Source organism: Microcaecilia unicolor, chromosome 1 (assembly GCF_901765095.1).
Source record: "Microcaecilia unicolor chromosome 1, aMicUni1.1, whole genome shotgun sequence".
NCBI lineage: Eukaryota > Metazoa > Chordata > Amphibia > Gymnophiona > Siphonopidae > Microcaecilia > Microcaecilia unicolor.
The window spans coordinates 230548023-230971475 of NC_044031.1; the positions used below are offsets into that span (position 1 = coordinate 230548023).

The window sequence follows — 423453 nt, forward strand, 5'->3', positions numbered from 1 at the left end:
TGCCTTGGTCCGGCAGACCACAAGACCTTGGGGATCCCAGTGGTGTATGGGAGAGGAAACTATAATCCCCACCAACCAAAGAGAAGGCAAAAGTGCAAGAGGTCAAACACCTACATAAAGATCACCTCATTGCCACACCAAAGCTATCCCCAGCACCCCCTGACCACCCTTGGGAACTATAGGACTGGTGAATGCCAGATCAGCTGCGAAGAAATCTTCGGCAATGCACGGTGTCATATATGAACAGCATCTTGACATCCTAGGAATAAGTGAAACCTGGCTAGATGAAAGTGGGGGTTTACCCCTGACTGAACTATGCCCAACAGGTTTCAACATCCAACATCAACCAAGACCAGGAAGACGGGGTGGAGGGGTAGCAGTCTTGATTCGGGATACAATCAAACTGCACAGAATCTCCATTCCCCAGCTACATGAATCAGAATCGCTTTTAATCCAACTTAAAGAGGAGAAACCAATTTGGCTGAGATGAGTACAGATATGGAACACAATGATACTTTACAGAGCAGAACCAGCTAGCATGGATTATATTTCATTAACAGTAATACATACAATGCATTATGGGCTCAATTCTATAAATGACACTCAAACCTGAGTGCCAAAAAAATGGACGCTAAGTGCAATTCTATAAACAATACTCAGTGCCATTTATAGAATAGTGCTTAGCGCGTGGATCTGCACCCAATTTTGGGCATGAAGATTTACACCAACTGAACCCTAGTGTAAATCCCAGCGTCTAAATTAGGCACTAATCCCCCGAATTCTATAACACTGCGCGCAAATCCTAGAAATGCCCCTGGCCAACTCATACCAATCCCATGACTACGCCCCCTTTTCAGATCCGTGTGAAACAATTTACGTGCACATCTTTATAGAACAGCTACTATAAAGATGTGTGTGTGTAAATTACAATTATTGCCAATTAGCGATGATAATTGTTAGCATCCAATTATCAGCATTAGTTGGCTCATTAAGCAATTAAATTGCATGCACAATCTTGGTACACCCAAATTTTTATGAGTAATTTTGAACACTATATATAAAATTAGTGGGTATATGGCTCAATAATTCAACTTTGTGCACCAAAATCATTTTTTTCACTTACAAAGCATAGCATGGTACAACATCTATAACTTTTACTACTTTCAGCAAGGAAAGATGAAAATGGAAGGGGCCACAGAACAAAAGGAATGCATCACACTCAGGGCTTTAGAAAATTAAAGAAAAAAAATATTCACAAGTTTCATGTTTATTTGTACCTAGCACATACAGAGATCAAAACAAATGTGAAAGGGAAAAATGTCTGTAAACACATTCATTAAAAAAAAATACATATATACAAATACTATTCAAAACTGTTCTTAAAAAACAAAACAAAAAGAAAAAGGTTCTCCCAGCTTTCAAAGTAAATTAATTATAATTGAACCAGAACTGTTATATTATTTTAAAATGTTCTCAATATCAAGAAACGTCTTCATTTGAAAGTGGCATTATTTGGGACTCAGCACTAACATATTAACACAAACAAGAATGGTATCTAAGATTTGAAATTAAAGATTCAAGCAACTCTAAAACAATATTAGTTATAGCTACAAGCACAGTGCTGATGAGTTGCATCTTTAAATCAGAATAGGTCTGATTCACAATTACCATCATCCGCAGGCATACTATAAAAAGTATCCCCCCCCCCCCACGAAAAACCCCCAAAACAAGTTACATCCAAAATTACATATAGACCGTTAAATCCACTATTATGGCATCATAATATTTTTGCTGAGGATCTATAGCAGCAAATGCTACCCTTAGGTAGATGGTTTATACAGTCAGTATACCTTTATAGTAAGAAATGTATGAGCATAGTACTTTCTTTCATACTTTTCCCTACAAATGGTAAAAGCATTTACAATTACTTTTGCCCTATTTTCTTTTACTCACTGAGACACATTTCTTTCTGGCTGCAGAGAAAGACTTTTCTTTTTTTTTTTTTTTTTTTTAAAGGATGACCTCAGCTTTTAGCTGTGGACCAAGCCCAATCTAGGTAGCAATTGGAAGGGGAGGGTGGTAGGTCGTCAAGGGAGATATAAGGCAGTGAGGTTAGGCTGTGGGCTAGCAACAGTGTAGTTGGTAGGTGGACAGGGAAAGGTTACTGGTGATTAGATAGTTGAATGGGTAGGGAGTAGTGGAATATGAATAATAGTTCAGGGCAATTTGGGCGGACTGTCTTCATTCCGGGAAGGTGGTGTGGTAGGAAAAAAAGCGGGGGGGGGGGGGAGAGAGGAAATTTCCCCTCTTCCTTCCCTATTGGTTCCTTTTACAGGTGGGGAATTATAGGTGGCATCTTTGGCTGTGGTGGAAGGAGGGGGTTTTGGATCAGATGTGGCCTGGGAAAAGGTGTGTGTGTATGGGGGGGGGGGGGGGGGATTGAGGAAGTAGGGAGAATGAGATGGTATCAGCTCATATGTGACAAGTGGGAGTGAGGCCCTGCATTCACCACAAGCCCTACCTACTGGGGTTGATGTTTTTATACTGAAGCGGACTAAAGTATTTTGTTACTGACTTACTAAATAAGGATGGGGGGAAATGGCTGCCATGGGAATGAATGAGTGGGAGAAGATTTGGAAAGAGTTAAGTATTTAAGAAGTTGTGAATTTTGATTTGGTAGCAGTACAGCTGCAGTCAGACTGTTTTGCCACATTTTATAAATGTTATACTAAGTTTCTTTGGTGGTGCATGGGTAATGCTTGCATTGATGTGAATGCTGATGTTAGGTACACGGGTGGCATTTTTACACTAATTCTTTGCCATTGCCACAAGGATTTTACCTTGTGCTGACTTACTGTATACCTCCAAACCTGTATAAGTTGCAAAAGCAATTGCTTCAATGTGAGTTCTGTAGCTAATTTAACCTCATAAATAAAACAATGAGAAAGAGGCAAACTATAATTAAGGAATGCAATTGGCATGGGTACTGAGCACATCGAGTCACTTTCCAAAAATCAAACAAAAATTCCCATGAAATGCCATCATGGCTGTAAAGTCATATTACTACATATACAAGTAGGCAGAAAATAATGTACAAGCCAAGTTTGAATTTTTTTAGAAAAAAAAATATATACATTTATGTCACCATATACACAACAGGGTACCTCAAAAGAACCAGAAGTCACTTGTGTTTAAAAAGATGTGCTGTACTGCAACTTAATTATATATATATATATATATATATATATATATAGCCACAACTTACCTGCATAAACTGCAATGAATCAAATTCATTGCTTTATAAATAAACCAGAAGCTTATTGTATGTCTTGAATTTAAATACACAAAAAAGTGGAAGACTAACCACATACTTTCCAGTTTATATTTCAAAACAAATGTAGTCAACTGCAAGCTTTGATCAGCTGTCACAATTTGACTCCTTCCCCTTCAGATCTTTAGAAAAATAATTACTCTTGCAATACTGCATAATATTAACAACTAAATGTACTACAAATTTTAAAAACTGGATTACTTTTTACAAAGTTCTTGCACATACTCAAAAGACAGATGTAAGTCTATGGAATGTGATGGATATCTAAGATGACTGTATGAATGATCTCATTTCTTAGAGCGTTGTCATCAGTTTCTCTTGATACATCATACTTTGGATCCCTCCCAGATTCTTCTGGTTCTGGTCTTGGACATACTGTATGTTCCCGCCATCGCCATCTGTGGCTGGTCTCCAAAACGACCTGTCGTCTTGAGAGGGCTGCCTGTACCATTTGCACAGTTATCGGTTAGTGAGGGATGGAGCTAGAAGATTATAGCTATGGGTAAAAAAATGTTTCATATACATCTACATGTGAATGTAAATGTTAAAAGACATGCAAAAAAAAAAAAAAAAAGAAAGGAGGAAAATGGATGAAAATGGGAAACGAGGGCCCAAATCAGCAACATGCAAAACTACCAATGTTTCTGTTATTCATGTGTTAATCAGATTAGTTTAAGAATGCAAGGTCATGCCAAAGTGCAAGCAATTTACAGGAGAAACCAGTTATATCTAAGGCCAAGGGAGTGTGTGATAAGCAAGTAATATATTCAGAATCTGAGTTCAGGAAAGCACCGTTTTGCAAGGACCTTTGACTCTGGAATTCAGAACACTTAAATGCATCAATTCATCTTGCCAATACAGCAGATTTGCATGTACTTAGCAGGGTTGCAAATGATGACTTTCAAATGTGTGAGCCAACAGTGCTACTACCATCTGACAAAAACAGCCAAGTGCAGCAATAGCTATAAGTGATCAGCCTTAATTGCTCCAAATCAGTGACACCATCACCCCTTTCACAACATAAATGCAATGATTATTACCCTCTAATTTCTTTAGCGCTTTACCAAGGTGTTAAATAACCCACCACCACAGAAGTTTAAAGCAGAAGAGTGCAGTGAAAAGCAATATAAAACAACACATTAAAGAGTTTCATTGAGTTATACTTCAAGAAATTTGGTCTTTCAGCAAGCTCAGGTTAGGCTACAATGCAGTTAAATGGGCATCAGCTAAGAGCATCATATTGCATTTGCATATTACAGTATTAAATATATCTCTTATGACACAAATATTAGACCCTATTTGTCGAACTGTACCCTGACTTTCCAACTCGCCACATGTTAAGTGGAAACGCTAAAGAACATTTGTTGGAAAACCTTTGCAGCAACTACCAGGGATTTCACTTTAGGGGGAGAAGCCCCTGTGCGTTTGCAGCATGACTCAGGTCATTAATTAATTTCAATTACTTATAGGGACAACAGGAATAAGCTGTATTTTATTCAGTAGAGAGATGATTGTATAGTCTGTTATTGTACTAATTGTGTTTTATTTGTGAATGTTTTTATATTGTAAACAGCCTAGAATTACGTATAGTGCGGTCTAGAAATTGTGTGATAAATAAATAGGCTTTAATGAGCATTAAATGGCACTAATTTGTCATTATGCTTGTAACAGACTTATAGCTCTATTCTATAAACTTAGCACTTCACTTCTATATCGTGCAACTACAAAGGTGGGGGGAGGGATCATGCTGTACGTTCCACACAAGGTTGTCTGTATCCTTTTATCTTGCCTCATACTTATGGAACAACTTACCACCTAACATTAGGTCCAAACTTTCCTTCCCCCAATTTAAATCATTACTGAAGGCCCATTATTTCCAAATAACCTTCAACACTCCCTCTGATTAGCCTAACAACCAGTGCCTGATGCAGTATCACTGAGTTATAGCCTTTCATGTTCATGCTGTATGTTTTTGTTTTGTTGGTATGAATGTGTTCTTTCCTATTATTGTAGTTCCTTTTCTTTATGTTAATGGAATTTATCCTTTTTATGTAAATCACCTTGACCTTTAGATAGTAAAGGTGGTAAATCAAATTCTAATAAACAAACATTTAGGCATGCACATTTACACCTGCAATGGAGTTGGCATAAATGACCATGCCTAAATCTAGGCACATTGCCGTCAACTTATGCTAGTATTCTATAATGGAGTCTGGGCGCCCAGCTGCCATCAGAGAATACTACTCGGTGCTCGTTTTAGCACACTTTATAGAATTACCTCCACACTTCTGAGAGGTCTGCTCCAAGTTTCCCGAGACCAAAAGTGTCAAACTCATTAACAGATCATGTACTTGCAGTGGCGTACCAAGGGCAGGGCGGTAGGGGCAGTCCGCCCCGGGTGCACGCCACTGGAGGGGTGCAGAGAGAAGCCGCACGCCTGTCGGCTCCACTGTTTCCCTAATCCCTCTGCCCCGAAACAGGTTACTTCCTGTTCCGGGGCAGAGGGAGCAGGGAGCCAGCGGAGCCGAGAGCCGCGCGACTGCTCCCAGCAGCCAAGAATGCACCTGTGGGGGGGTCGTGCGCATTGGCGATCCGCCCCGGGTGGCAGCCGACCTGGGATTGTCACTGTGTACTTGTCCCTCTTTGTTTTAATGCAATAAAAACAGAACTAACCAAGAAAATAGTCCCCGCACCAGAAAACCTTGCCAGCCCTCCCCACTCTACCCCCCATTGATTCAAACAACAGTTTTATGGTCACATTTAAGTCAATCGCTGCACAGAAAATGCAGACTTGTTAAATCTCACTGGCATTGTAAACGTTCATTGGTTGCACACTAGAGCACAACTAAGACTGCTAATAGCATTCAACTCCAGTTATTCAATGACATCTACGTAGTCCAAACTGTAATTGCCCCCTACCCCATAAACAGACATTATAAGCAGGTTCCAAATGGTCTCTTGATATATATTAGCACAATCAATCTTTAAAAAATTTAAAGTTGATTTACTTTTAAAGATATATGTTATAGTTTGTTGGGGTTTATTTTGTGGAATTTGAACTTTCTCCACAATTTTCTATAGAAAGTATTCTCCTATTTTTTGTAACATTGAAGATGATGGCAGATAAAGACATGCATGGTCCATTCAGTCTGCCCAACAAGATAAACGCATGGCACATAGTACAAAGTGATATTACTTATGTATATTTGGTGTGGATCTGTCTGCCATTTTCAGGGCATAGACAATAGAAGTTTTCCTGGCATTGGCCTTATTCCTCAACTACTGAAGTTGCTGTTGGAAGCACTCACTCCAGTCCATCCACATAGTCCAGCCACAATCAGGACACAGACTGTAGTAGCCTGCATAGCACTAGCCTTATTATTCAATTAATGGAGTTGTCATCTAAACACCACTAAGTATGTTTTCATTCCATACCATATAGGATTCCTTTGCATTTATCTTGCACAATTCTGTTACTGTTTTCATCTCCACCAACTCCCGCGGGAAGGCATTCCATGTATCTACCACCCTCTCCGTGCAAATTGTACTTCCTGACGTTATTCCTAAGTCAACCTCCCTGCAGCCTCAATTTATGTCCTCCAGTTCTACTGTTTCCCAGTCTCTGGAAAAAGTTTGTATATTGATGCTTTTCAAATATTTAAACTTCTGTGTATCACATCACTCCATGTTTCCTTTCCTCTAGGGTACATAACATTAGGTCATCAAGTCTCTCTTCTCATAACATCTTGTGGCGCATACCTCATACCATTTTCTTTGCTTTACTCTGGAACACTTCAAGTCTTTCATAAGACAGACACTGAATGCAGCCCAATTTTAGTCCTCGGAAATTACAACTGTAATGCAGGTGATGATCACTACTGCAACACTCTATGTTGGCATCCCTAAATGGGTAGGCAATGAGTCTCAATGTTGCAGCAAGGGTGTTAAAAAATTCCAAATGGGAACATATGTCCCCAATTCATGTTGCCCTTCAATGGCTTCCAAACTACCCGGGAGTTATAATTTATTTGATATAAGTCCTTCCTATCTTAATAAGAGAATGGCCAAATATAGGCCTTTCATTATGCTCTAATCAGGGCCAAAACTTTTGAGTTACTAGAATCTATGGTCTTTTCTTCAGTTAAGCTGCAAAATAAGTATTTTTCTAGCATGATTCCATCACCGTGGATTTCTTTCCTACAGAACTTTAAGCAGAATTATGTTGAAAATGGGGCTATTTTCTGATTTTGTAACACTTTCTCAGGTGCATTTTATGGTTATTTTGGATTTTAAGTCATAACTGTGCTTTTAATATATTTTTATTGGGTTTTATTATTTTTTATTAAGCTGTACTCACTTTGTGGATGAAAAAAGCAGATCAAAATCCATAAATTAAAATCAAAGACAATGCAGATCTTACCTTATATTTGCAGAAATCTGAGGGTGCCAATGCTGCTGACTGGTCTGTATGCCTGGAATATATTGTGCCTAGAAATAAAATATTTGCTTTTATTATTTTCACTTTAGCTTTTACAATAATCACAAACTAAGGTCTAGTGGTTGTTTAATTTAACAATTAGGGTGACCTAATAGTTAATGTAAAGGTGTATTTTCAAAGCACTTAGGCGTCTTTTACTAAGGTGCACTCACATTTTTAGCACACGCTAAAACTGTGGGTGCACTAAATGTTAGAGACGCCCATAGAAATGCATTGGCGTCTAACGTTTAGCACGCGCCAAAAACTTGAGTGCGCCTTAGTAAAAGACCCTCTAAGTGCTTTGAAAATGAGTCTCATGGTATCTTAAATGTTAGTGCACTCAGATTCCTATGTTAAACGGCTAACAGGGAAAAACAACATTTTTTTGGTATGGAATGTATGGGGATCATGCATTAGACAATAATACAGCAGACAGAGCAGTTAATGCCATCTTAGGAAGTATTAACTGCATTATGCGTTGTCTCCCACGCAGTCGACGCACGGTAAGAACTCTTGTGTTAAATGCACAGCATCTATCCCAAAAAATGCTACAAATGCCCCAACAGTTAAACTTAGGCTTTTTGCAGTTACCATGTTAATTTTGGTTATCACCACCTGGGAACTGCAAAACCTTACTGAACTTTAGTAAACAGGGAACTCATTTCTTCACAGTTAAATTTTAAGCACCTTCCAGTAGGTTTGAAGAAAGCTCCCCTTTTATAACTGTTCCAGGAACCATTTTGGACAGGGGAGTATACCTCTAAAAAGTTAGTCAAAATGTCAGTGTAATAAACAAAAAAAAAGTGTCACCTACAGCTCATTAGTTCACATTTTCTATGAGCAAGTATTCAAAAGATTTATCCTGGTAATTTTGGGGGTTACTGAGAGAAATCTTGGCCTTTCAAAATTCCTGCTCAGCTGACTAGATAAAGTTTTAACTGGACACATATTGCCTGGACAAGAAGAGACAGCCCTTTAGACACTCGGTGGTGCAGCTTTACTTTAGCCAGATAAGCTGGTCCACTGAAATAAGTGTCTTAAAGCTACCCAGGTAGCTTATCTTTAGCTCAGAAACTTATCCAGTGAAATCAACTAAAAATCCTGTTAAAAATATTTGGATAACTAAAAATTGAATATTAGTCCGTATGTTAAGTGAATTAACAGAGCAACCACACTAACCTTATTCTCAAGCCAGTTCTGAAAATCTTTAAGGGAAAGCAAAGTTAAAAGAAAGGGCTGCCCCATTTCTATCTGATCCAAATTCAAATCAAAATGTAAAGTGATGCTTAGATTCATCATATTTTCTCCAGAGACCAACGACTGACTGTAGGACCCCTCTCCAACCTACCCCCACATAATACAAAGCAAAATTGCAGCACTGAAATAAAACGGGCAACAAAGTATTAAGGTGTGTAAGTGGCTGAAGTAAAGCCATGCTCTATTTCAGCAGGGCATATTTCCTGTACCTACAGGAGCCATTACATTCTGGTGCAGCTCTTGTGTTCTGTATTTATGAGATTTATATTAAATCTGGACATTCTAGAGACATCTAAGTTTTTCTTTTTAATGAAATGTGCTTTGTATCCTGCAGGAAAGTACTGATTTGAAAGGGCAGCTATTATATCCTGTTAGCTAGCAGTACTACTTTATGACCTGGTGAGGGAGTAGTCGTGGCTATATGAGTTTTACAAAGCAAAACAATATAGTTTAATGGTGAAGTGACATGACAGTATTGCTCCTCGGTTACTAACATCATCTGTCGTCACTCCCTGAGATGCACATTTTTAAAAAGAAAAAAAAAAAGTGGAACAGATTTCTGGACTATGAAATGTAACTGTTTTAGCAAATGTATTTTGCTTTAAAGAAATAACTGGCTCATGGTTATTTTTCACACTCAACTAATAAGGCTCAGAGGTACACAGCTCAGTTTTTTATTATTTTTGTTGTTGTTGTTTGTCTTACTCAGTTTTTTTTTGTTCTTTGTCTTGTTTTTGTCCCTTCCTCTTCTGTTTTACAAGACTGGCTCTGAGGCAGAATGTCTACTGAGTAGAAGAATGGTTAGCATAGTGGGCAGAAAACCTGAGGAACTGGGTTTGACCTTGTGCCCCTGGGCAAGTGATTTAACCCTTCATTGCAGGTACAGAAAAACACAAAAACCCAAACAAACAAAAAACCTTCGATTGTGAGCCCACCAGGAACAGAGAAAGTACCTGCACAGAATTTATGTAAACTGCTTTGGTTCATGGGAAAGGAGCAAAGGAGACAGCAGGTTTGCATAATTTGGTCCAAAAATATACCCTTACTCCCAGGCAGGTAAAAGTATGTGCTTGGTGTATATCCTCACCAGGTTGGTGAGGGAATAGGGTGATGAGGGAGTATTTACAAACACGATTTTTAAACAGGTAAAACATCTGTTTACCCATATAGAAAGTTCTGGATATCACCCTCTTTAACTGGAAAAACCATGCTTAGAATCAACAGGCATTATGTGGCGATGTTAGAGTACTGCCTCCACTGGATCCTGTTAATTCGGAACTTAGGCTTGGCTACATTATCCTGAATGTTCTAGAATCTCAATCAGCTGCTCATCTCATAAATCTTTACAAAAAGATAGCTAAAAGGCCCTCTGCTTTCCAGCTTACCTGGTAATTATATATATCTGGATTGTTCTTAGAACTAAAATAAATTGAGAGAAAAGAAATGCAGTTATTTGCTTATATCTAAAGTACAAAGTATAATATAAGTTAAGAAGAAATATTTTTAATAGGACCAGAGTATAATGAATCCTGGAGTATAGATGTACACAGAAACAAAACAAAAAAAAACAGAGACTCCTAGAAATGTTGAAGATCCTTATCCACTTGTATTGTGGGGTTTTATACATTAATTTTACTAACTAAAAGACCAGCGGAAACCCGTGTCACTTGTGTAGATCAGAGTTTTCCTGCAACCATGGATAAATTCATGATGATTATTATTTTTTTAAAATAAGGAGCTCAATATGGATCATAAATGTCAGCTAAGTCTTAGCACATTGTTCTCAATCAAGTCCTTAGGATATACTCTGTCAATCTGCTTTTCGGATATACAAAATGAATAAACAAGATCTGAACACAATGGACACAGTACACGCAACTCTCTTGCATAATCACTGTGGATATGTTGTGTACTATTAGAAAACTACTACAACGTTTTCAAACCACCACATTTCTAAAGATCTTAGCAATAAAGTACTTGTAGCATTAACCTAATTCTTGTTTTTCCTCTGCACATTTCAGAAAAAACCCCACACAACCTAAGGCACCATAGCAACAGAATGTGTTTCTCAAAATACAAATCATGACAAATGCATTTACCAATTACTGCACACCGTATTATGATCTTACTGTTCAAGTATGAAAAACTGTGCAACAGCTGCTCTATGAAGGACACTTTTCACAATGACCAGAGTCCTGGCTCTTTTTAACCCACACCTGACAGCTTAATATTCATTACTTTAATATGAGCGAAAACAAGTTTTTGTTGCTTCATGCTTTCCCTCAATAGATCAACAAGTTCAAAAAATAAGACTTGAAGTTAAAAAAATAAATAAATAAATAAGCTAAAAATACAGACTGCCACTGAAATACTTTGATGTTTCACTTATATATGATGTTACTTATCAAAATTTGCTTATTTCTGATCTGATGAAGAAGGGCTACTTTCGAAAGCTAATCAAAAAATGTATTAAGTTAGTCCAATAAAAAAGGTATCATCTTATTTTCTTTTCTATGTTTTATTTTATTCTATTTCTATTGACTGCAAAATATTTTATAAAATTAGCTAGATCACTACTAAAGGATCCAATAACCACAAAACCAGATACCTATCCTGTACACAAAAGAAAGCAAAACACATTTTCCTCACCCTACACTCCAAAGTTCAAATTGTGATTAGCATTGCGATTTCCATCTTCTGCTCTGATACTACTCTTCATAAAATGCTATGTTAGAGTAAATAAAGACCAAAACCCTGCTGAGATTCTTCACTCTGAGCAGGTTAGCATGTAAATTCCCATATGCAGGCCAGTACCAACCCTTATCCCCTCGTATCTTATGCTGTGAGCAATGGGTAGAGAGAACAGTTCTGCCCCAAGTATAGACAAATCAAACCATAGTGATGGCCTCCATCACTTCTATTAGTATGCCATTTCAAGTCTTGCCACTTCTTAACAAACAATACATGCATCAGCACACATCCCCCCTGTTATCTCTTATTACCAATCTTCATAATATTTATATTTGCCACCTTTTTTGAAAAAAATAAAAAATCCACCCAAGGCAGTGTAGAAGTATAAATAGCAAAACAGAAAGTACCAGGAGCCTTCAAAATAGGGACATAAATCCTTTAATCATATGTGTTGGTGAAACAATCCTAGATTAAAGGATTTATGTCCCTGTTTTGAAGGCTCCCGGTACTTTCTGTTTTGCTATTTGGACTTTTGTTTGTACTTTGCTCCCTCTCTTTGCTGAATTAGTGTAGAAGTATAAGCCAGACATAGGCAATAGACAGTTACAGCAGAAGAAGTATTCAAATGACTGTGTAGATTATGGCATAGTATGCTATTTAAAAACATCAACACAACGCACATTAAAACATCTTAATAGACAGCACAGGGAACAAGCAGAGGTGGAACAGAGATAGTTAAGTAAAAGGAGTTTAGATAGATAAGAATAACTAACCAAGGAAAACTGCACTGGAACTCAGAAAAGGTGCATGCAACTGATCGCAGCCAAAGATCATGGTGCTGCTGGAGATAAACATCCAGCCACTTAACTAATGTGTGGGTTGTAACGATGGCCTGCCCCTGCAGGTTAAGCAAGTATTCTTAAAAAAATAAGGAAACAAAGGAAACAAAGATAGACCTATTGAGTCGCGGAACCTTGAATTAAAAAAACTGATAAAATCAAGTTTATTATAAGAAAAAAGACCGTACGTCTATGTAAAACAAATCTCCAAAAGGAGGTGGAAATTCAAAAAGCAGACTTAACACGGTTCTGTGTTTCGGCACTAGATGCCAGCATCAGGAATCAACAATCAACTGAATGGTTTAAAACACAAATAATTGTGGTTAGCGGCTTAGGTAATTTTCAAAGGGAAATGATCTGAAGAAAAATTGTGACATCAGAAACCTTAAAATGGTATAAATATTTTCTTCGCTTCACACACTGAGAAACACACCCCTACTTGCTTGTCCACTGGCATTTCTTTCATAGAGGACCTGTCTCCTTTTTTTGTTTTTTTAAGTCTTCTTGAAAGCCCATATCCATCCTTGTCAGCTCTTCTTGACTAACTGCCAGTCACAATCAGTCAATTTTAACTCCTGAGGCTACTAATTTGTGTGTTATAACCAGAGTCCCTATACCATAAAACAGTGTTTATGCATAATTAAAATGCCAACACGAATAGCTGGGTCACTCAGGGTCTCTTTTACAGAGCGGTGGTAAGCCCAACATAAGCTTACCGATTGCTCTTCAGGGACTACCGCTGGCCCAACGCGGCCGCTGGTGGTAGTCCTGCTCCGAGCTCGCCATTTCTGGGGGAAAAAGAAAACCCCTGGAAATGGCTTGCGCGGAGATAACCTAGCAGTAATCGGGTATCACCCTGTGCTGCCCGGTTACTACCAGATAAGCACGGAGCCCTCACCACCGGGTAATCGGGCATCACCACATGCTGCCCGGTCACCGCCGGGTTAGCATGGGAGCCCTTATAGCCACCTCAGTGGGTGGTAGTAAGGGCTCCCTGCCGCATGGCTAATGCAGTAAGAGTTCTCTTACCACCTGGACATATGTTCTGGGGGCTTTTTTACCCGCTGTGGTAAAAACGGCCCTGGCATGCGGGAAAAATGGCCCCTGCTACTAGTGCAGGACCCTTTTCCCCCACAGCTTGGTAAAAGGACCCCTCAGTGCATGCTCCTAGTTGAGCTGGGGCTAAGGATAAAGAACCTAAGAGGAAATCTCAGCTATCACCCGCCACCAACACTTAATGGGCAGACTACATGTGCAGTCTCCGGAAATACTGTTTTTATAACAGCTGATTTAGAAGGCCAAGGGAAGGAAGCACAAATATAAAAATGGGCAGAAAGCTCAAAAAGTTGAGAATGAAACCACATGGCACCACAGCTTAATAAAGACTGATTTTAATCTCCACATTGAGATATTGGCCAAGATATCTTTCATCCTATATGCTGTCTTCATAAAAAACAGGTGGTTTAAAACAATTACTGGCCAAATCTTGGCTTTAGCCTGTTTATGTGAGCAAAGACCAAGTACATGGGAATTAAATTGTTTAAAGAATGAAGTGATACTATACAGTTGGATCATCAGTTAATGAATCTTTAATTTTGTATGATATGCTCGTGATTTTTATACACCTTTAATGACTGTATGGTTATTTTTGCTTAATGTGGTTCACTTACAGGGATTTAAGGCTAAATGGAATTAAATTTTGGTTTCAGATGACCATTTTGATCAATTACACATGAACTCCATGGCAATTGTTACAGTGCCACTTTAGAGACTATTAGATCAAATTGCCTCAGTTAAATAACTTACTAAACTGGCACCATGCCACTCAGCTGAACTTATGAAAACCAAAAGGGAACGCAGGAGGGTGGAGAGGTAGTGGCAGTTCACAAAGAGGGGCATTTTCGATATGATAGATATCTAAGTCTGATTTTAGACATTTTCCACAAAACGTCCAAAATCTGAATAGGAAAGAAGGTCATTTTCAAAGAAGAAAAGCATCTTTTTTTTTTTGTTAAAATACTGTTTTGAACAAAGTTCTGTGTTTTGAATGTTTTCTTTTTTCAGTCCATTTTCAAAAAAAAAAAATTCATGCCATTGGGATGTAGGAGGAGCCAGCATTTTTAGTAGACTAGTCCCCCAGACATTCCAGGAGAGTAATGGGGGCACCCTAGAGGGCACTTCTGTGCACTTCATAAAAATGCTCCCAGGTACACATCTCATCTTTGCTCCGAGTCCTTCAAAACCTACCATCCCCCACTACAATAGCCCTTATGGGTGAATGGGGCACCTATATATGGGTACAGTAGGGTTCCTTGGGAGGGATCACAGTTTCCACCACAAGTATGACAGGTAGAAAGAGATAGGGACCTGGGTCCCCCACTATGTACTGAACCGACCACTATACTACTCTAGGGACCTCGCATGCTGCTCTAATAGACCTAACATCTGCAGCTGCCATAGAAGCTGGTAAATCATATTTTAATTCACATTTGGGGTTGGGGGGGGGGGTGACCACTGGGTGGTATTGGGGACTGAACTCTGATTCCCTCCAGTGGTCATCTGGTTATTTAGGGCACCTTGTTGTGCCTTAATTGTTCTGAAAACAGTCCAGTATGACTGTAAAAATGTCCAAGTGTTAGGCATGCCCTAGTCCCATCTTTGAAGCGCCTCCCTTGTGATTTGAATGCACTTCTGACAGACTTCTTAGAAAAAATGTCTAAAAATAAGTTTCAAAAATACTGATTTGGACTTTTTTGTGAGAAAAAAGTCCAAATGTTGCTTTATTCCACTTTTTAGACGTTTTTCTCTTTCAAAAATGAGCCACAGAGATTGCATTTCACAGGTAACTGAAACATAAGACATTAGTGTAGAAGACTTGGAGAATGTATTTTGTCTGCCAATTGAGGTCAGCTGTGAATCAACTTTACGAGTTGTTTTGTGAAGTTAATTGTTTCACCCTATGGTGATGGTTCACCTTTGCTTGCTCCTCAGATTGAGGCTTTTGTGAATTAGGTTAATTACACCAATCTAGTAAGGCTGTGGTGGAACATCACCAGAAGACTCAGGAATCTGCAAAGCTACTTGAAGTTTTCTCAGTAGAAATTTTGATATTTGGTGTCTAGCCAAAGCATTTTCAATCTGATCTATGACAAGGGTCATGCAGAAGGGCAAAAGCACTTCTTCATGCTGCCTTTGAGCATGTGGGCCCAGCTATTACTAAAATGGTTAATGCTTCTTTACAATTTGAATTACTGCCAATCTTTTAAGTAAGCTACAATAAAGACCATCTTGAAGGAACCATCTGCCAACTTGGTTTCATTTAATTATACACCAGTGTAAATTGTTACTATTAGCTAAAATAACTGAAAGGTTTGTACATCACTCCATTTTGGTTAACCTCTTTTTGTTGCCTTTACTGCTTATTAAGACATTTCAAGGTATAGTGTATTGATTATTATACTATCTCATAATGTGAACTGTTATTTGAATACTTTGATACAATTTTCTACTGCTTATGTCTGGGTTATACTTGCTGTACACCATCTCAGGCGAATGTTTTTCAAAAAGGCAGTAAATAAATATAAATATTATGAAGCTTGGTAGTAAGAAAGAAGATGGTATCTGTTATAATGCTGATATATGGCAGCATTTGACTCAATGGATCATGGATCTTCTGTTGTCATGTTTATGATCAATAAGGTTCAACGGGAATATCCTAGCCCGTTTTCAATTATTCTTGACCACCCATCTGGGAGGGGGGCAATTCTGGATAGGTTTGCAAAATGGTCTTTCACAAGGCTCCCAACATTATTTTAATTTTTTGAAGCCATTAACTTAGCTTATACATATTAAGGAACTTTAACATTAAGGTTTACTATTATGCTGATGACATTTTTATTGGTCTTTCCTACTTCTCATCTTTGCCCAGACCTTTCTTCTCTTCAACCATGTCTCTCTGCCCTGGCTGGTTGGCTTTGCACTCATTTCAGCTTTTAAGATGAGTTTATAATAGTTGCATGTCTGATCAGGCTGATACAGAAATTCATATTGTTGAACCATTCTGATATTTAGGTGTGATCCTCAATTCCCAGATTTTGTTTCATACGTAGATTTCTCATTTCCTGCAACTATATAGGCTCTGTGTGACCTTCTTGATTTTTCCACCTTACCTAAACTTAGATACGCATTTCTAATCCCAAAACTTGATAGCAATTCTATGTAAGCTGGTATCTGAATTCCAATTGAAATGACTTTAGACTTTACAAAACATGTCTGCCCGCTTTTTGTGCACAGCTCATAAATATGACCATGCTTCCCCACTTTTATTCCGTTTGCAGTGCGTATTTGGTTTAAAATGTTGGATTATTTAGATACCCCACAGTATTTATCCTTTTGAACTGTTCCTTACACCCCTAATGCTATTCTTCCATCACCAAAGAAGGTACATAATGAGTCAACTAGAAATTCTGCCTTTTACTTTTTAGTGCCAAAACTGTGCAATAATCTTCTACCTGTTCTTCATACTGAGCTGTCATTTACCAAATTTAAGTCTAGCTTAAAAAGCCACTTCTTTGATCTTGCATTTATTAATCCCTAGAAATGCTGATTCTTTCTAATGAAGTTTCTAATGAACACACCCCTGGGATTCTAGAAAGGTCACTCAAATTTGGACACCCAAATTTGTACAAGATCATGTGATGTGCATATAATCTAGTTAACAAGCCTATTAACATCAATAATTGGGGGCAAACCATTATTGACATGAATGGCACCAATTAGAGGTTTTGCACGCATCTGCATGCTAATCTATAATCCTAGGTGACGAAATCCTACAGCATGCAACCCAAAAAGGGGGCATGGTCATGGGAGGGGCATAAGCGGGTCGGGGCATTCTCAGAAGATGCGTGCACAGTGTTTTAGAATGTCAGGTATCCACAACCAAGATTTATACCAGGTTTCAGTTGGTGTAAGTCCTCACGCCCAAGCCTGGACATGGGAATCCCTGCTAGGCAGTATTCTATAAAGAGCACTTAACCCGGAGCGCCCTTTATAGAATAGCTCAGAGTGCTGATTTTACAGCACTATTTACTGAATCCAGCCCACAGTATGTATTAAGAACAATCCTCTACTGTTAATTTTTAATGTTTGAATTATCCGTTCTTTTTATTTAGTTGGGATTTCTTTCTTACTATTTTCTATTGTGTGATAGAAAAGGATTTGATAACAAAAATAAAATATACCTGGTTTTAATTATATTTGGTTTCAATTAGTAATATCAGTGCAATGGGGAACATGCTAGCTATTACCTGCAGGTCGATGACATGATGATCCACAAACTGGATCTTAAACTTGTCAAAAATGAGGTGTTACTCTTGGTAATACAACTGGTATGTTTGGTTAATTGTCCCCTGTTTTCACAGGAAGCTCTCCTTGGCATATTCTACTTCAGTTCATAATCTGGGTGTGCTTATTGATGAGAATCTTTTAAGGAAACCTCATATCAAATCTGTCTTCTATAAACTATGGAAGATTAAGAGCTTTAAATATCTTTTATTTATGTCAGATGTTAGGACTGCTATGTGGTCTATGGCTTTGGTCAGTATTGATTACTGTAATGCTCTTTTTCTTGATTTACTGAATAGTTACAATGGTATTATTCAAACAGCTTAAAATGTAGCAGCTCAGCTGATTTATGGATGTGGCCTATGGACACCTTTCTCCTGCTCTTGTCCTTGCACTGGTTGAGTGATTCAGAGGATCAAATTTAAGGTCCATTTACTGATTTTTATAGCCTTGGTGGGAGCTGGACTATACATATATATCATCTGTAAACGATGCTGAGCTCAATGGAAACTAATGGTACTTTGAGCATATCTTAAAAAGTAGCTAATCGAATATACTTATTTTATTTATTGGGATTTATTAACCACCTGTATGAAGAGATTCACCCAAGGCAGTGTATAGCACGTACAGTGTAGGCTTTTCAATGGCTGGCCAAAGTATACGGAATCTATTGTCCATTCATGTTAGAGCTAAGAAATAATTTGTATTTTAGACACTGATAAACTCTTTCAGGAGACTTTGGATGGACGGTTGGTTCACTCCAGCCACACCAGTCCAAATGGCAAATATCTACTAGAAGCAGAAAATACTGGCAAGTTCCAGGGCTACATTACTCCTTATACTGGTGATACAAGTAGAAGATAGAGGCAATCTTCTGGCAAGATGGCATAACTCATCTGGTTGAAAAGGGTCTAGGAAGAGGATAAGGAATACAGGATTATGTCCATCAACATGACTTTCAGTGTCATCCTTACTGTCTACCATTTAGAAAGAAACAGAAAATAATAGCAGATGAAGACCCTATGACCAACCCAGTCTACCCATCCATACCATCTACTATTCCTACCTCTCCGTTGGAGGTCATATGCAAATGTCCTATGCTTTCTTAAATTCAGATAGTCTTCGTTTCCACCACATCCCTGTACATTTATGCTATGGAGGTATTTAAATGTCTATCATAACTTCCCCCTCATCTTTTTTTTTCCATATATATATATATATATATATATATATATATATATATATATATATACACACACACACAGTGCACTCCATTTAAGTGCACATCGGATAAGCACATGCTCTGTTTAACTGCATGCCGTACTTCGGTCCCGTTTTTGGCGCCATCAATTTCTATGGGGACAAACTTCGGTTTAGCGTACCACTGATAAGTGCAAGATTCGCTTATATGCATGGTTTAAGACTGCTCCTCTGCAGGAAAGACTCCGCATAAGTGCACACACGGAATATGGAAGTCGATTGGTGCGTGACAATCAACGAGATTTCAAATTAACCACCCCTTTAACTGCCACAGGCAGAATAAGCAAAAGAATGTAGTTAGAGTGTACACTGGGGTCGTCGTCTTCGCGGCGGAACTGTAAGACTAACACTGGCTGAATGAATAGAAGTTCTTAAAAAATTAGAAAACAAAGTCAAGCATCTATTGCTAAAGAATATGGTGTCAATCCCAGTCAAATTTCATGTGTCTTGAAGCAGAAAGATCAGCTCCTCGAAGACTGGCAACACAATACAAATCTACTCAGAAAACGTAAAAGGTCGGGAAAAGCTGAGGAGGTAGAAGATGCTCTTCGGTGGTTTTCTCGAGTCAGGAGAAGACAGTTTCCTGTCAGTGGTCCACTGCTTATGGAGAAAGCTAACCAGCTAGCTGAAAGTCTTGGACTAACTCAATTCAAAGCCACTGTTGGATGGTTGGAAAGATGGAAGGAGAGGAACAACATAAAATTCAAGAAACAGCATGGTAAGAAACAAGACGCTGATGACTTTGGTGCTAAAAATTGGGTTGATTCAGTTCTTCCTACCATCTTGAATGAATTTGCACCTCGTGACATTTTCAATGCTGATGAAAACGGTCTCTACTGGCAAGCGATTCCTGATGGAACACTTGCATTCAAACATGCCAAAACTACTGGAGGTAAAATGACGAAGGACCGACTGACGATCCCTCTTTGCTGCAATATGGATGGGAGTGAGAATTGGAACCACTCGCCATTGGAAACAGCAAACAGCCCCATTGCTTCAAGAATGTTAAGCGACTTCCTGTGTCATATGAGGCTAATGCAAATTCATGGATGACTGGGGAAATTTGGAAGCAGTGGCTAAAGAAGTTAGACACTAGAATGCGGGCACAAAAGCATCAGATTTTGTTGCTTTGTGATAATTGTGCTGCACACAGGGATGACGTCAGGCTGTCTAAAGTCAAGGTGGTCTTCCTGCCACCAAACACTACCTATGGATCAGGGCATAATAGCCAATTTCAAACAACATTATCAGGCTCTTGTGCTATGTCGTCTGATGAGCGTTATGGATGACCAGACTGCAAATGATAAACGTGCTGTTGAACTGGCTCATAATCTATCACTGTTGGAGTCCCTACGTATGCAGAAAGAAGCCTGGAATCATGTTACACAGGCAACCATTATGAACTGCTACAAGTGGGCAAGCTTTGTTAAGGATGCGGAGAGGGACGAAACAGATGCAGCTGTTGCAAACGCGTCAGATGAACAGGTTATTGACATCCCAGCCGGTGTTACTGAAGAGGAGTTTCATTTTTTTTATTTATTTACATTTGTACCCCGCGCTTTCCTACTCATGGCAGGCTCAATGCGGCGGGCAATGGAGGGTTAAGTGACTTGCCCAGAGTCACAAGGAGCTGCCTGTGCCAGGAATCGAACTCAGTTCCTCAGGACCAAAGTCCACCACTCTAACCACTAGGCCACTCCTCACTACGTAGCTGTTGATTATGATCTACAAACAGCTGACGAGAGCACTGATGCCGAGATATGAGAGAGAGAGAGACCCTTAAGTCTGTCCCCAAATACTTTGTTACGAAAACAACAGACCATTTTAATTTAGTTGCCGTCTGGACCGACTCCATCCTATTTATAACTTTTTGAAGGTGCAGTATACAGAACTGTTGACAGTACTCTAAATGGAATCTCCTTTTACTGCTGGCCATTCCTCTTCCTATGTACCTAAGCCTCATCTTTTCTACCTGCTGGGCCACCTTAAGGTTATCAGATACGATCACACTCAAATCCCGCTTTTCTTTCATGCACAGAAATAGTCCCCCCCCCCCCCCCAAAAACACACATTGTACTGCTCCCTTGAGTTTTTGCAGCCCAAATACGTAATCCTAAAATATTTAGTATTAACTCTTAGCTGCCAAATTCCAGACCATTCTTCAAACTTCACTAGATTATCTTCATATTATCCAAATAATCACAGCTGTCTACCCTATTGCATATTTTGGTGTCATCTGCAGAGAAGCAAACTTTATCAGATAGCCCTATCACAATATCACTTACAAAAATGTTAAAATACAGAATCCAACCAAGCACCAATCCTTGTGATACCACTGGTAATGTCCCTTTTCTCAGAGTGAAATTATTTACCACTACCCTTTGTTGCCTTCCACTCAACCAGTTTCTAACTCAGCCAGTCACTTTAGGGCTCATACTGAGGGCATTCAGTTTTTACGTTGCCTATGTGGAACTCTATCAAAGGCTTTGTTAAAATATGTAGCTGCAAAAAAAAAAATCCATCAATCCAGAAACAGGCATAGATAAGCTTGTAGTAAAAAAGAAGGCTTTGAAAATTGTGGGCTTATAGCTATTCTGCATGCTGTTTTAGATTCTTTAATTTGTAATTTTCAAGTGTATTTTGTATTTCTTATCTTTTCATTACTTTTTATTCTTTCATTTTTTTAGGGCTACATTTCAATTAAAATTTGTAATCATGATTAATCATGTAATTAATTGCACAATTAAAAGGAATGTTATTTATTTTTTCCCCACTGCAGCTCCTTGTGACTCTGGGCAATGAAAAGTTAAGTGAGCTGCCCACAGTCATAAAGGAGCTGAAGTGAGGAAAAAAATACAGGTTCAAGCAACCCAGAAAATTTATTTTTTTTAGTGCTGGTGGCATGTCTGGGGCATAGAGTAGGCAGGTTGCGACGCCCCCAGTCTTGTAGGCTCCCTGTGCTTTTTTGGTTACCTGTTTTTTGCTTGTATGCTTTTGGACTCCTTCTCCTTCATACTCTGAGGCATAGAGAGTAGGCATGCTCTGCACTAATCGATTAGTGCAGCTACATCGTCACGCACTGATTAGCACCTGAGCTCTTACTGCCTACAAAATATGTGGTGGTAAGGGCTTACACACTAATGGAGAAATTAGAGCATGGCCATTAATAGGAAAAATGGAACATGGAGCCATTTTACCACCATACTAAAAATGGCTTCGGCTTGCAGGAAACATCTGTGCTGGGGATAGCGCTGGCCACTTTTTAACGTTACTTAGTAAAAGGGCCCCTAAATAAACAACATACCTTTAATCACAATTAAAATTTATATCAAAATGCAGTCCTAGTAAAAACCAGTATATTTGAAAACGGACAGATCATCATTGGATTTTATGTTAACCGCAGAAGTCAACCTTATTGTTACACCTTGTTCTGTAACATGTCGTCAGTTCAATTGTCAGAATTATTGAAATATGTAGAATTGTGATGAATCAGGTACCAATATAAAAATACAGTTTTAAAGGACTGATTGAAACTACAGCAGAGAAAATAGTTTGAATTTCAAGTCCCTCTTTCATTTCCCCCCTCCCTCTGGGGACCCTTAACAAAAGGACTGCAGCAGAGAAACTGGTCTGGCTTTCATCTCCCCCCTTCCTCCTCCTTAACAAAAGACTACTGATCAAAACCATTGTGGGTGTAAATATCAACACAACAAAAGATCAAAGATGGATAGCAGAAAACCAGACCTAGGAGTTACTACAATAAACCATGTGCTAGGATGCTTTGCAATAAAACCAATAGGAAGCCATAAAACCTTGTTGCCTGTGACCATTTGCTGGCTACAGACAAAAGACCCTGCACACATGTGCAGAAGATAAGGACTTATCATGTTACAACTACACACCAACCAATGAAACCAGGACCATAATGCTTTGCAAATACCCAGAATCCAGTGCAAACCAGGAAGCAAATGATCCAGGACATGCACTCATTTCTCCCTGCAAACTAAGAATATAAAAGGAAGAAGTGTTCCACACAACACAGATTCTTCTCTTCAGCTGCAACCCAGATCCATCTCTGCTGATGCCTTGCTCCTGACCATGTGCTCATCAATCAGCTGGACCACAGCATGCTCTGTAACAAAGACTCTCCTATAAGTTAAATTATAACCTTAACTTTTAAACCGGCTACCTTACTTTAAGCACAGATTCTCTGTAAGATCTCTTAAAAGAACTCTCGCTTGCAACCATATTTACACAATTGCATTAATTATATTGTAAATAAACCCCTTTGAAGCTAAATATATGGCCTGTTCTTTCTTAAACCTGGTAATGCAGGTTAATGTAATCCAATAAATATACTTAATTCCTTTCATTCATTGCAATTGTGAATTTTGTTGCTTTAATCGGCAACTGGTGGAGAATTAAAAAAATAAATAAATATATATATATATAAAATTATAAACATTAGTGTGTGCTCTAGAGCTATCCCCAAGTAAATTATTTCTTGTAACAGTTCTTACTATTCAACAATGGTGGAATAAGATTTGTTTATATCAAATATATAAAGTTGTCATGGATAAATATTGGCTGAGATTGAATTATTGGGCCAAATTAGATTTTTATGTAACTGGAGGGTGAGGGTTTTTCTTTGCTGTCATTGTGCTTCATTACCTATGTATTTGGTGTATTTTTTCATTTGTTTTTGTTGGATATTATTGTAAAGCTTAATAAAGAAATCTGATTGTAAAAAAAAATAACAGCATATTAAAGCTGTGCTTTTTAGTAACTGCTAAAAAAAATTGCTCCATTTTTTGTGTTCTTAGTGGTAACATTTTTTTCCTCCAGTTTTTTTCACTTGTAAACCATTCTGATGCCTTGTGAATTGTGGTATATTGAGTCTTGTAATAAACAAATGACTAAGGGGTCCTTTTACTAAGGTGTGCTAATGGATTTAGCATGTGCTAAATGATACGATGCCCATTATATTCACATGAGTGTCTTATCATTTAGCGTGCACGCTAAATCTGTTGGCGCATCTTAGTAAAAGGACCCCTAAATAGTTAATTTTAAAAAAGCATTGTTAAAATGTTGTCTTTTGTTGATGAAAATGTACCCAGAACAAGATTTATTAATACTGCTTTAAAATCTGTATAATATTGATGGTTTATCTGTCAACTGCAAGCATGTGACAAAAATATTTTCCCAGTAACTGTGATTAATTGCATCTGCTTTGGTACTTTATAAAATCACTATTAATCAGGAGGGGAAAAACGCACCTACCTTATAAAAATGAAGCTTACATCTGATATAGACGAATACATATTAAGGTTATACCAAACAAGAATGCCCTTCTACTAGAAAATGATGATTAAATAGTTTCTTCCTGAACAGTGATTTAAATGGATTTACTTTAAATTAAATTCACTTGGTTTCCTGACTAGTGATGTAATCATGATTTAAATCAAATCCACCTTGACCAAATCATTTCTTTTCAGTGCCCAAGACAATGCCTCAAAAGAAAAACATGCAGTCATCCATAACTGAGGCAAACAATACATTTTGCCAGAGGATGTACTGCATATCACACTAATTCAATCTAGAGAACAGATCATCTCCTAACTCATAACTGAGACAGCTACAGGGGGAGTGGAAAGGGGGCAGAGTTTACACCCATTCTGCAGGAAGTTGGCCTATTAGATTGTAAGCTCTTTGAGCAGGGACTGTCTCTCTTTGTTAAATTGTACAGCGCTGCGTAACCCTTGTAGCGCTCTAGAAATGTTAAGTAGTAGTAGTAGTACCTACAAAAAAAACTGCTTTAACAAGGAATTTAAAAAAAGAAACTGTCTCCACCTTGATAACTAGAAAAAAAAAATCAAACACCTTTTACAGCAGCTATGTTCTAGTACCTTATGCTAGTGGTTTCCAAACCTAGTCCTGGAGATTCAGTGTACGCATATCTACTTCGTGCACAGACCAGGTTGGGAAGCGATATCTTAAAGAAATTATAATTTTTTTGGGAATTCTCAAATTTGAATGCCATGAAGCACGTCAAACCTTGTTTGCAATGTTTACGTTTGTCCTAAAAACTGCCCTTCATCAAAGCAACAATACAATCATAATATGAATAATTAACAAAATGAAGAAGAAAGAAAAAAAAATGGAACCTGGGACAATCAGCAGATTATTCTGAGAGAAGTGCAGGGGGGTAAGTCAGTGTGTAGGGTACAAGCATGTCAGCTAGTACAGAGGCTCAACGGATCAGTAGCAATATTTTAAAATATGCCTCTATACATGGTTGGGAGGCAATGTTGGTCTGTCAAAAAAGGAGTGTTTACTGCCTTCTGAACCAACTGAAATCTCTGATGTAGAGCTCCATCCTGTTGTATAACACATTACAATATGTCCAAATATTAGAAGCCGTATATTAGAAGCCATGTTAAGTAAAATAAAATCAAAGTAGCCCAAATATAATTTTCAAGATTGTAGTTCAGAGTTTAGTGTTGTTAAAATTGGGCTATTTTAACAGCTTGTATCTGGCTATCCTACAGTCACATTGTAAGGCACTGCAGACTGTGCAACATGCGGCAGTATCATAAGCATGTTACCTCATCAATGAACATAACAACTCAATTGACATATACATCAAAACACAATATTTGTGTATAGAGGAAAGGCCTCAAGAAACTCCTGGCTATATATTTCTATAGCTCACGGAGGCTGGGCTATTTCATCATCGGCCAAAACCTCTGAACCATAGTTCTTACTTTTTTATATTTTTATATGTATTTTATTCACCAGAGCTGCACAAAAAAATTCAATAAACTCTTGGATTGCAATGCTACTTAGCTTCTTTTTGGGTCGTGTCTTTTGTATAACGAATCTTTCTCAATGCTGAGTACGACCACGGCCAACGTTTTGTCACCTGCCTCAGGGTCCTGTGGTCTGCGTTGATCTCCGGACCACAGGACCCTGAGGCAGGTGACGAAACGTTGGCCACCGTTGGCCGTGGTCGTACTCAGTGTTGAGAAAGATTCATTATACAAAGGACACAACCAAAAAGAAGCTAAGTAGCATTGCAATCCAAGAGTTTATTGAATTTTTTTGTGCAGCTCTGGTGAATAAAATACATATAAAAATATAAAAAAGTAAGAACTATGGTTCAGAGGTTTTGGCCGATGATGAAACAGCCCAGCCTCCGTGAGCTATAGAAATATATAGCCGGGGGTTTCTTGAGGCCTTTCCTCTATACACAAATATTGTGTTTTGATGTATATGTCAATTGAGTTATTATGTTCTCCTAATTGCTCTAGATAGTTGGTTACAATATATAAGGAGACGACCTTCATATATAAGATTAGTTGAACCTCATCAATGAAAACATTGCATTGGCTTACTGTACAGTATAGGATTATGTTTAAGCTTTTGATGCTTATTCATAAAGCTCTGACTGGTCTGGCCCCTTCCCATTTCATTCAAGTACTACAGATTTATGAACCAAATTGCACCTTAAGATCAATGGCTACTTGACAACTTGTACTTTCTTTGAGTAAGTTGCATTACTCCGATACTAAAGAAGCAGCCTTTTCTATCATTGGTCTTTTGTGATGGAATAAGTTACCATGTAGACTGCATTGTAACAGATTAAAAAAAAAAAAAAATCTCAGTAAATACCTTAGGTGGATGCCTTTTCTGCCAAGTGGCAGGGCAGGCCCTGGTAAGCCTTAAATAGCAAAAGTAGAATGTGCTAGTTGAAGAACTTTGTTGCCATCACGTTAGCTCAGTGTCCCCTTTTTACTTCTATATGCACACATCTGATTTTTTTGTAAACATGCTTCTAGCAGATCCTGAATCCATTTCCACATTCCAACATCCAAATAAATGTCCTAAAGAAGTAATGCTCAATATAATTCAATTTTCTAGACAAAGTTACACTAATTTAAGGAAGCTCTAAGCCAAAGGGGTGAATATTTCTATGTTCCCTATATGCTTATAAGAATATTAATAAATACAACCAAAAGCTGTGTATGGCTAGGCACCTGAAGGGTTGAAGTGTGTCCTAAGTATTTCTACACCGTATATTGAAGGTACAACACTCCCTTTATCAACAAGGCAGAAGATACCAGTTTATGTTTATACAAATTGAGGAGAAAAAGAAGGTGGTGCTGAATGTAATGTGTATGCTGAACAATGCAGGACCCACTTATCCATGCCTTGCAGTGCTCCCTGTTAATTCCCACATTCTAGGGAGAACACAATTTTATCTTTAAGTATTTCATTTCCACATCTCAGCAGAAAGTCCAATTACATTAAAAATATCACATCATAAAACCCCAACATTTCTGCTTCTCACTACCCTCAGCTGAACCCCCCAACTCACTCACCATCCAGCCCTTCAGAAAATCTACCATAAAGAGAATAGCTCATCTCATCAACTCTACTACTACTATCTCTGTCTGTTCAAAAAGCTAAGCCTTTATTTACCTTCCTCTGAAAAATAAGGTACTGTCTTTGGCACAACTGCAGTAACAATAAATTCCACAAATGTGAGCCCTGTACAACAAAAGCTCTCCTGGCCTGAATCTTAGCATCATGAGGTGGTGGTTCTCTGTTGCACATTTGATCAGGTCTTAAACAACTAGTACAGTACTTCACAACCATTGTGCCTTAAAGCTGCATCACTGCACATGAAAAATTAGCAAACATGTTTTATTCTGCCTATATACTGCAATGAAGGAATAACTGATAAAGCTCTCACAAAAATATTAATTTGTACACTAAACCTTCCACACAATTAGATGTAGACAAGTGTTCCATTTTCAGATTTTGCTCCTTTAGGACAGTGTTTCTCAACCCTCTCCTGGAGGCACAGCTAGCCAATTGGGTTTTCAGAATTTCCACAATAAATATGCACAAAAAAGATTTGCATGCAATGAGCCTACCAATCTTTCTCATACATATTTATTGTGGTAATCCTGAAACCTGACTGGCTAGGCATTGCTTTCAGACACCTTTGTCTACCCTTAGGTTTACTGGTTTTCACCTCTGTAAGGTCTGGAACCGTGATCCCTCATTCACAGTCAGAAGGGGATCTCCTCCCATTATATATCCCCTTATAACTCAGCCCAGTCACTATAGCAGCAGCCCTGGATCAAGGGCCACACACAAGGGTTCCACCCTAAACCTTACAGTTATAGACTGTCCACTAGGTTCCACCATTGTAAATAACCAGAACACTCCTCCTCCAAGAACCATAAATACAGTCTTTTCCATTAGTTGGATAAGCTGAACTTGCAAGCCAAGTCCAGCAATGCAATCAAACTCTTCTCTGTATAGAGCCTCTGGGCTGGCCAAATTATTCTAATTCTCTCAGAGACGAGTAGCATACAATTTGCCAGAATTCATTGGTTTGAAAAGAGAGAGGGAGTACTGTTTGAAGGGCATCAGCTGTAACAAATTGTTAAAAAGCATACATACACCTGGAAAACCTGCCAAGAAACGTAAGTTTACAAAGAACACTTCTACCACATAACATACTTGCAGGCTGTGGTCTAGGAAACTGAAAAATTGCTTAACTTCAGTACAGATTTCTTTTCTCCAAACTTTTTTTTCTAAGTTATCAGTTGTTTTCCTTAATTAATCAGCCTTTTAATCCATGACCAACAGGTTTCTCATTTTCGTACTTGACTCTAAACTTAGGGGATAGGTCTACTAAAATGTGCCAAGCCCTAACATGAGCTTAGCACATGCAAAAATCCTTACCGCAAAATGGGAATATGTTTTGAGATAAGTAAGCTGTTTGTGGGCACTAAGCACATGGTATTCATTTTTAGAATAACTTTTCTGGAGGGGGCTTGTCAGGGACATAGAATGGAAGTGGATGTGCTATTCAGCTAGCCTATTCTGAATACCACACACTGGTTAATATATCCATAATGTGGCATCCCGTGGTGCATCCTAAACAGGAAGTGGTAAATGCTCCTCTGTCATTTTTTTTCAGGTTACACATGCTAATGTGAAGATTAATGTATGCCCTGAAAGAGAAGTATAGGAAATTCCTGTATTTCCTGGGTGTGATAGAAATGGGCTTAGTGTGGGGGAAATCTCGCATTAGCATGTGCTAAGCTCATTTATTAATGCACTTTAGTAGACATGCCCCTTAATTATTCCTTTAAAAGCTTGATTCAACATAGCTACTAAACAAGTCAATATATTTAATAATCTTGTCTAATGGGGGGGGGGGGGCTCTTAAAAGAAAAAAAATGTAAAAAAAAGTTTTAAAAAGTCTATAACATACATTTCGCTTCCACTAGTGGGGAAATTTATCACAAACTCACATAATTAAAGCGCATTTCAGATGTTCTTCAACAGTGGGAAAAATAAATCTATATACTGCTAGTACTTACCACAGCTGAGTGGCCTTAACAGGATTGTTTGCTTTAACAAAGGAGAAAAAAAATAAAAATGAAACCATTTTTAGGTGCAATTTCAAGCTTTAGAGTTCATCAAGATGCATTACAGAAAACAATAAAAACAGAATTCTGTTGCCAATTCCAAGTTTTACTCCAACAGCATTCTACTGTAAAGTGTACAAACTTTTAGTAAATCAATGGTAACTCATTACCTCGCAACAAACTGTCCTGGTATTCATCAGATGACTGAAAACACAGGAGGGGGAAACAAAAGTACACTCGCACAGGAGATAAGAACAAAAGCACAAGGAGCCTTCAGGATTAGGGACGTCAACTCAAATTTTTATTGGACAGACCTGACAGTCCGTGTTTCGGCAAATTTATCCAAAACACGGAATGTTAACTCGGTGTGCATTGAATGCAAAACATTAAGAACAGAGAAATGGTATGAATCTTATAATAAAATAAATTAAAATAAATAAAAAAAATTAAGGATGAACCCACAAATAAAGTATAATCAAATATCCATAACATAATAAATAATATGGACTAAAAAGAGGGAAAATATAAAGTACATATTTTTAAGTAACACAAAAGAAAAGCAAATGGGATCTGCATTTGAACACATACCTTGCAACAGTTCACAATGTCCAAAAAAATGCAGAGAAACACTGCTCAATCTAATCGGAGAACAAAAACAATTTTGAATGAACATAAAAAAACTTGTCTTTTTTTCTATAGTACTCGTGGCAATTATTGGCATCTTTCAGCATCTTCAGGTTGGCATTCACTCATCATTCCTGTTTTGTTTCACCTGTTTAAGTACTCACAATGTTCATAAAACAATCATTTAGATTTTCATGTCAGACGTTTTTTTTTTTATGCTGGTTATTTCAGTGCGAATTATCATTATTCCTTTTCAGTCCACTGTTTTTCTATTATGCGTGGTGTTTATCTTTCTGCCATTTCAGCATCATAGCTAATCACGATATAGTCACTTTTAAATGATATTTTGTCTTATTTTGCATATAATACTCCATTCTAGTTACCATTTAATTAAGTTTGCTCACTTTTTTTCTAGCATGCAATGCTTACATCATCTTAAGCATGCATAACTTCATTCTGGTTAACGTTAAGTTTGCTCACATTTTTGCTGCAAGAACTGTTTCACTACAATGCATTTATGATCCTGTTAGCAATATGTAGTGTACTTCTTTTACATATTCACTTCAATCACTTTACATGATCAGTAGTTTTTGTTTCATTCAAAAAAAATTTTTTTTCCAGATAAGATTGAGCTGTTTCTTTGCATTTTTTGGACACTGAACTGTTGCAAAGTATGTGTTCAAATGCAGATCCCATTTGCTTTTCTTTTGTGTTACTTAAAAATATGTACTTTATATTTTCCCTCTTTTTAGTCCATATTATTTATTTTGTTATGGATTAATATTTGATTTTACTTTATTTGTGTGTTCATTCTTTTAATTTTTTAAAATGTATTCTAATTCATTTCATATTATTGTAAGATTTATACCATTTTGTATATTACCTTTATTCTTAATGTTTTGTATTCAATGCACACCGATTTATATTTATTTATATTTTTAACATTTAGATCCCTGATGCAGGCAGCTTTGCAAAACATGGACCATTTTGTGTCCCTCCAATAAAAATTTGAGTTGACACCCCTAATCCTGAAGGTTCCTTGTGCTTTTGTTCTTTGCTCTATTCATCAGATGAATGCCAGGGAGGTTTTGTTCTCTCCAGAGTGCTAACTCATAGTACTTCATGTTAGACTCTCACACCTGACCACAGAGGACAGTCATCTACTACTTTTGAGGAACATACTTTTTCCTCCTTTTCAGCAACTGGGGGTATTTAGAATGTCTTCACTGGAAGCTATCCTGAACAAACCTCTACAAATTCAAGAGGCATCTTCAGTACATCACCAGCTCTAGTTTGCCCCACACAACAGTCAATACTAGCTGCCAGAAATTATCTTTGCATCAGTGGCGTAGCCAAGGGTGGGCCCAGGTGGGCCAGGGCCCACTCACTTTGGCCTCAGGCCCACCCAGTAGCAGCACACCTACGATGTGGCTGGCAGGGATCCCCAAGCCCCAGCAGCCAAAAACTCCCAACAACTGTCCCTCCTGCATATGTTTTAAATAGCAGACCTTCACCTGCAGTGAGCAGCAACTGATACATAGTGCTCGCACGAGCCCCACAGCCTTTCCTCTGATGTATTCCCTCCTATGCGGAAACAGGAAGTTGCATCAGAGGGAAGGCTGTGGGGCCAACATGAGCAGTGTGTATTCACAGCCAGATTTTTGTGAAAATCTGCGATTTAAAAAGTATGCAGCGGAGGGGGTATGTTTGAGAACCATATGGTATGCAGGTGAGAGAGGGAGAGACCAAATCACTTGTGGGACAAGGTGGAGTTCTTCTGCCCACCCATCATGGGCCCACCCAAAATTGGGTGTCTGGCTACGCCCCTGCTTTGCATTAAGAAGGAACAGTCTAAGATTCAAGATTTATATAACACAAAAAGTATAACTGAAAAACTGTATAACAATCTGCAGTCCAGGAGTGAGTGAAACTAGTACAGTACAGATGTAAATTAAAAGTGAGCCCGGCATCAGTGCCAAGTACGATGGTATAAATCAAAGAACAAAAATTACTGAGCATATAGACAGACCTAGGAAATATGCATTTAGTCAAGGGGAGACTTGGCTCACCAATCTGCTTCAATTTCGTTTTTGAAGACAGGAACAAACATGTTGATAAAAAATGAGCCAGTCAATACAGGTGTATCTATATTTTCAGAAAACATTTTGACTCCTAAAAGTCTTGAAGAAATTAAAAGGTTATGGGATAGGAGACAATGTCCTTTTGCAGATTGGAAACCGGTTTAAAGATAGAAAACAATATGGCTAAATGGACAATTTCCAAAAGGAGGAAGGTAAATAATGGAGTGTGCCAGAGAACTGTAGTGGAACACTGGCTTTTCAATATTTTTAAATGACCTGGAAATAGAAAATGAAGTGATAATATAGAACAATTAAAAGTTTATATCGAATAGATTGTGAAAGAAATTGCAAGAGGACCTTGCAAGACTGGGCAACCGAATGGCAGATGAAATTTAATGTGGATAAGTACAAATTGATTCACATAGGGAAGAGCAACCAAATTATAGATCTATAAAGGTTCCACATTAGAAGCCACCACCTATGAAAAGGATCTAGACGTCATGGAAAATATGTTGAAACCCTCTGCTCAGTTCATGGTGGCAGATAAGTAAACAGAGTGATAGGAATTAATAGGAAAGGTGCAGACAGTAGAACAGAGACTATCAATGATGCTATCTCACCTTGAAAAAAAAAGATATTATGGAATTAGAAAAGGTAAAAAGAGCAATTAAAATGATAAAGGGGATTGAACAATTTCTCTATGAAGAAAGGCTAAAAGGTTAAGGGTCTTCAGCTTGGAAAAGAGATAGCTGAGAAGAGATGATAGAGTTCTATAAAATGAGGAGAGTGGAATCAATAAGGAGAACTTTGGGCTTATCTGATAATTTTCTTCCCCTGATGCATGGGTCATGCCCCTCCCTCCCCCCACCATTAGATTGGTGCACAGAGAGAACACAGACACTTTCAGGTGATGATATCACAGATTTAAGGAAATTCCAGTTAAACAAATGAATATGCAGAACAAGTTTAAACAGGAAATGAAAAAGGTTAGCAAGAACCAAATATTCCTCCCTTTCTTCTAGAAACAGAATATCAGCACCAAATAGAACACCATGTGAGGCAGCCAGGACTTTCCAGAATGGGAATTGGACTTGTGAGGTAAAGACAGCTGACACAAAATATGCACAAACAGGCATGGAGATGATGGCTCCATGTCTAGAGCATAAACATATAATCACTATCTCCAAAGTTTAAAAATCCTCTTTATCTAATTATTTACTGATAAAGATGGACCATCAGGAGTATGATTTACAGAGCAATACAGATAACGAGCAAACAGCAGTAAAGAGTCAAAAAGTACCCATGAATCCAGCATGAATTTCTATGATTTTTAATACAAATATGTAGGCCTAACAAAAACAAGCACAGTGCTCTTGATTTAAAACACACTTCAATTTGTGGTAAAAACTAAGTGAACTCAGATGTAAAACATGATCACAGAACTTAAAACAAATGACCTACTACTACTACTAAGCATTTCTAAAGCGCTACTAGGGTTACGCAGCGCTGTACAATTTAACATAGAAGGACAGTCCCTGCTCAAAGAGCTTACAATCTAAAGGACAAATGTACAGTCAGTCAAGTAGGGGTCATCAAATTAGGGCAGTCTAGATTTCCTGAAAGATATAAAGGACGTGCAGTCCCTCCCTTGATGGTAACAGGATAAGGATGGGCCTGGCTGTAGGAGATGGAACTGACTGGCTGAGTCCCTGAATGACCTTATATATGATTAGTTATTAGTAGTGTCTTTTAAGTCATGATAGTGTCATGGATGGGCACTGGCTAAAGATAACAATTCACAGAAACATACAAATAGAAGTATGCCACACCATCCCCAGATATCACGAAATAAGGTGCAAATACCTCTTCCTCATAAGAACATAAGAAAAGCCATACTGGGTCAGACCAGTGGTCCATCTAGCCCAGTATCCTGCTTCTAGCAGTGGCCAATCCAGGCCACAAGTACCTAGCAGAAAACCAATTAGTAGCAATATTCCATGCTACCAATCCCGGGGCAAGCAGTGGATTCACATGTCCATCTCAATAACAGACTATGAACTTTTCCTCCATGACCTTGTCCAAACCTTTTTTAAACCCAGATACACTACATCTGGCAGCGAGATCCAGAGCTTAACTATTCTTTGTGTGAAAATTTCCTCCTTTTTGTTTTAAATGCATTTCCAAGTAATTTCATTGAGTGTCCCCTGGTCTTTGTACTAGAGTGAAAAATCGATTTTCTTTTACCCGTTCTACACCACTCAGAATATTACAGACCTCAATTATATCCCCCCTCATTTCCAGGCTGAAGAGCCTTAACCTCTTTAGCCTTTCCTCATGCGGAAGGAGTTTCATCCCCTTTATCATTTTGGTCGCCCATCTTTGAACCTTTTCTAATTCCGGTATATCTTTTCTGGGATGCATTCAATTCTGGTCGCCATAATACTCACGGTGAGGTCGCACCATGGAGCGATAGAGAGGCATTATAATATTCCTTGTCTTATTTTGCAGCCTTTTCCTAATAATTCCTAGGATCCTGTTTGCTTTTTTGGCCGCCACCGCACACTGGGTAGAAGATTTCAACATACTGCATACATTGACATCTAGATCATTTTTTTTTTGAGTGCTGACTTCTAAGGTGGACCCTAGCATCATGATTTGGATTATTCTTCCCAATGTGTATCACTTTGCATTTGTCCACACTAAATGTCACCTGCCATTTGGATGCCCAGTCTTCCAGTTTCCTAAGGTTTTCCTGCAATTTTTCAAAATCTGTATGTGTTTTGACAACTTTGAATAGTTTTGTGTCCTCTGCAAATTTAATATCCTCACACATCATTACATTTTCCATATCATTTATAAATATGTTAAATAGCTCCAGTCCCAGTACAGATCCCTGCGGCACTCCACTAGTCACCTTCATCCACTCAGAAAATTGCCATTTAACCCTACCCTCTGTTTTCTGTCCCAACTCCTAATCCACAGAATATTACCTCTTATCCCATAACTTTTTTTTTTAACTTTCTCAAGAGACTCTCATGAGGAACTTTGTTAAAAGATTCCTGAAAATCTAGATATCTACGTCAACCGGCTCACCTTTATCCACGTTTATTTATGCCTTCAAAGAAATGAAGCAAATTGGTGAGGCAAGACTTCCCCTGGCTGAACCCATGCTGACTCTTGTCCCATTAAACCATGTTTGCCTATGTGTTCTGAAATTTAATTCTTTATAATAGTTTCCATTTTCCCCCGGCATTGAAGTCAGGCTTTCCAGTCTGTAATTTCCCGAATCACCCTTTTTAAAAATTGGCGTTATATTGACCTCTTCTCCAATCTTCAGGTACTACAGACAATTTTAATGACAGACTACAGATCACTAACAAAAGATCAGCAATTTCGTGTTTGAGTTCTTTCAGTACCCTGGGGTGTATGCCACCGGTCCAGATGATTTATCTACAACTGTCAATTTGGTTCAGTATGTCTTCCAGTTTCACCAAGATTTCTTTCAGTTCCTCTGCATCGTCACCCTTGAAAATCATTTCCACTACAGGTGAATCTCTTACATCTTCTTCCATAAAGACCAATACAAAGAATTCATTCAATCTCTCCACTATGGCCTTGTCCTCCCTGACTGCCCCTTTTGATCCTTCATGATTTAAAGGTCCCACGAATTTCCTCACAGGCTTTCTGCTTCTGATGTACCTGAAAAAGTTATTACTATGAGTTTTTGTCTCAACGGCAAGTTTTTCTTTATATTCTCTTTTAACCTTCTTTAACAATACTTTGCATCTAGATTGACACTGCTTATGTTGCTTCTCATTTTTTTCATTTAGATCCTTTTTCCATTTTTTGAAGGATGCTCTTTTGGCTGTAATAGCTTCTTTCACTTCAACTTTTAACTATGCTGGCTGTTTGCTCTTCTTTCCACCTTAGTTAATACATGGAATTTATTTGGTCTGGGCTTCCACGATAGTATTTTTAAACAACATCAACACCTGATTTAAAGTCCTCAGCTCAGGTACTAGTGGAACACATCCCCAAGCACTCCAGAAGCTGATACTTCTTCCCCAAATCTATGAAGGCAAACATCTCCTTGATCCAATTGATAATGGATATGCTCACCGAAAAAAAAAAAGCCAGTCTTCCACAAAGCACTGGCCACCTGTAGATAGTGCAGCAAGCATCCCCAAACATCCAAATGAGAAAGGACTGTATACTTTCCCTTCCCCTTCTCTCTTGAGAACAAAGGGAAGCAGATCAATTGGTTCCAAGTGAAAAAGGTCATACCTCCTTAGGGTTATAAGGTATGAATTGGGTTCAAAATGACAAACTTGTGAGTAAAAGGACAAATAAAAGGGTCCCTACATGAAAAGGCCTGCAGTGACCACTAGGAATACTAATTTCAAAGTGATACCTTTCAGGATGCTTGACCAGTTCAAAAAGAGCCTCTGTGAATCCCAAAAGGACCAGACAGATTCCATGAGGGAACCTGCCGCCTTAAAGTGCAATTCTTGAGATGGGATTCCAAGGACTGCCCTTGAACCCAAACCCTATAACGAGAGAGCTGGAGCCTGTACTTTTCATGCCACAAAAGGCCAGAATGGAGGGAACAGTAGCTTTCAAGAGGTATCTTCCATTCCACAAACAAGCCCTCAGAAACTTTACAGTCCTGAATGTAAGCCAACAATACTGAAGCCCTCTAGACCTTTAAGAGAGTCGCCCCTGCTACCAAAGAGTAACCTCATCTATGCAACTGCTGCTTATCAAAAATTCAGAAAGGATCTGGATCTTCCATTAAGCCCAGGTCATACGTCGTGTCCACTAGGAATGCTAAACTGGACTCAAAACAGGCCCTCCAGAAGCTGCTGCATCCAATGCAGAGAGCTACCTGAGAACCCAGTACAACTGATATGAAGGCCTGCTTCAGAAGGCTCTCCATCTTCTTATCCTGCACTGCTCTCCACCAGTATGATTGTTCTCTTTGTGATGCTGTAATCAAAACATCTATACTGGGCAGTAGGGCCGGCTCAAGAGGTTGTGGTGCCCCGGACCAACTTTTGTTTTTGCTCCCCCATACCCCGCCCTCTACAGCACCTTCCACAATTCCACCCTCCCTCCATCCTCACCAACAGCAACTTCCACAAATCGGGAAGAAGCATGGCATCAGGGTTTGTGTACCTGCATCTCTCTCCTTTTCTTACTCTCTCCCCCCTCCACCTATGGTCCATCATCTCCCCCCTCTGCCAAGCACCCCCCCAGTGGTCTGCCACCTTCCTCCTTTTTCCCTGGTTCCTTCACCCATAGTCTAGCATCTCGCCTAGCCCCCAAACCCTGAAGACAGCACCTGTCCCCTTCCTTCCCTTTCCCCACCCCCATGGGTTCAGCACATCTCCTTTCTCCCCAACAAGTCCATGACTACTCCCTCTTCTTCCCTAAGCCCACCCCCTCGAGTCCAGAATCTCTCCTTCTTCCCTCACTGCCCCCCCATGAGTCTAGCAACTCTCTCTCTTGTTTCTTTAGACCCCCCATGAGTCCAACCAACTTTTCCTCTTGTTCCCTCAGACTCCACCCACCCATGAGTTCAACTCTTCCTCTTGCTCCCTCAGACTCCTCCCCAGCGCAACAACTCTCCCTCTTTATCCATCAGCAGCACCCCCTCCCCGTGAGTCCAGCACCTCCTTCTTTCCTCAAACCTCTCCCACCTCCTTGAGTCCAGCCACTGAACTCCGCTTTAGTTTGGGTCTGCTTCAGCTGTTCCAAAAAAAACAAAATAATAATTACAAAAAAGGGGGTTTTTTGTTTTGTTTTTTTTGGTTGGGGGAGGAGAGTGGGACATGTGTTTGTTAAAATGCAGGCTTCTATACATTTGTTTCCTTATCTTATGTAATTTCTTCCTTAAGGATACTTTCATTTACCAATTCCTGTTTCAGAGACAAGTGACATTGGTCCAAGCTTCTGATAATTTGTATAGAAACCCCCTTTGATCTACTCAGATCCATGACATGAGCATTTAAGAGGTATTTTGTTATTTTTGCACATATTTTCTGCATTTATTAACTTCAAAAGCAATTTCAAATATACCTCTAAAACCTCTGCAAAATACTTAAGGTTATTCTGATGCCTAACCTAATAAAATCAACATGACAGTGGCATTTGTTTAGTAGAACATTAGATATGATTACCACAATACTTTAAGAATAAGGCCAAGAGCAGTGATTGTCATATTGATGTATTTCATCGATAATGAAGCAAAAATATGAACATGTCCTGGCCAATAGGCTTGAGAACCTCTTACCTCTACCGAAACACAAAAATCAAGTTACTGACATTCAATGAAACCTAAGAACGCTTGAAAGCTAGTCACTGATGTATTTAATTAATCCAACTAAAAGGTATCACCCACTGCTTGTTTAACCCTTATTTAAACACATCTACATGGGATTAAGTTATTTGCAAGAAAATCTGATACAGATGCTTGTGCTGCAGGACAGAAAGTCTTTTGACTGAGAATTCTTTAATACAGCTAGGGTTTAGAAATAACTTTCTAACATGAAGAACATACACAATGGATCTTAAAGCTCAAATTAAACTCTGTGGACAGACCTCAACAGATCATCCTTGTAATATGAACAAGGCAAGGTTGCCTTCACTCCCCCATTTTCCTTGGTCCTTAAAGTTACAAAAAAAAAAAAATGAGAAGCAAGACAGAATGGTGTAAATATTCTTTAAGAGTTACTCTTGAAACCTATAATTTCCATGCTCAGCAAATATCATTCTGCTACATTATTAGTTAAGCAGCAATATTTCAGTAAATCTACTGAACAATCATCTGCAAATCTAAACAGCTATTCTCTATGGTTTAGAAATATACTTCCATTCAAGATAAACAAATATGGATTGATATTTCTGGTTAGGATTTTGCAAATATATTTCATAGAAAAGTTAGCAAAATTGTCGAATCTTTAAAACAGTATCTTGACTGAGTTCACTTGTCCACTTGAAGAAAAGCAATGGAAAGCTTTTGATGTTTCTCCTCAATAAGTAGAGGAAGTTTTTTCTAGTGTGAGAACTTTTTTGCTCATTAGACCCATGCCATTCTTCTGTCCTAAAATCAATGACTGAAATAGTAGCTGGCCCTATTTTGATACTGGTGAATAAATCTTTTTCAGAAAGATGTGCTGAAAGTGGCTGTTCTAAGGAAGTTGTGTAAAGATCACTCATTGGATTCTTGTTCACCTGAGAATTATAGACTTCTCTATATTGCCTTTTTTACGAAAGGTATTCAAGAAGTTATCAACTGATCAATTTATAAGATTTTGTACAAGTATGAACTTTTATTACTCTCCAGTATGGATTTTGTCCTCAACATAATACAGGTTTCTAAACTTACAATAAGAAAATTTTTATTTTTGGGGTACGATAATTACTTTAATAAACTGATAGATCATTGAAAACAAAATTAAAACACTGACCTTTGAACCCTGAATGCCTTCGAGATGGATACCGCTTGCTCGGCCGCCTTTCAAATGTGCTGGTCCTACGTAACCGGCCTGCATGAGTTGCTTGGTATTCTGTACGTCCGCTATAAAAATAATACAAAGTAGTACATATAAACTATCAACAGCACTTTTAGTTTCCAAATATATTCAATTCAGACTTTCCTGCCCTCCACCCCTCTCACTCAAGAGAGGCCGTGAGGATAGTTTTGCAGGTAGGCTTGTTCAGATAACTCTGGGAGTTCAGAACATATTCAGTAGAACCACATCCACTCTCCCACCTTCATATATTCTAATTTTGCTAATATTTAGACCACACTTGCGTGACTTGCATACATTACCCCAATTTAAAGCACTTTGAAATCTATTTTTTGATACTTTGACAACTTTTTTTAAAATAAAGATACCTGCAATTATTTCACTGCTTTCATTTATCATCAATATATTTAGAAGTATGCTTAAGTCCTACAATTGAGCAAGTGTGGCAAAAAGTCCAGGGGCACTCATTGGTAAGGGCCAACTGCTGCTAGGCCTACCATATTACCTTTCCCCTCTTCCCTAACCACGATCTGGCAGTGCTTTCAGCTGGTAAATGAGCCCTGGCTTAATTCACAATGTCCCATTAAGCAGTTTTTGAACACAAAATGGGCAGAATATCTGGAGATGAATTAGGGACCTACTTTGGGTGGTTGGCAAGGCAGTCATGAGGGGTCATATAATTGCCTATGTCGTATGACACTGGAAAAAAAGGGATACAGAGGTCTTAAGACTGACACAGCTAATACAAGAGAGTAAACACAAACACCTATTGGACATGACATCTGATTGTATGGAGGAATTAGAAAAAGGCACAGGAAGTTCTAACAATACTACTGGCACAGTGCATGATGAAATCCCTAATCTACTATCAGTATCAATTATATATAGGCATATGCTAGGCAAGCTATTAGCCCGTCTGGTGAAAGGAGCAAGGCAGTGTACATATGCTAACCAGCAGGGTAAATTACACCAGCATATGGAGGACATATGCCAAAATTTTTAGTATTGCAAAGAGCTAAATGGTAGGGAGTATAAGAATGTGATAGGGTGGACTGATTTTGGGGAGGACTGGTGTGATTGTTTTTACAAGAGACTCAGAGGTGTTTTCATTTGTGCTAACAGAGGTGGAAATTTTTGTAGGAATATGATGCTTGAAGCTAGGGAAAGCAGTGAGCTTGGATGGCTTAGGATTGGAATTCAACCAGATGCTGGGATTTTCAGTGGTACGCTCACTTCATATCATGTACCAAGATGCTTTTCAGAATGGGTGATCCTCAGCAAATTATGTGGCAGGTTTTAATTCTTTTACTCCACAAGAAAAGAGAAGGCCTCGCAACAGGTAGGTTCTTATCTGATTTCGCTCATCAATATAGATGTTAAGATTCTGGCTTAGTTTTGGCTTCTAGGTTATCCAGCAGATAGCCAAGACCTGTCGCTTCTTTCTCTTTAATATCAGCAAAATTCGCCCTTTCCTCTCTGAGCACACCACCCGAACTCTCATCCACTCTCTCATTACCTCTCGCCTCGACTACTGCAACCTGCTCCTCACTGGCCTCCCACTTAACCATCTATCCCCCCTTCAAGCCATTCAGAACTCTGCTGCACGTCTTATAGTCCGCCTGGACCGATATGCTCATATCACCCCTCTCCTCAGGTCACTTCACTGGCTTCCGATCAGATACCGCATACTGTTCAAGCTTCTCCTTCTTACCTACAAATGCACTCAAGTCTGCAGCCCCGCATTACCTCTCTACCCTCATCTCCCCTTACATTCCCACCCGAAACCTCCGCTCACAGGACAAATCCCTCCTCTCAGTACCCTTCTCCACCACTGCCAACTCCAGACTCCGCCCTTTCTGCCTTGCCTCACCCTATGCCTGGAATAAACTTCCTGAGCCCGTACGCCAAGCCCCCTCCTTACCCATCTTCAAATCTTTACTCAAAACCCACCGCTTCAATGTTGCTTTTGGCACCTAACCTTTATACCTATTTAGGAAATCTAGACTACCCCAATTTTACTGCCCCTATTTGTCTGTCTGTACATTTGTCCTTTAGATTGTAAGCTCCTTGAACAGGGACCGTCCTTCTATGTTAAACTGTACAGCGCTGCGTAACCCTAGTAGCGCTTTAGAAATGTTAAGTAGTAGTAATAGTAGTAGTTAGGGGCAGTAGTGCCTAACTTGGTGGCTAGCAACAAGACAGGATTTGTTAGAGGGTGGAGTGGGAAAGGAACATTCATCACATGATAGCTATCACAGTAATACTGTAAATGGCAGCAGATGACTATCTGCACAATCTATCCAGTCTGTTCAACAAGTCAGCCAGAGCCACACCTGCCACTCAGCACAGATCATATTCGTTCAAGATTAAACACTAGTTTGCAATTTGCCATCATGCCAACCACCTATAGGCAGTTAAGTATGATGCAGTCTCAGAACATATGATAAAACCAAAAGTATTGCTAACAACATTTAACTTGCTAATTTCAACATTAAGATATTTTCCTCCCCCTTAAGATGCACAGCACCCTCACTCATAGCATATGATAATAAAATGATGAACAATACACAGACTTGATCTTCACCTGTCTTGTGCCATTTGTGGGACACAAACACTGGCCTTAGTTCCCAACATAACACCATGATGGCCATGTTATACTTCCATCCTCTTTCCATTTAAGCATCCCCTATATTTACCCCAAGCATGTTTGAATTCCCTCACCATTTCTGTCTCCACAACCTCTACTGGAAGGGCATTCCAGGCATCCATTACCCTCTCTGTGAAAAAGTATTTCCTGACATTGCTCCTAAGTTTCCCACCCTGCAACCTCAATTCATGTTCTCTAGTTCTACTGCCTCCACATCTCTGGAAAATATTTTTTGTATATTAATATCTTTCAAGTATTTAAATGTCTGCATCAAATCTTCCCTCTCTCTCTTCTCTCTTTTCCACTAGTGTATACACATTCAGGTTTTCAAGTCTCTTCTCATACATTTTTTGGGGAAAACCCTGCACCATTTTTGTCACCTTCCTATGAACTGTCTCATGTCTTATGTCCACCACTCCTTAAGAAGCCTTCACTTGACCCTACATGTCCTTCCAACTATCGACCCATCTCCTCCTCCCCAAGATACTGCCGCTGTCTTGATTTTCTTTCATCTCAATCTGTTCTTGACCCATTTCAATCTGGCTTTCGCCCTCTTCATTCAACTGAAACTGCACTTACAAAAGTTTCCAACAACCTGTTACTGGCCAAATCTAAAGGTCTCTATTCTATCCTCATCCTTCTCGATCTATCTGCCGATTTTGACACTGTTGATCAAAGCCTACTCCTTGATATGTTATCTTCACTTGGATTCCAGGGCTCTGTTCTTTCCTGGTTCTCTTCCTATCTCTCACTTCGCACCTTTAGTGTACACTCTGGTGGATCCTCTTCCACTTCTATCCCACTGCCAATTGGTGTACCTCAAGGCTCTGTTCTTGGTCCTCTCCTGTTCTCCATCTACACTTCTTCCCTTGGCTCTCTGATATCATCCCATGGCTTTCAATACCATCTCTACTCTGATGACTCCCAGATCTACCTCTCTACCCCTGAAATCACAACCAGCATCCAGACCAAATTATCACTCTGCCTATCTGATATCGCTGCCTGGATGTCTCAACGTCATCTGAAACTGAACATGGCCAAAACTGAACTTCTCATCTTTCCCCCTAAACCCACCTCTCCTCTTTCCCCTTTCTCTATTTCTGTAGATAGCACACTCATTCTCCCTGTCTCATCAGCTCGTAACCTTGGGGTCATCTTCGACTCCTCTCTCTCCTTCTATGCTCACATTCAGCAGATTGCCAAAACCTGTCATTTCTTTCTCTATAACATCAGCAAAATCCATCCCTTCCTCTCTGAGCACGCCACCAGAACCCTTATCCACACTCTTATCACCTCTCGCCTAGATTACTGCAATCTGTTTCTCACCGGCCTCCCACTTAGCTACCTCTCTCCTCTTCAATCGGTCCAAAACTCTGCTGCGTGACTCATTTTTCGCCAGAGTTGCTTTGCTCACACTAGCCCTCTCCTCAAGTCACTTCACTGGCTCCCTATCCATTTCCGCATTCAATTCAAACTTCTCTTACTGACCTATAAATGCATTCGCTCTTCCACTCCCCAGTACCTCTCCACTCTTGTCTCTCCCTACGCCCCCCTTGGGCACTCCGTTCTGTAGATAAATCTCGTCTGTCCCCGTCTCTACTATTGCTAATTCCAGACTCCGTTCCTATTACCTTGCTGCACCTCACACCTGGAATAGACTTCCCGACATGTACGTCTAGCCCCATCCTTGCCCATTTTCAAATCCAGGCTAAAAGCCCACCTCTTTAACTCTGTCTTTGACGCCTAATCACTGCTCACTTGCCTGTACCTTTTATCCCCACCTCTTCAATTCCCTTATCTCTTAATTGTTCTGTTTGTCTGTCCTATTTAGATTGTAAGCTCTTTGAGCAGGGACTGTCTTTACGTGTATGGTGTACAGCGCTGCGTATGTCTTGTAGCGCTATAGAAGTATTAAGTAGTAGTAGTAGTAGTCCTTGGAAAGATATGACTTCCAAAACTGAACACAATATTCCAAGTGGAGTCTCACTAATGACTTGTACAGGGGCATCACCACCTCTTCTGCTGCTGGTTATGCCTCTCTCTATGCAGCCTAGCATTGTTCTGGCTCAGCCACCACCTTGTCACATTGTTTTGTTGCCTTGAAATTCTCAGACACTATCACCCCAAGCTTCCTCTCCCAATCTGTGTAAACTCTCACCTCCTAGCGCATACTGCTCTTTAGGATTTCTACACTCCAAGTGCATCACTTTGCACTTCTTCACAGTAAATTTTAACTGCCAGACCATTCTTCTAATTTTTTTTACATCCCTTCTCATGTTGTCTACTTCTTCTGAGGTGTCCACTCTGTTGCAAATCTTGGAGTCACTCAAAAAAAAGCAAACGTATCCTTCTAACTCTTCAGCAATATCATTCACAAATATGTTGAATAGAATACCTTTCCATCCTCCGAGTAAATTTCATTTACCACTACTCTCTGCCATCTGTCAGTCAACCAATTTGAAGCAGAGAGTAGGACTGAATGATCAGTATTCTCAGTGGAGAAGGGTAGTTAGTGGGGTCCTGCAGGGGTCTCTGCTGGGACTGCTGCTTTTTAACATATTTATAAATGACCTAGAGATGGGAGTAACTAGTGAGGTAATTAAATTCGCAGATGACACAAAACTATTCAGGGTCGTCAAGTCGCAGGAGGAGTGTGAAAGATTACAGGAGGACCTCGCGAGACTGGGAGATTGGCCGTGCAAGTGGCAGATGAAGTTCAATGTTGACAAGTGCAAAGTGATGCATGTGGGTAAAAGGAACCCGAATTACAGCTATGTCATGCAAGGTTCTGCGTTAGGAGTCACAGACCTAGAAAGGGATCTGGGAGTCATCGTTGATAAGACGTTAAAACCTTCTGCTCAGTGTGCTGCAGCGGCTAAGAAAGCGCACAGAATGTTGAGTATTATTAGGAAAGGGATGGAAAACAAACACGAAGACGTTATAATGCCGTTGTATCGCTCCATGGTGCGACCGCACCTAGAATATTGTGTCCAATTCTGGTTGCCGCATCTCAAAAAAGATATAAAGGAATTAGAGAAGGTGCAGAGAAGGGAGACGAAAATGATAAAGGGAATGGAATGACTTCCCTATGAGGAAACAGGCTCTTCAGCTTGGAGAAAAGGCGGCTGAGGGGTGATATGATAGAAGTCTACAAGATAATGAGCGGAATAGAGCGGACAGATGTGAAGCGTTTGTTTACACTTTCAAACAACAACAAAACCAGGGGACACAAGATGAAGCTAGAATATTATAGATTTAAAACTAATAGGAGAAAGTTTTTCTTTACTCAGCATGTAGTTAGACTCTGGAACTCGTTGCCGGAAAATGTAGTGACAGCAGCTGGCCTTACGGAATTTAAAGGGGGTTTGGACAGATTCCTGAGGGAAAAGTCCATTGAACATTATTAAGAATTAAGTTTTTGTTTTGTTTTTTTTTTGGGGGGGGGGGGGGGGGCCGGGTTCTTGAAGTCTGGATTGGCCACTGTCGGAGACAGGATGCTGGGCTTGATGGACCCTTGGTCTTTTCCGAGTATGGCAGTGGTTATTATGTACTTATGTAATTTCCAATCCAGTTCACCACTTTGGGTCACAACCTTAGCTGGTTGGGTTTTTCATGAACCTCCTATTAAGAAATGTGTCAATGGCCTTGTTGATCCAATTCTCTGGTCACCCAGTCAAAGAAATCCATCAGATTCGTTTGGCACAATTTTATTTTGGTAAAACCATGTTGGTTTGGATCTTGTAACTCATTGGATTCCAGAAAATTCACTATTCTTTCCTTGAGCAGAGCCTCCATTACCTTTCTAACCATCAAAATGAGGCAGGAACAGAGAGTATCATTTACTATAGATGCTGAAAAGGTATTTCAGAAATTGATCAGGAGCTATATATGTTTACAAATCTGGAACAATGGGGGATTGGAGACATGATGTTGGGTTGGAGTCACCTATTTCATTCTCAAGTGAGTGCAGAGCAATTAATGTGGGGGTAACAAAGGGATTTCTACTGGGAAGAGGCATTAGATAGGATGTGCTGGCTGTCACACCTGCTCTTCATATTTACCTTGGAGCCCTTGATGATGCACATTTGGAAAGAGGAAGGGGTGAGTGGGGATAAAGGTAAGAACCCAAGTGTTGAAAATATGCATGTTTGCAAGATGAAATTCTGCTTTTAGGGGAGCCTCAGAACATGCTGGTAGTATGGGGGATTTTGAGCAGTCTGAATGGTTTGCAGGGCTAAAGGTAAATTTTGAGAAGTCACACACCTCACTATTACATAATAAATGCTGCACAGGTAAGCATTGTACAAGTTTCATATACAACAGTTCCTTTCCATTTCTTTCTTGCTTACCATCTGCTTAGCCCAAGAATGCCAAAGTGCCACGCCAGTATTTTGTCTGAAGATGTAGAACATTTGAGTGGTTTGAATCATATACTCATTCTCACTCACAGCAAAACAAGGTTTATGCCATACTTGCAAAGCTGGAAAGTTAAAAAGTAAATGCTCTTATCACATATACCTGAACCTGAAGCGAGATCCTAGCCTTATAAAATCAGGCCGGCTGGCTTTAGTGTTTGCTGGCGTTCGCAGTCTGAAGAAAGCATGGTGTTCCACTGCACACTTCCACAGATGCTTACAAGCTTTAGAATTATCTAACCGGAAAATGAACGTATGCTCCTGTTCTCTACCCTAAAACAGAAAAAAAGAGTCATGCAAGTGTTGCTTAAGAGACACCATCAAGGATGGCAAAATGAAAATTGCATTTAATTGTATTTATTGTCATGCCACATCTAACTGGTTTATAGTAAATAAATTCATAATAAAACAGACATACAAGCAATACTCCCGAATAAAACAATTTAACTTTTCCATTAAAAATAATTACAGTGGGGGAAATAAGTATTTGATCCCTTGCTGATTTTGTAAGTTTGCCCACTGACAAAGACATGAGCAGCCCATAATTGAAGGGTAGGTTATTGGTAACAGTGAGAGATAGCACATCACAAATTAAATCCGGAAAATCACATTGTGGAAAGTATATGAATTTATTTGCATTCTGCAGAGGGAAATAAGTATTTAATCCCTCTGGCAAACAAGACCTAATACTTGGTGGCAAAACCCTTGTTGGCAAGCACAGCGGTCAGACGTCTTCTGTAGTTGATGATGAGGTTTGCACACATGTCAGGAGGAATTTTGGTCCACTCCTCTTTGCAGATCATCTCTAAATCATTAAGAGTTCTGGGCTGTCGCTTGGCAACTCGCAGCTTCAGCTCCCTCCATAAGTTTTCAATGGGATTAAGGTCTGGTGACTGGCTAGGCCACTCCATGACCCTAATGTGCTTCTTCCTGAGCCACTCCTTTGTTGCCTTGGCTGTATGTTTTGGGTCATTGTCGCGCTGGAAGACCCAGCCACGACCCATTTTTAAGGCCCTGGCGGAGGGAAGGAGGTTGTCACTCAGAATTGTACGGTACATGGCCCCATCCATTCTCCCATTGATGCGGTGAAGTAGTCCTGTGCCCTTAGCAGAGAAACACCCCCAAAACATAACATTTCCACCTCCATGCTTGACAGTGGGGACGGTGTTCTTTGGGTCATAGGCAGCATTTCTCTTCCTCCAAACACGGCGAGTTGAGTTCATGCCAAAGAGCTCAATTTTTGTCTCATCTGACCACAGCACCTTCTCCCAATCACTCTCGGCATCATCCAGGTGTTCACTGGCAAACTTCAGACGGGCCGTCACATGTGCCTTCCGGAGCAGGGGGACCTTGCGGGCACTGCAGGATTGCAATCCGTTATGTCGTAATGTGTTACCAATGGTTTTCGTGGTGACAGTGGTCCCAGCTGCCTTGAGATCATTGACAAGTTCCCCCCTTGTAGTTGTAGGCTGATTTCTAACCTTCCTCATGATCAAGGATACCCCACGAGGTGAGATTTTGCGTGGAGCCCCAGATCTTTGTCGATTGACAGTCATTTTGTACTTCTTCCATTTTCTTACTATGGCACCAACAGTTGTCTCCTTCTCGCCCAGCGTCTTACTGATGGTTTTGTAGCCCATTCCAGCCTTGTGCAGGTGTATGATCTTGTCCCTGACATCCTTAGACAGCTCCTTGCTCTTGGCCATTTTGTAGAGGTTAGAGTCTGACTGATTCACTGAGTCTGTGGACAGGTGTCTTTCATACAGGTGACCATTGCCGACAGCTGTCTGTCATGCAGGTAACGAGTTGATTTGGAGCATCTACCTGGTCTGTAGGGGCCAGATCTCTTACTGGTTGGTGGGGGATCAAATACTTATTTCCCTCTGCAGAATGCAAATAAATTCATATACTTTCCACAATGTGATTTTCCGGATTTAATTTGTGATGTGCTATCTCTCACTGTTACCAATAACCTACCCTTCAATTATGGGCTGCTCATGTCTTTGTCAGTGGGCAAACTTACAAAATCAGCAAGGGATCAAATACTTATTTCCCCCACTGTAAATATCATAAATATGCAATCCTAAACAAGTTATGTTTTCAATTTGTTTATGAAAGGTCAAATATATGATACCTCACTATGTAGGGAAAGATGACCTGAATTCCAGTGTTGGACCACATACTGACAATATCCATGATTGCACTGCAAGCATTTTCACACTAAAAAATGATGGAACTAAAAGCAAGCCTTGTTGAGTAGATCATATGTTCTAAAAGGAACATAAGGGTGTATAAAGGAAGATAATTCATTGTGCCCCCCTTATAACTAGCTGCAGCAGCAAAAAGAGACTCAGGTGAATGGGTCATCTCTTCAATGCTACAGATGCCCTGATTGTTCTGTCACTGTACCTTGCATGGTGGGAGTGCTTTTAATTGCCAGGGAGTGGATTATTGCCGATATTGCAGACTTTTAGAGCAGAGCTCTTGTGTTACACTGCTACCTGGGTAGGTGACACCATTTCCTCCACCAATGTTATCATTTAACTTCTTTTCTTAATGCAGCCAAAAAGCATGCACCAATCCTTTTGCTTCAGTGTACACACATAGAGGGGCATTTTCGAAAGGGACGTCCAAGTTTTGATGAGGACGTCCTCGCAAAATGTCCCGATCCAGGGGCGGGGAAACCCGTATTTTCAAAACAAGATGGACGTCTATCTTTCATTTCAATAATACGGTCAGGGACGTCCAAATCCTTAAATTTGGTCGTCCCTAGACTTGCAAGAAAACTGCTATTATTTGTTGTGTTGAATGTAGCAGGTGGGAGGGAGGGGAGATGGTCAAGAGGGAAGCTTCCGCCATGTATAGTGGGACCGTGCCAAGGTTTGGAAATTTGAGGATGAGGTGTTAGGGTTGGTTCAGAGGATTTCAGGTGAAGGTATTGTGAGTGACCAAAAATATGCTTGCTGATGGATATCACCTGGGAGGGACAGGATTTGAAGATACAGAAATTTGTGGCTTAACGTTTGATGACTGTAAGAAGCTATTAGCAGCTAAATGGAAACAGGAGAATGCACCCACAAGAGGATTTAGTGGCAAGGCTTAAAGAAATATGGGTGATGTGTAGGATAGCAGTAGAGAGGTGTCACAGGATGTATCACTGGTAAATTTGGGAGAGTTTTAAAAGGTATATATAGAAGAAATTGCTGTAATAGGATTTATTGGTACTATAAAAATAGCAATAAAAACATGGTAGCTGGTGAGGGGATGAGGAGGTAGGAACTCATTTATGCAACAACTGTTAGAATAGGAAATGAGGTAAGGGCTTTTAAGTTTCCGAGAGGATTTTGTGGAAGGTTGTATTGAGGATGGGATTTGTCTTCAGTGAGGAGCATTGATGATTTAATGTTTTGTGGCTCCAGCAATTTTTGCAGGCTACAGATGTAGATATATTGGGGGGGGGGGAGGGGGGTCTGAAAAACAAAGATTCTTTTGTATTGGCTGGTACACTGAAGAATCCACTGTAATCTACTTGGTGCAAATAAGTTACAAAAAAATAATTATATAAGGACTTCTTCACCTTGTCAAAGAACCCTCCCTCCCCAATTCAGAGTTTTCCAGATTATTCATGGTAAATATGAAAGAAAAATTTACATATTACCAGGTCTTCAGAGCATGTAAACTTCATGCATACTCACTGGGCAAATATTCTGCAAAAGGTTCCCCAGTAATTCAGACAAAGTTAAACCTATAAAGCATGCTGAGTCTTAAAAATATTTTTTACATTAATACCCAACAGTATCCTCGTAAACCATGGGTATAAAATAAAAGCTTAAAAATGTATAACTCACCTGATCATCATCTTCCACAACCACAAGTGTTAATTTGCTCTTTTTAAAGTCCATTTTAGTTATTTTTGGCCTAAACATAACAAACAGAAAACAATTTTAATGTATAGCTTGGAAGCTCCTAGAACATACAAACAACTAATGTTTTAGTTGTAGATTGCCTTTCAAGTACAGAATTGCATAAAATTCTACACTCTTCCACTTATCAGAAAATGAATTTCTTTGTTCCAGTTATTTAAATAAACAGAGAGAGAGAGAGACAGACAGACAGACAGACAGACAGACAAAAAGACAGACAGAGACACAGAGAGAAGTACTTTTCAAAGTGAGCTCCATCTATAATTGCCCACATCTAGACTAAGGTTTGTGACCAATTATACTCCAGTGGAGCCTGTTTATCATGAAATGGCACAAATTTTGTGTTATACTTCAAATTAATAGTCAATCACCATTATGTTCTATTACAAAGATATCTATGCGTAACCAAGGCCATGTAAAAAAAATGATCAAATTACCAAAAAAATAAACCTATTTTGTTAACTCCTTCGAAGATTAGTATGCCTGTTGGTGTCAGTCCAAGAGCGTATTCACCGCCATCCCTTCCCTACAAAATATAGAAATTTATCATTACACATTTCAACAGCCCTGGATCACGTTTCAAATTAGAAAGTGCTCACAACATTGTGGTCAAAATATAACTTGCACTTTTAAGATGTAGCTGAATAAAGAAAAACTTACAGCTTTTAATATTCTTTAATATGAAGTTTCTTTGGACCTGGAATTATACAGGAAAATACATACCCATACACTGAACACATGATAGCAGACATGCTAAGGGACTGAATTAACACACATTTTAATTCAACATGATTGATGCTATTGCTCACAAGTTTCAAATATATGCAAATCTAACCCCTCGGTATGTTTGTTACCATGAGAATATGTCTACTTATTTTCCTATGTAATTAGATTTATTTCACATATGTACTGAGGATTCTGTTTACAGATCCAAAGAAATGGATCCTGTGTGTGGATGGTCACTTGGTTGTCAACATATCAAGAGCCTGATTAATTAAACCGGACATTCTAAAGACCAAATTTCAGAATGTATTTAGTAAGAAGATGAGCATCACGGTAGGTTCATAGTAAGTTTAGTGGCACTTTATGATTCTTCCCATATTTTATGATTTTTAGCCTCTATCCCTAAGACATCCCAGCCACTGATTTTCAAAAATATTTCTCTTCCCTCCTAGCCATGCCCCCATCACGGGCAATCAAATCCACCTCAAACCTGTTATCTATTGGTGTTTAAATTTCACAAGTGAACTCCTTAAAAATTTCAACCTGCATATGCCTACATATTACTGATTTTCTAACTCAAGTGTGAAGCTTGTGAATGTAGCACTCTCTCCCCTTTTTAAAAATTACACTTAGGCAATTGTGACTATTCCTAGAGCAACAATCCAAGCTTGACATACCTAGACAATATAATGTAATTGGGTTTACCCAATTAAGTTCTTAAATTCACGCAGATTATTCAAAATGCTGCATGCATTAATTACTTTTGGAATTAAGTAGTTTGATCACATTCACCTGGCTGCCGGTGAGATTTCAGTGTCAATTCAAAATGTTTGTAGCTGGGTTTATAAGCCTATCATTAACTAATGAACTTTTTGCCTGTATGATGCAAGTTGTGTGCTGCATTCTAGCCAACAAGAATTACTGTTTATTCTACCACTGTGCAAGAGCAGAAAAGTGATTACACGTTTCAGAGCTTTTTCAATTACTGAGCCACCTTTATACAATTCTTTCACTCCCTCTACATGAGTGACATATGTTAATGCTCCACAGACAGCTAAAAACATTTTTTGAACAAGCTTTTAAATAGCAGTTAACGTGTTTTAACTATGATGTATTATTTGTACCTGTGCTTCCACGACTAAGCCCTTTAAACCAAATGCATAGGAGAAATCAATAAAGGAGAAAGACATGCTTTATCTACCAACTCATCTGGAGGACCTACTCATTAGTGGTAATAGGTCCTTGGTGAGGCGCAAAATCAGATGCAGGATCAAATGCAAAGGTCAAATGTTGGAAAATGTATTCTGTTGCTGAGGCATGTATAGCAAGTTGTCACCTTCACAGAAACTCATATGACATTTCATATTCAGCTCAGATCAGTAAGGACTTAAAATGGCCTATGTGAAGTGAGCTGCTGGTCTCAGTACAGATATCAAAGCAGCTTTGAGATTTTGGATTCTTATGAAAGCTATACATTCTGTTGTAAACTTTTGAATAAAGAGTACCGATAGAGACAACTGCATGAAATGATTCAAGTTTCAGTAACCTTTATATAGGATTTGGTCTATTTTTGGTGCTGATCTTATATGTTGCTAAAACATAGACCAGTAAAAAAAAATATCTTACCTTAACTACATGCATGTCTACACCATACATTTCTAGCCATTTTGCTTTATTTAAATAGTGGAGTTCTGCTTGTGCCGGGGTCTTGCCTCTGTGAAAATGAAAAATTCAAGTGCAGAATAAGCTATGTGTTATATGACTCCTCCCACCCCAGGCCAACATTAATGCAAATGATCCAGGAACTGGGTTTGGTGAGGACTCAATGATTAATGAGTGACAGGGCCTGTAGTGAACAGAGGGCAAGATGCACTAAACTAAACGAGCCTTTAATGAACCTTTAACTAACAAGTTTTTAACCCTGGCATGTACTAACGCCAGACGAGGGCGGGCCCAGGAGGAACGGAGGGACGTTGGAGGAGGCGATCAGCTGTTCTTGCCCGTGCAGCGCCTCCACACAGAGGTGAGAGGCACTGTACGGGCCCGGTTTCAGACGGAGGGGGCCCGGTGGAGGGCGGGAGCGGCGGCGATGACCTCAGGGGGGGCGGCAGGGCACGGGGCGGAGGATGGCGGAAGCTGTTTTTTCTAAAAAAGGAGAAAGAGAGGAAGGGAGGGGGGCCGGGGCTGCCTAAAAAAGTCACAATTTTAATGCAGGGGGCTGGGGCTGCCTAAAAAAGTCACGATTTTAATGCAGGGGGGAGCGGGGAGCAACGGCGACCTCGGGCGGGGCAAGGCTATCCATAAAGGACGTGTTTGTTTTTGTTTTGACGTTTTTGGCATGCGCAGAGCAGCCAGCATAACGCTCTGTGCATGCTTTACAGGCTATCGACGGTTTTAACGAAGGGTTAGAGAATGCAAGTGAGCTGCAACGAGCAGCTCATTTGCATTCCCTTTCCTTCATGCATAATCGTTCCGTACTAATTCGTTATGGAAGTCGGTACGGAACGACTCTAACGAGGACTTTTGTGCATCTTGCCCAGAGTCTGAGACATCAGAAATTATCCTCATCCATTACATACAGGCCATATTGTTCTAGTAAAAATAAATAAAAACGAACATAGACCAATACTTTTATTTAAGATCTATATCTATTTAAACAATACTGATCATGCAAACAATCACTTACATTGTCTTTCTAGGGGCACCTTCATAAGTAAAATTTAGAATTACTATCTCAAGGCACATTTTATAATTTGAAACAATGCTTATTAGCATCTAACTACATTAAAAACCTACCAACTATGCAAAGGTACAATACCTCCATTCTTGCCACCTCTGGAAGATGTCCTGCTCCATAGCTTCAGTCTGGTTTGGAATAAATCGGAATTCAGATACCAGCTCTGGTGTGTGATGTGGCTGCTCGCACTCTCCAAGCTCAGCTGAAACCATTCACGAATCCCAAAACAAAGGTCAACAAGTACTGAAAACACCACCACAATATACATCTCCAATGCTAGCCAATGTACAGTTAAATTCAAGTCTCTGAAGTTGTATGAAAAAAATGCAATTCCAGAATTATGTTTTATTCCAGCCACAAAGCCCTAGAGGATGGCATCAAAAGCCTATTCTATGCACTTCGTGAAATGTCATTCCTACGTGAGAAACTGCACTAAAAACTGAAAGAACCAGTCTACAAGTAAAGCACAACTAAATTAAAACTACACAATGTGAATAATGTTAACATTTGCATAAATATTGTTTAATATGAAACTGTTTACCATTGAATAATACATGACACTGAAAGAAACACACACACACACTAAGGACAGAACCTGATAGAACTGATAAATGAACTTGCAGAGCTATTGTTAGTACTATGTAATTTATCTTTAAAATCAAGCATGGTACTGGAAGATTGGAGAGTGGGCAATGTAATGCCAGTTTTTAAAAGGGGTTCCAGAGGTGAATTAGGAAATTATAGACTGGTCAGCCTAACGTAGGTGACTGGCAAAATGGTAGAGACTATTATAAAGAACAAAATTACAGAGCATATACAAAGGCATGGATTAATGACAAAGCCAACATGGATTTAGTCAAGGGAACTCGTGCCTCATTAATCTACTATATTTCTTTGAAGACGTGAATAAACATGTGGATAAAGGTAAGCCAGTCGATACTGTGTATCTGGATTTTCAAAAGGCATTTGATAAAGTACCTAATGAAAGATTCTTGAGGAAATCAAAGTCATGGGATAGGTGGTAATGTGGCTTAGAACTCATTAAAGGAAAACAGAGTAGGGTTAAATGGTCAGAATTCTGAATGGCTAAGGGTAGATAGTGGGGTTCCCCAGGGGTCTGTGCTGGGACCGCTGCCTTTTAATATATTTATAAATGATCTAGAGATGGGAATAACTAGTGAGGTAATTAAATTTCCTGATGACACAAAGTTATTCAAAGTTGTTAAATCGCAAGAGGATTGTGAAAAATTGCAAGAGGACCTTATGAAACTGGGAGACTGGGCATCCCAATGGCAGATGTTTAATGTGAGCAAGTGCAAAGTGATGCATGTGAGAAAGAGGAACTCAAATTATAGCTACGTGATTCAAGATTCCACATTAGGAGTCACCACACCGGAAAACGGTCTACGTATCATTGTTGATGATACAAGTGGAAACCCTCTGCTTCAGCGTGCTATGGCAGCTAAGAAAGCAAATAGAATGTTAGGAATTATTAGGGAAGGAATGGAAAACAAAAACAAGAATGCCTTTGTATCGCTCCATGGTGTGACCACACCTTGAACATTCTGTGTAATTCTGGTCACCGCATCTCAAAAAAGATATACTGGAATTAGAAAAGGTACAGAGAGGGGCGATAAAAATGATAAAAGGGGATGGGATGACTTCCCTATGAGGAAAGGCTAAAGCAGCTACGGCTCTTCAGCTTGGAGAAGAAACGGCTGAGGGGAAATATGATAGAGGTCTATAAAATACTGAGTGAAGTGGAACAAATATTTAAGATGCTATGTGCAGCTACCATATTTGCCATAAAATCCAAACCACTTGGCAAAGAATGCCATGATACAGTGTCACAATCAGCAAACCACGCAATAATTTGGTCTACTAAAAGATTTGCTATACCGTCTTTCACAAAGAGTGAATCTGGTTTCTAAAAAGATTCACTAAGATAAAGTAGAATGGAAATCAATTTGCAATTATTCACCTTCACAGTCTGAGAGCAGAAAAAGAACAAGGGATGTTATAGAATTTGCTTAGTTGTTACAGCCAAAAGCATTTATGATGACAGTGATCATACATTCCCAGTAATTTGAACAACGGGAGACAACATTTAACAGAATTCAAGAAAACATGGGCATGGCATAGAAGATGCATATTAAGTGGGGCATGAGCACAGGCCAGGAACTACAATTGGGCAGACAGACCACATGGGCCTAATGATTCTAATATTTATTAATTTAGTGCATTTTTACCCCACATTTTCCCACATAAGCAGGCACAATGTGGCTTACATTAAGTCAAAAGGATACAATGCAACACAGAGATGGCACAGAAACAGAATGTGACAGGAGGGGAAGGAACACGGAATGACACGGGTAAATGAGAGGGGTGAAGAGCCAACATGCGAGAGAGGTTAAACAATGAAGGAGCCAGGGGAATAAGCCTTGGCGAATAAGAAGGTTTTTAAGTACTTCTTGAACTGTTGATGGTCGATGAGCTCCTTAAGCTGTCTTGGCAGAACATTCCAGGATTGTGGACTGATGTAGGGGAAGGAAGAAGCATGAAGGGTCTTGTATTTTACGTGCCTGCAGGTGGGGTAATGAAGATTGAACAAGGTGCTTGTAGATCTGAGGGCCTTTCTAGATGGCAGATCGATTAGGTTATGCATGTATTCAGGGGCTTCTCCATATATTACCTTGTGTGTAAGTGAACAGATTTTAAATGTAATACGGTCTTTGACAGGCAACCAGTGTAATTGAAAACGGAGTGGCTGAGCAGGAACAAACCGAGATATCCCTAGGATAAGTCTTGCAGCCGTGTTTTGAGCCGTCTGAAGCCTTTTCAGAATATAGTCCCGGAAACCGGCATAGATCCCGCTGCAATAGTCTATATGGGATAGGACCAGCCAGTGAACAAGGGTACGGAAAAGATCCCGTGGTAGGAAATGCCTGATATGCTTCAGCCTCCACATGATGATATGCACTTGATTGTACAGGCGTAAATGATTATCCAACACAACTCCAAGGATCCTCAGGCTATTTGAGATTGAAAGTTTGCAGTCCTTAACGGTGAATGTGTTGTGAACAACTTTAGTGTACTGGGACGAAAGGATGAGACATTGTGTCTTGTCTGTATTAAGCTTAAACAGATATGCCTTTGCTCAGGAATCCATGATGGAAAAATTGGCATCTATTTTATCAGAGATTTCGGCCATCGTTGACTGGAAAGGGATGTAGATGGTCACGTCGTCCGCATAAATGAATGGGTTAAGGCCAAGTTAAGATAGTGCTTTTGCTAGCGGAATCAGCATTACATTGAAAAGGATTGGAGAAAGGGGTGAGCCCTGAGGTACCCCACAAGAGGCTTTCCATGGTGCAGAAATGATGGAATTAGCTTTGACTTGGTAGGCACGGGAGGATAGGAAACCCTGGATCCAGTTTAGCACGTTCCCTCCTATTCCGAATGTGTTCAGCAGGTAGATTAAAAGCTCATGATCCACCATGTCAAATGCACTGGACATGACAAATTGGAGCAATAAGATTTGGTTCCCAGTAGACAATTCTCTTTTGAAATTAGACAGAAGGGTAATCAATACAGTTTCGGTACTGTACTGCACACGGAACCCCGATTGAGAGCAATGGAGAATGTCGAAATTCTTCATGTAATCAGTTACATGCTATAATATTCCATAGTTCCTTCTACAAAAACATGGTTTTGGTCCATCTCTATGGTTTATTAAATCCTGTAAAAGTAGTAAATCAATATGATCCCAATAGTAATGAGTATTATATCTCTATAATCATCCCCCAAAACTCAAAGTTTGCACAGTATGTGCATTAGTTTTTCAATAGAATAAAACTTTTATTGAAATAATATCATCATTAAAAAAAAAACACCCAAACTGAGCGGCAACAGGCAATTCCATCTCCCAAAGCTAACTCCATTGATCATTTCAATCAAAGACCTTTAATAGCATATTTTCTCAGTGTGGCTCATCTTCAAAATGTCTGTGTTTCCAAGAGTCATTTTTTCATAGTAACAGAAACAGTATTTTTTTCAAAACTGTTAAAAAATGTCATACTTATCTTCAAAGAGTGCAGTCTGTCGCTACTACTTCAATCATCTCAACATGCATCACCAACATGAGTTCATGTTTCAAGTGATATCACTGCCTCAGAGAGTTTTCTTCTAAAAGGTTGCTGCCTCTAGCACATAACATCTTTTGGTGGTTCTGTGAAAAGACAAGATTGAGTCAGTGCATATGTCTTCAAAAGACAACCAATCATAAGTCTCCAAATTCAAAACTTTGTTGTTTACAAAATAGATAACCGTTCAATTTCCAGATTAAATCTGAACAGCAGTGGATCTTTGCTCTATGAAAACTGATCTCTATAAGCCATCTTCAAAATGTCTGTGGAAACTGCAATTTGTCCGCAACATAATTAAGGCACTGCTCAAATAAAATGGGCCACCATTGGTGTAGTAGTTACCTTATTATTCACCCTGCTTCGGTGATTATTGAGGCATAAACCATGGTTTAATTTCTGGGGGAATGACCTGGAAAAAAGTTCTACAACTTTTCAGACTCCAGGATAGCAGGGGTGTTCTGCTTCAATCCTTCCCTTCCAGGCAGCCTGCAGAAGAGAGGGAATACACCTAGAGCAGAGCACAGTCACTCTGCTCCCTAATCCTGCTCCTCTTTTCCTGTTGCTCCTGCTTGTCCAGCATGTGCCCTCCCCAGGCTTGACAGTTCCACTTCTTTTTCTGTCTACAAATTAAGCCCTGACATAATCTAATTATTCTTTGAATACACTTCATATAGCTTGAATTACAGGAAAGAATCATAAGGTGGACCACATAGCTTGAGTCACAGGAAATCTGAAAATAGGATGAATAACACTTCCCAGTTATAGGATAAATGCAAGAACGCCCCTCTCCCTCTTGTATAAACAATCACTGGAGGCTCTACAAACACCTGATGTAGTCTTAGGACCTGCCAATTATAACAAAGCAACTTCACAATACATTTAGATGAAGATATAAGGAAGAACACAAATCAAATTCTCTTTTCCCTATTTTTCCTTATATTGCAACCAATAATTTCTATTATAAAAGTGAGCTCTCTAATAAGATTTTTTTTTAAATAAAAGACCTAGGGTAACCCCAGTCTGTTATTAGACTGTTTTTATCAACAAATTCATGGGATAGCAACAGGAAAATCCTTGGCCTCTTTACTACCTCATATGTAGCAGATTTTGAAACTCTGTATATTTACCCTTCAGTATATTTTCAGAAAATATTGTTTGGAAGCATTTCTTGGATGATATTTTCTGCATTTGGACAGCTTCTCAGATTTAACTGCTTTTGTTGCTCTGCTGAATTCTTGTGATGCCAACTTGTAATTCACTATGGGATTTTTAGACGTTCTAACAAGAAGTGGTTCCCCTAACTACAATCGTGTATCATAAAGCAGTGGAATGAAACAACTTATAACATTTGGACAGCTTTGATCCACAATCTCTGAAACAGAACGCCTCCCAGTAGGACTATATCTGTGCCTTCAGAAAACATACATCAGCACAGGATTATGAACAACAGACTAAAGAACTAAAGATACAACTTCATACTCAGGGTTACCCTATCTAAGGGGTCCACAACCCAGCCTGATTTGCAGGATTTCTACAATGAATATGTCTGAGATATATCTGCATTCACTGTTTCCATTACATGCAAAGAGATCTCACACATATTCATTGTGGAAATCCTGAAAACCAGGCTGGGATGGACCCCCCCCCCCCCCCCCCCGCCTTATGTTGTCTATTTAAAAAGTTTATTGGAGAGCTCACATTGCTAATACAGACTATTTGCTATAATGCAGGCAAGGAAATGAAAAATAATTTGTCTGTGTTCTTCCTTAGATGTCTGCACCTAAATGTATTGTGAAATTGATCCATTATTACTGGCATGTCCTGAGACCACATCAGGTGTTTGGAGATCCTTTAGTGATTGCTTATAACAAAAGGGAGAAAACACTTTTATCTCACCATTGTAATTCTGAGTTTGAAGATAAGACTGCTCATGCTGCTCTACAAGAGGATTCATCTTAGAACTGGAAAATGCTATGTATCACATTTCCTGGCTCTTGTGACTATGTGATCTACCTTATAATATGTCCCTGTAATTTAGGATATGTGGGCTGTATCAAAGAATAATTAGATTCTGCCCCAAAAAGCACCAAAGCAGGGTGAACATTATGGAAGTTACTGTAAAAATGGTTACCTTTCTTTAATGCAATATCAACATACATTTGAGCAATGCTGATAGTTATTGATGCACTTACTTCAACTATATTGCGTAGGGATTGCAGCTACCAATTGGCTTGGAGGGAGCAATAAATCTTTGCTCTGCAACCTATTCAGCCTTATAGACTTAAATCTGGAAACTGAATGGTCATCAGTATTGTAAACAAGGAAACATTAGTTCTGTTAAATTTGGAGACTTTCGATCGGTTGTCTTTTGAAGATACATACACTGACGCCATCTTGTCTTTTCACAGAATCGCCAAAAGTCACTACGTGGTTCAGGCAGGAGCTTTTTTTGGAGGACTGAATGATGAATAACTTCCTGAAGCAGAGTGACATCACTTGAAACATGAATTCACATCAGGGATGCATACTGAGATGATGTAATAGCAACAGACTGCTTCCACTTTTTGAGGAGAAATATGATTTTTTTGTTAAACAGTTTTGAAGAAATATTGTTTGCATTATGAAAAATGGTTGTTGGAAACACAGAAACACTTTGAAGATGAGACACATTGAGAAAATATACTGTTAAAGGGCCTATGATTAAAATGATCAATGGAGTTAGCTTTGGTGAATGAAGTTTCCTGTTGCTGCTTTGTACATTTTTATGATGGCACTCTATTTAAAATGATTGTACTCTATTATATAAAATTGAAAAACTATTACATATTTTGTGCAAACAAATGAATTAGTTTTTTTTGGAGATGATCATTATTAAATTAAATGGCATTACTGGCATTCTAGAAACTTAGCTATGTGATTTTTGTACTGTGCATACATTTATACATAATGGGGTAATTTTATAAAGTGTTTTCTGCATGTGAAGTCCATTTTACATGCAGAAAAAGGCGTTCATAAAGTTGCATGACCACATAAGTCGTATGCAGGGCTATGGAGTCAGTTCACCAAACCTTTGACTCCAACTCCTACTGATATTAGATCCAGAACAAAAAATGTAAAGCCTAAAGTACTTGTAAATATAACTTATATTTACCAGTACTTTAGATCCAGGATAAAAGATAGATATAGATATAATAATTTACATATATATATTGCAAATTTTTATTTTGACACTGGAGTAGGCGTGGGTAAAAATATACTGACTCCGGTTCCACTCAAAATTGCTTCTGACTTCGACTCCACAGCCCTGGTAGTATGCACATACAAAATGCACACCTACTTTTATGTGACCTGCATATAGGCATTCCTGGGGCACAGTATGTATTTATAAAATATGCATATATACAACAAATTTACACTTTCAGATCAGGAGCAAATTTGTACACTGGCATTTCTGCACAATTTGGGCTGTACTTGGGAAACTATTTTATAAAGGCAAATAGACACTTATCTTTATACTGCCTTTATAAAACAGGCATCATAATGGTCTTCTTACATAGGTATCCTGCTATGAAGCCAATTTTGGATGGCAAAAACGCTCTATATCAGTGGTTCACAAACCTTTTCGGTTCACAGCACACAGTGTCTGAGCAATTTTTCGCGCCCCCCCCCCCCCCCCCCCCCCCCAGCCACTCAGGTCTCCACACATCCTCGGCCAATCTATTCCCCCCTCCCGCCACACATCATGTCCAAAGACAGTGAAACATATGTACACAGCACTTGAATTCCAGAGCAAAATTTAATTTCAATTCACATATCTATATTATCCTACTGCAAAACAAATGGACACAGCAAATTAAATGCAATGAAATTAAGTACAATGAAAATTGTAAATCACAGCAAATCAAATGCAAATCAAAAGTTATAAACATATAAAACATGAATAATCTACAACCCAAACTTAGTGACAAAACTGAAGCTCCATCCCATCACCTCCCACCCAAGGTACCAAACCTTATTTCTTAAATACCATACTGGCTCTCCTACTGAAGGCTCTGTCTTTTTTTTTTTAATTTAAATTTTTATCATTTTCAAAACAAACATCTGTTGAACATCCAATTATGGATTCTCACCCAATAATATGCAAATATTTTGAGCTTTGGAAGTCAGCTCCCCTGTGGGCTCTCCTTGGATGCTTATGCATGCTAAGTCCCAAATGACATCACTCCTGTCTTTCAGTGCTGTTTGCAAAATGGTTATTCTCACTGTATGTGCTTCCAAGTAATTATATCTTTTGTGCAGCTCTAATTGTATTTTACAAAAGGTTTTGTGTTCAATAAGTCAGCAAGCCGTTTATAAAATATATAGAACAGCATTTCCCAAACTGTTCGCCACAGCACCCCAGTGCACCACGGTGAACTCACAGGGGTGCCACAGGGCACAGATGGGAGTTCATGCCAAGCGCTGGAGCAAGTGTTTCAGCAAGGAGCAGGGAGCGCACCTCCACCCTCCCGCAATAGTCTCTACGAGTCTACATGTAGCGGCATAGTGGCACCGATGTGAGCTACATATGCCTGTGGCACGCTATCGATCACAGCTCAGCCGTGATTGGTTACGGAGCCTGTCTGGCTCCTAAAAGGGTGATCCTGATTGGCAAGCAAGGAATGAGGCTCTTTGTTTCCGAATCAGAATAGCCCTTTTAGGCGCCAGACAGGCTCTGTGACCAATCACAGTTGAGCTGTGATCGGTAGCTTTACAGTCTTCTGCGTGATTCTGAGGAAGGCAGCTGATATGAACAGACCACACATTAATATGCTTTTGAACACCTCTATTCACTCCTCCAAACCCAGGGGGGATGCACTAAAGTCGTCGTTAGAGCCGTTCCGTACCGAATTCCATAGCAAATCGGTAGGGAACGGCTATGCATGAAGGAAAGAGAATGCAAATGAGCTGCTCGTTGCAGCTCACTTGCATTCTCTAATCCTTCGTAAAACCGTCGGATAATCGGCCGGTAGAGCATGCGCAGAGCAGCCAAGCGACACCCCCCGCCCGAGGTCACCGCCACCGCTCCCCACTGCATTGAAATCAGAACTTTACGCAGCCCTGGCCCCCCTCCCTTCCTTGAAATGACAGCTTCCCCGTCATCCTCCGCTGGTTCACAGCTTTTCAGTAGTAGCTTAAGTTGAGATACATCCAGAAACAGGATTTCCCAATCTGGCAGAGGGCTAAGAATCTAACAGATGGAGTTACTAATGTGAGATCTGTGGTATAATAGCATGTGCTCATGGGTGCTAAACTGATGGCACATGTGAACAACTCTAGTTTAAATTTCTACTCTATATGCCAAAGTACAATTGTCAAATTTTCTTATTTAGCAGATTACATATACTTGAAAGAACCTGTGCTTTCTGATTAACCTGAGATATAACGAGAGAGAGAGCGAGAGAGCGAGCGAGCGCATGAACAGAATAGAGTGAGGTCCCAAAAAAGAGTCAAAGAATAAAAACTGTCACTTCTATCTATTAATAATTTCAGATAAGGTAAAACCAGTCAGTGGAATATACAAATGCACTTGGAAAAAGCACGACTCGACACAGTGTATTTCGGCTGAAATGCCTGCATCAGGATTCCAGCGTGCTGTACCTCTTCTGAAAGAAAATCACACTCAGTAACAGAAAAATGCCAAGTTACCCTGGTTCCAGGATGTAGATGTTTTGGCTAGTTCTGGTTCAGCTTGAGGCAGGCATGGATTCCCCTGTAGCATGGGGGGCCCAGGGCAATTGCCCTGTTTGCCACTCCCTAACACTGGTCTTATTCTCACATTTTGGCAGGAACAGAAGCGTTTTGCACGCAGTCTGTGGTTTCCTTCCCAAGCCAATAGGGAGTGCTGCCCCAATGTGTCGGTAAGGGGAGGCAGGGGCATACCTGTTTCAGTTTTGGTAGAAAATGTGTGGCAAATTTCAGCTACAGATTCAGTTTTGATCAAAAGTGAAAAACCCAGTTTTAGTCACCCTCTAGTGCAGGCACCACTGGTTAAAAGAACCCCTGTGTTTAAATATGTGTTTGAGTACTGGTGTTCAGTTGACAATCTTTCCCCTTGAAGAATGAATCTCTCTTACTATCTTTTTCACAGATGGGTTTTATAGTAAGAGTTTGCTTTTAAATTTCTTAAGGTACAAGTAGCAGCCTTCTCTTGGTTCAGAGACAAGCTAAGTGGTCTTTCCATAGCAACCCAGCTGGATGTTGTACGTTTTTTGTGGCCCGTTAAGCTGTCCAACTTACAGAGCAATCTTGCCCCAGGGTGATCTTAATTTAGTGCTGTTGGCCTTAGCATGCCTTCCATTCGAGCATCTTTGCAAAAGCCCCCCTGAGAGATCTTTCAAAAATGGTACTTCTGGTTACTATCCATTTAGCTAGGAGGGTTTCAGAGTTACAAGCACTTTCCTGTAGAGATTCTTATCTGTCTTTCTTGGGAGACTCAGTTTCCATTTGTACCGTTCCATCTTTTTTTGCCAAACACAGTATCAACATGTCATGTGAATTAGGTGGTTTTTCTTCCATCCTTTCAGAAGCCTGAGGGTTGGATAAGATCTGCATAAGCTAGATGGTCACAGAATCCTCTTTTGTTATCTTTGTTTTCCTTCAGGAAATCTGATCATCTCTTTGTGCTCTTTAGTTATCTATATAAGGGATGGGCAGCCTCTAAGTCTTCGCTGGTGCATTAAGGTAGCTATTGAAATAGTGTATATTCTCGACCAGCAGGAGGTGCACTGTGTCCCAGTACTCGTTTTACAAGGACTCAGCTTTTGCCTAAGAAGCCGCCTAAGACAGTGACCCCCAGCAGCAAAGCAGCAATTCTTTCATCCAACATTATAAGGCTGATATCTGGGCCAGAAGTAAGAGTTACTTTGGCAGGGCTGTTCGGGGGGGGGGGGGGGGGGGGGGGGGGCATTGTTTGCCTCTCACCCTGGTGGATCAGCTTTGGTGTTGACTGTCCTAGCAGGATGATAAGGAAGGTGAAATTTATGCATACCTGAGAGTTTCCTTTACCCAATTCCTGCTAGACCAGTCTAGGATGCAACCTAGGAGACTGAAGGGTTCGGAGCTCCTTGGGTTCAATGCTCGACATTGATTCTTACATTATTTCATGTTCTGCAGAGGTTTCCCTAAGGGGCAGTTAAATTTCAGTTTTTCAAATGTTTTCATTTCCACTGCTACTGGAAGCTTTGGCATTCGCATAGCAACAAACCTGCATCAGGGGTAACCAGCGGGGAAAGGAGCAAAACTTGCTTCCTTCTAATGTAGCAGAAAAGAGCAAATAGCCAGCACTTGTGAAGGAAACTTCTCTGGTTATTTGTCTTTTTCTGCTACATTAGGAGGTAGGTTTTGCACCTTGCCCTCGACGCAGCCTTGTAGGTGAAACTGGGCCACATCAAGCATAGTGATTTGGATTGTAAATTTATCCTTCCAAGAATGCTTCTCATCCTCCATATTTAAAGAGAACTGTGATGAATTCAATATTAAAAATAAACTGCTTAAAGAAAAATGTGTAGTAGAATTATCACTTAGTAGCAGATCTACTACATTTGATGACAGCCATGTTAAACCAACTGTCAGAATACTAAGATTTCAATATTAGATTCTTGTTAATCAGTATTAAGGAAATTAAGTAGTACAAAAACTGTATTAGTCTCAATAACTGATGATCTGAAGATGTACTTTAATCAAGAAGCTAGTGCAGTAGTGATTTTGTCATCTCAAACCATAGTATTTGACACTGGATTATACAATCCTACAGGATAGACTAAAGATGACTGGTATTAAAATTTATAGCAACATGTTTTGCACCAATAATGCATTAGACGTAGATTTTGTAGAACACTGAAATAAGTTGACTATGTTTTTTCAAGATATTCTTGCATGTTTACGTGTAGCTAGACCAATGGTGCAACTAGGACTGAATGGGCCCCAGGTAGAAAAATTAAGATGGGTCCCCTATAACACCATCTCTCCCCAAGGTGGTGGGGGGACTAGACAGGTGGAGGGGGAGGAGGGAGGAACCCCTTCAGAGCTCCAGTAAACAAATCCTGCAAGGCAAACACATTCCAGACCAATATAGAAAACCTATCATAGAAGCAAAAACAGAAACTGAAATGCAAGATATAAGAGATTCACATTTTCCCAAACCGACATACTACAATAAATAAATTCAGGGGAAAAAAATGCTACCTTTGTCTGACCATTGCTTTGGTCCCAGTGTCTCTTTGCTGCTTTTCTTTGTTTTTAAATTCTCTTTGTAGTGTCTTCTACCCTTTTGACATTTATTCTCTATGTTCACCATCCATCTTCCCTTTATATCCCTTTTCAAGACTGTCCAGGATCTCCTTGTGTACCTGTGCCTGTCCTCCCCCCAAGTTCAGCATCTGCCCTCTGTGACCCCATCATCATCCGCCCCCTCCCCAACCCATATTCAGCATCTCTCCTTTTTGATCCTTACTCTGTTGAAGAAAACAGCAGATCCCAGAGTAAAGTTCTCACAAAGTTTTTTTATTGACAAAAGTACCCAATGTGGACCACATTTCACACACTATTAGGCTGCCTCAGGGGTATAGTTAAGGCATAACAAAGCATCTCTTCCTCTCTTCTCCCTTCCATCATTGCCCCCCCCCCCCCCCCAACTCCAGGCCAGCATTTTTCCGTATCTTACCCTGATGCCCCCTCCCCTGGTGGTTCTCCATCTCCCTCTCCCTCCCACCAGGGCCATTCCTCTACCACACCCCACCGTAAAAAGTTACAACAGAGTAGGTGGGATACAGCAAAGGAAGGCCCTGGTGTGCCGGTCACCTGTTTTCATCACTCCTGCAGAAGGTACATGTTTGGAGAAGCGTGCAGGTAGGGCTAGAGAGAGATGCCACTTCTGCAGGGGCAGGGTAGAGAGAAAGGGATAGAAAGAGACACCAGGCAGCACAACAGCAGGCAGTGCCTACCACTGAGCAGTTCTGGGCATTTTGCTAGGCTCACTCAATGGTACCTATGTTCTAGCTGGACTATATGATGTCTGTAAATATTAATTGCTAACTTTGAATTTTGAAGAATTCAGGCATGCAAGACAATGAAAACCCCACATATTAACCCTCTCACTACAGGAAAAACTACACTTCTTTTGCAGCCCCAATTATGCCCATTTAAAAAGCCAGTATAGACCAAGTAACATGATGACCGCACAATCCATTGTTTTACAATTACTATAGGCCATATATCCAGATAAATTTAGTAGACTAAAAAATCTACTAAATGCAGTTGCAAAGTATACTGTATTAATGCTATGCTTAAGACTCAATGCTACTTATTTCTTCAGTGTTATGAGATGTGCACAATGCTGCTATATACAGTGTCTTGCAAGTATCCTTGTACGTTTTTCATATTCTGCAGTTTAAAAATACAATTTAAAAATACATTAAAATAGGAGTTTGAAAACACAGAATATGCTGCGTAGATCAACAAAACAGTGATTAGAACAATTATAGAACTATTTAAAAAGTAAGAATGAGTAGCCAATATCTTGACTGCATAAGTCTTCACACTATCACAGCAAGCCATTAGCTCTGGTTCCAAAACTTGTCTTAAATCCCATAACTTAAAGAGTCCACCTATGTCCAATCACAGTAGTTATCTGATAACTACTGTGATTGGACATAGGTGGACTCTTTAAGCAGCATGTTCTCTGTTTAGACTTTTGCTTCAGATTTACTTCATAGTACACAAAGCATGATTCCACCATCCAGGAGTATTCATATCTGATAACTACTGTGATTGGACATAGGTGGACTCTTTATGAATACTCCTGGATGGTGGAATCATGCTTTGTGTACTATGAAGTAAATCTGAAGCAAAAGTCTAAACAGAGAACATGCTGCTTCCAAAAGAATGCTGGAATAAAATTATTCAAAGAAACAGACTGGGGTTATAGCGACTCAAGTCATAAACGTGCCACAGATTTTCTACCAGAATCAGTTTGGGGCTGACAGTAATAAAAGATAACTCCCCAAAATTACAGAAATATGCAAAAATAAAAATAAACCAACGCATCTTAAGTTACTCAATCTTCATACTCCAGCTAGTTCAAGTTGGTTGGAAATTAATCTGTGGCAAGACTAACAGCAAAACAGCTTTTTTATTGGATTCATGTTGGGACTGACTAGGGTATTCAAGGGCATTCACCAACCATTCTCCCAGGATGAATGGCAAAACTGCTTTATCTCTCTGTGCAAAGTTGGTCATCCTGAACGATTCTCATATGTTAAATTAGCAAAATGGGCTTTCATCAAGGGTCATGGATTTGATATACTGCCTTTCTGTGGCACTGAATCAGGTGTGTGAAGATTTACAGATTTTGGTTTCCTAGTCTTACTGTTTGATTATTTCTGTAATCCTTCTCTCTCATTGTTTCACTGATCTGTATAACATGTACTATATTTATACTTCTCAAAGCTGAATGTAAAAAAACAAAAAAAAAAAAAAACATATAATGGTATAACAACTTTTGCAAAGAATTGTTTAGATCAAATGGTAATTTGTCATCACAGCAATCAAACAGCACCCCTCTGCGCTATGATGACAAAAATGTCTTCACAAATTAGCAGTAGAAAGAAAACAGGTTAAAAAAGCATTAAGGAACATGGGGAAAGAAACACAGGTTAAGAACAGTCCCTGGGAGGATAGGAAGAGAATGGAAGATCACCAAGAAGAGAAACTTTGGATTGGAAAGTAAGCAGAACACAGGCACCATAGCCAGTTTTCAGGATATCCACAATGAACAAGTATGAGATAAATTTGCAAACAATGGAAGAAGTTTGAAAATAATGCAGATCCTTGTGTTTTTCTTTTATTTTTCCTAGCAGAATGCTTTGGAAAATCATCATGCTGGTCTCCCCTTCAGAACAGAGGAGCACAAAGTGATGTAGAAAAAGAGAAACCGGCAGCAGATAAAGACCATATGGCCCATCCAGTCTGCCCAGCCATACCATCTACTATCCCTTCATCTCCCTTACACGTGGTTGCCTCTATGCATTTTTGTCCTCCGATACAGTTTTCATCTCTACTGCCTCCACTGGGATGCTGTTCTATGTATCCAACACCCTTTCCATAAAGAAGTATTTTCTTTGATTAAGTCTATCCCCTTTCATCTTCTTCCTATGTCCCCTCATTCCAGGGCTTTTCAAATCAAGACTTACCTCTTCTCCATTACTTTGTAAACAGTCCATAAGCTTCTTAAACTATTACAATTTACCTACTGCATCACATGGATAAAAAAAGATGTTGTCATAGTAGCGGCATGAAACCTACTCCAAAGTTTAGTCAGGCATCTTTTTATCTTTCTATTGGTGAGCCCAACACAAACTGACCAACAAAAACAAATGATAACATATACTGTACATGAAGAATCACATTTTATGTTTGTTCTCAGTGTATACGTTCTCAGAGTGTGAAGATGAATCTACTTAGTTATATTAAGTGACGTACTACAAAAAGTACATTGTGCACAAGGCTGATGACTTCCCTCATTCTGGCCAATCAGTTCCTGAAGGACAGACCTAACCACACTGTCCCGAATATTAGAACCCCTAAAAAAGCTATACATGGACCTGCCTGAAAAACAGGATGAAATTCTAAAATATGCCAATGACGGTGTAAAATTCGTGCCACCTGAGTGACCATGACAGTGTGTTGAAGCACACAAACTTGTTTATCCATTTCATCTGTTTGAACCGTTTGCAATAGTAATTTCCCTATTAGCATAAAGGGCTCTATAATATGCCTTTCTTGATGACCACTGTGGGCTATCTTCATGCCACAGACTTGGATTTTAACCCTCACTTCTATATTACTCATCGGTGGAACAAATGCATCTAATCCTGAGGAACTGGCTAATGGGCAATGAGTTCTTCAATTCATATGCTGGCAGCTAGAATAACGGAGATAATTCTTCCTGTCTGTAGATTTAGAAAATACTGTAGTATTCAAACAATCATGCTGCTTAAAGACATACACGTCCAAAAATGAAATGTTCTCTTGATGACAATGCATTTCAAATTGAAAATTAATATCCAAAGAATTTAACCACTCAATGAATTGTGGAGGAGTAGCCTAATGGTTAGTGCAGCAGGCTTTGAGCCTAGTGACCTGGATTCAATTCCCACTGCAGCTCCTTGTGACCCTGCGCAAGTCACTTGACACTCCATTGCCTCAGGAACAAAAACAAATTGCGAGCCCTCTAGGGACAGAGAAAGTACCTGCATATAAAGTGTACAGCGCTGCCTACGTCAAGTAGCGCTATAGAAATGATTAGTAGTACTAGTAGTAGTAGATTTACTATAATTGTTCCAGGGTGGATGACCACACCATAAATATGTCATCAATGAAATGGAGCCAAGTTTAAATATGGAGCCATCAATGGTAAGAATATAGCCATTTGTCTTCAAACTGAGACACATACAAACTGGCTATACTTGGTGCCATGGCTGTTCCCACTTTAGTGCCATATATTTGTAAGGAAAAACCCCCACTGAATTTGAAATAATTTCTATATAATACAAACTGAGCTAAGGATACAAAAAAAATCTGTGGGAACTCAATAAGGATCACCCCATTGATTCAAAACATTTTCCACATACTCAAAGCAGCTGATTGAGGTATACAACGATCTCAAGTTGAAGGTCACAAAAAAAACCAGTAGACTTAATAGAGGATACATCCCTCATTTTGATCAAAAACTCTATAGTGTCCTTCACATGTGACATTGCTCTACTAACAAAAGGTTTCAAAAAATAATCAATAAAAACTTTGGCAAAGGTTCCAAAATGGTCCAACGAAGAGATACAATGGGGCATACAAGAAGTTTGTTAACAGACTTGTGTACTTTGGAAACCAAATAAAATATGAGAATCCTAGGATGTATTTGCATCAAAAATCTTGATTCTGCTTTAGTAATAAATCCTTTATCCACAAACATCAGATATTACTTTCACTATATCCATCTTGAGAGCCTCAGTAGAGTCTGATGGTAATTTTGTGTAACGTTTAGTATTGTCTGAGCTCTGGCCTCCCCAATATACTTATCTTTCTGACAGAAGACTGTGGCTCCACCTTTATCAGCTGGATGGATGACATCAGGATGATTCCTCAAAGTAATTAATGCTTGTCATTGACTTGTGTTAAATTAGAAGCTCCAAAGTGGTTTCTTCTCCAACATCTTTAGACTTCTGAGCAGCAAATCTCTAAATAGGGAAATATGATTGTCCATAGAGCCCAGGGGAATCCATCTTGAATTACTTGCAAAATAAAGTTTAACCTGAAGATCCGTAATACGTGCTTTATCTCTACAAGTATCAAAAGCATCGTGGAAAGAAGTGGGGACAAATGTTAACCCCTTATTCTGTATATCATTTTGATCAGCTGCAAGTTCAGTAACATAGTAACATAATAGATGACAGCAGAAAAAGACCTGCACGGTCCATCCAGTCTGCCCAACAAGATAAACTCATATGTGCTACTTTTTGTGTATACCTTACCTTGATTTGTATCTGTCATTTTCAGGGCACAGACCGTATAAGTCTGCCCAGCACTATCCCCACCTCCCAACCAGCCCCGCCTCCTACCACCGGCTCTGCCACCCAATCTCGGCTAAGCTTCTGAGGATCCATTCCCTCAGAACAGGATTCCTTTATGTTTATCCCACGCATGTTTGAATTCCGTTACCATTTTCCTCTCCACCACCTCCCGTGGGAGAGCATTCCAAGCATCCACCACTCTCTCTGTGAAAAAATACTTCCTGACATTTTTCTTGAGTCTGCCCCCCTTCAATCTCATATCATGTCCTCTAGTTCTACCGCCTTCCCATCTCCGGAAAAGGTTCATTTGCGGATTAATACCTTTCAGATATCTGAACGTCTGTATCATATCACCCCTGTTTCTCCTTTCCTCCAGGGTATACATGTTCAGGTCCACAAGTCTCTTCTCATACATCTTGTAACGCAAATCCCATACCATTCTCGTAGCTTTTCTTTGCACCGCTTCAATTCTTTTTACATCCTTAGCAAGATACGGTCTCCAGAATTGAACACAATACTCCAGGTGGGGCCTCACCAACGACTTATACAGGGGCATTAAAACCTGAGATGTTAACCATTAAAGATGCTTGGGATTCTGGGAGCTGGTATGTAATCATTTCCAATCTTCAACGTTGTGATACTGTCAACCTCTGCATCTGTACTGTCGGTGTTGGTATTCCTGAGTCTGGGCCCCTCTGGGTAAAAATGAGGAGGCATGACGCTCTCTAGTGTCACCACTTCCTAACTCACCTGAACTAGTCTAGTCTTCTAGTAATACCACAATAGCTTTGCTTGCATCCTCGCTAGTCTCAGTTCAGTATTTATTCACCCAGAGATAGACTTTATTATTAACATAGGGGTCCTTTTACAGTGGCGAGACTACAATCGCCCCTACGCGGCTGCCAGCAGTAGTCCTGTCCCGAGCACGCCATTTCCAGGGGAAAAAGAAAAACCTCAGAAATGGCTTGTGTGGCGATAACCTGGCAGTTATCGCCAGGTTAGCGCAGGAGCCCTTATCACCACCTCAATGGATGGCGGTAAGGGCTTCCTACCACATGGCCATGTGTGCTGGGGCTTTTTTACCCACTACAGTAAAAAGGGCCCTAGTTCTTGGGAAAGATGGCCACTGCCGCTAGCGCAGGGCCTTTTTTTCCGCAGCTTGATAAAAGGACCCTGTAGTCATCTTTCTCTCTTTGGAATTTTTGATCTTGGTAGCTCTAAGGTTTGTATGAAAATGCTCCAAAGATTTCTGGTTATGGTCTACATGTTTTTGGAATTGTGTCAGGTCCATAACTGTTTGTAATTCACCCAGTGCTAAATCAGGCTATTGCAACACAGTAGTAGAAGTTTCTTGAATAGTTTATTATCAATGTCATCAAATCCAAAGAATATGTGTTTAAAATGGCTGCCCACTTATCCAAAAATGCTTCGTTATTAGTAAATGTACGAGGTTTGCTTAATTATACATAAACCTCCAGGTATCATTTGCTGTTTCATGTAGTCTACCAAAGACAAACTATGTAAATCCAATTTAACAAAAGTTTTTTTTGCAATGAAAAACATTCATTTTGTAACTGTGAAAGATTAGTAATTTCTCCAGAGTCTTCTTGAAATGATGAAGATCACTGTAATAATTTGTAAACTTGATGAACTGAACAGAGAAAAGGTTTTTTGTTTTTTTTTGCCAAAAAGGAGTATCCATGATGAACTGCAGTCAAGCTTCAAGAACAATCCCCACAATAAACGCTGCAAACAGAGATAATAATAACTCCAATACAAACACCAACTCTCTGGCCTATACTACAGTTACTGCACAATGGGGATACAAAAAAGTTCTTTTTTTCTTTTTAAACTGAGGGTGGCTATCAGTGTAGTACTAGTGATGTCAAGCGCTCACTGGCACCTGCACTTATTCAGCACATAAGCAGCCAAGATAACTGCATAAACGGGATGGCATACAACACAGTCCTATCTTTATGTAGCAGCCCATGGCTGGTTAAGTTCTGAATATCGACTTTACCAGCCATGTGTTAGCTGGCAGTGGTCAGCAAAATGCCCCCCACTGCCTGCTGAATATTTACCTCGATACTAGTAATGGATTCCAGTAGTACTGTGACAGCATGGTCAGCACTTCTGGCGTCACTGCAAAAATTACCTGTGCACAACATCAAACTGTAGACTTCCATCTTTGCAGTGTCACATTAAAAACAAACACAATCCCTTACTCGTTTATCTGAACAGCTGAAGCTTCCAAAATCACAGTCTTGTATGGTTAAGTGTGCTCATGTACAGCAACATTCTTTAATAAAATCTGCAAATGATCTAGTCTACTCAGATCATTATATGAAACATGAGAAATAGATGGAGGTAATATGATTGCTTCCCACCTCCCCCATCCAGTGGATGACTAATTCTACCACTTGATCTACAGAGAAAAAAAAACAAACACTTTCAATTTCCACTGCCTTAGTTTCTACTTAAAAACAAGTTATCTCAGTTCCCATCTACAGAACACTGTGTATATGTACAGACATACAAGTAGGGCATAGAAACAAAAAATGACAGCATGTAATGGTCATACAACATATCCATTCTGCCCATCTATAACAGTTAAGCAGCACTACAATTCCTTCCTTTCCCATAAAGATCTTCTGCGATTATCCCATAATTTATTGAATTCAGATTGTCTTCACCACCACCACCACCTCATTGGGAGGCTTCCCCATGCATCCACTGCTATTTCTGTAAAGGAATTGGGTCAGGAAGTTTAGATGACTTCTGAGGTAAGGCTGCCAACTGGATCCAGATACACAGGACATGGTTCATCCAGCCCAGTGCATGCGTAGACTTGCTTTTCTTAGGGAATGCATAGGGAAATCAGAACTATAAGTCCCTGCATGCAATGGGGTAAAGTCAGGACTGGCCCAACCCTGTCCTGCAAACCTGGATCCAGTTGGCAGCCTTATTCTGCGGCTATCCCCTTTCACCTTTATCCTATGCTCCTCATTCCAAAGTTTCATTTCAAATGCAATTGGCTCACCTCCTTTGCATTTATACTACGGGGGTAAATAAATGTCTCTGACATATGTCCCTCTCTTATCTTTTCTTCCAATATAAACATCTAAATATGAGTAAGTCTGTTCCTATATGTCATATGATGTAGATCACTGACCATTTTAGTAGCCAGTCTGGCTCAACTACATCATGCTTATATCTTTTTGAAGGTGCAGTCTCCAGACTTTTACAGAGTAGTCCAAATGAAGTATCTCACCAGTCACTTCTACAAGGCACTATCTCTTCCCTCCCCCTACCCCTTTTGATGCTATTCTCCCTTTCCACCAAAGCATCTTTCTGGCTTTCACCTTCACCCATTTAACCACCAAAAGATCATCAGATATCATCAACCCCAACATCTCGCTCTTCCATATCCAGACATACTTCAACCCTATACTGTATTGCCTTCTTGGGTTTCTGCAGCCCCAATACATGCCCCTGAATTTTGTAGCACTAAATCTTAGCTGCTATACTCTAAACCTTTCCTCACGTTATCAACACCTTCCAGGGTGTCTACCTGTTGCAGATTGCATTATCAACCACAAGGAGGCAAATCTTTCTAGAAGGCAAAATTTTCTCCTAATGTTTTAAGAAGAAAATTCAAATACCAAATGTAAACCTGTTTTAATCTAACACACAGAAAACCCCAAAACAAAAAGAACATATGTAGTCATTCTACATATGTAATAAAAGGTTTTGGGGTCCTTTTCCTAAGGTGCGCTGAAAAATGGCCTGGACTAGTGTAGGTGCGTATTTTGGACATGCAGATCCATTTTTCAGCAAACCTGTAAAAAATGCCTTTATTTTGGCTGAAAATGGACATGCGGCAAAATGAAAATTGGCGTGCGTCCATTTTGGGTCTGAGACCTTACCTCCACCCACTCACTTAGCGGTAAGGTCTTACACGTTAACAGGGTGGTAATGGTCTACGCGCATACAATGCCTTTTACCGCCCAGTCAGATCAGCGCGCCGGAAAATAAAAAATTATTTTCCAGCAAACGTAGTGGATGCGTGTAGGAAATGAAATTACCGCCCAGGCCACATGGTAGCCGGGCAGTAATTCCAAACTGACGAACAATGGGTGCATGTAAGCACCTAGGCAGCTTAGTAAAAGGGCCCCTTTATTCATATAACCATCAGCACATTTTTAAAATTTTGCTGCTTAGAGTTGCAGTGCTCTCATAAAAGCAAGAATATAAGCATTACACAATAGACACTGGTGTTATCTGTAAGGGCCCTGTTTGCACATAATTTATCAGATGAGGGAGGCCTAATCTCTAAAACATAAACCCAGGAGACAGACCTTGTGAAGAACACAGTCTATTTGTAAATTTAAAGCTCCCAAGATTTCAACAATCAGTGCTTTTAATTTATAAATAAAGACTGTGTTCTTCATTCACAAGGTCCGCCTCCTGGTTGTACCATGGAATGTTATTTTTAGAAATTAAATTCACCCTATATATATATATAAAATAAAAAATTACCTTGTAGACATAAAGAAGCTAAGTCCACTGATGTCTCATAAGGACATTTCAATCTATAGGAAGAATAAAAACAGAACACATTTATACCTGGTATAAATTACTGCTTTCAATTTTGTATGCATCACAGCAAAAACTAAAATCTGATAGTGATATGCCAAACAAAAAAGCACAAATTTCAGTATTATTGGTTTCAATTATTTTCTAAAAGACACTAGCATTTTCAGATTCAAAACCATAGGTTTTCAAGGACTCCTGCCCTGAAAAACATACGCCTCAGAATCCATGTGTCAAAGTGGCACCCAGATACTGCAGACTCAAAGCCGGTACCAATTTGCTCATCACACAATCATCATCCATTCCAAAGACTTTACAACTTGCACCATTCTTGCCACTTCCCTCCCCCAATTTGGTTCTGGATCAGCAAGATACCTAGGTATGGATGCACCATTATTTGTTCTTTCTACTGGAAGGCCATCACAACCACCATCAACTTTGAGAAAGCCTGAATGGAAGGGCTTGGAACCAAGAATTGCAAACTGCTGAAACCTCTGATGGTTCACTTCCTGAATGGGATGTACAGAAACCTTTGGAAAGATCCAATTAATAGAAGAATTCTCCTTTGTGCCACTGCATTGACAAGAGTGCAACAACTCCATCCAGAAGTGTGTCAGTCCAAGAAAGTTGTTGCCTCCCTTCAAGCTTAAGGATAGGGCAAAAGCTCCCTTCTTCCTTGGGTACCACAAAATAGGTGGAATAGCAGCCTTTATCCTGTTCTGAGAGGATAAAGCTGCAGTAGCCTTTTCACAATGGCTTCCAGTGTGTCCCTCTTGAAAGCTGCCCCACAGAGTGACTGCAAAAACACATCTGGGACCCAGTGGCAAGGTCCAGGACACAAACCACCTAGATCACTTTCAAAACCCACTGGTTTGTAGTCAGTCAGGTCCACTCTTGACAAGACTCCTGAACGGTCCAACCATAACCCTTGCTAGCATTTGAGTCTTCCTAGTTGCTCTGGCACTCCGAGTCCCATGTCAGCCTTTTTATGTCACACTGAGATAAACTTGGAATCCTCACTAGATGACAGAGTTGGGGCCCTAGACAATCCAAAACTCCCATGATCTCTGGGTTTCACTGCCTGGTTCCAGCCCTCATGTAATCGGAGGCTTTGTCCCTCTAACCACTTAGCCAACTTTTCCAATTCCACAAAAAGAAAAAGAGTCTCTCCTTGAAAGGAGTTCACTGCTCAATGATGCAACCTGAGCCAATGCCTGGATGTCATGGCACATTTACAGATAAATTCATTAAAGAGTGTCTAACCAATCTCAGTTCCAGTCAGACAGCCTAATTGCTCTCTGGGAGTTGTTGTATCCAAAGTTTTAAGACTACGCAGGTGACATATTTGCCACAAACTGATGCATGAAGAGTCACAGATGAAGCTTCAAAAGATTTTGTCCAGCAGGGCATCTACCTATGAGAACAGGGCACAGAAGAGGGGGAATTATTCTATAGGTAATAAACCCTAGATTTAGCTCTCTCTCTTCTTGCTTGGATTGATCTATTAGTAATCTCCCACGCAGACATGATCATCCTCTTAATGGCCCTGTTCATTCAGAGGGAAGGAATGGCCTCCCCTGAAATCTTCAGTGTTGAGGACACCCTATCAACCAAGGAAGCCAATTCTTGTTTCATGAAAAGCCTGATCACTGGCAATACACCCATTTTCTGGAAAGAAGTATCCCTCCTCTTCTCCCCTCCCGCCCCCGCCTCCCCAGCAGGCTGTCTATCACTTACTCAACATCCAAATGTTCTGAGATTCATAGGTGTAGAACTGCCTGCATCTCACCTGGGGTCATTCTGGTCCATCTAGATTTCTAAAGGCAGCCTCCCCCCCCCCCCCCCCCCCCCCCCGGCCTAGAAGAGCAAGACTCCAGTCCCACTGGACTCCCCTGTTCCCTACAACTGCTGCATGAAACACCACACCAGAGCATAATACAGATAAATTATGAAGAGAATATGGGAACAGACCCCTCTCCCCCAACAGTCCTAAAGCCTCCCATGGTTCTAGATGAGAAGCAGCAGTTCAGGAGTATCTAGGGCCTTGCTCTCCATATATGCCAGGCCTGCCTCTGCTGTGTCATGTGCATTCAAAATGGCAGGGAGATCCAACTTGGCTCTCACAAAAGCAGCTGTTGGCTATCTCTTTGGTGGTGGTGGTAGTAGTAGTATATGCTGCTGCTAGGCTCATAAGTTCCTGGTCTTGCACCTCCTTGTCAAAGGCACACAAGCTTCCTCATCACACTTCAGATAAAATGTGCCTGCTAAACTCTGGGATTTTGCAGAAATTCTGCCCTCCCTAGCAAGCAGTCTCTGTATCAAAGTACCCACACTGCCACTACCTGTTCTTTTCCAGTCAACCCCTCCCCCAAAAGTATTCACAGGATATGCTACTTGCCTTGAGGATCTCCCCTAAAGGCTAGAAAGGTGAGGGGAGGAGAGGTGCAGGAGAGAGAAGGGAGGGAAATGGCCTCCAATGGAAGAACAGCTTACTCAAGCCCCAGAAGCAGGCCTGGTAGCTCAGAGGTACAATGCTCCTGGCTAAGGCCCCATACCTCTGCCTAGCTACTAGAGAAGCAACCCGAGGCTCTTGTCCTGGAGTTTTTCTGGTCCTGCTGCACCAGCTGTAACATGCCCACCACTTGCTGGAAACCGAGACATTCTGGCAGGTTGATCCGGTTGCATCACTTATTATACCAGTGCACTGTAGTTCTGTCTTCATCTGCTGGCAAAGGACCGTAACCTGAAAATCTGGTCTGGTATAGCAGGATGAGAAGGAAAATACACACACACACATACACACACTCTCTCTCTCTCTCTCTCTAAATCAGATTTAACAAAAAGGTTCTTACTTTCCTGAAAGAATGTCTTGTCTGAGCTGCAGTACAAACAGGTATCTATAAAAAAAAAGACGCATTAGAAACAAATGATTATCACCTTGCACCAAAACAAAACTGTACCATTCATGCAAAGCTAATACCTGAGAGCAGTCTGAGCCATAGAACTGTGATGTATTAAAAAAATTTATCTTAAATGAACTACAGATTGCCACAAAATATATTTACACACAAAAACTCCATGCATGTACATCCATACCCATATTCCTAAACACATATATATACTATAGAAAAATCTTAGCATAGCAAGTCATTACAATAGTTCTTAAATATAAGTAGTTACAGTAACTATGCAATAATACTTGCTTAGCAACAGAAGAAAAACACATCACCAACTATGTGCAGCAGAAAGATGCTCAAAGTTCAGATCTTTGAAGGCTGTTCCAAACAAACATGAATCTTCACACTACACTTCATAGAAACAATTCTCTTTGGCAGACAAAATAAATCTGCTCTAGTGCTTATAGCTAAGGTTGAAGCATGAGATGGTAATATTAAAGTGTTCTACAGAGAGGAGCTTCAGATAGGTAACACAAGAATTTATGTAGTTTTATGCTATGCATGACCTAGGTACATAGTAATTTGTGTACTGAGAGTCACTGTCACCCAGCTTCTAATGATAGAACTTCTTGCTTTCCTTGCTATGCCTCAGTCCTGAAGTGCACCGCTTGATCAGTGCCATTCAGCTATTTAACACTACATACTTGTTCCACTTCTGTTACATACTGATGTACATAAACAGTACACAATATTAAAATGGAAAGTAGTCATAGAGGTACTTATACCTTAACCTCTGAAAAGTGCATCTTTTAAGCTTCTCTTCATAAACTACAAACCCTCCAAAATCAGTTGCCCATTTGTTAAATAGAGCACATATATTTGATCATGTGCTCTGTTAATTAAACTTCACTGGCTTCTGGTGCATTTTTGTTCTACATTTTAAGTTCTTACCTTTACTCAGATCCTCCACACTGGTTCCCCTACTTGTCTTCCATGATCATACTTTATTACCCTTACTCATTCTCTCAGATCTCTCAACAACAATCGCCTTACCATTCCTCCCCTCCTGTTTAGCATACTTTGAAGCAACATGCTCTTCCACGTTTTGTTTTTAATAGCCCCTAAATTTTGGAACAAACTCCCTCCCTTTATTAGATCTGAATCCAACGTTACAAAATATAAGACATTTCTGTCAGTTAGAATATGGTATTGCTCCTCCCGCTTGATGTTCCTTGCGTGCATCCATGACTTCAGGTCTTTCAGCTTTCACCCCCTACCTGTCTTTGATTTTGAATGACTGCCGTCCTGTTTTATGATTTGGGGTTCTTTAATGATTTTCTGATTTTATATTTCTATATTTTATTGTTAACTGCTTTGATCTGCTTGGCTGTAATGGCAGTATCAAATCCAAATAAACTATAAGTTATTAACTCTTTTTGTCTTCACTCTCATGCTTTCTAGGGTTCACATTTATAAGCATGCGTAAAATGAAGTGACACAACACGAATGTACAACCGTTTGAGGAAGACAAAATGTTTCAAATTCCTGCTAAGTTTAAAAATGTGCATAAATGGGGAAAAATATATACGTCTCTGAAAGTACTTTCAACAGCATCACTTTGATCAGTATGGCTGAACGAGAAGAACCCCTATTCATGAGGTCAATGTTTAGAAGAGCCTTATCCAACTAGCATTAACAGGCCTTTTAAAGAGAGAACTTTAGCTATCCATAGATGAAGGGAATGTCCTCTAGCACAGTGATTTTCAACCCAGTCCTCAAGTACCACCTGGTCAGTCCAGTTTTCAGGATATCCACAATGAATATGCATGAGTTCGATTTGCATGCAAAATCTGAATTTAATCAGTTCAAACTGTTTGGATCGCAGTAGCGTGGATACTGTCCAAATCAGTCAAGATTTCTAAGATCTCTTCATAGCACCATTTTAAAGATAACTACATCTGTCGATAAGTAGTAGGAAATAATTCTCATCAATAAAGGTGCTTCAAAATGATTAAGAATTTTGGATTGCAGCAATGCGGACTCTGTTATCTTAACCCTCCATTGCCCCATGTAAGCCGCATTGAGCCTGCCATGAGTGGGAAAGCGCGGGGTACAAATGTAACAAAAAATAAAAAAATAAATGATCAATCAAGATTTACGAGATCTTTTACATAACGTCGTTTTGAAAATACTGCAGATAAGCAGTGATAAGACTGATAGAATGCATATGATCACAAAGGTTTTATTGGTTAATAGAGAGAAAAATATTTTGTACAATAGATATTTGTGATGATAACTATACTGGAATATTAATGAACCTATATATGAGGCATACTTTCAAAGCACTTAGCCTTCCAAAGTTCCATAGAAACCTATGGAACTTTGGAAGGCTAAGTGCTTTGAAAATATGCCTCATAATTGTGTAATATGCATATTTATTGCAGATATCCTGAAAAACTGGCCAGGTGGTCCCCAAGGACTGGGTTGAAAAATCACTGCTCTAGACTAAACAATCATGCAGGTAATCATTTCAGTCACAATTAAATCAAGACTCTTTGGAATATAATTTACATCACTTCTGAGAAGCATTCTCAAAATTTTTGAGGAAGACCTAGATAAGGATATAGAACAAATTCTGCCTACACAGAGAGATTAGACAAGATGGCTGATGCAGGAAGCTTGCATTAGAACTGTGCACTGACACCTAATACAGGTTCCCTAATGGAAAATTTTAGTATCTCAATGCAATAAGCAAACATGCAAATTTTCGCTGTGATAAAAAGTGTGCACTGTTAGAAAACAAAAAACAAACAAAAAAACCCACAGCACACACTGCTGCAGTAATATGCAAGCTACATATAACAATGGGGGAAATTTTAAATTGCTAGAAGGAAATCAAAGTATCAACTGCAGAACAGCCACGCAGCTCAGAAATCAACAATCTTAAATACTTTAATGTGCTTATCACTAAAATATTTGTCATATATTGGTGTGCTCATAATTAGTTGAGAGACTGCCATAATCCCATGGATCAAAGGCACAAGATCTCAACTTTGTATAATTAGAGCACTTATAGAGCATAATCAGCAAAAATTAAACAAATATCTCTCAAAAGGTTGTGCGCTTCTTGAAATATTGCTGATATATGTCCACTGCAAGGCTTTTTTGCAGCAATAATATGCAGTCATTTGTTGTCCTATAGGACAGAATATCTCCCTTCCTATCAGTGTGTGAGCAGTGATTGGCTTAGCACGTATCATCCTGGTGCCTAAATTTCAGCAATCATTTGAGAATTACCCCCATGTGTCTTATAGGAAATTGGCTATGTAAGCTCAGCCTCATTTCCCTTGAGATCACTGCCTGAAGAATGTAAGGCAAAATTTAATCATACCTGTTAATTTTCTTTCCTTAAATCCTGCTAGAGCAGACCATACTTTTCGATGTGTCACTTTCTTACCAGCAGATGCAAGTCAAGATATTGAACTTTCCCAATGATACACTGACACAAGGGATGGTACAGGATGGAGCCCCTACATTATGTAAATATCTATGCTAATGCCGAAACAGGATAGGTACTACTAGACAGTCTCTACTAACAAACTATAAAATAAAAACCTTCCTTTATACTGAACTTCTCTCCCCACCCTCCACATCACAGTAGGGAAACCTCTATAGAAAACATTAATACTATACATCAAACGCCTAATATCCTGCCTGTCTATTGTTTAATGGGTAGCAGACCAAGAATCCAGTAGCAACATACCACAGTCTTCCACAAAGTGGATCCTGGACTGGTCTATTAGGATTAAAGGAAAGGAAATTAATAGTTATGGCTAAAGTTCTCCGTCCTTATCACCCAACTAGACCAGTTCATACTATATGGGGGGGAGGGGGAGAAAGACAAGGTAGGCCCATAGACTAGAGCTTGGAGCAAGGAGACGTCTTAAAGATCTCCTGGTTTCACTGAGGTAATGACTGTTCTGAATCTCAGGGCTACTGACCAAAGGAACTAGCTTATTAGATGCAGGCCTTTGTCTGGGGACATGGAGGTCAGGCCTACATCACCTCAATCCTACTTTAACAGACAACCTCATCATCTGCTGGAGGTACAAAAATATGGAAGGATTCCAGCTTTTACCAGCCCTTACACCTGTGATGTCACTGGGAAAGTTTATCATATTTCTCTCTCATCCCGTAGGTAGAAAAAGGTATACAACCAAAAGTATGGATTGGTTTAGTAGGATAAGGAAGTTATTTTTATAGGGGGTCTTTTACCAAGGCTTGCTCATGTTTTTAGCGTGTGCTAAAATTGGGCATGCACTAAACGATAGAGACGCAAATGCATTCCTATGGGCATCTCCAACGTTTACCGCGTGCCCAATTTTAGCGCACGCTACAAACGTGAGCGTGCCTTGGTAAAAGACCCCCATAGTTCTGTATGCATGAAGTGTTTTATTTTAACACATCCTTATTTTCCTAGTTTCCACATGGTTTTTCTCTCCATTCAAATCACCTAGGTGGTCAGATAGTGACTGAACTGGATCACTTCTAGAATCCACTGATTTTATGACTAAGTTAGAGGTAAGAGGGGGGAGATTACTTTCCTGTGAAGCTCAATAATCCCTGTGTACTGCAGAGAACACACAACACCATCTTCTCCACATAACTCAATGCAGAAGCCACTATCTACAGAATAAAGCTAACCACTGGACTAGATACTTTGTAAATTATTTATATTCCTATCAAGAACATTCACTGCAAATATTTGACTTTTACAGTAAACGGATGAGAACAATGTAATCAGAATCAGTCTTTCAGATGCATATTGAAAGCCTGGATATACTATGTACCCTTCCCAGTAACAATTTTAAGCTTATCACTAATTTCTGTATAACTACTGGACATTTGATATGGCTCATCATGACCTACAGATACTTTATTGAAAGCATCGCTGATGAAAGGATCCATGTTTAAATAGCTTTCTTCCTTCTTGGAAAGAACAGGTCAAATCTAGGAAAGATTCTTTCTGAACCATGGCAAATGAAGTGTGGGGTGCCTTGGTTATCTCATCTTTCTTGTTTAATTCTTTTACGACTCACCTGTGAGACTTCATTCCCATTATAAGGCTAAAGTTTTTTTCATGAATAAACCAGATTTGTAGAACACAGAGAAGCTTAACAAGGATTTAGACAAATTCTCTGAGGGTTAATAGACTAAGCACCCTGTTTACTAAGCTGCACTATTGGTTCATTTTCAATGATTGTCCTGATGCTAATAGTTATTTTTCTGGGATTGTATCAATTTCAAAACCATAATATTTTGGTTTTTAACTTTAAATTTTTTTTTACATATCCAAGAGTCTACCAAATAGATGTTATATTTTCATCTTTAAAGTGTGTCTTTAAAGGTATCCGACTCAGGACATAAGAGGAAAATATCATCTGAATAGGATAAAATATATACCCATATCAGATAGCATTTTTCCCAAAGAGCTAAGATACACATTAAACAACAGTGGCAACAGCAGTGAAACCTGAGCACTCCATTACCCAGCTGCCACAAAGATGTCACTATATTATTCTAACACAATACTTTCTCTTTCTTAGGAATTCCTTAAACTATTTTATTACTGCCCCTAATAATCCCAGTTCACTAAGCCAGAATACCATCAACGAATGGTCTGTGGTATCAAAAGCTGCTGAAATATCAAATTCTAAAAATATTGCCAGTTTCCCCTTTCTGACATCAGATGTCAAAGCAAGATGTAATGTTTCAGTACTGTGCATTGGTCTAAAACCATTCTGCGTGAAAATGTAAACAACTGTGTGAGAACAAAATTGGATAATTGCATATTAACCACAAATTCCATGAGTTTGGCCAATGAAGAAATACTTGCAATTGGCCTATAGTTGTCAAAAATAGTGAGATCTGCTCCAATAGATTTTGGTAATGGAAGCAAAACGATGTCTGTCAATTCATCTGGATACAGACCATCCTGTAATGTGTTATTAACAGAGCTTGGAGAAATCTGAGCAAAGGAATCCCATGATCTACCACCTAGTACATCTTCCACTGTTCTATCTTCAATCAAACTTATGGAGAAGGAAAATTCCTGAACCAGAATATCTGCAGGTGTTTTTTTTTCTGAGATATATTTTGCTCATATGAATCTAACAATTGCCTAATCCTACTAACCTTTAATTGAAAAAATTGAGCTAGATCCTCAGCATCAGGTTGCAAAGCTGCTGGGGTAGAAAGTATGGTCTTAGTATTAGTCCCGTAAACACCTTAAAAGTCTTCTTCTGAGGGTTGTCAAATTTTTCTATCATATGCTCAAATTAAGTTTTTTTTTAGTTGATAACCGCAGTTTTATCCTGTCTAATCTCATTTTTCCAGTTAATATAAGATTGCTGATCTCTGATCTTTCACCAGAGCCTAACCTTATACAGCTTCTCTTAAGTAATCTCAAAGTCTCATTATATCATGGCTTATTAGATTTCCTCGCTCTCTTCTTACTCAAAGGGACCATGTTGTCTAAAGCGGTACTAATCAATTCATTCAAATTAAACAGCATTGAAGTAGAACTTGTTTTGTTGAGATAACGTTGTTCCTACTTTTTGCCAAAACAATTCTACATCAAATTTATTACAACGTAATTAATTTATAGGATAGACATAATTATGCCAGTATTTTTGGAACCTTTAAGACGACATTCTAGAGAAAATGAACAGATCAAGCCACAGGGATCCAGTTTATATGCTCTACCAAAGGTTCTTTGAGGAATTAGTAGAGTATGCAATAAAATCCAAGGCATGGCATTTGTGTATAGGACTTATTCAGTTTGATATTAATAGAATAAAGAAGACCTAAAAATTGCCTCACCGCAGAACCTTCCAGAATTTCAAGATACAAGTCCCCAAGAATTATAATATTCTGAAAAATAGTAGTATAATAAATCACTTCTAATCATTTTTGTTGAGCAAGATCCCAATGCCCCGGTGATCTATAAACTGTAATTAGACCCAAGGTTCCCTCATGTAAATTACCTTAAATGCAACCCCCTCTGGCATCAGCCCCTTGTTTCAAACCTTCCCCTGCAGCTCCTGACTTATTCCCTCCACTGTCATAAATAAGTAGTACAATGCTACTATGCAGAGCCTCTCCTCAACCTTGCTGTACATCTCTGCTTCCCTCTGTTGCCATGGGGGAGGACCACTGAAGAAACACAGGCAGATTGAGGCCCTGCACCACAGAGCTGCATATGCCAATACTGACAACGGAGGAAAGGAGCTGGGAGCAGCAAAGGGAGGTTTTAAGGATGGAGGGGGGGAGGGTGGAATGAATTAGATGCTGGGCTGGAAGGGGGAAAAAGAGGAGATGGATGGACTATGAGGAGAGAGAGAGAGAGGGGTGAAGATGGCTGAACCTGAAGCTCAGAGGAGAGAGGAAGGGAAGACTATAATTTTTATGGAGGAAAATTGCCATGGGAAGGCCCTGCCTGACCCCACCCCATCAGGCTCAGGTGTCCCAAATTTACAAGCCCAAAACATTTTGCATAGCATGAGGCACCAGGCCCAAATTCTATGGCTTCGAAAGACCATGAATCCAGCCAAAACTGATTCCTCAACAAAACTATTCAAAGAACTATATACAGGCCAAGGCACCAGCCAAAACCAAAGCCAAATTCAAATCCATGTGAACCCTTTGGGCTTACCCCCTTCTCTGCCCTTAATTCAAGCACCTCACTGTAACAGATAGTCTTGGAATAAAAAAAAAAAACATTATATTGGTTTTAACCTGATGAAGGCAGAGAATCTGCAGTAACACAGTACTGCACTAGTGTGTTACCACTCATAGGTAGAGAATGACACGGGAACGGGGACAGAGACCACAGCCTGTGGGGCTGGGGCAGGGAGGGGACAGAAACAGAGGCAGAGCCTATAGGGATGAAGACAAACTTTATCCCTGTGTCATTCTCTACTTTGAAGGCTGTCAATCAATTGGACAGTTATTTATGTTCGAGTGATGCAGATGACAATGTTTTATTTTTTGAAAAAACAAGCAAAAGTGCTGGCCACAACTGGCAAAATTTGCATGAGGGATCCTGTGCATTCCTGCTACCAGCACATCTTCTGAGAAGACACTTTTTGTTGCCGGAAGGACTGTGGAAGATGGGAGAGCCAGACTGAATCCTGAGACTGTTGATGACTTATTCATCCACAGATTAAAAAATCATAACAATGCTTTGTAGAGCATATTTCTCCCTTATGAGGGCATACAGAACGTTTTTATTTATTTAATGCATTTCAATAGTACATCAGACAATACTTTGACAAGAAATCCAAAACAATATACATAATAAAATCACCAACAGAAAAAAAGGAAAATATAGTGCACATTAAGGAGGGAAACCCAGATTAGAAATCCATAGGAAAATGGATACAAAAAGTAGGGAAAAATAATAAAAAGGATGAGTACCTCCACTTATAAATTCTAACAAACACAAAGTGGACCTAGCAAAGTAGGAGCTTAAGTGACCTTTTAACTTCCAAAAAGAATCTCAACTGTACAGGTTCATAGAAAATATATCGAACAGTTTGATATCGCACAAAACATTTACAAAGAAATCTAAGTTGGAAGGAAGCTCCTATGAACAGGTTGTATTTTGTACCCCTGGACATTTTAACAGGGTGGATTAGGGTTCCTTGGAGTAATAGAAGTCAGCTATTGTTGGGGATGGAAGGGTAGAGGGTGGTGGTTGGGGGGGTGTTATTAATAGTTGCTCATTGTTATTGTTTTCTATTTTTGATTTATAAACAGTTGCAAGAATATTGTTCCTTTTTATACTTTAATAAAAAGATTTAAATATAAGATCATAAGTATTCAATGTTTCTGCAGATAAGGACAGAGCCTGGGGGGATGAAGCAGGAATGGGGACAGAGTCTGCGGCAGGGGACAGGGACAGACTTTGTCCCCATATCATTCTCTACTCATAGTAACACTAAAGAAACTACATACAGGAGCTTCACTTCTAGTGAATTTTCCATTTGCAGGTTTGTGCTCATGTTAAGGGAAGCATATCTGACTTTTGCTGAACAGATATTTGTGCATGTTTATTAAAGACATATGAACTTAAAACTGAAATGGCTGATTATTTTTTGGTTCTGAGAAACAAAGTAGGAGGAAGTATCATATGATAATCCCTATAAATCTATTTCAAGATTGATTTATCGTGCTTTTATTTTTGCATCAAATCGAAAACGTGTAACCTTTTTTCCACTATTACATTTATGTCCTCTCAGCCAAGACAAATATTTTTTGCTCAATCTTTACATAAGACAGAAGCAAGCAGCCATACTTTGCTATTTTCTTAGACAACTACATCATGCTACTAGCCTTTTTTTTTTTTTTAACATAGATCAAATTAATATATTTGCTGCATTTATTGACCATTACTTTAACGGCTTGATAACTTACCTTGTGAACTCTTCATGAAGGTTGTTAGGCTCTGATGAATAATACTTAATTCGAAAGTGCAAAGTATAGGGGGGTCCAACTGTTTATTGGGAGATACAAAAAATGTATGGTTTATAAAATAAAGATATAGAATAAAAAAAAACAAATTTAAAGTAAAATCCACCAAATACACAGAATATAATTCATGATTATGTTACAGCAAAACATCATTCTTACCCAAGATTTTAAAATGTATGGCCAAATACAAACTTGCTGTTATAGTTTCAATGAGCAGCAAAAATAAAAGCAATCCCACAGTACAGAAAACTTACTTACCTGTAGCATATGTTCTCGGAGGACAGAAGGCATACAGTCTCACATGTGGGTGATGCCATGCATGGAGCCCAGTGCGGGCAATGCCATAGTGCACTGTCACTTTAAAACTTTGAGGCAGTGCCCCATCACATATGCACAGGTGTCTTCCCCAACTGACGCTCCAGCACGGGACCAGCAGTATAATGCTAAAGCTAAGAAGACAACTCTCCAAGGGGAGGTGAGGGGGATGTGAGAATATATGCCTGCTGTCCTCAGAGAACACTTACTACGGGTAAATAACATAGCTTTCTCCAAGGACAAGCAGGCATGATGTTCTCACATGTCGGACTCACTAGCTGCCATGCTCACAAATATAATAATGAACCAGACAACTAAATAAGAGGCCAGAGGGCAGAGTTGACATTCGAGTAGCAAAAAGATTCTGCAGGACTCCTTGTCCAAACTGGCTATCTCACCTAGAATGCTGCTCCAGACAGTAGTAAGCAGTGTAGGTGTGGATAGAAGACTATGTTGCCACATTGCAAATTTCCTCAATGGAGGCAGAGCAGAAGTGGGCTACTGAAGCAGCCATGGCTCTTACACTGTAAGCAGTGAGACGGCCATGAAAGGTCAGCCCCGCCTGAGCATACAAGTAGAAGACAAAGTCAGCCAGCCCAGTCAAGACAGCATGTTTACTGATGGGAATCCCCAATTTGTTAGGGTCAAAGTATATAAAACACTGGGAGGACTTCCTATCTGGTTTTGTATGCTCCAGAAAATACACTACAGCACGCCTTAATTTGGCGCTGCTTCTCCAGGATGAGTATGGCTTAGGCAAGAAGACAGGAAGTACAATGGATTAATTGAGGTAAAACTCTGGTACCATTTTAGGGAGGACCTTTTAGGTGGGTTTGGAGAACAACCCTGTTGTGGTAGAACCTGGTGTAAGGTGGGTCTACCACAAGGGCTTGAAGCTGTCCAACTCTTCTGGCAGAACAAAGTGCTATTAAGAACAGTATTTGATATGTGAGGAACTTGAGAACAGGAATGAAGTGGTTTACATGGAGGTTTCATGAGAGCTGACATTGAGATCAGACACCACCGAAGGTGGTTTGATAGGAGATTTGGTATGACAAACCTTTCATGAATCTGTCACGGTCTCAGGCTCTAAGCAGTCATGGACTCAGGGACAACGTGAGCTCTTGGGCTGCTGTCAACGAATGGCAGTAACAGGCAAAACCCTCCACCCAGGACTGGACTAACCAAGCATGAATGGACCAGACTAGAAGTGCAATAAGCACACAGGCAGAAATAGACTAGAAGTGCGTAGAGCACACAGGCTGTACTAAGACACAAACCAGGACTGGGCTGAACAAGCAGGACTGGAGCAGACTAGAAGTGCAATGAGAACATAGGCAGAAACAGACCAGAAGTGCACAGAGCACACAGGCTGTACTGAGATACAATCCAGGACTGGACTAGGCAGGGAACACAGGGACAGAACTAAGTAAAGCCAGAAGAGAAAATACTCGGGCCACAAGGCCAACCTGGAACCGATGCACAAGGAGCTCTCTCATGTGGGCCGCCAGGCCGAACAGGAACCCAAACACAACAGTGGAAGGAAGAAGAAACTAGACAGAGCTCTAGGTGAGGCAGATTAGGCAGAGTTCAAGGCTGGGCCACATGACCACACAAACACACAACAGAACAAACAGGTAATAACCAAAGCAGAAGTGCTGATACGCACACAGGCAAGCTAAAGAACTAAGGCAGAAGTGCTAACCTTTGCACAAAGACAAACAGTAGAACTCAGTCAGAAGTGCTAACCCTGGCACACAGACAAACAGAAGAACTCCAGGACAAAAGTGCTAATCAAGCACAACGACTAGGAAACACGGTAGAAGTGCACACAAGCACACTGACAACCTGGAGACCTTTGGCTTTGCAAAAGCCCTGAATGAATGTCCTCAGCTTCTTTATGAGGGCCTTCACTGATGATGTCATGACTACAGGAAACAGACTTGAAACACACAGAACACCAAAGTGAGGTTTGGAACACATAGGAAGTGGAAGCACTATAGGAAAGAGGCTTGAAACACACTGAACACCAGAGACAGGCTTGGAACACACCGGAAGTGGCAGAAGGCAACAACATAAAGAAAAGAACAGACTGGAGCCACCACTGAAGCTGACCACCGGAAGACAAGGTGAGACTGAAAAGTGGAGTCATGACACAGTCGCGATACTATCAAAGGATAAAAGGAAACTGGCTTATTATCAACCCTAACGTGAAAAGCACTAATGGCACTCAAGTGTACTTTGAGTTAGTTTTGAGGCCAGAATCTGAAAGATGGAGGAGGTACTCCATAAGGGTAGGAATAGAGCACCTAGCAGAGTCGAATGCTCTGGTGTACACCAGAGGGAAAATCTTCTCCACTTGAAAAGGTAACATTTCTGTGTGGAAGGTTTCCTAGAGGGTAAATAGTATTCTAGAGACTCATTCTGGAAGATTTAAGAAAAGCAAGTCGGTGTCATCAAAAACCAAATCATCAGGGTCAGAGAGCAGGGGCCTTGATGGAGGAGGGACCTCTCAATCTGTGCTATTAGGGCTGGAAAAGGATCTAATCTCAATGGTTCCCTAAACAATAACCCTAGAAGCAGGAACCAAATCTGACATGGCCAGAAGGGAGCAATTAGAATTATGGTCCCTTGGTCTCGATGTAGTTTGAGAAGACTTTTTCCTATGAGAGGCAGTGGGGGAAAGGCATACAGAAGATCCATTCTCCAATGGAGGAAGAAGGCATCTGGGGCTACTCAGTTGAGAGCATAGATTCTGGAACAAAAGTGGAGAAGCTTGTTGTTCTGGAATATTAGATGAGTTACAGGCAAGCTGAGGGACCATTCGTGAGGTTGAAGAATTCTGCTCAATTACGTCTACTACAGCATTATGTTTGCCAGCTAGATAAACAGCGTTTATAGAGATGTTTTCAGAAGCTGCCTAAGACCATATCCGGATTGCTTGTCAACAGAGTTGGTAAGGACCTGTTCCTCCTTGTTTGTTCAGGTAATACATCGCAACCAGGTGGTCCGTGCAAATGAGTATTATCTGATCGAGGATGCAGTCTTGGAACCTTCTGAGGGCGTTCCAGACTGCTCACAATTCCAGGAGATTAATATGATATCATTTCTCCTGTGGAGAGAACTCTATGTATGGAGACCATTGAGGTGAGCACCCCAACCTACCATGCAGGCAACCATGATGAGAACTTTGTGATGTGAAAGGGACTGAAAAAGTCCCTGGATGAGATTCTGGGAAACCATTCACCACTGTAGAGAGTAGCGTAGCTGTGGAGTAATTCGAATACGGGCTGATAGAAATCCTGTGGCTTGGGACCACTGAACGTAGAGTGCCCTCTGAGGTATTTGGAAATGGAACCAAGCCAATGGTGTTACATGGACTGTTGAAGCCATGTGGCTGAGTAGGCAGAGCATCTGACAAGAAGATATCTGGGTAGATTTGGGAACCTGGGCAGATATATTATGTTTTTGTTCACGATTGACAGAGGAAGGTTCAACCCTGAGTGGTGTGCAAAAGAGCCTCCACGACCTCCAAGATCTGAACAGGTTGAAGATGTGATATGGGGTAATTTATCACAAAACCAAGTAGTTCTAGGACCCGTATGGCAGACTGACTTAAGGTTTGTACAGACTCTTTGTTGGGAGGCTGCCCTGAATAACCAGTAATTTAGGTAGGGAAAGACATGTGCCCCCCATTTGTGGAGCTTTACAACTACCATTATCAGGCATTTTGTGAAGACTCACAGAGACAAAAGCAAGCTGAACGGCAAGACTTTGTACTGATAATGAAGAGTCCCATAGTGGAAGTGGAGGAACAGGTATGTAAGTATATGCCTCTTCCAGATCTAGAGAGCAAAACCAATAATTGAGTTGGATCATGGAAAGAAGTGATCCCAGGAAAACCATGCAAAACATTTTTGAGTACAAATTTGTTTAAATTTCGTAGGTTGAGAATTGGTCGTACTTTCCCCATTTTTAGGGGTATGAACTGGTTCTATTGCATTCTGCTAAAAGAGGGCAGAGAGCTCTTCCTGAAATACCATTATCTGGAGGGAGCTGAAACAAGACTTCTAGTGGATGGTCAGGAGGAATTTTTACTCAACGTAGGGTATAACCATGCTGAATGATACGTAGCACCAATGGCCACAGGTTATGAGCATCCACCTCTGATGAAAGAGAAGAAGTCTGCCTCACACCAGTAGGATGCTTGGCATGGAGAACTGGATGGTGGCAATGCTCAGATTGAGAATAGGTCTGATTTCTGTCCCCACTGCTGCCGTGGACATGAGTATTGGGGCGTAGTCCTTTGAGGAAGAGGAGTGGGAGTATAACAGCACTTAGATGTATAATAATTGGAGCTTTGAACTCCTCCCACAAATCTTTTAGAAGAGGGGCAGAAGTCTGTGGCCTGGACAAAGTTTTACTAGTATCTGTATGCTTTTTACTTAAGTTGGCCACTTCCTTGACTTTAATCACCAAATAAGTTGTCACCAAAACAAGGGACCTCTGTTAGATGCTCCTGGACAGCAGATTCAAGATCAGAGACTCTGAGTCAGGAAAGAAGTCGAATTGCTACTTCTAAAGCAGAAATACAAGAGGAGACATCAAGGCCTGTCTTGCCAGATATTTCTGACATTCTAGAAGCTTCCTGTGAATCTTGAGGCAGTCATTAGCCTATTCAGGAGGAAGGAAGTCTGCAACGGAGAAAGTACTCTATAGTAAATTGTGGAATAAAGTTGATAATTTAATATGTGGTTGGCATTGAGGCTTGAAATGTTCTTCTGCCATAAAAAGTCTAATGTTCTACATTCTCTGCCTGGAGGAGCAGCAACATGAGGTCTCACTCTGTGAACATACTTCAAAGCAGACTCTAACACTAAGGGATGATGGGGTAACTGTGTTTTTTTCAAACTCGGTGCATTTACATTGCATCAATTTTTTTTTGAGCAATTTAGAACTGCTAGTGGAGTCTCCCAGTTTTTGACCAGAGTATTCCTCATAATTGTATGAAGTGGAACACTGATTCCTTCTCTATGAGTGTCATAATGTAGAACCTCAAAGAGTTCTGACTGAAGTTCTTCCTCAGTCTCCAATTTGAAAGGTATGGCTTGGGCCCTCTCACAGACAAAGCTAGGAAAGGATATATTTCCTAGAGGAGACTTGCATCTCTCCATATACTGTGGCTGAGGAGTAAGGCACATTATTACACAGTGTGTGCAAACTAGCCCATTTGGAGACAATGCCCCCCAAGAAATTGTGAACCAAGCATTTAGCATTTCTATTCAAAATAGTAACAACAACACAGCTGGTAAATTGTACAAATGGAAGTTACAACCCTAACAGTCTTACTGAGCAGACTAGATAGGCCATTTTGGTCTTTACTGCATATATTCATTCGGCCACAAATGTAGATTTATGGGTCTTTCATACTGGTTGCCTAACAGTTGGTCAACATTAACAACCAGCAGTTGTATAGCACTATTGACCACTCTATCTTCATTTTGCACTTTGGAACCACTTTTTAAATTTAATGCTATTTTGCTTGTATGTAAAAATTTCTGATATATTACTCTAACATATTAGAACGGGAGTAGTGAGGGAGCCCTTACCACTTCCTAAACAGGTGGCGGAAAGGGCTTCCTGTGGTAATGGCCATGCACTAATGGGGAAATTAGAGAATGGCTATTACTAAAAAATATGGGTCACAGCCATTTTACTGCCACACTAAAATGGAAAACCCATATGCTAACAACAGCACTGGCCACTTTTTAGTGCAACTTGGTAAAAGGACCACCACTTAGTTACAGATTTTTTTTTTTTAAACACACTAGAAGGTTGCTAGGCTGTATAGAGAGAGGTGTGACCAGCAGAAGAAAAGAGGTTTTAATGCCCCTGTATAAGTCGTTGGTGAGGCCCCACCTGGAGTATTGTGTTCAGTTTTGGAGGTCGTATCTTGCTAAGGATGTAAAAAGAATTGAAGCAAACCTGCCAGGCTGCCAAGAGGGGGCTGGAGGTCTGGTGGACCTCCGGACCCCCCGATGATCCCAGACCCCATGTTCAGGGAGGGCTGGAGATCCGGTGGGTCTCCAGTCCCCCCCCCCCCCCCCCCCCACAAAAAAAAAAATTGGTCCCTGGTGGTCTAGTGGCTGCCGGCAAAGCCCCCTCCTACCAGATCTCCAGCCCAGACCTGTCAAAGAAGTGCGGGAGGATTGTGCTGAGCGCATGCTCAGGCACAATTCGCCCGCACTTCTACACGATGATCAGAGATAATTGCGCTGCTTAAATTTGCATGCATTATCTCTGATCATCAGTGCGGTAAAGCCCCGCGCTGTTCGAGCGCTATTTTAGAGCGCTGTTTGGAACAGCGCGGGGCTTTTGATCATGAGGGCCTGAGTATCTATAAAGGAATATACTAGTAATCACAACTAGAAGAATGTTTAATACAATAGTAAAGATCCACTGATGTCTCAATATCAGTAATATGCCCAATGTTCAAAGCTGACACAATGGCATGCTTTAAACACACTTGCCAAAAATATCCCTGGCAGGAATATAGATGGAATGCTCAGATATACAGCTGGTTATTTCCATGTTGCATGCATTTTTACTTTCCATGACAAGGTACTGGAAGGTAGCTAAAAGGAATGTTAATAAATAAATAAATAATTCAATTTAGGATTTTAAATGACTACAAATTGTTCTGTTTGTTTTACTATCTGGCATTTTCATCAGTGGTGGTGAGCAGGAGGCTGGGGACTAAAAGACACACGTAATTTTTTAATATTTATATATACACACGGTGTTCAGAAAAAACAGGACCCTTTACATAGTTTGAAAATACTTTGCAATTGTTTAAACTTTCAGTATGACCTTTGAAAATATATTAGTTCAACCTTTATCAGAAAACTTCCTTAGCAAGCACTTTGTATGTCTCATTTTGTTGCAAAATTTTAATACCAACTTTATCTTTTTCGCTAAATGCCATTTTGCTAAAATAGATCTTAATGGTCACTTCCTGAATGATGTCATTTTGAAAACAGAGTATTATTGACTTTTTACAGCAGATTTGTACACAAACACCTGTCAATAATAGCAATCCTTTTTTTTTTTTTAATAGTACACTTGTTTTTGGGTTATTTGGAAAAATGTTGGAGGTCCTGTTCCCCCCCCCCCCCCCCAGATATCATGTGTCTATATATTTATTTGTGTATATATTTTGCTTAAGGGACACTATAGAGTGTCACACTCTTGACTTCAAAACAATAGAACTCAACCCAAATGTCAGTGACCTTGTGGACTACCCTCATAATACGGACTTCTTACTAAATCAGCCACCTAAAGGTCAGATATGAAATACTTCTGGCAAACACAAAAAAAGCAGACATCTCCATACTGTTAGACACACTTGTGGGAGGTCTCTAGGCATTAACTGCAACTCTTGGCATTCATGAATAGAAACAGAAGGAAAGCTTGCTGGAAAATGCTCTTGAAACTATCTCCTATTTCAGAGACCTGTACATGCTGCTAAAACAACTGAGCAATTCAACTTTCTGCTTCAAGGCACAGGAACAGTAACAGCATAAGCTCTGCTACCTCTTCAAAAGGGCTAAGTGAACTGGAACAAATGTATCTAACATTCTTAAGGCAAGAGTCACAAGACCTGGATTTAAGTAGACAGGAAGGTAACGGAACATTTGACACTTGGTATCCACAAAACTGTACTTTCTATTCTTTTTTTTTTTTCCAAAACATCAGATTTTGCATTTAATCACCACAGCTCTATCACAGCAGCATTCTCCCTTGCCTTATTTCTTCTAGTGCCAAAAAGCTTAGCTGCAAGTTGCCGCTGCCATCTCACTAAGATCAACCAGAACAAGCTGATCAGGTCTTTGGTTTTGCCTGACTTCATGCATGGAGTTCTCTTTCCTCCTCTAAGACAACGGTTCTTAACCGAGTCCTCAGGATATACCCAGTCCGTCTGGTTTTCAAGATATCCACAAGGAATAGAGAGATTTGCTTATAATGAAGGCAATGCATGCAAGTCTCTTTCATGCATATTCATTGTAGATGTCCTGAAAATCAGACTGGACATAGTGTCCCTTGAACCCCTGCTCTAAGGAAAGTGGGACATCTCTATGCATGCAGTGAGACAGAACTAGGAGTGATCAGACTACCCAAGCTGATCTATGTTAGGCAGCAACCTCAGCACAGGAGCAAGATGTGTCATATGTGCCTCGGTCTGGCTTGGGTAGTAGTGCCAGAAAAATTGACAGAGAATCAAAAATCACTCCAGCAACTAAATCACGTTACATGTCACCATTTTCAAAAACAGTTTTCTAAAGCATACTTATTCAAAGCTGAAATACTTAAACTTTTATTTATAAACTTGTGAAAATTTTTTATGGATCTTCAGACGTCACAACACAGATACTGCATCCCAACAATTTCTTAAACAGTACTGTGAAATCGTCATTGATCCAAATTTTACCTTATTTATATAGCATTGCAAGCTTAAATACAAAACTGTGATCAAAAGCCACTTAGCTCAGAAAAAAACTGGAACCTCTGCCGACATGGCCAAGTTTCGATTTCATCTTCAGGGTAGAGGTCCACTAAAAAACAATGCTGACATCTTGGGAGGCTAAGCTTTTAATAACAGATCATCTAACTACCCAAAGGATTTATTTTTTTACCCCAAATTCATAAGGATCTAATTGATTCTCTGGGTCATCACCTTTGAGACATTCAGTTCTGGAACCATTATCTAAGTTTTTGGATTGCTTTTGGAAGCCACTGGCTAGCCAAGTTACATCTTATTTGAAGAATACCAAATATTCACCAAATTCTGCCATTTTTGTGACCATGGATGTAGCTTTGCTGTACACTGTTATACCTCAACATGAAGTTTTAAAAGTGATTGCAACAGCTTTGGATAGGAGGGTTCAACCACAACACATTTGAAAAGAATTTCTTTTACAACTGGCACATTTAGTGATTACAAAAAATTTCTTCTGGTTTCAAAACAAATTTTATGAACAGGTTCAAGGGGTGGCTATGGGGGCATTATTAGCACCCTCAAAAGCTACCTTATATTTAGCAATTGTTGAAGATCAATACATCTATGGTTCAGAATGGCTTTAATATGTTTTATTATGGAAACTTTATCAGATGATATTTTTTTCATTTGGATTGGGACTGAACATCTTTTGGAATTTACACTGTAGATTAATTAATTGTGGAGTAATTTAAAGTTCATGATACATTTTGATAGTCAGGATTTGGAGTTTTTGGATGCTTGGTCATATGATTCAAACATTCTTTATCAGAAACCAATGGCACAGAATACACTATTACATTTTTCAAGCTTCCACCCATATCATTTACGAGCAAACTTACCAATTAGTCCAATTAGTCAATTTTTACATTTGAGATGAATTTGATCATCAAGAGCTGATTTTGAGACTCAAGCTGTTAGTATATCAACTCAATTTTTTGAAGTTATGCTCATTAAATTGTTAAAAAGTCTTTAAGGTCTCAACATGCTCAAAGGGATCTTCTGTTACAGTATAATCAATCTACTGAAGTTGACAGATTAGTAGCTGGTTTGCCCTTTTCTACATTAAGTTCCAAAATTGCAAACTTGATTCATTCTCACTGGAATATTTTACAAATTTGTGACTGTTTTAATGATCATCCTATCTGTGCAATTCGAAGTAGTAAAACAATTGAAGAATTGTCCTACAAATGCCTTGATTACACCATGACATCTGCTGATGAACTGGGACATTTTAAATATGGAGAATGCCAGTGGTGTTCTCTTAAGATAGAGGGCGTTGACTGGATATGCCTTACCACTTCATGTTGCATAACGTCTCGAGTGTATACTACTTGTAAATCTGACAATGTTGTCTAAATGATAATGTGTCCTTGTCCCATAATTTATATTGGGTGCTCTAGCCGCCCGATAAAGATAAGACTCAATGAAAACAAGTCACGCATAAAGCATAAAGTATTTACAGCTTCTTTAGAACAACATTGGCATGATTATCAACATCAGTTAGATCAGTGATTCCCAAGTCGGTCCTGGAGTACCCCCTTGTCAGTCAGGTTTTCAGGATATCCACAATGAATATTACTACTACTACTATTTAACATTTCTAGAGCGCTACAAAGTGTACGCAGCGCTGTACTAACACAGAAGAAAGACAGTCCCTGCTCAAAGAGCTTACAATCTAATAGACAAAAAGTAAAGCATTTAAATTTAAAATATTTAAGCATGAAATATTAAAATATGCATGAAAATATTTGCATACAATGGAGGCAGGGTATGTAAACCATTCTTTCCTGCATATTCATTGTAGATATCCTGAAAACCTGACTAGCAAGTGATACACCAGGATCGCACTTGGGAAACCCTGAGTTAGATTATATAAAATGGCATGTTCTGGACAGTGTTCAACTTGGGTGGGAATGTTGAACAGATTTTAAATTATAAGCACAATGTTGGATTTTTCTATTAAAAACATTATATCATCAAGGATTAAATGCAGAGTTAGAGTGGTGATATTTAATTTGATTGGATCTGTGTACACGCAATGTGTAACCAATCAGAATTGGGTTTGCTGATCAGCTGGTTGTTATTTATACTGTGGCAAAAGATGCCGCCACTATCTTTCCTTACGCTGAGAGGGAGATTGCATGGAAAGATTGTGAGTCGACACCGTTGACAATAGCTGTAGACATTATTATGGTAACAAATGTTTTGGATATTTATTCATTGTGCACATGTTTTTCAGTGGACCTCTGCCCTGAAGAAGAAATTAAAACCTGACCATGTCGGCAGAGGTTCCAGTTTTTTTTCTAAGTAACTTTTGATCATGTTTTTGTATATAAGCTTGCAATGATACATAAAAAAGATAAAAACTTGGATCAATGACGATTTCACAGTACTATTTAAGAAATTGTTGGGATGCAGTATCTGTATTTGACGTATAAAGATGCATAAAACGTTTTTCACGTTAATAAAAAAAATTAAAAAAAAAAGTTTAAGTATTTCAGCTTTAAATAAGTATATTTTAGAAAACTGTTTTTGAAAATGGTGACATATAATGTGATTTAGTTGGGATGACTTTTGATTCTTGCACATTGAGATTTGGTCCTAATTATTAGAAAAATTGACTAAGTGGGGCCCTGTTACATGTGCCCCAGGCCTAAAAAATATTTTGCCGTCTTGAGATTTTTAAAATAGAAGTCACATTACTTGCTGCTGACTTAGCAAATGCATGCTGAATGGGCAGCACTGTTTGAATCCTCACTGTACAAACATACTAGAATATCAAGCCTGTTTTGTTTCCATTTGCAAGGGATGTTCGCAAGCACTTTTTTTTTTAAGGTTGCCACTTCCCTGCTACACTCCATTTCACAAACAAAATGCTTTGTAACTTTATTACATAAAGTCATTCCTTCCTTTAAGACAAATGCTTAAGCTACTTACTTTTTATTTGGTTTTTGATGGATTTCGTGTGATCCAGCCAGTGCTAAAAACAAACAAACAAACAAAAAACTAAATGAATTGAAACACGTCACTATTTTGACACTGTATTATGCGTTCCATGTGCATAAAAAATCCTTTATTGACTAATATCAGAATTTTTGAAGTTATTTTAATGTTTAAAAAGATTACAACAAAGATGATTCTGTACTTAGAAAATTAACTTTTGAAAGAAAATACATTTGCTCTGTAGGAAGACATGATTACCCTCTCCTACCCTAAAATGAGATCATATCATGCACCTTTCTGACTTCTTGTGCAATTAGTTAGTCCCATTATCTTCTAACTCCTGTTATTCTATCATGATCATCTCTGGGAAACGGTGACTAAGCAGAGGATCCAAAATGTTGAGAATGGGTGATTCTCACGTCATGGTTCCATATACAGTCTGAAAAAGATACGTTTGAATTTCTGTAACTTTATTATTTCACATAAAAGGATGGGGCTGGGACTGTTGTATTACAAATTGTTTGCTCTAGCAGAATTCATTAAAATATCATTTTTTGTTTCTGGAGACTTTAGACACCTTTTACCTAAGATGGTCACATATGTTCCACCTCCACTTATATCCTATGCTGTCTATTAAAATATTTTAATGTATATTTTGTCAACAGTGTAACATACCATGCCATAATGTTTACTGTTATTTGAATATTTTTTTCTGCCAAAATTCTCTATTGCCTATGTCCAGATTGATCTTGCTGTACACTACCTCCGGTGAATTTCTTTATAAAGGTGGTAGATAAATAAATATGGTATGATAACCTATAACCTTTTAAATTGAGCAATGCACCAGAAAGCCATCCTTTAAGCCCAAAATGTGGGAAATGCACACATTATCCCCCATCATATGCTTTTCTACAATATGTATACACCATGTAGAGGTATATAAAATAATGAGTGGAGTGGAACAGGTGGATGTGAAGCGTCTGTTCACGCTTTCCAAAAATACTAGGACTAGGGGGCATGCGATGAAACTACAGTGTAGTATATTTAAAACAAATCGGAGAAAATGTTTCTTCACCCAACGCTTAATTAAACTCTGGAAATCGTTGCCGGAGAACGTGGTGAAGGCGGTTAGTTTAGCAGAGTTTAAAAAGGGGTTAGACGGTTTTCTAAAGGACAAGTCCATAAACTGCTACTAAATGGACTTGGGAAAAATCCACAATTTCAGGAATAACATGTATAGAATGTTTGTACGTTTGGGAAGCTTGCCAGGTGCCCTTGGCCTGGATTGGTCGCTGTTGTGGACAGGATGCTGGGCTCGATGGACCCTTGGTCTTTTCCCAGTGTGGCATTACTTATGTACATATGTATTAAAACTCATTAAAATGATATAGTTTTGTCTCTTAGGGCTTCTTTTACAAAGTCATGGTAGCAATTCCCGCGCAGCAAATGAGAGGAAGCCCAGAGGAATTGAATGGGCCTCCTCTCACTCACTGCACTGAGAATCGGTAGAACGGCTTTGTAAGAGAGGCCCTAAATGCTGCTAAAGTTTTAAGTTTCAACATTTCATTTGTAGCAAAATTCCAAAATAGGATGAGCATGAAAAAAATCAGCAAGATATTTTAGCCTACTTTCCAAAGAGAAGCAATTGCTTATGATTTCCATATGTCTGCTTCACATCTAAACAAAAACCACCCCTCCTCATCCAATCCCCAATAAATTCTTTGTTTGGTATCCTGTCTCCATCCAATATTCTGGGCATGTCAGGAGAATGTAAAAAGAGGGAGGTCAGGTTGCCATCAAGATTTATGCATACTCAAAGACTGTGAATGTGCATGCCTCAAAAATACTGTACACCTCTGGATCGAAAGTCTTGCTTATCACTTAACAATGGTTCTCAAACCTGCCCTAAGGGAGCTTAAGCTAGTTAGGTTTTTATGGCATCTGCAATGAATATACATAAGAAATCTGCATACAGAGGAAAGAATTTATACAAAATCTCTCATATATGCTCATGATAGATATCTTGAAAACTTGACTGTTCTGAAATACTCACGTGTGGGGGTGCGCAAAATGTGCTACCTCATTTGAAGTCAGAAAATGCCCCCACCCCCAATGTCTCACACCAGTGGCCAGCAATCCGGTGCTGTTCAAATGCTGAAAAGGTATAAGGAACAGATCCACTTTCTGGATCCTGCTTCATTTATGAGTACCCACTTTTTTTTTTATTTTCTTTTTCTTTTTGTAACATCCCATCAGTGGTTCTTCATCCCTACAAGGCCTACAGTCGGTCTGCATGTATAAATTCCGTAGAGTAGGAGGCACTGCTGTTTTAATAGTAGCCACTGTTAACTACCAATATTAAGGTGGTAGCTTGGTTTAGAAACTAGAAAGTGTTATGCAGAGGGGCAAAATGAATCCAAGTCAAGGAAAAGTGGTTACCAGCAACCTCCCCTCATTATTCAACTCTCACAAGTGTCTTCTCTTACACACCTTTGTGTCCTTTGCAAAAATGAGACAAGCTGTAGGCATCCTCTTTAGTAAGCTAAAGCAATATAGATATGTATCTAGCTTTTAATAACTAACTGCAAAAAAGGCCAGAATATTTCCGCATTAAACCTACTGAAGCATCACCCAGACACTGAACAGATCTGGCCCCACGACAGGTCTTGAGGCACTCTATTGATCATTTGTCTCTTCATAGCGACAAATGCATTTAGCACTCAAATTTTTAGTCTTATCACTTAGCCTATCTCTAAACCAGTCCACTACCTTTGGACCCAATTCCAGGCGGTTCAGTAGATAATCACACACTCAAATATAGCGCTATAAGCAATACAAATCCCTATTATACAGAATATCCAAATTATGTAACAGAAAAACTCTGTTTTGACATTTTATCAAATCTGTTACACCTCAATTTGTCTAAACACACTCTGGGCGAGGTAAGTTTCCAAGTTTAAGAAATTTGATATACTGCCTTCGGAAAGTCCATCAAGGTGGTTTACAACAAACCAGTTAAAATCAAATGGAAACAGAAACAATTATTAATAGCAGAGGACAGTAAAAACAAAACTAAGTAACGGCAGAGAGGAAAAAAAAAAAAGAGGGAAAAGAGATGAAAGCAACGCTGATACTGTTCCTCAACTATGAGGAACAGAAAAACACCATAAAGGCCAACATCAAAGAGGGCACAAAAAAAGCAATATTATACTATCCATCACAACAGAACAATACTGTGTAACTAAAACATAGCAAACAGTGAGTCTGGGGGTTAAACCTACAGAATAATTAGTTGTTGTGTTTTTTTTTTTTTTTGGGGGGGGGGGTAAACTTGAATCTGAGGTTTGTAATATCATCAAAACTAATGTATTGTTTAACAAACATACTTTCATCTTGAACAAAAGTGATCTATAGATTGGTGCCCATTTACAGATATATTTCTCAGACAGTAATCCCTGCCCTAACCATGCCTCTTCTCCCCAACCCCCGAGTCTTTATTACATGAAAAGGGAAAAGGACTTGATAGTATATACAGGTACCTGGGGCAATGGAGGGTTAAGTGACTTGTCCAGAGTCACAAGGAGTACAGTGGGAATCGAATCCAGTTCCCCAGGTTCTCAGGCCGTTGCACTAATCACTAGGCTACTCCTCCAACACAACTGGAAACATGAGAAAGAATGCAAGAGAGCACATTTGATAGCAGTACAACCCAACCAGGAAAAGAAAAACGGTTCTTCTAGAAAATGCACTCTGCTCAATGAAAAGTGAGTAGGGCATATAAAAAGGTGAGTAAAACTCAACATTTAGCTGCATCCATAGCTTCTAGTAATTTGCTTTAAACTCAAGACTGATAATACAAAAGCAAGACCAAAACAAATAGCTACCCTGTAATAAATCACCAACCATCCTACCAACAGCATTTAAACTAGCTGAAAAGAGCAGACATACTTAAATTGTAACTCTACGAAGAGGGATTTAGACAAGTCAAGTTTGGTGGTAAGCGGTGCATGTACCACTTTAATGAAGTCAACTGTATGCAGAAACAGCAAAGCTGTTAAAGACGTACAATTTACCACTGACGAGCCGTCAATTGTAATCTCAAGGAAGTCTACCCAAATTCATACTACTATAATCTCCTTGTTTAAAAGAAATATGATGGAAATAGAAAGTATTTTGAAAATTATAAGCATTTTATAAAAATGAAGTAAAAATAATGTGTATCTTAAAAATTCTCTCTGAGCAGTCTTTACACAATATATTTCCTACAAGACAATCTTTATTCTATAAAAGCGATTACCTAACCACATTGGCCGGAGAGAACCTCAACATGTTACCCTTGGTAGCTAAGCAGGACCTTGCCTGGCTACTAACTGGATGGGGGTCTTATGAACTACAGGTAAGGCAAATCTTGACCCACAAGATCAAGTTATATGGCTTTCCAATGCCTCTAAAGATGTCTACTGTGCAGTTCATGATGCAAATTCTCAATATTCATTGGGATTAAAAAAATAAGAGCCAGAGAGACCCCTACCTCCACCATTACCCTGGTGAAGGCCCACTATTCTGGACATTGTCAGCCTTTGTCAATGACATCACTAAGGGCTCCTTTTACAAAGCTGTGCTAGCGATTGCGGCACAGCACATGTGATGAAACCCATTCAATTCTGCAGCACCAAAATCGCTAGCACGGCTTTGTAAAAGGAGCCCTAAGTCAGCAATAGGGATCATTGTTTCCCCTTTATTTCATGCCAGATCGCATCAGAGCACCCAAGACTGCTCTGCTAGATCCAAACCATCATTGGCCAGGTCACTTCCATCCCCACCATTGCTGTTTTCTGACATATGCAACCAATTGCCTATTCTGCCCCCACCCGACCTCTTCTTCCCCAAATGCATTGGAAATCTGTAATCTTATTTCACACAATGATTAGGTAATGCTGTTTAACTAAAGTTTGGGGAGGGGAAGAGTAGATGATGTGCCTGCCCAATTTAACCTGGGGTAGACTGGGGCTAGGTGAGCAAATAGGCACATGTGGCTGGAGGTAAGATAGGGGTCCAGATGTTGAGTGGCAGGCAGGCAAAACTGGCATGACGTTCTGCAAGCAGTAAGATCAAGCCAAAAGACAGGCTGCTACCACTTCAGAGAGCAAATCACTTCAAATCCATATGTTTGAGGCAAGATGAAAACTAATTTACTGAAATGTATCTTGAATCTTGCCTTACAATAAAAATTACAGTTCACCTCATTTCAAGTATGTAAATTTTAATTGTATCTCTATGAATATACTGAACAAAAACGAAGGCACTGAGGAGCTGTTTTGCTTTATTTTCTATAAGCTTTGCAAAGCTGCAATGTCTTTTTTTTTTGTAATGTAACCTGCAGTACTTTCTTCCTTATCGAAAATCCACTCTGTAGCTTAATTTCTGCTCAGTATATTTTGTAATATAGTGGTCCAAGGGGAACTCCTGCCCCTCTCATGATTTGTCTGTATTATTCAAACACAGTCTGAATCCTTTCCCTACAAATCTCTATTCCCTCTCAAAACAGACTTTACACTCTCACCGTATCTGCAGACAGGACCTTCCAGTGGAGAGTGAAAGAGGTCGTGATAACAGCATTCTTGTTACTGGCTTTTTTTCTTTTGGGGGGGGGGGGGGGGAGTGGAGTTGCACCAGAAATCTGAGGAACTGTTCATGGTAATATTTGCAATTTTGTTTTTTGTCTGCTACTTCTTTCCCCTACCCCCCCCCCCCCCCCCAATGGAGAGAAACGGAACAGGCTGCAGTGGCAACATCAAGTGCCCACGCTGTCCACAAAGAGGCACATGTGATGTTGGGCCTTTGGTGATAATGTCACAAGAGATATATGCAGTGCTCTAGCAGTATTAGGCCAGAAAACAGCGAAGGAAACATTCTTAAAAAGGCCCTGATTAAAAAGCCAAACACACAAACTGTCCCATGAACACATTCTGGCTGAGCTGCACTTTGCTTACCTCCGCCCAATCTATCTTTTTACCTGAAATGAATCAATGTCATAATTACTACAGAACTATTTTTTAAATCTTGCAGTACATGTGGGAAGTGATTTTACAACCTGAGTGGAACTTTATTATCTCTGTGTTAACTATATATGGCACAAAATTAACACAGTATATCAACCTAACACCATCCCTACAGTAAAGCAGAGTGATGGCATCATCTTGTCAGGATGCTTTACAGTAGTGGGGACCTCAAACCATCAGGCCAAAGACAGGCAGACCCCACCAGTCCACCAAAAGCTGGAAGGCTAATGAGCCCAGCTCCTAAAGCCCTGAGTACAAGACCATACAACTGAGAAAGTCCGCTTGAACAGTCTTTTCCAAGATCACAGACTGCCAAAAGGACCCAAACCAGCAAATGCTTGCCACATCTTGAGCCACCATCTGGTTCCAAGACCCCCATGCTAGTTTGATATATGCCACAGCTGTGGCACTGTCCACTAACAGTGTGGAGTGTTGATTTGACAAGCCAAGTTTCAACATATCTGATATCTATTTAAGAGTGGATGGAGGCAAATGGATTGGTTCTGAATTTGAATAGAACTGAGATAATGATTGTAGGATGAAAGAGGGATGATAGATGGCCTCAGTCAGTGAGTGTGTGTGGTGTGGAAATGCAGATTAGGAAAGAGATGAAATTACTGGGGGTGGTACTGGATGCACATCTTACTATGGAACCTCAGATTACCCATGTCATTGGTACATCATTTGCTCAATTACATTTGTTATATCAGTTGAAACCAATGCTGTCTTTTTCTGATTTTCACACTGTTGTGCAAAGTATGGTGATATAGATTATTGCAATTCTTTGTACCTGGGGATGCCAGTTGCAAAAATTAAAGAGCTGCAGATGGTGCAGAATGCTGCAGTGAGGGCCATCATGGGGCTCTCGCGATGTGAGCATATCACTCTTGCTTTGAAGTGTCTGCACTGGCTGCTTGTGCAATATACGATTCATTTTAAGATCTTGTATTTTCTCCATCAGGTTGTGTCTGGCAAGATTGCATGGTATTTTCAGTCTGTGATCAAGTTGTTTGTATCTGTAAGGGGGTTGAGATCTGACTTCACAAAAAAAAAAACTGGCAACTGACTCATTGATAAGCACGCACTATGCTTGTACACGGGTAGCAGCCTTGCAGGTCCTGGATTGTAAAATGCCCTGCCCAGCTATCTATGTTACTATCTATGTTACTGTACTAATGAAGGACATTTTAAGACGTTTCTGAACACTCACTTACTTGTTCAGGCCTTTTAATATCTTGTGGCAAGATTTTTTTAAGTTTCTGGTTCCTTGGGAAACAGTGGGTATCGTTACTATTTATATTATACTAGTAAAAAAGGCCCGTTTCGGTAGGCAATGAAACGGGCGCTAGCAAGGTAATCCCCCACCCTCCCTCGCTATCTCGCTCTGTCCTCTCCGAGACCCACGCCTCCCTCCCTCCCTTCCTTCCGAGTTTCAGACCCCCCTCCCTCCCGTTCAAGGCCCCCTCACGCCCCTCCCACCGAGTTACAGACTCCCTCGACCCTCTCGACCCCCCTTTCTGTCGAAAACCCTCCCCCACCGCCGTTGCGTACCTGTGCCGAAGTCCTCTTCTCGTCTGTGCCGGCATTGCTTGCTGAATGGTCTGATCAAGTTTTTGTGCGTGCATCTGTCGTCCCCCATCGGCACAGATACATGACGGAGTTGGCTCGATCTGCTATGTTGTGATTGGGCTCAGTCGCTGCTGACGCACCCAGAAGTGGGAGACGTCATCATTTCAGGAGATGGATGCAGAAGCACGAATGCCTCAAGGCTTATGTCCACGCAGTCAGCTTCAGAACATTGGAGGTGCATTTTATTATATAGGATGTGAATTTGTGAATGTTATTTTGTTGCCCGCTTAGGTTTAGGCGAGATATAAATTTTATAAATAAATAAACAAACAAGCAAACACTCAACCGGTCTTCCCCCACATCTTCAGCCAACTGACTATTAGGCTTCCATTTTTTTTTTTAAGTTTGCCTACTGCTGAAGGGAGTCCCAGGGGAACAGTCCAACTGGAGCTGAGGGGAGGAGAGGGGATAGTGACCTAAACCCTCCCCTTTCTCAGGCAAGGACCCTAGAGATCAAGCCTGGAGCCATGTCAAGCTAGCACTCAAGGACATTGACTTGGGGCTGCGAAATCTAAGGTTCTATACACTACTGGGGTATGATCTTGGGACTAAGCCCCAGGAAAAAGGCCATTAGGCTCAACCTCATAGTGTAGATCTTACTCTGCACTATGAGGAGGAAGATTTTAGACCTGCTACACCAGCCCAAACCACTTTACCATCTGCTTGAGGTAGAGAAATACTATAGAATTCCAGGAGGCTCCAACACGCATAATTGTGACATCATTGGGAAAAAATGAGCATCTCTACCTCCATCTGCTACTAGCAAAAGGACACAACCCAATTGTTTAGACTGTTAAGGCAGAGATAAGGACTAGTACTTAAAGCTCAGACCATTTAAGAAGAAAAATCAGATCCCTGAGATTAATTGTTAAACAGCTTCATTCTCTCTCTTTTTTTTTTTTTATAATATTTTGTTTCAGGAGGTATTAGCAGAGCAGAGATGCCTTTCACCCAGCCTCACAGATAGACAATAAGCATTTTCAAGTCCATTTTCAACCCTCCAGATGAAAATGACTTGCCCTGAAAGCTGAAATCCTGCTTTGGCCTGTCAAAATGTCAAAGAGTTGATGCATAAGAAAAGCTTTACAAGCCTTATCAGGCTAACAGTTAGAGCTGTGGGCCGAGAACCAGGGAAGCCAAGTTCAAATCTCAACGCTGCTTCCTATGATATTGGGCAAGTCACTTAGGCCTCTACTGCATCAGGTATAAACAAAGTGTAAACTCGCTTGAGATAGGAAAAGGTCTACTGTACCTGAATGTAACTGATCTTGAGCTACTACTGAAATAGATGTGATCTAAATCTAAAATCCTTCTTCCTTCCTTAGGTGCTCAAGAGGACAGAGGAGGATGCAGAAGCTCTGGAGAAAACCTTTTCATCATGGAATACTTTTTTCATTTGGTTAACTCTGTAAAACTAGGTTAAATTATTTTTAGATGAACTTCTTCTGTGATGTTATTTCTTCTGCTCAGCAGGAACAAACAACCGTTTTGAACAACTTCCTAGTATGGGTGAGCTATCCTGCTATTCCACCCACACTATATCAAGGAAGTGAGATTTTGACCTACTTGTGGACAAGTCAGAATTCCAGTAGCAGCAGCTCAGTTTTTGAAGACCAGACTTTCTACAGCAGGAAGCTAATTTAGAGCAACACTTTATACTACCCAGCAAAAATATATATTAGAAACACTGTCACAAACTGACTCCTCACATTATTAGCAAACGTACTGTAAGAAAGGCAAATAAGCATAAGTTGACAGGAGATGTGAGGCTGAGAGATGTGCATAGTCTTCAAACCAAATATAATGATATGGTTGAAAGCATTGAGTTAAAGATGAAAGTTTTGAAATATCACTGTCTGGAGAAAGGGAATAACTCAGAATGAATTCTGGTCAGGTAGCTGAAGTAAATATAAGAAATAAAAATAAGTGATAGAGTTAGCTCCCACAAAGAAACTGCAAATAATACAACTGAACAAGCTAAGGTATATAAACTAGAAGAAAAAAACAAGATGAGATACCTGTAAATACCCGTGAGGTAATAAAATCCATTAAGACCCTAAGAAAAAGAAAGGCATTTGGAAATATGAATTTGATACTGATTTTTATACGGCTGAGAGTTCAATGGCCCCACTTCTTGCTAGAAGTTAAGGCTGGTAGCTCAGTACAGCCTAAGGCTGAGGGTGAAGTGTGATAAGTAACCCACTTGGCTTTGAGCTGTTATGAACTCTTGGAAGTTGGAACTCCTCAGATTGTGGACTGTGCAATGTATGTGGAGGTTAATTGATTTATTTCCTTGAATTTTCTTTTCCTCTTTATTATTACTACTTTTCTCACAATGGTTTGCTGTTAAGAAAAGTTCCCCATATTATCTTTAAAATGCAATAAAAATAAAAAATTTTAAAAATCTTAAAATTGCGTTCTCTCTAAGATGTTATGATTTTAAAATTTTATTTGCAAAGATGTCGGCAAGCAGACTGCGACAAATGATGGGTAAATTCATTCAAAGAGATCAGAGTTTGGTTTTATTGCACAAAGACATGCCAGTGATAAATTCTACCTAAGCATGACAAGTTACAATGCTTTAAAACAAAATATTTCTTTTAAAATAAAAAAAGGCTGATACTTTTAGAAGTTGAAAAGTACAAATACATATTAAAAAAAAAAAAAAAGATACAGAAAAAAAAAAGGAGGAAGACCGGTGATTATTTTGGGGAGTTGTTTTAGATGGAATAAGAAGTAACATCCATCTTACCTCTCTCCTTAAGTCTTCATAAAAACTACTTACTGGTCTCTTTAATACATAAGCTAACGTTATTGGGGGGGAGTGTGTTCTAAGCTTATGACAAGTATATTACAGCCTTTTTATTAGTTAGTGATAAATTAATGACACCTATGGAAATATCTGGTATCAGTGAAAGAAAAGCTTTCTATGAATCGAATATAATTACTGCCAACCCAAGAATGAGTCTGTGGATTTGGTCAATGTTCAAATTTTAAAAAGCGGGTAAAAGTTTTATATGCAACCCCAAAGGCCGAGGTACGAGGTAATGTCAGGTTCCAATATTTTCAAATATATAGAAGGATGCAGCAAAGATGCCTACTCTCCACCCTCTTATTTACCCTGGTGATTGCGCCACTAACGGAGAACACATAAGAACCCAGATTTAAGGGAACAGACACTATATGCAGAGGATATACTATTATATAAATCAGATATATTTTTTAACTCTTTATTTATAGCTTTTAACAAACATAATTCATTTTTATGAGTGTCAATACACAAAAAGAAAAAGTAATTCACATGTAACCTTACATCTAATGTCGAAATTTTCTTCTATCGTCCACAATATTACAGTAAATAGTGATCCAAGATAAGGAAATAAAATTATCCTATTTAAACAGATACATCACAAATTAACTAAGGAAGGTCCTTCCAAGTGGTTAACTCTAGCCTGCTATACAGTGGTACATATGGGATTAGACTTGTACACTAACCTCTTCTTTGCTAATTAGAAATTCTTCTAACTGATTTGGGTCAAAGAATTGATATTGCTTTGATTGAAATTTTACTCTACAAACACAGGGAAACCGCAGAAGGAAGTCCGCTCCCACTGCTACTGTTCTAGCCCGTAGCAGTAGGAACCTCTTACGCCTCCCTCTGCGTTTCCATGGAAAGATCTGGAAAGACCCTTATCTTTGAACCCATAAACTCAGAATCTAAATGCCTTAGAGATAGTTTGAGAACTGCATCTCTATCCATTTCTAACGCAAACGTTGCAAGCAGTGTAGTTCTCTGTGTAATTACTTCAAGAGATGTTTCCAGGAATGCAGTTAAATTCATTGCCCCCTGTAAAGGTAAATTTTCAGATGATTTAACATCTAATTGAAGGTAAAATGCTCTGGTTATGGGCGGCAAAGATGTCTCCTGCATTCCTAGTATCTCTACTAAATATTTTTTAAGCATTTGGACTGGTGAAATTAAAGGTGATCTAGGAAAATATAAAAAACGAAGAGACAGTCTTTTAGCTTGATTTTCCAGATATTCCAAACGCCTAAAGGAAAAATTTCTCTCCTTAATTGAAGCCTGTTCAAAAAGTTCCAATTTTTCAATTTTTCCAGTCAGTTTTTTTGCTTTGGAGGTTTGAGAAAGATTAATTTGTAGTTGGTTCAATGCAGTCTCTGATAGTGCTTTAATTGTCTCTGTGTTTTGAGAAATTAAAGTTTGTAAAGCATTCCGAGTGGTAAAAGTCAAGTCCCAGAGTGACTCTAAGGTCACTACGGCAGGTTTTACTATCTCTCCCAATAAAACAGCCGGTTGGGGGGCTTTCACAGCCTGCTCCAAGATACTCACAGTTTTAGACAAAACTGGTTGAATTGTTGTTATTTCTGAATCTCTCTGGCTGTCTGCTCCAGCTCTTCTCTCCCGCAGGCTCCCTCCCTGATCACTCTGTTTACCATTTCGGTCCGAGGTATCAGGGCTCAGCAGGAGGTTTTCCCTTCCGGGTTGAGGAGGTGCCACACGTTCAACAGGGCTCAGGGAAGCCCCATCTCCACTGCTGTTCAGCAACGAAACGCTGACTCGAGCAGAGGGAGTAGAAGCCGACATGGAAACAGGCACTGCAGTAAAGCTATCCAACGTCGTCTGTTTGAGCTGAGGAGTTCCACTTGGGGCAAGGGGAGCCTCCCGAATTTTTCCTCGCCTTTTTCCCATCACACGGAGGGGGTAAGGTGCTCATTCCAGCGATAGTCGGTCTGCCTTAGGAGCGTGTCTGTTGACGCGTCCTATACCGTCGCCATCTTGGATCGGGACTCCTTTCTATTAAACTTGATATACCCAGTCAGCCCAGGTTTCATGTCATATATTTCACAGCAATATATTATCTGGGGAGCGTAGGATGCTATCAAACACTTTCTTATAGTCAATCCATGCTATACTGAGATTTCTGCCTTTTACCATTGGCCATAATAGCTTTATTCAGCCTTAACCGGTCTTTGGTTCCATATGTTCCCCTCTTATTACCCTTTTCTTCAATTGCTGTTATTACTGGAATCAATTCCCATCAGCACATCTTATAATGAGTGGCTTATAGAGATTGTAGTTAAATAAAGTGCTCTTCCTGTTATTACCCATTGTGATGTTAGAATTGGATGACTGATCAAATTTTGCAGTTTGCCAGGTCTTTGTGGACAGAAGTTAAAAATTTGAACCAAACACCGAGTATGTCATCTGGGCCACAGCTCTTCTAGTTTGGGACTCTAATCTGGTTTCCAACTCTTGTTACTTCAGACCATACCATATCCTTGTTGTCTGTCTTTTTCAAGTTCTCTTGTATACTGGGTAGCCCCTGCTTCCCAACTGTGCTCTACAGGGTCCTCAAATGTCTCCAAATTTTTAAATTTCAGCTATGGTTAATATTTTCACTGTACTACTCTTCTTCCACAATTCCTTGTGGGATTGTTTTTGGTGCAACTAAATCACTTTGATCTCTTGTTTTCTTCCTGTCTCTCCAGTTTTTTCTAATGCTATTGTGAATACATATTTGGTGTATATAAATGTAAGGTTGCCTTCTCTTAATGTAGCATATTTTAGCTTTATGTCTTTGAATCTCTCTAGGTATCTATCTCTGGTGATCTTGGTCTTTTGGAAGTATTCATCTGTTGATGACACCTCTGTACACAGTGATTTATTTTTTCTTCCCAGGGGTTATATTCCCACTATTCTTCTGGCTCTGCATTCTTATCAGTAGGATTCCCTCAGTAATATTCTTTGCTGCACAACACTCTGATTAATTCTCTGTAATATCAACAGACGGTGCCCTTATGCAGATCATGACCTTAACTAAACCCGACACCCAAAGTGAAAAGCATGATAAGTGAAGCCATTCCAATTCATACCAATCTCCATATAAGTCAGGTGATTTAAGTGCCAGCTCCTAAATCTATCTCTTACCTTTCCTCTTCACTGTACTTTTTGATCTATCTTACAATATTCAGATCCTCCATTTACCAATTTACGTTGTATTTCTTCTACAGTGCTTTCCATATTCTGTCCTATGTTTTCTCTTTTCTGCTCAATATCCTTATCACAGGTGTCTCAATGTTACTTCCTCCTCCCCCAAATCTAACTGCTGGCTGCCTTGGCAGCTCTCTTTGAATTCCTCTCCAAATCTCCTCTCTATTTCTCTTTGTCCATCACTGACCAGCTATTCAGCTATTTTTAAATATCCTTACTCAGGTACTTTTAAATTTGCCCAGAGAACATATATCTGTATCTGTCCAACCCTGCCTTTTGCAGCTTTTCCATTGATATTTTTCCTTTTTCTTTCCTTCTTTAATGAGTTCTCTTTACATACTCTCTTTTATAAAATATGGGGTATATAGCGTACAAAAAAAAGATAATGTACTGCTATTATGATCTTCAGGAGTAAACAAGTTCACCATGGCCTATTGCTATACCAAGGATGTTATCCTCTTGTGAAGATTTTCCACTATCGCTATCATCTTTAGCTCTGGTGCATAAGCTACAGCTGGATGTCTTTTTACCCTAAGGAAAAAAGTGAGCAGACCAGGGGAAAAAAAAAAAAGACTAAATAGTCCAAAATACCGGTGAAAACAGTGCCTGATGTAGCTAAGTGTCACCCTTCTGGGCTGCATCAGGGGCCTAAAATACCAGATGGTGAACTATAAAAAATTGCACCAGAGCTAGTAGAAATGTTTCTCTCCCTCAGCCAATAGTCTGCTTCCTGCACTAACAAAGCATTTGCTCTAAGTGGGTGAGTCATACTTTTTATATCCATATGAGTGGACTTTTTATTTTATTTTAGCTGTTACTGGTTGATCTATATTTCTTTTAGACATTTGTTTTACTGCTTATTTGAGAAGAGCTGTGCTTTGTGGCACTTTTAATTTCTATGTCAACACTCTCATTGGTGGTGTATGTTGTGTTGTTTGAATCAATTACAAATGCTAACGAACTATTGCTTCACACATTTTTAGACATCTGTGTATATACATATGTGGATAAAACTGAATATCTTTTCCTTACAAGACTTTGTAATTCTATTTACTATGTAAGCCGCATTGAACCTGCTGTGTGTGGGAAAGCGCAGGGTGCAAATGTAATAAATAAATAAATATCTGTACCCATATGTTCTGGTATGTATTATGACTTGTATTCTGATTCTTTAAGCAGTGTTTTTTGTTTTTAAATCACTTTTATACACTTTTAAGTATTGGGATCACCACAATATGTAAGCTGAGCTCCTTGATTTGTATGTACTTTCTGATTTATAGTTTCAAAGGCTTTTATAAGCACACACCTTCCATTCAGTGGTGTCAACACAAATTGGTATGTGTAATCTTACGTTTTGTTTTCCTTTTGTGTTTTAATTTGTATTTGGAATATTAAGTTTTTTTTTATATTTTATGTACAATGATTTTTATGATATAGAATATTTTAGTTGACCCCTGATGCAGCCCACATATTTCATCTTACCTTTCCTTTCATGCGATTTTAATAAAGTGACTTTCTTATCCACTCCTGTGATTTGCTATTTCTACATTTCTAGACTGTCGGAAGATCCTGATTACCTCCTTTTTTTGTTCATCTTTTCTAGTCCTTGGCCTGCTTTTCTAACCACTAGGACACTCCTCCACTCTATTTTGATGATTGTATGCAGCTTATGTTGCATTTGGGTATAAAAACAAAAAACACTTATTATGCAATGTCTGGGATTTTTTTTTCTATTTTATGTTTTTAGCAGCTGATATGACATACAACAAAGATCAAAACATGTGAATACATATATCCAGTAATGTTAATAATGCCTTCTGTTATATTATCATTATGTATTCCATTACAATGCAACCTAAAAATCCTTCTGTAATACCAAATGTTTAATCCCCTCTCATTTCCACTATCCATGATGTATTGTAAGCCACTTTGAGCCTGCAAAAAGGTGGGGAAATGTGGGATACAAATGCAATGAATAAATAAATAAATATGTATTTCTTTGAGATCTGCTCCACGCAAGTAACTTTTGTGGATAAGAAAGTTACAAATCTGAAGAAAATGATTAAACCACCAATATAAGCAGATGAACCAGTTATGACAATTTAAAAGCAGGCTCAGAAGGTGAATTTTTAGGCAAAGAACGTCAAAGAGGGACAAGATACATCAACTTAGAAAGTCCAATCCAGATGAACAGACGGCAAAGTAAACAGCAGTGTCAGGAGAAGGTGATGGAGGAAAGAGGCATAAATAAGAGTGACAAATGGTGGGGGTATTCTGCTGACATTTATCATATTTCTGATATAATGAATGTTCAACTGTGCTACAGCAACGTGCATCCAGTGGCTCTGGATATACATTGGTTTTGGTTCCTAGTTGTCAAAATTCAACCGCATGTCTCCATTCCTGATTGAGCTTCATTGGCTCCCTTTTCACACCTGGACTTTTCAAAAACTGGTTTGATTTGTTTTCAAAATTCTAAACAGGATGGCCTCTGAAAGTCTCATTTCCTCAAGGGAATAAATCTTCCAGGTTAATGGAATATCATTCCTTAGTATTCCCTTCTTTTAAGTCTGTTCACTTCAATCTTTTTTTTGTATAAAGCAATTCAAGTTTGGAACAACTTACCTATTTCAGTCAAAAAATTATTGCATTCAATATTTTAACTAGGCATTGATTTCTTGTTCTTAAACATATTTCATATTTTGTTTCACTTCTTGCTGTTGTAAACTGCATTGGGCTCAACTCGTTTTGGGTAAATGTGGTACAAAAGTGCCAAGATTAGATTATATTAGATTAGTAGTTTTTTTTGTGACTTATCACCACAGCATCCATTTTAGGGAGATGGACAAAACTGTTGAGATCCTCCTGCGGAAAGGGATAGAGCCTGTTCATGAGCTTAATGCTTCAGCAAACCCTGTCTATCATCTGCCAATACTATCTGAGAGAAAGCATGATGAAAATACAAAGGTTCTAAAATTTGTGGAGGCTTTCAAGAGTGGGATCCCCATCCGTAGGCACCTCTTGGGCAGGTGCAGAAATGCAAAAGAACCAAACAGACCTGCTCAATTAAGTAAACAAGCACTTCCTTACTACAGAGCCTTACCTCCAGGGGAAGTTAGAATCACTCTGTCTGGGAGGGCATCCCCCAGGAGGGCCTATGTCCTTCACAAAGAGGAGAGATTAGCCCCTGTTCATGATCAGAGCCTTCACTGTGGCCAGGCCTGCTTGCAAACCTGGCCAGAGCTCCCAGAGAACACTGTCCCTCAGTGGGACCCCATGAAGAGCAATCTGTTAAGGCCTGTAACATACAGGGACCCAGGTTCCCAGGGGGTGGGGTGGGGGGCCAAATCAACCCTCTCCAATTTCCTCCCTCCAGTAGTGGAAGATCAAACCCTCTAAAAGCAAACTGAAATTGGTCCTGATTCTGGGAGCCTGGCCAGAAAGTGGCTGCCATTCACACCAAATCAGCTGCAGCCTCCACATGTGATCCCCAGTACATCCTGGTGGACTGCAGGAGCAACCAATGAAGAAATTTACTCTTTCCATCATATCACAGTAGGAGTCAGCTGCTCTACTAACTCACCGGCTTCTACATGCCCCACAGCATCTGCCTTGCCTCAGCTAACAAAAACCCTCACTGAGGAAAAAATAATTAAAAGTAGCCCAGGTCTAGAACCGCACTGTCCCATTCAGCCCCTTCCCTGCCCATTCAATTAAATTAGCAAGCAATATCCAATGAGCAGCATCTGTTTACTTTAACTCAAAATAAACAAGCATAGCTGACAAAAAAATGTACTCCCTGCCTGAGAAAAAAAACAAACACACAAAAAAAAGTTAAATCTCCAGGGGGACTTCACGAGTGTTAAAGTGGGGAGGGAGGAGGAGAATACTACTCATCTCTGCAAGACAAGGCCCACTGGGGTCGCCGCCATCTGGCCTCACAAGCAAAGCCCATGGGCTTGAACTTGGAACCTCGGAGGAATAGACACCTCTGAGCTCAACCAGAGGAAGTTCTGTAGGCCAGTCCCTATGAGCAATACTTAAGTCAGAGCTTCCCAAAGTATGGGCTAGAACCTGCTTTTGAGGTCACAACCTATGTGGGTGCTCCATAGAACACCACTGCAGGGACAAAGCATGTAGCACTTCAATCAAGCACTATTCTACATTATGATCCTGACTTTTCACAGACTTGAGCCATGTCAGTTTCCATGCAGAGGCTTGTTCCTGTAATAGACCTCAAGTACACTGCTGACACATCAAGACTAACAAAGGCAAAACAACTGGTCACAACGTTTGCTTACTGTGCTGGGGACATTCATGGATAAGAAGAAAACATCTAAGGCGTCAAGAGCCGGGTCCATAGACCCCCAAAACACACAACATTGGCAAACCCCAGACACAGTCTTTGGTCAGGATCATTGTTCGATTTCTGAGGAAAAGATATAAAAAGGATACACCGCAATGGAGACTGATCTGGCTGTTATCTGGAGCAGTTCATGCGAGAACTGCTATCAGTCTGCCTGAGCCAGCCACATGATGAAGGCCTGTTAAAGATATGTGCCACCCCCCCCCCCCCCCCCTGCATGCTCACCTGCCTGGGTACAGCTACCACCTGTACCATCTGCTGACCAGCCTGAGTTCTCTGCTGCTGCCTTGCCTGATCATGATGTGAAATCAACTTGCCAGACTCTGTCTGCAGTCCCTGACGTCTTACAGATTCAGTGTTTGAGAGTGGTGTCATCTGTCAAGTTGAACTGCTTTCTGCTTAGTGCTTGGGATGTCAGGTGTCCTATAAACTTTAGGACTAGGCTAGTGTGCATTACCTGTGCCTTGACAGGTACATGAAATCAATGTTGTACCATTATTGTGGGTAATTCTGCATAAGTAGTGTCCCTGATTATGCTTACTGCCATTATCTTTAATAAAACAGCTTTTCTATTTTTCCCAATACCTAAGCCTTGTGTTCTTTCCTCTCAGTGTTTATAATTTGGACTGTTCTGAATTTAGATTACATTAGTATAAAGGTTGTGATCTAATCTCAGAGTGCTAAATTTCTATTATTTGTCATCTTTGTACTTCCCTCTCTTTGCCAGCCCTCTAATAAGGCACGGTAATTGTGTTTAGTCCCCACACCACTGTCCTGATTCACCTGGGGTTCGTACGCTTTCTGTGTCTGAGTGAATTGGGATTGCTGCTGCACCCTCGAGAAGAAGGCCCATTCAGAAGGAATCCTGCTGCACTAGATAACCTGCACCATCTACTGGAGACAGAGAAATACTGGGTGTGTTCCCGGCTGCATCACCTGTTATACTGATCTTATCAGAATATTCAAGTATCTGACTATCTGCTGATAGCAGGACATAACCCATCAGTCTGGATTGGTTTAGCAGGATAAGGAAATTCAAATACAAGTAGTTTACTGTTAAACTGCAACTACTCCCCCCTTCATGAAGTGAATAGTTCTTTGTAATCATTTTCCTAGATATTTGGTATCCTTTGTGATTCTTCCTGTGTTTGGTGGCATGAGACTAGAAGTCACTGCATGTATTCAGGGCAGGCCTCAGTTATCTGCTTATGGATGACTGAGACACATACATTTTTGGGGGGGAGGCACCCAAGTACCATGCTGGTATTTATGCAGTAGGCAGACTGTCAATGCCACTTCCAGATAACCTTTAATAACCCTTGAATGCTTCAACAGATGTAGGGCTTATTTCTCACTATGAGGCGTATTTTCAAAGCACTTAGCCTTACAAAGTTCCATAGGTTTCTATGGAACTTTGGAAGGCTAAGTGCTTTGAAAATATGCCTCTATATGTCCTCCAGAAAATTAGCTCGTGTGTTCATCTTATCGCATATTGATTACTGTAATATTTTGTATCTGGGTTTTCCAGAGGTCTTAAAGCTCCAGTTGATTCAAAATATGCCACTACAGCTATCTTGGGTAAACAAACTTGATAGCTTGTCTCCTTTGTTTCAAACCCTGCATTAGATGCCAATTGTATTTCACGTAGAATTTAAATTACCATGCCTCTCTTAAAATATTACATGATATCTGTCCTAGTTATTTGTTTGCTTAACATTGCTATCTAATCTTCGCAATGTGTACTTATTTTAAAAAATCATGCTGTATTACCACCTGCTAACAGGGTTAGGAAAAAATATAACCAGTAAAATAGTTGTTTTCTGAAACTGGCCGGCTCTTATGGAATTCTTTCCCTATTGACTTAGGGACAGAGTATTTGAGAAAATTTCTTAAAACATTTTTTATTTGACAAATATGATGAACCCTAATTGTTAATTGTTTTATGCTTTATACTTTTTTTTTTTTTTTAGTTTGTCTTAATTCTTTTAACTGTTCAGATCCCCTGGTATATAAATAACCTTAAGAGCTTTGGTCATTGTGGTACCCTCTCTAAAAAAAAAAAAAAAGCAACAAGTTCAGTTTCAAATGGGAGTTACCCAGCTAAAACATGCTGACCAGTCTGACTCATGTTCTAAGTAAATCTACATAGAGTAAAAGTCTTGTCGCTCATACAGTTTGGGTTAATAGTTATTTGGGGGCACAAGAGAATCCCTTGCCTCCTGTATGTTGCATTTTTGTTCAGACCTCTGCACAAAAATAAAACATACAGAATAGCAGTTGAATTTATGATGGTAGCAGATACTTGGGAGGCACATATATTTAGCTGCTATTCACCTTATGGAAAAGTCAAGACCACTAAAGGGAAGAATCGACCCCTACATGAGTAGAAAGCTTTAACCAGAGAAACCTGGTATGCTGTGATCATTTTTTTTTTTTTTTAGCAGTAGAAAGTCTCTGAAACTGCCTCGGAGAGAGTCTGGTTCAAGCTAGTGCTACCTGACCCATCAGTCCTACTCACATGAAGTGTGCCAACACCCATAAACAAATGAATGTCACTATTGGTGAAAATATTTTTCATGGTTAGCATGCTCTTTGTTCGAATTTAAGCTTTTTTTGTCATTCTTTTCAGCCTCTGAGAAGCAGCTATTTCTATTCATGGAATTTTTAAAATGAATAAATTTAACTGTAAATGATGTTTTTATAAATTTATTTTTGTTCTAACAAGGAAAATGATGGCTTTATGTTTTGTATACATACTAGAAAAAGTTCCTTCAAATACTTTTTCAACTTAGATGGTATGGGTGAGATTTTGCATTTTTCAGTGTTTGCTGTGCTACCCCTTAATCTTGTTCTGAAGTATGATTACTACACAAGACTTTTTTTTTTAAATCAGACTATCAGAAGGACTACAACTGCAAACAAACTCATGGTTTATCTAGTTTGCCTTTCGTTACTGGTGCAATGCCATACAGCTCAAATGATCTCAGGCTTTTCCTTATTTCAAAGCCAAGGAAACTCTTCTTACCAGATGCTTCACGAATTCCTTTGCATAGGTGTCAGAATGGGGAGAGCCATGAGTGCCATGACACCCCCAATTTTTCCTTCTCTACCCCTACCTCCTGCCCTCCCCACACACAAGATGTTTCCTCCCTGCCCTCCCTCCTCCAGGGTGGTGACACTACAATCTGTGGAGCTGAAAAGCATTGCTTTCAGCCGGCGCAGGGCCTTCAGCACCTGCGCCCGCTCAAAGCCTGCCAGCTCCTACCCACTCTGAAACAGGAAGTTCAAAGGTAGTGGGAACTGACAGACCTTCAGTATGTGCTGATGCTCAAGGCCTGGTGCCAGCTGGCCTCAATGCCTGTTAGAGATGGATGCGGAGATTGCCCCTCCTCCCCAAAGAGGCATTCCGCTGACCCTCTTTCCTTTGTCTATGCTGCTTCCCCTGCGAGGCTGCTCCGTATTTTCTTCAGTTACTTCCGATTCTATCCCTCATATCATAGCAATCTCCTTTCCATTAAATACATTTTTTTTAAAAAGCACCATGCCTTACTTCTTTCTTTGAGGGGTTTGAATGTTTAAGGTTTCACAAGTAATCTCTCATCCAGGTACTAAATAGACCTGATGTTGTTTAGTTCCAGAATAACCTATATTCAGAAGTGTGTGACAATGCAGACCCAACTGTATTTATCATCACTTATAAATAAGCAAATGTTTCCATTAAACAAATCTAACATCCTCTCTTATCTCTAACTATGCTCTGGTTATGCAGCATTACCACAATCACTTCAATTTCTTCTGTATACAATTACAATACTTAATGAAACACAAAGTTCCCATTGCCTGCTGCATCCTACTCTTCAGGACCCATTAGACACACCTTTCTCACCTTTAGTTCATACTGGCAGAATCCACCTCTCCCATAACCACTGTAATAAAGCTTAGCAAATTAAAAAAAAAGACAATATACTGGTCATGCACCAATTTGCCCCAGACAGTTTTTTTTGTTGTTGTTGCTGTTCACCATTAACTTGCTTTATTTTGCAACATTGGGACGCTTGCTATGTGACATGCATGATTATACAAAAGCAAAAAAAAAAAAAAAAAGAGAGAGCTTGAATATTATACATACTGAAACTTGGGATGCATCCATGAACTGCAGGCCAAAGTAATCAGTTTCCACAAGATCCAAATGGTATACAATCTGGTCAAATAGATCTTGCCCTTTTGCATTTTTCTGAAACAGAAAACAAAAATGTTTCATAGAAACTGTTGCTTTTCTACAATCTCAATGCAGCAAACAAGATGGCTGTAAGAAAATACTAAAGCTATAGACCAAACCATTGATATCAGGTTTTAAACTTTTCATATTAAACCAAAAATTCTTTACTAAAGCTTTGAACTAAAATATTAAAAAACAATTTTAAAAAAATCATACTTTTTAGTTTGAGGCAAGATATTTTGTATTATAAATGTTTCTGTCATGGAAAGGGTAGAACACTGCAGCACGCTTGAGCACAGGCCTGTACAAGAAGGCCCCACCAGTGCACATGACTTCTGGAGTGCCAGAAGTATGGGGGACAGCAGCTGCATGAGGAAGGGAGGGGGAGATGATGCTGGTAGATGCTACCTATGGAGCCAGAGAAGGCACCAAAGATGAGACCCTAAACCCTGCGAGGGATAAGGAGAGGAAGGGGGAAGTGCTGGACCCATGGATGGACTCGTGTACAGGTCACATCCTGACTTTTCACTTTTAAATTAGTCATACATTTTGCAACCCACACACGAGTATCTACAGAAATTCTCACTAAGATTATACTAGAGGAATTTATGGGTAGGGGTTTTTGCTGTTAGTGTTTTTTCTTTTTCTAAATCTTCAGGTTTTTTGGTGAGACATACCATAAAAGAAAAGTAAAGTACTTTAGGCAATCAGCATTTTCCCCATTTATGCAATACAATTACAGAAAAAAAAGACAGAAAAAAATGCTTAGGAAGAAGCCTCCATGGAACAGAAAGCAAGTAACAACATCCAATTTCACCTCATTGCTGCCTATGACAAAGTGACATACCACAATCAAGTTGCTATTCACTCTGTCAATATTTAAAAAAAAAAAAAAAACACTGACTAGCCAAGGAAATTTAGAACTGAAATTCACATGTTAACAATTCTTGAAGCAAATGAATACAAATCATAGTCAAGCATAAATATGATTAGGCTATCGGAAGGAGATTAATTCCTTTCCATCACCACACATTTTCTGTAACCAAGGCTGCAAAACAGTAACATAATACAATGCTCACGACGTTAATACACCTGTTATATAACAATCAAAGTAGAGTTGGCTATTTTATGTAATCCCTCTTATTGGCCTAATTAATGGTTATGCTTTGTGAGGGGAGTAGGGTTTGAAGGTGTATCAGACTGTAACATAGTAAATGTTACTATATTTCTACCCCTCACTATCTTTCTACCCTCATCTCCCCTTACGTTCCCGCCCGTAACCTCCGTTCACAGGATAAATCCCTCCTCTCAGTACCCTTCTCCACCACCGCCAACTCCAGGCTCCGCTCATTCTGCCTCACCTCACCCTATGCTTGGAACAACCTTCCTGAGCCCTTACGCCAAGCCCCCTCCCTGCCCATCTTCAAGTCTTTGCTTAAAGCCCACCTCTTCAATGCTGCATTCGGCACCTAACCCTTACCGTTCAGTGAATCCAGACTGCCCCAATTTGACTGCCCCTATCGGACCGACCGTTCACTTGTCTATTAGATTGTAAGCTCTTTGAGCAGGGACTGTCTCTCTTTGTTAAACTGTACAGCGCTGCGTAACCCTAGTAGTGCTCTAGAAATGTTAAGTAGTAGTAGTAGTGGTAGTAAATGTTGGCTGATAAAGACGTTGCTCAACAAGTTAGCCGGAGTTGAATCTTGCACTCTTCGCAGGTTCTACTTCTTCATGAAGTAACACTGGTTTACTTAATCTCTGTCTCTCCCTGCCAATTCTGGGACACAGTCTGTAGAGGTCTGCTCAGCACCGGCCTTACTTCCCACTCCAGCCTTGATCCTGATCTATTTTTTTTTACATTTAGAGGACCCAGACCATAAAAGTCTGCCTGGCATTGGTCATACTTTCCAACCTCTGAAGCTGCCATCAAAGTTCATTCCAGATTGAAGTGGATGCAACTTTATTTAGATAATAATTTCCCAACATGTGGTACACGTTCCTCAAGGGGTACACGAGACCTCCCAGGGGATATGTGGTGTGCAGCTCCCGGCCAAAAAAAAAATCTCAGGCGCAATGGCATCCATCCCTTTGTCCCGCTCCCCACCCCCCATACCTTTTCAAAGCTGTCTTACAAAGATTGCCGGAAGTGGGGCAGCGACAATGAACTGCTTGTGCTGACAACGGGGCCTCTGTATGATGCAACTTCCCGTTTCCACACAGGCAGGCGGGAAGGTCAGACAGAAGGCTCCGATGCTGGCACGGGTAGCACATTGTGAATCGCTGCCAGCTGCCTCTCTAAGAGGGCTTTAAAAAGGTATGGGGGAGCGGGAGGGGGTACTCAGTTGATACTTGTTAGACTTAGGGGGCACTTGGCTTGAAAAATTTGGGAAACCCTAATTTGAATGACCTAACAGGAGAACTAACTAAATGCTTGAAGCTTTCAGATCCTGAATCCACCCCATCCTCCTTGGCCACAATCCCCTTAGGAAAAAGAAGTACCATCTGTGAGTGCTAGACACCAGCCATGCTGCAGAGCCTGAAGCCTGTAGTGTATGGCTAGCTATGCAATTAGGGATATCAGTCATTTTCTGTTTTAGAACCCTGTCCTCAACTCCTCCTTGCTTGGCAACATTGTTTCTCCAATTAAAGTAATGGGGACTGAGGTGTCCTATTGAAAGTTTACAACTATCCCGCCCACCTCCCATCACATGGTCCAGCATCTATATACTATGCTATATTAAACTATACAGGGTCTTATATTCCACAGTTATCACTGGGAATCAAAGCATATTACATCAAGCGAGTCCTCCGATAATTGAGGAGAATTATAGATTTAAAATCCCATTAATAAAACAACATATGAACTCTATAACAAATATGTCTTTAAGGCTTTGCGCAAATAATCAGAAATTTGTCTAATTTGGATCAGGTTATTCCAAATCTTTGCCCCTTGATAAGGGAAAGCATATTTAATATGTGTTTTATAATGAACATTTACTAGAAAAATTCAACTTCAGCTTCTGTGAGTTTCGAGAAGAAAACTAATTATTAGGTAAATTGAAGGTTCAAACTACTCCTTCAGGCAAGCAATTTTAAACTCAATATGTGAAGTAATTGGTAGCCAATGAAGGGTTTCCATAAGAGATTAAACCCTATCAAATTTACCCAATTAAAAATCAACCTAGCGGCCATGTTTTGAAGAAGCAGTTTTCTCCGTAACTTAATGGATACCATTCAATATAAAGAGTTGCAATAATCAAAATGTGAGAGAAGTATTGATTGAGTTAGAAAAACTTTTAAAACTCAAAGATTGTATGGCTCTCAGCTGATGTAACTTGAAAATTTTTTTTTATTAAACTGTTAATTTGGAGTTCAAACGTCAACTTGGCGTCTAACAAGATTCCCAGGTCCTCTGATTCATTTTCTGTTTTCAACAATTCTCCTGATTCTAATATCAGTTCTTTTTCTGGGATTGTATCAAATTTCCAAACCATATTTTGTTTTTTGATTTATTTAACTTTATAACAATTTTTACATGTCCAAGCATCTATCAAAGAGATCTTATAATCTTAGAAGCATGTCTTTAAAGGAATCCAACTCAGGACATAAGAGGAAAATATCATCTGCATAGGATAAAATATAAATACCCATATCAGACAGAATTTTTCTTAAAGAGCTAAGGTAAACATTAAACAAGACTTAAGTGACTGAGGAGAGGCTCTGTATCACAGAGCTGTAATTTTTAATACTGACAACAGAGGAAAGGAGCCAGGAGCAGCAAAGGGAGGATTGAGGGACTGGGGGAGGAAGGGGACAAAGGGGGAAAAATTAGATGCTGGGCTGAAAGGGGGAAGAAGGAGGAGAGAGAGGTGGAGATGGATGGACTAGAAGGGGGGATGAGAGAGAAGTGAAGATGGCTGAACCTGAAGGTGAGAGAGAGAGAGGAGATTAGATTATAATTTTTTATGGAGGAAAACTGTCATGGGAAGGCCCTGCACTGACTGAGCTCAGGTGTCCCAGTTTGGCATGCCAAAAAACTGGTAGCCTTACCTGCAAAAAGCGTTTTCAGGGCCATCTGACCACAACATAAGGCACCCAGCCCAAATGCTCCGGCTTCAACAGAGCATGAATCCAGCCCAGACTGGTTCCTAAACCAAACTATTTAAAGAACTATATATTGGCCAAAGCATCAGCCAAAGCCCAATCCAAATTCATGTGAGCCCTTTGGGCTCACCCCCTTCTCTCCCCTCAAGTTCAAGCACCTCACTGTAAGAGATACACTTGGAATTAAACTATGACATTGTGGCGCAATATCATATCTCCAGTCTAGATATTCTGACCCATGATGAATGGACTAGAAAAAGTATCTTTTCTGTCACTGACCTTCACAAGTAGAACCTATTGCCTTTAGAGATCAAACAGCAGTAGGACACAATTTCTTTTAAGAAGTTACTGAACTAATATTAGTTTCATCCGGTATATGCACCACTTTGAGAATACTGATGGACCGTACACGTTTTGTGCTGTGATAATATGCTTTCACATGTTTATATTTTGTATTTGTTTCATGAGCAATATATGTGATATTGTACTCCTTTAGCTAAAGGAAGGTTATAATTAATAAACTACATTTCAGTTCTTTTCCAATAACCAGGTACTAAAAAGGAGATAAACTGAACTTACATAGTAATATCAATCACAGGACATATCTACAGTATACAAGGTTGCTATTCCACTTAAATGAGGTGTATATTAGAATTTGGGGAGGAAGAGTGGGACGCAGCTCCCAGGAATGAGGCAGAAAAGGCAAGGAGGGGGAGCGCTATCTTTCTCCTATAGACCTTATTCTCGACCCTCCTTAAACTCAGTTCCAAGGGAGGCTGACCTGGTCTCCAATGCATTTGGCAACAGGGTCATGCAGTATTTTGGATGAACTGAAGTGGTCGAGCAAATGAAAGAGAAGGTAGCTATGTGACAAGCAACCTCAGAAGATGCGAAGGATCTCTGAGGGGAGGGTTATGTTGGCCTGCCCTTACTCCTGAATAGGAACCAACCCCATTATTGTCTGTTCCATATATAGGAAGTCTGGCACCATTTCTTAGAGCATTGTACCCACAATCAAATATACTTGTAAACCATATCTTAATTATCATGAGTGGACTAGCAAAAGCACTATAAAACTCTGCAAGTGTATTTTTGGATTGTTGCAACTTAAAAAAGTAATTGTGACAGAACTCTGACTGACCATTTCATTACTAAAATCAGACTAATTATGGCTTTATTTGCTTTTATTTTGTAATATTGAAAAGTGGTCTCAACTGGTTAAAGTGCTATGCAATGAAACATGTAATCCACCATATACAAACTTTACACAAGATATCTACTTAACTATGTTCTTTCAGTTATATTCCAGATTAATTATTAATTATAAGAAAAATACCAAGTTGAAAACTATCATGAAAAGGTTGCTCTCTAACAGGCAGATGATCAAAGCCCCGCGCTGTTCCAAACAGCGCTCTAAAAATAGCGCTAGAACAGCGCGGGGCTTTACCGCACCGATGATCAGAGATAATGCATGCAAATTTAAGCAGCGCAATTATCTCTGATCATGGGGTAGAAGTGCGGGCGAATTGTGCTGAATCCTCCCGCACTTGTTTGACAGGTCTGGGCTGTCAAAAGCCCAAACCTGTCAAACACAGGAGCTGGAGGTCCACGGGACCACCAAGCCCTGACTACCCCTGCCCCGAGCAAGGCAAAACGGGGGCTGGAGGTCCAGCGGACCTCCGGTCCCCCTGACGATCCCCCCCCCCCCCCAGGTTCAGGAAGGGCTGGAGATCCGGTGGGTCTCCAGCCCCCCCAAAAAAATGGTCCCTGGTGGTCAAGTGGCCACCTTCCACCCCTAGCGACAGGGGGCCACCCCAACCCCCCCCCCCAGCATTGGCAAGGGTCCACTCTGCCATCCGATCCGACGCCCACCCTCCCTCTTTGCCTGCCCACCCACCCCCCTACCTTGGTTGGAGGAGTGATGCAGCCTGCCTCCCTCCTCTTCCTTCGGCGCTGCAAAATGGCGGTGCCTAGCCCTGCCCAGTGCATCCTGGGATGCGCTAGGCGGGGCTACACACCATATAAAGGAGTGACCTGCTGAGCAAAAAAAATACCAAAAGTGGGATTACAATAAACAGAGAAAAGGGTTATAAAAGTTTAGAAGGGTACATTGGACAGCTCAGCTTTCATTTTTGAAAGTTTTGTGCATTATGGGGGTCAGTAGAATGGGACTATGAAAATCTTTTCACAACTTTGGTGTTATTCATGTTCTACAACCTAAAAGCTAAAAGTAACTAACAACGACCTAAAGTTGGGTATGTGATTTCTGGGGTTAATTTTTTCTTTTATTGAGAAATTTTTCACATTTGTTAAAGACATAATTAATCCATATCTGGGGCTGAATTTTTAAAGGACTATGCAGTTGATATTCCTCTATCTTGTGATATAAAGAAGTCACATATCTCATTTTGGTACCTTGTCTTTCAGCAGGTCACATATGTGTGTGGTGAAAAACAATGTCTCCGAGAGAAAAGTGGAGTTCAAAACAAACTTACTGGTGGGGCTTAGGTAAAAGGCACCTATTTTCTTTCCTCAGAGCACACCCAAATGCGAACAGGCATAAGATGAAACAAAGAGCAGAGGGTAGGACCATTGAACAAAGGGCATGCCGACAGGGAGATGAGGCAAGCCAATAGGACATACTCATGTACTTAGGGCACACTGATGTCACCTACACCAAATGCAATGAGTCTCTACCAGTACTTCTGTAGTTGGCAGGAATGGGTCATATATGGGAAGCAGGGCCAGCAAGAGTCAGAGCTGGGTCCGGGGCAAGGCTGCTGCCACTGCTGGGCCCCTCCCTCCAACTCGGGAAGCAGCCGCTGGGCTCCCCCTCGGGACGAAGCAGCAGCCGCCGCCGCCACCAGTTAGGATACAGCCACCAGGCCTAACCTGGAATGCAGCTGCTGCCACAAGAGATCCCAGCGCTGGGCCCCCCTTTGAGGCCGTGAGGAGCTGACGCATTGACAAGAGGGGCCCCACCCCCTACATCAGTGCATCTGCTCCTTCCCAGCCTCCACGGGGGGCCCGGCACCACAGCCTCTCTCTCACCTGCTCCAGTGTACTGGAACCGGTTCCCGATAGGAGCAGGAGAGAGACAGACCTCAGTACCCGGTACTGGACCCCCTTGGAGGCCGAGCAGGGGAATTTTGCCACCCCCGCCCCCCCTCTCAGCAGCCCCGATGGGAAGCTAACCTATCACAAGACAGAAAGTCAGGACTCCTGTGACTGGAGGGAATAACTCACATACAAGAACCTAAACACTTATCAAAGTGCAGGTTACAGAACAAAGCAGGAGGAATCTCACATAGCTGTGCAGACTAATTACAATTCAAACAAATATAAACATGAGCAATGGGATCAGAACAAGGGTCTTTAAGAAACAGGATCAATCATAAATCAAGCCTGTCCCAACAGGTTCAAAAATAAGGCACTAGTGAGCTTCATTATAGAGCTGTTTAGACCAGTGCTTAGTTATACGTCAAAGCTGATGCTCATTTTTGAACAAAATTAAATTGATGGAACTGTCATAGCTAAATGTACTGCTGAGTCTGACAGGGCCCTGTGAGCTCTACCATTACCCATGGCCGAATACCTCAAGCTCACAACTCACCTCTAAGCTCAGAAACAATGAAGAGGAATGACATCTAAAGGACTGGTTGTTTGTTGCACAAACACAAATTCAAAACAATTCTTCTTGTGGAACACTAACCAGCAGTTTAAATTCTTTAACAGGTACAGTAATACTGATCTGAAACTACTGTGAAACCCTAAGTATTAACCAAGCTTTTCCACTGTCTTTCTTTCACTCTAACTATAACTTTCTTTTGTAGTGTGTCTCTTAAGAATTGATTCTTTGTGAAATATTTAAAGTTTTTCAAGTGCAGACCCGGAAACCAGTTTCTCAGGAAAGATACGTTTTACTAAACTAAATGATTTTTCAATGCCCTTTGTTTCTATATGTAGTTTAATAGAGTTATCTTTACTTTGGTCTCTCTTTATGCTTCTTTTCTCCACCTTGCTTGATGACCACTGGAGCTCAGGATCTTTTCTTCCAGTTTCGAAACCTGCTGCCTTTCACTTTAAAGCAAATCAATTAAAAAAACAAAACAAAAAACTTTTCTTCCTAATAATCAGGAACCACCCTAGCTGGGTATATGGCGTGTACTGGGGCTTTCTAACTAGGGAAATAAATGTTAATTTTGTAGCCCTAAATAATTGTCCTATATTTTCACTGTGTACCCAAAAGAAGGGCACTCTTCTTGGAGCTGCAACCACACTACCCACAGCAACTGGGTCTCTCCTTACCGATACAAGGTCTCCTACTGTCATACTAGCAAATCATTCATAACACTCAAGCTGCTTTACTTCAGGTCAAACTTTTGGCCTTATAGGCCTGGCTCACTTGGGACTTGATTGGGCAAAACCATTTAAACCAGACTGCTTCAGACAGTCATACAATGATTTTCTCACCAACACCCCAACCTTAATACTTTTAAACAGCACCCAAGACAAAGGAAATAGGATTTCAGGTTTTTCTGTAAAAACACCAATCAAATCACTTCCAACTCTCTCTACCTTGACTCAATATGTAAGCAGTTAGAGGGAAAACTCACTTTTTGAGCATCAAATTCTCGGACACAGAGCCCTCTCACACACATCTTCACTCTTCTGTCTCTTCAGCCCCTCTGCCAACTACCAGGCAAGCTGTTGCTAAGGGAGATGATGACTCTGGCTGCATCAGCAGCTTCCACCAGCCAAATCGGGTCTCAGATCACAATGCATGGGACCTAACTGTACTTTCCATAATTTCAATTTTTGAAATTAATTTCTCCACAGAGAATGGAAAAGTTAAATTTTACACAAAACTACCATAAAAATTACTATTCAAAAGGTCATGTAGTCTTAAGTCCCGTCAAGCTGTACTTTTATCATACCTTTTAACACAGATTTAAAGATGTACACACATTTTTGTCATAAATTACTCTTGGCCCAAAACAAAACCTTCTCTTTTGAGCAAAAAAATTATTTTAGCCAAAAATGTCAATACACTAGCTCACCTTAAGAGGTTCTCAGGAACCCAAACCTAGCACCAGTTTCCACCAAAAATTAACCCTTAAAACCCTGGCCCATCAAGATCAAAACACACATTTTAAAAATAAACTAAAGGGTCCTAAGTCAGCCACCACCACTGGACCGAGTCCTGGTGGACCCTCCACAACTGAGGGAAAACGCCATGATTTACCACAGAGCAAAAGACAGCAGGCCCAAAAATCAAGGCCCTGTCTTTGGTTTAGGCACAGTCGCGGCTCTGCAAGACTGCCGCGCATGCTCCAGAGCCCAGACCAGGCCCCAGTCAGCCATTCTCCAAGAAGTGCCTGGCCCAGAAACAGCATAACTTGGCCAGACTGTGCAAAGAAAAGCCATGGAGACTGTAGTTCCTGCCTAGAGGCTCCAGAACACCCACAGACCCCAAACAAACCATCCTGGTGTCCACCAATGCTTTTCCACGGCACTCGGTGCCAGGTAAACAAATATCTTATAAAATTTAACCCACAGGTTACACAAAGTTTAAAACACTGGGCTACGGAGATATGCTGAACACACACCAACTATTTTAAAGCCAATTTTGGTAATCTGAACAAAGTACGGATGCTGTTTGCAGTTTGAAGAGAAATGGGCATTAACAAATTTAAAAGTACTGGAATAGAAAAGGAACACATAATGCAACAAGCTTTTAAAGCTCTTCTTTCTTACCAATATTTGTGATTCTCGGTAGAAGGGTCAATTTTATTTTTAGTCATTTATTAAGCTTCTTTTTTTTTTTTAATCACCACAAGATAGCTTGTTGAGAATGCTTCCCAACCATGACTACCCAGATATTTTGCTACTACTATAATGTACATTAGATCACCTTGGGGGAACAAAAAATGAGAATCATATAAAGTAAATATAAAAAAAAAGAAAAGAAAATGACTTAGCTTGAACAAACAAATCACTGAGTTCCCTCTCCATTCCCCGATACTTCTCATTACACAGAGCACCTCTAAGAACTTCTCAACTGCCTAGGTTAAAAAATATTAGTATATTTTACCAAGCATCTACAAGATTACCTAAGCAAGGAAACAGAAACATGACAGCAGATAAGGGCCAAGTGGCCCATCCAGTCTGCCCTTCTTCAATAACCACTGCCGCCTCCCTAAGGGTTACCACATGCCTGTTCCATGCTTTCTTAAATTCTGACACAGTCCTCATCTCCATGACTTCCACTAGGAGGATATTCCACACATCCACCACCCTTTCCATGAAAAAGTATTTTCTTAGATTCCTTCTAAGCCTGTTTCCTCTTAACTTCTTCATATGTTCCCTCATTCCAGAGTTTTCCTTCATTTGAAAAAGGTTTGCCTCCAATACATTAATGCCACTGAGGCATTTAAACGTCTCCGCCACCTCCTTTTTCTTGGTCATCCCTTTCCTTATACACCCAAGCATCCTTCTGGCTTTGACTGTTGCCTTTTCTACATGTTTGACCACCTTACAGTCATCAGACACAATCACACCCAAGTCCCACTCTTCTTTCATACTTCAACCCCTATATTATACAATTCCCTTAGATTCCTGTAACCCAAGTTTTAGTTGCCAATTATCAGTCCATTCTTCAAGCTTCACTAGATCCATCCTCATGCCACCCACAGCTTCTGGGGTGTCCACCCTATTACAGAGTTTGGCATCATCTACAAAGAGACAAACCTTACCAGACAGGCCATCCACAATATCACTCACAAAGAAGTTAAAAAGAGCTGGCCTGAGAATCAATCCCTGCAGTATACCACTGAGAACATCCCTTTCCTCAGAGCAAGCTCCATTTACCACTACCCTCTGTCTCCTTCCATTTAAGCAGTTTTTAACCTAGTCAGTCACTTTAGGTCCCATACCGAAGGCACTCAGTTTATTTATCAGTCACCTGTTCGGAACCGAGTCAAAGGCTTTGCTAAAATCCAAGTACACTACATCTAGTGCCCCTCCCACATCTGTTTGGTCACCCAGTCAAAGCAATCAATCAGATGTGTCTGATTTGACCTGCCTCTAGTGAAGTCATGCTGCCTTGGGTTCTGCAGTCTATTTGATTTGAGAAACCTCACAATCCTCCACTTTAGGTGCGCTTCCATTAGTTTACTGACCACCGAGATCAGACTGACAGGTCTGTAATTCCCAATCTACTCCTTATTACCACTCTTGTGCAGAGGGACCACATCCACCCTTCTCCAGACCTTTGGGACCACTCCAGACTCTAAAGAAAGCATTAAAGAGATCAGACAGCGGAGAAGTCAAAACTTCCCCGAGTTCCTCGAGTACCCTCGGATGTATCTCATCAAGCCCCATCGCTTTGTCTACTTTTAGTTTAGCTAGCTCCTCACAAACACAGTCTTCTGAGATTCATTTCTAGTCTACTATACAAATCCAAGAAGACAGGAGGAGCCTCCACGGAAAGTCAAAGCAAAACAGCAAAAGTAGAGGCTGACAAATGCGCAAACCAATAGGGAGATAATATAAAAAACCAGTTTATTCAGAATATTCATATCAATATCAAGGACCCGACATGGTCCGTGTTTCGGCGCCAAAGCGCCTGCCTCAGGGGTCACAATCAACTTTCAGAGAGAACAAAAGATTGGCTGTTCTTTTGACTCGTAACCACTTGTAACCACTCACCTCCACCTACCCTCCTCTCCTCCTTCCTGTACACATTAATTGATTTGCTTACTTTATTTTTTGTCTATTAGATTGTAAGCTCTTTGAGCAGGGACTGTCTTTCTTCTATGTTTGTGCAGCGCTGCTAACGCCTTGTAGCGCTATAGAAATGCTAAATAATAGTATTAGTAGTAATGCCTCTCTGTTCTCTTCTATTACTCTGCTCCGTCTCCCAACTTAAGCAGATAAGCCTCTCTAATTCAGTACCATCAGGTTTTCAGGATATTCACAATGAATATGCATGAGGTTGATTTACATACCATGGAAGGAGTGCACGCAAATCAATCTCATTCATATTCATTATGGATATCCTGAAAACCTGATGGTACTAGGTGTACCTCTCAAGGAATAAGTTGAGAAGCACCTAATTTATGGCAGTGGAGTCCTTTCTTTCTGGCCTGTGGTGGAGCAGACCTCCCAACTCCTACTCCAGTTAAGGAATTCCTTTCCCTCTAAGACTCTCGCCTTGGTCCCAGGCTCCATTCCCAGAGTCTGAACGGCTTCTCCTGGTCCCCACCAATCCCTCCAGATGGTAAGCAGAGGACAGGCCCTGCTCTTCCAACACCACAACTCACCAACATAGCCCTATCAAATGCTATGCATGTCCCCCTCCAATCTATCTACAGACCAGAGTTTATACACTCATTGCATTACCTCTGTATCATCTTGATACTCCTTTTTTAAAGAAACAAGGAAAACAGAAGATTGCACAGCATATTGAGTCTGCTCATCCATACCAACAACCAAGCTCCACAATTCCTTTCGCTCCCTCCTAGATCCTATGTGCTTGTCCAGTTACTGTCCTCTCCCCCACACTGGGAGACTGCTCCATGCCATCTATCATCCTTTCTGTAATGAAATAGCTCCTTAGATTATTCAGTCTACCCTCTTTCAACTTCATCCTATAACATCTCTTTCCAGAACTTCATTTCAATCGAAGAAGCCTGACTCCTGTACAACTTGTACCACAGCAGAGGTAAAACCCTTTAAAACTACTGTCATCAGATTTGAAGGACTTCCCTGCCACTGTCTTTGCCAGCTGTGCTGCCACCTCCCTGAAGGCCTGCTGCCCTAAGGAGATGCCTAGTCTGCGTGATGTTACGACCAGCCCAAGGAAAGATTTCTATAGGTCATGCTCTGCATGCTTTCCTTACTTGTTTAAATCCATATTATTAATCTTGATCACATCGTCTCGCAAACTTCACAGCTTAATTGTGCAGCAAAGAAAAAACACACACAGTTTTAAATCTGCTACTTCATTTTCATGGAATGCTGCCAGAGCATAATACTGTTTGCAAGTGTTAGTAGCTATTTCTTGAAAACCTGTTCCACATCACTCATGATGTTATAAACCTAATCTCTTTTCCAAGCTAAAAGGCTTTTTAATCTGCTTAAGTCTTACTTCACAAAGGAACTATTCCATACCTTTATTTTTAATCATTTATTGCCTCGCTATACAAAGGTACCTGAATGTAACTAGTCTTGAACTACTAGTGAAAAGACATGAACTAAAAAAGAAAACAAAAAACCCTCCCACAACAAAAACCTCTTATAATTTGGCTACTTCTTTAAGTGAAATGATGTGAACTGTATACAATACTCTAGCATTGGGTTTTACTAAGCCGCTAGCACAGCTGGCTATGTGCTAGTGCCGATACAGCCCATTCACTTTGAATGGGCTGCGTTAGCAAAGCCACTAGCGAAGCTTAGTAAACAGACCCCTAGGTGTGGTCACACAGATTTATACAGAGGTGTTATAGTTTCAGCTTTATGACCTATGATCCCTGAAAGGCATCGAAAGGCATGAATGGGAAGTTAAAGTCCATGGGTTGCTGCTATACAGCGTGCTTTAAAGTTCCAGAAAGGAAACAATACTAGTGAGACTAGTTGGTAGTTAGCAAGAACAAAATGTTTTAGAGAGGTTTCTTCAAAAAAATGACAAACCACCTTTAAGATACCAGAAACAGAATAAATCAATAGACTGCACGAAATGCCCAAAATTCTTATACATCCAATGTACAATAGAAGTCATTTTGTTTCCATATGCACTTTTTATAATCAAGAGCTCATGGTCCATGGTTCCTAGTCTATAAACAATTCCCTGCATCCATATTTAATCATATTTCCTGGGTCTGATTTTATATACCCCTTTCCATCCTAGAAACTAGGAGTTGTAATCCTCTTCATAGCATAGGCTTTATTCTGTGTCCTTTGACAGAAGCTATGTTTAATGATGAGAAATCATACATGTGTTGAAAACTTGTACTAGTCTACATATGAAGTAGTTTTCCTAAAGTTTGGCTACAAAGGTATCTGTTGCCAAAACTTACCTCCTTGCCCAAGATACTGAAAGGAATATATTCAATGCCATTTTTTAATCATGCACAATAGAGGGGTTAGTGTAGTTACTATGGTACAGAAGGGGACAGAGACCTTTTAAAGCAAGACTTTAGTGAGTATTTCCTAAGTGAAAGGGATGTGCTATATATTTCAGATGCTCTTATAAAATGATTTGTATAGCTTCTTGAGGTTTTGTTGGGGCCAAGGAAAGAGAGAATTTAAGCATTTATATTCCAGATTACATAAATTTAAAAAAAGGAACCTCTTGAAAAAGCAATATCAATATAAAATGCAATATCAATTATAAATATTACCTCTCCACTCTCATCTCTCCCTACATTCCTCCCCGTGAACTCCGTTCACTGGACAAATCTCTCTTGTCGTCCCCCTTCTCCTCCACTGCTAACTCCAGGCTTCGCTCCTTTTCTCTCACGGCACCTTATGCCTGGAATAAACTTCCTGAACCTATAGGTCTAGCTCCATCTCTACCTGTTTTCAAATCTATGCTGAAACCCCACCTTTTCACTGCTGCCTTTAGCTCCTAGCCAATACTCAATTGCCTTCCCCTTGTCCCTTCCTTCCTTCTCATCCCTCACCCGTAACTGTCTTGTCTGTCTGTATTATTTAGATTGTAAGCTCTTTTGAGCAGGGACTGTCTCTTTATGTCAGGTGTTCAGCGCTGTGTGCGTCTGGTAGCGCTATACAAATGCTAATAATAATAAATCAGAGTACAATACAATGAAATAAAACCTCTTACCTATATGGTATTCCCATAAAAGAATACAAAAATAGAGAAGAGAAATATTAAAAACAGCGTCAATATAAAATACAATCTCAGTTATAAATCAGGATATAATATAGCAAAATAAGGCCCCTTCCCTATATGGCATTCCAATAATTAAGTACAGAACTCCCAAAATCCAGTCAAAAACAAATATTCCTCATGATAATTCCTTAACTACTTCACAAGCAGCCACTTTTGTAAACATTTGCCAAAATTCCAAATAACTCATGATCTCTCTCAAGTCTATAGAAGTAAATTCCAGAGTTTAAAAGCACCCCTACCAATTAATGCTCTTTGATCAGTTAACTTCAAACATATACTTTTTAAAGGTTTCAAGAATTAAAATTAGTGAGTAGATCAAAGGTGTCTATTAGGAGTATAAACTGTAACAAAATCTTTAAAATAATCCACAAAAAATCCATAAAGAATCGTAAAAATAAACAAAGCTTTAAATTCATTCCTAGCCTTTACAGGTAACCAAAGAAATTGAACAAAATATAAAGATACACAATCATATTTATTTTCCTCTCAGGATCAACTTAGCATTTTTAGCGTGCCCTAAAAATTAGCATGCGCTAACGAGACACTCATATATTCCTAATGGGTATCTCTAGTGTTAGCGCACCTTTAGCGCGGCTTAGTAAACAGGGCCCTCAGTTTTTTTACCAGGTGCACTCTGTTGCAAAAATCTAGTACCCTAATTACCATTGCATGAGTAATCATTTGAAACTGCTTGATTTCTAAATATTTTTGAGCCTCTGTAACATTTTCATCTTAAAAAGCATTTTTGGACTATGTTATTAATATATGTTTCCATGGTCAAGCCAGGATTGAGTATCACTCCTAAAAGTTTTATTTCCATTGTCATCTGTGCCTCTGAACATGCCAGATTCTGGATTAATTTTAAAATGATTAAAGATATAGAATTTATAAATTCTATCAAAAGCCTTCCTCAAACAGTAAACACCATTCAAATCAGAAAAGAAAATACACAGAAATAAGACAATATCAGCAGCATATGAAAAATATTGCATCTTCATTGCTCACAGTACTTGGCACAGTTCACTCAAATATATATTAAAAAGTCTTGGTAAAAGGAGGGGAAACCTTGAGAGACTCCCTGTCTCATTTTCTATTGAAAATTCTTCCTGCTAGTATACATAAAAAAAATCTATTATCCAGAAACCATAAAACCATTGTAGTATACTGCCCATCACTAAGTTTGTTCAACAAGTTGTCATGATTCACTAATTCAAATGTTGCCAATAAATCTAGCTGCATTAAAAACATTTGGTTTCCAGTTTCCGTACTAAACTGTGATCTAAACCTAGATCGCATTAGATCAAGTAGTTGATCTAATGCGATCTAGGTTTAGATCACAGTTGATGGAGATCTTTCTGTTGTGAAGCTTTCTTCACAGAAAGACAGAAAAAGCCCCCCAAAGACGTTTGATAAGTAGCGTATCGCTCATATTACTGTAAACTGGAGATACGCTTGCTACATGCACAGTAACAGAATTGACATTTTGGAAAAAATGAGATAAAAGTGTTAAAACACATAAAGTCAAGTACTATGGACCTGCTTTGAAACAAGTTATTCTATTAAACGAAGCTTCTACCATAAGCATAATCAGTGCCTTTAAGAAAGTCAAAAATTGTAGCCACATCTCTTCTCATGGCACACAGCAGAAAAAGAAACAGTATGGCTTGTTTTAGTTAGATTTCCTGTATTTTCAATCAAACAAAAATTAATGTGGCATAAATCGTGAGAGCTATTCAGCTGTGGCACAGATTTTCCTACAGAAATGTCAGCCCTTGGCAGGAGTGAGTTTTGGAATAAAACTGTGAAAGCGTATGACTGAATAACCTATTACAGGCCAGTTTATAACTGCAGAAGAGAGACTTGGTGCAACATCTAAGACACTTTTGCAGTGGCGTAGCTAGGGTAGTTGACACCCCGGTCATTTTTTAACACTCATTTTTTTAACACCCCCTCCAAAATCCAGTACTAGGCATACCGAAAATACAAAACATTCAGGATCTCTAGAGCAATTCTACCATACCATAAGCAGTAATTTCTACGAGTCACATAAGGAAAAGGAAAGCATTTTAAACACTACAGTGAGCACTACAACATCAATTCACCTATTGTAAAATGAAACCAGACAGAATAGTCGATCCTGCACAGTCAATACCAACTGAAAGCCATGTCTTTTTCACAAACACAGATACAGTGGTGGAAATAAGTATTTGATCCCTTGCTGATTTTGTAAGTTTGCCCACTGACAAAGACATGAGCAGCCCATAATTGAAGGGTAGGTTATTGGTAACAGTGAGAGATAGCACATCACAAATTAAATCCGGAAAATCACATTGTGGAAAGTATATGAATTTATTTGCATTCTGCAGAGGGAAATAAGTATTTAATCCCTCTGGCAAACAAGACCTAATACTTGGTGGCAAAACCCTTGTTGGCAAGCACAGCGGTCAGACGTCTTCTGTAGTTGATGATGAGGTTTGCACACATGTCAGGAGGAATTTTGGTCCACTCCTCTTTGCAGATCATCTCTAAATCATTAAGAGTTCTGGGCTGTCGCTTGGCAACTCGCAGCTTCAGCTCCCTCCATAAGTTTTCAATGGGATTAAGGTCTGGTGACTGGCTAGGCCACTCCATGACCCTAATGTGCTTCTTCCTGAGCCACTCCTTTGTTGCCTTGGCTGTATGTTTTGGGTCATTGTCGTGCTGGAAGACCCAGCCACGACCCATTTTTAAGGCCCTGGCGGAGGGAAGGAGGTTGTCACTCAGAATTGTACGGTACATGGCCCCATCCATTCTCCCATTGATGCGGTGAAGTAGTCCTGTGCCCTTAGCAGAGAAACACCCCCAAAACATAACATTTCCACCTCCATGCTTGACAGTGGGGACGGTGTTCTTTGGGTCATAGGCAGCATTTCTCTTCCTCCAAACACGGCGAGTTGAGTTCATGCCAAAGAGCTCAATTTTTGTCTCATCTGACCACAGCACCTTCTCCCAATCACTCTCGGCATCATCCAGGTGTTCACTGGCAAACTTCAGACGGGCCGTCACATGTGCCTTCCGGAGCAGGGGGACCTTGCGGGCACTGCAGGATTGCAATCCGTTATGTCGTAATGTGTTACCAATGGTTTTCGTGGTGACAGTGGTCCCAGCTGCCTTGAGATCATTGACAAGTTCCCCCCTTGTAGTTGTAGGCTGATTTCTAACCTTCCTCATGATCAAGGATACCCCACGAGGTGAGATTTTGCGTGGAGCCCCAGATCTTTGTCGATTGACAGTCATTTTGTACTTCTTCCATTTTCTTACTATGGCACCAACAGTTGTCTCCTTCTCGCCCAGCGTCTTACTGATGGTTTTGTAGCCCATTCCAGCCTTGTGCAGGTGTATGATCTTGTCCCTGACATCCTTAGACAGCTCCTTGCTCTTGGCCATTTTGTAGAGGTTAGAGTCTGACTGATTCACTGAGTCTGTGGACAGGTGTCTTTCATACAGGTGACCATTGCCGACAGCTGTCTGTCATGCAGGTAACGAGTTGATTTGGAGCATCTACCTGGTCTGTAGGGGCCAGATCTCTTACTGGTTGGTGGGGGATCAAATACTTATTTCCCTCTGCAGAATGCAAATAAATTCATATACTTTCCACAATGTGATTTTCCGGATTTAATTTGTGATGTGCTATCTCTCACTGTTACCAATAACCTACCCTTCAATTATGGGCTGCTCATGTCTTTGTCAGTGGGCAAACTTACAAAATCAGCAAGGGATCAAATACTTATTTCCACCACTGTACACCCTAAACCACTATAGAATAAGTAATCATAAACTTTCTATTTAGACAAAAATTAAACTGAACCCCCAAGAGGCCAGACTGAGCATACAACGCAACACCACAGAAACAGAAAATGTCCCCTAGTGCTGTGCGAAATATAAAGACAGCAGATGTAAATTTGAAAAAACTAACAAATACCAATCACTTTACAAATTAACAAATAGAAATAAAACAAAAATAGAAAATAAAATAATACCATTTTATTGGACTAATACATTTAGCTTTCAGAGGCCAAAACCTCCTTCCTCAGAAAGTTAGTCAAAATGTATTAAAATTAGTCCAATAAAACTTACCTTATTTCCATGTTCTATTTATAAGCATTTATTAACAGAGCTACAATACTACTTTATCCTAAAGCAAAAAAATAAATATATTTTATTTACAGTTTGTCGTCTCTGGTTTCTGCTTTCCTCATCTTCTTTTCACTGTCTTCCTTCCATCCAGCATCTGCCTTCTCTCTCTCCCTGCCATCCAGTGTCTGCCCTCTCTCTCTTGTCCCCTCCATTCAATGTCTGCCCTCTCTCCCTGCCCCTTCCATCCACTGTCTGCCCTCTCTCTCCCTTCCACCCACATCTGCCCTGTCTCTCTCCTTTCCATCTAGCATCTGCCCTCTATCTCTGCCCCCTTCCATCCACTGTCTGCTCTTTCACCCCCTTCTATCCACTGTCTGCCCTTTCTCTCTGCTCCTTCGATCCACCATTTGCCCTCCCTCTCCCATCCATTCAGGGTCTGCCCTCCCTCTCACTCCCCCTTCCATCCAGGATCTATCCCCCCTCTCTCCCTGCCCCCTCTTTTCGGCTCCCAGTTCCAGCCCCATTATCCCACCTGCGGCTGCCCCTAGTTCCAGATCCATTGATTCTCCCACCTACCCCTGCCCCAGGCATGACCCCATTCTCCCTCCTGCCCACTTTTCAGACCCCAGTTCCAGCTCCATGCCCCTTCTCCCATCTGTCCCCTGACCCAGTCCCTTCTGCCATCCGAGTCCCCCCCCCATCCTCACCCTGCCTCGTCTTCTCCCTGCCACCCGGTCTTTAAAAGAAATGTCTGACACCGTGGTGAGGTGCAGCGCCTCAAATTTGCATGTAAAAGAAGTGGATCGTCTCACTGGGCCTTCCCTCACTGTCCCGGCCTTGCGGAAATAGGAAGTTGCGTCAGAGGAGGGCGGGACAGTGAGGGAAGGCCCAATGAGATGATCCGCTTCTTTTACTTGCAGACACGAGGTGCTGTGCCTCGCCACTGCGTCGGACATTTCTTTTTAAAGGGCTGGTGCGGGGGGTGCCAGGAAGAAGAGGAGCGAGCAGCGGCGGACCGCCCCCACCACCCCGCCCTTGCTACGCCACTGCACTTTTGCCTCCTGCATGCGATATAGTTGTGTGCAGGATTAGCCACCACGTGGTAGAAGGGCAATACCACGGAATGTGTAGTTTGGCCATCAGCGTATGCTACTCCAGAATTTAAAAATATTTTTTATTTTTTTGCCACAGGAAGCATGCCTGGCGGTGGACAGTAGGAATGCTTGTGCTAATCAGGTAGTGCAGCACCATTGCCACATACTACCTGATTAGCATGGGAGCCCTTACCACCTCCTAAAAAGGTGGCGGTAAGGGCTCCTGGCAGTAATGGCCATGTGCTAATGGGGAAATAAGTGTCTGACCATTAGAAAAAACACAAATGTGGGAAACCCATGCATTGTCATCAGCATGGCCAATTTTTAGCGTGGCTTAGAGAAGTGGGCCCCTAACTGAACAGAAACTGACCTAACCTCTACATAGGCCAAAAATAAAAACAACAGTACAAAGATATTATGTTTATTTTTTATTTATGCTTTTATGAGCTCAAATTTACTGTATAATAACAAAATGCAATGGAAATATGAGATGAAGTAAGCAGCCATGCTACAGCAAAGAACAAAGAAATATACAACCAGACTTGAACCCTCTATTGGTCCACAACTGAGAGAAACAAATCTAAAGAAAAGAAAAGGAAAATGCTTAATAGGAAATCAAAACTATAACAGATGGACACGAGAAACTGTGATGCATACTAACATGATACGAAGAAATTATACCATCTCGTGAATAAACTACTAGACACAACAGCGGTCACCACAAACAATACTGACCTCCCATCTGCAGACAACCTCGCTAAATACTTCAACGAAAAAATTATAAACCTACGCAAAGCTTTACCACAGGACAACACGGATATTGAAAACTTCATCAACGGAGTAGACCCAACCCCTGGTGAATACCCAGCAGACCGAATCTGGTCAAAATTTTTTCTTCTCACCGCCTATACAGTTACCCAGGCGATTAATAGGTACTCCAACGGCCACTGTCAACTGGATACCTGCCCCAGCTATCTAATAAAATCCACCCCCCACCGCTTCATAACAGACCTGACATCCCACTTAAACTTCATGCTTCAACAAGGTATCTTCCCTAACGAAAAGGGCAATATCAGCCCATTATCTAAAGTTACCAAGAAAAAAAACAAATGACATCACCAACTACCGCCCAGTAGCATCTATCCCACTGGTAGTCAAACTAACGGAAGGATTGGTAACCAAATTTCACCCCTTACACAGTACCGAACCAGTACTACCTACTCTCCTAGCAAAATTTAAGCAGGAAATAGCAATAGGTAAAAGCATTCTTCTCCTCCAATTTGACATGTCCAGTGTGTTCGACATAGTCAACCATAATATACTACTAACACTCCTAGATTACTTCGGAATTTGTGGAAACACTCTCAAATGGATCAAGGGATTCCTAACCACCAATGTATCAAGTGAAATCTAGTACAAACATATCATCACCTTGGAAACCAGACTGCGGAGTACCACAAGGATCACCATTATCACCGATCCTTTTCAACATCATGATGACCCCACTAGCCAATGCCTTATCCATCCAAGGTCTTAACCCATTCATCTACGCCGATGACGTTACAATATGCATCCCCTACAAACACGATCTGACAGAAATCACCAATGAAATCAAGCTCAGTCTAAACATCATGAACTCATGGGCAAACGCATTCCAAATAAAACGCAACACGGAAAAAACACACTGCCTCATCATCTCATCCCAATATAATTCATACAAACCCACAAACATTAACACCCCAGGTTGCACCCTCCCAATCTTAGATAGCCTGAAAATTCTCGGAGTAACAATTGACCGGTACCTCTCACTAGAGAACCAAGCGAAATCTACAATAAAGAAAATGTTTTGCTCAATGTGGAAACTCAAAACGCGTGAAGCCATTCTTCCCGAGGGATATATTTTGCAACCTGATACAATCAATGGTACTAAGCCATGCAGACTATTGCAATGGAATTTATGCGGGCTGCAAAGAACAAATCATAAAAAAAAAATTCAGACCACCCAAAACACAGCAGCCAGGCTTATATTTGGAAAAATGCATTTTGAAAGCGCCAAACCCTTCCATGAAAAACTGCACTGGCTCCCAATTAAAGAACACATTGCTTTCAAAATCTGTACAATAGTCCATAAAATAATTTACAGTGAAGCCCCAGGATACATGAGAGACCTCACAGACCTGCCAACCAGAAACACTACAAGATCAGCACGATCATACTTAAATCTCCATTACCCAAGCACCAAAGGACTCAAATACAAATCGACTTACGCATCCAGCTTTTCCTATATAAGCACACAACTATGGAACACACTGCCAAAAGCAGTAAAAACTACGTTTGACCACCTAAATTTCCGTAAACTACTAAAAGCCAACCTGTTCAGAAAGTCATTCCCCACCGATCCAACATAAAAACCTGGACACCTGCGACACAATGAAACCAAAGACCGAAATGGACATTTCTATCTCTTCCTTCCCTAAGTTCCCCCACTATACTTACCATACATGAACCTATTCTACCACAATATCACCTTGTATTTCTTCATACCGGAACTGGCAAACACCATAATGGTATTATGTAAGCCACATTGAGCCTGCAAATAGGTGGGAAAATGTGGGATACAAATGTAACAAATAAATAAATAAATAAAAATGATGCTATGAGATCTGATACCACAGATGGCAAGGCCATCATTCTGTAGGCCAAAATGGTTGTTAGCTTGGGGAGGTAGGGGAAGATTTAATAATGAATCTGCAGTAACACCTCAGTATACACTAGGCACCCAACTGCTGCAATTGTGGTCTCATCAACAAAAACGGTTTCCTCTTTTGGATAAAGCATAATACATCAACAAACACATTTTACAATTTTAAAAACGGACATCATATTTTAGAGCGAGGGCAAGATGTAAATTTTACAATTTCCATCTCTCTCCCTCTTTCTCTTATATAATCTCAAGAGCCATGCCTTACCAAAATCTAATTCCAACTGATCAAGTAAAATTGCAGATGTCAACCTCTACATCAGACCTCTCAAGGAAATTAGTTACATCTGAACTGACCACTGACAAAAACAGACTGAAGAGCTACCACCAGGTCCTGGGCTGCCCCCCTCAAAAAAATGGGAGAAACAATTTTTAAAAGGAGATTGGAGCCAAAGTCTCAGGTACCTTGAACACCTTGAGGATATAATTTAAACATATGAACTGATATCAAACATCTTAGGAAAATCTGACAGGTTCTTGTGCTTATTTTCCATCTATCAATCCTCATGTGCAGACTTGTCCTTCACTAGCAAATGATCTCCAGCTTCAACATTATTTGTGCTCCTGAGACTTAACTCCAGAACTTTGGCCCCTCTTCAAGACCATATGAAAATCTGCCCAACAGTACCATGCACTACAGACATAGCCTCCCATAACATTTCTATTATATGAAAACATCCAGGCATTTCATGCTGATCTCCCCAGCCAGCAACTCTGGATAGGGTTGTGTCAAATCCCCCAACATACTATGTAGACTCAACTCACTGCTGTTGGTCAGTGCTATGACTTGTTCCTTCGTTTCGCTTGCCTCCTCCCTAAGGGCAGAAGAAATCACTGCTGCTTCTTTCAATAGCTTGACCATTAAAATCTACCCATCATTCCCCTGTGTCATCGCTTGCAGCCAATAGACATAAATCAGCAGCTCGAAGTACTTCCAGTGCACTTAGCAGGGGGTAAGGAGAAGGGAGGGCAATTGCTTCTCTGGAAAGAGAACTAGGCTCTCCTTTCCTAAGCCCTGTCCCCCCAACTGTAGACATGCACTTCCATACCACTCTCTACAAGAGCAATAACTAGATCTTCAACTTTAAACAGAACCCCCATAGTTTACCTCCTGTCTCATCATCTCTGGCAGCTTATCCTATAAATCTGGGACCATCACAGAGAATGCTCTCACACTCTCAACCTCATCTGCCAAAACAATCTGATGGAACTGCTATGTATGCCCCTTAACTAGCACATACCAATCCAATTTTCCTGCCAAATACCCTGGGGCCTACACAATGCAGAACTTGAAATGCCAATGAAAGGATTTAAACTGAATCCTTGCCTGTATCAGAAACCAATGTAAATCGTGGACCAATAGGTGTGCTGAAATCCATCTCAGCTACTTTAAAATTAGTACAGTAGTCAATGAAGCAGCTATCCTGGCAGGCCCACAAACATCCCATTACAGTAGTCCAAAACCAGGAACACTAAAGCCTGAACTACCAGTTCAAACAAATTATGTCCCAATTTTTATTTCAATGAGTAAGGAGAATGGGGGAAGGGATGGAGAGGGGGGAAGAGGAGGGGAGGGACCTGGTAAAAACCAGGTGTACCCCATAAAGCTGGCAATGCTCAGCTACACACCCCAATGCTCTACTGAACTGAAAGACCCAAAACAGTAGCCACCATTAGATAAGACTAGGAGCTTGTAAGAGACAATCCATCCTCCTGCTGGAGATAGAGAATACTGACTCACCAAGGAGAATCACATCCTATAAGACAGTGCAGTTCAGCACTCTCCATCTCCACCTGCTGGTAGATGGTCACGTCTGGTTCATCTGCTGCTAACGCTAAGGAATGTGTATTCTCTGAAAGGCGTTATGAGACATTTGATGTGTTTTTTAGGACTCTGACTCACCCTTTCCACTGATGGAGACAGAATGCTCGGTTCAATGAACCTGGGCCTTGCTAGGCATCATCATGTTCTTAAGTACAGAAAAAAAACAATGTTTTGTTTTCTTTGCCTCTTTCACTTACAAAACACAATTATTGACCTGTTTGGAATACAGACTTATTTACACATATGGGAGGGATTATAGGGGGAAGATCAAAGACATTTCTAGAAAACAATGAGCTATAGTGATATATTTCTTTTTAATTCTGCATTTTAAATATTCAATGTAAAATTTACTACACCCTGGTCAATGCATCTTGCATGAGTACATGAATACATAAGTATTGCCATACTGGGAATAACAGAAGGTCGATCAAGCATATAATCCTGTTTCCAACAGTGACCAATCCAGGTCACAAGTACATGGCAAGATCCCAAAACATTACAATACATTTTATACTGCTTACCCTAGAAATAAGCAGTGGATTTTCCCCAAGTCCATTTTAATAATGGCTTACGGACTTTTCTTTTAGGAAGCTATCCAAACCTTTTTTAAACCCCACTAAGCTAATTCCGTTTACTACATTCTCTGGCAACGAATTCCAGAGTTTAACTGCATGTTGAATGAAGAAATATTTTCTCTGAATCATTTTAAATTTCTTTTGTAAGCTTTATTGTGTGCCCCCTAGTCCTAGTATATATTTGGAAAGAGTACACACGTCATTTTGTCTACCCGTTCCACTCCACTCTTTATTTTATAGACCTCTATCACATCTCCCCTCAGCTGTCTTTTCTCCAAGCTGAAGAGCCCTAGCTGCTTTAGCCTTTCCTCATAGGCAAGTCGTCCCATCCCCTTTATCGTTTTCAGCGCCCTTCTCTGTAACTTTTTTAATCCTACTATACCTTTTACGAGATGCAGTGACTAGAACTGCACACAATAACCGAGGTATGGTTGCACCATGGAGCGATACAAAAGCATTATAATGTCCCCATTAGTGTTTTCCACTCCTTTCCTAATAATACCTAACATTCTAATTGCTTTCTTAGCCGCCACGCCACCGCACACTGGGCAGAGGGTTTCAACATATCATCAACGATGATGCCTAGATCCCTTTCCTGGTCGGCGACTCCTAATGCGGAATCTTGCATTATGTAGCTATAGTTCGGGTTCCTCTTTCCCACATGCATCACTTTGCACTTGCTCACATTGAATGTCATTTGCCATTTGGATGCCCAGTTTATTTATTTATTTAGATTTGCTCACACCTTTTTCAGTAGTAGCTCAAGGTGAGTTACATTCAGGTACACTGATATTTCTCTGTCCCAGGAGCGCTCACAATCTAAGTTTGTACCTGAGGCAATGGAGGGTTAAGTGAGTTGCCCAAGATCACAAGGAGCAGCAGCGGGATTTGAACCAGCCACCTCTGGATTGCAAGACCAGTGCTCTAACCACTAGGCCACTGCTCCACAAGTCTCCCAAGGTCCTCTTGTAATTAATATTTCACAATCTTAATCAAAAACTAAATACATCACTCTAAAAATGAGCTACTTAATAATGGATTCCCTCCAAGATATTTTATATTTTTGTTCTTAAATCTCTAAAGGAAACAACATGCTTAAACTTAATTTTGGCCCCAATGCACAAAGAACTTTATGTACATTATTCTCCATTAACTACATGGAGTTAAAATTCTTATTGAAAAGATATGTTCAGTGGTTATCCTCCAAACCGCTGTAAGGGCATTTAGTAGATGTATTATAAGTATAAATACAACTAATTTAGCCTCTTGCCTCTTGTTTCACTCCCTCTTATGCAGAGGCACTAAATTCATTAAATTCAGTTATTACACTTGGAACTCTGAAAAGATTTTTATCTTACTATATGATTATGAGAAAGAATAAAATCAAGAATAGTCAGCTGCATCTATCAATTTACCAGGCTTTAACATTATTAAGTTTGTATTCCTCCATACTACTTTTACCTTATAGTTAGACAAATATCAAAACAATAATGTCTAAGAGTCCCAGAATTTTTATAGTCTGAGACACTAAATGATTTGGTATATGTATATCTTACCTAAAGTTTTTCATGAGCTGAAACACAAAAATACAAGGACATTAGTCGCAAGACAAAAGGCAGCCAAACAGGAGAGAATCTGCAGCCAGTTTATATATAAACCGCCTTGGGTGAATCTCTTCATAAAGGCTGTTAATAAACCCCAATAAATAAATAAATAAAGCCCTTAATGAAATGAAACACATAGTGGCAAACAGCTCAGACATAACATCAATGGTGCCAGCATAAATGGTGTTATGATTGTTATGATGTTCATTTATCTTGCCAACAAAAACTATTCGGCATCAATTTGACTGCTCAGCCAAAAGCTGTCAGACTGCAAACTTGGGTAACTGTTTACAATGTATTGTAAAACAAATAATGCCTTAAAACATATACATATACTTTTATAGATAGTTCTCTCTAGCTTAAGAGTTCCAATTTACATCTCTACAGGACACCTTCCCAATGAGCTGACCTACTGGAGTATGCTCTTTTCCATCTTAAAGCAATTGCATGACCCACAAAATCTCCTTCAAAAACACCAACATAAGCGAATACCACCCAGAGTTGCTCTGCAAATCAAAGATGGAAGACGAACCAAAACCAACAAATAAAATAAACATCTAAGCCAGCACTTCTGTACTGCTCCTTGGTTTCCAGTTGAAGTAGAACCAGAGCTGTGGTACCATGCTTCATTGACAAGGACCCAGGGATTCCCCCCCCCCCCCCAATTCAATCCAGCCTACTTTACCATTTTTATGAAGACCACTGCTCCCTTTGGAGTACAGTATATTTATATCTTTATTCTGACCATTGGGGGTCACTATTGTGCTTCTGAAGTATTACCAGCTCTAGCCAGCTACAAAAACAGAAACCGGATCCAGTAACGGAGTTGAATGTTTAACAAAAACACATTCTGGCTATAAAGTATTATATAGCAAAGGTATGCTATCCACATATTTTTTTTAATGAAATCTGACACAGAATTTTATGTCCGATGAGTATATACTATGAGAAAAAACATACAAGAAAACAATATTATGATAATAACTCTTCTGAACTATAAAGATAATACTACAGCATCACCTAAGAGCTTCCAAGTGAAAAGAAAGCAGCCCTTTGTTCAACAACTGTGGCTGTACAATTTGCAATAAGGCTGAACTGCAGCAGAAGTGTTTTGAGCCTGATTTATTAAGGTTTGTACCCCATTCTCCAACAATTATTCAAAAACTTACAGAAGTCAGGCCCACGGTCTAATGCCCAACATGTTCATAAAGCTTTGTCACACCGACAATTTTGAAAACAGTTCCTGAAACACAGTATCAAAATGGGTATTCAAACATATCCTGTTCACTGAGCAACTGAATATAGCATTGGTTACAGAGGGCTCTACAGAAATATAATGGAAAAGCAAAATAAGTCAGTGGAATCTGATTGATGACTAACACAATAATTTCACTTTCAGAAAGAAGAGTATTAATTTTTTCACAAAAATAAAAGCTTCTGCATGTTTTGCTTTTCTTTTGTTCATTTTCTTAGAAAAATAGGTGAACATATATCAGCTAATTTTAACAAACCGAAGAACAGGCTGAATTAGCACAAGGAGAAATTAGATCTTACCTGCTAATTTGCTTTCCTTTAGTCCCTCCGGACCGGCCCAGAAAGATATTGATGGGTTGTGCACTCATTCCAGCAGGTGGAGACTGAGAATTCTAACTCTTGTGAGAGCCAACAAGAGCCCTGGCTGGCTACAGTAAGATCCAGTATTAACATAACAAAGCAGTAACTTCTGTGCAAATGGTAAAGCCCAGTAGGCAACAGGTGAAGCCTTACAGGCGTTGAAAACAGATATATATACTACCCTCATAAAGACAGAGGGTAAGGCAAATAAGTGGGTCTCTTTTTCTTTTTTAAATAACCGGCTACAAATGTTCAAAGCAACTCAATACCCAAGAAACTAATATACAAAACTAAATTACATCGTTGTTAAGGCATCAGACAGAAATTAATGGCCAAGAAATCACAGCACAGGGAGGGTTCTGGGACGGTCTGGAGGGACTAAAGGAAAGCAAATTATAAGGTAAGATCTAATTTCTCCTTCCTTAGTGTCCCACCAGACCGGCCCAGAACCATACTGATGGGAAGTAACAAAGCAGAACACCTAAAAGAGGGACCTAAGTAATCCCACCATAAGGACCTTTTCTCCAAAAACTGCATCCTGATGACAATGTACATCTAATCTGTAATGCTTAGAAAAAGAATGCAAAGAAGACCACGCTGCTGCCTTACTTGTCCACAGGCGGCACTAAAAAGTGCTCAGCCCGCGATGCTGCTCGTCCTCTAGTACAGTGAGCTTTTACACCTTCTGGAATAGGTTTCCCTGATAGAAGGTAAGCAGAAGCATCATTTCTTTCAGCCATTTTGAAATGGTAGACTTAGATGCCCCTAAACCTTTGCGGGCGCTGGATTGTCCGAAATCCTCAGTAGTTCACAAATAATGCTTAAAGACTTTCTTGACATCGAGCTTCCACAAAATCTGCTGTTCTTCAGACCCTGAAGATGAACCTAGGACCAGTAAAACTACCAACTGGTTCAAATGAAACCTGAACAAAACCATAGGAAGGAAAGAAGGAAGGAACAGGGCGCAAAATTACTTGATCCTTTGGAAATTCCAAAAAGGCAGACCTACAGGAAAACGCCTGCAACTCTGACACTCACCTAGCTGTGGAAATGGCAACTAAAAACACCACTTTAAGTGTCTAATCTTTCAGAGAGCAGATCACCAAAGGTTCAAAGAGTACCCTAGTAAGGGCTGAGAGAACTATATTGAGGTCCCAATTAGGAAAAGTCGCTCTACACTGAGGATGAAAATGAATGCATGGAAACAAATACAAAGAAAATACAAATCTATATATATAAAACGCACCACTGAAGCCTCCAGCCGGAAGTGTGAAGCGCCAGAGATATCCGGTTTCCCCATGAGTGAAGGAAAACAGCACAGCACGAAATCCCACGAAACAGTGAAGGACTCAGAGGGGGAAGGGGAGAGAGATGCCCTCACTCTCTCTGTAACAAAAACACAGAACAGCAGGAAACAACACTGAAGGACTGGACTCGGAGGGGGGAGGGGGAGGGAGAGAGAGAGAGGGCAGAGGGCAGGGACACACACTCTCCCACATGCACACTCTGAAGAAAACCTTGCTAGCCCCCGTTTCATTTGCATCAGAAACGGGGTTTTTTTACTATATGCAATAAGACAAACCAAAAGGTCTTATTACAAAACTAAAATAGGACCGGATTACAAAGACTTGAAGAAACTATTCCAACTCGTAAATAAGCTACTAAACACCACCCCAGTCACCACAACCAACACAGACATCCCATCCACAGACAAACATGCTAAACACATCAATGAAAAAATAATAAAGCTACGCAATACATTTCTTCAGCACAACACCGACATCGAAAACTTCATCAATGGCTTGGACCCAGCAGACCAAAACTGGTCAAACTTTGCTCTCCTCACCGTTGAATCAGTTACCCATGCGACTCATAGGTTCTCCAATACCCAACGCAAATTGGACACCTGCCCCAGCCATCTACTTTAATCCGCTCCCGACCGCTTCATAGCAGACCTCACATCCCACCTGAACTACATGCTCCAACAAGGTCTCTTCCCTGAGGAATATGGCAACATCCTACTCACCCCAATTCCAAAAGACACCAAGAAAAAAAAAAAAAAAAAAAAAAAAACTCGCCAACTACCGCCCAGTTGCATCTAAAATACTACATGAATCACAATCAGGATTTTGCCCCCCCCCCCCCCCATAGTACCGAAACTGTGCTAGTCACTCTCCTGGCCAAATTCAAGCAGGAAATAGCTACAGGTAAAAGCATACTTCTCCTCCAATTCGACATGTCGAGTGCATTCGACATGGTAAATCACAATATACTACTAAGACTCCTAGACTGCATTGGGATTGGTAGAAATATACTCAGTTGGATCAAGGGTTTTCTAACCACAGAACATACCAAGTGAAATCAAATTCAAACATATCACCACCGTGGAAAGCAGACTGCAGAGTACCTCAAGGATCACCACTATCACCAATACTTTTCAACATAATGATGATCCCGCTGGGTAAGTCCTTATCCAATCAAGGTCTCAACCCATTCATCTAAGCAGACGATGTCACAATATACATTCCCTTCAGACATGATCTGACAGAAATCACCAATGAAATCAAGCTCGGTCTGAACACTATGGGCAAACTCATTTTAACTGAAACTGAACACTGACAAAACACACTGACTCATCCTCTCATCTCAACACAATACGTACAAACCCACAACCATAAACACCACAGACCACACCCTCCCTATCTCAGATAGCCTGAAAATTATCGGCGTTACAATCAACCGCAACCTTACACTTGAGAGCCAAGTGAACTCCACAACAAAGAAAATGTTCCACTCAATTTGGAAACTTAAACACGTAAAAGCTTTCTTCCCGAGGGAAATATTCCGTAACCTAATACAATCAATGGTATTAAGCCGTGCAGACTATTGCAACGGAATCTATGCAGGATGTAAAGAACAACTCACAAAGAAACTCCAGACCGCTCAAAACACAGCAGCCAGGCTGATATTTGGTAAAACACAATTCGAAAGTGCCAAACCCCTCTGAGAAAAACTGCATTGGCTCCCAATCAAAGAATGTATTACCTTCAAAATCTGCACCCTGGTCCACAAAATTATCTACGGCAAAGTCCCAGGCTACATGACAGCCCTCATAGATCTACCAACGAGAAACACAACCAGATCATCAAGAACATACCTAAACCTCCATTACCCAAACTGCAAAGGACTCAAATACAAAGCAACTTATGCATCCAGCTTCTCCTATATAAGCACACAACTATGGAACTCACTGCCAAAAGCTGTTAAAACAACCTACGACCATCTAAACTTCAGAAAATCACTAAAAACCAACCTGTTCAAAAAGGCATACCCTACCGACCCAACATAAATGCCTACACTCTGCAACACAGCAAAACCAAAGCTCGTAATGGACACTATATAACCTCTCCTCTCTTCGATCCCCATTGCGCCTGAACCTTAATCGACCACAACATCACTATGTATTTGTTTCTCTACGGGACTTGGCAAATGCCTTTACGAGTAAGCCACATTGAGCCTGCAAATAGGTGGGAAAATGTGGGATACAAATGTAATAAATAAATAAAAGGGGATGGGATGACTTCCCTATGGAGGAAAGGCTAAAGCAGCTAGGGCTCTTCAGCATGAAGAAAAGGCGGCTGAGGGGAGATAGAGGTCGATAAAATAATGAGTGGAGTGGAATGGGTAGACGTGAATCGCTTGTTTACTCTTTCCAAAAATACTAGGGCTAGGGGGCACACAATAAAGCTACAAAGTAGTAAATTTAAAACGATTCAGAGAAAATATTTCTTCCCTCAACATGCAATTCAACTCTGAGAATGTAGTAAAAGGAATTAGTTTAGCGGGGTTTAAAAAAAGGTTTAGATAGCTTCCTAAATGAAAAGTCCATAAGCCATTATTAAAATGGACATGGGGATAATTCACTGCTTATTTCTAGGATAAGCAACATAAAATGTATTCTACTGTTTTGGGATCTTGCCAAGGTATTTGTGACCTGGATTGGCCAGTGTTGGAAACAGGATGCTAGGACTGATGGACCTTCGGTCTGTCCCAGTATAGCAATACTTATGTACTTATGACGAAGTAACCCCGGCCCCTTGAAGGAAATGAACAACATCTGGATGAATAGCCAAAGATTTGCCTTTGATTCTACCTGGAAAACAAGACAATGCCACAATCTGCACCTTAAGAGAAGCAATTTCCAAGCCTTTATCAAAATCTTTCTGTAAATAAAATCTGAGATTTGGATCACGGACACATGAAATGGAGAAAAAGATTGATTGGCACACCAAGCCTCATAAATATGCCAAGTGTAAATATAATTCAGAGAAGTTGAATGACGCCGTGAACGACAGAGGAATAACTTCTCTTAGTTAACCGCGCCCTTTCAAGAGCCAAGTTGTAAAAAAAAAAAAATCCAGCCGGTTTGTATGAGCTACTGGCCCTTGAACTAGAAGGTCCGGAGAGTCTGGGAGTTTGAGAGAAATATCTGATCCTGAAGTTTGACAATTCTGTTCTGAGGCAAAAATACTCGGCCTTGCAGAGTGTCAAAGGAAACTCCTAGATAAGTAAGAGTCTGAGACGGCACCAGGCAACTGTTGAGAGGTTTTACTACCCAGCCAAGCCATTGAAGAAATTGAACTACTCACTCCATGGTTAGAATACTTTCTCGACACGACTTTGCTCTGATCAACCAATTGTCCAGGTAAGGATTGACCAGAATGCCCTCCCCTTCCTGAGAACTGCTGCCACCATCACCATGACCTTTCTGAAGGTATGAGGAGCCATAGCAAGACCAAAAAGAAGAGCTTGAAACTGAATGTGCTGACCCCAAACTGCAAAACAAAGGAAGTTTTGGTGCAAAAGACAAATCAGGGTATGCAGATAAAGATCCATTAAATCTAAAGCCATCAGAAACTCTCCTGATCGAACAGCCACAATGACCGAACGCAGAGTTTCTATACGAAAACTGGTCCAGTTGACCGCCTTGAGATCCAAAACTGGTTGAAAGTACCCCCCTTTCTTTTTGGAAATACAAAGTAAATGGAAAAGCGCCCTGTCCTTACATCTGAAGGAGGAACAGGAGAGACTGACTAAAATGAGAAGCCTTTCCAGAGTGACCTTGACCATTCCTGCCTTTAGACAAGAACAAGGAGACTCTAGGAAAGCATCTGATAGTGGTCGTGCAAATTTCTAAGACATCATGAATAACCTGAGAACCCATTGATCGGAGGTAATTTGGGCCTACCTCCCATAATTGGGCCTACCTCCGTTCACAGGACAAATCCCTCCTCTCATTACCCTTCTCCACCACCGCCAACTCTAGGCTCTGCTCATTCTGCCTCGCCTCACCCTATGCTTGGAACAACCTTCCCGAGCCCTTACGCCAAGCCCCCTCCCTGCCCATCTTCAAGTCTTTGCTTAAAGCCCACCTCTTCAATGCTGCGTTCGGCACCTAACTCTTACCTTTCAGGAAATCCAGACTGCCCCAATTTGACTGCCCTATCGGACTGACTGTTCACGTGTCCTTTAGATTGTAAGCTCTATGAGCAGGAACTGTCCTTCTATGTTAAATTGTACAGCGCTGCGTAACCCTAGTAGCGCTTAGAAATGTTAAATAGTAGTAGTAGTAAAGGTGAGCTGGCCAAGCTTCCACTGGGAAAGGAGGTTGGGCCCTGAAACCTTCATTGGGACGGACAAGCAGGGGACTGGAAGGAAGACCCTGCACCTCTACTTCTGCATCGGGCACTTCAAAAGGACTGATACCTCTGAAAATAGCAAGGCTTTTGAGCAGTAACTATATGTACCAGTTGAAATTAACGAAAGCTCTGCCACATCCTCTACCAGAAAGAAGGCCACGACCAGCAGACCTAGGATGATCCTCAGGCAACCAAGGAACTTTAGTATCCCCTAGACTTTTAACTAACATCCAACTTGTCCCCAAAAAGAAAGCATCAAAAGGGAAACTTACTAAGCTTAGACTTAAAAGCCACCTCAGCTAACCAACCTCGAATCCAAAGCAAACGATGGGCTGCAATGCTCAAAGCCCCAGATTTGGAAGAGGCCCTCAACAAATCATACAAGGTATGCACTAAGAAAGTTGAGGCCATTTCTATCTTAGCCACCTGCGTGTTTACTAAGGAGAAATCATCCGAAGACCTATCTAAAACTCTCTCGGACCACCTAAAACAAGATCTAGATAATAAAGAACCACAGATAGCTGCTTGTACTGCCAGCATAGAGACATTAAAGAAAGATTTTAAAAGAAACTCCATACACCTATGTTGTACATCTTTCAGAGTGCTTAGTAACCACAGAAACCATCGCATCAACTACAGGAGGCTTAAGAAGAGCCTTATTTGGATCTGGTACTGGGTATAAGCGAATCATGGAGCTGGAAAGACGAAAAGGAGTATCCGGCACATCCCACTGTGTTTGAATAATGTTTCTGATATCTTGGTGCATTGGAAAAGTCTTACCAGCCTTCCTAATGCCCTTGAGTAAAAGATCCACCTTACGCTCTTGAATTACCTCAGGATCTTCATCAAAGTTTAATGTAGAGTGACTAAAGGTATAAGCTCTTGTAAAGCCTCCTTATGAAAAATCCTTACAATGGAAGGATCTTCACCAGGCAAGAGAGAATCTGTGACTGGATATGCAGGAGCAGCTTCCTCAGATAAACCTGTTTCTTCTACAGCAAAACCTTCCTCTAGGAAAGACATCTCAGGATCACATTCCAAATCAAATTCCTCATCTACATCCCAGGAAACCACAGGATATTTGAGAGAAGACCTGAGACCCCCCCCCCCCCCCCCCCCGACTCCTCAGGAGGAAGAGCCATAGAAGGATTAGATTTGTGCATTAAAAAGGCTTCATACATTTGTAATACAAATTCTGGAGCAAAACCTCCTCGAGTATCTGTTCCCCTGAGATGTCCCCTGCTTTAAAGACACATCTAAGGGCTGTTGTGGAGCTAAAGAAGAGAGACTGAAGTTGAGGACTATGGCTGCAAAATGGCGGTGCTTCCCGCCAAAACTGGAGCCGGAGACTGAACCGCTGTTTGTGCCAGAGGAGGAAGCGTGGCTCCCGATACCGGTCCTGACTCTGAAAAGATAGGCAGAACCTCCTTAGCAGTATAAAATTTACAAATGCCAGACGCCATAAGCCCCTTGCGCTGGCATACTACACATCGCCAGAACTTCTCCACCATGATTTTACAGCGCGCCCATTTTTTTTAAAACACAAGAAGAAAACAGCTCCAAAAAAGCAGAACTAATTACCACTCCAATGAAAGACACGGCAAACCTGAAAACAGAGCTGCTTTTTTTTTTTTTTTTTAGCAATCCAACTCTCTCTCCCTGTCCTCAGAACACCCATCCCTTGAAGGGGCTGACGTTAGGGCTGAAAGGGGGGAAGTTGTGGGGGGAGGGACCCGGCCACCTGAGTATAGCACCCCTGAGGTTTTAAGAGAACTCCCACAGCCTCTGTTATAAATAAATCTTGCCTTTTCTGTACACAACCCATCAGTATTTTTCTGGGCTGGTCCAGAGGGACACTAAGGAAGTATTGTTTTGTGGTCAGAATGTACAGGAATTTCTGGACATGTCATGCACCTCCCAGACGCAGAGAAAAAATAACCTAAAGTTCTAGAAATAGGAGCTACCGTCTTTTTGAGGTTAGCCTGTAAATGTATAGTACAACATCAGAGTACATATTTGCATATCCTACACATTTGGTGAAATTTCTTTTGGATACATCTCAGTTAGGATGGAACTGGGATTTTTGGCGTGTTTGAAGATGTTAAATGCAGATAGCTAATAGGGGGATAGTAATCCCTTTTTTATTTTGTTTGTAGAGATGTTGAATTCCTCTCGTTCTCCATGATCTGGCCTTGAACAGCACTGTGTTTTTTCATGATACTTTTAGTTTTATGATGTTTATTTCTATATTTTTCCTGTCTTGGCTTACTGGAATGTAAATTTTGAAAATGTAATGAAAAAAAAAAAGCTGAGTGGTCAGTAAAATCAGCCAGGTGATGCACTCACCTCCCACAAGATCCTAGGAAGAACACTGATTTCCCCCCCCCCCCCCCCCCCCCCCCCAAATAGTGCATAAATATTTTTCATCCAAACATTTTTGCATAGACTTCTCTTGGGAGTAAAATGTCTGAACATGTCTCTCCTTTTAATGAAAAGGAAACTTAAGTTCTTACCCAATAATTTTATTTTCTTTAGTCCCAAAGGATCAGTCCGTAGTTGTGGGTTGTGCCCATCTACAAGCAGATGGAGGTAGAGAGTTTTAATGAATTTGCCATAAAAGGCTGCTCTACAATGGATTCCATTTAGTATTCAAAAAGCCTGGAGATAGAAATACTAAATGGAACCAGTTGCACTGCAGCCTTTTATGGCAAAAATTCATTAGAACTCTCTACCTCCACCTGCTGGTAGACGGGCATAACCCATACATATGGACTGATCCTTTGGAAACGATAAGGAAGTGCTATTTCCCCTAACCAACCTAAATGACAATATTCCAAAAATTTTGCTTTAACATTAGGATAAACTAATTACATCCCTGTGTCCATTTCAGGTAGGGTATTCTTTCTACCCGAGGCAATGGTGGGTTCAGTGACTTGTCCAAGATCAAAAGGAACATCAGTGGGCTCTGAGCCCTGGCTTCCCTGGTTTCACAGCCTACTCCTCTAACCATTAGGCTACTCCTCCACTCTACCAGATTCCTGTCTGCTCCACAGCTTTGCAGACAGTGACACAGGATCCAAAAAATTAGGGCTGCCTAAGATGAGTCCTGGCTATTCATAAGCCACTTCTGATAATTGCTAGTGCTGTAGGCTGATTTCACAAGAAAGAAAACGTACAACTGTATATTGTAATGCATAGTCAAAAGTAGGCCTGCCCCAAAACCTCCCTCCAGAAACTAGGTCACTGTGTTGAACAATTACTAACAAGATACTCTTAGTACATTAAACAGGTATTTCATGTTTAATTACTTGCAGGCCAATCATTTTACCAAATAAGAAAAAGACACTAACTGCAAACCTGGATGACCTCACTGAAGACTAGTCCAGTAAGCACCACTGAGTCTAAAAGAGCCTAAACCATCCACAAAAGAACTTTTCCTAAGTGCCTGGACAGAAATCATATCCCATATCTGGCCAAAACAAATTTATAAAACTTTCACCACACACCTGGAAATAAGAGAGATAGAACGGAATCAAATGTTCATTACTAGAATTATAAAGAATATGGAAGCGCTTTGCACAATGTTGGCTGGCTATAAATGGAAGTAACCTGTTAAGCACTATCCAACATTTTACCACAAATCCACCCAAATGTCACTTCATCATGTTATCCAATATGGATTTGCTACAGTGTTTACGTGCTATAAAAGTACTTATGCGTAGAAAACTTAAAACTAAAAAAATACATTCCACTTGGAATCCTTGGCATATTTCATTTCGTGATTAAAATTGTAGCAACAAACTAAGCAAGTATTTAATTTATAAAAGCTTTTGGCCCATTGTTTGGCTATGCCAAAAAGCTAAAGTAAAACAAGACCCTTGTTTAAAAAATAGAAATTAACATAGTAAGTGATGACTGATAATGAATGAGTTGAATGGGTAGATGTGAAGTGTCCGTTTACACTTTCCAAAAATACTAGGACTAGGGGGCATGCGATGAAGCTACAAAGTAGTAAATTTAAAACGAATCAGAGAAAATATTTCTTCACTCAATGTGTAATTAAACTCTGGAATTCCTTGCCAGAGAATGTGGTAAAGGCAGTTAGCTTAGCAGAGTTTAAAAAAGGTTTGAACGGCTTCCTAAAGGAAAAGTCCATAGACCATTATTAAATTGGACTTGGGAAAAATCCACCATTTCTGGGATAAGCAGTATAAAATGTTTTGTACTTTTTTGGGATCTTGCCAGGTATTTGTGACCTGGATTTGCCACTGCTGGAAACAGGATGCTGGGCTAGATGGACCTTTGGTCTGTCCCAGTATGGCAATACTTATGTACTCATGTAATGACATATATGGTCCATCCAGTTTGCCCAATAAAAGTGGTTGTAGCTATACCTGCTACTCCATGCAGATTACACCCATCTATGTCTTTAAGATCAATACTAGAGAGCCTAAAACAAAATAATCAAAATTTGTTATAGAAATGAACAAGAGTACACATATATTTACATTTTCTTGAGAGCATGTGTACACTATTAGGGTCACTGTAGGAGCCTATTTTTATAAAGGCACACAGCCATGCATATGGTATCTTTATAAGATAAGAAAAATTTTTAAAAGTGCCTAAGTACCATCTTTTGAGATTATTCAAAGATTTAAGTAGGGACGGCCCAAAGCAGGATGCCTTGCCCCCCCCCCCCCCCCCCCGGAATCTCCCCACTTCCTTCCTCCACCCCCTTCCCCTAGTTTACCTTCTTTTCCCATTTTACAAAAGGCGGCGGTGGCAACAATTCCCATGCGCTGCCCTACCACCAGCAAAGGCCTCTCCTCCACTGTGGCCTGCATCTGAGGGAACAGGAAGTTACATCAGAGAGGCGGGCCACAGTAAAGAGAAGAGGCTGGTACCAGCAGCAGGGCAGCATATGGGAATCGCTGCCGCCTTTTGGAAAATGGACAGAGAAGGTAAACTAGGGGAAGGTGGCCTAATAAAAGAGCTGCCACTAGATTTAAGGGCAATGCAGAAAGCCATAGAGTAACCAAAGGAGTCTCTATTATTTAGTACATGATCAAATTACCTAGAGATGGATGTTAGGATTGTCAGTTACATACCAAAGATATTTGTTACCAAACAAGAATTATGATGCAAACAGACTTTTAAGAATTTACAGCAACATTTCATAGAGCACAAAGGGATACGATGAGTCAAGTTAAGGCAAAAAGCCACAAGGTGGTATCAGTTTGCATAAATTCATTGGGCAACACCAACCCTTTCAGCACAGCCAAATCAAACATTGAAACTGCAAGCAGCACGGTATATGTCTGTTATAAAGGGAGTAGATTCAAAACTGAATGCATCTCATATTTCAAGCAGAGCAAGTGAGCCAAGGCTGGTGTAAAAAATCCCTACCAAATATAATGACATATATTTTGACAGCACATATACCAGTTTTTACAAGTATTTCACCCTTAACTTCAGGTTTTTTTTAATTCCAAAGCACAACAGAAGGCATAAAATCTCAGAAGCACAGTTTCCAAACTTCCCAAGAGAAGGATCACATAGGATATTCCAAATCATTGAAACAGCTGATCAAGGAAGGGGGTCCCATTTGTAGTTTGTTAAGTTTGTCACAATGCCATACTATCATCATTATCTTCAGCTGGTAAAGTCTGGAAATATCATCAGTTCTGATGCCTTCATCACCATCTCGCATTAAAAATGGGACTGCATTTTGATTTTAAATTTTAATTGTGATTAATCATGAAATTAAAAATGCCTGCCAGCATCTTCCTCATGCCCTGTGTCCTTCTCTTCCTCTGCCCCCCTCCCAGTCCAACATCTCTTCTTCCCATGCTGTGACCCAGAAAATGTATTCTGGGGCAAAGGTCCCTGACTCAGCTTAGGGCGCAACCTACAACCTGACAGAGTGAGCCTTAATGGCATGAGAAACCTCTTTCTCTGAACAACGTAAGCTGACTCAATAATCAACCTAATCTAACATACAGTCCAACTTCAAGTTTGCATAAAAACAATCTAACATCCAAAAAAGTAGTTGAAATGATCCTTGGGAACATCCAGTCTGCAGAGTGTCTGATAGTCTCGATACCAAGGACTTCCAAAAAGGAAGGACAAAACATCTTGTTCAAATTAAACAAAGAAACCCCCTTCAGAGAAGGTCAATAGGAATTCAAAGAGGATCCTAGCAAGGGATGATAACACCAAATTGATATCTCATAGGGGCACCAGTACACAAAGAGAGGGGGGGGGGGGGGTTGAAATCCACTTAGCCAGCAAAAAAAAACCAAACGCCACATCCAGCTGGGCAACAATAGAGGCCCCACCAATTTTTCCTCTGAAGCAGGCGAATGCTTCCACTTGGACCTTGAGTGAATTAAACAGTAGACCATGATCCATGCTGCCCTGTAAAAATGATAAGATGAGTGGATAACTCCCTCCCCTATTCCCCCAACAAAGAGCACCTGGTTTCAAACACTCTCACAACCCTGATGAAGGCCAGAAACTTGAATTCTGTGCCTTCAACAGCATGGCAATCACTGAGGTAAAAACTCCCTTCCATCTCGGGCACCACCTTTCAAGGACGAAGCCAGAAAGGAAACAGATCTTTCATGAGAACCAACCCTTTTGAAAATAAGTCCCAGTCCTCTCAGCATGGGAAGCTGAGGACCAACTAGGAGCCAAATCACATTCACATACCAATCGTGGCAAGGCCAATCAGATATAGTTAAAATGATGAGAAACAGGTGTCTTGCAATCCTACCTACCATCCAACCTATCAGGGGCCACAGGGAAAAGATCTATAAAGGCTGACGTTTGTGCTAAGGCTACACCACAGCATCCAGCCCTGCCAACCTAGACTTTGTCCTCGCGCTAAAGAACCAAGGGCAGTTGGAATTCTGCTGAGTTGCCATCATATTGAACACTGCAACTCCCCGGTACTCCACTACGAGGTGGAAGACTGCCAGACTGACCTTCCATTCACTCCCTCAGGTGTGGTGTCTGCTGGCTAACAAAGTCCACCTTGACACTGCCCACCTCCACTAAATGGATCACAGAGTGCCATCAAGTGAAACTCCATCCACAAACACGGTTTGTCCAACTCCAAGGACACACAGCACTCCTGCTAACTCCCTGCTTGTTGACATATGCCACAGCCGTAATGCTGTAAGGCAACACATGCACCTCTTGGCTCTGAATTAAAGGAAGAAGTGAAGCAAGGTCAGGTAGTAAGCTTTCACAACCAGGTAATTTATGAACATTTAGCCTCCTGAGCCAACCAGTGCCCTCAAGTCACCCAGTCCAAACAGTAGGCTTCCTGGCCTCCTAGTCTCATAATCCAATCCAGCAGATATAAAGAAACTCCACTAAAGAGGTGGCGTGGGAGTGACCACCATTGCTGGGTCATCACCGGCAGGTGGAGCCACAATCAAACTAGTGAGACTGCAGACTACTACAGAACAGCAGAGCACACTGCAGAGGCCACATGTGTGCCCTTGACTATGAACAATCTCTAGAGGTACTGCTGTGAAACTGAGCAACCACAGATAATCCTAACCTTTTTGGAGCTAGGAGTACACAGAAAGTCTGAAATTGGGACTGAAATCTGCTCGCTCGGGCTGCATACTGTACCCCCCCAATATGTGAGGACCTGAACTGATTCCAAATGACTCTTGATACAGTTTACTATCCAGCCAACGTTCTGTAGGTAAGAGACTACCCAAGTCATCATCCTTCAAGCCTCCTTTTCTGAATCAGTCCAAATCAGACTGCCATCAAGGTATTGATGCACCCCTATCCTTTTCTTGCAAAGGAATGTCACAGCCACAACAATTACCTTGGTAAAGATCTGAGAGACTGCTGCCAGGCTGAGCAGGATTACTCTGAAAGTGCCCCACACACACACACACAGGACACTAAATCACAGGAAGCGATCCCGAAATCACAATGGGGCAGTAACATAGTAACATAGTAGATGACGGCAGAAAAAGACCTGCACAGTCTATCCAGTCTGCCCAACAACATAAACTCATATGTGCTACTTTTTGTGTATACCCTACCTTGATTTGTACCTGTCCTCTTCAGGGCACAGACTGTATATCCCCGCCTCCCAACCATCAGCCCCGCCTCCCACCACAGGCTCTGGCACAGACCGTATAAGTCTGCCCAGCACTATCCCCACCTTCCAACCACCAGTCCCGCCTCCCACCACCGGCTCTGGCACAGACCGTATAAGTCTGCCCAGCACTATCCCCACCTCCCATCCACCAGCCCCGCCTCCCACCACCGGCTCTGGCACAGACCGTATAAGTCTGCCCAGCACTACACTTCCAAGAGATTTAGAAAGGCCAGAAACTCCCAAGGATGAGCTGCCAAGATTACTGAATGAAAAGTCTTCATCTGGAAATGTGAGACCCCTACCTCCTGAAAATCCAGAATTGACTGAAAAGTCCCTCCATTCTTGGGAAAAACAAAATAAACAGCCCCTTCCTCATTCCTGTAGTGTCACTGGCTGGCTCCAAGGCCAAGCAGACTACAGAAGGTCTCCCTTACTAAGAGTTGCCCTGGAAGGGGGGGGGCACCTGAAAGCTATTTGGAATAGGTTCTGCAAATCTGAGGGCTTAGACCAACTGAACCACCTTGAAACCCATTGACCAGAGATAATGAGAGTCCACTGTTGGTGATACATGCAAAGTTTGACACCTACCATTCTTTCATGGAGAGGATCAACTGAATTTCTTTGGTATGGTCATGGCTGAGATGCTGGGCAGGAGTACACCAGTGACACTTCAACCGGAGCCAAGGGTCATAGCCTGAGGCCTGGGGAATCTAGCCCAAAAGCTAAGAACAGGAACAGAGAAGCTTCTGCACCAATCTACCTGCACCATCTGATGAAGGCAGAGAAATACTGGAATGTTCCTGGCTGCAGCAGCTATTATACTGATCATGCCATCACAATCTTCAAGTTGCTTCCATCTGCTGAAAGAGGGACATAACTCATAGGTCTAAACTGGGCCAGTAGGATAAGGAAGTAAATGTTAAGACAGCAGCTTGACATAAACCAAGGTTTACCTTTAATGTTCCTCCAGGGGAGGCATTTTCCTACCACTACCCACGAGGCTGAGAAAAAGAACCGTATCTGAGCTATCCACTGAAAAGCAAAGTGTAGCAAATTATACCAGCCTGCAGGCTCCTGCAACTTTCAATAGGAGAATGTGATGGGACGCTATCACTAAGGGTCAACAGTACTTGTGAAAGAGTCACTCACACAGAAGAGACAGCTGCCTCCTGTATCAAGTAGGAAATCCAGGCTTGGACATGATCCACTACTAGTATTGAGGCAAAAGCAAACAAATTTCTATGGCAGGATAGCATGGAAAAAAGGCAAGTCCTCTTGGTAAATAGTTTGAACACCACTGAATTAAATATTCCAATGCTTACTTTACTTTTACTTCTCCCCCCTTCCACCCCAGTTCTCATCAGCATTAAAAAAAAAAATGGGTGGGGGGGGAGATACTGAACTCCTAAGGTCAAAATGTGTTTTGGTGATGAAAAGCACCAAGAATTTTTTAAAAAATAATAATTTAAGGAGGCATGCTGCCTTCCAACCACTACATGCCATCTGCATTCAATACACTCAGAACAGAAAACTCTTTGTACTGAGATGCTAATAAGGCCTGGTAAGAAACACTGACACAATTTCCCCTAACATTCCCTTCTCCCATCCAGTTCCACATTTGCAACTTTTTAACCTCCCTTTTTTTCTCAGAAGAGCCAATAAGTCAAAGAAATTTTATAGGCACATCATGAGAACAGAATACTTTGTTTAAAAGTATAATTACATTTATATGCCTGAGCAGAGAATAACTTACAAATTTATCAAATCAAGCAGAATCATTGTGTTTGTGACCTTTACGTTATCATACTTGGCAATGATCAGAAGTAAAAATTCTTGCTTAGTAAAACATTCTGTTTTCCATGGGACTAGTTCACTGTAATAGTAGTTCTCGACTTGTTTTTGTTTTTTTAATCATGAACCACCACCTAACAGGCAACATTCACCTGTGCAACACACTACAACTGAGCACTACAATCCATAGCTACACTAAGTAAAACCCAGATATCATCCTGCATAGAAGGAATGGAAGCAAAGAAGCTTAGCAGTGATTATATGGAAGTGCTGGGCAGACTTCTATGGCCTATGCCCTGATCGTGGCTAGACAGATTCAGCTTCAACAGCTGGAGAGCAAGGACAGTGCAAGGCAGACTTACATGGTCTGTGCCCTGATGAGAACTTCAGAAGCTGGAAAACAAGGACAGGCTGGGTTCTACAGTCTGTGCCCTGAAAATGGCAAGGACAAATATCAAATATACGTATGTAGTATCACATCATACCTTATGCTGTGAGCTTATCTTGTTGGGCAGACTGGATGGACTGTACAAGTCTTTATCTACCATCATCTACAATGTTATGTATATACTACCATTTCATTATTGTTAAAAATAATGCAAGGGAAATTGAAAGCTAATTCAGTTAACATTTTATTTTATTTTTTTAACTGTTATTGACGTTAGTCATTACATGTTATTTTCTCACAGTAGTTTTAATCTTCATTTCACAGAGATGTACTACACACAGTTTTTGATATTGGGTTGAATGGTAAACAAATTCACCCTATACTTACTGTAAACATCAAGACATTTTACCAGTTCTACAGTCTATACAAAGCAGAAAGCTATTTCCCATTATAGTCAGTATCAGCAACAGAAAATCCCTCTACTGCCAGATACTTTAGGAAACATAAAACCCCTGCAAAAAGGCTACTCAAACTGTATGGCTAACAGAACCTAAGCACCACAACAGCATTAATTCTCAGAACACAAATAGCCAAAATTTCTTTGAAAAAGCAACAATGAAAAAAACAGAACACCAAAATGCCTTCCACTGGAAAAGCTGAACAAGCCATAGATCTAATACATGAAGTACATGTTAGCAGAAACCCTCACCTCAGCCACATATCAATCCTCACTAACTGCAAAATAAAGGACCAAAACTTAGAAACGGGAACTCTAAAAAGTCAATCTTTGTGACCTTGCAATGTAGAAGAAATACAAATATGAGTTTCCTCTGTGCTTTGCAAAATACAAAGATTGGAAAAATGCCATTTTTAAGAATATGCATTTCTTAAATCACTTACAGCTTCAAATTTATTTTGTCATTAGATTGTGGACAAATTATTTTTCTAATCATTGTGGTCCTGGTTTCTTTCCACTCTCATTTAGTTGAAATACTCCTAAATCTGTTTCACTCTCCCATTTTGCATGTCTTCTATCTTCTTTCTTTCTTTCCTTCCTTCCTTCCATGTCTCTGACATTAATCATTTCCTTTCATCTTTTTTCTCCCCTATCTATTCTGTTCCTATCTACTCACTCATAGCTAGATTTTGTCTCTCCTTTACCCCTCTCTCCACCCTCCAATCTCCCGTTTACTTATCTACCTACTAACTTTCCATCTTCAACTCTCCATTCTCCCCACTCAACCATGTCTCTCTTCTCACTTCCCCTAGCCTTCTGTCTCCCCTGTCTTTCAGTCAATCCCTAGAATCCCCATTTCCAACACTCTGGTATTGAACCCCCCTACTTAATCCTCATCTATCTTCCTCTGCTTCTCATCTCACCAGCTCTATTTCCTTTCCATTCATCCCAATCCTGGTCTCCAGACCTTTGTCTCTTACCCTCTATTTAGATTCTTATACCTTTTATCTCTTCCCCAGCTCTTCAATTGCATCACCTTCTCTTACTCCTTCATACACCTTTCACTTTCTTCAGTAACTCAACAATTTTCCAGCATTTCTACATCCTTAAGTTTCATACCATCTCTGAATCCCATCTATATACCACCACAATTAACTCACTCTTAAACATACTCCTAACGCATTGCCACATAACCTCCAAGACCCCATGCCAAGTCCCCATTCAATAAACAAATACCAACACTACCACCTATTCCCTGGGTCCTCACTATTTTTAAGGGGGCATTTGTTACCCCCCCCCCCCTAAGATTACCCTCCTGCAACACCACCACTGCCACAGACTCACCTCTTCTCTCTCCTTCCCCTCGTCCCCCAGGCACATTCTCTTTGAACCCCTGCGGCACCCTACCCTCAATATATATTCCTGTCACTTTCCTCTTTCAATATTCCTCCCCCACCATTCTTCTCTTTAAAACAGACCCTCTCCATATTTTGATTAGAGCTGGCAGGAGGAAGAACATAGGCAAAGAAAGACCAGGATCAAGTGTTTTATATCACATTCATTGTAGGTTAACCATGAATTAAAAATGTTGGGCAGACTGGATGGACAATTCAGGTCTTTATCTACCATCTCCTATTATGGTATTATGTGTGTAAGTATCCTTGAAATCCAGTGAACACAGCCAGTTCCCTTTAAGTAAACAGGGGGAGGGGAATGGTGTTGAGATATCAGATCCAAGATACAATGCAATCCTGAATGATTTTTTCTTTTTTTTTGGGGGGGGGGGGGGGGGAGTTTATTTTGTTGCTGTTGGGTTGTTTTTTTTTTTTTGCCTAGAACAGAAATTCCAATCCCTAGCCTGTATTGGGATAGGTTCTATCGCATTGTTTTGTAGGAGAAATAGAACTAGGAAAGTAGGTGTGGGTTGACTTCAAGACTGGGTCAAGTGTCTTTCAAAAGGAACTGAGGCAATAGATTTTATGAGCCGACTATCTAGGAATGAGTTCCCATCTTCTGTCATTCCCATAGTAAAAACAGCACCTAGCTCCCTGCCAGTAAGACAAGATTGTCTAGGAGGGTGTAAAAAGACGAAGTAATTCAGAGAAAAGCAACAAAAATGATATGGGGTTTGCGTCACAAGAAGTATGATGAGAGACTTGATGTACACCCTGGAAGAAAGGAAACACAAGGGGGTGATATGATATACCTTTCAAATATATGAATGTCTGTATTAATGTACAAACCTTTTCCAGAGGAGGGAAGGTGATAGAACTAGAGGACATGACTTTAGACTGCAGGGGGTCCGACAGGAATAATATCAGGAAGTAATTTTTCACAGAGAGAGTGATAGATGCCTGGAATGGTGGTGGAGAAGAAAATAGTAGCAGAATTCAAAAATGCATGGGATAAACACAAAGGAATCTTGTATGGAAGGCATGGATCCAAAGAAGCTTAGCAGTGACTAGACAGCAACACCAGTAATTGAGAAGCAAAGCCAGTGCCGGGAAAACTTCTACTGTCTGTGCCCTAATCATGGCTGAGTTTCAATAGTTGGAGAACAAGGCCAATGAGAGGCAGACTTCTACAGTCTGTGCCCTAATTGTGGCTGGACAGATAGGCCAGTGCCAGGCAGACTTCTATGGTATGTGCCCTGATCGTGGCTGGAGAGATTTGGATTGGCTGGAGTAGGCTTTGATGACAGCTTCAGTAGCTGGAGCATAGGGCTAGTGCCGGGCAGACTTCTATGGTCTGTGTCCTGAAATTAGCAAGGACAAATCAAGATCAAGTATGCACATGTAGTATCACATCATACCTTATGCTATGAGTTTATCTTATTGGACAGACTTTGCAATTGTATCACACATTAAGAGTCAGATTCACTGAAATTTCTCCCAAGAGGAGGAAAATGAAAAAAAAAAAAAAAAAAGATTATGAGTGCATTTACTACAATGTTTGACCCCACCCCCCACTTCATCATGTCAGGCCCTACTACCAAGCAAGCAAAATGATTCAAGCAGCCAAACCAAAATTTCTTACAAGTCGCTCAATATGTTTGTGTCATGCAAGCGAAATGAACTCAAGGAAATTTGAATTTTTTGTTAGCCTAAAAAAAGAGATGCCCGAATAAAAGATTAAGAGTCCTGTGTACTAAGCTCCTCTAGATGCGAGCTAGCGTTTTTAGTGCGCTAACCATGTACATGCCCATAATATTCCTATGGGTATCTACATGCTATGCATGTGCTAATTTTTAACACACACTAAAAATGCTAGTGCACCTTAGTAAACAGGGCCCTAAATATTTATACTGGTATTTTCCTTATAGGAATAAGACCTTGGTACACATTGTTCCCATCCCTAGTTCTTATTTTGGATTTAGCTCATATGGTTTTCAGTAGAAACTTAACTTGAGCTACAATCAAGCATACTAGGTATTTCCCAGTTCCCAGAGGGCTTACAATCTGATTTTTTATCTAAGGCAATGGAAGGTTAAGTGTTTTGCCTAAAAACAGGAGCAGAAGAAGAGGGGGATCTAAAATGGTCTTCCTTGGCTTTTAACCTGCTACTTAATAGGTGTGGAATGTCAATGAATATAAAGTATTAATTTTAACAATTCATTGCCTTTTCATACTAGCTTTAGAGTTTTCAGGAGAGCACTGGAAACAGAGATACAAGATAGCTAAGAAGCCTTGGGGTTTTTAAGGTTCTCTTTTAAAAAGTTGATCAAATCTTGTAGGACAAGTTCATGAAAAAAATTAAGAGGTCAAATACAAAAGAATATAAGGTAATGCTATCATCTTAACTCCCCCTCCCCTCGTTTACTAAGCTGCGCCAATACTGCCTGAATTGCCATGCAGCTTAGTAAACAGAGGGGGGGGGGGGTAAATGTTTTATTTGTTTTTATTAACCTTTATTTTTGTACTTTCAAGTGAATATGACAGCCACATTGCTTTAAAAATACATTTAAAATTACCTTCCATTTGTAAAAATGTAAATTTCCCCCATTAATGAATGTAATGTCTTGTTTTATTACATTTTATTAAGATTTAAAAAAAAAAACCCTGACTCTTATCTTGACTCTCTCACATTAAGCATGTAATACTTCAGTGATTACTAGGAACTGTCTTCTGTCTGAATTATGACTGTATGCTCCATGAAGCAGGAGCTGTATTTTATTTGCACATCACTTTATAAGAGTTGCTATGTGTGTGAACTAGTAGCAGTAATTTTGGTACTTGAAACCGTGAAACTTCCTGAACCTCGTGAACTGAGCAGATCAACGACAGAGCCTGATCATTGTACAGAGCCGGGAGGAGCAGTTTCTAAGCATAGATGTCGCTATGCCGAAACACAGAAATATGTAGGCAGATAAAGACCATATGGCCTATCCAGTCTGCCCATCCATGCCATCTACTCTCCCTGTCACTCCCTTAGAAAACCCATGTACTTGTCCTAAGCTGTCTTGAATTCAGATACTGTTTTTCTCTCCACCACTTCCACTGGGATGCCGTTAGTATTTCCTCGGGTTATTTCTATCCCCCTTTCACCTATGCCCTCTCCAGAACTTCATTTCAATTGAAAGAGAGACTCGCCTCATGTGCATTTACACCATATAGGTATTTAAATGTCTATCCTATCCCCCCTCTCCTGCTTTTCTTCCAAAGTATACATACTGAGATCTTTAAAACTGTCCCCATTCACTAAGACAAAACACCACTGACTATTTCAGTAGCCGCCCTCTGGACCAACTCCATTGTTCATCTTTCTTTGAAGGTGTGGTCTCCAGAATTGTATATGATATTCTACATGAGGTCTCACCAGAGTCTTATACAGAGGCATCATCACCTCCTTTTTCCTACTGGCCATCCATTCCTCTCCCTGTTAACCCAAGCGTTCTTCTAGCTTTTGCCATAGCCTTTTCTATCTGTTTGGCCATATTAAGATCATCACATATGATGACACTCAAGTCCTTCTCCTCTTTCGTGCACAAAGGTTCTTCACCCCCTTAAACTGTACCGTTCCCTCGGGTTTTTGCAGCCCAAATGTATGACCCTGCATTTTTTAGCATTAAATCTCAGCTGCCAAATTCTAGACCATTCCTCTAGCTTTGCTAAGTCCTTCCTCATGTTATCCATACCATCAGGGGTGTCTACCCTATTGCAAATTTTGCTATCATCCGCAAAGAGGCAAACCTTACCAGACAGCCCTTCAACAATATCACTAACAAAAATGATAAAAATAACCAGCCCAAGAACTGAACTTTGTGGTACACCTCTGAATCTTTTTCCTCAGAATGAGCTACATTTACCACTACCCTCTGTTGTTTTCCACTCAACCAGTTCCTAACCTAGTCAGTCACTTTAGGGCCCATACTCAGTTTATTAGTCATCTATGTGGAACCGTGTCAAAGAATTTGCTAAAATCTAAATAAACCACATCTAGTGCTCTCCCTCGATCCAACTCTCTGGTCACCAAGTCAGAGATTAATCATTTGTCTGATAAGACTTGTCTCTAAGTGAAACCTTGTTGCCTCAGGTTCTGAAATCCACTGGATTACAAAAATTGTACTAATCTCTATTTTAAAAGTGTTCCTATTAATTTACTTACCACAAAAGTTGGGCTTACCTCTTCCTTACTTCTGCTTTTGTGGAAAAGGACCACATCTGCTGTTCTCCAGTCCTTTAGGACCACTAGAGAAGCATTCAAAAGGTCAGCCACTGGAACGGCTAGAACCTCCCTAAGTTCTTTCAGTACTCTTGGATGTATGCCATCTTGCCCCATCGCTTTGTCCACTTTTAGTTTAGCCAGCAACTTACTAATACAGTTATCTGAAAATTGTTCAAGGACTACCACTCTCTGTTCCTATTTGTGTTTGTCTTCTGCGGTTCTACTCCCGGCCCTTCAGCTGTGAACACAGAACAGAAATATTTTTTAAGCAATTCCGCCTTATTTTTATCAGCTTCTACATATTCCTCCCCATCACCTTTGAGTCTCACAATGCCACTTTTGCACTTCCTCCTATCACTATCTAAAAAACATCTTGTTCTTCCCCCCAGCACCTCCACCATTTTACCGTATTGGCTATTTTCAATTCCATTGGAATCTTTCCTTTTCTGACTACTCTACCAGTTTCTCTTAGGTTTTCCAGATATTATCCCCTGTCTTCCTCTTTCTGCAATCTCTTTTAGTTTATAAAGGCTAACCTCTTTTTCCTTACGTTTTCAGCTATTACTTTTGAGAACCAAAGCGACTCCCTTTTCCTCTTTTATTTACTTTCCTTACAAAAAGGTTTGTTACTCTTACAATAGCGCCATTCAGTTTTGCCCACTACCTTCCAACTTCTTCCAGATGTTCCCATCCAGACAGCAATTCCTTGAGGTAAGCCCCAAGTTAGTTTTTTTGAAGTCTAGAACCTTCAATTTTAAATGAACACTCTCCATGCCTATCTTAATATTAAACCACATCATCTGGGGATCACTGGATGCCAGATGATCATCTACTATAACATCAGAAACACTCTTCCCATTAAGTAAGCACTAAGTCCAGTATGATCCCATTCTCAACTTCTGGAATAGTTTCTCCTGTAGAGAATCCAGGATCTCCCTGCTTCTAACACCCTTCAATAGGGATACCTCAATCAACATCTGGCATATTAAAGTTGCCTATTAGTAGTACTTCCCCTTTCACAGCTATATCTTGAATGTCTACAACGAAATCTGTTCACTTCTGTCTGTGAAGGAGGCCAGCCCAACCAGACCAAGCACTGCCTATATGCTGGTCTGGCTGGAGATGAAGACAGAGGAAAGTAGAGAAGAGAGACTGGGGACCAATTCAAATGGAAACAAAGGCAGAAATAAGTATTTTACTTTGAATGTATTAATTGGGGAATATGTTAGCTTTGGGACACGTGCATTTCTGATGTCTTTTTAATTTGCTCAATACATGAGGAAATGCCTTTCTATTTCTCCAGTGTTGCTATATATTCAGAGTCCAACTGTGTGAGGGTTCCAGTTCAATTTTTGCTGTCATGTGTCACTAGCTTATGGTTGTGTTCTATATTTGCTAAGGGTCTATAATATAAGAACATAAGAGTAGCCATACTGGGTCAGACCAATGTCCATCCAGCCCAGAATCCTGTTTTCCAAACAGTGGTCAAGCCAGATCACAAGTACCTGGCAGAAACCTATATCATGGCAACATTCCACGCTACAAATCCCAGGGCAAGAAGTTGCTTCCCCCATGTCTGTCTCAATAGCAGACTATGGACTTTTCTTCTAGGAATTTGTCCAAAACATTTTTAAACCCAGATATACTAATCGCTGTTACCACATCCTCTTGGCATAGAGTTCTAGAGCTTAACTATTCGTTGAGTGAAAAAATATTTCCATGTAACTTTGAGTGTCCCCTAGTCTCTGTACTTTTGGAACAAGTTTAAAATTGTTTACTTCTACTCGTTCTATACCACTCAGGATTTTATAGACCTCAATCATATCTCCCTTCATCCATCTCTTTTCCAAACTGAAGAGCCCTAACCTCTTTAGCATTTCCTCATATGAGAGGAGTTCCACACCCTTTATCATTTTGGTTGCTCTTTGTATCTTTTCTAATTCCCCTATATCTTTTTTGAGATATGGCAACCAAAACTGAATGCAATACTCAAGGTGTGGATGCACCATGGAGCGATATAAAGGCATTATAATATTTTCGGTCTTATTCACCATCCCTTTCCTAATAATTCCTAGCATCCTGTTTGCTTTTTTGGCTGCCGCCGCACATTAAGCAGATGATTTCGGTGTATTATCTACAACGACATATAGATCTTTTTCTTAAGTACTGACCCCAGATAACTATGATTCAGACTATTCTTTCCAATGCGCATCACCTTGCATTTGTCCACATTACATTTCATCTGCCATTTTGGATGCCCAGAATTCCAATTTCCTAAGGTCTTCCTGCAATATTTCACAGTCTGCACGTGTTTTAACAACCTTGAATAGTTTTGTATCATCTGCAAATGTAATCACCTCACTCGTCATTCCTATTTCCATATCATTTATAAATATGTTAAATTACACCAGTCCCAGTACAGATTTTATTTATTTATTTGTTGCATTTGTATCCCACCTTATCCCACCTCTTTGCAGGCTCAAAGTGGCTTACAATACATCATGAGTAGTGGAAGAATGTTAGTAATAAACATTTAGTATTGCATGTTCTTGGTCAGCATGATAAGAAAAGCAAAGTAGTAGTATACAGCAGATTTTAGGAGACAGTTCTAAAATTAAATAAGCGAGTTGTGCATATTCACTTGGGTCGATCTTTTTGGTGGCACTCCACCGTTTGCTGTGTGACTGAGGTGTGGTATTCTTTCAGCAAGCAGTTCCAGTGTAATGATTTCTCCTGTTAACTGTAAGCTACATTGAACTGAAACTTGTTTTTGGATAATTGCGGAACATAAGAATGAATGAATGAATGATGCTATTGAGAAAGTTTATTTAAGGAAGGCAGGAGCTGGAGAAACACCTGATCCAGTGTGGAGAAAGCTATTAATGCGTGTTTGTGTTCAGCATAGAAAGATATTAATAGTGGGCCTGCAGGTGATTAGGTAGATCCAAGGCCTGCTTAAGCTAATCAAAAGATAGGAATGTGCCATTGCCTGTAGTAGCATAGTCCCCCAGATATCTACCTCCCTTACTACACCAAAGCCTCATGTGTAATGTGTGCATCACAGCAGGGAACTCCATATTGCCCAAAAGTAATGAAAATGGGTCCACTCCCTGCACCCCACTCAAAGTGCATCTCCACTAAGACCATGCCTTTCCCAGTGCCTGCACAAACGTATTCATCCCAAGACACCGCTCCCATTTGTCTGTTTCTTTGTACCCTAAAACATTAAAAACAGAGAAAGGGGCACAACAACTATCCCCATACCCCTTGGAGGCTTAAAAAGAATGGTTCATATGTAGCTCCTGTTTCCAACTCAACAAAGTGGATACATTATACATCCGAAGATCTGGTAAGCGGATTCCCCACCCCCACCCCCTGTCCAGGATCAACTTGGCATAACTGATGTGTGGTCTCTTGGAGCACCAGATGAAGATGGTAATAAGCCCTATAGTCCTTGAGTTATGGTTACTACTAGGTCACTACTAGTTGAATAGTTTTAAATACTCTCATTCCCATTAAGTCTGTCCAAAAAGTACTCAAAACTTTAAAGTACTTGATTCCTGTAGAACTGGTTTAGGGATATAGGACAATATTCTACACATGGCACCTGAAACGTTGGTGTGGAAACTATTTCCGCCTAGGCATGGTCCTGTAAACCGCACCTAGATTTAGGCACGGTTTATAGAATATGCCTAGCGGGTTTATAGAATACACCTAGCGGCCATGCCTGCGCCTAACTCAAGACACATCCATTTATGCCAAATAAAATTTGGTGCCCAAATTAGGCACGGAGCAGGTGTATTCTGTAACCCTGCGTGTAGATTTTCGGAACGCCCACAGCCCGCCCATGGCCACACCCCCTTTTGGCAGCACGCATTAGAATTTAAGCGCACCACTTTACAGAACACATCTAGCAAGTTGTGCTCATACATTCTAATGCAAATTGTGTCAATAATGCTTAAGTGGCAATTATTGGTGCTGATTGGCATTAATTAAATTGCGCGTGCAAATCCAGAATATGACCATGCTACATGGAACCCAGGGGATAGCATTTATATTGAAAGTATTTCCCATTCCTGACAACACAAGAACTTAAGAACTGCTATACTAGGTCAGACCATCCAGCACAGCATTCTGCCTCCACGAGCAGCCAATCCAGGTCACAAGTACATAGCAGGATCCCATAAAAGTAGCAAGATTCCATGGTACTTGCCACTGTTCCCTCTAAGCTGTACATGGATACACACAAACACAGGTAAGAAAGGGCACACACACATCTAGCAACTGAGTTTAAAAAATTTTGGCTGGCTTTCTTTATTATGAACATAGGCTATACCGAATTCAGTCAAATCGGAAAACTTGCACACAAACTGTTTTTCATGCACACCTGGACCAGCAAAAATTTTAGTGAACATTGGTACTTACCCCCAGAGACAAGCAGTGGCTTTCCCCAGATCCACCTTAAAAATGGTTTATGAACTTTTATTCAGGAATTTGTCTACACCTTTTTTTATACCCATCTATTCTAGCAGCTTTTACGATGTTTTCCAGCAACAAATTCCAGAGCATCAAGTAAAAATGTTTCTCTCCAGTTTATTTGAAATGTAATACTTAGTAATATCATAACATGTCCTCCAGTCTTTATACTTTCTGAAAGGACTTCATAACAGTGGCGTTCCTTGCCTGGATGGCACCCGGGGTGGAGCGCCGATGCGGCCCCCCCCCGGGTGCAGCGCGCCCCCCTCCCCCCCGCTAGATGACACCTCCCCCCCTCCGGCGAAATGACACCCCTCCCCGGGTGCACGCCGTGGGGGGGTGCCGCGGCTCACGCCTGCTCCTCCGAGTTCGCTAAACTTCGTTCGTTCGCTGCAGCTCCCTCTGCCCCGGAACAGGAAGTAACCTGTTCTGGGGCAGAGGGAGCTGCAGTGAACGAGCGAAGTTTAGCGAATTTGGAGGAGCAGGCGCATGCCGCGGCACCCCCCCCCCCCAGCGGCCTGCACCCGGGGCAGACCGCCCCCACCACCACCCCCCCCCCTTGGTATGCCACTGCTTCATAAACCTCCATCTCATGTCCTCTCAGCCATCTCTTCTCCAAGCTGAAGTGCCCCAAACTCCCTAGCCTTTCCTCATATTAGAGTCATTCTATCCCCTTAATCATTCTGGTCACACCTTTTCTAGATCCATTATATGTTTTCTGAGATTTGAGACCAGAATTGCACACAATTCTCAAGGTGTAGTCACATCATGAAGCAACAGAGACATTATAGTATTTTGTTTTATTCTCTAACCCTTTCCTACTAATCCCTAACACTGCCTGCTCTTTTGTTTTTAACAGAAAATTTCAACATTTTGCCAAAAATGGCACCTGGAACCTAAAGGAGGACTCCTATTGTGGAACCTATCAACATCTAGCTATAATTTGGGTTATTCTTTCCCATGTGCATCACTTTGCATTTATCCACATTAAAATTTCATCTGTCATCAACCCAGATGGCCAACCTGCTCACACTTGATATCCACATGCCAACACATACTAGACACTTTCAATTATAAATCTGGTTGAAAATGCAAACATACAGAAGTTTAAAACTCTAAATCCACTAGCAGCCAGTTACAACTGCATCAGAAAGAGAATGACAACTGACAGCTGAAGTCAGCTAGCTTTCCTAGAAATAAAATTCCTACAGGATATTTTCAGTTATTATAGAACAGCACCTCGTTGCAGAACAACAAGGTATGAACAGTCAAGCCACTTTATTTATCAAAGTCTATGCCCTCTCGAAGGGAACTTGGCATGAATTCCACAGATATGGTGATCGAGACTTTTTTTTGCTATAGTAAGACCACTATCTATGTAACTGCATAAAGGTAAGGACAGGGAAAGTGATTGGTAACTGCAAGCCAGTTGATCTAATCTTGAAGGCAAGTGAATTGATAGAGATACTGCTAAAGGAAAATATGGATGAGCATCTTTAGTTGAATGGGTGATGAGACAAAGGTTATCCACCAGAAGCCACGGGGTGTTATTATGGATCAAGGTAACAAAACAATTCTGACACATAGAAGGGAAGTGATAATGCTTCTGTGCACGTTACGGGTGAGACCTCATATTTCAAGCACTGCACCTTCAAAGTGATTCAGGTAAAGAAAAACCAAAGAAAGAATACCAAAAATGGTGTAGTATTATTTCATCTCATGGAGTCACTACTACAAACTTACCTAGGTATATACCTTAATCCCTTGAAGACGGTGGGCATGACGGAGGCATTCAAAACCCATCAAAAGGTATAATCACAGAGGTCAATCTCTCAGTGGACACAATGCTCTAGTTTAAGTTTAGGATCACATATTCAGAAGTCCAACTTCAAGATAACAGGCTTGGCTATCTTTGACAAGACAAACTTGCTGAGTACTGTTTTGTCCTGAGTAGGCAGTGTAGAAATGGGCAGATATGAAGATGTTCTGGGTAAAACGGTTAATTAGGTTTTCAGATTATACACTCAATTAGAAGCATGCATCTCTAATTCTCTAAACCCTCAAAATTTATCACCTACAAAATCTAATGACCATTTATTTTCTTTTCTAAATTTATAACCCACCGTTTTCCAGTAATCAATGGGGGTTACTGAAGCACACACAAATCATAAAGTCCTAAAACTTTTACACAAATTTTGAAAGCATTGAACACTGTCATGTTATCCTTCCCTAAATGTAGAGGCTCAAGAAGCCTAGCAGGCAGAGCAAATTCCTTTTTCTATACAACCAATCTATGTTGGGCTTTGGCAGGCTAATGAGGCAAAACCAGTCTACATAACCTGATGGCATCACAAAGCCCACCTCTGTTGGGCCAGAATAAGTGGGTTTATGCCTCATTTGCCTGTGTGAGCCAGCATCACAAGAACAATGGCAATTAGGGTTAGAGATTCACTGAATCCCATGAAGTGCTTGACTAAACACTGCTGGTTTATAATTACTAAGAACCTCCACACCATTAATATGGAAGACTAACCCTGATTTAAAAAGTCAGAAAATGCACCCACACCTCTTACACATTTCATGATTTTCACTGAAAACAATTTTATAGAGTAAGCATCAGCAATTATAAAACTATATCAAAAATGAATTAGACAATTTTACTACCTCTGTCTCAAAAAGAGATCTTATCCTGGTTAAGGACATGATTCAAAAATTAGCTGCCATAATTCTAGCATAGTTGCTAGTAAGTTTTTAAAACCTTTAACACCATATCCATATCACCATTTTAAAAATGCTCAAGTATCTTTCAAAAATACAGCACATCAACTGCTCAGTAAGGCAGAATATCTAAAATGAATCATTTCAACAATATCAAATCAGTAGATACTATACACAGAAAGGAAAGTTTTCACAGACTGCTCCATTCATGTTTTAACTTGTCTTATCTATACATGGGATTCAAGTTTCAGCAAACCAGACAGCAAGTCCATCCTGCTTGGTGAGTTTTGCAGCTTGGGTTGGCTCCAGTTCTGTGTAGTTATTAGCATCACTCATTGCTGTGCATTTTTTAAAAAACTACTTCCACTATACACAGCCAAGAAGGAAACATTCTAGAAAATTCTGATTGGTGGGGAACAGGGAAAAGGATTTTAATTAAATAAATTTTTTCAACACTCATGGTACCTATTCTTGTGAAGGCGAGAGTCATTTAAGAGATTAACAGCAGCTGAAAAGAGCAGTAATTATTATTTAAAACAATGTAGCTCACTCTAAACAATTGTTCAAATTGGGTTATAACAATACATAAATAGGTGTTCATTTTCAAAAGAAATAGACTTACAAAGTTACACAGAGGCACATTTTCAAAGCACAGACTTACAAAGTATGGCCTTTGTAAGTCTAAGTGCTTTGAAAATGAGCCTATGTAACTTTGTAAGTCTATGTGCTTTAAAAAAAATGAACCTCATAATATTCTAGAATAAACAATTCTATAATACAACATAAAAGCATTTTAAAGTTACAAAGAACATATAACAGAGTAATCAACTTTGCCAGCAGTAACTTCTAACAGAAATATCATTCCTGTTCTTCTTAATCACAGTAAATCGGCATGCATAACTATGTTACTAGTATGGTTCTATTTCTTCTTACTACAGAAAAAAGGCTGCTGAAACAGAAATTTACGTGTTTTCTGAACCCCATGTTTTAGACGTCAACCACAAATATGATGCTAAAAGAGACATGCTATAAGTGCAGCTAGAGAGGTTGTGGCAACTTTTTGGAAGAAGCCCTTGACCCCTCCAATAGCGAGATGGCTTAGTAAACTGAGGCATGTTTGCGAAATGGAAAGGCTCTTAGCGGAAAGGCGTAATCAACAGCAAAGGTGGCACTCAATATGGGTCCCTTTTACCAGTAACGCAATGAGTCAGTGAGGCATAGGGGAGACCAAGCATTGTTAGGGGAGGTGGGGACCTAATCGGGATAGTAGGGGGAGGAGTTGTAGTATGGGGGGGGGGGTTGGTTAATTATAAAAATCAAACATATAAACGGCGAGTGACCGACTCACTCGCAAATGCGCAGTAGAGACTTCCCTCTCTGTCCCGCCCCCGCGTCAATACATGATGACGGGGGGGGCGGGACAGAGAGGGAAACTGCGCCACCGAGGTTGCTACCGCTCCCCCCCCCACTCGGAGTCGCCACCGCCGCCACCCCTCCACCCAGCCCGGGCCCTCTCTTCCCTTCTGAACTTACACATCCATTCGCCGAACGCAGCAACGCACATCAGCTGAGCTGCCCCTTCCTTCTCTGCCTGTGTCTCGCCCTCGCTGACGTTACTTCACAGGAGGGCGGGACACAGGCAGAGAAGGAAGGGGCAGCTCAGCTGATGTGTGTTGCTGCGTTCGGCAAATGGATGTGTAAGTTCAGAAGCGAAGAGAGGGCCCGGGCCGGGTGGAGGGGTGGCAGCGGCGACTCCGAGGGGAGGGGAGGGGGGGGAGCGGTGGCGACCTCGCGGGGGGGGGGGGGGAGGGGAGTGGTGGGGGGGGAGGGGAAGGAAAACCCCCAATACCAGCCCGTTTTTACGGGCTCAACGGCTAGTGTTACATAAATTTTGGAGTGTCTTTCGTTCTCAAGTGCAAGGTTAACAAGGACTGTTATTGTTATGTACCAAACAGTTAAGGTGAATGTCGAATGATTTTAAGTGGCTTGGTGCTTTACTCTTTTTCCTTTTATTGTATGTTTAACCTGTTAATAAAGACGTCATGCAAATAAAAAAAAAATATGATGCTAAAAGCATTCCACAGTTTGAACTAAAAAGGGTTACCAGAGCTTTTGAGGCCATGTAGTTAATTTTGACAGATCTAATCAATCAAAAGACACTCGTGTGCTCTCAGAAGAAAAACTAATGTTCTGAATCTGTCTTCTGTTAGTTTGTAAATATGTTAATAGCTACAAAGTCATCAAGTTCTGATGGGAATCCAAGATGGTAGAAGGCAAATAAGAAGCTGTTAACATCGTGAAGAAACATTGGAATGTTGTACAAGTATATTCTGTTTTCAAGGATATTAGTCCAAGTATTGCATTTTTTCAGGATAGAAACCTGAAAGAAACCTGCCCAGCAGTTCTGCCATTCAGGTTAAACAGAAATATGGCCAACTACGAGGACATTATAAACATCAACATTACAGAACCTATGATAATACAATGCAAAATCATCAATTCAGTAGATCAGAGTTATTGGTTAAACGGGTTCACTATATGAAAATCAGTTCACGTTGTGTACATAACTTGGTGTCCTTGCCAATCAGCATTTTTCTGTCTTGCCCCCCACCCTATGGAATTCCCTTCCTATTGTACTCTTCTAAACATAAAAAATTTAAGGGATTACTAAAAACCCACCTATTTTCCATGGCCTTTTCCAACACCTAGGATTTGGGATGGCCCGGCAGTGGCGTGCAGTCTGGATTAAGGGAATCTCGCAGTATGGAGACAGTTTTGTTACATATTGTTGATGATTGTTGGAGATAGCTAGACAAAGGGAAAGATGTTAAATTGGACTTGGGGAAAATCCACCATTTCTGGGATAAGCAGTATAAAATGTTTTGTACTTTTTTGGGATCTTGCCATGTATTTGTGATCTGGATTGGTCACTGTTGGAAACAGGATGCTGGGCTTGATGGACCTTTGGGCTGTCCCAGTATGACAATACTTATGTACGAACTTGGCTCATTGTGGTTGTGTAGTGAACAAAAAGAATAAAATGTCACCATCCTGTGAAAACATCAGTAACAGAAGATGACTGGTACCTTATAGGACCCTACTTCCAAATTCTGGGGAAGAAAAAGAAAAAAAAACTTGCAGAAAAGATAAAGGGGGGGAGGAAATAAGCTGTGCTGGGCCAAACCACAGAGAAGGTGCTAATAGGAATAAAATCTCACTTCAGCTGTACACATGGTCACAGTTATGATTTAGATATAAAAATGCTCCAGCTTCACTGTTTATGCAGAACAGCTGGCTTAGCAGTGGATGAAAAGGCAGATAAATATTCCTTGACAAATAAGATACGAAATATTTCAGGTAGTTGATTTCAACCTAAGATCCTTCGAAATAAAGAACAAAACATAAGCATGCAAGAGACAGTATAATGGGAGGGAGCGACAACTTCAGAGTGGATGGTGGGGTAGGTGAGGCGCTCCAGAGCCACTGAGCTGCTAATGTAACTTATCTGTGGAGAGACTGCTCTTTGGATAGTAATCTCCACTCCTGTGTTGTGGATTTTCTGCAGTACAGAATGGCAACAAAGAAATGCCAAACCAACATCAAAACCTACTTAAGCGCGAGTGGAACTCCAGCAGCTCAACCAGATTCTAAAATGGCAGCAGCAGCAGGGGAGCACGTCATCAAGTGCTGCACGAGCTGGACTCCTGAGAGGGAGGAGATGAGATTGTGGTTTACAGATCTGAAAACAGGATCTCATGGGAGTACATTTGAAGCTGCATGCTGGCCTTGAGAAATTTAAAGGGGACCTGGCTGAGACTATCCTGGAATTTGTTAGGGTTCAATTTGTTGTGTAAGGCATGGTTCAATCTGTTGGATGCAGAGTTCTGGCTGGTAGGGGGGATGATTGTTACTGTTTGAGCTTTTGTCTTGCTAGCTAAGCTTGTATACCTTCATTTTCTTTGTAATTGCTCTTATTATCCAATAAACAAACAGTTTATCTTTAAAAAAAAAGAGAAGACTCAGCAAAACAGCAAAGACAGTATAAACCTTTCATTACCTTTATTGTATATTGTACCTTGTCCTGGATAAGGGCGGGTTATAAATAATAAAATCTAAATGTTTTATTACACACTGAACTCACCAATTCATGATATATGTCACATTTCAGAAACTAAAAGGTTTAGATCTGATACAAATATGAAGCTTAACTAATGAACGCACACCATTACATGCTGTTCGGAATTTGAGCTTGTAAGCAATAATTTAAAAAAAAGACTACATAAATTTTGTTCTTTAACCAGAGTTGAAAATGCCATTTAAAAATCTGCTTGGTTTCTAATTCCATAATCAGAATGCTCACAGCTATCTATGGCCTTCTTCTGTTTATCAATATTAGAATCTATTCCAAAGCACATCTGCCTGAATGCGTTTTCCTCTGCAGCTCAAGAATGGCAATATTCAGTCAGAATGATATACCTCCAACTAAATGGCTCCTGCCACTTTACCTTTGCCAACATGCCTCACTACCACTACCAATCCTACATCATATTGCTGCCACTACTCTTCCCCACTCCTGTCACTGCCATTACAGCTCATGTCCTCCACACTTTTCTCCTCCCCCCTTGCCAGACCTAGTACTAACTTTTCAGGTTCAACCTCCACCTCCAGCAAATCATCCGAGGACAAATATAGCACTTCTCTCTTCCTTAAAAAAAAAATGGTTCTAAACCTTTCCATGACGTTAGCATATCCTCTCTCATGCCAAATTGTGCTTTATAGCTCAGTGTAGTTTGAAGAAAATATGTTTTAGCTACTGGGTAAATACAGAAGTTTTGTCACCTGCATACTTTTCATCTGAATTAACAGCATCACTCAGTGTAAGAAAATATTTAGTATGTATTACAGAAAATGTGCTCAAGATAAGGACCTCACTTTGTCCCATCTTACTGAGCTGTTGTCAAACTGAAATTTAAAGGGACAAAACTATCTAACAGTTTTTCCGGGTATTAACAAACACACTGAGTATTCCTTCCAAAATGAAGCATCGTGAAACAGAGACATTAGGATTAAAAAAAACTGCAGCTTTATTTGTGAGAACACACACATACGTTAGCAAAAGCGGTACAGCAAATGATAATAAACTAAACATTATTCTGACAGAGATATCCTTTGTGTCACCTAGAGAATGACACGGGGACAATATTTGTCCCCATCCCCACCCCATTCTCCACAGGTTCTGTCTCTGTCCCCACCCCATCCCCGTGGGCTCTGTCCTCATCTGCAGAAGCCTCGAACACTTATGATTTTATATTTAAATCTTTTTATAAAAAGTATAAAAAGGAGCAATATGCTCTGTAACTATTGTTTATAAATCATAAATAGAAAACAACAATAAGCAACCATAATAACCCCACCACCAATTTCACCACCCTCTACCCTTCCAACCCCAAGAATAGCTGACTTCTACTACTGCAAGGAATCCTAATCCACCCTGTTAAAATGTCCAGGGGTACAAAATACAACCTATTCTGTATGCCTTAGTGGGGGGAGAAATATGCCCTATGAAGCACTGATTCCTTAATTTGTGGATAAATAAGTATTGCCATACTGGGACAGACCAAAGGTCCAACAAGTGGCCATTCCAGGTCACAAGTACCTGGCAAGATCCCAAAACAGTACAATACATTTTATGCTGCTTATCCTACAAATAAGCAGTGGGTTTTCCCCAAGTCATTTTAATAATGGCTCATGGACTTTTCTTTAGGAAGCTATCCAAACCTTTTTTTAAAACACCGCTAACTGCTTTTACTACATTCTCTGGCAATGAATTCCAGAATTTAATTACAGCAGCACTGTCTCTGGCTCCGCTGGACTCAGAAAATTGTGGGTCTATATTCTGATACTCTTCCCATGTTTTCTGCCATGTTGACTAGTGCACTTGAGCTAAGAAGGTGGTACAGAAAGTAGCATGAAACTCCTCTCGGCTTTTTTTTTTATACCTGCCCTGCACACTGATGTCCTATGCTCAATTGCCTTATGAACTTGTCCTCATGCACCCTCTATTTGCCTGCCCCCCCCCCCCCAAATGGCCTGTGGCCGCTACGGTTACCATGAACGCATGCCCTTGAGGTCCTGGTAACACCAGCTAGCTATAAAAGTGGCCAGCCTCTTCTCAAATTGCAATAGGGTCCTATAGCATCCCCTCTCACTTACTAATTATATAATCGTCTCCATAAATGTTTACCAATGATGTCAGCTAGGAGGAATAGTAGTACTTGAGACCTTCCTCAGTTGGAAGGGGTTTTGCAGGGAGAATATTTTCTATAGAAGAGGAAGTTATCTATTACCTTCCCTGGAGGAGAAACAAAGAAATCTAGGGATCAAGCATGGAGCTTAAGGCCGTCAACCAGAATGAATAGATCTGGGCTCCAAGAGGATCCTGAGAAGCAGAAAACCATAGATAATTTAGATTTTAGAGAAGAGTTGGAACCAAACCAAATCTGCAGGAGAGATTAACTTTTGTGCCATTTGAAGAGGTGATTTTTCCAAATTTAAGCACAGGAAGGCTGCCAGGAATGGCTCAGGAACCTACCAGTGTGATTTTGAGTACCCTAGAATGGTATGGTCAGTTAAGCTTCTAGTCAGAGAATCAAGTTCCTGCTTAGAGGAATTGATCTGCAAAGTTTTGCCAGGTACCAGACCAAGAAAAGCCTCAAGTTGACAGTATCTATAAAAAAAAAACCTCACTGCTGTGGGGAAAACTGCTCCACTTAAACAAACCTTTGTGGATACCCCTCCCCTACCACCCAGTCCAACAATGCCCTTTTCCCCTACCAGTGGCATCTCTAGACAGAAAGATTTGAGTTGGCAACATAAGGGATCAGATTGGGGGTAATAGGGAGGCTGAGTTACAGGGAGGCTCAGCTGTGGGAAGAGGGATGGGTGAAACTATCCAGGGCAGCAAAACATCAGACTGGCCATTGGTTTACCATGGGCTCAATCTAATGGCTGAAACTGGGGTGGTAGAGGGGTCAGACACCATTTTTGGGGCATGGAACTTCCTACCTCCTCCCACCTTGTAGTGCTATGTCTGCCCCTAGGCCAATATACTGCCCCTACTCTCTTCCCTTCCTTCCACTATCCAGCATCACCCACTTTCACTGCTTCCCCAAGTCCAATATCACCAATTCCTCCCCCTCCCATCACACACCTGTCCAGCATTATCCCTCTTCCCACCCAAAGCAGAATTACCACCTCTTTATGTCCCCTATCAGCATTGCCCCTTCTCTTCCCTCTTACCCAACCCACCCATCTAGCATCACCGTGCCTCTGCACACACCCCTAAGTCCACTATTACCGCTTCTTTCTTCCCTCCCCTCCATACATTCAGCATAACCCCCTCTCTCTGCCTCCATTCTGAGTCTAGCATCACCACCTTCCTATTTCCATTCCCTCTCACCCATCCATCCAGCATCACCTTCTCCCCCCCCCCCCCCCCCCCCCCCCCCTTCCACCAAGACAGAATTTTCCATGAAACCTTACTCCTCCCATTGCCACCACGGTCTATTACAACAGCAATAAATGAAGCACCATGGAGCCTTCAAGCCCATGTGCTCATAAAGGCCCTGCTGGGCCTGCCCTCTCCACATTCCGTATGCATCAGGAATGCATCAGAGGGAATGGGACCAGCAGAGCCTTCACAAGCCCATAGGCTTCAAGGCTCCCGGGTGCTCATCACTAACAGTATATGTTTGTGCATTGCTGCTGCAGGCCTGTAGGCACAGCTGCTGAGAAGGGGGGGAGTAGAATTGGCCTGGGCTCTATGATCTGATGACCCTCCTTAGTTCTCCCTCATTTTACCAATGGACAACCGAGTGGTTAGAGTCCCTTAATGCAGGGGCCTGGGGCAGCTGCCCTTTTTACCACTGGTAAAAGCAGCCCTAGCTAATGGGTAGAAGAACATCTAAATGTTGCAGATATATGTGGTTACCACAACTGATTGCGTCCTATATAATTTGGATTTAGCTCATGCCTTTTTCAGTTTTGAGAGTGTGCGTTTTGAATCTTATTGCAAGAAATTACATATATGCCTAATTTCTCAGTTTGCCCAGTACTTAAGTAGACTTTACTTTTTGTAAAGTAAAGCCTTTAGTAACTGTCCAGTTTGTACTGAACTGGTAGAAAAATCATCCCCAACCTTAGTGCCTTGAAAGCTGGGTGCCTACGAATCAAGCAAGGTAGATGACCCAGGTTACATAAGCATATTTCAAGTGAGAAACTTATGTGGAAACAAACTATTATAGCATTTCTACTGTGCCTTTCTATCAAGAACGTTTAGCAAGTGCTTAAGAAGTCGTTTCCTACAGAGGAATTGGATATAAAAGTTATATCACACTATTTTGGGTTGTCCCATGCAGAAACATGGAAAAGCCTCAAGCAAAAAGAAAGGATAAGACCCAACTGGCAGCAGCAGGAACCTGTTAGAGCCACTGCTAAAGACTGGGATGTCTGAAAATGGGCAGTAGGTGCCAATTTAAGAATCCAAAGTATCTTACCAAAAATGTATCTTGCTCAGTTCAAGTGGCTGTCAAAAAAGAAAATGCTATTAACTTCACAAAAAAACTCCTTACTCTTACCAGATCTGAGAACTAGAGGGAGAGGTTATGTATGCTTCTAGCTTCTGCTGCGGCAAATTTTAGAAATGTTGTTGATATTCTATTTTCATGATTCTTATTACACCTCTAATAGTTGGTTATATGCCATAAATCATATTTTTCAGAACTGCTGACATTCTTTTCAAGCAATTAAAAAAGGTGTCTTTTGCAGACCCACAGTGGCAAAATATCTTCCAGTTAAAGTTACATTTCAGTTGCTCATGCCAAATTTTAGGCATTGGATATGTCAGAGTGACCCAAGCAAAAAACTTTCACAACAAATAGACCAAACTGCTGCCAGGTGTCACATCTGTGGCCGTGACCACCCTCAGACTTACCTTATTTCTGGGGGTCAGCTTCTAAGCTGGCTTCTGCCTATCCTTTCTGGAGTAGTTTTCCTTCTGTGTGCTGGCTGCTTCCAGCAAGGCTCTAATTACTCCACTCTACAGCACCTGGGGGTGCTGCCTGAGTTAGCTCTACCTCTATCTCCAGCCTGGCTCTGTTTGCTCCTCTGTGCTGCACCTAGGTATTCTAAGTCTCACTATGTTCTGTGTGCGCTCTGCCTGCTCCTTGGTTTGTGCTCCTCTCACCCGCTGGTGGCCAGAGCCAGTAGCTGCCATAGTTTGTCTTGCTGTTCCTACCCGTTCCAGACTTTAGCCCAGTCTGGTCCGGTTCTTCCAGGCTGCCGGACTTGTCTCTCTTGGTTGTGCCTGGACAGCCTCTGTAGTTGCTTACTGATGGCTGCAGCTGCTCCTCAGGTGTTGAAGGGCTTTGTTAATCTCTTAGAGACTGCAGCCTTGGCCTTTGCATCGTCTAAGGTCCTTGGTATGTTAGAGTGCTCTGTGCACTGCTACCTTGTCCAGTTCAGTGTGAGTTTCTAGTTTGTTACTAGCAGCTTGGGCATAGCTTTTCTTGTTGGCTTGTGTACAGCTTTACTAGTTTTCTTGTGTTTAGCTTTCTGGTTTTCCCGTGTGTGTTTTCCTTTGCTTCTGGAGCTTCAGCCCTAGACTTGTACGCTGCCAGTACTCCCTGCTACTGGAGCTCCAGCCATAGTCTTGCTTCTTGAACTGACCTTTGCCTGAATCTGACTACTCTCTGCCTGCTGTCTGACCTGACTACTGCCTGAGCCCAGATATTCTCTGCCTGTGGCCAGACCTGACTATTGCCGGAACCCGGACATTCCCTGCCTGCCTTGCTTTCGCCTAGGTGCCTGGGGGCACTTCTGTATCCTGATTCCTGTTGTTCCTGCTTGCTAGTTCCAGTTCTCCTTTAAGCCCTGCCGGCTGCCCGAACCTGAGGGCTCAACCCTCGGGGAACGGTGGCTAAGCGTAGATGAAGCCTAGGTCCAGTGTGTTCCTGTCCAGCGGGTTCCAGTCCCGTGTGTTCCAGTCCAGTGGGCTCCACTCCTGTGTGTACCAGTCCAGTGCGCACCCGTCCGGTGCGTTCCAGTCCTGTGTATTTCCAGTGCAGAACTCCAGTCCGGGGTTCCAGTCCAGCCTTGCCTCGTCTCTGCTTTGAAGGTGATCTTGCCTGCCACTGCCGCTCCATGGTAGTGGTCCAAGGGCTCACAAACCCAGTGCTTCCAGGGAAGAAGCCTGACAGAATGCAAAGGCCATGAGTCCGGCGAGATCATCCGTCCAGCGGGGCTTGCTGCCCATGACCTTGTTCCTTAGGGACAATCTGGACATAGTTCTTCATTTGTGGTCGGATCCCTATATCAACCCAATTTTTTCTGTGAATCGTTTTTTGACCCTCCGCGATTACCGTAAGAAACTTTTGTCTGACCCAACCCTGAGACCAGGATACCAGGGCCTCACTGTCCTATAAAACTGAACAATGGCCTAATGAGCTCTTGCTAGTCATGTTACAGAGGTAAGAAAACAAGGCAAATGGTCTACCAATCAGATAAGAAAGCCCACTTCGATAATCACCCCCTCCCTTCTTCTTTCTTCCCTTACCTAATTCTCTGCACAAAACTAAATGTATTTGTTATCCTGTAATGACAATGTTACAAAACTATGTAAGTCACATTGAGCCTGCAAATAGGTGGGGGAATGTGAGATACAAATGCAATAAATAATAATAATAATACAAAATCCACCATGGAATAGAAGACAAAAGCAGACCTTATTGTAGAAAAGCAGTCTTTAATAAGTTCTCAGGACTTACAAACGAGTGCCCGACATGGTTATGTTCCATCAAAAATACAGGATGCATCAGGGGCAACAGAAACAAGCTGGTACTAATCTAAAACCTTCACCAATGCTGATCACTGCAAATACTGGAACAGGACTCGCAGAACGTCCAGACAGGGTAGATCTGAATATCCGCCATATACTCTTCTCTGGTGTTGCAACAAAACATTCGACAGGCAAATAATGGCAAACTTCTTTCAGAATGTAAGAGAGATTTAATTACAGAAATATAGAATATTTCTTTATATTAGGACACAGTAGAGACTAATAGACGATTCACCACTGGAGACGTGAGTCCAACAGTCTTTATTATATCAGAGATAACGACCCGACACAGGCCGTGTTTCGACGCTAAAAAGCGTCTGCATCAGGGGTCAATAAATACACCAAGTAATGAATGCAAAACGAAGAGTCCTACTTGTATATGTGTTATCAACTCACTGATCACGTAGCACCAAACAGAATATGCTGGATACAAACTATCAGAGCATATGATAGTTTGTATCCAGCATATTCTGTTTGGTGCTACGTGATCAGTGAGTTGATAACACATATACAAGTAGGACTCTTCGTTTTGCATTCATTACTTGGTGTATTTATTGACCCCCTGATGCAGACGCTTTTTAGCGTCGAAACACGGCCTGTGTCGGGTCGTTATCTCTGATATAATAAAGACTGTTGGACTCACGTCTCCAGTGGTGAATCGTCTATTAGTCTCTACTTTTGCCTTCTGTGATTCGTCATCGTAGAGAACTTTTCCTGTTCGATATTTTGGATTTTTATATTAGGACAAACAGACCACAAATTTATTTACTTGAAGTTTGAACAAAATATAATTATTATTATTTATTTTATTTATTTGTTACATTCGTATCCCACATTTTCCCACCTATTTGCAGGCTCAATGTGGCTTACATAGTACCGTAAGGGCATTCACCAATTCTGGTATGAACAAATACAGTAATGTTGTGGTAGAATAAGGTTCGTGTGTACGTAATGTTGTAAGTTTTTATTTTGAAGCAGACTTGGAGTCCTTCCATTTTTATGGACTCCGACTCCAGCCAAACTTGCTTCTGACCACAGCCTTGGTCATATATTATCAAAAAAACAACAACAAAAACCTCATCTAAGAAAGGATCTAACCACTTTGCAATGCTAACTGGAAGAGCAACAAACTCCTATCCAACCTATCCAAAGAAAAATAGGTCACTTTATCTGTTTAGCAACAGAAACATTCAAAAATTTCCAATGGCTCTGCATACATTTGTTCTCACATCCAACAAGAAACAATTAGTCCAAATACCCAGAGAACTTCCAGGAATCAGCACTTTTTCTGACCCCTGCATGTTTACAGTCGTGTCTGGCTGTAACACTGACTGGACTTATTTATGACATTATACGGTACCTAAATAATAATGATGCAAGATGCTACCTCACCATTTTGAGGTATGCGCCTGCTCAAGCTTGAATTATTTCCATTAAACAGACCTTAACTGACAGCTTAACATGACTTGCCTCACAGCACTTGGTGACAGGTTGAGTCAAACAAAAGCAACTGTTTCCAGAAGGAATAGTTACTCCTAGCTGTGTTTAAATTGCATTTTCCTACAGCAATCCAACCTTGCCACAAAATATTGTGAAAAATTTGTAATGCAATCATCCATCCCCATCAGCTGATTTAATATTTATGAGTATTTATGACTACACAGAATACAAGAAGTGCTCTGCAGGAACCTGAAGCACTTACAAGAAACAGAATAACATGTTTGAAAAACTTTTCGTGAACATATGCATGCTTTTCCATTTTTCTTCTGCTTCCGACTCCATTAGCAAAAAGACTGTGCCAACTGATTAGCTGTTGTACAGATAGCCAATTGGTTTATGAGATCCTACTGTTTTTTTTAATTTATTTTTATTACTTTACACACTTTTACTTGTTTTCCAAGTTACGCAATTGGGAGACAAATTCATCTTCTATTTTCCACATCATTACTACAAAGGTCTTTCTTAAGACCCACCTTTTGTATCACAAGTTTGAAAAGACACAACACTGGAATTTTTTAACCAACATTATCAAAAGAGTCCTAAAGCAGGCCTCAGGCCGAAACACGGTACCGTATCAAGAGAGCCAAAACAAAGACCAGACAATCTGGAGAACCCCTCCATTTAGCAGGGTGGAGAAAGTGAAATAGGGAGTTACTAGATGAATGAATAAAAGATCTGTATAGGCAATATCCATCAAGTGGAAATGACAGACACAACAAAAACAGCTGGATTAGCCCTAGCAATAATAAAAGTCCTTAGCTGCATTGGGTCGAAGAAAGCAAGCATTACCCTTAACTTTTATGCAACATTTGCAAGAAAATCAAGGGAAAGTTGCTCCAATAGCTAAAATCTGTGGGTGCAGCTTTAAAAAAAAAAAATTACATTGCACCTGTGTGGCTCTGGAGAAATCAGGAAACGTAGGTACACAAACATCAGAGACGGAGTACTGACAGCCAAAGCAGGCAAACGCAGTATGTCCACAGAAGTAAAGCAAAACATGCAGGAACCGGTAGCTGAGAGTTTATCCCACAGAGCACACAAGACTTAATAGGCTCAAACATAGAGCATAATAAATATACTCACACAAAACAGACAGACAATCTCATGGCCTCCAAAACACTGAAGCCCCACAATCTTCCCACAGCAAAAGCGTTCTCAAAAAGAACCACAATAGCTGTTTGTTTTTTTGTTTTTTTAAGAGCAGGAGAAAGGACGATTGAGATAAAGAGGTAGAAAGTAGCAATGGGGGAGCAGGGAGGGACGCAGACCACAAACTTTGTCCCCGTGTCATTTTCTACTTTGAAGCCTGTTAATGAACCGGGCTGTTATTTATGTTTGAGTGATGCACACGATATTTTGATTTTTTGGAACAGGAAGCAAAACATGCTGACCACAACTAGCAAAATTTGCATGGGGGGATCCTGTACATTTCTGAAACCAGCTCATCTTCTAAGACATCTTCTATTGCAGAAAGGACTGTGGAAGACAGGAGAGCTAGACTGAATCTTGAGATTGTTGACGACTTATTCAACCACAGATGGCATATTTCTCCCCTGCTAGAGCATACAGAACAGGTTATATTCTGCACCCCTGGACATTTTAACAGGATTAGGAATTCCTTGAGGTAGTAGAAAAGTCAGCTATTGCTGGGGTTGGAACGGTAGAGGGTGGTGGGGGGGGGGTTATTATAGTTGCTTGTTGTTATTATTGTTTTCTATTTGTGATATATAAACAACAGTTGCATAGCATATTGTTCCTTTTTATACTTTAATTAAAAAGTTTTAAATATAAAATCATAAATGTTTGAGGTTTCCTCAGATGAAGGCAGAGCCCACAGGGATGGGACAGGGACAGGGCGGGGACGGACAGAGAGCCTGCGGTTAGGGTGGAGACAGAACCCACGGGGATGGGGACAAACTTTGTCCCCGTGTCATTCTCTACTTATGAGGGAAAACTCATTAGAGTCTCCACCTGCTGGCAGATGGTCACAACCCATTTCTCTGGAATGATCTTTGGGATGTAATAGAAAGGGATTATTTCATCCTCGTTATAGTAGCCAGCACTTCCTTTAATATTGTGCCCAAAGAACTGGCCACAGAAGTCACATCAGGCCCCACTGCTTCCTTAGTCATATCTCCCAACCCTTGAAACCTTATCACTCACCCCACCAGGAGCAAGAAAATAACTAGTTTCATCCAGTGAGTAAAGGGCCTCTACCAAAGTCATCCTTCTTGCCAAGCTTGGAATTGAAATGCCTTCCAAAACAGGTTCAATCACACAGCTGGTGCTTCACTTCTGGGTTTCTGCAGGGTATGGTGTTGCTCAGGGCTGTGAGAAGAAGTCAGATTCATCCAACAGTGCAAGCTCTCCACTACACCAAGTCTCTTCTGGAGTACTCATCTTCGACAGGCACCATAAAGTAATTCAGTCTCTCTTGTCCGGAGGGGACAGAAAACACCATCAGCAGTGGGGAAAAATAAGAGTCTTGCTCTTTCGCTTCTCCATTAGGAATGCAGTCATCTGGAAAATCTCACCCCAGCATCTTCCTCCACCCTAATTCTACTGGTTTCCAATTGGATGGTTTCTATTAAATACCTAAAGGTGAAGTAGAGGGGGAGGGATGCAGCACTTGGGCATTTCTCTGTGTGACTGAAGATCTTATTTTTCAAAATTTAACATACACAGAGCTACTCCAACTAAATCACACTACTTTTTCCATGGATGTTACAACTAAAAAGGTCTCTGGTATGAGGTGTAGGGAATAATATTGTTCATAATACTTTCATCTCTTGATGTTCTGGTATGACATCAGAGGCTCTCTGGCTGCTGTTCAGCAAACTAACTGCTGTTCCTCTGACATCAAGTTTAATAAATTGTGCTCTCTGAGTTACATTGATCCACAGACTATCTGCTTGATGTCATACACAGCTTAGTAACTAAGGGCTTCTTTTACAAAACCTTAATAGCAATTCCTATGCAGCAAAAGAGGCCCTATTTTCAGGCAATTATCATTCTCTAAACAAATATATATATATATATATTTGTTTAGGAAATTATAATTGTATATATATATATATCATTTTAACAGCTTGCAGGCAGTATATATATATATATATATATATATATATATATATATAGACAGTGGTGTGCTGGTAAATGTTTAACAACAGGCTCTCTCCCCGGTCCACCTCTGTGCCCCCCCCTCCCCCGTCCACCTCTGCGCCCCCCCCCCCCCCCCAAATTGCAGAGCTAGCTATAGCTGGGAAAAGAGCCTGGGGGGGGGGGGGCAATGCATTACTCTATCCAGCACACCACTGTATATAGGTGTAGGAAATTATATTGTGTAGTAATTGATGCTAACATGTCAAGATGCTTCACATAATGCATTAAAGCACTCCTATGCTTTTCTATAGGCTGGAAAATGGAATCCTATATGCATTCGTTGACCAAACGAACAGTACTGTGACACTTCCAAAGTTTTGTCCTTTTTAATCTGAGGTTGAATTTTTAAACAGTGCCTTGACCAATATTTAATGTACAAAAAAACTACATAGCATATAGAGCAAATTACAGCACTTCAGTGTGTAAAACCTGTCATTGTGGAATATACCAATTTTCTTGTCACAGGAAAACAAATCTTGCAGTAGCAGTCAGAACCACTTCAGAGGAAAACGAAAATCATGCTTTTTTTTCGGTTAGTTAAAATTATTTCTATGCGTAACCAAACCGATACATAAAGATTAATGATTTAACAGTTGGAGAAAGTACCTGGGGGGAATGAATCAAAGTGAGAAATCTAATTATTAGCAGTGAACAGAGCCCAACCCAAATTATTGTGTTTTTACAAAACTCTGTTTATACTATATCCTAACTGTTTTGGTGATAAACATTTCACACGCAATAGAACCTTGAGATAATGCAGCCAATTTGTTGAAAGTATTAGTAGAAGTCCTGGATCTTTTAAAGACTAATCCTTTTATTTTATGTTACAGAAACTACAGTATATTAAAGATTTTGTTCAGCTGCTTCATGTTACTTTTATTAAGAGTTATTAAATAGCTAAGTTTTGGGCAAAGATTCCACAATTGGTAGATGATGATAATGTATGTGTGCAACTCGTGAAGAACTGATTTAATACAGATATATACTTTTTAAAAAATCAAAAGCGTGTGCTGAATCATTATTCCAAATGACAGGCCAGTGAAAGTCCCAATGTGTCCTTAATCCTGTAGGTGGTTTGTTTACCCTGCAAATACAAAAAACTTTTAAGGTCATTGGAATTTGACATTCAAAAGAGGTTCTCTGGACAAAGATCAAAGCATAAAGCATCAGAATGTTTCATTACGTCTTGATTTTAATAGTTTTGCTCTACCTAATTTGAATTACAGGAGATTTTACTCTCAGTGGAGCTATAACCATTTGCTCTTTTTTAAAATTATTATTTAAATTCAGATTGAGATATTATATGCTAACCTAGTAAGCTGATATATTTATTTTAATTAGATGCCACAATGGGCAGTCAATAGGCCTTGATAAGCCAATGCTGGAACACCAGTGATCACTGGCTTGGATTAACATGTTATGATCCAAGTATGCAAGGAACTTCCATGGGGACTATTTGAACAAAGAAAAACCAAATTATTCCACTCCTACATTCCACCAGTTTTTATAAACTCTAAACTGATGCTATATTAAAGTCAAAACAGGATTTACTGAAGAACACAGCAGCACCTCCTCAGCCCTGAATCCAGTCTCTAATACCTCACAGCATGCCCTGCATCACCCCAAGCAGCTCCATATGTGGAGCACAGTTTCATGATCTCTGCCCTAGCCCCAATGCTGCCTGACAAAATAGCTTCTTCCCAGTACAAGTCACCCAAAACACTGGCCCAACTCTTGCCCAACAGTATGCACGACACTTTGCCGTACAGCTTCTCTGACTTACTGACCCGATTCCTGGATGTCCACTCACACACCACTCCCACTGCAACTAACTACCAGCTCATTACTACTACTGCTTATCATTTCTAAAGCGCTACTAGATGTACGCAGCACTGTACACTTGGAACATGAAGAGACAGTCCCTGCTCGACAGAGCTTACAATCTAATTAGGACAGACAAACAGGACAAACAAGAGATAAGGGAATATTAAAGTGAGGATGATAAAATAAGGGTTCTGAACAAGTGAATAAGGGTTAGGAGTTAAAAGCCGCATCAAAAAGGTGGCCTTGTAGCTTAGATTTGAAGACGGCCAGAGATGGAACTCAGGAAGTCTATTCCAGTGATATGGTGCAGCAAGATAAAAAGAACGGAGTCTGCAGTGGAGGAAGGGTGCAGATAAGAGAGATTTACCCAAGGTTACGAGCTGATGAGACAGGAAGTATGAGATTGTTATCCACAGAAATAGAGGAATGGGGAGGAGGATAGGTTGGTTTAGGGGGAAAGATGAGACGCTCAGTCTTGGTCATGTTTAGTTTCAGATGGCACTGAGACATCCAGGCAGCAATGTCAGACAGGCAGGCTGATACTTTGGCCTGGATTTCGGCTGAGATTTCTGGTGTGGAGAGGTAGATCTGGGAGTCATCAGCGTAAAGATGATACTGAAAACCATGGGATGAGATCAGAGTACCAAGGGAAGAAGTATAGATGGAGAAAAGAAGAGGTCCCAGGACGGATCCCTGAGGTACACCAACTGACAGTGGGATAGAAGTAGAGGAGGATCCACTAGAGTATACACTAAAGGTACGCTGGGAGAGATAAGAAGAAAACCAGGAAAGAACAGAGCCCTGAAATCCAAGTGAGGACAGCGTATCAAAGAGTAGGCTGTGATCAACAGTGTCAAAAGCAGCAGACAGATCGAGAAGGATGAGGATAGAATAGAGATCTTTGGATCTGGCCAGGAACAGATCATTGGAGACTTTAGCAAGCGCTGTTTCAGTTGAATGAAGGGGGCGAAAGCCAGATTGAAGTGGATCAAGAATAGCTTGAGATGAAAGAAAGTCAAGGCAACGGCAGTGAACAGCACGTTCAAGTATCTTGGATAGGAAAGGGAGGAGGGAGATGGGGCTATAGTTGGAAGGACAGGTAGGGTCCAATGAAGGTTTTTTAAGGAGTGGTGTGACTACGGCATGTTTGAAGGCATCAGGAACAGTCGCAGTGGACAGTGAAAGATTGAGGATATGACAGAGCCTCTCCATGCACTGCTCGGGGCAGGCTGCAACCTCCAGCAAGGTCATCTCTCAGGGCTGACTGGAAAGTCAATGGCAGCAGGGCTCAGAACAGGAGAAAGACCTGGACTCCTCCAGGCATCTTTCCTCCATAACTAGGGACAGGCTACTGGAGAGAACGTCACCCCCCACATTGTCCAACCTCACTTAAGGCACTCAGCCAAGACCCAGATCTTCCACAGACAAGTGTCCCACTGTACAAGTATTTGCCTTCTATCTATCTGTTGGAGACAGAGAAATATGGAAAGGAAGCAGGCTACATTGTGCCACTTATAGGAAAAAATTCACAGCCTTCTATTTTCTGTCTCCATTTGCTGGTAGAGGGGTGCAACCCATACATTGGATCGATCTACAAGACAAGGAAAGAGCTGGTACACTGCCACACTAAAGAACTTCTTAACATGCAAACAGAAAATAAAATCCATCTCTGGATCAAACAGGTATAGAAACTCAACTTAGCAATCAGGTGTAGTATACTTTCATCTGGAAAATCCTTTACACAGAAAATGAGGACAACTGACACTCAAAAATGGATTACCAAGATTAAATATTAATTCTGTGGCCCAGTTAGTTAAATACTGAAGGGTGTGCTCATTGAAAAAACAGCAAAAACTGCATGCATATCTAAGACATTAGTCAAGCTACTAACTTAAAAGGAGGAGCAATAGATAAAAAGCAAAAACAAATAGTGATAAAGTAAAATAAAATAAACTATCTCCTGAATTTTACAAAAAGTAAATTGCATGCACTGGGCTGTCGTTGGGGGTGTCTCATGAACAGACAGTGACTGAAAGAAGGGGAGGTGATTGACAGATGCTATGTTAGGGATTGGGAGTCTGGTGAGAGGTGTCTGAAGAACAAGGCAATAGAAGAAATTTTTGTGAGAAGGAATTGAGGGAGATGAGTAAGATTAGAGAGGGAGATGCAGGGAGGTGGGGGATCAGGGGTTTGAGAATTAGAGGTGAAACTGTAAGGGATGTGGCAGTCCAAAGATAGTGAATTTCTATCTCCCTCAACTCCAAGCACCAGTCACAAAAGGTCCCTTCCATTATCTCCTCAGTAGTAAAGATGCTCTGCTTATTCAACAGTAAGCAAAATGGAAAGAAAATTTGTACTTTGAAAACTGGAATGGGGGTAAAACGAAGGCAGATTTATAGAAGAGGCTAGTTCCCAGCACAAGGGGCCAGGCACAATGAGTTCTTCCACCAGGAACTATAGAGAGCTGTGGTCCTAACAGGCTGAATAAAGGCCACCAAGTAAAATTTGAACTACAGGGCTCGATATTCAGCCAGAAGGAATCAGGAGTTTTGCTGACCATTCCGGCATTAAAACTTGTAAATTTAATGCCAGGCCATGTCGGACTCTGGCGTTGAATTTCCGGATATAGAGAGCCAACTAAAACATCTGAGATTCAGCAAACCTTTGAAAACTTTCTTGTTTAGTAAATTTTAAAATTAGTTTTTAATGTGGATTTCCTGTAATTTCACTAGAACTGGCTAGTATGGTTTTTTTTAATGTTATCTGCACAGAGCCTAATAGGTGTGTAGCAGAATATAAATATTTTATTGTATTGAAAGGTTCAGACAAGGTAATATACAGGTATATAAAATCTTAAGGCCTGGGTGTTGCAGTTGACTCATTGTATGACATGGTCAAAAATAATTCTCCAGCATTCTGTAATCTAATGCTATTAAAAGATCACAGCTAGGCCAACACCCCAAAATTCTAGGATTAGAACCTTAATCCCAGATCAAAGTATCATAGGGTATTCAGTCCCATCCCATAAATGAATTCTACTTAAGAAAGAAAGAAAGAAAGAAAGAAAGAAAGAAAGAAAGAAAGAAAGAAAGAAAGAAAGAAAGAAAGAAAGAAAGAAAGAAAGAAAGAATAGAAACATGACGGCAGATAAGAACCAAACGGCCCATCCACTGCAATCACTATTGCCTCCTTTCCCTAAGAGATCCCATGTGCCTGTCACATGCTTTCTTAAATTCAGAGTCCTTGTCTCCACCACCTCCACCGGGAGGTGATACCACGCATCCGCTACCCATCGAATTTAGTCTACAAAAATTGGTAGCCAGAACATCCTTATCTGTTACAGCATCTTGACCCTACAAGCATAACCCTTTCAGAAGATTTTTTTAACAATGTTTTAGCTTTGCCAATAGCAGTTTCTCTCTTTGCAAGCTATCAAGTTCAAATTCCAAATTTGAGTCACCTAAATAACATGGGTTCAGACAACAGATCTAGACACAAAGCAGCTTTCACACCCATCTCCAAAATACAATTAAGAAGTCATTTTAAAAATGACAAAATGGATCCTCCTGATTGCTCCTGCTGGCAGTATACATCTGGATAAAGGGGCATTTCTGGTTATATCTTTCCTTGCTTTGTATTTAAAAGCATACTACACAGAAACATTTTGACTAGTACTTATAGATATGGGTGGAGGAGTGGCCTAGTGGTTAGGGTGGTGGACTTTGGTGCTGAGGAACTGAGTTCAATTCCCACTTCAGGCACAGGCAGCTCCTTGTGACTCTGGGCAAGTCACTTAACCCTCCATTGCCCCATGTAAGCCACATTGAGCCTGCCATGAGTGGGAGAGCGCGGGGTACAAATGTAACTAAAAAAATATATATACCATATTTTTCGGACTATAAGACGCACTTTTTTTCCCCAAAATTTTGGAGGAAAATGGGGGGTGCGTCTTATAGTCCGAAGGTAGACTTCTCCCTACTCACGCGATCTTCCCTGGTGGTCTAGTGACGTCGGGGCAGGAAAGAGCCTCCTCTTTCCTGCCCAGCGCGCTGCTCTCCATCCTCCTGTATGCAGCCTGACGGTCTCGGCGAGATTCAAAATGGCCGCCGAGACGTCAATTCTCGGCGGCCATTTTGAATCTCGCCGAGACCGTCAGGCAGCATACAGGAGGATGGAGAGCAGCGCGCTGGGCAGGAAAGAGGGGGCTCTTTCCTGCCCCGACGTCACTAGACCACCAGGGAAGATCGCGTGATTAGGGAGAAGTGGTGACAGGGCCGGGGGGAGGGCGGGATTCGGACAAGACGCACCGGAGCACCTAGGTTTTAGAGTTGGGAAAAAGGAAAAAAAAATTTTCCTATTTCCCTCCTCTAAAACCTAGGTGCGTCTTATGATCCGGTGCGTCTTATAGTCCAAAAAATACGGTATATATATTAAAAGCAGCCAAAAATTTAAAGGATATTCAAACTCTGGCATCTGGATCATTATAACATGTGGATGCTACGAACAAAGACCTGTAAAACAGGTCAGACAATTTTCATAATGAAACATCCATCACAAGCAAGGAGTGGCTTATTACAGCATACTTTCATACTGCTTCTCCTAGAAGCCCAAGCTGTCAATCACTAAACAACAGCTCTTATTCCTTCTCTTCCAAAGATATACAGTGGGGGAAATACAGTGGGGGAAATAAGTATTTGATCCCTTGCTGATTTTGTAAGTTTGCCCACTGACAAAGACATGAGCAGCCCATAATTGAAGGGTAGGTTATTGGTAACAGTGAGAGATAGCACATCACAAATTAAATCCGGAAAATCACATTGTGGAAAGTATATGAATTTATTTGCATTCTGCAGAGGGAAATAAGTATTTGATCCCCCACCAACCAGTAAGAGATCTGGCCCCTACAGACCAGGTAGATGCTCCAAATCAACTCGTTACCTGCATGACAGACAGCTGTCGGCAATGGTCACCTGTATGAAAGACACCTGTCCACAGACTCAGTGAATCAGTCAGACTCTAACCTCTACAAAATGGCCAAGAGCAAGGAGCTGTCTAAGGATGTCAGGGACAAGATCATACACCTGCACAAGGCTGGAATGGGCTACAAAACCATCAGTAAGACGCTGGGCGAGAAGGAGACAACTGTTGGTGCCATAGTAAGAAAATGGAAGAAGTACAAAATGACTGTCAATCGACAAAGATCTGGGGCTCCACGCAAAATCTCACCTCGTGGGGTATCCTTGATCATGAGGAAGGTTAGAAATCAGCCTACAACTACAAGGGGGGAACTTGTCAATGATCTCAAGGCAGCTGGGACCACTGTCACCACGAAAACCATTGGTAACACATTACGACATAACGGATTGCAATCCTGCAGTGCCCGCAAGGTCCCCCTGCTCCGGAAGGCACATGTGACGGCCCGTCTGAAGTTTGCCAGTGAACACCTGGATGATGCCGAGAGTGATTGGGAGAAGGTGCTGTGGTCAGATGAGACAAAAATTGAGCTCTTTGGCATGAACTCAACTCGCCGTGTTTGGAGGAAGAGAAATGCTGCCTATGACCCAAAGAACACCGTCCCCACTGTCAAGCATGGAGGTGGAAATGTTATGTTTTGGGGGTGTTTCTCTGCTAAGGGCACAGGACTACTTCACCGCATCAATGGGAGAATGGATGGGGCCATGTACCGTACAATTCTGAGTGACAACCTCCTTCCCTCCGCCAGGGCCTTAAAAATGGGTCGTGGCTGGGTCTTCCAGCACGACAATGACCCAAAACATACAGCCAAGGCAACAAAGGAGTGGCTCAGGAAGAAGCACATTAGGGTCATGGAGTGGCCTAGCCAGTCACCAGACCTTAATCCCATTGAAAACTTATGGAGGGAGCTGAAGCTGCGAGTTGCCAAGCGACAGCCCAGAACTCTTAATGATTTAGAGATGATCTGCAAAGAGGAGTGGACCAAAATTCCTCCTGACATGTGTGCAAACCTCATCATCAACTACAGAAGACGTCTGACCGCTGTGCTTGCCAACAAGGGTTTTGCCACCAAGTATTAGGTCTTGTTTGCCAGAGGGATCAAATACTTATTTCCCTCTGCAGAATGCAAATAAATTCATATACTTTCCAAAATGTGATTTTCCGGATTTAATTTGTGATGTGCTATCTCTCACTGTTACCAATAACCTACCCTTCAATTATGGGCTGCTCATGTCTTTGTCAGTGGGCAAACTTACAAAATCAGCAAGGGATCAAATACTTATTTCCCCCACTGTAAGTATTTGATCCCTTGCTGATTTTGTAAGTTTGCCCACTGACAAAGACATGAGCAGCCCATAATTGAAGGGTAGGTTATTGGTAACAGTGAGAGATAGCACATCACAAATTAAATCCGGAAAATCACATTTTGGAAAGTATATGAATTTATTTGCATTCTGCAGAGGGAAATAAGTATTTGATCCCTCTGGCAAACAAGACCTAATACTTGGTGGCAAAACCCTTGTTGGCAAGCACAGCGGTCAGACGTCTTCTGTAGTTGATGATGAGGTTTGCACACATGTCAGGAGGAATTTTGGTCCACTCCTCTTTGCAGATCATCTCTAAATCATTAAGAGTTCTGGGCTGTCGCTTGGCAACTCGCAGCTTCAGCTCCCTCCATAAGTTTTCAATGGGATTAAGGTCTGGTGACTGGCTAGGCCACTCCATGACCCTAATGTGCTTCTTCCTGAGCCACTCCTTTGTTGCCTTGGCTGTATGTTTTGGGTCATTGTCGTGCTGGAAGACCCAGCCACGACCCATTTTTAAGGCCCTGGCGGAGGGAAGGAGGTTGTCACTCAGAATTGTACGGTACATGGCCCCATCCATTCTCCCATTGATGTGGTGAAGTAGTCCTGTGCCCTTAGCAGAGAAACACCCCCAAAACATAACATTTCCACCTCCATGCTTGACAGTGGGGACGGTGTTCTTTGGGTCATAGGCAGCATTTCTCTTCCTCCAAACACGGCGAGTTGAGTTCATGCCAAAGAGCTCAATTTTTGTCTCATCTGACCACAGCACCTTCTCCCAATCACTCTCGGCATCATCCAGGTGTTCACTGGCAAACTTCAGACGGGCCGTCACATGTGCCTTCCGGAGCAGGGGGACCTTGCGGGCACTGCAGGATTGCAATCCGTTATGTCGTAATGTGTTACCAATGGTTTTCGTGGTGACAGTGGTCCCAGCTGCCTTGAGATCATTGACAAGTTCCCCCCTTGTAGTTGTAGGCTGATTTCTAACCTTCCTCATGATCAAGGATACCCCACGAGGTGAGATTTTGCGTGGAGCCCCAGATCTTTGTCGATTGACAGTCATTTTGTACTTCTTCCATTTTCTTACTATGGCACCAACAGTTGTCTCCTTCTCGCCCAGCGTCTTACTGATGGTTTTGTAGCCCATTCCAGCCTTGTGCAGGTGTATGATCTTGTCCCTGACATCCTTAGACAGCTCCTTGCTCTTGGCCATTTTGTAGAGGTTAGAGTCTGACTGATTCACTGAGTCTGTGGACAGGTGTCTTTCATACAGGTGACCATTGCCGACAGCTGTCTGTCATGCAGGTAACGAGTTGATTTGGAGCATCTACCTGGTCTGTAGGGGCCAGATCTCTTACTGGTTGGTGGGGGATCAAATACTTATTTCCCTCTGCAGAATGCAAATAAATTCATATACTTTCCACAATGTGATTTTCCGGATTTAATTTGTGATGTGCTATCTCTCACTGTTACCAATAACCTACCCTTCAATTATGGGCTGCTCATGTCTTTGTCAGTGGGCAAACTTACAAAATCAGCAAGGGATCAAATACTTATTTCCCCCACTGTATGTATGTAAGAGAGGAGCACGGCTTTAGAAGCACATCTTCCCATTACCTCAAGTCATTTTCCTATCCTTTAAAAAAAAAAGATTAATAGTCACTTTAACAATGGGAATGAAAACTAAATGTACCTATAAGAGTATGCACATCTAGTCCATAGTAATGGAAAATTCAAGCATAATTGCTTGATGTGTATCGGTAGTTATTCACTATTCATGGGGAGGGGGGGGGAAGGTGGCAGTAAGTGGAACATACATAAAATAGTACTTGCCAGCCAAAAAAAAAAAAAGCAAGCTTAAAAGAAATCCTGTGGGGCAGGAACTTGAACTTAAAGCAGTAATACACAAGCCTGCAAATATGAACTGATTCTTTACTTACTATCTGTAATATCTGTACACTGTAAGCACCAAGGCTGTACTGTACTGGATTGGCCAAATTAAGGGCCATATGTTCTTTTCCCCAAAGACAAACTGGGAAAACGCTGCAGGGCATTTGGCATTATATTATGTTTTAATAGAGTCTTGATACTTATATACACAACTGCATAAATAGTATATTGTTGGGGGCCTATTTACAGAAATAAAGGCAAATGTTCTAAGGACTATGCCAGTCTAGTTGAATCATACAACAAAACAAGGACTGTAGGGAAAATCATCAATAAAGAACACAGAACATGACAGGCCTTGAGACCAAGCCGAGATGTTCTCCAGTCCCTATATTTTCACAACCCTCTATCAGACATGCTAAATTATTGAAAACTTGCAAGAGGAACTTAAGAGACTAGGAGACTGGGCATCCAAATAGCAGGTGACGTTTAATGTGAGCAAGCGCAAAGTGATGCATATGAGAAAGAGAAACCCAAACTATAGCTATATGATGCAAGGTTCCACATTAGGCGTCATCAAAACCAACAGATTAATTTCTCTTTGTATTTTTACATTTTTAAAAACTATTTTTGTAAATTACCTCCCCAAGCATAAACTAAGAAGAAAATACAGCAAGAAAAATTAAAGCTTTAATCATTTTCTCTGCCATACTAAGAATGGAAAAATCTGTAAAATGGGGAAAAGGAAGTTGTACAGAGAGCTTCTATTCTTAGCTGTTTAGATATTGTAGTTTAGGCATTTGTTTTCTAGCTAATTTGGGTTTCTTTCATGGTACAAAAGTTTATGTTCTCTCACCACAGGTCTTAATGCTAGGTACTTTTTCTGGTTGTAATTATGTACATCTGTCTCACTTTTAAGTGACATCAGCACTAAAAAAGGGTTAAAAAAAACTGAGTGTAAGATAAACAAGGGGGGTGACAATGCTAGGGGACATGGTATTTCACCTGTGCATATCCAATAAACACCTATTTTAACACTGCTACACTGGAGGGGTTATTGGTTAAAACCTTAAATCAGAAACCTTAGTTGTAAGTATTCCCAGCATAAACTACTAATGAAATTATACAAGGGAATTAACTAGCAACAAGCGACTCAAGGAAATGCAGCAAGAAATACAGATCAAAATTAAAATTACAGTATTTGCTAGAATAAAAGCACTAAAAATAAAAGCAGTAAAAAGTATTTATGAACAACCTAATACAGAAAGGGCAGTAACAGATGCAAAAATTGCTCAGAATAATTTTTACAATGTATTTGCACGATCATTTTTCCACATAAAGGTGTAAAAGGTAAACCTCCTAACAACAACAAAAAAAAACCACCCTACTGAATTGGAGCAGTCTTATATCCAGGAATTGCAGGTGAAGTTTGTGCTTACTTATTAATTTCCTTTTCTTGAGTCCTACTAGACCAGTCCAGACTGGCGAGTTATGTCCTCCTATCAGAAGATGGAGGAATAGACTTGAAGGTTTTAATGACATCATCAGTATAATAGGTGATGCAGCCAGCTATATTCCACTATACTAATACCAAAAAGAAACCAAAACACAGAGAACCAAACTGAACCCAGAACAGAGGACCTAAGGCTACCTATGCAGAACTGACTATATATAAGCAGCAGACCCAGTACCAGAAAACTACCAAATCCCTCAAGTCTTCCACGGTGGGTGCTAGATAGTCTAACAGGACTGCCCTACCAAAGGCACTGTCCTGTCTAGCCCAAATATCAAGTTTGTAATGTTTGATAAAAGAATGGAGGACCATGTTGCAGAGAAGCACTCAGCGAATATCTAGCTTAAGAAGTGTCTGATGGTCCTGACAGTGAGGCCCTCCAAAAAGGCAGGGAGAGAAACCATCTTCAGAAGAAAAGGAGAACAGTACATAGTGAAACAGCATCAGGATAGAAGGACAGAAGCACCTGCAGATCCAAAATCTTCCTAGCCATACAGATGGCTACAAAGAAAACCGCTTTAAGAGAGATTTTTCATAGATGCCTAATGAAGGGGCTCAAAGGGGGGATGACATTGCCATATTGACAACCCATTAGGAGGGTCAAATCTGCTGAACTGCCCACAAAAAAAAATAAACATCCAGTTGGGCCTCAACAGAGGCTTCACCACCTTTGCCTCTGAAGCAGGTGAGAACTGCCTCCTGGGCCTTGAGTATTTAAGCGCCAAGCATTAATGTAAACAACCCTGAAAGAATACAATTACCGAGTGACTCAAATTTGGAAACATCATAACGTGTATATTCCACCTAGTTGTAGGCGGAATAGAAATGTTTAAATAAGTCATTCACTAGTCACAGATCTAGGACTCAGCAACACATAGGTGAATATAACTCTGAAGAAGCCAAGGATGGTGAAACAAACCACTGCTTAGGACATCAAATTTGGGATCATTTTAAGAAAAGATATAGTGCCCCTTACAAGGTGGACTCTAACACTGTCAGGGGAATTACAAGGACTACCAAAACCTGGTCTATGAGGAAAAAGAACACCTCTATACAAAACAAGCACATTACAGAGAATGTAGAGACCTCATCAGGAGAGACCTCTCCAGAGAGGATCTCCCAGAAGAACCCCCTCCTAGGAAAACTCACCTTCCCACCACCTCTGAGGACTATGATCACTTTACCTGGATACTAGAGGTCCCTGATGGCTCCGCACTGGCCATAACCCTGGAGCTCTGAGAGTACCCTTCCTAAGACATTAAGAAGGCCTAAAATTGTGGCAGTAACTTGGCCCCCCCCCCATGACCCCGAGTATAGCAGAATGAGAACCCACTCAGAGCTGACACCCCCACACACACACGAATAGGGGCAACCTACTCACCTCACATCGCATGTGCGTGCAAAACACAATCCAGGAACGAAATTAATTTCCAAACACACAAAAGAGGTGATGACCTGCAAGCAGGTAGAGCAGAAAACAAGAAGCAGACCAACAGACATGGAAGTAGGCGATTTATTAGAGGAAACACCTGACATGGCTATGTTTTGCCCAAAAAGGCTATATCAGGGGTAGAACTGTTGAGCCAAACATAAAAATCAATGAACTGAGAAAGAGAAGTAAATAGATTTTTAACTCGTTCCAAAAGTACAAAGACTAGGGGACGCTCGAGGAAGTTAAACAGAAATATATTTAATAGAAGGAAATATTTTTTCACTCAACAAATAGTTAAAGCTCTAGAACTCTTTGCCAGAGGATGTGGAAACAGCAGTTTAACATACTGGCCATAGAAGTCTGGCAAACTCGGAGAACCACCCTCATGGGAAGGCCTGAGCAGCTGGAGAGCCATCGGGTCCCCAGCTCACATGCACACAGCCCTCGAAGATCTCCTGCCCCTGACAGAAGTGACAGCCCACAGGATTCACATAAAAATAAAGGGAGAGAGCCTAAGCCTAAGAGCCCCTCTGTGCAGGAAGACAGGATCGAAGAGGAGGAACTGAAGCCTTTGAAGAACAGGGAATGCCAGAACTCCAAACCGAAATGGTTCCTTGCATGCTTCGCTAGTTTTTTTTTTTTTTTGTTAACCACACTCAAAAGACAAAGGAACCTATGTCCCCCGTATGAGGGAAAAAAAACCCATAGCAGCTGACAGTGGGGAGCTAAGCAGGGACTGACCAGGGAAGTGCTGAGAAAAAAACCACCCCCAGAGCTGGCTCACAAACTGGCTGCCAGCACCCGAGAAGAAAACGTGAGGAAAGAACAACGCTCTCCTGGGGCTGAAGCACACACTTCAGATGAGCCCGAACAACCGGCAGTTGAAACAGCTGACACCGCTCACCGCTACCACTGCGGGAGTAGCACACAAACCCCGCAGCCAAACACATGGAACAGTACTGGGGCGGAAAGGTGAGGTAAAGAGAGAAGAAAAGCAACACTCACCCCAGGGAGCCACTGGGCAGCCTGCCAGCTATGTTAATGTAGTCAGAGGTAACTGCTACACTGTCTACCATCCGCCCTGATATTGGGAGCACCAGTATCCTTCCTGGAGCCCATGGAGAACAGCAAACTGAACATCCAAAGCAATACTGTAAGGGCTTTTGTTTTGTGTGTGTGTGTAAGGCATCACCAGATGGAGGAAGGAGAATGAAGGAAGGGCAAAAGGGTGGGGGAGAGACATAGAGTTACCAGCTGGGGGCTCATTTTCAAAGCACTTAGCCTTCCAAAGTTCCATAGAAACCTATGGAACTTTGGAAGGCTAAGTGCTTTGAAAATATGCCTCCTCAGGTGTACCCCCTAAAGGTGGCACTGCTTAGCCACACACCCCAAAGCTTGACTGAAATGAGACCCAGAGCCTGTAAGAGTCCGTCCATCTGCCTGCTGGAGATAGAGAATACTGACTAGCCAAGGAGCGTTCCATCCTATAAAGCAGCTCAGTTTAGTGCTATCTCCATCTGCTGGTAGATGGACATAACCCACAAGTATCTAGATTTATCTTCTGCTGACGCTAAAGAAACTGTTTTTATTTAATTGAAAATTGAATTACATCTTATAAACTTAAGCTCCACAAAGAAAAAACAAAATTTATGTGGTTGAGATCACGACCCATCCTTTTACACTTCATCAGTTTACAACAGGAGCAGAAACTTTTGTTTGAAGATTCTGCCAGGAATTTAGGAGTCATCACAGATAATCCAGATATCATCACAGATAATCCAGGTGGTAAAAGAAATCTTTTTTTTTCTATTGAAAAAAAACTTATAAAAAAGCTTCACATTTAGGCTTGTTGTTCAGGCTTTAGTTTTATCTCGACTCGATTATTGCAATATAGTTTATTCAGGTTGTACCAAGACTTCTCTGCATCATCTGCAGTTAGTACAGAATATTGCAATTCAAATGATATTCTCTTTGAGTAGATATGATTCTTTATCACCCTACATGGTAAATTTACACTGGCTTCCTGTTGAAGCCCAGGTTCTTTTCAAATTGGGCACCATGGCTTTTCAAATTTACACGGAACTGCTCTATTGTATTTTGGTGGATGCATTCACCAAATACAATGGATACTGTATCAGAAATCGGGATGGCTGCGTGAAAAATTTCAATTTACGAAATATTAAATATACCAAATTTCTAACTGCTTCTCTAATCAAATTCCGGTGCTGTGGAACTCTTTGCCAGTTGATATAAGATTAATGGTAGATTACCTAATCTTTAGGACGTTGCTTAAGATCTTATTTAAGAAAGATCTGATGCCTAATTCTGAGTGATTTGAGTGACTATTGTAATTGGGTATTTTCCTTGATACATACACATACTACTAAAAAAAGTACATCAGAACGACTGGTTCGTGTTCTTTTATATGTTGCCCACATTGAACTATATGTGATATTTGTAGTTTATACGTTTTGTATAATAATATTATTGTAACTGTGACCTCACCCTGGGCACGATACTTCACCCTACAATACCCTTAGAATACCTCGGGCAAAATATCGTGTATCGGACAGGGTTAAGGTACAGACATTAAAACTAGCCACGTCTCCCTGTTTCTAAAACGGGGAGAGGAATAAAAACTAAATTTGTTATTATATTTTTGTTATAACTCAGGAAAACAAATGACATTTACATTGATAATTCAATAAATTATACTTTTTATTTAGGTTATGGATATATGTCAAGTTCAGATCCGTTTAACAAATTCAATATATTTTTTTTTTCAGTACAATATCAACTCAACAGATCAACTTCAACATTTTATCAGATAAGTATAATTTAATTTTAGCAAAACTTATTAACTAAATATGTATCTCATCTTAAGATTTTGACTAAACATTCCTCTCTTCTATAAGAATTGATTCTTTGCTATTATTTCTTTTTCAGATTCCTCCTTTATCAATCAGGTAAGTATAGTTTGTGTTTTTTCTCTCTATCTCTTTTGTTGGTCTTTTGTAAATCAGTTTTTGTGCTGTTCTGTATGTGGACGCCAATGAACTTAGCTTTTGTTTTCCTGCTTTCTTGTATATCTTCTGCTCTTCTTCTTTCTTTAACGTTGGGTACCATTAAACATTAGGCAATTAGTTGAACTCAGAAATCAGGAGTCAGGAAACCAAACCTCTGGAACCAGGAACCCTACTACACTGGGCTAAAATAAACTCAATAACCCTAGAATCTATCTAATAAATAACTTGAGTAAAAAAACTGTACAATTTAATGAATGCCTGTTCTAACTCACCCAATAAAAAAACGGATAATTCTTGAACCCTGTTCTATTTCCCTCCCACTTTTAATTATTTTCCAAAGAGAGTGTGTAAAATTCATTTATACTTTAACCTACTGAGAATGTAACCATCTTCAAGAATTACAATAGCTCTCAGTAATAAATCTTATGTTGAGATCCAACAAACAGTTTAAATATAGTTATAATTAATTCTGTGATTAATAACTCTGTAGAGCAGTTCTCTTGTTTTTTTTTTTTTTTTTTTTCTTTAGAACTCAGATATCCAGGCTGTTTAATAGTACTTTAGAGACACCCCTGCCAGTGTCTTCATTAAAAACACTGGAAGTGTAAATTAATTAACAGAATTTTTTTAATAAGACATCAGTCTTTTTTTTTATTCTGTTCAACATACTACTTGCCTCATACACTCACAGTAAACTCAACAGCCGCCTGTCTCACCTACCAAAGCCTTAAAAAAACGCGGAAGGCTGTTCAAACTAAGTCATTAAACTTAGCACTCACTACACACACTCTGATACCTCTCAAACCTCTCAAAATCCGTCTAAACGGATCTTTCTCTGTGACAGCTGAGCACCGGACATTAGCACAGGTCAGCTCGCTGTCCAACAACCCTCCCAACTGCCAACTGCCCCGTTTAGAATCCCATGACACCCCTGCCAGAGCTCGAGCTCTAAGCACGAGCTCAAGCCCCAACACCATGCCACAAAACCCCCCAAACAGACTTTTTAAACTAAATTACACATTTCTTAATATTTAACACACATTTGCTTTTTTTTTTTTTTTTTTTTACAATAGCATAAATTCAGTACCTTTTTTCTTAATGTCCGTAAAAATCTTCATTTTCCGTCCCGAACACGAGCCTGCCGCAGCTCAGTCACGAGCCAGCATCTGGCTCGTGCAATCAGCTGTTCTCTTCCTCCTCCTCCTTCCCAGCGCGTGCCAGCCCATTGCGCGTCCCGCAAACTTAAATAAGAGAAATTAAAATGTCAGAGAAGGGCACCGGAGCACCTCTCCGACCCTCTCCTGGCTCTGTCCTACGCTATTCTCTCTTCGGAACCGGCTCTGCACTTTTAAAAGAGCCGGTTCCCTTTAAGCCTATAGAATCTCTGGCCCTGCGTCAAAAACGTGCATCTGACGTCATTACGTCGACGTCAGACGCCGACGCAGGGCCAATCAGAGCCCAGAATACTCCCCAAGCTTTCCCCTTCTTCGTTTCCCGACGCGATCGCGCTATAGCGCCGGCGCGCCAAAAATATTTGCCCCTGCATCTGCAGACCCGACGAGCAGCTGGGATCCAATGCTCCCGCGCACCCCAGGTAAAATCTTTAACCCCTTAAGGGTTACATTCGTGCGGACCAAAAATAAAAATTGTTAACTATAACAATTTTTTCTGTAAAATTTACTACTTAAATTTTCCATTTACTATGTTAACATCACATCCTCCCCTCCCCCTTTTCAACACATTAACATTTTACTTTCATCTGTACTGAAACCAGGTCATCAAATACAGTAATGTTCCGTCAGGAACGGAGGTCTCTTTCCCTTAGTTACTCTAGTGGAAGTTCTGACTCCCTCTGAGCAACTAAGGGGAACAGTTACATCATCACTTGAATCATTTACCAAATCATTTGATAAATCAATATCTGATTGTACATTCGTAACAGTTTGGATAATGTACCATTCATTCTTTTTGACTGGTACATTACTTAGTGTAACTTCCGAATGATCATTTGTTTCCTGAATTATCTCTGGTTCTTGAAACTTATCAATATTTTTAACTTGCGACTCTGAAATTTTCCGAAGTTGATCTCTATGTAGGACTCTCTCAATACCCCCCCTATTTTGTATTTTATACACATTAGGCCCCAAAACAGTGACTACTTGAAATGGTGTGGAGTTCCAAATGTTCTCCAATTTATGCCTTCTTTTGAATCCCTGATTTCTTACCACCACCCAGTCTCCTGTTTCCAGTGTTTCTCCTCTACATTTATGATCGTATTGTTCCTTATTTTTAAGGCCAAATTTCTCCGAGACAAAATTTGCTATTCTTCGAGCCTCTTCCAGTTTTTCTTGCCTTTCAAGTATCCATTCATCCACACTCAATTGATTTTCTTCATTTACTTCTGTCGAAGAGCTATGTAAAGGCATTAAAGAATCTCTTCCTAAAAATAAATATGCTGGACTGTAGCCGGTAGAACTGTGTATTCTACTATTGTAGATCTGATTTACCTCACACAAATAATCAGACCAAGTCTTCCTCTTCTCTTCTGCCAAAGTTTTGATTAGATGACACAACGTCCTATTGAAACGTTCGCACCTAGCATTTCCTCTAGGGTGATACGGCGTAGTCCTAGATTTCTTTATGTTGTACCAGGAACAAAGTTCTTTTATGACCAATGCCTCGAAATTTCTTCCCTGGTCTGAATGAATTCGTTTGGGTATTCCGTAAACTGTGATCCAGTATTTGATCAGCATCTTCGCTGTGGTTTTAGCGGATTGATTCCTGGTTGGGACTGCTATAGTGAAACGTGAAAACATATCACACATAACCAGGACGTTTTCAAACCCTTTTGAATCACGATCTAGGAGAGTGTAATCCACAGCTACCACTTCCAAAGGTTGCGTGATGGTAAAACAAGTCATGGGCGCATTCTCTCTTGGACACACTTCTCTGGCAAGGATGCACTTGGTACAATTCTTGACCCAGTTTTCCACATCTGATGCCATTTTTAACCAAAAATACTTTTTCCTTAAAGCTCTCAGCATACTGTCCGTACTGAAATGTCCGGAGCGATCATGATGGAATTGCATTAATTCTTGTTGGTGTTCAACCGGGACCACTAATTGAAAAATCTGCTCCCTAGTCCTAGGGTCTTCTATCTGTCTATACAAAATTTTCTCTCTCAAAATTAAGCGTTTCCTTTGAGCCCACAACTTCTTAAACTCTGGCGATCTTTTAGACAAATTAGGTGTAGTTCTCTGTTCTAGAACATCAATTATATCTTTCAGGACTTTTTCTCTCCGTTGTGTTTCAATAATCTCCAATTCAGTGTACATAATGCGCACTGCTGCCAATTTCGTAACCCGTTTATTTTTTTTTTGTTTTGCTATAGTCAGCAAACTCTTTACTGGGAAAACCCAAAAATCCTTTCCATGGTCTTCTTCTAAATTTTCCTTTTCCTCACCTTGAGGTAAGCGTGACAAGGCATCCACGTTTTGATTAATTTTACCCGGTTTATACTCCACCTCGAAATCTAGCTCGGCCAGTTGAGCTAGCCACCTTTGTTCCACTGCTTGCACTTTTGCTGTATTTAGGTATTTTAACGGGTTATGATCTGATCTGACAATGAACTTCTTATACAGCAGGTATTCCCTAAACTTATCTGTGGCAGCCCACTTCAATGCCAGCAACTCAAGTTTGAAAGCGGAGTAGTTTTTGTCATTTCTCTCCGACTTTCTAAGTCCCCTACTGGCGTATGCGATTACTCTCTCCACTCCATTCTGTACTTGGCTCAGGACAGCGCCTAGTCCCTTAAAACTGGCATCGGTGGTCAAAATAAAAGGAAGATCGAACACTGGGAATGTCAATATTGGAGCAGAGACAAGCTTCTCTTTCAGGTTTTCGAACGCTACCTGGCACACCTCATCCCAGACAAACGGTACTTCTTTCTGGTGTTTCTTTGTTTTTCCCGTTAATCGATGTAATGGAGCCGCCACTTGTGCAAAATTCTCAACAAATCTTCTATAGAAGCTGGCGAACCCCAAGAAGCTTCTTAATTCGGTTTTAGTTCTTGGTGGAGCCCAGTTCTTCAATGCACTGGTCTTCTCAGAGTCTGTAGCTACTCCTCTCTCTGAAACAATATATCCTAAGAACTTTACTTCACGGCACAACAGCTTGCATTTTGCTGGCTTTAGTTTTAGACCACATTGATGTAATCGGGTGAACACCAAATCTAGCCTTTGCAGGTGCTCCTGGAAACTGGATGCATACACCAGGATGTCATCCAAATACAGTAACAGTATCTGAAAAACATAATCCTGTAACACCAGCTCCATTAGTCGTTGAAAGCTCGCCGGAGCATTGCACAACCCAAAAGGCATTCTAGTCCATTCAAATAGACCAAATGGGGTAGTTACTGCTGTTTTCTGTATAGATTTAGGTTCCATTCCCATTTGAAAATACCCCGATGTAAGATCCAAGGACGAAAACCAAACCGCATTACCCAGTGCATCCAGTGACTCGTCTATTCTGGGTAATGGATACGCGTCCTTAATGGTCACTGTGTTTAATCTCCGGTAGTCGCAGCAAAATCTTAACGAGCCATCTTTTTTTCTGATAACTACGGCCGGAGATGACCAAGGGCTATTGCTCCTTTTCAAAATCCCTTGGTTGACAAGCTCGAACACATGCTGCTTAAAATCATTGTATAAGTGGGGGGACACTCGTCTATAAGGCTGCTTTATAGGACTTGTATCTCCAGTTTCCACTGCATGAGTTACCAGGGAAGTAAAACCGATATCCTGGTTATTCACTGAAAATACTTTCTTGTGTTTAAGCAGAAGCTGTTTTAATTTCAGGGCCTGCTCTTCCGTAAGTGATTCCCAATCAACTTTTATCTTCGGAATCTCCTCCATACTATTATCCAGATCTCCCTCAACAGTTTGATTAAAATTTGCAACCTCTTCCGGACACAAGATGGCATCTGGTTTCACCACCTCCGCAACTCGGGCTCTTGGAGGAATCATCAGTTCTTTATCGCCCACGTTCATAACTCTCACAAAAATATTACCTTGCTCAGGTGTTACTAAGGTATTTGCTACTAGGAGATTACCCGGAGAGTGTCCATTCTTGGTGGCAGACACCATCATTGAACATGCCCTCATCCCTTGAACTTTTTGACACTTTCCCTGCAGAATCTTCTCCGATCTGGGTGGAATCACTAACGGGTCTCTCCCTACCGTTTTCACAAAACCCAGGTGTTCCACATCCGTCCTGTCAAACGTTTTCTTCCTTTCTATGGCTGCCGAAATCATTCTCAATTCTTTGTTATTCAGATCTTTAGTCAAAATAGTCAGATCCTTAAATAAGCCATCCAGATATTTTAGGACGTTCATTCCCACTATACCTGGAATTTGCTCTTCATCCTCTGCCATCGCTTTGGTGTCCCGTACCACGAAAATGCACCGTTCCGGGATCTTTTGACCCAAGCATTGCACCTCCGCCGCAATACAGCCAATAACCGGGAGAGCCGTCCCATTAGCCACGGACACATTTATCCAGCTTGCATCCTGGAGATCCTCACAATGATTAAAATGTTTGTAAAAATAACTAGCGAGGATGGTGGATACATTGGATCCTGTGTCTACTGTGCACTTGGTCTCCACATCTCCAATCCGCAAAACAAGGACCGGGCTCGTTCCCATAGCCTTTTCTTGAAGAACACCCCAATCTTGCTGAAGTATTTCAGACTCTAGACTTTGTAATTTTGCTCTGGGTACAGTAACATCACCTTGACCTTTTTCTGCTACTTTTCCTTGCATGCTAGTACTCGGTTGTTCTTCCTCACATCTCTGCGATCTCTGCGGTCTCTGGACTATTTTCTCACTGTGACAATACCTAGCCAGATGTCCTGGTTCTCCACAGTTGTAGCAAGTAATGTTGGAGAAATCTCTTGGGCGGGGTGCTGACTCCCCTCGCGCGGCTAGAGATAATTCTTTCCTTCTTTGTTGGTACATGAACTCTTCTTGCCTCTTCTCCATTCTCTCAAGCCTCCTGATGACATCCGACATAGGATCCCTTTCCAGGCCAGACCCTAACACTGCTGCTCCTGATCCACCCCTAGGCAGTTCCACTGGTTCTCGCTGCAGTATTTTAACCGGCATGTCAGAATACCGAATGGGTCTACGTTCTTCTTCTGCCCAATTTATGGCTGCCTGCATCAAATCCTCGAAAGTCAGCTCCGGATTCAATTCCAGTCTTCGGCTCATCTCTCTCCTGAGCACATCATCACGCAATCCCAGAATCAGCTGTTCCTTAAGGACGACGTCTGGGTTTCCCACTCGATAGGCATCTCTTATTCGGATTGCCTCCAACTTCTCCTGCAGTTTATAAGAAAACTCCCTTATGGTCTCTCCCACCTTCTGTCTTTGGTCGTAGAATTCTTTTACACGGATACCTAATGGAACTTTATCTCCGTAGACATGCAGAAGTAGTTCAAAAATCATATCTACTGTGCAGTGTCTTCTTGGAGCGGAATATTTAACCGTCTCCCTTGCTTGACCCTTGATGTGATCCTTAATGGTCTCCAATTGATCCTCTGGAGGAATTCTCAAAATCTTCACCGCCGACTTAGTACTTTCTACCCATTCCTCCACAGACAGGTCCCCAGCATTCCTAGGAAATCCAAAAAAATTCGGGATCTCTTTTTCCTTCCTCAGAACAATGGTGTTCGTCACTACAGGTGCCTGGCGTGCATCTCTCAGAGCTTTTACCGTCTGTTTCAGTTCCTCCAACTCAGTTCTCAAATCCTCCATATTCACCGGAGACTGGGTCGTGGCTAAAAAACAAGGCTTCAAATTTTTGCAGATAAAATTTCAAAACAGTAGTCACCTCAAAAATTGTATTCAAATTCTTATCTCTCACTTAAACAACTCTATTCCCCACACCAAAGTTCTTTAATAAACAATAAATCCTGTCACCGTGACGCCATAAATGTAACTGTGACCTCACCCTGGGCACGATACTTCACCCTACAATACCCTTAGAATACCTCGGGCAAAATATCGTGTATCGGACAGGGTTAAGGTACAGACATTAAAACTAGCCACGTCTCCCTGTTTCTAAAACGGGGAGAGGAATAAAAACTAAATTTGTTATTATATTTTTGTTATAACTCAGGAAAACAAATGACATTTACATTGATAATTCAATAAATTATACTTTTTATTTAGGTTATGGATATATGTCAAGTTCAGATCCGTTTAACAAATTCAATATATTTTTTTTTTTCAGTACAATATCAACTCAACAGATCAACTTCAACATTTTATCAGATAAGTATAATTTAATTTTAGCAAAACTTATTAACTAAATATGTATCTCATCTTAAGATTTTGACTAAACATTCCTCTCTTCTATAAGAATTGATTCTTTGCTATTATTTCTTTTTCAGATTCCTCCTTTATCAATCAGGTAAGTATAGTTTGTGTTTTTTCTCTCTATCTCTTTTGTTGGTCTTTTGTAAATCAGTTTTTGTGCTGTTCTGTATGTGGACGCCAATGAACTTAGCTTTTGTTTTCCTGCTTTCTTGTATATCTTCTGCTCTTCTTCTTTCTTTAACGTTGGGTACCATTAAACATTAGGCAATTAGTTGAACTCAGAAATCAGGAGTCAGGAAACCAAACCTCTGGAACCAGGAACCCTACTACACTGGGCTAAAATAAACTCAATAACCCTAGAATCTATCTAATAAATAACTTGAGTAAAAAAAACTGTACAATTTAATGAATGCCTGTTCTAACTCACCCAATAAAAAAACGGATAATTCTTGAACCCTGTTCTATTTCCCTCCCACTTTTAATTATTTTCCAAAGAGAGTGTGTAAAATTCATTTATACTTTAACCTACTGAGAATGTAACCATCTTCAAGAATTACAATAGCTCTCAGTAATAAATCTTATGTTGAGATCCAACAAACAGTTTAAATATAGTTATAATTAATTCTGTGATTAATAACTCTGTAGAGCAGTTCTCTTGTTTTTTTTTTTTTTTTTTTTCTTTAGAACTCAGATATCCAGGCTGTTTAATAGTACTTTAGAGACACCCCTGCCAGTGTCTTCATTAAAAACACTGGAAGTGTAAATTAATTAACAGAATTTTTTTAATAAGACATCAGTCTTTTTTTTTATTCTGTTCAACATACTACTTGCCTCATACACTCACAGTAAACTCAACAGCCGCCTGTCTCACCTACCAAAGCCTTAAAAAAACGCGGAAGGCTGTTCAAACTAAGTCATTAAACTTAGCACTCACTACACACACTCTGATACCTCTCAAACCTCTCAAAATCCGTCTAAACGGATCTTTCTCTGTGACAGCTGAGCACCGGACATTAGCACAGGTCAGCTCGCTGTCCAACAACCCTCCCAACTGCCAACTGCCCCGTTTAGAATCCCATGACACCCCTGCCAGAGCTCGAGCTCTAAGCACGAGCTCAAGCCCCAACACCATGCCACAAAACCCCCCAAACAGACTTTTTAAACTAAATTACACATTTCTTAATATTTAACACACATTTGCTTTTTTTTTTTTTTTTTTTTACAATAGCATAAATTCAGTACCTTTTTTCTTAATGTCCGTAAAAATCTTCATTTTCCGTCCCGAACACGAGCCTGCCGCAGCTCAGTCACGAGCCAGCATCTGGCTCGTGCAATCAGCTGTTCTCTTCCTCCTCCTCCTTCCCAGCGCGTGCCAGCCCATTGCGCGTCCCGCAAACTTAAATAAGAGAAATTAAAATGTCAGAGAAGGGCACCGGAGCACCTCTCCGACCCTCTCCTGGCTCTGTCCTACGCTATTCTCTCTTCGGAACCGGCTCTGCACTTTTAAAAGAGCCGGTTCCCTTTAAGCCTATAGAATCTCTGGCCCTGCGTCAAAAACGTGCATCTGACGTCATTACGTCGACGTCAGACGCCGACGCAGGGCCAATCAGAGCCCAGAATACTCCCCAAGCTTTCCCCTTCTTCGTTTCCCGACGCGATCGCGCTATAGCGCCGGCGCGCCAAAAATATTTGCCCCTGCATCTGCAGACCCGACGAGCAGCTGGGATCCAATGCTCCCGCGCACCCCAGGTAAAATCTTTAACCCCTTAAGGGTTACATTATTACAATAATAAAAAGACTTTCAGCATGCGTCAACTCATATCCAAGGAACCAATACCAACCACTAGTGGGTTCTTGATTTTTAAGCAGCTTAAGTGCACCTGAATGTCTGGCATTACATAATGTACAATGTCATGTAATAGAAAATTACTGAAGTTGAAGAAGCAACAAGGTAGCCTGTGACTACCTAGTATTATGATACCTGATAGTACATCAGGACCAGCTGGTCCATCCAACTGTTCCTCCAGCTTGTGTCATTAAAGACGTTTTTCCTTTCCATCCCAGGAACACCTGCATTCTGCCACTTGTGGCTGCTATCATCTTGCTGGTGGATTAGTCCAGTAGTCATCACCAGGTGCTCCGTATATAAGGCAAGGGGGATGGGATTTGAGATACTGCCTTTCTGTGGTTACATTATTATATGCAGGACCTGCCGTAGGAACTGAACCCGGTTCTGGTTCTCAGGCCACCGCAGTAACCATTAAGCTACTCCTCCACTCTTCACACTTCTTCCAAGGCTCCCTCAAATATCATTTCATGTACATAAACTGTGAGGAGAATGAAATTCTACGTTTACTAAAAAGGGCACTGCCATTGCAGAATAAAGACAAAAAAAAAAAATCTTGCATTAAGTGTCCCTGCTTCTACCAGAGATAGTTTGGAGAAAAATCAAATGTTTATTATAATCAAAAGTAATTATCTGAAAAAGGGCAGCTTTATAGTTGTCATGTATGAAAATAGCTACAAAATAACAATTTATTCCTTAATCAGGTAGCCCCCTACCTCCAATCTTGGCTTTCAAATTACATAGCTGCATACACATGTATTAATGAATGGCCACAAACTGATCAGCACCTATTTCCAAATGTCCCTCAGCTCTGCTGTCCCAAATACAGATGTGAAAATATCCAACAAAGTCTATTTCTGAAGCTCCTTACTGCATTTCTGAATTGTTACAGAGATATTGCATTAACACCGATTCCCCCATACATATGAAGTAGGAAACAAGCAAGGAAACCATGCGGTACATAGCTTATAGAATTGCTTCCAACCCCTCCATGTACATGTGTGTGTCTCTGACAAGAGTTTGCTAGGTTGGATATTTTGAAAAGGAGCAATTTGCAAACTGCTTTGTTCACTGTATGTATGTTTTTTCCTGCAGAATATTAAACTGCCTCTCCCACTGAAATACACATGTCCAATTGGGGGAACAGTTTATTTCTCTGGAACTCCTGGTTTAATCTGATCCATTTTTGAACTTGATATGTCTTTTATCTATTTTTCTCTCATGCTAAAATACAATCCTACTCCATTCAATTTTTGTAGAATTATAGACATTCAACCCGCTTTGTATAATTTTTTCCAGACTGTTAGGGTGGAATAAAAAAAAAGGGGGGGGGGGAGAGCATGAGGTTACAAGATGAAACAGGTCAGTCAGTAGAAGCAAAACAATATAAACCAACAAGACTAGAGACCATAGGTTTTAGAACTAAATGAGCACAACTTTCCAGGATTAGGTTTATACCACAACGCAGGGGGAGGGGAGACAGAGAATCATACTGACACAATCCATTCTGCGACAGCCATGAATTTATAAGAGTTCCTAAGAGGGTCATCCAATGAGATACTTGTGACACCCATCATTTAACAGATATTTGGCCTTTGTCGCCTCTTCTTTTTGTGTTAACATTGGACCCCCCCTTAAAAGGGAGATTATGGCAAATCCTGACATTAAAGGTATTCATATTGGTCCTCACTGTTTCACGGTGGTGGCTTTTGTTGACGACTTGTTAGTCCATCTTGGTACACCACGGGAATCCCTTGAGGCGTTATTGGAGACATTTCGGGAATATGGTGATTATGATTTGGATAAGTCGGAGGCTTTGCCGTCCTCACCGCAAGTTAAGCAGTTGTGGAACTTAGATTTTCCATTACGTTGGGCAGATAATTCATTTAAATATTTGGGTATTCGTTTAGCAATGGAGGTACGTTCCTTGTATTGCAGTAATATCTCAGTCCTCATGGAGGCTACTCGGGGGCAGCTGGATTGGTGGAGGGCCCTGCCGTTATCGCTGCTTGGGAGAATGAACCTTGTACAAACGGTCCAATTTCCTCGTTGGCTGCATGTCCTTCAGAGCCTGCCATTGTGCATGCTGCAAAAAGATTTAAATTTGTTACATAACATGATGAGCAGATTTTGTTGGGTGGGTAAAAAGCCCAGGATTAGACTGGTTAATATGTTGGGGACATGGAAACAGGGAGGGGTAGGGCTGCCCGATCTAAAACTATACAATCAGGCGTGTTTAATGAGTCATTTGAGTGACTGGTTTTGACAGACACAATTTTACATGCCGGTGGCATTGGAAAGCACGTTCTATGAACTCTATAATTTTTATTCCGTGCTACATTGTAGGAAGAGTCAAACACCTGACCATTTGAAGAGAGTATTTTGTTTGGATCTCTGAGGGAAGCGTGGAAGGTGTCGGTGCGCAAATTAGAGAGGGGGGCAACATATCAGTATCAGACCATCTATCGATTAGGGGAAATGGGGCTTTTGAGCAGGGTTTAGATGGCCCTATCTTTAGGCTTTGGGAAAAAAGGGAATAGTCCTTCTAGAACACATGCTCACAGAAGAAGGGAAGCTATTGCCATTTGAAACTTTACAAATTCGGGTAGGCCCCACATGGGGCAATAGATTTGCATATGCACAAGTCAAACATTACATGTCCAGCCTCGATGGGTCCTCCCTGGGGAACCGATTGGGTTCCCGTATTCTTGAGTTTTTCCAATAGATGTGGGAAGTGAGAGTGTCAGTGTCGGGGTTGAATAAGACTCTGATTAAATGGAACCCGGTCAGGGACTTTACAGGGTTAAAGAGAAGATGGGAGGAAGATTTGGGGAGGTCCTTGGAAGACTGGGATATTGTAGCAACCCTCAGGAATACTCTTAGTGACTAAGGATGAAAGACTAAGGGAATGTGGAGCAAGGGTGATACTTCAAGCATACATGGCCAAAGTACAGTTGGTACATATAAATCCACAAGAGGGGGCCACTTGTTCCAAATGTAGGCAACATAGCCATACGTTTTTTGATGCTATTTGGGAGTGTCTCCGGGTATAGAAGTTTTGGGAACAGGTGCGACGGTTTTTGTCTCGCATATTGGCTTGGGTGGTTCTGGGGTTAGTAGAGCAATTTGTACTTGATAAATCCAAAACATACTATCCTATGAATAGACATGCTACCCTTTTGTATCGCAAGTTGACCCTTGTAGCTTGAAAAGTTATATTACAATATTGGATATCGGCAGATCCCCTGGCATATTGGCACTGGAGGAATCAAGTGCATCTGTTAGCGACTTGGGAAGCTAGAGATGCTAGAGGATCCCCCAAATGTAGGAAGGCCTTTTTGGCAATATGGAATCCTTACCTGTTCAGTTTGAGTCCTCGAGGGCGTAGCCTCCTTATCAATACCATATGAAAGGTGATACCTTATCCTACGGAACTTTGGGATAGAGAGGGAGGGGAAGGAATGCTTCGTGTGCAATCATCCTGGGTGCTTTTAGGGGCCACACAGGGTGGAAGTCTATGGAACAGGGGGAATAGGATGGGAACACTAGAGATAACAGGATTGGATGTGGGATGGTGGACTGAAGGGGCGGGTTATTAAAAGGTTAAATGAAGGCTCAGAAGGCCCAGTGTATTAGCTATACTCAGTACATGTTGCTAATATAGTAATTTGGGCTTTGTTATCTTGTTGTTGCCTTCAATAAAAGTGTTGCAACATAAACAGATATGAACATAAAAACCCGGGGGGAGGGGGGGGGGCAAAAGGTCTAGGTGGGGAAGTGAGAAAATTGTTAAAACTTTGATGATGGAATTTATTACCTTGTTTAAGTAGGGTTTGATAATCAATTTATTGTATATTGAGCTTGTTGGCTGTGTTTAACATGCTGGATCATCAATAAAAATTGTTGAAACATAACAGATATTTGGTTTTCGTACTCCCATGTTTAGAAATCCAACTAGGTTAGACTTTGCTCCATTGCCAGTGCCACAACACAAATTCCTTTACGAGAAGTTACACTATCAGCTCTGAATCCTATACTCCATGCCTCTTTAGATCACATTAATGTACAGTAGATTTCAGATAGTGACTGACAGAAAAAATTAATGGACTATTTATCATATTCCCTTCAGAACAAAAAATGCAGTGAGACAGAGCTGAAAAACTGCCACATGCTTCACAGACTACCAAAAACTTTGAATCACTCCTAAAATGTCTGTATAGAAATATCAAGGTCAGAACAGTGAGAATTTGGAAATCTGATCTTGATGTGATGTCATCAAGAGGCATGAAAATCAGAAAAAGCTTATGTATTATTTTAAAATATACAATAAAGAGGATGCTGAATTATAATCAACCTACATTTTATCACAGCAGCAACACGGAAAGCAGCCAAAAAGTTAAAATATCCTGAATACATGGCTACTGCTGAGAAAATCTAAACTAAAACTTTACACATCCCTGTCAATTAAGTTTTTGAAATGTTGGGAGGTGATAAAGGATTTGAACTTTGCTCATACCTTTTTCAGAAGTAACTCAAGGCGAGTTACATTTAGGTACAGTAGGTATTTCCCTGTCTCCAGAAGGATTACACTTTTGAAGGGCTGATACAGCAAGTTACCGATGAGCTGTCTACAAGCTCATTACTGGCCATATGTTGCAGAAAGGGGTTCAGCAATGGTTAACTCACACAGTAGATATCAACACAATATACCGCCAAGTCTGAGGCAGTATAATAGGGTAAGGAGAACCCCCAGACCCAAACCCTGCAGCTGATATAGCTTTTTGTATCAGCTTCAACCTCATTGGTAGTTTAGTGGTCCCCTCCCCCCTCCAAGACAAATATATTGCCTGGTGTTTAGCAGCAACCTCTCATCCCACTTGACCCCCCCCCCACCCCCCAAGAGGTGTACCTTCAAAATACAGGAGCGACACCCACTCATTCCTGCCTCTGTGCTACCATCTTGGAAATTGGTAGCACTTGACCCCATACGATGCATCCTGGGATGCACTGAGTGGGAAAACAAAACAGCGAAGATGACTCACAGGAACATAAATAAAAATAAAATGGCCCAAAATTAAAAATAAAATAATCAAAATATAAAAAGTCACAGATTATGTATTTTGAGTCATCTTCGCTGTTTTGTTTTTCTGTGGTTTTTTTGCGAAGACTGGCTTCTTCTGGGGGCTTTTTTTGCATGCACTGAGTGGGGTCAGGCTGCCAAATAAGGGTGGAAACTTGGTATTTTGAAGCTAATTTTGCAGTAGAAACTATGAGCTAGGCCATTGGTGCACAGCTCCACCAGGTGGCTTTCTACACCAGCTCCCTAAGGGCCCTGTTTACTAAGCTGCATTATAGGTGCTTTAGAGTTTTTGATGCATGTTAACTATGTACACACATTAACTGTGTACGCGCCTACAATATTCCTATAGGCGCTTACACATTTAGCGTGCGCACACTAATTGTAGGCGCATTAAAAATGCTAACGCACCTTAGTTAAACAGAGCCCTAAGTTTGTACCTGAGACAATGGAAGGTTAAGCAATTGTCTAAAGTCATAAAGAGTGGCAGTGGAATTTGAACATTGGCTTCCCTGGTTCTCAACCCACTGTTCTAACCATTAGGCTAGGGCACTGATTCCCACACCTGATCCTGGAGACACCCCAGCCAGTCAGGTTTTCAGGATATCCACAATGAACAATCATGAGAGAGATTGGCAAGCACTGTCTCCTTTGCATGCAAATCTCTCTCAGAAATATTCATTGTGGATATCCATTGGGTGGGGTGCCTCCAGGACCAGATTTGGGACCACTGGGCTACAGGGAAGGAAATGAAGAGAAGGAGGGATCTTAGTAACTGTATGCTTCTGTTTTGATTCATTTACAGTGTTGGTGATTCAGGCACACATAGAATAAAAGCAACATGACTGGACCATTCTGTTGCACTGTATGTAGTACTTTATTTATTTACTAGCCGTTGAGCCCGTTAAAATGGGCTGGTATTGGGGTTTTCGGAGGTCGACGCTGCCCCCCCCCTCCGCGTGGTCTCCATCGCTCCCCCCCCCCCCCGCGTGGTGGCCGCTACCGTTCCCCCCCCCCCCCGGGGATCGCCGCCGCCAGCCCTCCACCCGGCCCAGGCCCTCTCTCCGCTACTGAACTTACATCCATTCGCTGGAACGCAGCACGCACATCAGCTGAGCTGCCGTCGACCTTCCTTCTCTGCCTGTGTCCCACCCTCGTGTGACGTAACGTCAGCGAGGGCGGGGCACAGGCAGGGAAGGAAGGCGGACGGCAGCTCAGCTGATGTGCGTGCTGCGTTCCAGCGAATGGATGTAAGTTCAGTAGCGGAGAGAGGGCCTGGGCCAGGTGGAGGGCTGGCGGCGGCGACACCGGGTGGGGGGAGCATAGCGGCAACCTTGGGGGGGGGGGTGGTAGCAACCTCTTTGCGCAGTTTCCCTCTCCGTCCCGCCCCCGTCATCACATATTGGCGCGGGGGCGGGACAGAGAGGGAAGTCTCTACTGTGCATTTGCGAGTGAGTCGGTCACTCGCCTTTTATATGTTTGATTTTATTTGTTGCATTTGTACCCCACATTTTCCCACCTATTTGCAGGCTCAATGTGGCGTTTGCCCAGTCGGTGGATAACAAATACAAAGTTGTATAGTGATCGTATGAGGTATAAGTGGTATACTTAAGTATAAGTATAAGGTATACTTTGCTACTGCACCATTGAATATAAATACACAGTTATTCCCATTACCCTGGCAACATCCTTTTAAGCAGAAGTAGAGTAATTGCATTTATTCAGAATATAGAAACCATTTCTGTTTTTACATTAAATTTCTAATTCATACTTTTCAAACTGAAACACATTACTACCCTCATCACCCTCTGGGATACAGCTGCAACACAAGAACTCGACCAGCCAAGACCCCCAGTATACCACTAAAAAAAAAAAAAAATCTCTAAAACAAGGGCAGAATGTGCTAAAAAGGGCCATCTCGCATTCTGTATCCATGGCAGCAAAACCAATCTTTCTCATGTGGCAACTGTGGATAATATCCTGAAAACTCAACTAGCTATGGACTCGGCAGGCTGGTTTGAGAAGTTCTGCACTATATGTACTAGAATAAAATTAATAAAAACAAAAATATACAAGATGGTTTCTTTAGCTTTCCAAAGCTACAACTCCTTCCTCAGGTTAGAAAATAATCTATAGGTAGGATTTTGGATTTATTTGCACATAAGTGCAGAAAACTATTTATTGCTACAGTACAGAATCCTAAGGAGATAAACCTTAGAAATTTGTCAAAAAGCAATAAAGCCTTTAAAAGAAAATCAGAGGCATTCATAATTAGTGGCCATATATTTTAAAAACCACCCTCACCAAGATTCCTGGTCCAAAGTGCACCTCTCCCCTTATACAAGTTTGTAAGAAATCTTCTCATGCTCATTAATGCAAGAAGCCATATGCTTTTCTAGCAGGAAAAGAGTGTGGCATTAGTACTGCAGTCTGAGACAACCTCTCGATACCAGAACTACAATAACATGAAAGCTGCTCTAACTGAAACACAGGCCCCACCCCTTCCCATATCAGCACCACCACTCCTCAGTGAATACTTGGAAGTCAGCTGGTCTTACCAATTGCGAGGCCCCTGTGAAGACCAGTTCTGTGGGGCCCCCATTGACCCCTTGCATAGCCCTGCCCCTTGCCCAAACCCTACCACCACCTAGCCTGCTCCTGACGACACGACATTTTTCAAAAGTTTTTTTAACTGAAGTTGTTTATGGCGAGTCCTCTTTCCACAAAGCATTTATTTTGAAACAACAAAACTAGTGAAGAATTAATGGCCAAAGTGAATTGGTAAAAACACGGCTATACTAAGTTCAATTATTTTAAATACTATATTTGCATCCAAACATGGAGAGACAACCAAGAAGACGAGTAAAGTTTGATTTCAGTGTCTGCTTTAACAGCAGGCTGCAGCTCCCCAGAAACCACCCAAGCTGAAGTTGAAAAGTTGTGATGGCTAAGTACTGACCACCAAGGTCACGGGAAACTAGGCAGCTGGATGTCTGAACAACAGCCTTTCTAGCTGGTAGGTACTTATTGTAAAACTCAGTGGCAAGACAGATATGAAGAATAGGGTGCTGGATTACATATGGTATGTTGTGTGATTATCTGCGCTGGAAGGCTGAGAATGAACAAGGGAGGAAAATTTGGATAAGTCATACCTTAACATGTCTCTATGGCCGACAACTCATAGAAACATGAGCTTACTTCTATGTCTATTTCTGTCGCGTTGACGGGAATAAACTGGTAGATTGGATGGACCAAGTGATTTTTCTGCTGAGGTAGGTTATGTCAATTTTCATGAGTTCTAAGACATTTATATACGTAAACATATATAGCTAACTAAAAATAAAAAAAAATATAGGCTTTTTAGGCAAATTCTCTCATTAGCTTAACTAAAGACGGAAGCTACAAAAACTGGAACTGAACAACTGTCAATCAGCTGCTACCTGCAGCTGATGAGTAGCCCATGGATTTCATTTGCAACATCTGAAAACAAATGTGGTGATCAACAAATAGGGAGAGAATTTTATCCCAGAGATGTAGTCTGAAATTAAAAACCAACACACATACATCGCATTGCACCTCCAACGCAGAGGGAGGCTAGAGACATACAGTCCCAGGTACAATATGGCTCCTGCCCACCCATCGCCAGTAATTCCGGGGTTTCCTCTTCCCAACACATGTAAGCGATGCGTGATGTAGAGGAGGTAGCAATCAGCACAAGCAGCCTGTTCTGCTACGCATGCTTGGGTTTATAGAGGAGAAGAGAGAGATGGCGGGGGTTGTAGAGCATGCAGTTCTTGAGTCTCTGGCTGTGGAAAGGGGAAAGCATGAAGGCAGCGCGGTCGGTGGACCCTCTAGGCTGGCATATCAGGTATCAGGGGGAGGGGTCAGTAATTATTACTGAGAAATGCATATCAGAGACAGAGGGTAACTGATGTGCATTAATGAAATTTTTTTTTAATGGGCTTATGAACGTTAATTTAAGCTTTATAAAAGTGTGTTGTGTTAGTTGTGGAAAGGTCTTCCAAAATGTTAACGAGTGACTCACTCCCTCTTGTCTCATATCCCGATGGCTTCTGCTGCTGGATTAAGTAATGTGACTGTCGGCAGCGCGGGGTACCTGGGAATGTTGCTCCTATCTAAGAATGGCCCTGATCGCCATAGAGAACAGTAGCTTGAATGGAAAAGGAATGGGAAATTAATCAAATTTATAAGAATAAGCAAGTAAGAAACAAGCCCATCATTCTATCATCTGCTGGAGTTTACAAAGCAATGCTGTATGACCATTCTGATTTGATCTCTTTGGCAGTGTATACTTAAGGAGGAGGAGCCTTGTATTATTATTACTTCTTATATGACATGATTGAAGATTTTGAACTTTAACATAAGGCTTTATAAGTATATGTGCTATTTATCATATCAGCTGGTTTGTATAACTCTGGGGATAGAGGGATTTTATATTTGTATATAGTTTTTGTCTTTTTGGTATGTTATGAGAGGAGTGCATGATTAAACTTGTGGGAAGGTAATTTTATGTTTATTGGAGATTTTGAATAAAGAGACTGTGATATATTCAGTAGCAAGTAATAGTTACTACTTTATATAATGAATATGCCCAAGAGAGATTTGCATGCCTGTCAACTCCATTAAATGCAAATCTCTCTCTCATGCATATTCATTACACACCAATATCTGAGTATCTTGATTTCAATCTAGTTACAGTCTATCTATACCAATCCCAAGTAACTATCATAATAACTTCTGTAAATCTTTACTGTACAAATCACATCAACATACATTAAACTATTTTTATATAATCCAACATATACTCTCACAAACACCACACTCATACATACTCACACACACTAACCTAGAGAAATGTTTGCTTTGATAATACATATATGGAAACAACCTATACATTTACTGCCAATGTTCCATCACATATGTCAAATACAAATGCTAATACGTTTCCCAAAAAACCTTGGTCTTATTTGGACCACTCTAACACTGATATTCTATGAGTATCCATAATTCAACAATAGAAGACTACACCATATGTTATTCTGGAACATTCAATTTCTTCCTTCTCCATTTAATGTCTGTATCTGATTCCACCAATATACAGTCCCCCGTTAATCTCCATATGTAATATTCAAACTTTGGATAGAATAAGCAAATGAATAAGCTCTTATCTCATTATGAGTTCCATTTCCTCAGTGTTTGTTCACCAACAGGCAGTATCCTCCACCTTTCCAAAGCGCCGTCAAACCCTACACAAATTTGTGTTTTGCTATCCACGTCATCAGGGGTTTTGATTGTATTTTCAGAAATATGATAAATCTATTTTTAAAAATTTGCATATATAATGGATAGTAAAGCTATATACTTGGCAGTTGCAGTGGGAAGGGGGAGGGGCCCTATGTGCTAGCTGGCCCAGGGACCCACAAACTTGTGATCTGTCCCTGCCCAGATGCCATTATAGAATTGGCTCTCACCACATGGCATCAGGACACCAAGTTCTAGAATTGCCCCCTTTAAGCATACAAATACTCATATAAACTCCTTGCTTAAATCAAAATAACTTTCTAGATCTTCAAAATGTGTTTCCAAGTCAACATACACACTTATTTGTCAGAAAGCTAAAAGGAAGACTATTGTGCACAGAATGAGAGCTCCATGCCTAACCACAAAGAGCAAACCACCCCTTTCCAAATCCATTATGAGGGAAAAAAAACTATAATACAAGTACATTGCAAAAAACTATATCAACTTCAGAAACACATGTTCATAGCAATTAATACTAGTTCTGAATTCAAAACTGCTCTTTAATTAATGATCTTTAATTGTCAAGTAAAATGGACTGAATAGATTATATACAAGTTCTGTTACGAAGAATGAAATAGTTCCACTGCTGACACCCCTTTTGAAGAAAGTGTGCTTTAAGCCTGTAAAATGTATTAGATATTTTTCTATTTTAATTATTTCCTGAAGTGTATTTCTCCTATTTGGCCAGCAGGTGGTGTTTCTTTGCTGTAAAGCTCTTAAAGGGAACTGAATGTTCTTTTTCTTTAACACAAGCAGAAAGCAAGCAGCAGTATACCTTTAAAACTTGTTGACTGGGCTCTGATTGGCCTGGAGTTTGAAATTACCCAGCAGCTGTTGCTAGTTGTTGCTTCAGTCTTAGCCAGGAAGAAAGAGAGACAGATCTCTTTGCTGAGGCTAGATGAATTATACATCCTGATCTTCCCAGGTACTGTTTACACAGTATATAGAAGCTTAGGTAGTGTTATAATTGATCCATATTTCATTTACCTGTTATTGTTTGCCAATTGCACATTTTTGTCCACTGTTCCAAGTTCTGAAAATAAATATAGTTGTTTGTTTGTTCTGCTTGTCTGGAATCCTGGTGGTTTGTGTGTTGGATCTGCGAGAGCTTTCTGGGGAACTGTGGAACCACTGGGAGTGTGGCTCCAGTAACCTAGAAATCATTGCGGATAATCTGAGAGTGGGAGACTTATCCAGAGGTGGTTGTGACCCAGGAGAAGGGTGCCAGTGTAGAGCACAAGTGGCAGGTACAGGCGGACCTGAGCTGTGCTGGGGATAGACCCTCTAAGTGGCCGCAGGGTAACCCCAGGTGGGTGGCTATGCATGTCATCACACCCCTGAAATATTTTGTAGCTGTGCTAATGCATTTCAAAATGCTAGACTCGTTTCTTGCAGCCAATACAGTATAACAAAAAAGTTTCCTGAAGTTTATTTACCCAGTAACAAAATTATCTAAAGGACTGTCTTATGTACATTAGAGCATTAGAAGCTAGTGGTGGTAGTATTATATAAACTGTATAAAAAAACAAAAAAAAAAAAAACAGGATACTTTTTCAGGTGGAATTAGTCTATAGAAGCTCTATATTATTTACTGTAAGTGTAACACTGTGTCTATTTACTCTTGATTCAAAGAACATTGTAATATTATAAGCAATACTTGACAGGCTCTAGCATAAAAGGTGATGATGGCTATTTCCCTCCCACCCATCCCCCACCAGGACACCATCTTCTCCTTTGTCTTTTCCTTCCCCCCAGGTGCTGCAATCATATCTTATCCAATCCCCATTTTAATGCAGACCTGCTTCCACCACCTCTCACCATCAACGCCAGCCACGTCTGCATGTGCACAACTTGTGGGCCAGCCCGTCTCCATGCTCGAACAATACAACGGACTAGTTTACATAACTGTTGGCACAACAGTGATAGGAAGGAGTAATTTGGGAAAGGGGAAAGACTCCTGCTGCGCCTATCCCCCCTCTCCCCAGAATCTCCTACTCGGACTGTGGCTGTGTAACCTGAGGTGCAGACTGTGCAGCCACTCACACATCACCCCTAACCAGCATCTCTCCTTGCAATCACCCTGTCATCTGACTGGTCCAACTTAAAACCCTTACAAGCAAAATATAGCTTCATCTAAGAAACTTTATGATGACTGCCAAAACTCACTTTCACTTTGCACAGTTTTATTGTACAGAGCAAAGTTCAAGCTGCACCCACCCAGAGGAGCATATGGAAACTGCCAAAGATCATAAGTTCAAAACTAAACTGCAGAGTGTTCCTCCACATCAGAGTGCACGATAACATTATTACTGCCACTGCTTGCCTTCCCTCCCGCCTCTCAGCTTTTCAGATAAAATAACGAGGCAATAAACCTAACTGTAAATGAAGAAAATGCACGACTGCATTAAAATTACAATAAATAGATAAAACCATTCTGACTCTTGACCCATGCACAGATTAAAAAAAAAAAAAAAAAGGAGTACATGGATAGCACACCACAGGAAAAGAAAAACAGATGAAGGAATAATCTCACTCTTGCCTTGTTTCACCTTTATAACATAACTGCAACATTTTGGAAGTGTGAATACCTTATGACCTCTCAACAAATCACAAAATATCAGGGCTGTGGACCTGGTACAGTAGAAGTCCAAACATGGACTGCTCGGGAATTGGGTCAATCCGGATTTTCTGAATTCTCAGGCAGCACTTTCGAAATTCAAATTTAAGGAAGAATAAAGAGATGAACAGGCATCTCTCTTCCCCATCCGTCACCCCATCTCTGTCTCTTAAGCTTAAGAAACTGACAGAGCCCAAAGGAGATGGGCCTGGGGCCTAAGCCCAAACGAGGGGGGTCCAGGTCCCCAAAGCCACCCCATGGCTAAGCCCTCCCTCCCTCACCCTCAACAAGGTCCAAAAATCCGGATGCCAGAAATCCAGATCACCTGAGAATCCGAACTACAAGTGCTTCACACTTTCTCCCTCCACATACACACCACGGTCTGGTGTGCCTCTCTCCCCTTCCCGCAGTGCTGTTTCATTCCCCCAATGTACCTTTTCAGAAATTAAAGCAAGTCTTCTGTGCTTCAGCACCAGCCTTATTCACAGGCTGCTTCTGACCTGCACCTAAAACAGGAAGGGGCAGGGCGGGTCTGAGAGAAAGGTCAGTTGTAAGCCGGAGGCTGCATGTGAGTAAGGCTGCGGCTAGTGCTGCAGCATGGAAGACTTGCTTATACTTCTGAAAATTAGGGCTAATAGACCACAAAATATATTAATTTGAAGTTTGAACATGAACAAAAAAAAAAATAAGTATAAAATGATAAATTTACCCTATAATTTAAGTTTTTCTTTTGAAGTGGAGTTGGAATCAGTATATTTTAACCGACTCCAACACCACAGCCCTGCAAAATATGCTGTATTGAACTGCACTTGTTGCAGGATTCTACAAATACTAGGCACCAGGTCACGATGGCACCTGAGATTTCCTTCCCTCCCCCCTCACTACTAAAACAGCTGCTGTTTCATGGTCTGGAGACACCGGTGCCGGAAAGAATATTTGAAGCGGGGGAGTCAGAGAAACTAAACAAATTCTCTGTAACCTTGGAGGATGTAATGGGTCAGTTCAGCAAGCTGAAGAGTAGTAAATCACCGGGACCTGATGGTATTCATCCCAGAGTATTAATAGAACTAAAAAATGAACTTGCAGAGCTACTGTTAGAAATATGCAATCTGTCCCTAAAATCGAGTGTAGTACCGGAAGACTGGAGGGTAGCCAATGTTACTCCGATTTTTAAGAAGGGTTCCAGAGGAGATCCGGGAAATTATAGACCGGTGAGTCTGACGTCGGTGCCGGGCAAGATGGTGGAGGCTATTATTAAGAATAAAATTGCAGAGCATATACAAAAACATGGACTGATGAGACAAAGTCAGCACGGATTTAGTGAAGGGAAGTCTTGCCTCACCAATCTAATGCATTTTTTTGAGGGGGTAAGCAAACATGTGGACAATGGGGAGCCGGTTGATATTGTATATCTGGATTTTCAGAAGGCGTTTGACAAAGTGCCGCACGAAAGACTCCTGAAGAAATTGCAGAGTCATGGAATCGGAGGTAGGGTATTATTATGGATTAAGAACTGGTTGAAAGATAGGAAGCAGAGAGTAGGATTGCGTGGCCAGTATTCTCAGTGGAGGAGGGTAGTTAGTGGGGTCCCGCAGGGGTCTGTGCTGGGTCCGTTGCTTTTTAATGTATTTATAAATGACCTAGAGATGGGAATAACTAGTGAGGTAATTAAATTCGCCGATGACACAAAATTATTCAGGGTCGTCAAGTCGCAGGAGGAATGTGAACGATTACAGGAGGACCTTGCGAGACTGGGAGAATGGGCGTGCAAGTGGCAGATGAAGTTCAATGTTGACAAGTGCAAAGTGATGCATGTGGGTAAGAGGAACCCGAATTATAGCTACGTCTTGCAAGGTTCCGCGTTAGGAGTTACGGATCAAGAAAAGGATCTGAGTGTCGTCGTCGATGATACGCTGAAACCTTCTGCTCAGTGTGCTGCTGCGGCTAGGAAAGCGAATAGAATGTTGGGTGTTATTAGGAAGGGTATGGAGTCCAGGTGTGCGGATGTTATAATGCCGTTGTATCGCTCCATGGTGCGACTGCACCTGGAGTATTGTGTTCAGTACTGGTCTCCGTATCTCAAAAAAGATATAGTAGAATTGGAAAAGGTACAGCGAAGGGCGACGAAAATGATAGTGGGGATGGGACGACTTTCCTATGAAGAGAGGCTGAGAAGGCTAGGGCTTTTCAGCTTGGAGAAGAGACGGCTGAGGGGAGATATGATAGAAGTGTATAAAATAATGAGTGGAATGGATCGGGTGGATGTGAAGCGACTGTTCACGCTATCCAAAAATACTAGGACTAGAGGGCATGAGTTGAAGCTACAGTGTGGTAAATTTAAAACGAATCGGAGAAAATTTTTCTTCACCCAACGTGTAATTAGACTCTGGAATTCGTTGCCGGAGAACGTGGTACGGGCGGTTAGCTTGACGGAGTTTAAAAAGGGGTTAGATAGATTCCTAAAGGACAAGTCCATAGACCGCTATTAAATGGACTTGGAAAAATTCCGCATTTTTAGGTATAACTTGTCTGGAATGTTTTTACGTTTGGGGAGCGTGCCAGGTGCCCTTGACCTGGATTGGCCACTGTCGGTGACAGGATGCTGGGCTAGATGGACCTTTGGTCTTTCCCAGTATGGCACTACTTATGTACTTATGCACAGTTTTTAGCAAGCTAGAGCCACTTAGGGGGCAATTCTATAATTGGGCACATGATAGGATACTAATGTAATGTACAAAAATATGCATCTATAATTCAGGTATAAGTACTAGAGAATGATACGGGGATGGGGACCCACAGTAAAAAAAAAAAAAAATTTTAAAGCTGCATTTAGCATGAGTGCGGGAGCAAAACTTTTTACCACCCTGTAAAAGCACTAAAAAGTCTTGCTCCCACAGTAAAAAACAAAAATGCAATTACCACAGGTCCGGCGCGCATCTCCTCCTTCCTCCTTTTTACCTCCCTTCCCTGCCCCTCGCGTCTTCCTTGAACTTACAGCAGAAGGCCGGAGCCAGAGGAAAGAAGTCCCTTGAGCAGGCCTGTGGGGGATCTTCACAGCAAAAAGAATGCTGAACCCAAACGGGAGGGGGGCGGGGGTCAGTGTTGGACCCGCAGAGGGAAGGGGGGCCATGCTGGAGGGAGGGAGGGAAGACTGGAACTGAGGGGGGGGGGGGACAGTGCTGGAACTGAAAGGTACAGAGGCAGCGTTTGGACGGAGGGCTGAAACTGTGCAAGAGGCAGTTCTGAAGGGAATGAGGGTTGGAGCTGAAGGGGACAAAGGCAGCGCTGGAGAGGAGAGAAGGAAAGAAGGGAGGGTGAGATGGTGCATGTGGATGTTATATAGATACAGAGGGGGCAATGCCAGACATGGGAGGGGGTATATGGACACAGAGAGACAATGCTAGACATGGGGGAGAATAGGAACATAGAAGGGAGATCCTGGACTTGGGGCATAGGGACACAGAGGAGTAATGGCTGGACATAGTGGGAGGGGATAGTGATAATGAGAGTGGTGATGATGAATGCAAAGAGATGGTCACAAAGGAGATGCTGGACAGGGAGAGGATAGTGACAGTGGTGATGATAAATGCAGGGAGATAGTCACAGGGGAGAAGCTGGACAGGGAAGAATAGGGGGCACAGAGGAGGAAGATGATGAACATGGGGAAACATAGGTACACAGACATGTAAGATTGATAGTGAGCATGGAGAAAGAGGAAATGTCAAATGGGCAGGAGACCCTTGTGAGTGAGTTGAGAAGGCAGAAGGAAACAGGCGCCTGAGACCAACACAATTTGAAAAATAAAATGCCAACAAAAGGTGGAAAAAATTTTATTTTCTATTTTGTGATTTGAATATGTCAGATTTGAAATGTGTATCCTGCCAGAGCTGGTGTTAGATGTGCAGGCTTAGGGCTCTCTCTAGCCAGGGGGCAGTTGTCCTAGTTGCACTCCGCTAACACCATCCCTGGCATTTGATCTTTATATTTTGCATGGTGTAGGAGGAAATGCATCTTTCTACTTGTTTGGTGTGGCTTCTTAGGATTTTGGTTTAATACACATTTATCATTTTTGGTCAGATATTATGTATTTGGCATTTGCGTTGTGTGTGTGTTCGAAGTATTCCATTAGTATGAATTTTCTATGTAGCATTCTGTAGTAATTTGGCTTGTTCAGTTTTCCCAATAGTGGAAGAGATATTTGTGATGGGGGAGGGAAGACAGGGCTTTATTTTTTTTTTAATCCTTGTTCTTTATTAGCTGTGATTTATAAAACAAGTTGTACAGAATATTGTTTCTTTTTATACTTTAATAAAATGATTTAAATATAAAATTGTAACTGTTCTAGGCTTCTACGGATGGGATCAGAGCTCACGGGGACGGGGCATGGACAGGGACAAACTTTGTCCCCACATCATTCTCCAGCAAGTACTTATACCAACCATAGAACAAGCTTAAGTGTCTGCACCTAAATGCCAGAAATACTATAAGTTATGCACATAGCCTTTAAGTTACTTGCATAACTTTGTACCCCCACCCAGACTCTGCCTGTGTGCAATGCCTACCTCTACAATATGTGCAATGTAAGATACATGAGTATTTACAAAAGAGAACTTAGGCAGAAATGTGGCATTTACACTTATATGTACACACATTATTCTAATGACTTGCGCACATAATTAGTGTATAACTGAGTGCATGCAGTGGCCCTCTTGAATAATGGGGTTGAGGGTTACCCCAGAGGCAGGAACATAACAAGTGTTGTCTATGGCCAAATTTGTATTTCTACTCTCCTTTTTGCTTCACTATACTCAGACTGTAAAGGGTCCCTTCTACAGGAAAAAATTAGGCACTTATGGGCCGATGATCGGAAGCAAACGCAGGCGCTAGAGGCTGTTAGCGCCATACTAGCACCCGCATTTGCTACCGCCCCATGATCAGAGCCCCCGAGCGCGTGAAACGACGTGCTTGTGGGCTCTGAACGCAACTAGCATGCAAATGCATTCAAAACAGGGCTCTTAGCGCAAGCAGCAAGCAAATGCATGCTAAACCTATTCCTCCCCAATGATCATAAACCAGTGCGCCAAACATTTGTCCGCTGGCCGCGGCAAACCCTACACCAGCTCAGAGCTGGCGTTAGAGTTTGCAGACCATTGAGGAGGAATGGTGAGCCCTGTCCAGCATGTATTTGCATGCCAGCACGCCCACCATTCCCCCCAATGCAGCAGCCCATGCCCCCCACCCGCAGGAGCAGAAACCACAACTTGACACCCCCTGACACAGGCTTGGGGGGGGGGCTAGATCCGGTGGGTCTTCAGCCCCCTCTGGCATCCCCTCCCATGAATGAAGCCCTGGTGGCCGTGAGTCAATCCCCTCCCCACCCCCTACCTTCGGTGGAGGAGGAGGGAGGTGGCCTCCCTCCTCTTCCATCTGCACCACCCCAGCATAAGAACATAAGAATAGCTATAATGGGTCAGACCAATGGTCCATCTAGCCCAGAATCCCAGGATGCACTGGGCTGGGCAGGGCGCCGCCATTTTCGAGACGGGGGGGGGGGGGGTCCTTGGGGGTCTGGTGGCCAAGGACCCCTAAGCTTGTTATGCTTTCCAACAAATGGAATATTGGAAAGAATTGCATAAAAAGTCATCAGAGTCTGCAGGCACAACAAACCCTCCACAACAAGGAAAGACATTCAGCATGCAAGAAGAACTCCTGAGCAAGCATCTCTGCAGATATTCAAAACCAGTCAGTATTTTCAGATAACCAAGTCTTAAAAATAAATAAAAATCCACCTTCTCCTACAGGAGACTGTTAGAAATGGTAGAATGCTGACTGCTGCTCCACTGAACAAGCACTCACCCCCAGAATAAGAACAGCTACAATGGGTCAGACCAATGGTCCATCTAGCCCAGCATCCTGTTTCCAACAGTGGCCAATCCAGGTCACAAGCACCTGGCAGAATCCCATATAGTGGCAACATTCCATGCTACCAATTTCAGGGCAAACAGTGGCTTCTCCATGTCTGTCTCAATAGCAGACTATGGACTTTTCCATACAGGCAGAAAAACAAAGAAACATAATTGAAGCAGCTGGTGAAGTATGGTGCCAAAAGAAACACCTCCCCTACACTTCAAGCCACCTCACATCTATACCCCCACCAGAGATATGGAAGGTAAGAAAGATGTACACAGCCAAGAAAAAAAAAAGTCCAGTCAGTCTTCATTTTAAACAGTTTTAGCAATTTTCTTGTGTGGTTGTGTATGGGTTCAAGAATTTGCACAAATTGATTGTACATGTTAATTTATAATGTGCACATACACAACGTATGATCATTTTTAATTTTTAGGTGCCCATACGAACCAAATGCTTGCTGTGGGTGTACATATTTGAGCACCCAATACAGCTTCTCTATTCTCAACCTCACATGTAAGCCTGCCCAGTCACCAGCACTCCCACCCATACCTCTAAAAAACACACCCTCTATGACTATTTGTTACATTTGTACCCCACATTTTCCCACCTATTTGCAGGCTTAATGTGGCTTACATGATACCGGAGAGGTGTTAATAGACTGCGGAGTAAGCAAATACAGATAATGGTTAAGTTGGGGTAGGAAGGGTAGGGACCACATGAAGGAACATGTGGTGGGGCCGTATAGAGGATAGTAAGAACAGATGAGATTGTTTAGCAGACTGCTAAAACCTGTCATTTCTTTCTCTATAATATCAGCAAAATTTGCCCCTTCCTTTCTGAGCACACCACCAGAACCCTCATCCACACTCCCATCACCTCTCACCCAGGCCACTGCAACCCGCCTCTCACAGGTCCCCCAACCAGGCATCTTTCCCCTCCTCAATCCACTCAAAACTCTGCTGCATGACTAACATTCCGCCAGTGTCACCATGCTCACACTAGCCCTCTCCTCAAGTCACCCCACTGGCTTCCTATCCGTTTCCGCACACAGCTCAAACTCCTCTCACCGACCCAGAAGTGCACCCACTCTTCAGCTCCCCAGCACCTCTCCACTCTCATCTCTCCCCTCACTCCTCCCCAGGCAAACCTCTCCCCTCCACTGCCAACTGAACACACACACACCACCACCCACCCCTTCAAAACCACATACGCTACCATACAGGCACACCCTAAAATATCTTATAGCCTCCACATAAATCCCCCTCCACAGACACCCAAACATTCACTCACCACCCCCATGCGTTTTCTCTAGAAAGGGGCCACCAGACAGAAGCAAATCTCATCCCTGGCGGAGTTAAGTCGCAGCATGATTCTTCTAGCAGCACCCTTTAAGCAGAGTGCAGAAGAGCAAGGCTCTGCCACTGTCATGACATGATAAAAGCAGCAAGGTATGAAAGAGACTGATAGCAAGAGAAGCAACACTAACTAGCGCTTCTCTCCCCCTTTCATGAAACTTTTCTGGCATGTATTCCCCAACATAATGCATAAAAGTCAGCAACTAATAACAAAATTACAGGATACAGAATAGAAACACAGAAACAGAAAACGACAGCAGAAAAAAAAAAACCACAAGGCCTATCAAGTCTGCCTCTCCAGATCATCTACTATCTGTTCCTCTTCCTCAAGAGATCCTGTGGGCTTACTCCATGTTTTCTTGAATTCAGATAGTCTTCATCTCCACCACTAGGCCATTCCACACAACCAGCACCCTTTCTGTAAAGAATTATTTCCTTAGATCATTTCTGAATCTATCACCTTTCACCTTCATCTTATGCCCCCTCATTCCAGAGTTCCTTTTCAATTGACACTTTCCTCCTGTGATTTTATGCCATAGAGGCATTTAAATGTCTACCGTATCACTCTTGCCTTTCTTGTAAAGTATATATACCGGGGCGTTTAAGCTTCTCTCTCCATACTCTTTATGACCATTTTAGTAGCCACCCTCTGGACCGATTCTATCCTATTTATACCTTTTTGAAAGTATGGTCTTCAGAATTGTAAACAGTACTCTAAATAAGATCTCATCAGAGACTTATACAGATGCACTATCGCCTTTTTTTCCTGCAAGGCCATTCCTCTCCCTATACACCCAGTCAATCATTCTTCTGGCTTTTGCTGTCACTTTTTCTACCTGTTTGGTCACCTTAAAATATGATCACCCCCTCAAATTCTGCTTTTCTTTCATGCACAGAAGCACTTCATCCCCTATACAGTACCTCTCCCTGGAGTGTTTACAGCTCAAATGCATGAACCCTGCATTTTTCAAACAATAAATCTTAGCTTACAAAATCTGTAGCATTCCTTGAGATTCACTAGATCCATAGAGTAGCCTAGTGGTTAGTGCAGCGGACTCTGATCCTGGGGAACTGGGTTCGATTCCCACTGCAGCTCCTTGTGACTCTGAGCAAGTCACTTAACCCTCCAATGTCCCAGGTACAAATAAGTACCTGTATATAATATGTAAACCGCTCTGAATGTAGTTGGAAAAACCACAGAAAGGCGGTATATAAGTCCCATTCCCTTTCTCATGTTAATAATGTGTACAATCATTGGGTTCCGGAGCTGTTCTTTACTGTCCTTGGTCACAGTATGCAGAGCTGGTTCCCCAGCTCTATTTGGCTACATGCCTTCCTCTTCCAGGCAGCAGTCTCTCAAGATTTGGGGGGGGGGGGGGGGGGAGAAGACTAGAACAGGCAGAATAAGAACTACTCTGATCTCTAACCCAATCCCTCCCCTTTGTGGCACTTCCCAGGGGCTGATGCAGTGGATGAAATTAGCCTGACCAATCACAGCCCTATAAACCACACATATCTACTCTCACCACAAACACCTCTCCTATGAATTTATATTGGAAAGCTTTCCCGAAGCCTTGCCCCTGCATGCCTTTCTTACTTGGTTTTTTTTTCCCCCACAGCCAGCACAATGGGAAACCTTAGTAAATCAGGCCCTAAAAAGAGTTGCAGCAGACCTGAGGTAAAACCTAAACTTGTATCTTTCTCCATCCTAGACCTTCAGTGGTGATGGAGGACAGAGCTCTCATCATTGATTCTTAAAAATGGCTCCTAGATCTAAAGAAAATTTTTCAAGAACTGACATACTAGGAAATTATCTGTTGTATACCATTATTACATTTTACATGCTTGTTCTAAGATGTGAAAACATAATCATGGCAACATTTTTGGGAAGTCCTGTCATCTTTAATGGCAGGTTATGCATAAGCAAAAGTAGGACATAAGGAACAGTTAACACTAAATAAAACATCCAAATCCCAAACTATAACCGTATCCACCCTTGAAAACAAACTTTTAACTGTAAACATCATTCAAAATACCAAGTAATTTGGATATGCCATTGTTATGTCACTTACAAATCTTTTCATGCGTATTTCAACATGAAGGGGGGAAACACAACAGAATAGCGACAGTCGGACATAACTAATTTTTCCTCCACAAATCTGTACTCACCTAATGCACCACAGACTAATGCTGCCATTAAGTAAAATGAGAATAATAGAACATCAGCATGAATGTTAATACTGCCTGCTCTCCTTGGGAGACAGTACCAAACACCAACTAATTGGCACTTTTTGTTAATGGCCACCAATAAACACACCTTAAGTTTAAAAATCTGTTGACAGACTTTGCAGCTGGAAAGAGGGGGGGGGGGGGGGGACCCTGCTTTCTTCTCATACAGATTGCGAGCAGTGCCTTAACACATCTGGTCTCTTGGATGTTATCTGAGGAATGCTTAAGAAAACCTAAGCTAATAATGCTCCAGTAAACCCATGAGCATACAAGCCAAAATAACCCCCAAGATTCATAAGTTGTGCTGAACATCCAGAGTTATACACCAACAATGGGCTGAAGGTCAGGAGCAACGACCTCCATTACTGCCAGAGGGACAAATATTGCTTTTAGAATGTGTTCAATTAAATTACGGTTTTTTTTTTGTTTTGTTTCCGATGATACTACTCCTACCTTAATCCGAATATTATCAGTAAGATTTTGTTTAATGAATCCCCAGCAAAGTTGACATCAGTAAAGTTAAAATTACTTTTGCTTTTTTGCCTAATAACGCATGACAACCATTACAACCCAGTCCATTGTACAAAGATTGAGTGACCTGTCCAACACCTATAGCTTTTTTCATAACAGGGCGAGTCTAATATTTGAACTGTAAAAAACATGGCTTCATACATATTGATCGATTCCGAACGCTATCCCTAACCCATTACCTTAAAAAAAAATATTTAACCAAAATAGACGTGTGAAAATCAGAACCGATCTGCCCGTTTTATATACTCATGTCTGTACTGCACAAGCTGTTTACTCGACTAAAACCAGAAGGCTGAATTTAAAAGTTAACCCCCCCTCCAAAAAAAAATAAAATAAAAGGTAACGTATTAAGGCGATTTTAACCCGATACTTTTCGAGATTCGGCACACCAACTTGAAAATATCCCAGTTAAGCTTAAGGGAAACGCCGAGAAGAAAGGCTGAGGAAAAGGCCAAACACCTAAGGAAAATGGTGACAGATAGATCTGAGCCGTCTGGCAAACGACCTACACAGGTGTAATGTTTCTAAGAACAAGAGAGGAGGAGGAAGGACTGATCCAAGGACTTCCCCCGAATCGTTTCCACCCCCCCCCCCCCCCCCCATGACTTTTGCAGCTTTTCCTACAGCAGGACACAAATACCAGCACCCCCCTCACCCACACCTCTGAACCAGGACACGTTCAGTTTCGCTTAGCACCAGAGAGTAAAAAAGCCAACCAATTAAAGTTCTCTAAGCAACACCTTGTTTCACTGAACTGAAAAGAAAACGTCAAGCTAAGCAAGCGCGCTTCCTCGAGTCATTGCGGAAAACCCGTGCTTCGTTCGCACGTCTGCCAACACGAAAGCTGCTCAACAGGTGCCCGTTTCCCAGTAACCTCCAAACCCCACACCTCCTCCTAAATCTTTGAACCGATCGTAGGAAATGGACAAACATAAAAAAAATGATAATGGCGGTAAACTTCGCAATGAATTGTGAGCAACACCTGTGCGTTAAACTAAAAGCTATATAAACATGCAGGCAGGAATTCAAGAGAGAACCCCCCCCCCCCCTCCCCATGTGCGTGACAGTCTAATAATAATGAGAGGCTCGATTCCCCGCAGTCCGGGCGGCAGAGCTGCAAGATCACCTGCAAAAGCGAAACTTCCCCCTGACCCTCTCAGGGGAAAGAGCTGGGTTACTTCTCAGCGCCACACAGTTTAAAAAGCAGCAGCAGCAGCAATCTAGGGAGGGTGCAGTGCACTCACCGGCAGCTCCACGTTCACGTCGGTGCCGTCCAGCATCAGGACGCGACAGGTCAACACCGCCTTGCAGTCGCCGGCGGCGGGGATGTGGACGGCGGCCCCGGCGCTCACCACGGGCTGCGGGGAGGGAGACGGCGGATACAGCCCTCCGGCTGTTCCGGGAACCATGCCGCCGCTGCCGCCGTCCAACTCATCGCGGCCCCGGCCGCCACCCCGAGGCGGCCCCCGCCCCGCAGCCCCTCTCCCATAGCGCTGCATCGACCGCCGGCCAAAAGTCCTCCGTAGGAAGCGCAGCATCCTCAGCCACCACCACCTCCTCCCGCTCCCGCAAGGAGGCGGGAACCCAGCGGGGGTGCAAAGTCCGACTCCAGCCGAGAAAGGAGCCCAAGGGCGAGAAAAAAAAAAAAGCTCCGGCAGCGCAGCCCCCAACGCGCGCGCGAGAGCCTCTCCTGCTCCGCTACAGAAACAAATGCGGCGCTGCTTCTTCCTTTCCACCAGCAACAGCGCCGGCGTCTTCTTCGGGGGAGGGGAAAGGCAGGGGGGCGTGGGAGCAGGGGAGGAGGACCGGGAGCCGCTGCTAGCAACACGCCGACGGCCAGGGAGGTAGGGACGGAGGAGAGAGTGGTACGAGACAAAGCACGTTCGCCCGGTTAGATTTTCTATTCTTTCATTTTTCTCTCTCTAACTATAGGAAGGTTGAAAAAAAAAAGTTAAGTATGCAACCAATGTAGGGCAGTTTCCATTAGTTACTATACTTAATATAATAGCATGTGTTTACAAGTATATGGGGGAGGAGCTATCTTTCAACCTTAAATGCTTTTCTTCAGGTTACACCTTCAAGTTGAACCTCAGCTTGACAAAGCTGAAAGTTTCCTTTGGTTTCGCTTTGTTTTTAATCCCCCATGCCCCCGCCTCCTCCTCCTCCTCCCTTGGAGGGAGTTAACCCAGCAGAGAAAGATGTGCAACTTTGCCATGCAGAAGACGTTGCTCTGGTCAGTTGCGCGGTCCCTAACCTGCAGCCGTCTGGCATTCCCCGAATGCGCCTGCGCTCGAATTCTGCGCGTCCTTCCTCATCCCCCATTCTTTAAGTCGGGGCAGGTGCCTGCTGCTGCTTTTGATAGCAATTGGGGTCTTCACCAGCTGAGTTGTGCGTGAGGCTTTTTGGGCATAAGGCTATACTCGATCTAAGAGGAGGGAAACTCATTCACCGTTGCTGCCTCGATTTGTCACTTCGCAAATTGTGCTGAACATACAAATATCGTCTACACTACTGTGTGACCACAAATTAGTTACCAAACAGTAACATTGGGAAAGGGGGTTCTCCAAAAGGGCTGTAGTTATACATAATGAAATTAATACATTTTGTGCATTTTATAACTTTGTTGCTTTCTATAGAGCTGAATCTGAAACAGTATACCTTTATATTTTATTTTACAAAAATAAAATCATATCTTGCACATGGTTTATTAGTTTTTAATATACCACTTTTGTGGGTAATGGTAAAGTGGTGTACAAGAAAGTAGGAGAAGAACTACACTATCAGGCAGGAAAGGAAAAGAGAGATGTGTTGATCGAAGTAGGGGTGCACAGTCCCAGTTAACCAACTTTCAGCTATCTAACAAGCCTGATTAAGGGGGAGTCTTTTACAAAGGTTCACTTGTGTTTCCTATGGGCATCTACACGGTTAGCAAACGCTAATTTTTAGTGAACGCTAAAAACACTAGTGCACCTTTGTAAAAGGGGCCCTAAGAAAAGGTTGGTAACCAGGGCTCTGCCCACTTTCTCCTCCCCAAAGTACCTCTTTCCCCCACCTACCTACCTATATGAACAGCTGCCGTCTCCCTGCTCTCAGCCCCCTCCCCAAGTGCCTCTCCATCCAGTCACCCAACCTTGGTAAGCCCTCCCCCCCCAACCGTCTACCCTTAGAAGCCCTGGCGGTCCAGTTTTGGGCAGGAGCAATCCGATCCTTACTCACTGCCATTCACTGCAGTCATTTTGAAAACAGAGCCCACATGGGCAGAAGTGAATGGGGATCATTCTTACCCCGAACTTACCGTTGGAACATCAGGGCTTCTAAAGGTAGAACCTGGGGGGGAGGGGGGGCTAGGGTTACTATATGGCTCCAGAAAAAGAGGACACATTAATCCAGCCCGAGTTTTGTTTCCATTGAAAGCAATGGAAGTAAAACCCAGACTGGCTCAATCTGTCCTCCTTTTTCTTGAGCCATATGGTAACCCTGGGGGGGGGGAACTTACCATGGTCAGGTGGCTGGGGAAGCACCTGGGGAGGTGTCTGAGACCAGGATGGTGGCTGCTGTTTGGATGGGTAGGGATGCTGTGGTGAGTGTGGCTGGTGAACAGATTGAGGAATGCAGTGAGTCTCCATATTATCTGACTTTTCAGTTATTCGACAACCTGTCAGTCCCAATTAAGTCAAATAATTGAGACTGTGCCATTATGGCCAAATCAGGGGCAGCAGAACACCTTTTTGGTTGGATTTGCCCTGCCCCCAAGCTGTCTAGTTGCTGATGCTTTTCAAGCACAATATTGGTGGGGTCATGGCCTCTGTGACCCATTCTGTTCCAATGTCTATGGTCCAGATATTTACTGTGTTCTTTTTTGGATGGGGGAGGGATCCTATGGTGCAGAGAAGGGACTGTAATAGTAACATAGTAGATGACGGCAGAAAAAGACCTGCACGGTCCATCCAGTCTGCCCAACAAGACAAACTCATATGTGCTACTTTTTGTGTATATTTTACCTTGATTTGTAACTGTCATTTTCAGGGCACAGACTGTACAAGTCTGCCCAGTACTATCCCCGCCTCCCAACCACCAGCCCCACCTTCCACCACCGGCTCTGGCACAGACCGTATAAGTCTGACCAGCACTATCCCCACCTCCCAACCACCAGCTCCGCCACCCAATCTCGGCTAAACTCCTGAGGATCCATTTCTTCTGAACAGGAAGGTAAACAATCTGGAGGATGGGGAGAAAATAATTGAGGGGTAGAAGGACAGATAGATAGGTGTTGGATGGGAATGACAAAGTGGGAAAACAGGAGGAGCAGGGGGAGTCAGGATCTGAGGGGGTTTACAAGGGAATGGCGGGTAAGGATCAGGCGCTGAGGGAGGAGAAAGGTGGTTGGGTGAGAGAGACAATTGGAGACCACAAAAGGCAGCATAGATCCATCTCTTACACTTCAATCCCCACTCTCCTTCCATTCCCCTCACATGCACATTAAACCTTTCTCCCATGATCCCTTTTCCCCACACTGATCAACTTCTCCTTCCAATCCCCGCCACCAACCCAGGCTTGGTGATAAGAAAAAGACAGCTCCTCGGGCTGTTTCTGCTGCCTGGAGCAGCCTAATTCAAACCACAACTCTCCAGCCTACGCAGCAAAGGAAGCAGCTTCATGCACATACCATGACTGCCTTTTCTTGACCATCAGGCCCAGATTGGTGGCAGGAATAGAAAGGGAATCAGCACTGGGTGGCTAGAAGGAAGATTACGTGGTCTGCCATGGCCCCTGCCTCCAGTTCAACCTATTCCCTAGTCTCCTAGAATTATTCCAAGGATAAGTGGGAATTTCACAGCAGAGCTGGATGAAGCAGTCTTTTCCATCGTCATTCAAAAACAGGATATCGGGCACTGGTTAAAGATGAAGGATCTCTCTCTCTCTCTGTGTTTTCCATTTTCAAACTTTGCTAGTACACTCCTGAAATCCAGACATTTTCCACCAGAGGGCAGTACATTAAGTATTGTTGTTTTTTCCATAGTGATAAATAGAAATTAAAGCAAAAACATAGACAAGAAAATAAGATACCTTTTTTTATTGGACTAACTTATCCCAATAAAAAGGTAGCATCTTATTTTCTTTTCTGTGTTTTTGTTTTATTTCTATTATCTTAAAAAGTGGAGTAGCACGGCTACCACATCTTTTTACTTCCATAGTGATGAAACTGCAGATTCAGCTGTACAGACAGAGCAATTAAATATGACAGAAGGAATAGACCCCAAGATTCATCTAGTGTGCACATTTTCCTTTCCTTCTTCTGTACTGTAGAGCAGGGGTCACCAAATCCAGTCCTCAAGGGCTGCAACCCAGTCTAGTTTCCAGGATAGCCACAATGAACACGAGTGAGATGTGTTTGCACAAAATGAAGACCGTATAAATGCAAATACATCTTGTACATATTCACTGCACTATAATCAAGGTTCACACTCAATAACTAGTTGTACCAATCTAATCATGCACATTACTATAAATGTACTCACTCTGCTGCTCCCCAGTATCTCTCCACACTCGTCCTCTTTAACATTGCTTTTGACTCGTAACCACTTGTAACCACTCGCCTCCACCTACCCTCCTCTCTTCCTTCCCGTTCACATTAATTGATTTGATTTGCTTACTTTATTTATTTTTTGTCTATTAGATTGTAAGCTCTTTGAGCAGGGACTGTCTTTCTTCTATGTTTGTGCAGCGCTGCGTATGCCTTGTAGCGCTATAGAAATGCTAAATAGTAGTAGTAGTAGTAGTAATAAACAACTGTTTTACATGTTATAAATACCTTAGCCAAGATTGGGTGGCAGAGCCAGCCGGTGGTGGGAGGTGAGGATAGTGCTGGGCAGACTTATACGGTCTGTGCCAGAGCCAGTGGTGGGAGGCGGGGATAGTGCTGGACAGACTTATACGGTCTGTGCCAGAGCCAGTGGTGGGAGGCGGGGCTGGTGGTTGGGAGGCGGGGATAGTGCTGGACAGACTTATACGGTCTATGCCCTGAAGAGGACAGGTACAAATCAAAGTAGGGTATACACAAAAAGTAGCACATATGAATTTGTCTTGTTGGGCAGACTGGATGGACCATGCAGGTCTTTTTCTGCCGTCATTTACTATGTTACTATGTTTATTAATTCACATAAATATTATAACAGCACCTATTTTTATCACATTGTTTTAAAATCCAATCAACTTCTTCCAAACATACACACACATCCTAATTTCTCATACATACCCATAAACCACATAAAAATAACAATACATAAACCAGGATTATTGTTACAGTGGATTCTCAGTAATGAACAGCCAACATGCTGCTATAATGTTCTGATGTCACCAATAGAGATCAATAATGTTATGTTTTTTCACACCTCCATTGTCTTTTCAAAGCCAAAGTGAACCGTTATAAAACGGCATTAAATATAAGTGTGTCTCTGTCGAACATCTCATCAAAACCTCAACTCCTCGTATCAAATATTGTCCACGTTCCAGATATAATCCTGTTATTAACTTCCCAAAACGAAGGATATCTTGTGCTGAGCAGTCAAGTGATCACAAAAGGACCCAACATGATCATGTTTCGCTCTTCTCGAGTGTCTTCAGGGGTCTTGCATTCCATATGGGATAACAATGCATTCATATTACCTACCCTACATACACATATGCAAATAATTCTAAAATATACAAAGCTTTTTCTCACCAAAACGTCCAAATCAGTATTTTTAAAATCCATTATCCAGATGTTTTTCTATGCAGTTCATCTGCAGTGCATCCATATCAAGGGGGCATGTCAGGGGTGTGTTAAGGGCAAGATTTGGGCATTCCTAAGACCTGGATGTTTTGGTTTTGTTTCATTATGACTGAAAAATATCCAGGACTAAAACTAAGACATTTTGATCTAGACCTGTTTTAGTAATCACTAAGCCCCCAAAAGGTGCCCTAAGTGACCATATGACTACTAGAGGAACAAAGGAATGACCCTCCCTTACTCCCCCAGTGATCACTGCCCCCCTCCCATCCCCCCAAATGTAAAAGAGACAGTACATACAAGCCTTTATGACACCCTCAGATTTTATAGCCAGTCCTATTAGAGCAGCAAGCAGGTCCCTGGAGTAGCCTAATGGTCAGTGCAGTGTTCTGTAGAGAAGGGGACCCAGACCCATATCCCACTCTGCCTGTTACTCTTGTGTTGAAAGTATGAGCCCTCCAAAAACCTACTGTACCCACATATAGGTGACAACTGCAGCCATAAGGGCTATTGTAGTGGTGTACAGTAGGTTTTTGGAGGGCTGTCCATACAATATAAAGGAGCAACAGTGAGATGTGTACCTGGGAGCTTTTATGTGAAGTCCACTTCAATGCCCCCTAGGGTGCCCCATTGCCCTGCTGGGATGTCTGTGTGGCCAGTCTACTAAGAATACTGGCTCCTCCTACATCCCAATCGATTGATTTTGTGTGTTTTTCACTTGGATTTTTTTTTTTCCAAAAATGGACCAAAATGATAAAGGCATAGAGAACAAAAACATCTAGCAAGTGGCCATTTCTCAAACAAAAAGATAGACATTGTGCTGTTTTAAAAATGGCTATATTTGCTATTTGGATTCTGGGAGTATTGAGCAAAATGTCCAAAGTTGGACTTAGACGTCATATTGAAAATGCCTCTCTTTGTCACTTTGCTTGATCGTTGTGAAGCATTCTTGGTGGAAAATAAACAGCTAAAGCTTTTATTTGTATAAATACATCTTATGCATCCTAGGTAACGTTGCATAGTTTGGCTTATAAAAATCAGAGTAAAAGTCCATCATACAGTCCAGGGGTGGGCTCACCATTCAGGCAACCGAGAAGTACCCGAGGGCCCAGTGGTTCTGCCCAGTTGCCCGCCTCTGCACACTTTAGCCCTCCCTGGTGGTCTAGTGGCTTCTGCGGAGGTAAGAAAGAATCCCATTCTTTCCTGCCCGCTGCTGCTACTCTGCCTATGCCTGGCACCGCTATGTTTTAAAAATGCCTCCTTAGACTGCCGAGACCTGCGAGACTACCGCGGGAAGTCTCGGCAGCCATTTTGAAAACACAGCAGCTGTGGCGCTAGGCACAGGCAGAGTAGCAGCAGTGGGCAGGTAAGAGTGGGATACTTTCCTGCCCCCAAAGAAGCCACTAAACAATCAGGGCCTTTCAAGGTAGGACACACTTGCAGGGGTCTATAGTGTGTGAGAGGGAGCGTCAACTGCGGCAGTGGGGGGCTCTGATAATGCGGGAGGGGGGCAGCAGGCAGTGGTTGGGGGGCCCAATGAACCTTACTGCTCAGGGCCCCAACCACTGTTAGTCCGCCCCTGATACAGTTTGTCTTTTCTCTAATTGCTTGTGCCACCTTCCTGGATGTACTTGGTCTGCCAGACAGACCTGGCAGACATGAGGAGTGCATAATCTGTCAGACCAACCTAACCATATAATATCTGTGTTGCAGATAAGGCTTCTTTTAATATTTTCTGTGCACATCCTGCCAGTCCTGACTGCTGTTGTGCATAGGAGCCAGCTCTGTGTGGGCTCAGCACCCCCCAATATCGAGCAAGTTCCTTCATTGTGTCCAAGGAGGGGTAATTTTTATTGTGTTTGGCACCTCCAGTCATTTTGAAATATTGCCGCCTGTACTGTCATGTTTGTGTCTCACTAGGCAAAGAAGCTGTCGGAGGCTCTCAGCTGAAAAATGCTCACTTTGTCCAGATGTTGTGATGTACTATCTGCTTTCTCATGCCAGTGTCCGGTTACTATAGTTCAGAGAAAATGGACCCATTCAATTTTGCCATTCAAACTGTGAGGTACCATGGTTTTGCGAGTAGAAATCCAGCATTGTTCTCACTGAAGTAATACATGTCTGTGGTCACCTCCTTTTTCTGTTGTAATCTGTTAAAAAAAAAATCTTTTGTTGTTGTGGTGTGCAGTAGTTTCCTGCTACTTTTAAAATGAAAATGGAACCCATGATTTCACCCTGCTAAGCTACAATGGTTTACCTAGTGTGTTTTTCTAGTGAAAAAGGTGCCGATACACAAATGCCAGGCCACCCTTTAGGGGTGGGGTGATCACTGAGGGATCCACCCCATAACAGCCAGGCCCTCTGCAACCAGTCACAGAATCTATGACCAGGCAGAATTGGCGTGTAGAGCCTGAGCTCTTTCATTAAAACCTAGGGACCATGGGTCAATTTTAGCAGGCAATGGAAAAGGTGCTGGTACTCAGTAGCCCCTCAAAAAATGGCCTGGGTTTACCTATCAGACTAGCGTCCAGCAGTGGGGCCAGAAGAGTTGAAGAAATGCCAACCTTAGCTTAAAGAAGAGATGATGGCTAGCAGAGCAGCAGCTCTTATTCCAGTGTCTTGCTGGATCCCCCCTTCCGAGGCTCGCCAGTCCCTATTGTTTGGCAGCACTGCCCCAGCTACTTGACCATCTTGTGGCCTCCTGGCTAAGTCTACATATAGGCCTATCTGAATCCCCACTATAGAAGAATATCCCTTTTAGGAGGGTCATGCCAAGTGAAAGTACTTAGGGGCCTGCTTTCCTTTTTAAATCCCTGCAAGTTATTTTCTCTGTCATTTTCACTTTGCAGTCTTTCTTAGATCTAGGCATTGTGACACTGCTAATTATTCTACTTTTCCTTCTGTTAAGGGAAAGAGGAGACTGTTAGCTTTCTAGAAAATCCTGGCTGTTCAGGCTGCTAGATTAAGGAAAGGTATTGCAGGGATATTCTCTACATTATCCTTCTTTTATTCAGAAAGAAAGTTCTTGTTTTTCTTATTAAGAAATATGCACTTTAAGTTTTTTACACCATTTTTTACTTATTTAATGTAATTCCAAGATGATTGTTCTGGCCTCTTGTTGATGGTTAACAATCTAGAAAGTTTAGGAGATTCTAAATAATAATAAGTATCTAAGAGTCTTACTCAAAAACAGAGGAAAAGGCCTCGAGAAGCCCCCAGCAAGTCATAGACCTCCTCGGGGGCTGGGCTTCTTCATCATCGGCCGAAAAACCTCTGTGTAAGAATCTAGCATTACGGAAATCACAAACACGGACCACCATACCCTGAGGCAGGTCATCGAAATGAAGGCCATCGTTGGTCGTGGTCAGCGTGTTGAATTGATCCGTATGCTGAATTGATCCGTATGCTGGAACATCAGATAGAGCTAAGTAACATCTGATGTTTAATTCGATGTACTGAAGTGGTATTTAGAAGGATAAAAAGGAAATAACAAAAATAAAAAGTGAGATAGTAAAAGAATTAAAGAACAGAAGATAACGTTTTGTAAAACCAGAGAGAGGTTTTACACAGAGGTTTTTTCGGCCGATGATGAAGAAGCCCAGCCCCCCCCCCCCCCCCGAGGTCTATGACTTGCTGGGGGCTTCTCGAGGCCTTTTCCTCTGTTTTTGAGTCAGACCCTTAGATACTTATTATTATTTAGGATCTCATAAACTTTCTAGATAGTTATAGACTTGATTAAGGAGATTTCCTCGATACATGTTATAGCTCTTGTTGATGGTTACCCACTTGGAATTGTAAGGTGGTAGCAGGACATAAGCCATGATGTTAATGTTAAGCACAGTTCTATAGTTGTGCATATGTAAGTGCCGAGATAATTGCCACTTACACCTGAATGTGCATTATGCACCATTCTATAAGTGCATTATTTCCTAACTGCATGGGGGCGGAACATGGGCAGGAAATTAGCATGTTTCTCATGTGTGTAACATACGGAATACTGTGTTATGTCTGCCATTGATGTGGCATAAGTGAACCCGCAGCACTAAGGGTCATGGTCCCCTAACCACCTATCAAAAGTGATTAAACTAAATGGAGATTAGGGGAGAGTGAGCCCCCTACTACTGTGGAGTCTCGGCTGATGCCCTGTTGTTCCAATGATCAGTCCGCCCCTGTGAGACCTCCTAACTTTGTGTTCATAAATTCAGGTTTATGCCTGCATTCTATAATGGCATCTGTGCACACAGCTTGCGTTATAGAACTGGCACTCAGCATGCACTGTCGGCGTGCCTCATGCGTGGTGCTCAGTTATAGAGTTGCCCCCTATTGCATTTTGCTACAGCCACACCTTCATTGTTTGCTGCAGTGATAATTTCCAGCTTCTGTATTACCCAGTGACCCTTAATGTCAGTGTACTCATTTTCTGTTAGACTCTGAGGAAGTAGGATCTTGGCCTATTTTCCTTATAATCTACTTATTTACTTTCCAATGTAGCAAGAGCTTCTCTTGTTTCCTCTGTAGCCATTTTTCTTTAGAAGCAGAGAGAGGGAGAAGATCAATAGCAGTATCCTCTGCTGAGTCAGATTTTTATCATATATTTAACTTGGAAGAACAGGCACTTAACTCATGCAATGCTTAAATTTTCATTTATTTATTTGTTTGCTTCAGAGACTGAGAGCATAAAAGGCTAGTGACACCTCGGAATTGCAGCCTGAGTTGAAGGAGTCTTTATTTTCCTTGTGCTCTGGAGAGGACGATGTTAGCTTACCCTTCCATTCCTAAAGGAAGAGAGGAAATCTGAAGGAGTTTCTAAGAGCTCCTGTTCAGAGATCTGGTAGAACAGTATGGAGAGATATTTGGTTGCCTGAGGAGTGGTATGTGAAAGAGAAGAAGTTAAGAGTTTCCCAATAAGAGGTTGTCTCAGCAGAAAAACTGGATGAGGTGTCCATGAGATGCCACAGAAGACTCCCATTTTTGGCGGCCTACTAGCAATGAGTCCTAATGTACTTCTAGGGGGTCAGGAGCTGTCAATCTGGAAGATGGCTTTACCAACGAGCAAAGTGAGTCGGCATTGCTTCTGCCTCCCAACTATTGGTAAGAAAGTGGAAGGACGAGGCATTGGTAGAGATCTGAGGACCAGGATTGGTTTGGGGGCTTGAGAGGAAGGGGGGAGGAGATGTACCTGAGTGGGAATGAGGAGGATCAGAATAGACGGGGGATATCAGCAGTGTCAGGGGGTTCGGGACTCGGGAGTGTTGAGATAGGGGTCTGGGGCCCAGTGGACCACCAGGGAAATTTTGTGAGATGGGGATAGGAGACAATGAGTGAGAGTTGAGGAATCCAGCCAGATTGTGTTTCAAATGTCTCTCTTCCTGACAGCACATAAGCCACTGCTTGCTTACCCTGACGGAAAGGAAGACTTTATTAGCAATGCAGCAAATAAGAACATAAGTGTTGCCCTGCCGGGATAGACTGAAGGTCCATCAAGCCCAGAATCCTGTTTACAACAGTGGCCAATCCAGGTTACAAGTACAAGTACCTAGCAAGATCCCAAAACAGTAAAATAGATTTCATGCTGCTTATCCTAGAAATAAGCTGTGGATTTTCCTCAAGTCCATCTTAATAATGGCTTATGGACTTTTCTTTTAGGAAGTTTTCCAAACCTTTTTTAAACCATGCTATGCTAACTGCTTTTACCACGTCTGGCAACAAATTCCAGAATTTAATTGCATGTTAAGTAAAGAAATATTTTCTCCGATTTGTTTTAAATTTACTATTTAATAGCTTCATTGCATGTCCCGTGGTCCTAATATTTTTGGAAAGAGTAAACAAGTGATTCACGTCCTCCAATTCCATTCCACTCATTATTTTATAGACCCCTATCATATCAGCCATTTCTTCTCCAAGCTGAAGAGCCCTGACTGCTTTAGCCTTTCCTCATAGGGAAGTCATCCTGTTCCCTTTATCATTTTCATTGCCCTTCTCTGTACCTTTTCTAATTCTACTATATCTTTTTTGAGATGCAGTGACCAGAATTGCACACAGTATTCGAGGTGTGGTCGCACCATGAAGTGATAAAAAGGCATTAAAACATTCTCATTTTTGCTTTCCATTCCTTTCCTAATAATACCTATCATTCTATTTGCTTTCTTAGCCGCTGCTGCACACTGAGCAGAGGGTTTCAAAGTATCATCAATGATGACACCTAGATCCTTTTCCTGGTCAGTGACTCCTAATGTGGAACCTTGCATCACATAGCTATAGTTTAGGTTCCTCTTTCATTTCATTTATTACAATTTATATACCACCCTAATCCAGAGCAGTGAACAACTCCAACATACGTAATAAAATATACAAAACAATACACATCAAAAGCAATACAAACTCATTTAAAACTTAAAACAGATCATCATAAGATGCCCACCAGTTGTCCAAATCACTGTGTAGCTTGCGTCAACAAATGTTGTTTCAGCAGTCTCCTTAAACAAACTTGAATAATTCTGTGTCCAGGCAATTTATTCCACTCTTTCGGACCAACAAAAGAAAAGATACACTTCCTTGTATCTTCTAAACGAAGCAGTCAAAAATCTGAAATTGCCAACAAATGAGTACTGTTCGAACGAAGCACCCACTTTGGGCAATATGAATGAAGACAATCTAATAGGTACTGAGATGAATCATGCTGTCCTACATGCATAACTTTGCAGTTGCTCACATTAAGTGTCATTTGCCATTTGGATTCCCAGTCTCATAAGGTCCCTGTTTTAATTTTTCACAATCATCTTGCAATTTAACAACTTTGAATAACTTTGTGTCATCAGCAAATTTAATTACCTCACTAGTTATTTCCATCTCTAGATCATGTGATGTGATGTATGTGATATGGCATGTTTCCTGTATACCACTAACTCCCTCTGAACAGAGGTTCAAAGCGGTTTAACAAAAGAAGTAACAGAGACAATTAAAAATTATGAAAAAGAATGTTTGAATAGAAAACGTCTTTGTTTCCTGGAAGAAAGATAGCTGGGATATCCTCATAATACTTGAGGAAGAGATAGCCAAAATTGAGGTGACTGAAAACCAAAAGACGATTCTAAAGTTTCTTTGAATCTAATACCAATAAAAGAGGGAAACAATAGACAAAATGGATCCCTTACTCTTAATGTATTGCGAACACGTGGAAAGGAAATTAACAGACCCCTGTGGAAACCCACTATCTATCCTTCTCCATTGAGAATACTGACCATTTAACCCTACTCTCTGTTTTCTATCTTTTGATCAGTTTTTAATAGACAATAGGATGTGGAGGGGCATTTTCGATATGACGTCTGACTTTAGACGTATTTCAAAAAATGTCCAAAATCTGAATAAGAAAGAAGTTCATTTTCCAAAAAGAAAAGCGTCTGTCTTTTGTTTTAGAAAATACTCTTTCTAACAAGGTTTTGTGCTTTGGGCGTTTTGTTTTTTGGTTCATTTTCAAAACAAAAACGTCCAAGTGAAAAACATAGAAAATCAAGCCATTGGGATGTAGGAGGGGCCAGCATTTTTAGTAGACTGGTCTCCCAGACATCCCAGGAGATAAATGGGGCACCCTAGTGGACTTCAAAAACATGCTCCCAGGTACATATCTCACCGTTGCTTCCTTATCTTATCTGCTGTGCCCCCCCCCCCAAAACCCACTGCCCACAGCTGTACACAGTAGCTCTTTTGGGTGAAGGGGGCACCTATGTGGGTACAGTGGGTTTCTGGTGAGTTTTGGACAGCTCACAGTTTCCACCACAAATGTGACAGGTAGAGGGAGATAGGGACCAGAGTCCCTCACGCCGTGGTGCACTGCACTGACCACTACACTACTCTAGGGACCTGCATGCTGCTGTAATAGACCTGGCTCTAACATCTGAGGCAGTCATAGAGGTTGCTAAATCATATTTGTATTCACATTGGTGGGGGGTAGAAGGGGGTCAGTGAGTACTGGGGGGGGGGGGTCTTGGGGGGGGGTCACCCCTGATTCCTTCCAGTAGTCATCTGGTCATTTAGGGAACCCTTTTGTGCCTTATTTGTTATAAAAACAGGTCTAGCTCAAAACATCTTAGTTTTAGTCCTGGATGGTTTTGTTTTGTTCCATTATGGCTGAAAAATATCCAAGTGTTAGGAATGCTCAGATCCTGCCTTTAACACACCCCTGACATGCCCCCTTTTGATTTGAATGCACTTCTGACGGACTTCATAGAAAAACGTCTATCAATTGGTTTTGAAAATACCACTTTGGGTGTTTTTGTGAGAAAAGCATCCAAAGGCAGATTTATGCCACTTTTTGGATGCTTTTCTCTTATGAAAATGAGCTCCATTACCTCCTATCTCATGACTCTCTAATTTCCTCAGGAGTCTTTCATGAGTTACTTTGTCTAATGCCTTTTGAAAATCCGTACAGTATACACAATATCAACCATCTCATCTTTATCCACATGTTTGTTTACCCCTTCAAAGAAGTGTAGTAGATTGGTGAGGCAAGATTTCCCTTGACTAAGTCCATATTGTCTTGTCTCATTAATCCATGCTCTATAATTTTATTCTTTATAATAATCTCTACCATTTTGTCTGGCACTGATGTCAAGCTCACTAGGCTATATCTTCCTGGATCACCTCTGGAACCCTTTTAAAAAATTGGCATTGCATTGGCCACCCTCCAATCTTCTGGTACCATTTTTGATTTTAAAGATAAATTACATATTTACTAACAAAAGTTCTGAAAGTTAATTTTTCAATTCTGTCAGTACTCTGGAATGTATACTATCCGCTCCATGTGATTTGCCACGCCTCATTTTGTCAAATTGCCCCATTACATCTTTCAGATTTACAGAGATTTGATTCAGTTTCTCTGACTCATCAGCTTTCAATACCATTTCTGGCATCGGTATCTCTCCTGCATCTTCCTTGGTGAAGACTGAAGCAAAGAATTAATTTACCCTCTCTGCTTTGGCCTTGTCTTCTCTGAGTGCCCCTTTTACCCCTCTGTCATCTAGCGGTCCAACTGATTCTTTTGCCGGCTTCTTGCTTCTATTATACCTAAAAATGTTTTTACTATATGTTTTTGCTTCCAGTGCAATCTTCTTTTGAAAGTCTCTCTTTGCCTTCCTTATCATCGCATTGCATTTGACTTGGCACTCCTTATGCCGTTTCTATTTTTTTCAGTCAGATCCTTCTTTAATTTTCTGAAGGATTTTCTTTTAGCTCTAATAGCTTCCTTCATCTCACTTTTTAACCATGCCAGCTGTCGTTTGGTCTTCCTTCCTGCTTCTTTAATACATGGAATACATCTGGTCTGGGCTTCCAAGATAGTATTTTTGAACAGCATCCACACCTGATGTAAATTTTTGACCTTTGCAGCTGGTCCTCTTAAGTTTTTTTTTTTTTTCTTACCGTTCTTCTCATTTTCTCATAGTCTCCTTTTTTGGTACTGTTTTATTCGGTCAGTACACACCTTAAAATGCTGTGATAATCAGGAGTACGGAGTTCTTTTAGCATGTGAGTTAGAATGTATGCTGAAGCTTACAGCAGCATTCTCAAACACCCCTTGCTGTATAGGCCTAAATACTTTGGAGAGAAGATATGATAGATACTTTAAATACCTTCAAAGCATAAATGAATAGGAGGCAAGCCTCTTTCAATTGAAAGAGAGATCTGGAGCAAAGGCTCATAGGGGTTTAGGAGTAGCCCAATGGTTAATGCAGTGGTCTGGGGAACTGGGTTCAATTCTCACTACAGCTCCTTGTGACTCTGGGCAAATCACTTAACCCTCCATTGCCTCAGGTTCAAAAACTTTGATTAGGAGCCCACTAGGGATAGAGAAAGTACCTGCATATAATAAATGTGAACCACTTTGATTGAACTACAGAAAGGCAAAATATTTGTAAAAAAGGAGGAGAGAGAATAGGTATAATAATATTTATTTATAGCCTTCCAGGCCAGGTTGGGGAGATGAGGACTGTATCTGAACTCAAGAAAGCATAAGACAAGCATAGATCATCTCTGAGGGAAAGAACAGGCTTGTAGGGGTTAGTAGTTGGTGTGGACAGGCAGACTGAATAGGCCAGTGGAGACCTCTGGGGCAGCCCTCATCATTCTGGCTTTTTTTTCTGCTACTCTCTGCCTTAGTTCACAACAGACAGGGGGAAGCTGCATGCTTGAAGGACAAGGCATTTCTCAATAGCTGAACAGAATGGATTTGGAAATGCCCACCTCCTTGAGGATACACCCGATAAAGAGTTTGAAGGTGGGCTGGTGGGAATAGATGTCATTTGACACACACTGGTCAACAGTGTCATGGCCTTGCATGGGAAGATATTTGGTGGTTCTCCTTCAGTTCATTTGGGTCTAAAATGTCCCTGACCTAAAAATTAGTGAAGGTCATTGGGATAGGCCGTGTGAAAGGCAATTTTATACCAGGCAGCTGCATTTATGCACCATTTCAAGGCATAAATGTACATAATACTGGCACTTTTGCTGTGAAGTGTGTACTTAGTGTGTAAGTGGCAGCAGGGTGACTTGGCGCTATTCTGTTGTACTGTAGTGGTGCGCTTAAGTGGCATAACACAGTGATTCCCAAACCTGGTCCTGGAGGCATCCCACCCAGTTAGGTTTTCAGGATATCCAAAATGAATATTCATGAGAGAGATTTGCATGCAGTACAGAATACTGTCAGTTACGTGTGCCTCAAGGCAGTGGCGTACCAAGGGGGGGGGGGGCGGTGGGTGCGGTCCGCCCCGGGTGCACGCCACTGGGGGGGGGGTGCCGCGCGTCTGTCATCAATGCTTGTTCCCTGCTCCCTCTGCCCTGGAACAGGTTACTTCCTGTTCTGGGGCAGAGGGAGCAGGGAACGAGCGAAGCCAACAGGCACGCGGCACCCCCCCCCCCCCAGCAGGTAAAAATGCACCCGGGGGAGGTGTTTGTCCTTTCGCCGGTGGGGAGGTGTCCATCCTTTTGCCGGGGTGGGGGGGGGGGTCACGCTGCACCCGGGGGGGGTGTCCTTTCGCCGGGGGGAGGTGTCGCGCTGCACCCAGGGGGGGTGCATCGGCGATCCGCCCCGGGTGTCAGCCACCCTAGGAACGCTACTGCCTCAAGGCAGAAACTTGCCCTGGTACTGTAAGTCAGCTGTGGGCAGAAAGAAGAGTGTGTGCTGGTGGAGGATGATGGGAGGAAAACCAGAGCCACTGCTGCTTGCAGAGGTCTGTCTATACTCCCCATCCCCACCGTTCATTGTCCTCCCATGGACAGGAAGAGATGGCAAGCGGGGTCTCTTACATGCTGCTGCTTCTTTCTCTGCCAGTTTTCTTCTGCAGTCAGAATCATGTGAGGCCTCATTTGTGGAAGTTTTAAAATGTAGTTATTGTATGATGGGGGGGGGGGAGGGGGGGGCAATGAACTTGATTGCCTGGGGCCCAGTAAAGAGTTAATTCCACCCTGGTCATAGAAAATAGCACCATCTCTAAATTAAGCAGCTTGCAGTTCCAAGTACACAATGTGTGGCACATCGGACATATTTATAGCTGCACCAAGGAGGGACAATTTTCAGATGGCTGATTTACAAGTGTAAATTGCTACTCATATACATAAATGGATTTGAAAATTGTTCTGTTCGTGTCATGAGTATTCTAATTAGAAAGATTTCTCTTCCGATTTAATGAGTTGGGAGCAACAGTCTATCATAATTTGTGGTTTATTGTTTATCCCTCAATGATCTTCACTGAAAATTTCCTTCCTCTACCTCTTAAAAAATGCATTGTAAAAATTTTGCAACCCATTTGCATGCAGTAGATTACACAGGGAGCAAACTAAGTCTGTCACTCTCTGCAGCACACAGAATATGAATACAAAAGCAGGTAAGTATTATAAGGCCTGTCTAGTTTGCCCAACTTAATTTTTAATGCATTGCCTTAGGCCCCAGTTGATCTCTGCCTTCTTCTTCATTGCTTTAAACTCAGAATCCCCTCTGCTTTTCTCATGTTTTCTTGAATTCTGTTGACTCTTTTTTGCCTCCACAGGGGGAAACTATTCTGCTCATTTGTAGCCTCATGTTCTATTTTCTGAGCAGACACAGGGGATCTTGGAGGATATCAGATTCTATCAAACAACCCATGCTTATGGGGTCCATTCCTGGTAGAGGTGGGGATGTTAAATTTTCAAGCCAGTTAAGCATGTGGGGGGAAGGGGAGGAAAAAAAGGTCCAGCGGAACAAAAACTTACCGCATGCCAGTTTGAGGTTATTCCAAATTAAAATATAGGTTGTTGGTGCACTTGTTACAGAGTAATATCCAGGAAATGGTACTTGTATATCTGGTGAAATCCATACAGAAAATATAAAGACAACATCTAAACACCAGGAGCAGTCTAACCGGGCAACTGGGCATTGACCAAAGGCCCATAGCAGAAGCAGCAACAGTAGCAGGGGGCCCAGAGTCTTCCCCTAAGTGATCCAGCATTTCTCCAGGTCTCTTTAATTCTCCTCCCCCTCCCCTTCCTCCCTTTCTCCCTCCCCTACTCTACTGTAAACCACATCTTCTAGGTCTAGGAGGTCCTCTGTCAGCAGCGGCAATTCAAAGATACAGCCTGCGGCCTTTTGATAGCAACCCACCCCTACAGAAACAAGGAGTCATGTCAGAGGGATGGGTTTGAATTGCTGCCGCTGCCAGAGGACCTCCTAGACCTAGAAGATAAGGTTTAAGGTAGACTGGGTTGGGTGCAGACGTGGAAAGGGAGAAAGAGAGAGGGAGCGATGTTTGACCTGGGGATGAATGGGGAAGGAAGCAACAGAAATGGTGGATGGGGGGGGGGGAGAAGAAAGAAAAAAATTATGGTTGGGGGGTAGAGAGAAAAAAGTGAAAAATGATGGACAGGGAAGGGGTGGAGGAAATAAAGGGAAAAAAGACGGACCTGGGAGGGAGTGGAGGGAAGAAATAGAAAAATGGTGGTCTGGGGGGGGGGGGGGGGGGAACAAAAAGAAAAATGATGGCCAGGGGAGAAGAAAGAGAAAAAGGATGGTGGTGGAGGGAAGAAAAAGAAAAATGATGGTCTGGGGAGAGTAGAAAGATGAAAATGTTGGACTGGGGAGAAGGAAGAAAGAGAATAATGTTGGAGTATGGGCGGGAGGGAAGAAAGAGAAAATTGATGGATGGGGTTGGAGGGAAGAAAACAAATGATGGTCTGGGGGAAGGAAGACAGAGGAAAATGATGGGCTGAGAGGGGAGGGGAAAGGAAGAAGATAATGATGATCTGAAGGGGAATAGAGGGAAGAAACAGAAAAATGATGGAACAGGGATGGAGAGAAGAAAGAGAGAAAATGATGGACCAGAGAGTGGAGGACAGGAAGGCAGAGATGTTGGACCGCAGCTGCAGAGAGGGAAGGAAGAGATGTTGGACCACTGGGGCAGGGGAAGTGAGGGAGAGTAGAAGAAGAGAGAAATGATGGACTGGGGTGAAGGGGAGGAAGGAAAGAGAAAGGGGATGAGATTTGATATACCACCATTCTGTGGTTGCAATCAATGCACTTTACATATTATATGCAGGCACTTATTTTGCACCTGGAGCAATGGAGGGTTAAGTGACTTGTCCAGAGTCACAAATAGATGTTGGAGGACCACAGAGGCAGGGAGGGAGGTAAGAGAGAGGAAGAGATGTTGGCCCACAGGGGCAAGAAGAGAGCGAAGAAAAAGGAAGAAATGTTGAACCACAGAGGCAGGAAGGGTGGGAAGAGAAAGGAAGAGATGTTTGACCACAGGGAAGGAAAGACGAGAGAGGATGGTATAGGGAGATGCTGGGGGGTGAAGGGAAGACACAGATGCCAGGCTACATGGGTTGGGGGAGGAGAGGACGGAGATGCTGGTCTACAAGAGTGGAGGGAGAGAGGGAGAGTGAGGGGAGGAACTGGGAATAGGAGAACCATGTGGAAGAGGTCATGGGGAGTTGTCGAGATGAATGAGAGGAGGATAGTCAAAGTCGAGGTACTTTATTCTTTATATACCACTAAGGGCAGACCATAGTAAGTACAGAGAGTAAAACTCTGGTAATGGGGAGAGGAGGAAAGCTAGAAGTGATTCGGAAGCCAGGGAAGGATTGAGACAATTGAAAGGAGAAGAGAAATGACAGATGGACATCAGCCCCTTGAAAGAGATTTTGCATAAGACAGGAAAGGAGAAAAGAAAAACTAAGACAGACATGATAGAAAAATATAATGTCAAGACAACAAAGTTAGGGAAAAGTATTTTATTTTGAATGTATTAACTAGATGATATTCGTTTGGAAAATGCATATCATGGATGTCTTTATATTATGTTTAGTATAAAAGACATGCCTAGTTTGACTTCTTGGGGTTCCTCGTTCAATTTTTGTCATTTTATCTCTTTCTAATTTGTGATCCCTTGTTTGGTGAGGGTCTATTTGTGTTTAGTATGTGACTAAGGTATGGTATTCTGTGAGCATGTAGCTTTCGTGTAGAGATCTCTAGCTGTCCCACTTGTTCTCTTTTACCAGACGTAGGAGGTATATTGGTGTTCTAGGGCCAGGTGTAATATTTGTAGTGCTGCCTATTCATAGGTAGGGTTCTTACTGTTTGAATCATAAGAATTAGTGCTACTGTTGCATGGCATGTTTGCTACAAGTATGTTTAGAATTTTGTTTTTTTTTCAAGATTTGTATTATTTCACAATGTGCCTGGTAGTGGAGAGGTTTATGTTGCTATTGCTCAGATTATATGAGAATCTTTTTTATATGATGCCTTCCATGGAGAAATGTCCTACATCGGGGGGGGGGGGGCTGGATTTTTGTGGATGCAGATCATGTTTACATTTACTCATAAAAACTGCTATACTGTATATACTCAGTATGTCACATATGTGAGCATCGTCTGGTGTGTCCCAACTGAGAACAGGTTGAGAACCACTGCACTAGCACCTCATCAACATTTAGTGTTCCCTTTTTAAAAATGTTCCTCATTGTCAGCAGCCCCCTTCCCTCCTTCCTTTCATACTTTTAAAATGCATAATACCATCTCTTGCTTACAAAAAAAGTTACAAATGGGGGCTAAAAAGAACATGCTAGCTTAGTGGACTCCATTACTGTACTTTTTTGAACAGCACTCTTCTTGCCAGCAGTGAGACAGGGGCAGGAAAACCCTCTCCCAGTTGTCTTTTATGTAAAGAGTATGGGGCATCTTGGGAGGAGGGGTGTGGATAGTTTTATGTATATTAAGTTGCAGCAGAAGGAAGAGAAGGTCTCTGGTCACCACACAGAGTGAACTTGAGAAATTATAATAGATGCAGAACCAGTAATCTCTGTCATTTGGGGGGGGGTGGGGGTGATGAACCTTATTGACCAGAGGCCCAGATCATTGTTAGTCCACCCTTGCTAAACACCAAATTCAGTGCAATCTGCACATTCCCTATGAAAGCACTCTTTGAAGAAGGACCCAACCCAGTATTTTCCAGTATTAGTACTTATAAAATATGATGCAGACTCTCTCCCTCCTCAGTAGGCTGGTGTATATAGATTGTGTAAGGAAGAGCTGGAAATGGTTATGCATCTCATAGCTGTCTGCAAAGTTCTGATGGGAGAAGGTTTACATAAGCTGGCATGTATCATCCGTTGCAAACATTACAACTTCGCTGTACTGGAAAAGCATTGGGATCACGACCCTAAGAGAATTATAGAAAGTAAAGAGCTTATGAACACCCTTAGCGTTCCAATTCCAACCAATAAAATGCTTGATGCAGGAAAACTAGATATCTTGGTAAATGAGAAAAACATGAGAAAGCTGAGAGGTGTCAGTGCCAAGTGATTATTCTGTATATCAAGTGGAGAAAGTGAAGATCTTAATTACTACGGAATGCAGTCAGAGACTAAAAAAGTACAGATATATTTTTCATTGTATTGGGTGCCATAGGCTTGATAGTTGCCTATACACATTACATCTTATAAACTCTAGAACGAAGCTCTCTTTGACACAATACAAATACTACAGCAAGCATTACTGGTACATTTTGAGAGACTGAAATAAAACTGCATACTCTGGCTTAGAAAGGTGATTCATTGCTGTCATGATATGTGCAAAACTGACCCATTCGGAGAAATTGCCCTCAAAGAGCTATAATACTCTTTCTGAAACCTCTGAAAAATGTTTTAGGGATATGCGTGATTCGGTTCATTTAGCACTTTAAAAACGTGCATGCAAAATCTATTTAATGTGCTCAAGAAGACAAAATACCTCTTCCTGGAAAACAGGAGCCAATGATTCATAGTCAGCACATACCAGACAACTATTAATGGCACTGAAAAAAATCCTAACTACTAAATTAGCAACAATGGGATAAAACTGAAATTTTGGAGGAGTATCCTAACGTTTGGAGCAGTGGACCAAGAACCAGGGAGCCCAAGTTCAAATTCCACTGTGGCCTGTTGTGATCTCTGGAAAATCATTTAACTTTCCATTGCCTGAAGTACAAACTTAAGAGCAGATGTTCAATGGATTTATGCTTCTAACTATGGGACTCTTTTACTAAACTGCTTTTAAGTGCTAAAATGTGTTTAACATGGGAATAGGGGTTTACCGCAAAACACGTTAAATCATTCTGTAGTAATTTGCCTGTCAATGCATGCTTATCACGCACTATTTATTTTTGTTATTTTTTTTTTTTTAGGATGGGGCAATTAATGGGCATGGAAGCTGTATTCAACTAGAACATTTACAGACCTTGGGCTCCTTTTGCTAAGCTGCAGTATTGATTCTTGCGCAGCAGATGCGATGAAGCCCATACGAACTGAATGGGCTTCGTTGCATTTATCGCGCTGGGAAGCACTGCTGTGACTTGGTAAAAGGAGCCCTTAATATGGTACGTCTAAGTTCTCCTGTGTTTGTTTATTTTATTTATTGCAGGTCTCACACACTGATGAAAAAATTAAGACTGGACCAGAAACAAAAAGCCCCATTTTGGGACCACGCTAGAAATGGGTTTAGTGCATGGGAAAGTCCTGTATTTAAGCATGCTAAGAGGTGTATTTTCAAAGCTCTTAGACTTACAAAGTTACAAAGATGGCTTTTTCAGCCAGATAAGAGTCTAAGGGCCTCTTTTACCAAATCACACTAGCGATTCGCATGTGCAGTGCCAACAAAGCTCATTCAAAGTGAATGGGCTTTATTGGCATTACCACGCCAGGAATCGCTAGTGCAGTTTGGTAAAAGAAGCGCTAAGTTATCAGCTGAAAATTCATCTTAATTTAGGAGCTTAAAGTTTATGCTTTTAGACCTGCCATTGCTTTGCGTAGCATTATGAGCCTAATTTATAAGCCTAGTACTCAAAATCACTGTTAAGCATCCTTTTATTCTCACCCCAGAATCCACCGCTGATATCACCCACTTTTTATGCACCTTAATTTAGAAGTTATGGAGCCCTTTTACTAAGCTGCGTTAAGCATCTATTGCGGCTTTTACTGGGTGGTAGACAACAGCTTGTACTACTGTCTACTGAGTTAAAAAAAACAGCAGTATGGGGTAAAAATGCCACATTAGCTGCCTAATGCAGGAATGGGCAGAAGTTGGGTGTGACATGAGCAGGCAGAGGTGTGGTCGATTGTGACAGCTATTGCATGGATTAGTACCAAGCACTACCTGTCACAACTGCCAGTAGCACAGGTGAACTTACCACCACCTCATGAGGAAGCACTCTGGTAACGCAGTGCGCTGTTACTGGAAGTGTGGCAGTGCTATCTCCATTACCTCCTAATCTCAGCTTCTCCCCCAATCAAACCCTGACACCTCTGATGCATTCCAACCCCCCCTCCCAATCAGACCACGATGCCAAAGCAGACCTCCCAATCATACCCCCAACACCCTCGACATCAAAGCCGACTCCCCCCCCGATCCAACAACCTTACCCCAACACAAAGCCCCGTCATGTCAAATTAACCCTGTCCCCACAGAGCCGCCTCCTCCTCCCCCATTCTCCAAACCACCCTCCCCTCCAGTATTTACTCAGGGGTCAACATTGCTAGGGCAGTAGTCCCTGATGGCAGTTCCCCCACTGTCATCTGAATCAAAAATGGCCAGGGGTCATCCTTTCATATAAAGAAGCATCTGGTCACAGTATCCCATGGGCTACACCAGTGTTTCTCAAACAGGTTCTGAAGTAATCCCCTCAGCCAGTCTGGTTTTCAGTATATCCCCAATGAATATGCATGAGACAGATGTACAAAGAAATGGAGACAGTGCATGTGAATCTATCTCATACATATTCATTATGGATATCCTGGAAATCAGACTAGCTAGCTTGAGAAACACTAGGCTACACCACTTTTAGGAAGAAAAAGGACATATGCCCTTCTCCAGTCCTTTGGCACTCCTGACTCAGAAGAAGAGCCCATAACAGGAAACACTATGAGGCATATTTTCAAAGCACTTTGGGAGGCTAAATTCCATAGGTTTCTATGGAACTTTGGGAGGCTATGTGCTTTGAAAATGAGCCTCTATATTACCCATGTTAAGCAAATAATAAATTCTGAGTTTCATTTCATCATTAGTTAAGTTTAAAATACTGAGTTAAATTTGTATATACCTGTCTATCTATCTATCTATATACACATAGATATATATATATATAGATATATAAAACAAGGAAAAATAAATCTTAGCAATTACTATTTTTAAGAGTGTGATTAATTCAACAGTTATTGCAGACTATACAATAATTTTGCAGACTACAACATAAACTGATGCAATAGCATGCACTGCATCGAACAATATACCATATTAGGCCTTGAGAAAAGAAAATTACAGATTCAGCAGTTTTTGAGCATTTACAGTTTTGTAACTTTTCTGCATGCTTTGGTTTTCTTTCTTTTTTCTTCTGACTCTTTTGCTATAGTTTGCTTTCTTTGAAGGAAATAGGTATTGGATCTGGTTCATTGTCGCCTCTCTTCCTCAAGGCTTAATAGACAGGAAGTCTGAAGCACTCTATCGTGAAAATGCCAGGTAGAACAATTGTAGCCCAACATTTTCTTCACTTCTGCTTCTTTTTCTGGCCTTATTCACAGTCCCTTTCTCTCTCAGGTAGTGTCTCCAAGGAGGTGAGTTTTGCAAATACCATGACAGGAATGAACTTCACTCTTAAGCAACTTGTGCATGCAAATGTAAAGTTTATCAGCACTTTTGTGGATAAGTGTACAGATATATCTGCTTAAGTGATTAGTAAATCCCCTCCCAAACCTGGTCTTGGAGGCACCCCAGCCAGTCAAGTTTTCAGGATATCCACAATGAATATTGATGAGAGGTGTTTGCATGCAGTGGAGGCAGTGAATGTAAATCTCTCTCTCATGAATATTCATTGTGGATATCCTGAAAACCTGACTAGCTTGGGTGCCTCCAGGACCAGGTTTGGGAACCACTGCCCTAAGCGCTATTCTATAAGTGGTATACCCCTGGATTCTACTATATATGGCATCCACAGTTGTGCACGCAAATTTGGATATGTGGCCAATTTGCATGTGCAATTTAATTGAGTAACAACAATGAGTGCCAATAATTGGACACTAAGAATCAATTATTGGGGTTCATTCAAGCACTTATATATCGCTTAGAACTATGGGGCTCACAATCTAAGAAGTACATTGCACTACTGTTATACCTGGGGCAATGGAGAGTAAGTGACTTGCCCAGGGTCACACAGAGCTGCTGAGGGAATTGAACCTGGTTCCCCAGGATCTCAACCCACTGCTAACCATTAGGCAGCAGCAGGAATCAAACCCAGTTCCCCAGGTCCACAACCCGCTGCACTAACCATTTAGGCCACTCCTCCACAACTGGCAACAATTTGCATTTGCACACGCACCTTGGTATGCATTATTCTATACAGATGCATGCACAGATCTTTTAGCGTGTAACTGATGCTGTTATAGAATAGGCTCTCGCCCTGTGGCATCAAGGTACCTAAAAGAGGGCATCTATAACAGGGTGCCTATAGTTATGTTTATGTTTATTTAAACTTTCTATACCGCTGATTCTGAAACAAGACAGATCTTAGCAGTGTACAGTACTAAAATGTACAACACATAATAAAATGGAAAAGGAACTCTGTTGATACAAGGAAAGAAGACTCCTTACACACAAGGATCACTCATTCCACTAGTTACATAAATTTCTAACAGATTTGCCAGATACCTCTACTGAGAAAAGAAGAACATGTATCATAAGGTGACATTAAAGACAAGTAAAAAAAAAAAATGGGTCTTTAGTAAGGATTTAAACTTGGGCAAAGAAAGTTTAATTCATATATACAGAAGATCATTCCAAAGTTTTGGTGTCAGAAATAAAGAAAGCAGAGTGATGATTAGATTTATTTCGAGCTACCCTGAGACTTGGAAGGACAAGCTGATTTGAGTCCAAAGAGCGGAAGGCAGGTGACAGACAGAGTATATGATATTTTCAGGACAGATATACATTGGTTCATTCAGATTGTAAACTTTGTATGACAAGAGAAGTGTTTTAAATAGAATATGATAACGAACTCGGAGCCAATGTAAGCAAATAAGTAATGGAGTAATGTGGTCAAACGTTTTAGCCTTGCCCAGTAGTCTCACCACCGAGTTCTGAAGAGTTTGAATGCATTTGATCTGGGTAAGAGGTAGACCAGCATAAACGACATTACAGTAGTCTAGTTGGTAGGTGAAAAGTGCATGACAAGCTCTATGTAAAGCAGAGAAATCCATAAAATCACACAGAATACAGAGGTACTGTAAACTTGAAAAAAAACAGATTTAAGCACTTTGGAGACTTGTCTACTAAATGAAAGAGAAGATTCAAACCAGACACCAAGATATCTGAAGGAAGAAAGCAGGCGTACAGAAAGGGCCGGTCTTAGCAAGTGCGGGGCCCTATGCAGACCAATTTGGTGGGGCCCCATCCTAGCCCCGCCCCTATCCTAGCCCCGCCCCGCCCATTGATAAGATTATTCAGTTTTTAGAAAATTTTTTTATTTATGAAATTTCAAATAAAGACAAATGAAGCTAAACTTGTACAGAAAAACTGATTGAAATAATAAGCACAATGCTATCATGAAACCCCCCCTCCCAAGAAATTATTCAAGTCCACAATTAGTAGTTCAAATTCTCATAACTCCGGGGGGTCAGAGGTGCGGACACACAATCTCTCCACTGCAAAACACTATACACAAACTTGTGCAAAAACACAGTCAGAACCTTACCGAACCATAACAGCACTAATTCCAAGGACAGGACGAGCTACAACCTTATGCATGGAAAGGCAGAACTGTAATTACACCAGGCTCTATAACACCAATACACTACCTTGTGAAAAAAAAAAAGGGCTGCAAATACTACACGCTAGCAGGATACTGTACCTTGATTACACATGTAAAACACATGACACAACAAATATGAAGGCAAAATACTGAATGGAAAGTTACCTCAAGAAGTCAGACTCAGCATGCAGCAATACTAGAAAAATTGAAACTTACATGCAAAATATCACAGATGCACATTTCTAAAAGCTGACATATTCCAATTAATAAATTCTGAATAAAATACTTTTTTTCTACCTTTGTTGTCTGATCATTTAGTTTTTCTATTCGCTTTGGTCCCAGTGTCTTCTGTTTTATGCAGTGTCTTCTTTCCGTTTGATATTTTTTCTCTCACCGTGTCCACCATCCTCCTGTGTCCTTATGTGTTCTGTCTACCATCTGTAGCCCCCTGTCCCTATCCTTTCTCCAGTTTCAGCATCTGCCTTCAAAGTGTTCCGATCCAGCCCTTAAATTCAACAATTTGCCCTCCATACACATCCAGCATTTCTCCTCTCTCCCCTCCACTCCATTTCCAGCAATTTCTCCTCTCCCTGGGCCCTGCCATCCCATCCAAGTCCATCCTTGGCCCTCTCTACCCTTCCCTCCTCCATCCACATCCAGCAAGTCTCCTCTCTCCCCTCCCCTCCATTTCCAGCAATTTCTCCTCTCCCTGGGCCCTGCCCTCCCATCTGTTCCTCTCTCCCCTGCCCCCCTCCATTCACCCATGTATCCAGCAATTCCTCTCTCTCCCTGGGCCCTGCCATCCCATCCAAGTCCATCCTTGGCCCTCTCTGCCCTTCCCTCCTCCATCCACATCCAGTAATTGTCCCCTCTCCCTTCCCCTCCATTTCCAGCAATTTCTCCTCTCCCTGGGCCCTGCCATCCCATCCATGTCTCTCTTTCCCCTGCCTGCCCTCTTCTCTCCCCCACGATGCACGATCGATCATCGATCCCTTTCCTTTTTCGCTTTTAAATTTACCTCCAGTCCGGCAGCGTCAGTGAAAGCGCTCCCAGCCAGTAAAAGCGCTTCTCTTCGCTATGTCCCGCCTTCTTCTGACGTCAGAAGAAGGCGGGACACAACGAAGAGAAGCGCTTTTACTGGCTGGGAGCGCTTTCACTGACGCTGCCGGACTGGAGGTAAATTTAAAAGCGAAAAAGGAAAGGGATCGGTGATCGATCGTGGGGGAGAGAAGAGGGCGGGCAGTTCGGACGAGCGGCGGCGATCCCCGGGCGAAACTAGGTCAAGGCTGACTGAGGCGCGCCGTGCGGGGCCCCCCTAAGCGCGGGGCCCCCCTAAGCGCGGGGCCCTATGCGGCCGCCTCGGCCTAAGACCGGCCCTGCGTACAGGGAGACCAAATAGGCTTGACTCAATGTTCCAGTAAACCAAAATGCAACTGTTTTCTCCACATTCAGACACCTATACTATAAAGGAACATAGGCACTTGCATTTCTTTATAGAATACTAGTGTGACTGGGTATTGCTGCACCTAACATTTAAATGCAGTCACTTAAAACAGCCTAGAGCTGGCATAAGTGTTAGCACCTACGTGTTGCAGGGACATGCATATTCTGTAAGTTACATGTTGTAAGGAGGTTGGAGGGTCTAAGCAGCTCAGGAGGAGGTATGGGGCCAGACTACATTCCCCACAAGGCCCTGAGAGAAGGGATCGGGGTGGTAGGTCCCAAAACCCGGTATGGCCCCCACGTGGAAGGGAGGGAAAAAAGGACTGGAAAGAGCAGCTGCTATGGCAGGCGAGGGCCAGAAGGGGGAGCAGAGATGACAAAGCTCAATACACTTGGGTTAGAAATCAGTACAAGATTCCTTCAACCTGGGAGGGGGAGGAGGTCTCCAACCAACAACCTAGCAGAGAAGCAGAGTTAATGGAGTGCTTGGAGGAAGGAGAGGCTGGAGAGACCAACACACCAGGTTTGGAGGAGCCAGTTGACATGGACTGTAATTGTACTTTGGGGCAGAGTTGCAGGGACTGAAGGCAATGGGTGGTCACAGGAGTCAATTAGCTGTGTTGTGGGCGGTGTACTGCCATTCTGCAACCACCCAAGCGGAAAGACTTTTAAAACTGAAACCCAGGCTATTGAACTGGGGGAGAACTTGGATTTAAAGGGAAGTTTTTTCTTGTTGCTTTATTTTGGAAACTGAATGGGACTTTAACCCCCTTGAATTGAGATTTTGTGGAGGAGGGGAAATAAACTGTTTGGAACTAAAAGCTGTGTTGTCTGGAAGGACTGTGTTTGTGGACTGCTGAAGGGAGCCTACCACCCCTGAAGGTTTGCTACCGGGATTACAGATATTACAATGTGTAAGAGGGAGGCCCTGCCTCTGTCCTGCCCATGCTTTGCCCCTGTGTATGCCCTTTTGCAAATAGGTGCCATATAAGTGGGTGTTTGCAGAATAGTGCTTACGTGGTATGCTTTTACATGCTTAAGTGCACACATGCATGCATAAATGCCAATGTTACAAACATGCGCATCATTTGCATGTAAATGTTAGTGCCTCATTTATAGCATTTCCATTGGTAGTAACACTTATTTTAGCAATGCTATTTCTTGTGTTTTTCTCCATCACTACAATGTCTGGTTTTCTGACTTCATGCTCTTTATCAGTGGAAGTGAGAATGCTGCAGGTGATCACAACTTTTTCATTCTCTGCAGTTCTGTCAGGGTCATGATCCAAGTGTTGTTCTGGTACAGCAATATTATATAGTATTTGCACAGCTTCCAGTGGATAAGACGTGCTACTTTATTATGTCTTTCCATTTGCAGGCTTTCTGACATTAGCTGTCACACCCAGCAATGAGATGTATAACCATTTCCAGTTCTGTGCTACCAAATCAGCATTTTTTTTCCTATGCTAGCCGTGAATCATCTTGTGTGTTGCTCATTGTTTTGTACTGCAAATGTCAACCTCTCATCTGTAGGTTTTTCTTTCTTTTGTGCGACTTCTTACCTGTCCTACATTCTCTTGCCTATGCTCTCATTTCACTTGGATTTGTTTTATTTCTCTCCCATCCTCCTCTGCCATTTTTTTCTTGTCGTTTTTTTCCCTTTTTGCTTTCCTTGCTCTTTTTCTTTACAATTTTAGGTACATTTCTAAAAAAAAAAAAAAAAGCACCTATTCAAGAGGTTCCATCTGTCTGTCCATCTATCTGTTGCTGGCTCCAGTGGCATGAAATAATAGTTGAAAGATCCACACTGTCTTTTGCATGTCTCTTCTGGCCTGACCTGTACCCCACTCATACTGTTTCTGGGCCCAGGAGATCTTAGTGGGAAATTTTCCCTTTGAAACTCAGGTTAGATAGAACTAGGGAGAAGAAGAGGATAAAAGATGAAGTCGCTATGTGTGGGAAAGCGCGGGGTACAAATGTAATTAATAATAATAAGAGCCATGGTATCATGTTAAGGCTTGGCTCCATGCATTAGAAGGCCTATTATTTCTCTAAATTGCTTCCATCATCTCAGCGTTCTTCAAAAAATATGGCATCCTCAGCTATTGACCAACATGAGAGCCATTTAACAATGCTGCTGGACCTCAGTAAAATTTGGATTTGTCCCATTTTTCTTTTTCTGACATCTCGGTATGACTGTCTGTCTTTTTTTCAGCTGTGAGTGCAGCTTGCAGGAATTAGCTGTTTGATAACACTGACCAGTAGTAAGTAAGGCCTGCAATAATAATATTCTAGATGCAGTGTTTTTGTAGCTCATTGTCTACCTGCATTTTTGTAACTATTGCAGCAAAGTGGCCATAAGAATTCTCTATACAAACAGTGGCATATGGAGTTTATTGAAGGTCTGATACTTCTTTTTGCTATATAGGCCTGTGTCAGGTGATTCTTGGATATTACCCTGCTGGTTGGGATTTGAGGAGCCAGATACCTTCTCTTCAGTTTCAGCCTTGAGTTTCAACTTCAGTTTGCACGTGTTTGAGAAATAGTTTTATTGCCACCCAGGAACGCTAAAAGATCATCCCGCACGTTCCTTAATCTTCACTTCCCCAGTTGCAAAGGCCTAAAATATAAACTAATGCATGCGTCAAACTTTTCTTACCTGAGTATACAGTTATGGAAAGCACTGCCGCGCAACTTAAAAACTATTCATGAACTAACTAATTTTTGCAAATCTCTGAAGACCCATCTCTTCAATAAGGCATACCACAAAGACCAACAAGCGTAAACATAACTCATCTCCACATTATCCATAATCGGAACTGTTTTTCATATATCTGATCTTATTTCTTATTATGTTATGCACAACCTTTTCGTAACACTGTCTATTTTCCGATCTATTATCCACCAAGAACAATATATTATAAGATTGTTTAACTTTCTATTATGTCATGCATGATCTTTATGTAACACTAATTGTCTATTTTCTGTTCTATTATCCACCAAGAACGATACATTGTAAGCCACATTGAGCCTGCAAAAAGGTGGGGAAATGTGGGATACAAATACAATAAATAAAAAACATGTATTAGCAATTTAAACATGTGAAGGGAAATTCTTTACACTAGGTGCCCATATTTAGGTGCCCCTTGTGCATTTAGATGTCTAGAATACTAGCACTTTTGCACACAAGTGTACACTGACCTACACACATGCGAGCAGGGTACCAAAGTTCTATTGTGTAACAGCATGTCTAACTTACATAGCCTTAAATGCAAGGGGGCGTACACATGGGTGAGACATAGACAGGGCACCCAGTTACATGTGTAATTTACAGAATATTGTACGTTAAGTGCATCTTTGTCACATTTATGCCAGGTCTATGGCTGGTGTAACTGTGGGTGTGTAAATGATAGACACACCGAGAATGGGTTCTACTAGTACTTGGAGTGGAGGAGTAGCTTAGTGGTTAGTGCAGTGGACTTGGATCCTGGGGAACTGAGTTCAATTCCCACTGCAGCTCCTTGTGACTCTGGGCAAGTCACTTAACCCTCCATTGCCCCTGGTACAAAATAAGTACCTGAATATATGTAAACCGCTTTGAATGTAGTTGCAAAATCCTCTGAAAGGCTTTCACTTCCCTTTCATAATGGAATCTGGGCTTCCAGATGTCATTATAGGATAAGATCCCAACACACATCCTCAGGGAACTAAATGGAGGCATCCAGTTGGAGAACTATTCCCACAGTATTTATGTTTCAATGTATATATCTTACATATCATTGCTTTTGTTTATTCAAGGAATAGTAGGGCATCTGTAATACACAGCTAAACAAGATATAAATAAAAATTGAATCTAGCCATTATAGTTAAATTTCCACAGATCAAGGATTTGTACAAGACATACACATTTTACTCTTCACTGTTTCTCTTTAGCATATTCAAAAAAGGAGCTCAAATATTAATTAAGGTATTATATCCTCCTTTTAAGTGTAAGGCCTCCCTGGTACCTTCCTTTACTTTTGTAACCATAGGTCTGTTTCATCTTATCTTTGGACTTGTGTGAGAAGGTGGAAGGGGGGGGGGGGAACACTCAACTCCTGGGCTGTACATCCGAAGGACACTTACTTCTTATGGGTATACAGTCCTCAATAACTCCACTCAGCAGACAGATCCTTTTTGTTACTTCCATAGGACTCCAACATCTGTCAGAGTCGGCTGAACAACAGTTGGCCCAAAACATTTAGGTTTTAGCCCTGGACATTTCTGCTTTGTTCTATTATGGCAGAAAATGTCCAAGTGTCAAGGGCATGTTGGGGACAGGATCTGGGTATGCCCAGATCCTACCCCCAACATGCCCCTACATGCCCCTGACATTTTCTTTTGTGATTTGTAAATATTTCAGATGAATTGCATAGAAAAACATCTTAAATTGGGTTTCAAAAATAATGATTTAGATGTTTTGGGGAAAAAAAAATGCAAATCCACTTTTGGGCTCATTTTCGAAAGAGAAGGGCGTCCATCTTTCGACATAAATTGGAAGATTACGACTAAGGCACAAAAAGGTGCCCGAAATGACCAGATGACCATCAGAGAGAATCGGGCATGACCTGTTACTCCTCCAGTGGGAGTAAGGGGAGGTCATCCCCAATTCTCTCCGGTGGTCATCTGGTCAGTTCAGGCACCTTTTTGTGCCTTGGCCGTAAAAAAAACAGGACCAGGTAAAGTCGTCCAAGTGCTCATCAGGGACACCCTTTTTTTCCATTATGGGTCGAGGACATCCATGTGTTAGGCATGCCCAAGTCCCGCCTTCACTATGCCTCCAACATGCCCCCGTAAACTTTGGTCGTCCCTGCGATGGAAAGCAGTTGGGGATGCCCAAAATTGGCTTTCAATTATACCGATTTGGGCAACCCTGTGAGAAGGATGCCCATCTTCCAATTTGTGTCGAAAGATGGGCGTCCTTCTTTTTTGAAAATGAGCCTGAAAGGCATTATAACACCCTCATTTTTATTTTCCATTCCTTTCCTAATAATACCTAACATTCTATTTGCTTTCTTAGCCGCAGCAGCACACTGAGCATAAAGTTTCAACGTATCATCAACAATGACACCTAGATCCCTTTCTTGGTCTGTGACTCCTAATGTGGAACCTTGCATGACGTAGTTATAATTTGGGTTCCTCTTTCCTACTTGCATCACTTTGCACTTGCTCACATTAAACGTCATCTGCCATTTAGCCTCCCAGTCTCGTAAGGTCCTCTTGTAATTTTTCACAATCCTCCTGCGATTTAACGACTTTGAATAACTTTGTGTCATCAGCAAATTTAATTACCTCACTAGTTACTCCCATCTCTATGTCATTTATAAATATGTTAAAAAGCAACGGTTCCAGCACAGACCCCCGGGGAGCTCCACTAACTACCCTTCTCTATTGAGAATACTGACCATTTAACCCTACTCTGTTGTTTCCTATCTTTTAACCAGTTTTTAATCCACAATAGAATAACAGGGGGGGGGGGGGGCAAAGCACAAAAAGCCAAGAAACAAGCACAAAAAAGCACCAAGGGCCTTCAAGATAAGGGGGAATTGAAGTCTTTAATTATTTACGTTGATAAAACAATGCTTTTTTGTGCTTGTTTAATCCACAATAGAACACTACCTCCTATCCCATGACTCTCCAATTTCCTCTGGAGTCTTTCATGAGGTACTTTGTCAAATGCCTTCTGAAAATCCAGATACACAAAATCAACCAGCTCACCTTTATCCACATGTTTGTTCACCCCTTCGAAGAAATGTAGTAGATTGGTGAGGCAAGATTTCCCTTCACTAAATCCATGTTGACTTTGTCTGTGCTCTGTAATTTTGTTCTTCATAACAGTCTTACCGATAGGGACATTGTGGGGGCATTCCAAGATGGCGACACACCACAATCTCGGCTGAGGCCTCTCGCGGAAGGTTGTGAATTTGGTCAGAGATTGCCGCTAAAATATGCCACATACGAAGCGCAAAGGAGCAGTCAAGACCGGGGCCTCGTCGGTCCGGACCTCCTCCCCTTCACAGCCTACAATCGAGAGGTTCGCCGTGACAACTCCAGATTTACCTACCGGGAGTGGCCCTGCTGTCTCGTTGTTGGGAGAGCTGCGAGACTTGGGGCTTGATGTCATTCTATCGCCCCGGGAACCCAATGTACCGCCTCTGCCTGAAGGTCCTGTCTCTCCTATTGGGACGCCTGTAACGGAAGTCGTCAAAGGGGTTTCCCAAGCAAGAGGCCAGGAAGGGAACAGGACCGAAGGAAGCTTGGAAGTGCTCCAAACATATAGAGCACCTTTGGCAAGACCTCAGACGGTTACATTAGAGAGCATTTGGGATGCTCTCCAACAACTTGATACTAAGATTACTCACTCGTCAAATGGACTGGCAGCACTCGTGAGTACTGTGGATAATCTTTCTAAATCTCTAGAAACATTTAAAACTGACTCAAATAATCAAATGGTTCAGCTAAAAACTGAAGTAGAAAAAAATTCAAGGAGCTTCTAATGTGATTATAAAAGATAATCTTGGGATCCATAGGAAGTTGGAACAACTGCAAAATTATAATCGCAGATTGAATTTGTGCTTCTTAAATTTTCCACAAGCTATGGGGGTCTCTCCTTTAGAAGCTTTTAAAAAATACCTAATTGAAGTTTTGAAGTATTCTCCTGATCTTATACCTCCAATAAACCGTATTTACTATATTCCATTGAAAAAGAAAAGTGAATTAGAAATGGAAACGGAGTCACAAAGAGGAAAACAAAGTAATGGACAAAATTTGAATGTAACAGAACTTTTAGAGTCCTCATTAAATGAGGAATCCGAAAGAACTACCTTAATAGTGTCCTTCATATTTGAGCAAGATTTAGATGCAGTCAAACGATTATTCTTTAGGAATGCAAAGTCCCTATTTTGTGGGGCAAAGGTATGGATGTACTCAGATGTTGCCAAGAAGAAGGGCTTTTTTAGCCATAAGAAAGGAGGCCCTAGAAATAGGTGCCTCTTTTTACCTGAATTATCCCTGTAAGTGTGTAATAAAGTACCTATGGCTTAAATACATCTTCTTCAATCCTGAGCATTTGAAAACATTTGTAGATTCAAAGAAGCTTTCTGTAACTTAAGTATCTAACTTTGGGTTGAGTTAATTAGAATTCTGGAAGGTGTGTAAAGGCTATATACATGTTTAAACTATACCTTAAGTTTTCTCTCTCCTGGAATATTGAGTAACCTCCCTTCCCCATAAATTTGTGGTCTAAAGAAGATATATACGAATTTTGGTTGTACTTTTCTGCAGCAATTATGCTTATCTGTATTTCTTTACAAGTGTTATCACTTGGATGCAATGTATTAAAAATAAAAAATAACATTCTTACCATTTTGCCCGGCACTGACGTCAGACTCACCGGTCTATAATTTCCCGGATCTCCTCTGGAATCTTTTTTAAAAATCGGCGTTACAGTGGCCACCCTCTAATCTTCCGGTACCACGCTCGATCTTAAGGATAAATTACATATTACTAACAATAACTCCGCAAGTTCATTTTTCAGTTCTATCAGTACTGTGGGATGAATACCATCCGGTCCAGGAGATTTGCTACTCTTCAGTTTGTAGAACTGCCCCATTACATCCTCCAGGTTTACAGAGAATTCAATAAGTTTCTCCGACTCATCAGCTTCGAATACCATTTCTTGCACCGGTATCCCACCCAAATCTTCCTCGGTGAAAACCAAAGCAAAGAATTCATTTAATCTCTCAACTATGGCTTTGTCTTCCCTGATTGCTCCTTTTACTCCTCGGTCATCTAGCGGTCCAACCGATTCTTTTGCTGGCTTCCTGCTTTTAATATACCTAAAAAAAAAATTTACTATGTGTTTTGGCCTCCAATGCAATCTTTTTTTCGAAGTCCCTCTTAGCCTTCCTTATCAGCGCTTTGCATTTGACTTGACATTCCATATGCTGTTTCTTATTATTTTCAGTCGGTTCCTTCTTCCATTTTCTGAAGGATTTTCTTTTAGCTCCAATAGCTTCCTTCACCTCACTTTTTAACCATGCCGGCTGTCGTTTGGTTTTCCGTCCTCCTTTTTTAATACGTGTAATTTATTTGGCCCGGGCTTCCAGGATGGTGTTTTTGAACAGCATCCATGCCTGATGTAAATTTTTGACCCTCGCAGCCACTCCTCTAAGTTTTTTTTTTTTTTTTTCATCGTTCTTCTCATTTTATCATAGTCTCCTTTTTTAAAGTTAAACGCTAATGTATTTGATTTCCTATGTATACTTCAAAGCTAATATCAAATCCGATCATTTTACAATCACTGTTATCAAGCGGCCCTAGCACTACTACCTCCCACACCAGATCATGCACTCCACTAAGGACTAGGTCTAGAATTTTTCCTTCTATCGTCGGCTCCTGTACCAGCTGCTCCATAAAGCAGTCCTTGATTTCATCAAGGAATTTTACTTCCCTAGCGTGCCCCAATGTTACATTTACCCAGTCGATATCGGGGTAATTGAAATCACTCATTATTATTGTGTTGCCCAGTTTGTTAGCGTCCCTATTTTCCTTTAACATTTCTGCATCCGTCTGTTCATCCTGGCCAGGCGGAAGGTAGTACACTCCTATCACTATCCTTTTCCCCTTTACACGTGGAATTTCAATCCATAGGGATTCCAAGAAGTGTTTTGTTTCCTGCAGAATTTTCAATCTATTTGATTCAAGGCTTTCGTTAATATACAATGCTACCCCTCCACCATTTCGATCCACCCTATCACTACAATATAATTTGTACCCCGGTATGACAGTATCCCACTGGTTATCCTCCTTCCACCAGGTCTCAGAGATGCCTATTATATCTAATTCTTCATTTAGTGCAATATATTCTAACTCTCCCATGTTATTTCTTAGGCTCCTGGCATTCGCATATAGACATTTCAAACTATGTTTGTTGTTCCTATTTACATCATGCTCAGTACTTGACAGTATTAATTTGCAATCTTTTGTCTTTTTTATTATTTAAGGACACCTGATCTACTATGGTCTCTTTTGCAACCTCACTATCAGGATACCCTATCTTCCCTGTTTTGGTGATATCTTTTGTTTTAATTGCCCCCCTTTTAGACCCCTTCTTGACCCCTCTACACGGAGGAATAAAGAGCGTTAGTTCCCATGGGGGTCTGTTCTGGGGAGGCATCAGAAGGCGGAGTTCACACCTTATTCCCATGACCACAACTTTCTGTCTCTTTGGATCTAAATGAATCTTTGGCTATTTATGTTCAGTGAGAAATCTTACTTGTGTGTGTGTGTGTGTGTGTTCGTTTGCAAAACAGATAGAAGATAGAGAATAAATTGAAGCAAGGACAGAAACAGTGTAGTTAAAGAAATAGTCTTTTTATTCTTACCAAATCAGACTTTAATCAGATACATTCATCAGACAAATTCTGGATTCAGCTGACTGGAGCTCTGCGTCCTAGATGCGTTGGGGAGAACCTCCGAAATATGCTTGGGTGACCAGTCCTTATATACCATCTGGTCCCCATACAAGTCTATTGAGAGGGACTTTTTTCTAATCTTGCTCAATCTATGAATCATACTTTGCTTTCCGGCCAGGTGTCCATCTGTACCATCTCCTTTCCTGTTCTAGCTATTTTGAGAGATTGAGACATTTCCCTTTTTGTAAACATTTCCTTAGATACGGGTATCCAAACATCCAAACAAGAACAAAACAACTTTTGTTATGAAGATATCTAAATTTGGATATATCAGGTTCATATCATCTTGTGATCTGAGTGCCAACTTATTAAAAACATTCTCCATCTTACAAACCAAACTTTCCATTTTCATCCATAATTTCTACATCATATGTGTTACATTCAATTTGAAAGTTGTACCAGGTTTCATTAAGACTCATCATGCAGTCCTGCTATTGCAGGTTCTCTGCTATAAGGCCATCAGCTTGTTATCAGGCCTAGTCAATGCTTTTCAGCTGTTTAAAGCTATGTAGCTTGGCCTGCCACTATTCCAGTGGATAGGTCTTAAGCTAGAACACATATTAACTTGCAGGAAAAGCAAGTCCTTGCTCAGCCAGTCATAGATTTTTAAACCTAGCTGGTATTTTTACAGCCTGAGTCCTAAAATCTGGCCTTCCACCCTTCCGGTGGGCATCCAGTGAGGGCCTCTTGCTGTAGTATAATTATACATTCCCCACTTGTCACCCCCTCTGAGGAGGGGTGACACAAAGCTCGTCAAGCTTGTCATCATCCATTCCAGAAGGTGGCAAGCTATCAAACCAGAGGGGGAGTTTTGGTCTTAAAAATTGCTGGAAGGTATGGTGCAAGACAGGAAACTTCATTCTTAGGTGATATATTATTTGGGCCATATGGAATTCCCTTTATATTACCCAATCCCTTGGGCCTTAATCCTGATGTCATCTCTCTTGAGACTTACTCAAACCTGTAGTGAGAAAGGTTTTATGAATGGGACAAATCCATGAGTTCATCTACAAAATCCCATGAAGTATAGGTAATAGCAATTTCAGGTGGATCGTACTAATAAACACTTTCAGGTCTTTCTATGGCTTCTATTGTATCTATTGCATAGTGCATGGGGAGATAATCTAATGTATCTATCTCAGTGGTCTTGGGAAGGAATAGTGGTTTTGATTAAGCATTGTTATGGGCTCAACAAATATATGGTTAGTACTCAGATTGCAGGCTGTTTAAGGTTGTAGGTATTCAGAATCCTTAAACAGGTCGGAATTCCTGGACCTTACTATTACTCATCATTGGCATCCAATCATGAGCACTAAAAAGTGGATAGCAAATATGTGGTTGCCTTATACAGCAAAAAAAATGGTCAATCCTAAGAAAATTTATATTAACAAAGGTCATGCATGGATCATGGATCTTGACATATGCATAATGACCTGGAAGTATGGGAAGCATTTTATATATCCGCTACCCCACTTGGAGCTCAGTCAAACCTACAGAAAGACATGCAGCTTAAGTAAGCCTACACCAAAGTTAAACAATTGCATAACTGGTTGATACTAACAGGGTTTACACCTACATTATGATATCATAGCCAGTATTAGGGTTTGATGTTACCCTTGTATCTGAGCAATATCAACTTCAATTTAAATTACATAAACAGAAATAACGGGGAAACACTTAGAAAAACATTTAGAACAATAAAGGAAATAATAGAAAAATAAAAATAAAACCTCTTCAATATATAGACAGGATTACTGCTAAACTGAAAATAAAACAAAATATGAATCTATAATGTCCATAAACAGCAACAATAATTCTCAAATGAAGTATCAGTTCTAAATTCTCTTCCATCGATCATGGTTGAGGCGGTGGAAGCGCTGAAGAATCTGGACGGAGATCTGGGTTTTCAGGCTGGCCTGCTGAAGGAAGTGGCTGGTCTTGAGATGGTTAGGCTGGTAACATCTGGTTCTGCGGCTGAGTAAACCCGTATATCTTGTGGTCCAGTAGTTTGCAAGGTGTAAAGATTATTGCCACAACCTTGGGGGATCTAACATCATTTGGGCCTGGATAGATCTTGAAGACGTACTTGTGGTGTACAAACTTGGATCTTTCCATGTCTTTATTCTAGGCATGCACCATCATAATCAGTCCATCAAGAGTCAGAGGCTGGCAAAGGAATAAGCAAAATGACTGTATGCCTGACTTGCTGTTGCTATAACTTGGTGGGCATAATCAGTGTAAACTGAATAAGCAAAAATAATATATAGATGTCAAGAGACATGAAAGACAATGTAAACATGGAGAAAACAGTGCTAATTAAGTGCAAAAGCAAAAGCGAAACCATAAGGGTTCAATAATGAAAAGCCAATTTACATAAATAGCAATAGTATATATGAAATTATATCTCCTGATTGGTAGGGATCAGAGCTTCAACTGCAACCCTCTTAATACTAGGAATTGGGATTTGCATAATATATCCCCACTTCTGGCTTGCATAATGTGCAAGACAGATTGGTAATTATTACGAAGACATGATCAAATAACAATGGTTAAGTATATGGAACAAAAGAAAAGAGTACAAAAAAAACTAACAATAAAAATTGATTGTTCGAGTTATTGATGTATGGAGGGTCAAAAATATGGTGAACAAAAATAGTCTAAAGGCACGGATAATGCGTTGCAATCTATGGCCAGTAGGTATGGAATCTTCACCTGCGATGACTAACATTCACCAAGGGTTGAGCCCTCAGCTGCAGGAGGCCAGCAGGACTTACGAGCTAGACGATTCAGAAAGAAGGGTAGAGGCCAAAGCTTCTTGCAACTCCAGTAAGTGGAGAGCCTGTCTCTTTCGCTCATGGACCAATCGATGCATCTGTTGAAACTCACGCTCAATAATGTCTCGTATCTCACACCGGGTAATGTTGGGGTCTGTGCATCTGTCCTTTAATCTAGCGATTCTTTGCTGCAACATAGCCTTCAGATCAGATACATTATTGGGTAGCTCTTCTTTGCTAGCAGTCGTCTCCTCGGTGAGGGACGTCAACGGGATTTCTGTATCCATCTGGGGAAAGGCAAAACTTAAACAGACCAGTAGTGCAATTTATGGGCCAGGAAGGAGGCAGGGTAAGAAACAAAGCATTGAGAATGAAAAAATAAAAAATAAAAAAAATAAAAATATTAGAAAAGCACCCTGAAGGGTGTAAGATAAAAATAGGCTTAAAAAACTAAAACAAAATATTATACATCTGAATTGCAGCAAGGCATATTCAGATGGCAATGCCAGTAAAAGGTTCCTTGAAAAAGACAAATGGAAGAAAAAACATTCAAAAGTGCAGACAAATAATCTACACCAGTTTTTCTCACAATCACTCGCAGTGAAAGACAGAGAGATAAAAAGTGCAATAGTTGGCATTCCAGGAGTTATTGTGATAACCTGTTGTAAATAGAAAGGAATTAAAAAGTGGAGTGCATAATTTTCCTTATTCATGTCTGAAAGCTTCACCAATTCTCCGTTCAAGAATACTACAAATTCTATGATCAGCGCAAAATGCTCCCCCAAATGGCCAGTTCAAGGGAATATTTCTCGCATTTATTCCATATAACGGATAATGGTTATTAAATATTTTTTCTTTCTTAGACAAGGAAATAATGAAAAGCTTTCAGATATCACACATACCATAAAGAGATTTCAAAAATGAAGGCTTTATATTCATGAAAAAAAAACTAAAGAAGTAAATGTCAAATCAATTTAGACAGCGCAACAGTTAAAGCAGAAAACATTTTAACAATGAGCAATACACAGCTTTTATTTAAAAGGGGACCCGTATAAAGTAAAATGGCATAAATAAGTCAGTGAAGGTATATATATAAAAAAACATAAAATGAATTTCCTCTGGGGATCGCTCATCCCTGCAGTTGATAAGAACTCCCCAGGGAAGGTATGCATAGAAGCAAATAAATAACTTGCTGACTCAGTTAGGTCATTTGTATGGTACCATAAATATACACTTGCAATTAAACCTAGAAAAATATAAAATAAAAACATATCACCTGTAATAGAAACAGAAACATCACACCAACACATATACAGATAAATGGTTTCTGGATATCAAATGAGGAGCTGAGTAGTATGAGTAACTGAGAGCAACAAAATCAGATCTGTGTTTTATAGGTACGCGTAGTCGTGGTCGTGGACAGACGGTTGCGTAATAGCCGCATTGCCCGAACTTGAGCTCGGGGCAGATTATGTGGTGGTTGAGAACACTGAAAGGCATAATGGCCATATTGCTGGCAGCGATAACACTGGACATTGGCATAGCAATCAGGACTAGGGCCAGAATGGTAGTCTCTGGGTCGTATATTAGTGATGGGTGGGCCTTTTTTAGGTTGAGACCGGCGGCCACGATTACCAGGGTAATCATTCCTACAGTCTTGGCGATGTGGGTTATCTAGCGAGGGGAGGTCACTCGGTCGCCTGCGGTCTCTCTGTGGCTGTCGTATCTGCATCCGGGAGACACGTAGCGATGGGGAGTCTGAAGGAGATTGACGGTATTGACTATGAGGAAAGTGCCAGCACGGACATTCCATGGCGTAATGTCCCAATTGGAAACAACGGTTGCACTGTACTTCAGCTCGTTGGCTGGGAGTAGGCTGAGAGCGATAGTCCCGGCACTGATTGTTAGCTCTAGGAGCATTTGAGTTATGTGGAATGAGTGAATCGGCTCTTGCAGGGGGCCGTTTACTAGGCCGCGGATTAAGATTGACCTCACCAGGTATCAATAACGATGTCAGATCGACAGTGTCTGGGATCACGTGATCAGTGATAGTCGATACCCATCTACTGAGAATCTGATAGTGGAGATGACGGGTGGAATCGGGTGTGTATGTGTAAATAAAGTCTAATAACCTTTTGAGACTTTTGGTATTAAAGGTGCCCTTACGGGGCCACGAGAGTCCAGGCTGAAACTTATTCCAGGAATGCCATATTTGGCAAAACTTTATAAGATTTATGTGGTCTCCTGGGAAGTGATTTATCACTCTTTCAAGAGGCAGCATAATGAATTGGGTACCAGAACTCTGGTATGGTAGAACACCGATATCTGGGTTGTGTCAAATTGTATTGGCAAATCTAGTCTTATACAACACCTATATCATTACTATCTGTTACTATTATCTCCACAAGAAATCCGAATATAAAATTGCCAATAGAAATCCGACTATGAATACAACTAAAAATCACCAACTCCATAGATTATCACAACTAACGTGACAATGAACTACAGGTCCACGGAGGAAATCCGAAAGGTCGCTCAACGTCTCGATGGCGATACCTTAACGGCACACCCCCACTACTGTGTTACCCTGCGCCGGGTAGACAGATAGATATAAGGCGGGGGACACCGCACCGCGCAAAATCTATGCTAAAGGACTCAAATGTCTGTTCCGACTAAATTTTCCTTTAACATTTCTGCATCCGTCTGTTCATCCTGGCCAGGCGGAAGGTAGTACACTCCTATCACTATCCTTTTCCCCTTTACACGTGGAATTTCAATCCATAGGGATTCCAAGAAGTGTTTTGTTTCCTGCAGAATTTTCAATCTATTTGATTCAAGGCTTTCGTTAATATACAATGCTACCCCTCCACCATTTCGATCCACCCTATCACTACAATATAATTTGTACCCCGGTATGACAGTATCCCACTGGTTATCCTCCTTCCACCAGGTCTCAGAGATGCCTATTATATCTAATTCTTCATTTAGTGCAATATATTCTAACTCTCCCATGTTATTTCTTAGGCTCCTGGCATTCGCATATAGACATTTCAAACTATGTTTGTTGTTCCTATTTACATCATGCTCAGTACTTGACAGTATTAATTTGCAATCTTTTGTCTTTTTTATTATTTAAGGACACCTGATCTACTATGGTCTCTTTTGCAACCTCACTATCAGGATACCCTATCTTCCCTGTTTTGGTGATATCTTTGAAAGATACCTTATCCAGAACCATGCACTTTTGAGCGACTGTCGGCCTTCCCCCTGTTTCTAGTTTAAACTAGATCCTGCAGTGCCTGCTAGAGTCTATCTGTTAATACTGTGGTACAAAGTTTTTAAAACTAAGGGGAAAAGACTATGGAGATTAGTTGATAAAATTTGCTTTTTTATATTTTTATTTTGCCTATCACTAACCTACAATTCCTTCTTTAAACCCCAATCTTTAAGTTCCCAAAGCACAAAGCAAAATAGTGTTCACTTACCAGAGAAATGTCCTCTTCTCTCAGAACTTACTCCTGAGCCTGCTCCCCTTCAACTTCAATTCATGTCCTCTAGTTCTACTGCCTTCCTGACTCCGAAAAAGTTTTTTTTGTGGATTAACACCTTTCAAATATTTGAACATTTGTATCATGTCACCCCTGTTTCTCCTTTCCTCCAAGGTATACATGTTCAAGTCAGCAAGTCTCTCCTCATGCGGTTTGCAATGCAAATCCCATACCATTTTGTAGCTTTTCTTTGCACTTCTTCCAGTCTTTTTACATCTTTAGTAAGATATGACCTCCCAAACTGAACACAATACTCCAAGTGGGGCCTCACCAATGACTTGTAGAGGGGCATCAACATCTCCTTTCTTCTGCTGGTTATACCCCTCTCTATGCAGCCTAGCATCCTTCTGGCCTTGTCGCATTGTTTCTTCACCTTTAGATCCTCAGACACCAACACCCCATGGTCTTTCTCCTGAGTCGAGCTTACTAATCCCTCCCCTCCTATCCAGTATCTCTCTTTCAGGTTTCTGCATCCCAAGTGCCTCACTCTACACTTCTTGGCATTAAATTTTAACTAAGACATGTATCAAGAAACCTCTTTCTATTTAAAACCCAACTATTCCAGTGCTCTGTGTGTGGCTAATTTTTTAATATTTTAATATGCTGTGCTCAGTTGAAGGGGATATCGTCCACAGGACTTGCGTGCAGTATTCACTGATTCAACCCCTTGTTGACCATCATTGCACACCTCCTTCCTATCCTAATGTCTCTCTTTTTATCGTGCAACGTATACTTAGTATAGTACCCACATCCAACGCATTTGTAATAGATGTTACTACTTAGCTTGTTCCAGCGTCCACACTGCTCTCATCTGTTGATGTTAATGTCCTGTGGGGATCCCCATCCTTCGTGAAGTTAAAATTAAGATCGTAGTTCAGTATTCCCTTACTATGGGACTAAATTTCTCCTTTCCAGCTGATATTCCTAGCAACACACAGAGCACTGGAATAGTTGGGTTTTAAATAGAAAGAGGTTTCTTGATACATGTCTTAGTAATAAGCGGGTAGAAACCGGACCACACCAAGGTAACCCGGAAGAGTGTATTTGATTAAATTTTAACTGCCAGACCCTCTACCATTCTTCTAACATTCGGAGATCCCTTCGCATCGTTTCTACTCCCTCCAGGGTATCCGCTCTATTGGCTATGTTCGTGTCATCTGCAAAAAGGCAAACCTTTCCTTCCAACCCTTCAGTAATATCTCCCACAAATATAAAGATCTGTGCTAAGATAGTATTTTGCAAAGACCGTGATACTAGCTTAGAGCAGATCTTGCACCTAACTTTGGGTGCAAGCATTTATGCCTGCCAAAACCTGGTGTAACTGCTGGCACCCAATTTATGGCAACTGGGCATGTAATCAATAGTATTACATAATATCATGCCTAACTTCTGGGTATGCCCCTTGGTCTACCCATTCCCCTCCCATGTCAACACTCCTTTTAAGTTCTGTACTATAAAATGTAGGCGTTAGTGTTATAGAATAGGGTGCAGATCTTCGGGTAAACCCAAATGAATGGCAATTAACACCAATTATTGGTTGTTAACAGCTCATTAACTAGTTTGCATGCGAATCTGGGATCTGTGCCCAAATATGGGCAACCTGTATTGAATCCGAGAGTTAGCGGTGATATTCAGGGGGAAGTTATTGATATTGGGTTATTTTATGAGACCCTGAGCAATCTGACTTGTGGTAAAATGACCAGTAGTTCACTTGATAACTTCCCCCCCTCAGTCTGCTAACCAGATAACTAATTTCTTGGATAAATTTAGGATAGCAAAAAGGCTTTCCTAACCTTATTCGAGTAGTTATTCAGATACCAGTCTGAGAATTGCCTCCTGGTACCTGGATAAGTGCCAGTGGCCACTTTATACTTGAATGTTAATAATCTGGGTATCAAAAGCCCATAGTGGCAAGCATTTTAAAAAAATGATGAGCACTGCATTCTGAATATTGACCCAAACATTTAACAGTTACAGATTGTTGAAGGGGTAAATGATTATAAAAACATATGGGGCCTTATATTCAGCCGTTAGTGATCAGCATTTTGATGACCTCCGCTGGTGTTAAACTTGGAAATTCAATGCTGGGCCATGTCTGAGCACCGGCATTGAAATTTCCAGGTTTCTGGAGCCGGCTACCACATAGCTGGTTAAGTGTAATATTTTGCACTTAACCCGCTTTGGTTTACCGCATAAAGATAGGACTGACTTTTATATGGTCCTATATATGGTTAACCTGGCTAGTTAAGTGCTGACTGTGCCTCTGGAATGCCCTTCAAATAGACTTTTTTCATTTCGGCATTAACTGAATTAACTGCTCAGGAGCCATTTCTGGATGGTTAAATCACTTTGAATATCGACCCCATGGTTCTTTTTGAGTGCATGTTATCTAGTATCCCCTAGACACCACTAATGCAAGAAATTCACCAGCCTTACTTAGATTAATTCTACTTGTAATTTTAGACTAAGGGCCTGAGAAGAGTATATTCTAGCTTTGATTTCAAACAACTAGAATGCAGATCTTCCACATTCCAATCTTTTGCTCAAGAGATAATCAGTGGGAGTTAACATATACAAGAGAGGATGACCTAGATAAAACAATAACGATGGAGAACATTACACCCATTATATATACAGAAATGGGTTAAGTACAAGCTTAACTGAAACTCCAGCCTAAATGGTTTGATGTGCGAGTCATTCTTTTCTTTGTTTCTCAGTGATAGTTATTCACGATATTTTCTTTCACTTGTTTGTTACGTTTTCAAACACTTTCATTTTCTTGAAGCACTATTTCAAATAATACAGCTTTCTGAAAGCAGTCTATCTAGAAAGTATGTGACATTTCATTTATTCTATGCTTTTTTATAAGAGCTGCCAAGTAGCCCAGTTCTAGGAGGGAGACTTTTTGGCCAGTTATGGTTTTAAATTTCATCTTAGAGCAGTATGGATATTTGTAGTCCCTGATCTATCTACTAAAATCAATGCTGCAGGTCCCATAATGCAATAGGATGAGGATGTCAGAAATCCAGGACTGGATTACAATCTCTCTCTCTCCTAGAACTGGGTAACATGGCAGCTCTGCTGTTTTTTTTTTTAATTGCATATAAGAACATGAAATCCAGAACCTCCATGGTAGCATTTTCAGAAGTGCTCCCTGTTCCATGTGCAGGACCCAAGAGACAGGCAGAGCTCCGAAGTCTCAATGCATGGATGAGCTGATGGGGCAAGGAGGAGGGTTTTAGATTTGTTAGGAACTGGGCAACATTCTGGGGAAGGGGGAGCCTATTCTGGAAAGATGGGTTCCAACATAACCAGGGTGGAACCAGGCTGCTGGTATAAACATTTAAGAAGAGAGGACCTTATGAGACTGGGCATCCAAATGGCAGATGACGTTTAATGTGTTCATTTCTGGTCTCCACATCTCATAAAAGAGATATCAGAATTAGAAAAGGTACAGAGAAGGGCAACGAAATGAGGAGTGGCCTAGTGGTTAGGGTGGTGGACTTTGGTCCTGGGGAACTGAGGAACTGAGTTCTATTCCCACTTCAAGCACAGGCAGCTCCTTGTGACTCTGGGCAAGGCAAGTCACTTAACCCTCCATTGCCCCAGGTACAAATAAGTACCTGTATACAATATGTAAGCCGCATTGAGCCTGCCATGAGTGGGAAAGCGCGGGGTACAAATGTAATAAAAATAAAAAATAAAATAACGGGGATGGGACGACTTCCCTATGAGGAAAAGTTAAAGCGGCTAATGCTCTTCAGCTTGGAGAAGAGACAGATGAGGGGAGATATGACTGAGGTGTATAAAATACTGAGTGGAGTGGAACGGGTAGACAAAATTGCTTGTTTACTCTTTCCAAAGATGATAGGACTAGGGGGCATGCAATGAAGCTTTTAAGTAGTAAATTTAAAACAAGCCAGGGAAAATATTTCTCCACTAAATGTGCAATTAAACTCTGAAATTCGTTGACAGAGAATGTGGCAAAAGTAGTTAGCACAGCAGAGTTTTTAAAAGGTTTTGATAATTCCCTAACAGAAAATTCTAGAAGCTATCATTAAGATGGATTTGAGAAAATCCACTGCTTGTTTCTAGAATAAGCAGACTAAAATCTGTTTTACTGTTTTGGGATCTTGCTAGGTACTTGTAACCTGGATTGGCTGCTGTTGGAAACAGGGCTTGAGGAACATTTGGTCTATCTAGGTATTAAAATGCATATGTTCTTGTGTAAGTTCTCTTTGGCATGCTGTAGATACTATGGTGATAGCAGTAAATTTGAGAGACCGAGATAATACTTGTAAGAACCATAAAAATAGTCATACTGCTTCCAACGGTGGTCAATCCAGATCACAAGTACCTGACAGAATCCAAAAGAGTAGCAAGATTCCATGTTCCTGACCACAGGGGTAAGTAATGACTTTCCCTACCTTAATAGCAGTTTATGGAATTTTCCTCCAGTAACTTGTCCAAACCTTAGTTTAAACCCAGATACACTAACTGCTGTTTCTACATCCTCTGGGCGTCTAAATGGCAGATGACGTTTAATGTGAGCAAGTGCAAAGTGATGCATGTGGGAAAGAGGAACCCGAATTATAGCTAGGTCATGCAAGCTTCCACGTTAGGAGTCGTTGATGATACGTTGAAACCTTCTGCTCAGTGTGCTGCTGCGGCTAAGAAAGCAAATAGAATGTTAGGTATTATTAGGAAAGGAATGGAAAACAAAAATGAGGATGTTATAATGCCTTTGTATCACTCTATGGTGCAACCGCACCTCGAATATTGTGTTCAATTCTGGTGTTGTGGGTATTTGGATCTGTATTGTGTTAAATTGTGTTACCCTCCCTTCTGTTTTTTAAACACAGACTTTTCTCCCACTTCTTTAGAAGTTTTGAAATATTCTGGGAGTTTTTCCTCTGTGTTTTTTTCGGAAGGTGGCGGAAGCCTGTGATGGTAATATTTACAGTGGAGCATAAAAAGTCAGGCTCTCTGTTACACTGAGGCTATTTTTTAAAATGTAATATATTTTATCCTTCAGATCTGAATCCCCAGTGTGACATTATATTGGAGTGATGTGTTTGATAGTTTCTTTGTTATAACTACACACTCGTTGCAGATTGTTTATTTGTGAGAGTTCAATTCTGGTCGCCACATCTCAAAAAAGATATAGTGGAATTAGAAAAGGTGCAGAGAAGGGCGACGAAAATGATAAAGGGGATGGGATGACTTCCCTATGAGGAAAGGCTAAAGCGGCTAGGGCTCTTCAGCTTGGAGAAAAGGTGGCTGAGGGGAGATATGATAGAGGTCTATAAAATAATGAGTTTTGAACGGGTAGATGTGAAGCATCTGTTCACGCTTTCCAAAAATACTAGAACTAAGGGGCATGCGATGAAGCTACAATGTAGTAAATTTAAAACGAATTGGAGAAAATGTTTCTTCACTCGACATGTAATTAAACTCTGGAATTCATTGCCAGAGAATGTGGTAAAGGCGGTTAGCTTAGCAGAGTTTAAAAAAGGTTTGGACAGCTTCCTAAAGGAAAAGTCCATAGACCATTATTAAATGGAGTGGGGAAAATCCATTATTTCTGGGATAAGCAGTATAAAATGACATTTTGGGGATCTTGCCAGGTATTTGTGACCTGGATTGGCCACTGTTGGAAACAGGATGCTGGGCTCGATGGACCTTTGGTCTTTCCCAGTATGGCAATACTTATGTACTTATGTACTCTGGCAACGAGTACCAGAGCTTAACTATATGTTGAGTGAAAAAAATAGTTTATCCTATTCGTTTTAAAAGTATTACCATGCCAGTCGTCTTTGTACGTTTTGTAAGAGTAAACAGTCAATTCACGTTCACCCCCTCTAGTCCACTCAGGATTTTGTAGTCCTCTATCATATCCAGTGTTGTATAGTAACTAAGTAAATATAACTAGTTACTGTACTTAAGTAAAAGTTTTGTCACTTTTACTTGTAAAGAAGTACAGGCCTGCCTCCACTTTGTTTTGGCTTACTCATGGTGACGGGGTGCCTTTAACTAGGTTTCAGTTCACTACAGTGTTCAAACATTGTCTATTGCACTGTGGTCTGGATCCTAAGTTGTATGGCACACACTTATTCCATATTGGAACAGCTAGTTCTGTAGCAGCATGGGGAGGGTTTGTGAATTTAATTAAAAGGGTGGGTAGGTGGTGTGCTAATCAGTATTGGGGTTATGTCAAACCGTAAACTTCAGTTCCTGTTTGCTAATGTTTTTTCCTTTAGTCCCTATGGCAGGTCCTGTGATTCTGGAAATCTGTGTCTAGCTCTGCGGCCACTCTTGTATCTTCTGGGCACAGAAGAGAGTGACTGAGACTCGTTGGGGTCCACATCTGTGTCTTGCTTCTTTTGGAGTTCGTGTTCATTGGTTTGGACTGAGGGGCATGTCTTGTGCTCAACTGCTTCCGAGCTTGTGGTTTCTCATCACCATCTATTATTCTCATTCATCTGGGTGGTAATGACTTGTGTAATGTCATGGGAGTGGAGTTAAATCAGACAAATGAAGCTTGTTTGGGTGATCATCCATTGTTATTTTCCCACTGCCAGATTAGTCTGGTCTCAGATTATTCCCAGATTAGTGTGGCGGGGAGCAGTGAAAGTGCAAGCGATTGAACGCCTGTGGAAGTGAGTGAATGCAGAAGTGTCTCATTTTGTCAGTCAATTGGAGGGTTTAATTTTATTGCATGATTTGCATACTGTTCATTGTCCAGGTTTATTCCGCAGTGATGGAGTCCATCTTTTAGATACTGGGTTGGATATTTTTGTTTCTAGTATTCAAGATTTATTGGACTTTAATCAGCCCGCAGCTAGGCAAGGGGCAGCAGTGCCAAGCTAAGGTGTCACTGCTAGTGGCAGGGGGTTGGATGTACATTTCATTACAGTGGGATTGTGGAAGTGAAACAGTCGAGGAGTTTATTGTAAATGAATGGGGAGGGGTTCATGTGCGGTACCGCCATAGACTTGGGGGGGGGGGGTAGGATGGATCAGTGGTACTGCGGGCCATTCCTTGGGGACAGTGTTGATGTTGATATGTCAGTACATATGTTGATATGTCAGATGGTTTATTGTATTATTGTTGATAATGACTAGCTCAGTTCTAAGTGGTTTACTTATTGTATAATGAAATAATAATAAAACTATGGCCAATTTTAAGCCACAATTTTAGAGTGAATTTAATTATTTTGGCCTAAATGTTCAGTGAGTGAGAGAGGGCATATGAATGCATATGTTATGGATCTTATATTTCCCGCAAGGCAATATAGGTTAACAGCTTACAAAATGTCTGTTCAGGGTCCAGAATAGCATTAGTAACTAGAGAGAGAGAGAGAGAGAGAGAGAGAGAGAGACAGATGAAAACTACCTCCAAGTCATTAGTAACACTGTGAATCAGTATTGTTTTTATATTCTTTCTCTCATAATCTTCCTAGATATCTCCTAATTTTGTCCAAATAAATACGTAAAATGGGAGATTAAAGCAAACAACTGAAGAGACACAGGGTGCTCATGGTAGCGTTAAGCCAGCCTAAAAAGCTATTCATGTTTTATTACTTTTAAATAATTTTTTAAAGATCTGCAGAGTGTTTATAGCATTTTGAGCTCAGGTCTGCGTATATCCACATAGCCATCTTTGTGCCTGGCTCTGTCTCACTTGTGCTGCTTTAAAATGAGCTGTTTGTCCTTTTAGGTATAGAAGAATCTTTTGATGCATTCTCTTACTGAAAACTAAAACCTCAGTGCTGCATATTCCCATTCATGAGGGGGGCTATATCATAGAGATCAAGCATTGCTAAAATTACAGATAAGCTTGTGTATTTCAGTAGCTCACTCAACACCCTGTCTTCATGAATGGCAGTCATAAACAATGAGAAGTACAGTTGTCTTTCTAAGCACAATGTTCACTTATTCACACAATGTTGCATTAATCAGCTGTCTGAAATCTGCCCTCCCTCAGTGTAGCTAAAAGTTTATGCATTGCCCAGGCTGGATTCAGTAAATGGCAAATTCGGTGCCAAAAAAAAAAAATGGTGCTAAGTGCAGTCCTATAAAGGGTGCACGCTCTTTATAGAATTATGCTTAGTGCAGATTCCCATGCCAGACTTTCACCTGCTGAAACTTGGTGTAAATGCTGGCACCCAAGTTAGTTGTGCTGAGGCCATAATCTATAGTTACACAGGCAACTTTTTGGAATTCCCCTGACATGCCGATGGCCACGCCCCCTTTTGAGTTACAAGCTAGTAGAGTTAGGCACCATATTTTATAGAATAGCACACAGCCAGATGTAATCACAAATTTTAATGAGTTCCAATTAACATCAATTATTGGTTGTTAGCACCCAATTATGGACAGTTAAGGGCGTGTTAATTAATTTGCATGCGCATCTAGACCAGTGGCGTAGCCAGACTGCCAATTTTGGATGGGCCTGAACCCAAAGTGGGTGGGCACAAAATTTTCTCTCTACCCCCCTCCCCCAGCAAAATTTAGTCACGCTAATCAGATGCATTTGTCACACAGGGTAAAGTGCTGCTTTTCAGTGCATCAGATTTCAGAAAATTTATTTAATAGCCTAACACCCTTTTCAATGAGCTTTCAGAGGCCAAAACCTCCTGCCTCAGGTCAGTATAATGCTGTTATGGTATCCTCGCCTGACCTAAGGAAGGAAGTATTGGTCTCTGAAACTTCATTAACACAGGTACCATATTACTTTATCCTAAATTAAAAATAAAATTATTTTCTTTACCTTTCTTGTATGGCCATTTACTTTTTCTCATTGTGTCGCTCCCAGTCTCTAGATTCTGCTTTCCTTCGTTTTCGCTTAACTCTTCTGCCACGGTTTCCTGGCCATTTCTCATTTTTCTCTCCTTTTTCTTTGCTTTCTTCAATATTTTTCTGCCTCTCTCTCTCTGTCCTGATTTAATTCATTCTTACTATCCATTCTTTAATTTCCTTCATCTACTTATGGCTTTTCATCTTTTTCTCACCCTTGTTCTCCCCATGCCCCTTCCTCTTATTCTCCAGTCTTTCACTACTCTCCTTTTCCATCCAGCAGCTCTCTTCTTTCTCTCCCCATCCTTCCAGTCTCCCCTCTCTCTCCCCATCCTTCCAGTAGTCTCCCCTCTTTCTTTCTGCATCCTTCCGTCCAGTGTCACCTCTTTCTCCTTACCCTTCCATCCAGCATCTTCCCTCTTTCTCTCCCCATCCTTCCATCCATCTATCCTCTCTCCTGATCCTTCCATCTAATGTCTCTCTCCCTCTTTCTAACCAGTGTCTCTGTATCACTCTACCCTTTTCTGTTCAGTGTCCCTTCTCTCTCCACATCCTTCCAGTCTCTCACCTTTCTCTCTGCATCCTTCCAGTTCTCTCCCCTTTCTCTCCCCATCCTTCCATCCAGAGTCTCTCTCCCCATCCATCCGTTTTCCCTCTCTCTCTCCCCATCCTTCCATCTGTTTTCTATCTTTTCTCCCCATCCTTCCATGTTTTCCCTCTGTCTCCCCATCCTTCCATCTGTTTTCCCTCTTTTCTCCCCATCCTTCCATGTTTTCCCTCTGTCTCCCCATCCTTCCATCTGTTTTCCCTCTTTTTCTCCCCATCCTTCCATGTTTTCCCTCTTTTCTTCGACGAGGCCTGCCCTGCATGCCAGCGCCAGCTCCCATTGCCGGCCACTGCTGCTTTTCCTGTTGAGCAGCAGGGCCGGCGCTACAAAAAGAAGAAGCGCTAACGGCGCTAAGGACCGTAGGACGAGAAATGTTAAAAAAAAAAAAAAGCGCGGCACCGGCAGGCACTGTCTCGGCAGCCTTGAGGCATTGGCTGCTGAGGCATTGGCTGCTGGCTCGCAGGCTCCTCCCGCAGACGGGAGGAGCCTGCGAGCCAGCAGCCAATGCCTCAAGGCTGCCGAGACAGTGCCTGCCGGTGCCGCGCTTTTTTTTTTTAACATTTCTCGTCCTTAGCGCCGTTAGCGCTTCTTCTTCTTCTTTTTGTAGCGCCAGCCCTGCTGCTCAACAGGAAAAGCAGCAGTGGCCGGCAATGGGTGCTGGGGCTGGCGCTGGCGCTGGGTGGGCCTGGGCTGAAATTGGGTGAAATCTAGACCGTGCACAAATTTGGGCATGCTAACACTGTTCCCTCTAAGCTGAGCAGGAGTGATCCTTCTACAGTCCTGCCAGTGGGAGGTGCTGTTTCACTATCACATTTTCAATAGTGAGGGACAGATGAGCTCTGCAGGACTCCAGGGAACCTGCCTGTCCCTAGTGAGTGAAAAGCAATATTGAACCACCACCCCCTACTGGTAACAATGCAGTTGGAGGACTCCTGCTCAGCTTAGAGGAAAAAGCGTATGTAAACCTGGGCGCCATATAAAGTGTGAGTACTTTCATTCACATTGAGGGGGGGAGTTATCAATATGGACTACCATTAAGATGGGTTATTTTACCACAAGTAGTGCTATTTTAGCCTAGGGTCTCATTGCATAAAATATCCTGTGCTAAAATAGCAAGATGGGTAAAATATCCCATCTTAACAGTAGCCCAAGTTAATAACTTTTTCCTTAAGAGGAGGTGCTTCTGGATCACCTGTTTGGGAAAGGAGAGGGGCGATATGCACATAGATGGCATTTTCAGACCTTCTCAAATATGTTTCCAGCAACAATCTATCCACAGAAATAGCAATTCAAGTGATCATTCATACTTTGTGCCCATGACATGTTTCAAGGCAAAAGTGACTGCATATTGTCACTTTGAAAACTGGAGCAAAGCTCACAAGTAAAAACTGCATGTGGTCTTTATCTCAATGCAGGCAGTATGAAAACAGTCTTATTTGTGGGTATTTTAAAAGCCATTTCTGTATATAAGCCCCCGTTGACCCTTAGAACTATAGAAAATGTTTGTCACCTTTAAAGTCTAGGTAGGAGGAAAATGCAATGGATCTTTCTGAGTGAGCATCCAATCTCACATAAATTCTTCCCCACTATGAATTAATTTCATTCCCAATATTACCTAGCTGCAATAGAGTCACTTGGGTAACCTTAAGTATAAAAAATAAATTAAGAATCCCGGGACAGGGGTGATCCAAGATGGCCGCATGCATTTAGGAGTGTGGAACTCCACGTTTTCCTAAACCATTCTAAATGCCGAAAAGAAGAGGAAAGGCAGCGGGTTGGGCTTCCCCAATGCCATCCTCCTTACCTTCTGGTCCTATCGATCGCTTTCTGAGGACTCCAATCCAAGGACAAATATTCGGGAGCGGTTCCGTATGAGACGCCGGCATAGTGGAGGAGCTTTCGGCGTCTCCCGGACTCGAAACCACCATGAGCCCCGAAGTAAGAGCTCAGCCCCCGCAACCAGTTTGGACTAGTTTCTCCTCTGAAGCGAGCAGTCTGTTCCCGAAGAGTGGACCTGAGCCTGCTTCGAGTCAAGCCCAAAGCGAACAGCGCCAGAGGGAGCCAGTGGAACAATTGTTTCCCCTGGTTGGAAGGACGCCGACGATATCTGGTGCGGGTCAAATGGATACAGGTACTGGGCCAAAAATAGACTTATTAGAACTACATTTGCCAGTATTAGAGAAACCCTCAGTGGTGACTCTTGAATCTTTATGGGACCTGGTCTCCCAGACGACTCAGTCACAATTTTTGCAAATGAAGACTTTAACTCAAAAAATAAATGAGGTTGAAAAGAAAGTTGATAATTTGGATGTTGCAAACAAATTGAGAGCTGCGAAGGCTGATAAAGTAGAAGAAAAGGTTTTGAAACTAGAGACTACTCAGACTGTTATGCTGAAGGATATTATTAATATTAAGAATAAAATGGAAAACTATGAAAATTATATGCGAAGTCATAACATAAGATACATTAATTTCCCAAAAATTAAAATGATAAAGCCTTTGGAAATGATACATCACTACTTCAGAGAAATTTTGGAGATACCAGAAGCTAATTTTCCTCCACTAACTCAAGCATATTATATACCACCTAGAATGCAAGAACAATCGCAGCAACAACCAGATCAATTGAACCTTACAGATTTCCTAGAAACATCAGAATCTGAACAAGCAACTGCCGCAACTTTGGTTGCCTCAGTTGCTTTGCTTCCTGACAAACAATGGTTGTTTAAATTATTTTTTAAACATAAGGATAAAATGTTTTTGGGATATAAGACATCTTTATTTCCTGATGTTTCAAAGGAAACACAAAGAAAATGAAAGCAATTTTTGTTACTGAAGTCTGAAGTGTTGAGATTGGGCGCAACCTTTTTTCTTCGTTTTCCCTGCAAATGCATAATTTGTTATAATTCTGTTAAATATGTTTTTGTTGACCCAATACAATTAACAACATTTGTAACATCTAGAAGACTTGAAGGAGCGAAATAGAATTAACCTTGGTGAAAATACTTCTAAATGCTATTATTTCCTTAAAAATATTTCTTCTTTTACTCCTCTAATTGATCTGGATCACCCCATTTAAAGTGGACTTGAGTGTAAATTATATGATTTGTTTTATTGGTTATGCTAATTTGTATCTTAAAACACTTTTCTTTCTTCAAGTGTCATTCTTGAAACAATTGTAATTTCTAATAAAAAAAAAAATTAAAATTTAATTTCACATCTAAGTGCAGATACTAACCACATAAGCTTTTTGTGCCATCATATACTCAAACATCAAATAAGATACAGACCACATTAACTAGCTTCCCCATCTCAAAGGTTATCAGGGAGAATTTTACAGAATATCAAGCAGTTAACTTCAGTTCTGATGAACCAATATTTAATTATCCTTCATATATTGGTCTACTAAACCCAATGAATGCTTCTTTATGGTGTCTTGAAATTTGAGCCAGCCCCTGTACTGTTGCCATCCTAAGAAAACTCCATCTTCCCTCAGTACAGAGTCCCTCCCACCATTTGGTTGAAATGCATACGGGTGAGTTCTTTTTCCTTCCATATGCTTCTTTCTTCATCTACAGGAACTTCTAATTCTTTGCTTCTGTCAATTATCTGTTCAGGCCTTTGAATCAGATTTCATCGTATTTTCCCAGGGTAACTGGTGCTCTGTTGCCTTCTTATATTTCTGTTCTGATATTTTGGTCCCTCGTTTCCTTATTTCTGATTTTAACTTCTGGGTCCCTGATGTGCATTCCACCATAGTCTACCACTTTGACAAATTAATCCTGAATGTTTAGGAAGAGGGAAGGAATTTATGCATGGAGATGGCGTTTTCAGATCTTTTCATGAATGTAGCAGTAGCACACCCCTGTAAACTAGGGACAGTAACAGCGTCCCTAGAGAGGTCAGAGCTCCAAGCCTAACAGTGCAACAATGGGAAAGGAGATGAAAAGTCTATACTAGTCAAGATTGTACTGGTTGATAGCAGTTAGCTTAGCAGGGTTTAAAAAAGGTTTGGATAATTTCCTGAAAGAAAAAGTCCATAAACCATTAATAAGGTAGACTTGGGAAAATCCACTGCTTATTTCTAGGATAAGCAGCATAAAATCTGTAAGAGTCACCACTGTGGATAAGGATTTAGGGGTCATCATGGACAGTACTTGGAAGTCTGCTCAGTGTGTGGTACCAGTCAAAAAAGCAAACAGAATGTTAGAAATTATTAGGAAAGTAAAGGAAATAGGAAAGGAATAGAGAATAAAACATAATGCCTCTATATCACTCCATGGTGAGATCACATCTTGAGCATTGTATGTAATTCTGGTCACCGCATCTAAAAAAAGATGTAGTAGAACTGGAAAATGTACAAAGAAGGATGAAAAAAAATGATTAAGGGTATGGAACTCCTCTCAAATGACGAAAGGCTAATAATATTAGGGATCTTCAGCTTAGAGAAGAGATGGCTGAGGGAGGTTTATAAAATCCTGAATAGACTGCATACGGTTAAATGTAAATCAATGGTTTACTCTTATCAAAAAGTAAAAAGACTAGGGGACACTTCATGAAGTTACATAGTAGCACTTTTAAAACAAATAGGAGAAAGTAGTTTTTCACTCAACCTATAGTTCTGCTTTGGAGCTCATTACTTCAGTAAGTGGTAGAATCAGTTAATATAGCTGGGGTTAAAAAAGGATTGGAGAAAAATTCCGCAAAACCATTATTAAAGTATAACAAAAATCACTTATTTGGTCTGGGGAAAGCCATGCTTATCCCTGAGGTTAGGTAGAATGGAATCTTTCTACCTTTGGTGACTGGACTGGGTACTGTTGAAAAACAGAATACTGGGCTAGAAGTGCTCTTGGTCTGACCAGTACAGCAACTCTTGAGATAAGTGATTTTTTATATACTTTTATAATCTCAATGAAAGTTATTTGATTATAGACTAAAGGCACAAATAGAGACCTGACATATGATGGAGCTGAGCTAACAGAATATAGACAATTGTATATTTTATGAGTGCTCCCCTATTTTAATAGCCCAGATATTTGAAGTGATTTGCCCCCTGTTCTGCCCATGGTCCTCCCATTTCTGTGTCCCCTTTTTTTACTTGCATGTAAAATTCCAATTAAATCTAATTAGTGTGTATAATTGTTAAAAAGCCAATTATCAGCACTAATTAGCTTGTTATTCGATTAAATTGTGTGCACAAATTGAGCATGTGTCCAAATTTGCGCACAGAATTTTTGGCGACTTTTATATAACCTGAGGGCTTGTGTTTAGGTCTAGGCTGCAACAGATCAGTTTTTTGAGGAAAGACAGAGAAAAAGCTAGAAGAAAGCCTGAAGACTGCATAGTGAGAAATCGGTTTGAAGAAGTATGTAGCTAACTGATTTCTGGTATATAATTTTAATGGCACAGAGTCCAAGCAATTTTAAAAGAAACAATTTATACATAAAATCCTAGTTTTACATGCATAAATGGCTTTTAAACTTAGTTCCATAACTTTGCAGATGTATGTAAGGAGGATAGTGTGGTGGAGAAGGGACAAGATTTGGCCCTATGGAAAAACTGGGTACAATTCTACAGAAGGGAGGGAGAGAAACCACAGTCTGGGTAAAGAGAACTTGAAGAGCTTCAAAAGGTTGGGAAACCATCTCTGTTTCGGAAGCCGGGAGCCTGATATTTCCTGTAGATGAGAAAAAAATGGCGAGTACTGTACAGCCTAGGAACAAGCTCTGTGGGTGCCAGTGGGTGCTGCCTCTAATATTATGTCCAGGGAGGGATGGTGTTTCGCACACGTGATCATTTTGAAATGTTAGTACCTATGTTTTCCAGTCCTCAACTGGAAATCTTATTGGAAGAATGATGAAAGGCTGGCATCCTGTTTATAATATGTTTGATGGATTTGATTAATAAAGCAGTCAAGTTGGGAAAACATCAGTTGTGTGGTCTGCATTTTTAGAAGACAGTGACAGCAGACCAGCTTTGTTCTGGGGATTGTATAAATTGAATCTTTTGTGCCACCTGTGGTCCACTATACTGGCTTCTTGACCAAATATATTAAGCAATTGCAAAAAGCCATTTGAGGAACCCTGAAACACGAAGGCTGTATAACCTTTTTTAGCTCTATATATACAGTTTTTTTCTGCATGAATTAATGTTTTATGTTTATAGTTGCTTTCTGTTCTATAAAATTTCCTAAATGATTTACTGCACTTATTAAGCAAAAGAAAAGCCAGGGGTTCAAAATCCATTCTTTCAAACATTAAACAGATCTAGTTTCCATGGTAACTAATATGTGCAAAGCAAAATGGTTAATAAACAAAATGCATACAACATATTCATTGTGGCTATCTGTTTGATGATCTTGGGGATTACATTTTGGGGGAAATGGTCTCTGCAGAAAAATACAGTGTATACCGTGCATTAATGTTGAATGGTGCTCATTTCTCTTTACCACTTTCAGAAACATGAACACCCAATGTCAGCAAATGTATGAAAAACAGTGGTAGCACAGTGAATATGTATGGTAAAATTTCTGTTCACAGAAAACAGCAACCCCTTCCCATCCTCCTTTTCTCAGGGGGAAGTTATGGATGATGCAGTGGGATGAAGGGCCCAGAACAGGGACTCATTAGCATAAAATTGATAGGGCCAGCCCTGCCACTACTCAAACAATGCTAACTTATCTTACACCTAATATAACTCCCCTCCCCCCACATACACACACACCACATATGCACCCTACTTCATTGGTCTTCTTGCCAAACCTCTAATTTTTATACCAGCACTCCAGGTAGTTCCACTGTAAGACAGAGGGTAAATGTGTAATGGAGAGGGAGGGGAGGAGAGGGCAAAGACAAGGGAGATAGAAAGCAAACACTCTCTACTACACACCCCACCCCAGACACACAGGAAGGAGTAGGGCCATTCAAGGTTGGAAGAAGTAGAGAAGGGGGGAAGGGAAGGGAAATGGGACTTGATATACTGCCTTTCTGAGGGTTTTGAAACTACATTCAAAGCGATTTACATATATTCAGGTACTTATTTTGTACCAGGGGCAATGGAGGGTTAAGTGACTTGCTCAGAGTCACAAGGAGCTGCAGTGGGAATTGAACTCAGTTCCCCTGGATCAAAGTCCCTCCACTCAGAAAAAGAATAACCCCTGGATTTTGTATAGGTCACTCAAATTTGGGCATGGATCCCAGATTAACACATAAACTAATTAGTCTATTTGGTGCTAACAATCAATTATTGGACTTAGCCAGCATTTAATTGGCAGTAATCAGGAGTTATGCATGAATCTGCCCTACACCCTATTCTATAACATTCACGCCTAAATTTCATAGTGTGCAACTCCACAGGGGATGTGGTCATGGGAAGGTCATGGGCGGGTCAGGGGCATTCCCAGAAATTAGGCGCCATGTTATAGAATACCTGCATTTGTGCCCCTAACTGCTATCAGTTGGGTGTCAGCATTTATACCAGTCTTTGGCAGGAGTAAATGCTCGCGCCCAAAATCAGGTGAGAATTGCACACTAAGCTAGTATTCTGCAGGGCCAGTCAAACCCGGTAAGCAGGGTAAGCACCACAGGGGTGCGCCTGCCTTTAAGGGTGGCGCTGCATCACCATACCGCGCTGCCCTTGGGGGGTTTAAATCTTTTATTTACCTCCGTCCCAGCGGCCGCGTCATTTCAAAGCCCTGCCCGTCTCTAGCCTTCCCTCCCTTCATGAGTTCGTTCCCTCAGAGTCCCGCCTTCTGACATCATTTCCTCTTTCCTCGAGGGCGGGACTCTGAGGGAGCGAACTTACGAAGGGAGGGAAGGCTAGAAATGGGCAGGGATTTGAAATGACGTGGCCGCTGGGACGGAGGTAAATTAAAAAAGACTTAAACCATGCAGGGTGGCAGGAAGAAAAAGGGGGATGTTGGGGGGAGTCGGAGAAGAGGGCAGGGAGGTGGCCATAAATGGGAGGGGGATGGGAGCGAAGGAGAATCGCTAGACATGGATGGGAGCGGGAGCAGAGGGCATGGGAGTGAACAGAGGAGAATCGCTGGGTATGGATGGATGGATGGAGGGGGGCAGGAGAGGGGAGGTCGAGAAGAGAATCGCTGGGTATGGAGGGGGCAGGGCCCAAGGAGAGAAGAGAATTGCTGGGTATGGATGGATGGAGGGGGGGCAGGGGAGAGAAAGAATTGCTGGATATGCATGGAGGGCAGGGGAGAGGAGGGTTGCTGGACATGGGTGGATAGAGGGGAGGGAAGGGGAGAGGAGGGTTGCTGGACATGGGTGGATGGAAGGGAGGGCAGGGGAGAGAGGAGGGTTGCTGGATATGGATGGAGGGGAGGTTAGGGGAGAGGAGAGTTGCTGGACATGAGTGGATAGAGGGGAGGGCAGGGGAGAGAGGAGGGTTGCTGGACATGGGTGGATGGAGGGCAGGGGAGCGAGGAGGGTTGCTGGACATGGGTGGATGGAGGGCAGTGGAGAGAGGAGGATTGCTGGACATGGATGGAGGGGAGGGCAGGGAGAGAGGAGAATTGTTGGACATGGATGGAGGGGAGGGCAGGGAGAGAGGAGAATTGTTGGACATGGATGGAGGGAAGGGAAGGGAAGACAAAAAGGAGATGTACATGGATGAAGGGGAGAAATTCTGGACATGGATGGAGGGGAGGGAAGACAGAGGAAGGAGATGCACATGGATGGAGGGGAAGGGAGAGAGAATAAATGCTCAACATGGATGGAGGGGAGGGAAGAGAGAGGAAGGAGATGAGATGAGGGAAAAGGGAGAAAACCTGCACATGGATGGAGAAAATAGGCAGAAGCTGGATCCACTGGACAGTCAAGTCTGCAGAGGACCCAGCTTTTACTTACGGACGTAAGGCAAGAAATGAAGAAGAAAGGAGGAAAATAAAGAAAGAAATGGAAAGAAAGCCCTGGAAACGGAGTTAAGAGGACAGATAGCAGCAGAATCAGGTACTGGGCCAGCATGATCAGAAAAACAAAGTCACCAGACAACAAAGGTAGAAAAAAAATCATTTTATTTTCATTATAGTGTTTGGAATATGTCCACTTTGAGAATCAGGTGCTCAATGTTAAAAGTTTATATTTATTTACTTATTTATGGCATTTTATCCCACATTAAACATGAATTAGATTGGAACCTGGGAGCATTTAATTTTATTTTTCTGGAGAGAGTAATGCATTACCCCCCCCCCCCCCCCCCCCCACCCCCGTGGGGTGATTTTGGCGGTTCAATTTTGGAACTCTCTTCCATCTAGGATCAGAGTTATTTCTGTTTATATGGCTTTTAGGAAACAGTTAAAATTTTTAAAATATTTTTATTAGTTTAGGGTTGAATATATGTTGTGGAGGAGTAGCCTAGTGGTTAGTGTAGTAGCCTGAAAACCTGGGGAACTGGGTTTAATTCCCATTGCAGCTCCTTGTGTCTTTGGGTAAGTCCCTTAACCCTCCATTGCCTCAGATACAAAATAAGTACCGCTATGTAATATATAAACTGCTTTGATTGTAACGACAGAAAGGCAGTATATCAAGACCCATCCCTTTGTTGAGAGCATTCTTTTATTATTATTGGTCTGGGTTAATAGTGATTTACCTACATAAATAGGCGTTTGAAAATTACCCTCCCTTAAAAATACATGTGTTCGTAAAAAAAAAAATGCCCCCTCCCCCTCCATGTGTGTGTTTAAGTTGGGGAGAAAGCAGGTGTAGATTGCATTTCTAATTTAGGGTGCTGTCACGGAATGCCTATCCACCCACCTGGAGCTACCCCATGGCCACTTAGAGAGTCTATCTCTAGCACAGCTCAGGTCCACCTGCACCTGCCGCTTATGCTCTACACTAGCACCCTCCTCCCACAGACTGGGTCCCAACCGCCTCTGGGTCAGTCTCCTGCTCTCAAATTATCCCCAGTGATTTTTAGGTTACTGGGCCACACTCCCAGTGCTCCCACAGTTCCTAGAAAGCACTCACAGACCCAACTCACAAACCACCAGGATTCTTAGTTCAGACAAGCAGAGGCAATAAACTAAATGTTTATTGTTGTGAAAAATTAGAACAATGAGAAGAAAAGGTATAATCAGCAAATAGTAACAAGTAACTAAATATGGATCAATTATAAAACTATCTAAACCTTTGTTTACTATATAAACAGTACCTGGGAAATTCAGGACATATATCAAATAAAACTGTTCACAGGGCCTCAGCAAAAAGATCTTTCTCTCTCTTCTCCATGACTAAGACTGGAGAAACAAAAACCCAGTACATGCTAGATGAGTTGAGCTCCTGGGCCAATCAGAGCCCATAACAACAAGTTTTCAAAAGTATACAGTATCTTACTTCCTATCTGTGTTAGACTAAAGAAAAAACAGTCATTTCTCAATAACAGCTTTAAAGGAAAGAAACACCACCTGCTGGCCAATAAGAGAAATACACTTCAAGAAATAATTAATAAAGGGGTCCTTTACTAAGGTGTGCCAAAAAGTGGCCTGCACTGGTGTAGACACATGTATTGGATGTGCGCAGGTTCATTTTTCAGTGCATTTGCAAAAAAGTTCTTTTTTTTTTTTTTGGCTGAAAATGGACATGCAGCGAAATGAAAATTGGCACGTGTCCATTTTGGGCCCAAGACCTTACTGCCACCCATTGACTTAGTGGTAAGGTCTCATGTGTTAATGGGGTGGTAATCATCAGCATGTGTACAGTGCTGATTATCACCCGGTTAGCGCTATCTGCCGGAAAATTTCCGGTGTGCCTACTGGACGCGCATACAAAATGAAATTACCGCCCGGGACATGCATTAGCCGGGTGGGAGTTCCAAATTGGTGCACGTTGAGCATGCATAGGCACCTACGCGGCTTAGTAAAAGGGCCCCACAGTTTTACAGGCTTAAAACCTACTGCTTTGTCACAGGTGCGTTATTTCCCATGGAGAAACTAACCACACAAAAAGAAGATGCAAAAGTCTGCACACTTTGGGATAAAAAGGCTGAGCCTTAATCTTCCCCCACGGCTGGCCAGTGTGCTGTAGGTTTACAATCACTGGTATGTGGCTGAGATTTTTTTTTGTTTTTGCTTTTCCTTGACTTACCAGGATCATATACTTGGCATGTGGTAGCAGGTGATTGCTTTCACAGGTTGTTTGGTACATCATCTATAGATGCCCATAATAGTCACTGGCAGATCCACTTGCATCTCCTAACTTAACTGGATTTAGCTCATGCCTTTACTGTACTATTTCAAGTTGAATTATATTCAGGTACTGTAGGTATTTCCCTATCCTCAGAGAATTTTCGATCTAAGTTGTACTTGAGACAATATTTGGTTCAGTGACTTGTCCAAGACCACAAGGAACATCAGCAAGATTTGAATGCTACTTCCCTAGTTCTCAGCCCACTGCTCTAACCACTAGACTACTCCCTCACTCCTTTCACAATTACCTGAATTCAGCCCACACATCACCTTCATGCTAATCCATATCATTCTGGATTGATAGGGTTGCTTGATCCAGTTTGGAATTAATGACTTGGTAGATCCTCTCTGCTTGTTCCTGAATTCTGAATTGGTCCATGTTTCTCTATCCATTCCACTGAACTCATGCCCTGGCTACTTTGACTTATTAGTCAATTGCCACAGTCCTTCCAGAATCCTCACCTCTGCTTATGCAATTCTGGGGTGAAGGGGGAGGGAAAGAGCACAAAAAATTAGGCACCCCAAATCTGTATTCTATAACAGCATTTGGGTGCCCAGATTCCATTACGGACTAGTGCCTGAGTTGGCATTTAGGCACCAACATTTACACCATGTTGGCACCTAGGCCCACAATTTACAGTATTCTATGACACCTAAATGTATGACCCACCCACATGCACACTCCCCTTGCAGTTATGCACTAAAGCACATAGGTGCTAACTTATAGAATGGTGCCTAAGTGCAGTTAGGCATTTAAATGCCATTTACCCCTGTTTGGGCACCTAACTTTCATTTGAGTGCCTGAAGTTAGGTACCTAATTTCTGGCACACTATATAGAATTAGAATTAGGGGGGCATATATCCCCACTTGCCAGGTTGTCTCCATTTGGGATAGTTCAGCATTTCTAGTCTCTATTCCCAGAACACATTGCCACCTAATTCTCAAGTTCACATAATGGAGGCACCAGTTCTATTGTAACCTATGTCACCTTCCTATTGTCATCCCAGGAAAAGACAACATGTATGGAGGCCAGAATGGTACTCTTAGAAACTTCAGGGAGAGATTCTCAGCCCACTTTTACGTGGTTCTTAGGGAAATGTTCAGGAGACCCCAGAAAAGAAATAGCATATCGAATGATGAATCTCCAAAAGTGCTTCCTGTTTATGTCAAAGCACTCCAGGAGTAATGATTGTGAACTATAGTTTTCAACCTAGTCCTCAAGACACACCCAGACAGTCAGGTTTTTAGGATACCCAATTGAATATGCATGAGGTAGATTTGCATATAGTGGAGGTAGTGCAAACAAATTTCTCTCATTCATATTCATTATGGATATCTTGAAAATTTGACTGGCAGAGTTTGTGCTGAGGACTGTGTTTTGAACTCATGTCTAGAGGCAAAACAGTTTCTTGCCACAACAGCCTAAGAAATTTTCTCACAGTAAACTAGAATGTTAAGTATATACTGCATTCTGAATTTGCAACTGATCCACAATTTCCTATTTCAGGGTTTCAGCTACTAAGGACTGACTAGCATCATCCATCATGATAATGGCCGGTTTGGAGTGCAACCTATAGTATCTTTGGAAGAAATATTAACCCCACAGGTCTCAGACTAACAAAGCAGAAAGACTGAACACCAGGGTGCTGCACAGTACTGATGCAGGGACATACAAGATACAAATATATTCTCTTGGGCTGCAGTCTTGAAAGTTGACTCCCTAGGCATTCTTCACATTTACTTCTCACCATTTTAGTAAACTCATAAATCAGAATCCCAGATCTGTTGGCTTGCTACATGTAAAATTGCTTATCCATCTCTAAGAAAAGGCAAAGGTAAGACTTTTAGCCTCAGAACAAACAAACAAAAAAAAAACCCAAACCAAACCCTTTAGCCACTGCAGGCTAAACCATAGACAGGCACACTTTATTTTTTGTAGTTTATGCCCTGTTGAGACCTAGTCAGCTGCAAAGTTGGACACAAAACCTTGCATTCTTAGCATACCATCAACTTCACCAGTTCTACACAGAGTTAGTCTTATAAAATAGGCTTAAAGTTCTCTTTATCTTCAAAAGAACGATAAGCACTTACTTTCCTATAGTGGCTTGCAGATTTTTTTCCATCTGGATTCCTTGCATTCAATTCAAAGACCTCAAGCTGCTGAGAACAACTTCCTGGTTCCCTTTAACTATTTTAGTAGCCCTGAAGACTAGTCCAGTCCCTTGGAGTTGACATATTAAGACAGGTGTGTGGAGAGGGTTCATTCAAAAGTGAAGGTTCTAGACTTCAAAAAAACTAACTTTGTTCAGATGGGGGATTACCTCAAGGAGTTGTTATCTGGGTGGGAACATCTGGAAGAAGTAGGAAAGCAGTGGGCGAAACTGAAAGGAACTATTGCTAGGGCAGCAAACCTATGTGTCAAGAAAGTAAATAAACTGAGTAAAAGAAGGCCACTTTTGTTATCAAAAGTAGTAGCTGAAAAGGAAAGAAAAAAAAGAAATTAGCTTTCATAAACTACAAGAGATCGCAAAAAGAGGAAGACAGGTGATGATATCTGAAAAAGTTAAGAGTACTGTTCCCTCTAAGCTGAGCAGGAGTCCTCTAACTGCATTGCTGCCAGTAGGGGGTGGTGCTTCAATATTGTATTTTCAATCGCTAAGCACAGGCAGGCTCCCTGCTGTCCTGCAGAGCTTGCCTGTCCCTCACTATTGAAAACATGATAGTGACACAGCACTATCAGGACTACAGACCTACCAAGTCTCCCGCTTTGATGGGTCATCTCCTGCACTCCCACCAAAGCAAGAAAGTCTCCCACTGAATTCCACCACTGCAGCGGCAGGAACAAAAACAAGAGCCGCACTGCGCTGAGCCGCTACTGCTGCTTCTCTTTCCAGCCAGCATAACACAAGAACAAAAACAAGCACGGGGTCACAGAAGCCTTCAGGCATGCACTGCCACTGTCAGCTCTGCCGTCTTCTGCCCCCGCTGATGCCAATTTCCTGTTCCGGGGGCAGAGGACTGGCAGAGCCGACAGCAACAGCGCATGCCTGAAGGCTGCTGCAGCCTCGCGCTTGTTTTTGTTCTTATGTAGGCGCTGGTGCTGCAAAGATGGCTGGAGGGAGAGAGGAAACCTGGCTGGAAAGGGAAGGGGGAAAGAGTGTCCAGAGAGCACAGAGGGGCGAGAAAGAAAGAAAGAAAGAAAAGTAAGGATGCTGGAGGGTACAGAGAGAGTGAGAGAGCCAGAAAGAGATGGGAAGAGAAAGAGGGGACATGGAAAAGAGCAGGGAGAGACAGGCTGCTGGGGAGAATGAAGGGGAGCAAGGAGGAGACCCTAGCTGATTAGATGGAGAGAGAAAGATGAGAAATGCTGGATGAAAGGAGGGAGAGAAAGAGGAAAAATGCCAGAAGGAGGGGGCAGAAAAAGGGAAGACACTGGATGCAAGAGGGGTACAGAGAGAGAGAGATGAGTATAAAGATGGGGAGAGAAAGAGGGGGCATGGGAAGTGCAGGAGAGAGAGAGAGAGAGAGAGAGAGAAGCTGCTGGGGAGAAACTGGGAGAGTCCCTACCTGGTGAGACGGAGAAATGCTAGATGACAGGAGGAAGAAAGAGGGAAAATGTTGGAAGGAGGGGGCAGAAAGAGGAAAAACACTAGATGGAAGGGTAAGAAGAGAAAGAGGAAAGACACTGGAAGGATAGGGAGAGAGAGAGGGGACATGCTGAATGGAAAAGGGTAGAGAGAGAGAGAGGTGTCTAGAGTGAAGGGGAGATAGAGGGAGACAATGGACAGAAGGATTGGCAATGGGTGGAAGGATTGAGAGAGAAAGAGGGATGACACTGGATGGAAGGGTAGGAGAGAAAGAGGGAAGGTGCTGGATGGAAGGTTAGTGAGAGAAAGAGGAGACGCTGGATGGAAGGATGCAGAGCAAGAGGGGGAGACAATGGAAGGATGGGGAGAGAAAGAGGGGAAATGTTGGATGGAAAGGGGAAGAGGATAGAGTTAGTTAAAGACTGGAGAATAAGAGGAATGGGCATGGGGAGAACAAAAGTGAGGAAAAGATGAAAAGCCATAGGTAGATGAAGTAAAAAGAGGGAAATTAAAAAACTGGATAGTAAGAATGAATTAAATCTGGACCGAGAGCGAGGCAGAAAAATAAATTGAAGAAAACAAAGAAAAAGGAGAGAACAATGACAAATGGACAGGAAACCCTGGCAAGAGAGTTAAGAGAAGACAAAGGAATGCAGAATCAAGAGACTGGGACCAACACAATTAGAAAAAGTAAATGGCTAGACAACAAAGGTACAGAAAATAATTTTATTTTTAATTTAGGATAAAGCAATATGGTAGCTGTGTTAATGAAGGTTAATAAATGCAAATAAAACATAAAATAGAAAATAAAGTGATATCTTCTCTGATTTTTAAAACACTTTTGATTAGCCTTCAGAGACCAGCACTTCCTTCCTCAGGTCAGGAGAGGATAACATAGCAGCATTATACTGTCTTGACCTGACCTGAGATTGGAGGTTTTGGCCTCTGAAAGCTAATTGAAAAGGGTATTAGGCTATTAAATAAAATATTTTCTGAAATGGCTGTGGGATTGAGGTGTATCAGGGGTGGAGCCATATATAGTGGGTGGAGCCAAGGTAGAATGGGGCGGGGCTGGTGGCATGTACTAAAATCTCCCTCTCAAAAATTGGGACCCCTTGGCAGCTCTGGGACTATATCTGGAGGACTCCTTCTCAGCTGGTAATAAAGCAAAGACACAAATGGATGAAAAATAGCCAATACAGTAAAATGAGGGACAAGACATTTTTTTACATAGGTTAGTGATAGGAAGAAGTGCAAAAGTGGCATTTTGAGACTCAAAGGTGAATGAGACGAATATGTAAAAACTGCTAAAGATTAGATTGAATTGCTGACAAATATTTCTGTTCTATGTTCATAGCTAAAGGGCTGGTGTCAGGTTCTCAGGTTCAGAGCCCGCGGGACTGGGCTCTGGAGCAAACGTGAGCCCTTGGGCTGCTGACGAGGAGCGACAGCAGCAGGCAAAACCCACCAACCAACACTGGGTAAGCACACCGGCAGGGACTGCAGGCACTGCCCAGCGAACCGGAACCCATGGACTGGAATCCCCCAGACTGGAGGACACAGGACTGGAACACTGGACTGCAATCCCCCGGACTGGAACACACACCGGACCGGAACACACTGGACTGGAGCACACTGGACTGGTCCCCCGGACTGGAGGACACAGGACTGGAGCACACAGGACTGGTCCACACAGCTTCACCTGCACTTAGCTACTAAGCCCCCCAAGAGTTGAGCTCATGGGTTCGAGTAGCCGGCAGGACTTACTGGATACCGGATGACATAGGGACCAGGACTGGAAACAGAAGTGCTCCTAACCCTAAACTGATCTACGTGCTCCCAAGCCCTAAACCAGCAGGAGTGTTCCTAACAGTAAACTGACAAAAGGACTTCCTAAGCCCTATACTAAACAGGAGCTCCTAATCCCTGCTCAAGAAAGGAACTTCCTAAGCCCTAAACTAACAGAGCAGGGAACTAAACACAAAGCTAACACAGGTGCTACTAAGCACCAAGCTACAAGCAGAGCTTTACACTAATAAGCTAAACACAAAACTAAACCAGCTACCTAAGCACTGCTCTAGCAAGCTAGATACAACTAACAAGGTGCTTCCTAAGCACTACTCTGGCAAGCAACCAGAAGAGCTCCTAGCACTAAAAGGGAAGACAGGGGAGCCACAAGGAAAAAACAGGGAAGCTAACACGTAAGCCAAAAGTGCTTCTAAAGCACCAAACACCAACAGCAAAGACTGCAATAGCACAAACACCAGAAGTACTTCTAACAGCAAACTCTGCAGTGTTCCTAACAACACCAAACCCTGAAGTACTTCTATCAGCAACAGAGCTTCCAAAGCCCTACACATAGCAATGCTTCCAATAGCACAAACACCAGAAGTACTTCTAACAGCAAACTCTGCAGTGTTCCTAACAACACCAAACCCAGGAGTACTTCTAATAGCAACAGAGCTTCCAAAGCCCTACACATAGCAATGCTTCCAAAACCAAGAGGGAAAAGCAGGGGAACCAAAGGGAAAAGCAGGAAAGCTACACACACAGTCACCAGTGCACACTGCACTAACACTAACCTGGACCTTAGCAAAAGCAAGCAGGGAAACTAGACACAACGTCAGAAGTGCACACTGCACCACCCTACCTAGAGCAAACACCACTGTTGCAAAGGCCCTGAAGGAAAGAACCCACTTCCTTATCAAGGCCCTCCCTGATGTCACACTCCCTAGACCTAGGCAAAAGCACACTGACCCAGAGAGGCCCAACCCACACCAATGCAAAACCGTGAAGCACTTGAAGCCAGTACACCCAAAGAGAGTTAGGGCAACTCAAATTATCCACACAGGTGCAGTATAGTGAAACAATTAGAGCCCTGCTGCTGGAAGCTGCCAGCACAGAGAGACAGAGCCAGCTCAGAAAGGACAGACAAAGAAACAGAAGCCAGCTAAGAAGCTGACCCCCAGGAAAGAGGTAAGTTTGAGAGGGGTTCAGACCCCAATCATAACAGCTGGAAGCAGGAGCACAGAAGACAAACCCAAAGAGGAATGGAGGGGTGGTAGTTCCTGAATGATTTTCAGAGGACTGTGTTTGTGTGGAGCTACGTGAACAAAGTGATGGGGCTGAATGACATACATCTGAAGTTACTGAAGGAACTTGGGCTCCTTTTACAAAGGCGCGCTAGCATTGTCAGTGCACACTAATGATTAGTGCACGCTAAATGCTAGAGACACCCAAACATTTAGCACGTGCTTATTTTTAGCATGTGCTAAAAACTCTAGCACGCCTTTGTAAAAGGACCCCTTAGGGAAGTTCTGGTGGCTCTGCTAGCTGATCTTTCAATGCTTCTGTAGAGTCAGGAGTGGTCCTGGAGGACTGGAGATGTAGTCCCTCTCCACAAAAGCAGAAGTAAGGAAGAGGTTGGGAACTACAGGCCGGTAAGTCTGACTTCTGTGGTAAGTAAATGGAAACTCTTTTAAAGCAGACAATAGTGAAGTTTCTAGATTCAATGGATTACAAGGCCCCAGGTAACATGATTTCACTAGGGGCAGGTTTTGCCAGACAAATCTGATTAATTTGACTGGGTGACCAGAGGTGGATCGAGGGAGAGTGCTAGATGTGTTATATTTAGATTTTAGCAAAGCCTTTGACACAGTTCTGCACAGACTACTAATAAATGAACTGAGTACCCTCGGTATAGGCCTTGAAGTGACTGACTGGGTTAGGAACTGGCTGAGTGGAAGGTGTCAGTGGGTAGTAGCAGTGGCGCCCCAGGTGCACGCCGCTGGGGGGGTGCTGCGTGCCTGTCGGCTCTTCGTGTTCATGCTCCCTCTGCCCCGGAACAGGTTATTCCCACATAGGTGGGAACAGGAACTTGAAGAGAAGGCTTCCGGGGCAGACCGAAGGCAGCGTGTACATCGCTACCGCTGCCAGGAACGCTGAAAAAGCTGAAGACTGTTGCCTGCGCCGGAGGGAGGGAGGAAGAGAGGGGGTAAACGGAGTCACCATCTTGGACCTCGCGAGGGGGGGGTAGGGAGCAGAGGGAAGATGGATGGTACTGGGAGGGGTGGGGAGCAGAGGGATGGACCAGGAGATGGATGGGATTGGGAGAGGTCAGGCACAGCAGAGGGAAGGAGCAGAAGATGGATGGGACGGAGGGATGGTGAGCAGAGGGAAGGAGCAAGAGATGGATGGGACTGGGAGGGGTGGGGAGCAGAGGGAAGGAGCAAGAGATGGATGGGACTGGGAGGGGTGGGGAGCAGAGGGATGGACCAGGAGATGGATAGGATTGGGAGAGGTCAGGCACAGCAGAGGGAAGGAGCAGAAGATGGATGGGACGAAGGGATGGTGAGCAGAGGGAAGGAGCAAGAGATGGATGGGACTGGGAGGGGTGGGGAGCAGAGGGAAGGAACAGGATGGGACTGGGAGGGGTGGGGAGCAGAAGGAAGGAGCAAGAGATGGATGGGACTGCGAGGGGTGGGGAGCAGAAGGAAGGAGCAAGAGATGGATGGGACTACGAGGGGTGGGGAGCAGAGGGAAGGAGCAAGAGATGGATGGGACTGCTAGGGGTGGGGAGCAGAGGGATGGACCAGGAGATGGATGGGATTGGGAGAGGTCAGGCACAGCAGAGGGAAGGAGCAAGAGATGGATGGGACTGGGAGGGTGGGGAGCAGAGGGAAGCCTACTGGAAAGAAGACACTGCATAAAACAGAAGACACTGGGACCAAAGCGAATAGAAAAACTAAATGATCAGACAACAAAGGTAGATAAAAGTATTTTATTCATAATTTATTAATTGAAATGTGTCAGCTTTTTGAAATGTGCATCTGTGATATTTTGCCTGTAAATTTCAATTCCTTCCTCCACATTAGCATATTCATTTGCATATGTATATATGCAAATGATATGCTAATATGCTCCGCTCATTCTTTGCCCCCCCCAAATGAAACAGTCAAACTACGCCTATGATAACAGGTAAGTAGGGTAAATAAAATGATAATACATAACATACAAGTGAGAGTAGGAAAAGATGTACTGTTCAATAATGATAATATGATAAAATAATCAAATTAGAAGGGATCAATATTGGTTGGTTCTGGTATAGATTAGGAAACAAGTCATTAAGAAGGATTCTTTTTGTAAGTCTCTTTAAACAGGTACGTCTTCAGTAACTTCTGGAAGGTTGTCAAGTCGTGCGTAATTTTTATAGTATTCGGTAGTTTATTCCATAATTGTGTGCAGAGGTAGGCGAAGCTAGATGCATGTATTGACTTGTGTTTAAGATTGTCTCCACTGCATGCAAATCTTTCTCATGAATATTCATTGTGGGTATCCTGAAAACCTGACTGGCTGGGGTGCCTCCAGGACCAAGTTTGGGAACCACAACTTTAAAGCATTTTTAGTAAGCTACGTTAGGTGAGTGTATACTTTGGAAGAAAGGTGGGAGAGGGGAGATATGAAAGGGATGCTTAAATACCTATGTGGCATAAATGCACAGAAGGTGAGTTTCAGTTGAAAGAAAGCTCTGGAATGAGGGGGCATTGGATAAAGGTGAAAGGGGATAGACTCAGAAATAACCTCACAAAATACTTCTTCATGGCAAGGGTGGTGAATTCATTGAATGGCCTCCCAGTGGAGGTAGTGGAGACGAAAACTGTATCTAAATTCAAGAGAGCTTGGGAAAAGCAAATAGGATCTCTAAGGGACAGGAAGGGATAATAGATGACATGGATGGGCAGACTGGATAAGAAATGTGGGCATTATCTGCCTTCATTTTTCTATGGTTTTCTTTTCTGTGTTTCTGTGCCAGCAGGTCTCTTATTCCTTCTTTCCTATCACCTAACAGGCCATCTGCTCCCAGATCAGACAGACTCCAAATTTAAAGCCCATCACTACTTTTTTTGTTCTATTAATGAGATTATAACTATTTCTTAAACATAATAATGCTTACTTATTATATTTTGTGAGACTTCTACCAACAATATGGTTATGGTGACTTATAAAACACACATACTCCAGTACACAGAACAACAATGTGGGATACAAATGCAATAAATAAATACAAATATGATTTAAAACAACAATAAAACCAGGTACAATATGAAATAAAAACAAGAACAGCTCCTTAATAGGAAACCTCCTTGAACAGCCAAGTTTTACAGGCCTTTCAAAATTCAAGATAGATATGTCCTGATCTCAGTTCCTTAGGAATTTTATTTCATTATTCAGGGCCATAGTTAGAAAATACCCTCTACTGGATATCAGAGTACTTCACCTCAGAAAAGTGCAAACATTTGCAAAAGAACATCAAACATCTAAAGCTCACAAAACTTCATATCTTCAAAAGCAGCACTGGTGAACCCAGAATTGCTTTAACATCAGAAGAAACCATTGCAGTACAGAATGTGTTTTCATTTATTTATTGGATGGCAGTCTAATTTAATTATTCTCCATATCAAATGAATGCTCAGAAGAGACATACAAGTATAAATTAAAGCATAATCCAAAAATTAATGACAGATTTAAGCATGACAGACAACTTATAAGTATCAAATGACAAAGTCAGATTTTAATCAAAATACATGATTCTGCTTCAAAAACTCTGAAACAAGTATGTGCGTTGTGAAACTATGCATGTACTTTTCACTGCATTTAGATACCATTTTCAGCTGAGTGATATTTCCCATAGATAACGTATTTACACAAATAGCAGCTGCAGACATCCAGGGTTTACTGTGTACACACTGCAAGTTTCAAAGAAAGTGTACACTTTCTCTTTGAAAACTGGTGCAAAGTCCAAGGGAAATAAGGTACCCATGAACAATGCTCTAACAAAACCTTTACAGGGGAAATCTTTGCACTGCCCACTTCGATACAATTTACTGTTTATGGTTTTTTTGTTTTCTCGCCTTTCAGAATAACAACATGCCCTTTTTAATAGAATGAATTTTACCATCTTCCATGATAGGATTTTCCAATGCAATCATCTGGCTTTTATCATCCACTAGAAATCAGAACACAGGAATTTTATCCTTGAACAAATGAGATGCAGCCATTGGAAAAGAAACCAGGCTCACATTAGAATTCTCAGGGAAATTTAATATTTTATCCCTAAGTCTTTAAAATTCTTTATGATGTAGCCGTTCAATATTTGATTAGATGATTGCATCAGTGCTTCTCCTCTAGATGCTTATAGTCCTCAAGTGAAATTCTTTGGGGCCCTTTAACTAAGCTGCAATAAGGTCCTATGTGCTTACAGCGCATGCCAAATCGGCACTACCACCCAGCTAGCACGTGAGCCGGGAAGTAATTCTAAATTTGGCGTGCGCCAAATCCTGCGGTAGAAAATCATTTTCTATTTTCTACCACGGGCCGCTTACCCAGTGGTAAACAGCAGTTGGTGCGCGCTGCTTACTTACGCGCGGTTAACACGTGAGAACTTACCGCCAGGTCAATGGGTGGCAGTAAGGTCTCAGGTTTTTAATGGCCACACTTTGGTTTCAATTTTAGCGCATGTCCATTTTCCAGCCCCTTACAAAAGGCCCTTTTTCCTATGTGTGGTAAAAAATGGCCCAGCGTGCGCCCAGGAGACGCGCTTGCACTACTGCAGGCTACTTTTTACCACGGCTTAGTAAAAGGACCCCCTTGTGCGCTCATTCTTCTACTGAGGCAAAATTAGATGGAACCATTAATAGGGTCTTTTCTTGTATTGCCCCAAAAAATGTAGAACTCTAAACTATCTGGTCAGACGTAGACTACAGTGCTATCAGAATCTTGTAAAAAAATATTCTTTTTCCATAGTTTATTATAGATCAAGTGTTCATTTGATCAGACTTTACAGTGGGGGAAATAAGTATTTGATCCCTTGCTGATTTTGTAAGTTTGCCCACTGACAAAGACATGAGCAGCCCATAATTGAAGGGTAGGTTATTGGTAACAGTGAGAGATAGCACATCACAAATTAAATCCGGAAAATCACATTGGGGAAAGTATATGAATTTATTTGCATTCTGCAGAGGGAAATAAGTATTTAATCCCTCTGGCAAACAAGACCTAATACTTGGTGGCAAAACCCTTGTTGGCAAGCACAGCGGTCAGACGTCTTCTGTAGTTGATGATGAGGTTTGCACACATGTCAGGAGGAATTTTGGTCCACTCCTCTTTGCAGATCATCTCTAAATCATTAAGAGTTCTGGGCTGTCGCTTGGCAACTCGCAGCTTCAGCTCCCTCCATAAGTTTTCAATGGGATTAAGGTCTGGTGACTGGCTAGGCCACTCCATGACCCTAATGTGCTTCTTCCTGAGCCACTCCTTTGTTGCCTTGGCTGTATGTTTTGGGTCATTGTCGTGCTGGAAGACCCAGCCACGACCCATTTTTAAGGCCCTGGCGGAGGGAAGGAGGTTGTCACTCAGAATTGTACGGTACATGGCCCCATCCATTCTCCCATTGATGCGGTGAAGTAGTCCTGTGCCCTTAGCAGAGAAACACCCCCAAAACATAACATTTCCACCTCCATGCTTGACAGTGGGGACGGTGTTCTTTGGGTCATAGGCAGCATTTCTCTTCCTCCAAACACGGCGAGTTGAGTTCATGCCAAAGAGCTCAATTTTTGTCTCATCTGACCACAGCACCTTCTCCCAATCACTCTCGGCATCATCCAGGTGTTCACTGGCAAACTTCAGACGGGCCGTCACATGTGCCTTCCGGAGCAGGGGGACCTTGCGGGCACTGCAGGATTGCAATCCGTTATGTCGTAATGTGTTACCAATGGTTTTCGTGGTGACAGTGGTCCCAGCTGCCTTGAGATCATTGACAAGTTCCCCCCTTGTAGTTGTAGGCTGATTTCTAACCTTCCTCATGATCAAGGATACCCCACGAGGTGAGATTTTGCGTGGAGCCCCAGATCTTTGTCGATTGACAGTCATTTTGTACTTCTTCCATTTTCTTACTATGGCACCAACAGTTGTCTCCTTCTCGCCCAGCGTCTTACTGATGGTTTTGTAGCCCATTCCAGCCTTGTGCAGGTGTATGATCTTGTCCCTGACATCCTTAGACAGCTCCTTGCTCTTGGCCATTTTGTAGAGGTTAGAGTCTGACTGATTCACTGAGTCTGTGGACAGGTGTCTTTCATACAGGTGACCATTGCCGACAGCTGTCTGTCATGCAGGTAACGAGTTGATTTGGAGCATCTACCTGGTCTGTAGGGGCCAGATCTCTTACTGGTTGGTGGGGGATCAAATACTTATTTCCCTCTGCAGAATGCAAATAAATTCATATACTTTCCACAATGTGATTTTCCGGATTTAATTTGTGATGTGCTATCTCTCACTGTTACCAATAACCTACCCTTCAATTATGGGCTGCTCATGTCTTTGTCAGTGGGCAAACTTACAAAATCAGCAAGGGATCAAATACTTATTTCCCCCACTGTAGGTGCATTGAGAATGGGATCTTTTTCAGAGAACTAATTTACATGCATAAATAGCTTTGAAAATTGTTTGTGTTCTTATGCTTTAATCCTCTCTTTTTTTTTTTTTTTGCCAGATTCTGATTGAGTGTGGAAGAAAGCCCTTAGCACACCTTTTCTACAGGAATGGGAGGATGCAGATGGATTTGCATTTTAATGGCTTTGCAGTCTGTGATGTTTGTCAGCTTTACTGATTCACCTGGATGAAGTAATAGGCGGTTCTCTCTCTATACTAGATGATACCAATAATCATACAAGGGAGATGAAACATACTGCAGAGGTGGCATACGTCATTTATGAAAAAAAAAAGAGGTGATGGGGCTGCGAATTTATGCTCTGAGAGAACAATTTTTATTTGTCCCCTCCCACATGGATCAGATGAAAAATCAAAATACAATCAATGATTATACAGTAATATGATTTTCTGAGAGGAGATTTAGAGAGAAAAGCCATGACTATGCTTCAAGTAGATTTATTGTTTGTAATACTCGTGGAGTAATTAGTGATTTCAGTTTTTATTTCATCAAGAATAGAGATCATTTTTTAACTGATGTTGTTTTAAAAAATTTGTATTTACATTAAATCTTCATATTATACTTCATCAAATAAAATTTGCAAGATAAAGAAACAGAATTAATGAAATGATATGATCATGCACAGCGCCATATCAAATATTCTATTTAGTTATTTAATTCACTCATATCTTACATAATCCATCATATACACCAGATCACAAAAATTGCTTTCTATGACCTAATAAACTGCTCTAAGCCCTGTTCCTGTCCAGATCAAACAATTGTAGAAGGCCTGAGTAAAAAGCTATGTTTTAATTTCACATATGAATTGGATGTTTCCTTCCGGAAACAGGAAATCAGGGCGGGACCAGAGGCAGAGCTGAGACACATGCGAAGGCAGTTTGAAGCGCTGCTTGCCTTCACTGTGGACGCCGCACCCCAAGGTAAGAATTTTTAAAATACAGCCAGCACTTAGGAAGGCGAGGTGCTGCCGGAGGATAGGTCGTGCTTGGAGGGTAGAAAGAGAGAGGGAGGGAGGCGCGGGGGCGTGGAAGTTGGAGGGAGGGAGGGGGCATCCTGCAAGTCGAAGGAGAGGGGAGGATGACGTCTTGGAGCTCGAAGCGGAGGGGGGTTGTCCTGGAACTTGAAGGGGAGGGAGGCGCGGGGGTGTGGAACTTGAACGAGAATGGGGGCATGGAACTCGAGGGGGAGTGGAGGGAGGGAATCCTGGAATTCAAGGGGGAGGGGAGGGATCCTGGAACTCAAAGGGGAGGGGGGCCTGAAACTGGGAGGGCACACAGAGAGAGAGAGGTAGGGAGGGGGCCTGGAACTCAGAGGGGAGAGAGATGGAGGGAGGGGGGCCCTGGATATAGGTGGATGGAGGAGAGGCCAGGGGAGAATGCAGAGTTGATGCACATGTAGGGGGGAAGGGCAAGGGACAGAGGAGAATTGCTGACTACGATGGATGGAGGGGGCAGGGGAGAGATGCTGCACATGGATGGATGAAAGGGGCAGAGCACAGAGAACGTTTACTGCATGTGGATGAATGCAGGGGAGAGAGCATAATTGGTGCACATAGGACACACACTACACTCTCTCACTCACACAGACAGACACACACACACATTCTATCTCTCTCAATCACACACACTCTCTCTCTCTCTCTGACACACACTCTTTCTCTCGCACACATACTTACTTAGCCACATTGAGTCTGCAAATAGGTGGGAAATGTGGGATACAAATGCAACAAATAAATAAATATTCACTCTTTGACACATACTCATTCACTCTCTCACACATACTCACTTACTCTCTCTCACACATACTCTCTCCTAACAGTTCCCTTAAAAACATAATTGCCATTAGAGGACAACCTTGCTAGCGCCCGTTTCATTTCTTTCAGAAACGGGCTTTTTTTTACTAGTTTCTTTATAAAGACAGAGATCTGTTGATTGTTCTGGATGAAGCATGTTATTTTTCTCCACTATTTTCATGAGCTGTGCAACAGAAGGAAGTTGCGAAATAGATTGATAATTGGAGGTGAGTAAACAGTCACGACTGGGTTTCTTTTAAAATAGGGCGGATCCTAACCTCCTTTCAGACATTGAGAACCAATCCTATGAGATTCTGGTTTAAGTTATAGAAATATATGTGTGGTGAAAAGCACATGTAAGAGATTTATAAATGAGAATAATGGAAGAGGAATGGTTGGAGATGTGGGAGGATAGATGGATGAGAAAATGGTCTCAAAATCCGGTCTTGTAAGAAGATTGAAATCTGTACAAGAGCGCTGATGTCCCAAGATCTTAATTTGGAGGATGGCTATCAAACTAGATGCCAAGAGTGGTGTTTTCAAAAGTAATTGGTGTTTCTGCCATTAAAGGAGAGACTGTTGCTGAATATTTTTTTTCTTTTTGACCCATATGTTTTCAGTTTTAGAGGGTTTAGTTTAAGTCTGTGAGAGAGAAGCTACTTGGAAACAGCAAGTAGACAGTGTTCAGGTTATTTGGATTAGGAGGTGCATGAGAATCTGTAAACATGACCAGCTGACTATCATCAGCATAGACAAATGTAGATGTTTTCAACTAAGGCTTGGCAAGGGAGAGAGAAATGCATTGAAGAGTATAGGGGCCTTGCAGTTCCAATGTATGCAAAATATTCAGTGATTCAGAAAAGATTTGCACCATTTCAGGGCAGTGCAAAGATACTAATGTCAAGCACTCTGGTCAGAAGTAATGAGTGAGCTATGAAATCAAAAGCAGTATTTTTTATTAGATTCTAGATAGACCACCTTTCTGTGGTCTAATCAAAGTGGTTTACAAACAGGTACTTTCTCTGTCCCTGGTGGACTCATAATCTTAAGTTTTTTTGTACTTGGGCAATGGGGGGGGGGGGGGGGGGGGGGGAGGGGTTAAATGACTTGTCCAGGGTAACAAGGAGCAACAGTAGGAATCAAACCTGGTTTAGCGAAGATATTTCCTTCCGGAAATATCCATCCATTGTAGTGAAGGAGTGGCCTAGTGGTTAGGGTGGTGGACTTTGGTCCTGAGGAACTGAGTTCGATTCCCAGCACAGGTACCTCCTTGTGACTCTGGGCAAGTCACTTAACCCTCCATTGCCTGCCGCATTGAGCCTGCCATGAGTGGGAAAGCACAGGGTACAAATGTAACAAATAAATAAAAAATATTTAGTTGTAGCAGATATTCTCTGAGGACAGCAGGCTTCATATTCTCACAAGTGGGTGAGTGCTGCTGATCTGCATCTCCTGGTCTAGCTTTTGCCATAGTAAACAATTAGAGCTTTGTGGAGCGTGAGCCACGCTTCACTGAGTATGCGCAGTGTCTTCCCACCCGTTGTGTGAACGTGATATCCTCAGTTTAATACTAAAGTAAAAATAACCAAGGAGACAACTCCAAGGGGAGATGGCAGGGATTGTGAGAATATGAAGCCTGCTGTACTCGGAGAATACCTGCTACAGGCAAGTATCTTCACTTTCTCCGAGGACAAGCAGGCTTCTATCTTCTCACAAGTGGGGAATCCCTAGCACCCAGGCTCACAGAAAACAGCAAACATTGGTCAATTGGGCCTCGCAACGGTGAGGACATTACACAGATTAACCTGAAACTATATACAATCTGAATGAGAGTGCAGCCTGGAACAGAAGAAAACGGGCTTAGGAGGGTGAAGTTGGATTCTAGACCCCAAACAGTTTCTGCAACACTGACTGCACAAACCGACTATCACATCGGGTATCCTGCTCAAGGCAGTAGTGAGATGTGAATGTATGGACTGAAGACCACGTTGCAGCCTTGCTGATTTCTTCAATAGAGGCTGACTTCAAGTGGGCTACTGACGCAACCATGGTTGTGACACTGTGAGCCGTGACATGATCCTCCAAGGTCAGCCCAGTCTGGGCATAAGTGAAGGAAATGCAATCTGCCAGCCAAATTGAAAAAGTGCATAAACAGGTATATTCAGTAAATAACAATCACTTTCAGGAAAAGCAATTCAAAAACCCCTACCCCATGATCACCCCCAACCCTCTTCAAAAGCCCCTCCCCTATCCTGGGTGTACCACATTAAGGGGTCCTTTTACTAAGCTGTGGTAAAAAAGTGGCCTGCGGTAGTGTAGGTGTGTGTTTTTGGCTCACCATGCTAGTTTTTACCGCATCTGCAAAAAAGAGTTTTTTTTATAATGGGACAGGCAAAGGGTATGTGGTAAAACTGAAACCAGCACACACCTAAACCGGCCTGAGCCCTTAACACCACCCATTGATCTAGCGGTAAGGGTTCACGTGCTACATGCATGGTGACTGGTCGGCGCACGCCAACTGCCGATTACTGCTGGAAATGCAGCGCGTGAGAGGAAATAAATGAATACATCACTCAGGCATTATGGGCACACGAGAAATCTGAAATTACTGCCAGGGAGGTGTGGTAGCCTGGCGTCAGTCTTGTTTTGGTGTGCACTGCACATGTGTAGAGCCTAATGTGTCACCCATCTATTTATCCCAACTGACTCTGTACCACCCACCTTGTCCCCATCTATATATCTGTACTTGGCTCCTCAGCTATATGGTAAGCTGTATTGTAGAAAAGCATTAGTATCATAGCAATGTTATTTGAATGTTCTAATTGTGTACTTATTAGATATTTCATTAGTATTATGCTGATGTGTTATATCTCTGTTATTTGAATTTCAGTGCTGTTAATTGTGTATACTTTTGATCCTGCTTTATGGTGATCTTATCAGGTTTCAATTTGCTATTTTCATGTTTACCTCATTCATTGAATTTATGTTTATACTTGGTTATTTTATAATTGTTATACTGTTAACAAAATTGTAAACTTTAAGTTAAACTGTACCTGCTGTACACCGCTTCGGGTGAATCTCTTCATAAAGGCGGTTAATAAATCCCAATAAATAAATAATGCACCTTTGTAGAAGGGCCCCTAAACCCCACTCAGAAAAATAACTATCAGTATCAATTAATTAATTGACTGTGAGCTCTTGGCTGTAAAGTGTCCCCGAAACGCTCCCAGACCTGTTGGAAGCAAAGCCTCTGAGGTGTAGACATATGGCACAATACTCCATAAACAACAAGGATATCATTTGGATGCACCAGGAAGCAAAGGTGGGAGCTGAAGGTTCCCTACAAGTCAGTAAAATCACTTTCTTCCCTATCACAGGGCTTGCAGAAGAAAGCCTTGCATACTGAGGGAAGCGAGCAGAGAAAGACCAAAATGATCATACAAAATCAAAGGCGTAAGAATTATATCTTGGGACTATAAAGTGGACACACTATAGAGCACCCGAGCCCAAAAACGTCTGGACAAGCCCAAAACATATGGCTCAGGGGAGCTGCCTGATAATGGCATTTAGGACAAGCCGCCGAGGGACAAAAAGATACCTTGTAGGCACAAGAGGGAGTGATATACAAATGTAAAGCAAAACTTGTATTGAAGCTCCCAAAGCCCAACATTGTGAAAATGACACGAGTAGCCAAGACACAAGTTTTCAGCAAGTCAGCTGTGTTGGACACTAGTAATTCCGCAAACCAGGTCGTTACCTAATCCGCATAATCCAAATCTTCTGTAGTGTCCTGTAAAAAACGATGATGGAAAGCAAGAGGCACTGGATTTTGAGATCCCAAAGTCAAAGCAGAGTTCATGGTGTCTTGAACATTCTCAGTCAAGTTCTGCCAGCCAAGGCTATGAACATAGTGCTGTAATCAAGAAAGCACAAAGGCAGACGGTCTGCAAGCTCCAAGATGGAAAAAGTACAGAGCAGATCGTAAAGAACGTAATTTATTAAACAATTAAAAATATAATAAAAAATAATAATAATATAGATACATATGAAAAGTAAGCCCGACACAGGCCGTGTTTCGCCCAGCAAGGGCTGCTTCAGGGGCTACAAGAAATCATAACATAGATATAATTATTATAATTACTCTTCTAAAATCATAATACGGTCACATGTATATTAAAAAAATTAAATATATATATATATATTCCATAAATACACATGGAAAGAAACATATATCAGGATTCACTATAGATATGTATATGTCCATAACACCAAAACCCACAAACAAAACATCTAAAAATATATGTGTATATAGTCAGACAAGTATAATAAAACTTAAATATACATGTATATACTAACAAAATCATATTAAAAAATCATCATCACATCCATATGAACTACACATATATATATATATTTTATAAAAAACATATATAATAAAACAAACTACATATATATATATATATTTATTCTTAAAAAGTAGCATGAGAGACTTACAAGAAAATAACATGGAAGACTTATATAGTATACACCCACCTACACAAAAATCCTTTCAAGTTGGAAAAATGATAAGCAATTTGCAATAATGCACTGTAAAGAAAAAACGGGGGAAAAGGAAAATTATTAAACAAAGAGTGAATCGAAAATCAAAATCAGAAATACAAATAAACTGGTGAAGAGCATATCCTACAACGGAAACTCACATATGCTAGCAATCCCAGTATGAAAAAACAGCTCTTCGAGAGGGCCAAATCAACATAACCTAAAAAAAATAATGAAAAAATATATACATATGATAATATAAATATTAATTCATATACAGATCAATAATATTATCAACATCATTCTTGTAAGGGGCTCAAATATGATTTCAAAAGATGCTTACTGGCGTGCGATTAAAAATCATATATCTAGTTGCAAAAAGAGTAAAGAGATCATCATTTTATACTGCACAACTCCGATATACGGGTATACTGCTGCTAATAGTATCGCTAAACAATCGCCATCGGGAAAATTATATCAGCTAAACTTCTTTCATACCATCTATCTAGTTTCTCCGTCGGAAAAAAATATATATATATATAGATAGGCTAGGCTTCTATCGGGCGTCTCTGAGGAAGGTAAAAATCCGCAAAATAATATATATATATATATCTCTCAAACATCCGGGGTGAGTTACATATCTTATATCAATGGTGATGCAAAAAACGGCAAACGTTGAAAAAACTATAATAATAAATACTTACATCTAATCTATCTGGCGTCTCTTGCCTCTGAAGAAAGCCGAAACACGCGCGAACAAAATACACAGGAAGTTAAATACTATCGAGCGTCTCTGAGGAAGGTTAAAATACGCAAAACAATATATATATCTCTCAAACATCCGGGGTGAGTTACATATCTTATATCAATGGTGATGCAACAAACCGGCAAACGTCGAAAAACCCTAATAAGAAATACTTACATCCAATCTATCTGGCGTCTCTTGCCTCTGAAGAAAGCCGAAAAACGCGCGAAAAAAACACAGGAAGTTAAATACAGGATCTCCGGGTTAAAGTTCATGGTGTGGTATCACAACCAACGGGGGAAACAACGTGAAAAGAAATGTCATAACTAAACCAAGGGGGTCCAGAGGACAAAAGTATGCACAGCGATACTTAGTTAAAAAGAAAGTATGCTCTGCGATACTTAGTTAAAAAAACAATAATATATATCGTCTATCTTACGTGACATCCAAATATACAAACTGAAGTATAAATAACAGCGCAAAACGTTAAGAGATAATACCATATAATGCAACAATAAAAAATGAAAATAAAAATAAAAATGAAAATAAAAAGTCAGAGGATATCTCAGTAGTACTTAAAAATAATGATAAAAGAATTTCTGTGTGGTGGATGTTAAACATATCTATATCAGATCAAATATATCTAATGGTAAAAACGTCTAATATGTAAAAGTCATAAGAAAACCGAAAGGTCTGTCTCAGAATTCAGACCATAGGGATGAAGAGTATTTAAATCATATATAAATTCTTGTTCCTTGCGTAGCAAGTGAATATCAACTGGTCCCCCTCTTAATCTATTCTTATGGACATAGATCACACAAAACTTATATTCTTCAAATCCATGGCCTAAATCAATAGAATGCTGTACCAATGGTTTATCTAAAGATTTCCTTTTTAATGCACTTTTGTGTTCTATGATCCTAGTCTTTAGTTTCCTTTTTGTTTTCCCTATGTAAACAAGGTTACATGGGCATATGGCTGTATATATGACTCCACTTGTTTGACAATTTGTAAACTCATAAAGTTTGATCTCTTTATTAGCTGATTGTATAAATAGATTCCTAGTTTTGACATTTACATTGCACACTGAGCATTTGCCACATGGATAATGGCCACTAGGACGACTGTTTAGTGGTGCATCAATTTCAGGTAATGTGGATGGTACTAAGAGATCTCTAAGATTCTTCTCTCTTTTGTAAGCCACAATCAGTTTCTTTTGTTCAAATACCTCTAAATTAGCAAGCAAATGCCAATGCTTTTTGATAATATTAACAATAGGTTTAGACATATTTGTGTATGGTAGTGTACAAACAATCTTCTCATTACTAATTCTGTGAGCAGGCTTCAATAATATTTCTCTTGAAATGCCAGAGGTTTTTTCTAAACCTTCTCGTATGCATTTTGATGGATATCCTTTCTCTATGAAGCGTTTGGATATATCTTTCGATCTTAGTGTATATGTGCTAGAGTCTGAACATAGCCGCTTTAACCTAAGAAATTGACTATAAGGTAAATTTTTTTTAAGACTTTTGCTATGGCAACTCTCATAATTTAAATATTTGTTGACATCTGTTGGTTTTCGATAGATATCTGTTACAAATCTATTTTGAAAAATACTAATATTTATATCCAAGAAAGGAATACTTTTGTTACTGTAATTCATTTGAAATTTTAAATTGACATCCATAGTATTTAAACAATTGTAGAAATCTTTCAACTCACTCTCTGTACCTTTCCAAATCAAAAAAATGTCGTCTATGTATCTTTTCCACAGACATATTTTATCTATATGTTGATTTTTTGATATGAATTTCTCCTCAAAGCGTGCTACATATAAATTAGCAATGGATGGTGCAAATGTAGAGCCCATAGCTATGCCTTTAATCTGTTGATAAAACTTACCATTAAACAAAAAGAAATTCTTAGTTAGTGCTAGAGTGGCTAGCTCAGTCACATATTGTACTGGAATCCTAGGATGTTTGTCACATTTAATCAATTCTTCTTGTATAATATCTATAGATTCATCTTGTGGGATATTGGTGTATAAACTTTCTACATCTAAAGTAGCTAGAATCATGTCTTTGCTTGGAGTAATTTTATCTAGTGTATTAATCATATCTACCGAATCCCGTGTATATGACGGAATTTTATAAACCAGAGGACGCAAAAATTTATCTATAAAGATGGATAATGGTTCTAATAATGAGCCACAGGCAGAAACTATAGGTCTGCCTGGGGGTTTGGACAAGGATTTATGTATCTTGGGTAGAATATATATGGTTGGTATAGTTGGTTCTTTAACAACCAAAAAATTAGCCTCCTTTTGTGTTAAATATTGTGCTTTTATACCTATTTCTACCAAAATGGAAATTTCATTCTGAATATCCTTTGTCGGATCTTTTTTCAAAATTTTATAGAAAGTTGGATCACTCAATTGTCTTTGAATTTCATGAATGTAGTCGTCCCTGTTCATTACGACTATGGCTCCCCCTTTGTCCGCAGGTTTTATAATAATATTTCTATCTTTTTGTAGAGTTTTAACTGCCACTTTCTCTTCTTTAGTCAAATTGTAAAAGGCCCTTTGCTTTCCTTGTTTCTCTAATGCTGTTATTTCATTAAGCACTACAGTCTCATAGGTTTGTATTAAATGATGGACATTACCAGGCGGGAGCCATTTGCTGTTTTGCTTGACTATTGAATGGTCAGTGTAGTCCGACGGATTTTTGGAGAAAAATTCCATAATTCTCAATTTTCGTATAAACTTAAAAAATTCCACCCGAGTTTTAAATGCATTGTATTTCGGTGTAGGTATAAATGATAGTCCTTTACTTAGGACTCTCTCTTCTATATTGGTTAATTCTCTTCCTGAAATATTATATACTGTACTCAATACTTGCTTATGTTTTCCTGTCCATACTTGTTGAAAGAAAAACCACCCCTTCCTCTGCCTCTACCACGGCCCCTTCCTCGATACGATAAATATCCTCTAGGATATTCTGAGGTAGAGGTCCCAGTGGTAGATTTCTTCTTCCAAAGTTGGTCTAAGTGATGCATTTGTTTGTTAATATTAATTCTTGGAGGTGTTGTGTACAGGGAGGCAGACGGATCGAATACCTCATCGTGATCACTTCTAGGGCGTTTCCTTTCTCTGATGGTTTGTGGACTTATAGGGAAATTATTCCCTATTGCTTTATTATATAGTGCATTATGATTCACTATTTGACGAGAGTGGTCTATCTGTCTATTCGAATATCTACGAAAATTCTTATTTCTCTGATTCTTATATCTATGCCATGGGTAAACACTATGGTTCTTATAGTCCTGGTCATCTCTTCTGAACTTCTCAAACTTAATTAATCTTATATCTCGTTCGAACTGTTCCATACTCTTTTTAAAATCCTCATGTAAAAGATCAAAACATGCATCATTTTCTTTTAAAAACACTAATTCTTTATCTAAATCTGCCTTAATTTTATGTTCTTTCTCTTTACATGTTTTGATGAGCAGGATCATGAGATCTAACGAACACTTATTGAGTATAGCTTCCCATTGTAGCAAAAATGTCTGGTCTTCATTAAACATAGTAGATGCCTTAGTCATGCGTAATCCTCTCGGAATCCTTTTGTATCTGCAATATTCTAAAAGCGATGAACCATGTAATTCCGTCCTCTTCCATCTTTTGCTCAAATTTACAGCTTCTTCCCAATGCTTAAGATTGTCCTCTAGAACATCAGGTTCTTTGAAAAAAGGTTCTGGTGGTAGCATCTCTTGAAGGCATTCTTCGTTAAAACTTAACACGTCCTTCCATGGTGAGAATGACATAGTGCCTGTACAAACAGGCTCAACAAAGCCCAAAAGGGGGGGTCCAAGAAAGCACAAAGGCAGACGGTCTGCAAGCTCCAAGATGGAAAAAGTACAGAGCAGATCGTAAAGAACGTAATTTATTAAACAATTAAAAATATAATAAAAAATAATAATAATATAGATACATATGAAAAGTAAGCCCGACACAGGCCGTGTTTCGCCCAGCAAGGGCTGCTTCAGGGGCTACAAGAAATCATAACATAGATATAATTATTATAATTACTCTTCTAAAATCATAATACGGTCACATGTATATTAAAAAAATTAAATATATATATATATATTCCATAAATACACATGGAAAGAAACATATATCAGGATTCACTATAGATATGTATATGTCCATAACACCAAAACCCACAAACAAAACATCTAAAAATATATGTGTATATAGTCAGACAAGTATAATAAAACTTAAATATACATGTATATACTAACAAAATCATATTAAAAAATCATCATCACATCCATATGAACTACACATATATATATATATTTTATAAAAAACATATATAATAAAACAAACTACATATATATATATATATTTATTCTTAAAAAGTAGCATGAGAGACTTACAAGAAAATAACATGGAAGACTTATATAGTATACACCCACCTACACAAAAATCCTTTCAAGTTGGAAAAATGATAAGCAATTTGCAATAATGCACTGTAAAGAAAAAACGGGGGAAAAGGAAAATTATTAAACAAAGAGTGAATCGAAAATCAAAAATCAGAAATACAAATAAACTGGTGAAGAGCATATCCTACAACGGAAACTCACATATGCTAGCAATCCCAGTATGAAAAAACAGCTCTTCGAGAGGGCCAAATCAACATAACCTAAAAAAAATAATGAAAAAATATATACATATGATAATATAAATATTAATTCATATACAGATCAATAATATTATCAACATCATTCTTGTAAGGGGCTCAAATATGATTTCAAAAGATGCTTACTGGCGTGCGATTAAAAATCATATATCTAGTTGCAAAAAGAGTAAAGAGATCATCATTTTATACTGCACAACTCCGATATACGGGTATACTGCTGCTAATAGTATCGCTAAACAATCGCCATCGGGAAAATTATATCAGCTAAACTTCTTTCATACCATCTATCTAGTTTCTCCATCGGAAAAATATATATATATATAGATAGGCTAGGCTTCTATCGGGCGTCTCTGAGGAAGGTAAAATCCGCAAAATAATATATATATATATATCTCTCAAACATCCGGGGTGAGTTACATATCTTATATCAATGGTGATGCAAAAAACGGCAAACGTTGAAAAAACTATAATAATAAATACTTACATCTAATCTATCTGGCGTCTCTTGCCTCTGAAGAAAGCCGAAACACGCGCGAACAAAATACACAGGAAGTTAAATACTATCGAGCGTCTCTGAGGAAGGTTAAAATACGCAAAACAATATATATATCTCTCAAACATCCGGGGTGAGTTACATATCTTATATCAATGGTGATGCAACAAACCGGCAAACGTCGAAAAACCCTAATAAGAAATACTTACATCCAATCTATCTGGCGTCTCTTGCCTCTGAAGAAAGCCGAAAAACGCGCGAAAAAAACACAGGAAGTTAAATACAGGATCTCCGGGTTAAAGTTCATGGTGTGGTATCACAACCAACGGGGGAAACAACGTGAAAAGAAATGTCATAACTAAACCAAGGGGGTCCAGAGGACAAAAGTATGCACAGCGATACTTAGTTAAAAAGAAAGTATGCTCTGCGATACTTAGTTAAAAAAACAATAATATATATCGTCTATCTTACGTGACATCCAAATATACAAACTGAAGTATAAATAACAGCGCAAAACGTTAAGAGATAATACCATATAATGCAACAATAAAAAATGAAAATAAAAATAAAAATGAAAATAAAAAGTCAGAGGATATCTCAGTAGTACTTAAAAATAATGATAAAAGAATTTCTGTGTGGTGGATGTTAAACATATCTATATCAGATCAAATATATCTAATGGTAAAAACGTCTAATATGTAAAAGTCATAAGAAAACCGAAAGGTCTGTCTCAGAATTCAGACCATAGGGATGAAGAGTATTTAAATCATATATAAATTCTTGTTCCTTGCGTAGCAAGTGAATATCAACTGGTCCCCCTCTTAATCTATTCTTATGGACATAGATCACACAAAACTTATATTCTTCAAATCCATGGCCTAAATCAATAGAATGCTGTACCAATGGTTTATCTAAAGATTTCCTTTTTAATGCACTTTTGTGTTCTATGATCCTAGTCTTTAGTTTCCTTTTTGTTTTCCCTATGTAAACAAGGTTACATGGGCATATGGCTGTATATATGACTCCACTTGTTTGACAATTTGTAAACTCATAAAGTTTGATCTCTTTATTAGCTGATTGTATAAATAGATTCCTAGTTTTGACATTTACATTGCACACTGAGCATTTGCCACATGGATAATGGCCACTAGGACGACTGTTTAGTGGTGCATCAATTTCAGGTAATGTGGATGGTACTAAGAGATCTCTAAGATTCTTCTCTCTTTTGTAAGCCACAATCAGTTTCTTTTGTTCAAATACCTCTAAATTAGCAAGCAAATGCCAATGCTTTTTGATAATATTAACAATAGGTTTAGACATATTTGTGTATGGTAGTGTACAAACAATCTTCTCATTACTAATTCTGTGAGCAGGCTTCAATAATATTTCTCTTGAAATGCCAGAGGTTTTTTCTAAACCTTCTCGTATGCATTTTGATGGATATCCTTTCTCTATGAAGCGTTTGGATATATCTTTCGATCTTAGTGTATATGTGCTAGAGTCTGAACATAGCCGCTTTAACCTAAGAAATTGACTATAAGGTAAATTTGTTTTAAGACTTTTGCTATGGCAACTCTCATAATTTAAATATTTGTTGACATCTGTTGGTTTTCGATAGATATCTGTTACAAATCTATTTTGAAAAATACTAATATTTATATCCAAGAAAGGAATACTTTTGTTACTGTAATTCATTTGAAATTTTAAATTGACATCCATAGTATTTAAACAATTGTAGAAATCTTTCAACTCACTCTCTGTACCTTTCCAAATCAAAAAAATGTCGTCTATGTATCTTTTCCACAGACATATTTTATCTATATGTTGATTTTTTGATATGAATTTCTCCTCAAAGCGTGCTACATATAAATTAGCAATGGATGGTGCAAATGTAGAGCCCATAGCTATGCCTTTAATCTGTTGATAAAACTTACCATTAAACAAAAAGAAATTCTTAGTTAGTGCTAGAGTGGCTAGCTCAGTCACATATTGTACTGGAATCCTAGGATGTTTGTCACATTTAATCAATTCTTCTTGTATAATATCTATAGATTCATCTTGTGGGATATTGGTGTATAAACTTTCTACATCTAAAGTAGCTAGAATCATGTCTTTGCTTGGAGTAATTTTATCTAGTGTATTAATCATATCTACCGAATCCCGTGTATATGACGGAATTTTATAAACCAGAGTCCTCTGGTTTATAAAATTCCGTCATATACACGGGATTCGGTAGATATGATTAATACACTAGATAAAATTACTCCAAGCAAAGACATGATTCTAGCTACTTTAGATGTAGACCAATATCCCACAAGATGAATCTATAGATATTATACAAGAAGAATTGATTAAATGTGACAAACATCCTAGGATTCCAGTACAATATGTGACTGAGCTAGCCACTCTAGCACTAACTAAGAATTTCTTTTTGTTTAATGGTAAGTTTTATCAACAGATTAAAGGCATAGCTATGGGCTCTACATTTGCACCATCCATTGCTAATTTATATGTAGCACGCTTTGAGGAGAAATTCATATCAAAAATCAACATATAGATAAAATATGTCTGTGGAAAAGATACATAGACGACATTTTTTTGATTTGGAAAGGTACAGAGAGTGAGTTGAAAGATTTCTACAATTGTTTAAATACTATGGATGTCAATTTAAAATTTCAAATGAATTACAGTAACAAAAGTATTCCTTTCTTGGATATAAATATTAGTATTTTTCAAAATAGATTTGTAACAGATATCTATCGAAAACCAACAGATGTCAACAAATATTTAAATTATGAGAGTTGCCATAGCAAAAGTCTTAAAACAAATTTACCTTATAGTCAATTTCTTAGGTTAAAGCGGCTATGTTCAGACTCTAGCATATATACACTAAGATCGAAAGATATATCCAAACGCTTCATAGAGAAAGGATATCCATCAAAATGCATACGAGAAGGTTTAGAAAAAACCTCTGGCATTTCAAGAGAAATATTATTGAAGCCTGCTCACAGAATTAGTAATGAGAAGATTGTTTGTACACTACCATACACAAATATGTCTAAACCTATTGTTAATATTATCAAAAAGCATTGGCATTTGCTTGCTAATTTAGAGGTATTTGAACAAAAGAAACTGATTGTGGCTTACAAAAGAGAGAAGAATCTTAGAGATCTCTTAGTACCATCCACATTACCTGAAATTGATGCACCACTAAACAGTCGTCCTAGTGGCCATTATCCATGTGGCAAATGCTCAGTGTGCAATGTAAATGTCAAAACTAGGAATCTATTTATACAATCAGCTAATAAAGAGATCAAACTTTATGAGTTTACAAATTGTCAAACAAGTGGAGTCATATATACAGCCATATGCCCATGTAACCTTGTTTACATAGGGAAAACAAAAAGGAAACTAAAGACTAGGATCATAGAACACAAAAGTGCATTAAAAAGGAAATCTTTAGATAAACCATTGGTACAGCATTCTATTGATTTAGGCCATGGATTTGAAGAATATAAGTTTTGTGTGATCTATGTCCATAAGAATAGATTAAGAGGGGGACCAGTTGATATTCACTTGCTACGCAAGGAACAAGAATTTATATATGATTTAAATACTCTTCATCCCTATGGTCTGAATTCTGAGACAGACCTTTCGGTTTTCTTATGACTTTTACATATTAGACGTTTTTACCATTAGATATATTTGATCTGATATAGATATGTTTAACATCCACCACACAGAAATTCTTTTATCATTATTTTTAAGTACTACTGAGATATCCTCTGACTTTTTATTTTCATTTTTATTTTTATTTTCATTTTTTATTGTTGCATTATATGGTATTATCTCTTAACGTTTTGCGCTGTTATTTATACTTCAGTTTGTATATTTGGATGTCACGTAAGATAGACGATATATATTATTGTTTTTTTAACTAAGTATCGCAGAGCATACTTTCTTTTTAACTAAGTATCGCTGTGCATACTTTTGTCCTCTGGACCCCCTTGGTTTAGTTATGACATTTCTTTTCACGTTGTTTCCCCCGTTGGTTGTGATACCACACCATGAACTTTAACCCGGAGATCCTGTATTTAACTTCCTGTGTTTTTTTCGCGCGTTTTTCGGCTTTCTTCAGAGGCAAGAGACGCCAGATAGATTGGATGTAAGTATTTCTTATTAGGGTTTTTCGACGTTTGCCGGTTTGTTGCATCACCATTGATATAAGATATGTAACTCACCCCGGATGTTTGAGAGATATATATATTGTTTTGCGTATTTTAACCTTCCTCAGAGACGCTCGATAGTATTTAACTTCCTGTGTATTTTGTTCGCGCGTGTTTCGGCTTTCTTCAGAGGCAAGAGACGCCAGATAGATTAGATGTAAGTATTTATTATTATAGTGTTTTCAACGTTTGCCGTTTTTTTGCATCACCATTGATATAAGATATGTAACTCACCCCGGATGTTTGAGAGATATATATATATATATTATTTTGCGGATTTTTACCTTCCTCAGAGACGCCCGATAGAAGCCTAGCCTATCTATCTATATATATATATTTTTCCGACGGAGAAACTAGATAGATGGTATGAAAGAAGTTTAGCTGATATAATTTTCCCGATGGCGATTGTTTAGCGATACTATTAGCAGCAGTATACCCGTATATCGGAGTTGTGCAGTATAAAATGATGATCTCTTTACTCTTTTTGCAACTAGATATATGATTTTTAATCGCACGCCAGTAAGCATCTTTTGAAATCATATTTGAGCCCCTTACAAGAATGATGTTGATAATATTATTGATCTGTATATGAATTAATATTTATATTATCATATGTATATATTTTTTCATTATTTTTTTAGGTTATGTTGATTTGGCCCTCTCGAAGAGCTGTTTTTTCATACTGGGATTGCTAGCATATGTGAGTTTCCGTTGTAGGATATGCTCTTCACCAGTTTATTTGTATTTCTGATTTTTGATTTTCGATTCACTCTTTGTTTAATAATTTTCCTTTTCCCCCGTTTTTTCTTTACAGTGCATTATTGCAAATTGCTTATCATTTTTCCAACTTGAAAGGATTTTTGTGTAGGTGGGTGTATACTATATAAGTCTTCCATGTTATTTTCTTGTAAGTCTCTCATGCTACTTTTTAAGAATAAATATATATATATATATGTAGTTTGTTTTATTATATATGTTTTTATAAAATATATATATATATGTGTAGTTCATATGGATGTGATGATGATTTTTTAATATGATTTTGTTAGTATATACATGTATATTTAAGTTTTATTATACTTGTCTGACTATATACACATATATTTTTAGATGTTTTGTTTGTGGGTTTTGGTGTTATGGACATATACATATCTATAGTGAATCGTGATATATGTTTCTTTCCATGTGTATTTATGGAATATATATATATATTTAATTTTTTTAATATACATGTGACCGTATTATGATTTTAGAAGAGTAATTATAATAATTATATCTATGTTATGATTTCTTGTAGCCCCTGAAGCAGCCCTTGCTGGGCGAAACACGGCCTGTGTCGGGCTTACTTTTCATATGTATCTATATTATTATTATTTTTTATTATATTTTTAATTGTTTAATAAATTACGTTCTTTACGATCTGCTCTGTACTTTTTCCATCATAGTGCTGTAATTACAGATAAGCAAATCCACTGCATGCTAACTAAGCAAATTCAGCTTGTAAATCCCCCGAAGGCTTGAAATGGCCATCATCAGTTAGTAGCTGATATAGTTAACAAACCCCGAGGGTATACCAGCATGCAAAACACCAGACTCTGAGCCCGGGGGAAAAAAATCCAGTTTCTGGCATAGGGACAAATAAGGAGAAGCCGCCGCCGAAAAAGAATGATGGCAACACAGCCAACGCCAGGTGGCCCAAGCTGTGCGAAGAAAAAAATGATCTTTCAACACCATTGGGGGTCTTTCCTGGAATAGTATGGAGCTGCCAACTGAAATGTTCCCTGGGAGCAAAGGAGGTTTCCACTTCTGTCACAGAAAACGTTCCGGTATTTCTAAACCAATGGAACGGAGCAAGCCACTGTCAAATAGCAAACATTCAACAACCCTAAATCCCCATGTCCCTGGGGCTTCTGCAATGTAGCAATAGGCAATCTGGCACCCCCCCCCCCCCCCCCCCGGCTATAAAAATTTCTGAAGATTTTGGTGTAGGAACCGCTCATCACGAAAAGCATTTGAAATAAATAAAGGAGTCATGGAGCCAGCATCATATTGAACAAAACTATACGGCCTAGTAGAGCGATTAGGAGAGCACACCAGAACCCCAGCTTATGTTGCAACTGTCACAATAGTAAGGTCTGACATTGCACGGGTGCAAGTGATTTAAGTCAGCAGGAACATGGACACTCAGGGGCCCTTTTGCAGAGCGGTGGTAAGCCTAATGCGGGCTTACCGCTCACTCTTTCGGGACTACTACTGGCCCAACGCGGCTGCTGAGAGTAGTCCCGCCCTGAGCGCGCACATTTCCGTGGAAAAAAGAAAAAACTCTGGAAATGGCTTGTGCTGAGATAACCCAGTGGTAATCGGGCATCGCCGCACACTGCTTGTTTACCGCGGGAGCCCTTATCACCACCTCAATGGTGTGGTAAATGCTGTGGTAAAAAGGGCCCTGGCATGTGGGAAAAACAGCCCCCACCGCCAGTGTAGGGCTCTTTTTTTCCACAGCTTGGTAAAAGGACCCCCCAAATATTTGAGAGGACCCTCTTCCCAGACAAGGGGAAAATCTCCCATCCAGCCAGCACAAATGGAGGGTAAAGTTGGTATTGCTTGAGATTTTTGTGGATTTAAGCAGAATCTGGACAAGAAATCTTAACGCTTAATTATTTGAAGTGCTGCTGGAAAGGACTACTGGAGTTTACGCAGTATAAGCAGCAGATCATCAGTATAAGCCAACACCTTGATGGTCAAACCTTAAAGATGCACACCTGCCACCAATTCAGAGCTCCGCAGCAGACACAACAAGGGCTCCCTGAAGTACAGGAAGGGAATACTGGATTCTGCCCTGGGACATTACTGATTCTTATTGCCAAGAAACCAGGCGATGAGTAGCCCAATGAGGCTTACTGCACAATTAAACTAGAAGGGCCTTTCTGTTTGCAGTTGTTGCATGCAACTCTGATAAACTGCTTGCTTTCCTCTACAATGCCAAAAAGCCAATATAGCAGATGGGCCAGGTTGTAGCAATCCCACTGCTGGCATGCTCATGTCTTCAAATCTCAGGCTTTGTAACTCTGTTCACTAGTTCCAGCTGCTTCCTGCTGATTTTGTAGACATGTGACATTAGCAGAGGCAGATGCAGATTCCTGTATAGTTGCCAAAGCTCTGTCCCAGGCCAGAGGTGCCATCCAGCTGTATACAACAACTTATTTTGAGGGTCAGATGATGGACATCCAGTACCATCTGGCCTGCTATTCTTTCTTCCAGCATAGTGCCAAAATGACAGCAGGCTGCTAGATGATGAACAGCAATACAATAGGATAGACACTCAGTTTGAACTTTCATGCATGTGGCAAACTGATAATGAAACACTGTCGTATCCTGATGTGGTTTAAAGTGATGCTGGCGCATTGCAGAAATATTTGCCGAGGAAATCTCTGCTGAGATGCAAGAGCTAGCAAGTGCAGTAGCAGAGCAAGGTGTTCTCTGCCCAACGAGCCAAGAGAATTATTTTTTGACAAGTGTCTGGTGTAATATTTGTTTCAAACATGAGCATGTAGCCATCCATGCACTTGATATTAAATTACAGAGGACAAACCTTTGAACATAGCAGCCCAAATGACCACCTCAGTGCCAGTGCTAGCTTGTGGGTTGCTCAGTACAGCAGAGGAAAAGTTCAGACCCAGTTCTTCTAATAGACATGTTTATTTACAGTCAACCTCTACCAAGGTCTAAAGGTTCCCCTCTTATCCCTACCTAGCCCTCAAGAACTTGCAGAGCACCTGAACTCTCACTTGTGAGAAAGGAAACTATTAACCCTATGAAGGCCACCTTGCAGGCTGCAGAATCCTCATAGGGAAGTTGTCCCATCCCCTTTATCATTTTCTCTGCACCTTTTCTAATTCCACTATATCTTTTTTGAGGTACGGCGACCAGAACTGAACACAATATTCAAGTTGCGGTTGCACCATGGAGTGATACAAAGGCATTATAACATCCTCATTTTTGTTTTCCATTCCTTTCCTAATAATACTTAACATTCTATTTGCTTTCTTAGCCGCAGCAGTACACTGAGCAGAAGGTTTCAACATATCATCAACGATGACACATAGATCCCTTTCTTGGTCTGTGACTCCTAACGTGGAACCTTGCATGACGTAGCTATAATTCGCGTTCCTGTTTCCCACATGCATCACTTTGCACTTGCTCACATTAAACGTCACCTGCAATTTAGACGCCCAGTCTCGTAAGGTCCTCTTGTAATTTTTCACAATCCTCCCGCGATTTAACGACTTTGAATAACTTTGTGTCATCAGCAAGTTTAATTACCTCAATAGTTACTCCCATCTCTAAATCATTTATAAATATGTTAAAAAGCAGCGGTCCCAGCACAGACCCCCGGGGAACCCCACTAACTACCCTTCTCCATTGAGAATACTGACCATTTAACCCTACTCTCTGTTTTCTATCTTTTAACCAGTTTTTAATCGACAATAGAACACTACCTTTTATCCCATGACTCTCCAATTTCCTCTGGAGTCTTTCATAGGGTACTTTGTCAAACGCCTTCTGAAAATCCAGATACACAATCCAGCTTATAATCGAAAGAGAAAAACGCCCAAGTTCCGACCTAAATCGGGAGATGGGCGTTTATCTCACAAAAACGATTAAAGCGGTATAATCGAAAGCCGATTTTGGACGTTTTCAACTGCACTCCGTCGCGGATGCGGACAAAGTTGATGGGGGCGTGTCAGAGGTGTGGCGAAGGCGGAACTGGGGCGTGGTTATCTGCCAAACAGAGATGGGCGCATTTCACAGATAATGGGACAAAAGTATGCGTTTTTAGCTAGAATTTAGGGCACTTTTCCTGGACCCTGTTTTTTCACGAATAAGGCCCCAAAAAGTGCCCTAAATGACCAGATGACCACTGGAGGGAATCGGGGATGACCTCCCCTGACTCCCCCAGTGGTCATAAACCCCCTCCCACCACAAAAAATGATGTTTCACAACTTTTTATTTTGACCCTCAAATGTCATACCCACCTCCCTGGCAGCAGTATGCAGGTCCCTGGAGCAGTTGTTAGGGGGTGCAGTGGACTTCAGGCAGGTGGACCCAGGCCCATCCCCCCCCTACCTGTTACAATTGTGCTGCTTAATGCTTAGTCGTCCAACCCCCCCCGAACCCACTGTACCCACATGTAGGTGCCCCCTTTCACTCCTTAGGGCTATAGTAATGGTGTAGACTTGTGGGCAGTGGGTTTTGAGGGGGATTTGGGGGGCTCTACACACAAGGGAAGGGTGCTATGCACCTGGGAGCTCTTTTACCTTTTGTTCTGTTTTTGTAAAAGTGCCCCCTAGGGTGCCTGGTTGGTGTCCTGGCATGTTAGGGGGACCAGTGCACTACGACGCCTGGCCCCTCCCACGAACAAATGCCTTGGATTTATTCGTTTTTGAGCTGGGCGATTTCATTGTCCATTATCGCTGAAAAGCAAAAACGCCCAGCTCACAACTTGGCGAATAAAACATGGACGTCTAATTGTTTCGAAAATACGCTTGGGTCCGCCCCTTCACGGACCCGTTCTCGGAGATAAACGCCCATGGAGATAGGCGTTTTTGTTCGATTATGCCCCTCCATATCAACCGGCTCACTTTTATCCACATGTTTGTTCACTCCTTCAAAGAAATGTAGTAGACTACCCCCCCCCCCCCCCCCCCCCACACACACAGCCTCTTCCCTCTCCATCTCTGTCCTTTTTCACCCCAGTAAAGTTTTTTTTAAGCAAAGAACACTATCTCCTACAACCCCCTCCATCCCTGCAAGCAGAAAGGAAAAGCTGGCAAATCCAAATGACTTTTTAAAAAATAAAACACTTTTTTTTAAATAATGCAGCACTAGTGTTGAAACACACACTGCCCTATGAAGTCATGTACAAACAAAAACCTAAGCAGAATTAATTTTGATCCAGAGGTGGTCGGGAGTTTACATTTTCACTATGGCTACTGAAAAGTTTGATGCATGCCTGTGTCATCCTTAGGCTCATTTTCAAAAGAGATGGATGTCCAAAAAATGACATAAATCAGCACTTGGACGTCCATCTCACAGAGTTGTCCAAATCGGTATAATAGAAACCCGATTTTGGACCTCTTTCTTAGAAGTCCATCGCAAGGACGTCCAAATCTCAAGGGGGCGCATTGGAGGCGTGGTCGAGGCGGGACTTGGGTGTTCCTAAGACTTGGATGTCTTTGAGCCATAATGGAACAAAGTAAAGATGTCCAGGACTAAAACTTGGACGTTTTCACCTAGACCTGTTTTTATTATGAATAAGGCACAAAAGGTGCACAAAATGACCAGATGACCACTGGAGGGAATTGGGGATGACATCCCGTTACTCCCCCAGTGGTCACTAACCCCCTCCCACCCTCAAAAAACATTATTAAAAATATTACTTGCCAGCCTCTCTGCCAGCCTCAGAGAATGCTATAATCAGTGGCGTAGCCAGAAATCAATTTTTGGGTGGGCCAACAGGTTGGATGGGTGGGCACTAGACAGTGGTTTACTGGTAAATGTTTAACAACAGGCTCTCTCCCTGGTCCACCTCCCCTCAAAATTGCAGAGCTGGCTATAGCCGGGGAGAGAGCCTAGGGGTGGAGGCAATGCATTACTCTCTCCAGGAAAAAAAAATTAAATGATCCCAGGTGCCAATCTAATTCATGTTTAATGTGGGATAAAATGCCATAAATAAGTAAATAAATATAAATTTTTAATATTGAGCACCTGATCCTCAAAGTGGACATATTCCAAACACTATAATGAAAATAAAATGATTTTTTTCTACCTTTGTTGTCTGGTGACTTTGTTTTTCTGATCATGCTGGCCCAGTATCCGATTCTGCTGCTATATGTCCTCTTTACTCCATTTCCAGGGCTTCCTTTCCATTTATTTCTTTCCTTTCCTCCTTTCTTCTTCATTTCTGGTCCTCCGCAGACTTGACTGTCCAGTGGATCCAGCTTCTGCCTATTTTCTCCATCCATGTGCAGTTTTCCTCCTCTCTTCTTTTCCCCTCATATCATCTCCTTCCTCTCTCTTTCCTCCCCTCCATCCATGTCAGCATTTCTTCTCTCTCCCTTCCGCTCCATCCATGTGCATCTCCTTTCTCTGTCTTCCCTCCCCTCCATCCGTGTCCAGAATTTCTTCTTTCTCCTCTCCATCCATGTGCATCTCCTTCCTGTCTTTCCTTCCTTCACGTCCATCCCAGACCAACAATTCTCTCCCTGCCCTCTCCTCTATCCACCCATGTCCAGCATCCCTCCTCTCTCCCTGCCCTCCCCTCCATGTCCAGCAATTTTTCCTCTCTCCCTGGGCCCTGTCCTCCCATCCATGTCCATCGATGCTCCTCTCTCCCCTTTGAGCATCTCCTTCTCATTCCCTTTCCAGCACTCCTAGTCCCCCCTCTGTCTCTCCCTTACCCAGTCTCCTAAATTCCTCCCCCCCTCTTTCACCCACTTCATTAGTCCCCCATTACCCATACTCTGTACTCACCACCCCTCCCAATCCCATCCTTCCCTCTGCTCACCAACAATAAAGAACGACAACGTGGCCGCAGGCAGCAGCTCACAGGTTTGCTTCCTGTGATTTGAGCGAACGGCGACGGCTGCGCGGGGGAGTAGAAAAATATTCTAAATGGCTTCCAGTTCCTTCCCTCCTCTAGTCGCAGCGGCGAACTGGCGCGGGCAGCCAGTAAAAGCAGAAAGCATCCAGGCTCTTCAACTCCATCCGTCCTTCGCTTCCCTCTTCCCTGCCCTCTCAGCGCATCCCGCCCACCCGAAAGGAAATGACATCAGAGAAAGGCGGGACGCGCTGAGAGGGCAGGGAAGAGGGAAGCGAAGGACGGACGGAGTTGAAGAGCCTGGATGCTTTCTGCTTTTACTGGCGCCGACCGCGCCAGTTCGCCGCTGTGATCAGATGAGCCAGAGCGGGTACCGTTTCTGATGCAGTGTGTGTGCGCTTGGGTGGGCGGGCGGCCAGGTGGGCCTGAGCTGAAATTGGGTGGGCCTGGGCCCACCCAGGCCCACCCGTAGCTACGCCCCTGGCTATAATTATTTGGAATATTTAGTTTTACAGGTGAAATGTTATTTCTAGCTGAATTTGATTGTTGTATCAAACTGAATTTGATTATTTTAGCAAACTGTGTCATTGCTTGCCCCAGAACATTTTTGATAGAGGATTTGGATGACTCACTGGGATGTATAATCCCACCTACTTTCCCCACATCCCACCCTCCCCAGGGTTTTCTACTCATATACAGACAACCCAAAAATCATTAACATTACTTCTCTGTCATATACACGCAATCTTACAGACTGTTAACCCTATCACAGTACACTTGTTCATACCCATTCCAACCAATCAAGATGACTTTTGTTTTTGTGTAATAATTGTGGTGCTTTAGTTCCAAGGCACACCATCTAGAAGCTTAAAGCTTGTCCTGTCTGACTTCAGCTTGCTAGAATAAAACAGGAGCTTAGCAAACTAAAGCAGGAATTGGATACAATTAAAGAAGCTTCTATCACTGCACAGAATCATACCAATTTCTCACCACTGTCTCAAAGAATAAAACCACCTAAGAATAGATGGATCACATTAGGCTCAGGTAGAAACATGTGGCACAGAAGCATCAACCCTCACAATTGTTGCCCCTACAGAATTATTTTGCTCCATTACACCACTGTGATGCTCTAGAAAATAGAACTGAGGTGGAACAAAAACAATGAAGGTGTCCCAAGAGAAAACAGCCCCCAAAGCACTGATAAAGAATCTCATACCAGAAAACTGCTGCTGCTAGGGGATTCTATTAGCAGAGGCATTAACTTTGAAACACAGGTAAAGGGGCCCAGCAAACTGAAATGCCTTCCAGGCTCCTCAGGTCCCAGGAGTACCAGACAAATACTTACTATAAACAGAGAAGAAACTAAGAAATCTAACACTGATGTTGTTATCCACCTGGGAAATCACTAAATAGATGATAAGGGGACGTGGGAACAACAAATCGCTAGAGTAGGTCAATGAAACTGGGTGTCCCCAAGTAGTATGAATAGACAAGTAGCTATCTGAACTGAGTAGTTCATAGAAGGAAAAATGGCCTCAAAGAGCTCATGGATATAAATTATCTGTAGAGCTAAACCGAATCAAATAGATCCTTTCTTCATCATCGACACGTAAAAAAACCTTCAAAGATAGAGTCAAAAACCATGAAACTCTACATGTGGTAAAACATACATTGCTAGTGCAATTTATACTGACTCAATCTATGGCTGTTTTACCACATGTAGAGTTTCATGGTTTTTAACTCTATCTTTGAAGATTTTTTTACGTGCCGATGATGAAGAGATGATCTATTTGCTAGTGCAATTTATACTGACTCGATCTATGGCTGTTTTACCACATGTAGAGTTTCGTGGTTTTTGACTCTATCTTTGAAGGTTTTTTTACGTGCCGATGATGAAGAGACGATCTATTTGATCCGGTTTAGCTCTACAGATAATTTATATCCATGAGCTCTTTGAGGCTGTTTTTCCTTCTATGAAGTACTCAGTTCAGATAGCTACTTGTCTATTCATACTACTTGGGGGCACCCAGTTTCATTGACCTAACGTTATCCACATGGGAACAAATGACCTGGCCAATAATACCCCACTTGCAGTGCAGAGAGCTATTCAGGAGCAAGGGGAGGGGTTAAAAGTTTTGGTATAAATGGAAGCTTTTTCTGAAGTACTGCCTACTTTTGGAAAGGGAGAGAATAGTTTACAAAATACCAAGAATTTCAGTAAGTGGCTCAAAGCCTGGTGTCATCAAGAAAGTTTTCGGTATATAGGAGGATGGGGCAGTGCATGGAAAAACAAAATGCTATATTGTAACGATGGGCTGCATCTCATTGTGGCAGGAAAAAAATCCTTGGAGAGAAATTCAGACAATATGTATCTAGTCATTTAAACTAGAAGGTGGGGTTGGCATATGGAGGCAGGTCACTTCCAGTGATCACATCATCTAAAGACAAGGTGTGACAGTAGTAAAGAAAACAATGAAAACAACTATCTTAGCAAATCACTTCTTATCAACACAGCAGGAGGTGAGACTAAAGAAAAAACTAAACAGAAGATGAGACTGCCATTGAAGTATAGCTGGAAAGCGATGACCACAAATGCTGGCAGTCTAAGCAACAAATTCATGATCTGCAAACCATGATGTTAGAGGCAGACTTAGACATTGTTACTATCATGGAGACATGGTTCAATGATTCCCATGAATGAGATGCAAACATACCAGACTACAATCTATTTAGGAAGGATAGAGATGGTCATAATGGTGGAGGAGTAGCTCTGTATGTGAGAAATGATATCACAGTGCTGAAATGCCAGGGGCCTGGGGAAAGGAAGAAGTGAAATGGATCACTTTCAAAAGAAATAATGGAACATCTGTCCACTTGGGTGTTATCTGCAGACCTCCAACACAATTGGAGGAACTAGATAAAAATCTGGTTACAGATATCCAAAAGTTGGGAAAGAAAAGAGAGGTGCTGTTGCTGGGAGATTTCAACTTGCCAGATAAGGATTAAAAAGTTTCATCTGTGGAATTGGAAAGTAGAAGAGAGATTGTGGATGCCTTACAAAGTGCTCTGCTCAGACAAATGGTGACAGAACCCACAACGCTGGATCTTGTGCTCACAAATGGGGAAAATGTGTCTAATGTTCAAGTGGGTGCCCACTTGGGCAGCAATGATCATCAAACAGTTTGGTTTGATATAACAGCTAAAGTGGAGGGCAGCCACTCAAAATTCAGAGTCCTGGATTTCAAACATGCTGACTTTAGCAAAATGAGAGAATACCTGAAGAAAGAGCTGACAGGATGGGAGGACATACAAGAAGTGGAAAGGCAATGTCCAGGCTGAAAGGAGCCATAAATATGGCTACTAACCTGTATGTAAGGATATTAAATAAAAGGAAGAGAAAACAGAAACCAATATTGTTCTCCAAGCAAGTGGCTGAGAAAATAAAGGCTAAAAACTTGGCGTTCATGAAATACAGAAAACTCAAGAAGAGGAACACAGAGAAGAATACTGGATGAAACTGAAAGAAGCCAATAGAGAGATACATCTGGCAAAAGCACAAACAGAAGAACTAATGGCTAGACCTGTAAGGAGTGGAGGAGAGGCCTAGTGGTTAGGGTGGTGGACTTTGGTCCTGGGGGAACTGAGGAAGTGAGTTCAATTCCCACTTCAGGCACAGGCAGCTCCTTGTGACTCTGGGCAAGTCACTTAACCCTCCATTGCCCCATGTAAGCCGCATTGAGTCTGCCATGAGTGGGAAAGCACGGAGCACAAATGTAACTAAATAAGGAGGGGAGACAAGAATTTTTTCAGGTATATTAGTGAAAGGAGGAAGACTAAAAATGGAATTGTGAGACTGAAAGATGCTATGAACCACTATGTGGAGGAGAATGATGAGGAAAAAGCAAACATGCTAAACAAACACTTTCTGTGTTCACAGAAGAAAATCCTGGAGAAGGATCATGATTAACTGGCAAAGGTACATATAAGAATGGAGTGGATATAATATCATTCACAAAAGAAAGTGTTTATGAATAACTTGAAAAATTGAAGGTGTACAAAGCCATGGGACCAGATGGGTCCATCCCAGGATAGTGAGGCAGGTCAGAAAGGTTCTAGCGAAGCCTGAACTATAAGTTTTAAAAGCTCCAGGTTCCTCTTCAGGTGGCTAGGCATGTTGTTGCCTGTGAGAGCACAATTAACGTGTGAAAAAAACTGGTAAATCACTTCTTTTTATAGGTATTCACTGTTTTCTCACTGTATATGATCTTCAAAGCTGGGGGAAAGATGTCCATCCTCAATCTGAAAGCCTCAGGTGAAAACGCATTCAAATCCATGATGAAATAGCCATATGGTTTTCTGGTAGTGTCTTCAACGACTTCAAGAAAGAAGTGTGTCTTGCCTGGGTATATTTGTCTGGCGAGAACAGCTATCTGCTGCTTATCTCTAGAATTCTTCAACAGCACCATATATTTTGTATTTAAGATGATAGCGTGGCTTGTCTGCCTTGATAAAAAATGTTCTTGATGATACATATAAGCTTAAATTTCTGTGGTGTGTATATTTGGTAAAGGGTTTTTCGATCTCATTATTTTTACAAGTGGACTCCATAAAATCATCAACAATGACCAGATTTATTTTATGGAGCAGAAACAACAGGTTGTCATTAATCGTCACTGGCAGCGAATCCATAAAAAGTATAAACGGGTACCAGTCGGTTCATAACTCTGCTGCCCGTCTCATCTTCCGCCAGGGTCGCTTTACTCATACTACCCCTCTCCTCAAGACCCTTCACTGGCTCCCTATCCGTTTTCGCATCCTGTTCAAACTTCTTCTACTAACCTATAAATGTATTCACTCTGCTGCTCCCCAGTATCTCTCCACACTCGTCCTTCCCTACACCCCTTCCCGTGCACTCCGCTCCATGGATAAATCCTTCTTATCTGTTCCCTTCTCCACTACTGCCAACTCCAGACTTCGCGCCTTCTGTCTCGCTGCACCCTACGCCTGGAATAAACTTCCTGAGCCCCTACGTCTTGCCCCTTCCTTGGCCACCTTTAAATCTAGACTGAAAGCCCACCTCTTTAACATTGCTTTTGACTAGTAACCACTTGTAACCACTCGCCTCCACCTACCCTCCTCTCTTCCTTCCCGTTCACATTAATTGATTTGATTTGCTTACTTTATTTATTTTTTGTCTATTAGATTGTAAGCTCTTTGAGTAGGGACTGTCTTTCTTCTATGTTTGTGCAGCGCTGCGTATGCCTTGTAGCGCTATAGAAATGCTAAATAGTAGTAGTAGTAGTAGTACTTTTTGACAATTCTTCATACATAGGTTGTCAACAGGTATAACACTGTGTGATTTGATCGGGTTTCATGCTGAACATAAGATTGTTGTATTCTAACAATTTTTTTAACAAAGAAACATTTACCACTGTTGAAGGGTCCTGCTATGATACATGAGAAAGGGAGGGGCATTTTCAAAAGAAAAGTCTAAGTGTGAATTTGGACATTTTACAAAGACATCCAAATTCAGAGGTGGGGAGAAGGTCATTTTCAAAGAAATATGTTAGTCTATCTTTGTGTTCGAAAATACCATGGATGTCCTTGGATTTGGATTTCTTTGATTTTCGGCATATCAGACTTTACATTAGTAACGTGCAATGTTGCCTGCATCAGGAGTCCATAAACTGTGTAAATGACCCAGTAATTCTAACTTCTGGCTAGTAGCTGTAAAGTGAGCCCTTTGACCATTGTGATCACCAGAAAAGGAATTTAAAGTAGTGTGAATGCTGAAAAATGCCTATTTTCTTTCCTGACAAAGAGAGACAGGGAGAGAGAGAGAGAGAGAGAGAGAGAAAGAAAAAAAAAAGTTTAAGCTGTGCACAGTCATCCTAGGCTGTAGAGGATGGTGTTGGATGCTTTTGACGTCAGTTCCCGTCACATGACCACATCCAAGATGGTGGCAAGTAGTGTGAAACAGGAAGTGATATGGGGTACCCAGTAGTCACCGCCATCTTGAAAAGGGGTGGAGTTATATCACTTCATGTGATATCTCCAAAAAGGGTGACGTTATGCAAAAATAGATGGGGTTGGGGTTATGCAAAAGGGGCAGGGGTGGGTGGGGCAGGGAGTGGGAAGAGAGTGAGCATGACCTGGGTGGATCCTTGATTCTGATTGGCTGATGTGACTGGAAGTGGGCATGGCCACCTATCAAAATCAAATAAAGTCCGTTAATGGTTGACGAATGCTAGTGAGGAGTATTATTACTCCCTCCTAATTAAGCACTCTCTTTCCAGTCCTGATCCACCTGGATATCCAAGCCTCTGTAGGTATGCTTTTCCTTGGAGTGCCACACAGTTTTAATTGGATATTCCATGACAACACTTTATCTATATAGATCATTCAAAGAATAAACACTCTGGCACTTGAAAAAAAGAAAAAACTAGCTTAGGTTGTATAGGTCAAAACTGAACAGCTTAATTGGCCCACACAACTGTGTCTCAAATCGCATCCATGAGTGAATTAACCTGATAGTTCTGTTACTAATAGCCTTACCCCCAGACATGTAAAATTATCAGAATTTAGTAGATGATTTGTGGCCTGCTATTGTACCAAGTCTTTGGCATCTTTGCTTTCTCTTTTATTTCTCTAACCACTTTTTACACATATATCTGACAAAACACCCAGAACTTGCTATTGGTTTTCTGCAACATATGAAACAGTTGCTCAATCTGTTAAATAATGCCCTTTCACAAAGGTGGTTGCAAGTGCCATCACCATAGCCATGCACATACCCCCGATTTCCTCATGCAATTTAATTGAATAAAGAACCAATTAGCATAATTGGGTGCTAATAATCATTGACGCTAATTGGCAACAATTAGAATTTATGTGCGCATCTTGCTAAGCATATCCTATAAAGATGTGCACGTAATTCGAGTGTATGGATCTGAGAAGGGGGTGTGGTCATGGGAGGGGCATAGGCAGGACATGGGCATTCCAAGAATTTGCTCGTTCTTTTACAGAATGAGCCTGATCTACACCTAATTTAGGCGTGATAATTTACATCAGGTTTCAGCTTGTCTAAACCCTCACACCCAAAAGTTAGGCATGGCTCCTGGCACTAGGTACTATTCTATAAATGGTGCTGAACTCGGAGCAATGTTTATAGAATAACGCTTAGTTCTTTTTTTTTTTTTGGGTGCCGATTTTTCAGCACATATGTAGAATCCAGTCTACAGGGTGCAATTCTATAAGGGACACCAAAAGTTAGGCTCCAAAATACAGAGCACTGAGCATGAATTCTTTAATGGCATCTTTGCACCCAGATTCCATTACATAATACTAGTGTAAGTTTTAGCATTTATGTGCCAACATTTAGGCATGCCTACTTACGCTATGTGTATGGCACCCTAATGCAGCTCTTTAGTGCATAAATGAAAGTATTCTATAACATAAACGTGTAATTGCTTGACACATCCATACCCTACCCATATGCTTGCCCTTCTGAACTTCCCCTTGCAGTTACACGCTATCCCGCAGATTCTATATATGGTGCTTAGATTTACATGCCAAAATTTTGTGTGCTTCCAAGATGTGCATACAAATTAGTTAGTTTATTATGTTCTTCCTAAACTGCCTAATCATAAAATTAAAGCGGTGTATAGTCTAAAATAGAAAGGAAAAGAACTCCAATATATCAAAGTAAAGCAAAAGAGAAGAACAAAAAATACCCCACACAATAACAACAAGTCAGGCAACTGGTCTCCTGGCCATGCAAAATCCAGAAATGCCAAAACAAATACACTTTTAAAGCTGCTTTAAACTTGAGGAAGGAACACTGTGAGCGAAGGTAAGGTGGAAGAGTGTTCCAGAGGGAAGGGGCAGCACAGAAAAAGGCAGAATGACAAGTAGACTGAAGACGAGAACAGTGCACAGGGGGTAAAGCGAGACAATTTTTATAAGCTAAGCGAGGAGCTAATGAGCCAACTAATGCCAACAAATAGGTGCTAACAACCAGAAAATGATGTTAATTGGCACCCATTAAACTTGCCTGCACATCTGGCTGTGTGCTATTCTATAAGACATGGCACCTAAAAGGTGGGCATGACTATGGGAGGGGCATAGGTGTGTCAGGGGCATTCTGAAAAATTACACATTCTTACAGAATACTGCCTCAGTGCACCAAACTTGAGCACCTGGTTTCAGCAGGCATTTGTCTGGCATGGGAATTAATGCTGATTTTTTTTCTGGCGCCAATTTTTGAGCCCCATTCATAGAATCCCACCCATATGACTTATGCATTCACATTAGAAAATACCGCAGCATGTGCACATAGCATGTACAAATGTGAATGTCACATTCGTAAGCATACTTGCCAGTATTTTATAATCCTATTGCACAAATGATACTTATATTTAGGCACCACGATTATAGAATTATGGAAGTAGTAGCTTGATTCTGTGCACACTAATATACCTCACACAAATTAGACTAATTAATTTAATTAATATGAAACGTATGGAAACTGTAACCTGCATTCACTTGACTCAAGAAAAGCAATGGCTTCGTTTCTGGCTTAACAACTACCAGTTATTTGTTTTTATACTGCTTTTCCCTAATTTTAACATCAAAGCTCAGCAGTTATCAAGTTCCTGCTCTCATTCAGGCATTCATTGTCAACATTTATCAATGAAGGATTCATGCAGAAGCAAATTACTTATTCGTAGTCACAGTTCAGCTGCTTTTGCATACACACAAATCTCTATCCCCAGACACACATTCATTCCTATGCTCCAAAAGGTATATGGGGCACTGTTCATCTGTTTTCCATTTTCATCAGTACAACAATTCACAGCTGTAATGGGCACAGTGATGCATGCAAGAAGTAGTAAAAGGAAGCACATTGATGCAATAAAATAATCAGAGGTAATCTTAATGGGATATTTTGAATGCAGATATCTTGAGATATGTGAATTTTCTAGCAAAAGAGTTATGTGCTGCATTGAATTGCAAGCTCAAGTTAAGAGTCTCTGCAACATTTTCAGACAGCCTCTGCAACTGTGTGAGTTCTAAGATCTCGGAGCGTAGGTGGGGCAAGGGAGGTCTGTCTCCAAGCAGTAGCAGTGCATGGAAAAACTGATCCTGCAGTGATCAGCCATTGTTCTGGGACAGCAGAACATAAGAATTGCCCTACTGAGTCACATTAAACATCCACCAAGCCCAAGATCTCATTTCCAACAGTGGCCAATCCAGGTCACAAGTACCTGGCAGGATCCCACAGTAAAATCCTATGCTGCTTAAACTCAGAGATAAGCAGTGGTTTTTCGCAGGTCTACTTAACAAACATTTATGGGCTTTTGCTCCAGGAACTTGTCCGAACCTCTTTTACACCCAGATATGCTGCTTTTATCATATCTTCTGACAATGAATTCCAGAGCTTAACTGTGCATTGAGTGAAAAAAAAAATGTTCTCTGACTTGTGTTAAATGTACTCTTTGGAGATAATTCTATAACTTTGCACCTTGAATTAAGCCCCACAATGGAGAACAATGACTGCCTATTCTACGATGGCACTTAGGTATGCCTAAAACATTGTAGAATACTAGGGTAGACCTACTTTGGTGTGCCATTACTATTACTTCTACTACTTTTAGATGGTCAACTTAGGTAAAAGATTTTCCTATTTTTTTTTTATGATTCTGTAATCTCACATAAAGGGGTTATATTAAATTCTTTGTTTCACACTGTGGTGTATGGCTCTGTATGATTGCATTCTCGTTTTAGGGTATTTGTTTTTTTTACTTGGGAGATTTTTCCAAGTTATTTATGTCCCCATTTTGTTGTACTAGATAGTGGAACTACTTCTTCATTTGTTGAATATTGCCCCTGAAACTGGCACTCGAGTGCAGAAACTTGGGCATGTGGCTATAGTAATAAGATTCACAGTTTCCACTTTTACTTATGAAGTCTTTTAATAACACTGAGATTTAAATTGCCAGATACTGGTCTTTGTGTGCTGCTTGTTGGTTTGCAGATATTCTGTCTGCAGCTTCTTTTGCACATCTTTCTTTTATTACTTCGAATTAGGCACCGCCATGGAGCGCAATGAACACCAATTCTATAATGGCACTTAGGCGCTTCTAAGATGGTATAGAACTCTAGGGTAAACCCGCTCTGGTGTGCACGATCACTTATGCCAGGTCAATGGCTGATGTATATTGGCACACTTAAGAGCACCAGGCAATGCACATAAATGATAGCATTCTATTAGCTGTTCACATCACTTGACACCATACCCATGGCCTGCTAATGCCTCGCCCATGTGTATGCTTCCTTGCAGTTACACACCACAGTATGGAATAGCACATGTTGCATTTTGGTACATATCTGACAATTAGGTCAGCACCTACAGTGGGGGAAATAAGTATTTGATCCCTTGCTGATTTTGTAAGTTTGCCCACTGACAAAGACATGAGCAGCCCATAATTGAAGGGTAGGTTATTGGTAACAGTGAGAGATAGCACATCACAAATTAAATCCGGAAAATCACATTGTGGAAAGTATATGAATTTATTTGCATTCTGCAGAGGGAAATAAGTATTTGATCCCTCTGGCAAACAAGACCTAATACTTGGTGGCAAAACCCTTGTTGGCAAGCACAGCGGTCAGACGTCTTCTGTAGTTGATGATGAGGTTTGCACACATGTCAGGAGGAATTTTGGTCCACTCCTCTTTGCAGATCATCTCTAAATCATTAAGAGTTCTGGGCTGTCGCTTGGCAACTCGCAGCTTCAGCTCCCTCCATAAGTTTTCAATGGGATTAAGGTCTGGTGACTGGCTAGGCCACTCCATGACCCTAATGTGCTTCTTCCTGAGCCACTCCTTTGTTGCCTTGGCTGTATGTTTTGGGTCATTGTCGTGCTGGAAGACCCAGCCACGACCCATTTTTAAGGCCCTGGCGGAGGGAAGGAGGTTGTCACTCAGAATTGTACGGTACATGGCCCCATCCATTCTCCCATTGATGCGGTGAAGTAGTCCTGTGCCCTTAGCAGAGAAACACCCCCAAAACATAACATTTCCGCCTCCATGCTTGACAGTGGGGACGGTGTTCTTTGGGTCATAGGCAGCATTTCTCTTCCTCCAAACACGGCGAGTTGAGTTCATGCCAAAGAGCTCAATTTTTGTCTCATCTGACCACAGCACCTTCTCCCAATCACTCTCGGCATCATCCAGGTGTTCACTGGCAAACTTCAGACGGGCCGTCACATGTGCCTTCCGGAGCAGGGGGACCTTGCGGGCACTGCAGGATTGCAATCCGTTATGTCGTAATGTGTTACCAATGGTTTTCGTGGTGTCAGTGGTCCCAGCTGCCTTGAGATCATTGACAAGTTCCCCCCTTGTAGTTGTAGGCTGATTTCTAACCTTCCTCATGATCAAGGATACCCCACGAGGTGAGATTTTGCGTGGAGCCCCAGATCTTTGTCGATTGACAGTCATTTTGTACTTCTTCCATTTTCTTACTATGGCACCAACAGTTGTCTCCTTCTCGCCCAGCGTCTTACTGATGGTTTTGTAGCCCATTCCAGCCTTGTGCAGGTGTATGATCTTGTCCCTGACATCCTTAGACAGCTCCTTGCTCTTGGCCATTTTGTAGAGGTTAGAGTCTGACTGATTCACTGAGTCTGTGGACAGGTGTCTTTCATACAGGTGACCATTGCCGACAGCTGTCTGTCATGCAGGTAACGAGTTGATTTGGAGCATCTACCTGGTCTGTAGGGGCCAGATCTCTTACTGGTTGGTGGGGGATCAAATACTTATTTCCCTCTGCAGAATGCAAATAAATTCATATACTTTCCACAATGTGATTTTCCGGATTTAATTTGTGATGTGCTATCTCTCACTGTTACCAATAACCTACCCTTCAATTATGGGCTGCTCATGTCTTTGTCAGTGGGCAAACTTACAAAATCAGCAAGGGATCAAATACTTATTTCCCCCACTGTACCTGCTCAAGGGTCAGCACATGCCCATTTATAGAATTGCCTCCTTAGTAACTTGTCTCATGATTTTAAGGTTCTAGGTCAGTTCCCACCTGGACAGTTCCCACCCACCAATTCCCATCTGGACAATTCCCACTGAACCAATTCCCACCACACCAGGAAGGACAATTCCCACCTATAACCCAAAAAACACACTAGGACAAATAAGCTCCCTCCCTTTTCTCTTCCACAACCTTTGGGTGGCTAGTACACCCTCACTCCCCCCCCCCCCCAACATTATCTTTTACACATCCAGACATGCAGTTCATGTGTGTGTGTGTGTTGGAGGGATAATGCCCCCCCCCAAAACTAGGTTTGAACCTAATTCATGTTTAATCCGGGATCTAAATGTCATAAATAAGTAAATAAATAAATAGATAGATAAATATAAAGTGCAGTTAAGTGTACTGAATATTGGCAGTCATCTACACAGTGTGGTCTAAGTGAGCAGGAACCTTTTCTGCCTGCTTAAACCATGCTGAATATCATCCAAATGACTACAACATTTAGCAAAAAAAACCCCCAAAAAACTCCAAAAAACAAAACAAAAAAAACTCTTTAAATGTCCATTAAGACTCAACCTATAAAATATCCAACACCACCACACATTTCTTCAAAAATAACATTTAACAGCTAAAATAAATAAACCACAAGTTATGGTAAAACAACCTCAAGCATGTTAATTAATTAAAAGCATGTCTTGTTCTATTGTTTGAAGTGTTCCACTTTACCCAATAAAAACTCATAGCTAGCAAGAAAGTAAAAGAATATAAAAAGACCATGCTGAGTCATATCAAGGTTTCAAATTTCTAGTTTATCATATGCCACCCTAGAGAAGTCTTTCAGGGCATTTTACAAAAATCATATCAATACAATTTAATAGGCAGAAAACAGAACAAAAATACATTATTGGATAGGACAGGATAAAAGCAGAGTCATTATAATGTTATTGCAAAGCAGAATCAGATCCCGCTGGTCAGGCTCCAAGGCACAAGAGCCGAGGAGCCTAGTGGGCAAAATTTAGGAAGAGAAATGTTTTCAGTTTAGTCCTGAACTTTTTCAAAGGATTTCTCCAGATGAAGGTGGTGGTGGGGGGGAGGCAACAGTTCATTCCATAACGATGGGCCTGCACATTCTATAAATGTATTACCAGTAACAAAATTTTATAAACAATTACATTTAAAATCCACTATCAAACTAAGGAGAAGTGGAGGAATCTGATGCACTAAAGATAATCACATAAAGCAAGACCTAACCACAGTCTATAACAGCAATGTCACAGTCCACAAAAACATTCCTAAATCAGTGAAGATCAAACTGTTAGTGCTTCCAAATTCAGTATCTTGAAGTATCTTGAAACAAGCCAAAATATTATCATTTGTTCAAGGATGTCCAAAAGCAAAATTTCTTGATCAGGGCTCTATGAAAATTTCCATGAGGGATATCACTTCCCTCCTCTTTCAAACTCCAAAGATTAAAGGATTCACCAAATCCTCTGTTATCAGCAATAAAATCTTCAGGTTAAAGACTGTCCTCTATATAGATCCATATTTCACCACCTGGCTTCCTCAGGAGGAACAGAGTTCAACCTGGACAAAGCAGGGACCCAGCCAGATCAACCTTAATAGTCAAAAGATGCTGATCCAGCATCTCTTCATGCACAGAACGTCACCCTCTATACTGTACCTCTCCCTTGGGTTTTATAGCCCAAATGCAAGACCCTGCATTTTTAGCATTAAATCTTAGTTGCCAAACTCAATCTAGACCAGTGTTTCCCAAGTCGGTCCTGGAGTACCCCCTTTCCAGTCGTTTTCCGCATATCCACAATGAATATGCTTGAGAGAGATTTGCTTACAATGGTGGCAGTGTGTGCAAATTAATCTCATACATATTCATTGTGGATATCTTGAAAACCTGACTAGCAAGGGGGTACTCCAGGACTGACTTGGGAAACTCTGCTCTAGACCATTCCTCAAGCTTCACTAGATCACTGCTCATGTTTTCTAGCCTTCAAAGTGGCTACTCTGTTGTAGATTTTGTATTATCTACAAAACGGCAAACCTTTCCTGTCACTTACAAAAGTATTGAAAAGAATTTAAGCAAGGACCAATCCTTGTGTAACACCACTAATAATGCTCTTTTCCTCTGTGTAAACTCTGTTTACCATTTTCCTTTCTTACTTCCCACTCTATCAGTTTCTTTCCAGTCAATCACTTCAAAACCTATACCAAGGGTGCACAGTATATTTATTAGTCACCTATGCAAAATCGTGTCAAGGACCTTGCTAAATCCAACCGCAGCACATCTATCCCTCTCCCTACTTCTAGTAAAACCATCCTGCCTCAGATATCTTCTGGATGTTGTCATTCCAGAGGGTGGCTACTAAAATGGTCAATGGTCTTCATTATAAAGCATATGGGGTAAGATTTTAAGATATAAACATGAGCACCTTGAAGGAAAGCTGGGATAATCAAGATAGAGGGTGTATGGACATTTCATCACCTGGCACTTCAAGTGTCTCGGTGATGAAATGTCAGTGCTGAACTGCCAGGTGTTCTCTTGTGCTTGACTGCTTAAATATTTTAAATTTAAATGCTTTACTTTTTGTCTATTAGATTGTAAGCTCTTTGAGCAGGGACTGTCTTTCTTCTGTGTTTGTACAGCGCTGCGTACACTTTGTAGCGCTCTAGAAATGTTAAATAGTAGTAGTAGTAGGTGTTGAAATGACACCAAACCATGATAGAGACATTTAAATAATTCCCAGATACAGATTCACAGGAGTCAAGCTCTGGAATAAAGGTGAATAGGATGAGAGTGAAAAGGTGGAAACTCATGAGTAATCTAAGGAACTATATCTTTACCCAAAGGGTAGTGGATGTGTGGAGCACAAGGACAGTTTCGGAGAAACACCAGGGATCTCTTATGGAGAAGAATGGATTGCAGAGACTGGGAGGTTTGTCTAGATGGGCTTACTGGACAGGCCATATTGTTGCTTTCTGTCATGACGCTCTGTGTGACTCTGGGGAAGTCACTTAGGGGGTCTTTTACTAAAGCTTAGCTGGAGTAATCTGCAGCAGGGCCCATAGGAATAAAATGGGCCCAGGGCAGATAACTTGAGCTAAGCTTTAGTAAAAGACACCCTTAAACCTCCATTGCCCCAGGTACAAATAAATACTTGTATTATTATGTAAACTGTTTTGAATGTAGTTGCAAAAACCACAGAAAGGTGATATATCAAGTCTCATTTCACTTCCCCTTCCTTTCTCTGTTTCATTTTAGACTTAATGGCTGTTATAATAATGTTGCTGCACTGACGTTTTATTGTTAGGATTACGTTTCAGCTAACAGTATACCCAAAACCAGAACAATAAAAGGATTATCTTGACAATGCTCTGTTGGAACTTGGATCACTGGTGTTCTGTTCCATGAGTAAGAAGCCCCTCAGTTCACTGAGTGAAAACTGCACCGCGTGACAAGAGCAAATCTTCTGCCACATGCTGCTTAATCTTTTGGAAATTATTATAAGGTAGGAGACCTCACTGTATCTCTGGTAATCCTTCTACATGCAATGGGGTGCTTACACTGACTGTCTAATATATCCTAAGGAAGATACATATGGAAAAGAAATGCTGTTACCAGAATGTTCTCTGACTTGTTTTAAGAATTCACAGCTTTGAGTATATTATTCAGATTTATGAAAGCCTGAATAAAACAACAGAAGGCATATTATCATTCCTCCTTTAATCAACCACATCTGGCACAAACCAGCAAATCTTCTGGCAACCAAAGTATTTGACAGCCCCTATACATACTGCAGCTATCTGAAGTGTTACTGAATTATAGCTGTTCTGTTTTTAGGTATTCAGGATCTAGGACTTGCTATGCAGTGAAGTTCATTAGTGTGTGTTAAGTTCTAACGTGTTAACAGTTTTATTAAAATGAATGTAAGAAATGAACTGAAAAAATGTCCGAAATTTGGAGAAAAAGCCCCGATGATTGAACCAAAAATGAATCATAACTTTTTGCCCTGTTCTGTACACATCCTTTTCAGATATTAATTTGCTCAGGAGGAAAAGACACAGTATCAGATACTACAATTAATTTGCTTACTAGGATAAGGCATTGTCAAATTAATGTTTGTGCTGTAAACCTTTCTTCCAATTAAAGATCCACTGGTAATTCAAATGCTATCAGAATAAAAGCAGTGGATATATCACTGGAATCCGTACAAGTCCGAAGTATGTCATTCATCGGCAGCATGGCTTTAGAGATAAAGAAAACTGGAATTCTTTCCTCAGCTCCAGCACTACGAGTTGTGCTGTCAGATTCTACCTCATGTTTTCTCACATGCCAACTATCTTACAATTACTGTAATTCCCCATTGCCCAAGTATGACAGGTATTCAATAATGGATTTTCCGAGCTAAGCCAGTGTGATGTACCAGGCTCCCAGTCCTGTGACAGAAAGGTAATGCATAAGTTTGAACAGACAAGGTATTCATACAAGTTGACATAAGAAATAGATTGATTGATCAACTATACAGCATTTTACAAATAGGTAGTATTTTCCACGAAGAAAAAGCTCAGGTACAAAAAGGCCACGATATGAGATTGGAATGAAGAAATGTGAGATAATAGCATCTTTTCAACAACTCTTTCAAAAATACAAACTAACAGTACTTTCAATATCAAACATATTCAATATAATACAAAAATACCCGAGGGGAAAAAGCCTCAGAATTCTTTCCTCCACTTCTGTATTACAGAAGAAAACTTTAGGTAGTAATATATAAGGTAAGGTTACTTCAAAAGCATAAAAAAACAGTTGAGAATAATTCTGTTAAAAGTCCAATCAAACCAACTTTTAAGGATCCAATATAAAAAGTGACATAAATATACACTTTCAAACTTAACTCAAGCTGCTTCAAACACACACAATGACAGTGGCCAAAGTTTCGTCAATACAGCTGTGTCAAGGTGCTATAAGTGTCTCTAAAACAAAACATATAAATATAAGTGTCCAAAATACAGTTCACTGCCTAAAATAAATATAACATCATGATAATCAGCCAAAAAAGTTGATACGTAAATCTGATTACTACTACTACTTAACATTTCTAGAGCGCTACTAGGGTTACGCAGCGCTGTACAGTTTAACAAAGAAGGACAGTCCCTGCTCGAAGGAGTTTACAATCTAAAGGACGAAATGTCAAGTTGGGGCAGTCAAGATTTCCTGAATAGAGGTGTAGTGATTAAAAACAGGTACTTGCCAGCTTTGAACGGCGTTTGTTTTCTGAAAGCGTCACTGCACCCCTAAAAAACTGGCGCTGAGATGCCTTCATATCTGATCTGGAACTGACGTCATATTCAGAAACTAGATTTAAATGTGAAACAAACTAACTTTATTCAGTCCACAGTGAGGCATAAATTATAATGCATGTATCTAAGCTGTTTTAGGGCATCTTTTACTAAGGCGCTCATGTTTTTAGCACGTGCTAAAATTGTGGGCATGCTAAACGTTAGAGACACCAATGCATTCCTATGGCGCCATTCATGATGCTTAGATTACGCAGAGAAGATAAAATTTAGGTTAAGTCTATGTTGTAAGTACTCATTTGCGTGATCTTGTTGTCTCTTGGTTTTTGTCAGACTTGTGAGTTCTTGTACCAAGTAGAGTGCTGCTGAGCCTGGTACTCGGACCAGGTTCTGCTTGGAGGCTGGACAACCCCGGGTTTCACCTGCACTGACCGCCATTTCCCAGAGGTTAAGCCCCTAGGTGCGGGTGGCCCGCAGGACTTACGGGACAGAGCTGGAAGCGGGGTGATGAATGTATCGGCCAGGCAGGCAGCAGGTCAAGAGAGTAATCCAGGTACAAGCGGCAGTCAATAGGCAGGCGGCAGGCAAGAGAGTAATCCAGGTACAGGCGAAAGTCAGTAGGCAGGCAGCAGGCAGAAGGGCAATCCAGTTACAGGCAAAGTCAGCAACGAGGGACCAGTAGATAAGAAGCAGACTACAGAGTTAGAAATACCTACCAAAGTAGAAGCCGAACCATGGAGTCCAGGGAGAGCTCAGCTGATAAAGTGCTGGCGTCTTGACATCAGCAGGGAGAAGGGGCACAGCCATGGGACTACTACTACTACTTATCATTTCTAAAGCGCTACTAGATGTACACAGTGCTGTACACTTGAGCAAGAAGAGACAGTCCCTGCTCGACAGAGCTTACAATCTAATTAGGACAGACAAACAGGACAAACAAGAGATAAGGGAATATTAAAGCGAGGATGATAAAATAAGGGTTCTGAACAAGTGAATAAAGGTTAGGAGTTAAAAGCAGCATCAAAAAGGTGGCTTTTTAGCTTAGATTTGAAGGCAGGACAAGAGCAGGGGAAGGAGGAACCGGAAGACCAATAGGAGAGAAGCAAGGGACGCCAGGCAGAGGAAGAGCAGATCCAGGTGGGTGGAAGCAAAGCAATCAAGGAGCCTGGAAGCCAGGCAGAGAGAGAGAGAGCAGAAACAGGTGCATGGAAGCAAAGCAATTAAGGAGCCTGCAACCACCGCTCTCTGAACAAACCCAGAGAGGACTACACACACATGGCTCAGGCAATGCCAGTCAAGTGTGTGTGTCGATGGGACCCCATGCAGCCCGAGGACGCCGCTTGCGTTGAGGTAGGGGACATGACAGTTTTATTGAATAATTCATGTTTATGATCATGAAATATTGATGACAGATTAGGCATATTAGAACAAGACCATTAAATGCATGAAGACTGGTCCGACTTGAAGTGATAATGCTATACTAGTATAAATGATTCTACTGAGAAATTGAAAGTTTATGACTAAGATGTCTGAAGGATACATGAGTTATATTAGAATTAAATGTTCAGTGAGCAGTTTGGGTAAGCAAACCTACAATGTCACTTGTTAAATTTGAGAATTTCTGTCCCAGCGTTTTATCGTTGACAATTTTAATATAAAGTTTGATAAGAGTTGTATTCACATTCTCACTTAGGATACATATCTTGGTTTTAGTTCAGATATAGGCAATTTTCTAATATCATATGCTTTATGCTGTCAATGAATCACTACGTCTTCAAGATCTAATTGTTGATTTTTTTGAACGTGTGTTCAAGTATTTATTCTGCATTTTTTTAAGTTTAAGTACTTCATTCTTGCGTCTTCAGCTGGAAAGCTGGGCTATTTTAAGAATTTTTGATAACATATGGCGAGCCAATTATAAATTTTATATTATTCATTATCACATCTATATTCACACCATATTTTAATTTTATGCACTTTAGGTTCATGGCTGTTAGCAGTTTAGGACTGTGGTTCCCACATCTTTCTTCTTCTTTCCTTGTTCATTATTCTATAATTCACCACACATTTCACATATCACTATTTGAATTAAATACACTCTTTAAAAATCTTTTTCTGACAAAAATGTTTATGAGTCATTTTTATTTATACACAATGTGGTTAAAGTGCTTGTGATTTTTATTACCAATAATCCATATTCACTCTCTCTTAATTTGTCACATACATTGTTTCATTATATATTTTATGATATATATATATATATATATATATATATATATATATATATATACACACACACACACATATATATATATATATATATATATATATATATATATATATATATCATAAAATATATCAATACTACAATAAAATACATCAATACTAACCTTATCATGCATTTTCCATTTGTGCATCTGTTTTTAGTTACTTTATAAATTAAAAAAAAAGTATTTGTTTTATGCATTTAAAATTTTAATTGTTTCATGCATTTATTATTATTTATTATGTAACACATATCATTTTTGATATAGACCTCCGAGACAGGCTGTCATGGATTCAGGGATGGTGAGCCCTTGGACTGCAGCCAGGACTACAGCAGACAAGTCCTCTGAGATGGCATAGGCACAAAGCAGAGGGAACCAGATGCTGAATCCAGACAAGACAAGGCAGACCAAGAACTGAATCCAGACACCAAAGGAACAACCCAGACAAGACACAAGACATGGCAAATAAGCAGTGCACACTCAAGGCAAGGTAGAAATAGAGCCTGGCTGAAGCAAAAACCAGGAACGGAGCTTGACTATAACAGGAACCAGGAACAAAAGGAAGGACACTCATATAGGCCGCAAGGCCAAACAAGAACCCACACATAACAGTGTCCAAGCATATGGGCTGGAAGGCCGAACTGGAACCCAAACAAACAGAAAGAAAGGGGAAAGAACAGAACGGAACCCCTAAGCAAATACTAACCAAGCAGTGCACACACACTGCGCAAAACAGAGCCACAAACAAGAAGTCAAAAGACCATACACACAGGCACAAAGCAACTGAAGGGGAAAAGACAACCCCACACAGGCTCACATAGTAGAATCAACAAGTAAAATGTTAAAGGGAATTCACACAGGGAGGCAGCTCAGGGCTGTGCTTAGAACTGCAGCTATATAGAAGAGCAGTCATAACTAAATCAAACAGAAATCACACAGAGAGGTAACTCAGGGCTGTGCTAGTAGTCCCAGCTAAACGGAAGAGCAGTCCACTCGTGCCACAAAGAGATGCAGCTCAGGGCTGTGCTAGTCGCCACAGCTAAATGGAAGAACCACTTACTCAAACTCAAACAGACACCAGACAGAGAGGAAGCTCAGGGCTGTACTAATTGCCACAGCTAAATGGAAGAACCATCCACTCAAACTCAAATAGAAACCTCACAGAGAGGACTTAAACAGAAAGAACACAGAGAGCAATTCAAGGCAGGGCCACTTAGCCATTCTAAGGTAAAGGGAAATCACACAAAGAAGCAACTCAAGGCAAGGCCACTCAGCCATACTAAGGTAAAGGGAAAACACACAAAGAAGCAACTCAAGCCTGTGCCACATGACCACTCAAAGGGTAAAGAGAAGTCACTCATAGAAGCACTCAAGGCTGTGCCACATGGTACTCAAGGATAAAGGGAAGCCACTCATAGGAACACTCAAGACTGTGCCACATGGCACGCAAGGATAAAGGGAAACCACTCATGGGAGCACTCAAGGCTGTTCCACATGGCACTCAAGGATAAAGGGAAGCCACCCATAGGAACACTCAAGGCTGTGCCACACTGCACTCAAGGATAAATGGAAGCCACTCATACGAACACTCAGGGCTGTGCCACACAGCCACTCAGATTCAAACATAGAAAAGTAATTCACACAGATACAAAAAAGAACCACACCCAGAAACAACACAGGACTGTGCCACAAAGCACAGCTAACAGAAAGGTAGTTCACTCAGGTTCAGAAGCAAGGCTGTGCCACACAGATTCAAACATCAAATCTAGCACACAAAAGATAAGGGGGACCACACAAAGGAAGCAAGGCTGTGCCACAGCCACACACTAACAAGTAATACATACAGGTTTTATTTATTTATTTATTTATTGCATTTGTATCCCACATTTTCCCACCTATTTGCGGGCTCAGTGTGGCTTACAATACATTGTGAATGATGGAAATACAACTTGTTACAGTACGATTATGGGTTACATTGTGAAGAGTTATGGGAAGACAAAGTCAAAACATCATTTGGGGAATAGAACAATGGAATATAACAATGGGGAAATGATAGGGCGATAAACAATAGCAAGAACCACACTCATACAGAAACAGTACAGGGCTGTGCCTGGAAACACAGCTAACAGAAAAGTAATTCATTCAGGTTCAAACATAACCACACACACACAGCTCAGGGCTGTGCCCTGAGGCACAGCTAACAAGAAGACCAGTTCACTCAGAATCAAACAACAACACTACATCAAGAAAAGGGTAAACTAGACCTGTTGCAAAGGCAAGGCATGAAGTTCCTAGGTCCTTTATAAAGGAGTTGGCTGATAATGCCACAACTAGGAAAGAGGCTTGGCTACAGAGACACCAAAGTGAGGCTTGGCTGTAGGGACACCAAAGCGAGGCCTGGATAGCAGGAACACTAGAGTGAGGCTTGGATAGCAGGAACACCTACAGCAGAAGCCACCATGCAGGTAAAAGGCAGTCTGGAAATGTCACAGAGCCAGATTACTGAGAAAAAAAATAGGTCTGGACATATGGGCACAGCCACAACCATGACACAGGTGCTTTGTGCCAAAACACAGTCCATTTTGGGTCATTGTGTGATTGACCTATGCTGTGCGAATAAAGATCTTTGCTCCGTTTGTTGGAGGCTCTTGATGCTTTTTTTGTGTTTTTCCTCTTCTCATAGTAGTATATTGGCTATCTATCTCTGATTTGGATAAAATTCAAGATTCTAATTCTTGTCTTCAAAGGGCAGCTCTGGACTATGTTAACCATCTCTTGACGTCTTATCTACCAACACACACTTTGCATTCCTCAACAGTTTCTTTTGTTGTTACCCCCTCCTTCTCTACTGCAACTGGACTTAACCTGTGACTTGGCATAGGTTGCAAACTCTGAAACTAATTGTCCCTTTCTCTCAGACAAGAATCATTTTACATCAGTTTCAAGAAATTGCTCAAAACCTGGCTCTTTCAATAAACCTACCTCACAACTATGCAGTAACCTTTCTCTACCACTGTTTTTCTATCCCTTTTCCGCTTACCTTCCCTACTCATCTCTGCATGCTGCCCACCCTCCCTCCTTTCCTATCTTTCCTCTGCTCACCTTTTCTCTATCTTTTAAATTATAAACTACCTAGATGTGTGACTTCAATTATGCAATTGATGGTATATCAAAAAGTATGTAAATAAATACATCATGCCGTCTAGTATTAATGTTTGAATGGGAAAATGTGTTTTGAGTGTTTCAATGGTGGGCAAAGGACAATCACTCTTGCAAGTCGCTAACTAGGTTGGATTGTGGAAACCATATTGGCAGAAGGGAAATATTTTCTTACTAAATCCAAATCGTACCATTCTCTCTATATACAAGCACATTTTACAAAGCTGTTAAGGATCCCTCATATATATAAAGAGGCTATTTAATAACAGTGCATGCTAATACCATTAATGCATGCTATTTGTTGTAGGGTTCATTGCATAATATGGGTCCTGAGGCAAATAACATTTATTAACTTGTGCCATTAGAAATAATGTTTCTGGGATAATAACATAATGGGTTTAGAGGGAACATTAGCTGTGGTCCAAAACCTCACAACAAACCTAACAAACGCATCAGGAACTTAAAGGTTAGGGAATAAAGAATTAAAAATGAGTTGTCCTGTATCCTCTCTTGACCCTTTATATTTGCAATATTTCTTTAAGGATATTCTACAGGTTAGTTTGTATGTGAGATGCTATGACAGTAAAGGATAAAGGGTCATGGATTTGATATACTGCCTTTCTGTGGTAGAAACAAATCAATTTACATTTATTATACACTGGTACTTGTGGGTTCACACAATCACAGTCAGGAAGGGAATGCTAATATTGATCATCAGTCACTGCACACCTTCATAAGAACATAAGCATTGCCATACTGGGCAGACCAAAGGTCCATCAAGCCCAGTATCCTGTTTCCTGCACTGGCCAGTCCAGGTCACAAGTACCTGGCAAAATCCCAGAACAGAAAAACAGATTTTATGCTGCTTATTCTAGAAACAAACAGTAGATGTACTTCTTTGCATTGTAACTTTATTACAATATTATTGTAAGCCACTTTGAGCCTGCAATCAGTGGGAAAATGTGGGATACAAATGTGATAAATAAATAAATATATCTAAATACCAGAGTGCTATTTTTCCATACTTCATAGCAAGAGTGTACATTTCCTAATTACCTGTCCCATTGCAACTGAAGGTTTACCTCCTCAATGCATGTAAATGGTTTCATCCCTGTGTGGATTCTCTGATGCCATGTGAGGCTTTCTTTCCAACCAAAGCTTTTACCACACTCAGGACATGGTAAATGGTTTCACTCCTGTGTGTATTCTCTGGTGCATTGTGAGGTTTACCTTCTGACCAAAGCTTTTACCAAACTTTATACATGCAAATGGTTTCTCTCCCGTGTGAACTTTCTGATGCACTTTGAGATTTACATTACAACCAAAACTTTTACCACACTTAGAACATGTGAATGGTTTCACTTTATTGTGGATTTTCTTGTGGATTTTGTACATTTTGCATTTGGATGTATTTGTTTCAAAATGGACCAAATAAAACATCCAAATCACAAAACATTTTTCCAAACAGCATTTTCAAAAGGAAAAGATAGACCTTTTTTTTTTTTTGTAGAAAATGACCTTTCCTGTTCTGATTTGGACGTTTTACAAAAAACGTCCAAATTCAGACTTAGATATCATATCCAAAAATGCTCCTTGTGCATTTGACTTGCCCAAAGTTACAAGGAGCAGCTGTGGGAATTGAACCCATGTTGCCAGGATCAAAGCCCACTGAACTAACCATTAAGCCACTCCTCCTCTGTTTTGGATGTCTTGCATTTGGACGTCTTTTGTTTGAAAGTGGACCAAAAAAAGGACATCCAAATCACAGGACGTCCATAGTGTTTTCAAACACAAAAGATAGACGTCCATCTTTTTTGAAAATGACCTTCTTTCCTTTCAGAATTTGGACGTCTTTGTAAAATGTCCAAATTCTGATTTAGATGTTTCTTTTGAAAATGCCCCTCCATGGCTGCTAAAGATAGGTTGGTTGGTTGGTGGTGGCCTGCAGGGGATGAGGGGGCTGGAGGAGTTCTAGTTGAATTTTCCTTGCTGTTTGAGGGATCAGGAGAGATGGGGTCACTATTGTTCAGGGAGTTCAGGAGAGAGGGGCACTGCTGTTCAAGGGGATAAAGAGGGAAATATTTCACTGCTGTTTGAGGGGGGTCATCATGCACTGATGTTCTGGAGGTTGAGAGGGAGGGAGATTGGAATGGATCAAGGGGCCTGGAAATGGGGGGTGTTGTTATTGGATTGGTGACCCTGAAGTTATGCGGTTGCTGGCCAATATTAACTGCTGGTACCCACATAGCTAAGCGACCAAAATTAGGACAGTTATGTGGTTCTATTTGGTCACTTAGCTATGTGGGAACCAGCACTGAATATTGCCAGCACCCACATAACTGTCTGCTGTTCCCTGACTCAACCCTTGGAACACCCCTCTCTTGCCCACTCTCAAAATGGCTGGTTAATGCTGATATTCAGTGCTGAATATCAGCAACTGGCCTACTGAGCACAATTTAAGTGGGTAGAACCCCTCCTGCCCACTTAAATCACTTAGAGGAGTTAATTTTATAGGGCCCTATATTTAAAATCTAATCCACAGAAAATTTCACAGTGAGGGCACATTACAATTTGTACATATTAACATAGGTTTAGAAACTCTTAGGTTAATCATTCTCAGCTGTATCCTGGGGCACACTTCAATCTTCATTTCAAGACAGTCACAATGAATCTATCTATCTATCTATCTATCTATCTATCTATCTATCTATCTCAAGATTGTACTACTGTAATCTATGCTAGTATCACCTCCCAGCAATTACATCATTTGCAAACTCTCTAGAATGCAGTAGCTCAATTTCTGACTAAGGCTTAGAGATTTGACCCAGTTTTTCCCATACTAGCTAAGTTGCATTGGCTTCCTGTTAACTTTCGGGTTTGGTTGAAGATCTTCTGTTTGGCACATAAGGCTTTATACCTGTGACTACCTTCATTATCTTTCTTGTGTTATAATACCATATACTCCAAATCATTTTCTTCATTTCTGGGAGCCCACCAATTGGTCTTTCCCTCTCCAAAATGGGTCCACTATGAGTCCACCAAGCATTCAGCCTTTTATTTTCTTGCCCCTGAACTGTGGAATGACCTCCCTCACTCTATCCGATCAAAGTTGTCATTCCCAAAGTTTAAAGCCCAGCTGAAGAAGGTGGTGCTGGAGGCAGACATGTGAGTCAGTGTTCCTGTTACTTTCTGAGTCTGCCCTGCTGTTTGGGCACTTACTTCTCCCCATGTAAATTCATGGAGAAGAAAAAGGCAAAAGCTAAGGGTGTACCCCCATGTCCCAATGGAGGCCTTACCCAGAAGCAAGCCACCTTGGAAAAGTTTTAAACTATATTTGTTGTTCCTATTTATATCTTGCTCAGCTGATGGAGGTCTTTGTGCACGCTTCATCCAAATCACAAAACATTTTTCTAAACAGCATTTTCAAAAGGAAACGATAGACTTTTTTTGTAGAAAATGACCTTTCCTGTTCTGATTTTGGACGTTTTACAAAAAACGTCCAAATTCAGACTTAGATGTCATATCCAAAAATGCTCCTTGTGCATTTGACTTGCCCAAAGTCACAAGGAGCAGCAGTAGGAATTGAACCCATGTTGCCAGGATCAAAGCCCACTGCACTAACCATTAAACCACCCCCCCTCCGTTTTGGACATCTTGCATTTGGACATGTTTTGTTTGAAAATGGACCAAAAAAGGACGTCCAAATCCCAAAACGTCCATAGTGTTTTCAAACACAAAAGATAGACGTCCATCTTTTTCTAAAATTACCTTCTTTCCTGTTTGGAATTTGATGTTTCAGTTGGGTCTTTTGGGTCAGCTTCAGACCGCAGCATGGAGGAGTTTTGTTGAGCCCTTCTCCGAATACTGCACCTCTTAAAACTGGAAGTGTTTTGGCTGCAGTGGGAACACTGGGGTTGGAGATGCTGAAGGGGCTACCTGAATGTCTGGTGGTGAAGGGGGGACCAATTGCAGCCTCTTCCTCTCTGGTGTCAGCTTTTGAGGTGAGACAGAGTGGAGTTCAGTCTATCTCTTCGTCCGAGCGAACAGCCATCTTGGGCCCTGGAGAGTGGAAAACACCTGCAGTGGTGACTCTGGAGTCCTCTTTAACATTGCTTTTGACTCGTAACCACTTGTAACCACTCGCCTCCACCTACCCTCCTCTCTTCCTTCCCGTTCACATTAATTGATTTGATTTGCTTACTTTATTTATTTTTTGTCTATTAGATTGTAAGCTCTTTGAGCAGGGACTGTCTTTCTTCTATGTTTGTGCAGCGCTGCATACGCCTTGTAGCGCTATAGAAATGCTAAATAGTAGTAGTAGTAGTTGTGGGACATCATATCAGGTGTGCAGACTTCTCTCCTTCAAGTCTCTGCTTCCTTTGGGAGTGAGGTACATTTGTTGAAAGAAACTTGTTTGATACTATCTAAGGATTTGGGACAACAAGCTTCCAGAGTGGGTTCCCTAGAGAATGAAGTGAACCAATTTCAGAGCTTTGCGTCAACTGGTGTTAAAGAGAGCAATATTCAGGCTCGTAAGCTTGAATATTTGGAAAATCATCTCAGAAGGAATAACCTGAGAGGGTCCTTTTACTAAGTAGTGGTAAAAAAGTGGCCTCCAGTAGTGTAGGCGTGTGTTTGGGGCACATGTAGGGGCAGCTGTTACTGCGTCTGCAAAAAAGGGCTTTTAAAAAAAATGCGTGTCTAAAACTGGTCTGAGCCCTTAACACCATCCTCTAGCAGTAAGGGCTCACATGCTACACGCGCTGTGACCGGTCAGTGCGCACCAACTGCTGATTACTGCCAGAAACGCCATGCATGGGAGGAAATAAATAAATAAATAAATTATCCAGGTGCTATGGGCATGCAACTAATCTGAAATTACCACCAGGGGGATGTGGTAGCCTGGCAGTAGTCTCATTTTGGCACCCTCTGAATGCATGTAGAGCTTACCAAGCCTTTGTAAAAGGGCTCCTAAGTTCCTGAATTTTCCTAAAGCGCCATTAATTCCTGATTTAGACATGTTGAAGAAATATTTTCAGAAGATATTGGGGTTACTGACTGAAGGTTTTCAGCCTATAGAGCCCAATGTTTTCATGAGCCTCTAGGAATCCCACTAATGGACCTAAATTTGAATTCAATCTTACTGAATTTTTTTTAATTTTGGATTTTGCTTACACCTTTTACAGTTATACTGGGTATGTCTCTGTCCTTGGAGGGCTCACAATCTACCTGAGGCAAGAGGGTTAAGTGGCTTGAGGCAATAGAGGGTTAAGTAGCTTGCCCAAGATCTCAAGGGGAAGTGTGATTTGAACTGGTCACTTCTGGATGTCAAGACTGGTGCTCTAACCACTAGACTACTCCTCTACTCCACTTAACTAAGGGGGCGCTTTTACAGAGCAGTGGTAAGCCCAACATGGGCTTACCACTCGCTCTTTTGGGACATCTGTTGGCCCAATGTGGCCACTGGCGGTAGTCTCGCCCTGAGTGCGCGCCATTTATGGGGAAAAAGAAACCCCCCAGAAATGGCTTGCATGGCTGTAACTTGGCAGTAAGGGTTCCCCGTCACATGGCCACATGGTAAGAAGGGCCCTGACATGCGGGAAAAACGGCTCCACCACCAGTGCAGGGCCCTTTATCCCACAGCTTGGTAAAAGGGCCCCTGAGTGAATTAGACTTCTGGTGACTTTTGCTCTAGAACCAGATAGGAATAATATATTTTATCTTTATTTTCATCACATTAAAACAAAGTTTTTGGGTTCATCTATACAAGTGTTTCCTGATTTTTCTAGATACCCAGAAAAGGAGACGGGAATTTCTGACTGTTAAGCCTAGAATTCTAGATATAAAATTTCCTTGCAGATGTATGGTATCTAAATAATGTTAATTATGTTTTCTTTGACCCCAAGAAATTGCTGGAATTTGTTATTTCTAAGGAAGGAGTGGGGAATGTATCTGCTGATGGTCTCACTTGATGGTATATGCTGTAAAAGACTTGCTGTGAGCGCTGATTCATCTGTTTGCTTTATATATATATATATATATATATATATATATATATATATATATATATATATATATATATAATGTTTTCTCTTCTTTTTCCTGGTATTTTGGCCTATTAGGTGTTGTGGTCTAAATTGTAATAATTTTTTTTCTTTTATATTTTCTGTCTCTGTAAAATTTTACAGTTGTGTTGTTTTCAAATAATTTTCCATTATCATTCATAAGTTTATTCTGTGGACGTTAGATTTTAAATGCAAATAATAATAATAAAAAAAGCCCAGCTGAAGACCCATTTTTTCAATATGTCATTTAGAGTTTCAGGTGAAGGATCAGCCTATGTTATTTTGGATTGTGGATTATGTGTTTCTTTTTTTTTTTTATGGCATTCTTTTCTGCTTACTATGCTCTGTTTTCCCTGTTGTAAACTGCTGTGACCTGTTGTTCAGAAACAGCGGAATACCAAGTACCTAATAGACGTAAACATATTCATTAAGGATATCCTGAAAACCAGATTGGTTAGTTGAATCATCAAGATGTGGGCACTAAGCATGCTCATGAATTTGAATTTTCCATGCTGGTATTTGAGTTAGCCTGGTGAAGTATTCACTCTTCAGCTGCCCTCCAGCAGGATGAAACTGCAGCTCTATGACAGAGACACGAAATTTTAGGAAGGCAGATTATTACTCCCAAAGAGTCCATTAACAAAAAGAAAAAGGAATATCCACATACAAAGTTTATTAAAATATCATGGAGAGACTAGCTTGCTATTGTCTAAAGGGTCAGGCTGGTGTGCTTGAAAAAACTGGCACACATCTCCTATCCCTTTAAAAGAATTGCAGACTGTATGGACCAAGGAGGTTTGATTAACAGGAGATGGCAGAAGCATGCTTGACCCATTATATGGCCTGAAGCTGTGGGGAAAAATCACATAATACCAAACCTCAGAAGAGGATTGGCATAAAGTGAGAAGTAAGTTTATTTTAGCGCTCTGGATTATCTCACAGACTTCTCACTCACAATCCTTATTCACAATAGTCCATAGATACCTTATACTTATACATGCTGAAAGTAATAGACATAAGGCTCAGATGTTATTATAAAAATAGAGAGCTGTTTATTATCCAGTACCAGCATCAATGGCAGATGTATTCAGAGACAGTAGATTATACGTGGAGGGGCATAATCGAATGGGGCGCCCAAGTTTTCCTGAGGGCGTCCTCGCAGGATGCCCCCGCGAAGGGGCGGGGAAACCCGTATTATCGAAACAAGATGGGCAGCCATCTTTTGTTTAGATAATACGGTTGGGGACGCCCAAATCTCCACATTTAGGTCGACCTTAGAGATGGTCATCCCTAGAGATGGTCATCCCTGATTTTCGGCGATAACGGAAACCGAAGACGCCCATCTCAGAAACGACCAAATGCAAGCCCTTTGGTCGTGGAAGGAGCCAGCATTCGTAGTGCACTGTCCCCCTGACATGCCAGGACACCAACTGGGCACCCTAGGGGGCACTGCAGTGGACTTCAGAAATTGCTCCCAGGTGCACAGCTCCCTTACCTTGTGTGCTGAGCCCCCCAACCCCCCCCCCCCCCAAAACCCACTCCCCACAACTGTACACCACTACCATAGCCCTTAGGGATGAAGGGGGGCACCTACATGTGGGTACAGTGGGTTTGTGGTGGGTTTTGTAGGGCTCACATTTACCACCACAAGTTAAACAAGTATGGGGCGGATGGGCCTGGGTCCGCCTACCTGAAGTGCACTGCAGTACCCACTAAAACTGCTCCAGGGACCTGCATACTGCTGTCATGGAGCTGGGTATTATATTTGAGGCTGGCATAGAGGCTGGAAAAATATTTAAAACATTTTTTAGGGTGGGAGGGGGTTAGTGACCACTGGGGGCGTAGGGGGAGGTCATCCTCGATTCCCTCTGGTGGTCATCTGGTCATTTAGGGCATATTTTTGTGGCTTGGTCATAAAAAAAAAAGGACCAAGTAAAATTGTCCAAGTGTTCGTCAGGGACGCCCTTCTTTTTTCCATTATCGGCTGAGGACGCCCATGTGTTAAGCATGCCCCAGTCCCGCCTTCACTATGTTTCCGACACGCCCCTGGGAACTTTGGTCGTTCCTGCGATGGAAAGCAGTTGAGGGCGCCCAAAATCAGCTTTCGATTATGCCGATTTGGGCGATGCTGGGAGAAGGACGCCCATCTCCTGATTTGTGTCGAAAGATGGGCGCCCTTCTCTTTCGCAAATGAGCCCAAAAATCACCCAAAATGATGGTACAGGATGTCAGTACTTGGCAAGGGAACTAAAATAGCACACACTAGCCTAATCCTGAAATTAATAGGATACCTATCACCAGGGGCGTATCTGGAATCCGGCGGTAGGGGGGGCCAGAGCCAGAGAGGGGGGGCACATTTTTGCCTCCCCCCCCCGCCGCCGCCTCTCTCCACCCCCTCCCTGCCGTCAACCCTCCCCCGTTGCTTACTTTTGCTGGCGGGGGGCCCCAACCCCCGCCAGCCGAGGTCCGACCCGCAATCTCCATATTTCGTCTTCCTCCGTGGCCATGTGCTTCAAGGAAGTAAGTAACGCTGCAGTGTTGATTCGTTGAATCCAGTTCGGCGTCTGACGTCAGACGCCGAACTGGATTCAACGAATCAGCACTGCAGCGTTACTTCCTTGAAGCACATGGCCACGGAGGAAGACGAAATATGGAGATTGCAGGTCGGACCTCGGCTGGCGGGGGTTGGGGCCCCTCGCCAGCAAAAGTAAGCAACGGGGGAGGGTTGACGGCGGGGAGGGGGGCCAGGGCGAAATCTGCGGGGGCCCAGGCCCCTGTGGCCCCACGCAGATACGCCCCTGCCTATCACCCCAAGCACTACCAGACACAAAGGAGATAGCAGTTCAACCTGACAGATGATAACTCACGAACACTGGATCTGCAGTAGTCAGGAACTGATGATGGTCAATTTGGAACTCAGGCACTCAGACAGCAGGAATGTGATACCACAGATTAATCAGCCTTCATCGTGTAGTAGGCTTGAAGTCAGCTGCGGGCAGTTATCTCGGACTCATCAGATAACATCTAGCTGCTAATAGCCTCAAGGTAGGAGTTCTTATACCCTTTCTTTAGATCTCAGTGCCAGGTTGACAGGAACATGAGGTCAGGATGTTCCCTAATGTTGTTCTGTATGTTCTTGTTCTGTCCCAAGTACAGTAAACAAAAGTAGTTGTTGCAAACAGTTGCTTTACAGCCACTAGAAGCCTCTCACAGTATCAAGCCTCTGAATGAGAGATAACAATGCCCAAGTCTGTAAAACTCAGGTTCACAATGGTAGTGCTTTATGCAGGGTTTTGTCCCTACAAAGACAGTAGGCGAATCTTGTCACCATATATCAATTACATTGTTTTGGGTACCAAGATGGCAGCGGCTGCATTGGGGAGAATAAAAACATACTTGGGTGGAGTGGTTGCATCACGCCATCTCCTGTTAATCAAACCTCGACTTCTTGATAACCAATTCTTCAAAGCTGCTTTTCTCTCCCCCCCACCCCCCCCAGCCTACTCTGTACCTTCTTTGCACCTACTGGGGTTCTCTTAGGTGAACAGTGGAGATAGCAAAGTTCCCTGGTCACCCCTGCTCCAGGAGTTGCTTTTTTTTTTATTTTTTTTTAATAAATGTGGTTGTATCATGGTACTACACTAGGGGCCAGACTACCAAATGAGAGAATCACTGAGGCAGGATTGTTCCTGTCCACCAGTACCCACCAGGGAGACCCCAGTAGGTATCAGAGGGTAAGAGGTGGGTATGGGGGCAGAATAGTATTAAAGGTTCAGGATTGGTGTGGTGGGATTCAGCAGTTTTGAAAGATTGGGTTTGGGACTGGGGGCAGCATGTCAAGCAGTTCTGAGGATGGATTGTTAGGGTATGGAAGTATATTCTTTAGCTATACTAGCCTCTTTAACGTCTTCCCTTGGAGAATTGTCTTGCTTCTGGGGAAAAATTAACAATAATAATACAAGCAATGTTCTTCTTTTACATGATTAAAAAAACTACTTTAAATGCATTTGCATGCTTTGCAGCAAATTATTATTTACACATGATGTGGTAAGGAATTCTGACATTAAGTTGCTTTATTGGCAAATAATGTACTTTATTGCCAATTAATGCATGTTATTGCTATTATGCAGTTTAGTAAATAGACTCCTTAGATTGTTCAATGCCATAAAAGTATGCATTAGTGATGGAAAATTCTTTAATCCTAAGTGAAAGATGCATATGCACTATGATAGATGATAAGGGAGCCAACAGTGCCTTTCAAACTCTTGGAGGATGATTGTGCTCTCTCTTGCCTAGGCCTCAGAAAACTGTAGCATTCTTTATTGGATTCCAAACAGTATTTTGAAAAATCTCTTTTGAACTTTTTAATCATTGTGGATATCCCGATCCACTGAAATATGATTGACCCTTGACTAATTAGAACCCTTAACCTGAATAACCAGTCCAACTGATAACATGATAAAGTTCTCTTTTTTCTTTGTACTCTAAATTTATTTACTTAAGAGGCCCTTTTACAAAGCTGTGGGAGGGCTAATGCACGGGTAACACGCGACAAATCAGCACTACTGCCGGGGTAGCACATTCGCCTGGTGGTAATTCTGAGTTTGGTGCACACAAATCCCGAGGTAGAAAATGTTTTTTTATTTTCTACCACATGGGCGTTCCCAGCGGTAATCAGCAATGCAGCCACATTGGCGCATGCTGCATAGTTACCACGTTGGTAGTGCGTGAGCCCTTATCACTAAGTCAATGGCTGGTAGTAAGGGCTCAAGCCGTAAATAGGGATGTGCTAGTTTTAATTTTTGCGCACATTCATTTCCCAGACCATTAAAAAATAGCCTTTTTCCCAGCAGCGGTAAAAAGTGGCCCAGCATGTGCCCAAAAGATGTGCCCACACTACCACAGGCCACTTTTTACCGTAGCTTGGTAAAAGGACCCTTTATTTTACTTATCTTATTATTTGGATAAATAATTGTGTATAAATTTCAACTATTATTCTTTAACATTATGGGGTCTTTTTACCCAGCCAGCCATCATCTTGCCAGAGAGAATGAATTCCCAGATAGCCTACAGGCAAGGAAATACAATTCTCTAAACAAAATTCTGCCAGCTCGCCACCCACACGGCAGAAGCAGTGTGATTTTTTTTTCCTTCTCTAAGATACCCAAACAGAGCCAAACAGGCAATTCTTGTTTCTAGCAGTTTTCAGAGAGAGAAAAAAACACACGCAAAAGATCTGCTTTGGACTTTGGGCCAGAAAAAGCAGAAGTAATTTACAGTAACTCCACAACAGGGTTTTTTTTTTATTTTGTATTTATAAGGTTCACAATATAAATCAAACAAACATACTTCTTTTATAGAAATTCTTCAAGAAACATTAAAAAAAAAAAAATATATATATATACATACACACACACACACATACACACATACACATCCAGGCCTGCTCCTGGAGGCGCCTGGGCCTGTCTGGTTTTTGTGATGTCTATAATGAATGTTCATGAGGGAGATTGGCATACAGTGGAGAAAGTGCATTCAAATCTCTCTCATGGGTGTTCATTGCGGGTATCCTGGGAGCCTGACTGGCTGGGGTGCCTCCGGAACCAGGTTTGGGAACTGCTGACATAGCCGCTTAAGTTGATAATCAGCACCTAAGCAGCCATGGAGGGGGGGGGGGGGGTAGTGCATAAAGATGACATTTATGTGATCCCATTTTTTCGCTAACCCTGGTTGTTTAAGGGTTGAATATCAGCAACTAAGTGGCCAAACGCTGACTCTGCTCAGGAACACTATCAACATAGCCAACTTTGAGTTAGGTGCTAGCCGCAAATTTCAGCAGCACTTGGCTGGTTAAGTGTCACTGAAAATGAGTGGCTAGCCCTGACCATGCAATTTAGCTGCAGTGGAGGAGTGACCTAGTGGTTAGAGCATCAGTCTTGGCATCCAGATGAGCCCAGTTCAAATCTCACTGCTGCTCCTTGTGATCTTGGGCAAGTCACTTAACCCTCCATTTCCTCAGGTACAAACTTAGATTGTGAGCCCTCCAGGGATAGGAAAATAGCCCAGTGTACCTGAATTTAACTCATCTTGAGCTACTACTGGAAAAGGTGTGAGCAAACTCCAAATAAATAAATAAATAAATATATCACAGAATCCTAACTATCAGACCACAATTAAAGAGGGTGTTGTTGAAAAACTTATCAATTATCAATTATGAACATACTAGTAAAAAAGGCCCGTTCTGACACATTTGAAACAGGCGCTAGCAAGGTTTTCCTTGGAGTGTGTATGTTTGAGAGAGTGTGTGTGAGAGTGACTGTGTGAGAGAAAGAGAGTGAATCTGCGGCCCCTCCCACCCAGTTCCAGTGTCCCCCCTTCCTCCGTGTTCCAGGGTCGTCCCCCCATTTTTTTTTTAGTTTTTGTACAGGTGTGCATTCCCCCCTCCTCTCCTCTCGTCCCCTCCTCCAAGTTCCAGACCCCCTTCCCTCCCTCCTCCCGAATTCCAGACCCCCCTCCATCCCCCCCAGTTCCAGACCCCCCTCCCTCCCCCCTCTGAATTCGACCCCCCCCCCGCTCTCCGAGGTCCAGACTCCACCTCCCTGCCTCCCTCCCTCTGATTTGCAGAGCCCCCTCCTTCTCTCCAAATTCCAGACCCCACCTCCCTCCCTCCGATTTGCAGACCCTCCTTCCTCCGATTTTTCGACTCCCCCCCTTGGAGTTCCTGATCCCTGGACCCCCCTGCCGCGACCCTCTCGAGCCCCCCTTCCCACCGCCAACCCTCGGGGCTTCGGAGCCCATCTGTGAAAAAAGTTACGGACACAGGCAGGCAGACACATAGAATGTTGGTGGTGAGAATTATTATATAGGATATATCTCTAGAAAGAAATAAAAAACCAAGAATACCTAAGGGCTCAAGGAAATTCCCTTAATCTAGACAGCTGTGGAAGACTTAAAGGCAGATAACTGTGAAGGTTCAAAGAACAGATATCTATTACCTTGATAAGTTACAATACATTTACAGGGAAGACACAACTTAAAAGTGGTCCCCAATTCTTCCAGCATAGGTCTAAACAGCAAAAGTTGTTTTCATTCCTTCTGAGTCTCACAACACACCTCAGGAAACATTCTTATTTTAGAATTCAGAAATAACTCATCACAAGCTTTAAAGAACATCTTCAGAAGCTTGTCCCTGTCAGAATCCAAGGCTAGTTGAACAATTAAAGTAACAAAAGATACCAGCTCTTCTCCTGACTTCTCAAAAAAAATCCATTAACTCCAAACTACCCGCTGCAATCTCTGAGCATGAATCACATTGTAGGTCGCACACTTCTTTCAAATTGGAAGATAGTCAATTTTTGAGATAGGTGGAAGTGGAGCTTCTGGCACATTTACCACTTCCAGGAGGTATCTTTTAAACATATCAAATGGAGAAACAAAAGGAGCTTTTGGAAAAATTAAGGACCCTCAAATTTCAATTTTGGATCCCATTTTCCAGATTTTCAACCTTCCAGTAAAGAACAATATTGACTTTAACCAACATTGCTTCATTACTGTCAAAGAAGAAATCTCACATTGCTGCAAAAACATAGCAGAAACATAGGATGACCTTGCAGAAACATTGGATGAAAGGGTCTAGCTGTGCCCTGGTTAGTGGGGGTGAGGGAAGCATAGTAAGTGTTGGACAAGCAAGATTTTATTTTGGTATTGAGTTTCATGCAGTACATGCTGTGGTTGTACAGAAAACATGGAGACACTGTTCCAGGCTTTAGTGGAAGGCCAGCAGCAGCTGCAACAAGTATTGCAGAGGCAATGGGAACAACAACAGGCTTCCCAGAGATCTCTGGAAACACAGCAGAACTCCCTTGCTCAAGTAATGAAAGTACTACAGGCACACTGGTTGCAAGCCCCTTCTTTGGTTCTGGTCCTGAAGAAAATGGCACTGGAAAATGACCCAGACTACTTTTTGACAAGTTTTAAAAGGACAGCTCGCTTGTCTGGTTGGCTGAAAGCATCATGGACAGCCTACTTGGGGAAACATTTGATCGAGAGCAACAGACAGCCTTCCAGGATATCACCCCTAGTGGGGTGGCCACCTATGCATATGTGAAGGCCGCTATTTTGGAGAGGGCTGGCTGAACACTAGAGACCTATCGGCAGTGATTTTGAAAGGGATTTCTACAAGCCAGGCAGAGACCCAAGATTGTCTTTTATAGACTCAAGGAAGTAGCTTGGAGATGGCTCCAACTGGAGGCAAGATGGGCCTGGTGATAGTGAGAGTCAATCTCCTTGAATAATTCCTTGAAGGGCTACCCCTGTCATTGAAACAGTAGGTGATTGCACCATAATTTAATGACAGAGGGTGCATTGGAAGTGGCTGAAGCCTTTTACCAAGCACAACCAAAACCTGATCCTTATAAAGATAGGAAGTGAGCTGGGAGTTCTAGTAGGAAAAGAGAGAAGGCAAGACAGCTAGAAATGCATTTTTCTGGTAATTACCCTTCTAATACTGCAGAAATTTGTGGTTTGGCATTTGGCCTATGTTAACTTGGCCTATGCTAACGTGTGATAAGATGCTGATCAGCAACCAAGAGCCAGGGATCCCTATGACTAAGGACACCTGCAGTATCCAGATAAACAATCAAAAGGAGAAGTAAGTGGGTTTGGGTGAAATTGTATCTTCAGCAAGAGGGTGTGGGCACTATCATAGTGACTATGCATAACTGAGACATAGGTCCACCATTATCTAATGAAGATGTATGCTTGTGTACATGACAGGCCCTAACTGTCCATGCAATGAGGGAATAAATGATAGGAGTTTGAAGATGGTAGAAAGTGCAGGAACAGGATTCACGATAAAAGGAAATGGAATGTTCTGGAAAAATGCATATTCATTAGGTAGGAAGGGTAATTAAGATAATAAAGAAAGGAAGAAAAGGTATATAAGAGGAAACAGAACTGAGGATGAGGAGTGTTAATATGTGTTCTAGCTTGAGGCCTATCCACTGGAATGGTGATGGGCCAAGTTACACGGCTTGAACCAGCTGAGAAGCCCTGACTAGGCCTGGTAACCCACTAATGGCCTTATAGATGAGAACCTGCAAAAGCAGGCCTACATGATGAGTCTTAACAAAATCTGGTACAACTCTCAAATTGAACATAGCACCTAAGATGTAGGAATAATGGAAAAAAAAAATGGATAAAGTTTGGTCTAAAATGGAGTTTGTTTTTCTATAAGATGGCACACAGATCATAAGATGATATAAAAGAGGATGTGAAACTGATATGTGATATTTTGGTAACAAGAAAAACAAGTTGTTGACAATAACGGAAATCTTGCAATAGCTAAAACGGAAAGAAGAGGTGGGTACAGATGGGCACCTGCCGGAAAGGAAAGTATGATTCAGAGGTTGTGCAATATTAAGAAAAAAAAGGGTCTTGCCATTGACTTGCATGTAGACCTGCGCCTATAAAAGAGATGAGATTTTGGCAGATCGTTGGAACTTTTCCCCAACGCATCCTCAAAGGCAGAACTCTGTGCAGTTGAACCTAGAATCTGTCTGATGAATGTACCAAATTGAAGACTTAATTTTGGTAAGAATAAACAAAACCTTATTTCTGGAAACTGTCTTTGTCTTTAATTCTGGTTATTCTATTTGTTCTTTACCTGTCATTTGTTCTACAAAGTAATTCACACACACACAAGGGACACTCACTTTCAGAACTAATTAGGGTACATTTTTAATAACATATATGTGGGAACATAAATGGCCAAAGATCTCCTTAGATCCTATTAGACAGAAAGCTGTGGTCATGGGAATTAGTTTTGAACTCCGCCTTCTGATGCCCCCTCAACAAAGATACCCCTGGGAAGGGGTATCTCTGGAATTCAGGGAGGCGGTTAAAAAGATCTTAGAAGAACAAACCCTCTGTACACCTCCGTGTGGAAGGATCCCACGGGGGTCTATAGAGGGGTAGATAAACAGGAGTCACAGTGTGCTTACACTAGCCGGTGGACATATTGACAACTCCCAGGAAAAACTCTGTTTATTTTCTACATATTATACTCTATTGGGGTTTTTATTTTCTTTAATATCTGAATAATTGCTTATTGGCTTCTTTATATTGGCTTCTTTGAACAAACATTTATTAAGTCTAATACTTATTTAGTAGACAGAGGGGCTTATTTTCAAAGCATTTAGACTTACAAAGTTCCATTGGTTACTATGGAACTTTGTAAGTCTAAGTGCTTTGAATATACGCCTAAGAGTGTTTCTTGCCTGGGTTTCTGCTTGGGGGGAGGGAACATTTCTCGAGGGTCCACCCTCCAGGAGAGCTCCGGAAGGCTATTCCTGTCTCCAAGGCAAGGACAGGAGTGTGCACCACTCATGGCAACAAGTATATTCTGGGTTTTTTTTTTATTATGCCACCCACTACCCAGATGCCATTGCACTGTGTGATATGAAGATTACCACCGTGGCCAATGCTCTACGGGAAGTCTTTTCCTGCATGGAGATTGCTACCCAGATACTGCTTGACCAAGGCACAACTTTTATGTCTTGAGTCATGAAACAAGTGTGTGCCCTGCTAAAGGTGAAGACTCTATGGATGTCGGTATATCATCCACAGACAGAAGTGAATTTTGAAGACTGCAGTGCTGGTTCAAAAGGATGGCTTTAGACCGGAGGATCCGACAGGACCCGAACCCCTGCAAGACCCATTTGGTGAACAGCTTTCAGCCTCACAGAAAGCTGACCTGGAATAGTTGGACAGCCAGAACCAAAATGTGTTTTCAAGTGTGCTGAGCCAGACCCATCTTGCGACCCATATCATCATCAAAGAGCCTGGAGTAGGCCAAGGCTCACTTGAAACTTTACAAATTTTTGTATTTTGACTTGAGTACTTGCTAGACTACACTGGTAACTTTGAGGAATCAGGACAGGGAAAAGTAAAGTGCGCCAAGCTGTTGAGACACAGTAAGGTACACAGTAGCCCTGCAGGAGCAGGCAATATGAGGACATTGTTACATTTACAGACTAGTTTTTATGTTGCCTTTTTTTCCTACCTGTGAATTTTTCTTTATCTACAACTGTTGTGTGGTTCTGTCTTACTTGGGCTCCAGGCCCTCCCTCATTCACATTACCACAATCTCTTTTAACTGTATCACAATGGATATGGTAGAGATGAGGAGAATATCTCAGTTCTTAGGATAAGTATAGAGGGTCTCTGAGGGAGAAGGGATTGTAGAGCTGAGCATTTGGTGTGGATGCGTAGACTGGATAAGTCATATAGTTATCATCTGCCATCATTTTCTATGTTTCTATAAATTGTTCATACAGCCACGAGTGGCATGGCCAACAAAATTCAGAACCCTCTGAAAAAAGTTCTGCAGGGAATCTGGAGAGGTTCTCTTCATTCATTCGTTCCAAGCTTTTTCACATACTTTGAGCTCTGACATGTCTTCTATCTTGGGCTCCTATAACCCCTTAACAGGAGACTTCTTTAATCCCTTCTTCTCCTTTCTACTCTTCAAATGAAAGAATTCCAGACCTGGAGCAGAGCCTGGAGCCCCAGGCAATGTTCTTCTGTAGGAGCAAAACAAGCACAATATAAGCACTGTATGTTCCTATATAACAAACATATATAGACTATAGACTAAAGGCTAAAGATGTTAGGGCTGTTCAGCTTGGAAAAGAGACGGCTGAGGGGGGATATGACTGAGGTCTAAAAAATCCTGAGTGGAGTGAAACAGGTGGAGGTGAATCAGTTTTTTTTTGTCATTCAAAAAGTACAAAGACAAGGGGACTATTTAGGAGGTGGTAAGTGCTCCTGTTACCGGATATGATTTAAATGTTCTTAATATCCATTAAAAATGTTACAAAATTGTCACAGTCCTAATATGATATTTAAGAACAAAGAGCAGGGGAATATTTTAAGAGCACTTGTTAAAATTTCTCCACCAGTTGCTCATTAAAGCAACAATAATTACAATTACAATGAATTAAATATTATCTCTGTTGAAATGCAGTGTCCTGCATTTCCAGATTTAAAGGTATGCACCCAGGACACAAAGAGACTATATTTTTAGCTTCAAAAGGGTTTATTTAATATATTGCAAACGAGAGATAGCTTTTAAAAGGATCTTAGAACAGAAGAATTTGTGCTTAGGAAACAACACAACAGACTTAAATCACAAGTTACTTACAAGTCCATGTTATGGCAGCTGAGAGAAAAAGTCTTTTGGAAAAGTTCTATTATTCAGCTGAGTGATGAGCCAGGTGGCAGAGGTGGTAGCAGGAGGCTGGACATCCTCCCAGCCATAGGCGCCCCGTATAAGAGGCTTGGGGAGGCTAAGCCTCCCCAGCCCAGCTGTGACCTTCCCCGTGGCCCCGCCTACCTCCTTCTCTAAATGCAGCCAGACTCGGAGACAACACTCTGGACGAAATCTTCTGCTGCCCGCTTCTGTTCAGCAGCGCAGCGGCAGCCAGGAACGAGACGTACGATCCGCTGCCATCGCTACTTGCCACAGCCAGCATAACAGAAGAAAAAGAAGCGCGGGGCCGCAGCAGCCTTCAGACACGCGTTGTCGGCTCTGCCGGTCCTCTGCCCCCGGAACGGGAAATTGACATCACAGGGCAGAGACCGGCAGAGCCGACAACGCGTGTCTGAAGGCTGCTGCGGCCCCGCGCTTCTTTTTCTTCTTCTGTCAGCGCTGCAGCAAAGAGGCCCGGGCCGGAGGGAGAGAAGAGAACGTGGTCACTGGCGGGAAATGGTAGGAGGAGAGAGAGGGAGAGCAGAGGAGAGCCAGGGGGCATGGATAAGAGCAGTGGAGAGCCAGAGAGCGATAGGGAGAGAAAGAGGGGCCATGGGAAAGAGCAGGGGAGAGCCAGGGACATGGAAAAAAAAGCAGGGGAGAGCCAGAAAGAGATGGGGAGAGAAAGAGGGGCCATGGAAAGGAGCAGGGGAGAGCCAGGGACATGGAAAAAAAAGCAGGGGAGAGCCAGAAAGAGATGGGAAGAGAAAGAGGGACCATGGAAAAGAGCAGGGGAGAGCCAGGGACATGGAATAAAGCAGGAGAGAGCCAGAAAGAGATGGGGAGAGAAAGAGGGGACATGGGCAGGAGAGAGAGAGAGAGAAGCTGCTGGGGAGAAACTGGGGGAGACCCTAGCTGTCAGACTGAGAAATGCTGGCTGGATGAAAGGAGGGAGAAAGAGGAAAAATGCTGGAAGGAGGGGGCAGAATGAGGGAAGACGCTGGTAGGGAGGGAAAGAGGAAAGACACTGGAAGGATGGGGTGAGAGAGGACATGCTGAATGGAAAAGGGTCAAGAGAGAGAACTGTCTAGAAGGAAGGGGAGCTAGAGGGAGACAATGGACGGAAGGATTGGGGGAGGGTAATGGGTGGAAGGATGGAGAGAGAACGAGGGATGACACTGGATGGAAGGGTAGGAGAGAAAGAAGGAAGGTGCTGGACATGGATGGAGGGGAGGGAAGTATATGCACATGGATGGAGGGGAGTGAGGAGAAATGCTGGATATGGATGGAGGGAAAACTGTTGAATTTAAGAGCTGGATCAGGATACTGAAGGATAGGGACAGGGCTACAGATGGTAGACAGGACGCATAAGGACACAGGAGGATGGTGGACATGGTGAGAGAAAAAAATATCAAATGGAAAGAAGACGCTGCATAAAACAGAAGACACTGGGACCAAAGCGAATAGAAAAACTAAATGATCAGACAACAAAGGTAGAAAAAAGTATTTTATTCAGAATTTATTAACTGGAATATGTCAGCTTTTGGAAATGTGCGTCTGTGATGTTTTGCATGTAAGTTTCAATTTTTCTAGTATTGCTGCATGCTGAGTCTGACTTCTTGAGGTAACTTTCCAGTTCAGTATTTTGCCTTCATATCTGTTGTGTCATGTGTTTTTCATGTGATCAAGGTGCAGTATTCTGCTAGCGTGTAGTATTTTCAGCCCTTTTTGGGTTTTTTTTGTTTCACTAGGTTGTGCACTGGTGTTTTAGAGCCCGGTGTAATTACAGTGTTACCTTTCCATGCATAAGGTTGTAGCTTGTCCTGTCCTTGGAATTAGTACTGTTATGGTTTGGTAAGGTTATGAGTGTGCTTTTGCACAAGTTTGTGTATAGTGTTTTGCAGTGGAGAGATTGTGTATTGGCCTTACTGAGATGGCACCAAATCATCAGAAAGGGTTTTAGAGCCAAAATCATGACACACTACCTCTTGAAGGATCTACATATAGTCATTCATAAAAGGAGCTAATTGTGAACACTTTCCACCCTAAAAGGGTGTTTTGTGGCTCTACATGAGAATTGTGATATTATGATCCCTTGTTTCATATTGTTGACGGTCTGCATTTTCCGTATGGGTGGTATATTGGTTTATTAGAGTCTGCCCAGTGTTATGGTACAGTAAGGTTTATGAGTGTGTTTTTGCACAAATTTGTGCATAGTGTTTTGCAGTTGAGCAATTGTGGTTAGTACATGCTTTGAGCAACCACTTTATTCTTTGACATACGATACATATTTAATATCTAAATTTAATAAAAGGTATTAATTATGACTTATTTTTTACTTTTTTTTTTCTATGTTGTCAGACAATTATGGATGTAAGCCCCGCCCCTGGCCCCACCCCTAACCCCACCCCCTTTAGCCTCCCCAAACAGTTGGGCCACCGACCGCCTATGCTCCCAGCTTCTGCAGAGATAGGTCTGGAGGATTGCAGCTGAAGAGAGAATCTCTGCGTTGTGTGGAACACTTCTTCCTTTTATATTCTTAGTTTGCAGGGAGAAATGAGTGCATGTCCTGGATCATTTGCTTCCTGGTTTGTGCTGGACTCTGGGTATTTGCAAAGCATTATGGTCCTGGTTTCATTGGTTGGTGTGTAGTTGTAACATGATAAGTCCTTATCTTCTGCACACATGTGTGCTGGGTCCTTTGTCTGTAGCCAGCAAGCAGGCAAAATGTTTTTATGGCTTCCTGTTGGTTTATTGCAAGCATCCTAGCAGAGTTTCCTAGTAACTCTTGGGTCTGGTTTTCTGCTATCCATCTTTGATCCTTTGCTGTGTTGATATTTACACCCACAATGGTTTTGATCAGTAGTCTTTTGTTAGGGGGAGGAAGGGGGGAGATGAAAGCCAGACCATAAAGCCAGACCAGTTTCTCTGCTGCAGTCCTTTTAAAAGCTGCATTTTTATATTGGTATATCTGATTCAGCATAACCTGCTCAATAATTCTGACACCATGTTACACTCCCATGTTAAATCTGTGTTAACCAGTTAGCGCATGCTAATCATAATATACTAGCTAAATAACGCTTCCATGCCCATGACACACCCCTTCCAAAAAATATTGTGTGGTTGCTAGTAAATTCTATATATATGGTGCTCAAAATTCCACATGCAAATTTGGGCACGCATCCAATTTGTGTGCACAATTTAATTAAATAATGAGCCAGTTAGCACCAAGAATTGGACACTATCAATTTTTTTCTTACTCCTGTTACTCTATTTTATCTCTATGTTCCATTTTTGCTTACATCCTATGCTGCCTATTAAAATGTTCTATTTCATACTCTGTTGACATTGTAAGTAGTGTACTATGCCATACTTTGTATTGTAATTTGAATATTTTTACTGCTGTAATTATCTATTGCTCATGTTTGACTTATTCTTGATGTACACTGCCTTGCATGAATTCCTTCAAAAAGGTGGTAAATCAATCTTAATATACAAATAAATCCTAATAAATAAATAAATAAATTATTGGCACTAATTGGAACAATTTGAATTTATGCATGCACCTTTGTAGTCAGTATTCTATAAAGATGCTTGCGTAAATTTTGCATGCAGATCCAAAAAGGGGCCATGGGAGAGGAATGGTTGGGTTGGGGGCGTTCATAGAATTTGCATGCAGTGTTATAGAATAGGGCATCTCTGTGCTTAATTTAAGTTCAAGGATTTACACCAGATTTCAGTTGGTGTAAATCCTCTCACCCAAAACTGGGCATTGATCCCAGCACTAAGTGCTATATGGTGCCCAACTCCGAGTGCCTTTCATGGAATAGCGCTTAGTACACATTTTTTCAGCACCCAAATTTGGGCACCGTTTACTGAATTTAGCCCCTAGTATGTGAAAAAGGGAAAAATGCATCAAAACACTTTAATGCATTTTGTGGTAGCCTGTTTTCCATCGCTACACGAATGTTAAGGGCCTAATATGGTTTAGTAGCACAGCTCCTTATTTACTTTGTTCAAAAGCTCTACTTATAATTACAAAGTTGGATTTTGGATTATGCCTTTTCAGTAGTAGCTCAAGGTGAGTTTTTTCCTGTCCCTAGAGAGCTTACAATGCACTGTGCAGAGCCTACCTACCATATAAGGGAGTTTCTCCTTTATATGGAAAATAGGCCCTGTCTTAGTGCATCCCAGGATTCACTGTACAGGGTGGGATGCTGCCATTTAGAAGATGCCCACGGATATTTGTTTGTGACTAGAGGGAGGGATGGAGGGAACTGGGGGGGGGGGGGCACTGAACCACCAGGGCTTTTTTTAATATTGGGGAAGGGGGAGGGGTCAGGTTTGATGCTCAGTACAGGTTCGGTCGGCTCATTGTATTTTTTTAATTAGGAGAAGGGGTCTGGGTCTGGTTGGGCTCAGCTGGGCCCGGAGGTGGGGCAGGATGCAGTCTGGGGCATAGTGGTTGGGTTGGAGGGAGAGAAGGGGTGCTGCTAGACACTGCTCCTCTCAACCAACCCTTCTATGCTGCCCCAGACTTGGTTGTTAAAGTTTCCATGCTAAATGCATGTGAGAAACTTTTAGCATGGCTGTGGGGTGGGTATTGACTGCATTAACATACATTTAAATGCATTTTAATGAGGTCTGAACTAATGACTTCAGGGTCTATGCTGAAACCATTGGAGCATTCTGTGCACTAAAACATGTACGCAAACCCGGCATTAATCCCATGTTAACGCCAGCGATAGTTTTGAGCATCAGCCCCTAAGTTTGTATCTGAGGCAATAGAGGGTTAGGTAGCTTGCCCAAGATCACACAGAGCAGGAGTGGGATCATAATTAATGTAGGTACAAGTTCTTGGGAATCAACTGCAAGCTATTCATTACAGCCTTTTAGTTTTTTCTATTAAAAAAATTGGCACTGACACCTTCTTGAGCTGTTTCATATAGATGAATAATATTTTTTTTCACTTTGAGCTTATTGAATCTGTGTAATATTTATTATATACTCATACATAGTACAGCTGTGAAATTTGCTAATACAATCCAAATCATTGTGTTATATATCAACAAGGCTTCTAGTTTTCTTCAGCAACTTATGGAAGATTCATGTTTGCATATGTAAGGAAGGAAGGGAGGGAGATTTTTGGATTTAGCTCATGCCTTTTCAGTAGTAGTGCAAAGCAAATTATTTTTAAGTACTGTAGGGATTTCTATGTCCTAGGAAGGCTTACAATCCATGTTAGTACCTGAGACAATGGAAAGTTAAGTGAATTGCCTAAGATCACAAGAAGCATCAGCGGGATTTCAGGATATCCACCACGAGTATGCATGAGATAGAGTTGCATACCAAGGAGGAAGTGTATGCCAGTCTATCTCATTCGCATTCTTTGTGGATATCCTGAAAACCCGATAGGACTTGGTGTGCTCCAAGAACTGAGTTGTAAAGGCCTGCCTTAGGCTACTCCTCCACTCTGTAATTGTATCAGTAATTGCTTTGTTTCAAGGATTAAATGCATTCCTTATAATAATTGTCCTCTAGCATTAATCATTTTAAATTTCTTTCTTTTTATCATTTATTTTTTGCATTTTAACAATTTTTAACTTTTTTGTTTCTTTTTCTTTTTGATAATTCCTTTCTCCTTTTTTCTCTCTCTTCTTTCCAAATCCATGGTGAAGCTGTTCTTCATACCTGTCTCAACTACTCATTTTCTTCCTCTTGCCCCCTCCCCTTATCTCCCTTTTCCTCTCTCATCCCATTCTACACATCACATCTCTCAATGCATCTCTGTTCCCTGCTTTTCCCCCAAAGAGGCCAAGATTCTGACAATAAATTGTATTCTTACTGTTCACCACAAAAATAGATACCATTGACACTACAAACTCCTACAGAGATGCTGAAGATGGCCTTTGCTGGCTTAGGATGAACAAAAGGGATACAATAGTCAGACAACTCAGTGCTGGGAGGACCAAATATAGTTAGTGGAGACCAGCAGGAAAAGACAGCAACAATAGTACAGGAAAGGAATTACTTGCACTTCTAAATGTGTGCACATAGAGCATTACATTTCAGGTGCAGGGGACACTGGGGATCAACTGTCGAATTCTGTGGTAGTCTATAAATGTTTTCAAGAGTACAATATCTTTTATTGCCATTTGAAGATATCTGTTAATGTGAGAATGTGAATGCTGCTATGCATTTTAAATGTATGTTTATGATTTTATTTCCCCCGAAATTCAAAACTATTTATCCGGCCAGGAACGTCTCCTGGCCAGTTAAATAGAGTCTAAGTGCGTAACCGTGGATATTCAGTGGGAGATAACTGGTTATCTCCCGCTGAATATCCCAGTTAGCAACTAGCCACTAACCAACTACATCATATGACACAGCCAGTAAGGTGCAGATAATCAGTTCCAAACCAGCTGTGTTGAGCAGTCAAAATAGGCCACTTAAGCAGCAGGCCTACCTTGGGCTGCTAAAAAGTTAACCAGTTAGCAATGAATATTAGCATAGCCAGTTAACTTTTTAGTGGCCAAAATAAACCCAGATATTCAGTCCTGGTTGCTGGAAATGGGCCATTATTCAGGGGCTTACTACTCACTAAAAGGGAAGTACCACCGGGCTACCACAGCAGCCCGGCGGTAGTTCCCTCCCCCAGTGCATGCCATTTCCAGCGCTGCAAAAATATTTCAATATTTCAATTGTAGCGCCAGTGTGTATCCAGCAGTAATCGGGCAATGCCATATGCTGCCCGGTTACTGCTAGGTTAGCGCGGGAGCTCTTACTGCCACCTCGATGGGTGTCAGTAAGTGCTCCCCCCCAATTGCTTTGCTTGCCACACAGCCATTTCTTGAAAAAAAGAAAAACCTGCCTTTTACCCACTGTGATAAAAGGGGGCCTCGGCGTGTATCAAAAGCACATGGCAATGCCAGAACAGGCCCCCTTTTGCTGCAGCTTCGTAAAAGGACCCCTGAATATCTGGTTTTAATGCCAGCAGCAGACAGCAAACGCATTGTCTGTCTCTGGCTAAATATCGGGCCCATTGTGATCAGATCCAATCTTTTTGTAAATTAGTGGTCAAAATATAAATTATGTTAAATAAATATGTATATAAATATCACCTATGAGGAACCAAATGCAGCACTGAATGACTGCTGTATAGAAATAGATGACAACTTCCAAACCGTCACATTTTTAATGGGATCAATGTAGGAACAAACATTTTAATCCAAGGTTGGTTTTTCACAAGATAATTCTTTTACCATTGAACATGGAAGTATAAGAAATTAAATCTGTTTCTATGTCATTAACTTTGCTTTATTAAAAAGAAATCTAGTTGCTGTTAGTTTTATGCTGCTGCTTCAAATGATTTAATACACATTGTTATTTTTAATCATCATATTTTTCTCTTTGCACTGCTAATCCTTTTTCGTGTGATTGCTATTATCCTGAGAAGAAGGTTTTTGAAATCAATTCCTTCATTACAGCTGTATGGATTAGCTATGCCTATCTCATAAATCCATATACTGTATATATTCCCTTCTAACAGGCTGCCTCATTTTACCTTTGTATGTGAAGCCTAATATTCCGAAAACCTTTCATTTTATTTGTTTCTTTGTCTTAGGAATTCATCCTAAGGATTTATGACCCAATCTCACGGTTGTTATGAAGTCACTTCTTCCCTCCATGCCTACATATATAGTCAGATATCACCCATGCTCTAATGACCTCATTGGCTTTGAGCTAATAAAATCTGAGTCAGTAAGGACACAGTTGGCCACCTTCATTTATATGTTATCCCTTGCTTTTGCTTGTCATCCACTTTTAGCTATTTCTGTACTGTAGCCACTAATGGCAGCACCCGCTGTGTTAATGGACAGTTCTCTGAGGTCAGGAGCCAGCCAGCACTGATTCTTGGAGCTCTTCAAATGAGACAGAGCAGCAGAACATGCTCAACAAGAACTGTATGAAAGACAGTGGGGAGTTAACAAACAGCATCTTACTCAGGAATCTGTTGGGCTAATTGAGGAATCTGTACCAAGCCCCCAATGAACTTACAGTTCAGGTGATGAAGGTGCCACTAATAGCCCTTTCCTTAAAGTTAAGGATTTATCATCCCACTGCTTCCATTGTCTGCAAACTCTGCGGTTAACTGTGTTTCTCAATTTAGTGTCATGCCAACTAAGTCTGTTCCCAGGGCAGAAATAATTTTTTGACTAATTTTCAGACATTTAAGTTTCAGAAATTAATACATGTAAAATTTGATTGACGTGTATTTTTTTTAAAAGATATATAAGTCAATTTTATGTAGATGAAGTCAGAGGTTTATCTCTGGATTCTATATAACATGACTTAAATTGTGCACGCAAATCCGGTTATATTCTGGCCAATCAGCACCAATAACTGACAACTAGCAAGCAATTATTGACACTAATTGGCTTTAATTAGAATTTTCACACACACTGTCTAAGCATATTCTGTAATGTGATGCGCATAAATTCTAAGGTGTATAGTTGAAAAGGGGGCGTGGCCACGGGCATGGAATGGACGGGTCATGGGTGTTTCTAAAATCTATGCGCATTGTTATAGAATACACCCAGTCCATGCCTAATTTAGGGTTGGCATTTACACCAAGTTTTACTTGGCATAACTGCCCGTAACTAAATTTAGTCACATAGATGGGTGCTCGTTGTATTCTATAAAACGCATGGAAATTTAGGCGTATTCTAAAAAGTACACCTAAATTTAGGCATACTTTATAGAATAGATTTTTTAGGCATGATATATAGAATCTAGCCCTTTATGTGCATAAAGTTGATTTAAATAGTAGACATTCTTCACATGCATATACTTTTCCAGACCAAATGCACATCTATAACGTGGAAGTAGACATCCATTTCTCCTTGATTTATTCAAGCTTTGATAAGGAAAAGAAAAGTCTGTAATATATCAAAGTTTTAAATGTTTGCTATATGGGTCACTGTGATTGTGATACTGCTTTTTTTTTTTTTAAGAACTATTCTATAGGCATAGGCTAGGGGTCCACAAACTTTTCATGCAAAGGGCCACATACATAGGACATTTCAAATCATGGAAAGAGCTAGATGGGGGTGATTTCCCCTCAGTGACAGCCTTATTGAGTGTGTATATGGGGGGGGGGGCACAGGGAAGGGGATCATATCTGGTCTTTTCAGTGATTTTGAATGCTGCGGAAGGAGGGAGATGGAGAGCATGGTTCCCAAGGTTGTGACAATCCAATCCTCTGAGCAGCATCTGCCCTCCTTGGGAAGTGATAGGTGGGTGGATGGATGGCAGGGTTGGGGAGTGAAACACACATTGTAAGTTGCTTACTATTAAGTGGGGTATAAATTTGTAAAAATAAAATCCATAAAAACTCATCCCATCTCCCTCTCCCTTCCTTTTACTTCCCATTTTACTCCCTCCCTTCTCCTTGTATTCCACTCTCTTATTTCTCTCTTCTGTCATTCCATCCTTATCCCCTCTCCTTCCCTTTTCTCTCCTCTTATTCCTCTCTTTCATATCCATCCTCTTCCCCTGGTCCTGCAGTCACAAGCAGAATTAACCCCCAAACATACCCAGTACTGTGTCGCTGAGAATAGGGAGCACCACTACACACTCCCTGATCCACCAGTCCTCGAGTGGGGTCCACAGCCTAGTTTAGCTGCAGCCCTGGAGTGAGGTGATAAACATGAACTCATAGGGGCCCTTTTAGTAAAGTACATTAGGCTGTAAATGCACGGTTTGGTGCATGTTAAAAACTAATGCACAAATGCATTAACAGCCTATGTAGTACATTTGCAGTTAGCATGCAGTAAGCCATGCATTAAGACTATTTTTGGAAGGAGGTGAAACTGGGTGGGGCATAGCTGGAGAATGGGCATGGTGAGCATTTGGTACTTAACATGCTGCCCTTACTGTGCGCTGACTAATATACACTTAGTGCAGGCCCACTTATATCACTGAAAGCAGGAAGCATCTCCTCTCCCCAGCAGTGATGGTGCCCAGACCATGACAGAATGCAAGCAGGATCTGAGGTATGATCATAAATATTGAAGGTGGTTGGGTGGATTCACTTTTGGCAGGTTTCATAGTCCTGGGCTTTGGTTATTCTTAGTCCTATTGGTCTTTCACCTTATTCCTGATGCTGTTGCCACTTTCCTGGCAGAGGAAAGGAGGAAGAGGAGGATCTGAGGAGTGAGAAAGCCCCTCAATATGCAGCACTATGTAAATCAATTCTGTGAATTATGTAACTCAGCGTATTATGTTGTACTGATTAGAACTGTTTGTATCTTACAGAATTCAATTGCCTGCTATGTGCTGCCAAAATGTTGGGCCTTGATGCAGAGAGTAGATGAGATGTCCTCAGAGAATGCTGAGTGATCCTGCAGAATTCAGGCCCTTATGTGCCTTTGTAAAAGGACCCATAAATGAGGAGAAAAAGCACTTTTTTCAAACCAACAAATGCAATCAGAAGCCAAGAAAATATGGTAGAAAGATGCAGAAATTATTTGATTGTATTGGGTGCCACCAGCCTAATTATAAAGAATTTCAAAGTGCATTTTGATATGTTGCCTGTATTTATTATACTTTATAAAATCCAGAAAGAGGCTCTGGCACAATGCAAGAGCTGAAGTGAGCATTAGCAATGAAGCTCAGAGACTGGCATCGGCATTTAAAAAGGAAATAGAGCAGCTTTTAAACTAGAGGCTGGGGGAAGGCCGACAGTCGCTCAAAAATGCATGGTTCGGAATAAGGTATCTTTTAAATATATCACCAAAACAGGGACGATAGGGTATCCCGAAAGTGAGGTTGCAAAAGAGACCATAGTAGATCACATATCCTTAAATAAAAATAAAAAACAGACAAAAGATTGCAAATTAATACTGTCAAGTACTGAGCATGATGTAAATAGGAACAACAAACAGTTTGAAATGTCTATATGCGAATGCCAGAAGCCTAAGAAATAAGATGGGAGAGTTAGAATATATTGCACTAAATGAAAAATTAGATATAATAGGCATCTCTGAGACCTGTAGAAAGGAGGATAACCAATGGTACACTGTCATACTGGGGTACAAATTATATTGTAGTGATAGGGCAGGGGCACAGCCACGGGTGGGCCTGGGCCCACCCAGCAGGTGGCTGGGAGGTGGGAGAGAACAAAAACCGCAGTGGGTGGCTGGCGGGGGGGGGGGGGGGGGGGGAGGGGAAAAGGTGCAGCATGTCAGTGGGTGGCTGGGGGGAGGGGGAGGGAGAGAAAAAACCTACAGCATGCTGGCAGGTGGCTTGAGGGGTCAGGGAGAGAGGGAGAGACAGGAGCACTGTTGGGATGAGGGAGTGAGACAGGGTAGTGCTAGGTGGGGTGGAGGAATAATTGTTCGATGTGGGGGGAGGGATGGAGAGATGCTGCAAGGGGAAAGAGAGGGAGAATTGTTGGATATGGGTGGGGTGGGATGGGATGGGGAGAGGGAGGGAAAGGCTGCATAGGAGTGGTAAAGGACCAGAGAGAAAAAAAGTGTTGGACATGGAAGTGGAAGGAAAGGAGGGAGAGATGAGAGGGGAAATGTTGAACATAGCATTGAGGTGAGGGGAAGGAAGGATGGAGAGATGCTGTGTGGCGGGGGGGGGGGGGAGAGTGAGATGTTAGAGCAGGAGCTCAAGGCAGAGAGAGGGAGAAAATTTGGACATGAAGGTGGAGGAGAGGAGAGGAAAGGAGAGATGCACAAGTGGGGGAGGGGAGAAAGAGGGAAGATGGATCCAGGGAGAGAAGATGGACAATGGATGGTAGGGAAGAGAAAGGGAAAAATGCTGAACAATGGGGGAGGGGAGGGGAGAGAGATGGGACAGGAAGATGCTGGTGGTGGGAGGTAAAAGGGATAGGGAGATAGGCTACGAGGGTGAGGATGGGAGAAGGAGGGAACAGATGCTGGGCTGGAAGGGTGGAGGGAGGGAGACACTGGGAATGGTGGAAAGCATGGGGGAGAGGCCCAGGGAGTGGAGATGGCAAGGAAATAAATGAGAGAACAGTGATTACAGGGATAGAAAATGGTAATGGTGCATAGATTGAAGATGGAAAGGAATGGTAGGCTGGGAAGGAGAGAGATGGGGCATGGGAGAGCCAGTGGATGAAAGGAAATGGAAATGTGATAGATATCTGAAAAGTAAAAAGAAGGAAAAGATTTAGAAAGAGGATGAAATTTGAGTGCACAGAGGCAGAAAAGAAAAAAGAAAGAAAAGAAAGAGCTAAAATGGAAATTCAATATTTCAGAGGCAGGTGTAATGAGGAAATGAAATGACAGGAGAAAAAAGACAAATGGACAGCCACTTGAAGAATTAGCAGAAGACAGACCGGAAAGCAGGAAAGAGAAATTGGAACCAACATGATGGAAAAATAAAATGTCCAGACAATAAAGGTAGAAAAATCATTTTATTTTGAATGTTTTAAATGGAATATGTTAGCTATGGGAAATGTGCATAGTGGATGTCTTTTTATTGTGTTAAGTAGAAAAGGAAATGCGCTTTTATCCCCTCCAGTGTTGCAGTGGATGCTGAGGCTCCCAGTTCAATTTTGTCTACATATTTTTATTTCCAATTTGTGATCCCTTGTACTGTAATTTGCGAGGGTGTCAGTGTGACTGTAAGGGCAGATGAAGAGATTGGAGAGGAAAGGGCATTGGGGGAGGAGCATCTTTATTTTCTGCCCTGGTTAGCATGGTTAACAGCAGCCCTGAACCTTGCTGTGGCTAGTAGGGATCCCCAAGCCCTGCCAGCTGGGGATCTCTTCCGGGGCTGGCCGGAGCTGCCTTCCGCCGAGCTTGGCAGATGGGGGCAGCATCCTGGAGCCACTGACAACTAAACATGTATGGGGTGCTGGCATCAGTGGCTCGGGGAGTTGCTACTGCCTGCTGGGCTTGGCGGGGAGGAGTTCTGGCCATCTCTGGTGGAGGTCCCCAGATGATGGAGATTGGGGATCCTCATCAGCTAAACTATTTATATTTTGAGTTGGGAAGTGCTGGGGGAGAGGGGGGAGAGAGAAAATTTTATGCCCACCCACTTTGTGCTCAGGCCCACCCAAAATTGGTTGTCTTGCTATGCCACTGTGATAGGGTGGATCAAATTGGTAGAGGGGTAGCATTGTATGTTAAGGAGGGCCTTGAATCAAACAGAATGAAAATTCTGCAGGAGACAAAACATATCTTGGAATCCCTATAGATTGAAATTCCATGTGTAAAGAGGAAAAGGATAGTGATAGGAGTATACTACCGTTCGCCTGGCCAGGATGAGCAGATGGATGTAGAAATGTTAATGGAAATTAGGGAGGCTAACAAACTGGGCAACACGATAATAATGGGTGATTTCAATTACTCTCATATTGAATGGGTAAATGTAATATCAGGGCATGCTAGGGAGGTAAACTTCCTTGATGAAATCAGGGATTGCTTTATGGAACAGCTGGTACAGGAGCTGAGAAAAGGAGGAAAAAATTCTAGACCTAGTCCTTATTGGAGCACATAATCTGCTGCGGGAGGTAATGGTGATTGGGCTGCTTGATAAGAGTGATCATAATATGATCAGATTTGTTATTAGCTTTGGAGTAAGTATAAACAGGAAATCCAAGCATTTAACTTTCAAAAAGGATACTATGATACAATGAGAATGGTGAAATAAAAACTTAGAGGAGTGGCTGCGAGGGTCAAACATTTACATCAGGCATGGATGCTGTTCAAAAATACCATCCTGGAAGCCCAGGACAAATATATTCCGTGTATTAAAAAAGGAGGGAGGAAGACCAAACGACAGCCGGCATGGTTAAAAAGTGAGGTGAAGGAAGCTATTAGAGCTAAAAGAAAATCCTTCAGAAAATGGAAGAAGGAACTGACTGAAAATAATAAGAAACAGCATACGGAATGTCAAGTCAAATACAAAGCGCTGATAAGAAAGGCAAAGAAGGACTTTGAAAAAAAGATTGCGTTAGAGGCAAAAACACGTAGTAAAATATTTTTTAGGTATATTAAAAGCAAGAAGCCGGCAAAGAATCGGTTGGACCGCTAGATGACTGAGGGGTAAAAGGGGCAATCAGGGAAGACAAAGCCATAGTGGAGAATTTAAATGAATTCTTTGCTTCGGTCTTCACTGAGGAAGATTTGGGAGAGATACCAGTGAAAGAAATGGTATTCAATGCTGATAAGTCAGAGAAACTGTATGAAATCTCTATAAACCTAGAGGATGCAATGGGGCAATTTGACAAATTGAAGAGTAGCAAATCTCATGGACTGGATGGTATTCATCCCAGAGTACTGATAGAATTGAAAAATGAACTGGCGGAACTATTGTTAGTAATATGGAATTTATTTTAAAATTGAGTGTGGTAAAGGAAGATTACCGATATTTAAAAAGATTCCAGAGGGGATCTGGGAAATTATAAACTGGTGAGTCTGACGTTGGTGCCGGGCAAAATGGTAGACTATTATAAAGAACAAAATTACAGAGCATATTCAAAAGCATGGATTAATGAGACAAAGCCAACACAGATTTAGTGAAGGGAAATCTTGCCACAACAATCTATTACATTTCTTTGAAGGGGTGAACAAACATGTGAATAAAGGGGAGCTGGTTGATATTGTGTATCTGGATTTTCAGAAGGCGTTTGACAAAGCACCTCATTGAAAGACTCCAGAGGAAATTGGAGAGTCATGGGATAGGAGGTAGTGTTCTATTGTGGATTAAAAACTGGTTAAAAGATTGTTGCCAAGGAGAAAGTGAGCCTGTGAGAAGAACAGACAGCTTTGCTTCAATTATTTTCCACCAATAAAGTTTTCTTTTGACTTTATACTGAACTCTGCCTGTGAGGTTTCCACGCTTGTCTGTCGATCACGTTATCACAAATCCCAAGACCCAAACTATAATAACAGCAATTTAATTATTTACATGAGAATGTCACTTAATTTCAACTCATGACATTCAGCATTGGAAAAGTATATATAATTTCCTCAAGCACTTGCCATGTTGTGTTGAGATTCCTGATTATTATTTTCTTGGGCACACACAATAAAAATGCAATCCATGTCAATGTCTTCTAGCTGCACATGAAAGTGTAAAGGTTTTATGAGGGAGCTATTTAAACACATTATAGATTAAAATAGCCCTGGTGCTGTATCTTTCTGTCTGAAATTGCTCAATTTTAAATCATAAAACCAGTGTCAAACATATTGCGGCATGCTTTTAAGTGTAAGCCATTGAAAATCAGAGCCCTAATAAAGATGAAACAGAGAAGCTATTCACACAGATATTCAGGGTGATGACAAAATGTTCCTTACCTCCTTTTATCTGGAATATCTAAATGATAAATGATCTGTCTACATTAAAGAAGAAATTCACATTTCTAAAGTGCTACTGTGCAGAGCAGCTTGCTAAGTCCATGAGGAAAGAGAAATTATTTTTATGGTGCCCAATGTATAAAAATAGAAGTCATAAATAGCTATAGTTGTAATCATTGTTTTTTGGGTATTTTTTTATTAATTTCTTTGTAATTTATTGTAAGAAAAAAAATCTTCAGAGTATCCCACCAAACTGCAGCTTTCTCTTATAAGCATAACACAATCATATAAGGCTAAGGTTTTCACATCCATGCAATTTCAATTCTCAGTGGGTAACAAGGAAATAGAAGTGTTTCTGTCATGGTGGGATACTTTTGTACCCTATGCATCTACATTATCCAGGGTTTCATATTTTAAAATGTGTCTGGTAGTAGAGGGGGGCTTATGTGTCTGCCACAGAGGTAACATCAGAGGTTGTAAAGGGAACCGTCTAGTTCTTCTTTCACTGTAATTCTGTCAAGGTTGTGTTCCCAGTATTTTTCTGGCAAAATGCAATGTTATAGCTTTTACATTATTTCCAGTAGATAAGTCATTTTGTGGCCCTTTAACTAAGCCGCATAAGTGTCTATGCATGCCCAATGTGTGCCAAAATGGAGTTACTGCAAGGCTACCACATTGCTCTTGTGGTAATTTAATTTTTGGCATGCAGCTGAAAAATAATTTTTATTTTCAGATGCATGTACAGTGGTGGAAATAAGTATTTGATCCCTTGCTGATTTTGTAAGTTTGCCCACTGACAAAGACTTGAGCAGCCCATAATTGAAGGGTAGGTTATTGGTAACAGTGAGAGATAGAACATCACAAATTAAATCCGGAAAATCACATTGTGGAAAGTATATGAATTTATTTGCATTCTGCAGAGGGAAATAAGTATTTAATCCCTCTGGCAAACAAGACCTAATACTTGGTGGCAAAACCCTTGTTGGCAAGCACAGCGGTCAGACGTCTTCTGTAGTTGATGATGAGGTTTGCACACATGTCAGGAGGAATTTTGGTCCACTCCTCTTTGCAGATCATCTCTAAATCATTAAGAGTTCTGGGCTGTCGCTTGGCAACTCGCAGCTTCAGCTCCCTCCATAAGTTTTCAATGGGATTAAGGTCTGGTGACTGGCTAGGCCACTCCATGACCCTAATGTGCTTCTTCCTGAGCCACTCCTTTGTTGCCTTGGCTGTATGTTTTGGGTCATTGTCGTGCTGGAAGACCCAGCCACGACCCATTTTTAAGGCCCTGGCGGAGGGAAGCAGGTTGTCACTCAGAATTGTACGGTACATGGCCCCATCCATTCTCCCATTGATGCGGTGAAGTAGTCCTGTGCCCTTAGCAGAGAAACACCCCCAAAACATAACATTTCCACCTCCATGCTTGACAGTGGGGACGGTGTTCTTTGGGTCATAGGCAGCATTTCTCTTCCTCCAAACACGGCGAGTTGAGTTCATGCCAAAGAGCTCAATTTTTGTCTCATCTGACCACAGCACCTTCTCCCAATCACTCTCGGCATCATCCAGGTGTTCACTGGCAAACTTCAGACGGGCCGTCACATGTGCCTTCCGGAGCAGGGGGACCTTGCGGGCACTGCAGGATTGCAATCCGTTATGTCGTAATGTGTTACCAATGGTTTTCGTGGTGACAGTGGTCCCAGCTGCCTTGAGATCATTGACAAGTTCCCCCCTTGTAGTTGTAGGCTGATTTGTAACCTTCCTCATGATCAAGGATACCCCACGAGGTGAGATTTTGCGTGGAGCCCCAGATCTTTGTCGATTGACAGTCATTTTGTACTTCTTCCATTTTCTTACTATGGCACCAACAGTTGTCTCCTTCTCGCCCAGCGTCTTACTGATGGTTTTGTAGCCCATTCCAGCCTTGTGCAGGTGTATGATCTTGTCCCTGACATCCTTAGACAGCTCCTTGCTCTTGGCCATTTTGTAGAGGTTAGAGTCTGACTGATTCACTGAGTCTGTGGACAGGTGTCTTTCATACAGGTGACCATTGCCGACAGCTGTCTGTCATGCAGGTAACGAGTTGATTTGGAGCATCTACCTGGTCTGTAGGGGCCAGATCTCTTACTGGTTGGTGGGGGATCAAATACTTATTTCCCTCTGCAGAATGCAAATAAATTCATATACTTTCCACAATGTGATTTTCCAGATTTAATTTGTGATGTGCTATCTCTCACTGTTACCAATAACCTACCCTTCAATTATGGGCTGCTCATGTCTTTGTCAGTGGGCAAACTTACAAAATCAGCAAGGGATCAAATACTTATTTCCACCACTGTATCAGACATGCACCAAGTGGCATTTGACGCGTGTAGGTCATTACCACCTGGTTACCGTGTGAGACTTTACTGCTAGACTTTACAGTTAGAGAGTTTGGAGCACCTGTGACAGAAAAGCTGCCACCAAAAGATGAGATGATGTGCCAGAGTTGCAGCAATGACCTTTGTGATAGATAACGCATGATAGTGCTGTTATCATGGGCTAAGCATGAGCAAATAGGGGCCTAAGAGCAACAAAGTTTATAGAAGATGCATTTACCTAAAAACTATTAGGTTTTAAAAAATCCCCTCTTGGTCCAGGTAACTGCACCTGCATTGTGACCAGTTTAAAAAAAAAAAAGAGGATGGGGCTAGAGACTTGATGAGGGCAAATTGACAAATTTAGCCAGATAGCCAAATTAGTGTGGACAAATCCATTCATACTAAAACAGACAAGTTTTTATTCATACTAACACGCAATATTAATTTTCACATGTAATTGTAAAGAGGAGGGTTATATGGCTCAAAGTTTTCCTAAGGTGTCAGATATCCTTGCACTGTCCATGACATGCCTCTTATAAACCATGAGGTTTGCTCCACAAACTTTGCCCAAATGTCTACAAATTCAGCAAGCTTGTCCACTGCTTGCCTTTCCTCCTGTGTGAATTTATTGTCATTATTAATTCATTATATAATTGATTATGGTCTTTCTTTCGCATTTCTGGGAAACAGAAGTCCACCCGGCTCTATCCTTATGTTTCAACTGGTGGAGCTGCAGTCAAAACCCACTCCAGCCTATTCGTCTTCTCATTTGCGGGACACAGACCTTAAAAGTCTGTCCAGCACACTCCTCATATTCCAGCCATGAGACACAGACATTACAAGTTTGCCCGGTATTGACCGTAGTTCATCACAACTGGAGTCGCCATCTAAGCGTCACTCGACACATCCACACACATGCAGCCATTTAAGTTTAGGTTTTTTATAACTTCAATTTTCTAAATAGAGATTCTCTGTGTTCATCCCTCACCTTTTTGAATTCCGTCACCATCTGTGTCTCTACCACCTTCTTAATGGAGACTTTCCGCATCTGTGCTGTTAAAGCAAGGAGGAGGAGGAGGAGGGAGACAGCACTCACAGAACTTGGTGCTCGGTAGGTGAGAGGCTGGCAGAAGTGCATCGTACACTTCCACGGGAACCCCCCAGGAATTGCTTCTGTCCCCACGGGAACTGGTCAGGAATTGTTTCCATCCCCACAGGAACTCTGCAGGAAATGCTTCCGTTCCCATGGGATCCCCGCAGAACTGCTTCTGTCCCCCCCCCCCCCCCCCCCCCCCCCCCCACGGGGTCTCTAATGCCAGGACAGCAGTGGTTTTCAACCTTTCTTCTGTTGTGATACACCTAACGGATAATGTTCATGTGCATGGCACACTAAACACTATTCACAACTCAACAAAGAAAAAACCTATATATCATTTCACTGCTGCTGACAATGAATCAAGATACATAAAGATTCAATAGTGGTGACTGCTGGGGTGGAGGAGAGGGGTGAGACAAAGGGCTGAAACATTTCCAGTTGAGGCTGATGACAGGCGTAGGGACTAGTTAAGGAGATTAAGTATTTCACTTCTTGGTTCTCAGCTCTCCCCAAATCACCACACACATGTTAACAAAAGCACAGGAGTGCTGTCTGTTAAATTTTTAGTGACACACCGGTGCGTCCTGACACACTGGTTGAGAACCACCACAATAGAAGAAAGCCACCTGGGACACAAGATATCCAACCAACACACTTTTTCATTCAGAAAGACCAGACCATTAGGGGTACCTGCATAATATTTAAGGATAGTGCATCCTGAAGTGCAAATGAGCATGTCCTAAACAGTGCAGAATTCAAAATCTCTTGGTCATTGTGCAAACTGTTGTTCAGCTGGGATACAAGGTTACCCCTACAAAACCCAATGAAGGATAGTTCTGACTGACACTTTTAGCTATTTCAATACATTTATTGTCCTTTTCAAACTAGCATTCTAACTTCTAGAAGATACACAAATATATATGTTTGGACAGAAGTAATTGAAGAAAAATCATTGTAGGTCTTATATGGATAGACATCTATTGTCAGGATGGAAGCACTTTTCGCATAGACGATAAGCTATTCAGTTAGCTTCTCTGCATATGTACAGTGTCCTGTGTAGCCTGAGATCTGCATAGATTGTGCCTTTTAAAATTTCTTCTCAGTTATCATAGGAGCTCACCTCTGGGGCTTCTGTTTTATGATGCTTTTAATTTGCCACAGTCTCAGGTTTGATTTGTTATATAATTTACTGAGCAGTACTGTTACAGAGACAGGCTGGGGTCTGTGCATCCAGTTCGTTCACTTCTTATATTCTCTCTATTGAAATTGTTAATTTTTTTATTCTAACTTCCTTTTGCACTATTTAGATGTGATGATGTAAGCTGACTAGAAGGTCTTTCCCTTAGGTGGGGTATTAAATGGAAATAAACTTGGAATGTCTAACCAAGGTGGCATGAAATCAGTCTTACCTAGAGAGATGCTCACAAAGAAGTATTCTTTTGTGCAATCAAATATTTTTACTACTTGGGCTGAAGTATCTCAGAAATATCGCTCACTACAACTGCATAGCTTCCATTGTTCTCACTGGGAGCAATTTCAAAGATGTTTTTCTGTTCCTGTTTGTAATACATTGTAGCAATAATCCACAAAATCTCTGTTGTCTTGCTGCATGCTAAGCAAACGTCTATTGAGTTTAACTCTTTTCCAGGAATATCAGCAATGCTCTGCATCCTGTATTAATATTATTAAGGACATCTGGGGATTTTCTGATATTTCCTAGGCAGGGGCAGAATCACATCAGCTTTTTTCTTGCTTCCTAAGCCAATTGGATAAACCATACTCATGGTTAGCAGCCAATTTGCTGGGGAACAAGTGAGCAAAGCCTATAGAGCATAGCTCATAGGATTCTTATTAATTCCTCTGTTTTGATTGTACCACAGAAAGGTGATATCAAATCCCATAACCCTTACCTATATATATATATACACACACACACACACAGATTATATATATATATATATATATATATATATATATATATATATATATATATATATATATCTACTATAATAAAACTCACCCTCAACATTCTGAAGACAACGTTCTGAAGTCACTCAGTCACTCACTGAAGGGTTCATGGATTCATGGTGGTGAAGCCAGAACACTGACCATGTCTCTCTGCCCCGCATGACGGACCAATCAGAAAAAACACCCTCAACATTCTGAAACACAAAGGACCATCACAACACCGTTCCCAGGCAACACTAGGCAACGTAAGACGGACCAATCAGAGGAAACTACGTGACAATAAGGGAGGAGCATTCCCCGGCAGAATGGCTCATTATCTGTGCAGCATGGAGAGCACAGAACCACCGCTGGAACGAGAGAAGAATATTCCTGCTGTGGGTATGTGCAAAAATAGACCGGGGGAGGGGGGGGAGAAATTTTTAAATGCCTAATGCCAGTACTGAAGAGTGCCAGAGGGCCTATAGCACAGACTATATTTGGGATCGCTTGACATGGAGTCAGAGGAGCCGGAAAACAACGTGCCAGTCACCATCTGGGACAAGGACAAGCTGCGGCCCAGCTGGAAGGATTACCCGCGACCCAGCCAGCAGCAAACAGCGACCAAGGAAGGGGGAGGAGTAGGGAAACACGTGTGTGTGTGTCACTGACCTGGAGGACAGACCTTCATTTGGAAAGAATAGTAAGACGAAAACAAGTATAATAATATAGCAACCAACACTTCTCCATCTGCATTTCTTCTGTTAGGGGTTTGTATTTCAATATTGCTTTTTCAGTATGAGAGACAAGCAGATTCCCTGGGAGTCCTGCAGAACCTGTCTGTTCCTTCTGATTGAAAATGTGTTATTGAAGCCCCATCTCAAATTGGCAGGAGTGTGGGTGAAGGACTCCAACACAGATTAGAGGGAACATTGATATTAAGCCATTAGATGCCACTATGAACAGATTTCAAAGGATGGATTTTACAGTTTAACCACAGGGTGCCACTGTCCCACAGTAATAGGTATTGCCATGGTTCTTTACTATTAGTTGGCAGTACCCATAGCAAGTAGTAGCAAACTATACAGTTCAGTCGCTAGGTGTCACCATACATAACGACCAATAAGAAAGCTATATAGTTTATTCACTAGGGGGCCCTTTTACTAAGTCGTGTAAGTGTCTTCGCGTGCCCAACGCGTGCCAAAATGGAGTTACCACCCGGTTACCACGTGGCTCTTGTGGTAATTTCATTTTTGGCACGCGTTCAATACGTGCGGCCGAAAATAATTTTTGGATGCACGTATCTTACGTGTGTATCAGACGTGCGCCAAGTGACATTTGATGCACGTAGGTCATTACCGCCTAGTTACCGCGTAAGACTTTACCTCTAGGTCAATGGCTATCAGTAAGGTCGCAGACCCAAAATGGATGCGTGGCAATTTTGATTTTCCCACACGTCCATTCTCGGCAAAAATTTAAAAAGGCCTTTTTTTACAGGCGTGCTGAAAAAATGGATCTGTGTGCGCCCAATACCCACGCCCACACTACCGCAAGCCATTTTTCAGCGCACCTTGACCAGAGCTGGCGAGCACATGAAACAATGATCTTGCCAGCTCTGACCACAAGTGGCATGCAAATGCATGCTAAACAGGGATTTACATATTCCTCCCCAATGCTTAGCGGGCAGTGTGCCAAACAAGGATGCTGCTGCTACGGCAAATCATACGCCAGCTCGGAGCTGCTGTTAGGGTTCGCAGAGCATTGGGGAGGAATGGGAAGCCCTGTCTAGCATACATCTGCATGCTAGCAGGCCTCCCTATCTCATTCCAGGCCAAGAAGCACCCCCCCCCCCCCCAAGCCAATCTGCCTTACATTGGCCACCCTCCAATCTTCTGGTACCATGCTTGATTTTAAAGATAAATTACATATTAATAACAATAGATCTTAAAGTTCATTTTTCTATGCTGTCAGTACTCTGGGATGTATACCAGCCAGTCCAGGTGATTTGCTACTCTTCAATTTGTCAAATTGCACCATTACAGTTTCCAGGTTTACAGTGATTTGATTCAGTTTCTCTGACTTGTCAGCATTGAATATCATTGCTGGCATTGATATCTCTCCCACATCTTCCTCAATGAAGACCGAAGCAAAGAATTCATTTAATCTCTCCACTATGGCCTTGTCTTCCCTGAGTGCCCCTTTTACCCCATCGGTCATCTAGCAGTCCAACTGATTCTTTTGCCGGCTTCTTGCTTTTAATATACCTAAAAAAGTTTTTACTAGGTGTCTTTTGCCTCCAACGAAAATCCTCTTTTCAAAGTATGTCTTTGCCTTCCTTATCAGCCCTTTGCATTTGACTTGCTGTTTCTTATGCTGTTTCCAATTATTTCCAGTCGAATCCTTCTTCCATTTTGTAAAGGATTTTCTTTTAGCTGTAATAGCTTCCTTCACTTCACTTTTTAACCATGTCATCTTCTTTTCTCCTTTTGTAATACATAGAATATATCTGGCCTGGGCTTCCAGGACTGTACTTTTGAACAGCATCCACGCCTGATATAAATTTTGACCTTTGCAGCTGCTCCTCTAAGTTTTTTGGGTTTTTTTTTTATTTTGTTTTTTACCATTCTTCTCATTTTATCATAATCTCCTTTCTGAAAGTTAAATGCTAATGTATTAGATTTTCTGTGTGTACTTACTTCAGAGCTTATATCAAATCAGATCATGTTATGATCACTGTTGTCAAGAGGCCCCATCACCTCCTGCACTAGATCATGCCCTCCACTAAGGACTAGGTGTAGAATTGCTCCCCATCTTGTTGGTTCCTGTACCAGTTGCTCCATAAAGCAGTCAATTTCATCAAGGAATTTTACCTCCCAAGCGTGCTCTGATGTTACATTTACCCAGTCAATATCAGGGTAATTGAAATCACCCATTATTATTGTGTTCCCCAGTTTGTTAGCCTCCTTAATTTCTGATAACATTTCTACATCTATCTGTTCATCCTGGCCAGATGGATGGTAGTACACTCCTGTCACTATCCTAAATGATGCTGACTTATGCTAGAATTCTAAATTGTGGTATCCAGTTATAAAATTGCCCCATATGAGTGCCACAGTTTAGTCATCTAGATGCCATGCCCTGAGCACTCATTCAGCAATGCAATCTGTGCACCAAGACTCTATTATAGAATACTGGTGTAAAGCAGCATCAATGCACCTATATTTAAGTGCATCCGCTTACACCATGTTAATACAGGCATAGGTAGTGCACCTAGATATGGCAGTTTAGAGTGTGATTTACAGTATTTTCCAAGAAGACAGGAGGAGCCTCCACGGAGAGTCAAAGCAAAACAGCAAAAATAGAGGCTGACAAATGTGCAAACCAATAGGAAGATAATATCAAAAAACAGTTTATTCAGAATATTCATATCAAGGACCCGACATGGTCCGTGTTTCAGCACCAAAACGCCTGCCTCAGGGGTCACAAACAACTTTCTCTGAGAAGAAGCTGATTGGCTTGAATAATTCCTTTATGTATGCACGTGGTTATAAAAACAAGTTAATCCACAGAGAGAACAAAAGACCAGCCAACCGATCAGCAAACACCATGTAAATGTTGTCCCATCAAGGCTCTGCCAATTCCCCTCCCCTGTGAATGTCCCCTTATATTTACATGCTAAATGAGTTGGGCGCATCATTGATAAACAGCACTGAGTGCTCAGCTAGCACTTATGTGTGCAAATGTACACTCACCTGCATGCTAGTATTCTATAAATTTATGTATACAATTGGTGCATAAATTTAGGTCCCATGTTATATAATAAAGGGATATATGTATAGCTGCTAACAGTTGGCATATTACATGTACATTCAGTACCACCATCTATCCTTGTATCACAAATGAATATATGTATTTTTTTAAAACACCATGGCTGGCATTTAATAAAAATATGGTGATTGCTGGATCTGAATATTGATCTATATATCTTTGACCATAGTTATCTGAAATGGACAGTGGCATCATTTGGAGTGATGTAGTGCCTGAAGGCAAGGAATGAAAGAAAGAAAGAAAGAAAGAAAGAAAGAAAGAAAGAAAGAAAGAAAGAAAGAAAGAAAGAAAGAAACTAAGGTGATTGTCCATGAGTTAGAGCCTTGAAGAAGATTCTTCCTCTTGGGCCTCAAGACCCAGGTTAAGATAGGACAGGTCCCCCCTATACATACACAGTAGCTTTGAAATCAGCCCTATATGGCCTATGCATGGCCCTGGCAAATGGCTGCATGCGTGACTCTCTTTAGGAGACAAAGAAATGGAGAAGATACTATGTTACGGCTTAGAGGATCTACTGAATTTCTTCACTACCAAAATTATGAATGTCCACAGAAATGTATATGGGCAGACAATGCAGTATCAAATTGGATAGGTAATAAGATCACCATTTTTTTTCAAATGAGACTACTTAGTAGGTTGAGACCAATGTTGACTGCATATGATTTTCGAATGGTAGTACAAACAAATGTTGATTCTGACAACAGATTACTGGAATGCATTGTATCTAGGCATTGCCAAAATGCAATATAAGGCCTTGCAGGTTGCACAGAAATCCGCAGCGAGATTGATCTTTGGTCGTGGAAAGTTTGAACATATCACACCTCGGTTAAAACAACTATACCAGTTGCCATTTGGAGTACAGGATTTTTAAAATAAAGTTCTGACACTTGTGACTGTACTTTTTAATATCCCAGGAAGTGCAACTGTATAGACCAGCAAGATCATTAAGATCTGATAGTTTGCAACAATTTGTACCATCGTTGATAAATGTTCATTATAGAGACGAAGGACACTGCCTTTTCGATCAATGGACTAGTGTTATGGAATAAGTTACGTGATTATTTACGTTTGAGTACAACATTGCAGTAATTTAAGAAAGCATTGAAAACACACTTTTTTGTACAGGTCTTTCCTACTGGGTAATCATATATGGTTGGTTGGTTGGTTGATTTGTTTCATTTTTTAACTGTTTGATATGGTATGTACTGTCAAAGTTGTGACTTGTGGAGATTATGTGATTATTTATTCTTATGTATGTTTTATACTGTGAACCGCTTAGGTCTAAGCAGGTATAAATGTCTTAAATAAATACATTTCATACATTGAGTTTTGCACTTTTTTTAAGGACATCTTTAGTAAAAACTTTGAGAACAATAAACATCACAGCTGAAAAATATTTGAGTCTGATCCTTTCAAGTATAAATTGGTTGAATTTACATATTTTATTTTTCATATGCTGCATTCTTAGACAATGTTGGTTCTTTCAAAAACGAGTACTCTATGGCCAGATCAGGGTATCACATTTACATATATTTGCTAGCATGCTTAATGGATTCATTGGTGATGTGCAGAGGTTTGTAAAGAATGCATGCCATTTTCATGGGTCAGCTCTTTAATTACTAGCTGAACTTTTATTGAGTGACAAAAAGAGAACAGATCTTTTTCAATTACTAATTCCATTAAGGTTAATAAAATTCATCACAGAATTAAAAAAAAAAATCACATTGACACTGATAAATTATGAATCCCAAAGCTCTAATTGGAAAATCGTGATAATTAAATTAATTCCTTGCAAAGCTCCTACCTACTAAAGAGCTATGAAGTATGAAACACTTAAATATAGTATATGATGAGCCGTGACATGAAAATTGAAAAAGGTTATTAATGTCCCTAGAAATCAACATAAATAATTCATATGTAACTATTCAATATGGTTAAAATCTTGGGAATGAAATAACTGACCAATTTGTTACATTACTAAGGTTTGTTTCTTTGAGCTCAGAGCAGTTAATGGATAGTTCAGTCTCTCTGCAATTGTATATTTTTAATAACTTGACTAACTTAGGTCAAATTGTCAGAACATGTGCATGTGAACATGAATTTCAAAGTGCACCCTGAAGAAAGTAAATGGATGGAGTGCCTGAAGCTCAGTTGTTACTTTTTAAAACATGTGGTTCAGTATTCACTGCAGATGGTCAGCAGTTCAATATTTATTTATGACATTTATACCCTACATTTTCTTACACAATTTTGAGTTCAATGTGGCTAACAGTGGCTTACATACGTGGGGCCAAGGGGGCCTAGACCCCTCCAAATTTCCTCTGGGCCCCTGGTTTTGCTGGCTGGGGTCCCCAACCCCCGCCAGCTGAAGCCTTCGTCCAGTGCCGGTCTTTGGCGCCACCGCATTGCCTGCCCTGCTCTCTCTTCCCCTCATGTCCTGCATGCTCATATCAGCTCTTAGTCACTATGGGGCCCTTTTACAAAGGTGTGGGAGGGCTAACGCGGGTAGCATGTGCCTGATCAGCACTACCACAGTGGTAGCGCGTGCACCCAGAAGTAATTCCGGTAGAAAATTATTTTCTACCGTAGGGGGTGCTCCTGGAGGTAACCAGCAGCTCACTTACTGTGCACGCTGCATGGTTATCAGATGAGTAGCGTGTGAGCCTTTACTGCTAGGTCAGTGGGTGGCAGTAAGGGCTCAGGCCATAAATAGACACACACTAGTTTTAATATTAGCGCAGGCCCATTTCCCGGTCCACTAAAAAATAGCCTTTTTCCCAGCCGCGGTAAAAAATGGCACACAATGAAGCTACAAAGTAGTAGATTTAAAACAAATCAGAGAAAGTATTTTTTCGTTCAATGTGTAATTAAACTCTGGAATTCGTTGCCAGAAAATGTAGTGAAAGCAGTTAGCTTAGCGGGGTATAAAAAAGGTTTGGATAGCTTCCTAAAAAGAAGTCCAAGATGCTGGACTTGATGGACTATGGTTTGTTCCAATGTGTCAATACTTATGTATTTATATTCTTATGTAGCCATTATCAAGGTGGACTTGTGGAAAATCCACTGTTTATTTCTAGGATAAGCAGCATAGAATGTATTGTACTGTTTTGGGACCTTGCCACGTACTTGTAGCCTGGATTGGCCACTTTTGGAAACAAGATGCTGGCAATGAATTACAGAGTTTAATTATATGTTAAGTGAAGAAATATTTTCTCCAATTCATTTTAAATTTACTGTTTTGTAGCTTCATTGCGTACCCCCTAGTCCTAGTATTTTTGGAAAGAATAAACAACGATTCACGTCTACCCATTCCACTCTACTCTTTATTTTATAGACCTCTATCATATCTTCCCTCAGATGTCTTTTCTCAAAGCTGAAGAGCCCTAGCCACATTAGCCTTTCCTCATAGGGAAGTCGTCTCATCTCCTTTATTATTTTGTCACTCTTCTCTTTATCTTTTCTAATTCCACTATATCTTTTTTAAGATGTGGTGACTAGAATTACACACAATATTCGAGGTGCAGTCGCACCATAAAGCGATACAAAGGCATTATAACATTCTCATTTTTGTTTTCCATTCCTTTCCTAATAATACTTAACATTCTATTTGCATTCTTAGCCACCGTCTCACACTAAGCAGAGGGTTTCAACGTATCAGTGATGACACCTAGATCCCTTTCCTGATCGGTGACTCATAATGTGGAACCTTGCATCATGTAGCTATAGTTTGGGTTCCTCTTTCTGCTGGAATTCTACTACTATTACTACGTCTTATCATTTCTGTAGCACTACTAGATGTACACAGCGCTGTACACTGGACATTAAGAGACAGTCCCTGCTCAACAGAGCTTACAATCTAATTAGGACAGACAAATAGGACAAATAAGAGATAAGGGAATTACTAAGATGGGAATGATAAAACATGAGTACTGAACAAGTGAGTAAGGGTTAGGAGTTAAAAGTAGCATCAAAAAGGTGGGCTTTTAGCCTAGATTTGAAGACAGCCAGAAATTGAGCTTGGCGTACCGGCTCAGGAAGTCTATTCCAGGCATATGGTGCAGCAAGATAAAAGGAACGGAGTCTGGAGTTAGCGGTGGAAGAGAAGGATGCAGATAAGAGAGATTTACCCAGTGAACAGAGTTCCTGGGGAGGGGTGTAGGGAGAGATAAGAGTGGAGAGGTACCGAGGAGCTGCAGAGTGAATGCACTTGTAAGTCAATAAGAGGGGTATGAACTGTATGTGGAAACGGATAGTGACTTGAGGTGACTTGAGGAGAGGGCTAATATGAGCATAGCGACACTGGTGGAATATAAGTTGTGCAGCTGAATTTTGAACAGATTGAAGAGGAGAGAAATGGCAAAATGGGAGTCCTGTGAGAATCAAGTTGCAATAGTCTAAGTGAGAAGTGATAAGTTTTAAATGAATCATATGGGAAACTTTAATAGCAGTAGATGAGAGAGCCTGCAGAGTAGAGACTCGAGATTCCATTTTACCAATTTGACTCTGTAAAACTTTCAAATTTGCTTCAAGATTAGAAATCTTGGAGACAGTATCTTGAGAGAAAGCATGTACTTGAGCAATAGCACCCCGAAAAGAACCCTCCAAAACACACATAGCTTGCCATAAATCCTGCAAAGAAACATTCTGCTTCCCCGCATCCAAAACTGTCGACCCATCAGGAACTAGTATATGTATCAAAGAGGCACAATTATTAGACATCTCTTGTGCTGCTTCAGCTTTCGGCGATGAAGCAGCAACAGGAAGATTAGGGGAATCATCTGACAAAACTTGCGGACGGGGAGGAAGGGTTCTGACTGCCGGACTAATCTTAGCTTCCTCTAAGGAAGGAGTTCATCAGGGGGAATGTAAAAAGTTCCCCCTGAAAGCAAGTGTTTATCCATAGGACCCACAACTGGAATAAATGAAACAGTACCTTTATTCTTAATTTTGTGTTTCCCCATGAAAATCTTCCAATACCGTGAGTCTTCCAACCTAGAAAAGCAGAGCAAGCCACTCCCACGGTGCTCCTAAGGGGCTTCCAAAGGGCAAGGCTTCCCCCTTAGGGCACGCACTATGACCACGTACCACAAGTGTCGCTTGATGTTAAAGGACACCAAGCCCCCAAGCTGATTCAGGCAGAGGCAGCCTCAACGATGCCTGCACTGGCTTCTGGAGTCAGCCCCAATGGTAACAGCCATTAGCACCAGGATTCCTCCCTGCTCTCTCCAAAACCACGAGCGTTGCTCAGTGTTAAAGAGCACCAAGCCCCCAAGCTGATTCAGGCAGAGGTGGTCACAGCAATGTCTGCACTGGCTTCCAGAGTCTGCCCCAGTGGTAGCAGCCGTTCGCACCAGGATTCCTCCCTGCTCTCCCATTCTTAGCTTTATCTCCTAAGTTGTGTTTAAATCTATAGTTATGAAGTTTCTCCAATAAGGATATATTAGAAGAATCTTTTTAAAGTTGATCTTCCAATTATTTGAAAGGTACTTAATTCTTGTTTTTGTAATTTGTTTTTCTTTGCCGAAAAGGCTGTAACAAGACCTCTAATGTAGGCCTTGAAAGAGTCCCAAGCTGTGGGCCGAGGTGACCTCAGGATTATTGAGGTTTTAAAAAATTCAGTAATTGCAGAATGTAGTTGGATGAAGAAATCAGGATCAGACCATAAAGCAATATTCAACCTCCATGAGGGAGGCCTGTTTTGTGGGCATAAAAGCCAAACATTCAGAGTGACGGCCACATGATCGGAGATAAGTATGCCATGAATCTCTGTGGACTGTACATATTGTACCATGGAATGATTTAAAAGAAAAAGTCCAGTCTAGAATAGGATGAATGAGGGTTTGAGTAGAATGTATAGTCTCTGTCCTTTGGATGCAATAAACACCATGGGTCAATGAATTTTAATTGAGATATTATGTCCTGCAGTTTGAGCCAAGCTTTACTTGGTGTAAAAGGCACTGAGGATTTTCTGTCAAAATCAGGATGTTGTATGAGATTAAACTGTCCACCAAGTATTACTGGTAAGGAGCTATTGGAAGTGATGATATTAGCTACCTCCTCAAAAAATGCAGGATCATCAGATGTAGGGACATATATATTTATCACAATTATGCTTTGACCAGCTACCTCAGTTTTAGCCTTCAGCCATCTACCTTGCATATCAATGGAATGTGAAAGTAATTTGAAATCTGGTCTCTTTTTAATATGAAGTGCTACCCCATTTTTTTCCTGAGGCAGCAGAGTGGTGGTAATGACCATTTGGGGTGTAGTTTAATAGATTCAGAACAGGATAAATGGGTTTCCTGGAGAAATAGTAAATCCAGTTGGAAGTTGGAAGTATACGATAACATTTTTTCTCGTAATTGAGTTATTAAGTCCTTTAACATTTAGTGTACATGTCAATGCCATTTATTTTAGAGAATATAACAAATGATTATTGAAGAATGTACAATTAAAAGCAGATAAAACGAGATAGAGAGACCGTGCAGTATATATCAGCATATGACAATATGAAACACAAGCACCAGGGTAGAGCCTTAAAAACAACAGAATAAACATAATATTATCAATATAAGAATTGATAACAAATCTGTGGGTCAGACAGTCTGTAGAAGTAGCTCAAAATCAAAGCCCGGCAGAGATAATACAAATCCTGACATTCAGTATCTCTATAAAAGTATGCAAGAGAATACAATTGCACCATGTATTATTAATATTGTTTCATCTGGTACAAGTTAGCAATACAGTAACCTAGCGTTTCAGATATGATTAGACAACAGCAGAGTAACATCTGAAAGGAAACAGCAGCATATACTTAAGTCAAATCTTATCGATGGTAGTCGGTTGCCTTTCGTCTAGAAAATTTGCCACATCAGCAGGGTTAACATAGTCCTTAGTGCTGTTATTCAAAGTTACCCTGAGTCGTACCAGATAAAACAGTCCATATTTAGCACCAAGTGATTTCAGTTGTGGACAAAACAAGAGCAGTTGTTTGCGCAATTTTGCAGTTTGTTTGCTTAAGTCTGGAACGAATACAATTGTGTCATACTTGGAGCCTTTAATTTGGCCTGATTCATAATTTCTAGTATTTCTGGATATCATAGTAATCTTAAGATGCATGGCCATGTGGCAATGTCTGGATAGCGATCCTATGGGCTGTCTCAATTTGGAGTTCTTTAGAGAATTTTATGACTAATATTGAAGGTAGGAAATCTTCATAGAATGTTATGGAATCATTTCCCTCACTACCTTCGGATAATCCAAGTATTCTTATATTATTACGCCTCACATGGTTGTTAGCTTCCGTAAGGTGCTGTTCCAACTGCATCAGATGTTTAGCGTGCCAAGGTACTTCTTTAAGGATCACTTCTGAATCTGCAACCTTGTTTTCAAGAGATTCCACTCTTGTTTTGATTTGGCCAAGTTCTTTTTTCAAAGATAAAATTTTGGCACGTATTTCAGTAGTGTCCTACTTCATGTCTGCCGTCAGACCCCTTAAGTCCTGAATTTCGTCCAGGATAAGTTGTGAGGCCTCATTGTCCGACGTAGATGGCGATGCTTGTTGAGGAGAAGGAGGATCCGTATTCCTTCGTTTACTAGGTTTGCTGGAAGAAATTTTTAATAAGATGTCACTCAGTGGGGCTCCGAGTTCCATGCCCCCCTCCCTCTCCTCCCCAGTGTGTTCCATGCCCCCCTTTCCTCGGAGTGTGTATGTTTGAGAGAGAGAGTGTGTGGGTGAGAGATGGAGTGTGTATGTGAGAGAATGAGTGAGAGAGAGAGAGAGAGACAGACAGACAGACAGAGTGTGTGTGTGTGTGTGTGTGTGTGTTTGTGTCAGAGAGAGTGTGTGAGAGACAGAGTGTGTGTGTGAGTCTGTGTGTGAGAGAGAGAGTGTGTGAGAGTGTATGTGAGAGATAGAGAGTGAGTGTGTGTGTGTGAGAAAGTGAAGCCTTCAAGCCTTGAAGCATTCGTGCGCTCTGTAAGGCTTCATCTCCTCAACTGAAGACACGTAGTTCCGGAACGTTGCAGGAATGCTTCAAGGCTTGAAGGCTTCACTTTCTCAGCTTCAGAATGTTGGAGGTGCGTTTTATTATATAGGATGAGCAATCAGATTCTAATATAGAATGCTAGCATAACCTGGTATCACTGCACCTAACATTTACATGTTACACCAGTCATAAATGTGGCATAACTGTGGTCATGTAAATGTGACTATGAGGCAGATTGGGTAAACGGCACTCAAATTTAGGCACTGGGGAGAATCCACACTAAGCACTATTCTATAAAGGGCACTCCGGGCTGACTAAGCACTATTCTATAAAGGGCACTCCGGGCTGACTGCCCTTTATAGAACAGTGCTTAGAGCAGATTCCCATGTCCAACCTTAGGTGTGAGGATTTACGCCAGCTGAAACCTAGTATAAATCTTGGCACACCTTGGGAGTGTAACCCCAGTATTGTACAACACTGTGCCTAAGTATTTGACGTGCCCCTGACTGCCCATGCCCCTCCCATGGCCACACCCCTTTTTGGGTTGCTTGTGGGACATTTAAGGCTTTCAGCATTATAGAATAGCATTTAGACAGATGCGTATGCAAATCTAAATTAGTGCCAATGAAGTCCAATAATTGGTGGCTAGTGTCCAATTATTGACGTGCAAATTGGGTGATCTATAGAGAATCTGGGGGTATGCCACTTACAGGCCCTCATGGTGAAATAAAACAAAATCTAATCAACACAGATACATAAAATCAGCATACAGCTGTCCTCCACTGCCTCCATTGTATGCAAATAGATCTCATGAATATTCATTGAGGAAATCCTGAAAACCCGACCTGACGAGGGCCGAGGTTGGACACTCCAGGTCTAACATTTATGCACCACAGTTATACTAGCCACAGACCTGGCATGACTGTAGTCATATAAATGTGGCAAGGGTGCACATAACTTACAATATTCTGTGAGTTACATGCATAAGTAAGAGCTTCACTCATGTATATTTTCTGCCTTGCTTTTATGCACTGTGACATTTATGGCATCCTTAACACTTATTTATTTAATTTAGGCATTTATAATCTGCTTAGCCATCAAGTTCAAGGCAGAGGACAATCAGACGTTAAAAGCAGGTACTTTCTCTGTCTCTTGAGTGCTCACAATCTAAGTTTCATACCTGAGGCAATGGAGGGTTATGTGACTTATCCAAGGTCACAAGGAGCTACAGTAGGAATTGAACCCAGCACACCAGGATCAAAACCTCCTACACTAACCATTAGGCCACTCCTCCATTTAGGTGCCCTTCTAGCATCTTATGCACATAAATGAACATTTCTCTTCATATGTACTAGCAATCTGTAAATTTACACATGCAAGGGGGCATAAATGAGGATACCCAATTATAAAATCAGGGTGTATATGCATAGCTGTGTTTTTCATCAGGCCTAAAGTATCTGCATATGTAAATGCACAGCAGTTGCAACTTACCTTCACTGTACATTTGGAAGGAAATACCCCTTCACTCACACTCGTGCTACAAAGTAGCTTAGAAGGCTAATAAAAATATCAGCAATTGGCATTTTAGTATGATTTGTACTTCGTAAAACAAAGGGGCCCTTTCACTAAAGAGTAGTATGCACTAATGTACATTAGCATGTGCTAAGTCCCATGTGGCCCACAGGTATAAAACAGGACACGCAGCACTTAGCGTGTGCTAATGTTTGTTAGTACGCG

The 423453-nt window shown here is 41.2% G+C and overlaps 1 protein-coding gene across 2 annotated transcripts; it reads right to left on the reverse strand.

Annotated features, from left to right (window-relative positions):
• Nucleotides 1-1251: 1251 nt before the first annotated feature.
• Nucleotides 1252-246681, reverse strand: LOC115470991 (band 4.1-like protein 4B). 2 transcript variants are annotated; one of them, XM_030204656.1, is made up of 16 exons: nucleotides 246170-246681; nucleotides 123122-123226; nucleotides 100917-100959; nucleotides 89051-89129; nucleotides 79529-79573; nucleotides 76623-76675; nucleotides 54413-54533; nucleotides 53221-53308; nucleotides 51309-51397; nucleotides 50797-50866; nucleotides 47052-47221; nucleotides 39824-39933; nucleotides 29602-29632; nucleotides 10451-10484; nucleotides 7752-7819; nucleotides 1252-3773 (listed from the first exon to the last, which is right to left on the reverse strand). In XM_030204656.1, the coding sequence occupies exons 1-16, from the start codon at nucleotides 246461-246463 to the stop codon at nucleotides 3626-3628; spliced, it is 1548 nt and encodes a 515-aa protein (XP_030060516.1). In that variant the 5' UTR covers nucleotides 246464-246681; the 3' UTR covers nucleotides 1252-3625. The 2 variants fall into 2 exon arrangements, with proteins under 2 accessions (XP_030060516.1, XP_030060525.1); XM_030204665.1 differs by lacking the exons at nucleotides 1252-3773; nucleotides 7752-7819; nucleotides 10451-10484; nucleotides 29602-29632 and adding an exon at nucleotides 38959-39020.
• Between the last annotated feature and the right edge of the window lie 176772 nt (nucleotides 246682-423453).

What these genes read in the sequence shown, in the direction of transcription:
- LOC115470991 (XM_030204656.1), bottom strand. Translation starts at nt 246,463, where the DNA reads ATGCTGCGCTTCCTACGGAGGACTTTTGGCCGGCGGTCGATGCAGCGC. An exon ending in CATCAAAAACCAAATAAAAA is followed by an intron (nt 89,130 to 100,916) that starts GTAAGTAGCTTA and finishes CCCAATAAACAG; the next exon opens with TTGGACCCCCCTATACTTTG. An exon ending in AGCTTCTTTATGTCTACAAG is followed by an intron (nt 54,534 to 76,622) that starts GTAATTTTTTAT and finishes GAATGGTTTCAG; the next exon opens with CTGAGCTTGGAGAGTGCGAG.